At 45.8% G+C, this 508,279-nt stretch overlaps 1 protein-coding gene and 1 long non-coding RNA gene across 2 annotated transcripts; one reads left to right on the top strand and one right to left on the bottom strand.

Moving 5' to 3' along the window:
- Positions 1-58,402: 58,402 nt before the first annotated feature.
- LOC129694711 (sodium/calcium exchanger 1-like) lies at positions 58,403-311,973 on the bottom strand. The gene is given in 12 exon segments (XM_055631466.1): positions 58,403-59,196; positions 82,836-83,111; positions 101,585-101,684; positions 108,048-108,175; positions 116,827-116,895; positions 117,173-117,187; positions 117,297-117,314; positions 120,242-120,262; positions 121,500-121,606; positions 291,785-292,059; positions 292,062-293,825; positions 311,039-311,973. Coding segments are annotated over 12 exon segments (3,231 nt in total). The 5' UTR covers positions 311,120-311,973; the 3' UTR covers positions 58,403-58,819.
- On the top strand, positions 222,426-229,983 carry LOC129694712 (uncharacterized). The gene is made up of 2 exons (XR_008723036.1): positions 222,426-223,070; positions 223,127-229,983. It is a non-coding gene; the product is annotated as an uncharacterized LOC129694712 (long non-coding RNA).
- Positions 311,974-508,279: the final 196,306 nt, after the last annotated feature.

Here is a 508,279-nt window from a genome sequence, read left to right on the forward strand (position 1 = left end):
AGGGGTCTGTTTGCTTCCCGGTTCCCGAGATGGAACGAGCAGGCTTGGGTCTTCGCAGGGTTTGTGTGTAGGTGGCTGCGCTCGTAGTAGAGATGTAGCTCATCTAGGGCTGAGGTGAGATTCACTTCTACAGCTTGGGATGTTACACAGAGGTCGTCGGCGTAGATGAACCGCTCAGTGTTCTGGTCCATTGGCTGGTCATTGGGGTAGATGTTATATAGTAGTGGAGAGCACACTACCTTGAGGCAAGCCATTCCATTGTCGTCGCCAGGGTTAATAATGGTGGGTTATTCCCGGCCTATTGCACATCAAACCCTGAATTAATAGATCATAATGGGATGACGAGTTCAACTTGCATCCAACCTGCATCTTAATCACCGGCTCTGGATTTTAATTGGGAGTGATATAATTTAATCACTCACATGCAAATCTTAATTAGATTTTTTTAAACATTGTTGGCACGAGAGACCATTAAGTCATATGTTATTTCTTGCAGAAAATAGCACCAAGCATTTAATGTCAAATAAAGAACCGCTTTTAAATGACCCCGCTCAGATTTTAATTTTACTTTCGTTTTAGTTTAGTTGCATTTTGTTAGTTTAGTTTAGAGATACAGTGTTGTTAAGTTAGTTTAGTTTAGAGATACACCAGGGCTGCCAACATTGGGTGAGAGTTGGGAGTGAGAAACTTGCGAGAGACCAAACCCGAGGGAGCATCGCGACCAAATTTTATTTATGGGCGCCTTTCAAGAGTCTCAAGGACACCTTACAAAAATTTAGCAAGTAGAGGAAAAACATGTAAGGGGAATGAAATAAATAGTAGAGACATGACTAGTACACAAAGTAAAGACAGAATTCAATACAAAACACAATATGAGGCAATTAATGCACAGATGAAAAGGGAGGGGGACGTGGGGCTAAGGATAGGCAGAGGTGAAGAGATGGGTCTTGAGGCGGGACTGGAAGATGGTGAGGGACACGGAATTGCGGATCAGTTGGGGGAGGGAGTTCCAGAGCCTGGGAGCTGCCCTGGAGAAGGCTCTGTCCCCAAAACTGCAGAGGTTGGACTTGTGGATGGAGAGGAGACCGGCTGATGTGGATCTGAGGGACCGTGAGGGTTGGTAGGGAGAGAGGAGGTCAGTGAGGGAGAGGAGGTCAGTGAGATATGGGGGGGCCAGATGGTGGAGGGCTTTGTAGGTGAGGATCAGGATTTTGTAGGTGATCCGGTGGGAGATGGGAAGCCAGTGAAGTTGTTTGAGGACTGGAGTGATGTGATGCCAGGATTTGGTGTGGGTGATGAGTCGGGCGGCTGCGTTCTGGACCAGTTGGAGTCGGTTGATGTAGGTGGAGCTGATGCCAAGGAGAAGTGAGTTGCAGTAGTCCAGTCGGGAGGAGATGAAGGCATGGATGAGTCGGCAGCGGGAGGTGTGAGAGAGGGTCTGAGTTTGGCGATGTTGCGGAGATGAAAGAAGGAGGTTTTAATGACATGACGGATGTGAGGCTCAAGGGAGAGGGTGGAATCAAAGATCACGCCAAGGTTGCAGGCCTGGGGAGATGGGGAGACAGTGGTGCCGTCGATGGTGAGAGTGGGGTTATTGATTTTGCTGAGTGTGGATTTGGAGCCTATGAGGAGGAATTCTGTCTTATAGAAACATAGAAACATAGAAATTAGGTGCAGGAGTAGGCCATTCGGCCCTTCGAGCCTGCACCGCCATTCAATATGATCATGGCTGATCATCCAACTCAGTATCCCGTACCTGCCTTCTCTCCATACCCCCTGATCCCCTTAGCCACAAGGGCCACATCTAACTCCCTCTTAAATATAGCCAATGAAGTGGCCTCAACTACCCTCTGTGGCAGAGAGTTCCAGAGATTCACCACTCTCTGCGTGAAAAAGTTCTTCTCATCTCGGTTTTAAAGGATTTCCCCTTTATCCTTAAGCTGTGACCCCTTGTCCTGGACTTCCCCAACATCGGGAACAATCTTCCTGCATCTAGCCTGTCCAACCCCTTAAGAATTTTGTAAGTTTCTATAAGATCCCCTCTCAATCTCCTAAACTCTAGAGAGTATAAACCAAGTCTATCCAGTCTTTCTTCATAAGACAGTCCTGACATCCCAGGAATCAGTCTGGTGAACCGTCTCTGCACTCCCTCTATGGCAATAATGTCCTTCCTCAGATTTGGAGACCAAAACTGTACGCAATACTCCAGGTGTGGTCTCACCAAGACCCTGTACAACTGCAGTAGAACCTTATCGTTGTTGAGTTTGAGGAAGTTATGTTGCATCCAGGTTTTTATAGCTGACAAACAGGAGTTGATATGGGAGGGGGGGGGAGTTGTGGGGGGATTTGGTGCCGAGGTAGATCTGAGTGTCGTCAGCGTAACGGTGGAAGTCCAGGTTGATATATGCAATATATATGCTTTAAATTGGATTGGAGCGTTTTTGAAAGGGGGGAGGCTTTACGATCACTGATCACTGGCCTTGGGGGTACCCAGTGAGGGGGTGGAGCAATCGAGTGGGGAGAGGGTGTGGAAGAAGGGGGTCCCCCCTCCCAGGGTAGGAACTTTTTGAAATTTGATGTATTAAAATAATGTTTTAGTGCACTGTAGAAGTATGATTTCAATGTTTTTTGTATGAAGAATTTTTAAGAGGTGACTTTTTAAGGGGTAACTTTATCCACACAAAGGGTGATGGGTGTATGGAACAAGCTGCCAGAGGGGGTAGTTGAGGCAGGGACCATCCCAACATTTAAGAAAAAGTTAGACTGATACATGGATAGGACAGGTTTGGAGGTATGGACCAAAAGCCGGTAGCATAGCTGGGACATGTTGGCGGGTGTGGGCAAGTTGTACGAAGGGCCTGTTTTCACACTGTATCACTCTATGACTACATTATACCTCCACCATGCATGAATGCTTCAAAATCAAGTGATCCGAGTTTTATTGCCATATACTCAAGCATAGAAACATAGAAAATAGGTGCCGGAATAGGCCATCGGCCCTTCGAGCCAGCACTGCCATTCAATATGATCATGGCTATTCATCTAAAATCAGTACCTCTTTCCTGTTTTTTCCCCATATCCCTTGATGTCGTTAGCCCCAAGAACTAAACCTAACTCTCTCTTGAAAACATCCAGTGAATTGGCCTGCACTGCCTGCCTTCTGTGGCAGAGAATTCCACAGATTCACAACTCTCTGCGTGAAGAAAGTTTGTCCTCATCTCAGTCCTAACTGGCCTACCCTTTATTCTTAAACTGTGACCCCTGGTTCTGAATGTCCCCAACATCGGGAACATTTTTCCTGCAGTTACAGTAAGTGAAAATCTAGCAGGCAAGCAGGATGCTTTCTCCAACCACCCCCATTTGAAGGCCACTATCTTCCACCGTATCTACCCAGTGCTTGGTACTTACTTCCAGCAGCCACTGGTTGTCCTCCAGGATGCACCGAGCCGCAGCCTGATCCATGCCGGTCACCTGGGCAAATTCGGCACAGAGACTCTCTCTCTCTCTCTCTCTCTCCCCCCCCTCTCTTCCTATCTCTCTCCCCCTCTCGCCTCCTCCTTCTCTCTCTCCCCCCTCTATCTCTCCCTCTCTCTCTCTCCCTCTCTCTCCCTCTCTCTCCTCTCCCTCTCTCTCTCTCTCTCTCTCTCTCTCTCTCTCCTCTCTCTCTCTCTCTCCCCCTCTCTCTCTCTCTTCTCTCCCCTCTCTCCCCCTCTCTCCCCTCTCTCTCCCCCATATCTCCTCTCTCTCTCTCCCCCCTCTCTCCCTCTCTCTCTCCTCCCCCCTCTTCTCTCTCCTCTCTCTCCCCCTCGCTCTGTCTCTATCTCTTTTCCTTTGCCCCCCCATCTCTCTCTTCCCCCCCGTTCTCTCTTCCCCCCTCTCCCCCTCTCTCTTTTACCACCCCTCTCTTCCCCCTCTCTCTCCCATCTCTCTCTATCCCCCCCCTCTGTCTCTCGGCAATATCGCTCCTCCCCCTCTCTCACTTTCCCCCTCTACCTCTTCTCTCTCTCCATTCCCTCCCCCCTCTCTCTCCCCACTTTCTCCCTGTCTCCTTCCCCTCTCTCTCTCTCTCTCCACCTCCCTCTGAGAGTCTGTCCCTTCGGCACAGAGACTCTCTCGGCAGCGGCAGCGACGCGACGCATCCGACGCCCCCGACGCCCGGGACACTCGCACTGTCCGGAGCCGCTCCACGGCCAGAGCTGCAGCGAGCGACACGCCGGCCCCGGCAAACACTGGTCCGTCCCGGCTCCCCGCATCTGTTCCCGCTGCTGGTTCTGCTCCCATCCCTCCCTCGGCCCCTGCTCTCCAACACCCGCGGACCAGGCAGTTTATCCGAGTTTTGACACTTTCGTTGATCACAACGTGTCTCACCACAGAGCGTGAGAAATTTCTGATGAGAGTGAGGGCGTGAGAATTTGCTTGAGGGCGTGAGTCTCACGCTCACAGCGTGAGTTGGCAGCCCTGGATACAGTGTCGTTCGGCCCACTGAGTCCACGCTGACCAGCGATCGCACGCTCACAGTAATGGGCCCGTCCCACTTAACGCAACTTTGTCGGCGACTGCCGGCACCCGTTGCTGGTTGCCGAAAATTTTCAACATGTTCTACAGAGCCCTAGTGAGACCACACCTGGAGTATTGTGTGCAGTTTTGGTCTCCTAATTTGAGGAAGGACATTCTTGCTATTGAGGGAGTGCAGCGTAGGTTTACAAGGTTAATTCCCGGGATGGCGGGACTGTCATATGTTGAGAGAATGGAGCGGCTGGGCTTGTACACTCTGGAGTTTAGAAGGATGAGAGGGGATCTTATTGAAACATATAAGATTGTTAAGGGTTTGGACACGCTAGAGGCAGGAAACATGTTCCCGATGTTGGGGGAGTCCAGAACCAGGGGCCACACAGTTTAAGAATAAGGGGTAAGCCATTTAGAACGAAGACGAGGAAACACTTTTTCTCACATCAAGTGGTGAGTCTATGTAATTCTCTGCCTCAGAGGGCGGTGGAGGCTGGTTCTCTGGATGCTTTCAAGAGAGAGCTAGATGGGGCTCTTAAATATAGCGGAGTCAGGGGATATGGGGAGAAGGCAGGAACGGGGTACTGACTGGGGATGATCAGCCATGATCACATTGAATGGCGGTGCTGGTTCGGGAACATGTTTCCTGCTGAGTTCAGTATAAGCACAAGGAGCTTTAGAAGGGGAGATCAGACGACGAGATTGCTGCTGGCAAAACAGGTTTTATTTTAAGTAATATTACATGCAATAATCGGAATATTAGGAGCCATATGGCCTGTGCACATGATGCTGGAGGCAAGGTGGGAATTAGGAAATTGCCAGATGTTGGAGATTAATTCTTCATATCAATCTTCGCAATTGAATATTGTGGGCAGATCGCCGAGGCTGCTACAGAAACCTCTTACAGAAAGGTCAGTTCATCGTGCGCTGGTGAAGATATCCTTGCTGTGTAAGCAAGGGGCAGGCCATGGAGTAAGTAGGTCAGGATGGATAAGGCTCAGAGTGCAGGAGAGAATGAATGAGGGAGGGTTCAGCCACGGCTCCAGTTAATAACTTCAGCAGATCAATGAAGGCTGGATCACGTGGATAGACTGATGGCTGGCCTCATGTAATCTGACTAAGAGGATTGCCTGGTTGGTTTTAATGTTAGTGCAGAGAGACAGTGCAGTCTCAATGAGTAGTTCATCCCCGACATTTAGTTTAGTCTAAGTGTAGAAACATAGAAACATAGACAATAGGTGCAGAAGAGATGAGAAGAACTTTTTTCACACAGAGAATGGTGAATCTCTGGAACTCTCTGCCACAGAGGGTAGTTGAGGCCAGTTCATTGGCTATATTTAAGAGGGAGTTAGATGTGGCCCTTGTGGCTAAAGGGGTCAGGGGGTATGGAGAGAAGGCAGGTACGGGATACTGAGTTGGATTCCTGGGATGTCAGGACTGTCTTATAAAGAAAGACTGGATAGACTTGGTTTATACTCTCTAGAATTTAGGAGATTGAGAGGGGATCTTATAGAAACTTACAAAATTCTTAAGGGGTTGGACAGGCTAGATGCAGGAAGATTGTTCCCGATGTTGGGGAAGTCCAGGACAAGGGGTCACAGCTTAAGGATAAAGGGGAAATCTTTTAAAACCGAGATGAGAAGAACTTTTTTCACACAGAGAGTGGTGAATCTCTGGAACTCTCTGCCGCAGAGGGGAGTCGAGGCCAGTTCATTGGCTATATTTAAGAGGGAGTTAGATGTGGCCCTTGTGGCTAAAGGGATCAGGGGGTATGGAGAGAAGGCAGGTACGGGATACTGAGTTGGATGATCAGCCATGATCATATTGAATGGCGGTGCAGGCTCGAAGGGCGGAATGGCCCACTCCTGCACCTATTGTCTATGTTTCTATGTTTCTAGGAGGAGGCCATTCGGCCCTTCGAGCCAGCACCGACATTCAATGTGATCATGGCTGATCGTCCCCTATCAGTACCCCGTGCCTGCCTTCTCCCCATATCCTTCGACTCCACTAGCCCCTAGAGCTCTATCTAACTCTCTCTTAAATCCATCCAGTGACTTGGCCTCCACTGCCCTCTGAAAGGGAAAACATAGAAACATAGAAATTAGGTGCAGGAGTAGGCCATTCGGCCCTTCGAGCCTGCACCGTCATTCAATATGATCATGGCTGATCATCCAACTCAGTATCCCGTACCTGCCTTCTCTCCATACCCCCTGATCCCTTTAGCCACAAGGGCCACATCTAACTCCCTCTTAAATATAGCCAATGAACTGGCCTCGACTACCCTCTGTGGCAGAGAGTTCCAGAGATTCACCACTCTCTGTGTGAAAAATGTTTGTCTCATCTCGGATTTAAAGGATTTCCCCCCTTATCCTTAAGCTGTGACCCCTTGTCCTGGACTTCCCCAACATCGGGAGCAATCTTCCTGCATCTAGCCTGTCCAACCCCTTAAGAATTTTGTAAGTTTCTATAAGATCCCCTCTCAATCTCCTAAATTCTAGAGAGTATAAACCAAGTCTATCCAGTCTTTCTTTCATAAGACAGTCCTGACATCCCAGGAATCATTCTGGTGAACCTTCTCTGCACTCCCTGCAATTCCACAAATTCACAGCTCTCTGGGTGAAAACGTTTTTTCTCACCTCAGTCTTAAATGGCCTCCCCTTTATTGTAAGGGGGAAGGCATGTATGGCTGCTGAAGGTACTGGCTCACTTATCTTCATTGATGATACAACTGCTGATGGTAGTAGCATAGTGAATTCTGAAGTGTATAGACACATCCTATCTGCTCAAGTTCACACAAATGCCTCAAAACTTATTGTTTTCAAGAAGGAACTGCAGATGCTGGAAGATCGAAGGTACACAAAAATGCTGGAGAAACTCAGCGGGTGCAGCAGCATCTATGGAGCGAAGGAAATAGGTGACGTTTCGTCCCGAAACGTCACCTATTTCCTTCGCTCCATAGATGCTGCTGCATCCGCTGAGTTTCTCCAGCATTTTTGTGTAGAAATAGTGGATGCATTAGTGATAATTTTTCAAAACTCTTTAGATTCTAGTGCAGTTCCTGAGGATGGAGGGTAGCTAATGTAACCCCACTTTTTAAAAAGGGAGGGAGAGAGAAAACGGGGAATTACAAACCAGTTAGTCTAACGTCGGTAGTGGGGAAACTGCTAGAGTCAGTTATTAAAGATGGGATAGCAGTACATTTGGAAAGCGGTGAAATCATTGGACAAAGTGGGTGTGGGATCGTGTTAATGTGCGGGGATCGCTGGTCGGCGCGGACTTGGTGGATGTTTCTCTACATTAGACTGCGGGTTCCATCTGTATGGAGTTTGTACCTTCTCCCCGTGACCTGCGTGGGTTTTCTCCGGGTGCTCCGGTTTCCTCCCACGCTCCAAAGACGTGCCAATTGGCTTGGTACCCACAAAACTCATTGGCCGGCAGTTCATTCTACAGCAAGACATGATCCCAAACATACTGCTAAAGCAACAAAGCTAAGAAATGGTTAATTCTTGAGTGGCCAAGTCAATCACCCGATCTGAACCCAATTGAGCATGCCTATTATATGCCGAAGAGAAAACTGAAGGGAACTAGCCCCCAAAACAAGCATAAACTAAAGATGTAGCAATTCAGCACGTCCACATCGACCAGCGATCCCCGCACACTAAACGGCCTGTCCCACTTTCACCACCTAATTCACGACCTCTGCCGAGTTTGCCCTTGACTCGTACTCGCAGCAGGGTCGTCAAGAGGTCGTAGGTAGGTCGTAGCAGGTCGCGATGTTAGCCGTAGGAACTCGTGGCAGCAAGTAGGTCGGGGCGTTTTTTCTAGCATGATGAAAAATGGTCCACGAGTAAAAAAGGTCGTGAATTAGGTGGTGAAAGTGGGACAGGCCCTTTATACTATCCTGCACAGACTATTGTCACGTTGTTCATCTTGTCATGTTGTTACTTGTGGGCGGAGCACCAAGGCAAATTCCTTGTATGTGAATACTTGGCCAATAAACTTACTTACTTACTTTACATTTATACCAAGCCAATTGGCACGTCTTTGGAGTGTGTGAGGAAACCGGAGCACCCGGAGAAAACCCACGCAGGTCATGGGGAGAAGGTACAAACTCCGTACAGATGGAACCCGCAGTCTAATGTAGAGAAACAGCCACCAAGTCCGCGCCGACCAGCGATCCCCGCACATTAACACGATCCCACACCCACTAGGGACAATTTTTACACTTATAACAAGCCAATTCGGTCAGACATGATTTACCTTTCATAAATCCATGCTGACTTTGTCCAATGATTTCACCAAATGTGCTGCTATCCCATCTTTAATAACTGACTCTAGCAGTTTCCCCACTACCGATGTTAGACTAACTGGTCTGTAATTCCCCGTTTTCTCTCTCCCTCCCTTTTTAAAAAGTGGGGTTACATTAGCTACCCTCCAATCCTCAGGAACTACTCCAGAATCTAAAGAGTTTTGAAAAATTATCACTAATGCATCCACTATTTCTGGGGCTACTTCCTTAAGTACTCTGGGATGCAGCCTATCTGGCCCTGGGGATTGATCAGCCTTTAATCCATTCAAGTAACCTAACACCACTTCCCAGCTAACCTGGATTTCACTCAGTTCCTCCATCTCATTTGACCCCCGGTCCCCTACTATTTCCGGCAGATTATTTATGTCTTCCTTAGTGAAGACCGAACCAAAGTAGTTATTCAATTGGTCTGCCATATCCTTGTTCCCCATGATCAATTCACCCATTTCTGACTGCAAGGGACCTACATTTGTTTTAACTAATCTTTTTCTCTTCACATATCTATAAAAAAAAATTGCAGTCAGTTTTTATGTTCCCTGCCAGTTTTCTTTCATAATCTATTTCCCCTTTCCTAATTAAGCGCTTTGCTGGACTCTGAATTTATCCCAGTCCTCTGGTGGGCTGCCTTTTCTGTTAATTTGTACACTTCATCTTTTGTTGATAGAGTCAGAGGGTGATACAGCGTGGAAACAGGCCCTTCGGCCCATCTTGCCCACACCGACCCACAACTCGAGGGCATTGAGAACCTACATTGGAATGTGTTCAGGGAAGCAACCACAAGCCTCGATGAGTATACGGACACTGTCCGATTCAGATTCAGATTCAGATTCAATTTTAATTGTCATTGTCAGTGTACAGTACAGAGACAACGAAATGCATTTAGCATCTCCCTGGAAGAGCGACATAGCAAACGATTTGAATAAATAATAATAAGTGTCCGGGGGGGGGGGGGGGGGTGGTGATTGGCAGTCACCGAGGTATGTTGTTGAGTAGAGTGACAGCCGCCGGAAAGAAGCTGTTCCTCGACCTGCTGGTTCGGCAACGGAGAGACCTGTAGCGCCTCCCGGATGGTAGGAGGGTAAACAGTCCATGGTTGGGGTGAGAGCAGTCCTTGGCGATGCTGAGCACCCTCCACAGACAACGCTTGCTTTGGACAGACTCAATGGAGGGGAGCGTGGAACCGGTGATGCATTGGGCAATTTTCACCACCCTCTGCAATGCCTTCCGGTCGGAGACAGAGCAGTTGCCATACCATACTGTGATACAGTTGGTAAGGATGCTCTCGATGGTGCAGCGGTAGAAGTTCACCAGGATCTGAGGAGACAGATGGACCTTCTTCAGTCTCCTCAGGAAGAAGAGACGCTGATGAGCCTTCTTGATCAGAGTTGTCAGCTTTTGCGAGGACAGTTGCATTCCAACTAGGACCCGGACCTGGTACAACATCGACAAGCCCTGGTTCACTGCAGAACTCAGACAGCTCTGCCAGTTTAAAGATGAGGCCTACAGGAGCGGGGATGCAGACTGTACAAGCCGAGATGAGGAATCAGAGCTGCCAAGGAAAGGTTCTCTGAGAAGTTGACGAGCAAGTTCTCAGCTAGTGACTCTTCTTCAGTTTGGAAGGTCTTGCAAGAAATTACAAGCTATAAGAGGAAAGCCCCCCCCCCCCCGCTCTTTGGACAATCTTCAGCTGACCAACGACCTGAACGAGTTCTACTGCAGGTTCGATAAACAGAAACGTAACCCTGGTACCCCCTCCCTTCCTCCCCCACCAACTCCTCCCCAATCGCCACTTAACACACGCTTACAGCTGAACCGACAGAGGTTCACCTGCATCTCCTCCAACCTCATCTATTGCATCCGCTGCTCTAGGTGTCAGCTGCTCTACATCGGTGAGACCAAGCGTAGGCTTGGCGATCGCTTCACCCAACACCTCCGCTCGGTTCGCAATAACCAACCTGATCTCCCGGTGGCTCAGCACTTCAACTCCCCCTCCCATTCCCAATCCGACCTTTCTGTCCTGGGCCTCCTCCACGGCCAGAGTGAGGCCCACCACAAATTGGAGGAGCAGCACCTCATATTCCGCTTGGGTAGTTTACACCCCAGTGGCTTGAACATTGAATTCACCAATTTCAGGTAGTCCCTGCTTTCTCCTCCCCTTCCCAGCTCTCCCACAGCCCACTGTCTCCGCCTCTTCCTTTCTTCTTCCCGCCCACATCAGTCTGAAGAAAGGTTTTGGCCCGAAACGTCGCCTATTTCCCTTGCTCCATAGATGCTGCCTCACCCGCTGAGTTTCTCCAGCATTTTTGTCTACCTGAGCTACAAACCTGTACGTCTTTGGAGTGTGGGAGGAAACCGGAGCACCCGGAGAAAACCCATGCAGGTCACGGGGAGAAGGTGCAAACTCCGTACAGACAGCGCCCGTAGTCAGGATGGAACCCGGGTCTCCGGCGCTGTGCCACCGCTCTACTGCTGCGCCACCGTGTTGCACTTAAAGACCACGGTGTGAGAAGCTTTGGGTTAAATTATACCCTGTTGCTTGCTCCTGGCAGCGACCATAACTCTCGCCGTGTCGTCAAGCCATAACTCAGTCGCTGTGACTCTCATCTGAAGCAATTGCAATTTCCGAATTCATTTGGAGCCTGTTATTTATCTTCTCTGCTTGGTTGGTGATCGGGGAGTTGCCCGAGATTCCTGGTAAAAAATATTATTTAAATTTCCACGGAACTTTAAATTGCAGCCTTGGCAACAGGCCCCCAGACACCGATGCAAGAATCACTAAGATTACAAAACCTACCACATTTAGGCGGCTCAGCGGTAGAATTGCTATCGAAGACCCAGGTTCCATCCCGACCACGGGTGCTGTCTGTATGCTATGAGAATGCAGGGTGACTTGGATAGGTTGGGGGAGTGGGCAGATGCATGGCAGATGCAGTTTAATGCGGATAAATGTGAGGTTATCCACTTGGGTAGCAAAAACAGGAAGGCAGATTACCATCTAAATTGCGTCAAGTTGGGAAAAGGGGAAGTACAATGGGATCTGGGGGTCCTTGTACATCAGTCTATGAAAGTAAACATGCAGGTACAGCAGGCAGTGAAGAAAGCGAATGGCATGTTGGCCTTTATAACAAGAGGAATCGAGTATAGGAGCAAAGAGGTCCTTCTGCAGTTGTACAGGGCCCTAGCGAGACCACACCTGGAGTATTGTGTGCAGTTTTGGTCACCTGATTTGAGGAAGGACATTCTTGCTATTGAGGGAGTGCAGCGTAGGTTTACAAGGTTAATTCCCGGGATGGCGGGACTGTCATATGCTGAGAGAATGGAGCAGCTGGGCTTGTACACTCTGGAGTTTAGAAGGATGAGAGGAGATCTCATTGAAACATATAAGATTATTAAGGGTTTGGACACACTAGAGGCAGGAAACATGTTCCCGATGTTGGGGAGTCCAGAACCAGGGGCCACACAGTTTAAGAATAAGGGGTAAGCCATTTAGAACGGAGACGAGGAAACACTTTTTCACACAGAGAGTGGTGAGTCTGTGGAATTCTCTGCCTCAGAGGGCGGTGGAGGCCGGTTCTCTGGATGCTTTCAAGAGAGAGCTAGATAGGGCTCTTAATGATAGTGGAGTCAGGGGATATGGGGAGAAGGCAGGAACGGGGTACTGATTGGGGATGATCAGCCATAATCACATTGAATGGCGGTGCTGGCTCGAAGGGCCGAATGGCCTACTCCAGCACCTATTGTCTATTGTCTATTAAACTAAACCTATATGTTCTCTCCAGAAATGCTGCCTGACCTGCTGAGTCTGAAGAAAGGTCTCGACCCAAAACGTCACCCATCCATTTTCGCCAAAGATGCTACCTGACCCGCTGAGTTACTCCAGCACTTTGTGTCTGCAGCATCTGCAGTTCCTTCCTACACACAGGAAGAAACAGTTTTGCCACGGAGAGATCGGTGTGGTCAGACTACCTTACCTCCACTGCAGAAGTCACGGGTGCTTCAAAGAAAACATGCTGCAGACACAAGGAACTGCAGATGCTGGTTTACAAAATGGATCCCAAATCCCTGCCACATCCGCACCGAGCAGCGATCCACGCACACTAACGCTACCCAACACACACTGGGCACATTTTACAATTAACCAACAGTGGCAGAGAGCTGTGTTCGACCCTGACTACGGGTGCTGTCTATGTGGAGTTTGTACGTTCACCCCGTGACCGCGAAAAGCCAAGATACAGAAAGTACATCACGCAGAAAGTACACGAAGCCGAACGGACACCACGCCTCAAAGGCAAGAGAGTCAGCTTGGAGTCACTGCCACCATTTTACAAACGCAAGCTCAGGCTTCCCCCCCCCCCCCCACTCCCGTCTCCCTCTGGCCAGTGATGTGATCGACGCGGGGGTCTGGAGCAATCGCTGACAAGGCGTCGGACAAATCCCGTCCCCGTTGTCCGTTCTGCGTCTTGTCTTTGAGGCGTGTTGTCCGTTCGGCTTCGTGTCCTTTCGGTACGATGTACTTTCTGTATCTTGGCTTTTCGGTGCGGTGTACTTTCTGTATCTTGGCTTTTCGGTACGATGTACTTTCGGTATCTTGGCTTTTCGGCGCGGTGTACTTTCTGTATCTTGGCTTTTCGGTACGATGTACTTTCTGTATCTTGGCTTTTCGGTACGATGTACTTTCTGTATCTTGGCTTCCACTTCTCGGCTTTGGCTCCTCGTCCTTCAACGTCCCATCCGCACACGGACCAATCTCCCGTTCACACTCGTTCTATGCCGTCCCACTTTCTCATCCACTCCCTGCACAGTGGAGGCAATTTTACTGAGGGCCGACTAACCTGCAAACCTGTACATCTTTGGGAGGTGTGTGAGGCTCCCCGCACCCCCACCCTCCCGTCTCTCCCCCCCCCCCCCCCCCCCCACCCAGTGATGTGATGGGCGCCGCGGGGGTCTGGACCAATCGCTGACCTTTGTCGATGACTGACAACGTGTCGGGCCAATCCCGTCCCCAAAGACGTCATGTCCGTTCGGTGGCTATTTGACGTCATGTCCGTTCTGCGTCCTGTCTTTGCGGCGTGGTGTCCGTTCGGCTTCGTGTCCATTCGGCGCGATGTACTTTCGGCATCTTCTGGACGTCGGCTTCTCGAACTTCGACGTCCCGTCCAGGTACCGACTGGTGGTCAGCGTGGACTCGGTGGGCTGAAGAGCCCGTTTCCATGACGTATCTCAAGTCAAGTCAAGTTTATTTGTCTCATACACATACGAGATGTGCAGTGAAATGAAAGTGGCAATGCTCGCGGACTTTTGTGCAAAAGACAAACAACAAAACAACCAAACAAATTATAAACACAATCTTAACACACATATTCTTTTACATAATAACTTAGTTAAGCTCCCTTAGCTTAACTAAGCTTTAAGTTGAGAGGGGCAAAGTTTAAATTAGATGTGGGGGGAAATGATCGTACACAGAGGGTGGTGGGTGCCTGGAACGCGCTGCCTGGGGTGGTGGAGGCAAATACCATCGTGGTGTTTGAGAGGCTTTTAGATCGGCACGTGGATATGCAGGGAATGGAGGGATACGGATCACATGCGGGCAGAGGAGATCAGATTAAACTGGCGTTGTGTTCAGCCCAACTCACCCACGCTGACCAAGATGCCCCATCTAAGCTAGCGCCATTCGGTCCATTTGTCCACAGGTGGTCGTTCGTTTGTTCACCCGTGTATCGGACGATGTCGCTCGCTGCTGGCTTCTGCCGTTGTCCAACATGTTGACAGAATTGTCGCCCGGTGCGTTACAGAGTGCATCGCGTCGCCCCTTCCAGGGATCGCCACCAGGGGGCTTCTGAACCACTGTCCAAGTGTCTTTTAAATATATAATATTATCTGATCTTAGTTATATTTTAGTTTAGAGATACTTGCCCTTCAGTCCACCACTCATACACTAGTTCTAGTGTTCAAATTCAAGGGTGGCACGGTGGCGCAGCGGTAGAGTTGCTGCCTCACAGCGCCAGAGACCCGGGTTCGATCCCGACTACGGGTGCTGTCTGTACGGAGTTTGCACGTTCTCCCCGTGACCTGCGTGGGTTTTCTCCAAGATCTTCAGTCTCCTCCCACACTCCAAAGTCGCTCAGGTTTACAGGTTAATTGGCTTGGTGCAAATGTACAAATGTCCCTAGAGCAGTGGTTCTTAACCTGGGGGTCGTTTGGGGCTTTGACTGGCGTCCTGAAGGGACACAAATAACATTTCAGTGAAGAAAGCCAATGGCATGTTGGCCTTTATAACAAGAGGAATCCAATATAGGAGCAAAGATGTCCTTCTGCAGTTGTACAGGGCCCTAGTGACACCACACCTGGAGTATTGTGTGCAGTTTTGGTCCCCTAATTTGAGGAAGGACATTCTTGCTATTGAGGGAGTGCAGCGTTGGTTTACAAGGTTAATTCCCGGGATGGCGGGACTGTCATATGCTGAGAGAATGGAGCAGCTGGGCTTGTACACTCTGGAGTTTAGAAGGATGAGAGGGAATCTCATTGAAACATATAAGATTGTTAAGGGCTTGGACACGCTAAAGGCAGGAAACATGTTACCGACGAGGAAACACTTTTTCCTCACAGAGAGTGGTGAGTCTGTGGAATTCTCAGCCTCGGAGGGCAGTGGAGGCGGGTTCTCTGGATACTTTCAAGAGAGAGCTAGATAGGGCTCTTAAAGATAGTGGAGTCAGGGGATATGGGGAGAAGGCAGGAACGGGGTACTGATTGGGGATGATCAGAATTTCCCCTTGGGGATTAATAAAGTTTATTCAATTCAGACATGATCACATTGAATTGCGGTGCTGGCTGGAAGGGCCGAATGGCCTACTCCTGCACCTATTGTCTATTGTCTAACAAAGGTACATACCACATACAGTATTTTGTTTGCTTATGCAAGTACTGGCGCCAAAAAGGTTAAGAACCACTGCCTTAGTGTGTGTAGGATCAGTGGTGGACTGGGCAGGATGTCAGCTTGCTCGATGGCTAGTGGGCCCCTGATGAAGTGGGTCCCCTTTGTCTCCTGGCAACCAATATTTTTAGACCCAGTCCATCGCTGTGTAGGATAGTGTTAATGTGCGGGGATCGCTGGTCGGAGCGGACTCAGTGGATTTCCATGCTGTATCTCTAAACAAAACAGCAGGTCGATGGCACCAAATCATACTGCCAGTATAGTAATTACTCCAACTAACATATTAAGATGCCGGACTGTTTACAAGGCTTGGACATTATGATCTATTGCTAACAGACAACAGAAACCAATTGAATTAATTAATTAGCTGTGGAAAGCAATCAATCTAAGCAACTCGATTGGACGATATTTCAAATCATTTCCGCTATGACTGTCACTGACAGATTACAAAACAAAAGTTAATGTCATCACGCTAGAGGCAGGAAACATGTTCCCGGTGTTGGGGGAGTCTAGAACCAGGGGCCACACACAGTTTAAGAATAAGGAGTAAGCCATTTAGAACGGAGACGAGGAAACACTTTTTCTCACAGAGAGTGGTGAGTCTGTGGAATTCTCTGCCTCAGAGGGCGGTGGAGGCCGGTTCTCTGGATGCTTTCAAGAGAGAGCTAGATAGGGCTCTTAAAGATAGCGGAGTCAGGGGATATGGGGAGAAGGCAGGAACGGGGGTACTGATTGGGGATGATCAGCCGTGATCACATTGAATGGTGGTGCTGGCTAGAAGGGCCGAATGGCCTCTACTCCTGCACCTATTGTCTATTGTTTATAACACCTGGTACAGTCCCTTCCAACACAATTCCAATTTCATCCGATCCCAGTATCTTATCAGTACGTAGGACTTGTCACAGAGGGTAGTCGAGGCCAGTTCATTGGCTATATTTAAGAGTGTGGCTATATTTAAGAGGGAGTTAGATGTGGCCCTTGTGGCTAAAGGGATCAGGGGGTATGGAGAGAAGGCAGGTACAGGATACTGAGTTGGATGATCAGCCTTGATCATATTGAATGGCGGTGCAGGCTCGAAGGGCCGAATGGCCTACTCCTGCACCTATTGTCTATGTTTCTATGTTTCTATGTCCCTGTGTTCAACTGGTAGTGGCTTCTGTGCCTCTCGTACCTGGGAATACACACCTGGCAAGGTAGGGGTTAATTACAGTGCATACGTAATCAATTCATCGCTGAGGGCCTGTAGGTTAATCTGTAAAAGTTTGTTGGAAGACAACAGGGTGCATCAGACATATTGATCATTAAAAGTTTGATCACGGTACCAGGAGTGGGAGAATTACAATCAGTAAGGTGACACAGTACTTGTCTCTCAGGGACCCATTCACTGATGGAGTTGGGTAAGCAGCATATTTATGCACATAGAACAAGAAGCACTCAGGGGTGATCGTGAGTTTGATTACATAATACAAACGGTCTTACAGTTTGTCAAGAGTCAAGTTATTCTAATTTAATGCCAACAGATGTACAAGTGGCCATTAGGTCCACATTTTTCCACATAACCGGCACTAACGAACCAATTTCTAGACATGTTCACCTTCTCCAATCTCCAGTTACGTCCTATATTATCGGTGTAACTATACAGATGTTTCCTCCCGCAGCCTAACGGTACCTTTCAGTTAGTCCAAAGTTAAGCCCCTGTCCCACTTACGTGTCCTTGACACGCTAATTACACGACCACGTGGTCACGTTGAGGCACGACGATCCCGCGAAGGTCCCGCGCGACTTCATGCGCCCGCACAGCCGTCTGGAGCGCGTGACGTCATTTGTAGAAGGACACAAAATGCTGGAGTAACTCAGCGGGACCGGCAGCATCTCTGGAGAGAAGGAATGGTTGATGTTTCAGGTCGAGATTCTTCTTCTGTCTGAAAGAAGGGTCTTGACCCGAAACGTCATCCATTGCTTCTCTCCAGAGATGCTGCCGGTCCCGCTGAGTTACTCCAGCATTTTGTGTCTATCTTCAATTTTCTTGGCCCCGCTCTGGGGGTAGAAGTGGGGGCGGATCTGGACCACAGCGGCCGTGAGCCCCAGGCCGAGCTCGGCGATGGTTTGCCTGCTTCTGCTGCTGTTGGAGGTGAGATGTTGCGTCACGCCAGGGTCTTGGGTCTGTCCCACTTTGGCCGTCAGTTACGCCACAGGCCGTTGGCGCGCGAAGATTTTGTTCGCTACAAAATTTCGGAGCGCTGCACGATGTCGCGCACAACTACATACCCCTCCGCGCTTCTAAGTGGGACCGGCCCCGCGTGGCCATACGATGCCGTGCGCCTCAACGCAACCACGAGGTCGTGTAATTTGCGTGCTAACGACACGTAAGTGGGACAGGCCCTTTAGCCGTTGGCCTGTAGCCCGCATTATGAAGTAAACCTTGCCAGTTTCATATAGTCCAACAATTTAATTGTGTAATGCTTCCATACTCACTCAGCTTCTGTCTAGAGCATAGGTCAAGCAGTAATGTTTCAGTGTTCAACATTTAATCAAGGCGATAGGCAAAGCATTTAATATTCCTCCTTCACAAATCGGGCCATCCACAGTGTATAGATAGATACATGATCAAGGGAATTATATGAATAATACTCAGTGCAAGTTAAAGACCTGAGTTTGACCCTGACTACAGGTGCTGTTGGTACAGAGTTTGTTCCTTCTTCCTGAGACCGCGTGGGTTTTTTTCCTTGTGCTGCGGTTCCCTCCCGCATCCCAGAGTCGTGCGTGTTTGTAGGACACTTGGCCCTCTGTAAATCGCCCCTAATGTGCAGGGAGTGAAGGAGAAAGTGGGTTCACCTGGGGATTTACTTTTATTAATGGTCTATGGAACATAGAACTACTGTGAACGGGTGATCGCTGGTCAAAGATCAGTTTAGTTTATTGTCACGTGTACAGAGGCACAGTGAAAAGCTCTTTGTTGTGTGCCAACCAGTCAGCAGAAAGACAATACAGGACATGATTAATATCGAAGGTGGACAAAAATGCTGGAGAAACTCAGCGGGTGAGGCAGCATCTATGGAGCAAAGGAATAGGCGACGTTTCGGGTCGAGACCCTTCTCAGATGTGGGAGGGTGGGGCAGGGGGGGGCGGGAAGAAGAAAGGAAGAGGCGGAGACAGTGGGCTGTGGGAGAGCTGGGGAGGAGAGGGGGAAGGAGGGAGAAAGCAGGGACTACCTGAAATTGGAGAAGTCAATGTTCGTACCTGAAATTGGAGGTCAATGTTCAAGAACTGCCAACAACTGAATGAGGTGGAGGACATTTGCCAATGGCCAATGCTCCCTAGAGGAGCAAAGGGTTTAAGAAGTCAATGTTCATACCGCTGGGGTGTAAACAGCCCAAGCGGAATATGAGGTGCTGCTCCTCCAATTTACAGTGGGACACTCTGGCCATGGAGGAGGCCCAGGACAGAGAGGTCGGATTGGGAATGGGAGGGGGAGTTGAAGTGCTGAGCCACCGGGAGATCAGGTTGGTTATTGTGAACCGAGCGGAGGTGCCTCACCCGCTGGGTTTCTCCAGCATTTCTGTCTACTTAATGATTATGTCACAGTCTGCCCTCTCCTCATTCTCATCCACTTCACCTCCCAGTACTTTTCCACCGTCCCTCCTTCTCCTCACCTGCCTGCCTGCCACTCCCCTCTCATCAGCCTAACTCTCCTCACCTGTGGCACTCAGTTGCCTCTGATCACCTATTAACCCGGTATATAGACTCTCCTCACCGCTCACACAGTGCCAGATTGTTCTCAGCATTCATGCAAGACTCTCCAGCGATTTCCCGACTGCCTACACGGATTCGAACCTGCCTGCCTGCCCCTGACCATCCCGTCCTGTCGTCTTCCCGGATATCACCTCAGCCTTCTGTCCCCGACCACGGCCTTCGTCCCGTACCTCCTGGTTTCTGTCTGCCTCTCTCCTGGGCTGTTTGGTGTATCGCTGCAACGGCTCCTCGACTTCCTGCCTGACTTCGACTCTCCTTTCGTCTGTCCCTCGCTGGTTTGTTTGCATCGTGTGTTGGATCTCCTGGTTACCGGACCTTCCGCTACCCCGACTACGTCTCCTGCCTGCTCCTCTTCGAAACCCTCGCTCAATCCTGAGCCTCTGTGTGAGTACGGTGTACCCATTCCTGTGTTACTACTCTGTGCTGCTATTGGGTCCAAGCTATACCCGTTACAGATTACAGTGGAGCTATTTACAGCGTAGAGATACATGATGAGGGAATAACCAAGGGCTTGTTTCCACGCTGTATCTGTAGAGTGGAAGTTGTTCAAGCAAGGACTTCACTCAGTAATAGCCAAACTCCCAAGTGCTGGCTTCTTGGCGAGACGCTTCATCGAACACTTCAGAGGAGTGCATGAAGATGTTTGGGTTCCAGCACCATGCATCATGGCACAGTGGCTGCGGGGCCAGAGCTGGTGGGCAATTGGAAGGAGTTTTCACTGGAAATCTTCTGCGGGCGGTTGGGAGATGTGATCATCAAACCGGACTGACAGCTGGGTTAATGTTCTGCCCAACTGTTGCCGGGACTGAGGCAACGTTTGTGTCCGCCTGCACTGCCTCTCACCCACAGTTTCTCTCACTCACACTGTCTGTACGGAGTTTGTATGTTCTCCCCGTGACCTGCGTGGGTTTTCTCCGGGATCTTTGGTTTCCTCCCACACTCCAAAGATGTACAGGTCTGCAGGGTAATTGACGTGGTGTAAATGCAACTTAGACAATAGACAACAGGTGCAGGAGGAGGCCATTCGGCCCTTCGAGCCAGCACCGCCATTCAATGTGATCATGGCTGATCATCCCCAATCAGTACCCCGTTCCTGCCTTCTCCCCATATCCCCTGACTCCGCTATCTTGAAGAGCCCTATTTAGCTCTCTCATGAAAGTATCCAGAGAACCGGCCTCCACCGCCCTCTGAGCAGAGAATTCCACAGACTCACCACTGTCTGGGAGAAAACGTGTTTCCTCGTCTCCGTTCTAAATGGCCTACTCCTTATTCTTAAACTATGGCCCCATATTCTTCTAATGGCTTACCCCTTATTGTTAATCCATGTACCTGTCAAATGCTCATCAAATGTTAACCCAATGGTATGTTAGCATTCATAGCATAAGGATTTGAGTATAGGAGCAGGGAAGTTCTACTGCAGTTGTACAGGGTCTTGGTGAGACCACACCTGGAGTATTGCGTACAGTTTTGGTCTCCAAATCTGAGGAAAGACATTCTTGCCATAGAGGGAGTGCAGAGAAGGTTCACCAGACTGATTCCTGGGATGTCAGGACTGTCTTATGAAGAAAGACTAGATAGACTTGGCTTGTACTCGCTAGAATGTAGAAGATTGAGGGGGGATCTTATAGAAACTTACAAAATTCTTAAGGGGTTGGACAGGCTAGATGCAGGAAGATTGTTCCCGATGTTGGGGAAGTCCAGAACTAGGGGTCACAGTTTAAGGAGAAGGGGGAAATCCTTTAGGACCGAGATGAGAAAATCATTTTTTAGACAGAGAGCGGTGAATCTGTGGAATTCTCTGCCACAGAAGGTAGTTGAGGCCACAGTTCATTGGCTATATTTAAGAGAGAGTTAGATGTGGCCCTTGTGGCTAAAGGGATCAGGGGGTATGGAGAGAAGGCAGGAACAGGATACTGAGTTGGATGATCAGCCATGATCATATTGAATGGCGGTGCAGGCTGGAAGGGCCGAATGGCCTACTCCTGCATCTATTGTCTATGTTTCTATGTTTCTATTCCTGGGATCATTCTTGTAAACGTCCTCCAATGTCAGCACATCTTTCCTCAGATATGCTCTTAGTATATGGCGACCTTGTATACTGTCTCAGTGTAGTTCTGCTATACACTTGTATTGTATCTGAGATGAATGAATGAAGGAATAAGTTTATTGGCCAAGTATTCACATACAAGGAATTTGCTTTGGTGCTCCACCCGCAAGTGCTTACCTAAGATGTATCTGAGTGCTTGTGTGTAGTTATACTGATACTGCCTGTATACAACAATGAATTTCACTGTATCTCGGTACATGTGACATATATAGGGTCCCATACCGTGGAGTCTCACCTTAAACCTATGGTCTATACCAATATCATTCCAGAGTCTGACGCAGGGCCTTGACTGGAAACGTCACCTATTCCTTCTCTCCAGAGATGCTGTCTGACCCGCTGAGTTACTCCAGCTGTTTGTGTCTATCTTCGGTTTAAACCAGCATCTGCAGTTCCTTCCTACACATTCCAGGGCTGCTCATGTGGTGATAGTCATAGTCAGGCAGCACAGAAACAGGCCCTTCAGCCCACTTGCCCATGCCGTCCAAGATGCCCCATCTAGAAACATAGACAATAGGTGCAGGAGTAGGCCATTCGGCCCTTCGAGCCTGCACCGCCATTCAATATGATCATGGCTGCTCATCCAACTCAGTATCCCGTACCTGCCTTCTCTCCATACCCCCTGATCCCCTTAGCCACAAGGGCCACATCTAACTCCCTCTTAAATATAGCCAATGAACTGGCCTCGACTACCTTCTGCGGCAGAGAGTTCCAGAGATTCACCACTCTCTGTGTGAAAAAACAATCTACACTTGTCCCACCTACGCATGTTTGGCCCATATCCCTCTAAACCTTTCCCATCCATGTACCTGTCCAAAATGGCCCTGGGATGGCGGGACTGTCATCTGAGGAAAGATTGAAAAGACTAGGCTTGTATTCACTGGAGTTTAGAAGGATGAGGGGGCATCTTATAGAAACATATAAAATTATAAAAGGACTGGACAAGCGAGATGCAGGAAACATGTTCCCAATGTTGGGCGAGTCCAGAACCAGGGGCCACAGTCTTAGAATAAAGGGGAGGCCATTTAAGACTGAGGTGAGAAAAAACTTTTTCACCCAGAGAGATGTGAATTTGTGGAATTCCCTGCCGCAGAGGGCAGTGGAGGCCAAGTAACTGGATGGATTTAAGAGTGAGTTAGATAGAGCTCTAGGGGCTAGTGGAGTCAAGGGATATGGGGAGAAGGCAGGCACGGGTTATTGATAGGGGACGATCAGCCATGATCACAATGAATGGCGGTGTTGGGTCGAAGGGCCGAATGGCCTCCTCCTGCACCTATTTTCTACGTTTCTATGTCTTTTAAATATTGTTATAGTCCCTGCCTCAACTACCTCCTCTGGCAGCTCATTACATACACCCACCACCCTCTGTGTGAAAAGGTTACCCCTCTGGTTCCTATTAAATCCTTCTCTCTCCCTTTACGATTAAAGTGACCTCTGGTTTCCAATTCCACTGCTCTGGATAAAAGATTCTGTGTATTCACCCGATCTATTCCCCCCATGATTTTATACACCTCTATAAGATCGCACCTCATCCACCTGGGCTCCAAGAAATAGAGTCCTAGCCTACTCAACCTCTCCCTATAGTTCAGGCAGCATCCCTCAAGGGCCTGTCCCACTTGCGCGACTTTTTCGGCGACTGAGGAGACGACTCACGACCGTACAGGCGACATGTCGCGGGGTGAAGCCTGGACGGCCGTGAGTAGTTGCCCAAAGAGTCGTACCTTGTTCTGGTCGCCGCTGGATTTTTAACACGTTGAAAATTTTCGACGACCTATGACGGGTGCCGGCAGTCGCCGAAAAAGTTGCGTAAGTGGGACAGGCCCTTGAGGTCACCAATGCATTGAAAGTAGGCAGCAGGTGCAGCAGGGCAGTGAAGGGGGAAAGCGAATGGTAGTTAGATGCTTTGTGAGATTACACCTGGAGTATTGCGTTACAGTTTTGGTCTCCAAATATGAGGACGGACATTAGTGCCATAGAGGGAGTGTCAGGAGAAGGTTCACCATAGACTGATTACGGGGATTGTCAGGAACCTGTCTTATGAAGATGCCAGGACTCGAGTGTCTGAGCTATAGGGAGAGGTTGAGTAGGCTAGGACTTTATTCCTAGGACTCTATTCCCTTCAGGCCAACATTCCCCCAAGAAAAATCGACTCCTTAAAAAGGATTTTCTGAAAAGAAATCCCAGAAATGTAATCTACATTTTATTACAGCTGTTTTGTTTTTTAAATGTTGAAATATTTGGTAACCTGTCCAATAACAACTTTGTTTGCTTGTTTTAATAAAAGCACATCTTCGTCAACTAACTTGTACCATCAACTTTGAGAATAAAACTGCTCTACAAATATTCCCAGCTCTCCGAGGCCCACTCACTTTAGTTAACATTAAACCCTCATAAAAAAATCCCAGTCCTTTCTTCTTCTGCCAGCCTAGCCAATGTAATAAATGTTTTAAATTATTTATAAAAACAATCCAGAGATAACAATCAGAAAAATATTTGGAGATTAAACTCCCACTTTAATTGGGATTGGTGGATTACAAATCAATAGACAATAGGTGCAGGAGTAGGCCATTCGGCCCTTCGAGCCAGCACCGCCATTCAATGTGATCATGGCTGATCATCCCCAATCAGTACCCCGTTCCTGCCTTCTCCCCATATCCCCTGACTCCGCTATCTTTAAGAGCCCTATCTAGCCTCTCTTGAAAGTATCCAGGGAACCGGCCTCCACCGAGGCAAAGAATTCCACAGACTCACAACTCTCTGTGAGAAAAAGTGTTTCCTCCTCTCCGTTCTAAATCAAATTCTAATTTGTACCATAGTTAATACATCGTTAATACATTTTTCTACAGATCATTTATGAAGAGGCAGCGAGAGGCGGAAAGTTTAAAGGGGGGGGGCAGGTTTTTTACACACAGAGGGTGGTGGGTGTCTGGAACAAGCTGCCTGGGGTGGTGTTGGAGGCAGATACCAATACGAGATTAGTTTGGTTTTAGTGTCACGTGTACCGAGGTACAGTGAAAAGCTTCTGTTGCGTGCTAACCAGTCAGCGGAAAGACAACACACGATTACAATCGAGCCGTCCACAGTGTACAGATACATGATAAAGGGAATATCGTTTAGTGCAAGGTAAAGTCCTGTACAGTCCGATCTCCGAGGGTCCCCAATCAGGTAGATAGTAGTTCAGGACCGCTCTCTGGTTGTGGTTGGATGGTTCAGTTGCCCGATAACAGCTGGGAAGAAACTGTCCCTGAGTCTGGAGGTGTGCGTTCCCACACTTCTAAAGAGATTTTTGAATCTTGAGGTATTTGTGGAATTCCCTGCCACAGAGGGCAGTGGAGGCCAAGTCACTGGATGGATTTAAGAGAGAGTTAGATGGAGCTCTAGGGGCTGGTGGAGTCAAGGGATATGGGGAGAAGGCAGGCACGGGTTATTGATAGGGGACGATCAGCCATGATCACAATGAATGGCGGTGCTGGCTCGAAGGGCCGAATGGCCTCTTCCTGCACCTATTTTCTATGCTATGTTTCCATGAATAGGCACATGTATATGCAGGTAGAATGTACAAACTGCGTACAGACAGCGCCCGTGTTCAGGATGGAACCCGGGTCTCTGGCGCTGTGAGGCAGCAACTCTACCACTGCGCCACCGTGCCGGCCGCTTTGTTTAGCCTGATAGGAAGGAACAACCGCAGTCTTAGAGATAGTGGAGATATTGGCCAGACACGTCTCATTGTTCCCTCGTTCATCACAACACACATAGAAATCCACAAACGTGAGAGGCCCAGCCAGGTAATCTGTATTCATCGGGACGTATCCTGCCATTTATCACCAATCACGTCCTTGATTACAGCACGGTGCAACCATTGGAATGAGATTGCGGGTTTTTAAGTTTTGTTTAGTTTAGAGATACAGCGCGGAACAGCGGACTGTCGGCAACGGCCCTGTTCCCAACCCCGACCACCACGGGTGGACAAAGAGGAAGATGAATTAACTTTATTGCCTTCATAGCAAAAGGATTTGAGTATAGGAGCAGGGAGGTTCTACTGCAGTTGTACAGGGTCTTGGTGAATGCATTTCGTTGTCTCTGTACTGTACACTGACAATGACAATTAAAATTGAATCTGAATCTGAGACCACACCTGGAGTATTGTGTACAGTTTTGATCTCCAAATCTGAGGAAGGACATTATTGCCATAGAGGGAGTACAGAGAAGGTTCACCAGACTGATTCCTGGGATGTCAGGACTGTCTTATGAAGAAAGACTGGATAGACTTGGTTTATACTCTCTAGAATTTAGGAGATTGAGGGGGGATCTTATAGAAACTTACAAAATTCTTAAGGGGTTGGACAGGCTAGATGCAGGAAGATTGCTCCCGATGTTGGGGAAGTCCAGGACAAGGGGTCACAGCTTAAGGATAAGGGGGAAATCCTTTAAAACCGAGATGAGAAAAACATTTTTCACACAGAGAGTGGTGAATCTCTGGAACTCTCTGCCGCAGAGGGTAGTCGAGGCCAGTTAATTGGCTATATTTAAGAGGGAGTTAGATGTGGCCCTTGTGGCTAAGGGGATCAGAGGCTATGGAGAGAAGGCAGGAACGGGATACTGAGTTGGATGATCAGCCATGATCATATTGAATGGCGGTGCTGGCTCGAAGGGCCGAATGGCCTACTCCTGCACCTATTGTCTATTCCATCACAGTGAGGAATGTTGATTCCACTGTGGTGGATGTTTATGTTAAATTTATTGGGTGTTGCGTTCTTTTTTTTAGCAACTCAAATATCACTGCGCCTGAATTGGTGCATGTGACAAAAATGTGAACTTGAACTTGAAACTGGCCCTTCGGCCCACCCAGTCCATGCCGGCCAATGATCACCCGTACACTAACACTACCATACGCCAAAGCCAATAAACCTACAAACCTGCACGTCTTTGAAGTGTGGGGGGAAACCGGAGCACCCGGAGAAAACCCACGCAGGTCACGGGGAGAAGGTACAAACTCCGCCAGTGTGCAATCATATTTGGGGATTGAAAGCAGCCGACTGATGACAACACTGGCTCCAAAGCCACACTCAGCAAAATCAATAACCCCACTCTCACCATCGACGGCACCACTGTCTCCCCATCTCCCCAGGCCCGCAACCTTGGCGTGATCTTTGATTCTACCCTCTCCCTTGAGCCTCACATCCACCATGTCATTAAAACCTCCTTCTTTCATCTCCGCAACATTGCCAAACTCAGACCCTCTCTCACACCTCCCGCTGCTGAAAGACTCATCCATGCCTTCATCTCCTCCCGACTGGACTACTGCAACTCACTTCTCCTTGGCATCAGCTCCACCTACATCAACCGACTCCAACTGGTCCAGAATGCAGCCGCCCGACTCATCACCCACACCAAATCCTGGCATCACATCACTCCAGTCCTCAAACAACTTCACTGGCTTCCCATCTCCCACCGGATCACCTACAAAATCCTGGTCCTCACCTACAAAGCCCTCCACCATCTGGCCCCCCCCATATCTCACTGACCACCTCTCCCTCTACCAACCCTCACGGTCCCTCAGATCCACATCAGCCGGTCTCCTCTCCATCCACAAGTCCAACCTCCGCAGTTTTGGGGACAGAGCCTTCTCCAGGGCAGCTCCCAGGCTCTGGAACTCCCTCCCCCAACTGATCCGCAATTCCGTGTCCCTCACCATCTTCCAGTCCCGCCTCAAGACCCATCGCTTCACCTCTGCCTATCCTTAGCCCCACGTCCCCCTCCCTTTTCATCTGTGCATTAATTGCCTCATATTGTGTTTTGTATTGTATTCTGTCTTTACTTTGTGTACTAGTCATGTCTCTACTATTTATTTAATTCCACTTACATGTTTTTCCTCTACCTGCTAAATTTTTGTAAGGTGTCCTTGAGACTCTTGAAAGGCGCCCATAAATAAAATTTATTATTATTATTATTATTAACACTGATATTGGCTTATTATTGTCAAGATTGGTGACAGTGGTGAGTCTGTGGAATTCTCTGCCTCAGAGGGCGGTGGAGGCCGGTTCTCTGGATACTTTCAGGAGAGAGCTAGATAGGGCTCTTAAAGATAGCGGAGTCAGGGGATATGGGGAGAAGGCAGGAACGGGGTACTGATTGGGGATGATCAGCCATGATCACATTGAATGGCGGTGCTGGGTTGAAGGGCCGAATGGCCTACTCCTGCACCTATTGTCTATTGTCAATACCAAAGTAAATGCGGGCAGCGCAGTGGTGCAGAGGTACAGTTGCTGCCACATTTCACGTTCGATCCTGACTACGGGCACCGGAGTTACGTAGTTTGTACGTTTTCCCATTCACCGCGTGGGTTTTTCTCCGGTTTCCTCCCACACTCCATGCACGTACCGGCTTGTAACGCTGAGGCTCTACAAGGCGCTGGTCGGGTCGCATTCGGAGTACTGCGAGCAAATTTGGGCCCCGTATCTGAGGAAGCATGTGCTGGCTCTGGAGAGACGTCCAGGTGTGTAATAGACAACAGACAATAGGTGCAGGAGTAGGCCATTCGGCCCTTCGAGCCAGCACCGCCATTCAATGTGATCATGGCTGATCATCCACAATCAGTACCCCATTCCTGCCTTCTCCCCATATCCCCCGACTCCGCTATCTTTAAGAGCCCTATCTAGCTCTCTCTTGAAAGTATCCAGAGAACCGGCCTCCACCGCCCTCTGAGGCAGAGAATTCCACAGACTCGCAACTCTCTGTGTGAAAGAGTATTTCCTCGTCTCCGTTCTAAATGGCTTACTCCTTATTCTTAAACTGTGGCCCCTGGTTCTGTACTCCCCCAATATCAGGAACATGTTTCCTGCCTCTAGCGTGTCCAAGCCCTTAACAGTCTTATATGTTTCAATGAGATATCCTCTCATCCTTCTAAACTCCAGAGTGTACAAGCCCAGCTGCTCCATTCTCTCAGCATATGACAGTCCCGCCATCCCGGTTAATTGTCTTGGTGTATAAATTGTCCCTAGTGTGTGTAGGATAGTGTCACTGTGCGGGGACTGGTGGTCTGCATGGACTCGGTGCACCGGTTTCTGTGCTGTATCTCTAAACTAAACTAAAGTAAGATAAAGACGTCCATCTACTCTCCGCAGTCTGATGCAAGATCTCCAGTCTGTTCGTATTGGTGGAAATGTGTCAGCCTCGATAACAATCAGCACGGGAGCACCTCAAGGCTGCGTGCTCAGCCCCCTGCTGTACTCACTCTATACTCATGACTGCGTAGCCAGTCACAGTGCGAACTCCATCATCAAGTTCGCTGACGACACCACTGTTGTGGGACGTATCACTGATGGGGATGAGTCAGAGTATAGAAGAGAGATCGAGCAACTGTCCATATGGTGCCAGCGCAATAACCTGGCCCTCAACACCAGCAAAACCAAGGAACTGATTGTGGACTTTGGAAGGAGTAGGAGGGGGACCCACAGCCCCATTTATATCAACGGGTCGATGGTTGAAAGGGTCAAGAGCTTCAAATTCCTGGTCGTGCACATCTCTGAAGATCTCTCCTGGCCCCAGAACACTGATGCAATTATCAAGAAAGCTCATCAGCGCCTCTACTTCCTGAGAAGATTACGGAGAGTCGGTTTGTCAAGGAGGACTCTCTCTAACTTCTACAGGTGCACAGTAGAGAGCATGCTGACCGGTTACATCGTGGCTTGGTTCGGCAATTTGAGCGCCCTGGAGAGGAAAAGACTACAAAAAGTGGTAAACACTGCCCAGTCCATCATCGGCTCTGACCTTCCTTCCATCGAGGGGATTTATCGCAGTCGCTGCCTCAAAAAGGCTGGCAGTATCATCAAAGACCCACACCATCCTGGCCACACACTCATCTCCCTGCTACCTTCAGGTAGAAGGTACAGGAGCCTGAAGACTGCAACGTCCAGGTTCAGGAATAGCTACTTCCCCACAGCCATCAGGCTATTAAACCTGGCTCGGACAAACTCCGATTATTAATAACCCATTATCTGTTATTGCACTTTATCAGTTTATTTATTCATGTGTGTATATATTTATATTATGGTATATGGACACACTGATCTGTTCTGTAGTCAATGCCTACTATGTTCTGTTGTGCTGAAGCAAAGCAAGAATTTCATTGTCCTATACAGGGACACATGGCAATAAACTCACTTGAACTTGAACTTGAACTAAAACACTTTCTGCTAACGCTAACCAGACCGGATTCTGCAAACGGTGAAGGAAAGGAGACAAGCTTTGCCGAGCCTTTCCGATTTAAACATGAATGAAAGATTGATCATGCAGGGATTGTAATTACCCTGACATTTGATTTCATTTAAACTCTTAAGCGTGGAGATTTTCCCTATAAAGTCCACAGCCATTGTCCTGCACAGATAACTAACTATTTATGTTCAAATTCAAGATAAAAGCAAATCGTTAGTTAGGTTCCACTTCCTAATGTTATTCACAGCTTCCATTGCTTTTGCCGATCTATTCTGTGTAAACGGCGTAATGAATAATTGATTTATTGACCCAGCTTGTGTACAGGGTGAATTCATGAGTTGGACAGCAATGGGTTTTTTAGATTGGCCTATTGAGCAATAACCATATAACAATTACAGCACGGAAACAGGCCATCTCGGACCTTCTAGTCCGTGCCGAACACTTATTTTCCCCTAGTCCCATCTACCTGCACTCAGACCATAACCCTCCATTCCTTTCCTGTCCATATACCTATCCAATTTATTTTTAAATTATAAAATCGAACCTGCCTCCACCACTTCCACTGGAAGCTCATTCCACACAGCTACCACTCTCTGAGTAAAGAAGTTCCCCCTCATGTTACCCCTAAACATTTGTCCCTTAATTCTCAAATCATGTCCTCTTGTTTGAATCTTCCCTACTCTCAAAGCTTATCCACGTCAACTCTGTCTATCCCTCTCATCATTTTAAAGACCTCTATCAAGTCCCCCCCTTAACCTTCTGCGCTCCAAAGAATAAATACCTATCTTGTTCAACCTTTCTCTGTAACTTAGGTGCTGAAACCCAGGCAACATTCTAGTAAATCTCCTCTGTACTCTCACTATTTTGTTGACAGTTCACAGTTTAAGGATAAGGGGGAAATCTTTTAGGACCGAGATGAGGAAAACATTTTTCACACAGAGAGTGGTGAATCTGTGGAATTCTCTGTCACAGAAGGTAGTTGAGGCCAGCTCATTGGCTATATTTAAGAGGGAGTTAGATGTGGCTACAGGTATCAGGGGGTATGGAGAGAAGGCAGGTACAGGATACTGAGTTGGATGATCAGCCATGATCATATTGAATGGCGGTGCAGGCTTGAAGGGCCGAATGGCCTACTCCTGCACCTATTGTCTATGTTTCTATGTTTCTATGACATCTTTCCTATAATTAGGCGACCAGAATTGTACACCATACTCCAGAATTGGCCTCACCAATGCCTTGTACAATTTTAACATTACATCCCAACTTCTATACTCAAATAAGGGAAAAGTCTATTAGAGATTTAGCATTGTGCATTGAGATAGGATTAATTGATGGTACAATCATTGGGGAACAGTGATCATAATCTGATGAATTATTATATCATAATTCCTAGTCATCCCTGGTCAATTCGTCCTTTCCCACCCAAACCACCCCCTCCCCGGGCACTTTCCCTTGCAACCGCAGGAAATGCTACACTTGTCGCTTTACCTCCCCCCTTGACTCCATCCAAAGGACCCAAGCAGTCGTTCCAGGTGAGGCAGAGGTTCACCTGCACCTCCTCCAACCTCATCTATTGCATCCGCTGCTCTAGGTGTCAGCTGCTCTACATCGGTGAGACCAAGCGCAGGCTTGGCGATCGCTTCGCCCAACACCTCCGCTCGGTTCGCAATAACCAACCTGATCTCCCGGTGGCTCAGCACTTCAACTCCCCCTCCCATTCCCAATCCGACCTTTCTGTCCTGGGCCTCCTCCATGGCCAGAGTGAGTCCCACCGTAAATTGGAGGAGCAGCACCTCATATTCCCCTTGGGTAGTTTACACCCCAGCGGTATGAACATTGACTTCTCCAATTTCAGGTAGTCCCTGCTTTCTCCCTCCTTCCCCTCCCCTTCCCAGCTCTCCCACAGCCCACTGTCTCCACCTCTTCCTTTCTTCCCCCCCCCGTCTGAAGAAGGGTCTCGACCCGAAACATCGCATATTTCCTTCGCTCCATAGATGCTGCCTCACCCGCTGAGTTTCTCCAGCATTTTTGTCTACCTTCGATTTGTCTACCATCTGCAGTTCTTTCTTGAACACTGCTGTCAATACAACCATCTTCATTATCTACAATACCACCTGCGGTTTGTTTCCTAGTCTCATGTCTTATGCCACACATTCCTGATGCTTCTTGACATGAAACTATGTTTCGTCAAATAACCGCTTCAACTAATAAATATTTAGCTAAATTAAATATTCACCTCCTTCCACCTTCCTTCCATCGAGGGGATTTATCGCAGTCGCTGCCTCAAAAAGGCTGGCAGTATCATCAAGGACCCACACCATCCTGGCCACACACTCATCTCCCCGCTGCCATCAGGTAGAAAGTACAGGAGCCTGAAATCTGTTACATCCAGGTTCAGGAATAGCTACTTCCCCACAGCCATCGGGCTATTAAACTCAACTTCAAACAAACTCTGAACTATAACAGCCTATTGCACTTTATCTGATTATTTATGTGTGTGTATATATATATATTCTATGGTATATGGACACACTGAACTGTTCTGTATTTATGTCTACAATATCCTGTTGTGCTGCAGAAAGCAAGAATTTCATTGTCCTATCTGGGACACATGACAATAAATTCTCTTGAATCTTGAATCATAAGCTAGCCAAGAATATAAAGGAGGATAGTAAAAGCTTCTTTAGGTAAGTGAAGAGCAAAACAAAAAGTTAAGACCCATGTGGGTCCCTTGAAGACTGAAAAAGGTGAATTTATTATGGGGAACAAGGAATTGGCAGATGAGTTGAACAGGTACTTTGGATCCGTCTTCACTAAGGAGGACACAAACAATCTCCCAGATGTACTAGTGGCCAGAGGATCTGGGGTGACGGAGGAACTGAAGGAGATTCACATTAGGCAGGAAATGGTGTTGGATAGACTGATGGGACTGAAGGCTGATAAGTCCCCAGGGCCTGATGGTCTGCATCCCAGGGTACTTAAGGGAAGTGGCTCTAGAAATCGTGGATACATTGGTGATAATTTTCCAATGTTCTATAGACTCAGGATCAGTTCCTGTGGATTGAAGGGTAGCTAATGTTATCCCACTTTTTAAGAAAAGCGGGAGAGAGAAAACAAGGAATTATAGACCAGTTAGCCTGACATCGGTGGTGGGGAAGATGCTGGAGTCAATTATAACAGATGAAATAGCGGCACATTTGGATAGCAGTAACAGGGTCGGTCCGAGTCGGCATGGATTTACAAAGGGGAAACCGTGTTTGACTAATCTTCTGTAATTCATTGAGGATGTAACTAGGAAAATGGACAAGGGAGAGCCAGTGGATGTAGTGTACCTGGACTTTCACAAAGCATTTGATAAGGTCCCACATAGGAGATTAGTGGGCAAAATTAGAGCGCATGGTATTGGGGGTAGAGTGCTGACATGGATAGAGAAGTGGTTGGCAGACAGGAAACAAAGAGTAGGGATTAACGGGTCCCTTTCAGAATGGCAGGCAGTGACTAGTGGGGCACTGCAAGGCTCGGTGCTGGGACCACAGCTATTTACAATATACATCAATGATTTAGATGAAGGAATTAAAAGTAACATTAGCAAATTTGCAGATGACACAAAGCTTGGGTGGCAGTGTGAACTGTGAGGAGGATGCTATGAGAATGCAGGGTGACTTGGACAGGTTGGGGGAGTGGGCAGATGCATGGCAGATAAAGTTTAATGTGGATAAATGTGAGGTTATCCACTTTGGTAGCAAAAACAGGAAGGCAGATTACTATCTAAATGGCGTCAAGTTGGGACATGGGGAAGTACAATGGGATCTGGGGGTCCTTGTTTCATCAGTCAATGAAAGTAAGCATGCACGTACAGCAGGCAGTGAAGAAAGCGAATGGCATGTTGGCCTTTATAACAAGAGGAATCGAATATAGGAGAAAAGAGGTCCTTCTGCAGTTGTACAGAGCCCTAGTGAGACCACACCTGGAGTATTGTGTGCAGGTTTGGTCCCCTAATTTGAGGAAGGACATTCTTGCTATTGAGGAAGTGCAGCGTAGGTTTACAAGGTTAATTCCCGGGATGGCGGGACTGTCATATGCTGAGAGAATGGAGCGGCTGGGCTTGTACACGCTGGAGTTTAGAAGGATGAGAGGGCATCTCATTGAAACGTATAAGATTGTTAAGGGTTTGGACACGCTAGAGGCAGGAAACATGTTCCCGATGTTGGGGGAGTCCAGAACCAGGGGCCACAGTTTAAGAATAAGGGGTAAGCCACTTAGAACGGAGACGAGGAAACACTTTTTCTCACAGAGAGTGGTGAGTCTGTGGAATTCTCTGCCTCAGAGGGGGGTGGAGGCCGGTTCTCTGGATGCTTTCAAGAGAGAGCTAGATAGGGCTCTTAAAAATAGCGGAGCCAGGGGATATGGGGAGAAGGCAGGAACGGGGAACTGATTGGGGATGATCAGCCATGGTCATATTGAATGGCGGTGCCGCCTCGGAGGGCCGAATGGCCTCCTCCTGCACCTATTGTCTATTTATGGTGGTTTTATGGTGGTTTCACCCTGCTTGAAATGATATGAATGCATTTGAATGTGGTGGCCTTGCACCCTGCTTGAAAAACATGCCCCTCGGGTTCATAATTTCAAGGATTAGCATTGGTCTGTTAAAGAGGGCTTCTAGAGGTTCGCGAGATTGATCCCTGGGATGGCGGGACTGTTATATGAGGAAAGATTGAAAAGACTAGGCTTGTATTCACTGGAGTTTAGAAGGATGAGGGGGGGGATCTTATAGAAACAAAAAAAATTATAAAAGGACTAGACAAGCAAGATGCAGGAAAAATGTTCCCAACATTGAGCGAGTCCAGAACCAGGGGCACGGTCTTAGATTAAAGGGGAGGCCATTTAAGACTGAGGTGAGAAAACACTTTTGCAGCCAGAGAGTTGTGAATTTGTGGAATTCCCTGCCACAGAGGGCAGTGGAGGCCAAATCACTGGATGGATTTAAGAGAGAGTTAGATAGAGCTCTAGGGGGCTGGTGGAGTCAAGGGATATTAGTAATTGTTATATGGTTATATGGTTATATGATATGGGGAGAAGGCAGGCATGGGTTATTGATAGGGGACGATCAGCCTTGATCACAATGAATGGCGGTGCTGGCTCGAAGGGCCGAATGGCCTCCTCCTGCACCTATTGTCTATGTTTCTATCTATGACTGTGGGAGAAGTTTCCTCCTCTTTCTAGTGCCGGATCCACATCTGAAGAAGGGTTTCGGCCTGAAACGTTGCCTATTTCCTTCGCTCCATAGATGCTGCTGCACCCGCTGAGTTTCTCCAGCACTTTTGTCTACCTACATCTGATGTCCAATGAGTTGACCATCCAAGGGCAAGTGAAACATTCATTCCTTGACTAAAGTAATAAAATGATCAAGACCTATTGTGATCAATCACATTAAAGTTGAATGCATGACTCCACATTTGCTGATACTTTACTGGGATTATACACCATCCCTCCACCAACACTGCAGTAAATTATGCATTGCACACTGATTGAAGCTCATTGTATCTCACTTACATTTTCCATAGAGCACTATCGTGGTAGACACTGAGGGTCACTTTACCTGGGGGCACGGTGCAAGGAACAAGGCTGAGGTCAGCAACGACATTAATGCCACATGTTGTTGGCTTTACAGATACAGCACGGAAACAGCTGGGGAAGTACAACGGGATCTGGGGGGTCCTTGTACATCAGTCTATGAAAGTATACATGCAAGTAGTTCAAGTTCAAGTGAGTTTATTGTCATGTGTCCCTGATAGGACAATGAAATTCTTGCTTTGCTTCAGCACACAGAACATAGTAGGCATTTACTACAAAACAGATCAATGTGTCCATATACCATAATATAAATATATACAGACTCTGACATCGGGGGGGAGAGAGTGCAGTGGAGAGATAAATTTATTTGGCCTTCCATCACAGCTATGTGATGGATGTTTATGTAAAATGTAATTATGTTGTGTCTGGGGTCTATTTGTGTGTAATGTATAGCTGCAGAAACGGCATTTCATTTGGACCTCCAGGGGTCCAAATGACAAATAAATATACTCTTGATACTCTTGACTCTTGATACATGAATAAATAAACTGATAAAGTGCAAATAACAGAAAGTGGTTATTAATAATCAGAGTTTTGTCCGAGCCAGGTTTAATAGCCTGATGGCTGTGGGGAAGTAGCTATTCCTGAACCTGGTTGTTGCAGTCTTCAGGCTCCTGTACCTTCTGCCTGAAGGTAGCAGGGAGATGAGTGTGTGGCCAGGATGGTGTGGGTCTTTGATGATACTGCCAGCCTTTTTGAGGCAGCGACTGCGATAAATCCCCTCGATGGAAGGAAGGTCAGAGCCGATGATGGACTGGGCAGTGTTTACTACTTTTTGTAATCTCTTTCCTCTCCACGATGCAACCGGTCAGCATGCTCTCTACTGTGCACCTGTAGAAGTTAGAGAGAGTCCTCCTTGACAAACCGACTCTCCGTAATCTTCTCAGGAAGTAGAGGCGCTGATGAGCTTTTTTGATAATTGCATCAGTGTTCTCGGACCAGGAAAGATCTTCAGAGATGTGCACGACCAGGAATTTGAAGCTCTTGACCCTTTCAACCATCGACCCGTTGATATAAATGGGGTGTGGGTCCCCCTCCTACTCCTTCCAAAGTCCACAATCAATTCCTTGGTTTTGCTGGTGTTGAGGGCCAGGTTATTGCGCTGGCACCATATGGACAGTTGCTCGATCTCTCTGCTATACTCTGACTCATCCCATCAGTGATACGTCCCACAACAGTGGTGTCATCAGCGAACTTGATGATGGAGTTCGCACTGTGACTGGCTACGCAGTCATGAGTATAGAGTGAGTACAGCAGGGGGCTGAGCACGCAGCCTTGAGGTGATCCCGTGCTGATTGTTATCGAGGCTGACACATTTCCACCAATACGAACAGACTGGTCTGTGAATGAGGAAGTCGAGGATCCAATTGCAGAGGGATGCGCAGAGACCCAGTTCTGCGAGTTTGGTCACCAGCTTGGAGGGGACGATTGTGTTAAATGCCGAGCTGTAATCGATGAATAACAGCCTGACATATGAGTTTTTGTTGTCCAAGTGGTCCACAGCGGAGTGGAGGGCCAGTGAGATCGCATCCACCGTTGATCTGTTGTGGCGGTAAGCGAACTGCAGTGGGTCCAGGTTTTTGTCGAGGTTGGAGTTGATTTGCTACATGATCAACCTCTCAAAGCACTTCATCACCACCGGCGTTAGTGCCACTGGTCGATAGTCATTGAGGCACGTCACCTTACTCTTCTAGGGCACCGGTATAATTGATGCCCTTTTAAAGCAGGTGGGGACCTCAGACCTCAGAAGTGAGAGGTTGAAAATGTCCGTAAAAACTCCCGCCAGTTGGTCCGCACAGGTTTTTAGAACACGACCGGGTATACCATCGGGTCCAGGCGCTTTTCGAGGGTCACCCCTCTGAAGGATTTCCTGACGTCGGCCTCTGTGACTGAGACTGAAATGCCATCACAGCGAAAGGGGGATCGGGAAGGCACATCAGTATTCTCCCTGTCAAAACGTGCGTAAAACGCACTGAGCTCGTCAGGGAGTGATGTTTCACCGGCATTCGAGCTGCCTCCTGGTTTCGCCTTGTAGGAGGTGATTGCATTCAGGCCCCGCCACAGCTGCCGAACATCTGTCTCATCCTCCAGTTTGGAGCAGAAGTCCCTTTTGGCCTTTTTGATGGCCTTACCAAGGTCGTATCTGGACTTCATGTAGGTCACTGTAGCATTGGAAATGAATGCCCTGTGTCTGGTCTTCAGAAGAGTGCGGATCTCAAAGTTCATCCAAGGTTTCTGATTGGGAAACACTCGGAAGGTTTTTATAGGGATGCAGTCCTCCACACATTTCATTATGAAGTCTGTAACGACTGTGGGGTATTCGTTCAAGTCCGTTGCCGAGTCCTTGAACATTGCCCAGTCTACAGACTCCAAACAGCAGGCAGTGAAGAAAGCGAATGGCATGTTGGCCTTTATGACAAGAGGAATCCAATATAGGAGCAAAGAGGTCCTTCTGCAGTTGTACAGGGCCCTAGTGAGACCACACCTGGAGTATTGTGTGCAGTTTTGGTCCCCTAATTTGAGGAAGGACATTCTTGCTATTGAGGGAGTGCAGCGTAGGTTTACAAGGTTAATTCCCGGGATGGCGGGATTGTCATATGCTGAGAGAATGGAGCAGCTGGGCTTGTACACTATGGAGTTTAGAAGGATGAGAGGGAATCTTATTGAAACATATAAGATTGTTAAGGGTTTGGACATGCTAGAGGTAGGAAACATGTTTCCCGATGTTGGGGGAGTCCAGAACCAGGGGCCACAGTTTAAGAATAAGGGGTAAGCCATTTAGAACGGAGACGAGGAAACACTTTTTTCTCACAGAGAGTGGTGAGTCTGTGGAATTCTCTGCCTCAGAGGGCGGTGGAGGCCGGTTCTCTGGATGCTTTCAAGAGAGAGCTAGATAGGGCTCTTAAAAATAGCGGAGTCAGGGGATATGGGGAGAAGGCAGGAACGGGGTACTGATTGGGGATGATCAGCCATGATCACATTGAATGGCGGTGCTGGCTCGAAGGGCCGAATGGCCAAGTCCTGCACCTATTGTCTATTGCAATATTTAAGAATCGCTGAGGAGGTGTGTGCCAGGGGTTACGGGGAGAAGGCAGTAGAATGGGGTTGAGAGGGAACGATAGATGAGCCATGATTGAATGGCAAAGTAGACTTGATGGGCCGAATGGCCTAATTCTGCTCCTAGAAATTAATATCGCCAGGTGCAATGCTTGGTTGGTGCAGCCAGGAATGTTACACACCTTCAATGCCAGCTCTGATGTGTAGACTTCAATGTCCAGTTCAGGTATTCTTACCTGTAGACCACTGACACATATTCAGCAGGCGGCCTCCATCTGTGCGACTTAAAACAAACTAACAAATGTAGATATTAATAATAGGCTTACTTTGATTATAGTTGTAGATGTAGCCCAGTCCATCACACACACCACACTCCCCACCATTGTAGATGTAGCCCAGTCCATCACACACACCACACTCCCCACCATTGTAGATGTAGCCCAGTCCATCACACACACCACACTCCCCACCATTGTAGATGTAGCCCAGTCCATCACACACACACACCACACTCCCCATTGTAGATGTAGCCCATTCTCCCAGTCCATCACACACACACACCACACTCCCCACCATTGTAGATGTAGCCCAGTCCATCACACACACCACACTCCCCACCATTGTAGATGTAGCCCAGTCCATCACACACACCACACTCCCCACCATTGTAGATGTAGCCCAGTCCATCACACACACACACACTCCCCACCATTGTAGATGTAGCCCAGTCCATCACACACACCACACTCCCCACCATTGTAGATGTAGCCCAGTCCATCACACACACCACACTCCCCACCATTGTAGATGTAGCTCCATCTACATCTACACTTCACGCTGCCTCGGGAAAGCAGCCGACATCATCACTGACTTGTCCCTGTCCCACCCCGGTCATTCCTTCTTCTCCCCGCTCCCGTCCGGCAGAAGGTACAGAAGCTTGAAAGCGCGCACCACCAGACTCAGGAACAGCATCTTCCCCTCTGTTATCAGGCTTCTGAACGGCCCTTCCATAAGCTAGGGTACTGTCCGATTCACCTCTACCCCATTGTGGACATTGGACTTTGTCTATGGAACTGATGCGCTACAATGCTGAGAACTATATTCTGCACTCTATATCTCCCCTTTGCTCTACCTGTTGTACTGGAATTTCACTTCATTGCATTTATATATATAGTATTATCTGACCTGGTTGGATAGCATGCAAAATAAAGCTTTTCACGGACAATAATAAACCTAAACATGGCTGGAGACATTCAGAAGGATGCCTCCATAAATGTTAGTTAAAAGGGATCAATGCATTTAAAATATTACATTTATTTCAGTTATCATTGCCACAAATGCAGAGAGTTGTGGATGAAGCCCAGTCCATCGTACATAATAGAATATCATAAAGGACATTTCCCACCCCGGACACTCTCTGTTTGAACTGTTGCCGTCAGGCAGACGGTACAGATCTACAAGGACAAGGACAAATAGACTAAAAAACAGTTTTTACCCCACGGCTATAAAAGCACTAAATGTAGCCGCCAAGGAACGCAGGGGCGATACAGACTAAGGGAATGTGGTACACTGTGAAATCGACAGAAGGATGGAGGGTTGGGTGTGTATGCGTGCTTTGTTTGTGATATTTATTTAGTTGTTTATCTTTTAATATTTTACCTTGTATGTATCGTTAGCTTTTAGAAATGTTTGAATGCTGCACTGACTGGCTGACATTTTAAATTTCGTTGTACATGGCCCATGTTACAATGACAATAAAGAAACTATTCTATTCTTCTATAACACACTCCTCACCACTGATTCCATCTACACTTCACTCTGCCTCACGAAAGCAGGCAGTGAAGAAAGCGAATGGTATGTTAGCTTTCATAGCAAAAGGATTTGAGTATAGGAGCAGGGAGGTTCTACTGCAGTTGTACAGGGTCTTGGTGAGACCACACCTGGAGTATTGCGTACAGTTTTGGTCCCTAATCTGAGGAAGGACATTATTGCCATAGAGGGAGTGCAGAGAAGGTTCACCAGACTGATTCCTGGGATGTCAGGACTTTCATATGAAGAAAGACTGGATAGACTCAGCTTGTATTCGCTAGAATTTAGAAGATTGAGGGGGGATCTTATAGAAACTTACAAAATTCTCAAGGGGTTTGACAGGCTAGATGCAGGAAGATTGTTCCCGATGTTGGGGAAGTCCAGAACAAGGGGTCACAGTTTAAGGATAAGGGGGAAATCATTTAGGACCGAGATGAGAAAAACATTTTTCACACAGAGAGTGGTGAATCTGTGGAATTCTCTGCCACAGAAGGTAGTTGAGGCCACAGTTCATTGGCTATATTTAAGAAGGAGTTAGATGTGGCCCTTGTGGCTAAAGGGATCAGGGGGTATAGAGAGAAGGCAGGTACGGGATACTGAGTTGGATGATCAGCCATGATCATATTGAATGGTGGTGCAGGCTCGAAGGGCCGAATGGCCTACTCCTGCACCTATTTTCTATGTTTCTATGTAACATTATCAAAGACTTGTCCCACACCAGTCATTCCTTCTTCTCCCCTCCACCACTAGCTAGAAGATACATAAGCTTGAAAGCAAATACCACTAGACTTAGGAACAGCTGAAGAAGGATCCCAACTCTTACACAGAAACGTAGACAATAGGTGCAGGAGTAGGCCATTCTGCCCTTCGAGCCAGCACCGCCATTCAATGTGAACATGGCTGATCGTCCCCAATCAATAACCCGTGCCTGCCTTCTCCCCATATCCCTTGACTCCACTAGCCCCTAGAGCTCTATCTAACTCTCTCTTAAATCCATCCAGTGACTTGGCCTCCACTGCCCTCTGCGGCAGGGAATTCCACAAATTCACAACTCTCTGGGTGAAAAAGTTTTTTCTCACCTCAGTCTTAAATGACCTCCCCTTTATTCTAAGACTGTGGCCCCTGGTTCTCGACTCGCCCAACATTGGGAACATTTTTCCTGCATCTAGCTTGTCCAGTCCTTTTATAATTTTATATGTTATCTAAGATTATATGTTTATAATCTGAATATTATCCATCCATTCCCTCCACAGACGGCAGTTTTCCTGCAGTTATCATACTGAATGGTCTTCTCCTAAGATAGGGTGTCGTCAAATCTTCCAACCTATCGCCCGTTCACACTAGTTCCATGTTATCCCACTTTCTCATCCACTCCCTGCACACTAGGGGCAATTTACAGAGGCCAATTAACCTACAAACTCATGTTGTTAAAGAAGGAACTGCAGATGCTGGAAAATCGAAAGGTTGGAGAAACTCAGCGGGTGCAGCAGCATCTATGGAGCGAAGGAGAGAGGGAACGTTTCGGGACGAAACCCTTCTTCAGACCTAACCTACAAACTCACACGTCCAAGATGGCACCTACCAGATGGCGACATTTTTGCCCGCGGCACACAGGAAATCTCCAAATATAGTATTTCTGACCTCACCTGTATCAAAGAATCAACGATGTAAGTAGCAAGCTGCTAACACATTAAACCGCTACTGCGAACACCCGAAAGATATCGACGGTAAGGGAATCCCCGATCGGAAGGGAATCCCCGACCTCGCGGAGACTGGTAAGTACTGTAAACAGCGAGGAGGGCTCCATGGAGTACGGACACGTGGCCGTTGGGCAGGCTACAGGTCAGACTGAAGCGGAGGGGAATTCGGCCCCTTCTCTCTACCATCCTACTGGCCAACGTACATTCACTAGAAAACAAAGTGGAGGACTTAAGGGCAAGGTTGCTTTACCAAAGGGAGCTGAGGGAATGCTCCCCCCCCAGATCCTCAGACTCAGCGGTCCAGCCTGAAGGGTTCTCCATCCACCATATGGACCGCACGCTTTGATAGGGAGAATGCTGCTGTCCCTTCCAGAGCCCACGTTCTATGACGGTATTTCAGTCACAGTCACAGAGACCAACGTCAGAAGATCCTTCGGGGGGGGGGGTGGTGAACCCTCGAAAAGCGCCTGGACCTGATGGTATACCCGGTCGTGTTCTAAAAACCTGTGCGGACCAACTGGCGGGAGTTTTTATGCAGATTTTCAACCTCTCACTTCCTAGGTCTGAGGTCCCCACCTGCTTTAAAAGGGCATCAATTATACCGGTGCCCAAGAAGAGTAAGGTGACGTGCCTCAATGACTGTCGACCAGTGGCACTAACGTCTGGTGGTGATGAAGTACTTTGAGAGGTTGATCATGGAGCAAATCAACTCCTACCTCGACAAAAACCTGGACCCACTGCAGTTCACTTACTGCCACAACAGATCAACGGTGGATGCGATCTCGCTGGCCCTCCACTCCGCTCTGGACCACTTGGTCAACAAAAACTCATATGTCAGGCTGTTATTTGATTACAGCTCGGCATTTAACACAATCGTCCCCTCCAAGCTGGTGACCAAACTCGCAGAACTGGGTCTCTGCGCATCCCTCTGCAATTGGATCCTCGACTTCCTCATTCACAGACCAGTCTGTTCGTATTGGTGGAAATGTGTCAGCCTCTATAACAATCAGCACAGGATCACCTCAAGGCTGCGTGCTCAGCCCCCTGCTGTACTCACTCTATACTCATGACTGCGTAGCCAGTCACAGTGCGATCTCCACATCAAGTTCGCTGACGACACCACTGTTGTGGGACGTATCACTGATGGGGATGAGTCAGAGTATAGAAGAGAGATCGAGCAACTGTCCATATGGTGCCAGCACAATAACCTGGCCCTCAACACCAGCAAAACCAAGGAATTGATTGTGGACTTTGGAAGGAGTAGGAGGGGGACCCACAGCCCCATTTATATCAACGGGTCGATGGTTGAAAGGGTCAAGAGCTTCAAATTCCTGGGCGTGCACATCTCTGAAGATCTCTCCTGGTCCAAGAACACTAACGCAATTATCGAAAAAGCTCATCAGCGCCTCTACTTCCTGAGAAGATTACGGAGAGTCGGTTTGTCAAGGAGGACTCTCTCTAACTTCTACAGGTGCACAGTAGAGAGCATGCTGACCGGTTGCATCGTGGCTTGGTTCGGCAATTTGAGCGCCCTGGAGAGGAAAAGACTACAAAAAGTAGTAAACACTGCCCAGTCCATCATCGGCTCTGACCTTCCTTCCATCGAGGGGATCTATCGCAGTCGCTGCCTCAAAAAGGCTGGCAGTATCATCAAAGACCCACAACATCCTGGCCACACACTCATCTCCCTGCTACCTTCAGGTGCCTGAAGACTGCAACGTCCAGGTTCAGGAATAGCTACTTCCCCACAGTCATCAGGCTATTAAACACAACTTCAAACAAACTCTGAACCATAACAGCCTATTGCACTTTATCTGTTTATTGATGTGTGTGTATATATATATACATATATATATCTATGGTATATGGACACACTGATCTGATCAGTATTTATGTCTACAATATCCTGTTGTGCTGCAGCAAGCAAGAATTTAATTGTCCTATCTAGGACACATGACTATAAATTCTCTTGACTCTTGATGTGTGGGGGATCACTCACAGTCACAGGAAGAACGTGCAAACTCCACACAGACAGCACCAGATGACAGAGCTAACCCAGGGTCTCCAGCTCTGTAAGGCAACAGATCGTCCCGTTGCACGCCTGTGCTGCCAAATGCATTTCCTTTGGAGTATTGCCTTGGAGGTAAAGCAAAGATGTCATTAAGCTGGAGAGAAGATGTTGATGTTATCACGAGTTGAGGGCCTAAGTTACAGGGAGAGGTTGGACAGCCGAGGACTCTATTCCTTGGAGTGCAGGACGAGGGGTGATTTTATCGAGGTGAATAAAATCATGAGGGGAATAGATTGAGTGAATGCACAAAGTATTTTTCTGCAGCGTTTGGGAAGTCTAGAACCAGAGGGATTAGATTTGAGGTGAGAGGGAAAAGATTTAATAGGAACCTGAGGGGGCAAATATTTCACAGAGGGTGGTTGGTATATGTAACAAGTCGTCAGAGGAGGTCATCGAGGCTGGTACTATAAGGGTATTTATAAGACATTTGGACAGGTACATGAGATTGGAAAGGTTTGAGGTATACGAGACTAGAGTTTAGAAGGATGAGGGGGATCTTATAGAAACATATAAAATTATAAAAGGACTGGACAAGCTAGATGCAGGAAAAATGTTCCCAATGTTGGGCGAGTCCAGAACCAGGGGCCACAGTCTTAGAATAAAGGGGAGGCCATTTAAGACCGAGGTGAGAAAAAACTTTTTCACCCAGAGAGTTGTGAATTTATGGAATTCCCTGCCACAGAGGGCAGTGGAGGCCAAATCATTGGATGGATTTAAGAGAGGGTTAGATAGAGCTCTAGATGGAGTCAAGGGATATGGGGAGAAGGCAGGCGCGGGTTATTGATAGGGGACGATCAGCCATGATCACAATGAATGGCGGTGCTGGCTCGAAGGGCTGAATGGCCTCCTCCTGCACCTATTTTCTATGTTATGTTATGTTAGACGAGTTTAGATGGGGCATATTGGTAGATATGAACGAAGGTCCTACTTCTGGGCTATATGACTCTCCATGAATGAATCAGGTGTGGAATACAAATGCTATATTGGCATGGGACAGATGCAAGGTGATATGGAGAGCTTACACTACACCTAGTCCAGAATGGTGATACTACCTACATCAACTGCAACTTGGGAATCAGTGTAGACTGTGGATGGATGAAGGATCACACAGACAATAGACAATAGGTGCAGGAGTAGGCCATTCAGCCATTCGAGCCAGCACCGCCATTCAATGTGATCATGGTTGATCATCCCCAATCAGTATCCCGTTCCTGCCTTCTCTCCATATCCCCTGACTCTGTTATCTTTAAGAGCTCTATCTAGCTCTCTCTTGAGATGCAGTTCTTTCTTACACATGCCTGTCATTCATACTTATTTCATTGTTCTCATAGTCAGACAGCGTGGAAACAGCCCAACTTGCCCACTTTGACCAACGTGCCCCATCTGCACTAGTCCCACTTGGCTGCGTTTGGCCCATGTCCTTCTAACCGGAGAACTGTTTTAATCTGGCCCTCTCTATCTTTCCGTCTGAAGAAGGGTTCCGAAACGAACCGTCACCTATTCCTTTTCTCCAGAGATGCTGCCTGACCCGCTGACTTACTGCAGCATTCTGTGTCTATCTTTGGTACAATAGACAATAGGTGCAGGAGTCGGCCATTCGGCCCTTCGAGCCAGCACCGCCATTGAATGTGATCATACCCAATCAGTACCCCGTTCCTGCCTTCTCCCCATATACCTTGACTCCGCTATCTTTAAGAGCCCTATCTAGCTCTCTCTTGAAAGTATCCAGAGAACCGGCCTCCACCGTCCTCTGAGGCAGAGAATTCCACAGACTCACAACTCTCTGTGAGAAAAAGTGTTTCCTCGTCTCTGTTCTAAATGGCTTACCCCTTATTCTTAAACTGTGTTGCCCCTGGTTCTGGACCTTCAGGGCCTTCAAACAAAGGTGCGTGGACTTGGGTTAAGAATTCAGCATGTTTTGAATTAGAATAATGGATAGACATTTGTGAATTGCAGAACCTTGCAGTTCTCTTGTTCCAGACGGTGTGGATACTCAAACTGCTACATTAGAGAAATACAACATTTAGTGATCAAGAGATATTGGAATAGTGCATGCGAGCCACATTATCTCACCAAATGGCAGGACCAGCTCAAGAGGATGCATGCACCTTTCGGTTCCCAGTCTTAGGCAATGTTGACTAGGAGGCAATCGAGGCATGTGGGTCCTAAGACATCAAACCCTTTGCAGCCCAAGTATTGGTTTCCTGCTGAAGTGGTAGCTGTATGCTACCCAATAGGAGAGGTTCAGTTCAGTTTATTGTCCCATTGTATCGAGGTTCAGTGAAAAGCTTTGGTTGCATGTTCACCAGTCAGCAGAAAGGCTATACATTATTACAAGCGAGCCTTCTACAGTATATAGATACACAAGGGAATATCATAGTTGAAGTAAGAGGTGTTTGCTGTAGGAGTAGAGATTTAGGAGTGTGGAGTGATTGTAATATGTGACTGTAGATCTGCTTCTGTGGCCAGCGCACAGCAAACAGTCGCCTGGGTTGGGCAACATCTGCTGTGTTATGTTCTATACCTCCAAATTATTCATGCCAAGAGTCATAGAAACATAGAAAATAGGTGCAGGAGGAGGCCAGTCGGCCCTTCGAGCCAGCACCGCCATTCATTGTAATCATGGCTGATCGTCCCCAATCAATAACCCGTGCCTGCCTTCTCCCCATATCCCTTGACTCCACTAGCCCCTAGAGCTCTATCTAACTCTCTCTTAAATCCATCCAGTGACTTGGCCTCCACTGCCCTCTGTGGCAGGGAATTCCACAAATTCACAACTCTCTGCGTGAAAATGTTTTTTCTCACCTCAGTGTTAAATGGCCTCCCCTTTATTCTAAGATGCATAAAGTATGATGGATGCATGTGAATGAGACCTGGTCATAGAGTACAGAAAAAGGCCCATCAACACAACTCGTCTGTGTCAAACAAAATGTCCCACCTACCCTAGTCCCATTTACCTGGGTTTGGCTTATGTCCCTTTAAACCTTCCCTATCCATGCGCCAGTCCAAATGTCTTTTAAATACACTACACTATAAACCCACTGACTCCCATGGCTATCTGGACTACACTTCTTCCCACCCTGCTTCCTGTAAGGACTCCATCCCCTACTCCCAATTCCTCCTTCTACGCCGCATCTGCTCCACGGATGAGGCGTTCCACACCAGGGCATCTGAAATGTCCTCAATATTCAGGGAACGGGGGTTCCCCTCCTCCACCATAAATGAGGCTCGCACCAGGGTCTCTTCCATACCCCGAAACACTGCTCTCTCTCCCCATCCCCCCACTCGCAACAAGGGCCGAGTCCCCCTAGTCCTCACCTTTCACCCCACTAGCCGGCACATACGAAAGGTAATCCTCCGTCAGTTTCGCCACCTCCAACGTGACCCCACCACTCGCCACATCTTCCCATCTCCCCCCATATCTGCCTTCCGCAAAGACCGCTCCCTCCATAACTCTTCCCTTCCCTCAATTCTTCCCTTCCCTCTCGGTCCACCCCCTCCCCGGGCACTTTCCCTTGCAACCGCAAGAGATGCAACACTTGTCCCTTTACCTCCCCCCTCGACTCCGTTCAAGGACCCAAGCAGTTGTTCCAGGTGCGACAGAGGTTTACCTGCATCTCTTCCAACCTCATCTATTGCGTCCGCTGCTCTAGATGTCAGCAGATCTATATCGGTGAGACCAAGCGGAGGTTGGGCGATCGTTTCGCCGAACACCTCCGCTCGGTCCGCAATAACCAAGCTGACCTCCCGGTGGCTCAGCACTTCAACTCCCCCTCCCACTCTGTCTCCGACCTCTCTGTCCTGGGTCTCCTCCATGGCCACAGCGAGCAGCACCGGAAATTGGAGGAACAGCACCTCATATTCCGTTTGGGGAGTCTGCACCCCGGGGGCATGAACATCGAATTCTCCCAATTTTGTTAGTCCTTGCTGTCTCCTCCCTTCCTCAGTCCCCCTGCTGTCTCCTCCCATCCCCCAGCCTTCGGGCTCCTCCTCCTTTTTCTTTTCTTGTCCCCACCCACCCCCGCCCCCGATCAGTCTGAAGAAGGGTTTCGGCCCGAAACGTTGCCTATTTCCTTCGCTCCATAGATGCTACTGCACCCGCTGAATTTCTCCAGCTTTTTTGTGTAACCTGTCTTTTAAATACTGTTGATATGACCTCCCACAACTACCTTCACAGGCAGCTCGTTAGAAGGATGAGAGGGCATCTTATTGAAACATGTAAGATTATTAAGGGCTTGGACAAGCTGGAGGCAGGAAACATGTTCCCGATCGATGTTGGGGGAGTCCAGAACCAGGGGCCACAGTTTAAGAATAAGGGGTAAGCCATTTAGAACGGAGACGAGGAAACACTTTTTCACACGGAGAGTTGTGAGTCTGTGGAATTCTCTGCCTCAGAGGGTGGTGGAGGCAGGTTCTCTGGATGCTTTCAAGAGAGAGCTAGATAGGGCTCTTAAAGATAGCGGAGTCAGGGGATATGGGGAGAAGGCAGGAACAGGGTACTGATTGGGGATGATCAGCCATGATTACATTGTATGGTGGTGCTGTCTCAAAGGGCCGAATGGCCTCCTCCTGCACCTATTGTCTGTTGTTTGGCACATGTCGTTGAACTTTTCCTATTCACCTACCTGCCCAAATGCCTTTTAAATGTTGTTGTAGTACCAGCTCCACCAGCAGCTAGTTTCATATCCTCACCACCTCCCTCAGCCTCCTGCGCTCCAAGGAATAAAGTTCTAGCCTGCTCAACCTATCCCTGCAGCTCGGGCCTTTGAGCTTCGGCAATTACCTCGTGAATCTTCTCCGCTCGCTTTCCAGCGGAATGATTCTTGCTCATCAGCCAGTAACTTTGTCCAAGGCTGGTGTTGCAGGTGGAGCAAGTGACACAGGGATGCCTGTGGAACATTATGGCAATGAATCAGTTCAAATAACATTTAAAAGGACATTTGGACACAGGGCACACGGATAGGAAAGGTTTAGAGGGAGATGGGCCAAATGCAAGCTGATTGGATTTTAGGGGTGGAACAGCAGTAGCGTTAACGCCCTGTCCCACTTACGTGTCCTTGGCACGCAGATTACGCGACCTCGTGGTCACGTTGAGGCACACGGGCATCGTGTGGCCGCGCGGGGCCGGTCCCACTGAGAAGCGCGGAGGGGTATGTAGTTGTGCGCGACATCGCGCGGCGCTCCGAAATTTTTGTAGGGAACGAAATCTTCGCACGCCAACGGCCTGTGGCGTAACTGACGGCCAAAGTGGGACAGGCCCAAGACCCTGGCGTGACGCAACGTCTCACCTCCAACAGCAGCAGAAGCAGGCAAACCATCGCCGAGCTCGGCCTGGGGCTCACGGCCGTTGTGGTCCAGATCCGCCCCCACTTCTACTCCCAGAGCGGGGCCAAGAAAATTGAAGATGGACACAAAATGCTGGAGTAACTCAGCGGGACCGGCAGCATCTCTGGAGAGAAGCAATGGGTGATGTTTCAGGTCAAGACCCTTCTTTCAGACAGAAGAGTCTCGACACGAAACGTCATCCATTCCGTCTCTCCGGAGATGCTGCCGGTCCCGCTGAGTTACTCCAGCTTTGTGTCTATCTTCAAATGACATCACGCGCTCCAGACGGCTGTGCGGTCGAATTAAGTCGCGTGCGACCTTCGTGGGATCGTCGCGACCACGAGGTCGTGTAATTAACGTGCCAAGAACACATAAGTGGGACAGGCCCTTTACTTCCTTACAGCGCCAAAGATCCTGGGTTGATCCCGACTATGGGTGCTGTCTGTACGGAGTTTGTACATTCTCCTTGCCGCCGTGTGAGTTACCTCCCTCGCTCCAAAGACGTACAGGTTTGTAGGCCAATTGGCTTCTGCAAATTGTCCTGTGTGTGTTAGTGCATGAGGCAATCGCTGGTCACTGGTCAGCACAGTCGGTGGGCTGCAGGTCCTGTCTCCACGCTGTATCCAGTCTACCGTCTAATCTTGGAAGGCATGGACAAGTTGGGCTGAAAGGCCAAGGCTGGATTCCTATCCTTTTGCCATTTGCTTACTCCCAGCAAATGCCCTCCTACACTAATACCGGTATATTACTGGTATACAACTGGGGGGGTAATACTTGTATAGGAGTGTAATACAGGTCAGTTGTTTATGTTTTTGTCAAATTCCCCAGTGCAAGATCCAAAATGCCAACTCCCAATGCTGTACGATTCCTCAATTTTCAACCCTTTAAGTGTTTCCCTTTAAGCAAGCTAGCCTCAACTGGAGCAGTACCTTCATAATAGGTAAGATGCATCTAGCCACTGAACATCATGGATAAAGATCACTGGACATTGCATATTGAGTGGATCGTAGAGGGGAGGTGCAAGGAACTGCACAAGTTGGTTTACACAAAAAAGTGCTGGAGTAACTTAACAGGTCAGACTGCAATCTCCAGAACACATGCATAGGTGACATAGAAGACATGGTTTGGGGTTGGGACTCTTCTTCAGTCTGATTTGTTCAGTCAACATTTGAAATGTCATCCAGCTTCTCCAGAGATGCTGCTTGACAATAGACAATAGGTGCAGGAGTAGGCCGTTCGGCCCTTCGAGCCAGCACCGCCATTCAATGTGATCACGGCTGATCATCCCCAATCAGTACCCCGTTCCTGCCTTCTCCCCATATCCCCTGACTCCGCTATCTTTAAGAGCCCTATCTAGCTCTCTCTTGAAAGTATTCAGAGAACCGGCCTCCACCGCCCTCTGAGGCAGAGAATTCCACAGACTCACAACTCTTTGTGAGAAAAAGTGTTTCCTCATCTCCGTTCTAAATGGCTTACCCCTTATTCTTAAACTGTGTGGCCCCTGGTTCTGGACTCCCCCAACATCAGGAACATGTTTCCTGCCTCTAGTGTGTCCAAACCCTTAACAATCTTATATGTTTCAATGAGATCACCTCTCATCCTTCTAAACCCCACAGAGTGTACACAAGCCCAGCTGCTCCATTCTCTCAGCATACGACAGTCATGCCATCCCGGGGATTAACCTTGTCAGACACAATCTCTAGACGACATGCATCAGTGACATAGAAGACATGGTTTGGGGTTGGGACTCTTCTTCAGTCTGATTTGTTCAGTCACCATTTGAAATGTCATCCAGCTTCTCCAGAGATGCTGCCTGACCTGAGATACTCCAGCACTTTGCATCGAGAGGAGGCAGGTCACTACCAAGATTGCACAGATTAGTCCTACAATGCATTCCCTAAAGTCATAGAGTGGAGACCCTTTGCAACCCCATATTCATGTCTGCCAGTGAAGAAACATTGTTATTCTGGTCTACAACTGAAAAATATTTCACCACGCGAAAAGGTGAAGGGAATTACAAGTGACGACAAAAGGGCAAATCTACACAAAATGTAAAATATGAGCTGGTAACAAATGTCATCATTCCATTGAAAATATTCCTTCCCCCTGACAGATGTGTGTTATAGTGATAACATTGAGCAGGATGCCTGAATGTCCCACAAGACACACAAAGATGGGTACCACAGGTCACACTTGACATGAATACAAGACACACTCGTAGGCTGCAGTTCAAATTTGTTGGAATTATGTGCCTAACAAATATTAAAATTGCTTTTTAAAAAAAATTGTTTTCACAATTGTGTAGGCTGCAAATTTAAAAGGCTCGACATTTCCAGATCCAAATTTAAGTCCAAGATCAAAACTCTTGTTGCATTGCAATCTGTTACTAAATTTGTGACCTTTTTTTCTTACACGTGTAAAACAGCTATGATTTAATTAGCAAAGACAAGCTTGGAATAACAGTGGATTTTACAACAGTAATATTGTATGAAATGCTTGTTGGATTTGATTATATTAAGACACACAGAATGAACAAGAAATTATGGAGAATTTACAAACATCTATATTTAATGTGTTAGGAAATATGGCAAGGGGGGGGAGGGGAAACAGCTTATGACATTGATTTATACAAAGCCATTCATTTCAGGCAATGGGAGATACACACCACAGTTTTACAAGATTAAAGGTTCCTTACGAAGTACAGAAATGACGGACAAATCAAGCTGAGTAATATGACATAAAACAGCATAAAGTCCACGCATTGGTGATGAATTATTTTCAGACCACCTCTCGATAATGTACCAATGAAAGTTTGCAGAAGGCATTTTAGTCACTGATAAATGCTTCTCAAATCACAACATATGCAACATGCAAGAATCATTTCTTCCAAAACTGCAAAAATCTTGCAGATAAATTTCCATTCCACAATGTGTCGTAAAATTATTATTTTTTTTAATTTTTTTTTCTTTTTTAGCCATTATCATTATCATACTCTTTACAAATTAGGGAGCTTTTCTTAAAAAGATTTTACAATAACTAAATTTTGACAGGTACAGCAGAGCAAACTGAAAAAAGAGTTTTTGACAGTGGGGTTGAACCAAGTCTCGTATGTACACCTTACAGTTTGGGCAAGAGCCATGAATATTTTTAGCATCTTGATATTCCTTGTTGTATAATTGATACTGACATGTACTAGCAAATTAATCGGTCGAACCCCTGTCACAACAAAATTAATCCATACTAGCTGCTAATGTTGCTCACAGAGTATTGCATATCCAATTCATGCCAATAAAAATATAGATGCATTTCTGGTTACGTACCAATGACACCATGGCTTTACAAAAATGATCACCATGTTACTTCATGCAACATCAATCCAAAAGTGGGAGAGACACTGTTTAGCTTAAACTTTGCCCAATATGATGGTTCTTTCAAACTTCTGAACATGCTTGTGTTTTTGTAATACTTTCCAAATTGCTATGACTTTACTATGATTGAGGTGAGAGTATAACGGCAATACGTTAAAAAAAAACAACCCAGCGCTCTGAAACAGGAACGGCAGCTTAAATGATTCAGATCAGGAGGTAGAAATGTTATTCTTTACCAGTAGCTGACAGGACAAGCAACGTGGCCCATACTGATGGTCAGAAAATTCTCTCGTCCAGAAAGTCATAGTTGCAATATCAAATTCAGCCCATTGGTTCTGAGTGGTGGGGGCCTGTTCAATGCAAGCAGTGAACTGAGACACACGGACTGACATATCTCCCCACAGTTGAGGGAGAGCACACATATTTGCCATCAAGAAATGCAAGTCGGGTAATGTTGGAGCTGGCTTTGGGATGGGTCCTTGATTTGTGTACAAGACTGTTTTAACCAACTAAACTTTAGGAAGTCACAGGATTGGGGTGGGTCTTATAATGGAGTGGGAGGTCCACACTACAGACATCCCTTCCCCAGACTCATAGTCTGGTATTTGGCACCCCTGGTGGCTGGCAGTCATGTGTTACTGCTGGGATGTTAAAGAGTCGGGCAAGCTAATTTTGTCAGTATACGAGCAACATGAATGTCAGTCTTATCGCCTTCCCACCAGCCCTGCAGCAAGTAAACGTACAATTACAATCTCCTGGTATAACCGAAGGTTAGGTAAAGGTATTGCCATCTGCATTCCATCCTTGCGTTTCAGCCAAATCTCCCTTAAATTTCTCTCCAACCAAACACACATGCTTGCTATTCTCTCTGTGTGATAGAACCGAGACTATTGATCAGTTGTTGGCTATAGCATGCTTGTATGAGGGACCTCAGTCTCAGCTTTTTGGGGGGGGGGGGGGGGGGGGGGGGGGGGGGGGGGGGGGGGTGTGTAACACGCAATATTTTGAAGAGCTTAACACTTAAAATAACAGATGAGGAAAGAATGGGTGCAATTCAGCTGTAGTACCATCAGTAGCAATAACTTGTTTCTTCGACTAACCGATAACTGAAAATCAGATTTTGCGTTTATTTTCTCAAAGCCAGTAGTTCCTTTATCCTGTATTTAACACTTAATATTCAAAGCTTGTACAATTAAAATATAGCCTCTGCAGAACGGAGGGATTTAATGAAGTAATACATCAATGTACAGTGGATAAGTGCTGAATACCTCGATGCATTTGTGTGATTTGTGTGAATTTTTTTCACTAGATGTTTTGGGCATTTTAAAAAGACTGCTATCACTGACGGATCAGTTTCGTTTGAGATGGAGAGGGAACAATACAACACTAAGGTTACACGCATCAAAACACACCCATTCATTATCAGATAGATCTGAAAGGCTGCCACAATTGTTCTCAATTGGCATGATCTGTCGACCACAACAGTTTGACGACCGTCCTTAAAGTGGAACACTCAGTCGGCACTCAGTCAGATTACAACAACGCGTCATTGATATTCCACTAGCTGGCCAGGCTGCCCACTGACTGACTTAAGGTGCTCTCAGCTGCCACTGTGCCGATGATTATTTAAACCACTGAGATAATCCACAATGTGAAATAGCAACTGTGAACGCAGCAGGAACATGTTCAATAGTGCTAGACTAACACTGATCAGAAAGTGGCATCAATCTGATGTTGCAATTACTGCATACTGCTGAATTCAGTTGTTTAAGACTCCGTGCATTGCCTTCCTCATGAGGTTTTAACTAGGTAGAAAATTAGTCTCCATAAAACAGCCGATCTGCTCTCCTGAGCAGCTGATTTAATTTGATGTTCTCCGCACTGATCTTTACACAGATGCCAGATGGACAACTTCTCATGGATAAATCCACCAGGGTTAAAATGAAGGTGATTCTGCTAAAGAGAATTTTGCAATTGAGCCCAGATTATATTTAACGATCATTCTCAAAGTGTGGGATGAGGCAACGTATGCTGATGTAAAGGCAATAAATATGGAGGACATAAATAAGAGCATCACACTCTGGTCAGAAGCTGTGCCCTTGAGAATCGAGTGGTTAGGCTGCCCAGATGGCAATACCTTTATCTAAACCTTCGGTTATACAAGGAGATTGTAATTACTTGTAGCTGTGTGTTAGGATCAAACTATTAAACAAAGTGATGAGCGTGAAACTAGCTTTCTTGCACAATCTATATCTGCCATCTTGGATCATGACATCTGCCGACTCAAGTGACACCGTCACAAGGACAAAACCCAATGATTAAATGCTTACTTTACAGTTGGCTGGAAGTTCAACACTTGACATTCCAGAGAAGCAAGTAAAATTAAGCCAAATAATAAACAGAAATAATTCTGTGTGCTTGTGCTGTGCGACTATATTACCAAATCCCTGCTTGAAATGTACTTCCACTAACCAATTAACCTCTATCAATAATCCCAAAGCCTCAGTGACAATGTACATTGACATTGTGCGCTATGGAGATAAGGTGGTCGGCAGGCAATTATCTACACAGTTCCCTGGTGGTCAGACTCTAACCTCAACTGGTAGACAAAAGTGCTGGAGAAACTCAGCGGTTGCTGCAGCAGCATCTATGGAGCGAAGGAAATAGGCAACGTTTCGGGCTGAAACCCGTAAGGGTTTCGGCCCGAAACGTTGCCTATTTCCAGAAGGATTTCGGCCCGAAAAGTTGCCTATTTCCTTAGCTCCATAGATTCTGCTGCACCATAACTCAGTTTCTCCAGCAGCATTTGGAGACCTTGGATAGGTGTCGCATCTGAGGTTCAGTTCTGAAGAACCTCGGCCCGAAACGTGGCCTAAGGTTGCTTCGCTCCATAGCTAAACTACTCCACACAATCACTTTCCCCAGCAGAGTCTACCTTTGATTTTCCAGAGTCTGGAGTTCTTCCTCCCCAGCTGCGTGCTTCTTCTAACAAACACTCCACACAGACTCGTCTGCAAAGAGAAAGGGATGTCACTGCTCCCCCAGCTTGAAGGATTTGGACAGTTAGACTTCTGCAAATCATCTGCACTGTCCCACTGAAGGATTTGGCAGCCCATATCTCACTAAAAGGTGCCCATCCTTCATGCCGTGCCTGGATTAACAAAAACCTTAACGATAATTTCAGCAAATGTAGCTGTAAAGGACAGCAACAATCAATGCAGGTACTATTCTGAAAGCATCACTTAGTCAGGCTAGGCAAAAAAATGCTGGAGAAACTCAGCGGGAGAGGCAGCATCTATGGAGTGAAGGAATAGGTGACGTTTCGGTTCCCGAAACGTCACCTATTCCTTCGCTCCATAGCTGCTGCCTCACCCGCTGAGTTCCTCCAGCATTTTTGTCTCCCTTCGATTTTTCCAGCATCTGCAGTTCCTTCTTAAACACTTAGTCAGGCTAATTATTTTGCACTACCTCAGGTTGACATTCACTCCCTGAGCCAGCGAGATGTCTTTTCTTGATGTAGCGTGTTACTAAAAGCTCCCTTCAATTCAAGCAACAAATCAAAGAGGTTTAGATTGTGTAAATGTTCAGTAACAGACTAAAATTACGGGTGTTGTCAGTAATAGTGTCTTTAAATACAAAGAGCAGCAGACCGGAATGTAAAGAACAGGATACTGTTCAATGAAATAAATAGTTTCCCCCCTCCGCAATACTTCATTTTCAAAACTTCCTGTACTGAACAGAAATAAACATTTTATACTGTTCGCAAAACTAATCAGCCGCAAAATGTTTTAAGCAGATTAGTATTGCCTGCAATCTTCCACAGTCTACTGTGACATATCCTAGAGTGTGGGATCAGAAAGAGTTATCTTGAGTGACATTGCTTTGTGCATTAATACTGATGATCGAGGCCACTGGTGTACAGTTTCACTAAAAAATGGATGGAGCCGCGGGAATGTGATCCCTCGGACTTGTTCAGCTGTCGCAAGTCAGTGGCCTGATTTGGTTTTCATTTAAACCTCGGGTCTTAAACCAGCTGGCTGAAGTGACTGGTGGGTACTTCATGCAAACCTGAATGGCAAAACAATGACAACTCCATTCGTCTTTCACTAGGACCCAAGGTGGACTTGACACCATCTGTCCCAACCCTAGACGACAAGAAACTAACTCCGCCGTGGTCCCATGGTTTTGTCATATGTGCAAACTGGTCAATTTACCTAACGCATTTGATAATAAAAACAAAAGCATGGAAAAATGAGCATCTCTGTTCCAATCTCTTCCACCAAACTAGTTTCTCATATTTTGCTCCATAATTAACGTCAAGGGAAGGAGGATAACTGATCTGTGGGAAGACAGGAAGGCAAAAACACAGCACAAACTAGTCTTCTATGATGTCTATGTTAGCTTTACATACGTGTAATCCCTGGTTGTTTTTTCTCTGTGATAAGATGAATCCAAAATACTGCAGGTCAGGTCTCTAACCTGGCTCTCAACGAGTCCAAACTGGCACCAAATGCAAATTGTTGCCTTTCTAGTATTATTAAAACATTTGAGCAAACTAAACATTGAAGGAAAACACTTATTGCACTTAACTCATTCATTAATTCAACTACACGTATCTTTGTTGTGAATACCACTCGGGGCTCCCAACAAGCTTTTTGCTTCAATAAATTCTCTCAGTTCCATCGTACATATATTATTGATTCTAAATACAGCATCTGCAATTTTTCAATCAAGAGCTCCACTGGAGTTGTTCATTAGTAAAACCGAAAGCCATGTGATGCGACGAGGGATAAACCTATCTTCGAACGGAGGTCCGGGTACAAGATTATGAATTGGCATATGATGGTTTAGACTGTAATTTGCAAGAATGCACGATATTGAAAATGACTCCAAAAGCTGGCAACAGCAATGAGCTGTTGATTGCTCCAGCAATATCCTTGATGCCTACTTAATAACTTTCAACGCAAACAATTGTAGTCTTCCTGCCTCTGATAATTTACATGCACCGTCCCAATTATGCTGTCTGCTTGATTTATTGTGCCCCAACACTGATAGCAACAAAAGCAACTAGTCAACAGAAATAACTATGCTGACATTCTGAAACAAAACTAAAATAAGTGACCCTGAATAGTTTTAATAACATATCATTCAACTTCTAAGTTTAACAAAAAAAAAAGTGTCTTATTTATAGATCAAGTACGTCTTTGTGAAGGTGCTGCTTCCAACAGTACCACTTATTCTGTAAACGTGGCAAATATCAGATAAAAGCTAGTCTTCCCCCCCCCTCACCCCCTCATCCTACGCAAACAGCTTCTGGTAAAAAACAGTACACAGTAGATCTTGAGATTGGTGATGTTATTTATATTACATACAGGACAAATGCCTTAACCATGCACAGCAGTACAGTTTCACATTTAACATTATTGTACAAAAATAACAATGACACCGTGTATGGGTAAATGTCTAGCAGTTACACATATTCTGTGCATTTTTTGTTTTTTTAATAAACTAAGGAACCCAAATTAAATTAAACCAAAAAAACCCTCCAATTGTCGCCAACACTGGATTTCAATTAGGAGTTGTCAGCACACACAGTATGTTAGATGAAATGAGGGCACGCAGATACCAAAACAAAACTAATTAACGGGACAGTCATTTCTTTTTTTTTTTGTGTTATGCGACTTGATCTCAAACAGTCAATTTAGTACAGAGGCATCATTCCATGAATGGATGAGGGCATGCTACTGGGGGGGTACAAGTGCCATCAATATTATTTTAGGCTCTCTTTATACTCAATAAAAAATATTTTACCATTTGGTATAACCACTCTGCACAGCAGCAGACCAAGCCCTACACTCGTATAGCCTTTATTGTTAACGATGCCCCTGCAGGTGGAACGATAAGATCCACTTCTGGCCAGCAACAAGAATGCTCTCAGAAGTTAGCATTCCATCATCAGGCAAGTGAAACACTACATTTTCTTCACGTTCTGTCGATTTTTTTGTTTTGTTTTTCCCCCGTTTTTTTTTTTTGTTTTGTTAGAAGCCCGTTATATAGCAATAGGCCTCCAGAGATGAGCAACAGATGTACAACAACCAAAGCAGAGTGAAGAGTGCTGTGGTTACAAGCTTGGCAGTCCGTGGTCCTCCCAACTCGCCACCAATCTCCGGCTTCCTTCGGTACAGTAACACACCAAAGTTTATGAAAGCAAATATGGTATAGAGCGTGACGGAAAAGGCAAGGTTTCCAGGCTGCACCTCAAAATCCTTTCCCTGAGCATTCCAATAGATTGCTGCAACAGTCCACGCCACTCCTATTCCCAAGAAAATATTCACAGCATTGCTCCCGGTCACATTACCAATAGAAGCATCAGCGTACTGGTCTTGAATTGCAGCTACCTTGCTGGCAAAGGTATCTGTAACAGAGAAAGCAAAATGCACTCTTTAGTATTTGCATTATCCACTCAAATAATAGCATGTTCATAGATTCATATACAGTGAAAGATTATTTTGATTATCTTGACCAGACCGATTCCTGGGATGGCAGGACTTTCATATGAAGAAAGACTGGATAGACTCGGCTTGTACTTGCTAGAATTTAGAAGATTGAGGGGGGATCTTATAGAAACTTACAACATTCTTAAGGGGTTGGACAGGCTAGATGCAGGTAGATTGTTCCCGATGTTGGGGAAGTCCAGGACAAGGGGTCACAGTTTAAGGATAAGGGGGAAGTCTTTTAGGACCGAGATGAGAAAAACATTTTTCACACAGAGAGTGGTGAATCTGTGGAATTCTCTGCCACAGAAGGTAGTTGAGGCCACACAGTTCATTGGCTATCTTTAAGAGGGAGTTAGATGTGGCCCTTGTGGCTAAAGGGATCAGGGGATATGGAGAGAAGGCAGGTTCAGGATACTGAGTTGGATGATCAGCCGTGATCATATTGAATGGCGGTGCAGGCTCGAAGGGCCGAATGGCCTACTCCTGCACCTATTGTCTATGTTTCTACATTAACACCAATTCTTAGCTTGCTGATCCAACAGTATTTTTATGGACAAACACAAGAAGAAATAGTTACTTCATGCAAGGGTCAGAGCAGCAATGACCACAAAGGGTTCCTGAAAACAATTTTGTTTAGTTAATCATTGCCATGTGCACCGAGGTACAGTGAAAGCTTTTTTATTGTATGCTATCCAGTCAGCGGAGACAATACGTGATTTATTTACAAAGTCAAAGTCAATTTTATTGGTCACATGCACCCGAAGGTGCAGTGAAATGAATTTGCCAGCAGCGATCCACTTAAAAAGAACACACAAAACAAAATAAGATTTAACACAAACATCCACCACAGCTTTGCTCGCGGTGGTGGAAGGCACAAAGTTCCTTCATTGTTCACCCGTGGTCAGAGCCATGAATGGTCGACCACACTCCATGGCTTGGAGGTCCCAACACGACACTTTCCCACCAGAGACCGCAGCTTCAGGATGTTATAGGCTGCAGGCCGGCGGTCGGAGCTCTTCCCCAGCGAGGGATTCCAAGCCCCGGATGGTAAATCATTTAGCACAGGATAAAGTCCAGCAGATTATAGATAGTCCAAGGATCTCCAATGAGGTAGATGTTAGGTCAGGATAATTCTCTAGCTGATAAGATGGTTTAGTTGCTTGATAACAGCTGGGAAGAAACTGTCCCAAGAATCTGGAGGTGTTCGTTTTCACACCTATATCTCTTGCCTGATGGGAGAGGGGAGAAGAGGGAGTGGCCGTGGGTGAGACTGGTCCTTGATTATGCTGCTGGCCTTGCCGAGACTCAACCCGAAACGCCACCCATTCCTTCTCTCCAGAGATGTTGCCTCACCCACTGAGTTACTCCAGCATTTTGTGTCCACCTATGATTTTAACCAGCATTTGCAGTTCTTTCATACACAGGGATAGGTGAAGTTTTGGGTGGGGACAAGTCTGAAGAACTGTCCCGACAAACATGGATTGTTTAGAGAACAATGTTCTAGAGCGCTAGAAGTTGAAGGGAAACCTAATAAAAGTGTATAAAATTTATGAGAGGTATAGATATGGTAGACAGTCAGAATCTTTTTCCCAGGCAGGAAATACCAATGACTAGAGGGCGTAGCTTTAAGGAGACGGGGTAAAGTTTAAAGGAGATATGCAGAATTATTATTTTTTTAAGACAGATTTAACACAGAATAATTACAGATATGCAGAATGATTATTTTTTTAACACCGGGAACAGCACCATCTCCCCGGAACATGCTGCCAGGGAGATGGTGGTGGCAGATGCAATTGTGGTGTTTAAGAGACTTTTAAATATGGATATACAGGGCAAGGAGGGATATAGACCAAAAGGCAATAGGTGCAGGAGTAGGCTATTCGGCCCTTCGAGCCAGCACCGCCATTCAATGTGATCATGGCTGATCATCCCCAATCAGTACCCCGTTCCTGCCTTCTCCCCATATCCCCTGACTCCGCTATCTTTAAGAGCCCTATTTAGCTCTCTCTTGAAAGCATCCAGAGAACTGGCCTCCACCGCTCTCTGAGGCAGAGAATTCCACAGATTCACCACTCTCTGTGTGAAGAAGTGTTTCCTCGTCTCCATTCTAAATGGCTTACCCCTTATTCTTAAACTGTGGCCCCTGGTTCTGGATTCTCCCAACATTGGGAATATGTTTCCTGCCTTTAGCGTGTCCAAACCCTTAATAATCTTATATGTTTCAATAAGATTGAAATATAACGTACATTGTCTTTCTGCTGACTGGATAGCACGCAACAAAAGCTTTTCACTGTACCTCAGTACACGTGACAATAAACTATACTGGAACTGTGCAGGCAGAGGAGATAGTATGACAATGCATGGACATTGTGGGCTGAAGGGCCTGCTCTTGTGCTGTAATGTACTATGTTCTAGGCTCTAAATTGAGAACATGAGAAGTATAAAGGTATAACTCCATGAGAGAGCTTATATGAGATTGAAAAGAACAAAATTACCAGTGAATTCATAAAATATTGAGATTCAAACCAGAAGATGGATTAAAATAAAATCATACTCAGAACATAATTTTGCAATATAGGCACTACAATTTTTACCCCTTAGTCTTCTTCGATCACAGTATTACTTTATTAAATCCGTGAGAGACATGCAATATACACTGAAGCATGTTTCTCAAAATCCCCATGCATTATACATTGAATTTCTAATCAGACGCAAGGATATTCATTTAGCAGATTGCATGATTACATTAAGAGATAAATGACCAACTACTCAGTTTTGTACGTTGACTGAAGGACAAATGCCGATTGGGGCATGATTCTCCAACCGGCACGGTTGGAACTTTAATACCCATCCAAACTTGGACAGCAGATAGATGGACCTTAGTTAAAAATCACTCCAAGCATTAATATATCCTACACCAGTGCATTATGCTGTCATGTGCATGAATACATTGAACTGCATTAAATTGCCACGACTATTTCTACAACATTCCTAAACATCCATCACTAAGGAATCAAGGGAAGAAAGCTGGACATATATATCCCTTGCAAGGCATAAACTGCCTTGAAATATTACTGTTGTTCCTTCATCCTCACTGGTCTAAATCTGCAAACAGGTACTATTTAAGAGACATTTGAACATGGATAGGATAGGTTTAGAGGGATGTGTGCTAAGTTTGGGCAGGTGGGACTCGTGCAGATGGGGCATGTTGGTTAGGTGGCCAAGTTGGGCTGAAGGGCCTGTTTCTACGCTGTATGCTTCTATGTCCTCTTGCCTAATGTCACCGAGTATCTGTCAAGACCATAAAACATAGAAGTAAAATTAGGCCATTCGGCCTATCAAGTCTACTCCACGATATAATCGTGGCTGATTTATTTTTCCCTCTCAAGTCCATTCTCCTGCCTTCTCCCTGCAACCTTTGACAGCCTTACTAATCAAGAATCTATTAGTCTCCACTTTATGAATACCTAATGGGTACTGATTGGGGATGATCAGCCATGATCACATTGAATTGCGGTGCTGGCTCAAAGGGCCGAATGGCCAACTCCTGCACCTATTGTCTAATGACTTGGCTTCCACAGCCGTCTGTGGCAATGAATCCCATAAATTTACCCTCCTCCGGCTAAAGAAATTCTTCATCTCCATTCGAAGACAACTGGAGTTCAAGGTCATGGCTCAACACCGCCTTTTCAAAGGGATGCCTATTGAGTCTGCACAATAAACTTGATTCCTGATAAATCCACCACTCTATATAGGCACAAGATGAACAGCTTGGGGACCAAAACAGTTCATATTAGTTCAAAGATAGATACAAACTGTTGGAGTAACTCAGCGGGATAAGCAGCATCTCTGGAGAGGAATAGGTCGAGACCCTCCTTCAGCCTAATCTAGTCAGGCAGATGCTTCCTGTCCCACTGAGTTACTCCAGCATTTTGTGTCTATCTTCGGTTTATAGACAATAGACAATAGGTGGAGGAGTAGGCCATTCGGCCCTTCGAGCCAGCACCGCCATTTAAACCAGCATCTGCAGTTCCTTCCAACTACACTCTTCATATTAGTTTAATATTGATTTCACATCAACCCATCTGTTAGAGTGCAGTAGTTAAAGCAAAAAGTACACCAGAAGAGGAAACTGGAATACAAGGGCCAACTGGACTTCACATAATGTCTTCAACGTGGCAAAATGAGCCAGAGCATTTCACACATAAATAAAACCTGACTGCAACTTGGAGGAGATGGTAGGAACACAACACAACATTTTTCCAAAGGCCAAACCTGCATCTTAGAGGAGAGAAGTGGAAAAGTATGAGGAATACAAATTTTGAGTCCTTGGCCGCTAAATGCAGGAGCCAACCCCACTCCACAGATGCTGCCTGACCCGCTGAGTTACTCCAGCACTCTGTGAAACGTCACCTATCCATGTTCTCCACAGATGCTGCCTGACCCACTGAGTTACTCCAGCACTCTGTGAAACGTCACCTATCCATGTTCTCCACAGATGCTGCCTGACCCGCTGAGTTACTCCAGCACTCTGTGAAACGTCACCTATCCATGTTCTCCACAGATGCTGCCTGACCCGCTGAGTTACTCCAGCACTCTGTGAAACGTCACCTATCCATGTTCTCCACAGATGCTGCCTGACCCGCTGAGTTACTCCAGCACTCTGTGAAACGTCACCTATCCATGTTCTCCACAGATGCTGCCTGACCCGCTGAGTTACTCAAGCACTTTGAATGGCACCCCAACCATCCCCTCTCCTGGCACTTTCCCTTGCAACCGCAGGAAAAGCTACACTTGTCGCTTTACCTCCCCCCTCGACTCCATCCAAGGACCCAAGGAGTCTTTCCAGGTGCGGCAGAGGTTCACTTGCACCTTCTCCAACCTCATCTATTGCATCCGCTGCTCTAGGTGTCAGCTGCTCTACATCGGTGAGACCAAGCGTAGGCTTGGCGATCACTTCGCCCAACACCTCCGCTCGGTTCGCAATAACCAACCTGATCTCCCGGTGGCTCAGCACTTCAACTCCCCCTCCCATTCCCAATCTGACATTTCTGTCCTGGGCCTCCTCCATGGCCAGAGTGAGTCCCACCACAAATTGGAGGAGCAGCACCTCGTATTTTGCTTGGGCAGTTTACACCCCAGCGGTATGAACATTGACTTCTCCAATTTCAGGTAGTCCCTGCCTCCTCCTCCCCTTCCCAGCTCTCCCTCAGCTCACTGTCTCCGCCTCTTCCTTTCTTCTTCCCTCTCCCACCCCCACCCTCACATCAATCTGAAGAAGGATTTTGACCCGAAACGTCACCTATTCCTTCACTCCATAGATGCTCCACTGAGTTTCTCCAGCATTTTTGTCTACCAGCACTTTGTTTTCAGTTGACAGGAAAATTAAAAATGTATGGTAGTGGCGCTAGTAGTACAAAATAAATCAACTGGAGCACGATACACAAGAGGAATGAACAGATGAAACTACATGGATTAAACTGACACACAAAATGAAGCAATTACACTACAGGAAGTGCACTACAGATATCCAAATAGACTGAAGGCAAGAGCAAATTTACAGTATGCGCGAAAGCACGACAAAAATGCTTCAATTATCCTATTATCTATTGGCATAGTTGGTGTGAAAGGAACAGAGAATGAGAGTCAATATGTAATGTTCAATCAAGATAATGGTGGAGGCAGGTAGAAAATATATTAAATGGATAGCTTTTGTGGAGGCGATCATAATGCAGTTAGATTTAACAGTTATGGAAAAGGAATACAAAATAAGGTAAAGGTTATACACCAGGCTGGCATCAATTTTATAGACCGATTCACCTTCAATTAACTGCGCCTTCTCTGCTTTTGCTCAGTCTTGCAAAAGAGACATTGAAGGATATTTAAATTAATCGCAAATGAATAAAAATTGCAAAAAAAAACCAGTGGTCAGAGCTTCAAGGTGAGAGGGGCACAATTTAAGGGAGATGTGCAGGACAACTTTTGTTTTGTTTGTCTTCAGGGTGATGGGCTTAGAATGTACTGCCAGGGGTGGTGGAGGCGGATAGGATAGTGGAGTTTAAGAGGCTTTTACATAGGCACGTGGATATGCAGAGAATGGAGGGGTGGACAAAAATGCTGGAGAAACTCAGCGAGTGAGGCAGCATCATGGAGCGAAGGAATAGGTGACGTTTCGGGTTGAGACCATTCTTCAGACTGATGTGGGGGGGGGGGGGGGGGAAGAAGAAAGGAAGAGGCGGAGACACTGGGCTGTGGGAGAGCTGGGGAGGGGAGGGGAAGGAGGGAGAAAGCCAATTTTAAAGAGGCCGATACATCTACAAACCTTTGGGATATGAGAGGAACCTGGAGCACTCTGGGGAAACCCATGCGGTGACAAGAACAGCACACTGACAGCACCTTTCGAACCTGCGTCTCTGACAGAGGCAGCAGCTCTACCAGCTGCCATTGTGTCAACAAAAATAATTTAAAATAATTTAAACTTACCGTTTTTCATTCTTTCTATTCTGATCTCCTCTACACAGATTATATGTGAATAACAAGCCTTCACTTCTTACTCTCAACTAGCACCCTAAAGTTATTAGTCCCTCTGTCTCCATCTAATCGCCAGTCATTTTGCTCACTCCTCCCTTTGTCTGCAACTTAACAAGTTTGATTTCTGACATGGACACAAAGTGCTGGAGTAACTCAGTGGTAGATAAAAAATGCAGGGGAAACTCAGCGGGTAATCTGCCCAACCGAGTCCTTCACTGTCCACCGTGCTGACAGAACAGAAGCATCTGGGAAATCCAAGGGTGGAGGAGTCTGCTTCATGACCAATAACAACTGGTGCAACCCTGGAAATATCAAGATGCTTTCCCGTTCCTGCTCGCCAGCCCTGGAGCACCTGACGATCTCATGCCGCCCATTCTACCTCCCCCGGGAGTTCAGCTCAGTGATCGTCACAGCCGTCTACGTTCCACCGCAGGCGGACACTGACATGGCACTTTCGGCCCTGCACGATGTACTATGTCGACACCAAAACAAGAACCCGGATGCGGCTATGGTGGTGGCTGGAGATTTTAATAAATCAAATCTCAAGAAGGTCATGCCAGAACTTCTACCAACACATCACGTCTGCCACCAGGGGGCAAGAACATTGGATTCGCCAATTTTGTTATACGCCGTTCCGGAAGGGCTCCTCCCCCTCCTCAGGGAAATCTGACCATGCTGCCATTTCCCTGTTCGGGAGTATAAACAGAGGATAGTTCGGGAAGCCCGCCCAGTGACGAGGGGTGTGAAGAAGGGTGGTCTGACCAGACCCGAGGCGTGCCCCAAGATGCACTAACAGATGTCAACTGGAATATGTTCGAAGCAAGTTCCAGTGACGTCAGTGAGTTCCAGGAAATATCAACGGACTTCATCGCAACAGTAACTGGACCAACATCGTCCCCACGGTAAGGGCCCAGCACCTTTCCAAACCAAAAACTCCGGGATAGTCAGGTCCATCTTCATGTGGCCCTGAATGCTCGCACCGACGTGGCACAACTCGGGCCTACACATCAGGAAACATGGACGTCTACAAAAAGCGTCCCATCGACTGCGGCTAGGGTGGTGGCTGGAGATTTTAAAAAGGAGGTACAGGGACAAGATGGAGTCACATACCAAGCAGCAGGACACCAGAAGCCTGTGGCAGGGGTTACGGATGCTATACGCAACTACCGGAGCACCCTCCCACATCCGCATGTGCCGGCACCTCCCTAAATCTGATGACCTGAATTCCTTTTACGCTCATTTCGAGACGGGCAACATCACCCCCAGGTCTGCCGACTATCGACAATACCGCCAGCGGGCTGACCAGACAGAGGCAAGGGAGGAAGTGCACACATTCTCGCTGTCGAGCACGATATATGTTGGAGGGCACTGACACGGGTGAACACGAGGAGGAAAAGCTGCAGGCCCCGATGGCATCTCGGGGCGAGTACTCAAGTCCTGTGCTACGCAGCTAGCTCCAGTGCTCACTACATTATTCAACCTCTCCCTGGACAAGGTCCGTGGTCCCTGCCTGCTTCAAAAGATCCATCAAAAAACCAGTACTAAAAAAATGCCTCCCCAGCCTGTCTGAATGACTACCGTCCGGTGGCCCTTACCTCGGTAGTCATGAAATGTTTTGAGAGGGCTGGTGAAGAATCACATCTGCAAGGCAGAGTCCTCCGACTCGCGAACATGGACCCTTTACAGGTACAGCAAGATGTCCAGAACAGATCCACAGGACGATGCGGTCTCCCAGGTTTTTGCACAGTAACCGCTCTCTCTCCCATCCTGACAGCCGCAAGGGGGGGGCACGTGAGGATGCTGTTCACAGACTTCAGTTCACGCCGTTCAACACGATAGTCCCCACCAGACTCTGCCGAATATCTGTTCAACACCGCCAGCGCTGAAATTACCGGTTGCCCGGGTGCCACAGACCACACAAAGCGCCGCCGGGCAACTAAACAAGGAGTCATTTTGACCCGGCTTGGCAACACGGTTACTGATTTGTGCAGGCCCCGATAGACACAAAAAACTGGAGTAACTCAAGTCCTGGTACGCAGCTATCTCTGGAGAAAAGGAACGCAACGTTTTGAGTCAACGTTGACGGCTGTATTGCGTGGGAAAGATGCCAGGTGCGTGGTGAGGAAGGGGCGGAGTGAATGACGGGCCCCGGACAGCGACAGCGGCTCCATCACCTCCTCTTCCCGTACCCCGCCCGCCCTGATAAGGGCCTCTGCTTGCAAACTCGCTAATGGCACACTTTCAATACAAACCATCCCACACGCCGAGGCCGGGAGAAGGGAGGGGGGGGGGAGGCCTCGGCGTCGGGAGGGTTTGTATTGAAAGTGCGCCGTTAGCGAGTTTGCAAGCAGAGGCCCTTATCAGGGCAGGCGGGGGTGCGGGAGGAGGAGGTGATGGAGCCGCTGTCGTGGTCACAGCCGCTGCTGCCGCTGTTCGGGGCAAAGATCTGCTATAAGATCTTTGGTTCGGGACCCGTCATTCGCCCCGATACTTCTGAAGGAGCTGCACCAAAGATCCTATAGCTACAGGATGTTTGAGCTGCACCGCTCGGCCCCACACCTTGCTGTTGGCTGGCAGAGGAGGGAGGCGGTGGCGAGGAGTTCCCAACGGCTAAGGCAGCGGGGCAATGTTGTCCGAGGAGCGCTGACCCTCCTTCCTCCATACCTCGCGCCCCTTCTCTCTCTGTCTCTCTTGTACGCCCCCTCCACCCCTTATCCTGGGACCCCTCCTCTCCATCCCGCACTGATCCCCATTCCCGCCTCTATTCAGTCCTCACTGATATCCGCTGTGCTCCCCTCCACATCTCCCCCTCCCAATCTATTCATCCTGCGCTGATCACCCTATCAACCTCGCAGTGATTCTCCTGCCACCCCCCCATCCATCCTACACTTCTCCTCCATCCATCCTGTACTAATCCACGCATTCATCCCGTACTGACCCACCCTCCATTTACCCTGCACCTTCACCTCATTCATCCTGTAGTGATCCCCCATTCATCCTGCACAGACCCTCCGATCCACACTGTACTGACACCCTGCTCCCATTCATCCTGTACTGATCCTCCCATTTAAGAAGAATGGGGGGGGGGGGGGGGAAACAGTCTGAAGAAGGGTCTAGACCCGAAACGTTGCCTATTTCCTTCGCTCCATAGATGCTGCCTCACCCGCTGAGTTTCTCCAGCATTTTGTCTACCCCTATCCATCCCGTACTGAACCCCCCCCCCGCCATTCAACACTACTGACATCCCCCGTGCTATCCCCTCACCATTTTACCTACTCCAACCAACACGTACTAATTCACCTGCCTCAATCCATCCATTCTGCACCGACTGCCTTCTAAACCCCCCCCCCCCCCACCATTATCCACCCCGCACTGATTCACACACACCCCCCCTCCCTGACCCTATTGTCCTGTTGTCTTCAGAGCGGACATTGACTATATTTGATAACGGAATGCAATCAAATGTGTTTTAATTCCCAATGTTACTATTTGTTTTAATCCATAAAGATGGATTAATTAAATGGTGACTAAAAACATTAAAACCGCAGTGTTCGTTTTGCACTGCTGCCGTTGACACGTTATTACAGAATTCATTTTAACGGCAAATCAATGCTCTTAATATGGAGTATCAGTACTGTAGTTATTTAATGAGCAACATTCACAACTATACGTACACATATATGTTACCATGGTCCAGGATTTATTGACACAGGTTGATCATACGCTGAATAATCCAACCACATTTTTGTTTAGAAGTGGAAAGAACTAATAGAAATTGCATTAATCGCAATGTGTAAAAAGAGTTGAGATACTGCCTTATAATTTTGTTGCATGTCATTGTGGGATATATCATGTCTTGATTGGAGAATGTTTAGTTTGTGATTTTATTTGAAGCAGAAATAATATGTGAATGCTTCATTGAGTATAATTCCGACTGGTAACTACGCACTTCGTCCGAGCACATTATCGCACGGGTCTTGCAAACCGTCTTAAATGACCACCTAAACTGTCATTTGGCAACCTAAAAAGCTGCCAAGGTTGCCCGGCTGGCAACAGGGGAAAAAAAGTTAAGCGAGAGCCCTGACACCCCTGTGTGCCTGGGTCCTGGACTTTCTCACCGCCAGGCCCCATGTAGTCAAGATGGGGAGAAATACATCGAAGTCCCTCACCCTGAGCACGGATCCCTCCAGGGTTGCGTCCTCAGCCCCCTACTGCACTCCCTGTACACACATGACTATGTGGCCAGGTTCAGCTCCAACTCCATAATCAAGTTTGCTGATGACACTGTGGTGGTGGGCCTGATCTCAGACAACGATGAGAAGGCCTACCTGGAGGTGGTGGCTGATCTGGTGTCAGGACAACAGCCTCTTCTTGAACATCAAAAAAACGAAGGAGCTGATCGTGGACTTTAGGAGGGCACCTATTGTGACTTTACTCCTGCACCTATTGTCTATTGTCAAATGCATATTGGCACCTGCTTTAGAGAACCAGTGCTTAGTCCACAGAAGCAACGTTAATCTGCCGGCTGCCTGCTACGTTAATTCTTCTTTCCACTTGTACTCGGACCCCTCCGACCTCCTGCATTGTTAGTATGAGGTCCTCCTCAAGCTTGAGAAACAGCTCTTAATCTTCATGGCTGCTGAAAAGACCCCTATTTCAGAGTCACCTACAAACTTACTAACTATGCCTTGTACCCGTTTATCCAAATTGTTGATATAGCTGACAAAAAGCAATACGCCGAGCACTGCACCAAGGCAGACCTCCAATCACAGGCCTCCACTTCAAAATCAACTTTCCTCCTATCAAATCTGAAGATGGGCCTCAACTCAAAATGTCATCTACTCCTTTCGTCCAGAGATGTTGCCTAACCCACTGAGCTACTCCAGCATTGTGTCCAAAGATCCTATAGCAAGCAAGATAGATCACTCCTGCTAAATGCAATGGGCTGACGTGTGGTACGCAACGGATTGGAACGTGGGCCATTTTTTCATCCATTTCTGTAACCAGACCTGACCCGCAGTGTAATCAACATTGCGGCGGGACAGTTCGTGTTAATACATTAAATTTCTGAAAATGAGAAGATTTTTTACCAAATAACTTTTATTTTTACGAGGATGTTTCCATAATCGGCTTCCGTCTCCGCACTAGTATCCTACGGGATCTTTGGTGCGGAGACGGAAGCCGGTTACGGAAATGGGGCCGAAAATGACCCACGAATCTGCCCATGACCGTACTACGTCTTTTTCGTCGCGTGATCTATCTTGCTCGCTATAGGATCTTTGATTGTGTCTATCTTCTTCCTGTCAAATCAATTACGAGCAGCCTGCCGTTGAGTGTAGCTTAGCAGGCAGAACCTTAAAAGGCCTTGCTGCAGGGCCTTGAAGTCCACAAAGACTCTTTCTACCATCCTGCCCTCATCAACCTTCTTGGTTACTTCAAAAAACTCAGACAACTTCTGGAGACACGACCGCCCACACACAAAACTGTGCTGATTATCCCTAATTAACTTTGTATTTTCAAATGCATGTGCATCTTATCCCTCAGGATCCCTTCACGGAGCCTACCTCCCACGGATGTTCGGCTTATTGATCTATAGTCAGCAGGATTTTCTCCGCATATATAAAGGCACATCATGTGTAAGAAAGAACTGCCGATGCTGGTTTAAATCGAAGGTAGACACAAAATGCTGGAGTAACTCAGTGGGTGAGGCACCACATTATCCACCTGGTTCACTAGCACCTCAGTCAATACTATTCATATCTCAGCCTCTTCTCCAGCTTTCTAGTGTTCTAGGATCGACCAGAGCAGGACCTGGAGATTTATCTACTTTCATAAGTTTTAAGACAGAGTATCTCCTCTATTATAATACAGACTTACCCCATTAACTACAACAAGTTCCTGAGTCTTCATGTTATTCTTCACAGTAACAACAGGGAAAAGATGAATTGAAGACCTAGCCCACCTTCTGCTGCTCTAGACATGTTCACTTTGGTCACTGGGCCCCCTATTAGAATGGAGACGAGGAAACACTTTTTCACACGGAGAGTTGTGCATCTGTGAAATTTGCTCCCTCAGAGGGCGATGGAGGCAGGTCTCTGGATATTTTCAAGAGAGAGCTAGATAGGGCTCTTAAAGATAGCGGAGTCAGGGGATATGGGGAGAAGGCAGGAACGGGGTACTGATTGTGGATGATTAGCCATGATCACATTGAATGGCAGTGCTGGCTCGAAGGGCTGAATGGCCTACTCCTGCATCTGTTATATTATCTCCCCACTTACTAATTTCCTTAATATACTCAATCTCTGGATAATCTTCTTTGTCAAAGCCATTTCATGCCCCTTGTGGCCTTCCTGATTTCCAACTTAAGTACGAAGGTAGGCAAAAATACTGGAAAAAAATCAGCGGATGAGGAAACATCTATGAAGCAAAGGAATAGGTGACGTTTCAGGTCGGGACCCTTCTTTCAACTTAAGTATGCTCCTTAAAACTCCTCAAAAGGAATAGGAGTAGAATTAGGCCATTCGGCCCATCATCCACACCACTCAATCATGGCTGATCTATCTCTCCCTTCTCCCCCATTCCCCTGCCTTTTCCCCATAACCACTGACGCCCATACCAATCAAGAATCTATCTAACTCTGCCATGAATATTCAGACGGCCTCCATAGCCTTCTGTGGTAATGAATTTCAGATTCACCACTCCTCCAGGGTGATACCTGATCCCAGTTGTCTTTACCAGACCAATGCTAATCCTTCATTCTGACCCAGAGCTTCAATCACTTACCATCCAGGATTCCTTACTCCCGACACCCTTGCCCTTCCCCCCAGGAATGTGAAGACCTTTAACTCTAAGTATTCAATTTCAAAAGCTTTCTGCTCATCCAGAAATATCTCTTCCCACAAACCACCTACTTCAGTCTGGTGGGGGGCGGATCTTGGAGGGGGGATCTTATAGAAATTTACAAAATTCTTAGGGAGTTGGACAGGCTAGATGCAGGAAGATTGTTCCCGATGTTGGGGAAGTCCAGAACAAGGGGTCACACTTTAAGGATAAGGGGGAAATCTTTTAGGACCGAGATGAGAAAAAAAAATTTCACTCAGAGAGTGGTGAATCTGTGGAATTCTCTGCCACAGAAGGTAGTTGAGGCCACAGTTCATTGGCTATATGTAAGAGGGAGTTAGATGTGGCCCTTGGGGCTAAAGGGATCAGGCGGTATGGAAAGAAGGCAGGTACAGGATACTGAGTTAGATGATCAGCCATGATCATATTGAATGGCGGTGCAGGCTCGAAGGGCCGAATGGCCTACTCCTGCACCTATTTTCTACGTTTCAATCAATGTTTGAGAACTACAGATGTTGGTTTAAACAAAAGTGCTGGAGTACCTCGGCAGGTCAGGCAGCATATCTGGGGAACATGATGCTTCTTCACACAGAGTTTCTCCGCGCCTATCTCACCAACCCTGGGATTACCCTCGCCTGTCCTCAGGAATCACTGCTGCTGTCACTTGCAAATGAACACCACTACAGCAGCTGGAAGCTGGTGATGTTGTGTTCATGTGTCCTTAAGTGCTGGCAGATGAGCTTTCAGGCGCATGTCACAGTGTTAACTGCAGCAAGACTTCAATTATGGAGCAGTATAGCAATGCCAACTGTTTGTCCTCCAGTCTGTTTACTTCAGTGCAGAATGTATAAAGCAACCGATCATCGACGGTTCTGATGAAGAGATTTGATACATTCACAAGTTCTCGGAGCAGAATTAGGCCATTTGACCCATGAAATCTACTCTGTCCTTTGATCATGGCTGATGTACATATTCCCCTCTCAACCCCACTCTCCTGCCTTCTCCCCATAACCCCCGACACCTGTACTATCTATCTCTGCCTTAAAAATATCCTTTTACTTGGCCTCTTCAGCCGTCAGTGGCAATGAATTCCACAGGTAAATACATTTCTCCTCATCTCAAGTTCATAAGTGATAGGAAGGGAGTTAGGCCATTCGGCCCATCAAGTCTACTTTGCCATTCATTCGTGGCTGATCTCTCCCTCGCCCAGCCCCATTCTTCTGCCTTCTCCACATAACCCCCGACACCCATAATAATGAAGAATCTGTCAATCTCTGCCTTAAAATGTCCATTGGTGGCCTCCGTAGCCTTCTGTGGCAATGAATTCCACAGATTCACCACCCTCTGATTAAATTAATTCCTCTTCATCTCCTTTCTAAAGGTACGTCCTTGAATTCCGAGGCTGTGACCTCTGGTCCTAGACTAGTGGAAACATCCTCTCCACATTCATTCCATTCAGGCCTTTCACTAATCGATAATTCCAAGGACTTTAATTATCTCCTCCGGTTTGAAACTTTCCAGAGTACAAAATAGTTAGTTCTCCACTTAACATCCAACACTTTGCTTGCAAATGTATTTTAGAATGTTATGTACCTCAATGTACCTTTTAGAAGGATGAGAGGGTATCTCATTGAAACATATAAGATTGCTAAGGGTTTGGACACGCTAGAGACAGGTAACATGTTCCCGATGTTGGGGGAGTCCAGAACCAGGGGCCACAGTTTAAGAATAAGGGATAAGCCATTTAGAACGGAGACGAGGAAACACTTTTTCTCACAGAGAGTTGTGAGTCTGTGGAATTCTCTGCCTCAGAGGGCGGTGGAGGCCGGGTTCTCTGGATGCTTTCAAGAGAGAGCTAGATAGGGTTCTTAAAAATAGCGGAGTCAGGCGATATAGGGAGAAGGCAGGAATGGGGTATTCATTGGGGATGATCAGCCATGATCACATTGAATGGAGGTGCTGGCTCGAAGGGCCAAATGGCCTACTCCTTATTGTCTATTAGATTCTACCTCCTTATTGTTGACTATGTTTTGTCGATTTCAGTACCTCTCAAATCCTCCAAGGTCCCCTTACCTTGCCATCCTTATCCCTCTTCCTTACTGGAACATCTGTCCTGAATGTGTAGGAAAGAACTGCAGATGCTGGTTTACACCAGAGACAGACACAAAATGCTAGAGACTGAAGAAGGGTCTCGACCCGAAACGTCACCCATTCCTTCTCTCTAGAGATGCTGCCTGTCCCGCTGGGTTACTCCAGCATTTTGTGTCTCTGGCAGTCTTGAACTTTGATCAAAGTCAAAGCCAATTTTATTGGTCACATGCACCCGAAGGTGCAGTGAAATGAATTTGCCAGCAGCGGTACACTTAAAAAGAACACACAATACAGAATAGAATTTAACACAAACATCCACCACAGCATTCTTCACTGTGGTGGAAGGCAACAAAGTTCAGTCAGTCCTCCTCCTTTGTTCACCCGTGGTCGAGGCCATAAACCCTCTGTAGTCGCCGCTACAGACGGCCCGATGTACAGGCGCTCTCGTCGGGATGATCAAACCTCCAACGTCGGGACGGTCGAGCACACTCCGCGGCTTTGAGTGCCCAAATCGGCACTTTCCTACCAGAGACCGCGGCTTCAGGATGTTATCGGCCGCAGCCGGCGGTCGGAGCTCTTCTCCAGCGATCCCGGGCAAGGGATCCCAGGCGCCGGATGGTAAGTCCACTCCACGCCCGCGGCTAGAAGCTCCGCAGACCACAGCCCCATGATGCCAAAGTCACCCGGCCAGCGATCGGAGCAAGCTCCCCAGCAAGCCAAAACCCCCCCCCCCAAAAATGTCGAAATAACGAACACGCTGCTGGCAGGGCAGGCGACTCGCAGCGCTCCCATTGATCATAGATGTCACAGATCAACTGAGATGCCAATCACCCAGCCAGGCTCATTTCTGCTATTAAAGCCCAGTATGTTCCCTTCTCAGTTTGGACCATCACATACCAATTCAGGAATTCCTCTTGGTTACTACTGACACATTCTGCCCTGTCTAAGCCCTTTGGGAAAGTTCAAGTCACCCACTAAGACAACCCTTTTGTTTTTACATCTTTCCTTAATCTGTCTACTCATCTATTCCTCTATTTCCCACTGGCTGTTGGAACGCCTATAGTGTAATCTCATTAGCGTGAAGGCACCTTTATAATTTGTAAGCTCTAATCATATCACCTCAGATGTTGAGGCAGAGGGGTGATCTTATAGAGGTTTATAAAATCACAAGGGGCATACATAGTTTAAGAAGGAACTGCAGATGCTGGAAAATCAAAGGTAGACATAAATGCTGGAGAAACTCAGTGGGTGAGGCAGTATCTATGGAGTGAAGGAAATAGGCGACGTTTCGGGTCGAGACCCAAGGGCAGCATCCATGGAGTCACCTATTTCCTTCGCTCCATAGATGCTGCCTCACCCGCTGAGTTTCTCCAGCATTTTTGACTACCAGGGGAATACATAGGGTGAAGGCACAGGATACTTTTTGCTGGGGTTGAGGAATCAAGGACATAAGTTTAAGGTGAGAGGGAGAAAGATTTAATAGGAACACAAGGGTCAACTATCTCTCCCACAGAGAGGATGGTGGGAGTATGGAACAAGCTGCCAGAGGAGGTAGTTGAGTTAGGTACAATGACAACATTTAAAAAGACACTTGGACAGGAACACGGATAAAAAAAAGGTTTAGAGGATATGGGGCAAATGCATGCAAATGCAGGTGGGACCAGCTCAGTTATAAAACTCTGGTTGTCAGGACCAAATTGGGTAAACGATCCCATTTCAATGCTGTACAACTGGGACATAGAAGAAAGCAATGGCAATAGTGCAGATTATTTAAATAAGTTAAAAACATAATGATTTTGGCTTCATGTAAGGAGTGGAATCAGAAGCCGTTCATGGCAGGATTTGTAGAAAATTGTTTCATCCATTACAATATTTAGAAAGTGGAGGGTTCTGCACATCTTTAGGAATGAAGGTGAAAGCAGTGTATGAATGGAGGGTAGTGTTGCAATACTGGGTGAATTTAATTTAGAGGAAATATCTAAAAGACAGCGCGCGTGTGCAGAGTAGAATGGTGCAGTCGGATCTGTGGGGAACAGGGACCCAAGGGGCACTATGTGAAACTAGTTACCAAAGGAAGTAGCTGAAGCAGGTATAGCAACATTTAAAACACATTTAGACAGCTACATGGATGAGAAAGGATGTGTAGTGGATCAGGCAGCATCTCTGGAGAACGTGAATGACTGACGTTTCAGGTCAGGTCCCTTCAGTGGTTTAGAGAGATTTGGGCCCAACACTGGACTGGCCATAGATGGGCATCTTGCCCGAGTCGGGCCCGAGGGCCCATTTACGTGTGGTATGACTGTGAAATGATCTTTGAAGATTTTAAATGTGCTACCGAATTAAATATGCGTCTTGAAAAAGCCTCCCTAGTCCATCCATCAATCACACTAAGCAGATTGTAATCACATTTTATTCCTTTCATACTTCCAACTATTTCCTACCCTGGAGGATGTCAGCAACACTTACCCACATCGGTTGATCTTACTGGAGATCCTGTCAATTTCATTATAATACAGGACAGGTACTCGGGGAAAATAAGCCCATATCGTTGATGTTGCTTATCATCTAGCTTGTCATATCCTGTTTGGCTCAAACATGTTGACATTCGTCTTTCCAAAGAAAATAGATGAACAGGCTCATTGAGATGGAGTTCTTGCTTACAGCTTGTGACTCGACTTCAGAACAAGGATGCAGCTGACTCAGTAACTGGCATATCATGCTCTCCCCTATTCCCATACAAAATCATGTCACAATCTTCAGGCCTGTGTTCAGCAAATACTGAATTAATGCAGAAAACCTTGTGGAAAATATTGGGCCACAAGAGACTGCGATCTTGAGCAAAGTGCTGGAGGAACTTAGCGGGTCAGGCGTGAATGGCCAGATGCTGTTTCTGGTTAGGACCCATCTTCAGACTGATCAGTGCTGGCTAGCAGTTTTTCCAGCACTTTATTTTGCTTGTAGGAACTATAAAATCGAACGTGAAACAGACCCGGATTCATACTCTATCCCAATACATCCAACACACTCCCTCGACTCTGTCCAGGGACCCCGATAGTCCTTTCAGGTTAGGCAGATGTTCACTTGCACCTCCTCCAATCTCAACTACTGTATCCATTGCTCAAGATGTGGACTCTTATACATCGGCGGGTGAGACCAAACGCAGACTGGGCGATCGTTTCGCTGAACACCTTCGCTCAGCCTGCCTGAACCAACCTGATCTCCCGGTTGCTGGACGCTTTAATTCTCCTTCCCATTCCTACACAAACATTTCTGTCCTCGGTCTCCTCCATTGTCAGAATGAGGCTAAACGCAAATTGGAGGAACAGTGTCACATATTTTGCTTGGGCAGCTTACCGCCCAGTGGTATGAATATTGATTTCTCTCACTTACATAGAAATTAGATGCAGGAGTAGGCCATTCGGCCCTTCAAGCCTGCACCTCCAGGTAGCCCTAGCATTCCCTCTCTCTCTCTATCCCTCCCCCCCCAAGTCACACTAGTTTCTCATTTTCACCCAACAAACAGCTAACAATGGTCTGTTCATTTATCATTGTCACTTTTTTGCATATCATTCACTGTACAGCACTTTGGTCAGCTTTGGTTGTTTTTTAAAGTGCTTAACAAATAAAGTTGGATTGGATTTGATTGGATCTCTCCGCACCACTGTCTATATCTCTCGTTTCCCTTTTCCCTAACCAGTCTGAAGAAGGGACTCAACCTAAAACGTCACCCATTCCTTCTCTCCAGAGATGCTGCTTGTCTCGCCGAGTTACTCCAGCTTCGGTTTAAACCAACATCTGTAGTTCCTTCTAACACAATCAACACAAAATTGAAGGTGCAGCACCCGCAACTAATACATTGCCTTTATTTGACCTCGAGCCTTTGATTCCATCAGGAGGGACTGTGGTACATATATACTTCCTAAAATCCTGCAGTTCCTTGACTATCGCAGAATACAGCTGTTCAGAAAGTAGTCTGCAATTTACACTTGTTCCATTTTGGCATGCAAGCTATATTAACCAGTAAGTTTACAACAGAAGCAACCTTGAAGATTAGCAACAGCTGAGGCTCATCCAACACTTTCAATCTTTCTCGCTATGATGTTGCATCTCACTGCTGTTTATCTCCTCAACAGTGCAGCTAATCGTCAAAACCAACGGGAAGTTGTTCAATAACCACAGACCAGAACCAAAGTTGCCCAAGCCTGTGATTGAGCTCAGCATGCAGATCAGGCTGAGCTCCGAGCCACTGTATCTACGCGATACAGATCCTCCACTAATCTGTTTGTGCAGTACAATACTGCACTGATATCAAAGGACAATAGACCATTGACAATAGGTGCAGGAGTAGGCCATTCGGCCCTTCGAGCCAGCACCGCCATTCAATGTGATCATGGCTGATCATCCCGAACCAGTACCCCGTGCCTGCCTTCTCCCCATATCCCCCGACTCCGCAATTTTTAAGAGCCCTATCTCGCTCTCTCTTGAAAACATCCAGAGAACCGGCCTCCACCGCCCTCTGAGGCAGAGAATTACACAGACTCATCACTCTCTGCGAGAAAAAGTGTTTCCTCGTCTCCGTTCTAAGGCCACGGGGTGATCCTGGAAAACCTGCACAATTTCAATATATCAGCAACAGTCACCTCAAATTAATCATCGCATCTACCACTGCCTTCAATGCTCCAGTCTTTCATTGATTGAAAAGGACATTTGAAGGTCAAGACTTCCAATGAGGCACAAAATTCAGACACAAGAAGATGCCGATGCTGGAATCAAGAGTCACAACTAATCTGGTGTAATATTGACCATGCCTCCTCAGTGTGAAACCAAAACTTCCAATGTTCATTTCCTCTACAGATGCTGCCTGACCTGCCGAGTTCCTCCAACAGTTTATTTTTTACTCAAGATTCCAGCATCTACAGCAGGGCTCGGCAAGCTACGGCTCAAAATCATCCGGCCCGCAGGCGTATTTTTGTGAGTCCGATGCCGAACTGCCGTCGCTTGGAGAAGTCGTTGAGGGTGAGGGCAAAGATCCTATAGCGGAGCAAGATAGATCACTCCTGCTAAATGCAATGGGCTGATGTGTAGTGTGCAACTGAACGGATTGTGGGCTTTTTTTTCCATCCATTTCTGTAACCCGACCCGGCTAGCAGTGTAATCAGCGTTGCAGGGGAACAGTTTGCGTTAATAAATTAAAATTCTGGAAATGAGGAGAAGATTTCTACCAAATAACTTTAATTTTTACAAGGATGTTTCCGTAACCGGCTTCCGAACTTGAACTTGAACTAGATGTGGCCCGCCATCCGCTCACAAACATGGGTCTGGCCCCTATGCAGAACAAGGTCGCCGACCCCTGATCTACAGTCTCGTGTCTCCTTTGAACAAGGGTAATTGTTACTCCATTCCTTGCCTATAACTGAAGGTCCAAAACTGGTCTGTTAGAGAGTGCCCTCGAACTATTGTTAGAAATATTGCGTGCAAAATACTCCAGCTACAAAACTCTTACCAGAGAATAGACAAAATTAAAAAAAAAAAAGCAAAACTGCAAAGGAAAAGCAGAAGCTTTAGAAGGAGTGTGCAGCACAGCAGTGCAGCTGCCTTCTGGCCAGAGATCAGAGTTCCATCCTGACTATGGGTGCTTGACTGTACGGAGTTTGTACATTCTCCCTGTGACCTGTGTGGCTTTTCCCCGGGAGCTCCGGCTTCCTCCCACACTTGTACAGGTTTTGTAGGTAAATTGGTTTGGTAGAATTGTCCCTAGTGTGTGTAGGATAGTGTTAATGAGCAAGGATTGATGGTCAGCACCGACTCAGTGGACTGAAGGGCCCGTTTCCTCGTTGTATCTCTAAGCTAAAGGAGTAACGCAACACCACAAAAACAAAACAACTCCTGTCAACAGCAATGCTTCATTGCTTCAGCAGTATTAAGTGTTCCAAGTCTGAATGGATGAGGAACCAAACAAACATCTATCAGCACATTGCAGGCCACATCCGTGCAATTCATCTTGTATAAAGTCAGTCATAAAGCTGTTGTTCTCGAAATAAAAATAATTTTCTACTCGTAGGTATCAGAGAACAGTCAAAGACAGACATGTTTGAGAATGTATGGTCCATCAGCCAATATGAAACCATGCCAGAAAAACCTCTCTCCCCGAAGAGCATTCTGATCACAGGGGGGAAATAATACCACCTGTTGCATATTTCAAGAAATATCTTTTCATTTTGACTTTACAATGAAATTGTACAATGCATTGTAAGTTTAAGGTACTAGCATTGTTGCAATCTTTGCTATTTCAATCCTCAATATTACATTTTTCATTTACAATCACATAGGGAAAGATAGGCAGCCAGAATCCACAGAACACAGCAAGGGTGACTCAAACACTACAAATGGGGAAGGGTTTTTGGCAAGGATGGTGCCAGGACTTGAGGGTCTGAGTTATGGGGAGAGGTTGGACAGGCTGGGAGTTTATTCCTTGGAATGCAGGAAACTGAGGGGTGAGTTTAGAGTTAAAAAATCTCAAGGGTCTAGCGCAGGGGTTCCGAATCTTTATCGTCCTGTTTACCCCTGGCAACTTTAATACTACATAACCATGTTCTTTCACTTATTTATGAACAACTAATGATGAACAGATACTACTAGAACCAAACACAGTCAGTCAATGAGAAAAAATGTACAAATCCCCAGTCAACAGATTTACCCCCTGGATGGGCGAAATTTACCCCAAGTTGAGAACCCTTGGACTAGAGGGCAAATGCAGGGTAAATTCCTCATGTTAGGGAATCCAAAAGCCAGAAGGTTTACTGGAGGGGAAAGATTTACTAGGAACCCGAGGGGCTACGTTTTCACACAGGGTGGTTTGTACTGGTGGTTTGTGAGCTGCCAGAGGTGATAGCTGAGGAAGATATTCAGTATTTAAAACACTTGGATAGGTATATGGAGAGGAAAGGATTAGAGGGATATAGACAAAGTGCGAACAAATGGGACTAGTTAAGCTGGGGCATCTTGGCTGGCATTGAAAGTAGGAATGCAGGTGCAGCAGGCAGTGAAGAAAGCAAATAGCATTCATAGCAAAAGGATTTGAGTATAAGAGCAGGGAGGTTCTACTGCAGTTGTACAGGCCTTGGTGAGACCACACCTGGAGTATTGCGTACAGTTTTGGTCTCCAAATCTGAGGAAATACATTCTTGCCATAGAGGGAGTACAGGGAAGGTTCACCAGGCTGATTCCTGGGATGTCAGGACTTTCATATGAAGAAAGACTGGATAGACTCAGCTTGTACTCGCTAGAATTTAGAAGATTGAGGGGGGATCTTATAGAAACTTACAAAATTCTTAAGGGGTTGGACAGGCTAGGTGCAGGAAGATTGTTCCCGATGTTGGAGAAGTCCAGAACTAGGAGTCACAGTTTAAGGATAAGAGGGAAGTCTTTCAGGACCGAGATGAGAAAATCATTTTTTACACAGAGAGTGGTGAATCTGTGGAATTCTCTGCTGCAGAAGGTAGTTGAGGCCACAGTTCATTGGCTATATTTAAGAGGGAGTTAGATGTTACCCTTGTGGCTAAAGGGATCAGGGGGTATGGAGAAAAGGCAGGGATGGGATACTGAGTTGGATGGTCAGCCATGATCATATTGAATGGCTGAATGGCCTACTCCTGCACCTATTTTCTATGTTTCTATGTTAAGCTGGGGCATATTGGCTGGCTTGGACTAGTTAAGCTGGGGCACGTTGGCTGGCATGGACTAGTTAAGCTGGGGCATGTTGGCTGGCTTGGACTAGTTAAGCTGGGGCATATTGGCTGGCATGGACTAGTTAAGCTGGGGCATATTGGCTGGCTTGGACTAGTTAAGCTGGGGCACGTTGGCTGGCATGGACTAGTTAAGTTGGGGCATCTTGACTGGCTTGGACTAGATAAGTGGGGGCATATTGGCTGGCATAGCGTTAGGCCGAAGTGTCCGTTTCCGTGCTATGACAATGTAAAGCAAGTCCTCAGCTTGAAATACGAGAATGTAATTGCTGCGGAAGTTAATCGTTACCTAGTAGTGTCCAAAGACAAGAAAGGCATTAGAAGAACAAATAAATGTATTTGTTTCTTACCTGGAACAGAGGTTCCCAGTGCTACAAACACCACAGCAGTTACTGAGTCCTTCAGTCCAATGGTGCAGCCAAAGTGTGAAGCCAAGTCACCAATAACAGCAGTTAGGAGGCCAATCATTATAATGGATACAACAAAGCAGGCCCAACCATTCCAGTACTCCGTAGGAGGTACAATTGCAAAAATAACTTTCCAGAAGACAGTCAGAAAGTGCATTACATAATCAAAGCACGAAGGAAGTTTCTCCTCAGCACATTCGTCGTCATCATCATCTTCCCCTGTAGAAAAAGAGCAAAGATCATTAAATAAAATGACTAATGGTCCCGTTCAAACCGTGTGCATGCTGGATCAGAGTATTAATGTTCACATGGCATCATTCAAAGAATTATTTAAATTTAGACCTTTAGTTGAAAAGGGCAACAATAGTGGTGATTATATTCCTCCCCCTCATTATGTTATTTTTAATTACAATACATGAATGCTTCATAAAAGATTCCAACATAAAATATTTAAGAAGGAACTGTAGATGCTGGAAAATCGAAGGCAGACAGAAATGCTGGAGAAACTCAGCGGGTGCGGCAGCATCTATGGAGCGAAGGAAAAAGACGACATTTCGGGTCTCGACCTTTTTCCTTCGCTCCATAGATGCTGCCTCACCCGCTGAGTTTCTCCAGCGTTCTTGTCGACCAACATAAAATAGATCATTTTTACCGCATTTACAATCGACAATTACTTTGGATCAGTGACACGTGATGCATCTGGTCATGCCTAATTTACTCAGCAAATTCATTGTCCCAAGTACAAGGTTTACTAAATGAACAATTCACAAATGAGGAATTCACTACAGCATTGTTAACGTTTTTTTTTTCCTGTTTATTTAATCCTTTACATCAAACAGAACTAATACTTTAATGGGTTTGAGTGTAGAAAATTCAAAATGTTCATGGTTCAATCACAAAAAAAAGTGGAGGCTTGTGCACTGAAGAACTGCATGAACAAACAACTACAGATTTTAGGTCATTCATTTGATTAGTGATGTATTCAGTGTTTGGACAGGCACACAATAATCAACTACTATATTTAGTTGTCAAGAGGTAGTGTATCCAAATTTTCACACATCAAAATACTATACATTTAACTTACAAGCTGCAACTTAAAAAATCAAAGAGACCCATTGTGTAGGAAGGATGCCGGTGCTAGATTAAACTATAGACACAAAAATCTGGAGTTACTCAGCGGGTCAGACAGCATCTCTAGAGAAAAAGGAATATGTAACATTTTGGGTCAAGACCTTTGTTCAGACCGAAGACCTCTGTGACCTGCTATTCCTTTTCTACAGAGATGCTGTCTGACCCACTGAGTTACTCCAGCTTTTTATGTATATCTTCATAGTGACCCAGCACTTGCTTAAAAACAGAAACTGCAATGAGAAACTCACGGGTTAGCTCGTTTTACAGGAAACGTCTGCGATTTTTTACATTGCGAATATGTCAAGAAAAGGACAATAGATTTTCCATGAATTAACATTCAAAGTTAATTTAGTGGTCCTCATTCTTAATAACCAGATGTTAATCAGATTTCTTTCTAATACTTAAACCAAAGCAGGTAGATTTCCATCTGAAAATTGTTAATGCTTGACTGAAGCCTTCTTTGAAATTTATCTTCCAATTTTGACTTCATTGTGTAGGAAGGAACTGCAGATGCTTTCCTTCTATCCTGTCCTGCTGAGTTACTCCAGCATTTTGTATCTATCTGCATTCATTGTTACATTTAAAGAGCTCACATTTCCAAAGGTTGATGCCAATAAATAAAAAGGACATTAACCTTTTTGTCACAGGTTTTAAATTAGTTTTGCAGCAGAATCCCATGATAACTTTTAGATGTAATGGATTCAGGTTGGTAATCCAGAGAGCACCCCGTGTGTGGGCGGGGTGGAGTTGTGGGGGTGGAGGAGCTAGTGAGGGGGACCAGAGGGATAGTGGCTGCAATCGGTGGTGCGATGGGGACTCACAACGGGCGCTGGTCGCTGGTCGTTCTCCTCCGCCGGGATCAGAGTCTCTGCTTTCCGTTTGGCGACATCTCCGACTCCGGGCTGGGCTCTCTGAGGCGGGGTGGCATCTTGGGGCAGGGCTGCTTCGGGCCCCTCTGAAAGTCCGATTGGAAACCTCCGCCGGCCACTCCCAGCTCCAATAAAGACGCGATGGCGCAGGAAGGGGCGGACCGTCCCGGGGAGTGACAGGGAAAGAGACTAATCCACGCGGTGCTGACTGGCAGGAGAAGAGATCGATCTGTGCACGTGCGGTTTTTAAGATTTTTTTTAAACCTCGCTAAATTCTATGACATTCAACCGATCGGAACCGTTTTTGCGCAAATTGAAAGACCGCCAAACCGGAAGATAACAAGATCAGAGTTTTACTTATGTACAGATGCCCAGTTTTTGTATTGCTTTCCAATCAGCAGCTGTGAAGAGATTATAGAAGACCATCAACAAGAATTGTAACTTCCTTGGAGACAGAGCTTCAGATAAAAAAGCTGCAGCTGGTATCATCAGACAAGTTGGTGCCCTTGAAATTGTCGTTGATAGATCAAGCTTAATGGAGATATGTGGGCCAAGCCTTTTTCCACACAGAATGGCAAGTGCCTGGAACATGCTGCCAGTTGGTGGAGGCAGGTACAAAAGAGGCTTTCAAGAGGCTAATTAGATAGGCACATAAATATGTAGGAATGGAGGGATATGGATCAGACTAAGCCATACAGCATGCAAACAGGCTCTTCGACCCAATCCATGCCAACCAAGGTTATTCCCTTATGTATCAATACACTGTAATTGACTGGGTTGTAATCATGTATTGTCTTTCCGCTGACTGGATAGTACCCAACAAAGGCCTTTCACTGTACCTCGGTACATGTGACGATAAACTAAACTGCAACAGAAATTATCCATGCCAACTATCTAAACTAGTGCCACTTGCCTGCATTAGGCCCACAGCTCTCTAAACCGTTACTAGTCCAAGTGGGACCCGTTGGGCTTTGTCCCCCAACGCAATATTCCACCACTCACCCATAGCCCCCAACAGCGCAGGCGTGGCTGACGGGTTCCCGTTGCGACGCAACCCTCCCCAACTGACCCTCTCCCCACTCCCTATCTCCCCTCCTCACTCTCTATCCCCCCCTCCTCCCTCACTTTCCCTCCCTCTCCCCTCCCTACCATCCTCCTCTCCCTCTATCCCCTGCTCCCCCACTCACCTCCTACCTATCTCTCCCCCCCACAATGAAAATCACAATGTTTCTTTTGTAAATGAAACCTCTCCCCTATCCCACCCCCCACAATGAAAATCACATTTTTTTTTGTAAACAAAACCTCTTCCCTATCCTCCCCACCCCCCACAATGAAAATCGCAATTTTTTTTGGTCAACGAAACCTCCCCCCAACAATTTGATTAAAACTGTTAAACCACGATTTAAAAAAAAATGTAAATGAGCATCGGGATCCCATTGTAAATGAAAATGGAAGAATTTGAATAAAACAGATTTTTTTTTAAATAGCAATTTTTTATGTAAATGAAATTCGGGATCCCATTATGATATCATACACTGCTAACGGACATTGCAAGCAGAAGTGATTTTTGTCAAAGTGGTTTTTGTAAAGTTTAAAATGTGAATAACTTGTAAAATATACCATCAATTCGAACAAAACTTGCCACAGCACAATGGTCAGTAAAGTGGGCCAAAAATGTTAGCGCTATCGACACGTAAGCACGCACACACTCACACTAGGCCTGGTGCCCCAACGCAACCATTTCCCCCATGCAATATTCCACCACTCACCCATAGCCACCACAGGAGGCCTGGTCCCCACAACGCACTCCCCAAAGCAATATTTCACCACTCACCCATAGCCTACAACTGCGCAGGCGCGGCTCATTTCCCTCATCCTCCAGCCTCCTTTCCCCTCCTTTCATCCTCCTCTTTCTCTTCTCCCTCATCTCATCCCACTTCCCATCTCTCTTTCTCCTCCACTCCTCCTCCTTACAACAATGTAAACAAATCTCATTGCTCAATCCCACTTGGTGACATTGTAACCCAAGTTGAAAAACAAGTGTTCATTTTTTAAATAATGTGAATTTGTAAAATACTCCTCCACAGACCTCTCTCTGCCAGTGCACAACAATGTTTAAAATTAAAAAATCTCTCATCTGCATTGGGCATTGGCGCCATTTAGGTGACATTTTGTAACAGGATCAGGACAAGTTTTGAAGGGGGGAAACCTCAACGTTTGATTTTTGCACACACTAAAGTGAAAAACCACCCTCATTGATATTATTCATTTTTTAAAGTTTATAATGTGAATAGCTTGTAAAATACAACATCAATCTGAATGGAACGCTGCTGTATTTTTTAAAGCAGACTTCTTTTTTAAATGTAAATGAGATCCTATTGTGATGTTTACGCTGCTAACTGCCAGTGCACATGATTCTTTTCAAAGCTGGGGTTTTTTCTTTTTTTTTTTTTTTTTTTTTTTTTTGTTTATTCAGAAGTTCAATTCAGTGGCGCCTAATTTTAGGTGCCAACTTTAATACCGTATTTCTATGTACAACCTCTGTTTTATGTTATAAGTAAGCAGATCACAGAAAGAAAGCAATAGAAATGCATTACATTAGAAAAACGTTTTGTAGTTTAAAAAAAAAGGAAGAGAGAAAGAGGAGAAGTAAATGACGTAAAATATACCATCAAATCTGAATGAAACTTGATGAACAAATCCACCTTACCACGGCTGACAATGATTCCAAAAAGTCGATGAAAGGAGACCAGAAATTTATCTATTAGCGGAGTCTCATTTCGATGTCATATTCCATTTTAACAGTTGTGTGGTTGTACTTTTCAATAACAATTTCTTTCCACATGATGAAAAAAAACAGCTTTAGTAATTGGTATCTAGATTCGAAGGGGACTTGAAAATCCAAATATATCATCCAAAATGGGTCCCGTCACCAACAACGTTTTGACACGGTTGCGGGGGGGGGGGGGGGGGGGCTATGTAATGCGAATTAAATTGCGTCACACATAGAACAGTTATGTGTTCATCGAATAATCAACCCCCTTTGTCACAAACTTCACAAATGCACTGTTGAGGTGCACACACTAAACAACTCCCCCCCCATACACTAACCACCTCCACACGCAGACACACTAACCACCCTCATTGATATTATTTCAATTCACTTTAATTTTACCCCACTTCATCATGTCCCCTACCCTATCCCAGTCTATCACACATATCCCCCAAATCGCAAGGACACGGCTGAGAGGGAATCGTGCGTTGGTAGGAACTATCTAAAAATTATGTTCTTAATATGAGTAAATACATAGGCTTTAGATTTGCACAAATGCTTTCGTTGAATTCTATGTGTTTCTGTAGACAAGAGGCACAGAGAAATATTTGAGAAACAATATATTAATTGTGGTAGGAAAGTCATTTTTATAGGCACAGAGAGAGAGTTATGTAATGCACTAACAAGAGGCTTCTACAGAGAGAGACAGAGAAGGAGAGTAGTGGAGAGCGGGGAGGGCGTCAACCAAATGACTTTCGTGTTTTGAAGGGGAATTTTAGTAGTGGCTTCAAATTCTGTATCCTGAAAAAGAGCCGAATTCCTCAATTAGTGTTAATAAGGTGGGTATACTCGTTTGTGTATTAGTAATATATAAAAGGATATCATCCGCGTATAATGAAATTTTATTCTTTGAGGGAATATTCGGGTGATTTCTAATCCTTTCGGCCAACGGTGGGGCAAATAGCAATGGTGATAAGGCACACCCTTGCCTATTACCCCTGATAGGGGGGGGTGGGGGTTAATATTCTTGCCGTAGGTCTGTCATAAAGTAGGGGATAAAATTCTCTCCCATATCTTTTTGGAGTACCTTGTATAAATACTGCCATGGCCTTCACTGCGACCACTGAGATATCTTCATTGTCCAGAGAGAGACATTATATTAAAAAGCCTGTCAAATTATTAAATGATTGTCTTTTGGGTAAATCCCGTTTGGTATTTATTAAATTGTTAATATAATTATTTAGCCTTCTAGCTAGAGCGGGCTAAAATTTTCATCCGTATTTAGACCTGAACCAGGCCCTAAATCTTTATCTTTTTTTTTGGTATAAGCGTTATTGTTGCTTCTGCTAGGGGTAGTTTATTTTCAGTATAAGCCTGCGTGTACGGGTACAATAGACTCCTGAAATCTTTTATAAAAATTCATTACTAAAGCCATCTGGTCCGGGGTCTTGGAAAGCAATGAGTTTATTATTTGTTTATTTCTTCACTAGGAGTGCAATTGCTCTTGTTCAAACTACCCATTTTGGGAGCTTGCAAATCTAAAAAATTTGTAATTTTACTTACATCTGTCTTTATTTTGGATGTGTATAAATTATGATAAAATTGGGCAAACCTCTTATTAATATCCTTAGGCAATGTTAGCAACTCACCATTGTCCGATTTAATTTTTGTAATAGTTTTTTCCTTTTCTCGTTAGCTCGTTTATTTTCTAAGTGAAATTTTTAAACTTTTTCATAAATAACTCAAGAAATAATGCTTGAAATTTTGAGGTAATCAGATTTGAGGTAAGCAGATGCGTGCGTGCGTGCGTGTTTTTGATTCTCCTATCCTGCATAAAACACTAAGCGGATGTCAGTTTAACTTGCCATCATGTTCGGCACAGATACTGTACAATTCCGCTTCTACATTGTGCGCATTGGTATTTAAGACCAAATGAAAGATACATTTTTAAATGTGTAGGAAGAAACTGCAGATGCTGGTTTAAACCAAAGATAGACACAAAAAGCTGGAGTAAATCAGTGGAACATGCAGCATCTCTGGAGAGAAGGAATGGGTGACGTTTTGTTTCAAAAACCTCTTTCAGACTGTCTGAAGAAGGGTTTCGGCCCGAAACGTCGCCCATTTCCTTCGCTCCATAGATGCTGCTGCACCCGCTGAGTTTCTCCAGCAATTTTGTGTACCCTCTTTCAGACTGGTTAGGGATAAGGGAAACAAGAGATATAGGAGATGATGTAGAGAGATAAAGAACAATGAATGAAAGATATGCAAAAAAGTAACAATGATAAAGGAAACAGCCTTTAGGTGTTTGTTGGGTGAAATCGAGAAGCTGTCCCACCCCGGTCATTCCGGTCAAAGGTGTCCCACCCCGGTCATTCCTTCTCCCTGCTCCCGTCCGGCAGAAGGTACAGAAGCTTGAAAGCGCGCACCACCAGACTCAGGAACAGCTTCTTCCCCTCTGTTATCAGGCTTCTGAACGGCCCTTCCATAAGCTAGGGTACTGTCTGATTCACCTCTACCCCATTGTGGACATTGGACTTTGTCTGTGGAACTGATGCGCTACAATGCTGAGAACTATATTCTGCACTCTGTATCTTTCCCTTTGCTCTACCTGTTGTACTGGAGTTTGAGTGGATTGTCCTCATGTCTAGTAGTACTGGGTTTGATTGATAGCATGCAAAACAAAGCTTTTCACAATAAATTTTGCATTACATTGATAAACCTAAACGTAACATGGTGACTTTACTGATTGCTGCATTAGTAAAACATGATAATCTAAATAAACTTAATCACGGGGTTCATATTAATTGAGCAGTTACATAATTAGTATTGCTGATATTTGCTATGACTCATTTGGCAGTGGAATCATACGTTGTGCAACACACTGAAAAATTAAAAGCCACCACTGGAAAATGTGTCTCCTTGTAGCACCGAAAATCCTCTTTGCAAGTTAATTATTAATTACTAAACCATGCCTATTTACAGTGTCTTGGGAGATTGATGATTTTAATAACATTGATGATATATTTAAGAGAAACTCCATATACATTATCATAATATGCCAAATGGAACACATTTATTGGCATCCAAAATAATGAACTTTGCCTGAAGCTTCTGATATAAATTAAAATCTGCTGGATTTATAAATCACGACTCACAGCTCTGTACACCTAATTACTTCTAAACAAACTAATTAAGATAGTATTTTACAATTATGCAAGAAATATTAAATGTGTTAAGCCATCTGATCACAGTATGACACTGGTGTACAATAATTAAACACCACTTCTACATAACACCAAACTCATCCCGGATCCAAGACCTCCCTCTGCCACTGGATCCTCGACTTTAGAAACATAGAAAATAGGTGTAGGAGGAGGCCATTCGGCCCTTCAAGCCAGCACCGCCATTCATTGTGATCATGGCTGATCATCCCTAATCAATAACCCGTGCTTGCCTTCTCCCCATATCCCTCGATTCCACTAGCCCCAAGAGCTCTATCTAACTCTCTCTTAAATCCATCCAGTGACTTGGCCTCCACTGCCCTCTGTGGCAGGGAATTCCACAAATTCACAACTCTCTGGGTGAAAACGTTTTTTCTCACCTCAGTCTTAAATGGCCCCCCCTTTATTCTAAGACTGTGGCCCCTGGTTCTGGACTAGCCCAACATTGGGAACATTGCATATAGCTTGTCGAGTCCTTTTATAATTTTATATATTATCCCCCTCATCCTTCTAAACTCCAGTGAATACAAGTGAATACTCTCTGACCCATAGAGCACTGATCAGTGGGAATAAGTTAAAGCAATAATTCAAAATACCACTGGGTTACAGTGGTATGAATATTGATTGCTCTAACTTCAAGCACCAGCTTCTCATTCTCACCTAGCAAACAGCTAACAATGGCCAGTTTCTTATCTTTTTGCATATCTCTCATTCATTCGTTTTATATCTCTCTACATCAGTTTATATTTCTCGTTTCCCATCCCCCTGACTCTCAGTCTGGTGTCTCGACCCGAAACATCACCCATTCCTTCTTTCCAGAGATGCTGCCTGTCCTGCTGAGTTACTCCAGCAATTTGTGTATATCTTCCCTGTAAAGACATGTTCAGTCACTCACTATACTCCTTATACACTCCTGACTGTGTGGCAAAAATTGGTTCTAACTCCATCTACAATTTTGCAGATGACATCACTGTGCTAGGCCAGATAATGAACAATGACAAGACGGAGAAAATGTTAGCATGTTGGCTTTTATAACAAGAGGAATCAAATATAGGAGTAAAGAGGTCCTTCTGCGGTAGTACAGGGCCCTAGTGAGACCACACCTGGAGTATTGTGTGCAGTTTTGGTCCCCTAATTTGAGGAAGGACATTCTTGCTATTGAGGGAATTGAGGTTTACAAGGTTAATTCCCAGGATGGCGGGACTGTCATACTGGGCTTGTATACTCTGGAGTTTAGAAGGATGAGAGTGGATCTCATTGAAACATACAAGATTGTTAAGGGCTTGGACATACTAGAGGCAGGAAACATGTTCCCGATGTTGGGTGAGTCCAGAACCAGGGGCCACAGTTTAAGAATAAGGATTAAGCCATTTAGAATGGAGACGAGGAAACACTCTTTCTCACAGAGAGGGGTGTCTGTGGAATTCTCTGCCTCTGTGGAGGCCGGTTCTCTGGATACTTTCAAGAGAGAGCTGATAGGGCTCTTAAAGATAGCGCAGTCAGGGGATATGGGGAGAATGCAGGAACGGGGTACTGATTGGGGATGATCAGCCATGATCACATTGAATGGCAGAGCTGGCTCAAAGGGCCAAATGGCCTCCTCCTGCACCTATTGTCTATTGTTTAACATGGTGTCAGTTATCCCTCAATATCAGTAAGGAGCTACTTCAGGAAACGAGGTGGGACATGGTGCTGAAGTGTAGTGTAGATGATCAAAGAGATTCAGGTTCCTAGATATAAATGTCACCAATCAGTCCTGGACCAATCACATTGAAACCCCACCAATGCCTCTCCTTCTTCGAAAACCACGGAGGTTTGACATGACTCCTGCAAACTTCTACAGATGTATCGTAGAAAGCATACCCTTTCAGTTGCATCACGCCTTGGTGTGGGAACAGCTCAGCCCAAGACTACAACAATTGCAGAGTTGTAGATGCAGCCCAGTCCATCACACAGACCACACTCCCCACCATCAACTCCACCTCGGGAAAGCTGCAAACGTGATCTAGGACCACGCACACCCTAGTCATTCCCTCTTCTTCCAGGATTCAAGATTTAACAGCTTCTCCTTCCTTGCTGTTACAAGACCACTGAGCTTGGGCGTGGTCTTGATCTTCTATCTTATTTTATTGTGGGCCTTGCACATTTTTCATACAATGCTCAACAATATTCAGCACTGGTATTTTTCCTCTTTGCACTACCTTTTGTAGTTGCACATGGCTTGATTGTACTCGTGTATAGGATTGGATACTGGAGATTGATCATCCATGATCACATTGAATGGCAGTGCTGGCTCGAAAGGACGAATGGCCTACTCCTGCACCTATTGTCTATTGTAACTCAGCTGGTCAGGCAGCATCAGTGGGGAACATGGATACGTGACGTTTCACAGAGTGCTGGAGTAACTCAGCGGGTCAGGCAGCATCAGTGGGGAACATGGGTAGGTGACATTTCACAGAGTGCTGGAGTAACTCAGCGGGTCAGGCAGCATCTGTGGAAAACATGGATAGGTGACGATTCTGGTTGGGACCCTCTTTCAGTCTGATTGTGGGGGGTAGGAGGAGGAGGAGGATATGGGGAGAAGGCAGGAACAGGGGTACTGATTGGGGATGATCAGCCATGATCACATTGAATGGCGGTGCTGGCTCGAAGGGCTGAATGGTCTACTCCAGCGCCTATTGTCTATTGAGCCAGAGCACAGAAACAAGTCCAACGACCCAACTCATCTATGCTGATGGTTGCCTCATCTAACCAAGTCTCAATTGCACGCTTTTGGCCCATCTCTCCAAACCTTTCCCATCATGTACTGTCCAAATGTTATTGTATCTGCCTTAACTATCTCCTCTGGCAGCTCTTTATACCACCCTCAGAGTGAAAAGGTTGCTATTATATTATATGGGCCTCTGTAAGATGGTGGTGAGCCATCTACAGCCAAGTTCTGGGTCTGGAATCACAAGCAGGGCAAGGAGACAGATTTCCTTTCCTGAAGAATGCTAGCAAAATCAATAATCACTCGGTAGCTATTACCATTACCAAGTTGCGTCTTTGTAAACTTCATTAAATAAAATTTAATTTGCACAGCTGTTGTGAGTGACCTGAAATGTGGTCATTTCCAATGTTTGAGCAGTCATTTCCTTCAGCTAACCGTGAAGATCAGCACCATTGCCTTCAGTGTGGGTGCAATGATGGTTTGTGACAAATGGTCCCAAAGGATGCTGCATTATTGCAGCACGTTCACATGGACTACACACACCTCCAGATTCAGGGACAGTTTCTTCCCAGCTGTAATCAGGCAAGTGAACCATCCTACCTACCACAACCAGAGAGCAGCCCTGAACTATTATCTACCTCATCAGGGAGTCTTGGACTCTCTTTGATCAGACTTTACCTTGCACTAAAAAGTTATTCCCATTATCCAGCATCTGTACACTGTGGACGGCTCGATTGTAACCATGTATTGCCTTTCTGCTGACTGGTTAGCACGCAACAAAAAGCTTTTCACTGTACCTCGTTACACGTGACACTAAACTAAACGCCAGGTGATGTCTAGTCAATAGACAATAGGTGCAGGAGTAGGCTATTCGGCCCTTCGAGCCAGCACCGCCATTCAATGTGATAATGGCTGATCATCCTCAATTAGTACCCCGTTCCTGCCTTCCCCCCATATCCCCTGACTCTACTATCTTTAAGAGCCCCGTTTCTGAATAGGCATACTGACCCCATGAAATAATCACCGTCTATCTACTATGGATTTGATTGTAGTGCTCAAGAAATCCTAACTTCAAAACAATTTATTAGAGCTAAAAAAATGCAACAGCATCATTTCCAATTAAGATTCAACCGGCTCAGTGCAGTTCCCATGGGAACAATGGGAAACTACTGTTTCAACAACAAGCGCCTCATATACAACTACAATTTCAGACTAAACCAAATTAGCATATAGCGATATAGTAAACCCAAGCCAGAATAGCGCCTGGGGAAAAACGCAGAGATTAGGTCTCTTACATTCAGTTTCTGATTGCAGCACCAAGTGGAGTTCACAAATCTCAATTTCATAAATAAGGCGTTAGTTATTATTGTTGCTACCAATGCCCCTCCATTCCTCAATGTCCACCCTCCTTGCCCTCTGCAGCGGGTTTAGTTTAGTTTAGAGATACAGCGCAGAGTAGACCGAGTGGCCAGAGTGGCCGAGAGACCAGAGTAGACTCACCCACCTGTGATTCCCACACAATAACACTACACAACACACACTAGGGCCAACTTACAATTACACCAAGCCAATTAGCCTACAAACCTGTACGTCTTTGGAGTGTGGGAGTAAACCTGAGATCCCGGAGAAAACCCAAGGTAGACAACATTGCTGGAGAAACTCAGCGGGTGATCCAGCATCTATGGAACGAAGGAATAGGCAACGTTTTGGGTAGAGACCCTTCTTCAGACCGGAGAAAACCCATGCAGGTCATGGGTACAAACTCCATACAGACAGCACCCGTAGTCAGGATGGAACCCAGGTCTCTGGCGCTGTGAGGCAGCAACTCTACCGCTGTGCCAACATAGCGCCCTGGGTTAATGGAAGTACTTGACAGCAGCTTGATTGCAGGTGAGGTTGTCAGAGATGAAGGTGTACATTGTTGCCAAGTCACTAGTATTGCTTCAAGATAAAAATCATCATTCTCAAGGTCAGAGGCTCATCATCATCATTACTTGGCAGTGATGGCTAAATCCCAAGCTATGCTGCCTTTTGGGCAAGTTCAGGCCTCGTCATTCATAAAAAGGGTCCCGACCCAAAAAGTCACCTATCCATGTTCTCCACAGATGCTGCCTGACCCGCTGTTACTCCAGCACTCTGTGAAACGTCACCTATCCATGTTCTCCACAGATGCTGCCTGACCCGCTGAGTTACTCCAGCACTCTGTGAAACATCACTTATCCATGTTCTCCACAGAAGCTGCCTGACCCGCTGAGTTACTCCAGCACTCTGTGAAACGTCACCTATCCATGTTCTCCACAAATGCTGCCTGACCCGCTGAGTTACTCCAGCACTCTGTGAAACGTCACCTATCCATGTTCTCCAGATGCTGCCTGACCCGCTGAGTTACTCCAGCACTGTGTGAAACGTCACCTATCCATGTTCTCCACAGATGTTGCCTGACCTGCTGAGTTACTCCAGCACTCTGTGAAACGTCACCTATCCATGTTCTCCACAGATGCTGCCTGACCCGCTGAGTTACTCCAGCACTCTGTGAAACGTCACCTATCCATGTTCTCCACAGATGCTGCCTGACCCGCTGAGTTACTCCAACACTCTGTGAAACGTCACCTATCCATGTTCTGCACAGATGCTGCCTGACTCGCTGAGTTACTCCAGCACTCTGTGAAACGTCACCTATCCATGTTCTCCACAGATGCTGCCTGACCCGCTGAGTTACTCTAGCACTGTGTCCTTTATAAACCAACATCTGCAGTTCCGTGTTTTACTTTCTAAATTTATTGACGTCTCTTCTCTGCATAACACTCGTTATTGTGTAGAAGTCGCTGAAATAACAGCCTTTGAACATAATAACAGTTAGCAACAATTAAACATTAAGACAGAATTCAGTCCTTTGACAATAACGCATTCTCCTGCTGCAGAATTCTGTGCTTATACACATTTTTTTTCACCATGGCCATTTTAAAGTGGTCATTGTGTAGATGTCCGCTAATTACTGCCATGGACAGAAAATCCAGCTTTCCATCTACAATTTACAGAACAGACTTGGCAGAATCCTTTGTCTGAATCCGTCAAGTGCAATTAGAGAATTCAATGCAAAAGGTAAAATTATCTGTTCTGAAAAAGAACTTCCGGCAGAGCCACCAAAACAGCTGTATCATCCTGGTTGAAAGAAAGTTAAATTGCAGTTTTCAATGGGACAAAAGATGTATTTTGCCTAAATCAAGCTGCTTCATGCCTGCTCAACCTCTAAATACAATAGCAAGAATTAGCTTTGCATCAGAGAAGGTTTTAATTAACTGGCCCAATTTCCTCAAGTTAGAAATCAGAACCGTTAAATATCAAATGATGCTGTGAAAGACAAGACATGTTTATGCGCATCATTGGATATTTGCTTCAAAACTATTTACAAGTAGTTTGCCAATATTTGTTGGCAAGAATTACCACCACAGGTCAATTAACAGGGTGCAACATACCGTACAAATAATATGCTTCATCTTCAAGGATGGTGCTCATTTATTACAGTAATACTGTGGCTCAAAAGGGGAATGTTTAATGTAGACAATAGACAATAGGTGCAGGAGTAACTCGGCCATTTGGCCCTTCGAGCCAGCACTGCCAGTCAATGTGATCATGGTTGATCATCCCCAATCAGTTCCCCGTTCCTGCCTTCTCCCCATTAAGAGCCCTATCTAGCCCTCCCTTGAAAGTAACCAGAGAACCGGCCTCTGAGGCAGAGAATTCCACAGACTCACCACTCTCTGTGTGAAAAAAAATGTCCTCGTCTACGTTCTAATTGGCTTACCCATTATTCTTAAACTGTGGCCCCTGGTTCTGGACTCCCCCAACATTGGGAACATGTTTCCTGTCTCTAGCGTGTCCAAACCCTTAACAATCTTATATGTTTAGAAATTCGAAATGTAAATTGTCCCTTCAGCCTACCGGGTGCATGCTAACCTCCAATCACCCGTTCACACTAATTGTGTGTTATTACACTTTCTCATTCACTCCCTACGCACTAGGGGCAATTTACCGAGGCCAATTGTCCTACAAACCCAAATGCCTTCTGGCTGTGGGAGGAAAGCCATGTAGTCGCCAGGAAAACACTACAGACAGCACCAAAGGTCAGGATCAACCCTGGGCCTGGCACTGAGGCAGCAGTTCTAGCAGCTGCACTACGGTGTAAACCCGAGGGAAGGCCACACAGGTAATGTTTATATAACAAGGGCAGCACGGTGGTGCAGTAGTAGAGCTGCTGCTTCTCACGCCACAGAACTGGGTTCAATCCTAACCCTTTGTGCTGTCTGTGCAGAGTTTGTACGTGCACCCTGTTATCACATAGGGTTTCTCTAGATTCCTCACACATTTCCATGCTGTATCTTTAATCTAAACGTAGACAATCAAAGAGTGATCCAAATGAATCACCCAAGATTGTTAGATAGAGCAGAAACAGTACAGAACAGGCCTTTCGGCCCACAATACCCGTGCTGAACATGCCTAGACCATCACTTATCTATCTGCACATAAGCCATATCCCTCCACCTCTGTATGCCTATCTAGAAGTATTTTAAACGCCACTAACATCTGCTTTAACCACCCACTCCAGCTATGCATTCCAGGCATTCACCACTACCCGTAAAACAACATTAAACTTTGCCCTCTCACCTTAAAGCTGTGCCTTCCTGATTTGTTCCATCCTGAGAAAATAATTCCAATTGTCAACCCTATCTCTGCCTCTCAATTTTATACACTTCCATCAGGTCTCCCCGCAACCTTCAGCGTCCAAAGAGAAAACAATCCAAGTCTGTCCAACCTCTCCCTGTAGCCAACCTCTCCCCCCCCCACCCCCCAAGGTGACAATAAATGAACCTTATATTGAAACAATTATATGGGAAAGTAACATCTAACCCCCTTTCATAATTTGGTCATGTTCAAACGCTTGCCTTTTACAGAGATAATTAACTATTTTACACTTCAGCATGTCCCCACTGGACAGTGAATGAAATTCTCTCAAAGGGGTACAAAGTTTCAAAAGGCTTTGGGGACTGTTCCAATATCAGAACAAAAGCACATTCCTGGCAACAGATGGGAGCAATAAAGACTGTCCTCGACTGAACTGGAGAGATAATTTTAAATTAATAAGCAATTTATAGGATTAACCGCAAATCCTTCTAATTTCCCCCAGGAGCCGTCAAAACATGGAAGGTCAACATAATCCAATCAGGGCAATCAAAAGGACACAAAAGCTGAACAACTGTAGACTATCTGCTGTGCATTAGGACAGGGATTTAAATACAGCACAAGACAACATTAGGTTTGACCTTGAATGCATAAGTATTAAAACATTATTCTGCACATTAGCTGTTAAATATTTAACACATTTGATTGGCGTTACGGTACCTGCCATTTGAAAGGATGCACGTGCTTAAAGGAAGCTTTAATGTCTGGTGATGAATGAATACTAAAGTGTCTCAGTGGCAAGCAGCAAATAATTAAGTTAGCCCCTTGCATATCAACCTTTAATAAAGGGCATACAAGTAGCAACAGCAGGTCAGAGAGTCACATAGCACAGATATACGAGCCCAGCTCTCCCATGCTGACTAATGCCCCATCTTGGCTAGCCCCACGTGCCTGCGTTTTGGCCCATATCCCTCAAACTATCCGATACATGTATCTGTCCAAGTGTCTTTCAAATGTTATTGCGTCTGCAGGTTTATTTAAACAAAAATGAAATGGCAACCTGGAAGATGCAAAGCAGCATACAAACGACAGAATTAAGTGACACCACAATCAAGGAATCAGAACAATGTTGACATTCCTATTGTAGTTGTGAATGCAGGTAGACAATTAAATAGCTAATGGCCAGCGACAGCACAAAGCTGGCCCATTTGGTTCATCACAGGACAGATGCGATGAAAACCACCCCAATGAAGGGGGTTACAACGACTTTGCCAGGACTGAAGAACTGCACCGAGAAAAGTTTGTCTAGGCACAAAGTGTTTTTGTTTTGGGAAAGAGCCTGAACGGGGTACTGACTAGGGATGATCAGCCATGATCACATTGAATGGCTCAAAAGGCCGAATGGCCTACTCCTGCACCTATTGTCTATTGGAAGCAGGCCCTCTAGCAAAACTTGTCCATGCTAACCAAGATGCCCCATCTCCACTAGTCCCACATCCCTCTAAACTTATATCCATGTCCCTGTCCAACTGTCTTTCAAACACTACATAGACACAAATTACTGGAGTAGCTCAGCTCCAGGGTCTCTGGAGAAAGGGAATAGGTGATGTTTTGTGTTGGAACCCTTCTGCAGTCTTTTATACATCGTGCATCTTCGCTCACCAACAGGGTGAGCGTTGGATAGAAGAGCTTCAGGTATACATGCCTGACTTTCACGCTACAGTGGGCAGGAGCTCCATCCAGAATGTTTAACACAGCGAGCCAGCTGCTCTCCAGAGCCACCAGCACACTCTGGAATACAGTATTTAGTCATAAGACACAAACAACACTAACTGGTTTGTTATATCGATTGCTGTCTTGTCTGGAAGGGGGTGGGTGGGGGCAAAGAGAGCAAGTACATTTTGCTGGTGGGAAACCAGGAAGAGCACCTTTCCACAATATCCTGTCGAATGGTTTCAGCCAAGACAAGGTTAGGGCTTCAGGGACTGTGATGCATCGCAGAAAAGATAGAAAGATCAAGGAGGCTGGGGCTTTGAGGGGGAAGGGGATTCAAATAGTCTCCCTTTATCTTTTATTCTGTGTCACTGATTTAAAAAAAAACTATTGCCTTATTCACAACTGTTTAAGCAGATGCTGATGATTTTAGTTTTACTTACCAGCACTCAGTGTTAGCTTCAATAAACAGATCCCTCCACTGTTAAACACTCTTGACTCTCTCCACAGGCTGTTGTCATTTTTCATATGAATCAAGGGACCCATTTAATGAAGAGTCATGAGTGTTTAATTGTCATACGTACTGACAACAGAGCAATCAACGGAATAATCACTTGCTTTAGTTTAAAAGGCTCGTTAATGCAATATCACACAAATATAGAGTAATGAATAACACAATCAATTAAAGTCATCTAAGGTAACTACAACTGTGCAAAACCAAAGTGTGTGGTGTAACCAAAGGCAGTCCATGGAGAGATCAAGGAGTCAGGAGCTTTGAGGGGGAAAATATATCAAATATCCTCCTACAATGTTTAGAAGGATGAGAGGGACTCTGATTGAAACATATAAGATTGTTAAGGGCTTGCACACGCTAGAGGCAGGAAACTTGTTCCCGATGTTGGGGGAGTCCAGAACCAGGGGCCACAGTTTAAGAAAAAGGAGTAAGTCATTTAGAACGGAGACGAGGAAACACTTTTTCTCACAGAGAGTGGCGAGTCTGCGGAATTCTCTGCCTCCGAGGGCGGTGGAGGCCGGTTCTCTGGATACTTTCAAGAGAGAGCTAGATAGGGCTCTTAAAGATAGTGGAGTCAGGGGATATGGGGAGAAGGCAGGAACGGGGTACTGATTGGGGATGATCAGCCACGATCGCATTGAATGGCGGTGCTGGCTCGAAGGGCCGAATGGCCTACTCCTGCACCTGTTGTCTAATGTTTTCTTTTTAAGTCACTGATTAAAAAGATTCCAATGCCTTATTTATATCTTTGTCACAGAGAGTGGCGAGTCCGGAATTCTCTGCCTCCGAGGGCGGTGGAGGCCGGTTCTCCGGATACTTTCAAGAGAGAGCTAGGGGGCTTAAAGTGGGAGTCAGGGGATATGGGGAGAAGGCAAGGAACGGGGTACTGATTGGGATGAATCAGCCACGATCGCATTAGGGCCGAGATCACCTATTGAAAACAGGTGTGGACCACGTGAAGGTTGCAATCAACATGACGAGCACAAACACATGGATCACGTGGAGCAAGTCGACCTACAACTTGAGGCCGTGCACGCCATACACAAATAGATGTATAAGGTAGTGAGGATATTTTACTTACCAGCACTCACAGTGATAGCTTCAATAAACTGATCCCTCCAACTGTGCGTCCCAACAACCAAGGCTAAGTTGGTCTTTTTGATCAGTTTGTCCACTGTATTCTGTTGCATTAGAGAAATAAAAAATGAAAGACCAAATTACCCATTTAAAAAAAAAATTAAACTTGATATGCAAGGATGACATTTCAGATCAGACACATGGCATCATAGCAGTTTGAAGCTTAAAATGTTATCAGTTTCATATCACTATTGCTCCTTCAAACGTTTTCGGTTGCTTTAAAATAGATTATTTTTAGAGTCAGTCTCACAGCATGCAAACAGGCCCTTCAGCCCATCTCATCCATGCTGACCAAGATGCCCCATCCAAGATAGCCCCACATCTCTAAACCTTTCCTATCCACGTACCTGATAAAGTGTCTTAGAAATGCTGCTCTAGTACAACTAACTCCTCTGGCAGCTCATTCCATTTACTCACTACCCTGTGTGGAAAACGTTGGTTCTTCAGTTCCTTTTAAATCTTGTCCCTATCATTGTAAACATATGTCCCCTTGTATTTTATTTGTCAACCCAGAGTAATAGAGTGTGCATTAAATCTATCAATTCCTCTCTTGATTTGGTACACCGATATAAGATCACCCCTCAGCCCTTAACGGGCTTGCCCCCACCTACATCAAAAGTCTGCTCACCCACCACACCACCTCCAGGTTCCTCAGATCGGCCGACTTGGGGTTACTGAACATCCCGCGGTCTAGGCATAAGCTCAGGGGCGACCGTGCCTTTGCGGTTGCAGCTCCTAGACTGTGGAACAGCATCCCTCTTCCCATCAGAACTGCCCCCTCCATCGACTCCTTTAAGTCGAGACTTAAAACTCATCTTTACTCTCAAGCCTTTCTTTACGTCCTCTGAGCGAGGGCTATATGTATATATTTATGTATGTACTTAATCTATGAACCAATGTTGTATAATGTTAGTACCTCCGCCAATGGTCAACGAGAGTTGTTTTTTAAATGTGCTATAGAAATAAAAGTGACTTGACTTGACAGCCTGCCCTCCAAGGAATAGTCCTAGCCTGTCCAACCTCTTCCAATAGCCCAGGCCCTAGAGTCCTGGCAACAGCCTCAAATCTTCTCTCTACTCTTTTCAGCTTAGTGGCATCCTTTCTGCAGGAAGGTGACCAAAACTGAACATAGTATTTCAGGGCAGACATAAATGCTGGAGAAACTCGGCGGATGAGGCAGCATCTATGGAGTGAAGGAATAGGCGACGTTTCGGGTCGAGACCCTTATGTTACCAACTATAACATAACATCCAACTTCTATACTCAATACCCTGATGGATGAAGGCCAATGTCCCAAATTGTTCCTTGACCAGCCTATCTACTTGTGACACCAAGAGCAGTGACTAGTTTTGGAGTTTTTGTTATAGGTTAATTTATCAGGGTGCATGTGAATCCATGACCAGCTCCGCTTTTTCTCTTTAAGACATAAGTAAACCATTGCACTAGGAAAAGCTTTTTTACACCCAATAGGAAAGGTTGAGAGACATAGGCCAAACAAGGGTACACAAAAAGCTGGAGAAACTCAGCGGGTGCAGCAGCATCTATGGAGCGAAGGAAATAGGCAACGTTTCGGGCCAAAACACTTCTTCAGACTGATCGGGGGTGGGGACAAGAAAGGAAAAAGGAGGAGGAGCCCGAAGGCTGGGGGATGGGAGGAGACAGCAGGGGGACTGAGGAAGGGGAGGAGACAGCAAGGACTAACAAAATTGGGAGAATTCGATGTTCATGCCCCCAGGATGCAGACTCCCCAAGCGGAATACGAGGTGCTGTTCCTCCAATTTCCGGTGCTGCTCGCTGTGGCCATGGAGGAGACCCAGGACAGAGATGTCGGAGACGGAGTGGGAGGGGGAGTTGAAGTGCTGAGCCACCGGGAGGTCAGCTTGGTTATTGCGGACCGAGCGGAGATGTTCGGCGAAACGATCGCCCAACCTCCGCTTGGTCTCACCGATATAGACATCTGCTGACATCTAGAGCAGCGGATGCAATAGATGAGGTTGGAGATGCAGGTAAACCTCTGTCGCACCTGGAACAACTGCTTGGGTCCTTGAACGGAGTCGAGGGGGGAGGTAAAGGGACAAGTGTTGCATCTCTTGCGGTTGCAAGGGAAAGTGCCCGGGGAGGGGGTGGTACGAGATGGAAGGGAAGAATTGACAAGGGAGTTATGGAGCGGTCTTTGCGGAAGGCAGATATGGGGGGAGATGGGAAGATGTGGCAAGTGGTGGGGTCACGTTGGAGGTGGCGAAACTGACGGATTACTTGTTGTATGTGACGGCTGGTGGGGTGAAAGGTGAGGACTAGGGGGACTCTGCCCTTGTTGCGAGTGGGGGGGGATGGGGAGAGAGAGCAGTGTTGCGGGGTATGGAAGAGACCCTGGTGCGAGCCTCATTTATGGTGGAGGAGGGGAACCCCCGTTCCCTGAATAATGAGGACATTTCAGATGCCCTGGTGTGGAACGCCTCATCCGTGGAGCAGATGCGGCGTAGACGGAGGAATTGGGAGTAGGGGATGGAGTCCTTACAGGAAGCAGGGTGGGAAGAAGTGTAGTCCAGATAGCCATGGGAGTCAGTGCGTTTATAGTGGATGTTGGTCAGAAGTCTGTCCCCTGCGATGGAGATAGTGAGGTCAAGGAATGGTAGGGAAGTGTCGGAAATGGTCCAGGTGTATTTGAGTGCCGGATGGAAGTTAGTGGTGAAGTGGATGAAGTCAGTCAGTTGTGTGCGGGTGCAGGAGGTGGCCCCAAAGCAGTCGTCGATGTAGCGGAGGTAGAGGTCGGGGATGGGGCCCTGGTATGTATTGAACAAGGATTGCTCGACGTAACCGACAAATAGGCAGGCGTAGCTGGGGCCCATGCGTTTGCCCAAGGGCAAATTAGACTAGCTTTTCCGGTGTGTGGGAAGGAGAGAAGATTTAATAGGAACTCGAGTGGCAGCTTTTTGTTTTTAAATACGCAGAAGTATGTGGAACGAGCTCCCAGAGAAGGTAGTCGAGGTGGGTACTATCACCATGTTTGTAAAACATTTGGTCAGGTGCACGGATAGGATAGGTTTGGAGGGATATGGGCCAAATGCAGGCAAGGGGAGTAGTGTGGATGGAGAGCGTGGGCAAGTTGGGCTGAAGGGCCAATTTCCATATTGCTTTAATCTAGGGCTCTTAGATATGGTATCGTGGACGGCTGAAGGGCCAGTTTATATGCTGTGTGACCAACTTAATTGTTCTTATTAATGAATGCCGTAGCATCCTGGATATCCACTGAATAGACAGATTTGGCATAATTTCATCTGAAAGATGATGGCTCAGCAAATACAGCTTTCCTCTTGGGACTGCGGTGAACAATCAGGAATGAGATTTAATTTAACCTTGCCAACTAACGGAGCTAAACTGAGGGTTTTTTTTCCTATATATTTTTTTGCGCACCACTAATGGGTATAAAAGGACCGAATCAAGAATTCAGTGGAGTTGCTGAAGCAGATTCCCAAAGGAGATGTATAAAAGGAAGAAAAGCTGACGTGAGAGAGAAAGTACGAGAGATAGAGAGCAAGCTGCAGCAGCGGAGGACATGAACATCGACTGCCGTACCGACACCTGCAGTGGGGCCAGTCCTTGACCCAGACGCTGACAGGACAATGGGCCTTTAAGGCCAAAAGATTATATTTTTAACAACTCCAAATTTGAAGGATACAAGATGGCACCGAATCTTCTATTCTTACACTCTTGATGTGCAAGGTATCCGACTCAAACACGAAGACATCACTTCAGAATTAAGGGACAGACGTTTAGGGGTAACATGAGGGGGAACTTCTTTACTCAGAGAGTGGTAGCGGTGTGGAATGAGATTCCAGTGGAAGTGGTGGAGGCAGGTTCGTTGGTATCATTTAAAAATAAATTGGATAGGCATATGGATGAGAAGGGAATGGAGGGTTATGGTATGAGTGCAGGCAGGTGGGACTAAGGGAAAAAAAGTTGTTCGGCACGGACTTGTAGGGCCGAGATGGCCTGTTTCCATGCTGTAATTGTTATATGGTTATATGGTATGATGTGCCCTTGTAAAGCAAGATTTTTACTGAACTGTATGGAATAAAGAAATATAACTGTATCTAGGCACATGTGACAATAATGTACCATTGTACCACGGGGCGTAGCGGTAGAGTTGCTGCCTTACAGCGCCAGAGACTCTGGTTTCATCCTGACTACAGGTGCTGTCTGTTCACAATGTGTACGTTCTCCGTGACCTGCGTGGATTTTCTCTGGAATCTCCAGTTTTCTCCCACACCCAAAGATGTATAGGTTTTTCTTGGCTTGGTATAATTGTAAAATTGTCCCTGATGTATGGCAGGATATGGTTAGTGTACGGGAATCACTGGTTAGTGCAGACTCAGTGGGCTGAAGGGCCTGTTTCAGCGCTGTATCTCTAAACCAGTGGTTCCCAACCTTTTTTTGGCCATGCCCCACCTAATCACCTCTAAAATCCTGATGCCCCCCCCCCCCCCATGTGGTGATATATAATTCTTATCATTTAAAAAGTGAACTCCGTTTCAGCTGAAGAAGCTTAAAACGCCAATACCTTGGTTGTAATAACTACACAATAAAGACCTTTTTTACCCCCAAAAAATGATTTACTCAAAATAACATCTGAAACATAAACTACATATGGAACTACATACCTGATGGAAAATCCTAAAAAATAAAAATTGAAATTCTGGACCCAGACCTCCTCAGTCGCGCTCAATTGCCCCCCTTAAAATTCAAATTGCCCCCCTGTGGGGAATACGCCCAACGTTGGGAACCACTGCTCTAAACTAAACACTAATGGAGAGAGTAGGTTCACACGTGAATATTTATAACGGAGTAAAACAGTGCTGCAGGAACTCAGCGGGTCGGGAGGGAATCTGTGGATGGAATGGACAGAATGTTTTGATTTCAGCATCTGCACTTGTGTCTGAGAATATTGGCGTGCCAGTTACGTGGAAGAAGTTCCAAGAGACATTTGGAAATATTTTAGAAAACAAGGGCACCTCAGCAGAAAGAGCAACATATGGGATGCGAGAAAGGCACATTTGACGGCTAATTAACTTGTGGTCCCGTGAGGCAGCAAATCATGTTAGGTTTTCAATAGCATTTTGAAGAAAAAATCTGTTGGTATGGACGGGTATCTAAAAATGGCACTTGGAAATGGCCTGACCAGAAAAACAGATGTGTTGTGTGTAAAGCAGTGACAAGTTTAACCAGTTTTGATCATTTGCAAGATTAATGGGCCTGTCCCACTTAGGCGACTTTTTTAGGTGACTGCACGAGACTATGCAGTCGCCACACGTTCACGGGTGGTTGCCGGGGAGTTGCCTTCATGGCCGTGAGTAGTGCCATCAGACTCGCAACATGTCGTAACAGTATTCTTGTCACCGCTAATTTTTTCACATGTTGAATAATTAGCGGCGATCAGAATTTTGACGTCATGGAGTGCAGCGTAGGTTTACAAGGTTAATTCTCGGGATGGCGGGACTGTCATTTGCTGAGAGAATGGAGCAGCTGGGCTTGTATACTCTGGAGTTTAGAAGGATGAGAGGTGTTCTCCGCAGCTGATCCCCGGACTCAGGTCACCGCCGCCAGAACGCTGTCCCAGCCACCGAAGCACCGTTCCAGCCCCGAGCCGGATCGCCCTCACGTGAGTGCCGTTCCACCCTCGAGCTGGGCCGCTCCGACGGGAGCGCCGTTCCACCCTCGAGCTGGGCCGCTCCGACGGGAGCGCCACAGCCCCTCACGGGAGAGTCTCAGCCCCGCGCCATGCCGCCCTCACGGGAGCGTCACAGCCCCTCACGGGAACGCCGTTCCAGTCCCGAGCCGGGCCGCCCTCACGGGAGCAAGCCCGGGGCAAGTCCAGTATGGTCCCCCCCCTCCAGTTGGATTATCCACATGCAGTTTCAGTACATCTAACAAATTCTGTCTTAAGTGTCTTGCACTGAGCAAGTCCCAATTAATAGCCAGCAGCAGATCTGTTCTTCTAACTCCTGCTGGCTATTGAGGGGCCAATAGTACTCTCGCATTAGAGTGATTGCACCCTTATTTCTGAGCTCTTCCCATATCGCCATAGTGGATTAATCCTTCAGTATGCCCATATTGTGTCACCATGACATTCCCCCTCCCCTCTCCTCACCCCCTTCTCTCTCCTCACCCCCTTCTCTCTCCTCACCCCCTTCTCTCTCCTCACCCCCTTCTCTCCCTCTCCCTCTACCTCCCCCTCTACCTCCCCCCTCTCTTCCTCCCTCCTTCACCTCCTCTCGCTCTTCCTCCACCCCCCCCTCGTCTGTACCTCTGTACACGTGGCAATGAACTAAACTGAACTTGTCGGTACCGATGTTGAACACAATAGCAACAACTCTGACATTTAATAATAGCAAGCTGGCATTCAGTACCTTAAATTCATAAGACTCTTCGATTACGATTTCCAACTTGCTGTTTTCTCCGAGCACAGGGCGGCCCATTTCCGCGATGCGTTTCTCGTCCTCATCTTTGTTTGTTATGGCTTTATCTTCAGCATTCCCTGCAACACAGTTACACAACTAGATATCAACAGAAACCACAATTAAACAAGTTGCATGTAAACCTTTACTGCACTTACCCCATTTGTCGGCTTTGCTATCATTCCCCAACTTCACTTTTGCTGCAGGACAATTTTTAGATTGCTTTATTCTTAAAACTTTAATATTGAAAACATTACACTATGTGGCTGTGCCACAGAACAGTTACAACTAGAATGTTTCCATTACATACCTAATAACAAATAGTAAAAGGAAGATCCACATCAAGACAGACAAAAACATTTTATATATGGAGGAATAATTAGTAAAGAAATGTCTTGCATGAAACATCAAAATGATTAAGCTCTGAAATGGAGTAGCTGGAACAATATGGAAGATGCTCATTATGGATGGTTAGAGTGGTGATTGGTAGAGTCTTTAACTAAAAATCTAAAAGGTATTAGCGATCAAGCTTTGGTGACAGAGGTCTGCACAAACCTGCCAGTGCAAAACAGAGAGCTTTCCAAAATCAATTTTGCCTTCAGCTTTGTTTACTAATACACTGCAAACAGAACGATGTATTTTGAATGATACTACATGCTCTCATCTTATAATAGGCTAAACAATGAATGTAATATTTTGTGAAAAGAGCTTCTACAGATTTCTAAAGCCCGTGTCATGGGATGGAAAGCGGCTCAACGTCTATGCTGACCTACATGCCTCATCCTAGCGATACCCATATCACTCCAAGCCTTTTCTATCCATGTACCTGCCCAAGTGTCTTAAATCTGGATAGGATCTCAACCCGAATTGTCACCTATTCCTTCGCTCCATTGATGCTGCCTCACCCGCTGAGTTTCTCCAGCAATTTTGTGTACCTTAAATCTTGATATAGTACCTGCCTCAACTACTTCCTCTCTTCCATTGCCATGTTAACAACTAGCAATGGTGTATGGATGAATGCACAGTACTTCCTCGTCTATTCATTGGCAAACAGAAGGACAAAAAACAGACGGGCGCTTCTACCTGGGTGTAACAAAGACCATAGGAGAGGTCTGCACGAGGGAATATTTACATCCAAGTTTAATAAGAAAACCCAAGCCATTATTTCAATGATTCAGCAACACATTAAACCCTATCATCCAGATCACCTAAATGGCAGGGGATCCAATTTTAGGTAGTATTTATTATAATTTAGAGGCTAGAGTTGGCTGACTCAGTAACAAATGGTTTTGTAATGGTTGGTACCAAGAATAAAATGCAGATTGCTTCAGGTTCAATATCTTGTGTAAACAGAACATATCAAACACAAAAAAAGTGTTAATCGGAATTCTAAATGTAAAGGATTGTGTAAAATTGACTTTGGGCTGCTCAGGGTGATCGATATTTTAGGAAACATTTGTTACTTTGCAGGTAGACACAAAATGCTGGCGAAACTCAGCGGGCGAGGCAGCATCTTTGTAGAGAAGGAATTGGCGATGTTTCGAGTCGAGACCATTTTTCAGACTGATGTGAGGGGAGCGGGTCGTACAAAGAAAGAATGCAGGTGGAGACAGTGGGACTAGTGGGAGAACTGGGAAGGGCGGGGGGGGAAGGCTCGAAGGGCTGAATACCTCCTTCTGCACCTATTTTCTATGTTTTCTATGAAATGAAGAGAGAGAGCAAGTGCGACCTGAAATTGGACAAGTCAATGTTCATACCGCTGGGGTGTAAACTACCCAAGGGAAATATGAGGTGCTGTGACTCCAATTTGCGCTGGGCCTCGCTCGGACTTGCACCAACTTACTTTGCAATGTTGCCTAACATTACTTTCAGGGGATGAAATCACATGTGATAGGGCAATATTACCACAAACCTAAATAATGGTTTTGAAAGTTACCCAAAAGGTATTCATTCAATTTTCGATGATATGCTTTCAAGTGCGTGCTTCATGGAACATGGAAAAATACCGCACCGGAATAGACCAAGATAAACTAATCTCCTCTGCCTGCATGAGATCCACACCCCTCCATATCCATGTAGTTATTTAAAGCCTCTTAGACACCACTATTGTATCTGTCTCCACCACCACCCCAGCCAGCACATTCCAGACACTCACCACCATGTGCACTGCATACCACCATGTGCATTACATACCACCATAAAACCCCTTCTCACCTTAAAGGTTTGCCCTCTAGTCTTTGACATTCCCACCCTGGGAATAAGGTTCTGACAGTTTACCCTATCATTGCCTCAGGTTTATACCTCCATCAGGTCTCCCCGCAACCTCCGACGTTCCAGAGAAAACAATCCAAGTCTGTCCACCCTCTCCTTGTTGCCAATATCCCCTAATCCAGACAGTATTCTGCTAACCTTGTTGAAACATATAACCTGGTTGAAACATATCAGATTGTTAAGGGTTTGGACACGCCAGAGGCAGGAAACATGTTCCCGATGTTAGGGGAGTCCAGAACCAGGTGCCACAGTTTAAGAATAAGAAGTAAGCCATTTAGAACAGAAATGAGGAAACAGTTTTTCTCACAGAGAGTGGTGAATCTGTGGAATTCTCCGTTTCAGAGGGCGGTGGAGGCAGGTTCTCTGGATGCTTTCTCAAGAGAGAGCTAGATAGGGCTCTTAAAGATAGCGGAGTCAGGGGATATGGGGAGAAGGCAGGAACGGGGTACTAATTGGGGATGATCAGCCATGATCACATTGAATGGCAGTGCTGGCTCAAAGGGCCGAATGGCCTACTCCTGCACCTATTGTCTATTGTCTAACCCTCCTTTGCACTATGGAGAACATCGTTGAGATTCATGATACAATAGGTGTGCTGGCCACTGGTTTTAAAAGCAATTGGTGAAAGCCCAATTTACAAAAAGTATTCAAGTATTTGAGCATCCAAAATGAAATGTTCTTAGTTTTAAGGAGACCAGAGACAGATGGTTTGCTCAAGGCCCCCATCTTTCAGCTCAGTAGATTCGGAGTATAAGTGAACAACAAAATGCCTGGAGTAATTATGCCGATCCATCCTTGGGGCAGAAGGAGGTTTTGAGAAAGACTTAGCAGCAACAAAGTGCCAAGGGAATATTTCACAAGACACTGGATCCCTGTCCATGAAGGCATGCACAGGCAGCAGAGAACCAATCGTGGAATGAGCGGGATTTGCCAACCTCCTTCATGGAGGGGGGGGCAAGCATTTAAATGGGAGGCACAGTAGTAAAGCTGCTGCTTCACAGCACCAGAGACACTGGTTCAATCCCGACTACGGGTGTACTACGGTCTGTGAAGAGTGCCCAAGTTCTCCCTGTAATAGCGTGGGTTTCCTCCACATCCCAATGATGTGCAGGTCTGTAGGTTAATTGGCTTTTGTAAATTGCCCCAAGTGTGCAGGGAGTGGATGAGAAAGTGGGATAACAGAACTAGTGTGAATCAGTGGTCGATGGTTGGTGCGGACCCGGTGCCGATGGGCCAGTTACTACGCTGCATCTCTTTACTAAAATGCTCTAGCACACAGCTGGATGTTAGAGGTGAAGCTGGCCTCGACTAACCATAGTTACCTTGCCTATAATGTTCAGTGTTGATGCTGCAGGACATGTTTCCACTGCACACTTTAAATAGTAGCCCAAGGATTATAATGGCCACACATCACAAGGAATTAGAATTCAACATTTATGCCTGAATTAGAATAAAAGTTCAAAATAAAAATAACTAAATTTTCATATCTGCAGAAATTATGCAAATAGTACTTTGATTAATATCTAGTGTTGCCACATTAATAGTCTAACAGCAACGATAAGAGGTTCAAATGAAGCAAACCATTATGCAACAGCAACCAAAGATGTTTCAGAGTTACAAGATGTGCATAACTCTTCAACAACGTTAATCAGAGTGTTGAATGGCGCAGAAATAAGCTCTTTGGCCCAACACATCCACGCAGACAAATGTCGCATCTCAGCTAGTCTCATGTCAAAAGGTGATGCAAAAGTGAGAGGTTTTGCAGATAGTGAAGATGGTTGTGAACGATTGCAGCAGGATCTGGATCGATTGGCCAGGTGGGCGGAGGAATGGTTGATGGAATTTAATACAGAGAAGTGTGAGGTGTTGCATTTTGGGACGTCGAACAAGGGCAGGACCTACACAGTGAATGGTCGGCCTCTGGGTAGTGTTGTAGCGCAGAGGGATCTAGGAGTACAGGTGCGTGGTTCCTTGAAGGTCGAGTCGCAGGTAGATAAGGTGATTAAAAAGGCTTTTGGCACTTTGGCCTTCATCAGTCAGAGTATTGAGTATAGAAGTTGGGAGGTCATGTTGCAGTTGTACAAGACGTTGGTGAGACCGCATTTAGAAAATTGTGTTCAGATCTGGGCACCATGTTCTCGGAAAGATATTGTCAAGCTTGAAAGGGTTCAGAAAAGATTTACGAGGGTGTTGCCAGGACTAGAGGATGTGGGCTACAGGGAGAGGTTGAATAGGCTGGGTCTCTATTTCATGGAGCGCAGGAGGATGAGGGGTGATCTTATAGAGGTGTATAAAATCATGAGAGGAATAGATCGGGTAGATGCACAGAGTATTTTGCCCAGAATAGGAGAAGAGGACCAAAGTAACATCCATCGTATATAAGCGTGACCAACACTAAATACAATACTCCAAGTGCAGCCTCACCTACATTCTGCACAACTGTAACACAACCTCCCAATATCTATACTCAGTACCCTGACTGATGGACAATAGACAATAGGTGCAGGAGGAGGCCATTCGGCCCTTCGAGCCAGCACTGCCATTCAATGTGATCATGGCTGATCATCCCCAATTAGTACCCCGTTCCTGCTTTCTCCCCATATCCCCTGACTCCGCTATCTTTAAAAGCCCTATCTAGCTCTCTCTTGAAAGCATCCAGAGAACCAGCCTCCATCGCCCTCTGACGCAGAGAATTCCACAGACTCACCACTCTCTGTGAGAAAAAGTGTTTCCTCGTCTCCGTTCTAAATGGCTTACTCCTTATTCTTAAACTGTGGCCCCTGGTTCTGGACTCCCCCAACATCGGGAACATGTTTCCTGCCTCTAGTGTGTCCAAACCCTTAACAATCTTATATATTTCAATGAAATTCCCTCTCATCCTTCTAAACTCAATGGTCATGCCCATCTCCTGTAGCTCCACACATCGATGACTGCTTTGGTTTGAAGGGTCTTATTCTCTTCAATTACCCTTTTCCCACTCAATAAATCACGTCGCTGGATTTTCCTTACTCTCATCTGCCAGAACAATCTTGTGTCTCCCTTCGGCAAATGAATCAATTCACAGAATAACAGCACAGGAACTGATCCATCTGTCTGTGGCGAACATGATATCTAGTTAAACTAATCTCCTCTGCCTGCACATAATCAATCAATTCCTACATATCCATGTGCCTATCTAAAAGTCTCTTAAACACCACTATTGTATCTGCCTCTATCACAAGCCCCGGTTGCGTGTCTCAGCATCCATTTTGTAATCAGCAGTTAACTTATTATTCTAGCATTTCCCATCAGCCACTTTGAATTCTGACAAGTGATTTTGTGGCGTATGCATCTAGAATTAATGCCTTCAATTTTTATGCTACATCCATAAATATACTAAACTGCTTGTTTTTAGCGTTATTTCCCTTGGCCGGTACACAGCCTGCCCTCATTTCTGTCGTGGCTGTTTACACCACCAATAACATTTCTACATTATTGCTCATACATAGTCACACAACTGAAGTGGGAAACCCTTGGTAACTAATACCGAAACTAAATTCCACATATTAATTATCCTTCTAATGCATTACAATTCCCCAAACTCAGCAGGATTCCAGTTAATGCAAGAACTGAATCAGAAATGGACATCTATAAAGAACATAGAAATTAGGTGCAGGAGTAGGCCATTCGGCCCTTCGAGCCTGCACCGCCATTCAATATGATCATGGCTGATCATCCAACTCAGTATCCTGTACCTGCCTTCTCTCCATACCCTTTGATCCCCTTGGCCACAAGGGCCACATCTAACTCCCTCTTAAATATAGCCAATGAACTGGCCTCGACTACCCTCTGTGGCAGAGAGTTCCAGAGATTCACCACTCTCTGTGTGAAAAAAGTTCTCCTCATCTCGGTTTTAAAGGATTTCCCCCTTTATCCTTAAGCTGTGACCCCTTGTCCTGGACTTCCCCAACATCGGGAACAATCTTCCTGCATCTAGCCTGTCCAACCCCTTAAGAATTTTGTAAGTTTCTATAAGATCCCCTCTCAATCTCCTAAATTCTAGACAGTATAAACCAAGTCTATCCAGTCTTTCTTCATAAGACAGTCCTGACATGCCAGGAATCAGTCTGGTGAACCTTCTCTGCACTCCCTCCATGGCAATAATGTCCTTCCTCAGATTTGGAGACCAAAACTGCACGCAATACTCCAGGTGTGGTCTCACCAAGACCCTGTACAACTGCAGTAGAACCCCCCTGCTCCTATACTCAAATCCTCTTGCTATGAAAGCCAACATACCATTCGCTTTCTTTACTGCCTGCTGCACCTGCATGCCTACCTTCAATGACTGGTGTACCATGACACCCAGGTCTCGCTGCATCTCCCCCTTTCCCAATCAGCCACCATTTAGATAATAGTCTGCTTTCCCGTTTTTGCCACCAAAATGGATAACCTCACATTTATCCCCATTATACTGCATCTGCCAAACATTTGCCCACTCACCCAGCCTATCCAAGTCACCTTGCAGTCTCCTAGCATCCTCCTCACACCTAACACTGCCCCCCAGATTAGTGTCATCTGCAAACTTGGAGATATTGCCTTCAATTCCCTCATCCAGATTATTAATATATATTGTAAATAGCTGGGGTCCCAGTACTGAGCCTTGCGGTACCCCACTAGTACCTCAGGGCTGCAGGGTAGGTGGACACTGATCTTGCCTAGAGGCAATACAGACAAGGCCAACTGGGCTCTTCCTGTGCTGCCATCATTGCGGGATGAAGGAACTTATACAAACCCCATAAAGACTCAATATTCAAACAGAAAGTATGTCACAAACGCACATGAACTGCTCCACGAGGGCTAGAAAGCCTGTGCCCATGAAGCATTTGTTATCTAACGATTTTAATTCCCATTTAAATAGTTGGAATAGTGGGAAAGAAAATGGCAGTGGGATGGGGGGGGCACAGGGAAAAGGAGGTTTATATATACCCATTATAGCCTGCAGTAGTTTATGACCAGCAATCAACACTGGAGACAAGGAATCACACCGCACACCAACTAGCTGTTCAACACAATTAGAGCAAGCTGGCACATAGACAGACATAGAAAATAGGTGCAGGAGGAGGCCATTCGGCCCTTCGAGCCAGCACCGCCATTCATTGCGATCATGGCTGATCATCCCCTATCAATAACCCGTGCCTGCCTTCTCCCCATATCCCTTGACTCCACTAGCCCCTAGAGCTCTATCTAACTCTCTCTTAAATCCATCCAGTGACTTGGCCTCCACTGCCCTCTGTGGCAGGGAATTCCATAAATTCACAACTCTCTGGGTAAAAAAGTTTTTTCTCACCTCAGTTTTAAATGACCTCCCCTTTATTCTAAGACCGTGGCCCCTGGTTCTGGACTCGCCCAACATTGGAAACATTCTTCCTGCATCTAGCTTGTCCAGCCCTTTTAGAATTTTATATGTTTCTATAAGATCCCCCTCATCCTTCTAAACTCCAGTGAATACAAGCCTAGTCTTTTCAATCTTTCCTCATATGACAGTCCGGCCATCCCAGGGATCAATCTCGTGAACCTACGCTGCATTGCCTCAATCACAAGGACTGCCTCAGTTTTCACCTAATCCACGGAGTCAGAGCTGTACAGGGTGGAAATCGGCCTGTCGGCCTACCTTATCCATGCTGACCAAGTGGGTATTCTGGGCTAACCTGGGCTAGCCTGGGCTTGCTGTCAGCCCATAGCCCTCTAACCCATTCCCTATCAAATGTATCTATCTGTCCAAATCAAATTTAAAAGTCATAATTTTATCACTACCATAGCTTCCTCTGGCAGCTCATTCCAGTTACGGACTACCCTCTGAGTGAAAGAGTTGCCCCCCCCCAAAGACCCCTCTTCATCTAACACTATGAAATGTACTCCCTTTATTGGTTAAACTGCCCCTTTAATGCACTAATGGCAGAATGAAATACAGCTTTTCAAAAAGTGTAAGTGAACACTTACTGGCATTGGCTGAACTGAATCACAAATTGGGAATAATTGAAAGGAGAAAGTGACTATAGCAACTAGTCAGTCCCTGATCATGTAATATATATTGTAAATAAATTAACTGCAAAGTTTTAACAATAAAACAAATCTAAAATTGGACCAAAGAGCAGTCTGTTGAACAACCGGCAGATGGAAGGAGGCAGTGGATTGTAAAGGCCATGCTCAATGTGAATTAAAAGACGACCCTTGTGGCATTAGGAGGAGTGACTAATAACTACCAATGTAACAGGATGACAATTAAAAGTGTAAAGCAGCATTTTATATTCACCGCAGAACATTGTAGTAATATAATTATGATGCTTCACTCTCTTTTAACAGATCATTGCTTCCAAAGAGTGAGGTACAGATTGCTGAACGAGTCAAAAATGCCTTAAGTGCAATTCCACTGTGGTAAGTGAAGTGCAGTCAGTGATTTATAGAGAAGTGATCATTATACCTGCAAAGCAGATGACAGTCGATGGAATTGGATTGTCCCTACATTGAACCTTCCTGTAGAGAGCATGACCTATAAACACGGGAATGACCCATAGGAAAAAATAAATTTACCTGCTCAGTTTGTTCACAATGCATTCATCGTTAGTCTCAAATTTCAGGTTAATAAAACAGTTTAACAATTTTGTTAATTATTGCCTGGTCTTTATTGTCTGAAAGTTAGATACTAATGTGGAGAAGCTTCTAGCTATTACTAAAATTGTTCAATTTCTAGTGTGATGTTAAAAAGGTGCCACAAAGTTTATGAAAAATTGCATAGTGCAGTGGGTATTAAGTTTAGAAAATCTTACCACTGAAGTGCTTTGCTTCATAATCGAGCACAACAAAAATAATAGCGAGTTTAGTTAGATCATTTGTAAATATTGCAAGTTTTTAAAAAGTTTGAAATTTTAGAAAAGCAAACAAGCAGCATACCTGTTTTTGTGAAGGGTCCTAATTGGGACAATAGTAAAAGTTATTGTTCATACGATGTACATTATGAAAAAGCATGTACATTAAAACAGTGCCAAGAAAATGCAATGAATGATCCTATCCAAGATTCCGTCAATGGCAACATTACACGGTTTAGTTTCCATCTCTTGTTCCCCACCCGTCCCCTAAGCAACATAGAAACATAGAAAATAGGTGCAGGAGTAGGCCATTCGGCCCTTCGAGCCTGCACCGCCATTCAATATGATCATGGCTGATCAACCATCAGAAATGATATTCACACAAAGAATACCTGGTTCTCTCTGTCACACAACCATGGAAATGTGTCCATTGTGGTACAGGAGTGATTGCAAAGTTCTTTAAATATGAAATCAATTCTCATCATGTTTTGTGCAGACATTCAACTGGGAGATTTTAGTGAGGAGCCAGATGGCCAAAAGGACAATTTCTAATTGGATTCATTATTGCAACCAAATAAGAACAGACAATTAATTTGACTGGTTATTCCGTTAATATTAATCACGGATCCCATGAAGGCGTCACTACCTTTTCAAAGATGGGTTGTTAATATTCAGCATCCACCCAGTCGTGGCTGTGTTGATAATTGCCACTAATTAGACAGCATCCTTGATTAATCAGATTTTAGGGGATTGAGGTGGGTCATTGCACAAGGGGATAGAACACAGGGGATGGATTACAAGTGGGAGCTGTTCAGAGAATTGACTAAATAAATAGTTCCAAGGACGATTTGAATGAATCTGAAGATGGGATAAGGACAAATGATCATAGGAATGGGCTCCAGAAGGTCATCAAGGAGCAAATAGTGTGGGAGAAGCAGTTGCAGAATACTCAAAGACCAAATGACTCTGCAGGGGTTACAAGCTTGGAAGATGTAGTGGACGAAAGGATACAGGAGTATGACCAGGGCACATTAGGAAATGGCAGGTGGATCGAAGAAATATGGATGACATCTTCCATATTCCACAGAGAATGGAGAGACATGGATTATGTGCAGTTAGATAAGACATGGCATCACGTTTCGGCAGACATTGTGGGCCAAAGAGCCTGTTTCTGTGCTGTACTGTTCTATGTTCCACAAAAGATGGATAGGAGAGGGATGCGTTTCACCTTGCCCCATGTTTTGGGTACGATAGCTTGCTGTTGAGAAGGCCTGTGACCTGGGCTAGCAAGGTGATAAAAATATTGGCAGGATTCTAGGAAATGTAAAATAAGGTTGCAATTCATTACAATTTGGCCCTTACCAGCAGGAAAAAGACTGAGCAATAAGCTTAGCAGCACTGTCCCAGAAGTTAAGTGTCCATTTTAACACAGTCTAGTCCTATATATTAATGGCACATATCTCTGTATTTCTGACTCATTGGAAAGTGCAATCTGCCCAATCTTTCTTTTGCTAATCCAGAATGAAGATATGCAATGGCGTTTTACTTGCAAGTGACACACCAACTGCAGGCATGGCTTTAACTGGAAATCATGTCAGAATCAAAGTACAGGAGATATTACAGTGCCCTCCATAATGCTTGGGACAAAGACCCATCATTTATTTATTTGCCTCTGTACTCCACAATTTGAGATTTGTAATGGAAGAAAATCACATGTGGTTAAAGTGCACATTGTCAGATTTCAATAAAGGCCATTTTTATACATTTTTGTTTCACCATGTAAAAATTACAGCTGTGTTTATACATAGTACCCCATTTCACGGCACCATAATGTTTGGGACACATGGCTTCACAGGCATTTGTCATTACTCAGGTGTGTTCAATTGCCTCCTTAATGCAGGTATAAGAGAGCTCTCAGCACCTAGTCTTTCCTCCAGTCTTTCCATCCCCTTTGGAAACTTTTATTGCTGTTTATCAACATTAAGACCAAAGTTGTGCCAATAAAAGTCAAAGAAGTCATTATGAGACTGAGAAACAAGAATAAAACTGTTGGAGACATCAGCCAAACCGTAGGCTTACCAAAATCAACCGTTTGGAACATCATTCGGAAGAAAGAGAGCACTGGTGAGCTTACTAATCGCAAAGGGACTGGCAGGCCAAGGATAACCAACTGTTGATGGGAGTAGCTTAATGAATTCTGAAGTGTATAGACACATCTTATCTGTTGAAGTTCAAATGCCTCAAAACCCATTGGCCGGCGGTTCATTCTACAGCAAGACAATAATCCCAAACATACTGCTAAAGCAACAAAGGAGTTTTTCAAAGCTAAAAAATGGTCAATTCTTGAGTGGCCAAGTCAATCACCCGATTTGAACCCAATTGAGCATGCCTTTTATATGCTGAAGAGAAAACTGAAGGGGACTAGCCCCCAAAACAAGCATAAGCTAAAGATGGCTGCAATACAGGCCTGGCAGAGCATCACCAGAGAAGACACCCAGCAACTGGTGATGTCCATGAATCACAGACTTCAAGCAGTCATTGCATGCAAAGGATCTGCAACAAAATACTAAACATGACTACTTTCCTTTATATGACATTGCTGTGTCCCAAACATTATGGTGCCCTGATATGGGGGGGGGGGGGGGGGGGGGGGGACGACGACACACTATGAATAAACACAGCTGTAATTTCTACATGGTAAAACCAAAATGGCCTTTATTAAAATCTGACAATGTGCATTTTAACCACATGTGATTTTTTTTTCTATTACAAATCTGAAATTGTGGATTACAGAGACAAATAAACACATGATATATCTTGGTCCCAAACATTATGGAGGGCGCTGTGTCTATCACAAAGCCACCCCTGAAAGATTAATTTTTGCAATTTTTAATTTTAAGATGTAATCAAACCAGCTTCCTCCTGATCTCAACCCCCCCCCCCCCCCCCCCCATCCCTCCCACAGTTCCATTCCCAGCACGTTACAGCTAAAGCTTACAGCTAATGGAAACAGAAGACATGGAAGCTTACCTAGCTCACTCAATAACAAGGCTGTAAAGAGAACAAAACGTGTGAAGAAAAGTAAAGACAATTAACTTAAAGATGGAACAAGAAAGGATTATAAAAAGACAGATGTATTCACTATCACTTGAATCAAGCATTGGCATTCTATGTGAATGGACTGCTACTATTTAGGGAAGTGTGGCAAATTCTAGTAAAGTTAGTAGATGGAACTGTGCAGAAGTTTAGTGTAGATAATTCTCCCATGACACCATCTCAAGCACAATATCAAAGAGCAAGCAGTAATGCACTAGATATGAATAATGACAGCACAACTATTAAACTTTGAGTCTTTCACAAAATATCAGTTCTTTGATTCATTAGATTTCTTTATTAGAAATCAAAAATTGAAAATTTCCTGTTATGTTATCAATTTGTATGTTGTACTGAGGGAAAACTAATCTCAATAGAAAATGCACTGGTCATAAAAATATTAAGACTTCATAAATCAGTACAGCATTAAAGACAGTTCAACATGGGGAAAAAAAACCAGGAAAACAAAACAGCCAACAGTCAGGTTTGACAAAGACTCTGGATAGTAAAGTAAGAGGAGAAAGTCAGTGTGAGAGTAGGACACACAAAGAGAAGAGAATAATTCTCAAAATGTCTTTGATTACTCTCACACCTTTCACTCCTCTTCTGTTCCACACAGGTTCACCAAGTGCAATGAAGAATCTATCTTGCTTTTCATACGCCTCACGGTCAACTATATTAATGGTAATGGTTTTCCTGCAAGAACACAAGACAAAGGCAAACAATGGATTGGAGTTGTCCACCACAATCACACATGCTTAAGTAAACTAAGTGAGATGGTTAGTGCGATGTTATGGAGGAAGGGAACCTGCACCACATTCAGATAACATTGGCATGTAATAGGGTACAAACTTATTACTCTACCATGGCATTTTAATCCATTTTACATTTTATCTGACTTATTAACAATAAGATAGATAAAGTTTTGTCCAAATCGAGTGCTTCTGTCAATCTGATAATTATTTTTGAGTCTCCGATTAGGAAATCCAGAGTGTTCTGGAGAAGTTGCAAGTGCTTATTTAAAACCACAGAAGTCAATTCTGCATGCCACATCCCATTTTTCTAGTAATTAGATTGACTCTATTACACCCATCTAAATGTGTGCATCATGTTCTGGGCATTGGACAGTGCCAAGTATCCCTGAGCAACATTCAGGCATGGCATTAAGGCCTTTAGCTCTCAGCTGGTACCCCACCTTTCTTCTCACTCATCTCCACCAAGCGTGGCTCCCCAATCTCAATGAAGAAGTTCTTGTTTTTTTCATATTCCTCATCATCAATTACTCTGATTTCTATTGTCTTGCTGAAATAGAGAAGAAGAGAGAGGTGGAGAAAAGGCAAGAATTAAGAACAAAGAGCAGGAGACAAAAGAAGACTGTAGCTTAATCCAATAGTATTTTTGTTTCTCATGCGTTTAATAAATTCAAATATACATCTAGGGATAGATACAAGAAACTACAGATGTTTTTTTACCAAAAAAAAAAGTGCTTGGGTAACTCAGCGGGTCAGGCAGCATCTCTGGAGATTATGGTAACATGATGGGTCTGGGACCTACACATCACCTATCCATGTTCTCCAGGGACCCACCAAGTTTCACCAACACTTTGTATCTTCAAGAACCCATTTTCTAACCAACAGAATTAGTGAAGATGATCTTTCTTCATAATCAATTTGGAAGATTACCCTAAAATACCAAATTAAATACCCATGAAATAAAACATGGGTTATAAAAACCTGAAATTTGAGGTTTGCAGACTTTTAGAATGTGAAATAGGAAACGGGAAAACACTAAAGATTAAAAGAACAAGAATAAGTATAGGAAATAGAATCACAACCCCCAGAATAAAGAAACTGGATTTACCAACAGGGACCTGCAGTATTGAAAGAAGGTTAAATTACACCAGTGGGCTCTTCTAGCGTTGTTTTCATATTAAAGCCCGGACACGGTTTGAGGGAAAGATGTATAAATCCAGAATATTGAAACCCCATATACCAACAGCATTAACTAGCTGTGTTCTTTAATCTTAATTTGGGCTTCTTTTTATGTCACTGAAACGTTTGTCCTATTAAAGTGTGGTAACTTGCTAAATAGGAATCTATAAACAGTTTCATGTACTTGATAGACAGTCGTGAGATTTGCTTTAATGCCAAAGAGCCATCATAAACTAGAGTTCGCAGATGCGGAATAGGCTGATGTTGTTTAAATAACAGCATACATTTTGACCCCATTTGCAAGTCAAACAATGCATACATAGAACAATAAAAATGAAAATCTTAAACACACAAATGCATAATATGGGGAATCTATTATTGGAACAATTGGTTTCAGTTTTAATAGTGGTGGCTGATAATCCTCATAAGTTAAAATAACTATGGGTTTTATAACTTAAATAGGAGATTAAGTTCGTCAGATGATGCCATCGATCAGGACTTGTGAGTACAGGTATTTTTGGTGGCTTCCCATTGTGTTTCCATGTTCAACCCACTCCAGATTGCTTGTACCGAATAACAGGACTGTTACATGGGAATGGCTCGATAAGTACATAGTCACACGAGTTATTTTCCAGTTTTCTTGACACTAAAAAAAAAATGTTCTTTAGAAGGTGTGGTCACAGTTACAACCAAGGACTAGATCAGAAACACATCCAGATTGGGACACACTTTAAATTAGTATGGATGGGTGTTGGTTAATCCAAATGTCAGATTTTCAAACACGCACTACCTCGTCATCCCCTCTTTTGCTGTTCTACTGTGAAGGAACCTTGAAGGTTGAGTGAGATGCTAATTACTAAGTGGCGATGGGTTTTCACAATTACATGGGGATATGTACATGGAGTGTCTTAAAGGAAAAGATTACAAAGCGGTGGGGATGTGACAGTAGTAAAAACATGTTTTGTGTTTAAAAAGACATTTTGTAGGATCATCAAGAGTGGTGCGGGATGGTTTCAAGGGACATGGACCAAATGGGCAAAGTTCTAGTTTTTAGTTGATGCCCACAAGGACCCGTTTCAAGGCGTGAGTGTTATAATCCTCTGACATTTAATAGTAATTGGCTCTCTGGGGGAAAAGATCTCAAGTGATTGTGAATCATGCCAATATTTTGTATTATGGAATTATGAAATCATTACCTAGTTAAAAAGATACATGTCATACACAAGGGCATACAATAGTCTAGACCTTGTAAGGAAGAAGGGTCTCACCAGAACTGCCACCCATTCTCGTGCCTTGATCAGCTTTTGTTGTCTGACTAATGAATACATTTATTGCTCAACCATTCTAGGCATTACCCGACTGTTGCTGTGCCAAAATTTGCTTTGCAGGTACAGTTTATGGTCACTTTCAACAGGTCTGTACTGATGGCGGGCACAAGAAAGAAGTAACTCAAGTCGAGCCGACTGTTTTGTGGCAGAGTAGCTAAAAAAAATGATGGTGTATTCAAGATCAGTATGACAAAACAGAAGCGAAGATTGGTAATTGGGACCTGATATTTATCTATCACTGCAACTTGGAAAGTTGTAAGGACTAATGTTTCTTGAAACTGTCATGTTTCAATTGAAAACAGGGTTATGGTTTTCAAACCAGACAGTTTCCAGTTTTCACATCACGAGTGGAAGGAAACATCTGGTAGAGGTATAGTTGAGGCTGCCCGACTGTGGGTAATCAATCCCATTTCGGGTGCAGGATTTCCAGCACAATGGTAGGGCGCTTTCATAAGGAATACCATTGAGGCGGTAATTTATTTAATATGTTTTAAAGGGTTTAATTTTGAAACATTGATAGAACAGGAGATGAACCGTAAGATGTGTAAAAGAGGGCCCAGACAGAATTTTGTCATGGTCTAATAACATATTTGATTCCCATCTACATGGCAGGGCCAAATGGCGCGAGCTGCTATCAAGGATATAAATGCCCAGTGGAGGTTGGATCATAGGGACAAGCGTACCACAAGGGGGCATGAGACATTTTATTAAATGGTGGTATGGAGAGGGGGAGATTGCAGCTGAGTTTACTAGGGGATATGGTTCTCTTGAAGGGGGACATGGAGGTCAGCAGGCAACATGACAGGCGAGTGGTAATAGTTTCATTGCAAAAGGTTGTGAGACTATAGGGTGGGTTGGTTCTACGCAGTGTAAAGGGTCTTGGGAGCACCTGAGTATGCGTACTTGTGGTTCGCTGAACGATGAAAGATATTATTGCCATATAGGGAATGGGAGAAGGTTCACAGACTGGGGATGTGGACTGTCTGGAAGGGATTGGATTAGGACTTGGTTTATACTCTCAGAGGTGGGATGATAGGGGACTATTATAGACGTGGGGGTTGGACAGGTAGAATAGGGATTGGAAAGATGTTAGCCAAAGCTTCAGGACAAGGAAGGATCACAGCTAAGGATAAGGGGGAAAATCCTTTACTGAGGCATGAGAAGAAACTTTTTTCAGCAGTGACTGATCATTTGGGTCTGCCGAAGAGGGTAGTTAGTTGAGCCAGTTCATTGGATATATTTAAGGGGAGTTAGAGTGGACTTGCCGAAGGGATCAGGGCCATTGCTGTTTAGGAGCGGGATTGAGCTGTGCTGTCTGTTATCTGAATTCGGTCTGTGAAGGGCAGAGGCCCTCTGCAAGTTTCTATGTTTGGATTTAGGTTCACAGAGTGGAACCCAGCAACTGCCCTTTGGCTGATAATCTGACCGATGCTCCATACCGACTTCGCTTTACCCCTTGGCGTACATATATTTTACTATCAAGTACCTCTGCAAATAGTATTTTAAATGTTGTTTCTTGCTTTAAGACCACCTCTGGCGCTAGATTCATACAAAGGTGCCATCGAATGCCGATTATTAAATCTGTCCACTCACCTTGGACTTTATTATAGAGTCTTGATCCCATGTAGCGGTTAAAAGGCTGGATTTCAGACTCAATCAATTAGTCATGATTAGTATACGCCTCCAACTTTAGCCCTTTCTTACAGTCCAAGGCAAATAAGTCACTCTCACTACAGATCAGGCCGAGAGTACTGGCTTGACGGCAACAGCTTTCAATCACTCTGCTGCCACATGACAATTTACCTGGGGAGGGAATCTAAACGACAGCTTGCTGGTCAGAAGTTGCTGCAGCAGTTGGGCACAGGAGAGATTTCCCCAATGAAGCTGCAGTATAGATCACGGATGCAATCTATAACATCGAACTAAGTAAAGGCAAGTGGACTCAGTGGAAGGGGAGAGGAATTGTAACTTACACCTTTATCCCACTGGGATGGAAAAAAAGAGGGGAGGCTGAGCTTCTTAGATAATTACTCCACGTCAATGACAAAACTGGATTAAACAGAATCGAGTTGGGGGGGGAGGGGGAGATGCAAGAGGTACGTTCTTTGAATTTTCCATGTGTGAATCAGGCATGGCAAATTTCAGGATGAAAATACAGGCATGGTTTAAGGACAGATCCAAACGTTTCAAATAGGACAGTTCAGCCAGAAGTGTCAGTAGGGAAAACACCATAATGGGAAGGTACACTTGTGCATGCAGGGAATGGCCTCTGTGTGGAATTGGCGGCATTTCAACATGTGTTAAGGTGCTCAGTGCGGCCTAGAAGTAGGGAATTGGAGGATCACTTGACAAAGGACGGAGGATCCCGGCCTCAGCATTGTACATGGGAGAGTGCATCCCACTGAGGGTAGCCACACATCACACAACCAACCAGATGACGAAGGGCTTCCACACTAATTGTCTCAATTCATTTTAAGATTATTCTAGCTCATATAAAGTAATCCAGAGATTTACCCCCTGGGTCCTCTAAAGACTCAAAACTCTGTGAGAACAAAGTGTTTTGCATTCCGTTCTCCAATGGCTTACTCTTTTTAAAAACTGTGGACAAACTGGATCGGGACCTCGCAGACAGGACATTTGTCAGCCTCAGGCGTTTTGTAAATCTTAACAATCTTGTGTGTTTTCTGAGATATCCCCTCACAAGGGCCAGAGCATACAAGCCCCGCTCTCACATTATCTCAACATATGGCCAGTTCTTGATCCGGGAATTAACGTCTTCCATTGCATTCTATTTTTCCGCAAACTAGGTTATGAGCAACTGCAGATTTGATTTAAACATTTCAATGACTCCATTTTTACTGCCCGTGACCAGGGCCAGAAACACCCTTGGCACGGCTGTCAACTATTAAAAAGGTACACCCCCCGCCCATAGCACCCCCCCACCCGATCTTCTGTGCTCTTGTATGCTATTACATTGATATGGAGGAATTCCTACAGAGAATTGTGATTCCTGAAAGAACGGATGATTTTTCCCGACTGCTGTTGAGTCTGGGGACTGGTCACGGGATCCGCAGTCATGGTCCACCACTGCCGATGAATGAAGTTCATCAGGTGGTGAGGTGCGCAAAGCGAGTTAAAGGGAACGGCAGATGGGGAAAATCGTGGTATGTGCGGGCGAAACTTTCAAAGCCGGGGGGTGGGTTTAGGGCAGACTAGGGAGCAGGGGGTTCTTACGTTTCGGGTGAAAAATGTATCTCCTTGGGTGCATAGATGCTGCATGCATCTCTGGAGGTTATCCAGTACTTTTGGTCTGAGTATCTATAGTGTAATCTGAGGATGGAACCAATGGTTTCATATTTCTCATCGGAGCTGCATACGGAAACCATCCCGAGCGTACCCGATTTCTCCTTTGACCCGGATCCGGGGGGGGGGATGACAAGATTATACGGGATCAAAAACTATTTACTTCAGGAACGGTGGTGTTAGGTCTGATCCCAGGCAGGCAAAATCATTGCTTTTTGTGCGACCATAATATATTTCAATGAGGATTGCAGACGGCCAACACCTGGCCCTTCAGATTAAGTGTGATCGGGTGACTTTGCACAGAGAGTTATAGATCAGCCTTCCGACAAATCTTTTAAGCAACTGGGCTCTTGACGGAGACTATTGGCAGGGGTGAAGATGCGCGGAAAGTAGATGGAGTATTCAGAGGGACAGAGCATTTGATGTAGGAGTAAATCATTTTGCTCCAAGATGGTGGAAACAGGTCCCAGCCAGTATACTTTGATTTTCAAGATCCGCAGTTTCGAACCTATTGAGCTTGTCTACCGTCATGATAACAGATTGAATTCAGTGCCCAAAGCATCTTCATATACTCCACAGGGCTCAAATGGCCTTCTTTTTTTCCTGCACTATTTCTAAACTATTGAAAATTTGCAGACGACCCACATGTGAACCTTGAAAGAAGAGGACACATCACTCCCACCATAACATTGAACTATGATTAGAGTTACACAGATGAGCGACAGGCCCTTTGGCTCAATTCATCTGACCATGATGCTCCATATAAACTAATCCCATTTACCCCTTGGGTCTATATACCTCTAAACCTTTCCTATCAAAGTACCTCTCCAAATGTCTTTTAAATGTTGTTACTCTACCTGCCTCAACTACCACCTCTGGCAGCTCGCTCCATAAATCCACCATCCTGTGTGAACAAATGTGCCCCTCAGAATGCCGATTAAATCTTTCCCATCTCACATTACACTTTATAGTCCAGTTCTTGATCCCCCTACTCCAGGTAAAAGGCTGCATTTCCCCCCCCAATCAATTCATGTCATGATTCTATACGCCTCCAAGATCAGCCCTCAGCCTCTTACAGTCCAAGGAATAAAGTCCAATCTCTCCCTACAGCTCAGGCCTTCGAGTCCTGGCAACAGGTTGCAGGAGCTGAGGCAGCAGCTTCAACTCACTCTGCTGCCCCCATCACCATTTACTCCTAGGGGAAGAGAAGGGTTAGCATCACGACAGCTTGCTGTCAGAATGTTTGCTGCAAGCTAAATGTGCACTGAACCCATTGCACAGTCGAGATTCAATTGAACAACTTCAAGGCCAATGAAGCTGCAGTTATTAGTTCTTTAACTGAAGCAATCTATAACATCGATACCTACAGTAAGGCAGCATTGACTCAGTGCAGAGATTTCAATTACAGAGGAATTCAAACTACACCTTTCTATTACCAACTGGAAGGATGGAAAAAGAGGGGATAAAAGTGCTTTCTGAGATAATTATTCACGTCAATGACAAAAACTGAAATTAAACAGAATCGTGAAGTGGGGAGGATTAAGATTGCAAGCTGTAACGTTCTTTTGAATTATCATTTCATTTGTGAATCACATTAGGCACTGGCAAATTCAGATCAAAATACCCTGCTAGCTGCTGTATTCGTACAACATGATCTAACCCCTGTCACAGATGGACAGTTCAGCCAGCAGTCAGTAGAGAGAAACACCAGATTCCATGTGGGAAGTGTACACTTGTACATGCAGGGTGATGGGATATGTTTGGATGGCAAGTTGTCCAGTCACAGTCAACACGTATTCTGGTGCTCAGTGCTTGCAATAGAAGTCAAGAATTGGAGGATTACACTTGGTCTACAAATGACTGAAGGATCCCGACCCAAAACATAACCTACCTTGTATTCCAGAGATGCTGCCTCACCCACTGAGGGTAGCCCACACCATCACACAAACCAACCAGAGTCTGAAGAAGGGTCTCGACCTGAAACGTCACCTCTTCCATTTCTCCAGAGATGCTGTTACATGTCCCTGCTGAGTTACTCCAGCATCGTGTCTATCTTTGGTTTATAGACAATAGACGCAGGAGTAGGCCATTCGGTCCTTCGAGCCAGCACCATCATTCAATGTGATCATGGCTGATCATCCCCAATCAGTACCCCGTTCTTGCCCCGTACACCACTGCCTTATGCCTTCTCCCCATATCCCCCGACTCCACTATTTTTAAGAGCCCTATCTAGCTCTCTCTTGAAAGTATCCAGAGAACCTGCCTCCACCGAGCCCTCTCACAGACTCACCACTCTCTGTGAGAAAAAGTGTTTGCTTGTCTCCGTTCTAAATGGCTTACTCCTTATTCTTAAACTGTGTGGCCCCTGGCTCTGGACTCCCCCAACATCGGGAACAAGGTTCCTGCCTCTAGCGTGTCCAAACCCTTAACAATCTTATATGTTTCAATGAGATATCCTCTCATCCTAAACTCCAGAGCATACAAGCCCAGCTGCTCCATTCTCTCAGCATAAGACAGTCCTGCCATCCCGGGAATTAACCTTGTAAACCTACGCTGCACTCCCTCAATAGCAACAATGTCCTTCCTCAAATTAGGTTTAAATCAGCATCTGCAGTTGCTTCATAAACACAAACCAACCTCCCTTCCATTGACTCCATTTGTACTGCCCGCTCCCACCAGGGGCCAGAACACCCTTGGCCACTGCTGTACATCAATTAAAAATGCCCACCGCTCAGCCCCTCGTCCCCACCGGGAAATCTGTGCTTCTGTTCCCTGCCTATAAACTAACATTGAAGCTGGAGGACCTGCTACAGAGAATTGTGAAATGCTGGTCAACAGACACGGATGATATCTTACGCGACTGCTGTGAGTCAGTGGACTGGTCCACATTCAGGGATTCCGCAGCTAACCCGAATGAGTACACCACTGCCATGACTGACTTCATCAGCAAGTGAGTGGAGGACTGTGCCTGCAAAGTAAATAAGAGTAAGAAGGAACTGCAGATGCTGGAAAATCGTAGGTAGACAAAAGTGCTGGAGAAACTCAGCGGGTGACTCAGCATCTATGGAGCGAAGGAAATAGGCAACGTTTCGGGCCGAAACGTTGCCTATTTCCTTCGCTACATAGATGCTGCTGCACCCGCTGAGTTTCTCCAGTACTTTTGTCTACCTGAGTAAATCATAGTGTTCCCCAACGGGAAACCATGGATGAACCGCGAGGTACATTCACAGCTTAAGGCCAGGTCTGCTGCATACAAGTCAAACCATCCCGAGCGGTACAAGAAGGCCCGCTATGATCTCTGCAAAGCCATCAAGGATGCCAAGAGACAATACCGGGATCAACTTGAGTCCCAGTATAATCACTCAGACACACGGAGCATGTGCATGGTCTGAATAAGAGGTCAGGCAAAAGCATTGCTTATAGTGCGACCATATCTGATGAACTGAATGCTTTCTATGCTCGCTTCAAGCAGAAGGCCAACACCTGGCCCTTCAGATTCAAGTGTGTCTCTCCCCAGGGTGACTGCAGCAGAGTTTAGATCAGCCTTCCCGAGGGTAAACCCACAAAAAGCAACTGGGCCAGACGGAGATTCCGGCCCTGGCGTGTAACTGCGCGGACCAGCTAGCTGGAGTATTCACGGACATCGTTAATCTCTCTCTACTCCGTTCTGAGGTATGCACCTGCTTAAAGACCACCATCACTCCAGTGCCAAAAAAAAAAGCAAGACCTCATGCCTAAACGACAATTGTCCAGTGGCCTTGACATCCCCCATCGTGAAATGTTTTGAGGGGCTAGTTATGGAACATTAAATCCAGACTACCCAGCGGCCTTGGACCTACTGCAGTTTGCCTATCACCACAATAGGCTCACAGACGATGCCATCGTCCTAGCCCTACACATCCCTAGAACACCTGGATAAGAGAGATACCTACGTCAGACTCCTATTCATTGTCTACAGCTCTACTATAATGCCATCCAAGCACATCACCTAACTAGTGGGTAGACAAAAGTGCTGGAGAAACTCAGCTGGTGCAGCAGCAGCTTTGGAGTGAAGGAAATATTTCCTTCGCTCCATAGATGCTGCTGCACCCACTGAGTTTCTCCAGCACTTTTGTCTACCTTCGATTTTCCAGCATCTGCAGTTCCTTAACACCTAAACACCTAACTAGCAACTGGGTCCTTGACGTCCTGACCAACAGACCTCAATCAGTGAGGATAGGGGACAAAGCATCCCCCACAATAATACTCAACACAGCGGCTCCGTAAGGATGTGTTCTCAGCCCCGTTCTTTACTCCTTGCACATCCATGACTGCGCAGCCATGTACAAATCTAACTCAATTTTCAAATTTGCAGACGACACCACCATTGTGGACCGCATATCAAATTGCATCTTAAAATTACACCTTCAGTTGGGAGGATTGCGACATCACTAAATTGTATCCATTAACATTACAATCTTCTATCACATACATAGAAACATAGAAATTAGGTGCAGGAGTAGGCCATTCAGCCCTTCAAGCCTGCACCGCCATTCAATATGATCATGGCTGATCATCCAACTCAGTATCCCGTACCTGCCTTCTCTTCATACCCCCTGATCCCCTTAGCCATAAGGGCCACATCTAACTCCCCATTTACCAATTACCCCAAAGCAATAGACAATAGACAATAGGTGCAGGAGTAGGCCATTTGGCCCTTCGAGCCAGCTCCGCCATTCAATGTGATCATGCTGATCATCCCCAATCCGTACCCTGTTCCTGCCTTCTCCCCATATCCCCTGACTCCGCTATTTTTAAGAGCCCCATCTTGCATCCCATGAAAGAGTCAGCATAGGGTCAAAATGCTTTTCTTGATTGCCTTTATTGTGTTTAGCACTTTCCCAAGAGGGGCACATGATAAACAGCAATGCATTCAGACTTTATGCATCCAATGGACAAAGCCTTTATGGGCCGGTCTCACTTACACAATTTTTTCGGCGACTGCCGGCACCAGTCATAGTCGCAGCAGGTCTCAACACGTTCAACATGTTGAAAATCCAGCAGCGACCAGGACAAGGTACGACTCTTTGGGCGACTACTCATGACCGTCCAGGCTTCACCCCGCGACATGTCGCCTGTACGGTCGTGAGTCGTCCCCTCAGTCGCCCAAAGAGTCGTAGCGTCTTTCTGGTCGCCGCTGGATTTTCAACATGTTGAACATTTTCGGTGACCTGCAATGACCTATGACGGGTGCCGGCAGTCGCCAAAAAAGTTGTGTAAGTGGGACAGGCCCATAAAGCTGCAAATTGCGGAAATTTTGTTCTGGGCATTTCTTGTTAGCCGCAGAGAACTCCTTTCAGGGAAAGCCCTCTGCCTGCCCACCAATCCAGCCTGGTCAGCAAGAGGCAATGATGAAGCCAAGATGTAAATGACATCAACGCCTGTCTTTCACTGACCACAAAGCATTCACTTCTGTCAGGAACACTGAAAACTACAAATGCAGCTTGGTTTAGAAACAGAGCTTGGAAACTGGCCCTTTGGCCCACCACATCCTCATAGAACATTCGCACTGGTTCCAGGTTCGCATCCATTCCCCCACGCATTAGGGGTCAATTTAGAGAGGCCAATTAACCCACAAACCCGCAAGTCTTTGGGATGCGAGAGGAGATCTTATTGAAACATATAAGATTATTAAGGGTTTGGACACGCTAAAGGCAGGAAACATGTTCCCGATGTTGGGGGAGTCCAAGAACCAGGGGCCACACAGTTTAAGAATAAGGGGTAAGCCATTTAGAACGGAGACGAGGAAACACTGTTTCTCACAGAGAGTTGTGAAACTGTGGAATTCTCTGCCTCAGAGGGCGGTGGAGGCCGGTTCTCTGGATACTTTCAAGAGAGAGCTAGATAGGGCTCTTAAAGATCGGAGTCAGGGGATATGAGGAGAAGGCAGGAACGGGGGGTACTGATGTGTTCGGAGGGTGGCGCCGTTGAGTATGGCTGCCTCGCCTGCAGCTGTTCGTCCTTTCATCCTTTTTTAAATTTTTAGTCTGTCAAAAAGTTTTGTTTTTGGAGGTCTTTTAGTCTTTTTATGTGAGGGGTGGGGTGGGGAAAATAAGGGGGAAACTTTTTCCTCCAAGCCGCATCTTCACCCCCTCCTCATGGCCTCCCATCGGGATTGGCGCAGCCGGAGACCGGGCCTAGCTTCAGCTTCAATAGCGGCGCAGCATTGAAGTACCATCACAGAGCGGGCGATGCCATACCTGGGTCGCCGTGTTGGAGCTCCGAAGTGCTGGGACTGCTGACTCTAACTTAGCAGAGATCTTCCAGCCGCGGGCGGCGCTGACCTTAACATCGCGGGGCCCTGTGATCTTTCGCCGAGGATTGCCGGGTGGAGCTCCGCCCAGCTCGGCTTGTGGACTTCGGAAGCCGCGGTCTCCGGTAGGAGGCGGCCGATGCAGAACTCCAAGCCGCTGAGAGTGTTCTTCCAACGCCAGAGTTCCATCATCTGGCGAGAGGGCCTGAACATCGGGCTGCCGTTGCAGCAACTGCGGAGGCCTCAATAGGCCCCGACCACGGGTAAACATGGAGGAAGTGGACTAAACCTTTATTGCCTTCCCTCACGGTGGGAAACGCTGATTCCGCTGTGTGGGGATGTTCATGTTAAATGCTATTGTGTTGTGTTCTTTTTATTTGTATGGCTGTATGGCAACCCAAATCTCAATAAATGTAAATTTATAATAAAAGACAATAAATGTAAACTTGAACTTGATTGGGGATGATCAGCCATGATCACATTGAATGGCGGTGCTAGCTCAAAGGGCCGAATGGCCTACTCCTGCGCCGATTGTCTATTGAAAGCAAAATACCTGGAGGAAACCCACATAGAAACATAGAAATTAGGTGCAGGAGTAGGCCATTCGGCCCTTCGAGCCTGCACCGCCATTTAATATGATCATGGCTGATCATCCAACTCAGTATCCCGTACCTGCCTTTTCTCCATACCCTCTGATCCCCTTGGCCACAAGGGCCACATCTAACTCCCTCTTAAATATAGCCAATGAACTGGCCTCAACTACCCTCTGTGTGAAAAAAGTTCTCCTCATCTCGGTTTTAAAGGATTTCCCCCTTATCCTTAAGCTGTGACCCCTTGTCCTGGACTTCCCCAACATCGGAAACAATCTTCCTGCATCTAGCATGGTCGCAGGGAGAAAGTGCAAACTGTACACAGACAGCACCCAAGGTCAGGATCGAACCCTGGTCTCCAGCACGTCGAGGCAGCAGCTCTACTTGCTGTGCCATTGTGCTGCCTATAACAAAATAGACACCAAAGCTGCATTAAGCTGGCAGCCCCCAGTAAATTCATGTTGTTTTTTAAATTACTATCTGATGTTTTCTGATTACGGAATCTCCAACTTCTTCACAATAACAGCTTGAAGTAAATAATATCAAATGAACCAAGACTGTAACAGATCCCGAGAGCTCAAACCCAGTGGGGATGGCAGTTTTCTATTTACTGCTCCGCTTTGATTGACTATTTTATTTTTCAGTTCATTAGTTCCATGGAGATGAGACCCAAGGTTACGTGTAAATATCAGGAGGGAACAACTCAAGGCTACCATCAAGGACGAGACAACAAGGCACTTGAAAACCATCAATTGTTTCAGACAAAGTCAAATTGGATTTCTGCAAGGAAGCCAAGTATGGAAAGCCTTAGATTTTTTTTTTAAAGGAACAGGTAGATGCGATGATAAAACTGTGGATGTTGTATATTGAATTTTGGATAAAAGTCTCACATAAGCTAGCATGCAATGTTTGCATCAGTGCTTCAGTCTCACATCTATAAAAATTAAATTAGACAGGGTGCAGAACATTAGAGGCTTCATGGCTACAAAGCAGATTGAGCAGGTGAGCCAAACCATGGCACATGTAGCAGCAGGTGGATAAATGTGAAGCTATCCACTTCAGTAGGGAGAACTGGAAGGTAGATTGTTGAAGTCAAAAAGTAGTGATAGTTTGAGGAAGAGTTAGATTTAGCTCGTAGTGCTAAAGGAATCAAGGGAATATGGGGTAAAAGCAGGAATGGGGTACTGATTTTAGATGATCAGCCATTATCATATTGAATGGCTTGAAGGGCCAAATGGCCTACTCCTGCGCGTATTTTATTACCTGTTCTGTCCATACAAGGATTGGGGTGCACAGGAGTCAAGGAACTGTAGATGCTGAAATCTGGTCCAGAACAAAGTGCTGGAGTAACACGCAGAAACAAGTCTCTGGAGATGCTGGTTTACAGAGACCCCCTGCTGAGCCCGACCTGCTGAATTGCTTCAGGACTGTGCGGCTCTTTTTTGCTGGAATATCTCAACGGGACAGACACCATCTCTGGAAGACACCAATACGTGACGTTTCAGGTCAGGACGCTTCAGACCGATTGTAGTAGGGAGGAGAAAGCAGGAAAATGAGGTGGGGGCAAGATAAAGCCTGCAAGTGGAAGGTGGATACAGACAGCAGGGGTATTGTCCACCGGGTGGCGCCAGCAATGGCTGCCTCGCCAACAGTCTGTATGTCCTTTTTTGCTTTGTGTTTTAATTGTATGTGTTAAATGTATGTTTTTAATGTTCTTTAGCTTGTTTTATTTAAGTGGGGGTTGGGGGAAACTTTTCCTAATCTCTTACCTCGACGGAGATGCTAGATTTTTCCATATCGTATCTCCGTCCGCACTGCGGCCTAGCATCAAGGAGTTGGCGGCCTTTGCTGAAGACCGATTTTGAGAGCTCACAGGACTTTAACATCACGGAGCCCGTAATCTCTGGTCAGAGACCGACTTCAGGAACTCCAAGCCGCGGGAGCTTTGGAGCCCCGAAGCGGGAGCTTTGACGGCCGGCTACGGGAGCTTCGATCGCCCCGACGGACATTTGACTGCCCTAACCGCGGGAGAATAAAGAGGAAGAATGGACTTTGCCTTCCATCACAGTGAGTAATGTGGGGAATCCACTGTGGTGGATGTTTATGTTAACTTACGTAGTTGTGTATCTTGTTGCTTTTTTTCCCTTATGGCTGTATGGTAATCTGCATATCACTGTACTGGGCAATGTTCAGGGTCTCGGAAACGGACCTGAATGAATACGCCACAGTCATTACAGACTTCATAAAGAAGTGTGTGGAGGACTGCATCCCAACAAAAACCTTCTGAGTGTTTCCTAACCAGAAGCCTTGGATGAACCATGAGATCCGCACTCTTCTGAAGTCCAGATCCCGGGCATTCAGGTCTGGAGTTGCAGAGGTCCACAAGAAGTCCAGATACGACCTTGGTGAGGCCATCAAAAATGCCAAAAGGGACTTTGCTCAAAGCTGGAGGATGAGACTGATGTTTGGCAACTGTGGCAGGGCTTGAATGCCATCACCTCCTACAAGCCGAAACCAGGAGGCAGCTCAATTGTCAGCAAAGCATCACTCCCTGACGAGCTCAATGCGTTTTACCCACACTTTGATAGGGAGAATACTGATGTGCCTTCCAGAGCCCCCATTCGCTGTGATGGTATATCAGTCTCAGTCACAGAGACGGACGTCAGAAAATCCTTCAGAGGGGTGACCCTCGAAAAGCGTCTGGACCTGATGGTATACCCGGTCGTGTGCTAAAAACCTGTGCGGACCAACTGGCTGGAGTTTTTATGGACATTTTCAAACTCTCACTTCTGAGGTCTGAGGTTCCCACCTGCTTTAAAAGGGCATCAATAATACCGGTGCCCAAGAAGAGCAAGGTGACGTGCCTCAATGACTATCGACCAGTGGCACTAATGTCTGTGGTGATGAAGTGCTTTGAGAGGTTGATCATGGAGCAAATCAACTCCAACCTCGACAAGAACCTGGACCCACTGCAGTTCGCTTACCACCACAACAGATCAACGGTGGATGCGATCTCACTGGCTCTCCACTCTGCTCTAGACAACAGAATCTCATGTCAGGCTGTTATTCATTGACTACAGCTCGGCATTTAATACCATCATCCCCTCCAAGCTGGTTACCAAGCTCTCAGATCTGGGTCTCTGCGCATCCCTCTGCAATTGGATCCTCGACTTCCTCATTCACAGACCACAGTCTGTCCGTATTGGTTGAAATGTGTCATCCTCGATAACAATCAGCACGGGAGCACCTCAAGGCTGCGTGCTCAGCCCCCTGCTGTACTCACTCTATACTCATGACTGTGTAGCCGGTCACAGTGCGAACTCCATCATCAAGTTCGCCGACGACACACCACTGTTGTGGGACGTATCACTGATGGAGATGAGCATAGAAGTGAGATCGACCGTTTAACCAAAAGGTGCCAGCGCAACAACCTGGCTCTCAACACCAGCAAAACCAAAGGACTGATTGTGGACTTTGGAAGGGGTAGGATGGGGACCCACAGTCCCGTTTATATCAATAGGACGATGGTGGAGAGGGTCAAGATTCCTGGGCGTGCACATTTCCGAAGATCTCTCCTGATCCCAGCACACTGATGCAATTGTAAAGAAAGCACATCAGCACCTCTATTTCCTGAGAAGATTACGGAGAGTCGGCATGTCAAAGAGGACTCTCTCGAAGTTCTACAGGTGCACAGTAGAGAGCATGCTGACCGGTTGCATCGTGGGTTGGTTCGGCAACTCAAGCATTCAGGAGCGGAAAAGAATGCAGAAAGTTGTGACCACTGCCCAGTCCATCATCAGCTCTGACCTCCTCACCATCGAAGGGATCTATCGCAGTCGCTGCCTCAAAAAGGCTGCCAGCATCAATGATCCACACCATCCTGGCCAAGCACTCATCTCTTCGCTACCATCTGGCAGAAGGTATAGGAGCCTGAAATCTGGTACATGCAGGTTCAGGAACAGCTTCTTCCCCACAGCCATCAGGCTATTAAACACAACATCAAACAAACTCTGAACCATAACTGCCTATTGGACGTTATCTGTTTATTTATGTGTGTATATATATATATATGGTCTATGCTATATAAACACACTGAATGCTTACAATATCCTGTTGTGCTGCAGCAAGCAAGAATTTCATTGTCCTATCTGGGGCACATACAATAAACTCTCTTGACTTGACTGGTACATGTAACAATAAATGAAACCTTTGTCTGGTGGGTTCTGACCCTAAATGTCACCTATTCCTTTTCCCCCAGAGATGCTGCCTGACACAGCATTTTGTGTTAATCAAGGGTATTTGATAGGCAGATGGGTGGACAAAGGCCAGAAATGAAGAGGGCGACAGAGACAAAAGCAGGCAGAGAGAAAATGGTGTCAGTTAAAGATTAGGGTACTCTTGTACACAAGCTAAGGAAAACATTTGTAGATATAGCAGCAAATTGTGTGGTGGCCATTGCAACAAAAATAAATTAGCGTACAGGAGCAAAAAGATATCCTGATACAATTATACAGGCCTATGTAAAACTGCATCAGGTGTATGGTCCTGCAGTAATCTTGGTGTGTGTGCAGATTGCTGTATAGGGAGTGCTACACCAGTTTTACCAGACTGCTTCTTGGGCCAGTGGATCTGCAGTATGGACACAGGACTGTCAGATGACAAACGTTGACAGATGGTCAACATCCATTAATATTAACAATAATAATAACTTTTATTGTCATTGCACATAAGCGCAATGAGATTTGGTATGCAGCTTCAAACCGATGTCATAACATCAATAACTAATAAAATTTGGATTTAAATATCCCGAGAACATGGAAGAGAAAGTAAGAGCACATCTCCTTGAATCAAAGTGCTGCCAGGGCTATACAGACGGGTTGTAAAAAGGGTTTCCCCCCTCATCTTGGGATGTCTAGAATGCGGGATCACGGTCTCTGATACAAGGTAAGCAGAGTGTTGAGAAACATCTTCACTCGGAAGGGCATTGTACCTGCAGAATTCATTGCCATAGAGGGGTGAAACCAGTATTCTTAACTGTGTCGTCAGCAGTAATAGTAAGATTAAACAAGAACTTACCAGTTTGAAGTTTGATCTTGATTTTATGAGGAGTTACGATGAGCGATTACGTGAAGAAGGGCCGTCCGTCTGCGTGCGCGTAAATCTTCAAAGCAGCGGTGTTAAATCACAGATAAAAAGAAGACCTGAGAATAGTAAGATTGAAGAAACTAGAACTTCCATGTGACCTTGATAGTATGAGGGTGGGAGCGGTGGGCACGTAATCGCTCATCGTAACTCCTCATAAAATCAAGATCAAACTTCAAACTGGTAAGTTCTCGTTTCATCTTACTATTTTACTTCGGAGTCACGTGAGTGACTACGTGAAGATTTCAAAGCTCTGTGATTTTACGCCGGTTACGAATCCAGGCGTCACACACTGAATGGATTGACCATGGATGCGTGTAATCATTAAAGCATTCAGACATTACGTAGTTAAGTAAAGAAACTGATGCTTTAAATGAAAGAAAAGTTTTTAAAAATAGTTACCCCTCCCAACCTTGGGGGGGAAACTAAGGGACAGAACTTAAAATGGTACGTGCAAACACCCCCAGTCCGGTTATGGGTTTGTTATAAAACCGGTGGACCGTTATTTCATTCGTCCATCCTGCAGCCACTAGGATGTCGTCAAGGGGCACGTCCATAGCTCTTGCTGCCGACGTAGATGCAGCCCTGGTGGAGTGAGATTTAACCATATAAATGTTTACTCCTGCTACCGCCATTACCTCTTTTGACCATGGTTTTGGAGATAGTTTGAGTTGACACCTTTTGATGTGTTTTTTTGATGTGTTGCCTCTGAGGTTCTCCGTAACTCTCAGATAGTGGTGTTAGTATGTTACCACACACACAACCGTTGGTCCTCTGGATATGCCAAGAACTGGATCTCCATCCCTGGCATTCCTGGCCTGCTCTGTTTTATCAGGTTCCTGATTACGAATGTTATGTTGTTCATATTGGTGGTCATGTAGTCCAACCGTAGCTTTTGCAGTGTCTGGACTCCTTGTCAGCATACCACCTTCAGGGTTAGTTATAGGCGGTCCCCACTGTCAAAGTAGGATTGTTATATGGTTATATGGTAGGGTTTGTACCACGCTCACACCCCATGTGTCAGTGTACCTTGGCCTTGGAGGTCTTAAATTGTAAATTCCCTTCATGAATTTTGTTGTAAAGGGGTGCGTTCCTATCGAACTGTGCCCTGCTTCCGGCATCAGATTGGAGGAGAGTGCGCCTCTGGCACTACAGACGCACTATAACTTAGTTTATAATTATAGTACAGAGTTGATAGGAACTCCAAGACATCTGTTATCCGAACTGTGTTGTATTTGTTCGGACAGTCCTATGCCTTGAAATGGCCTCCTCAGAATCTGCAGACCAACAAGTTATATGTTCATGTAGTGGATGATTGCTCCCTGTAACTGGGTTCACTAGGAGGTCCCTGCTCTTGGGTACAGCCATTACTGGCTGGACTATAATTCTCAAAAATTTTTGGGACCAGGCTTGAGTAGGCCAATCTGGCACTACCAATATGCCTGTGGCTTAGTCTTGCTTGAATTTTGTCAAGCATCGGTTTGACAAATTGGCGGAAAGCATACATAAACATGCCTCCCCAATTGAGGGAGAAAGCATCCACTGCCTTGCTCCTGGATCCAGCTCGCAGGACGCATATCTGGGTAACTAATGGTTAGTCTAGATGCAAACGGATCAACATCTGGTATGCCAAATCGTGTAGTTATTTTGTTAAATACTGTCTGATTCAACATCCATTCTGTGTTGTTATTAAACATTCGTGATCCAGCATCTGTCACCGTGTTATATCTACCTCATAGATTTCCCAAATATTCCTCTCGATACACCAGTGCCAAATGAGGTTCGACAATCTGTCGTAAGATACAGATTTTACACCACCCTTGTTAATGGATATATGCCACCGCAGTGGTGTTATCAATCTGAATTTGAACAAGCACTGGTTGCATATCGCTACAGAGAACCTTGAGTCCATATTGTGCCCCCAACAATTCTGGGTAATTGATTCCATGTGTTGGGGAATTACAGACTCCTGCTCATTCCATCTGCCCCCACAGCTTTAGACTGTGTTGGTGTCTCCCCATCCTTAGCCGCTTGCATAGGTCTGAAGAACCCTCGATGGCTTTCGAGCAAAATTTCCCTGAGCTGTCTCCCATTCGTTATCCACCATAGTTATTCAACAATGGCCTCTGCTGGCAATCCATAGTTTGCCAATTCGGCCTGCATGTAATCTGAGTGTTCGTTCCTTTGCTTGCTGTAAGTTCTGGTAATGCAAAGGCCCGTACTGCTGGGAATGCAGCTACTATTTGCCAATTACACTCGCTGTTTGCCTGATAGATGGCTAGAATTTGACTATCAGGTCATAGCAGGCTTAATTAAATATTGTTGTTTGCCCCTAGGCAAAGTCACCAACATATTTACTGTTTTTGATAGTAAATTCTAGGTAATCAATTACCCTTGTAGGTGTCAATTTTGATTTAACTGGATGGATGAGGTAACCAATTCTTTCAAACAGGGTTTTGGTTTGCTTGACTGATGCTTCTGCCAATTCTTGGTGACTCCAAAATGAAAATGTCCTCCAAATATGCCATTACTATGTGGTTCTGAGACCTTTGTAGTCCCAGAATTGGTTTCCGTAGTTTAGTCAATAGTCTAGGAGCTGATGTCAACCCATTTGGCAGATCCATGCCATCCAGTTAAACTTCAAATATCTCCTGTTCTTAATGAATAGACACCGAATAGTATGCATCTTTGAGGTCGATGCATGCCATGTGACCATTTTATAGGAAGCTCCTATAAAACAGTAGTTAGACCGTAACAAAAAATTGCTGTTTCTATAAGTCTGTACTGCACAAATGAGTTAGAAACATAGAAATTAGGTGCAGGAGTAGGCCATTCGGCCCTTCGAGCCTGCACCGCCATTCAATTTGATCATGGCTGATCATCCAACTCAGTATCCTGTACCTGCCTTCTCTCCATACCCTCTGATCCCCTTGGCCACAAGGGCCACATCTAACTCCCTCTTAAATATAGCCAATGAACTGGCCTCAACTACCCTCTGTGGCAGAGAGTTCCAGAGATTCACCACTCTCTGTGTGAGTTAAACCTGGATGAAGTGTCATCCTCCATCTGTCACCTGTCCTGGAAGGCAATCCTGCCCAAAATACTGGGCCTGCCTTGAAGACAATTCCGGTCCGAGTTCCAAGTCTGCTTGGAACCTATGTATGTTGTGCAGTAAAAAATAATCACATGTTGTTATCTGTTTTTTAAAACCAGATCTGAAATTCATGTTATTGTCATTTTGAACACAAACACAAGAGTAAAATTACCAACATGTAACTGGCCCACAATCCCTTGTTTCAGTAAACCAGGGCCCACCTACCTCCATGGCTACCGGTGGGCTTGTGGTAAGCCCAAAGGCCCCTGATGCGGGTTCCTTTTCTCTCCTTGATTGGGAGTTGCACTGATAGGAAGTGTGGATTCCATGTTTCTCCTGACCTCTGCTTGGGTCTTGGTCTGAAAACCTTATCATACTGAGCCTGCCTTGTCGGACAATTCTGGCCATAATTCTGAGTCTGCCTTAAGAGACGACTCTGATCATATTTCCGTGCCCAGCTTTCAAGCTAACACCGGATTCAGTGAACCGCTTACCCCCTATGGAGGTGTGGGGTGTGTTGTCGCCTACTGATGAAGTTTGCTTGTCGTTGGTACCTTGATTGGTCCGACAGCTTTTGCTTCCTTCTTCTGGTCTTACCTGAAGAGTGGATTCGGCGGCTGGTTTCTCTAAAGTCACCCTGCTGTTCCCTTGCCGACATTTATGCGGATATTCTGCCAACTGCTGTCTCTTGAGGCCATATGCATGTGCTTCAGTATGTTCATACTTTAATTCGAGATCAATTACCTACTGATCTCGAAACAAATTTCGTTATTATGTGAGGTTTTACAAATAAATCTGAAATCGTATTCGAGATCATTTGTCTGATTTCACACTCCCCTCCATTGAGAAATTTGTAGGTAGCCCAAAACAGGTGCTGCCGCAAGCCCCTGAGGACCATGCTCCTGACTGGCCCCTCAGCGGGCCTAAATGAGACTTGCTTTGGGTCAGAAACTGACCGTGCATGCTCCTCTCCTCAGAGCAGGAGACATTTTCTAGATCTCTATCCAGGGAAGCACCCAGTGGAACCTGGATGATTGCAGAAGTATTTCTTTTCTTTTGTGCTTATTATTTATTTTATGTAAAGCTCTTTGGTGCAAGTTAACTTAAACAGTGCTAGACAGTTACTTACTTACTTCCTTTCTTCTGCTTGTCCCAGGGAAGGTCCCCCCCCCCCCCCCCCCCACTGCTTTTGTACTCTGATTCAGAGTGGTTTCTTCCATATGTACTTCCCCCTCCAATGGGGAAGACATTGGGTTGCCCCATTATGCGAGGCTCCCGGTACTGCCTGCTGCTGTAGACCCCGGGCTGACACAGCTCTCTCCTTAGAGCATGTCATTGTTGGAGCAACTTCTCCAAAACGTTGCTCCTATGTGGGAGAGTCGTCCTCAGACGCTCTCCGTTGAGGGAGGGTATCCCTTTCCCTCCTGCAACAAGGCTGCTGCCGGTTCTGCCGGCGCTAAATGTCGGGAAACACCGTTGCCCGCTACTGGGAAATGCTGGGTCTTCGGCAGCTGTCTTCCCTGCGGACCGTCTCCTCGACATCTGGGCCCTGAAACTACAAACAGTTTCAAGCCCGAAAGAATGCAGGTAAGTGATTTAACTTTCCTTACCTGCTCATCCTAACAGCCTGGGAGGACGCAGTGCCTCTGCCAGTCCGTCGCGCGTTGCGTTCAGACGTAATGACGCGTACGCAGACAGATGGCCCTTCTTCACGTCAATAAATTTGACTCCGAAGTAAAATTATGACTATGACTTGCCATGCCCCATAAACAAAAAGTGCAAGGCTAAGGTTGCTACTGTTCCCCTCATTTAGAAAATTGGTTGATTTTCAAGAACTAATAAATTATGGGCACTATGACAGACCAATTTATTTCAAGAGCATCATAAACAATTTATTACCTCCTCCAACCTCATCTATTACATCCGCTGCTCTAGGTGTCAGCTGCTCTACATCGGTGAGACCAAGCGTAGGCTTGGCGATCGCTTCGCCCAACACCTCCGCTCGGTTCGCAATAACCAACCTGATCTCCCTCTGGCTCAGCACTTCAACTCCCCCTCCCATTCCCAATCCGAATTTTCTGTCCTGGGCCTCCTCCATGGCCAGTGTGAGTCCCACCGCAAATTGGAGGAGCGGCACCTCATATTTCGCTTGGGTAGTTTGCACCCCAGCGGTATGAACATAGACTTCTCCAATTTCAGGTAGTCCCTGCTTTCTCCTTCTTTCCCCTCCCCTTCCCAGCTCTCCCACAGTCCATTGCATCCGCCTCTTCCTTTCTTCTTCCCGCCCTCCCCTACTCACACATCAGTCTGAAGAAGGGTCTCGACCCGAAACGTCACCTATTTCCTTCGCTCCATAGATGCTGCCTCACCCGCTGAGTTTCTCGAGCATTTCTGTCTACCTTCTATTATCAACCCTCGTTAAATTGCAAAGAGTCACAATTTGCTTCTTTTTGAATAGGATTAGAAAGCTGAAACCTTTCCTTGCATTCATTTATTTTCCTCTGGATTGAAAAATGTAGATAAATTCCATGTGCCAAAGACAACACAAATGTTATAGATCTACTAAACCCCATGAGCCAAAGACTCAAGGATTTCTGAAACTCTCAATATTAAAGAATCAACACCACAAATCTCTTGTCAACAGGAACCCTTATTTAAGCTACACAAAGCAGTTCCGATTGCATAAAGCTGATGTGTTCATGAACTTCAGCTGGCAATGCAGCGCTGTGGTGACCCATGTGTGACTGCTAAATTACACCACTTATGTATCACAACAAGCATTTAGTAGTGAACAGTTGTGGCTGGCACGGAAAGAGACTGCAGGTGCATCTTCTAAGTGAGCACTCTCAAACATCAGCTGCAAATGGTGAAACATTTTCTCAATTAAAATGTTAGCTGAGAGTTCATCTCTTAGAATTTCAACTGAGCCATCACGCAGAATGGTCTAAAATGCAGATTAAGTAATCTGAACAAGCAAGTCCCAAACTTCATTTGAGTTTGATTTTTAAACCTATATTAAAGAGAGTTGTGATACAATGCGGTGGGTGGGAGGTTGAATGTCGATACAGAATTCAATGGCTGCATGATCAACAGAGGTCAGGCAGAATATGGACAAGGGACAGAGGAAAGATTGAAAGTCCCTGTCCCACGGTACGAGTTCATTCCAAGAGCTCTCCCGAGTTTAAAAAAAAAATCAAACTCGTGGTAAGCACGGAGAATGAATGGGGTGGGTACGTCGGAGCTCGGGGATGTCTCTTAGCGGCTCGTAACGCTAACGGCAGGTACTCAGGAAGTCTCGCTAACGGCAGGTTAACATGGGAAGACTCGTGAAGATTTTTCAACATGTTGAAAAATGTCCACGAGAGCCCCGAGTACCGACGAGTGGCCATTACCGTAAATCTCCGAGTTCGAATCAGGGCAAACTTGTGAGAGCTCTTGGAATGAACTCGTACCGTGGGACAGGGCTTTGAATTGTAGTTATTTTAATGTGAGAGGCCTGATAGGCAAGTCAGATGAACCTGGCTAGAGGGACAGGACTGGCAGCTTAATGTCCCTGGGTGGCAAATCTGTGGAATTTATTGCCACAGATGGCTGTGGAGGCTAAGCCTTTGAGTATTTTTAAGGTGTAGATGGACCGAATCTTGACTAGCAAGGGCGGCAAGAGTTATGGGGAGAAGTCAATTTTTGGATTTGGAATTTGTCAAATGTGACATCCAGAACGGGAGGATAAATTTTCAGTGATGGAAGACCAAGGATATTTCTCATTTTCTCAAGAGAAATGGTTCACCAGCTGCTATTCCATCCATCTCCCTTGCTGCCAATTTGTTTCACTTTAGAATCAGACTGGTTTTAGATTACATCTCTGCACCAACAAATGAAGAGTCCTCTTCCATAACGCAGCCAAACTCCAAGCTGCTTCAGTTTCAGTTGAAACCCTGATCCATGGGTTAACTACAACTTCATGCTCCACAAATTGTGATCCTCACCAAACACCACGCTTTGCTCTACACCACCTCCCATTAGAATTTGCTTTTCCCAACATTTCCAAATTCTGATCCAGGGGCAAAATTAGTATGTAATGCTCGCAAGGCAACAGGTGGCTGACATTATTTAAAACATCCACAGCCTAGGGTTTGCTGCAATTAGCTGTTCACTATTAATCCTGCAGAGAGTATCAACATTCCTCCAAATCTGATCTTTTAGCTACGGCTTTACTCTGCAATTCTCTAAAATTATATCCCCTTTAATGTTCAAGATCTGTGCCATTAAATATATCTTTGAATATCTTAAAATGTCTCAAACGTTTTATTTGGTGACACTCAAAGCATTTTAGATAAGTGACAGTGGTGTCTAGATTTGAGTATCTGTCATCTAAGGATTGCTAGATCCAAATAAACAGTTTAATTCTGTTGGAAACTGCCATAGACTCGGCTTGTACTCGCTAGAATTTAGGAGATTGAGAGGGGATCTTATAGAAACTTACAAAAATCTTAAGGGGTTGGACAGGCTAGATGCAGGAAGATTGTTCCCGATGTTGGGGAAGTCCAGACAAGGGGTCACAGTTTAAGGATAAGGGGGAAATCTTTTAGGACCGAGATGAGGAAAACATTTTTCACACAGAGAGAAGTGAATCTCTGGAATTCTCTGCCGCAGAAGGTAGTTGAGGCTAGTTCACTGGCTATATTTAAGAGGGAGTTAGATGTGGCCCTTGTGGCTAAAGGGATCAGGGGGTATGGAGAGAAGGCAGGTACAGGATACTGAGTTGGATGATCAACCATGATCATATTGAATGGCGGTGAAGGCTCGAAGGGCCGAATGGCCTACTCCCGCACCTATTTTCTATGTTTCTATTACTTAAGATGCAAACAGTTACTGCAGGTAGTCAAAAATGCTGGAGAAACTCTGCGGGTGAGGCTGGATCTATGGAGCGAAGGAATAGGTGACGTTTCGGGTCAAGACCTTTCTTCAGTCTGAAGGGCGGTCTCAACCCAAAACGCCACCAGAACCAGGGGCCACAGTTTAAGAATAATGAGTAAGCCATTTAGAACGGAGACGAGGAAACACTTTTTCTCACAGAGAGTTGTGAGTCTGTAGAATTCTCTGTCTCAGAGGGTGGTGGAGGCAGGTTCTCTGGATGCTTTCCAAGATAATAATAATAACAATAATAATATATTTTATTGTCATTGCACATAAGCGCAACGAGATTTGGTATGCAGCTTCCAACTAGATAGGGCTCTTAAAGAGAGCGTGGTCAGGGGATATGGGGAGAAGGCAGGAACGGGGTACTGATTGGGGATGATCAGCCATGATCACATTGAATGGCGGTGCTGGCTCGAAGGGCCAACTCCTGCACCTATTGTCTATTCCTTCGCTCCACAGAAGCTGCCTCACCCGCTGAGTTTCTCCAGCATTTTTGTCTTCCTTCGATTTTTCGAGCATCTGCAGTTCCTTCTTAAACATTAACTGCAGGGAACACTGGGAAAACTTATCAAAAGCCCCACAGTTGCACTAGTTTGATAATATTGGGAAAAGACATCCCCACCCATTAACTTCTTCTTCTTGCTCATATGGTACAGAAGCTTGAAAGCACACACCAGACTCAGGAACAGCTTCTTCCCCACTCATCAGGCTTCTGAACTGTCCTTCCATTAGCTAGGCTACTGTCCGATTCACCTCCACTCTATTGTAGACGTTGTTTCTTTTTCTCTGGAACCGTTGCACTGCAATGCCGAGAACTATCTATCGTACTGGAGTTTGACTTGATTGTATTTATGCATGGTATCTCCTCTGGATAGCATGCAAAACAAAGCATTTCACTAACTCAGCACACATGACAATAAACCCAAACTGATATTGTACAGCCCAGACAAATGCACAAGATTGACGGGATGCAGGAAGCCTGCATATGGGCTTGAAGATCACAGATGAGAGTATATTGGGAAACTATATGCAGAAAGCAAATCGTATTAGAGCATCCAGGAATCACTTGGAAGCACTGAGCCATCGGATGGATGGCCTTGGGCGTGCAAAGACAACCAAAAGGTAATCTTTCTCACACATGAGTAAGTGGAGTGCAAGTCCATGGTTCTTCTTGGCTGCAAGAGATTAGCTTGAAGGTCAAAATAGGTCAAGCAGCTTAAGCGAGAAAACAGTATCCCTTCTCATAAAAGTTAATATCCACACAGGATATTCCCCTCGGTGTTCAAGCTGCAGGTCTATTTTTAAATATAAATCAAATGATTGCTCTGTAAAGATTCAAAACGTGCATTAACCCCTCGTCGCCATTTGTCTGTGGGACCAAATTGGGCATTTACTAACATTGTCCCTTAAACCTATAAATAATTGTGTACAGGAGAATGTCTTACAAAACACCGAGAAGGGGACAAATAATTCAACATTCAATTGATTATATAACCAAGCAAAGATTATACAGATCATAACTCCTCAAAGAAAAATTCAACTTCCATCTGTTCCATTTGAGTTTAGGCTTAACATCTTAGTTTTAACCACCAATTACCTTTTTCAACATCAAGTTATTATTAGAACCTAAAAGAGCACAGGCCCTTCGTCCTACAACGTCAGTGCCGAATATGATGCCAAGTTAAACTAATCTCCTCTGCCTGCTAGCAATCATATCCTTCCATTACCTGCATTTCATGTGCCTATCCAAAAGCCTCTTAAAATGCCACTAATTTGCTGGGGGTGGTGGCGGGGGCACAGGTTCCAGGCACCCTCCACTTAAAAAATCGCCCTTCACATTCCCTTTAAAAACATTGCCCCTTTCACCTTAAAGCTATGTTCTGTAATTGTTGATATTTCCACCCTGGGAGAGAGGCTCTGACCGTCTACCCTAAAATGCCTCAATGAGGAATGGAACAATTATATACACAGAGAGTGGTGAATCTCTGGAACTCTCTGCCACAGAGGGTAGTTGAGGCCAGTTCATTGGCTATATTTAAGAGGGAGTTAGATGTGGCCCTTGTGGCTAAGGGGACCAGAGGGTATGGAGAGAAGGCAGGTTCGGGATACTGAGTTGGATGATCAGCCATGATCATATTGAATGGCGGTGCAGGCTCGAAGGGCCGAATGGCCTACTCCTGCACCTAATTTCCTATGTTTCTATGTTTCTATACACTTCTATAAAGTCTCCCTTCAACTGTCACTGTTCCAGGGATAACAATCCAAATTTGTCCAGCCTCTTCTATAGTTAACACCCCCTAATCCAGGCATTCCGATAAACCTCTTCTGCACCATCTCTAGAGCCTAGACATCCTCCTGTAATGGGGCAACTCTAATCTCAATATAAAATGCAGCCTAATCAAAGTCTTATCCCCAAACACTGAAGGCAATAATACCTTTATCACCATCTACTTGTTACCATAGGAAAAGTTGAAACGCATGCTAGAGATGTCTAGTGGGTGATCCATTTCCACCACCTCCAGAGATTTCTCCTCCATTAAAGAAGCCAGTGTACTACTTTGATTTAATCCATGTGATACCAAATGCTTTATACACCACCAATGGTATGGACCCCAAAATCCTTGCTACACTGCAAATACTTGCTACAAATTCTTGCTACAGTACAAATACTTGCTACGAACATCAGCTCCATAATAAAGACAGATCCAATCCAGTCAATTGCTAAATAAAAGGATATTTTGATTATCTAAATATATCCTAGATACAAGGACCTGCAGATGTGGAAACAAAGAGCAGGAGTAACTCAGGAGGTCAGGCAGCATCTCTGGAGAACATGGAGAGGTGCCGTTTCGAGTCACCCTGAAACGTCACATATCCATTATCCCCAGAGATACTGCCTGACCTCCTGAGTTACTCCAGCACTGTGTCATTTAGGAACTGCAGATGCTGGTTTAAATATAGTGCTGGAGTAACTGAACAGTTCAGGCAGCAGCACTGGAGAGCAGAGGTGACATTTTGTGTCAGAGCGCTGGAAGAGAGGGGCAGGACAAAACCTGGCAAATGATAGGTGGATACAGGTGAGATGCAGTCTTAAATTAGTCTGGAGCAGATACTGGGGAAAAATCTAGATAAAAAATAAATGGCAGCAGCAGAGGGAAAGGGACAGATGTTTTGAGTCGGGGCCCCTTCAGATTTCCTCCACCATTTTATTTTTTCTTTAAAAGATTATGAAGTTATGGAGCTACCTTTTTCGTACCAGAATGTTTCCCAAAGAAATATACCAAATCATTGGTTCATGCAGTAGAACTATTTGTACATTTGGTGTGTAAAGATACTTTAGATTTTCTATGAGGATGCTACAAAAGCTCCACAGATAATAAAAGTATTCTAGACATGTAGACAATAGACAATAGGTGCAGGAGTAGGCTATTTTGCCCTTCGAGCCAGCACCACCATTCAATGTGATCATGGCAGATCATCCCCAATTAGTACCCCGTTCCTGCCTGTTCCCCATACCCCCTGACTCCGCTATCTTTAAGAGCCCTATCCAGCTCTCTCTTGAAAGTATCCAGAGAACCTGCCTCCACCGCCCTCCGAGGCATAGAATTCCACAGACTCACCCCTATCTGTGAGAAAAAGTGTTTCCTCGTCTCAGTTCTAAATGGCTTACTCCTTATTCTTAAACTGTGGCCGCTGGTTCTGGACTCCCCCAACATCAGGAACACGTTTCCTGCCTCTAGCGTGTCCAAACCCTTAACAATCTTATATGTTTCAATAAGAATCCCTCTCATCCTTCTAAACTCCAGAGTGTACAAGCCCAGCCGCTCCATTCTCTCAGCATATGACAGTCCCACCATCCCGGGAATTAACCTTGTATTAACCTTGTTTTATTGTAACATAGAAAGCACAAAAACAAATTGAACAAAGTGTTTTAGAAAATGAATTACATTAATTAGATGGGCTGCTTTTATGTTAGTGCTGGATTAAATATTGACCACGATACTTGGGAGGGAATAATATCCTCTTCACAATAGTGCCATGAAGTATTTTACTGCCACAACAGCCGAGAACTAAATATCTCAGCTGGTAAAAATAACACTACGCCTGGACTGAAAATAAACAGATTGGAAATTTCTTCAACATTTTGATAAACATCTGCAATAATTTATCAGGGAGTTCAATAAGCAAGCTTCAGTATTCAAAATCTAATCAACAGACTTTATGATTATTAGGAATACTAAAGGCATGAGTTTGAGATGGACTGTTGTAAATCACTATTTATTCTGGACTTTTCTTGACTTGTTTATTCACTGTGTCCTTGCACACATCTGAAGCTCAATATGCATTCAAATCAATTTTAAGTTCAACATGCATTACAATTGGATAGGTGTTTAATTTCTAATCAATTGAGCTTACTGCTAACACCGCAAGTTTTAACATAACATTAATATTGAAAAGGGACTTGAGAAATGCATAATTACAGTAGTTATTTAGAAAGATGTTTAATTATTCAAATATTGATTGAGATAATGCCTTAACTCAAGTGTTGAACATCAGGAAAGCCAACCACCATCATTCTTTAAAGGGGCTACTTGCGTGTTAGCTGATACCTACTGCTGGTATTTTACAAGCGTTTGCAACTTTCTGTAGTAGAGTTAAGTTACTAATATTTACAGAGAATGGGCCAAGGGGCCTGTTCCAGTGCTGTAATATTCTATGTTCATGTGATACACTTCTCCGTGGATTGTCACCTTGTCGTGGTGGAGAAGCTTGTGTGGACCCGAGATCCTGAGAGCGATACCGTCTGGAGCGATGCTCCTGGTAGGGCCACCCACAGTGGTAAGGTCGAGGGGGAGGTCTCTGACAAAGAGCAATCCAACCAAGACCTCAACAGTGGAACAGGTGGAGGACAATGGCTGACCTTAGTGGAGCGTCACAACGGCTGGGAAGGCGGATGAAGGCTGCGGCAGAAAAGGGTCTCGGGTCGTCTTGGACTCCATGCCACTGGATCCCGACCCAGATCTGTCAAGGACCGTTGGGTGGCTGTCTGTGCACCAGTCTCCCCACGTTAAACAAAGTCACGCACAGGTGCCCTCCATGAGAGGACAATTATACTCGTTTCCAGTGACCGCCGATAATGATCATGTGATACACTAGAAGTTACTTTTCTGATCAAGACCAGCACAAACCAATGTGCCCTCAACTGTAATTATCATTTAAGGAGCACTGTTCATATTATAGGGTCATTATAGGGAAAGGTTGGATGCGCTGGGACTATTTTTTAGGAAGCTGAGGGATGAAGTGTACAAGATCACGAGGGGCATGGATAAAGGGGACACAGTCTCTTTCCCAAGGAGGGAGAGGATTCCAAAACTAGAGGGCATAGGCTTAAGGTGTGAGGGGAGAGATTGAAGAGGGACAAGTTTCATTCAGATGGTAGTGTTTCCCTGTAATAAGCTGCCAGAAAAAGCAAGAGAAGTGGATAAAATTCTGACTTTTAATAAACATTTGGACTGATATAGATAGGAAGGGTTTAGGGGGATAAGGGCCAAATGTAGGGAAATAGGACTAATCCAGTATGTCAACTTGGTCTGTATGGACAAGGCGAGCTTCAGGACCAGATTCTGTACTGTACAGCTATGTTCTACACTGCGGTCTTCAAAGCTAATATTAAAATGGTCCTCAACAGCAGGACTGGGTTTTTTTCCATCTCGCCAAATGGAGACAAGATTTCTTGCTAAAAGATTGCTGCTCATTTAATCAGACTGCAATCTACATCATTCAGCGTTTTAGCAAGGACTGAAGGAAGTTAGATTGTTTACTTACATTTTTAGATGCTTTATTTAAATGCTAAATTAAAATGGTGCAGAGTAAAGTTATTAATACATTTGTGGATAACAGGGTAACAGGATAACATTAATATGTGAGAATTACATTTTGGAAGCAATTAATATTTTATTCATCCATGGCATTGTATAGAAAATCAGAATGTATTGCCATTAATCTCTGATGCAAAGTAAAGGGCCCGTCTCACTTTCACGACCTCTGCCGAGTTTGCCCTTGACTCATACTCGCAGCAGGGTCGTCAAGAGGTCGTAGGTAGGTCGTAGCAGGTCGTGATGTTAGTCGTAGGAACTCGTGGCATCAAGTTGGTCGAGGCATTTTTCTAGCATGATGAAAAATGTCCCTTTACTTTAAATTTTGAAAAGGGCCTGTCCCACTTTCACGATCTAATTCACGACCTCCGACGACCTTAAACAACCTAAAAAAAAAAATCAAGGTTGTGCTAACCTACGACCTCCCACGACCATGTCTACAACTTTCTACGACTATTTTGAAGACCTCCCACGACTATGAAGACCTCCTTCAACCATGTTGAAGACTGGCTTCGACCATATACGTTTTACTGCTGTTTGCAGTAGCCCTTTTGCTTCAGCAGCCTTTTAAGAAAGGCAGAAGGGGAAGAGGAAGCACAAGAAGAGGTCTCAATGGGTGAATGGAGATGTGATGGACCTACAAACCTGTAGATATTTGGAGTGTGGGTGGAAACTGGAGATCCTGAAGAAAACCCACACAGTTCACGGGGAGAACATTCAAACTCCGTATAGACAGCACCCGAAGTCAGGATCAAAACTGGGTCTCTGGCGCCATAAGGCAACAACTACCGCTGTGCTACCCCTTTTTCTATCCAATTGGCTAGTTCATCCTGGATCCCATGTAAAATAACCTTCTAGAATAGTCTACCGGGGGATCTTATCAAAGACCTTGCTAAAATCTGTCAATCCTCTTGGTCATCTCTTAAAAAACAAGAAGTTTTAAAATCTCTCTCTCTCTCTCCGTCTCGTAACCTTCTCACTACTGATGTCAGGCTCACCAGCCTGTAATTCCCTGGCTTGTACTTGCACCTCCTCTTATAAGGCACAACATTACCCACCCTCCAGTCTTAGTCATGGTGTCAAGTGTCATACAGCATGGGAACAGACCCTTCGGTGCAAACCTACCATTCAGGTAGGTTATGCCCTGGTTTGATTTTTGAAAATGCAACACTTCACTCATCTGCATTGAGCTCATTAACTATTCCTCAGTCGATTTGTCCAACTGAAGATCCTGCTGTAATTTTTGATAATCATCATCGCTATCTACAATACCATCCACTTTGAGGTCATCTGCAAATTTAACCATCCAAATTGTTGATATAAACTACAAACAGCAATTGGCCCAGCACCAATCCTTGATGCACACCACAATTTACAGGCCTCAAGTTTGAAAAAAACCTCCAGTTTCCTGCCACAAAGTAAATTCTCCATTCAGTTGGCTAGCTCTTTCTGGATCCCATGCAATCTAACCTTCCACATCAATATGCACGTCACTTTGTGTAAGAAAGAACTGCGGATGCTGGTTTAAATCAAAGGTAGACACAAAATGCTGGCGTAACTCAGTGCAACAGGCAGCATCTCTGGAGAGAAGGAATGGGTGACGTTTCAGATCAAGATCCTTCTTCAGGGGGCCGCTGCATTCTCTTCCTCTTTATTCCCACAATGTCCGAGGATACACTTTATCAACCCCCTACCCCAAGATTTATACATCTTGAATGTACTTGAAGATCACCAGCTCCACCGCTGGCCATGCAACGTTTCCCAGGCATCCACGACTAAAGACTTGCCCTGCACAGCTCATTTAAACCTTTCCTCCTCTTACCTTAAAGCTATGCCCACTAGTCTTTGACATTTACACTCTGGGTAAAAAGGGACTATATATGCCTCTCCTCAGCCACAACACCCCAGAGAAAACAATCCAACTTCTTACAGCCAACTTCAGGAAGCATCCTGGTAAACCTCCTCTGCACCACTCCAAAGACTCCACATCCTTCCTGTAATGGGGGACCCAGAACTCACTCAATCCTCCAGATGCAGCCTAACCAAAGCCCTATAAAGCTGCCTACTAGTTTAAACACTGGAATTTAGCCAGGATATCCAGCCAACAAGATAAGCTGCAGCCAAACTGAAAGTTCAGTTGTGAAGTACCAGCTGCCCTCATTACTAGTTATCCCAGGAGTACTCCTCTTCCTCAGGTGGTCCATAAAATCAAACTTAAATTTAGATCACTTTTCTTTGCCGTCCATGACAAGAATCTGTACTGGGAACTACTATTCCCATTTAAAACCTGTAATCATATAACAATATAACAATTACAGCACGGAAACAGGCCATCTCGGCCCCTCTAGTCCGTGCCGAACACGTATTCTCCCCTAGTCCCATACACCTGCGCTCAGACCATAACCCTCCATTCCTTTCCCATCCATATAACTATCCAATTTATTTTTAAATGATAAATTCGAACATGCCTCCACCACCTCCACTGGAAGCTCATTCCACACAGCTACCACTCTCCGAGTAAAGAGGTTCCCCTTCAGGTTACCCCTAAACTTCTGTCCCTTAATTTTCAAGACATGTCCAATCGGAACCTTTTAAGATTCAGATTCAGATTCAATTTTAATTGTCATTGTCAGTGTACAGTACAGAGACAACGAAATGCATTATAAATCAATTGAATGAATCAATGAATCAATTATTAAATGACAGTAGATGTTGGAGATACACAGAGAGTGGTGAATCTCTGGAACTCTCTGCCACAGAAGGTAGTTGTGGCCAGTTCATTGGCTATATTTAAGAGGGAGTTAGATGTGGCCCTTGAGGCTAAAGGGATCATGGGGTATGGAGAGAAGGCAGGTACAGGATACTGAGTTGGATGATCAGCCATGATCATATTGAATGGCGGTGCAGGCTCGAAGAGCCTACTCCTGCACCTATTTTCTATGTTTCTATACTCAGTAGATTAGGCTGTAAAAAAAGAGGAAACCTGTATTCGTCCTAACAAAGGCTTTGAAGTGGAGGAACTCAACATCAGTGGAGGGAATGGACAGACGATATTTCAGATGGGACCCTTCTTCAAACTGCCTGACCAACTGAATCAGAATCAGAGCGCGGCAACAGGCCCAACTTGACCAAGATGCCCCATCTACACTGGTCCCATCTGCCCATGTTTAGTCCATATTCCTCTAAACCTTTCATATCCATATACCTCTTGTAGATTGGCTATTGCATGTTAGCCAATCAGTTGTGCTGAAGCAAAGCAAGAATTTCATTGTCCTATCAGGGACACATGACAATAAAGTCTCTTGAATCTTGAATGCTTAGTAATTATAACTCCGCCTAAATGCATGTTTTATAGTGTAAGAACTCGCCTACTGTCTTCAGTAGGTGCAGTAGACAGAACGTGTGATGTACTGCTTATATGATGAAGAACTAGACAATAAAGATGCTTGTGCTCCAACCTGTGTGAGACTAAGGTGTTTACATTGTGTCAGAAGTCACCTCTCCAAATGTTGCTATAGCACCCGACTCAACTACCTCCTCTAGCAACGTTGCATATATCCACTACACTTGGAGTGAAAAGGTTACCCCTCAGGTTCCTATTTAATCCTTCCCTCTTACTTTAAACCAATGTTCCCTGGTGTTTGATTCCTGTACTGTGGGCATTCACCCTCTGTTCCCCTCATGTACACCTGTATAAAATTACCCCTCTCCTGCATTCCAAGGAATATAGTCCGAGCCTGCTAACCTCTCCCTGTAGCCCAGCCTCTCTAGTCCTGCCAACATCCTCAAATCTTCTCTACTCCCTTTCCAGTTTAGCATGCTCCCTACAGCAGGGTGACCAAGTGAACACAGTACTCCAAATGTGGAGTCAGACAACTTTTATACTCAATACTCTGATTGATGAAGAGCAATAGAGGCACTGAAAGCATCCTCGACAATCCTACCTACTCTTTGACACCACTTTCAAGGAACTATGCACCTGCATTTCTCAACCCCTTGAATCTACAACACTCCCTAGAGCCTTGCCATTACTGTAGCATGACATTTTGCTGAAGATTCCAGCACCTGCAGTTTTTGTCTATTATAAGTCGACCAGTTGGACCAGATGGCCTGTTTACATGCAGAGAGACTCCATCATTACTGAAAAGTCACTAAGTTAAACCAATTTGCTTATTCTCCCCGCAGATGCTGCCTGGTGTTTCCACCGTTTCTGCTTTAATTTCAGATTTCCAACATCTTCAGTTCTCTTGCATCACCGTTTAAATAGGAATAACTCCAGAGGCCATTACTGCCCTGATTAGTCCAGCTGAGGGCACTCGAAAATAAAGTTAAACCAAGCATGGTTACACTTACTTACAGTGCATGAATCACACCACAAATTTACTTTAAAATGAATTATATTGTGTTAAATTTCCATTTGGATCCGTTCAGTTCCTGCATTAGTTCTAAATGTTCAATGTCTATTAAAAGGAATTCAAGGCACAGCTGGGTGCACAAATGAGGAATGTTTTTTTGCCAAAGACCACCTGGCATATTAGCTGTGGGTTTTTTTTTTAAGTATGCAACAGCATAAACATGGTAAATCAACAATTCTGAACTGTTGGCCATTACTATAATAGTATCTATTCCGGACAGATTCTGATTAAAGTGGATGAGGTCAGAAAGAAATGCAGAAGCTGTCTTACAAAAGGAACAAGTGCTGGAGCAACTCAGAGGGTCAGGCAGCATCTTGGAGGACGAGGTTAGGTGATGTTTCAGGTTGAGACCATTCTTCAAATCTAGTAGGCGGGATAGAGCAGGAAGACGGGCGGGGGCAGGACAAAACCTAGCAAGTGATAGGGAGGTACAGGCGAGGGAAGTTTGATTGGCAGATGGGTGGACAAAAGGCCAGAGATGAAAAGACAGGACTTAGATAAGGGTAGAAGGAGTGAAATGTGAAACGGGAAGGGACACAAGTGGAAGGGGATGGGATATTGCAGGGCGTTGATGTACTCTAGGGCCAGGGTAAAGAAGAGAAAGTTGTATTTATATTTTGTGGAGCAGTATGGGAAATGTTAACACAGAGCCACACAATATGCAACCGACCGCAATAAGCTTTGTTAAAAAAGTGGCCTCAAAAAGGTGTCTGAAAGTAGATATATTTAGGAATAGAAATGTATAATTCTAATTTAGTTGTCCATGTCTCAAGAATTGGATAAATGTAGAGATCACCAAGGTTTGCAGAGCTGGAGACACGGTGAACTGCAGATGCTTGTTTATCAAAAAAACTTGCTCCAGATATACTGCCTGACCTGTTGAGTTACTCCAGCACTGTTTTATTGCAGGGTGAGAATAGGGTACAATTACAGGGGAGTGGAAGCTATGGAGAAAATGAATTTTAAGTGCCAATGTCAATAAGCAAATAGATTCAAGGGACTGGACAGTATAAGTTAGGATGCTGGCACACCTCAAAAGCTGCCTACCCCCCACACTGGATCCCTATCAGTTTGCCTACCGCAAGAACAGGAGTACGGAGGATGCCATCTCAACGGCACTTCACTCCGCCCTCTCCCACCTTGACAACAGAGACACTTATGTAAGAATGCTGTTCATCGATTACAGCTCAGCATTCAACACCATTATTCCATCAAAACTGATCACCAAACTCGGTAACCTGGGCATCGACCCCTCCCTCTGCAACTGGATACTGGACTTTTTAACCAACAGACCCCAGTCTGTGAGGTTAGACAAGCACACCTCTTCAACCCTCACCCTGAACACCGGCGTTCCTCAGGGCTGTGTGCTGAGGCCCCTCCTCTACTCCCTCTTCACCTATGACTGCACACCTGTACATGGTACTAACACCATCATCAAGTATGCAGATGACACAATGGTGATTGGCCTCATCAGCAACAACGATGAGCTGGCCTACAGGGAGGAGGTCCAGCACTTAGCAGCATGGTGCGCTGACAACAACCGGGCCCTTAACTCCAACAAGTCCAAGGAGCTCATTGTAGACTTCAGGAAGTCCAGAGGCGGCACGCACACCCCCCATCCACATTAACGTGGAAACGTGTTTCTAGCTTCAGGTTCCTGGGAGTCACATGATGACCTCTTTGGATACCTCTACTCTGATCAAAAAACTCATCAGCGTCTCTTCTTCCTGAGGAGACTGAAGAAGGTCCATCTGTCTCCTCAGATCCTGGTGAACTTCTACCGCTGCACCATCGAGAGCATCCTTACCAACTGCATCACAGTATGGTATGGCAACTGCTCTGTCTCCGACCGGAAGGCATTGCAGAGGGTGGTGAAAATTGCCCAACGCATCACCGGTTCCACGTCCACGCTCCCCTCCATTGAGTCTGTCCAAAGCAAGCGCTGTCTGCGGAGCATCAGCTCAGCATCGCCAAGGACTGCTGTCACCCCAACCATGGACTGTTTACCCTCCTACCATCCGGGAGGCGCTACAGGTCTCTCCGTTGCCGAACCAGCAGGTCAAGGAAGAGCTTCTTTCCGGTGGCTGTCACTCTACTAAACAACGGATGCTGCACATTGTTCATTCAAATCGTTTGCTATTCGCTCTTCAGGGAGATGAAATGCAGTTGTCTCTGTACTGTACACTGGAAATTAAAATTGAATCTGAATCTGACTGAATTGTTCAATGATTAGAATGAGTAGAATAAGGAAAGTCACCTAAGAGTATACAGGAGATAGAAAGGGCCAGCATAACCCACACCAGGGCAGGAGCTTGGCGATATCATGGAGTCAAAATAGTTTAGTAATGCTGCAAAAATGTAGTCAATAGACAATAGGAGCAGGAGTAGGCACCGCCATTTAATGTGATCATCCCCAATCAGTACCCCGTTCCTGTCTTCTCCCCATATCTCTTGACTCCGCTATCTTTAAGAGCCCTATCTAGCTCTCTTGAAAGTATCCAGAGAACCGGCCTCCACCTCTGAGGCAGAGAATTCCACAGACTCACAACTCTGTGAGAAAAAGTGCTTCCTCGTCTCTGTTCTAAATGGCTTACCCCTTATTCTTAAACTGTGGCCCCTTGGTTCTGGACTCCCCCAACATCAGGAACATGTTTCCTGCCTCTAGCGTGCCCAAACCCTTAATAATCTTATATGTTTCAATGAAATTCCCTCTCATCCTTCTAAACTCCAGAGTATACAAGCCTAAGCGCTCCATTCTCTCAGCACATGACAGTCCCGCCATCCCACGAAGTAACCTTGTGAACCTACGCTGGCTGCACTCCCTCACTAGCAAGAATGTCCTTCCTCAAATTAGAATCTCTTCTCTACATCAAATGTGAATCTGGTTTAGCATCAATTGCCGCGGGATGGAGTTACAACCAGCTGGGGATTGGAGTTTATACCACTGAGAAAAATGGCTTTTGTCACCATTGACTGTAGAACCCCATATCATGATCGGGTTAAAGGCAAATAAGGCCACATCAGGGTCATATTATTCTGCAAGGCAATTGTTGGTGAAATTGATGTCCAAGCTGGGTTTCTGCATTTTAGAATTGCAGACTAAAATACAAGAAAAATAGAAAGCCATTTTTTATAATTAGTTCATAAATCCAGCATTTTTAAATAGAGATGCACTATGAATTCCAATTCTCCGTATACTGCTGGAATGTGTACAATATGGCCAGTCTGAACAAAACCAAAATTAAACTTAGTAGCAACGATCCCTGCAAGTTAATTATGTAGGAAGTACTGCGTTTAGTTCATTACTCTGCTACAGGAAAGATGCTGTTAAGCTGGAAAAGGTGCAGAGAGATTTGAGGATTTTCCCAGGACTTGAGGCCCTGGGCTGTAGCTAGAGATTGGACATGTTAGACTTTATTCCCTGGAACACAGGGGTAATCTTATTGAGGTGTATAAAATCATGACGGGAATAGATAGATTCAATGCACAGTCTTTTCCCCCCAGGGTAGAGGAATCAAGAATTAGAGGGCATAGGTTTAAGGCGAGAGGGGAAAGATTTAATTGGAACTTCAGGGGCAACTTTTACATACAGAGGGTGGTGGGTATATGGAACATGTCAGAGGAAGCAGTTGAGGTAGGTACTATAACAGTTAAAATACATTTGAAACAGGTACACAAATGGGAAATGTTTAGAGGGATATGGGCCAAATAGAACTAGTTTCGATGGGGCATCTTACCATGGACAAATGTGCCCATTTTCAAGCTTTATGACTGAAAAGCTCATTCGCAAGTTATAAAAGCAGAATTAGTCCATTCGGCCCATCAAGTCTACTCTGCACTTTAATCATTCCCTCTCAACCCCCTTCTCCCCATAATCCCTGACACCCTTACTTCAATGAGGTCCCAGATAATTCTAAACTCCAGTACAGGCTCAGTGCTGTTAGATACTCATCATATGTAACAGACTATTCAACTGGAGACTTTGTTTATTTAATGGAAGGAAGCCACAAAAATATTTCGGAAGTCAATTGAGTCCACCTAACACTGGCATCACTACCAGTAGATTCCCAAGAGGCAGAATAACCACCAGTTCCACAACAGCAATCACCCTAATTCCACCATTGGAGGTATAAGGTACAATACTGTTGATACACATTTTTACAGAAGTGATTACCCAAATCTCTATTTCATAATGGATCATTTAAGACATAGCTGAGATCAAGATTCAAAAGGAGAATATGGCAAAAGTGTCAAAATGCTGGACAAAATCCCTGGAGAACATGATTAGATGACGTTTCCGGTCGGGACCAGAAGGGTCTAAAGAAGGCTCCCGATCTGAAATGTCAAGACCCTGCGTCAGACTCTTTTGGTTGCGACCTAAAATATCACCTATCCATATTTTCCAGAGATATTGCTTGTAACAGTTACTCCAGCTCTGTGACTTGAACCCCCTTAGAAGCTAATGTTGGGTCTGCGGACACTTCTGCAGGTGGTGCTGAATGCAGCAGCCAAGGTACCCTGCATTATTGAACGGTCTTGAACCAAAGCTTCACCTCCCCACATCCTCCACAGTCGTTGCCTGACCCACTGAAGTATTCCAACGCTGTTTTCAAATTCCAGCATCTGCAGCTCCTTTGTCTTCTCTAGTCATTGACACTTGGGCGAGTGCCCAATGAAAAGGGGGTCAGGATCATCCATCATACCATTCTAAATTCTGCCGCTTCACTCAGACGTTATAGGTCACGTATTCCCAACTGCTGGCAGGATTTTAATAAGTTTTTATATCATCCTTGAACGCTTTCATCTGCCCATTTGGTAATCGCATGCCGTTTGCAGGGAGTTGAGAATCTATTTTGAAAATTGATTTTGGCACATGAAAAATAATGCCTGGCCAGAAGAGCCACAGTATAATTCGATTCTCAATGCTGGAACTTGGTTTGAGAAAAAAATGGCAACATTAATTTGCTTATCCTGGCACCAAATTGAGAAGTTTGCAGGGAAAGCATCAATCCAACACTAAAGGTTCACGGTTTAGTTGTCCACATCTCAAAAGAGTCCTGAAGGCAGCTACTAATAATTCCCCAAAAGATTACAATGCGTTGTGTGCTGTTTGGGATCTGAATTTTTCAAACGTTTCATGAGAAAGCATAGGGTGTTCTGTACACGGAGGGGGTGGTGAATTTCATCATTATCTGCCTTCTCTTCAGTGAGGACTCCCAAGATAAAGGGAGGAGATCACTTTGCCCCCAGCCTCACCATGGATCTTTGTCATAGGGCAGTACTGCACAGTTGGGACACGATGGACAAGTGACATCATACTCCAGAAGAGCAAGCCCAATTTTTTCACATGTCAGTGAACGAGTCAATGTCTTGGAGCCCCTGAATGTGCGCATGCACACGCAAGGTCCATCTGTGTTCTGCATCTTGATTGTTGACTTAAGGATTTGACTTTGTTCTGGAGTGAAGGTGACATCAGTTAACTGCTTCCCTATTCACCCGACAGGTTAGTCCCACTTCAGAGCCAAGGTGCAGCAGCATTGCAGCAGATAGCAACAAAGCAAAAGTCTGAAGAAAGGTTCCAACCTAAAACATCACGCTCTCCAGAGATGCTGTCTGACCAGCTGAATTACTCAGCAATCTTTTTTGGTAACCAGCATCTGCAGTTTCTGGTGTCTAAAAGCACAAAAAAATGCTCTCATGGGAAAGTCTACCTTTGTGCTGTGTGATTAACTTAATTTAGTTTCATTTATTGTCATGTGTACTGAGGTACAATGAATTGCTTTTGTTGCTAGCAAACCAGTCAGCAGAAAGACTATGCGGATTATAATCGAGCCCTCCACAGAAAGGGAATAACACAAATAAAGTTTCGTGCAAGACTTGCATTGCATTGCTAGACTGGACAGGATTCACCAATTCCTAGACTTGCAGCAACACAGTCAACTCAAAGGCCAGCAATGCTCACTTACCAAGGAGGAAATAAGAAACATAATTTAACTACAAAACAGAACCCAAGCCAAAAGGAAAATGTTGTAGTCACAAAAATGGCTGCCAAGTATCTTAACTAGGCTCTCAAAACATAAATAAATCGCCACACTCTAGAATATAATGACATGGTGTAAAGCAGATAGACTAAGGATTTCTGCATGTCACCACGTAATAACAGGTTTCCCTTCACCCTCCACAACATCTAGCTCTAGTATCGGAACAGTTAATCCCAGCTTCACTATCATTCTTAACATTGTCATTATACTCTCCCAATCATCTTCTCCATGTTAGACAAAAATGCTGGAGAAACTCAGCGGGTGAGGCAGCATCTATGGAGCAAAGGAATGGGTCCATTTTGTGTCGAGACCCTTCTTCAGATCTGTCTGAAGAAGGGTCTCGACCCGAAACATCACCCAATCCTTCGCTCCACAGATGCTGCCTCACCCACTGACTTTCTCCAGCATTTTTGTCTACATACGATTGTTCCGACATCTGCAGTTCCTTCTTAAACATCTTCTCCATGTTGATTCTTTTAATCTATTTACACCCACCAATGCTGAGCTGCAAATGATACCGACCTAGATCTAAAGCCATGGACACCTAGAGGCCATAAAGGCAACATGGGGTGGGGGTAGAGGCCATGGATTGGTGGAATAATACTGTGCTGGAGAAAGTCAGTGGTCAGGCATCATCTGTGACGGACAATGTTTTGGGTTGAGATCCCAAACTAGACTAGTGGACTGGAGGCCACATCCCTGACCAGAGTTTTGCAAGAGGGGTTTAAAAATAAAAATCAGTGGTGACAAGATGCGTTCATGAACCCCAACAGGTATTCCTCAGATATTATTGGATATTACTCCAGCACCAAGTTTTCTTTCAGAATATTTTGTCATTTGGGAGAGAACTTTGAGGACGTGCCGTTTGACTGCATTTTCGGCCTTTGCAAATGGCAGAGGTTGAATTTATAAGGTTTGCCGACAATGAACGATTTTAGTATTCCGACTGCGCATGCCCAGGTCAAAGGTCACTCTGGATAAACAATGCTGGAAGCAGTGGAGCTGTACACACATTTCATCTGTTTTTTCCAGCTTTGATTCTTATAGCTAAGAAAATACAGCTTTCAAACTATGAATTATTTATTGGGTCTGTGTGCGCGCAGCTGCCGATAATGCCTCTCCGCCGGTCCAGTGTCCCTCGCATCTGCTCCCTCTCGCCGTTACTCCCTGCTCTCCCACTACTAGGCACCCCCGTACCTCAGATTAAATATATTTTTTACACATAAATCATGAATAAAGATAAGAATTTAAACATAGTTTATACTGTCAGCGTTTTGTTTGCTTTTTCTTTATAGCAAGTGACCTTTCACAAATCTCATGATTCCTTGCGCTTTTCGGAATACCGAACTCGCTTATTCCTTGGCAAAATTGCATTTAACTCCTGGCTGGCCGCAGTTTGGATTAGTTTAGTGATACAGCATAGAAAAGGTCCTTCTGGCCCACTGACTCCACCCTGACCATTGATCACTTAATCACACTAGTTCCATGTTATCCAACTTTTTCCATCCAATCCCTTCACACTAGGGGCAATTTTATAAATGCCAATTAACCTACCAACCTGCACATCTTTGAGATGTGGAAGGAAACCAGAGCTCTCTGAGGAAACCCACAAAGTTAGAGCGAGAACGTGCAAACTACACACATTACACCCAAGGTCAGGATCAATCCTGGTTCTCTGGCACGGTGAGGTAGCAGCTTCATTAGCTGCAACTACTTAAAAAAAGGTGATTGGAAAGGGTGTGAATCAGAATGTTCAAACATGTATAGAGCTTCTAAGACATTGTTAAAGCTACATTCCCCAAGGTTTTTGTAAAGGGGTAGGCCGATCACCATGCAACATCTGGCATCTTGTCTCAAAGGAGCCGCATTTTCCATTAAACGAGGAGAGCTGATCACAGTTTAATTTCATCAAATGGTAATTTGTGAAATGAATCTGTTCAAAAACACCCTATATTCGCAATATTATTTACTACCACACAAACACTTCATTCTTTGAAACATCTGCTACTGCAGTGTCTTCCCATTTACCTAGATGAATACTCCATATAATGTGCTTTTGTTTGACCATTTTTCCCAGCAGTTCCAATGGGCCAAAATTATTCAATGTTCTATTGCTAGCTATTGAATGACCTGCCACGTCAGTAAGATGTTCTTTTCCACAAGGAAACATATTTCACGAGTGCAGAAGTAAACTACAGCAGACAGTGTCTGTTTTTGTAACCAGGTTATTCAAGAGTTACTACAATAAAAGCCCTGTCCCACTGTACGAGTTCACCCAAGAGCTCTCCCGAGTTAAAAAAAAATCAAACTAGTGGTAAGCACGTAGAATGAACGTAGCGGTTAAGTCGGAGCTCGGGGACGTCTCTAAGCGGCTCGTAACCCTAACGGCAGGTACTCGGGAAATGCGGTAAGCTCAGGGAGACTCGTGAAGATATTTCAACATGTTGAAAAATGTCGACGAAAGCCCCGAGTACCAACGAGTGGCCATTACCGTAAATCTCCGAATTAGAATCAGGGCAAACTCGGGAGAACTCTTTGAATGAACTCGTACAGTGGGACAAGGCTTTAACATGTTTATTCCCAACATCCAAAAGTTTGGTTACACTCAACATGTTGAAATCAAACATTTGTTTCAAACTTGACGTTACAAAATTTGAAGTTATATGGAGCAACCTGTCTGACCTGCCATGCATCTTTAATCTGAATTAAATCCTGTGATGTTACTGATGATCTGAACTTCTGTGATCGGAATTTCTGTGCCAATGAGAGTAGTTACTTGCATTTTGCAAATTAAACAACAAAAACAATGAAAATATGATAGATTTAGTAAGGCAACCAAGTTATTAAAGTCACTGCTACACAAATATTCACTAGTATGTGATCAGAACATGGAAAACAGCCTAACCGATACTGAGAATGGCTTTTAATTTGGTGAAATTTATGTATAGTTAATCTTGTAATTCAGGTTCACATCTGGTGTTTAGTCAAAGTATTTTGACTACGACAACCTGGTTTATAAAATGCACTTGAATTACAGACTACGAAACCGGAAAACCTGGGCCATTTTTTTCCATAAAATCGCGTTTGGCGCCAAACTTGACCCGATGCAAGTACTAGTAGGAGACCGGGGAGACACTTAAACATCTGTAAATCATTGCTTAAATGATTCTTTTATGTGAAGGGGGGGTGAAGGGGTATTTATTTTTTACCTGGTCACGGGGATTCCTGTTAATCCGCAGCGCTGTTCCTTTAAATCTACCCCTGGCTGCGATGGTCTCACCGCCCGCGGCTGGACCCCCCCACCCCAGAAACGTCGCACCTGGGATATTCCTTCATCCAGGGCGCGGAGGCCGCCTCCCCATAGATGCTGCCCTCGCAGCCCCGCTGAGTTTTTGGGAGTCCCGAGCTATTTTTGTAACTACTTTAAATGATCCCGGACACAGCCGTCCTTTTCAAGATTAATCCAAAAATCTTTCGGAAATCCGTGTCCAATGAGAATATAAAAGGTTTTAGATCACATGAAGCCCACGGTCAAAACATCAAACATTTTTCCAGCATTCCAACTTGTCTCATTTCTTTGTAGCAAGACAATCACAAATGAACGGATGGTGGAGTAACTCAGCGGGACAGGCAACATCTCTGGATAGAAGGAATTGGTGATGTTTTGGGTCGAGACCCTTCTTCAGACTTTCTCTTCAGAGATGCTGCCTGTCCTGCCGAATTACTCCAGCAATTTTATTGTCCCTTCTCGCCAGAGATGCTGCCTGGCCCCCCGAGTTACTCCAGCATTTTGATTAGTCCACCTTCGATTTAAACCAGCATCTGCAGTTCTTTCCTATTAATCACAGATGAACATTGAATTTTCCATTACATTGTTTGTATGGGGCCTTTTCTAAATGGTCTTCAATGTCATAATTGTAGTTAATAATGAAGAAATTAGTAGGTAGGGAAATATTAAAATACCAGAAGGGAATAGGGCAATAAGTGCTAACTAGAGAACAGACCAGCTTGAGAAAACTTGTCTCTTACCATTTATAAATGTACTGCTCAGGTATTCTAACCACACAATAGGGAGCCTACCAGAAATTAAATATTCATTTTATAATCTTGAAAAGATACCATTTGCAGTCTCCTAGTGTTCCTTCATGCCGCTGAGCTACATTGCATTATCTACAGGTAGTCTGCATTTCTGATGCAAGGAAAAGAAAATTAATGGTTTTGCCTTTGTAGTAATACGAGGTTAGCAATGCTTCATCATTTCTAACAAGTAGTCTCAGCTACAGGACATGTACAAATCTGGTTTCAGATGTGTACCCCTCCCATCCAAGGACAATTCACTGAGAATTATAGCAGCAAGCAGTGTTTCAAGTTCCTGAAAAACAAAAAAAGACAGTGATGGGATTTCGCAGTCGTAGAGTTGGAGGGAAGTTTCCTCACCCGCAGAGTTTCACCAGCATTTTGTCTACCTAAGACAGTGATGGGAGTAACTCAGCAGGTCTGAGAGCACCTCTGGACAATAAGGATAAGTGACCTAGTGGTCGTAGAGTTGGAAGGGCGGAGTTCAGTCTGAAGAAGGGTTTCGGCCCACAGAAAATCGTTGCCCATTTCCTTTGGCTTATTTAAGATAGATGCTGCCGCACAGGTACCGGATACTGAGTTGGATGATCAGCCATGATCTATTAAATGGCGGCAGGCTTTGGGCTACCTAGGATAATTGACGTTTCAGATAGGTTGCCCACGCTTTAGCAAGTGAGTTTCTCCAGTTTTGTCTGGCATGGATAAGTCTCTGCAGGTAGGGACCTAAAGTTTATTGCCATGGAGATCTCTGCAACCTAAAGTTATATTGCCTCTGGTCTGCTATTATTGTCCATGAACATGTTGAGATTCACATTTTGGGCCTACCTTATGGGGAAGGTAATCAAGGGAAAGAGTGCCGTGATTTAAAAATAGCAATGGTCAACTCTAGATTATGCAATGGCTGATAGGACAACTATGCTAGTTAAAATGCCTGTGCTTTCAAGCTTGAGCCCGTCACAGATTACCACCAGAGAGAATATTATTACCAAATCCAGTAACAGTTAAACGTTTTGATGTGTTAAACCCTTCAAGCTTAAATTCCAAAACCATCTTAAATTTAAAGTGGAGAATTTAAGAACAAGGTACAGCCCACTCTAGGGCAGGATTACTATAAATATTTTCAGACAGTACAGGTATCTGGAAGGAAGAGATTTCTCTACTGTGACAGAGGCAGAATCAGATATAGTGGAATGGGGCCCTTCTTCCCATCAGAGCATTGCTATCAACCACCCATTTACACTAATCCCATGTTCTACTTTGGAAGGTGGAAGGAACTGGAGGCGACCTGAATGAAGCCGCCATGGAGAGTAGCGAGAATTCTCGTGCCGTAGGTGCAGTGGGTCGGTAGGAGGTCGTAGGTTGTCGCCGGTGCTGACCAGTGAATTTCATTGGCTCATATGGGAAAAAAACGTAAACAGTAGTTTTCTGGACCAAGGGTAACCGACTGGTAATGTTAATGTCTGCCGAGCTTCACAGTCGTGTATCTCTGGCTTATTAAAAGTTGTCTCCACTCCTTGTCCCCACCCCGTCTCCCCCCTCCTTGCCCCCCCCCCCCCCCCCCGATCTTTTAAAGGACTTAAGTGACCCTTCACGTACACTGTGCTTTCACCGTCTTGATTACAGCACCAACCTTCCTGTTCATCGCGATGGGTCTGTATCACATTGGCTTTGCACTGTGTGAATTTCACTCACACCGCTCCACTCCACCCCCCGCTTGCATAGCTGACCTGTGTGTGCTTGGGCCATTTTTTCAGCGACCTGCTACAACTTGACAGTCGACTGAAAAAATCGCCTAAATGGGAAAGGCCCATAAGTGGGGCAGGAAGACACAAAATACCCCTGTTCAACAAAATACCCTTGTTTCCCCATAATAAATTCACCTGTTTCTGTCTTCAAGGGACCTAACATTTGTCTTAACTAATATTTTTCCTCTTCACATTCCAAAAAAAGCTTTTACTATCCTCCTTTATATTCTTGGCTAGCTTACCTTCGTACCTCATCTTTTCTCTGTATTGCCTTTTTAGTTACCTTCTGTTACTCAGTAAACTTGCCCAATCCTCTGGCTTCCTGCTCATCTTTGCTATGTTATATTTTTTCTCCTTTATTTTTATACTGTCCTTCACTTCTCTTGTCAGCCACGGTCGCCCCTTACTCCCCTTGGAATCTTTCTTCCTCTTTGGAATAAACTGATCCTGATCTGTATTATTCCAGTAATACCTGCCATTGTTGTTCCAGTGTCATCCCTGCTAGGGTCTCTTTCCAGTCAACTTTGGCCAGCTCCTCCCTCATGCCTCCATAGTCCCCTTTGCTCAACTGCAATACTGACACTTCTGATTTTCCCTTCACCCTCTCAAATAGTCGATTACAAATTATATTATGTTCACCTCCTAATGGCTCCTTTACCTCGAGTTCCCTTAAGGGGTATAAATTGAATGTTTCCTCGGGTTGAGGATTAAAAAAAGCTAGAGGATACAGGCCTAGGGTGAGAGAGAGGAAAGAGATTTAAGAGGGACCTCGGGAGCAACATTTTCACTCAGTGTTGCCTGTATCCACATCGTGCTGCCAGGGGAAGCTACGAAAGTGGATCCAATTGCAACATTAAATAGATCAATAGGTAGGAAGGGTTGAGAGGATATGGGCCAAATGCAGGCACATGGGACTAGCCCAGATTTCCAACTTGGTCAGATTGGACAAGGTAGACCAAAATTGAATAATTTGACAATGAAGTATAAAGTTGAACAGGCAACTAAGCTGCTCTTAGCTTTAAAGATGAATTCATAGTAACAGTTGCAACAAAAATAAATTCCAAAAGAGCCAAATTTCAAAATATTTGTCAAATATTTTCACATTCAAAATCATGCTCCAAAGCTATGTGCAGTGTAAACAGACTATAGAGCTTGCTTATTGTACAATGCTATTGGATCTCAAACTCAAGTTATGCAATTGAATGTAAAAACAAAGGAATTGATACCTCTGATATGCGTGGATTATTTGTTCCATAAATGCAACATGGGATTTAAGAGCAGTCTGGAAATTCTATTCCCCATGTCCTAATGTATCACCATTTACTCAGGTGTCGGGCATTTGCATCTGTTGCACCTGCACTTACCAGCCAGCCTCTGTCTCTACCTCCATGCACTTCCTCACTGGCTCCAACATTGCAGATGCAACCCGGTCAACACTAGCACACAAAGCTTTTTACTGTACCTCAGTACATGTGACAATAATCCAATTCTTAATAAATTAATGTCCTTGTCAATTAGTTGATTTAGGAAGTCATAATGCAAATGATGCAAAATATGGTACATATGCATCTGATTTTTTTTAAAGATATGGATTAAAGTCATTATGCCAGATTACAATTCACTTATGCTCAAGAGAATGACTACATACTTGGTAGAGGCACAGTTCAAAAGGTTAGACAAGGGCATCTTGGCTAACAATTCAGTCTAAGAAAATAGGGGCTTTTTGGACTAACAGAACTCGTGCTTCAATGGTTAAGAAAGAACTGCAGATGCCGGAAAAATCGAAAGTAGCCAAAAATGCTGGAGAAACTCAGCGGGTGAGGCAGCATCTATGGAATGAAGGAATAGGTGACCCAGAAAGTTCTCAACCTGAAACGTCACCTATTCCTTCACTCCATAGATACTGCCTCGCCCGCTGAGTTTCTCCAGCATTTTTGTCAACCTTGTACTTCAATGGTATTTCTCAAGTAGCAGTATTTGCTCTTGGCAAGAGGATGCTGCATTTCCTTGCACATGATTTCAAAGTATACTAGAACCATTGACAGGAAACACGTCCAATGCTAGAAATAAGACAGGATTTTATTGTCCCGTTAGAAGGCTGTTTTTACAGTTAATGCTCTGTTGGGTCCCCAGCCAAAACAATAATGGCAAAACTGATCAAAGATATTGGAAATGCTGGCTACGGCACTAAAAACAGTTCTTGTGTAACTCTAGATGAGACCACACACTGCTTGGTGCACCTCCCAGCACTCCACTGTGCAACAATCAGAAGAGCATCAGCCCTTAAGAAACAATCCTAATGAAAACCAGAACAGAGAAACATGTACTTTGTCTGCCATAGAAGAGACACAGCATGCAACGGATAGTCTTGTCTTGCACAAGCCAGTGAAGAACCGCAGAGACACACCAGTTCAAAGTTAAGACTAGCAGGGACTGGTTACAGTAATGTTATTCCACACAATGGAAAAAGTTGAAAGAAATTTCATGCCTCGACTGAAAAGGTCATGACAATCTGGATACCAATGTTCACATGCAGAGGGCAGATCCTCGCAGATAAGTGCTTGTCTGGGCTCTTAAAGCAAGATTGTAATTGTAAATCACAAATGCTGCAGTAAGTCAGTTAGTTAATAGGATGATAGACAAAAATGCTTGAGAAACTCAGCGGGTGAGGCAGCATCTATGGAGCGAAGGAATTGGGCGACATTTCGGGTCAAGACCCTTCTTCAGACTCAGTTAGTGAACAGGAATATGATTCACATGATATCCTGTAGTAATAGACTCTTGAGGCAGGATGAAATGTGTCATCTGGCCTTCCTTACCCAATTTTTGGTGCATTCTGCTGCTGGTAGTGAGTGGTGCACGAGTGGAAATGAGTGGAGTAATTTGGCTTTCAGCGATGACAAGTTTGCACTCCTTTGAAATTTCTCCATATTTATTGTGTCGATAATACTTCTCGTAGAACATGCAATAGTGCAAGCACAGGCCCTTCTGCCCAAACATAATCCTATATCCCTCCTTATCCATGTGCCTGCCCAAAAGCCTCTTAAATACCAATATTGTATCCGCCTCCACCATCTGCCTGCAGCTATTCCAGACACCCACCATCCTCTTAAACACTCCACACAACTTTAAACATTGACTCTTTGATCTTAAAGCTATGCCCTCTGACATCTTTGACATTTACACCTGATAACCTACCTTATCTGCGAATCTTAGAATTTTTAATGTATAATTTCCCATTACATTTGACCTCCCAAGCACCACGCACTTGAGAATCTATCCAAGATGGCGCCCAACACAGGCGACTGTGCTCGCCACAGAAGTGGATGTACAATCACGCATTACAATCGCTCATCTCAACGATCCCTCGATTAAAACATCCGCCTTTTTTCCCTCACTGAATGCAAGGTCCAGACTTGTGCCTAGTCAAGATTCAAGAGAGTTTATTGTCATGTGTCCCTGATAGGACAATGAAATTCTTGCTTTGCTTCAGCACATGTAGAAACAAGGAATTGCAGATGCAAGTTTACAAAAAAGACATCATGCTGGAGTAACTCAGGTCAGGGAGAAGAGTCCCTACCTGAAACATCTAAAGATTCCCAACCCAAAACATTACATATCCATGTTCGCTATAGATGCTGTCTGACCCGTTACTCCATCACTGTCTTTTTTATTCCGACTCATAATCATCTGAATATCGTCTCATTTTACTCTCCTCATCTCAGTCCTAGTTATATTGTCATTTACATCACCAAAAACCATGGACAGCTTCACAACTGACTACTAAAATCAGGAGGGCTGATCAGAAAGCATTTGAACAGCCTACAGCATCCTTTTAAATAACCTTTTTAAATCCTGCTCTAACCTCTACCAAGACTGTTTCACATTAGTTGTACTTTGAAGCTGAGCTTCAATGGTTAGGTCAAAACTGGGCTGCATGAATAATATCATTAGGTGCACAACTAATACTGAAAGGTCAGGTGTGCCAACATGGATCACGCAGATTTGCCCAATCCACTCATGCAGAAATGTATGCTGGCATGTTTAACGCAAGGCAAAATCCAATTTTGCAGAGTTAGCATAAAGCACTTTGCAATCCAACTTCTAGCCAAGTTTGTGGTACTTTATTATTACACATACCTAGGTACAGTGAAATTCTTTATTTGCATGCAGTACTGTAAAAATCCCACTATAGATTAGGCACAATCATACTCGATTACAGGAATAGTAGATTACACCGAAGCAGCACACAAGAGTCGCTACATTTCCCAGCACCATCTTGTACCCTTTAAGTTCAAAATCTTTCCTTCCATTTAAAACAAGATCTTCAGTGAAGAACTGCCACTATTTATTATTACTTTAGGAAATACAACCTCCCCCCCTCCCAAATAAGTTTCAACAACAGCTATTTCCAATCAAGTTGATGTTACAGATTCTCCATTTAAAGGTTGTCAGCATCCAGGTTTAAGCCAACTTGAACTGCTAGAATGAGCTAAAGTGATGAATGTTGCAACCATCTTTGCTAATACTTGTACCCTTGCTTAATTTAGTCCTGCAGTAGAGCACTGTTCTTTTTTAATAACCTAAAATACAACAAGCATTCAACAGTGCTTTCACCTATCCAATATGAGAGTATTGTTTGTGAACAGAACTGAAGTGGTTAGCATTCAAATTAAGGTATTGCAAAACATGCTTCCCCCCCAATCCCTAGAACAATCTATCAAGACCATTATCCTTTTCCAATTTTGCTCAGAAAAACAAATTTTACCAAATTAGTCATGAGGGATACATTGTGGAAACAGGCCCTTTGGCACAACTTGTTCACACCAGTCAACATGTCACAGCGACACTAGTCCCATCTGCCTGCGTTTGGTCCATATCCCTTCATACTTATCTTATCCATGTTTCTTGTCTAACTTTTTCTTCAACGTTGGGATAGTCCCAGCCTCAACTACCTCCTCTGGCAACTCATTCCATACACCCACCACCCTTTGTGTGAAAAAGTTACCCCTCAGATTCCTATTAAATCTTATCCCCTTCACATTGAACCCATGTCCTCTGGTCCTCAATTCCCCTACTTTGGGGAAGAGATTCTGTGCATCTACCCGATCTATTCCCCTCATGATTTTATACACCTCTACAAGATTACCCCTCATCCTGCTACGCTCCAAGGAATTGAGACCCAGCCTACTCGACCTCTCCCTATAGCTCACACCCTCTAGTCCTGGCAACATCCTCGTAAATCATTTCTGAACTCCTTCAAGCTTGATAATGTCTTTCCTTTTTACATGGTGCCCAGAACTGAACACAACATTCTAAATGCGGTCTCACCAACGTCTTGTACAACTACGACATGACCTCCCAGCTTCTATACTTAATATTCTGACTGATGAAGGTCAAAGTGCCAAAAGCCTTTTTGACCACCTTACCTACCTGCGCCTCGACCTTTCAAGGAACCATGCACCTGTACTCCTAGACCCCTCTGCTCTACAACACTACCCAGAGGCCTATCATTCACTGTGTAGGTCCTGCTCTTGTTAAACATCCCAAAACACCTCACATTTCTCTGTATTAAATTCCATCAACCATTCCTCAGCCCACCTGAGCACTTTTACAAGTCACGATTTCCACCACGTTAATGACAAATAGCCATGCCTGTGAATTTTATTTATACCAAGAGGACCTTTATTAGATTTGACATGATTGCCAAGTCAGTAAGGAAACAACTGTTCATAATGCAAAGAGTTTTATAGATGCAAATCATCCCAATTCCACAAGGACAAAGGCAAAGACAACATTAGCTTACTGGCTACATTTACTGTTCAAACACAAATCTGCTGCATAATTAAAGCTTACAAAAATTCTGAAGGGAATATGATGCATTGAGAACATTCATTACAATTTACATTACTGAAAAATTCCTCGGCGTGCAATTTTCAACATTAATTCTGAAGCAAGAGTCATTTAACTTTAGATGAAAAGTTTTAAATGCAACATAGATTAGAGAGAAACAAAAGTGAATAAATCTTACTAGATTCTAAATACCACTTGAATTTAAGCAGCATATTTGCAGAAAGGTCCGACATTATCGACAGTTAAGGGCCTGTCCAACTTAGGCGATTTTTGCTGCGACAGCTGGAAAATAAGCTGTTGCCATATGGTCACAGGGCGACGCCTGTATTGTCGTGAGTTGTCTCCTCAAGTGTCGGAATTTTTTTCCCGTCGCCGCTGGACAGTGGGCTTAACGCTGCCTGTCTTCTCCCGTCGTAGGTGCCGTCGCCAGGTAACATTGGTTGTCGCCGGGTGCTGACTTCTGTGAATTCCATTGGCGACTACCTACGTCAACCAGCGACTGAATTGTCTTCAGTCCTCTTCAGTTGTCGCAAACAGGGTTGTTGCTTGTCGTGGTAGACATAGGTTGTCGCCTGTGTGGTGGTAGGTTGTCGTAGGTGGACGTCCTAAATCGCGAGGATTGGGTCGCCGGTTGTCAGTAGCTTGCCGTGGCTTGACATCGACTAGGTGGGGGATTCCAGTCACCGGTTTTTCGGCGACCTGCTACGACTGACAGTTGCCGGCAGTCGGCAAAACAAAATTGCCTAAGTGGGACAGGCTGTTGAAAGAGAACATGACCAGAGCCATACGGGATACCGACATTGGATATTTAAAACCGATTCCAGATTTTTAGACAATGTCAGTGTAGAAGAATAAAGGAGAGAAGGGGTAATACTCGAGGCCATGTCAAGTCACCCGTGGCAATAAATAAATTGGAGATAAGGAACTGCTGATACTGACATTTTGAGCAAAAACAGAGCCCTGGAAGAACTCAGCAGGATGGGCCAGCATCTGAGGGAACGACAGGGACATTGCCTGCGAGTCTGACAGATCCCAACCCGAAACATTACCTGCCCATTCTCTCCCCAGATACTGCGTGATCTGCCGAATTACTCCAGTACTGTTTTGCTTTCCCAAGTTGGGGGGGGGGGGGGGGGGGGTCTGGCTTAAGAACATGCATTTTGTGCAAGCTGATCCCATTTTATTTTGGAGGAGGTACAGCTAATTCCATAATTAGTAACATGTCGAATGGATGTTGGGAGTTGTTAGTGTTGAACAAACGTATACACATTGGTTCAAGTGGATTAACGTGCAAGATAAACATACAAAACTGTTCTTGGCTTTGACCACTCATTTTATGATTGAATAAAGTATTCTTCAGGCACAGACCCTCACTCCATTTACATTTACACTCATACTAACTAAATATGAAGATATTAATTTGTACAGATCTCAGATTTAACTGCAAACCACTGATGTACAATTGACAATGTGGAGTCATGCCAGTTGACCCATCAAGTCTGTTGCTGTTTACTGTGAGCACAAATGGTTACAATCTGCTCTATTGGCACACACTGATCCATCCACCTAATTACATCATCTAATCCTAATGTTGATAGTTCCTACTTCAACCACTAACCATGCAAACAAACTCCTAATTTCCTAACTTGTCTAAATCTTAGACATCCATAGCTCCTCTAATGGAATCTCCATCTATCTCATTGTTCATTTTATATAATATCATGTCCCATTATCTATCATCTATTAAAACATTTTTACCAGTTTTTCTTCATATGTATTCCCTTGGGAAAGGGCAGTTAGAGGAGGCTTATCTGAAGCTTCATTATAGGTAGCATAACAATAATATCTTCTCTTATCTCATCACTTTACATTTTGCAATAAAGTCCAGAATGGGCAACAACACCCCTAGCTCGCTGGCTAACAACATAGTCAGCGCACTGGCTAGCGAGGCTGGAGGGAGGTCCACCGCTGGGGATGAGCACACATTTTCGGTGTGCGAGCACGACGTGAGGAGGACTCTGACGTGTGTGAACACAAGGACAGCTGTAGGCCCTGATGGCAAGGCAGCGCCATTATCACCTCAGGCAGCTGAGGAAATTCAGAGTCTCTCTAAGAATCTTTCTACTCTGGTGCTGCAGAAAGCATCCTGTCCAGAAACATCACGATCTGGTTTGGGAACAGCTCTGCCCAGGACAGGAAGGCTCTGCAGAGAGCAGTGCGTTCGGCTGAACGCACTATGGGAACTACACTCACCCCCCTGTAGGACCTATACACCAGGAGGTGCAGATCCAAAGCCAGCAAGATCATGAAGGACCCCCACCACCCCAGCAACGGACTGTTCCAGCTGCTATGGTCAGGCAAGCGCCTCCACTGTCACGCTGTGAAAACAGAGAGGATGAGATGGAGTTTCTTCCCACAGGCCATTCGGACTGTAAACTCTCATCTCACCAGGGAATTACTGTTGTGTCTTTAAAAAAAATATATGTAAATACTGGTTCTGTTCTGTTGTTTTGCACAATCCGTAGGAATTGCCACTTTCATTTCACTGTACATCTTGTATGTGTATGTGACAAATAAAGTTGACTTGAAAAGTTGACTTGAGAATGTTATACAAGCCTCAAAGAAATTATTTATCCAACTTTAGAAATAAGATTTTCATTTTGAACCATGGTAGCTTAATATTCCCAAGATCTACAAGAAGAAAAACTTGCACCTATTGTCTATTATGTGGGGAGAAGGCAGGAACGGGGTACTGATTGGGGATGATCAGCCTTGATCACATTGAATGGCAGTGCAGGCTCGAAGGTCCGAATCACCTACTCCTGCACCTATTGTATATTGTCTAAATTAATTGCAAACAGCAAGCGAGACAAATCAAGCACTTGCCATGCTTCCAGTATGTAATAAGGTAAAAGGCAAGAGAAGCTGTTGTGTCAATTCTTAAAGTTGTGCTACTTTCAAGTGTGGCTTACCACAGTAAGCATGGAATAACTCAATTTAGGTCACTTGTATTATGTACATTCATCTAATGGCAGAGACACAGCCAAATAGATTAGATGCAAATTTTCGTCAGCAAGACTTTATACCATAATAATAAACTTCCTTGGACTATTGAGAGTTTCACAGATAAAGAGGATGGTGCATTTTAGCTGCATAAAATGCTTTATGATATAACAGGTTGGCAGCTCTTTGCACACTGTTGAACCCTCAAACAGCCAATGGGGTAAATTAATCCTGTCAGAAGGATTAAGAATAAAATGATGTGCAAAAGAGACTCAGTAAAATTGTCAGGTTTGAGAGTCATGGATGCAGAAAGAAACAAGGAATACAAGGAAATCTGATTTTTTAGAAGAGGCTTTGCCAATGAACAAAACAGGAATGTCAATAGATAATAGGTGCAGGAGTAGACCATTCAGCCCTTTGAGTCAGCACCACCATTCAATGTGATCATGGCTGATCATCCCCAATCAGTACCCCGTTCCTGCCTTCTCCCCATATCCTCCGACTCCGCTATCTTTAAGAGCCCTATTTAGCTCTTTTGAAAGTATCCAGAGAACCAGCCTCCACCGCCCTCTGAGGCAGAGAATTCCACAGGCTCACAACTGTGTGAAAAAATGTTTCCTCATCTCCGTTCTAAAGGGCTTACCCCTTTTTCTTAAACTGTTGCTCCTGGTTCTGGACTCCCCCAACATCAGGAATATGTTTCCTTCCTCTAGCGTGTCCAAACCCTTAATAATCTTATACGTTTCAATAAGATTCCCTCTCATCCTTCTAAACTCCAGAGTATACACGTCCAGCCGCTCCATTCTCTCAGCTTATGACAGTCCCGCCATCCCGGGAATTAACCTTGTGAACCTACGCTGCACTTCCTCAATAGCAAGAATTTCCTTCCTCAAATTTGGAGACCGAAACTACATACAATATTCCAGGTGTTGTCTCACTAGGGCCCTGTACAACTGCAGAAGGACCTCTTTGCTCCTATACTCAACTCTTTTTGTTATGAAGGCCAACATGCCATTCGCTTTCTTCCCTGCCTGCTGTACCTGCATGCTTACTTTCATTGACTGATGAACAAGGACCCCCCAGATCCTGTTGTACTTCCCCTTTTGCCAACTTGACACAATTTTTGTCCTTCAGTCCACCATTTCTGTGCTGACAATACCAAATTAAAATTTAGTTTATTGTCACATATACAGAGGTACAGTGAAAAGCTTTGATTGTGCTAACCAGTCAGCAGAAAGACAATACATGATTAGAATCGAGCCATCCACAGCGTACAGATACGTGATAAAGGGAATTACGTAAATAAGTGCAAGATAAAGTTTGACCAAATATAGTCTGTGGGTTTCCAAATGAGGTAGATAGTCGCTCAGAACCACTCTCTCGCTGGTGGTAGGACGATTCAGTTACCCGATAACAGCTGGGAAGAAACTGTCCCTGAATCTGGAGGAATGTGTTTTCACACTTCTATACATTTTGCCCGATGGGAGAGAAGAGGGAGTGGCCGGGTGCAACTCATCCTAAACTAGTCCCACATGCCAGGATGTGGTCCGTGCTTGCTCATCCATCATCAAATTTCCGAAGATCTTTCCTCGTCCCAGCACACCGATGCAATTGTAAAGAAAGCACATCAGCGCCTCTACTTCCTGAGAAGATTACGGAGAGTCGGTATGTCAAAGAGGACTCTCTCAAACGTCTGCAGGTGCACAGTAGAGAGCATGCTGACTGGTTGCATCGTGGCCTGGTTCGGCAACTTGAGTGTCCAGGAGCGGAAAAGAATGCAGAAAGTTGTGACCACTGCCCAGTCCATCATCGGCTCTGATCTCCTCACCATCGAAGGGATCTATCGCAGTCGCTGCCTCAAAAAGGCTGCCAGCATCATCACGGACCCACACCATCCTGGCCACGCACTCATCTCCCCGCTACCATCGGGTAGAAGGTACAGGAGCCTGAAATCTTTTACATCCAGGTTCAGGAACAGCTTCTCCCCACAGCCATCAGGCTATTAAACTCCATTGCAGGTGATAGACTTCTAACCGACATACACTACAAACCCACTGACTGCCATGGCTATCTGGACTACACGTCTTCCCACCCTGCTTCCTGTAAGGACTCCATCCCCTACTCCCAATTCCTTCGTCTACGCCGCATCTGCTCCACGGATGAGGCGTTCCACACCAGGACATCTGAAATGTCCTCACTATTCAGGGAACGGGGGTTCCCCTCCTCCACCATAAATGAGGCTCGCACCAGGGTCTCCTCCATACCCCGCAACACTGCTCTCTCTCCCCATCCCCGCACTCACAACAAGGGCCGAGTCCCCCTAGTCCTCACCTTTCACCCCACCAGCCGTCACATACAAAAAATAATCCTCCGTCAGTTTCGCCACCTCCAACGTGACCCCACTACTCGCCACATGCATGTCAAGATACTTCCCATCTCCCCCCATATCTGCCTTCCCAAACATAGTCAAAGACCGCTCCCTCCATAACTCCCTTGTCAATCTTCCCTTCAGTCTCGGTCCACCCCCTCCCCGGGCACTTTCCCTTGCAACCGCAGGAATGTGTGCAACACTTCTCCCTTTACCTTGCCCCTCGATGGGAGAGGACCCAAGTCGTTCCAGGTGCGACAGAGGTTTACCTGCATCTCCCAACCAGGATTGCGTCCGCTGCTGCTAGATGTCAGCATCATATCCGTGAGACCAAGCGGAGCACACCGATGTTTTATAAAGAACACCTCCGCTCGGCGCAATAACCAAGCTGACCTCCCGGTGGCTCAGCACTTCAAAGAGGACTCTCCTCAACCTCTCTGTCCTGGGTCTCCTCCATTGCCAGAGTGAGCAACACCGGAAATTGGAGGAACAGCACCTGATATTCCGTTTGGGGAGTTTGCACCCCCGGGGCATGAACATCGAATTCTCCCAATTTTGTTAGTCCTTGCTGTCTCCTCCCCTTCCTCAGCTCGGCCTGCTGTCTCCCATCGAACCCTCTAGCCTTCTGGCTACTGCCTCCTTTTCCCTTGCCAGCATCCCCACCTACCCCCACCCCCGATCAGTCTGAAGAAGGGTTCCATCGGCCCGAAACGTTGCCTATTTCCTTCGCTCCATAGATGCTGCTGCACCCGCTGAGTTTCTCCAGCTTTTCTGTGTAACCATCAGGCTATTAAACTCGCTAACAAACAGACTCTGTACTGTAACAGCCTATTGTACTTTATCTGTTTATTTGTGTGTGTATATGGAACTGAACTGTTCTGTATTTATGCTTACAATATCATGTTGTGCTGCAGCAAGCACGAATTTCATTGTCCTATCTGGGACACATGACAATAAACTCTCTTGACTTGACATCTGCTTCAGCCCCCATCTATCACCTCCCTTGGCAGCACCATGTAGGCACTAACTGTCAAAACTTGCTTTGCAAATTTACTTTACACTCTTTCCCTCCCCCTCTCATCCACAAGCTATGCATCTAGTAGGAGACCTTTCCATCCAGAAAAAAAACCTAAACTGCACCTCAACTTTGTACATTTCTATCTGGTCACCCCTCTGCCTCTGAAGCTCCACAGAAACAATCCAAGTTTGTCCAACCTCTCCTTAAAGCTAGCACACACCAATCCAAGCAACATCCTGGCAAATCCCTTCTGAAGACTCTCCTGAAGATTCTACATTGTTTTGATCAGGTTGCAACCAGTACTGCACATACTACTCCAAATTCAGCCTGACCAATGTTTTATACAGATGCAATACGATTTCCCAGCTTTTACACTGACTTGACCGATGAAGGCTGGCATGCCGTGCGACTTCTTTACCACCTTAGATAGACACAAAATGCTGGAGTAACTCAGTGGGACAGGCAACATCTCTGAAGAGAAGAAATGGGTGACATTTTGGATCGAGTCCCTTCTTCAGACAGGATCACGGGAGAGGGAAACGTGATATGGAACAGTACAAAGAACAGATCAAAGCAGACTGGTCTTTACTACCCAGTCTATTGTATTGCCACTTTCAGGGAGCTAGATACTTACACACAAGATCATAACACAAGACCGCCCAGCACAATGTCGTGGACCAGCCATAAAGCACACCATTACCTCTACTTCCTTAGGAGGCTTAGGATGTTTGGCATGTCCCCAACAACCCTCACCCACTTCTACAGGTCATAGAAAGGATTATCGGGATACAATGCTTGGTTTGGGAACAGTTCCATCCCAGGCTGCAAGAAATTGAAAAGGACATAGCCCAGACCATCAATCAACCCAACCTTCATTCCGTTGACTTTACAAACACTTTGTGCTGCCTCAGCAAGACTTCCAGCAAAATTCACATCCTGGTTAGTTTAATTTAGATATATAGTGCGGAAACAGGCCCTTCAGCCCACAGAGTTCACACCGGCCAGCGATTCCCACACATTAACACTACTCTACGCACACTAGGGGACAATTTACATTGATATCAAGCCAATTAACCTGAAAACCTGTACATCTTTGGACCCTGGGAGGAAACCAAAGATCTTGGAGGAAACCCACGCAGTCACGGGGAAAATGTACAAACTCCGCACAGACATCACCCGTAATCGGGTTTGAACCCGGGTCTCTGGTGATTTACGGCAGCAACTGAGCCACCGTGCTGCCTACACTCCTCCCCTCTCCCATCAGGGAAAGAGCACAGAAGTTTAAAAACACATACTTTGAGATTCGGAGACTGTTTCTTCACAGCTGTTTTCAGGCAACTGAACAGACATCAGCAGCTAGAGCGCAGCCCTCACCTCCCATCTACATCATTAGAAACCTTTGAGCCATCTTTAATTGGACTGTCTTGCATTAAATGTAAATGCATGTAAACACTAATAACTTATTGAGGCAGGAGAATGGGGATGAGAGGAAAAGTTAGATCAGCCATGATTGAATGGCAGAGTAGACTCGATGGGCCAAATAGCCCAATTCTGCTTCTTTAAGTTATGAAATGCTGTGCCCTTTATCTGTGCACAGCTTGATTGTATTTATGATAGTCTTTTCTTTGACTGCATAGCACAAAAGCCTTGCTGTACCTCAGTACACGTGACAAACTAAACCAAAACCTCAGGATCCTGCTATTTATTCTACACTTTCCTCTTGCAATTGACCTTCCTAAATGAGACACCTTACACTTGTCCTAATTAAACAGTCATTTGTCATTCCAAATTTCGAACTGATCTACAGCTGTGGTGGCCTTTGATAACGTTCCTCGCTATCAACAATTCTAATTTTTGTATTGGCTGCAAACTTGCTAATCAGACCATCTACATTTCCATACAGGTCATTTATATGCATGACAAAGAGATCCAAGCACGAATCCTTGCTGAACAAATTGCTTACCTCCAGTCAGAAATTCATGCCTCCATCACAGTCCTGTTTTCTATCAACAAGCCAATTTACTAGATAACTGCGATCCTATACAACTAAATCTTCTGGACCTGCTTTCCACGAGGGACTTGTTAAAAGCGTTACTTAAGTCCATATAGACAACATCCACTGCCCTACCTCAATCTTTGTCACCTCAAAAACAAGTCATTTATCCCTCACGCAAACAATGAAGGCAATCCTCATTGTCCACGTTTTGCAAAAAAGCAAACACTGCCCAAGAATATTTTCCAATAGAGTCAGAGTCATATAGCACAGAAATAGGCTCTTCAACCCAATTTGCCCATGCCATATTTGCAAATAGCTCATCGACACTAGTCCCACCTGCCTGTATTTGGCCCATATCCCTCTAAACCTTTCCTATCCGTGTACCTGTCTGAGTGTCTTTTAGATTCTGTTATAGTATCAGTCTCAACTACCTCCTCTGGCAATTCATTCCATATGCCCACCACTCTGAAGTTGCCCCTCAGGTTCCAATTAATTTGTTTTAAACTATGTCCTCTGGTTCTTGATTCCACTACTTGTATCAGTGGTAAACTTCCTCTACCACTGATACAAGGTTCACAATTTCATAATACTACATCTGCAGGATAGCTTTCCCTAAACTTAAAAAATGGAGGGGATAATACACATTTTACAATTACTTCAAAGGTAATTTGAAGTAAGTACAAATTAAAGTAATTGAAGTACACACACACTACAAATTATTTTTGTTTGGTAGCTCTCCTTGGTTTGTTCTTCTGATAGAGATTGGCACTGCAATTGAAAGACTAAGCAACATTTGTTTTACACTTTAGAAAGTAAACAGAAGCTTCATCCTTGTCAAAAAATTGAAAACAGATGCATTAACCAATTACTTCTACAATTACATCTACTCATAGGTTGCCTCATCTTACGCCAAATATTCAGGCTCTTTACTTTTGTAGTCTCTTGCTGCCAGACAGCTCAGAGCACAAAATACCATTGCAGCTTCTAGCGACCAACATTAAACGCAACAGCATAATTTAGGAGCAAAATAAAGTGCCGGAGGAACTCAATGGGTCAAGGGTGGGAGAGAAGTACATACGACTTTACAGGTCTAGACCCTTCACCAGACTGGGTCACCTCAAGGTGGAATATTTCATTAATCTGATCAAACTCTTGATGACCTAGGGTGCCCCAAGGGGCTAATTTATTATATGACGTTATTTTGCTTTTAGCCTTTGTGTGATTGAAGTGGTGCCAGAGAGAAAAAAAACCTTGTTCTCAATGTCAATAAAACCAAGGAGCTGATTACAGACTTTAGAAGAGAAGGACGAGGATCCACAAACAAGTCTTCCAAGTGACAGTGGAGGATAGAGAAGACGGTGGAGGAAAAACCTCAAATTCCTGAGCATGCATCTCTTGGAAGATGTGAGATGGTAGACAAAAATGCTGGAGAAACTCAGCGGGTGCAGCAGCATCTATGGAGCGAGGGAAATAGGCAACGTTTCGGGCCGAAACCCTAGCACAGTTTAATGTTTCATTCCCAACTGTCACTGCATGTGATGTTGTCACTTGCGGGTGGAGCACCAAGGCAAATTCCTTGTATGCGAATACTTGGCCAATAAACGTATTCATTCATTCACATGGATGCAATCACAACAAAAGTCCCATCAACACCTCCACTTCCTTGGAAGATTGAAGAGATTCGGCATGTCAATCAAATATCAAACTACTACAGGTGTAGGGGAGCACATTTGTTGCATCATGGTCTGGTTCAACAGCTCAAATGACCAAGAATGAAGGAGATTACAGAGAGTGGTGGACACTGCCCGCTCCACATGTACTGACCTCACCACCATTGAAGGAATCTACAGGAGGTGCGGCTTCAAAGGTAGGCAGCATAAAGACCCACACCAGCATGATCATGCTCTCATTTTATTCCTGTCATTGGGAAGGTGGCATAGGTGACATCCAAGTCCAGCTTCTTCCCAACACTAGGAACTCCAACTAAACTACAAACTACAAACTACCCAGGTTGCACAAGGGATGTCAAGCTTTGTTTTGCACCATTGGGTTTTTTAATTATCGATTTTGGTTTATTATACTATTATTGAGTGTTGTGCTGCTACAAGAAAGTATTTCATTGTTCAGTGTTGGTATATTTGACAATAAAACCCCCGACTATTGCAGAAAGTCATGCATGCAGGTTTTACAGTTAACTTTTACTAACAGTAAAAATGAATCCTTCCAGCTTTTTTTCTTCCATCCATCTATTCAGTGGTTCTGAACACGAGGAAAAGAACCGCCATTTTCCTTGTTATGATCTTCTTCTTGCGTATGGCGTGCACAGTTGTAGGACTACTTGTTCTATTTGATCTGATTGATTGTGCACACCGGGTTGATTGCATTCGTCGAAACAGGGTGGACCACGTGAAGGTTGCAATCTCCCACCTCCTTGTCATGATGATGAGAAATGTTATAAGGAACTGGTCCTGTGGAACATGCTGCTGGGGTGGTGGTTGAAGCAGATACATTAGTGGCATTTAAGACTTTTGGATAGGTATATGTATATGCAGGGAATATTGGTTATGTGCAGGTAGGTAAGTGATGGCCGTGGCATCATGTTTGGCACAGACATTGTGGGCTGGAGGGCCTGTTCTTGCTGTACTGTTCTATGCTGACATCTCATGTCAAGACCCTGTAACAGGATTGAGGAGAAGGGGAAAGATCGCCAATATCTCTGGACATTGTACCATCCACAGCTGCCCAATTATCAAGTCTGAAGAAGGGTTTCGGGCCGAAACCATAAATGAGGCTCGCACCAGGGTCTCTTCCATACCCCGCAACACTGCTCTCTCTCCCCATCCCCGCACTCGCAACAAGGGCCGAGAACCCCTAGTCCTCACCTTTCCACTGTGAACCAGCCAAACAAAACACCTCACTGTAACTTCTTCAATTTCATCTATCTTGCTAGGATATTTTTTCCATTGCCTTCAGTCTTGATGTGCCAGCTTATTAAACATTTCCTTAACTGAAGTTTTAAAAAGATCACAATGCTAAGGCTAGACATCACACACACACACACATACCCAGACTATAATAGATGTTTAAGAAAACATGGTTCAGAGAGATGGTTAAGAAAACTGCAGATGCTGGAAAAATTGAAGAAAGACAAAAATGCTGGAGAAACTCAGCAGGCGAGGCAGCACCTATGGAGCAAAGGAATAGGTGACTTTTTGGGTCGAGACCTTTCTTCAGATAATAATAGATAAATAAATGGTTTTGAATAAAATAGATAAAAACAGTTAGTTATTACATTTACTAACCAATCTAAATGTACCTTACTATTTTTTCGGTTGACAGAACCAATCTATTCAAACCATTCTGACTACCAGTTTGCCTGCATTTAATTAAAATGTCAATTTATTAAAGTGCCCTCTAACTCCCAATATTGGACAACATAGTAAATCAGACGTTTGTCACTGGTCATAATTTGAATAAGTGCAACCAAAATGCTCCTTCAATTTAGTCATGATCTTCAATACTCAGGAAAGTCATTTTATATTGCTGATATTTACAGTTACAGGCATAATAAAAATGATTTATTCTACTTTAATTTATTCCAGTCCTTTTATTACACCACTAAATGGTAAAATCTATGCCTGGATGCCATGCCTGGAGATTCTTGCAGTGTAAATCAAGACAAATCTACAATTTGTATAATTATTGATAATACTGCATTTGCCAGTTGGAGTTGGAGAGACATTGCATATATTACATACAATCTACTCAGAAAAGGCAGGACAGAAAATGCAGTTGCAACTAAAATCAATTTCTAACGAGAACACGACAATTATTCCATAGAAATAACTGATTTCACAAAAAATGCTCTACCAGGGTAAGGCCAACTTTGAGGGTACGAGAGAAGATCTCGCTCAAGTTGACTGGAGCAGGTTATTTGAGGGGAAAGGAACATCGGCCAAGTGGGATGTTTTTAAATGTGTACTGAACCCGCTCAGGATCCAGTATCAAGTGTCCCTGGAGGAGTTTCAGGATAAGGAGTACCAAAAAAAAAATCAGATGTAGCAAAAACCAAAGGAGATAGCTCTGGCAAAGCATTAAGGACAATCCCAAAAATTTCAAAATACATAACTGTAAAAGGGTTCACTTTCAGTCTATCTTGCTAGGATTCAAAGTTTTCCCTCTGTGTGGAGCCACAGAAGATGGGGAAGGTCCTAAATGAGTATTTCTCTGTATTTTAAAAAAAGACAGTAGCACAATGCTCAGGGCTGTGTGCTGACACCCACCTCCACATCCCCTTCACCTATGATGCACACATGTTGGTACTAACACCATCATCAAGTATGCAGCTGATACAATGGAGATTGGCCTCATCAGCAAAAACGATGCAGCTGGCCTACAAAAGGAGGAAAGCACTTAGCAAATGGTGCGATGACAACAACCTGGCCCTTACTCCAAGAAGACCAAGGAGCTCATTGTAGACTTCAGGAAGTCCAGAGAGCACGCACACCCCTCCACATAACGGGATAAGGTGGAACGTGTTTCTTTCAATTTCCTGGGATCAAAACAGATGACCTCTCTTGGACCCATTTACCTAACTCTGATCAAAATGCTCACAGCGTCTCTATTTTTTCCGAGGAGACTGAAGAACCCATCTGTCTCCTCAGAACCCTTCTGAACTACTAGTTTGCACCATCGAGAGCATCCTTACCAACTGCATCACAGTATGGTATGGCAACTGCTCTGTCTCCGACCGGAAGGCACTGCATATTGGACAAAATTGCCCAAATCACCGTTTGTCACTGGTCCCTAATTTGAATAAGTCCAAAGCAAAATGCTGTCTGCGGATTTAGCTCAGCATCGTCAAGGACTCTCTCAAGTCCAACCATGGACTGTTTACAGGCATCCTACCATTTATTCTACTTTAATTTATTCCATTCCTTTTATTACCGGGAGGCGCTACAGGTCTCTCCGTTGCCGAACCAGCAGGTCGAGGAACAGCTTCTTTCCGGCGGCTGTCACTCTACTAAACAACGTACCTCGGTGACTGCCAATCACCCCCCCCCCCCCACGGACACTATTATTTTTTTTAATTCAAATCGTTTGCTATAATTATTGATAATATGCATTTGCCAGTTTCGTTGTCTCTGAGAGTACACTGCATACAATTAATACTTGAATCTGACTCAGAAAAGGCAGGACAGAGGAAATTGCAGCAGTCAACTGGAATCATGTCTAATGAAAGCAGACAATTATTCCATAGAAGAAGTAAATTTCAAACAAAAAATTAGCTGCAGGGGTAAGGCCGACTTTGGCCCTTACGAGAGAAGATCCTGCGCCGCAATTTGACTGGAGCAGGTTGGCTGATCAAAGGAACATTGGCCAAGTGGCCTTCTTTTTATAATGTGTACTGAAGAAGCTCAGGAGGGATCAAGTGCACAAGGGTTTCAGGAACATCTAACTCCCTCTTAAAATCATAGCCAAAAAGGGGCCAGGAGATACCTCTGGCAGAGAGTTCCAGCATTAACCACTCCCAAAAAAATTTCTTCTCATCTCGGTTTTAAAGGATTTCCCCCTTATCCTTAAGCTGTGACCCCTTGTCCTGGACTTCCCTAACATCGGGAACAATCTTCCTGCATCTAGCCTGTCCAACCCCTTAAGAATTTTGTAGGTTTCTATAAGATCCCCTCTCAATCTTCTAAATTCTAGAGAGTATAAACCACAGTAGGACCAGAGGAAATTGGAAGACAGTCCTGACATCCCAGGAAGTGTCTGGAAAGCAGTCTAGGGTTTCCGTCGAAGAAGTACTGAAGGTACGGTCATGTTTGAAGGTAGATAAATCTCCAGGGCCTGATTAGATATATCAGACGACATTGCGGGAAATTAGAGAGGAAATTGTGCGAGCCATGGTTGAAATTTACGAGTCATCCTTAAATACACGAGAGGTGCTGGAAAACTGGTGGGTGGCAAAAGTTGTGCCACTTTTCAAGAAGGGCTACAGGGCAAATGCAGGGTACTATAGGCCGATGAGCTTAACATCCATAGTTGGAAAGTTAGAGAGTATTCTGAGGGATAGGTATACAGGCATTTGGATGGGTAAGGGCTGATTAGGGATAGTCAGCATGGTTTTGTACGTGGGAGGTCGTGTCTCACAAATCCGATTGATTTTTTTGAAGAAGTGACCAAAAAGGTTGATGAGGGCAGAGCTGTAGATGTTGTGTACATAGACTTCAGTAAGGGGTTCGACAAGGTTCCGCATGGTAGGCTGCTCTGGAAGGTTAGATCGTATGGGATCCCAGGAGAGATAGCTGAATGGATAGCAAATTGGCTCCATGGAAGGAAGCAGAGGGTGATGGTGGAAGGTTGCTTCTCAGACTGGAGGCCTGTGACTAGTGGTGTGCCTCAGGGTTCGGTGCTGGGCCCGTTATTGTTTGTTATCTACATCATTGATTTGAATGAGAACATACAGGGCAAGATTAGCAAGTTTGCTGATGATACAAAAGTGAGTGGTTTTGCAGATAGTGAAGATGGTTGTGAACGATTGCAGCAGGATCTGGGTCGATTGGCCAGGTGGGCGGAGGAATGGTTGATGGAATTTAATACAGAAGTGCGAGGTGTTGCATTTTGGGACATCGAACAAGGGCAGGACCTACACAGTGAATGGTAGGCCTCTGGGTAGTGTTGTAGAGCAGAGAGGGCATGGTTCCTTGAAGGTTGAGATGCAGGTCGAAAAGGTGGTCAAAAAGGCTTTTGGCATTTTGGCCTTCATCAGTCAGTGTATTGAGTATAGAAGTTGGGAGGTCATGTTGCAGTTGACCACATTTAGTGTCCAGTTCTGGGCACCATGATGAAGGAAAGATATTGTCAAGCTTGAAAGGGTTCAGAAAAGATTTACGTGGATGTTGTCAGGACTAGAGGACTTGAGCTATAGGGAGAGGTTGAGTAGGCTAGGTCTCCATTCCATGAAGCTCAGGAGGATGAGAGGTGATCTTATAGAGGTGTATACAATCATAAGAGGAATAGATGGGGTAGATGTCTTTTGCCCATCAAGGGGAATCGAGGATCAGAGGACATAGGTTCAAGGTGAAGCGGAAAAGATTTAATAGGAATCAAAGTGGTAACTTTTTCCACACAAAGGGTGGTGGGTGTATGGAACAAGTTGCCCGAGGAGGAAGTTGAGGCTGGGACTATCCCACCATTTAAGAAACAGTTAGACAGGTACATGGATAGGACAGGTTTGGAGGGATATGGACCAAGCGCAGGCATGTGGGACTAAGGTAGCTGAAGAAGGGTCTCGACCCAAAACGTAACCCATTCCTTCTCTCCAGAGATCCTGCCTGACGCGCTGAGTTACTTCAGCATTTTGTGTTTAGCTGGGACATTGTTTGCTGATGTGGGTGAGTTGGGCTGAAGGGCCAGTCTCCACACTATGACTAAGATAAATAGGAGGCAGCCATGCAAACGTTTGAGTCTGTTGCACTCTTCAAGATCATGGTTGATCCGATTTCTATGCACAAAATCAACATCAGGACACTTGTGTGGTCACCAAGTTTGATCAGCAGGATGCAGTCGCAGATTCCATTCGGGTTGACTTTAATCTCCATTTGCAATCTTTTCAGAAACTAAGATTCAATCAGCACACAATCCTTTTCACGAATTACCTTTCCCTCCTTTCTAACAAGCTCTTAGCGATACTATCTAGTAGCTTCCAAAGGCTCTTGCAACACCACAAACGAGCTGCCAGAGGTGATGGCTGAGGGAAACACTACAACAGCATTTAAAATAAAGGTACACATAGGAAAGGAAAAGAGGTTGTATGGGTCAAATGGAACCAGCTTAGATGGGGCATCTTGGTCAGCATGGACCAGTTGAGCCAAAGGGCCTGTGTGTTTTGTATGACTGACCATGACTCAATTCTGACAGGAGGTTTTACAACCTTGGCATTAAGCAGCACCTTGGTAAGAATCCAAAAAGAAAGTCACAGAACTGTAACCTTTCAGAAACTGCTTGGATTTTCATTCTTTTGAAGTAGAAAGCAAGGAAGGCTCTGGACTAAGCATGCGATGCTTTATGCTTTGTTGTTGAGGAAATACCACCCATAGTCTAGAAATACAACTCTAGTGATATACTGGAAAGTATTTTATCGGGATGAATCGCAACTTGGTTTGGGAACAGCTCCATCCAAGACGGCAAGAAATTGCTGACGCATCATACAAACCAACCTCCCTTCCATAGATTCCATTTACACTCCCTCACGCTGACTCAGCAAGGCCACCAGCATAATCAAGGACAAATCTCACCCTGGTCACCTCTTCTTCTCCTCTCACCCATCAGGCAAGAGATACAGAAGCATGAAAAGGCATACCTCAAGATTCAGGGGCAGTTTTTTCCCAGGCAACGGAACTATCCCATCAACAACTAGAGAGTGGCCCCGAGCTACTATTTACCTCATTGAAGACCCATCGACTATCTTTAATCCAACTTGATCTTGCACTAAACATTATTCGCTTTATCATGCATCTGTACACTGGACAGTTCAATTGTAATCATGTACAATCTTCCTGCTGACCAGTTGGCACGCAAGCAGCTTTTCACTGTACCCCTATGGTGACAAACTAAACTCTACTATGTCTATGGCCATTTCCCTCTGACACTTCTTGGATTTTCCAAGCTCACTGCCAACTAGCTTTGTATTACATTTTGTCATATTATTCTCAGAACGCCCATCAAAATCAATATAAAACTGAATAACTGGGCTCCTGCATAGAACCCTGCAGGACTACACTTGCCACAATCTTCCAACCTGAAAATGGCATATTTATTCCTGTGGTTAGTCTGTGAACTAATCCTTAATTCATGGCGCATCAGCTTCAAAAATTGGTACATATTTTCACGACTTTAATCTCTATTAGAATTATAGCATAAATTACAGATCTGGACTCCTGCAGCATTTTTTTTTTTTTTTTTGTTAAAGTGAACATATAATCATTTCCAAAGGCTAATTTGTTGGATCACTAATGTCAACGAATATAGAACTGAATATTATAATAAAGCAGATAATTAGACCAACTTGATAAATGTACAGAAATGAACATGTATAATATCATTTTGCAGTCACTGCATGTTCTGCCCATCTCTTTATAGCCGTTGAGTACCACCGAAACATGGTTACATAGAACAGTACAGCATCCATAGCAGCGTCACCACAACTGAACACAATAATCAATTCAGCCTCAATGTTTTGTAACAACGTCCCAACTTCTATACTCAAGCCGATTCAAGACTAACGCAGACTTCATTATGCTGCGGTATTATCTGTCACCATTCACTGTCAGAATGAGCTGGACGGCAAAGGACAGCCAGGTTCATCATAGAATAGAACAGCAAAGGAACAAGACCTTGGGCCCACAATGTCAGTGCTGAATATGCCAAGTCAAACTAATCTCGTCTACCTGCAAGTGACTTATATCCCCCCCATTCCTTACTGTAACATTCGTAATGCAATAGGAAATTTGCATAACTTGCAGTGTGATAATGATGAGGTTAGTTTAGTTTGTAATGTAAATAGGAACAGAACTTCCATATGCTTTCAAATTGATTCTCGATTCTTCAAAATACTGAGGACATAGGTTCCTATTAAATGTTGCCCCTCTCGCATTCAACCCACAGGGGAATTTTTTCCAGAGGGTGGTGGGTACACAGCTGGCAGAGGAGGTACTATAGCATTAAGCCATTGACACATGGATATGGGCCAAACAGGACTGGCTTAGATGGGACATCTTGTTTGGCATGGCCAAAGTGCCAGTTCCCATACTGTATGAATCTAAGAGTCATCTAAGGGGGGGGGGGCAGCTGTGCTTAAGTCTTGACATCCTGGTGAGAGGAATGGATTTAATAGGGAATGGCCAGGGTGACAGGCGTCATTGACGTTACTCAGCTTTTCTGCTGCATTGCACTGAAGTCGGGCTGGGTGGAAGGAAGCAACAAGCCAGTGATGGACTACACTAAATAGTACTAAATAGCTTGGTTTTTTGAGCTTAACTAATTGTTGTAAATTCAGTTATGGGATTGAGATGGCACCAGCAAGCTACCATGTATTGTTCCAGGAACATTAGAAAATGGTAGTACTTAGAGATAATTATTCCATTTTACAATTCCAGATTTAATTAACCGAATTGAAATTCTGCAGCTGCCTTGGTACAAGGAACATTTTCCAGATAATTACTGTATTTGTGATTTATACCAGCTCCCATACCACATGGCTCTTATGCTTGCAGACTACGAGACCCAAGCTCAATCTTCTGACTTGAGATAAAACTTAATCAACCAAATTTCATGCTCATTGAAACCAGGTGAGCTCTTTAACTACTGATCACAAGCATAAATCTTGCCAGGAATATGTTGGGGAGAAGTGACAGCAGGCTTATTCTTGTTCTTTCCTATTGTGTATATACTACAATTATTTTTATGGATGAATTATTTATATCTATGAACTTTGGCATGTGCCCTTTGATATGGGCTGCCCAATGGGTTTAAGATGTATGGTGTTCCCAAACTAATGAGGGATTTCTGCTAAAGAAAAGTCAAAGTGCTGGAGCTACTTAACAGGTCAAGGAGCATCTCAGTCATGGAGTCAGATTCATAGTGTGCAAACAGACCCTTTGGCCCAACGTGCCCACACTGACCAACAGCTGTTCCCCCTCAAGTCCCATCTACACTAGTCCCACATCCTTCAAAACATATCTCATCTATGTATCTGTTTTAACGGTTTCATAGAAACATAGAAAATAGGTGCAGGAGTGGGCCATTCCGCCCTTCGAGCCTGCACCGCCATTCAATATGATCATGGCTGATCATCCAATTCAGTATCCTATACCTGCCTTCTCCATACCCCCCGATCCCTTTAGCCACAAGGGCCACATCTAACTCCCTCTTAAATATAGTCAATGAACTGGCCTCAACTGCCTTCTGTGGCAGAGAATTCCAGAGATTCACCACTGTGCGAAAAATGTTTTTCTCATCTCGGTCCTAAAGGATTTCCCCTTTATCCTTAAACTGTGACCCCTTGTCCTGGACTTCCCCAATATCGGGAACATTGGGATTTGTGGAGAACATTGATATCAAGGGATATGGGGGAAAATAAGCCAGAACAAGGTACTGATTTTGGATGATCAGCCATGATCATATTGAATGGCGGTGCTGGCTTGAATGGCCTACTCCTGAACCTATTTTCTATGTTCCTATTTTTTTAAGTGATGTTTTGGATCAGGACCTTACTTTAGACTATGTCCGTTGCCATTTATCTCAGTTATCTCAAGTTGCCTCTATGGACCGACATACCTTTATTAGTCGAGGGAAGAAAAGTTAGTGCAAGAACACCATTTATAGAAATTATACTCAAGTCCCAGTGAAAATATGTGATCAATATTTAGCTCAATACTTTTGCACAGGCTAGTTATTCTCAAAACTACACAGCTTAATTGTACTTAGCCATGTTAGAGGACCATTCACAAATGAGATCTTATAGCAGAAAAAAAGATAAATGCCTTCATCTGGTAGTACTGAAAATCGTTAATTTCTGCAGCTGGGCAGAGAATATTCAACTACAATAACAATTCACATTAAATAATTCTAATAGAATCACAAAATAAACTCCCGGCTAGCTGTCAGTATGATGCAGCTCAATATTTAGTGAAAAAGAGCCACTTCGCACAGATTAGTGGATTCAGCAAGCTCTAAATATTCCATGTGTCCCAGCAATGTGAAAAACTGCTTCTCTTGAAACAGCAAGTCTAAATGTCCCAACTTGTTATAATAGTCTATTGAAGTGTTAGTTTAGCCTACAATTTGGTTGGCAGCAGAATCACAACTGAAGTTTGACAATTCTGATCTTATTTGGTGGTAGACGAACCAAGAGAAAGCAAAGGGCTGCATGAACATTCTACCTCCGAGGAATTGACAGGGCTGACATATCCACAAGAACCTAACTATAAAGTTTTCATTGCTTCGCTACCCTCAAGGGGACTTATTTCCACAATTAAACAATCCATAGCAATCATACCAAGGAGGAAAAAATAATTAATAGCTCAAATCAGATGGATCATAAGGTCATAAGGAATAGAATTAGGCAATTCAGCCCATCATGTCTACTCTACCATTCAATCATGGCTGATCTTTTTCTCCCTCCTAACCCCATTCTCCTGCCTTAGAAACATAGAAAATAGGTGCAGGAGACCATTCGGCCCTTCGAGCCAGCACCGCCATTCATTGTGATCATGGCTGATCGTTCCCAATCAATAACCCGTGCCTGCCTTCTCCCCATATCCCTCGATTCCACAAGCCCCTAGAGCTCTATCTAACTCAACTATAAAGCTTCTCCTCATAACCTCTTGACACCTGTACTAATCAAGAATCTAGCCATCTCTGCCTTAAAAATATTAATTGACTTGGCAACTAAAGCCTTCTATGGCAAAGAATTCCACAGATTCACCACCCTCTGACAAAATAAATTTCTCCTCATCTCCTTCCTAAAGGAACGTCCTTTAATTCTGAGGCTGACCTCTAGTCCTAGACACTCCCATTAGTGTAAACATCCTCTCCACATCCACTCTATCCAAGCCTTTCACTATTCTGTACGTTTCAATATGTTACTGTGAAGTCATATTGAACCACATAGCACAAGAACAGACATTTCAGCCCATAATTTCCATGATGCGAAATTATGATGCGTTAAACCTATTTCTTCTACCTGTGCGGGATCCATATCCCTCTGTACTCTGCATATTCACGGTCCTATCTAAAAGCCTCATATGCCATTATTTCTGCCTCCACCACCAAGTCCTCTGACAGCACGTTCCAGGCGCCCACCACTCAAAAAAAACGTGCCCATATGTCTCCTTCAAACTCAACTCCTTTCATCTTAAAGTCACGTTTCTTTGATAACTATGAGCAGCTATGGAATTGGTACCAACTCTGGCAGAAGAGCAACATCTTGTACCAAATAATCAGAATTGTGTATTCCATCTTAGAAAGAGCCAGCAATCAATTTTGCTGCATATCTCTCCACCATCTCCACATGCTCTTATTCATTAGAGTAAGATGAGATACATTATGACAATCTTTTGTAAATGTACCTAAATTATATCCACTTTACTACGGCTTACATCCCTGCAAAATATTTGGGGGCTAGTCAAGACTGATCAGTTCTAAAATTGGTGCCGATTATGCATTTCCTTTCTAGACACTTTACATTTGATTTCTTATTTCTGGACACTGGCCTGATAAAGACGAGAAACTGCAGATGCGGCAATCTTGTTTAAAACAGTGCTGGAGCAACTCAGTAAGTCAGGCAGCATCTGTGGAGGGCATGGACAGGCAATATTCCAACCTGAAACATCGGCAATCCATTTCATTCAGATATGCAACCTGACCCACTGAGTTACTCCAGCACTTTGTTCTACACTGTGATAATCATACCCTACTTGAAGGGTTGGGATGAAAATACATTGGATTATATAGCCAAAAGATTGATGCCTTAGAACAGGTAAACAAGGTAATTTAATTGTCAAGCCTGCAGAATCAAGGCCTACTTCAGACCAAGAGGCCTTGAACAAATTTTACGTAGGTGGATGGAAAATTAGTTTAACACTGCTAAAAGCATGCAAAAGTAGCAACCACTGGATGCACTCATCACCTATGACAAAAGTCATTTATGCACGAGGCATAAAGGTGTACAAGCTGTTGAACATCTTTGCACTAAATGGGAGCAGAGTGCTCCCTCCAATCACAAAACATAGAACTACAACTTAGGAATAAGGATAAGCCATTTAGAACGGAGACGAGGAAACACTTTTTCTCACAGAGAGTGGCGAGTCTGTGGAATTCTCTGCCTCGGTGGTGGAGGCAGGAACTCTGGATGCTTTCAAGAGAGAGCTAGATACGGCTCTTAAAAATAGCAGAGTCAGGGGATATGGGGAGAAGGCAGGAACGGGGTACTGATTGGGGATGATCAACCATGATTACATTGAATGGCGGTGCTGGCTCGAAAGGCCAAATGGCCTACTCCTGCATCTATTGTCTACAACACAAGAGCAGGACCTTCAGCCCACAACGTCTGTGCCGAACAAGATACCAAAATAATCTAACCTTGGCTGCACATAATCCATATTACCATACGATACAACTTTATTTATCCCTGGAGAGAAATTGGTCAAACTCCTCCACTCCCTACATAATCATAGAGTAATAGAGTCATAGTGTGGAATCAGGCCCTTCGGCCCAACTTGCCCACACTGACCAACATACAGGGTCCCATCTACACTAGTCCCACTTGCCTGTGCCTGACCCATATCTCTCCAAGCCTGGCCTATCCATGTAACTGTCCAATTGCTTAGTAAACGTTGTGATTTCCCCACCTCTGGGCAAGAGACAGTGCATCCACCCAATCTATTCCTCTCGTGATTTTATACACCTCTATAAGATCACCCCTCATCCTCCTATCCTCAAGGGAATAGAGTCCCAAGCCTGCTCATCCTCTCCATGTAGCACAGACCCTCGAATTCTGGCAACGTAAATCCTCTCTGCAACTTTTTCTAACACAAAAGTCTAAATGCAGCCTCTCTAATGTCTTATATAACTGCAACAATTTAGACTTTCCAAAATGCAACACCTAACTTCCATCAACCATTCCTCAGCCCAAGCGATCAATGTGCTTATCCAAAACCATTATTGTATCTGCCTTAGACTAACTCTTCTTGGCAGCGCATTCCAGCCACACTCCACCTCCAAAATCTTGCCATTTCCTTCAGAATGGTTCGAAATCGTTAATATAAAAGCTACCACTCACTGCATGGAGCAGTTTTTCTGCTGATGTGGAAAGACCAGAAAGACTTCCATCACCAAATTCACCAGAAAACTAAACTACTTAAGACTCCAAATGAAAAGAGCAATATAGCAGTGTCTATATTCCACTGCTCCCAAAATGTAGTGGAAGAGCTAGAATTCATATGGAATGATTGGCAGGGTCTCTTAAGTGAATGCTACAACCATTTTCATTTACAGTCAACTTTGTCACATACAAGGTGTGCAGTGAAATGAAAGTGGCAATGCCTGCGGATTGTGCAAAAACAACAGAACAGAATAGAACAGAACCAGTATTTCCTGCATTAAACAGCACTATTTACAGGTGAAGATGGAGGCAGTGCACTCTGCATGTTAAATGAGAGTTGTGAACCTCAGTGAGAACCAAGTTAAATGCTATCAAAGTTAACCTGTTGATACTGGAAACTGGATTTAACACACCAAGTTTTGTACATCCATTATTCGTGGACTCCGACCCAAATTTATGCAACTAAGATTTTAAGATCTTTGTGACCTTCCCCATCAACAAAATCTCAATTCTTAAATTCTCAGCAGCTGGTGCCTTGAATTGTTTCCCAAAACTGCTGCTCTCAATTTCTTTGATGCTTTTTAAACCCGTCTCTGAACGTGCCTTTGGGCATCTGTCCCAATAGTTCCTTATGTAGGTCAATCCAAAATTTAGCTTCCTATACCTTACAGCATTAGTGCTTAAAATGTGTTGCAGTGGGTTGCCAAGAACAGGGCACGGTGTCAAAATGCTGACTCATGCAGATGGGAGCAGGTTAGTGACCAATGGAAGTAAAGGTGCCATAATCAATGACACACCTGGGCCATTGGGTCAAAATCGTGACCACCAGTTTTTGACAGAAACGGGTATTAGAGTAATGTAGTGGGGGGGGAAAAGAAAGTTTTTTTTTCAATTAAGTTTCAGTTTTAGAAATACAGCACGGAAACAGGCCCTTCAGCCCAATGAGTCCACACCGACCAGCAATCCACACATTAACACGATCCTACACACACTAGGGACAATTTATGCATACACCAAGCCAATTAACCTACAAACCAGTAAATCTTGAGTGTGGGAGGAAACCGACGATCTCGGAGAAAACCCACGCGGTCACGGGGAGAACGTACAAACTCTGTAGTCGGGATCGAACTTGGGTCACTGACACTGCAAGTGCTGTGAGGCAGTAACTCTACCGCTGCACTACCGTGGCAGCCCAAAGCTGATAGAGGTAGGGGAAGGAGACAGTTTGCAATTATGTATCCTTCTTGGGCTCATAATGGGCCTGTCCCACTTAGGCAACTTTTCAGGCGGCTGCAGGAGACTATGCAGTCGCCACATGTTCGCGGGTGGTTGCCGGGAGAGTTGCCTTCATGGTCGTGAGGAGTTCCCGCATTGTGGGAATTAGTCCCAGCCTCATTATGGTCGCCGAGAAAATTTCAACATGTTGAAAAACTAGTGGCGCCTAGAATGAAGCCGCCACGGAGAGTAGCGAGAATTCTTGTGCCGTAGGTAGGTCGCCAGGAGGTTGAAGGTTCTTGTAGGTTGTAGCCGGTACATTTCATGGGGGGGGGGGGGGGGGGGGGGGGGGGGGGGGGGGGGGGGGTGCACGTTAAGTTTCAGTGTGACAGGTGTGCCCAATGAGTCCACACCGACCAGCGATCCACACATTAAATTACACGATCCTACACACCAGTCGACAAACCAGTAAATCCTTGAGTGGGAGAGGAAACCGACGATCTAAAAAAACCCACGCGGTCAACCAAACGTACAAACTCTGTAGCATAACGCAGGTCACTGACACGGCAAGTGCTGTGAGGCAGCAAGACTATGCAGTCGCCACATGTTCGCTGGTGGTTGCCGGGAGAGTTGCCTTCATGGTCGTGAGGAGTTCCCGCATTGTGGGAATTACCCCCAGCCCCCACAAACAATCGCCGAGAAAAGATCAACATGTGAAAAACTAGTGGCGACTAGAATGAATTTTCCACTGAGAGTACAGAATTCCTGACCTGCCGTGAGGTCGCCATGCATTGTGTCAATGTAGGGGGTAGCAGGTACATTTCATTGGGGGGTGATGGGGGGTACAGGCGGGGGGGGTGGGGGGGTGGCGATGAGTGTGAATAGTAAGAAAAGTCGCTCGAGGTAAAAGGAGACAGGAGTGTCAGGCAAGGATGAGTGAAATTTAAACCTAGAGGAATGGATATAGGTAGAATGGACAGGGGAAAGGAGGCAAGATAGAAGTGTGCACACCAGGGTGGGAGGGGGTAAGGGTGCACAGGAGAGATGGTGGGGGGGAACGTTACTTGAAATTGGAGATTTTTTTTTTTTTTAAATATACCACTGGGTTGTAAGCTACCCATCTAGAATATACAAGGTAGACACAAAAAGTTGGGTAAATCAGTGGGTCAGACCCATCTTCAGACTCTACCAGAAACGTCATCTATTCCTTTTCTCCAGAGATGCTCTGACCCGCTGAGTTACTCCAGCTTCGTATACATCTGGTTTAAATCGGCATCTGCAATTCCTCTTGTAGAAGGGTCTCAACCTGAAACGTCATTCATTCCTTCTCTCCAGAGAAGCTGCCTGTTGCTATAGAAACTGTATTGTACATTTTTTTATTTTATTCTATAATCTGTGACATATAAATTCCGTTACTCTGGTAATGTCTCCATAGTTTTGGTGTGGCCAGAGGTTTTTCAATGATTTAAACGGTCATGAACATTTAACCTTTCTTGAATGGGCTCAAAGGCAGGAGGCTTCTGCCAAAACATTTGCTCCTTATGGACGAAACAGGCAGAAACAGAGTAGCTGAAATGGGTTGGACTTGAGGAATAAGTATCATCAGCTGGAGATGCCAATTAGACAACACCTGCAGACAGTGCCAATCACTTGGTAGACAGAAGCTGGAAGGCATGCAACGATGAGGATAATCGCTGGGTCACCTCAAATGTAATGAAAAGAATGACAGGAGTGACAGCTTGTTGTGGAATTGACACACCATACGCACAATCTTTAACTTAATACTGCACACAGTAAAGATTAATGTCACGATAGAATCATATTAATCTTCTTACAAGCTATAGCACATATTCATCACTGCCTTTAGTTAAATTAATTCAAGAAATGTCAACCAACCTCACAGATTTGCTACTGAATTTTCTACACTGTTTCAAATCTCATTTTAAAATGTCACGCATACTATCAGGATCATTCTGAAAAACCTGAACAAATTTTAAAATAATGATATTGGACCACAAATGTAATCCATAAATTGTTTGCTTATACCATTTTTTCTACAGCCAAAAAGTCATTTTTCAAAATTTAAGTGACAACTTAATAATCAACTTTAAAAGATCAGTCCATACATTATTCAAGAGTTCATGGCCTTAATTTGTTTTCAAATGTCTTATCAACTCTTCAGTGCAGTATTTTATTTAAGTGAAACGGGATTCACCACTCCTAGCCGACAGACCGTTGCAATAATGTATAACGGCAAGCATTGTGCAGTGCTTCAAATCAAATGCTTATTTTGATGAAATAAAAACTAATTGCAAAGGTTTTTGAGCTGGGATTCATCTGGTGCAGCAACAATATGAAACAGAGCATGTTCATCCAGGCATTTAATAACTTGGATTACATTTGGTTACAGAAAATAGAATGACTGAAACGAAATGTTCAATGCAGTTTGTATAAGCTGCATCTCTGTGCTGTAAAACCAGTTCATACCCCCTCATGCTGCATCTTGAAATCTGGTGTTATTCAGTAGAATTTATGATCACCATTTCTTACTGTTTTATATACATCAGTTTAACAAGTCCTCATTTATTGCTGTATATCACTTCATTCATTGGGGTGGGAGATTGCAACCTTCACGTGGTCTGTCCTTTTTTGACAAATGCAATCAACCTGGTGTGCACAATCAAATAGAACAAGTTTCCCTACAACTTTAGGCCGTGTACGCCATACGCAAGAAGAAGAAGACTTCATTAATTTAAACCATTGCCTCAATAATTAAGTTTGCTGATGACACTGTGGTGGTGGGCCTGATCTCAGACAACGATGAGAAGGCCTACCAGGAGGAGGTGGCTGATCTAGCACTCTGCTGCCAGGATACCAGCCTCCTCTTGAAAATCAAAAAAACGAAGGAGCTGATCATGGACTTTAGGAGGGCACATCATCCGAGGACGTACACTCCATTGAGGATAAATGGGGATCCTGTGGATAGGGTGAACTGGTTTAAATATCTGAGAGTCCACATCTCTGAGGTTATGAAATGGGCATCACACGCCTCAGCACTCGTGAGTAAGGCAAGGCAGCGCCTTTACCACCTCAGGTAATTGAGGAAATTCAGAGTGTCTCCGAGGATCCTCCAGTGTTTCTACGCAGCGGCGGTGGAAAGCATCTTGTCCGGGAACATTACCATCTGGTTTGGGAATTGCTCTGCCATGGACAAGAAGGCTCTGCAGAGAGTAGTGCGTTCGGCCGAACGCACTATGGGAACTTCACTCACCCCCCTGCAGGAACTATACAACAGGAGGTGCAACTCCAAAGCAAATAAAATCATGGGAGACCCCTTCCACCCCTGCAACGGACTGTTCCAGCTGCTACGGTCAGGCAAACGCCTCCGTTGCCATGCGGTGAGAACGGAGAGGTTGAGAAGGAGTTTCTTCCCAGAGGCAATTCGGACTGTAAACACCTATCTCATGATATACAGGGACTAACTCTACAGAACATTTTTCCTTCCATCATTTATTATGTAAAAGAATATGTGTGTTATGATTGTGTTTATAATTTGTTTGATTGTTTTGTTGTTTGTCTTTTGCACAAAAGTCCCCGAAAAGGCACAAAAGTTGCCCATTCATTTCACTGCACATCTCGTATGTGTATGTGACAAATAAACTTGACTTGACTATCTCATGCCATTTTATTTCATTACTTATTCAATAAATGCTACTTCTTACAGGGGTTGGAATACATACCCAATACAAAGATGTTCAGATGACTGATTGGGAAATTTGAAGTCTATCATAGAACGCAGTTTTGGACCAACTCAGGTCAGGCAGATTCTCTGGAGGACATGGATTTGAGATGTTTTAGGTCCAAACTCTTCCTTAGATTTACTCCAACTGAAGCAAGTGAATCAGAATATGTTGGATATACATACAAAAACCACCAGGAATTTATGGTGGTCTTTCTTCATCTGCAGTAATTACAGGATTTCAAACAATGAAACCTGTCAGGGGACCGTGAGCCAATGATCTGCACCAAAATGTTGATCCATCAATTCTCTATAGATGGAGCATTTACACCAGTTTCTATTTGTGCAGGGCCCAAAACCCACTCCCATGGGCTGGATCATAATTAATTATGTGGAACACAACTAAACTTCCTTCTGAGCTAAACTGATTATTCCTCAAAACCTTTCCCATCCATGTCCCTGTCGAAATATCTCAAGCATTGTAATTGCACCCAACTCTACCTTCTCCTTTGGCATTTCCACATGCCCACATCCTTTGTGGAAAGATTGCCTCACAAAGTCCACTAAGTTTTTATACACCTTGAAATGCATGCCCACTAGTTTTAGTCTTTGACTCCTCCATCTTGGGAAGCAGACAGATTATTCTCATTTATACCCCTCTTCATTTTACACATTTCTAAGGTCATCCCTCCGCCTCCTTCATTCCAGTGAAAACAATTCCTACTTATCCAAACCCTTCCCATAAAGCAAGCATGCCAGTCTTTGAGATGCTTTTCTGCACCATCAAGTTTAATGACATCCTATTGTATGGCAACCAGAATGGCGCAATGTTCCCAGCCAGGCTTCTTGTAAAGTTGCAACATTTTCCATCTATTGTCCTCGATGCTCTGTCCAATGAAAACTGGGGTCCCAATAATGTTTAACCCCCATGCTTTCCACAATTTGAGTGCCATTTATTTCAGACACCACCAAGAAAGTGATCTTTGAGTCATTGACGTTCACATCAAAATAGGTACTCAAAAGTGAGCCATGAAGGCAATGGGGAACCACTTTGGATCCTCTTTAGTTCGTAGTTCCAGTCTCTTGAGAAACAACGATAAGACTATATGATATACACATGCCATGAGATTTACATACTTCAGCATTAACATATTTGTATTGGCATGTATTCCAACCCCTGGAAGAAGTAGCATTTAAATGCAAAATCACCTGCATTCTTGAAATTGCTGCAATAATTATATGTTTAATGAGCATTAAAACAATTTTGCTCCAATGCATAATTACATCTTGCTCCTGTTGTCCAATTGTCATAGGACTATCATTTATGCAAGGTCTGTTATCACCTCCCACCAACTATGGTGCTGTGCTAAGCTTTAGTCACAGATCAGACAAGGATGACTGGTTTCCTTCCACAAAAGGAATTAATAATGACTTTTGCAATTACAGAAGTAAATCTTTCCAGATTTATATCAAATTCCAAAATCAAACCTGCTATTTAGGGATTTTAGATCAAATCTGCTGCACTATTAGACTAGGCTGCTGGATTACTAATACAGTGGCATAACCATTACACTACTATAATACATACAAAGGGAAAGAAGTGCTCTACAGGAAGTCTGATGAGCTGCCCAGATACTTCATTACAGGTAGTTTACAAGAAGCGACACAAGACTCTCAGTAATATAGTTTTAGTCAAGAACTCTTACAATACTAAATTTCTCAAGCTTATGTAGAAAGCATCCTTAAAGCAAGGGTCTGATACCAACTCTGTATATAGAGGATCATATTATGGAGTACTTGTGCCATTCATTTTGCTTTTGTGCATAGAATACTTTATCCACCAGTGCAGTAATTTTTAACTTGCTATTTTGTCTATTTGCACAATTTTACATTTCCAGGAATACTACTTAGGTTGGTATTAGTATATTGTCATTGTTCAGAGATAGTGAAATTATTTTGTTTGGAAGTCGAATCACACAAGTCAAACTATGTGCAAGAACAGGAATGCAAAGAGAAAGATAGACTGCAGAATGTAACGCAATAGCATTATTGATTGGGACTACACCAGAGTTTATAGGAAGACTTTTCAGTAGTTTGATAACAGTATTGTCATTGTTCCAAGTTCTGGCTCACGCCAATGGTGCCATCGGTAAACTTGTTGATGGTGTCCAAGAAGAATTTGGCCACAGTCGTGTGTACAGGGTGCATAGCAAGGGCCTGAGAACTATCCTTGTGGGATACCAATGTTGAGAATTATCCAGGAGAATGTTTTTCACCAATCCTCTGACTGGTCTATGGGTCAGGGATCCAGTTGAAGAGGTGAATGTTGATTCCTAGATCCAAGAGTTCAGTTGGGACTATGGTGAAGATAGAGCTAGTCATTAAATAGGGATTCTTGAATAGCAAGGGTGTCAAGGGGAGTATGGGGAGTAGGCAGGAGTATTGGGTTGAGAAGGAAAGATAGATTAGCCATGATTGAACGACAAATAGACTCGATGGGCCAAATGGGCTCCTATGACTTATGAACTTATGGTATGTGATATAGGAGTCCTTGTTATCTAGATGTTCCAGCAACGAGTCAATGACCATGGAGATAGCATTTGCCATGGACCTGTTGCAATGGTAGTCAAACTACAATGAATCAAGGTTGTCTAGGGCAGAAAGGTCTGGTAGTATGCATTAAAAATTACCTACCGGATTTCCAACACCAAGCCATGTAGTGATGGGCTCAACTTGACAACTTCATTAACAAAAAGCTAGCTTCTTCCTGTCATTCAGCCTTTCTTTTCACTTTTACCACAAATTGTCAGTGCCCTTAAATTACAGCTATGTGTGTATTTTAAATCAGTCTTTCAAAGTTGTCAGCTGTCAGGGGCAGTAAAAAGGATTTAAATATGAATTTCCCTTCATAAATTCACAATGATTGCAGCTTCCTAAATATCTGATGTTGATTTTTTAAAATCTTAGGTTTCAAGACACGAGTTTAAGCTTGCTAACATGGAATGTCAGAAATTTAAAGATCCTCATTTTATTCTGAAGGTAGATAAAATGCTGGAGAAACTCAGCAGGTGAGGCAGCATCTATGGAGCAAAGGAATATGTGACGTTTCAGGTCAAGACCCTTCTTCAGACTGATGTGGGGGGAGAAAGAAGAAAGGAAGAGGCGGAGACGGTAAGCTGTGGGAGAGCTGGGAAGGGGAGAGGAAGGAGGGAGAAAGCAAGGACTACCTGAAATTGGAGAAGTCAATGTTCATACCGCTGAGGTGTAAACTGCCCAAGCGAAATATGAGGTGCTGCTCCTCCAATTTGCGGTGGGACTCACTCTGGCCATGGAGGAGGCCCAGGACAGAAAGGTCGGATACCGAATGGGAGGGGGAGTTGAAGTTCTGAGCCACCGGGAGATCAGGTGTTGGGCGAAGCGATCGCCAAGCCTACGCTTGATCTCACCGATGTAGAGCAGCTGACACCTAGAGCAGCGGATGCAATAGATGAGGTTGGAGGAGGTGCAGGTGAACCTCTGTTGCACCTGGAAATACTGCTTGGGTCCCTGCGTGGAGTCAAGGGGGGGGGGAGGTAAAGCGACAAGTGTAGCATTTCGTGCGGTTGCAAGGGAAAGTACCAGGGGAGGGGGTGGTTTAGATGAGAAGGGACAAATTGACCAGGGAGTAACGGAGGGAGTGGTCTCTGCAGAAAGCCGAAAGGGGAGGAGATGGGAAGATGTGGCCAATGGTGGGATCCCGTTGGCGGTGGCAAAAATGTTGGGGGATTATCTGTTGTATACAAGAGTGTAACGGAGGGAGCGGTATACCAGGGAGTTACGGAGGGAGCGTCGTACCAGGGAGTTACGGAGAGAGCTGTATTTTATCATTTTATAATGCCTCATTGTATAATGAATCCAATTTGCACCAGCATTGGTAAAACACAAAATTACAGCATGGATGTGTTAGGCTTTAATGCAGCTCTGGTTGCACTCACCCAGCCACATCCCTTCAGGCATTTCTCCCATCCAATTTTTCACAACTTCCCGATTAACCACCAAATTCTAGTTTCATAACTAAAATTCCTCCTGCAGTGTTCTAAACTTGTCCTGAACTTTAAACTGCTGAAGATGACCTGCTTCACCCTTTCACAATTTGAATTACGTCTTCCATACAATCTCATTTCCAGCACTACTCCAGCAGCCAGCGTTCAAACTATAGTCAATCAGATTACTTTAAGGTTTTTGGCTTCTAAAAAGGATTTGGATAATTTCCAAACAAATTTGATTCATAACAAAGTTAGCTTCATCAGGCAAGAGCTTGGAAGGGTACATTAGGACCAATTGTCATCGGGCAAATCTATCAGACAAGAGCAAGTCTTTTAAAGGCAGTTGATTGTTCAGAACAGGCATGTTCCCGCAAGGAGGAATAACAATGGCAAAGTAAAGGAACCTTTGATGACCAAAGGTTGTAAATTTGGTCAAAGGGAGCACATGCGCAGGGTCTTTGAGGTCAACAAAGAAAAGGAAGAACTCAAGTGGGCAATGAGCAGGGCCAAAAGGGGCCATGAAGTGGCTTTGGCGAGTCAGACTAAAGAAAATCTCAAATTAAAACCAAGATGAAAGTGAGACACCAGTCATTGAAGGTAGGCATGCAGGTGCAGCAGGCAGTAAAGAAAGCGAATGGCATGTTGGCTTTCATAGCAAGAGGATTTGAGTATAGGAGCAGGGAGGTTCTACTGCAGTTGTATAGGGTCTTGGTGAGACCACACCTGGAGTATTGCGTGCAGTTTGGGTTTTGAGCCAAGAAAGGGAGTGTAGGAGAGATACTAAGTATTTTGGTATCTGCTTTCAGAGGGGAATCTTATAGAACAAAATGGGGTTGGACAGGGATGCAGTGAAAGTAAAAGGGGTGTGGAGAATAATCCGATGCTTTTTTCAACAGGCAGTTTGAACTCTCTGAGGAGGGTAGTGATGCCAGTCATGGCATTCTTGAAGAGGGAAGATGTGGCCCTTGAAAATAGAGGGTATGGAAAAAAAGGCAGTTACGGGATACTTTGGATGATCAGCCATTCATATTAAATCGGTGCAGGCTGAAGGGCATGGCCTACTCCTGCACCTAATTTCTATCTATGTTTCTATGAGACCCCAAGTTCAAGGAAATTGTGTTTTGAGCCAAGGGATGTAGGAGAGATACTAAGTATTTGGTATCTGCTTTCACTTAGAACAAAATGGAGGACAGTGAAATAAATGTGGAGAATACCGATATGCAAGGGCAGTTTGAGATTGAGGAGGCAGTGATGGGCTCTTGAGAAACATAGAAAATAGGTGCAGGAGTTGGCCATTTGGCCCATTCAATACGATCATTGGCTGAGCATCCAAAATCAGTACCCCTGTTCCAGCTTTTCCCCACATATCCCTCGATTCCCTTAGCCCCAAGAGCCAAATCCAACTTGAAAGCTTCCAGTGAATTGGCCTCCACTGCCTTCCCAGGCTATTGGGAGAGGCAAGAGAGGAGATTGCAGGAGCTATGATGTTTTCATTAGCCAGAGGCAATGTCTAGGAGGACTGGGGAAAAAACATAATGTGGTCCCTTTATTTAAAAAGGGAAGTAGAGTGAATCCAGGGAATTATAAGTCAGTGTACCTCATGTCAGTGATGGGGAAGCTTCGGGAGAATTTTATGATACGATTTACTCCCATTTGGGGGGAATAATAGGTTAATTCTGGCATTACATCACTCCAGTCCTCAAACAACTTCACTGGCTTCCCATCTCCCACCGGATCACCTACAAAATCCTGATCCTCACCTACAAAGCCCTCCACCATCTGGCCCCCCCATATCTCACTGACCTCCTCTCCCCCTACCAACCCTCACGGTCCCTCAGATCCACATCAGCCGGTCTCCTCTCCATCCACAAGTCCAACCTCCGCAGTTTTGGGGACAGAGCCTTCTCCAGGGCAGCTCCCAGGCTCTGGAACTCCCTCCCCCAACTGATCCGCAATTCCGTGTCCCTCACCATCTTCCAGTCCCGCCTCAAGACCCATCTCTTCACCTCTGCCTATCCTTAGCCCCACGTTCCCCTCCCTTTTCATCTGTGCATTAATTGCCTCATATTGTGTTTTGAATTGTATTCTGTCTTTACTTTGTGTACTAGCCATGTCTCTACTATTTATTTCATTCCCCGTACATGTTTTTCCTCTACCTGCTAAATTTTTGTAAGGTGTCCTTGAGACTCTTGAAAGGCGCCCATAAATAAAATTTATTATTATTATTATTATTATTATTAATTAGGGATAGTGAACATGGCTTTGTAAATGGTAGATAGTGTCTTACTACAATGGAGTTTTGAGTGATGAAGGTGATCGATGAGGGTGGGGTCAAGGAAAGAGCGTTCACGTCGCGGCCCTGTTTCCACCAATCTTTCCACCACCACGCACAAGAAGCACAAGACAGACACCATTGTGTGCAGATGCCGAGAAGTGTGGTCAGCTCTGGCTGAAAAACCTCTCATCTTGTGCGTGGACTCGATAAGAAGGAGGGTCGGGTTGAGGATGTTCGTTACATGAATTTTAGTTAAGCATTTGATAAAGTCCCCCATGGTATTCTTATCCAGAAGATTAAAGTGAACAGGATTAACAGTGATGGCCATTTGGATTCATAACATTACCAACAGAAGACAGGTGTTGTAGGGGAAAGAATAGCGAGGGCTAATAACGAATAAATAGGGATGTGGATTGTGCTAATGTGGAGCCGCATAGCCGAAATGTAGAGGCATGGAATGCAGCAGTGACGACACCCAAGTTTCAGGAACTTCATTGATTATGTTATAGCTTTCCCCATCATTGTAATAGAAAATTGGATCTAATATTAACAAAGAGACATGCGGATAATCATCTTCTTCTGCTTGTTACCTAATTAAGTTTTAGTTTACAGCAGAAGTTTTAGTTTACAACAGTCCTTCAGCCCACCGAGTCCGGCCCAACCAGTGATCCCCACACTATCCTACCCACTTGGGACAATTTACAATAATACCAAGCCAATTAACCTACAAACCTGCAAGTCTTTGGAGTGTGGGAGGAAACCGGAGCAACTGGAGAAAATGCATGCAGGTCATGGGGAGAACATACAAACTCTGTACAGACAAGCACCCATAGTCAGGTTCCAACCCGGTAGTAAGTAAGGCGCAGTAGGGCCGAAATTCTACCACTGTGCCACTGTTCTGCACTAATTAAGACAATACCCTAGTTTCAGAAACTTCATTGATTATGCCAAAGTGTATACCCACCCTTGTAACAGAAAATTGGATCTACTGTTAACAAAGTTAGACTTATGGATATTCATCTTATTCTGTTACCTAATGAAGTCCACGAGCTCCATTCTGTAATAAAGACCTTGTTTTACTGTTGGTGATCTTTGTCATTTGAGTATATAAAAACCATACCAAAGTGACACTCGTCAGATTAGCTCAGTTACACTAACTCTGCATGGCCTTCCATCTTGCTCCAACAGCATTCCAGTGGAAGGGCTTTCTTCAGCCTGGATGTCTGATTAGTGGGGTTTTACATGGATCTTTGCTGGGATATGGATATGCAAGGAATGGACGGATATGGATTATGTGTTGGTAGACGAGATGGTCTTGACATCCTGTGGACAAACATGCCTGCTCCAGTGCTGTACTCTATGTTCTTATATTGCTAAGAATTGATAGAAATACATTGCACTAGTTCAAACTTGATGTTTTCCATAATTTATCTATTGCAATGCTTTTCATTAAAAATACAATATAGCATGGAAACGGCCCTATGGCTCACCGAGTTCACGCTGACCATCGACCACCCATTCACACTAGTTCTGCTTTCCAGTTTCTCATCCACTAGCCACGTACTCAGGGCAATTTACAGAGACCAGTTAACCTACATTAGTCCTGTAGAACGAGAGTGCAGTCTTTACACCATGCATACTCTTGTGCTGTGACAGCATGCCAGATGGGGCAGGATCTGAATGGTATGGTAGTCCATAACTGGGCATCACCTGGGATAAATAGAACGCAATAGATTGGAACAGGTGGTCCAATGTGATTCACCACCTTGTACCACCAGTCCCCCTGATGCAGATACCTGCATAAGGAAGACAAAAATGCTGGAGAAATTCAGCGGGAGAGGCAGCATTTATGGAGCGAAGGAATGGGTGACGTTTCGGGTCGAGACCCTTCCTCAGACTGATGAAGGGGCAGGAAGAAGAAAGGAAGAGGCGGAGACAGTGGGCTGTGGGAGAGCTGGGGAGGGGAGGGGAAGGAGAGAAAGCAAGGACTACCTGAAATTGGAGAAGTCAATGTTCATACCGCTGGGGTGTAAACTACCCAAGCGAAATACGAGGTGCTGCTCCTCCAATTTGTGGTGGGACTCACTCTGGCCATGGAGGAGGTCCCAGGACAGAAAGGTTGGATTCCGAATGGGAGGGGGAGTTGAAGTGCTGAGCCACCGTGAGATCAGGTTGGTTAGTGCGAACTGAGCGGAGGTGTTGGGCGAAGCGATCGCCAAGCCCACGTTTGGTCTCACCGATGTAGAGCAGTGGATACCTAGAACAGTGGATGCAATAGATGAGGTTGGAGGAGGTGCAGGTGAACCTGGAGGTGAGGTAGAGTTTTTCTTAAACAGATATCTGCAAGGTGCCGTTGTGGGAAGTTCTAGAAATTAGATTCAAAATAATGAAGGAAGTGACATTTCAAAGATGGTGTGCAACTTGACCTCTAGATGGCAGCATTCCCCTGGCCTTCTAGAAGTGGAGTCACAGGTTGGATGGTGGTCTCCGAGTGACTGTAGGTGTATTGTATAGATGCATTCTGCACTGATGGAAGATATAAATATTTAGGATGGTAGATGCAATACCAAAATCAAGCAGACAAACCTCAAATGACATTGAATTTCGAGAGCTGTTGGAGCTGTATTCATCCAGGTAGTGAAGACTTGCTTCATATTCCTTACATGCCAGGTGGAGGAAGGATTTGAGTAACAATCTGCTGGAGGGGCTCAGCAGGTCAAGCAGCATGTGTTTGGAATGGTTAACATTTTAGGACCGAAAAGGCCATTTCATTCTCCCCACCCACCACGAAAGCTGCTCAACCCACCAAATTCCTTCATCAGATTGTGTTGTTCAAGATATCAGCATCTGCAGACTCGAGTCTCCAAATATTTGTGCTAGGAAGGCATGACATCAATGCAGGAATATCTAACCTGTCACTTGCTCGAGTAATCACAGTATATGTGGCTATTCCAGTCCACGTGGAGGAATAGATGGCAATTAATCTCCGCATACCAGTTCTGCCACTCAATAGGATCACGGCAAATCTTCGAAACAAAGTGCTGATGCTGGTTTGTACACAAAATGATACAAAGTGCCAGAGTAACTCAGCAGGTCAGGCAGCATCACTGGTGAACATGCAATAGGTGAGGTTTCGGGTTTAGTTGACCCAGAACATAACCTATCCATGTTCCCAGAGATACTGCCTCACCTGCTGAGTTATTCCAACACTCTGTCCTTTCAAGGCAAATCTTATTCTCAAAGTCCAATTTCTTGACATTCCTATTAGCCACTTCCCTATACTCGTCAATATCACCCCCAAGGAACTCCAATCCAAAAACACCACACATTATTAATTCTTCTTTATTAATTAAATATTCAAAGAATGTAGCAACTTTATCAAATAATTTTCCTTCTAAAAGTTATTCAAATAATCACGGTTTTATTATTTCAAGATTGTTATTTCAAGAAGTGTATAAACATAGTCTTGCCAATGCCTCCTTGTTGGATTTCATAATTTCCTTCAAACAGATAAAAGGTTAACTGAGAAAGTCTCTTCCTTTGCAGTCTCATTTTTAAGAACAGTGGTGTTAAATTTGCATTCCCCAATTCTCTGGGAACACTTCAATCAGCATCCAGAGAACGTTGGTAGATTGCAAATCAACACATCCATAATCTCTAGCCAATTCCTTCAAGACCATTAAATGCCAGTAAGAGAACTTGTCAGCCTTCAGATTCAAATTTGCCTCATACGTTTTCAAACAATGCACATTAAGTTCTCCAAAGAAGACCAAAAGTATATAGAAGCTGCCAGGTTCCTTCATCTCATCTAAAGGACAGATTGATTAGTAGGACTGGATGTTACAATCCCTAAGATTTCACTACAATTGACATTCTTGGGTATGACCACTAGGTGAATTTGCTAACAATCAGACACATCTTCAGTTGTGTATCTCAACTTCACTGGGTGTTTCGGCCTTTTATAACAAGACTCCCTCAGTCAAGGCAGGCCCACCGCAGGGTGATCAGACCTGGGTGTGTCTTGTTAGCCTCTAGATGGTCACGTGGCAGCCCAGACAGCATCTTTCCTCTTCAGTCACAGCTAATGACTGCTCCGTTCAGCGGCATTGACAGACATTTAATTGATGTATAGGAAAGAACTGCAGATGCTGGTTTCAATCGGGGCTAGACACAAAAAGCTGGAGTAACTCAGCGGAACAGGCAGCATTTCTGGAGAGATGGAATGGGTGACGTTTCGGGTCAAGACCCTTCATCAGACTGATGTCAGGGGAGTGGGCCTTTAATTTACTCCTTTATAACTACATGTACAAAAACTTACCGTCTGTTTATAAATTAGCAGCTGGCTTTCATAAAATTGAGATTTAATTTGCAAAGATTTCCCAACTCTCTGGCTTACCATAGGCCTTCTCAACAATATGTGCTTTTTATTTCAATTTAATACCATCAACTTCTTTAGCTTACCACAAATAATGAATCCTTCTGGTGAAGCTCTCCGTCTCTGGAATACCTTTTCAGATTTATGAAATCTGTTTGCCCACCCCTAATTTATCCTTTAATCTATTTTCCAGTCTAATTGAGCCAATGAAATATAAAAGCCAAGATATCAGGTTAAAACTTTATAAAAAACACCCGTTATGCTATACTTGGAGTGACTTGTACATTCCTGCTCACCACTGTATGGGAAGCATGTGCTTATGCTGGAGAGATTCACCAGGATGATGCCTGGATTAGAGGATTTCAATTCTGAGGGGGATGCTGTGCTCATTTTCCTTGGATTAATGGAGGCAGAAGGATTACCAGACAGATATATATAAAATGCCGAGACAAAGGAAGGATAGATAAAATAATATTTCCCATAGGAAAGATTTCAAAAGGAGGATACAGATTAAGGCAAAGAACAGGAATTTTACAGGGAATTTGTGGGGAAAGTTATTTTTAAACTGGTTTATATCTTGAACTTTATCTTATTCCATTTTCTCTAGCAATCACAACATTTGAGAGGATTCAAGGCGTAGAAGATAAGGACCTAATATATGCAAATGAGATGTGTAATTGGGCAAGAAAGTCAGCATGGATGTGGCGGGGTGAAGGGTCAGTTTCTCTGCTGTACAGTCCTAATTGGCTGTCTTCATAGTAATGCAAATGCCTCCTTTTAAACTTAAGACACAGGCATCAGAAGATTTGCACTGAAACTAAATTTGAAATCCAAACATAGTATGATTATTTTCCTGGATTAATATATGAAGATTAATCCCATCACACAATGGCAGATCCAAAATGCCTGCCCTTTGGTTCAATATACTGCTCGAAGAAGCCATTTGAAATCAACTAGGAATTCAACCTCAAAGCTAATTAGGATTATCCACAATTGTAGAGTCTTTCCTACAAGCACATTGATTTATAATATGTACTACATATCTAAATCTACAGATGGGGTACTGTTAAGGTCCCCATTTAACACCAATGACTTCTTAGCCTTGCCATTTCTTATCTCTAACTAAACAGGTTCAGCAAATGATCCCCGCCCCATTTCCCAGTCTCTTCCATCCATAGATAAAACTGTCTGCATGCAAATACAATTTGTTGACAGATTATATAAATGGATCGTCTCGTTAAGTAAACATTTTCCAAATAGTCATAACTAAGCCAGTTTTGGAAGCAGAGGGAGGGCAGAAATGATAAACGTTTCTTCAAGACAACATGAAATTCAAAATAAATTTCAAACTTGGCACCCAACATTGGCATTTTTTGTATGAAAAGATTAGAATAATACTAGACTAAGTGGGACCTGTTGGGTCCCATGTTCACAAGGGAGGGTTGGTCCCCCAACGCAATATTCCACCTCTCCACCAATTCCAATATTGGTGGCCAGTGGGGGGGCTTTCTGTACCACTAGTATGAATGTTGTGGGCTGAAGGGACTGTTTTCCAGGGCTAGTATGGACATTGTGGGCCGAATGGATTATTGGGCTGGCAGCTCAGTCACTCAAGCCTGGTGTGCTGGCAGCTCACTCACTCACGGCTGTTGGGCTGGCAGTTGACTCACGACTATTCCTTGTAATTCTATTTCAAGCAGAGTGCAAGGCCACCAAATTCAAGTGCAGTTTCATACCTCTTCAAGCAGAGTGCAAGGCCACCAAATTCAAGTGCAGATTAGAATAATATAGAGGCAGATATTATTATTTCATCTTGGTATCATGTTCAGCACAGATATTGTGGACTGAAGAGTCTGTTCCTGTGCTGTACATATTCAGGTCGTCAGTCTGCTCAATAAAAATAGAATTTCCAACCCAAACTCTGCAATTCTTAGTTTTTAGTGACCATAAAAATCTATTTTCTGGATGTTAACGGCTAAATATCAGTACTTCCTTTACTATAAACATGTGAAAAATATACATCTTCTAGATGTGCTGGGACGCATCCTCAGTTGTGTGATCTGGGGTCAGTAGTGGACTGTCCAGGGTGTCAGCTTGCCCGATGGCAAGTGTGCCCCTGATGAAGTGGGCCCTCTATATCAAGTGTGCCCCTGTTTTGGCCTTTGTCTCCTGGCAACCAATATTTTTAGACCCAGTCCACCACTGTCTGGGGTCATAGGGCGTTTTGAGTCTCACAACATCAGACACCTTCGCCCAGGCGACCCAGCCGGGGTTGATCAGGCCGCGACTCGCGTCTCAGCAGCAACCGCCCACGGATCAGCCATCTTAATAACTACTCTGCAGGGGTTGGGAGACTCTAGTGCGTGGAGGGACTGGACTCTGTGGGGTGAGTCCTGGCCGGGCTCCTCCTGCATCTCACCAGGTTCAAGGCCTGTGCTCTGCACCTCTGTCTCCTTCTCCGAGCATTTCATTCTCTATCATGTACCATCGAAATCTTCTCGTTTAAAGGGACCTGCTCAGTGTCTGAAAGACAAATTCCAAGTGAGAGTGCTCTTGGAGCCAGTACAGACTAGATGGGCCAAATAGTCTCCTAAACTAAGCATTGTACTCTGATCACTCTGTAAAGAACACTTCATAATATCAGAGTTCAAGGTTATTTTGGGGATAAAGGCATTTAACAGCCAAAACAAAGTGTTCATCAAGTTGTTAAATGGAAAAAGTGAGGTAATATCCTGCCAATGAATTTGACATTATTATTGCTTGCGTTATTACTCTATGGAATACTGTAACCACAGAAGTCCTGTAGCAGGGCTCAAACATGTGCAGAATCATTCTTCATAAAGCCTGCCTTCTAAGTAAATTCTCAGTATGCTGGTCCTTGGAGAGAATTGTATGTAGTTAGACCCTCCAGTCAGCTATTATTTGATTTAGGCATGACACGACTGATTAATGATCAATAGGTCATCAAATAGCTTGCCATAATCAGCATACTGCATCATTGCAATCCTTCACATCAAATGAAGGAAAACCACAGATCCATTTAGCTCAATTAACAATCCGACTCTTCTCAACCCTGCAAGGATAGAAATTAATTGATTGAAAAGGACCGAGTTGAGAACAGGAGGATCTGGATCTATGAAGCAAGTTTGTACAAGTGCAAGAAATATATTGTTCTGCTTTGCCATCCATATAACTAAAACTCTCATTGTGTGTGCACATGCGCGTCATCTGGGCACAATCTGCTTGATTCGCATTTCCTTACAAACGCTAGGCCACAGCCTTCCCATTTTCACACATTCTACTAATTTTTCCTTGCGAGGCGATAAAAGTCTTCCCGATGCATTCCCACCCATATTTCCAAACTTCTTAATCATTTAAAGTTTTAAAAACAGTCCAAAGACTTACCCTCTCGGAAAAGCCCCCAAGTTACGTCACCATGGACTCGCAAGGCAGAAGAGGGCACTCCGGGAGGGAGGGGCCACTCCAGCGCACTGCCGGCTCCCAACGCCTGGTGGCGAGGGTGGAGCTGCAGGCCCTGGAGCCGAGCCTGATGCTCGAGCTGGAGTAAGAGCTGAGCCCGGGGCTTGGGAGGGAAAGAAGCCGACGCTGGAACCAAGGACGAGCCTGGGTCCGTGGTCAGGGACGAGCCAGGAGATGAAGTCATAGCCTGCACTACAGCCCAGGCGGCAGCCGAGCTAACAGTTGGAGTCTGGAGATGAAGTCGGAGCCTACACTATAGACCAGGCAGCTGCCGGGTGGAGGAGGGAGATGGGGGTGGAGTGGAGGGAGATGCCCCATCCCTATCTAACCTCACTTCCACCCTCTCCCTCACCTCTTTGCCCTCTCCATCTCTACCCCTCTACTCTCCTCCCTCTACCCCCATCCCTCTATACCCCCATTCCCCCTCCCTCTGTACCCCCTCCCTCTCTAAACCCACCCCCCCCCCCCATCTGGGGATTGAAGAGGGAGGGTGAAGAGGAGTAGGATGGAGTGCTGGGGGATGAGGAGAAATGAGCCGTGCTTGCTCAGTTGGGAGCTACGCGCGAGTGGTGCAATATATCTGGACTTCCAGAAGGCTTTCGACAAGGTCCCACATAAGAGATTAGTATACAAACATAAAGCACATGGTATTGGGGGTTCAGTATTGATGTGGATAGAGAATTGGCTGGCAGACAGTAAGCAAAGAGTAGCAGTAAACTGGTCCTTTTCAAATTGGCAGGCAGTGACTAGTGGGGTACCGCAAGGCTCAGTGCTGGGACCCCAGCTATTTACAATATATATTAATGATTTGGACGAGGGAATTGAATGCAACATCTCCAAGTTTGCGGATGACACGAAGCTGGGGGGCAGGGTTAGCTGTGAGGAGGATGCTAGGAGGCTGCAAAGTGACTTGGATAGGCTGGGTGAGTGGGCAAACGCATGGCAGATGCAGTATAATGTGGATAAATGTGAGGTTATCCACTTTGGTGGCAAAAACAGGAAAGTAGACTATTATCTGAATGGTGGCCGATTAGGAAATGGGGAGATGCAACATGCTATATTTAAGAGGGAGTTAGATGTGGCCCTTGTGGCTAAAGGGATCAGGGGGTATGGAGAGAAGGCAGGTACAGGATACTGAGTTGGATGATCAGCCATGATCATATTTAATGGCGGTGCAGGCTCGAAGGGCCGAATGGCCTACTCCTGCACCTATTTTCTATGTTTCTAATATTTCTTTGGGGGAAACGGCTTGCATTGGGGAACGGGTGAGTGGTGGAATCTTGTGTTGTGGAGCAGACCCAACGGGTCTAGTATTAGTTAAATGCTGTTTAAATATTATTCCCCCTGCGACCGCATGGGTTTCCTCTGGGTGCTCGGTTTTCCTCCCACATTCCAAAGGTGTGGGTTTGTACATTGACCGACCACTAAATTGCCCCTAGTGTAGGGAATGGATGCAATAGTGGGATAACAGAAACTAGTTCAAAACAGGTCGATGTGGTCTTTGGGCCAAAGGGCCCGTTTTCATGATGTATCAAAAAAAACACACAAAAAAAAATTTACATGAGACCATAGCAATCTGAATCAGCATCAATTAAACTTTCATTAGAAATTAATGAATATAGAGTTCACTTAGTACAGTGAACAAAATAATTAAATTTAATACATTTTATTAGCCAAGTACGTATACATACAAGGAATGCCACCTCCAACAGGATCCCACCACTGGCCACATCTTCCCATCTCCTCCCCTTTTGGCTTTCCGCAGAGACCGCTCCCTCCGTAACTCCCTGGTCAATTCGTCCCTTCCCACCCAAACCAGCCCCTTCCCCTGGTGCTTTCCCTTGCAACCACAAGAAATGCTACACGTCGCTTTATCCTTCCCCCCCCCCCCCCCCCACCCCACCCGACTCCATCTAAGGACACAAGCAGTCTTTCCAGGTGCGGCAGAGGTACACCTAGACCTCCTCCAACCTCATATATTGCATCCGCTGCTCTAGGTGTCAGCTGCCCTACTTCAGTGAGACCAAGCGTAGGCTTGGCGATCGCTTCGCCCAACACCTTCCCTCAGTTCGCAATAACCAACCTGATCTCCCGGTGGCTCAGCACTTCAACTCCCCCTCCCATTCCGAATCTGCCCATGGAGGAGGCCCAGGAAAGAAAGGTCAGAGTGAGACCAACCGTAAATTGGAGGAGCAGCACCTCATATTTCACTTGGGCAGTCTACACCCCAGCGGTATGAACATAGACTTCTCCAATTTCAGGTAATTCTTGCTTTCTCCCACAGCCCACTGTCTCCGCCTCTTCCATTCTTCCTGCCCCCACATCAGTCTGAAGAAGGTTCTCGACCCGAAACATCACCTATCCCTTTGCTCCATAGATGCTGCCGCACCGCTGAGTTTCTCCAGCATTTTTATCTACCTAAGAATTTACCTTGGTGCTTTGCTTGCAAGTAACACTATAGGGTGATTTCACCAAAGGTCAAATGAGCGTAGATCCCCCCTCACGTGACCGAAAATTTTAACTGGAGGACATCTCTCAGTTTGGTACATGTAAGTGAATTGGGAAACACGCACTTTCCCACCCGTTAAAAACATGGAAAACGACCGATTTTTTAGCTGAAATTTTCTGTGCTAGTCGGGGTGACCGTGAAGCACAGCGATCTAAATTTTCAGGCAAAAAAAAAGATAGAAAGTGAGGTAATTACAAGAGGGAACTGAAGGTAGAAAGCGGCGGAAGTGAACAGCTGACATTTGCCATGGTGATTTTAAGATCCAAAATATCGGGAATTATCGCGTTTGCTCGCTGAATTTCATCAAAAGTAAGTTAATAATGCCTTACTTTTGATGAAATTCAGCGAGCAAACGCAATAATTTGCTTCACGGTCACCCCGACTAGCACAGAAAATTTCAGCTCAAAAATCGGCCGTTTCCCATGTTTTTAACGGGTGGGAAAGTGCGTGTTTCCCCATTCACTTACATGTACCAAACTGAGAGATGTCCTCCAGTTAAAATTTTCGGTCACGTGAGGGGGGATCAACGCTCATTTGACCTTTGGTGAAATCACCCTATATACAGTAGACAATTACAAATAAATGCCTTGCTTTTCAGTTCATGGAAATTTGCATGGAATAATTCCTCAGCTTAACTTTGATAACATATTTGGATCAACCAGCAATCTTCAAAATAAAAACAAATCTAATTTCCAAGAATTTTACATTAAAAATAGAGCATGGCACAATTTTGATATTACAACCACAAATGGAAATAATTTCAGAAAATAGGCTTGTACGGAAAATTAGACTGCAATAGTTGCCTTCAGAAAACAAATTTCCTATTAGAAATCTAGTTGATAAAGTATGAGGAAAGCTGCATTCTTCAAAGGTCATCACTGAGACACTATTGCTGTTTTTCTGCTGTTGCTGTTTGTCCAGACTTTATGTCAACATCTGCAATGTTTTGCTTTTGTTTTAACAGAGCAACAGTTATTCAATCTTAATTGGAACCTCCAAGCTTTACGTCCAAATCTTATTGGAGTAGCTCCAGTGGGTTACCTACAGCAGGGAAGCCCTGACTAACCTTTTGGGAATACTTTGGCAACAGTTACCCAATTCTGCAAGTTAAGGCAGCTATGGAAACGGAACATAGAACAGCACAGGAATAGGCCCTTCGGCACATAACGTCCGCCCTGAACACGATTCCAAGATAAACTAATTCCCTCTGCTAGCACAATCCATATCCATGTGCTTATCTAAGCCTCAAATGCCACCCTCTAAAAACTTTACCCCCATATCTCCTTTAATTTTGCCACCATTACCTTAATGGCCCTGTCCCACTGTATGAGTTCATTCAAGTGCTCTCCCGAGTTTAAAAAAATCAAACTCGTGGTAAGCACGTAGAATGAACGTAGCGGGTACATCGGAGCTTGGGGACGTATCTTAGCGGCGCGTAACGCTAATGAGAAAATATATTATAAAATTGTTCAAATGATAAGTTCTTAAGGATCTTGTGTTAAGTTGCAAGAGAAGGGTTTGGAGTTGGGGCTTTCAGAAATACATGCCTCCACAAAGAAATAAAGAACAAAGAACACACACAGGAGAACAGATGGCTTATCATAAACATGGAAAGGGTGATCTGGATAGGCATATCTATTCTTTATTGCTTTGGAGCAACAATCATGTTGTGAGAAGGTGTAGTTGGTTTAGGTTGGTGTTTATAATAGAGATTGTTGATGGGTCTTTCTCCATGACATGGGCACCATCCTTCTTCCTTTGTGACACATCTCAGAGTTTGGCTGTGTCATCTAAGGCGATTTATGATTGTCTATGTTGGATTGTAGGCACCAAGGGTAGATACTATTCTGTGAGATGGTTTGTGCTGTTTAGATGTGTTTATGTTGGGATAAAAGATAAGGCATAGATGATGGTTGTGTGACCTTTGCAAAAGGATTTCTTATGTGTATAAAAAACTGAGAAAGTAACTCTGTTTTAATCTAAGCCAAACGATTGGGGTCTGCATATAGTAATCTTCTATTTGCTGTGTGGAATGCTATTCGTGGGGGGGTCGTAAAGAGACCTTACATTCCTTTCCTCCACTGATAGTAGGAGGTTGTAATTCAGAATGAAACTAGACCCGAGCTTGGAAGGAGGAATTATAATTTATCAAGTGTGACAAGTATATGGCCTTTGTGAGCTTGGAGGTGGGAATTGTGTGATTAGAACTTTGTCTTTACCACTTTGTAAGAATGGGGTAAAACTCATCTTTAATCTTTGTAATCCATAAGTAACTGTATTTTAACTAAGTGGTTGTAAGGAAATTAATTGTGAAGTGTATTGTGTTTAATTATGATTGTAAGTATTTAGACTTTGGTTAAATCTGAAGTTTTAGAAATAACTTTCTTTTCCAAAAGTGAAAATATGTTTTGTATGTATGTGTTGTGTGATTGCTATATTATGTGTATATTCTGAGAAGTATTCTGTGAGAATTAGTTTTATCTGTGGTTTTACTTTAATGAAATAAAGTGATTTTGAGCAAAGAGGTTGAAGAAACCACAGAGGGGATGAAGGTTGTAAAGGGGCTGGAAAAGGGAAAATCATGTGACTATACGTGTTGTCAATCAATAAATCCTTTCCATGTTGTCAATCAATGGAAAGGATTTAGTTGATTGGTTAATGCAAATAAGTTAAATGTATGGTAAACCATAATGATTGGTTAATAGTTTGCCACTCCTTTTGTACTATCCTTGTCTTTTACCTATATAATGTGTTACATTTATGCCAAAGTTGTGGTTCTTTCAACCTGCCCCAGAGTTTCTAACTCTGTGTTGGAAGGTTTAAAGAATTATCCAGCGCTGTCAGAATAAAGAATCGATTCCAGCAACAAGGGTTTGAATCAAGTTTTCTTGAATTAGACTGGCAAAAAGAACTCATTTTAACATTTGGTGTCAGAAGTGGGATTCAGACGGTTCACCGACAACACGAGGAACGAAAATAAGCGTTAAACTGCGCACTGATTGGACCAGAGGAATTGGCCAAGCAGAAGTGAGTAGTTAAACACCACTCTGTTTTCCTCTTCTCCGTATATCGCTGCGTAGTCGACCCTTCGTTCTTGTGTTGAACGGGATCCAGACAGAATCAGGTCAGTCTAACAAACCTTGTTGATTGGTAAGATTGGTCATTAGGAATGATCAAAGGTGAACAGACTCGTCCATTAGGAATGGGGAGTCTTAGTCATTGGGAATGCTCCATTAGGAATGGAGAAACTTGGTCATTAGGAATGATCAAAGGTGATGGGAATGCTCCATTAGGAATGGAGAAACTTGGTCATTAGGAATGATCAAAGGTAAATGCCGGCTGAACTGGATAAATTTATCCTGACCATTTGGAATGGCAGGAGATAGTGATTTGGAAACAGGGTCAGCTAAACACTGACAGTGCTAAATTTATCCTGACCATTTGGAATGGCAGGAGATAGTTAGAAAGATTTGGAAACAGGGTCGGCTAATCACTGACAGTGCTAAATTAATCTCGACCATTTGGAATGGTGCGAAGTAATTAAAAACAATTGAATTCGGATCCAGTGAAAATAAGAAATAGTAAAACGTTAACGTAATTATTATATTGTTATAAGAATATTAATACTGTGTATAGATTAAATTGGTTGTGAATATAGTACTGATCAGTGTGATAAATATATTAATTGTGATAAGTGAATTAAGATGGGTAATCACTTAGATAACACCAAGAGTTCTAGCAGCCCATTGCAGATTTTATGTGACAAATATCCTGAAAGTTCTCAGCAATTCCGAGAATTATCAGGGGCATTAAATCAGAAATTAGGTAACAAACAATGGCCTCTGGGGGGGTCCTAGAAATCCAGATCTGGTAAAAACAAGCCCAAGAATTAATATGGAAAAGAAATGCGAATAAAAAGAGTAAAAATTGATTGAATTATGGCGAAATTGGCGTGAGGAGGAATTAGATATAAATTTAATGTTGAGGTAATGAGACGAGAGTGTGCACACGAAAGGACTAGAGGACAGGAGAGAGAAGGAAAAAGGTTTTAAAAAAAAGGGACTGCGCAGTTTAAATGGTTGGCCTTCAATTAGCAGAGGGAGACGAAAGGGAGGTATGGGAAAATCAGAAAAGTCTGAGCCCCAGTCAGTGGCGACAGGAATTTAACCAAATTTACCTAGGACAGGATCAGAAATCGATAGTGCACCAAGCCCAGGCACCAAAAAAAAATTGGAGAAGCCCCAGTTTAGACTCTGTAGCATGGCATACATGGTCACAGTCTAGAGACCAGGAGCAAGAAGGACGAGAGGAAAGGAGGTCACACAGTTGGGACTATAAAAGGGAGCACTTGGCTGAGAAAACCACACCCCAGAAGCAACAAGGGAAGGTGCTGAAATAGACGGAATAAGAAAGCATCTTCCAGGCGCCAATATTCCGTCAGAACGGTCCCTAACCCCAGAGCCCTTATACCTCCTCCACCCAACCAACAAGATTATGGCGAAACAGGCATGAATAATGTATGGCTGCCGTGGAAGCCAAATGAGATGATGGCAATTTTGTTGGGAGTGCCTAAGAAACGGAATCCACAAGCTTTCATTGAATTTTTAAGAACAACGATATCTGTATATCACGCTGATTCCCGAGAATTATGGGTACTAGTTCAGCAAGTTTTAACAGCGATTGAGTATACCAGATTCTTGGTTCATTTAACCTAGAACAACCATGCAGCCCTAGCGGTGGCGCACCCAGGGGCAGGTAACAATGAGCATCGATTACAGCTTATGCTGGCAGCCGTGTGCCTCACTCTCCAGCAGCCAATCGATATATCAAAGGTTTTGGATATGAAATCAGGGGAAGGAGAGGCTGCAGAAGATTTTCTGGGAAGGTTTAAAAAACCCATCTACGGCAACCAGTCAGGTGACACTCAGTATCAGCAAGGAAATGACTGGCCACGGTTTTGTGCTATGGTTATGAACTGTTTGCCTTCCAGCGTTGCAATGGGTATTTAAACCAATAATATGGACTGGTCAGAGTCTTCATCAGCCCGCATGTCAAGAGCTGTGAGAGCCTTTTGGAAAGACTGTCCTATTGGAGACAGTGAAGCCCAGGTAAAGGTAAAAACGAATATGTGATGAGAGAAACGAGAGAATTTCCACCAGTGACTGTCCCTGACTGAATGGGCTAACAAATCTGGATGTTACCCTGTTTACGGATGGCAGCTCATCCATTGTTGAAAAGGGAGAATGGTTGTCAGGCAGTGATTGTTAATCAGGAGGGAACGACCATTGAAGCAGCATCTTTTGAGGCTCCCTTCTAAGCCCAGCTAGCCGAACTATTTGCGTTGACTAGAGCCTGCACCCTGGCCGAAGAACTATCTGCAAATATTTACACGGACTGCCAATATCCTTTTCGAGTGGTTCCTGATATGGACAATTATGGAAGAATCGGGGGTTTCTAACCTCTTCAGGGACAGTGATATCTCACAAAAATGGTTTCTAATTTGCTACAGGCCATTCAGTTACCCGGTCAGCATGCTGGTGCCAACGTTAAAGTCCATACTATAGGTTAAAACCCCAGAGACATAGGAAATTGCCTTGCCGACGATGCGGCTAAGAAAGCTTTTAGGAGTCACCAAATTGTTGGGCCCCACATGATGAGGCAGACTAAAAATTATACTAGGAATAAGTCTCCCTCGAAAAAAGGAATGCCAACCATCCAAGAAGTACTTTAAATATAGGAGGACGCTCCTGCAAAGGTAGAACAGCTGTGGCAGGACCAGGGTTGTCTGTACGATCCTGTCACTAGCTTATGGGTTACGCCTGGCGGACAGACTTGCAGGTCTGACGAGCTTGCGTTGTGGGTTATTGAATTTGTACACTTTGCAACACATTGTGGGGCCAATGCTGTAAGTGATATGCTTTTAGAGACCTGGTGGCATCTGAAACTTCTGACTTGTCCCGGCGTATCAGCCAGCGATGTCTGATTTGCTAGCAGCATAATCCAGGTGAAGGCTTGCCCTGTGAACCAGATTCCTTTACCAGCAGGTCCCTTTGAGACCTTTCAAATGGACTACATTGAGTTGGAAAGATGTCAGTGTTATAAGTATGTTTTTGTAATTATTTGTGTTTTTAGTAAATGAAAAATTAGTGTAAACGCCTCTCATGTGTGTGGTAGCATTATGTTTTTGAATTAATGCTGAAGTTAAGTCTTTTATTTGTTGTAAATCACATGTTATAAGTGTAGGTGTGTGTCGCTTTAAAAAAACTGTAAGCAGGAGGGTGAAGTTTTTTTACAGCTACCCTCGGCTGTGAATTTAACCTCTCAATTTAAAAGGGGAAATAAGTTGATTGCTGAAACACAACCAGCTTTAATGGTTTGTTTAGATAACCATTCTGGTTGGAGAAGGGTAATAAATCAATGGAGCCAGGGAAGAAGGCAACTGACTGATAATGGGTTAATCATGAGTTAAATTGATATTTTGCTAAATCACTGGAATATAACATATTTGATCACTCCTGTTTGACAGAAAAATTGAAAGTTTGTTGGGTTTATTTTAATCCGTTGTATTTTACCTGTTTTTAAGATGCAAATAGTATTATGTGACAATCCAGCTGAGATTTCAAAGTGGATTGATTGGATTGTTTGCTGAAATTTTCAGAAACAGACAGTGTATTGGATAGTATGGAGAACTATAGAAGATGGGCATAATAAGAATACAGACCACTCCATCTGGTACAGCAAGAATAACGCCTGTGGAAATCCTATGTATTAACTTTCACCTGTGCTTTGCGAACTACTTATTTACAGGTCAGGGTTGCATATGGTGTGGCGCCAGCACTCAAAGTTCCATCTAATACTGAGCCAGGTTGCTATGTGCTGATCAGGAACTGGACGCGTAAGCACTTGGACCCACGTTGGGATGGAATCTCACCACTCCGACCGCTGCCAAGGTCGAGGGTCGTGCTGCATGGGTTCACCTGCACCACTGCAAATTGATTGGGGAGCCCAATCAAAAGGGGGAAAAGAGTAATTTTATTTTCAACTCAAGAGTTTTTAGTTTTTACATTTCTGCTTTGTTTGGGAGTTGTATCATTATAAGTTTAGTTGTATTATTATAAGTTTAATTTTGAAACCTTATTTTGCCATATGGTTAAGAATATGCGACTGATTACTGGACTGACTGACTGAAGGACGTTTAAATTGAGTAAATAGTTGTTTAAGCTAATTAAGTAAGAAATGAGTTTTTGTGAGCCTTTGCTTATTCCAGATAGATTAAAATGAGGCGATTTATCCTGCTCTGCATCCTGATGTTACAACAGATGGAGGGAAATTAAGGAAAAATTTGACGATATGTCCTGGGACAATTAAGCAGAATCTTTCACCTCTGCAAAGGAGATGTGGTACAGTGCAATGGCCCGGATGCCTTTGGAATCTGAAATGTCACCAAGATTGACTAATGCAATGGGATACTGCGTCAGCCTGATCGACAGGTAGACTTAGATAACCGACACCCTGTGGGAATTACCCTATTGGTTTCGAGGGTGCAAGTTTGACTTTTTCTGCAGACGGAATCTCTTGGAAGAAAACTCGGCAAAGGGACATATGTATGATGGACTATGCTATCGAGAAGCATTAGAGGTATCTTTGGTTACAGAAGAAAGGACATGGGCAAAAGAGACAGTAAAAATGGGCATTGGAAGAAAGAGACTCTACCATGTTTGGACGAGCCCATAATGAATTATTTGGTGAAGGGCAAGTTGTGTGTTACCCTGCTATGACATCTGTTGTTAACCTATTTATAGTATCTCCCGAGTGGGGAAGGATTGAACGATTAGTAAAATGTAAAGATGAGAAGCCATTTCCGGTGGAAACTGTCACCATCCCTAATGACGAGTCCTTAGCCCCACTAGCTAACTGTTTGCCACTACCTCGTGACAATGAGCATTCTTACCAGGGTTGTGAGGATACACAATGTACAATTTTGGTCGCCTAACTATAGGAAGGATGTCAACAAAATAGAGAGAGTACAGAGAAGTTTAGGGGTAACATGCGAGGAAACCTCTTTACTCGGAGAGTGGTAGCTGTGTGGAATGAGCTTCCAGTGGAAGTGGTGGAGGCAGGTTCGATGTTATCATTTAAAAATAAATTGTATAGCTATTTGGACGGGAAAAGAATGGAGGGTTATGGTCTGAGTACAGGTAACTGGGACTAGGAGAATAAGTGTTCGGCAGGGACTAGATGGGACGAGATGGCCTGTTTCTGTGCTGTAATTGTTATATGGTTATAGAATTAGATCATTGGTATGGCCATATGAGCAGCAATAGTGGTTTTGTGTTTGTTCATGGGAATTGCTATTGTTAGATGTATTAGTGCTAGACTAATGACAGCCTTGGGTAATGTGGAAACTGGTGAGAAGATATTATTGCAACATCTAGAAGAAGAAATTCCAATGTTGAAGGATGAGGATGTTGAAAGGATGGTAAATGCGCAGGTTGAAAAAGAATTGTTAGCAGATAAATGTATTAGAATGAATAAATTGGAGATGGACTAGTGGTATGAAGCCTAGAATAGTTGAGAACCCTAAGGGCTAGGGTTTGAAGCATAGCAGAGAAGTAGGGAACAGCATTGGTGTCAACAAGCCAACCTGCCGACCTACGTGGTCCGGGTTTTGGGGGCTATAAAGCATCCGAGGTTAGGTATAAACTTGGATGACTAATAAGCCAATGCTGATGAATTTCTGTTGTGTTATTATCCTATTAGTGGTCATAATATGACCAGAAGAGGGAATGAGAAAATATATTATAAAATTGTTCAAATGATAAGTTCTTAAGGATCTTGTGTTAAGTTGCAAGAGAAGGGTTTGGAGTTGGGGCTTTCAGAAATACATGCCTCCACAAAGAAATAAAGAACAAAGAACACACACAGGAGAACAGATGGCTTATCATAAACATGGAAAGGGTGATCTGGATAGGCATATCTATTCTTTATTGCTTTGGAGCAACAATCATGTTGTGAGAAGGTGTAGTTGGTTTAGGTTGGTGTTTATAATAGAGATTGTTGATGGGTCTTTCTCCATGACATGGGCACCATCCTTCTTCCTTTGTGACACATCTCAGAGTTTGGCTGTGTCATCTAAGGCGATTTATGATTGTCTATGTTGGATTGTAGGCACCAAGGGTAGATACTATTCTGTGAGATGGTTTGTGCTGTTTAGATGTGTTTATGTTGGGATAAAAGATAAGGCATAGATGATGGTTGTGTGACCTTTGCAAAAGGATTTCTTATGTGTATAAAAAACTGAGAAAGTAACTCTGTTTTAATCTAAGCCAAACGATTGGGGGCTGCATATAGTAATCTTCTATTTGCTGTGTGGAATGCTATTCGTGGGGGGGTTGTAAAGAGACCTTACATTCCTTTCCTCCACTGATAGTAGGAGGTTGTAATTCAGAATGAAACTAGACCCGAGCTTGGAAGGAGGAATTATAATTTATCAAGTGTGACAAGTATATGGCCTTTGTGAGCTTGGAGGTGGGAATTGTGTGATTAGAACTTTGTCTTTACCACTTTGTAAGAATGGGGTAAAACTCATCTTTAATCTTTGTAATCCATAAGTAACTGTATTTTAACTAAGTGGTTGTAAGGAAATTAATTGTGAAGTGTATTGTGTTTAATTATGATTGTAAGTATTTAGACTTTGGTTAAATCTGAAGTTTTAGAAATAACTTTCTTTTCCAAAAGTGAAAATATGTTTTGTATGTATGTGTTGTGTGATTGCTATATTATGTGTATATTATGAGAAGTATTCTGTGAGAATTAGTTTTATATGTGGTTTTACTTTAATGAAATAAAATGATTTTGAGCAAAGAGGTTGAAGAAACCACAGAGGGGAAGAAGGTTGTAAAGGGGCTGGAAAAGGGAAAATCATGTGACTATACGTGTTGTCAATCAATGGAAAGGATTTAGTTGATTGGTTAATGCAAATAAGTTAAATGTATGGTAAACCATAATGATTGGTTAATAGTTTGCCACTCCTTTTGTACTATCCTTGTCTTTTACCTATATAATGTGTTACATTTATGCCAAAGTTGTGGTTCTTTCAACCTGCCCCAGAGTTTCTAACTCTGTGTTGGAAGGTTTAAAGAATTATCCAGCGCTGTCAGAATAAAGAATCGATTCCAGCAACAAGGGTTTGAATCAAGTTTTCTTGAATTAGACTGGCAAAAAGAACTCATTTTAACACTAACGGCAGGTACTCGGGAAATGCGGTAAGCTCGGGAAGACTCGTGAAGATTTTTCAACATGTTGAAAAATTTCACGAGAGCCCCGAGGACCGACGAGCAGCCATTACCGTAAATCTCAGAATTTGAATCTGGCCAAACTCGGGAGAACTCTTTGAATGGACTCGTACAGTGGAACAGGGCTTTAAAGCTATGCCGCTAGACCGATATCGGGGGGGGGGGGGGGGGGGGGGGGGGGGGGGAGAGAAAGGAAGGAGTTCTAACCGTCCACTATTTTATAGACCACGTCTCCAAACTTGTGGAACTGGGTCAGCACTCCCCTCTGCAACTGGAACCTTAACTTCCCGACCACAGACTAATGACGAATCATCCTATATGATAATCCTCACTCAGCCATCTAATATACTCCTTGTACACACAACTCTGGAACTAAACCAGTCACATTGAAGCAATAGCCAAGAAAGCATACCGATTCCTCACTATGCCTTCTAAGGAAATAAAGTTCAGCATGTCCACCAACCCTCACCAACGTTTACAGATGCACCATAGAAAGCATTTTATCAGGATGCATCACAGCTTGGTTTGGCAAACAGTTCCATCCAAGACCACATGAAATTACAGAGTTGTGGATGTAGCCCCGACCATTATGCAAACCAATCTCCCTTCCACTTACTATCTACACCACACTGCCTCGGCAAGGTCACCAGCATAATCATAGACTGGTCTCACCCTTGTCACTCCCTCTTCACCCCTCTCCCATCAAGCAAGACGTACAGAAGTTTAAAAACACATACCTCTAGATTCAGTGGCAGTTTCTTCCCAGCTATGAGGCAACTCAACTGTCCTCTCATCAGCCAGGGTGCAGCTTGACCTCCCATCTACCTCCGAGAACTTAGAGGCATCTTTAACCGGACTTTATCTTGCACTAAATATTTTATCCTTATCTGTACACTGTAAACAGATTGATTGCAATCATGCATTAACCTTTGTATGACTGGATAGGACATGACAAAAGCTTATCACTGGAACCTTCGTACACTTAACAATAATAGACCAAACTAATCTCAGAAAGACAAAAAGCTGAAGGAACTCAGCAGGCCAGGTAGCATCTCTAGAGAAAAGGAATGGTGAAGTTTCAGGTTGAGACCCTTCTTCAGACTACTCAATCATCTCTCCTAAACTTCTGGGCATTTCTTAAAAAAACAATCCAAGTCTGTCCAGGGAAAGGGGTATGTGTGTGCGCGCGTGCGTGTGTTCGGGGAGTGGGGGTGGATTTTAATAGTGCAAGAGGTCCTGACAAAAGTGGATTGGGAGCGGACGCATTTTACCTCCAAGGAATATTTTAGAGAGAAAGACATCAGGGCCACATGTTCCGGTACGGGTTAAACAAAAAGATGGCAAAACTAGGTAGACCCGAGTGGGTAGTGCGAGTCTAAGATCATAGGGCACAGGCTCAGAAAGGACACATCTTTGGAAAGGAGATAAGGAATTTATTTCGTCGGAGGGTGGCAAATTTGTGGAATACATTGCCACAGAAGGTTGTGGAGGCCAAGTAATTGGGTTTTTTTTTAATGCAGAGATTGACAGGAGGAGAATGGGGTTGAGAGGGAGAGATAAATCAGCTGCGAACGAATGGCGGAGTAGACTTGGTGGACTGAATGTACTAATTCTGCTCCTAAGACATGAACTTAAGGAGAACTTAGAATTGGGAGTCTGATGCAAAGACAGGAAGAGATGGGAATACTTGGGTCATCCAGAATTAAATGTTTCAGATCAATGATTCCATCTGAAAAGTCAACTTCTCATGGTTGATAAGTAAATCTGTGGATTCCTTCCACAGATGATCCTCGATTTTTCAGCTTTTTCTAGAAAACCAACATATGGACTTTAATATTATTTGCTTCATTCAAGCAGAGATAATTTAAAGTCTTCTGCTGCACTGACTACCACATTCTTAAAATTCCAAATGCAATGGAATTATTGAATTATAAAATGCTGTGTTGCCTTGAGCTAGTCCCAGGTGGTATCACTGCTATTATTACACCAAAAAGTACACTTAGGATACATGTAGTACACATGCAGGTAGAGGGGATTAGTTTAACTTGACACCATGATTAGCACAGACATTTTGGGTTGAATGACCTGTTCCTGCGCTATACAGTTGTTTGTTCTTCAGATGGTTGAGATCCCACTGAAAATTCCTATCCATAGCGTCATCATAACAAAAAGTAGCTCAAGTCTGTAATTTTCATTTCCACATCCATTTGAAGACAATTCTGCTCTGATGAAAACATTCTTCACGGGATGCAGACTTTGCCGGCATTTATTCTCCCATCCCTATTACATGCACAATTTCCCTTGAACCAAGATAGTGCAGGGTCAAGCACGTGCATATGTACACCCACCAAACGAGGCACGGATAGCAGATTCCCTTCCCCATAGTGGCATTAGTGTTGTGAAATACCAGTCCAAATTCAAATGTTTTCAGGGTATATTTTGGAACAGTCAAGATATGTTGTTGTTAAATGGTGCCAAATTAGAAATAATGCACTGTGACATAGTAACTAAGTGCAAATAAGCATTCATAACATGTTAAATAGTGAATAGCTGGAAGTATTTTGTAAAACTGCAACATAATCCTTGGTTTCTAATGGAATCATAAAACGAGACAATTAAAAGCGAAATAACCCATCCAGCAAGGCATTCATTGTTTGTTATTCAAATTTAGCCCAAAAATACATCAGAGAAAATAACTGCAACAGAAGATACTCAAATCTGGAGAGAAAAATAATGGGTCCTGAGAGACAAGGTATTGAAAGATAATGTCTAATGTACTAAAACAGACAACTAATTGCCATACCTGCTTGTAAATAATTAACGAGCCATTTATAAATGTTAGCGTATACTATTAACAAAGTAATCATTCATTAGTACATTATTTCTGTTGCAACCATAATGAGTTTTACAATGTTGATCAGTGTTAAATTGAATACGTTGATTAGTTATTTCTCATGGAAATTTCTAATTTCTGTAGTACGAGTTGCAAACATTTTAATCTACAATTTGAAACCATCAATGCGAGTGCACTATATAGCTGCATTGTAGCTAAATTAGTAATCCAGAAGCAAATTCAAATCCCACATAACTAGTTGGAAAGCCTTAATATCATATTCATAGATCAAACCAATCTCCCATCCATGGAGTCCATCTACATTCAGGCTGCCTCTACAAAACCAACCAGCATAATCAAGGTCGAGTCTCACCCCGGACACTCTCCTCTCCCATCAGGCATGAGATACAGAAGTACGAAAATGCACACCTCCAGAATCAGGGATAACTTATTACCAGTTGTTATCAGGCAACCGGATCATCCTTCCCACAACCTCAGAGCTTTTATGACCCATCTAACTCATTGGAGATCCTCCAACTATTAGGGTTTACTTTGCACCAAATGTTGTTGCCTTTTTCCTGTATCTGTACTCTGTGGACAGCTTGATTGTAGTCTTTCCACTGACTGGACAGCATGTAACAAAAGAGCTTACTGTACCTCTGTACTTATGACAAATCATTGTACTCTTGGTTACCATCACCATTGCCACAAGACCCATTCACAACATCCAGCAATTTGTCTGCTCTTTAATCTCCAGACAACACGGGGAATTGAGCCCCACTGCCAATCCACATTCCCACATTCCCTCCTCGTCCCTACATCTTCCAAAAGAGAGTTCGGTATTCCGAAAAACACAAGGAATCATGGGATTTGTCAAAGGTCAAACTCTATAAATAAAAATCGAACAAAGCGCTGTAGATGCAGTAAGTATAGTTTGGGTCAGATTGTCTTTTTTCAAGCTTGTATTTAACATAGAAACATAGAAATTAGGTGCAGGAGTAGGCCATTCGGCCCTTCGAGCCTGCACCGCCATTCAATATGATCATGGCTGATCATCCAACTCAGTATCCCGTACCTGCCTTCTCTCCATACCCCCTGATCCCCTTAGCCACAAGGGCCACATCTAACTCCCTCTTAAATATAGCCAATGAACTGGCCTTAACTACCCTCTGTGGCAGAGAGTTCCAGAGATTCACCACTCTGTGTGTGAAAAAAGTTCTTATCTCGGTTTTAAAGGATTTCCCCCTTATCCTTAAGCTGTGACCCCTTGTCCTGGACTTCCCTAACATCGGGAACAATCTTCTTGCATCTAGCCTGTCCAACCCCTTAAGAATTTTTGTAAGTTTCTATAAGATCCCCTCTCATTCTCCTAAATTCTAGAGAGTATAAACCAAGTCTATCCAGTCTTTCTTCATAAGACAGTCCTGACATCCCAGGAATCAGTCTGGTGAACCGTCTCTGCACTCCCTCTATGGCAATAATGTCCTTCCTCAGATTTGGAGACCAAAACTGTACGCAATACTCCAGGTGTGGTCTCACCAAGACCCTGTACAACTGAATTTGTCATGGCTGACTCAAATTATGAACGAAGCATTGACTATATAAACTGCAAATTCTTATCTTTATTCATGATTTATGTGTAAAAATATATGTAATCTGAGGAACGGGGTGCCAGGTAGCGGGATGTAATAGCATGATAGAGGGGGCAGACGCGAGTGGGAGAAGGGGGGGGGGAGGAGGGGGGGAGGGGGGGGGGGGGGAAGGAGGAGAGAAGACTGGACGAGCAGAGAGACATTCTCGGCAGCTGCACACAGAGCTGCGCCTCATCTGCAGCCAGGATTGAACCCGGGCCCCCAGTGCCCCCATCCCCGCCCATGGGGTGGCCACAAAGGTCCAGACAAATGGGACACTGCAGCGTGGAGAAGTGGCGCCAACCCCAGCTCAACTCCGCCTCTCACTCCAGGCCAACCAACAGCCCTGGACCGATGACACCAGCAGCCTCAGGCCCATAGCCAGCACGGAGAAGTGCTGCCAAACCCAGCCCCGTTCCAACTCCAGAGGAACCCGCTCCCAGATACTGCCAGTTCGCCCACGGCCTGGCCAAGCTGCGCTCCCTCAGCTGCCACCCCAAGTACAAGACGGAGGACCTGGAGTTGGAGCTGGCCCGGGTTTGTGGGGGCTGTTATACCCTAGTGCAAAAGACTGGAGGGGGCAAGGGGCATCTTTCCCATTGAGAGAATGCAAGTTCTCAACAGCCACTGGAAAAGGCGAGAGGAATGGCCCCTCCCCGGCAGCTGGAGAGAGCAAGCACCTCTCCCCGCACTGCCTGCAAGTCCGGGGCCGCCACCAGAGAGGGATGGGCACGTCCGGCCACCCCGGACAGAGAATGGGACGGCCCGGCAGCAACTCAACAATGCCCGCAGTGCTGGAGAGCCGGGCTCGTCCCCGAACAAAACGCAAGCCTTCACACAACGCAGCACCACAGTTGCCGAGAATGTTTATAGCGAATGACCTATGACCTGGGCACATGCAGTCGGTATACCAAACTCGCTTATTCTAGCAACCACATTCACTTTTTAAAACTGCCATTTGAAAAGAACACATTCATCCTTGTGCAGGATAGAACTGCAGATGCTGGTTTAAATCATAGACAAAAAGCTGGATTAACTCAGGACAGGCAGCATCTCTGGGGAGAAGGAATGGGTGACGTTTTGGGTCCATCTCTCCAGAGATCCTTTTCTTGTATATCTGCGGTTACATTTCTTTCCTCATTGTTGAACAAGCGATTTATTTCCCTCGAGTATTTATACCTTGGAAAAAAAATTTAGGCAATGGAAAAACCAACTGCAGTTTACGCAACTATTCAAAACAAGAATCTATGCCAAGGCATGAGAAAAAGCCAGAAAAAGATTATGCAGAACACTGCTTTATTTTTGATCCCAGGAAATAAATCTCAAAGATAAAACCTAAACAATTTAGTTTATTTGTCTCGAAACACTTGTTTTTATATGCTATTTTTCAAGTCCAGTGGAGAAAACTGGTTACAGTCATTGGTCACACTGCACCGAAAGAAATTTAGCATTTGGCCACATGACACCAAGTACATTGTTTTTGGGAATGAAATCAATTGCAGCCAATGCATTTTACAGGTGGTGTTTGATGTTTTGGATAGCCAAGGACAGGAATCTATAGATAGCCCCTTTGTGGAAAAATAATGTTCATGTTGGAGAAGTTCTCAAACAAGTCCTTGGGAACATTTGGAATTTGAATATAGAGACTTCAGACATGCCTAATGCTTCAGTCTGCATGTTTATATACGTTATAAAATAGTAAGATTAAACGAGAACTTACCAGTTTGAAGTTTGATCTGTATTTTATGAGGAGTTACGATGAGGGATTACGTGAAGAACCCGCTCAGTGCGCAGGCGCGGCATACTTCCAAGCAGCGGTGTGGAATCACAGATAGACACAGTTATTTGAAGTAAACATAGTAAAGAAAAGGAGACATCAATTATTAGTTTGATCCATATAAATAGGGTGGGAGCGGAGGGCACGTAATCCCTCATCGTAACTCCTCATAAAATACAGATCAAACTTCAAACTGGTAAGTTCTCGTTTAATCTTACTATTTTACTTCGGAGTCACGCGAGTGACTATGTGAAGACTTCAAAGCTCTGTGATTTCAAACCGTGTAACAGTTTTATTTCACTCACTGCCGAAGTTCTTGAGGGAGGAAGTGTTATCGTAATTAACCAATGAATCTGTTTTTCAAGAAACAAAAAGGTATTTATTAACAATAACAAAAATAAATTGCTCCCCCGGGCTTAAATTAAATATTTGCAGCTTGTAATATCTTTTCTGCAAATAAATCAGGTTTCATCAACGGCTTATTATAAAAAGTTCTGAATGTCGTTTCCCTCGACCATCCTGCTGTATTCAGAATATGGTCAATCGGTACGTCCATTCTCTCGGCCGTTGATGTAGATGCTGCCCTAGTGGAATGAGATTTAAATGTATTAGTATCTATCCCGGCAGCTTTCAGTACCTGTTTGAGCCATCTTGAAATGGTTTGGCTCGTTACCCGGCCATGAGGTTTCTTGTGGCTGACCCAAAAGGCTTTTTCACTCCCTCTGATATTGTGGGTTGTGTCTATGTAATGTTGTAGATGGGTCACGACACACAACCGTGGCTCTGGTGGGTAGGCCCGGAATACCACTAGTGGATTAGCTGTTCCTGGCCTGCTTTGTTTCACCAGACCCTGTAGGATGAATGTGATCTGATCTGGGGTGGTCACCATGTTGTCCAGCCTCAACTTGTGTAGTAACTGGACCCTCTGAGCGGATACGAGTGCCATCAACATGAGCGTCTTTAGTGTAGATTGCTCGAGGCCAAGGGATCTGGCTGGTGGCCATTCCCTGAGGTATGTCAGGACCACACTGATATCCCAAATATGGGTATACCTGGGCTTAGGGGGCTTGATATTATAAATGCCCTTCATCAGTTTTACCACCAGTGGATGGGATCCCATTGCCTGTTGTCCTGCTGGTTTGAGGTAAGCAGAAAGAGCACTCCGTGCTGTGTTGATGGCACTGTAGCTGATCCCTTCATGATGGTGTAGATAGGCCAAGAACTCCAGTACGTTGGTGACTGCGGCTGTTGCATATGTTGTCCCTGTTTCCTGGCAGTACTTTTCCCATTTTTTGATGCTGGTTAAGCACTGCCTCTTGGTGGATGTTCGCAGGGATGCCGACATGGTGGTGATGGTTCGTTCGGACAATCCCAGTTCCAGGTAAGGTCTGTTCAAAACCTGCAACCCAGGAGTTTAATTTTCTCATGGCATGGGTGGCTTATGCCTGATACTGGGCGAGAATAATCCTGGATCACTGGGAAAGACCATTGGTGATTCTACCACCATGTCATGTAGAACTGGGAACCATGGCTGTGTAGGCCAGTCGGGCACCATCAAAATTCCAGAAGCAGAGTCCATCTGTATTTTGCGAAGTACCCGACTGATGAGGCAGAAGGGGGGGAAAGCATAGAAGAAGAAATTTCCCCAATCCAGCGTGAAGGCATCTACCGCTGCTGCCTCTGGGTCTGGTTCCCAAGCGACATACATAGGTAACTGGTGATTTAGCCTTGATGCAAATAAATCGATATCTGGCGTTCCATATTGCTTAATAACTTTAGCAAATACTTTAGGGTTTAACATCCATTCGATGTTATCATTGAATTTGCGTGACCTGGTGTCTGCCACTGTGTTTAGCTTACCTGGTAGATAGGTAGCTGATAGCCAAATATGTCTTTCGACACACCATTGCCAAATCATGTTGACCAATTTGTCGCATGATAATGATTTTATACCGCCCATATGGTTAATATAAGCCACCACCATAGTATTATCAATTTGTAACCGAACATGCAAGTGCTGCATATTAGATACATATGCTTTTAAACCATAAAAGGCGCCCAACATCTCTAGATAGTTAATGCCCAGTGTAAATAGTAATGATGACTCTAGGTTAGTCCATCTACCACCTGTGCTGGATATGGAGTTAGTTGCTCCCCAGCCTTGAGCACTGGCATCTGTTTGAAGAACTAAAGTAGGGTTAGTGATGATAATAGGGCTGAAACTATGCCAAACATTTTTTGCCCACCACTGTAGCTCTGATATTGCTTCAGTGGGTAATTCCATGATACGATCATAGTGACCTCTATGTCGTTTTAGTACCTGTACCTTTGCTCTTTGTAAATTTTGATAGTGCAAAGGTCCGAATTGTGTAGCCGGAAATGCTGCTACCATTTTCCCCAATCACTCTTGCTACTTGTCGAATTGTTGGTCGTTTGTTGACCATTAAATTGTTGCATGATTGTGCTAATGCAACCATTTTTGCCTTCGGCAAGGTAACAGTCATATGGACTGAGTTAATTGTGAAGCCCAGGTAGTCCATGATAGTGGATGGCTTCAACTTAGTCTGGATGTAGGACGAACCCCAGAGTTTCGAGGAGCTGTTTTGTAGCTGATACTGCTGCCACTGCCAATTCCATCATTTTCCCTACTATCAGAATATCATCCAGATATTCCATGACAATATGTTTTTGTTTTCTTAGTATTGCCATGGCTGGTTTCAATATTTTGGTGAATAATCTTGGGGCTGAAGTTAGCCCATTGGGCAATGCTTCGTACTGCCACAGCAGCCCCAACCAGATAAATTTTAGGTTTTTTTGGTTTTAGTGAATATATTTGATACAAATTCCAAAGGTTCATGTTTGGTCTTTTCGATGACCCCCTTTGTGATAAGTCTCACCAGTTCAGCTTGTCCCTCACGTTTCTCTTTGACGGAGGGAGAAAATACCCTTTGGGGCCAATGTTGAACTGGCGGCATTTATTCTGTCATGAACTGTATTTTATATCCACTAATGCTGTTGAGTATATACTTGTCACTCTTGACCGAACCCCATGCTTCTTTAAACAAGTGTAATCTCCCCCCTATTAGTAAAGTACCCTTATTCTCTATATGCTGGCAGGAACCAGACCACTCTGAGGGCCTCGCAGTTCTCTGGTGCTGTGTAGAGTTCTAGTGCCTCAGAAAGCACCTTTTCCTGCAAGGGCGTATTTGAAAGATGATTGATGCTGGCCGCCAATCTTGGTTCCAGCGGTCTTCCAGCACGTGGGGTTGCTACATAGCAGTCCACCACACCCAGCAGCTCTTCCTGCTCCTGCACCCCTTGCATACTCCCGAACTCGTCCGCCAGCCCCTGTTCCAGACCAGCCCAGCCCTGGTCACCAATGCTAGCCTCCAGTAATGAGGGAGCAGAGGGCAGTGAACAAGACACTGTGGAGGAGGTGCCTGACCTTCCTCCGCGAGAACGCTCTCTCTGCGTATCCCGCTGGAGCATCTGCTCCAACAGCTGTTGTATGCAGCTCAGGCGGCTGTCTCTCCTCCGTTTAGGTGGAGACATGTCCCCCTCCGACGAATCGGAAATGACCGGCCGGTTTGATTGTCTGGTGGATTTTCTCCCTGTCCGCCGTTCAGGCATTAGCGGGACTCGGTTTGGCTCTGTCTCGAGGATAGCGGTGCGCTCTATAAGCGGTCCTGCCGCCGGTTGCTGCCCCCCTGGGATTGAACGCTCCTCTGGTGGAGTTTGAGCGGGGGCCGTTCTCTTTGAGAGCCTTTTCCTGAGCGTACTCATTCTGAAAGACAACACAAACTCGACTCTTCTTCTCCGTTAGATTTTCCACTCAGTATACTTACCTAACGGTCCGTTTTAAAGTGCAGCTGGAGAGCATAACTCTAGCTGCTGCCGCTGTTGCACTGCTGGCGTAATGCCGCACCTGCGCACTGAGCGGATTCTTCACGTAGTCACTCACGTGACTCCGAAGTAAAATTAGGTCTGTGCTTGCATAGAAATTAGCCCTATTACTTGCAACTACAAACTCCCACCAGTGGTGGAACTACAGCCCATTGCTTCTGCTTTTCCAAGCAGAATACACAATCTGCATTTAAATCATTTTTTTTCCCCCACTGGTATATTAACCAAAATAAAAATACATTTCTCATACACGTTTGCACTCATTACCAGCAATCACAATTCAATGCTTCAATGCTGAAGAAGGGTTTCGGCCCGAAACATCGCCTATCTCCTTCGCTCCATAGATGCTGCTGCACCCGCTGAGTTTCTCCAGCATTTTTGTGTACCTTCAATGCTTTTAATGTTGGATTGCTAAGGCTTGCATGTAATAATTTAAATAGTGAATATTTGCATCAATCAAGGGTCTCTTGATACCTTTCTACATTTTTCCTTAGTCTTCCAACATACTTCCCATGGGAGTGGAGCTAATCTTCAAAATGTATGGGGAACCTTTCAATTTGTGTCAGCTGCACTAACATCCTGATCCTCAGAGTCTCTACCCAAAACATCGCTGATCTGTTTTCTCCAGAGATACCGCCTGAGTTACTCTGGCACTTAGTCTCCTCCGCAGTCAAGGATATGGTTTAGACAGCACCTGATCAAAAACAGCAGAGTATTGATCAACTTCTCCACTCAAGCACAAATTAAAGAGGATTTGCCACATGATAGGCTGCTTAGGAAGATGAGAGCCTACGGTATCAAAGGGCAGATACCAGCATGGATAGCAGGCTGGCTGGATGGCAGAAGGCAAAGAGTGGCAATAGAGGGAGCTTTTCCTGGTTGGCTGCCAGTGAGTGAGCCAGAATCAAAAGGCGGAGTACACATGATGGGCCAAATTGCCTAATTCTACTATTCCTCATGAGCTTATGGATCTTGTGAAACAGCCACGAGGCCAAGATCTTCCCCCAAGCTGCCCCTCTGACAGGTTAACACCAGGACCCTGGACTACTCGTATCTCAGAAGATTCATCTCAGAAGGAAAGTACTGAAGATCAAATTAACCATTGGTCAATTCAGCAATTAAGGATGAAAACTTTAAACATGGTACAAGCCCCATGGTCCAGCAATAGCAGCAATTACTGCCCTTCATGGAAATTAAGAATGCCAGTAGTATCAGAAATATTGGAGAAAATTAAGGGGACAGGATGTATGTACATTTGGAGTGGCAGCGACTGTTCTGGGATGATCACCATAGTTTTGAGAAGGAAGTTCTCGCACTAATTTGATTGAAGACAGTAGGGTAGTAGATGTTGCCTATATGGGCTTTGGCAAAGTCTCAAATGGTAGGCTGGTCTAAAAGGCAAGGCATATTGGATCGAAGAAAAGTTAGTTAATTGGATCCAAAATTGGCTTGATGATAGGAGTCAGAGGTAGCAGTGGAAGGAGGTTTTTGATTGTAAATCTGAAATTAATGGTTTGCCCCAGGGACCCTTGTCATTTGTGATTATACCGACTTGGATGTAGCAGGTAGAGGATTGGTGTTATGGATAATGAAAAGATTGTGCAAGGCTGCTGCGATATTTATCAGTTGAAAAGTTAAGCACAGCATTAACAAATGGAATTTCATCCCAATATGTGCAAGGCAATGCATTTTGGAAAGTCAAATAGATGTAGGATATACGCACACGATATGCATGGAGCACAAAATACATGCTGAACAGTGATGCAAGTCCACAGTTCCCTGTGGAGACCTTTCTTTCAGACTCTTCAGTCTGAAGGGTCTAGACCCAAAAAATTTCAATATTTGCTAAATATTTCATGAAAACTATCAACTAAGATTAGTTGCATTTATCATCACCAGTCTGAATATATCTTTAGACTTAATCTGTGTAACCCATGAAGAATAAATTGATTGATACGAGGTGAAAAGTCATTGGTGCCTTACTTCAGAGGTAAAGTGTAATGTGCCACTGTGCCTATACAAAGACAGGCAGGCAATGCCACTAAGGCCAATTCCCCAACCACTGGCCACCCTCTGGGAGAAGTACAAGGTAACAGCAGTCAAGGAATGACCTCAAGCTCACACAATTTTAAAGCCCAGTGGTCTTTGATTACTGCAGAGCATGGTGGACCCAATTTCCTTTAAAGGGCCTAAACCATATTTTAGCCCATAGCCCTGAAAGTTATTTATAGCTTACCATCCAGGATATCTCGCAGTTGACAAAAATAAGCTGATGAAGCTGCAGAAGCCAACAATTAGAAATAAAGCACTCAAATTGCTCTGCATGTCTGCAGCATCTGTGGCAGAGAGAAAGTTAACATTTCAAATCAATTGCCTTTCTTTAGCATTCCATCTGATAAAATTTCAGTCCAAAACAAGTTCTTTCTACACAGATGCCACCTGATCTGTTAACTTTCTAAAATTAATTTTAAGATGTCTTGCAAATGCTGGATTTATCCTTGCAAAATACCAGAGGGTATTTCAAAAGGGTGCTTCAAACAAGACGATTTTCAAAGACAAAAATTTGTTGCTACAGTCGATGGTCAAAATAGCTGCCTCTTGTGCAAATCACATAAATACCATTTCACCTTAACCCAATTCTGAAGAATTTTCCGATTCTAGTTTAAAAAAAAATCTTCTTTACTTGGTACTTATTAAATGTTTCCATTACATTTTGCTTCAAACAAGCTTCCTAATGTGATGCATTTAATTTTGCAGGGACAAGCTTACTCTTTACCTCAAAAATAAGTAAACTGGAAAATAATCAGACAGAAAAAGCTGGAGACAGGTCAGTCAGCATCCGTGCAAAGTGAAGCATTTAATATTTTAGGTCAGATCTTCAGCCAGAAATGGGAGAGATAAAAGTATCAAGTTTCAGAAAAGATAGCAGGAGAGATATACAAGACAAAGAATGTCTATGATAGGGTCAAATGGATTAGAAACAATTAGAAGATAATCCTGCTCCTGTGTTACATGTTGCTCATAGCCAGGCTGTGGGGCATGTCGAGCAGTCCAGACTATGTTATTAATGCACAGGGAAACAGCCAGCATCACAGCTGGATTGCTTGCAGGAGTGGCCGGCTGATACATAGGAGGCAAGTCACCCAAAGTTGAGGTCTATATCATGTGCAGAAGGTTGCAACTTACCCAGTTAGAAGACAAGGTGCTCTAGTTGCTGCTGTCATCATGCAAAAGGCCACAGACAGGTTACAGTGCGAGTGGAATAACAATTAAAACAGCAATTCAAAGAGAAGACTGGCAGATAAAACATTGAACGATTCAATTTGTAACTTTTGCTTCTTTTTTGTTCAATTTCCCCTTTAATTTTTACATTTTCTGCAATCATATTCTGGGCCAACAAGCAGTGTAATGGCCGAACCATGATGAATAATAGGAAGAATAGCTTGTGTACTTTCCAAAAATATAATCTACTATAAACGAGAGGTCTCTGCTCAGTGAATCAGAGATTATACTATTCTAAGGGAGAGTTCCTGGGGTGAATACATAATTAGCACAGCTGTATAAACAGATCTTTATGGAACACATGATTCTATTTGAATTCTCAGTATAAATGAATGAACAGATGTTACACTTATCTATGACTAGTTTAAAATTTTTGTTTGAGATGTTACCTCAAAGTCCTGTAATTTTTTTGTATAGCTGGCATTCAAATTATGGGAAACATTATCTCATTCTGTGTAAAGACACGTTCTGCTTTTCCAGATACTGCAGCATAAATACAGGGAGTTATGCAGAAGGTTAAAAAGGCAGGATTGAAGGTAGGAATCTCTATCATGTGCTAGTGAGGGTGGGAATAATAAGATTAATAAAATGCTGAAGAGTTGTTGCAGGGGCAAGGATTCAGATTTTTGAACACTAGTTTCTTCTGGGGCAGAAGTCATTGACAGCAATTTCAGTGGACAAGTCTGGCAGGAGCAAGGAAAGACTGGTGAGTTGTATCGAGATAAAACACAATTTAAAAGGCCTGGCTGGTAAGGCAGAGAAAGTGAAGGCATGGATAAGTATGAGCTTGGGATATTAGCCAGTTACTCACTACAGAAACATGGCCAAGCGATGGACAAGAGTAGCAGCTTAATGTTCCAAGATACAGGTGCTACGGGCAGGATTGAGATGAAGGAGTTGCACTTTTGATTTCAGACAATGGAGCAAGATGAAGTTACTGAGAGGATCATCCAGCGAGACCTTATGGGGCATGCTGACAAATAAGGGGATGATCAACTTGTTTGGGTGGCATCATCAGCCCCCAAATAGTCAACAGGTATGGGAGGAAAATATGACAGGAGATTGCAGACAGCTGCAAGAATAGTGTTGTCCCTTTCATAAATTCAATGCTTTCATTCATTATTAAGAGTTCTCATGAAGTTATAAGTGACAAGAGCAGAATGAGGCCATTCAGCCCACCAAGCCTACGCCACCATTCAATCATGGCTGATCTATCTCCCCCTCCTAACCCCATTTTCCTGCCTTCTCCCCGACACCCGTTCTAATCAAAAATCTATCCCGGACTTAAAAATATCCATTAACTTGGTCTCCACAGCCTTCTGTGGCCAAGAATTCTACAGATTCACTACTGACTAAAGAAATTTCTCATTCCTTCCAAAAGGAATGTCCTTTAATTCTGAGGCTACGACTACTCCCTCATTCCTACTACTAAATTGCACGACTCTACACTTTGCTACACTATATTCCATCTGCCACTTCTCTGCCCACATTGTCCAAGTATTTCTGCAGTGTCCCTGCTTTCTCTTCACTACCTGCCCCTCCACCTATTTTCATATCATTTGCAAACTTGGCCACAAAGCTTTCAATCCCCTCATCCAAATCATTAATATCCAACATTCTATTATTACACTATTTATAGACAACAGCATTTTCTCTACAGCTGATGTTAGGTATGGCTCACTCTCTTTTTCAGTAAATAGCGAGGTGACATTCTTCATCTTTCCACTTGTAGTTACCAATCTAAAAGTGGTAACGAAAGCATGCATCCCCATTTCTACACTCTCAAAATACTGGGATGTGGATGGTAGGAATAAAGTCATGGAGCGATACAGCATGGAAACAGGCCCTTCGGCCCAACATGTCCTGGCTACATTGGTCCCACCTGCCCAGATTTGGTCCATATACCTCCAAAATGGTCCTATCCATATACCTGTGTTCAAGAAGGAACTGCAGATGCTGGAAGAACGAAGGTACACAAAAATGCTGGAGAAACTCAGCGGGTGCAGCAGCAGCTATGGAGCGAAGGAAATAGACGACGTTTTGGGCCAAAACCCTTCTTCAGACTGATGGGGGGTGGGGGTGGGGAAGAAGGAAGGAGCTCGAGGGTTAAGGAAGGGGAGGAGAGAGCAAGGGCTAGCAAAATTGGGAGAATTCAATGTTCATGCCATCCGGACGCAAGCAACCCAGGCGGAATACGAGGTGCTGTTCCTCCAATTTCCGGTGTTGCTCACTCTGGCAATGGAGGAGACCCAGGACAGAAAGGTCGGATTGGGAATGGGAGGGGGAGTTGAAGTGCTGAGCCATCGGGAGTTCAGGTAGGTTATTGCGGACTGAGCGGAGGTGTTCGGCGAAACGATCGCCCAACCTTCGCTTAGTCTCACCGATGTAAATCAGCTGACATCTAGAGCAGCGGATGCAGTAGATGAGGTTGGATGAGATATAGGTGAACCTTTGTCGCACCTGGAATGACTGCTTGGGTGCTTGAATGGAGCCAAGGGGGAAGTGAAGGGACAGGTGTTGCGTTTGCAACGGAAAGTGCCCGGGGAAGGGGTGGTACAGGAGGGAAGGGAAGAATTGACAAGGGAGTTGCGGAGAGAGCGGTCTTTGCGGAAGGCAGACATGAGGGGAGATCCATATACCTGTCTGTTTCTTAAACATTGGAATAGTCCCAGCCTCAATTACCTCCTCAGATAGTTCGTTACATACACCCACCATCCTTTGTGTGAAAAAGTTATCCTTCAGATTCCTATGAAATAACCTCCCTTTCACCTTAAACCATACCTAACATAGATTCACCCACTCTGGCCAAGAGACTGTGCATCTACACGATCTATTCCTCGTGATTTTACACATTTATAAGATTACCCCTCATCCTCCTGCGCTCCAAGGAATAGATTCCCAGCCTACTCAACCTCTCCCTATAGCTCAGACACTAGTCCATGCAACATCCTCGTAAATCTTCTGTCCCCTTTCCAGCTTGACCTCATCTTTCCTACAACATGGTGCCCAGAATTGAACACCAGTTGGTGAAATTTAACACTCGACTTCTTTAGTATTAAGCTGCAACCAATATCAAGAGTCAATATTTAATATTCATTGCAACCTGGTGTATATGACAAACTAATCCGAATTTGAAATAGATTTCCTTTAGTTCCTTCCTTAAACACAATTCTTTGTCTGGCAGATATTTGTGCACTTTGTGTTCAACTTCTCTGCCATTTCATTTATTGTACTTTAACCGTTTCCATGCCGTATGACTATAAACGTGGACAGGTGGGGACTAGAGTAGATGGGGCATCTTGTTCGGCATGGATAAATTGGGACGAAGGTCCCGTTTCCATGCTGTATGGCTGACTAATTACCTGTTTTAATGAGAACCCTTAGTCTTTTACTATTTACACAGAAAACTGAACCACTGGCAACTGAGTTTTAAATTAATCACCTTCTCTCAATTTCTTGGTCAGCTTTTGCCATTTAAAATTCTCTTGAACCTCAGGTCCCTTTCCTGACATCTATAGTATTTAATTGAAGTAAAAGATTTTTCATTTTCTTCTACCATGGATAGTAGGCCCCTCTCGGTCATGACTGACCATGGGTGATGCATCCGGGTCGGATGCAGCCTGGGCGATGTCATATGGAGGGCAGGCTGGTTGCCCATGCAGCATGTCCCCCCTCTCCACATCGCTGATCGATCCAAAGGAACAGCAGGGCCGTTACAGTTTGGCACCAGCGCCGTCGCAGGAGCTGCCAGAATGAGGTTGTAAACAACGACGAACTGCCTTAGGGGCTCCAACTCCTGATTTTCTTGAATTTTACTCCTGGAGCCTTTTCCATGACTGGATATGGCCACAAGGCAGTGGAGGTTTTAAATCAGAGTTTTCCTTCTAGATGGACTGCTTTCCCAGGCTGACGAGACCCATCTGCCCATGGATAGAACACTCACTAATGGGTTTTTGGGTAAAAATCTATTCTTGGCATATCCATTAAGTTTAAATGCTCGCACTAATATTCTATTATATTTTCTGTCAACCACAGCCAACTCATCTTTATTCCTTTACTTAAATACAAAGCCTTAGTTTCACATGTCCAAATAATATCAATATATCTGTAAATTAAGGCTTCAACAATTTTTCACCCAACATAAATTTGCAAGGAATAAGCAATAACTGGGTGGTACGGTGGTGCAGTTGTAGAGTTGCTGCCTTACAATGTCAGAGACCTGGGCTCGATCCAGAGTACGGATGGTGTCTGTATGGCGTTCGCATTGTCTCCCCATGACCTGCATGGCTTTTCCATGGGAGCTTCAGTTTCCTCCCACACCACAAAGATGGAGGTTTATAGGTTAATTGGCTTGGTAACATTTTAATTGTCCCTAGTGCGTAGGATAGTGTTTGTGTGGGGATCTCTGGTCAGTGCTGACTCAGCTGGCCAAAGGGCCAGTTTCTACGCTAAATCTTTACTCAAGCCCTTTGTTTTTAGCAACAAAATTCACCCCAAACCCAAAAAAACTCAACCAAATACTGAAGGTAGACAAAATGCTGGAGTAACTCAGCAGGACAGGCAGTATCTCTGGAGAGAAGGAATGGGTGACATTTCAGGTCCAGACTCTTCTTCAGACCTTCAGCCATGATCATATTGAATGGCGGTGCAGGCTCAAAGGGCCCAATGGCCTACTCCTGCACCTATTTTTTATGTTTCTGTACCTTTGATTTAAACCAGCGCCTGCAGTTTTTTCCTAACCAAATACTGACCACCAAGAAATCTGGAAAATATCAATGACTATTTATAATGCGGGTTAAGAATTGAACTTGAAATCAAAATTTATCCTGCTGTACAGTTTAATACCTCAAACAGCAACTTTTGCCTAAACGTTTTAATGGCCCTTTGTGTACGATTCATTGCAGCAGTTTTGGACCTGGGCTTACTGGTGTAGAATAGCACCCAAAGTACCAACGGCAGCAATTGCAGATCCAAGGCAGGATCAGAGGTCAGTTTTGTGTCAAGATCCAGCTTAACTTAGTATGATGTTCAGCATGGACATTGTGGGCCGAAGGGCCTGCTCCCGTTCTGTTCTATATTCCATTTTCTAAGTTAGTTAACTGCTAGGGATAAAGGGAAAGTAAAAGGCTTGGCCTAACTTCAATCCAAGACTTTATTGTCCTGGCATTTTCCAATGATGTTTGCTCCCTGGACAGAGTTCTTTCACTCCTCTTCCACCCTACTCCTTCCTCCCCCGCCCTCATAGTTTCAAGATCAATGAACAGGAATAACATTACTATGCATATCGATGGAACAATCTCTATACACAACCCGCGCTGGGAACTGACCATTTTAATGATTAAAGTAGAACATCACAATTCAATTTGCTGTAGATTTTCTTTAAATTGTGTAACCTTGAAATAAGCAGGGCAACGATTTCTAGGGCAGCTTTTCCATGCTGCAAAGTGAAAAGACTGCCATCAGTTGTACCGCTGATGAGGAAATATTATACAAATAGAACCGCTTGGATAGTGACTTTTATATAAGCTAGGTAATTTGCAAAAGAAAAGCTTAAAGTTTTCCTGAACCGAAATAAAGTGCAAACAGACACAACACACAGGCAAAGATGAATAAAAACATGGAGGCCTGAACCAGAACCTGCTTAGCTTAGGTTATTGTTTGGGGCAATTATAACACTGGAGGAAATTGTATTTGATATGGCTTTGTGTTGAAGAATGAGAAGCTGAATAAGGGGCCTCTTCTTAGGCCATCTGCTCTGTCTCTGTGGCACATTTTTGAGCTCTGAATGTGACATAAAGGTGAAGAGTTATGGCTTGTTTTGCTAGGTTTGAGAGAATTCAAGGCTGAGAGATGATAGACTGCAGTTAGCTTTGGCTGTGTACAATTATAATGTGTGATAAGGAATAAGATGCAAATGAAAGAATAGTTGCTTTGAGAAATAATTAGATTGAAGGAGTAGGAATTCTGACGTAATGGTCCGAGATGTAGTCTCTTGTGTTCTGCCTGGTACATGAGATTGGAAATCCTACTTCCCGATAACAGGAAAGGCACCAAACTCATATTAAGTAAATTGACAGATTTACGACCCATGTATCTTTGGATGGGAGATGGAAATGTACGTTTTGAACTTAGAAACTGTAATTCAGCAAACTTATATAATTAATGTTTTAAAGGCATAGGTAATGGTATTTCAAAATGTGTAAAATTATAATAACACCAATTATGAAATGTATTGGCTTAATAGAAAGGTACACTTTAGAAATTGTTTAGATTTATAGAAATATATTTTCTCTTGGTATAGACAGTGTGTATGCCTTGTGTGATCATTGTGTTATACACGTATCTTGTATTTTGAGGAATGGTCTTTCATAAGAGCCTACTGGGGTTTTGCTGTGTTGAAATAAAATAATTCTAAAACAGTTATAAAGCACAGGCAAACAAAGGCTGTAATGAGGCCAGGGAAGGGGGATCATGCGACTGATGTTGTAAATCACCAGAAGGACTCAGATGATTGGTTACTGGCTTGTCATACCCTCTGTATCTAAAATGTCTAATACCTATATAAATGCCATGAGTTTGTATCAAAGTTACTCCTCTCTGGACCCGCCCCAGAGCATCAGCTCTGTGTTGGAAGGTTCAAGAGACTAGTCTCAGCTGAATAAAGAATTGATTTTAACAGCAACAAGTGTTTGAGTCAAGTTGACTTTAGATTGAAAGAACTCAGTTTAACATTTGGTGTCAGAAGTGGGATTCAGATGGATAACCGACAACTCAAGGAACGAAAATAAGAGTCAAACTGCGCACTGATCAGACCAGAGGAATTGGCCAAGCAGGAGTGAGTAGTTAAACACCTCTCTGTTTTCCTCTTCTCCATATTCTCTGCGTAGTCGACCCTTCGTTCTTGTGTTGAACGGGATCCTGACAGAATCAAGTCAATCTAACAAACCTTGTTGAGTGGTAAGATAGACTTTTAAACAGACTGGTCCATTGGGAATGGAAAGACTCTGCCATTTGGAATGGAGAGACTTGGTCATTGGGAATGATCGATGGTAAATGATGGCTGAACTGGATCCTGTCAGCTAAACACTGACAATGCTAAATTCCTCTTGGTAATTTGGAATGGCAAGAGGGGGGTTAAAGATTTGGAAACAGGGTCGGCTAAACACTGACAATGCAAAATTAATCTTGAATCATTTGGAATGGTGGGAAACAATTGAATTCAGATCCAGTGATGTCACGGTTGCTAAATAAGAAATAGTAAAACGTTAACGTCATTATTATATTGTTGTAAGAATAAAGCATAAGAATATTAATACTGTGTATGGAATAAGTGGGTGTGAATATTGTAGTAAGGTGATAAATTTAATAAGTGGAGGTATTGAAATGAGAGTGTGCACACTAGAGGAATAAGCAACAGGAGAGAGAGAGTGAGAGAGATAAGACTGAAAACAAGCAGGCTGGAAATTCTGGAAGATAAGAAAGGACTGTGCAGTTCAAATGGTTGGCCTTCAATTAGCAGTGGGAGACGAAGGGGAGGTATAGGAAAATAATTGGAATTTGTTCCCTATCAGCCCCCGGGTCACAGTCCGAGCTCTAGTCAGTGGTGACAGAAATTTACCCAAGTTTCAGGAACCGACAGTGCATCCACCTCAGGCGTCTGAAGCAAGGCATACTAGGTCCCAGTCTAGAGAAGGTGCTGAAGAACAGTCCCTAACCCCAGAGCCCTAATACCTCCTCCACCCAATCAACAAGACAACGACGAAACAGCCATGAATAATGTGTGGCTGCTGTGGAAACCACATGAGATGATGGCAATTTTGTTGGGAGTGCCTAAGAAACGGAATCCACAAGCTTTCATTGAATTTTTAAGAACAACGATATCTGTATATCACGCTGATTCCTGAGATTTATGGGTACTAGTTCAGCAAGTCTTAACAGCGATTGAGTATACCAGATTCTTGGTTCATTTAACCTATAACAACCATGCAGCCCTAGCGGTGGTGCACCCAGGGGCAGGTAACAATGAGGATCGATTACAGCTTATGCTGGCAGCCGTGGGCCTCACTCTCCAGCAGCCAATCGATATATCAAAGGTTTTGGATATGAAACCAGGGAAAGGAGTGGCTGCAGAAGATTTTCTGGGAAGGTTTAAAAAACCCATCTACGGCAACCAGTCAGGTGACACTCAGTATCAGCAAGGAAATGACTCGCCACGGTTTTGTGCTATGGTTATGAACTGTTTGCCTTCCAGCGTTGCAATGGCTATTTAAACCAATAATATGGACTGGTCAGAGTCTTCATCGGCCCGCATGTCAAGAGCTGTGAAAGCCTTTTGGAAAGACTGTCCTATTGGAGACAGTGAAGCCCGGGTAAAGGTAAAAACGAATATGTGATGAGAGAAACAAGAGAATTTCCACCAGTGGCTGTCCCTGACTGAATGGGCTAACAAATCTGGATGTTACCCTGTTTACGGATGGCAGCTCATCCATTGTTGAAAAGGGAGAATGGTTGTCAGGCTATGTGATTGTTAATCAGGAGGGAACGACCATTGAAGCAGCATCTTTTGAGGCTCCCTTCTAGGCCCAGCTAGCCGAACTATTTGCGTTGACTAGAGCCTGCACCCTGGCCGAAGAACTATCTGCAAATATTTACACGGACTGCCAATATGCTTTTGGAGTGGTTCCTGATATGGACAATTATGGAAGAATCGGGGGTTTCTAACCTCTTCAGGGACAGTGATATCTCACAAAAATTGGTTTCTAATTTGCTACAGGCCATTCAGTTACCCAGTCAGCATGCTGTTATCAAAGTTAGAGCCCATAGTATAGGCCAAGCCCCATAGACATAGGAAATTGCCTTGCCAACGAGTTAGCTAAGAAAGCTTCTAGGAGTTACCAAATTGTGGGTCCCACACGATGAGGCAGTTTAAAAATTCTACTAGGAATAAGTCTCCCTCGAAAAAAGGAATGCCAACCATCCAAGAAGTACTTCAAATACAGGAGGACGCTCCTGCATGGGTAGAACAGCTGTGGCAGGACCAGGGTTGTCTGTACGATCCTGTCACTAGCTTATGGGTTACGCCTGCCGGACAGACTTGCAGGTCTGACGAGCTTGCGTTGTGGGTTATTGAATTTGTACATTTTGCAACTCATTGTGGGGCCAAGGCTGTAAGTGATATGCTTTTAGAGACCTGGTGGCACCCGAAACTTTTGACTTGTCCCAACGCATCAGCCAGCAATGTCTGATTTGCTAGCAGCATAATCCAGGTAAAGGCTTGCCCTGTGAACCAGTTAAGACTCCTTTACCATTTGAGACCTTTCAAGTGGACTACATTGAGTTGGAATAATTTCGGTGTTATAAGTATGTTTTTGTAATTATTGATGTTTTTAGTAAATTAATAATTAGTGTAAAGACCTCTCATGTGTGTGGTAGCATTATGGTTTTTGAATGAATGCTGAAGTTAAGTATTTTATTTGTTGTAAATCACATGTTATAAGTGTAGGTGTGCGTCCCTTTAAAAAAAAAAAAAAAAAACTGTAAGCAGGGGGCTGAAGTTTTTTTACAGCTACCTTCGGCTGTGAGGTTAACCTCTCAATTTAAAAAGGGAAATAAGTTAATTGCTGAAACACGACCAGCTTTAATGGTTTATTTAAACATTCTTGTTGATGAAGGTAACTGACTGATAATGGGTTAGTCATGAGTTAACGTGATACTTTGCTAAATCACTGGAATATAACATCTTTGATCACTCCTGTTTGACAGAAAAATTGAAAGTATGTTGGGTTTATTTTAATTTGTTGTATTTTACCTGTTTTTAAGATGCAAACAGTACTATGTGACAATCCACCTGAGATTTCGAAGTGGATTGATTTGATTGTTTGCTGAAATTTTCACAAACAGACAGTGTATCGGATAGTATGGAGAACTATAGAAGAGGGGCAGAATAAGAATACAGACCACTTCATCTGGTACAGCATGAATAATGCCTGCGGAAATCCTATGTATTAACTTTAACCTGTGCTTTGCAAACTTCTCATTCACAGGTCAGGGCTGCATATGGTGAGGAGCCAGCAGTCAAAGTTCCAACTAATATTGAGCCATGTTGCTATGTGCTGCTCAGGAACTGGATGGGTAAGCACTTGGATCCAATCCGACCGCTGCCAAGGTTGAGGGTCGTGCTGCATGGGTTCATCTGAACCACTGCAAATTGATTGGGGAGCCCAATCAAAAGGGGGGGGAGAAGAGTAATTTTATTAAGTTTTTAGTTTTTACATTCCTGCTTTGCTTGGAAGTTGTATCATTATAAGTTTAGTTGTATCATTATAAGTTTAGTTTTGAATCCTTATTTTGCTATATGGTTAAGTATATGCAACTGATTACTGGACTGACTGACTGAAGGACGGTTAACTTGAATGAATAGTTGATTAAGTCAATTAAGTAAGAAATTAACTTTTTGTGAGCCTTTGCATATTTCAGATACATTAAAATGAGGCGATTCATCCTGCTATGCATCCTGATGCTACTACAGATGGATGGAAATGAAGGAAAAATTTGACGATGTGTCCCGGGACAAACAAGCAGAGTCTTTCACCTCTGCAAAAGAGATGTGGTACCGTGCAATGGCCCAGATACCTTTGGATCCTGGGATATCACCAAGATTGACTATTGCAATGGGATACAGCGTCAGCCCGATTGGCAGGTAGACTTAGATAACCAACACCCCAACACCCAGGGAATTACCCTGTTGGTCTCTGGAGTGCAAATTTGACTTTATCTGCAGATGATATTCTTTGGAAGACAACTCGGCAAAGGAACATTTGTATGATGGACTATGCTATTGAGAAGCATTAGAGGTCTACCCTTGTTTACAGGAGAAAGAACATGAGAAAAATATGGGAAAAATGGGCATTGGAAGAAACAGACTCTGACATGTTTATACAAGCCCATAATGAACTATTTGGTAAAGGACAAATTGTGTGTTACCTTGCTACTATCAGAAATACATCTGTTCTCTTTACAGGATAGATATGCCTTATACTATCTGTTGGCACATGAGGGAGGGACATGTGCTATTGTGAAAGACAGATGTATGATGGGAATTCAGGACAGAACAGTAACATCACAAACATCAAAATGACATTATTACACTGCTCGATGGGATACAGGAGGGTATTGAATGGGGAGACTGGGGATTTGGGGGATTTTATAATTGGATAATTTGTACTACTTTGGTTCTGTCTTCACCAAGGAAGACATTAATAATCTGCTGGAAATAGCAGGGGACCGGGGGTCAAATGAGATGGAGGAACTGAGTGAAATCCAGGTTAGCCGGGAAGTGGTGTTAGGTAAATTGAATGGATTATCTGAATGGTGGCCGATTAGGAAAAGGGGAGATGCAACGAGACCTGGGTGTCATGGTACACTAGTCATTGAAAGTAGACATGCTGGTGCAGCAGGCAGTGCAGAAAGCGAATGGTATGTTAGCATTCATAGCAAAAGGATTTGAGTATAGGAGCAGGGAGGTTCTACTGCAGTTGTACAGGGTCTTGGTGAGACCACACCTGGAGTATTGCGTACAGTTTTGGTCTCCCAATCTGAGGGAAGACATTCTTGCCATAGAGGGAGTACAGAGAAGAATCACCAGACTGATTCCTGGGATGTCAGGACTTTCATATGAAGGGGTATGACAGGCTAGATGCAGGAAGATTGTTTCCGATGTTGGGGAAGTCCAGAACAAGGGATCAGGGGTTATGGAGAGAAAGCAGGTACAGGATACTGAGCTGGATGATCAGCCATGATCATATTGAATGGCGGTGCAGGCTCGAAGGGCTGAATGGCCTACTCATGCACCTATTTTCTATGTTTCTATATATGCAGCAATAGTGGTTTTGTGTTTGTTCGTGGGAATTGCTTTTGTTAAATGTATTATTTCTAGACTAATGACAGCCTTGGGTAATGTGGAAACTGGTGAGAAGATATTATTGCAACATCTAGAAGAAGACATTCTAATGTTGAATGATGAGGTAGTTGAAAGGATGGTAAATGCGCAGGTTGAGAAAGAATTATTAGAAGATGAATGTATTAGAATGAATAAAATGGAGATAGATCAGTGGTATGGAACCCAGAATAGCTGAGCACCCTAAGGGCTAGGGTATAAAAACACAGCAGAGAAGTAGGGAACAGCATTGGTGTCAACCAGCCAGCCTGCTGACCTACGTGGTCCAGGTTTTGGGGGCTATAAAGCATCTCGAGGTTAGGTATAAACTTGGATGACTAATAAGCCAATGCTGATGAATCTCTGCCTTGTGTTATTATCCTATTAGTGGTCATAGAATGACCAGAGTGGGGAATGAGGAAATATTATACAAATAGAACCGCTTGGATAGTGACTTTTATATAAGCTAGGTAATTTGCAAAAGAAAAGCTTAAAGTTTTCCTGAACCGAAATAAAGTGCAAACAGACACAACACACAGGCAAAGATGAATAAAAACATGGAGGCCTGAACCAGAACCTGCTTAGCTTAGGTTATTGTTTGGGGCAATTATAACACTGGAGGAAATTGTATTTGATATGGCTTTGTGTTGAAGAATGAGAAGCTGAATAAGGGGCCTCTTCTTAGGCCATCTGCTCTGTCTCTGTGGCACATTTTTGAGCTCTGAATGTGACATAAAGGTGAAGAGTTATGGCTTGTTTTGCTAGGTTTGAGAGAATTCAAGGCTGAGAGATGATAGACTGCAGTTAGCTTTGGCTGTGTACAATTATAATGTGTGATAAGGAATAAGATGCAAATGAAAGAATAGTTGCTTTGAGAAATAATTAGATTGAAGGAGTAGGAATTCTGACGTAATGGTCCGAGATGTAGTCTCTTGTGTTCTGCCTGGTACATGAGATTGGAAATCCTACTTCCCGATAACAGGAAAGGCACCAAACTCATATTAAGTAAATTGACAGATTTACGACCCATGTATCTTTGGATGGGAGATGGAAATGTACGTTTTGAACTTAGAAACTGTAATTCAGCAAACTTATATAATTAATGTTTTAAAGGCATAGGTAATGGTATTTCAAAATGTGTAAAATTATAATAACACCAATTATGAAATGTATTGGCTTAATAGAAAGGTACACTTTAGAAATTGTTTAGATTTATAGAAATATATTTTCTCTTGGTATAGACAGTGTGTATGCCTTGTGTGATCATTGTGTTATACACGTATCTTGTATTTTGAGGAATGGTCTTTCATAAGAGCCTACTGGGGTTTTGCTGTGTTGAAATAAAATAATTCTAAAACAGTTATAAAGCACAGGCAAACAAAGGCTGTAATGAGGCCAGGGAAGGGGGATCATGTGACTGATGTTGTAAATCACCAGAAGGACTCAGATGATTGGTTACTAGCTTGTCATACCCTCTGTATCTAAAATGTCTAATACCTATATAAATGCCATGAGTTTGTATCAAAGTTACTCCTCTCTGGACCCGCCCCAGAGCATCAGCTCTGTGTTGGAAGGTTCAAGAGACTAGTCTCAGCTGAATAAAGAATTGATTTTAACAGCAACAAGTGTTTGAGTCAAGTTGACTTTAGATTGAAAGAACTCAGTTTAACACTGATAAGATTAAACCATCAAATCTGCCACATAAAAACCAATTTTAAAATGAATTCCTGTTACCCATTCAAGTTTGTGCAAGTATGTAACATGTTGAGAGAAACAGCAATTAAGAATTCTAATTCTATGATCCACAGAGATAAATTATCAAAAACACTAAGGTTTGTTGGCTCAATTGTGGACCGACAGCACTCCTGTATTGGAACTTGTTAAATATTGAGGATCAGATTTGGTACATGAACTCATTCGTTCCACTCCAAGTTAACCCTGATGGTTGTTGTTGGTCAAGTTTAACTGTTCTTTATCACTGCAAGTATGAAGTGTCATGTTAGAAGAAAATAAAACATTGTGTTTTGTGTTAAAAGGTGAGGGGGGGGGGGGGAGCAAGGGGGGGACATTTAATAGAAACCCGAGGTAACCTTTTCCAGAGAGGGTGGGTATATGTAATGAGCTACCCGAGGAGAAACATAGAAAATAGGTGCAGGAGTAGGCCATTCGGCCCTTCGAGCCAGCATCGCCATTCAATATGATCATGGCTGATCATCCAATCTCGGTATCCTGTACCTGCCTTCTCTCCATACCCCCTGATCCCTTTAGCCACAAGGTCCACATCTAACTCCCTCTTAAATATAGCCAATGAACTGGCCTCAACTACTTTCTGTGGCAGAGGAGGAAATTGATGCAGCTTTAAATCATTTAAAAACCAGTTGGATGGGTGCATGGAAAGGTTTAGAAGGATATGGTCCAAACGTGGGTAGGTAGGGCTACCGTAGATGGGGCATCGTGGTCAGCACGGGCGAGTTGAACCAAAGGACCCGAGTCAGTGCTGTATGACTGATTAGCTGATGGTTAAAATCTTGATTGCTTCAAAACTGATTTTAACCACATGCTTTAGGAGTCCCCATGGCAACTGCAGAGGAGCGGCGTAGCCAGTAGCAGCTCAAGCACAAGTCCACTTTCTCATTCAACTGAAATGGCCATGAATCATTACCCGTGGCTTGCAGTGGCAATGGAGCATTCCTTCAAGTAGGAATCTAGCCAAGGGCAGACTGATCTGACATTCTGCGTAATCCTCAATTTCATAAAGGACATTTTAAAAATCCTTGGACTACCCGTCTTATGCTTTGAGTGCAACGGAATAGAATCTAACTGCTGCTCCTTTATAGTTTGAGGTGGATAGCTGTTTCAATTGCATGCATAGGCACACCTTTCCATGGACTCTGATAAAAGCAAGCTCCCATAAATATTAATTTAAATTAGAACAAGTCTTGAATAAACAGCCAACATGTAACTTCCCAGCAGTAACAGACACCGACCGCCTCTCGCAGACTTACAGCTTCACCATTGGAGGACAGTTCAGAGTTGCTTTGGAAATTGACATGCTGACAAGCAATCACTTTCATTGATATCTGTGCTTTGGTAATCTATTGAACAAGGAAACAGCCACTGATACTTCACATCCAGCCAAACCAACCATTGAGCATGGGACAGCCCATTGTAACTAGCGTGGGGAAGGCAATGGTAATTGGCCTTTAAATGATTCATTATTGGAGATTTGGTTACCTATTGTGCAATTGTGCATTTCCAGACTCATGGACAAAATAGACACTTGAACAAGTACATGGACAGGAGGCGTTTCGAGGGATATGGACCAAATGGGATTAACTTTGATGGGGCAGCTTGGTCGGCAAGGACAAGTTATGCTGAAAGGCCCGTTTCTATGCTGTAGACTTATGACCGTCAAGACTTATGTACATCTGTACAAAGAAACCTGGTCATAACTAGGGGAGAGCCAGTTTTGTTTGCATCCAAGTCAAACAGGAGCTCTACTTCCATCTTGAAGCTATTTCATTCTTGTTTTCAAGTTTCACTTCAGTATTTTGCTACCACCACACAATCGCAGAACTAATTATGTAATACTATGTGCCGATACAATTTTCTCCTCTCCCTTGCTCTCATTACATTATGTACTTTGTCTCATACGAGACTTTGTTACCTATGTGTCATTACATTATGTCTGAAGAAGGGTCTCGACCCGAAACGTTGCCCATTTCCTTTGCTCCAAAGATGCTGCCTCACCCGCTGAGTTTCTCCAGCATTGTCTACCTTCGATTTTCCAGCATCTGCAGTTCCTTCTTAAACATTATTTACTTTAATCATCATCCACGTGTCTTGATAGCAGCAGTCCCATGTGCAATAAGAGTTGGTGAATCAGCATTTTAGCAATTTCAGGACAAAATGTCATTGCTCCTACAATATTCTTACCACATCAGGATTGAGAAAACATCAATTCATTAAAAAAAAAATAATAAGGGGCATTGATAAACTGAACACTCATTTTTCCTAGATAGAGGATTCCAATATTAGAGGGCATAGGCTCATGGTGAAAGGGGATAGATTTAAAAGGGACCTGCTCAGGGTGGTCTGTATCTCGAATAAGCTTCCAGAGAAATCTACAGAAGCAGATATAATTTCAGACAGGGGGCATTTGGACAGATATGGATAGGGTGGGCATAGAGGGCTATGGACCAAATGAATTCAGTATGTCAACTTGCTCAGCATGGACAAGGTGGTAAAAGGGCCTGAAATCACTAGAAATTGATTTGCCATGCTGTATTCATGTCTCTTGAATATTAGCTGGAAATTGGACTGAATCTATTTCAGTGCATTAAAGCTCTAGAATCTGTGCCCGTTAGCTCCTGCCTCCACCTTCCCATCAAAAATAACGATCGAAAACTACTTAACTTGATGCGTTTCTTTGAAAGCATACCACTGAATTTCCTACCAAGAATTGAGCTGTAAATTGAGCTGCACATTTCCTGATGGGAGCTTCATACAAACCTTGCAACTACCATGTTATTACCACATTGATCAGAGGAAGGTCAGACCTTAAGGACTCACTGCCATTACAGCAAAAGACAAGACTGCCAAGAGGAAAGAAGTGGTATGTGATCTTGTGTGGCATCCTATCCCCATTTGATTATTTGCCTTGGAAATAAATACTCACCATTGAAGTAATTGTAACTTGCAAATAACTAGTCTACTGTAAAATGAGGCTAATGCTGTGAAAGATGCATTCGGTATGGAGATTCCTGGATTCAGTTTTGTTCAAAATCTGGGCAGTGCTCATTTTTAATGACTGAGAAGACACTTGCGGGAGCTCTAATTAGTTGGCAGGTTGAAAGGTGCAGTGCTGAATTTGTTACATAACTACAGATCGGCCCAGCTCTGCAAAAAGGCGAGGTATGTTTCAATTCTGAAAGCCTCAATTTTCCAGGTTTCTTCAAAAAGTATCAACATTTCATAGCACTCTTTCAACACTCTGCAGTGGAATCCAACTTCTCGACATATGTGTATCAATTAGTTTTATACTAGCTTAGAGCAGGGGTCGGCAACCTTGTTCTGCATAGGGGCCAGGACATATGTCTGTGAGCGGATGGCGGGCCACATCTATCACGTATGCAAATGAATCCCGCCCCCCATCCCGCTCGGGGCGCATGGCCCCTGTTCGGGTAAATAAATGGCTTGTCATACAGCCAACGTCTGAAATACATTGTTAAAAGCAAATATAATTAAATACAATCGCTGCTCAAATCACACCAACTACACGTGCAGTACCTCAGTGTACCTTGATGGCAAAACATTGGCCAAAAATTAAATGTGAAAATGGAGGCAATCTCATGCAGATGCTTAATCAAATGCCTTTGATAAGCTCACAAACAAATACAAAATAAACTCAAAGTTCAACCAGTTTCATTAGACACGATTAAATCTCTAATTTTAAATATGTTTGTGAATGCTGGACCACCAGGGGCGCCGAACGATTGTCAGCCCCGCCAACAGTCAGTTTGTTTTGTTCGACTTTCCGGGTCGAGTCTCCGGTCGCTTTGCGGCCTACCATCGATGGAGCTGGAAGCCTCCACGGACTGACCTTGGGCCCCACCGCGTGGAACAAACTTGATATCGGAGCCGATCCCTTGCCTGGGATCGCTCCAACCGCGGGGCCTTACCATCAAGAGCTCGCAGTTGGAAGCTCCGACGAACGCAGAGGCTCGATCCCCCCCCCCCCCCCCCCCCCCCCCCCCCCCCCCCCCCCCCCCCCGATGCAGTAGATGGATCAAACCAACACAGATGGCCCAAAACACCGCCGGCTACAGGAGTCAAGATCATCCACTCAACGGAGGGCTCGAGGACCCCAACCATGGGAGAGCTAAGGGAAGAGATTAAACTGTTTTTTCACCTTCTATCACAGTGAGGAATGTGAAGGAGTCACTGTGGTGGATGTTTATGTTAAAATGACATGTTCCGTTGCTTTTTATTTGTATGACTGACTTGGCAAATGAAATTCCTCGTATGGTGCAAAACATACTTGGCCAATAAAGTATTATTGTGAAATATTTAGGAAAACATGGGATGTGAAGAGCACTTATCATTTCTGGTAACTTTGTCAGAACTGATGTAGGTTTTACACGAAGGAGAGTTAAGCAGCATGCAACGGGAGGGAACAAAATGTATCACAAGACAAGGACATGGAGATATTGAGCAATACCACTCCTGACTGACAGGCTTTTTAGGGGTGTATTTATTTGGAAGAATGGAAATGGGAATGCACTCCTGTAGGGCATCATCCATAAACTGGCAGACAAATCAAGCAGTTGGAAGAGTGGAAGCCACCTTAGTTGACAATGCTCAATGATCTGGGGTTTCATGTGGAACTGATCACAGCGGAAAGTCACAAGCCCAATGTTTCCTTTACAGTTGCATCAGCTTAAGTGACACAAGGTGACCTTCCTGCCAATCAACATTCAGTTGCCTTCGGTATACTTAAAGACAGATGAACAGACATCTGCAGCAACATTTAGTACACTCACAGCCACATTTACAAGGATGTTGCCAGGGGGAGAGGGCCTAAGCTTCAGGGAAAGGTTGGGCAGGCTAGGATTTTATTTTTTGGTGTGCAAGAGGACGAGGGGTGAACTTAAGTGTACTTGGGGAAGAGGAATAGTTGAGGCAGGTGCAATAGCGACATTTAAAAGCTATTTGGGAAGATACATGGAAAGGAAAGGTTTAGAGGGATACAAGCCAAAACGCAGGCAGGTGGGGCATCTTGGTTGGCATGGGCAAGTTGGGCTAATGGACCCGTTTCTATGCTGTTTGACAATGGTCACTGCCTAATAGCTTTGTTACACTATGATGCAAATATATACCACCAACTGAATTGAAGAGAACAGTCTCCTTGCATGTCCTGTGTGGCCTTCAAACTAGAACAGCACTTTGTTTCTCTTCTGGAGAACTCTGGGTTTAAATAACAGGCAGTGCCCCAAGATGTTAAAATGTATTATTCACAAACAAACAAATTAACAGCTCTGAAGTTTTGAAAATTAAACAACAAAGATAGCTCGGGGTTTGTACCAAAGTTTACTAAAAAGGTACAGCTTCTGTGCAGAAGCTTTTTCAATGAGTCGCCCAGACATGGAGACCCCCCCCCCCCCATCTGTCTTCCGCTGGTATGGAAGATGCCAGAGGCTACTAAGTAAGTTTATTCGCCAAATATTCACATACAAGGAATTTGCCTTGGTGCTCCGCCCACAAGTAACATGACATAGTGACAGTTACGAATGACTCAGAAAACATTAAACATTAATAATAATAAAACATTAATGATAAAACACCATTGATCAAGCATGTTAATCAACAAAATTCCAGATCAAAGGGAGGCTACAGATGCTTGATACTACAGGCTACTGTGCTTGCATCCGAGCTGTGTGCTCACATCTTGCTAGGTCAAGCTTTAGGGATTCAGCACACAGTTAAAACCCCAGAGCTTTCTTGATGTGAAATTGGCAACTAGCTTCTCCAGGAGGGTTAATGGGAAGGCAGGTGGTATTCCCTGTACATAGCCTGAAATGCTGATTACATGTGGAAGCCTAGTTGGCACGTTTTGAATCAATGATTTATTACAGATCCACCAACTCAGATGACCTTGACAATTGAAGCATAATGGAGAATGTCAATTACTTTACATACACCTAATGAAAACATGCCTTTTGGCCACAATATCTGCTGACCTCTATGTCAAATTAAGCTAATTACACTACCTACACATGGTATCTCTACACTTGCAAAAAGAAGAGTGCATCTTCCGATTATTAAAACAAACATAATATTTACTGCATAGGTAGACGAAAATGCTAGAGAAACTCAGCGGGTGAGGCAGCATCTATGGAGTGGAGGAATGGGTGACGTTTCGGGTCTCGACCCGAAAAGTCACCCATTCCTCCACTCCATAGATGCCGCCTCAACTACTGAGTTTCTCCAACATTTGTCTATCTTCGATTGTTCCAGCATCTGAAGTTCCTTCTTAAACATTATATTTACTGCACGTTAGCTCAACGCCACAAGTCCATTTTGCTAGCTGATACACTTATTACATAAAATACCATGCCCTGTGGAAAACAAAGTCCTATTTATTCAAGTAAAAATTAAAACACATTTTTTTCCGATTCAATAGTGAATACGTACTATTCAAACCTGAAGACAGCCATTCATTTGTACAATTTATATCCACATCCTTTAATCCCAAGCTCTTTATTTGTTATTAATAAATCAACCATGGTTCAAATTAACAACGTTCCCCTCTGCTTCATAATCAAAACTCGTAAAACTACATTTCATTTATATCCACATTGGCTTTAATTTCTCCGTTTCCATATTCTTTTAGGGAAGATTACTTGAAAGGGTTAGCAAAATATCAACTGCAATAAAGCAACATTCTCAAATGTCACCATAAATGTGTGAAATTGATGATTAACCTTTACTGGAAAATTTAACTATAAACTAGAAAAAGTTGCTATAATCCTATTTGCTTATGTTATTGCTTTACTGGGTGCCATTTACATTTTTGATAAAGCACCCACTATATTAATAACAATCTGTCAACTTAACAGCAAACATTCAAACCATTATTACATTAAAAGGAGCCAGATAAGCCTTTAAAAAATGAGATGCAAATCTTGCTATTTATTGAAACATCTTATGAAGTGAAAGAGAAAAAAAGAACTTGTCCACCCTTCTACTATTCAATGAGATCATAGATGTTCAAGTCTATTCTCTGCTCACATCATCTGTTCATCATCTGTTCAGTTCAAGTGATTTGCAACAGAGCATTGTCAGCAACAAATATCTGGGGTTGGAAATTCCAAAGATTCCCTCGTTAGAAACATAGAAATTAGGTGCAGGAGTAGGCCATTCGGCCCTTCGAGCCTGCACCGCCATTCAATATGATCATGGCTGATCATCCAACTCAGTATCCCGTACCTGCCTTCTCTCCATACCCTCTGATCCCCTTAGCCACAAGGGCCACATCTAACTCCCTCTTAAATATAGCCAATGAACTGGCCTCAACTACCCTCTGTGGCAGAGACTTCCAGAGATTCACCACTCTGTGTGAAAAAAGTTCTTCTCATCTCGGTTTTAAAGGATTTTCCCCCTTATCCTTAAGCTGTGACCCCTTGTCCTGGACTTCCCCAACATCGGGAGCAATCTTCCTGCATCTAGCCTGTCCAACCCCTTAAGAATTTTGTAAGTTTCTATAAGATCTCCTCTCAACCTCCTAAATTCTAGAGAGTATAAACCAAGTCTATCCAGTCTTTCTTCACAAGACAGTCCTGACATTCCACGAATCAGTCTGGTGAACCTTCTCTGCACTCCCTCTATGGCAATAATGTCCTTCCTCAGATTTGGAGACCAAAACTGTACGCAATACTCCAGGTGTGGTCTCACCAAGACCCTGTACAACTGCAGTAGAACCTCCCTGCTCCTATACTCAAATCCTTTTGCTATGAAAGCTAACATACCATTCGCTTTCTTCACTGCCTGCTGCACCTGCATGCCTACTTTCAATGACTGGTGTACCATGACACCCAGGTCTCACTGCATCTCCCCTTTTTTCCTAGTCAGCCACCATTGATAGTCTGCTTTCCTGTTTTTGCCACCAAAATGGATAACCTCACATTTATCCACATTATACTGCATCTGCCAAACATTTGCCCACTCACCCAGCCTATCCAAGTCACCTTGCAGTCTCCTAGCATCCTCCTCACAGCTAACACTGCCCCCCAGCTTAGTGTCATCCGCAAACTTGGAGATATTGCCTTCAATTCCCTCATCCAGATCATTAATATATATTGTAAATAGCTGGGGTCCCAGCACTGAGCCTTGTGGTACCCCACTAGTCACTGCCTGCCATTGTGAAAAGGACCAGTTTACTCCTACTCTTTGTTTCCTGTCTGCCAGCCAGTTCTCTATCCACATCAATACTGAACCCCCAATGCCTTGTGCTTTAAGTTTGTATACTAATCTCTTATGTGGGACCTTGTCGAAAGCCTTCTGAAAGTCCAGATATAACACATCCAGATATAACTGGTTCTCCCTTATCCACTCTACTAGTTACATCCTCGAAAAATTCTATAAGATTCGTCAGACATGATTTACCTTTCGTAAATCCATGCTGACTTTGTCCAATTATTTCACCACTTTCCAAATGTGCTGCTATCCCATCTTTAATAACTGACTCTAGCAGTTTCCCCACTACCGATGTTAGACTAACTGGTCTGTAATTCCCCGTTTTCGCTCTCCCTCCCTACTTAAAAAGTGGCGTTACGTTTGCTACCCGCCAATCCTCAGGAACTACTCCAGAATCTAAAGAGTTTTGAAAGATTATTACTAATGCATCCACTATTTCTGGAGCTACTTCCTTAAGTACTCTGGGATGCAGCCTATCTGGCCCTGGGGATTTATCGGCTTTTAATCCATTCAATTTACCCAACCACTTCCCGGCTAACCTGGATTTCACTCAATTCCTCCAACTCCTTTGACCCGCGGTCCCCTGCTATTTCCGGCAAATTATTTACGTCTTCCTTAGTGAAGACGGAACCAAAGTAGTTATTCAATTGGTCCGCCATATCCTTGTTCCCCATGATCAACTCACCTGTTTCTGACTGCAAGGGACCTACATTTGTTTTAACTCATCTCTTTCTTTAGTCCAAAAACATTAGGGTTATGACTCGCATTTAACTAGAGCAACCTCAAGAGTGTTTTACTGTCATATGTTCCAGATAGAACAATTAAATTCAACAAAGAACAGTACAGCACGAAAACAGGCTCCACTACCCACAAAGTCTATGCTGTACATGACGCCAGGACGAACTCTCATCTGCCTGCACATTATTAATATACCTCCATTCCATGTATACCCATGTGCCTATCCAAACGGCACTATCATATACGTCTCTACCATCTCCTCTGGCAAGATGTTCCATGAACCCACCACCTTGCACATCGAAACTTTGCTCGTCTCACCTTACAGCTATGTCCTCTGGTATTGATTTTTCCATCCTGCATAAAAGGTTCTCACTGTCTACCTTATGTGTGACAGAATTGTAAATGCTTCTCCCAGGTTACCGTGCAACCTCTGGTGCTTGAGAAAACAAACCAAATGCGACCAACCTCTCCCTGTAGCTAATACCTCCTAACCCAGGCATCATTCAACATCTTGTAATCACTCAAGTACAAATCACGTAATTCCATAATAAGCATAATACCTAGCACAGAGGGAGGAATATTTCAGGTTAATGACCTTTCATCAGAACAAGTTAAGAATAAATAATCAGACAAGTGCCAGGGTGCGATAGTGAGAGCTCCAGCCTCGTGTGCAAGCTTCAGATCCCATCTGAGATGATGGAATTTATTTACTGTACATTCCCCAGAATGTAATGGATTTCCTCTATGCTTTGATTTACTCCATGCAGGTGGACTGAGGCTACTAAATTGGTTAAGCAGCAAGAGGAAATCGGTGGGCATATGAGCATAAGCACTTTAATAAGGAAAGGGGCCAATGGGACCCATTATTGGATTGAAGGGCCAATTGAGGTGCATGCAGTTGCGACAGATCTCCAGCCATCCTGAACCATAAAATTGCCCATAGAACCCACAGATTAGTCACAGCAAATTTCCATTCATAAACCCTTTGAAACCACTGCCTCCAGCTGCAACCCAATCTACGTGTTCCTTCAATTCAAAATCCATTATTCAGCCCTCAACCAGTGTTAAGCATTGCATTCACATTTTTAAACAAGAACAGTTCATTGCTATTTGGAGCTTAAGTAGACAATGGCTTTCCATCTACTCTCGCAGAGACCCAAACCTCCATTTCCCCCAAACTCCTGTTCTCACCATTTCACCTCCGAGAGGAGAACAAGTCCCCTGGTCCTAACTTTCCACCAGATCAGCCCCAGTATTCAACTGGCCATTGTTCCATTTTCCAACCAGCTTCAAAATTCCCCACCGTTTAAAAAATGTACTTCTTCCTTCATAACTCCTACTTTTCCATTCCTATGTACTTGCCTTGTGATACTTTTCCCATGCAGCTATGTAGGCAACATCTATCTTTTTTAGGTTTTTAAACACTTGTACCGAGGAACAATGAAAAACGTTTTGTTGCATGCTATCCAGTCAACGTAAAGACTATATACACACACACACACACAATCGAGCCATTCACACAGTGTACAGATACAGGATAAAGGGAACGTTTCCCTTCTCTTAGCAGTGGCTGTTCCTTTATATTCCCACCTTCTAACTGTCCTTCTCAGTCTATTCATTTCCTCTAAATGCCATTAACCCATGGGCAGTGTAACTCGACAATGATAACACGATTAGCCATTGCATCTCCTATCCTGCCCCTCACCCACGTTAACTGCAACTGAAAATGAAGTTTTCCTAGTTCTGAACCCAAAGCATCAACTTCCACGTTTCACAGATGTGACCCAACTTACTGACAGTTTCCAGCAGAAGCAAAACATTGCAGATACAAAAACAGTTTTCTTTAGAAAAATAAAAATCTGATAGGTGCATAAAATGACAAGGGGTCAGGACTGAGTAGTTATAGTCTGTCTTCAGGCTCTTGGTAGATAAATGGAGATTAAAGAGCATGCAATTAAAGCATGTAATGCACTGCCAAAGGTGCAGGAGGCATGTTCCAGCATGACCTTTAATAGGGAATTGTGTAATACATTGCGAGGAAACATCTGCAAGGATACAGAGGTAGGGTGGAACTCGTCAGGTACACGAGGCAAATGGCTTCACCAACATAACTACAATTTATAATCTATGAAACAGATTTGATAATTGTGCTTAACCAAAGACATTGGTATCAAGAGTGATTCAGATTTGTTTATAGCATTAATGTGGCATAATAGCCAAGATTCAATCCACCAATTGTGCAGCTGGTAGTGCTACTGCCTCGGTGCCAGAAATGCTGATTTAATCCCGACCTTGGGTGCTGTGTGGGGTTTGCATGTTCTCTAACCATGTGCGTTTCATGTGGGTGCTGTTGGTTTTCTCCCACGTTCGAAAGACATGTGGGTTTGTAGGTGAACTGTCCTATAAATTATCACTACCATATCTACTATGTAGGTGAGATAACAGAACTATGGAGAACGGGTGATTGATGGCCAGTGTGGACTCTTGTGGGCCAAAGAGCCACTTTTGGTGCTGTACCTCTAGACAAAACAAGATAACATTTTGATTACAGAAGCAGTCTACCCACGAGTTACCTTGGCTAAAGGTACAGGGCTTGGTAAAACTTGAAATTATGAACAATTCTATGCAAAAGATTAATGTTAAATAAATCAATTAGAACTTGCAAAAATAATTAATCTATAGCACATGCTACCATTAGCCCAATAATTAAGACAATTCTAGTAAAAAAAGTTTGGAATACCTACATGAAAAACAGCAAGGGAATTTTCAACTCTACCCGATTAAATCAGCTTTTTCCTTGCAGTTTTTCCCTCAATGTAATGAATGGAGATTCTGTTCCTGTGCCAGGTCTAACCTCATCCAAACTTGGAGGGCAAATTCCCCAGTGAAAGTGCTGGGAAATTGTCACAATATTGTGCCTACAATTGGAGTCCAACATCAGACCCCAGTTCGGAAAGCTGTTAAGTGAAGAGCAGCAAACACACTCACGCTTTCACAATCACATTTACAGAATAACCTTGGATTTGGTTGCACGCGTGTAGGGAAATGCCAATATTCCTCATGCAACTGCTGGCAAAACCCAGTCCCATATGGTGCACGGCTTATGCCAATCATGTGCAATAATGCTTCTGAAAAAGATGGTATGAAAGTGCAATAGAAATACAAGTTGCTTATTACAGTGTTTTCAATTATCATCTTCATGGGGCACCACAGCGGTAGAACTGCTATCTTACAGCTCCAGAAACACGGATTCAATGATCATTGGATGTGCTCCCCTTTCACCCTATCAGCCATCACATACAACACATCCTCCAACATTTGTCACTTTCAATGGGATCCCACCACTAGTCACATCTTTCCATCTCCACCCCATTTCTGCTTTCGGCAGGGACGGTTCCCTCCGCAACTCCCTGGTTTACTCATTCTTTCGCACCCAAACCACCCTCTCCGCAGGGACTTTCCCCTGCAACCACAGGAGGTGCAGTGCCTGTCCTTATACCTCCTCCCAAGACTTCATCCAGAGATCTCAACGGTGCTTTCAGGTGAGGCAGCTTTACTTGCATCTCTTCCAAACTCATCGACTGTATCCGGGGCTCTTATGTATCAGCAAGACCAAGCATAGACTTGGAGGTAGAAAAAAAATGCTGGAGAAACTCGGCGGGTGAGGCAGCATCTATGGAGTGAATGAATAGGTGACATTTCAGGTAGAGACTCTTCTTCAGACTTGGAGATTGTTTCGCTGAACACTAGTGTTTAATCTGTCTTGGCTTGCGCGATCTCCCGGTTGCCACATTAATTCCACTTTCCATATTGACCTTATGGTCCTGGGCTTCCTCCACTGTCAGTGAGGCCACATGCAAATTGGAGAAACTAGTTTAGTGTATCTTCGGTATAAACCAGTATCGGCAGTTCCTTCCTACACAGAACAGTACAGGAACACAGCACAGGAACAGAGTCTTCAGCCACAATGTCTGTTACAAGCAGGATGCCAAGTTAAACCAATCTCTCCCTGCACACGAACCTTTTCTCGTTATTCACTGTATATACACATGTCTTCTTTAAAAGCCTCTTAAATGCCACCCATCATATTTGCATCCATTACTGCATCTGGCAGCACATTCCAGGCATTCACGAGAGATCATTTTCTTCTTAACATCTAGTATTTAATGTTTTAGGAAGGAAATCCTCATTCCATCTAAACCATGTTTCTTAAGACTTCATTAACTTGAACTACATCTGAAAACTTAGAATTCATTTAGAAATGTCATTAATGCGTTGACCAATTTTCCCCAGACATCGTGTCACAAAGAGCAGCCAAGTTAAATGAACAGATTGACAAAATTGTGCCTTTTTAAAGTTAAATGTTATCTGCAATAATAATTTTCCATCAAAATCTAACATGAAAATTGAACCAAGCTAAATAAACAATAATATAGAAAATGTGCATTTTTTGAATTAGTCCACCATTCATTTAAACTTCACTGTTTTGCACAACACTCCCTCAACTCTCCTGCACCCATGCAGAACTCATGGACTTCAACTTCACCACCAATTTTCATCCTGCACTCAAATTTACTTGGACCACCACCAACACCTCCCTCCCCTTTCTTGATCCGTCTCCATCACAGGAAATAGACTATTGACTGACATCTATTACAAACCCACTGACTCCCACAACTATCTCGACTACACTTCTTCCCATCCTGCTTCCTGCAAAGATTCAATCCCCTACTCCCAATTCCTCCGTCTACGCCGCATCTGCGCCCATGATGAGGTTCCATACTAGAACATCTGAGATGTTCGCTTTCTTTAGGGAACAGGGGCTCCCCGCTCCCATCAGACATGGCCCTCACTCGCATCTCCTCGGTACCCCGCAGCTCCGCCCTGGCTCCCCCTCGTCACAACAGAGCAGAGTCCCCCAGTCTTTACCTTCCACCCCATCAGCTGTCGCAGAACACAATCCTTCGAAATTTCTGCCACCTCCAACAGGATCCCACCACTAGCCACATTTTCCCATCTCCACCCCTTTCCGCCTTCCGCGGAGATGCTTCCCTCCACAACTCCCTGGTTAACTCATCCCTTCCCACCCAAACCACCCCATCCCCAGGTACCTTCCCCTGTGTAGTGTATTTTGGGTACTTGGAACTAACTCAAAAGAACTCTCAGATACAGGAGTAAACTAACAAGCTTCTTTATTGCTGGACGCCACCATGAGTCTCCTCTAGTGCATGCGTCCCCTCGCACAAGACATAACATATGCTAATTACATTATATACGTTACGCCCTGCAATCGCAGAAGATACAACACTGTCGCAATACGTCCTCCCTGGACCCCATCCTCCCTGTCCAGGGACCCCGACAGTCCTTGCAGGTTAGGCAGAGGTTCCCTTGCACCTCCTCCAACCTCATCTACTATATCCGTTGTTCAAGATGTGGACTCGTACATTGGCGAGACCAAACACAGACTGGGCGATCGTTTGGTGGGAATCCTTCGCTCAGCTCGCGCGAGCCAACCTGATTTCCCGGTTGCTGGACACTAATTCTCCTTCCCATTCCTACACAGACCTTTCTGTCTTCAGTCTCCATTGTCAGTGAGGCTAAACGCAAATTGGAGGAACAGCATCTCATATTTTGTTTGGGCAGCTCACAGCCCAGTGGAATGAATGTAGATTGCTCTCACTTCAGGTTGCCCCAGCATTCCCTCCCTTTCTCTCACCCTCACCCAAGTTGCACTAGTTTCTCATTTTCACCCCACAAACGGCTTACAATAGCCTTTATCAACATTCTTTTTTTGCATATCTTTCCACATCACTGTCTATATCTCTCGTTTCCCTTACCCCTAACCAGTCTGAAGAAGGGTCTCAACCCAAAACGTCACCCATTCCTTCTCTCCAGAGATGCTGCCTATCCTGCTGAAGTGTACAAAATCACTGAGGAATAGATTGGGAAGATGCACAGAGTTGCTTGCCCATAGTAGGGGAATAGAGGACATAGGTTCAAGGTGAAGGGGAAAAAGATTTAATAGGAATCAGAGGTAGTCAAAAATGCTGGAGAAACTCAGCGGGTGAGGCAGCATCTATGGAGCGAAGGAATAGGGTGACATCGGGGGGGGGGGAGGGGATGGAAGAAGACAGGAAGGGGCGGAGACAGTGGGCTAAGGGAGAGCTGGGACGGGGAGGGGGACAGAGGGAGAGAGCAAGAACTACCTGAAATTGAAGAAGTCAATGTTCATACCGCTGAGGTGTAGACTACCCAAGCGAAATATGAGGTGTTGCTCCTCCAATTTACGATGTGACTCACTCTGGCCCAGGACAGAAAGGTCGGATTTGGAATGGGAGGGGGAGTTGAAGTGCTGAGCCACAGGGAGATCAGGTTGGTTATTGCGAATTGAGCAGAGGTGTTGGGCGAAGCGATCCCCAAGCCTACGCTTGGTCTCACTGATGTAGAGCAGCTGACACCTAGAGCAGCGAATGCAATAGACGAGGTTGGAGGAGGTGTAGGTGAACCTCTGCAGCACCTGGAAAGACTGTTTAGGCCCTTGGATGGAGTCAAGGGGGGGGTGGGGAAGTAAAGCGACAAGTGTAGCATTTCCTGCGGTTGCAAGGGAAAGTACCATGGGAGGGGGTGGTTTGGGTGGGAAGGGACGAATTGACCAGAGTTACGGAGGGAGCGGTCTCTGCGGAAAGCCGAAAGGGAAGGAGATGGGAAGATGTGGCCAGTGGTGGGATCCTGTTGGAGGCGAAAATGTCGGAGGATTATCTGTTGAAGGATCTCGACCCGAAACGTCACCTATTCCTTCACTCCATAGATGCTGCCTCACCCGCTGAGTTTCTCCAGCATTGTCGACCTTCGTTTTTCCAGCATCTGCAGTTTCTTCTTAAACATAGGAATCCGAGGGGTAACCGTTTCCACACAAAGGGTGGTGGGCCTATGCAACAGGCTGCCAGAAGGTAGTTGAGGCTGGAACTATCCCATAGTTTAAGAAACATTTAGACAGGTACATGGATAGGACAGGTTTGAAGGGATTTGGACCAAGCGCAGGCAAGTGGGACTAATGTAGCTAGGACGTCTGAAGAAGGGTTTCGTCCCAAAACGTTGCCTATTTCCTTCGCTCCATAGATGCTGCTGCACCCGCTGAGTTTCTCCAGCTTTGTGTAGCTAGGACATTGTTGGCCGGTGTGGGCAAGTTGGGTCATAGGGCCTGTTTCCAGACTACATGACTCTAACTTTGTGTTTTCCTTCAGTTTAAACCAGAATAAAAAGTGACAATCAATAGCTAAGTTCATAACTGCATTTTAAAGGCCTGTTAATTGACATTTATGAAGCTCAGATTAATTACAAGAACAAGCATTTTGCTCCAACAGAAATTCTAATGGGCACATTTTCACCTCCATTTGATGGCCAGGGGAACATTTTCCATCCCAAAATTTTGCCTATCCACATTCTCCAGAGAAGCTGCCTGACCCACTGAATGACTCCACTTTCTTTGATATTTTCCCGACCAGTTGACCGTTAACCATTTAACATAACTTATTTCTATGAAATATTAATTAAGAAATTTGTAATCTGGAACACCAGAGGTTGCAGGATGACCATAGAAAGTAGAACATTATAAGAGGCATAGGCTAGTCAGAAACATTTTTCCACTATGAAAACAATGGGCATTGCTTTAAGACAAGTATAAAGGAGATGTGTGGTGCAAGTTTCTTGTTTTTTTAAATATAAATGCAGAGGATGGCGAGTGCCCGGAACACGCTGCCGGAAGTGGTGGTTGAAGCAGATACATTAGTGGCATATAAAATGTTTCAGAAAGGCACATTTGGAATAGAGGGATATGGTTATATGCAAGTAGATAAGTGATGGGCTTGGCATCATGTTTGGCAAATACATTGTGGGCCGAAGGGCCTGTTCTTATGCTGTACTGCTCTATGGATTAAAATTACAATCTGAAACCCTTAAAGCATAGTGACAAATGTGTTCCCACTGTTAGATTGCTTAGTTTCGCTCTGCTTAAAATTCTTGGAAATATTTCATTTAAATGAAGCACTTTGCAAATGAATTAAATTCCCATTTCTTTAAATATTTCCTTTGAATTAGCCACTGATCAGCTGTTATGTTTAAAACTGATGGCCTGAAATGTATCCCCTGCAGGTAAATATCATTTTTATATTACTTCAAACTACTTTAGACAGTATTTGGCAAAAAAAGAGACACTTCAAATCAAATTTAATTATAAATTGTGCAATTATGTAAAAAAGCTTCAGTGAAATCTGTTGTATACACAACCTCATTTCATGTTTTATTGGCCAACGAATAGATGGGAAGTGTTTTGACAGGTTTACAAGAAGCTTAATATTCAAACGCGCAAAAAAAGTAGTTATCCAAATTTCTAAATATTACAGCCTTAAAACTTTCTGTAACAATGTTTATGATATACAAGGAAAAAAATTGATTCATTTGGTTCTTGGCCCTCCAAAATATTCCAAATGGAATTTAAACTGGAGGTGGTGGATTTCTTTATAAAAAGAGCACAGCTTGTACCTTCAGGCATTATGCTAATATGCGCAATGGGGCCAACCACATTCTTCATACATAGTGTGAAGCTGCTGCTGCTCATGTTATCATATCATTACTTTTTTTTTAGCATGCTAAAATAGAGAGCATTTTGAACTATCGCATGTACTCTTCAATCATCAAGGGTCTTGTGGGATTCCAGTATTTTGTTGCCATTATTACCAATGGGTGTAGACAAGGGACCAAGTCATTAACACGGGTTAAATAAATAGTTATAGTCAGTCCGAGCAGGGAAACAAGTCCTTCGGTCCAAGTCATCCATGCAGCCAATGATGCCTCATTTAACCTATAATCATAATGTTCCATTTGGCCTATAATCTTTCCAAACCTTTCCTATCCATTAACAGTGAAGGAGAGAGGGCCAATATTACGGTGGACTGGTATGAAATGAGGCCTGTTCCTGGAAAACATCCAACTCAGATTTTGCCAAATCCAATTTAGAACTTGAGGTTCAAAATGGTCAAGGAAATCGCAAGACATGAGCAGAATTAGGCCATTTGGCCTGTCGGGTCTGCTATGCCATTTGATTGCGGCGGATCCATTTTTCCCTAACCCCATCTTCCCGTCTTCTCCATGTAACCTTTGAAGCCCTTACTAATCAGGTACCTAAAAGTTTCCACTTTAAAAATATCCAATGACCTGACCTCCACAGCCATCTGTGGCAATGAATTCCATAGATTCAGAGATGGAGGTCCGATCGCCCCAAAGGCAGTCGATAGTTAGAAAGGAGGCTGGATGACAATTTGCGTGGCATTCAGGGATCCAAGAGTTTTTTTTTTTTAAATCACTGTGGGAATAAGCAGAACTCTAATTTAACCAGATTAAGATAAATGTGACAGAAGATCTGCCCTATTTTTATTTTATATTACCCCCATTGCTTTAAAAAAATTAGCATTACTTCAATTTAATAGATGATTACTCTTGATTCCAGTTACTGTTTTGAAGGGGATTTATCAACCCATTGTTGTCAGATCAATGTCTCCAACTGGGAATAAAAGGCTTGTCATCTTTAAAATGACCAGATGTTATGAAGCTTAACATTTCCATGGTTGATCAAAATATTATACACCTTTGCCCCAGTATAGCAATGTTTTCTATAATCAGCCATTTTAACACTACAAAACTAAATTGACAGTTTGTTTTAATTTCTTAAATCTGGTATTTGAAGAGCATGGGCTTATTGGTGAAAGTCAGAATAGTTTGTGCAAACAAAGTCAGAGTTTTAGCACTAATCAGCCCCTTCAGACCACCATTTACATGCAGGCCAAGTTGGCATATAGGAGTAGTTCAATTTGCCTGCATTTGGCCCATATCCCTCCAAGCCTTTCCTATCCATGTACCTGTCAAAATGTCGTTTGGGAGTCTCAGCAATTTGCTTTTTCAGCACCAAGTTCTTTGCCAACACACTCACTATCCACGGTACAATGTAGAACACACCCAGATGAAAAGTCATGGGGATACTCAAAAAGCACAAGAACTAGGCTCATTTAAGAAAGTGGTTTGAAAAAAAAAAGTTAATCAAAGACAATCAAGCTTAGTCAAACCCTTTAGGAAAAACAATTGCCAGTACAGGCCACTAAGAATAAACACGTACAAAAGTTATCTCCAATGATAAATCCCTTAAAAGCAATTGCATGCATTTCCATTCTAACCCCCATTAGACCAACTAATCATTTTCAGATATAGATCAGTACAAATTAGCTCAATTTGTCACTTTTAGCACAGCTATGTCGTGCAATTAAACTGTATTTATGTTGGAGGAATACAACTACAAAATAAATAAAGTCACCCAATGTGAGAGATTCAATACAATTACAACACTTAGCTGGTGAGGATCTCAGACATGAAGTGGCACTGCTCAGAGATTAGTTCTAATTATCTACACAGGAACAAAAAGGATTCAAGTAAAATATCTAGTCTCTCAAGTCAGTTCCATTATTCAATTAGATTTTTGAACCAAATTTCTTCAATCCTAAATCCACCTCAGCTTTGAGATTTTCAATTGACAAGGCCTTTTGGGGTGAGAAAATGCATTTTCCTCAGATCTGAAACAGCGCTTCCCGATTTTATCAATGAATGACTAACCTCCAATTTATGTCCCCTTGATCAGGATATTCGACAAGAGAAATTCTTTTTTTTTTTTTTTTTTTTACTTCTGTCAAATCCATTTTGCATTTCAATAATTAGATTGTCCTCCTAACTGTTTATCCTCAAGATTGCATCCTCTATCCTCAATTAGCATTTTCTTCATGATCCTCAAGCACAGAATTCTTCATTTATCAATCCCTCCGGCCCACAATTGAAATATTACTAAATGAAATCTGACCAAGGCTCGGCAGAACAACTCAAATTCTGCATTTTAAAGGCCAGCCTTCCATTAGCTTATCAGAAATTGAACTGAGTAAGTCATTTCAAAGCTTGTGCCTCATTATACTTCACAGATAAGTAGTTTGAAATGGAAAGGATATTACATGGACATGTAATTATTGTACCCAAGATCCAAACAGTAATGTCAAAGCAATAAATTGCCTTTCCACAGTGGTAGAGGAAAGAATGACAATCAAGACTGTGATGGGGCAACATTTAACTTTGTGCACCAATTAGACTTTAATTGGTGCACTTTAACTACCAATTAGAATCAACACTGATTCAACATCTTAATAAACGGATGGCGACTGACAAAGTATATACCTGGTACCTGCACAAAGTATGCAATCTAAATTTAGAAGCAAAGTTTCACCCTATTCAGATGTTAAGCAGAACCATTCAAGCTGGTGACAATGTAGTCATACAGCTCAGAAACAGGCCTGTCGGCTGAACTGGTCCGTGCTGATCAAGATGCCCCATCTGTGCACTAGTCTCACTAGTGGGTTTGCTCTATATTCCTCCAAACCCTTTCCTATCCAGTTGCCCACTCAAGTAGAATGATTCAAATGTAAAATGAAAATGTACCTCACCATGTGCTTGAGATGCAATCCCAGGAATGTGTGCACTAACTGGTCTATCCCACATAGCTCCACTTTATCAAATTCATGGATATGTTGTTTGTTTCATTTTATTTATATATTTGTAATTTGCTTGTTTTAACGGTAAGGTATCCTTGCGTGTTCTGAAAGGCACCCATAAATAAAATGCATTATTATTATTATTGGGAGTTGAGGACCAGCATTAAAGGGGCTCATTATAGTGAGGAAATGATGCATTATCAACGACTCTAGTCAATACTACCAACAGGCACCACATTAAAATAAAATAGACACTCAAAATGCATACTACACCTCTTTCCACAAGGTTAGATGTCTAGCAGAATTTTACCGTTTAAAGTTGTTCTAGAAACCTACCTAGTTCACTCGTATCCTTCAAGGAAGGAAACCTGCTATCCTTATGGTGTCGCCAACACAAGATCACAATTAGCTGCATTTTTATTTTTTATTTTTTAAAGCATTAAAACCACTCCACTTTAAGAAACCATTGCAAACATCGAGAAGGAAGCAAGCAGACAAGTCTGCAGTCCTGACAGATGATTCAGACAATGGTACATCTAGTCCCATCAATCGTGCCAAGTCTACATAAATATTTGGGGGCTTTCTGCCAGGTTTGTCAGTGTTTGTTTACAGAGCTGGGACAAAGGAGAGAAGTGGGATTAACCCAAAGACACTACAGTTTCTACAACTCCACAGAGCTTATCAACTACTCAATTGCTCAGAATTGTACAATAGTAACATTTAAATTGTATTAGTCCGTCATGGAACCAGCTACCTCTATCACCATTATGTACCCATAGGTGCTAACACAATGGTAAACAGGAGTTGCAGCCTTTAGCCTACACTTGCTCAGAGGCCCATGGAATCAAAAAACCCAAGCAATGACACAATACTACCAGTCATCCTCCTGCAGCTGTACCTAGCTTAAATAACATTTCGAAATACTCAAGGCAGAACATACTGGAGAGGTGCTTCAGAGTGCAAGACCACATTCTTAGCATCACCTCTAATAACACAAGAATGATGCATTTTGTTTAAATCACAAATCGGGAGACGCAATAATCAAATACTCACCAATATAACCATTGTATTTATTTGTGACAGTAATCGCCACACTCTTAGAGCAAACAGGAACTACCTCCACATAAATGACTACCTACATGCTGGCATGGCAAGCCCACAGGACTACACAAAACAGTAACGTCCACCTTTTAAAGGCTATGCAAGAGTCACTATGGGGTAGCAGGTAGTCCACTACAACACCCAGACTCCTAGCATGGCATCTCTCTACCAGTATGCCAGGCAATTATTGTCATATGTACCGAGGTACAGTGAAAAGCTTTGTTTTACATGCTATCCAAAATGATCACATATACCAGTTTTTGCGACCTGGCAGCTGCAGCCAGTCCCGGGGCTCGCAGATGACCAGGCAACTGCAAACTGCAGCCAGACCCAGGTCACACAGGTGACCTGGGCGTTGCAGCCAGTCCCGCGGCTCGCAGGTGACCTGGGCGCTGCAGCCAGTCCCAGGGCACGCAGGTGACCTGGGAAGTGCAAAAAACCAATTGAAAAACACGTGAAAATCACCAAGTGTCACACTAGTTAGTATGTATTATTAGTATGCATTATTACTATTTTATGTATTATTACTAATTAAATCAGTATGTATTATTATTGTAGTAGCCATTTAGCTCAACTCAGTATGTTATAACTATAACCAATTAACTTTAAATTTTATCTACCTGTAATTATGTGGGTGGGATTTATTACGTAGTCGGAGGCGTGTTTACTGCTGGGATTCTCGCGCAGATACCCTAGTAGTTTTTAGTGTTAGTTTGAAGAAGCATGGGGGAGAGGTCACAGCTTTCGACCATGCACGAGTTTGACTATGAGCAAGATCAAAATGTACTTAAACAAGATGTTTGGGTAAACTATTAATTAAGATACAGTGCTTTGCAAGATTTATCTTTCGACGGCATTGAAAGGTGCGTGGAGAGCTCGTAAATGAGTTTCAATAATCTCCTAACCCAGTCTTCAATCATAGTGGCTAGAGGAAAGATTCCTTGAATGATATAATAATCTGCCAGTACAATTATTGCAGAAGGGTTTCGGCCCGAAACGTCGCCTATTTCCTTTGCTCCATAGATGCTGCTGCACCCGCTGAGTTTCTCCAGCAATTTTGTGTACCACCAGTACAATTATTACCTCCACTTATTAACTATGGCAATAGACGTGGCCCTCCATCTGCTCACAGGCATGGGTCCTGGCCCCTATGCAGAACAAGGTTGCCGACCCCCGACATATGCCATACATAGAGTCAAACTCAAGTACTATAGGTAGAGCAAAGAAGATGCAGAGAGCAGCACATATAATTTTTAGCATTGCAGTGCCCAAGTTCTCTAGACAAAGTCCAATGTCCACAAATGGGACAGTGGTGAATCGAACTGTACCCTAGCTTATGGGAGAACCATTCCGAAGCCTGATAAGAGGGGAAGCTGTTCAGTCTGGTGATGAGCACTTTAAAGTTTTTGTTGGACCGGAACAGGGAGGAAAAAAAGAAAAAACTGGAGTGGGACATGTCTTTGATTATGTTGGCTGCTTTTCTGAGTCAATGCAAAGTGCAGATGGAGTTAATGGTGAGAAGGCTGGTATCTGTAATTTATTGGGCTACATACACAACTCTGCAATTTTGTGTAGTCTAAGGCAGAGCTGCTCCCAAACCAAGCTGTAATGCAAGCTGACAGCATGCTTTCTATGCAGAGAGAGGGAAAGCAAGGGCTATTTGAAGTTGGAGAAGTCAATGTTCATACTGCTAGGCTGTAGCTGCCCAAGCAAAATATGAGGTGCTGTTCCTCCAATTACCCAAGCGAAAAATGAGGTGCTGTTCCTCCAATTAACATTGACTTCTCCAACTTCAGATAGCCCTTGCTTTCCCTCCCTCCATCCTCTCCCCAGTTCTTCCACCAGTCTTACTGTCTCCGACTACAATCTATCTCTGTCCCGCCACTACCCTGACAGTCTGAAGGGTCTAAACCCGAAATGTCGCCCATTCTTTCACTCCAAAGATGATGCCTGTCCCATTGAGTTACTCCAGCATTTTGCGTCTACCTTTGATTTAAACCAGCATCTCCAGTTCTTTCCTACACAGCATGCTTTCTATGTTGCATCGGTAGGAGTTTGTAAGAATCACTGGAGACATACCCAACTTCATCAGACTCCTCAGGAAGTAGAGGCTTTGGTGTGCTTTTGTAGCCATCGCATCAATGCGGTTGGTCCTCAATAAAGCATTAGTAATATCATTACTAATGTCTGCACCAATCATGCCAAGCTGAACTAATCTCATCTGCCTGCACATGATCCATATCCTTCCATTCCCTAAACATCCATGTGCCTGGCCACCACAACCCTCTAACAAAGCTATTTCCAAATCCATACTACCAAAACACTATGAATCCCGTGCACCTTAATCTTCTGGATCAGCCTACCACGAGGGACTTTATCAAATGCTAGCTCAGCAAAATTTGGAGTGTGGAATCGTCTTCAGTTCATTCTGTGAAGCTACACCAGAGGACAACATGCGTGCTAAATAGGAAGCAATGTTTAAAGGGCATTTGGGCAAGTTCTTGGATAAGAACAGCGGAGAGATAGATAGTGGAATTAACAGTGGAAGTAACATAGATCAGCAATCAGCAGTTAAGGCAAATTGGATTGGACGACCCGTTTGTGGTGTACAGTCCCTTACGTACTATAAAGCTATTTTGCAACCAAATAAACAAAGTTCTGAAGACATGATACATCTATAAGCAAATGGTCCCAGACAATTAAAGGGATGTTTCCATTCCTTGTGGGCAGCAGAGCAACCTGGAATGCAAGTGATAGCTGATAATTCAACTATCCTCACCCAAAAGTGCCCAATGATCCTTGCTTCACTTTCTTGCGCACAGATGACTGATTGATTCATTTTTTTGTAATAAGCAGGGCACTGGATACAGCAGAACCAAGTCCCAATGGCAATGTTGCTTATTGTGCTCCAGAACTATTACACAATCTAACAGAGCTGGAATAAAATTGTCTGGGTATGTCCAGTAGCAGAATATTGACGAGGGCAGTGCTGGTGATGTAGTCGACAGACTTCAAGAGTGCAAATCCAGGCAAAGTGACTGGCCCAGATGGTGTACCTTGCCAAGTGTTAAAGACGTATGTGGACCAACTCGCTGGATTAGTCACAGGCATATTTAAACTTTCACTTCTGTGTGCAAAGGTTCCCACCTGCTTCAAATGGGCAACTATCAAGAAAGGTAATGGTGACTTGTCTAAGCAGCCAGAATCCAGGCCCATTCTACTCTTTACAGACAAAACTGGCCAAGCACAGCTCCAACTCCATCTACATATTCACCAATGACATCACTTGTCTAAATCACAAGTGGTGGCGAGTCAGTGGAAAGCTAGAACCTGGTTGAATGGTGCTGCAACAACAATCACTTGTCCAATGTCAACAAAACCTAGGAACTAATCCTAGACTTGAGTGGAACTTGGCTTACCATGTGCTAGTTTTGATTGATGGTCGAGTTAGCTAGCAGCTTATTTTTTTTGTTAACATCTCAAATGACGTGTCCTAGGCTCAGTATGTAGATGTGTTTACAATAGTGGCACATTGGCACTTCCACTTTCTTGGAGTAGAAAGATATGGCTCAAATACTAGATCTTCCACAGATGCACTGTAGGTATTATCCCAACAGGTCCCATTCAGCCTGGTGCAACAATTCCAAACATAGGAATGCAGAGACTGCAAAGAATACAGGACTATCACATCCACAGACCATCTACACGAGGCACTGTTTCATGGCAGCACCATCATTATCCCACTATCCAGGACATCCTCAATGGTGGCATCCTCTACTTTCTACAAGGTTCTTAGCCTGCACAACAATAACTCAGCAACAGAACACTACATAGACTTCTTGGGACTACTTTGCACTTATTTTCTAACTGTGTTTTACAAGACTTTAGTCTTTCCTTTGCACTGTCTTGTCAAATTTGTGCAACATACAATGTGTTTTAGTGTGCTGTCCAAGTCTGCCTGTGATGGTCCTACAAGCAAGATTTGTATTGCATATGTGCCTCACCATACATGTGCATATAATACACATCCTGACCAAATCCTCTACCAAGATCTAATGTGGGTGACTGGTCACAAAGTTAAAGTATATAGGATGAATGGTAAATTGGAGCCAAAGGTTGCCTTGGTAATAAAATAAGGGCAGAAAGTATTTTTTCGCCCGAGCCTGTAACCAGTAGTATACCACAGAATTAATTCTGTAACAAACATAGAACATATGTGCAGGAGGAGGCCTTTCAACCCTTCGAGCCAGCACCACCATTCAGTACATTCATGGCTGATAATCCAAAATCAGCACCCCCTTCCTGCTTTTTCCCCCCCATATTCCTAGATTTCATTAGCCCCAAGAGCTAAATCTAACTCTTGAAAACATCTGGTAAATTGGCCTCCACTGCCTTCTGAGGCAGAGAATTCCACAGATTCCACAGAACTCTGGGAGAAAAAGTTTCCTCATCTCAGTCCTAAATGGCCTACCCCTTATTCCTAAACTGTGATCCCTAGTTCTGGACTCCAACACCAGGAACATTTTTCCTGCATGTCCAAACCCTTAAGAATGTTATAAGTTTCTATAAGATCCCCTCTCATCCTTCTAAATTCCAGCAAATACAAGCCCAGATGATGTATTCTTTCATCATGTCAGTCCCGTTATCCTGGGAGTTATCCTGGGAATTAACCTGGTGTGAACCGACGCTGCACACCCTCACACCAGCAAGAATGTTGTCCCTCAAATGAAGAGACCAAAATTGCACAAAATACTCCAGGTGTGGTCTTACCAGGGCCCTGTACAACTGCTCAAGAAGGAACTGCAGATGCTGGAAAATCGAAGGTACGACAAAAATGCTGGAGAAACTCAGCGGGTGCGGCAGCATCTATGGAGCGAAGGAAATAGGCAACGTTTCGGGCCGAAACCCTTCTTCAGACTGATTCTCACTGTACAACTGCAGTAGGACCTCCTTGCTCCTAAACTCAAATGCTCTCGCAATAAAGGCCAACATGCCATTAGCTTTCTTCACTGCCTGCTTTACCCGAGTGCTTGATGTACAAGGACACCCAGGTCTCGATGCACCTACCCTTTTTCTAAAGACTATCCACATTATACCGCATCTGCCCACTCACCCAACCTATCCAAGTCACCAGCCTCATAGCATCCTCCTCGCAGCTCACACTGCCACCCAGCTTTGTCAGCCACAAACTTGGAGATGTTACATTTAATTCCCTTGTCTAAATTGTTAATATTGTAAATATATTACAAGGCACTGAGCCTTGTGGCACCCTTCTAGTCACTGCCTGCCATTCTGAAAAGGACCCATTAATTCTGAAGGTTTTGACCCGAAACATCACCTATTCCTTCGCTTCACCCGCTGAGTTTCTCCAGCATTTTTGTCTACCTTTGATTTTCTAGCATCTGCAGCTCCTTCTTAAACAACCGTTAATTCCTACTCTTTGCTTCCTGTCTGCCAACCAGTTCTCTATCCATGTAAACACCCTACCCCCAATTTCCATGTGCTCTAATTTTGCACACTCATCTTGTGTGGGACCTTGTCAAAGGCTTTTTGAAATTCCAGATACACCACATCTACTGCCTCTCCCCGATCCATTCTACTTGTTACATCCTCAAAGTTACATCCTCAAATAAATTCCAGTAGCTAAGTCAAGCATGATTTCCCTTTCATAAATCCATGCTGACTTGGACCGATCCTGTTACAGCTTTCCAAATGCACTGCTATTACCTCTTTAATAATCAACTCAACGTCTTCCCCACTACCAACTGGTCCATAATTGTGTTTTCTCTCTCCCTCCTTTCTTAAAAAGTGGGGCTACATTACCTACCCCCCAGCCCACAGGAACCGATCCAGATTCTACCGAACATTGAAAAATGATCACCAATGCATCCATGATTTCAAGGGCTACCTCCTTGAGCATTCTGGGATGAAGACACAAACAAAGTACTCGTTTAAGATATGGGTGGCACGGTAGTGCAGCGGTAGAATTGCAGCCTTACAGCACCAGAAGCCTGGATTTGATCCTGACTACAGGTGCTGCATGTACAGAGCTTGCACGGTCTCCCCATGACTCCATGGGTTTTCTCCGAGAGCTTTGGTTTCCTCCCATACTCCAATGACGTACAGGTTGGTAGGTTAATTGGCTTGGATAAATGCAAATTGTCTTGAGTGTGTGTAGGAGGATAGTGTTAGTGTGTGGGGATTGCTGGTCGGTGCGGACTTGGTGGGCTGAAAGGCCAGTTTCTGCGTTGTATCACTAAACTAATTGCACAATGATTTACAGAGGGTGATGGGTGCCTGGAACATTCTGCCCAGGCATGATGGAGGCAGATAAGACAGCGGTGTTGAAGAGGCTTTTAGATAGGCAGGGAATGGAGGGATACAATGTGTAGGCATTGGAGATTTTAACTTGGCATCATGCTCAGCACAACATTGTGTGCTGAAAGGCCTCTTCCTGGGCTATACTTCTGTCCTATGTTCCGAGACATGAAAAACATTTACTAAACGGCTTCATCCAATTCTGGGCTATGTTTTAAGAAACAATGCAAACTTTAGAGCTTATGGAAATATTTACTGAAGTGATTGCAGGGATATGCGAATTTTGATATATTTATTACCAAATGCACAAAGTCAGTTCTGTAGATAATAATAATCTTATTTATATAGCACATTTTTAGTCAACTTACATTGACCCCAAAGTGCTTCACATAATTACATTACATTTACACACAAGCAAAGGTGGGTGAAGTGTCTTGCCCCAAGGACACAACGACAGTATGCACTCCAAGCGGGATTCGAACCGGCTACCTTCCGGTCGCCATCTGAACACTTAGCCCATGTGTGCTGGTACTGATGAGTGCTCCTCGAAACAAACTGTTGAGGCTCTATTAGTTATACTTAAAAGGGTTTAGATACAGGGAAGCCTACCATAAGTCAAGGTGAAGTTAAATGAAGGCAATTGTCTGAAAAGTTTTCAGAAAGCCAACTTTGAGAGAAATCTAGAATCTTATATTTGGTGCAGGTGTTAGAACAGTTAAACTTGCACAAATAAAGAGCTAGTTATGTTTGTTATGAAAGAAAGCCTTGGAGTCAAAGGTATGTTTGTTAATTAGTCTGGGTAGCAACGCGAATAATGTGATGGCCAATTCATTAAAGTTCAACCTCCTACATAACAACCAGATAGTGATCAATTAATCCATTTTTAGTGATCTTTAGGGATAAGTGTCACTTTCTCTTTGAAATGTCATGGGATGCTTAATATTTCACCGAAAGATACCATACACTCAGGACTCCAAGCCTTATAAATTCTTGACCTTCTAACCGTCAAAATGGGCAGCAGCCAAATTTCAGATACGAGAGAGTGCATGTCCTCCAAGCTAAAAGAGTAACATCAAGATACATTAGTAAAATAGACGTAAATTAGATCCAAGACAATACTTCTGCCAACTGGAGTCATAATTTACAATCAGAATCTTTTTTTTTTTCCAAGGCCATGACCTCAACTCAAACCATTCCATGGGGAAATTTCAATGTCCTATCAATGACCTGTGGGCTATTATGCTGGCCACAATTTAATTCATTTTGCATCTCCACAAATGAAGCAATCCAAGCATGCATTCAACACCTGGGCAGTGTTAGGCACAAGATGATAAATAAGAAATAACGTCATGGACAAAGTGAATACTGCCCTAGTCAGAAAACTATAAATGAGGATACTACCAGGACTTAAGGTTGTGGGCCACAGAGAGAGGTTGGGCAGGATTGGACGTTCCTTGGAATGCCAGAGGCAGATGGGTGATCTTAGAAGTGACAAAAAAATCAAGCATGGGGAAGAGGGGGGGAGGTTTCATTATAGGATTTGTGTGCTGTCTTTCCACCCCCCCCCCCCCCCTCAAATGGGAATAAAGAACTAGGGGCCATTCGGTTTAAGGTAAGAGAGGAAAGATTTAATTGGAACCAGAATGATGCCTGGATTGGAGAGATTTGATAGATTTGGATTATTTCACTAACTGGAGGTTGACCAAAGTAGTATATAGAATTCTGAGGGGCATAGATCGAGTAGACAGTCAGAATCTATTGCAGGGGTGGAAATATCAACTACCAGAGGGCATAGCTTTAAGGTCAGTGGGAAAAAGTTTAAAGGAGATGTGCAGTGCTTTTTTTGTTTTTTTAATATATTAACAGAGGATCATGAGTACCTGGAACATTCTGCTGAGGATGGCGAAGGCAAATACAACAGTGGTATTAGAGGCTTTTAAATATGTACATGAATATGCTGGGAATGGATCATGTGCAAGTGGGGATTAGTGGAATTTGGCATCAGATTCAGCACAGACATTGTGGCCGAGAGCTTGTTCCTCTGCTGTTATGTTCTCACCCATGGGGTAATTCTCACTAAGGGGATGACAAAACTGTTGCCAAATTCTTTATCTTGCATGAAGTGTTCTTGAACCAACTTTTAGATATCAGAAATTTACAGCACAGAAGGAAGCTATTTAGCACCTTATATCCACGCTGAACAAAATGGAGCCACAACTTATTCTGACATCCCACCTCCCAAATTACAATTATTTCAGTGTTCAACTACCTTTTAAGATTTTCTGCCCTCTATCCTTTCTGGCAGGACATCAGAATTCCCATCATTCTTTTGGATGGGAAACATACTCATCTTCAATCAAATCTATATCGTGTTTTTGTTTTACATTTGTCAAATAAACCCTTGATTTCTCAATTCAAGATTCTATATTCCAAGCCTCCAAGATGCTCTGTGACATTGAATCCCTGGTCTAGACAATCAATACTCAAAACAGTTCTTGTAAGCCTTCCCTATACCAGAGTGCTCCATCTGTGGAAGTATTCATTGCTTTGGTAATGTATCTAGACATGCTAATGCACATGAAAACAAAGATGAAATAATTTCAAGGTAACATGGATAGGTGGCCTGTCGAGTCTGGACCCTTCAGATGGATTTTAAAGTCTGAAGGGTCCCAATCTGAAATATTGCCGATTGAAAATCAATCTGAAGGGTCCCGTCATCTATCCTTGCTCTCCAGAGACGCTGCCTGACCCGCTGTGTTATTTCAGCAAGCATCTTCAGTTGCCAAGCAACGTCTACAGTTCCTATGCCTTTAAGATAATACCCTTGTTAATCAGGCTAATGACAGCAAGGTTCAATACAATTACCAGCAGGGGGCGCTGTATAATGGCTGCCTCGTCAACGGTCCGTCTCGTCTTTTTCCTCTGGTGTTTTTAGTTTGTTGTAAAATGTATGTTTTAGTTTATCTTTAGTTTTGTATTATGTATAGGGGGGGGGGGGGGGGAAAGAGGTTGGGGGAATCTTTATGTCTTTCTGCAACAGAAATGTGACTTTGTCCGCGTCGTATCACAGTCTGCACTGCGGCCCAACATTGTGGAGCTAGCGGCCTCTTGCTGGCATCTCGGAGCTCCAACCGCAGGAGCTTGTGGATTTTAACATCGTGGAGCTCACAGTCCCTGGTTAGAGACCAACTTCAGGAGATCCAACCGCAGGAGCTTCGACCGCCCCGACGCAGGAGTAAAGAAGATAAGACTTTATTGCCTTACATCATAGTGGGGAATGGAGGAGCCACTGTGGTGGATGTTTATGTCAAATTTATGTAGTTGTGCATCTTGTTTGCTTTTTTGGTATGACTATGGCAAACCAAATTCCTCAAATGTTGCAAAACATACTTGGCTAATAAATTACCATGATTATTATGATGAACACATACCCATGTTGCTCCAAACTATAGAAATTATGCCCCAGGAAAACACTAAATGAACATTTTTTTCAACATAAAAATACTGGCCCATTCAAAGCCTTCGCCATTTAGCTGAGAATAGTTTGTCTTTTGAAGTTTAGGATCAAAATCAAACAGATTTTTAAAGTATATCAAATGACACCGAGCAATGAAGAATAAACAGTTTATCTAAAGGTCAGCCATGATGTAAATGAATAGAGGCACAGTCTCATGTTCAATGGGCTATCAGGTTCCCACTCATGGCTGTAAAGATAGATGGGGCATAAAACGAAATCATTAGCCCAACAAACAATGCATCTCTATTAACCACTTTCTGGAGGAACAACCTAAAGTTACAGGCATTTCAAGTTCCTGCTTAAAATGCTTATTATGCTGGTTGTTCATCGGTGCAACAAAGAGGCAGTGAAAACTATAGCTTTGGTCTAAACCCAAGTGCTACCCTTCAAATTGTGCAACACCATGAGAACCATATTAATCACAACCACATCACATGCAGTTCCGGGCACCTCAAAGTGAAAGTAGTTATGAACAGAGCTGGTCACAACAGGCTGCAGAATTGTGTCAAGTCACAAAATAGAACCAAGATTCGGCAAACGGCCACCTCCCTCTCCTTGCAAGCCCACAGACCAGGGGTGGAAAACCCGGGGGGGCCAGAGGGGACATGTCCCCTCCATGTTTTGAGAGGTGGGGGACATATCCAAGTTTTTGTAATCCGGAGATCGAGGGCAGCGATTGGTGGAGAGAGACGTCAGTCGGCAGGCCATGGGGGCGGGACACGATTCAGCGCGATAATTGGAGGGGGGGGGGGGGCTGAGGGTAGAGCGTGGTGATTGGAGGTGGGAGACGTGGCACAGACCTGCACCTCATCCGCAGCCAGGATGATCCCGGCCGGGTCTCCGGCGCTGCCCCGTCCCCACCTGAGTGCCCCCCGCGGGTGGCCAGAGAGGTCGGCAGCAAAGATCCTCTGCTATAGGATCTTTGGTCGGCAGTCAGACGGGCCAGCGCAGAGAAACCGCTAAACCCAGCTAACTCTGCCCGACCCGCCAGTTGAGCTTACAACCCTTCCTGGACTTGCGGGAAATATGGCCAGCGCGGAGAAGCAGCGCTGGTATCCCATCAGTCCAGGCAGGGCTGTAGTTAACCCGGTGAGACAGGCAGAGTTGAGCTGCATTTAGCGCTGGATTGGGCCTCCGAAGCCTCGCGTGCGAGTGCCCGCCAAAAAATGGTGTCCCCCGTCCCCTCCATGTTTTCATAGCGAGTTCCGCTCTTGCCACAGACTACTTACTACTGCTCCCATTCTGTCTCTCTGAAACCAGCAAGAGTTGACCAAAACTCAGGGGTTATGGGGAGAAGGCAAGAGAATGGGGTCGAGGGGGAAAGATAGATTAGCCATGAATGAATTGCCAAGAAGACTTGATAGGCTGAATGGCCTAATTCTGCACCTATAACATACGAATGCCGTTCTGTCAAAAGGAGCAAAAATTGTGAATCAAAGTTTAAGCTGCAGCAAATCTCCTTCAACCCACCAAAGACAAAAATATATATAAAATACCACATGGAAACAGGCCCATCAGCCCACTGAATACAAATTCTATTCTCAAATTATAACAATAGCGATCCACATCTCTTGTACTCAAGAAATAGGAAAAGATTGATTATCAGGCAATATTTTCACACTGAAATGGCCTCAAAACGACAGATAAAATAACCACGCTAAAATCAAAGATTCCGCAATGACTATAATATTTTTCTGTTCCAGAACATAAAGGCTTCATTCCTTATGGCTCCAAAATCCAATAAGAAACAGGCCAACCAACCCAGTGTAAATTGTGTTAAGTGTGTGTTGGTTTTTTTTTGTAATGTCATGACTGCAGGAATGAAATTTTGTTCAAACCTGTTTGAATGACAATAAAAGGCATTCTATTCTATTCTATGTACCAATCCTTTAAACTACTGGTCAAGTTAAATTGCATTTACATGCCCTGGTCACATAGACAACAACAACTTACCAAAAACCTCAATTTAGAACGTTTGATCTGTAAGGAACCTGAAGTATTTTCCCTTTTCGTCCCCAACCACAACACCAGGTAGGTTTTAAAGATTACTAGTTGCATTACTTAAGAGATTTTGCCGTCTTGCTCAGAAATATTTCAGGTATTTACAATATATTTAGGATAGCTACACTATTTTACTTAAGTAGTCTTGAAGTTGCAATACCCAACTGAGAACATGGGTCATTCAGCGCTTCTATGCAACTAGTTGCCAAGATATTATACTATATTTAGATGCCTTGATTGAATAAAGGACAACACACATGATTCAGCACCGTTTGGTTTAAAGGGTGAAGATAATGTGCATTTTTTGGAGCGTGTGTGGGGAAAGACCAAATTGAACATTCAGGCTGGTGAATCTAACACCATCACCCCTCATTCCAATGCAAGAGAATATGGCATCATTGACAAACTGCACACAGCAATAGGTTTAACAATAGCAAAAGGTGAGGGGCAGGTATCCTCAAACCTATCCAAACCCAGCTACTGCCCCCCCCCCTCGCTATATCAACCCATCCCCTCAGCCTCCGTCACTGCCTCATTTCAAGCCCCTCTCCCTCAAAATCCTTCCACCTGTCAGCTTCCCCTCATCCAGTCCCTCCTCCCTACCCTCAAGCTTCCCACCCCTTAGTTACCCCCCCCCCCCCCCCCCCCCCCACATGGTGTCCCCACGTCAATTTGTCCCACAGGCCCTCCCAAAAGCCCCTACCCTGTAATTCCACCTCACAGCCCCACCAACCATTCTCCAAAGTCCTGATCTCGCCCCCCCTAAATCCACACTCCCCAGCCCCCACCCCCCAATCCCCTCACCTTCCCACCCACTCACACCCTAGACCCACCTGTTCAAACCTCACTCCCCAGCCAACCCCTCAACCCCAGCCCCCGTCTCCCCTCCTCACACCCCAATCCGCTCTCCTCGTATCCCCCGGGCCTTCCTTCACTCTCCATCCCCCTCACTCACTGCCATTGATTTACCCCTCTCCCGTCCCGCCTTTGCCCGCCCCTCAAACCCCCGGCCTCCCTCCCCTCCTACCCCCCCCCTTCACTCACACCTCCGCCCCCCACCCACCCCCCTCTTTCTCTCCCCGGACCCCCCCCCCGACTTACGCGATCTCGTCGTTGTCGAACTGCAGCTCTCCCGCCGTGTCCTCGAAGTCCTCGCCGCCGCCGCGCGCGCTGCCCTCCGCCGTGTGGTAGGGCACGAGCACGGCGCCGCGCGCCCCCGACGAGCGCAGGACGCGCGCCTCCATCACGCCCACGCTCTCGCTCACGTGCACCACCCGCTCCTCGAAGTTGAAGATGCCCGCGTGGTCGTCGTCGAAGATGGTGACGTTGGCCGTGCTGGGCTCGGCCAGGCAGGCGACGTCGGCCAGCGCGCACGCGCGCCGGAGGCGCCGCCCGCCCCCGCCCCCGCCGAGTGATTGGTTCCCGCCAAAACCGTGCTGGTGGTGACGTTGGAGGCGGACGACGCCTCGTTGGCCGCCTCGCCCGTCACTCCGGCGGCGGACGCCTGCGTTGCCCCGGCGACGGAGGCGGGCCCCGCCCCCGCGCCGGCTTTGGGCGAGTGCGCGCGCGCGGCGGTTGGGCCGGCGGCCGTTGGGCTTCCCGCCCTCAGGTTGGTGAGGTGCACGCGGAAGTTCTCGTCCTCCTCGAAGATGTCGTCGTCGATGATGCCCACCACGATCTCCCGCTGCGTCTCGCCCGGCTTGAACACCAGGCAGCCCTCGGTGAACTCGTAGTCGGAGCCGGCGTTGGCCGTGCCGTCCTCGGTGCGGTAGTCGAGGGTGAGTGTGCGCGTCAGGTCGCCGCCCCGCCTCACCACGGTGAGCGCCACCGAGCCGCAGTTCTCCAGGCACTGGTAGGCGGCCGGCTCGAAGTACACGCGGCTGACCGGGCCCTCGTCCACCTCGGGCCTCACCTCCTGCATGGAGACGGCCTTGCGGGCCTGGTCGGCGGCGTGCCGCTTGAGGACGTTGCCGGCGCCGATCATCAGGCGGGTGGCCTGGATGCGGTAGAAGGCGCGGCTCTTGGTCTGCTGGCTCAGCACCTGGTAGTTGGCCAGCTCCAGCAGCTGCTCCATCTCCTTGTCGGGGTGCTTCTGCTTCAGCTCCTTCAGGATGCGCGCCATCTCCCGCCGCTGCTCCTCCTCCTGCTGCTCCTTGCCCGTCACCGTGACGGCGGTGCTGGAGGAGTCGGGGAGGCCGCCACCGCCGCCGCCGCCGTCGTCTTCCCCTCCGGCGATGGCGGCGGCCGAGGCCGAGTGGTGGTGGTGAGAGTTGAGCACCTTGCCGTCCATCTCGATGTCCGCCTTCTCCGGCCTCTCCCCCTCGCACTCGATGATGACGGCCCGGTGGCGGCCGGCGCGGTACTTCTTGTACATGTACTTGTAGAAGAGCAGGCGGCGGTCGGCCACCCAGGCGAAGAGCACGCAGATGGGGAAGAAGACGAAGGTGAGCAGGCTCTCCCACAGCTCGACGACGGCGGGCGAGATGACGGCCAGGATGAGGTAGAGCCAGGCGTAGGCGAAGATGCTCCAGGCGGCCGTGACGAAGAAGACCCGCAGGTGCTTGATGCGGCGCACCTCGCCGTCGGGCACCACGTACACGCAGATGGCGATGATAACGAAGGTGTTGAAGGCGGCGCTGCCCACGATGGTGCTGGGGCCCAGCTGGCCGGCGTGGAAGCCGTGGCCGCACACCTCGATCACCGACAGCAGGATCTCCGGGGCGGACGAGCCGAGCGCCATCAGCGTCAGGTTGGACACGGTCTCGTTCCACAGGCGCACGGTGGTGGTGGTCGTCTCGCCGTTCGGCCTCTTCACCGTGATCTCCCGCTCCTGCGACGTGATCACCTCGATGGACGACATGAAGCGGTCGGCCACGATCGACACGCCCAGGAACATGTAGATCATGGCCACGAAGTAGACGATGGCCCGGGCCACCTTGTCGCCCACCGACGGGTCCTGCGGGTACCAAATGGGCAGGATCACGCCCTCCTTGCACTTGTACGTGCCGGTGCAGTCGGAGTTGTTAGCGTCGCCTATATCAGCCTCTCCTTGCTGAAGGCAGCTGAACAAGACGGCCAGCAGACACCCAGCATTCGTCCACGAACCCACCATGGTGGCCCTCGGCACGAGTCCAGCCTCAATCTAAAATACACAAATTAAAACACACAAGATCAGTGGCATTCTCATACTCATGCAGTAAAAGCCGATGCGGGAGCGTTTCCCCGTCAAATGAATGGGGCGTTTCCGATCAAAAAAAAAAAGAGGTACAGATGGGTATGTAACAGGGTTAATCCTACCCAATGCTACCACACGGCAGCGTGGGGAAACAATTCGCTTGTATAATTCAGCAACATTGGCGAATAAAGCAAGTCCCGCATCCCAAACCGGGTGGTTCAGGAATCAGCCTAGCGGATCGGTGCTGAGGTAGGGTTGTGCAGGGTGGTTCTCTCGGTCCATCAATCGCCCTGCCTCACGGGACCACAACCGACTTTGCACTACCATGGTCACATTAGGTTATTTTTTTTTATTACACCGTGGTCTAGTTTACTCCAAAGACCGCTTTATAGTACATCATATTTATAGTCCTTGCGTCTAATGTGCCTGTAAAACTGCAGCAAGAATCCCATTGTTCCGCTGCATATGATAACACGCTTGCCTCTCTATACCAAGAATTAAAAAAAACTTCGACTACATTAATTTGTCTAAACTACAGTGTCATCTGATATGCCCTAAATATTACTACAAGGGGCATTCGGAAATGAGCAAATGAGTCACGTATGTCAGTTGCAATGTTACACCGTTAACCACGAAATATGCCGGAGTTCCTCGTTACTATACCGATTTAAAAAATTTCCATGTCACTTTGTTACATTGCACAGAGACTCTTCCCACTTTTAAAATAAAGACTTCGGCATGACACAATATTTCCGTGTAAGCAACCTTTTAAAAAAAAAAAAAAATACACCAAGTGAGTGGTGCAACTCCAGCCCCTGACGGGATTCAGAATCTGGTGGGCGATAAGCATAAAAAATGATTTACAAGAAAAATCTAAAAAAAAAACACATCCTGTATAAAGCAAGGCGAACATACCACGGCGTTCAATCGGTGGTTCCTGGATCTGACGTCCACTTGCCTTTGCCTTTCTTGCAAATCAGGAGCAGAGCGATTTCACCATCGCGCTCGGAAGAAAAAAAGAGGAACGAGCCAAATGAAACCCGCTAGATCTAGCGCTTAGCCACAGCCGTAGAGGGCATCACGCTGGCTGGAGAAAATATTAATGATTCTTGGAGAAAGTAGAAAGCAGAGATCAAACCTAGCAGAGGTGGAACGGTCAAAGTTTCTCCGCATTATGGTTCCATTATTATGCGTGGAGCATGCTTGCGTGATACAACCGTGCTCCCCAAGCGTCCGTGCACTGTGCAACCGGAGCACCGCGGCTATCCAAGGCAACTAGTATTTTCCTATTTCTGATCGTGAGAAAGCCCAGGCTTGCAGTGCATCATGGGCCCCTTGCCAGCATCCTTATCTCCGTACGATCCACCTACTTCATTGATCATTCTGCTAGTCGTCTTAAAGCAGAACCCTCTCCAGCGAGCACGGCAAGTCAAATCCAACAAAGGGACCGCTTTAACAATAAAGCTTTAACGAAAATGTCCTTCGGAAAGCCCAGATTAATGCAAGTGAATGGGTAATTGCGCTTTCCTTCCTATTTGCGAAAGGAAACACCTAGTGTTCGGAATCGCTGTTACTACCTTTTTTGGTTCTGGGATGGCTGTAAAATATCTATGCACTAATCAGCCAGGGGTGAACTGCCTTCATCTCCAAATTCGTGTCTCTGCAGTTGCAATGTAGGATTCAACCATTAGGTTGAAGGAGGCAGATAAACTCATCTGCAGACATTTGGGCATGTATACCAAGTGTGCTATTAAAAGTCTCAAATATTGACGACATCAGACATGCTTGCTACCGTTTTGTAACCTGTATACACTTAGACTATATTTTTGATCCAGTAATGAATAGCAAGTTACTACAAATGTAGCATCAATCAATCACTTGTTGCTATTGCATTTGGATCCGCATTACTTCAATAATCGTCAAAACTAAATTAGGTTTGCAGCAGTAGTCAAACTTAATGGCTGAGGCATTGCTTGTCTGTCCTTGAAGTTTTCAGTGCAAGGAACAGTTAGACTTGATTAATACAAAACTTTGTCTTTACAAATTAAATGTACACTAAAATGATTGGCCCATTTGATAATTAATACAAGAAACAATGGAACTGCAAGGCAAATCCAATTTCCATTTTATAGGAACAGCCACTGAAGCCAGTTAAGGTTGACATGTGGCACCCAGGGAATAATAAACCATTAAGTAGCTTTTTTATTAAAATGAAAAAAAAAAAACTTGAAGTGGCATTCTTTTTCTTTATCAGAACCTTCGGGGTGAAAGCAATTCTACAGTGATTCGACGTAGCATTGATTTAGAGACAATTTCATTAATGCTTGTGTGGTTAATCAATGCATCAAATACATTTGGTTGGGAGGGGGTGGAGGAAGGAAGAAAGTGATTGATTGGCTGATTTGTCATTGCTAGCAAGAACCTGGTAATATCCAAACACCTATAATACAATTACATTTCCAGGTTAACCAGGAGCAGCTACTGGGTCTCTTGCTAGATGCTTATGAGATTGTCCCATTCTAGAGGATATACCTGCAATCCCAGTGCAGTATTGAGAAACTCCACACCAGAATATAAAGATCTTATTGTACTACTCACAAGAGCAACAGATTTCAATGTGTATCACTTTGCTGTGTACAAATTGGATACAGAGTTTTCCCCAAATTGTATTGGCTACTCTTCACAGAAGAGCATAACAGTGCTGGTATTACAATTACCAAAGCTGGTACATTTAGTCTAGCGTACTTCTACAAGCTCTAGAAGCTATCAGATTAGGTCTAATATTTGTATTAACTCCAGAAGCTAGATAGGGCTCTTAAAAATAGCAGAGTCAGGGGATATAGGGAGAATGCAGGAACGGGGTACTGATTGGGGATGATCAGCCATGATCACATTGAATGGCGGGGTGGAAGATTGCAACCTTCACGTGGTCCGCCCTGTTTCGACTAATGCAATTAACTCGACGTGCACAAACAGAAGATCAAATAGAAGTTGTCCAACAACTTTAGGCTGTGCACGCCACACGAAAGAAGATCGAGTGGCAGTGCTGGCTCGAAGGGCCGAATGGCCTACTCCCACATCTATTGTCTATTGTCTATCCAAATGAGCACATCATTTTTCTCCGCTAGGAATATCACATCCAGATCTTTTAAGATTATTCACTTTGATTCCACCAGTCTTTTGGCTATTTTATCCCCTCCATAACAACTGACCATAAGAGACCTCTGGAAACATAGAAATTAGGTGCAGGAGTAGGCCATTTGGCCCTTCGAGCCTGCACCGCCATTCAATATGATCATGGCTGATCATCCAACTCAGTATCCCGTACCTGCCCTCTCCATATCCTCTGATCCCCTTAGCCACAAGGGCCACATCTAACTCCCTCTTAAATATAACCAATGAACTGGCCTCAACTACCCTCTGTTGCAGAGAGTTCCAGAGATTCACCACTGTGTGAAAAAAGTTTTTCTCATCTCAGTTTTAAAGGATTTCCCCCTTATCCTTAAGCTGTGACCCCTTGTCCTGGACTTTTGGCAATTAACTTAATTTTGCTGCTACAGTAGCTGAAAGGAGTTTATGAAATCTACCAATAGCTTTAATTATTCCAAGGATATTAATCCTACCCCAAGCACTATAGTACCATTACAGTCAACTCAACTTTGACATCCCCAAAAAATGGCTGTTAGACAACCATGTCTTAGTCAATGTGATCAAAAGAGTTTAGCAGAAATGCTTCAAGTACCGGCTATATAATCTTGAAATTTGAGCAATGGTGCCTTGGTCTGATCTTTCACCTACAATTACTATTTACTCGCTACATTTCTCCACTCAGGGAATACTACCCAAAAGGCACCAATGTTTTTAATATTTTATCTATGTTTGTCAGATTAGTTTGCATCTATACTTGTCATGCCAAAACTTTCCTCAATGAATTATCACCTTGACAAATTCAGAGATCAGTGAACTAGGGAATTTATCTCCATCCTAGTTATTCAAGCACACAGAATAGCAACCCCAATTGAGTTTCAAATATAACCACTGAACTTTCCACCAAGGAGAATAATAATTCACTATTATACGTCCTATACCTTAACCAATTTCACTTTCATCAAGTCAGTGAAACTACCTTCACGTCAGGGCCGAAGTGAGGATGCCGACTGAGATTGCAGACAAGATTCCATTCGAAAATCCTCAGACTATGACATGCCCTCAGATTTTAATCTAATTTGAGCAGGTAAGTGGCAGGTTAACACCTGCACTGTGCAGGGGAATGGCCAACATTGCCACTGAGCATTTGAGAGCACAACTTTCAGCACATGGCATACAGGGTAGACCAGTACAGCACAAGAACAGGTCCTTTGATCCACAATGTCTACCAAATTATGCCAAAACTAATTATGGACAATCTATCTGCAGTATCCCAGGGGCACAGAGGCAAAGGTAAACCAGGCTAGGTATCCAGCAATGGAAAACTCCCAACATACCATTCTGCCTCCAGCTCCAAGGCACATTAACAAAATAGCATAATAAAAAATACCTAGTCCTCGAGGGGGAAAAGCCAAATTGATTGGCATCCCTTCAATAATCTAATATTTTACCACCATTACAAATGTTCCAGGAGTAAAATGCACTGCATTTAGAGTCAGTCATACAGTGTGGGAACAGGCCCTTCAGCCCAAGTGGCCCACACCAACCAACATGTCCTATCGATACACTTGGCTGCATTTGGCCCAAATCTCTCTCAACATGTTTTATGCACCTGTGTGTTTCTTAAATGTTGCGATAGGCCCCACCTCAACTACCTCCTCCAGCATCTTGTTCCATACACCCACCTTGTGTGAAAAAGTTAACCCTTAGATTCCTATAAAATCTTCCCTCCATTGTAAACCTATGGCCTCTGGTTCTCGATTTCCCTAGCTTGGGCACCCTACCAACAGTGCATCTTGCTTTATCAACAGGACCTACCAAGTCACCAACCTCCATCTAAAAATAGGACAAACGTCCAATGGATGGGAGCTGTTGCAAACCATATTCTGCACTTTACTTCCCCTTTGTTCGATGGTACTAAAGTTTGACTTAATTGCACCCATGTATTGTTTGGATAGCATGCAAAGCTCACTGTACCCCAGTACACAGAACATGAATAAAACTAACCATCAGGAAAACATCCCACTCCAACCTTGAAAAAAGTCACAATTCATCATTGCAAATGGAGCCATCTTACTGGAATTGTGAACCCAACAGCACTTCAAGTCTCTTCCTTAATGTAATAAGGCTGGATGATTTATGCTGGCTGACATTGATGGCTGCAGCCAGTAAATAAAAACCTGTCCCTTCAATTTCAAGAGCCAATGTCTAGATTAGGGACTTGCGCCATCTTTGGCAAGTTCATGTATGCAATATTAATTCTGTCCTCCTACACAATTCTAATTGCCACTTGCTTTCACAAGGATTGATGCAAAGTCCAATCCCCAAAAAAACTTAATTTGTGTTGAGTTTTCTTGCAAAGTTACATTGTAGAGGTTTTTCCAAATAGCAAGCCACTGTGTTTTTTGCAAGACATGTTTAAAGTGTTATAATTGCTTAAAACATCACCCGATTCAATGAACACAGGTTAATTTGCTCCATCACTAACTAACAATAAATGGTTCATACAGTGCCCTCCATAATGTTTGGGACAAAGATCCATCATTTATTTATTTTCCCTTGTACTCCATAATTTGGGATTTGTAATAGGAAAAAAAAAACACATGTGGTTAAAGTGCACTTTGTCAGATTTTAATAAGGGCCATTTTTATCCATTTTGCTTTTATTGTGTAGAAATTTCAGCTGTGTTGATACATAGTCCCCATTTCAGGGCACCATCATGTTTGCGACACATGGCTTCACAGGTGTTTGTAATTGCTCAGGTGTGTTTAATTGCCTCCTTAATGCAGGTATAAGAGAGCTCTCAGCACTTAGTCTTTCTATCACCTTTGGAAACTTATTGCTGTTTATCAACACGAGGACCAAAGTTGTGCCAATGAAAGTCAAGGAAGCCATAATGAGTGAGAAACAAGAATAAAACTGTTAAGAGACAGCAGCCAAACTTTAAGCTTCCCAAAATCAACTGTTTGGAACATCATTAAGAAGAAAGAGAGCACTGGTGAGCTTAATCGCAAAGGGACTGGCAGGCCAAGGAAGACCTCCACAGCTGATGACAGAAGAATTCTCTCTCTGAAGAAAAATCCTCAAATACCTGTCCAACAGATTAGAAACACTCTTCAGGTATGGATTTGTCATTGACCACTGTAGCAGACTTCATGAACAGAAATACAGAGGCTGCACTGCAAGATGCAAGCCACTGGTTAGCCACAAAAATAGAATGGCCAGGTTACAGATAATAAGTACTTAAAAAGCAACTCAATTCTGGAAAAAGGTATGAGGACAGATGAAATTAATTGACCATAGAGTGCATGGCAAGAGCAAAATATGAGGACAGAAAGGATCAGAGGCTACCACTACATTTGTGCAAACAGTGGTGGGGGTTATGGCCTGGGCATGTATGGCTGCTGAAGGTACTGGCTCACTTATCTTCATTGATGATACAACTGTTGATGGTAGTAACATAATGAATTCTGAAGTGTATAGACACAACCTATCTGCTCAAGTTCAAACAAATGCCTCAAAACTCATAGTAGCAATGTTACAAAATTTTGAGATTTAAAAAATCAAGTCTGCAATTTATCCCATCAGATAAAGCATAACAATAAGCTTAATTTGACACCTAATTCACTTTCATATCTCAAGTAATAAAAAAGTTATGGCCATTTTCATACTCGGAAATTAGCATCTTGGTCCCTATTGATTTTCTATGGACATAACAAAAAAGCTGTGATCGAGGACAGTCAAAAGCCCATAACCAAAAATTAAGAGAACTGAATGATTTGTGATTGAACCATTCTGAAACAAATATAAAAATAATCTTACTGGGGGACCTGTTATAAAGCATATAATTAGTTTGGTACCCACTTGTAGCTAATTTCAAACTTGAATTACTAGATCTAAACATCTATCAATTTCTTAATAAATGATTAACATTTTTAAATAGCCTAAGTGTCCAAATAATATTCACAATAAAACATGATTTTTAAATCTCATTTACATCAATTTATAGGCCAAATGGAAGGAATTTAGTGTTCAATTGCTGTAAATTAAAGTCAATTTAAATCGGCTTTCTAGTGGGTTCCTGTGAACGCGCTGGTTTAGAGCGTTCACATTTGTGCCCTCAAATGCCCAGAAAAATACTGCGGGATATAAAGAGCCCGAAATGAACTATTCGCTATAGAAAACTTTATATACAGGGTTCTTAAGAAGCCCCTTTTTAATGTAAAAATAAGGTACATACCTTTAATTGTTTGCTTTATAAAACCCTGGGGCTGCGAGAGGTTGCGGGTTGAGAGAGTAATTTTTAAACTACTATAACTATTATACAAGGCCATAAAAACTAATAATACCATTTGCGCCTGGGTCTTCCAGCAATTTTCCGTTAATGATTTACTAGGCTGAACATTTTCGATTGCAACAGCCTAGTAAAAATCGCGTTTTAAACCCGCTCCCTCTAAACAGCACCAAAATCGCACACACGGAGCTGGGACAGATTCTCAGACATGATTCAGGTAGGTTTTGTAACATACCTACTCATAGGCTGGCAGTTTGGTCTACAGCAAGACAATGATCCCAACCATACTGCTAAAGCAACAAAGGAGTATTTCCAAAGCTAAGAAATGGTCAATTCTTGAGTGCCAAAGTCAATAACTCGATCTGAACCCAATTGAGCATGCCTTTTATATGCTGAAGAGAAAACTGAAGGGGACTAGCCCCCAAAACAAGCACAAGCTAAAGACGGCTGCAATACAGGTCTGGCAAAGTATCACCAGAGAAGACTGGTGATGTCCATGAATCGCAGACTTCAAGCAGTCATTGCATGCAAAGGATATACAACAACATACTAAACATGATTACTTTCATTTACATGACATTGCTGTGTCCCAAACATTATGGTGCAACATCATGTATAAACATTGCTGTAATTTCTGGTGAAACCAAAATGTATAAAAATGGTTGAGAAGCAACTGCAGATGCTGGAAAATCAAAGGTAGACAAAAATACTGGAGAAACTCAGCAGGTGAGTCAGCATCTATGGAGTGAAGGAAATAGGCAATGTTTCAAGTCTGAAGAAGGGTTTCGACCCGAAACATTGCCCATTTCCTTCTCTCCATAGATGCTGCCTCACCCGCTGAGTTTCTCCAGCATTTCTGTCTACCATGTATAAAAATGGCCTTTATTAAAATATGACAATGTGCACTTCAACCACATGTGATTTTTTTCTATTACAAATCTCAAATTGTGGAGTACAGTGGCAAATAAATAAATGATGGGTCTTTATCCTAAACATTATGGAGATACTGTAATATAGATCAGAATGAAAATACTGGTTTCCATTGCAAAAGATCAGTTGCCCGTTCTATTTCTATCTGATATCCCTTTGCTCAAGATGATATGCCTTTCTATTTAGTCAGTAGACAATAGTGAGAAGCAAGTCAAGCAGCTGCAGTCTCTTTAATAATTTAATCAAATGATGTAATAGCAATATTTCAGAACATACTTCCGGCACTGTCATCTGAGCAGCTCAAAACCCAGAGTATTTTATTTACATAATCATGAAGCCTCTTAAACCATTCATGCTCATTGAAGCCTTGCATTCCAACAATTTAGTTGTTCAAGGTTTGTTCATTCATCAACGTTGCCCCAGTTTTCATTTGCTGAACTGGGATGGACAACTAAACCTGGTACACACATTCAATTTGAATACATTGGGATGTTACTTATGCACATTTCAGTGACCAAATCCTTTGGAGGGAAACTAGTTTAGTGATCAACAATTCCAGTCAAAGAGGCCAAAAACCAGTTGCCAGGCATATTTTGGAAATACATAGTGCAGGTTGAAATATGCGACCGTTACAATGAATCTTTAGTTTGGAAAATGTTTGCAAGCTGTATTATTGCAAATTGCAGCCATCTCAGAGTCTGCAGACTGCTGTTGTAGAGTAAATGCCCTGCCTGGCTCAATGGCAAAAACAAGGTTGTTCATACCATTTATTATTAAATTGGCAGCCTCAAAGCTGACTGAAGGAAAGTTTTGAGGCAGCTTTAAAGCGATTAAATTAATAGGTTTGCAAGACTTTTCACCATAAAATTTATTTCTATACCTTTTCACTTTTTACTGGACCACCAATGTCATCAGCAGACCTGGGCATTCCCAGTCTGAACATTAAATTGGAGGGATTCAAATTGCCTATAGGGAAACAGGAAGATTGAATATATGGAACAAGTCCTTCAGTCCACAGTATCTACTGAACATAATGCAAAGTTAACTAATCTGCTTGCATGCGAATCATATCAACAGGCCTACCTAAAAGCTTTGGATAACAATTGTATCTGCTTTCATCACCCCTGGCAGCACATTCCAGGCACACCACCATCTTGCCCTACACATGTCCTTTTAACTTTGTCCATCAAACCTTAAAGCCATGCTCTGCAGTATTTTACACTTCCATGCTAGGAGAAAGGTTGACTATACCCTCAATTGTATATACTTCTATTACTACTACTTCTGGTGCTGGAGTGGAAACAGTACGTTTCAAATATGACCAATTCCATTTCAATAAATAAGCTTCAACACACTTTTCTTTCAGCTAAAATGATGTGCAACCTTGTTGGATTGCAACCTTGTCGTGTTCGGGGAGCTTGTGTGCCTCAGTGACCCCAAGAGCTATGCCAGGGGGAGATTTGTCTCCTGTTAGGATCTCCCATGCTGGACAGGTCAAAGGGTAGAGGCCAGACAAAGAGCAATCCACTGGACCTCCAGGTTGGGGGTTGAGCACAGGTCTAACAACCCTTTCTCAAAAAACAAATACGTTATGGAAACAGCAACTGAAGGAATCAACACTACTGGGCGTGATGGACCTCCAGGGCTATCGACAGATGCTAGCATGAATGTACCAGGCAGCATCCCAAGAATAGCCCTGCATTGGCCACCGGAAGGGAAAGGAAAAGAGGGAGACCCAAAACCACCTGGCATCAAACTGTAGAGGAGGAAATGAAAACAATGGACCTGACCTGGGTAGTGTCCAGAACAGACAGGAGTGTAGGACCTTCATTGCTGCCCTACATGGCAGGACGCACAATAGGCAGTACGCAAGTAAGACGATGTGGATCATTTCCCAAAACAAGTCAGTAATCCAAGGTGGGTTTCCAATAAAAACCCATGACTTGTCAGTGGCATAATTCAGCCTGAAACTGAACATTTGTGGGTTCAATCTCCACTGGAGAATTTAGTGCACCCTGGCCTTAAGGTTTGCTGGACTGTTGAAGGTGTATGGTTTTTGTTGTGAATGGGACCATGTTGTAAAACGTACTTGGCTAATAAAGTATGATTAATTCATGTTTAACCATGAGACTTCTCGCTTCCCAGTCAGCACTTATGCCTCAAAAACCAAAAATAAATACCAATTGTTATACTATTTAATCCAAATGCTATAATTAGGGCAGGGTCATGGGGTTGCACAGCACAGAATCAGGCCTTCAGTGCAACTCCTCACGTTACAATTATACCCTCTGTTTTTTTTAAATACTTTTATTATGGGAAATAGATTAAGCCGTCTGTGCTATATACACCTCAATTTGTGTGCATTTCAATCAGGCCACCCTTCTCAACACCAAGGAAAACAAATTAGCTTATCCAGTCTGAAGGAAGGACCCAGATCCAATATCATCTATCAATGCCCTCCACAAATGCTGCCCGACCTGCTCAGTTACTCCAGCACTGTTGTATGCAAGATTTCCTGCATCTGCAATCCCTCACATCTCCAGCCTATTCATCTCTCTCCATACCCAGTGTCCTGCCTAGGAAACAACCAGGTAAATCTCCCCTCTTCAATGCAACTACACGCTGTGATTGAAAGACACCACACCTTGAAAGTGCCACCACATGTGAATGGAGTGGGCAAGGCAGCTTTGGGCACATTGGCCATCAGTGTGTAGCAAAGCTGATGTGGCCACATTTAGAGTATTGTGTTCACATTTGGGCTTCATTGTAGGAAATATGCTATCAAGATGGAAAGATTTACAAGGATTTTGCCAGGATGAGGACCTGAGCTGTGACAAGAAGTTGTGCAGGCTTTATTTCTTGGAATGCAGGAGGATTCAGAGGTGTACAAAATAATGAAGACAATATTGGGTCAAACCATGTAGGGGAATTGGCAACCAGAGGACACTTTTAAGGTGGGGGGGGGGGGAGGAGATTTGAAATCCGAGGGTTAACTTTTCTACACAAAAGTATTGTAGGAGTATGAAACGAGATGCTGGAGGAATTAAGATGTAGACACAAAATGCTGAAGTAACTCCGTGGGACAGGCAGCATCTCTGGAGAGAAAGAATGGGTGACGTTTCAGGTCGAAGAAGGGTCTCGACCCGAAACGTCACCCATTCCTTCTCTCCATAGATGCTGCCTGTCCCACGGAGTTACTCTAACATTTTGTGTCGATCTTCGATTTACTGTGCACCAGCATCTGCTGTTCTTCCCAACACAATTTGCCGAAGGAATTAGTTGAGGCAGATACTATGGCAACGTTTAAACAGCATTTCGATGGGTTAATGGCTAGGACAGGTTTGGAGGGATACGGGGAGGCGAGTCGGTGGCAAGTTGGGCCGAAGGGGCTGTTTCTACGCTGTACGACTGACAACCTTCACATTGTGTACCAGAATGGCACGGATAAGAGTAGTCCAGTTTCCCAAGTACTGTAATATACCAGTTACCTTCCAGTCCCGACGCGTGAAGCCAAGCACATTACATGTTCTCACCACCATATATTCCGGTTATTCACACGAACACAATTTAATTCTACATAAACTAGAGTTGAAACGCGGTTAATAAATGTAAATTACGTTCCTTCCCGAACGCTGCATGGTTAAATGTCACCCGATCGCAAGGGAATAGTCCACTCCGTTTACACCTCCTTGCTCAAGTGGGTATGAATTTCACTTTTCAACGTCAGTAATATAATCACCTGATAACATATTTTGTCAAGGGATTGATGCAGAGCGCTTGGAAGGAAGGAATTAATACCGTGCCCCCTGGCAAACTAGCGAATTACTGCAGTGTTCAATGCTAATAAATGAACGCACATTGTATCAAAGGAAACGTGGTCAGGAGCCGGGAAATAACCGAAACAATGCACATCATGTATAGCTAGAAAACAGAGTCGACGTTTAAGCAGATCAGTTTCCTTGGGTGTAAATATTGTATTTGGTTTGACAAATTTCTCAGTCTTAACTGAAAGCGTAATTTGAGACGAAGTATTCCCTGGAAAGCGGGACTAAAGATTCTTTTGACAATACACGGTTGAAAGCGTCATCAAGGGGCGCTGATGATTTTATGGAACTTCTTACTGGAATGGAGAATAGATTACATTGTACTGCACGCCATATCAGCATTCTAGGCCACATCCGCTTCTGTTCCACGGATCTGCTCGATAGTTGCTAGTTTCACTTGTGTTCATTAGGACAAGCCTTTCGAGTTCTTACGGTTATGGACATTCAACAATTGAACCCCCCCCCCGGTTTTAGTGGCCGGTTGTGTAATCTATCGTGGTCAAACCATACCTGAACACCAATTCCGATACTCAAATGGAACTGGAAAAAGGAACATGATCAGATTGCATGATCTCGCAATCTACTGTATTTCCCTGCATTTAGTTTAATTTTGTTCATTTTCACAAATAATTAAATAGAAATCGAATGAGCAAGATCAACACTACACTGGGAATATAGTTGAAACAAGGAGTGGCCAATGCTGATTTTCCGAAAAGAAAATGCTGGAGTAACTCAGCGGGTCAGGCAGCATCTGTGGAGAACATGGATAGGTGACGTTTCACAGAGTGCTGGAGTTAACTCAGCGGGTCAGGCAGCATCTGTGGAGAACATGGATAGTTGACGTTTCACAGAGTGCTGGAGTGACTCAGTGGGTCAGGCAGCATCTGTGGAGAACATGGATAGTTGACATTTCACAGAGTGCTGGAATAACTCAGCGGGTGCAACAGCTCTATGGAGCTAAGGAAATAGGCAACGTTTCGGGCCGAAACCCTTCCAGGTTTTGGCCCGAAACGTTGCCTATTTCCAGAAGGGTTTCGGCCCGAAACGTTGCCTATTTCCTTCACTCCATAGATGCTGCTGCACCATAACTCAGTGGGTCAGGCAGCATCTGTGGAGAACATGGATAGGTGACGTTTCACAGAGTGCTGGAGTTAACTCAGCGGGTCAGGCAGCATCTGTGGAGAACATGGATAGGTGACGTTTCACAGAGTGTTGGAGTAACTCTAGGTCAGGCAGCATCTGTGGAGAAGATGGATAGGTGACGTTTCGGGTTGGGACTTCAGACAGATTGCGGGGTTGTGGGAGTGAAAGAAAGCTAGACGAGTGGAGGGACAGAACAAAGCATTGTAGGTAAACAGGAGAGGGACCTTTCAATAGACAGGTGGTAGCACAGATGAACACAAGCTGAAAGGCAAAATGATTAGAGAGTTTAGAATTGTGACGGTAGAGGATGGACAACGTGTAGATTATGTAGTTTGGGGAAGGAATGTAGGGGAAATAAATGCAAGGTCAGGCAGGGCTCAGGGGAGGAGGTTACTTAAAGTTTGTGTTCAAATCGTGGGGTGCAAGCTACCAAAGTGGAACCGGAGATGTCGTTCCTCAAGTTTCCATTTGGCCCCACTCTGGCAATGGAGGCAGCCCAGGACAGAAAGGCCAGAATGGAAAGGCAAGTTGAAGTGGTCAGCAACCGGGGTATCGTGTAGGCCTCGGCAGACCGCACATGCCTTGGCAGACCAAGCACAAGTGTTCAGCAGAATGGTCATCAAGTCTATGCTTGGGCCACAGAGCCCACATCCACTAGCACCATCCTACACACACACAATGGACAATTTACAATTTTACCAAAGCCAATTAACCTACACATCTTTGGAGTGTGGGAGGCCACTGAGCAGTTGGAGATGGTCCACATAGTCACCAGGAGATCAAAGTTCTAGGAGTAGAATTAGGCCATTGGGCTCATCAAGTCTACTCCATTCAATTGTGGCTGATCTATCTTTCCCTCAACCCCATTCTACTGCCGTCTCCCCATAACCCCTGAACGTACAAACCCCGTACAGACGGGGCCTGTAGTCAGGATTGAATCTGGTTTTCATGCACTGCAAGGCAGCAACTTCCCAGATGCAGCAAGAGGGGTTGGAAGAGGTGCATATGAACCTTTGACTCATCTGAAAGAACCATCCGTGTCCCTGGATGGAGGCTAGGGAGGAGGTACAAGGACAGGTGTTACATCTGTGGTTGCTGGGAGCAATACTTAGGGAGGTGGGATGATAGTGGGACGACAGATGGCACTATGGGCTAAGTGTTCGGCTGGCGACCGGAAGGTAGCCGGTTCGAATCCCGCTTGGAGTGCATACTGTCGTTGTGTCCTTGGGGCAAGACACTCAGAGTGTGTGTAATGTAATGTAATTATGTAGCCTTTGGGGCAGAAGGTGGAGAAATCTATGTTATTAATATAGAGACGAGTAACCTAGAGTTGCAAAGGGAGTAGCCTAGAAGTGGAGAATCCAGGTATATAGATAGGCCATAGGTGCGGCCCATTCGGCCCTTCGAGCCAGCACCGCCATTCAATGTGATCACGGCTGATCATCCACAATCAGTACCCCGTTCCTGCCTTCTCCCCATACTCCTCTAGTTTTAAGAGTTCTATCTTATACTCTCTTGAAAGCATGCAGAATCAGCCTCCACTGCCTTCTGAGGCTGGAATGGAATGACATGACAGTTGGTGGGATCATGTCAGAAGTGCCAGAAATGTCAGGTGTTGGATATGAAGGCTGGTGGGGTGGAAGGCAAAATGGAGAGGGAGCAAGAGCAGATGCAAGGGACACCAAGGGTGAGGTATTGATATTTGACAGAAGGGGAGAAATCAAGTGTACAAGAGAAAGACACATTTAATCTAGGGAGCAGATACAGTGGAGACAGAATAGAAAATAGGGGATAGCATCTTTGCAAGAGGAAGGAAATGCAAGCTGTAAAGTGCAGAGCTAGGGGCCACAGTTTAAGAATAAGGGGTAAGCCATTTAGAACGGAGATGAGGAAACACTTTTTCTCACAGATAGTTGCGAGTCTGGAATTCTCTGCCTCAGAGGGCGGTGGAGGCCGGTTCTCTGGATACTTTCAAGAGAGAGCTTGATAGGGCTCTTAAAGATAGCGGAGTCAGGAGATATGGGGAGAAGGCAGGAATGAGGTACTGATTGGGAATGATCAGCCACGATCACATTGAATTGCAGTGCTGGCTCAAAGGGCCAAATGACCTACTCCTGCTCCTATTGTCTAAAAGATTCACGAGAATGTGGTCACGAGTCAAGGGCCTGAGCTTATAGGGAGAACTTGGGCAAGCTAGAACTTTATTCACAGGCACACAGGAGAAAGAGATGATCTTATAGAGGTGTAGACAATCACAAGGGAAATAGATAGGGTGAATGCAGAGATTTTTTCTTGGGGTATGGGGAAATCCAGAACTCTTTTTCACAGAGAGTTGTGAGTGTGGAATCCTCTGCCTCAGAGGGCGGTGGAGGCCAGTTCGCTGGATACTTTCAAGAGAAAACTAGATGGGGCTCTTAAAGATAGCGGAGTCAGGGTACATGGGGAGAAGGCAGGAACGGGTTATTGACTGGCGATGATCAGCCATGATCACATTGAATGGCAGTGCTGGCTCGAGTGGCCTACTCCTGCTCCTATTGTCTATTGACATAGGTTTAAGGCGAGAAGGGAAACATTTGTTAGGAATCCGAGGGGCAATGTTTTCACTCAGAGCGTGGCAAGTATATGGAACGAGCTGTCAGAAGAGGTAGTTGAGGCAGGTACCAATAGCATTTATTAAGGCATTTGGACATGTATAGAGGAAATGTTTAGAAGGATATGGGGCATGCATGGGCAAATGGGACTAGGTTAGACAGGGCATATTGGTCAGCATGGGCCAAAGGGCCTGTTTTTCTGCTATATGACGGATTACAGCTTTCCCTGGCACTCGGGTTGGGGAAAGGCAGGTTTGTTCGATCAATAGGGTTTTCCTACTGGCAGTGTGTGGTGATGGACTCGGACGTCACTTCAGACTATCCAATTGCACCACCTCACACCCAATGTTCAGTCTCATCTTTGGTAATGGTCTCATTCAGGCAACTTGGTCACTGCTAAAAATCAATATTCAGGAGAATGTCAATCACCTGCGGTGAATAAACAACCGAGCTTTGGAATGAGAAATAATCGATGTTCCTATTACAAGTCAAACGGTACGTTAGGAAAATACAGCTCACTTTCCACAAATCCTCAGCACCAATTATGCAAGAAATGTTGAAGTAGATGATGACACCTGGGTTAGAGTTAACGTAAAAATGCATTTCTATAAATTGTTGCATTAATTATCTCAACGTTTAAACATTCACTCATGAAGCAATGTTTATTAAAATTGAACAAATCAACAGAGCAGGCTAATGGGCCACAAAATACGTGCCAAATAGGATGCCAAGATAAACTAATGTCTGCCCACAGATGGTGATATCACCCCGTTCCCTGCATATATGTGTGCCTATTGAGAAACCCCCCCCTAAATGCAACTAACATTTCTGCCTCCACCACAACCTCCGGCAGCACATTCCAGGCACCTACTAAAACATTTGCCCCTCACCTCTCCTTTAAACTTGGTTTCGCTCAACTTAAAGATTTGCCCTCTAGTCTTTGACATCTCCGCACTGCGAAAAGATGTTCTGACTGTTTACCCTATCTATGCCTTAATTTTCCATACTTCTGTCAGGTCTTCCACACCCCCTCCCCCCCTCCCTCCTAGCAACCCGACCTGCCAGAGAAAACAACCCATGTTTGTCTAACCTCTCCTTAACTCGGAATAGCTTGGGCCGAATTCTTGTTACTTCTCTCTTTGGAGAGAGTCAGCATCCTGCAACTAACTGCCTGGCGTGATAGGTGCCGGCAGAACAAGGAATACATGTTGAGAAAATGAGAGTTAAAAGTAATACAGTTGTGCAGCCTACCTTAGGAGAGTTCCTGCAGCCGTTGGGAGCTTTGTGGAAAAAGGCAGCATGCAGTAGCTTCTCTAAATTTAAGTCGGGCATCAGGGAAGATTCTTGTCCTTTAAGTGTCTCTAAACATGGTTTGCATAACTCTGTCTGAGCTTATCTGTAATTTTCCGCTTTTGCTTCCATACATGGGTTGGTTCCCAACACTAACTTAGTGGTGCTGAACTGTATTGTCTGGCAGTCTTTAGTTGGACCCAGCACGTGAATGATAACGTTTTTATGGCCAGTATGGGACTCAGCAGTAACAGTTACACATTGGTTAAAACAAAAGAGGATCTAGCTAGCCACTTTCACAACCACATTTATATTAAACAGATAGTAAAGCCTTATGTCAAAATCTTATCCATGAGCTATTTATTCATCCAATTGTGCCTACATAAATCATTCCACACAGCAGAGGCAGTCTCACAGAGCCACTCACTGTGTAACCAGATAAATATTCCTGTACAATACATTTAACATTACATATTCAGAAGTAAGTTAAATGTCTGCCATTTGTTCAACAGCTTGTAAGACAAAAAACAGCCACCATCAATAAGCCACGCAGGAGAGTGTTAAGCAGTTTTCAAGAATGTCAGGTCTGATCTGTCTGCAAGATTGTTATTACAGCAGAAATCACTGCTATTGGACTGTGTCACAGAGTCAGGTAATTCACAATGCAGTGCACATTACACCGAGGCAACCACTGCCAAATGGACCTAGATAGTTAAACTGCATCAAATAATTGCTTCATATCAAAAAATGATTCATGTTTATTTGCTCAAATGCAAATTCTGCAAACTGGCATGCAGCCAGTTAACCTGCACGTGACATAAATAATCTGGAAAAATGGAAGGAAAGGCAGGAAAGCGTTCTATTGATATCTGTAAATGGGAATGGAGCAACAGAATGCTGGTGTTGAGGGGATGATGACAATGTTGCAAAAAAAAAAAAAAAACTGACAATGGCCACAAAATTAAATTCACCAGGAAGACAATGATTAGATAAATAAAACAAAATATACTACCCTGTAAAGAAAGAAGAAACCAAGCACCACAAAAAAACACATTTAAAAACAAAATGAAAAGCCTTTACCTACCATTCCCAAAGAGCCTTGCCTGGAATAATGAGTGGTCACTTAGCTTCAGAATATATATAACTGCAATTAGCTGGCAATTGATCCCAGCTGTGATCATTTGCACCAATAATACTTTACAATAAACCTTAAAGGGATATTACAGTTTTGGGGCACTGCCCTGATCTGCAGCAGGATATTACAATGACTTCCATTGGTTCCATTTGAGTTAGCACGGGTAACACCACGTGCAGTTTGCTGATGTACCAAATGGTACGTTTTGCTGTTATAGAACTTTGATTGTAGAAAAATACAGCACAGGCCCCTACGACCCACAATGTCTGTGGCGATCATGACGCCAAGCTATATTAATCTCATCTGCATGCACATAACCCCCACCCCTTCATTCCCCACAAAACTATGTGCCTATTTAAAAGCCACTTAAGCATCACTTTCATACCTGTCTTCACCACCTCCGGTAACACGTTCCCGGCACCCAGCCTCTGTATAAAAAACTTGCCCTGCAAAACTCCTCTAAACTTTGCCCCTCTTTGCCCATCAGAGGGTAGTTGAGGCCAGTTCATTGGCTATATTTAAGAGGGAGTTAGATGTGGCCCTTGTGGCTAAGGAGATCAGGGGGTATGGAGAGAAGGCAGGTACGGGATACTGAGTTGGATGATCAGCCATGATCATATTGAATGGCGGTGCAGGCTCGAAGGGCCGAATGGCCTACTCCTGCACCTAATTTCTATGTTTCTATGTTTGCCCCTCTCAGACTCGGCTTGTACTCGCTAGAATTTAGAAGATCGAGGGGGGATCTTATAGAAACTTACAAAATTCTTAAGGGGTTGGACAGGCTAGATGCAGGAAGATTGTTCCCGATGTTGGGGAAGTCCAGAACAACGGGTCACAGCTTAAGGATAAGGGGGAAATCTTTTAGGACCGAGATGAGGAAAACATTTTTCACACAGAGAGTGATGAATCTCTGGAATTCTCTGCCACAGAAGGTAGTTGAGGCCACAGTTCATTGGCTATATTAGGGAGTTAGATGTGGCCCTTGTGGCTAAAGGGATCAGGGGGTATGGAGAGAAGGCAGGTACAGGATACTGAGTTGGATGATCAGCCATGATCATATTGAATGGCGGTGCAGGCTCGAAGGGCCGAATGGCCTACTCCTGCACCTATTTTCTATGTTACTATGTTTCTATGTTTTAGGAATGGCAATAGACGATAGACAATAGGTGTAAGAGTGGGGCATTCGGCCCTTCAAGCCAGCACCGCCATTCAAGTCAAGAGAGTTTATTGTCATGTGTCCCTGATAGGATAATGAAATTCTTGCTTTGCTTCAGCACAACAGAATATAGTAGGCATTTACGACAAAACAGATCAGTGTGTCCGTCCATAAACCATTGTATAAATATATACACACATGAATAAATATACTGATCAAGTGATAAATGATCAATGTGATCATGGCTGATCATCCACAATCAGTACCCCGTTCCTGCCTTCTCCCCATATCCCCTGGCTCCGCTATCTTTAAGAGCCCTATCTAGCTCTCTCTTGAAAGTATCCAGAGAACCGGCCTCCACCGCCCTCTGAGGCAGAGAATTCCACAGACTCACCACTCTCTGTGAGGAAAAAGTGTTTCCTCGTCTCTGTTCTAAATGGCTTACCCCTTATTCTTAAACTGTGGTCCCTGGTTCTGGACTCCCCCAACATCGGGAACATGTTTCCTGCCTGGCCATTCTCCATCTTGCAACTTCTGTATTCAAAATCATATACATCAAAAACCCGGCAAGTCTTTGATTGGGGAAATAAGAATCAAGTCAAAATGGGCTTAGGCAGAAGTTGGGCAGGCTGGGACATTATTCCTTGATCTTATCGAGCTCTTACCAAAGATAGCACAATCAGAATCAAACTCAGAATAAATTTATTAGCAAAGGAATTTGACTTGACGCATATTCCACGGCCTCGTGGTTTTCCCACTGCCTCCGCTTGGCGGTCCGCTCTGTGTAGTTGAAAGCCAGCCAGTTGCAGCGCATAGTCCGGGGTTGACTCACACAGCCAGGTCTCAGTGGAGCACAGGGCAGCAGATCGAGAGAGGTCCTTGTTTGTTCGGCACAGGAGTTGCAACTTGTCCACTTTGTTGTTGAGAGAACATGGGTTTGCAAGGGATATACTCCGGGAGCGGTGTGCCTCATCCTCATTGCCGGAGTTGGATGCGTGCTCCGGAGCGCTTTCCCCGAATCCTCGTACATCTCATGGCCTTGAACATAACCACAGCCCCGCCGACAAGTATGTCCTGATAGTCCAGTGAGTGAGTGAAACCTAGAACAATGTTTGGAGGAACCGAATGTCTGATGTTGATAGAAGCATAGAAACATAGAAATTAGGTGCAGGAGTAGGCCATTCGGCCCTTCGAGCCAGCACCGCCATTCAATGGCTGATCATCCAACTCAGTATCCCGTACCTGCCTTCTCTCCATACCCCCTGATCCCCTTAACCACAAGGGCCACATCTAACTCCCTCTTAAATATAGCCAATGAACTGGCCTCGACCACCCCCTGCGGCAGAGAGTTCCAGAGATTCACCACTCTCTGTGTGAAAAAGGTTCTCCTCATCTCGGTTTTAAAGGATTTCCCCCTTATCCTTAAGCTGTGACCCCTTGTCCTGGACTTCCCCAACATCGGGAACAATCTTCCTGCATCTAGCCTGTCCAACCCCTTAAGAATTTTGTAAGTTTTGATGAGTTGCTCTCTCAAGAAAATAATCTTTGTGAGATTTCCCTGAAGGCACAAATCAACAAACAGACAAAACAGGAAGGAGTAGTTCACTGTGGCAGCCATCGTCAGTGCCATCTTAGTTAAGAACCACAAGACTTGGGTGTTGAGCCAATGAGATGTAAGATTTAATAGGAACCTGAGGGGAAATTCTTCCTGAACTGCAGATGCTGGAATCATGTGTACAACACAAAGTGTAACTCAGCGGGTCAGGCAGCATCTCTGGAGGTGCATAGACCGGGCAACATTTTTGGTTTGATCCCTTCTTCAGACTGGTGATGAATTTCTTCAAAGTAGCCTGCCCACATACCCCAGAGACGTGGAAGCAAGGAACTGCAGATGCTGGTTTAGAAACAAAGTGCCGGAGTGACTCAGCGGGTCAGGCAGCATCTGTGGAGAACATGGATAGGTGACGTTTCACAGAGTGCTGGAGTAACTCAGCGGGTGCAGCAGCATCTATGGAGCTAAGGAAATAGGCAACGTTTCAGGTCGAAACCCTTCCGGGTTTCGGCCCGAAACGTTGCCTATTTCCAGAAGGGTTTCAGCCCGAAACGTTGCCTATTTCCTTTGCTCCATAGATGCTGCTGCACCATAACTCAGCGGGTCAGGCAGCATCTGTGGAGAACATGGATAGGTGACGTTTCAGAGTGCTGGAGTAACTCAGCGAGTCAGGCAGCCTCTGTGGGGTACATGGCTAGGTGACGTTTCACAGAGTGCTGGAGTACTCAGCGAGTCAGGCAGCATCTGGGAGAACATGGCAGCACGTCTTCACAGAGTGCTGGAGTAACTCAGCGGGTCAGGCAGCATCTGTGGAGAACATGGATAGGTGACGTTTCACAGAGTGCTGGAGTAACTCAGCGGGTCAGGCAGCATCTGTGGAGAATATGGATAGGTGACGTTTCACAGAGTGCTGGAGTAACTCAGCGGGTCAGGCAGCATCTGTGGAGAACATGGATAGGTGACGTTTCAGGTCAGGATCCCTCTTCAGGCTGATCATGAGATGCTGCCTGAGCTACTCCAGTATTTTATGTTCGACTGGGGATATATAAGGAAGATAGCTGGAGTATAGAGAGCAAAGGGGTTGATGGAGTGTTTTGTGTTTGCTTGGGTGGGTACAGATCCAGCAACATTCATTATCTTTGGCACATTTTGCAGTCTCAGCTCTTTAGAACAAGTGAAATAACTGAAGTGTAGTTTTTGCTGTTCTGCTGGAAATGCTGTACACCCCAACGCACAACAATCTCCACACACACACACACACAAAACACTTAATGACGATGTAATCTACTTTCCCTTTGAAGGTAATGAGGAGATAAAATGAAGTTCAGGAGTATTTAATTTTCATATGTACTGAATCGGAACATGAAATTCTTACTTGCAGCAGCATAATAGGTCTGCAAACACATAGATAAAGATAAACAAAAACGAGTTTAATGAATTTTAAAATACAATATTAGTGCAAAAAAGCCTGAAGACCAGGGTGGCAAATGTGCTTCTATTTCAGAAAGCCTGCAGGGAACAGCCTTGGAATTATCCGAGGACACTGTGGGATATATCTAAGGAACTGTGGGATGATTGTGAGGAAGTTGCAGGTGCCCCCGCTGAAATTTACATCATTAATAGACAATAGACAATAGGTGCAGGAGTAGAGGCCATTCGGCCCTTCGAGCCAGCACTGCCATTCAATGTGATCATGGCTGATCATCCCCAATCAGTACCCCGTTCCTGCCTTCTCCCCATATCCTCTGACTCCGCTATCTTTAAGAGCCCTATCTAGCTCTCTCTTGAAAGTATCCAGGTGTGGTCTCACTAGGGCCCTGTACAACTGCAGAAGGACCTCTTTGCTCCTGTACTCGACTCCTCGTGTTATGAAGGCCAACATGCCATTCGCTTTCATCCCTGCCTGCTGCACCTGCACGTACACTCATGATATCACTCATTTTAGTAATCTTACTAACCATGCCTTCCACAATCTCATGCAAATTGTGGATATGAACCACAAACAGCAAACAGGACCAATCCTTGTGTCACAGGCCACGTGTCCAAGAACCAACTGTTCAACATGACACTCTACTTCTATCCAGTCGGCTAGCTTTCCCTAGCTCCCTTGTGATCTAACCTTCCAGAGCAGTTTACCATGCAAACCTTATCAAAAGCTTTGCTGAAGTCCAAGTAGACAACACCTACAGTTTTGCCCTTTTTGGTTACTCAATAACCTACGTACAAAACCATGCTGATTATTCCTAATCCCTGTCAATCCAAATGAATATACTGTATCCCTCAGAATCCTCTCTAGAAATGTGCTAGTCTAGTTTAATTTGTGATTGTCATGTGTATAGAAGCTGGGATGTAATGTTAAAATTGTACAAGGCATTGGTGAGACCAAATCTGGAGTATGGTGTACAATTTTGGTCGCCCAATTATAGGAAGGATGTCAACAAAATAGAGAGGGTACAGAGGAGATTTACTAGAATGTTGGCTGGGTTTCAACAACTAGGTTACAGAGATAGGTTGAATAAGTTAGGTCTTTATTCTCTCAAGCGCAGAAGGTTAAGGGGGGACTTGATAGAGGTCTTTAAAATGATGAGAGGGATAGACAGAGTTGATGCGGACCAGCTTTTCCCTTTGAGAATAGGGAAGATTCAAACAAGAGGACATGACTTCAGAATTAAGGGACAGAAGTTTAGGGGTAACATGAGGGGGAACTTCTTTACTCAGAGAGTGGTAGCGGTGTGGAATGAGCTTCCAGTGGAAGTGTTGGAGGCAGGTTCGTTGGTATCATTTAAAAATAAATTGGATAGGCATATGGATGAGAAGGGAATGGAGGGTTATGGTATGAGTGCAGGCAGCTAGGACTAAGGGAAAAAAGTTGTTCGGCACGGACTTGTAGGGCCGAGATGGCCTGTTTCCGTGCTGTAATTGTTATATGGTTATATGGTTATATGGTTATATGTGTACTGAGGTACAGTGATAAGCCTTTGTTTGCGTGCTATCCAGTCAAAGAAAAGCCTATTCACGATAACAATCAAGTCATAAACTGTGCACAATAAAGGACAATAGACAATAGGTGCAGGAGGAGGCCATTTGGCCCTTCGAGCCTGCACCGCCATTCAATGTGATCATGGCTGATCGTTCCCAATCAGTACCCCGTTCCTGCCTGTTCCCCATATCCCCTGACTCCGCTATCTTTAAGAGCCCTATCCAGCTCTCACTTGAAAGCATCAAGAGAACCTGCCTCCACCCCCCTCTGAGGCAGAGAATTCCACAGACTCACCACTCTCTGTGAGAAAAAGAGTTTCCTCGTCTCCGTTCTAAATGGCTTACCCCTTATTCTTAAACTGTGGCCCCCGGTTCTTGACTCCCCCAACATCGGGAACATGTTTCCTGCCTGGCCATTCGCCATTCAGAGAATTCCACAGACTCACCACTCTCTGTGAGATAAAGGATAAACGTGACAAAATTTAGTAAAGTGTTCAGTAAGAAATGCTGCTGTTGGAATAAAAATGTAAAAGAATGGAGCAATTGTTATGGACCGTCATGCAATGAGTTGCTTCATTCCGGTGCCAATCTAGGAAATGTTTGGCTCACTGGTCTATAGTTCCCTGGCTTTTGTTTGCAGCCCTTCTTAAATATAGAAACATTAGGCACCCTCCAGTCTTCCGGCATCTCACCCATGTCTTGTGATGCCTCATATATCTCAGCAATTTCTTCGTTAGCTTCCGTGATTCCATCTTAGCGTATCTCCTTGTGGGACTAATTCACTTTGCAGAGTTTCAAACCATTCCAAAACTCTTTAAGTACCTTGAGGTGTACTTGCATTTAGTTTTAGTTTAGTTCAGAGATACAGCATGGAAGCAGGCCCTTTGGCCCATCGAGTCTGCAACGATCATCGATCCTCGCACATTTACACTATCCTACATAGAAACATAGAAACATAGAAACATAGAAATTAGGTGCAGGAGTAGGCCATTCGGCCCTTCAAGCCTGCACCGCCATTCAATATGATCATGGCTGATCATCCAACTCAGTATCCTGTTCCTGCCTTCTCTCCATACCCCCTGATCCTTTTAGCCACAAGGGCCACATCTAACTCCCTCTTAAATATAGCCAATGAACTGGCCTCAACTACCTTCTGCGGCAGAGAATTCCACAGATTCACCACTCTCTGTGTGAAAAAGGTTTTCCTCATCTCGGTCCTAAAAGATTTCCCCCTTATCCTTAAACTGTGACCCTTAGTTCTGGACTTCCCCAACATCGGGAACAATCTTCCTGCATCTAGCCTGTCCAACCCCTTAAGAATTTTGTAAGTTTCTATAAGATCCCCCCTCAATCTTGTAAATTCTAGCGAGTACAAGCCGAGTCTATCCAGTCTTTCTTCACACACTAGGGACAATTTGCACTTTTCCCAAGCCTGTTTACCTACATACCGGGGTGGGAGATTGCAACCTTCACGGGGTCCAACCCGTTTCGACGAATGCAATCAACCTGGCGTGCACAATCAAGTAAGATCAAATAGAACAAGTTGCCCTACAACTTTAGGCTGTGCACGTCATACGCAAGAAGAAGAAGCCTACATACCTATACGTCTTTGGAGTGTGGGAGGAAACTGAAGATCTCGGAGAAAACACGGGGAGAACGTAAAGCTCCGTATAAAGACAACAGCGTCCATAGGCGGGATCGAACACGCGTTTCCAGCGCTGTAAGACAACAACTCTACTGCTGTGCCACCGCCCGTGTTGCGATAAGGGAAGGATTTGGGGTAGGATTTTAGGGCCGAACATTAACAATTTAACTGTATGCGATGGGGAAAGCAGGAGTCCCTCATATAGGCCTAACTTTGGAGTTTCATGAATGGACCAGAAGGACTCACACAGAGTTGTGAGTCTGTGGAATTCTCTGCCTCAGAGGGTGGTGGAGGTCGGTTCTCTGGATGCTTTCAAGAGAGAGCTAGATAGGGCTCTTAAAAATAGTGGAGTCAGGGGGTATGGGGAGAAGGCAGGAACGGGGTACTGATTGTGGATGATCAGCCATGATCACGTTGAATGGCGGTGCTGGCACGAAGGGCTGAATGGCCTACTCCTGCATCTATTGTCTATTCTATTGTCTATTGTCTAAGATTAATATTTCTGGCAAAAATATATGTAATTAAAAAATATGTGGCACAACAAATTGGTTTTGACAGATAAATAGATGCAAACAGGAAGACACACAATACACAATACAATTTATTTGTCACTTGAACCTCATAGAGGCTCAAATGAAATGTTTCTGCAGTCATACATACATGAAAAAAAGACCCAAGACACAACACAATTTACACAGACATCCATCACAGCGCATCTCCACCTCACTGTGATGGAAGGCAAAGAAACGTATCTCTCCCCTGCACTTCCCTCTCCCCCGATGTCAGAGTCAAAGTCAGAGCCCCCGGCGGGCGATGACAATTGTCCCGCGGCCATTAACGCCGCGCCGGGTGATGCAAGGCCGCGCTCCGGGTCTTGTTGTTGGAGCCCCGGGCGGGCGCTGGCAAAGTCCCGCAGCCGTTGAAGCCACGCCGGGCGATGATGTAAGGCCCCGCTCCAGGTTATCCTCGACCCCGCTACTCGGGCGGGAGAAGTCGCCGTTGTGGAAGCCCCGAAAAGCGGTCTCCCAGCAGGGACCCACGGGCTCCCGATATCACTGTCCACCAGACCTGCGGTTGGAGCCCCCGAATCTCCGAGGGTCGGGTCGCAGCAGCTCGCCACCACCGCTCCTCCCACTCCGGGCTCGGCCAGCTCCGTGATGGTGAGTAGGTCCGCAGCTCCGTGACTGGAGCCCCAGGACGTTCCTGCTGGAGGCCGCTCCACGTTGCAGCCCCAACGACAAAGGTGACCCGACAGGGAAAAGGTCGGGTTCTCCGTGCAGGGAAAAAAAATTTTAAAAGTTTCACCCCCCCACCCCCCCCCCCCCCCCCCCCCCACACACACACACACACACACACACACACACACACACACACACACACACACACACACACACACACACACACACACACACACACACACACCCCACACAAAAAACACACACACACAAACACACACACAAACAAACCCACCCACAAACAACCACACACAAACACCCAACAAAACACACACACACACACACACACACACACACACACACGGGCTGCAGAGGCCGCTGCGACGTGAGTCACGCCGCCCACCGGACACGGGATAACTTTATTGGGTGGATAGGAGAGGGGCAACACCAAATAATGGAGAGGAGAGGGGCAACACCAAATAATGGAGAGGATGAATGGGGATAGATGAACCAAAGAGCACAATGACTGCACAACTATCTTAGTTCAGAGTTTATTTAGTTTGTTATTGTCATGAGCACCAGGATACAGTGAAAGGCTTTTGTTTGCAAGCTATTCAGTCAGAGAAAAGACTACATGAATGAAATCAAGCCATCCACAGTGTACAGATAACGCATAAAGGATACAATATTTAGTGGAAGATATAACACTGAAGTCTGATAATAGTGGAGTCAGGGGATATGGGGAGAAGGCAGGAACGGGGTACTGATTGGGGATGATCAGCCATGATCACATTGAATGGCGGTGCTGGGTCGAAGGGCCGAATGGCCTCCTCCTGCACCTATTGTCTATTGTCTATTGACTGATAATGTTTGATTAAAGATAGTTCAAAGGTCTCCAATGGGATAGATGGGAAGTGAGGACCACACACTAGCGGGTGAGAGGATGGCTCAGTTGCCCGATAACAGCTGGGGAGAAACTTCCTGAATGGAGGCGTGCGTTTTCACACTTCTGTACCTCTTGCCTGATGGGAGAGGGGAGAAGGCAGAGTGACTGGAGAGAGACTGGTCCTTGATTATGCTGTTTTGTGTCTATCTTTGGTGTAAACCAGCTCCTGCAGTTCCTTCCTGCTGCAGTTCCAGGTGGTGCAGAGTGTTCCTTTACACTGTAGGGTTAGGTTTGTGTACATTGGTTCAAGAACCTGCTGCTTGAGTTCCGAGATACAGCATGGAAACGGGCCCTTCGGCCCACTGAGTCCACGCCGACCATCAATCACCCGCTCACACTGGTTCCATGTTATCCCACTTTCCCATCCCCTCCCTACATGCTAGAGACAATTTACTGAGTATAATTAACCTACACACCTGCATGTCTTTGGAATATTTAAGAAGGAACTGTAGATGCTGGAAAATCGAAGGTGGACAAAAATGCTGGAGAAACTGTTTCTCAGCTTCTCAGGGGTCACAGCTTAAGGATAAGGGGAAATCCTTTAAAACCGAGATGAGAAGAACTTTTTTCACGCAGAGTGGTGAATCTCTGGAACTCTCTGCCACAGAGGGTAGTTGAGGCCACTTCATTGGCTATATTTAAGAGGGAGTTAGATGTGGCCCTTGGGGCTAAGGGGATCAGGGGGTATGGAGAGAAGGCAGGTACGGGATACTGAGTTGGATGATCAGCCATGATCATATTGAATGGCGGTGCAGGCTCGAAGGGCCGAATGGCCTACTCCTGCACCTAATTTCTATGTCTATGTTTCTAAACTCAGCGGGTGCAGCAGCATCTGTGGAGTGAAGGAAATAGGCAACATTTCGGGTCGAAACCTTTCTTCTGACTGATGTGAGGAGGGAGGGTGGGGGGTGGGAAGAAGAAAGGAAGAGGTGGAGACAGTGAGCTGAGGGACGGCTGGGAAGGGGAGGAGAAAGCAGGGACTACCTGAAATTGGAGAAGTCAATGTTCATACCGCTGGGGTGTAAACTACCCAAGCGAAATATGAGGTGCTGCTCCTCCAATTTGCGGTGGGACTCACTCTGGCCATGGAGGAGGCCCAGGACAGAAAGGTCGGATTGGGAATGGGAGGGGGAGTTGAAGTGCTGAGCCACCGGGAGATCAGGTTGGTTAATGCGAACTGAGCGGAGGTGTTGTGCGAAGCGATCGCCAAGCCTACGCTTGGTCTCACCGATGTAGATCAGCTGACACCTAGAGCAGCGGATACAATAGATGAGGTTGGAGAAGGTGCAGGTGAACCTCTGCTGCACCTGGAAAGACTGTTTGGGTCCTTGGATGGAGTCAAGGGGGGAGGTAAAGCGACAAGTGTAGCATTTCCTGCGGTTGCTGCAAGGGAAAGTGCCCGGGGAGGGGGTGGGAAGGGACGAATTGAACAGGTGTACTCGTAGCCAGTCGTAGTTGGTGTTAGGTGTGGAAGACTGAGGTGAGTCAACACAACCTTGACATTTTTTTCAACTTGTCTATGGTCTTGTAAACTCGTTGATTAGGTCGTCCAAGTGGGACAGGCCCTTAAGGCAGCAAATCTACTGCTGTGCCACTGCAAGAAAAAAATGGTTCCTGTACCTGGAGTTCAGGCTTCTGAACTTCCTGCCTGACGGTAGCAGTGACAAGTGGGCATGGCCAGCATGGTGGGGATACTAACTGAAAAATGCTGCCTTCTTAAGGCAGCAAGTCATGTAAATGTTTTTGATGGAGGCGAGGGCTGTGTACATAGAAACATAGAAACATAGAAATTAGTTGCAGGAGTAGGCCATTCGGCCCTTCGAGCCTGCACCGCCATTCAATATGATCATGGCTGATCATCCAACTCAGTATCCCGTACCTGCCTTCTCTCCATACCCTCTGATCCCCTTAGCCACAAGGGCCACATCTAACTCCCTCTTAAATATAGCCAATGAACTGGCCTCGACTACCCTCTGCGGCAGAGAGTTCCAGAGATTCACCATTCTCTGTGTGAAAAAAGTTCTTCTCATCTCGGTTTTAAAAGATTTCCCCCTTATCCTTAAGCTGTGACCCCTTGTCCTGGACTTCCCCAACATCGGGAGCAATCTTCCTGCATCTAGCCTGTCCAACCCCTTAAGAATTTTGTAAGTTTCTATAAGATCCCTTCTCAATCTCCTAAATTCTAGAGATTATAAACCAAGTCTATCCAGTCTTTCTTCATAAGACAGTCCTGACATCCCAGGAATCAGTCTGGTGAACCGTCTCTGCACTCCCTCTATGGCTATAATGTCCTTCCTCAGATTTGGAGACCAAAACTGTACGCAATACTCCAGGTGTGGTCTCACCAAGACCCTGTACAACTGCAGTAGAACCTCCCTGCTCCTATACTCCCTGCTCCTATCCTATATGGACCTGACTGAGTCCACCACTCTGCAGCCCCATGTCACTGGCCATTGGAGTTGCCATACCAGGCCGTGCGTGGTGCAATCAGTTGAGGTACTTTCTGCAGAACATCTGAGGTTGCAATGTTTTCACATCAAAAAAAAGCTCCAAAACACCAAGCCATTGTTATTGCTGTTGGTAATGAGGGGAAAACACTTTCGATCAAAGAAATACACAATGCAGCAAGTTGTGGGCTGATGTTGGTGTGTCACCTCTATAGAGCTTGGGGCGTGATGTTCCACTTCAGTGGTTCTGCAGTGCTTGGGACACTGTGTACAATTCTAATCAGCACTCTGCAGAAGGGATATATATTCAGCATGCAGAGACAACCAACAAAACTGATGCCAAAGGTGGAGAAGATAAGCCGTGAGCGAAGATTAAGGACGCTTATATTTTACAGTCTGGCACGAGTCAGGGTTTAATTATTCATTCACATAATGTGGACAACAAATGCAAGTGTTTGACCATCTTCCCATTCCCACACTGACCTCCCTTCCCCATTCCCCTACTCACCTCCCTATCCCATCTCCATACCATATAACCTATAACCATATCCAGTCGGAAAACATGCCATCTCGACCCTATCTCCGTCCTTCCCCCTAGTCCCATATACCTGCGCCGACATGATCCCATCACATCCCATCCATATAAAACTATCCAATTTATTTTTAATTATTCCCCACCTTCCTGGAAGCTCATACTAACCACCCTGATTCCCCTACCCCTAAACTTCTGTCCCTATCCCATCTCCATACTGAAAAGCTTTCCACGTCAACTCTGTCCCCTCTCTCATGCCGATATCTCTCCTTCCCATTCCCACACCGACATGTTCCCATCACATTAAAATATTGACTTCTTCCCATTCCCATACTAACCTCTCCATTCCCATACTGACCTCCAATCCCATTCCCATACTGAACTCCTCTTCCCAGTCTCATGCCAATATCTCTCCTTCCCAGTCCCACACCAACATATTCCCATCACATTCCCATAATAAATTCTTCCCATTCCCATTTCTAACCTCTCCATTCCCATACTGACTCCCCATCCACATTCCCATACTGATTCCCATACTGACTCCCCTTTCCCATACGGATGTCCTCCCCTGCCGTTGCACATTGATGCAATCATGAAGAAAGCCCACCAACACCACTGCTTCCAGAGAAGATTGAGGAGATTGGGTGGGTCAACAAATACTCCCTTCTACAGGTGTACGGTAGAGAGCATGTTTTGTTGACTGGTTGCACCATAGTCTAGTTTGGCAAATCCAACGCCCAGGAACAAAGAAGATTGCAAACAGTGGTGAACACTGTCCAATCCTTCACAGGTACTGACCTCCCCACCCTACCAGAGTCGCTGCTTCAAAAAGGCAGCCAATATCATCGGAGATCCACACCACTCTTATTTCACTCCTGCCATTGAGAAGTTCTGTAGGTGTAGGAAACCTGAAAACATGCTCATGTTCAGAAGCAGCTTCTTCCCAACAACCAAGCCCAGTGGGCGCAGCGCTAGAGTTGCTGCCTGACAGCGCCTGAGTCCCGGTTTCGATCCTAACTATGGGTGCTTGTCTGTACGGAGTTTGTACCTTCTCCCCATGACCTGCTTGGGCTTTCTCCAGGAGCTCCTGTTTCCTCCAACACTCCAAAGACATGGATAATTGGTTTGCTATAAACTCACACTGAGATTCTGGAAAAAGACAACAGTCCCCACAGTGAAGATGTGGATTACTGACATGCCCGAGACACTACATTTAGAAAATATGAGGCTTGTCTTGGCTGAAAAAGCAGACCAATTCTCCAAAACATGGTCTCCTTTCACTGAATTTCTTCAACAACAGAATGGTTGAACACAAATTTAAAACTGATGCTTGGGATGGGAGTGATAGATAGAGCGGGGGGGGGGGGGGGGGGGGGGGGGGAGGTCCAAACGAAATGCCGGGCCATACATTACAAACAAATAGACCCAAGACACAACATAATTTACATAAACATCCATCACATTGCTGTGATGGAAGGCCAAAAAAACTTATCTCTCCACTGCACTCCCCCTACCCCCGAGGACAGTCAAAGCCCCCGGGGCATGGCGATCTCCAGCTTGGTTTTCGCACACCGGGTTTTTCCCCCCGGCGTCTTTTTTTTCTTCAACCCCGATTTATGTATTGGGATCCCGTTGAAATCCACCAGACCCGCAGCAGTTGAAGGAGGTCTGGCCGCAGCAGCACGGGGTGGAAGATTGCAAACTGACCGCCCTGTTTCAACTAATGCAATCAACTCGACGTGCACAAGCGGAAGATCAAATAGACCAAGTTGTCCAACAACTTTAGGCCATACACGCCACACGAAAGAAGAAGATGCTGCTGTACGAGAATTGTATAACTTTCATGTCGATGGCTTTATTCTTGTTCAATTGCTTCTAATAAAATAAATTCCAAAAAAAAATAAATTGTTATGTGTTATGTGCAGGGATCGCTGGCCGTGTTAATGTGCAGGGATCGCTGGTTGTGTAGACTTGGTGGGCCGAAGGGCCTGTTTCCATGTTGTATCTAAACTAAACTGAACCATCAGGCCATTAATGATGACCAAATAGGCTCCAAAGTACATAGACCTTACATATGACATGAACATACGCAGGGCCCAGAGCGATATTCACTGGAGTTTAGAAGGATGAGGGGCAGAATCTTATAGAAACATATAAAATTGTAAAAGGACTGGACAAGCTAGATGCAGGGAAAATGTTCCCAATGTTGGGCGAGTCCAGAACCAGGGGCCACACAGTCTTAGAATAAAGGGGAGGCCATTTAAGACTGAGGTGAGAAAAAACTTTTTCACCCAGAGAGTTGTGAGTTTGTGGAATTCCCTGCCACAGAGCGCAGTGGAGGCCAAATCACTGGATGGATTTAAGAGAGAGTTAGATAGAGCTCTAGGGGCTAGTGGAATCAAGGGATATGGGGAGAAGGCAGGCACGGGTTATTGATTGGGGATGATCAGCCGTGATCACAATGAATGGCGGTGCTGGCTCGAAGGGCCGAATGGCCTCCTCCTGCACCAATTTTCTATGTTTCTATAGGCACAAAATACTGGAGTAACTCAGCAATGATTTTGTTCCATTCTGTTTTGTAGTTGTTTTGCACAATTCGCGAGCATTGCCACTTGGTGGTCCTGGCTCGAAGGGCTGAATGGCCTCCTCCTGCACCTTTTTTCTATGTTTGTATGTTTCTATGATATGGATCACAAACAGGCAGTGAAGATCAGTTTAACTTGGCACCATGTTCGACACAAACATTGTGGGCTGAAGGGCCTGTTCCTGTGCTGTACTGTTCAATGAAGCTGAGGTTAGGTGAGCATGACCTCAGAGACCGAAGCATTAGTGGAAATGACCATTTCCTCTCTTGGGAAAGTTGCCGCTGAATGGTAAAGACAAGTTAATCAGTTTGAGTTAAAGAGACAGCTGGCTTCCACAGGGGAGAAATTAAAATGACCAAATAGTAATTTGTTCATCTGCTGAGCTGGAATTAATTCATTGATAGAACCGTTGGCAAATACCATTTTACAAACTGGATCTTGCTGCAAGTGTTGTGTCCACTCGTTCAACACTGCCTTTGGTGAGAGATGTTTCAATGAGGGTCGGTATTGGATAAGTGAAAACTTATTAGTGTCATTTGCCAGACAGCCATTTACCCTGTTCTATTAGTTTAGACAAACAGCATAGCCCTTCAGCCCACTGAGTCCATGCTGACCATTAATCACCTCTCCATTCTGAAGAAGGGTTTTGGCTCAGCACTCTGTGAAACGTCACCTATCCATGTTCTCCACAGATGCCCGCTGCTGTTCTCCACAGATGCTGCCTGACCCGCTGAGTTATGGTGCAGCAGCATCTATGGAGCTAAGGAAATAGGCAACTTTTCGGGCCGAAACCCTTCTGGAAATAGGCAACGTTTTGGGCCGAAACCCGGAAGGGTTTCGACCCGAAACGTTGCCTATTTCCTTAGCTCCATAGATGCTGCTGTATCCACTGAGTTACTCCAGCACTCTGTGAAATGTCACCTATCCATGTTCTCCACAGATGCTGCCTGACCCGCTGAGTTACTCCAGCACTCTGTGAAACGTCACCTATCCATGTTCTCCACAGATGCTGCCTGACCCGCTGAGTTACTCCAGCACTCTGTGAAACGTCACCTATCCATGTTCTCCACAGATGCTGCCTGACCCGCTGAGTTACTCCAGCACTCTGTGAAACGTCACCTATCCATGTTCTCCACAGATGCTGCCTGACCCGCTGAGTTACTCCAGCACTCTGTGAAACGTCACCTATCCATGTTCTCCACAGATGCTGCCTGACCCGCTGAGTTATGGTGCAGCAGCATCTATGGAGCTAAGGACATAGGCAACGTTTCGGGCCAAAACCCTTCTGGAAATAGGCAACATTTCGGGCCGAAACCCGGAAGGGTTTCGACCCGAAACGTTGCCTATTTCCTTCGCTCCATAGATGCTGCTGCACCCGCTGAGTTTCTCCAGCATTTTTGTCTACCTTCGATTTTCCAGCATCTGCAGTTCCTTCTTAAACAACCTGTTCACACTAATTGTGTTATTTTACTTTCTCAGTCACTCTCTACACACTAGGGGGCAATTTACAGAGGGCCAACTGGCCCGCACGTCTTTGGGATGTGGGAGGAAACCGGAGCACCCGGAGGAAACCCACGCGGTCACAGGGAGAACGTGCAAACTCCACACAGACAAACTGGGGTCTCTGGTGCTGTGTGGCAGCAACTCTACCAGCTGCGGCACTGTGCCGCCGTTAGCGAAAGTGAACGTTGGTCTTCTAACAGAGACCTACAAGCTTTAACTACACAGAGCCTTTGTAAGCAGGATGCATGCTGAGCATATGGTCAGAGTGAGGATTTAGTGCAGTGATCGTCAATAATTGTAATTCTTCATGTAAACGAGGCTTTCTGTAAAAATATCCCCAGTGCTTTCATGTTCAATGAAAGATGACAAGTTTACAAAATTTTTTTTTTTTTTTTTTTTTTTTTTTTGTGATCAAAAAATAATAACACTTTATTTGTTGGAATACTTTTTCCTAAAACAAATTCTCTAAAAAAAAGAGGAACTTCAGATTCATGGTCAATATCCTGACACTGGGCACTGGGAAATGAGTAGGTTTGAGTGGAGACAGGGACACTCGGATAGTTTCCCCACTTAAGGATAAGGGGGAAATCCTTTAAAACCGAGATGAGAAGAACTTTTTTCACACAGAGAGTGGTGAATCTCTGGAACTCTCTGCCACAGAGGGTAGTTGAGGCCAGTTCATTGGCTATATTTAAGAGGGAGTTAGATGTGGCCCTTGTGGCTAAAGGGATCAGGGGGTATGGAGAGAAGGCAGGTACGGGATACTGAGTTGGATGATCAGCCATGATCATATTGAATGGCGGTGCAGGCTCGAAGGGCCGAATGGCCTACTCCTGCACCTAATTTCTATGTTTCTATGTTTCACCACTGCCACCCTTGCGCTAGATGTCCAGCGGCTTGAGACCAAATTCAACCAGTTTCTGCTTGTGGTCTGAGTGTAATAAAGTTTTTGACAGGCTTACCGAGTAGACACAGGATATAGGAGATGGCAGATCAGGTGGTGCAATGTGAAGCAGGACACCAGAGCTTGTGGATAGTCAGATTGGCCTGAGGCAATATGGCTGCACAGATACCCAAGATAGCGCAGTGCTGCAGCGGGTAGAGCTGCTGCCTCACTGCGCCAGAGACCCAGGTTCAATCCTGACCTCAGGGGCTGTCAGTGTGTAGTTAGTAAATGGCCTGTCCCACTTACGTGTCCTTGGCACGCAGATTACGCGACCTCGTGGTCACGTTGAGGCACACGGGCATCGTATGGCCACACGGGGCCGGTCCCACTGAGAAGTGCGGAGGGGTGTGTAGTTTTGCACGACATCGCGCGGGGCTCCGAAATTTTTGTAGGGAACGAAATCTTCGCGCGCCAACGGCCTGTCGTGGAACTGACGGCCAAAGTGGGACAGGCCCAAGACCCTGGCGTGACGCAACATCTCACCGCCAACAGCAGCAGAAGCAGGAAAACGATCACCGAGCTCGGCCTGGGGCTCACGGCCGTTGTGGTCCGGATCTGCCCCCACTTCTACTCCCAGAGCGGGGCCAAGAAAATTGAAGACAGACACAAAATGCTGGAGTAACTCAGCGGGACCGGCAGCATCTCTGGAGAGAAGCAATGGATGACGTTTCGGGTCAAGAACCTTCTTCAGGTACATCACCAGCTGCTGAATTCGGGTCAAGAACCTTCTTTCAGACTGAAGAAGAGTCTCGACACGAAACATCACCCATTCCTTCTCTCCAGAGATGCTGCCGGTCCCGCTGAGTTACTCCAGCTCTGTGTCTATCTTCAAATGATGCCACGATCTCCAGACAGCTGTGCGTACGCATGTAATCGCGCCCGATCTTCGCGGGACCGTCGAGGCTCAACGCGACCATGAGGTTGTGTAATTTGCATGCCAAGGACACGTAAGTGGGACAGGCCCTTTAATTCTCCCTGTAAACCTATGGGTTTTCTCCGGGTGCCCTGGTTTCTCCACACATCCCAAAGACGTGCGGTTTGTAGATTCATTGGCCTCTGTAAATTACTCCTGGTGTGTAGGGAGTGGATGAGAAAATGGGAAAACAGAGCTCGTGTGAACGGGTGATTGATGGCCAGCCTGGGGTCTGTGGGCTAAAGGTTTGTTTCCCTGCTGTATCTTTCAATCAATCAATAACTCTGCTGGCACTGAGTCATTGACACATAAACAAACCAGGGAGATATACTACCACAAGGACTATTGCTGCAACAGTGCGGACACCTTGCACAGTCCATTCTGGAGCAGAATGGACGTGATGTGAATAAAGGCAGCCAGCATCATCAGAGACCCACACCACCCTGGCCATGCTCTCATCTCCCTGACCGCAGACCCACACTCTCATCTCGCTGCTACCATCGGGAAGAAGGTACAGGAGCCTGAAAACCCTGACCTCCAGGTTCAAGAACAGCTTCTTCCCAGCAACCATCAGGCTCCTGAACACTGCACAAGACTAACTACAATTACATGCAACAGATTGTCAATAGTTGCATTAAAGGGCCTGTCCCACTTTCACCACCTACTTCACTACCTGTTTTACTTGTGGACATTTTTCATCAGGCTAGAAAAACGGCCCGACATACTTGATGCCACGAGTACCTACGACTAGCATCACGACAATAGACAATAGACAATAGGTGCAGGAGTAGGCCATTCGGCCCTTCGAGCCAGCACCGCCATTCAATGTGATCATGGCTGATCATCCCCAATCAGTACCCCGTTCCTGCCTTCTCCCCATATCCCCTGACTGCACTATCTTTAAGAGCCCTATCTAGCTCTCTCTTGAAAGCATCCAGAGAACCGGCCTCCACCGCCCTCTGAGGCAGAGAATTCCACAGACTCACCACTCTCTGAGAAAAAGTGTTTCCTCGTCTCCGTTCTAAATGGCTTACCCCTTATTCTTAAACTGTGTGTGGCCCCTGGTGCTGGATTACGACCTACCTACGACCTTGTGACGACCATGCTGCGAGTATGAGTCAAGGGCAAACTCGGTAGAGGTCGTGAATTAGGTGGTGGAAGTGGGACAGGGGTGTAAGGACTTTGTGTTACATTTTTGTACAAATATTAGGGTTATTCATTTATTGAAACTTTTGTGTATTATCCATTATCCACCAGATGTGTGTTTATATACCTGTTATGCAAGTAAGAATTGCATTGTTGTTTTGCTGGTATAAATGGCAATGAAACATTCCTGACCCTTAAATGGAAGTGAAGTGCAAGAGTGATCTCCCAGGGGATATGATCTTGCCGGCTCTCCACTCTGCACTGGACGACATGTACACTGGATGGTTCAATTGGAATCATATATGGTCTTTCTGCTGACTGCTTAGCACACAACAAAAGCTTCTCACTGTGCCTCAGTACACCTGACAATGAACTATCTAAACTAGACATACTGTTTGAGAAAAAAGCTGGAGAAACTGTGGGTGCAGCAGCAGGTATGGACAAAACTGCTTTCGGAGAAAACCCTTCAGCGGGGGCGGGGGTGGGTACAGACAAGAAGGAAATTGAGGAGTAAGCCAAGAAGGCTGGGGAGATCTATACCACATTTAAAAAAACAGCAGGGGGGCTGAGGAAGGGGAGGAGACAGCAAGGACTAACAAAATTGGGAGAATTCGATGTTCATGCCCCCGGGGTGCAGACTCCCCAAACGGAATATGAGATGCTGTTCCTCCAATTTCCGGTGCTGCTCGCTGTGGCCATGGAGGAGACCCCAAGACAGAGAGGTCGGAGGCGGAGTGGGAGTCTCGAGTTGAAAGAAGTGCTTTGCCACCGGGAGGGGGCAGCTTGGTTATGCGGAACCGAGCGGAGGTGTTCGGCGAAACGATCGCCCAACCTCCGCTTGGTCGAGACCTCGTATAGATCTGGGTGACATCTAGAGCAGTTGACGCAATAGATGAGGTTGGAACAGATGCAGGCCTCACCTCTGTGACACCTGGAACGATTTTTGGGTCCTTGAACGGAGTCGAGGGGGGAGGTAAAGGGACAAGTGTTGCATCTCTTGCGGTTGCAAGGGAAAGTGCCCAGGGAGGGGGTGGACCGAGAGGGAAGGGAAGAATTGACAAGGGAGTTATGGAGGGAGCGGTCTTTGCGGAAGGCAGATATGGGGGGAGATGGGAAGATGTGGCGAGTAGTGGGGTCATGTTGGAGGTGGCGAAACTGACGGAGGATTACTTTTTAAACTAGGATTACATATCTAAACTAGACATACTGTTTGAGAAGGAACTGTAGATGTGGGAAAATCGAAGGTAGACAAAACTGCTGGAGAAACTCAGCGGGACGGGCAGCATCTATGGAGCGAAGGAAATTGTCAAGCCAAGTCACTGTTATTTCTATAGCACATTTAAAAAAACAATTCTCGTTGACCAAAGTGCTTTACATTGGTGGAAGTACTAACGTTATACAACATTGGTTCATAGATTAAGTACATACATAAATACACACATATAGCCCTCCCTCAGAGGACGTCAAGAAAGGCTTGGGAGTAAAGATGAGTTTTAAGTCTCGACAAAGGGGTCGATGGAGGGGGCAGTTCTGATGGGAAGAGGGATGCTGTTCCACAAATAGGCAACGTTTCAGGTCGAGACCTCGTCTGAAGAAGGGTTTCAGCACGAAACGTTGCCTATTTCCTTCGTTTCACAGATGCTGCCTCACCCGCTGAGTTTCTCCAGAATTTTTGTCTACCTAAACTAGACATACGTCAGGCCGTTGTTCATAGACTACAGCTCGGCATTCAACACCATCATCTCTTCTAAACTGGTTACCAAGCTGCGGGAATTGTGTCTGTGTGCATCCATCTGCAACTGGGTCCTCAACTTCCTCATCAACGGAACACAATCGGTATGAATTGATAACTTCCTCCTCAATGACCATCAGCACAGAAGCACCTCCAGCCCCCTGTTCTACATAGAAACATAGACAATAGGTGCAGGAGTAGGCCATTCGGCCGTTCGAGCCTGCACCGCCATTCAATATGATCATGGCTGATCATCCAACTCGGTATCCTGTTCCTGCCTTCTCTCCATACCCCCTGATCCCTTTAGCCACACAGGCCACATCTAACTCCCTCTTAAAAATAGCCAATGAACTGGCCTCAACTACCTTCTGCTGCAGAGAATTCCACAGATTCACCACTCTCTGTGTGAAAAATGTTTTCCTCATCTCGGTCCTAAAATATTTCCCCCTTATCCTTAAACTGTGACCCCTTGTCCTGGACTTCCCCAACATCGGGAACAATCTTCCTGCATCTAGCCTGTCCAACCCCTTAAGAATTTTGTAAGTTTCTATAAGATCCCCCCTCAATCTTCTAAATTCTAGCGAGTACAATTTAGAGGACATTTTACTTTTAAAGTACTTTTAAAAGACTTTTAGACAGATGTATGGATGGTGTATGTATTGGGCCAAATGGGGCTGGGCCCGTGTGCCAACTTGATTGGCATGGACAAAATGGTCTATAGGTCGTGGTTCCAAGCTGTACAACTCTGTGAATCTATAACAACGTACATGCTGCTGAGAAATGTCAGTAAACTACCCAGGACTCCTGTGGTCCTTCTGATGCATATCAGGTGTTTATGTAGCAGGTTGGAGTCAATAAATAGCTTGCTGAGATATGGTAGTTAAGAATGAGGCACACTGCTGTGCATGTGAAGTCAAACACAGTCTGCACTGGGTAAGGATGACAGATGGTATTACACAGGAAACTTGCTCAAGTTGATAGGAGCAGGTTGTTTGTGGGAAAAGGGACGTATGGATATTGGGATGCTTTTAAACGTGTGATGACAAGATTTCAGGGCAGGCATGTTCTGGTTAGGGTGAAGAGCTAGGGAGCAAGAAAGCTTGGATGATGAGAGAACGTTGGGCTGGTGTAGACGGGGGCTTCTTGGTCGGCATGGGCAAGTTGGGCTGAAGGGATTGTTTCCATGTGTTTAAGAAGGAACTGCAGATGCTGGAAAATGGAAGGTAGACAAAAGTGCTGGAGAAACTCAGCGGGTGCAGCAGCATCTATGGAGCGAAGGAAATAGGCAACGTTTCGGGCAGAAACCCTTCTTCAGACTGGCTTGTTTTAGGGCACGAACAGGCAGAGACAATGGGTCTACCAGGACAGTCAGGTTTGTGGATTTTGGGGAGAAGGTAAAATCGTGGATGAAGTTAGTGGATGAAGTTAGTGATGGTGCTAGAGATAGTGGCCTGGTGCTTGTCCGTGGAGACATGGTCCAGGGGTAAGTAGGAGGAGGTGTCCGAGAGTTGGCGTTTGTTTCAGGGCACGAACAGGCAGGGACTGGTGCTCTATGGGTGGGGGACATGGGTCCATGGTAAGACAATGGGAGGTGTGTCCCAGAGTGACTTTAGTTTTAGGGCAGATCATCAGGGACAACGAGTCTAAAGGATTTATGACAATGGGTCCATGGCATGGTCACCATGGGATTGTTTCCACGCTGTCAACAAAATAGAGAGAGTCCAGAGGAGATTTACCAGAATGGATTTGGGTTTCTCAACTAAGTTAGTGAGAATTTGAACACACTTTTTTTATTTTTTGGAGGACTGCAGAGAGTTGCTGGGAACTTGATAGGTCTTTAAAATGATGAGAGGGATAGACAGAGTTGACGTGGAAAAGCTTTTCCCACTGAGAGTAGGGAAGATTCAAACAAGGGGACATGACTTGAGAATTAAGGGACTGAAGTTTAGGGGTAACATGAGGGGGAACTTCTTTACTCAGATAGTGATGGCTGTGTGGAATGAGCTTCCAGTGAAGGTGGAGGATTGAGAGGGGATCTTTTAGAATTTACAAATTTGTTAAGGGTTTATGGACGGGAAGGGAAGGAAGATGGTCCCAATGAGGGGTATATCCAGGACTAGGGGTCATTAGCTTAAGGCACGGACTAGAAGGGTCGAGATGGCCTGTTTCCCGTGATGAGTAATTTTTTCATATGGTTATATGGTGTGACTCTAGTTCATTACCTGAAGATCATCAACAAACCCAAAAGGCTTTATGACAATCTACCAATCTCATGGTCACCATTATTGATATCGTATCTCCAAAATAATATCCAGGTTTATTTACCAAAATGGATTTAAATCCCTCAATTTTTTAGTGGGATTTGACCACACTTTTTTATTTATAAGAAGGAACTGCAGATGCTGGAAAAATCGAAGGTAGACAAAAATGCTGGAGAAACTTGTATCCTTGTGATTGAGGCAGTGCAGCGTAGGTTCACGAGATAAATCCCTGGGATGGTGGGACTGTCATATGAGGAAAGACTGGGCTTGTATTCACTGGAGTTTAGAAGGATGAAGGGTATCTTATAGAAACATATAAAATTATAAAAGGACTGGACAAGCTAGATGCAGGAAAATGTTCCCAATGTTGGGCGAGTCCAGAATCAGGGGCCACAATCTTAGAATAAAGGGGAGGTCTTCTTAAGTCTGAATAAGGGTCTCGACACGAAACGTCGCCCATTCCTTCTCTCCAGAGATGCTGCCTGTCCCACTGAGTTACTCCAGCACTTTGTGTCTACCTTCGATTTATACCAGCATCTGCAGTTCTTTCCTACACAAGCCATCTGATGCCTCAGGACTCGGTGCTGGGTCCATTGCTCTTTGTCACCTGGATGAATGATTTGGATCCAATACAAGGTGTGGTTAACATGTTTGAAAACTATCTATCTAATGTCTGCCATATAGTCATAGAGAGCCAAGCAGCATGGAAACAGGCCCTTCGGCCCACCTTGTCCATGACTACCAAGTTGGCATTGAGGGCTAGTCAGATTTGACTACCCATATCCCTCTAAATCAGGGGACGGGGAACCTTTTCATGTTGGAATGCCGCATTAAGTTAGCTGTAATCTAACAAGGCCGCATCCGAGAAACGTCAATTAGATATAGGATTATTTTGTTGAATCTTCTTGTACTCTTTGGTATTTTAACTAACTAAGTAAATAAGTTTGTTTAAGAAGGAACTGCAGATGCTGGAGAATCGAAGGTACACAAAAAAGCTGGAGAAACTCAGCGGGTGCAGCAGCATCTATGGAGCGAAGGAAATAGGCAACGTTTCGGGCCGAAACCCTTCTTCAGACGGTAATATAATCAGACTGGTAATATAATCAGACAGTAATATAATCAGACGGTAAGTAAGTAAGTTTATTGGCCAAGTATTCACATACAAGGAATTTGCCTTGGTGCTCCGCCCACAAGTAACAACATGACATACAGTGACAGTTACGAATGACTCAGAAAACACTAAACATTAATAATAATAAAACATTAATGATAAAACACCATTGATCAAGCATGTGAACCAACAAAATACCAGATCAAAGGGGGGCTAGAGATTTTTGGCTGTTGAGTAGAGCAACTACTCGTGGATAAAAACAGTTTTTATATCCGGCTGTGGCAGCTTTGACAGTCCGGAGTCGCCTAAAGCCCCTGTCCCATTTAGGAAACCTGAACGGAAACCTCTGGGACTTTGCGCCCCACCCAAGGTTTCCGTGCGGTTCCCGGAGGTTCCCAGAGGTTCCCGGAGGGTTTTTGTCAGTCTCCCTACCTGCTTCCACCACCTGCAACCTCCGGCAACCACCTGCAACCCCCGGCAACCGCACGGAAACCTCGGGTGGGGCGCAAAGTCTCCAGAGGTTTCCGTTCAGGTTTCCTAAGTGGGACGGGCATTAATACGTTCATTTTAAGATTAAAATTAAAATAATAATAGACGAACAAAAACATATTAATAAAAATAAAAGGATTTGTTCTACAAAATTTGGATTCATTCAAAAGGCCGCACTTAATGGGCTGGAAGGCTGCATGCCGGCTTTAGAATCCCCACCCCTGCTCTAAATGTTTCCTGTTGATATATCTGTCAAATGTCTTTTAAAAGTGGTAATTGGATCAGCGTCTCCAGCTTTCTCTGGCAGCTCATTCCAAGCAAGACTACTCTCTGAGCTGTGCCCTTCCCTTCCCTCTCCCTCACCATCCTTTCCCACCTCAGCGATGCATTATACATGGTCTCTTCCCTGCCTTCGCCATCACTGATATTTAACACTGGTCACCCTCATTATACTCATTCATTACTTATTTATTCTGATAGACCTTAAATCATTCATCCCCTGATTTAGCTGATGATACCAGTTGGTATGTGACAATCTCAAGCTTCACGTCAGGAAGTGTTCCTGTAACTGAACCAACCGGCTTCTGAAATAGACAGCCAAATAAAAACACTATTAATAATTCAATAATCTGATGGGATATTGTTGTACCAACTCAGGTCACTTAGCACTGATTATTCGAATAAAGGCCAACTCCAAACCCAAAAGCTTGTTTGGAGTTTGAATTGTAACATAATGGTTAAATTACCAGACTAATCCAGAGGTTTAAATAACAAAGTGTAAGGTACAAGGTACATACAAGATAGATTTATTCATCACATGTGCCAGATGGCACAGTGAAATGAAATTCCCATACAGCCATACAATAAAAAAAAGGAACATAACACACTATAGGGTTTGACATAAAACATCTGGAGACAAAAATGCTGGAGAAACTCAGCGGGTGAGGCAGCATCTATGGAGTGAAGCAGTGGGCAACAATAGACAATAGACAACAGGTGCAGGAGGAGGCCATTCGGCCCTTCGAACCAGCACCGCCATTCAATGTGATCATGGCTGATCATCCCCAATCAGTACCCCGTTCCTGCCTTCTCCCCATATCCCCTGACTCCACTGAAGAAGAGTCTCGTCCCGAAACGTCGCCTATTGCTTTCATCCATAGATGCAGCCTCACCCGCTGAGTTTCATAGAAATATAGAAACATAGAAAATGGGTGCAGGAGGAGGCCATTCGGCCCTTCGAGCCAGCATCACCATTCATTGTGATCATGGCTGATCGTCCCCTATCAATAACCTGTGCCTGCCTTCTCCCCATATCCCTTGACTCCACTAGCCCCTAGAGCTCTAACTAACTCTCTCTTAAATCCATCCAGTGACTTGGCCTCCACTGCCCTCTGTGGCAGGGAATTCCACAAATTCACAACTCTCTGGGTGAAAAAGTTTTTTTCTCACCTCAGTCTTAAATGGCCTCCCCTTTATTCTAAGACTGTGGCCCCTGGTTCTGGGCTCGCCCAACATTGGGAACATAAGGTGGGCCGAATGGCCTGTTTCCGTACTGTACAGCACTCTGACTATGACAATAGACACACAAAATGGCATATTTAGTCAGTGAGGAAGATTACTCATGGAGACATGGTTAATATGGTTAATGGTTGGCTTTCATAGCAAGAGGATTTGAGTATAGGAACAGGGAGGTTCTACTGCAGTTGTACAGGGTCTTGGTGAGACCACACCTGGAGTATTGCGTACAGTTTGGATCTCCAAATCTGAGGAAGGACATTATTGCCATAGAGGGAGTGCAGAGAAGGTCCATGCCAGAGATGATTCCTGGGATGTCAGGACTGTCTTATGAACCTGACTGGATAGACTTGGTTTATACTCTCTAGAATTTAGGAATAAATACCTATTGACCTGCCTCAATTACCTCCCCTTATAGAAACTTACAAAATTCTTAAGGGGTTGGACAGGCTAGATGCAGGAAGATTGTTCCCGATGTTGGGGAAGTCCAGGACAAGGGGTCACAGCTTAAGGATAAGGGGGAAATCCTTTAAACCGAGATGAGGAGGACTTTTTTCACACAGAGAGTGGTGAATCTCTGGAACTCTCTGCCACAGAGGGTAGTTGAGGCCAGTTCATTGGCTCTATGTAAGAGGGAGTTAGATGTGGCCCTTGTGGCCAAGGGGATCAGAGGGTATGGAGAGAAGGGAGGTACGGGATACTGAGTTGGATGATCAGCCATGATCATATTACATGGCGGTGCAGGCTCGAAGGGCCGAATGGCCTACTCCTGCACCTAATTTCTATGTTTCTATGTTTCTAATACAGCACAGAAACAGGCCTTTCAGCCCAACGTCCATGCCAAGATTCTCCATCTAAACTAGTCCCATTTGCCTGCACCTGACCCATATCCCTCTATGCCCATCCTGCCCATGTACCTGTCCAAGTGCATTATAAATACCTATAATACCTGCCTCAATTACCTCCCCTGGTAGCTCGTTCCATACACCCACTGCACCTCACCTGAGAGAGATGAGAATGAGAGAAATGTATATAATAGTGACACAAGGAACTACAGATGCCAAAACCTGAGCAAAATACAAAGTGCTGGAATAACTCATTGGGTAGTGGAAGGAATGGCCAGAGAGCATTTTGGATCGGGACCCTACTTCAGGCTCTTCAGAATCGACATAACCCCCCACTGATGAAGGTTTGCAGTAAACAGAAAGAATGCACATATGAAGGTAGATAAAAATGCTGGAGAAACTCAGCGGGTGATGCAGCATCAATGGGGTGAAGGAAATAGGCAGCGTTTCGGGTCGAGACCCAAGGGTCTTTGCTCCACAGATGCTGCCGCACCTGCTGAGTTTCTCCAGCATTTTTGTCTACCTTGGATTTTCCAGCATCTGCAGTTCCTTCTTAAACAGAATGCACATTTGAAATGTCTTTGGCATACAGAGAGTTCCTGCACAGTATACCAACAGCTACAGGGTGCAAATCTGTCAGTGTATGCAGAGACTGCATCCAAAGACAGAAGGTTGTTATCCAGGGCTTTTTATACCCCCAGGCCACCTCAAAACCGTTCCCAGTGAAACAACATTTATAGCATAATTGCTGTTGTAAAACGCAAGTGTCAGCTTGCACGCAGCAAGATCCCCCCCGAGCAGCAGAGGGGATACATTACAGCCTCGCTGAAGATGTTTGAAGGATTCATGTTGGCAAGTCCAGAGGTAGGTCCACTCTGCTCCGGTGCAAACACTCTTGTAAGTAAGTAAGTAAGTTTATTGGCCATGTATTCACATACAAGGAATTTGCCTTGGTGCTCCGCCCACAAGTAACAACATGACATACTGTGACAGTTACGAATGACTCAGAAAACACTAAACATTAATAATAATGTTATATGGTTATATGGTTAATAAAACATTAATGATAAAACACCATTGATCAAACATGTGAATCAACAAAATACCAGATCAAAAGGAGGCTACAGATTTTTGGCTGTTGAGTAGAGCAACTACTCGTGGATAAAAACTGTTTTTATGTCCGGCTGTGGCAGCTTTGACAGTCCGGAGTCGCCTTCCAGAGGGAAGTGATACAAAGAGTTTGTGGCCAGGGTGAGAGGGGTCAGAGATGATCTTGCCCGCTCGCTTCCTTGCTCCGTCGACCTGAGGGGATGGACTGTGATCTGGAGAGGAAGGGACCAGAGAGATGTTGTGGGCCAAGATTGGTGGGAGAAAGGACTATGATAGGGAGGACTTGACTTTAGACTTTGTAGATACAGAGTGAAAACAGGCCCTTCAGCCCACCGAGTCTGTGCCGACCAGTCTTCTTCGTGCATATAGCATGCACAGCCTAAAGACCACACCTGGAGTATTGTGTGCAGTTTTAGTCCCCTAATTTGAGGAAGGACATTCTTGCTATTGAGGGAGTGCAGCATAGGTTTACAAGGTTAATTCCCGGGATGGTGGGACTGTCATATGCTGAGAGAATGGAGCAGCTGAGCTTGTACACTCTGGAGTTTAGAAGGATGAGAGGGCATCTTATTGAAACATATAAGATTATTAAGGGTTTGGACACGCTAGAGGCAGGAAACATGTTCCCGATGTTGGGGGAGTCCAGAACCAGGGGCCACAGTTTAAGAATAAGGAGTAAGCCATTTAGAACAGAGATGAGGAAACACTTTTTCTCACTGAGAGTTGTGAGTCTGTGGAATTCTCTGCCTCAGAGGGCGGTGGAGGCCGGTTCTCTGGATGCTTTCAAGAGAGAGCTAGATAGGGCTCTTAAAAATAGCGGAGTCAGGGGATATGGGGAGATGGCAGGAGCGGGGTACTGATTGGGGATGATCAGCCATGATCACATTGAATGGCGGTGCTGGCTCGAAGGGCCGAATGTCTGTGCTGAACATAATTCCAAGACCAACTTATCTGCCTGCACATATTCCATATTCCTGCTGATATGTCAGCTGCTCTACATCGGTGAGACCAAGCGTAGGCTTGGCGATCGCTTCGCCCAACACCTCCGCTCGGTTCACAATAACCAACCTGATCTCCCGGTGGCTCAGCACTTCAACTCCCCCTCCCATTCCCAATCCGACCTCTCTGTCCTGGGTCTCCTCCATGGCCAGAGTGAGCAACACCGGAAATTGGAGGAGCAGCACCTCACATTCCGCTTGGGCAGTCTGCACCCTAGCGGCATGAACATTGAATTCTCCAATTTCCGGTAGCCCTTGCTGTCTCCTCCCCTTCTCAGCTCTCCCTCAGCCCTCGGGCTCCTCCTCTTCCTTTTTCCTTTCTTCTCCCCACCCTACATCAGTCTGAAGAAGGGTTTCGGCCCGAAAAACGTTGCCTATTTCCTTCGCTCCATAGATGCTGCTGCACCCGCTGAGTTTCTCCAGCATTTTTGTCTACCTTCCATATTCCTACATTCACTACATATCCATGTGCCTATTCAAATGTCTTTTAAATTGCCATTATCATATCTGCCTCCATCACCTCCCTTGCCAGCCTGTTCCAGGCACTCACCACTCAACTCCATGCACATCTTTACAACCTAGCCCTTCTCACCTTCAACCTATGTCCTCTAATTCTTACTCCACCTACACTGCCATTCACCCTGTGTACTCCTCTCATGATTTTACACCCCTCTATAAGGTCACCCCTCATCTCGTGCATGCCACTTTGGACACGCTAGAGGCAGGAAACATGTTCCCGATGTTGGGGGGAGTCCAGAACCAGGGGCCACACACAGTTTAAGAATAAGGGGCAAGCCATTTAGAACAGAGACGAGGAAACACTTTTTCTCACAGAGAGTTGTGAGTCTGTGGAATTCTCTGCCTCAGAGGGCGGTGGAGGCCGGTTCTATGGATACTTTCAAGAGAGAGATAGATAGGGCTCTTAAAGATAGCGGAGTTAGGGGATATGGGGAGAAGGCAGGAACGGGGTACTGATTGGGGATGATCAGCCATGATCACATTGAATGGCGGTACTGGCTCGAAGGGCCAAATGGCCTCCTCCCACACCTATTGTCTATTTATTGTCTATTGTCTGTTGCCCAAGGAATAAAGTCCTAGCTTGCTCAACCTTTCCCTGTAGCTTAAGCTCTCTCGTCCTGGCAACATCCTCGTAAATCTTCTCTGCGCTCATTCCAGCTTCATGGCATTTTCCTGTAACATGGTGACTAATACTGAACACAATACTCCAAAGGCAGCCTCACCAACGTCATATACAACTGTAACATAATATCCTAACTGCTATACTTAATACTCTGACTAATGAAGGCTCTTGTCACCAAAATGTGGTCAGATGCCGAATGTCCATAAGCTAGTATACTGCCCGATTCACCTCTTCCCCATTGCTGACATTGGACTTTGTCTCGGGACAAGGTGTGCTACAATGAACCTTCTGAATTTGTAGTCGGCAGGGCAGTAGAAAATAGGTGCAAGAGGAGGCCATTCGGCCCTTCAAGACAGCACCGCCATTCATTGTGATCATGGCTGATCATTCCCAATCAATAACCCGTGCCTGCCTTCTCCCCATATCCCTTGACTCCACCAGCCCCTAGAGCTCTATCTAACTCTCTCTTAAATCCATCCAGTGACTTGGCCTCCACTGCCCTCTGTGGCAGGGAATTCCACAAATTCACAACTCTCTGGGTGAAAAAGTTTTTTCTCACCCCAGTCTTAAATGACCTCCCCTTTATTCTATGACTGTGGCCCCTGGTTCTGGACTCGCCCAACATCGGGAATTTTTTTCCTACATCTAGGTATGTAGTAATCATAGAAACATAGACAATAGGTGCAGGAGTAGGCCATTTGGCCCTTCGAGCCAGCACCGCCATTCACTGTGATCATGGCTGATCATCCAACTCAGTATCCTGTACCTGCCTTCTCTCCATTCCCCCTGATCCCCTTAGCCACAAGGGCCACATCTAACTCCCTCTTAAATATAGCCAATGAACTGGCCTCAACTACCTTCTGCGGCAGAGAATTCCACAGATTCACCACTCTCTGTGTAAAAAATGCTTTTCTCATCTCAGTCCTAAAAGATTTCCCCCTTATCCTTAAACTGTGAGCCCTTGTTCTGGACTTCCCCAACATCGGGAACAATCTTCCTGTATCTAGCCTGTCCAACCCCTTGAGAATTTTGTGAGTTTCTATGCACTCTGCATATCGCCAACTTGGATGGGTTGTGTATACTAACGTGTTGTTAGTGCCCGCTTAAAACTGTCTAGTGAAGGTGATGACTATATTGTTTTCAAGTTTATTCCATCCCCTTAAGGTTCTTACAAAGAATGAGTTCTTCTAAATGTCTCTCCTGGCGAATGGGATTTCTATTCAATGCTGAGTATATTCTGCACTCTGCATCTTTCCTTTGCATCACCTTTTGTACGAGTTTAACTTGGTTGTATTTAAGTGTAGCATTTTCTGATCTGCGTAAATAGCTCGCAAGATTTTCACCTTGGTATACGTAATAATAAGCCTAAGGTTACACAAAAAAGCTGGAGAAACTCAGCGGGTGCAGCAGCATCTATGGAGCGAAGGAAATAGGCAACGTTTCGTCCCGAAACGTTGCCTATTTCCTTCGCTCCGTAGATGCTGCTGCACCCGCTGAGTTTCTCCAGCTTTTTTGTGTAACCTTCGATTCTCCAGCATCTGCAGTTCCTTCTTAAACAATAATGAGCCTAAACCTTCTTCACCTCAATGTAGTCTATTACAAAGTAGTCTCCTGGATGAGAGATATAGAAACAGGGAACTGCAGATGCTGGTTTACAAATCAAGACACTAAGTGCTGGAGTAACTAAACGGGTCAGGTAGCATAATTGGAGAATATCGACAGGTGGGAATTTGGGTCGGGACCCTTCTGCAGTCTGATTGGGGTGGGGGGGAGGGGGAGAGAAAGCTGGAAGGGGGGGGTGTGTCAGGACAGAGCTTGGCACGTCCTAATGGAACAAGCAAGGGAGCTTTTGATAGGATAGGTGGATACGGGGAAGGGGATTGGTAGGCAGATGATTCAAGGGATGGCGGGACTGTCATATGCTGAGAGAATGGAGCGGCTGGGCTTGTACACTCTGGAGTTTGGAAGGATGAGAGGGAATCTCAGCGAGACATATAAGATTATTAAGGGTTTGGGCACGCTAGAGGCAGGAAACATGTTCCCGATGTTGGGGGAGTCCAAAACCAGGGGCCACACAGTTTAAGAATAAGGAGTAAGCCATTTAGAACGGAGACGAGGAAACACTTTTCCACAGAGAGAGTGGTGAGTCTGTGGAATTCTCTGCCTCAGAGGGCGGTGGAGGCAGGTTCTCTGGATACTTTCAAGAGAGGGTTAGATAGGGCTCTTAAAAATAGTTTCTAGCGGAGTCAGAGGATATGGGGAAAGGCAGGCACGGGTTATTGATAGGGGACGATCAGCCATGATCACAATGAATGGCGGTGCTGGCTCGAAGGGCCGAATGGCCTACTCCTGCACCTACTGTCTATTGATATAATCCATAATGTACTGGGATTTAGTTGTAACAATGAATGAATCCAAATTTTGTACAAGGAGGAAGAGCATGGAGAAGTCTTCCAAGTTTCGTGCCTATCGGCTGTGATGGCACTAATGAGAGATTACAGAGGCCAAGTTATGTGGTAGAAATGACAGAGTAAATACATTTGTCAGACCCAATGAAAGATGTTTACGCTGTTTCTATCCCTACTAATGCCTGCTGAGCATTTCCAGCATATTTTGATTTTACTACAGTTTACTACAGAGAAAAATGCAAATTTCAATGAAAGACATTGTTTTGTTTATTTCAATATCCCAAAGCGCTTCTGTTGCATTCAAGTCCAGAAAGGTCAACATGAAAGTGATTTTTTTTTTGTCTTCTGTTTGGATTTATAACTAGTCTTCGAAGAAGAACATGTCATCTTTAAGAGATCGGGACAGATATAGAAACATAGAAACATAGAAATTAGGTGCAGGAGTAGGCCATTCGGCCCTTCGAGCCAGCACCGCCATTCAATATGATCATGGCTGATCATCCAACTCAGTATCCCGTACCTGCCTTCTCTCCATACCCCCTGATCCCCTTAGCCACAAGGGCCACATCTCACTCCCTCTTAAATATAGCCAATGAACTGGCCTCAACTACCCGCTGTGGCAGAGAGTTCCAGAGATTCACCACTCTCTGTGTGAAAAATGTTCTTCTCATCTCGGTTTTAAAGGATTTCCCCCTTATCCTTAAGCTGTGACCCCTTGTCCTGGACTTCCCCAACATCAGGAACAATCTTCCTGCATCTAGTCTGTCCAACCCCTTAAGAATTTTGTAAGTTTCTATAAGATCCCCTCTCAATCTCCTAAATTCTAGAGAGTATAAACAGGCCTACTCCTGCACCTAATTTCTATGTTTCTATGAGTGTGTGGCCAGGATGGTGTGGGTCTTTGATGATACTGCCAGCCTTTTTGAGGCAGCGACTGCGATAAATCCCCTCGATGGAAGGAAGGTCAGAGCCGATGATGGACTGGGCAGTGTTTACTACTTTTTGTAGTCTTTTCCTCTCCAGGGCGCTCAAGTTGCCGAACCAAGCCACGATGCAACCGGTCAGCATGCTCTCTACTGTGCACCTGTAGAAGTTAGAGAGAGTCCTCCTTGACAAACCGACTCTCCGTAATCTTCTCAGGAAGTAGAGGCACTGATGAGCTTTCTTAATAATTGAATCAGTGTTCTGGGACCAGGAGAGATCCTGGATGATTAAGTGGTATAACGTTGAACTGGCGTGAACGGGGCGGGGATTGATGGTCGGCGTGGGCCCGCTGGGCCAAAGGGCATGTTTCCATGCTGTGTCTCTCTGTCAATCAATGGAACAATCGCAACTTAAATGTAAAACTAGGACCACATCTGTATCTGAAACTAGATCTGAAAACTATATATGTGCAGAACAACAACCGCGCTGGAAAACCATGAAAAATCAATGCTAACATTTTGTTTTAGTCTGAGATCAAAAGAAATTGCAGACTGAAAATTGAATCTAGATTCTATCTTTACAGCAGCCTCGAGTAGCTGCAGCTTTGTTACATTGCCAACAAAAATGCTGCATAAATTACTATTGAATATAGCTTGCATCAGCAGATTGCAAATTCATGTGTCCTGTTAAACAGGTTTCATTGTTACACGATGAGAGTTATTCACAAATATATGTTTGTTTTTGCATATCATGGGGATAGGATTATAATGGGGAGCCGCGGCAACTGTGAAATAGTGAATACCACTAACTGTGTGGATTCAGTGGCAAGCTCCCCAGCACATTGATGCGGTTTACATTCAGTATAAGTACATGTCACAGTCGAACAATGCTCTTAATATGCACATTCTCCTGGCTTATCTGTTGCCTGGGACAAACAATAGTCCACAGGAGAAAGGAAGAACAGCTGATGCTGGAATCGTGAAGAGAATACAGAGTGCTGGAGTCACCCAGTGGGTCAGGCAGCATCTCACGAGGACATGGTTAGGCCCTGTTTTGGGTCGGGACCCAGATGTCTGTGCAGTTATGCACAAAGTCTTATACCCTAGAGTCATAGTCATAGACAATAGACAATAGGTGCAGGAGTAGGCCATTCGGCCCTTCGAGCCAAATGGCCTAGACTGCTTTTATAATGGATTGTGGACAGGTACATGGATGTCAAAGGTTCACAGGGACTTGGGCCAAATGCAGACAAGTGACACAAGCACAGATGGGGCATCTTGGTCGGCATCGATGAGTTGGGCCGAAGGGCCTGTTTCCGTGCTGTTACTCTATGACTAAGCTGAAAAGACTGCAATAGACATTAACCATATAACCATATAACATATAACAATTACAGCACGGAAACAGGCCATCTCGACCCTTCTAGTCCGTGCTGAACACGTATTCTCCCCTAGTCCCATTAGACAATAGACAACAGACAATAGGTGCAGGAGTAGGCCATTCGGCCCTTCGAGCCAGCACCGCCATTCAATGTGATCATGGCTGATCATCCCCAATCAGTACCCCGTTCCTGCCTTCTCCCCATATCCCCTGACTCCACTATCTTTAAGAGCCCTATCTAACTCTCTCTTGAAAGTATCCAGAGAACCGGCCTCCACCGCCCTCTGAGGCAGAGAATTCCACACTCACAACTCTCTGTGAGAAAAGGTGTTTCCTCATCTCCGTTCTAAATGGCTTACCCTTTATTCTTAAACTGTGTGGCCCCTGGTTCTGGACTCCCCCAACATCGGGAACATGTTTGCTGCCTCTAGCGTGTCCAAACCCTTAACAATCTTACATGTTTCAATAAGATTCCCTCTCATCCTTCTAAACTCCAGAGTGTACAAGCCCAGCCGCTCCATTCTCTCAGCATATGACAGTCCCGCCATCCCGGGAATTAACCTTGTAAACCTACGCTGCTCTCCCTCAATAGCAAGAATACAGAATACAGTGGTACAGATAGGGTAGCTAGTCAGAACCTAGTTCCCAGGGTGAAAATATCAAAGACTTGAGGGCACAGCTTTAAGGTGAGAGAGGCAAAGTTGAAAGGAGTTTGTGGGGCATATGTTTAACACAGAGAGTAGAGGCCACCATGAACATGGTGGAGACAGGCATGATAGCTGCATTTAAAACAGCCACATGGATATGTAGGGAATGGAGGGATATGGATCACATGCAAGGTCAAACTAACCTGGCATCATGTACAGCACAGGCATTGTGGGCTGAAGGGCCTGTCCCTGTGCTCTACTGTTCTACGTTCAATGTTAAGTTGCAAACAGGATAGAGTGCTGGAGGATATCAGATGAAACAGTCGGCAGCAGAAAGAGAAATTCCTGCCTCTGACTGGGTAGATAAGAATGGAAGTGATAGAAACATAGAAACGTAGACAATAGGTGAAGGAGGAGGCCATTCGGCCCTTCGATCCAGCACCGCCATTCATTGTGATCATGGCTGATCATCCCCAATCAATAACCCGTGCCTGCCTTCTCCCCTCGACTCCACTAGGCCCTAGAGCTCTATCTAACTCTCTCTTAAATCCATCCAGTGACTTGGCCTCCACTGCCCTCTGTGGCAGGGAATTCCACAAATTCACAACTCTCTGGGTGAAAAAGTTTTTTCTCACCTCAGTCCTAAATGACCTCCCCTTTATTCTCAGACTGTGTGGCCCCTGGTTCTGGACTCGCCCAACATTGGGAACATTTTTCCTACATCTAGGTATGTAGTAAACATAGAAACATAGAAATTAGGTGCAGGAGTAGGCCATTCGGCCCTTCGAGCCTGCACCGCCATTCAATATGATCATGGCTGATCATCCAACTCAGTATCCTGTACCTGCCGTCTCTCCATACCCCCTGATCCCTTTAGCCACAAGGGCCACATCTAACTCCCTCTTAAATATAGCCAATGAACTGTGGCCTCAACTACATTCTGCGGCAGAGAATTCCACAGATTCACCACTCTCTGTGTAAAAAATGCTTTTCTCATCTCAGTCCTAAAAGATTTCCCCCTTATCCTTAAACTGTGACCCCTTGTTCTGGACTTCCCCAACATCGGGAACAATCTTCAAGCATCTAGCCTGTCCAACCCCTTAAGAATGTTGTAAGTTTCTATGCACTCTGCATGTCTCCAACTTGCATCTAGCTTGTCCAGTCCTTTTATAATTTTATATGTTTCTATTAGATCCCCCCCCCCCACCCTCATCCTTCTAAACTCCAGTGAACTCCAGATCTTGGGAATACTGGATATATGGTTATATGGTTATATGGTTATACTCTTGTTTTTAAAGGATCCACATGAACCAAGACGTTCTAAAAACCTTTCAGCCTGAGAGAGAGAGAGGGAGAGGTGATGGGCCACGCATTTCTTTGAGCTGACGGCCTATTACATGGCATAGTAGATCTAACACTCTTGACAGGTGTGAGTCGGGACTGTCTGCTTGAAGATCTCATTGGGGACCTGGAGTTGCACATACTAGCTGAAACTCGCTGCTCCTAACCTCCGCTGCCAAATCATGTCTGATTCTTCACCGCGACCTCGACTTAACAGTTTCCATAAAACAAGCAGAGCTTCAGCAAAGATATCTCTTTCTATCAATCACTGACTATCGACCAGAGAAGTGTTGCAAACTATGTTGGTACATTCCAAGGCATCGGGAAATAAAAACACTAATTTAGGCAATTATTAATATATGCAACCTTGCCACTGTGTATTCAATCGTGGCAAGTTGCTGCGCTGATATTATTCTACATTTTACTATTCATAACTGCAAGTCGCAAGGAACTGAAATGTAGCTGGAATCTTCAGCAGAACACAAAGTTTGAAAACATCTGAGTCTGAAGAAGGGTCTCCACCCGAAACGTCACCTATCCATGTTTCCACAGATGCTGCCTGACCCGCTGATTTACTCCAGCACTCTGAAACGTCACCTGCTGACTGACCCGCTGAGTTACTCCAGCACTCTGTGAAGCGTCAACTATCCATGTTCACCACAGATGCTGCCTGACCCGCTGAGTTACTCCAGCACTCTGTGAAACATCACCTATCCATGTTCTCCACAGATGCTGCCTGACCCGCTGAGTTATGGTGCAGCAGCATCTATGGAGCGAAGGAAATAGGCAACGTTTCGGGCCGAACCTTCTGGAAATAGGCAACGTTTCGGGCCGAAACCCGGAAGGGTTTCGACCCGAAACGTTGCCTATTTCCTTAGCTCCATAGATGCTGCTGCACCCGCTGAGTTACTCCAGCACTCTGTGAAACGTCACCTATCCATGTTCTCCACAGATGCTGCCTGACCCGCTGAGTTACTCCAGCACTCTATGAAACGTCACCTATCCATGTTCTCCACAGATGCTGCCTGACCCGCTGAGTTACTCCAGCACTCTGTGAAACGTCACCTATCCATGTTCTCCACAGATGCTGCCTGACCCGCTGAGTTACTCTGAACTTTAAGATGAATATGCAGACAAAACAGATTAGACAATAAACAATAGGTGCAGGAGTAGGCCATTCGGCCCTTCGAGCCAGCACCGCCATTCACTGTGATCATGGCTGATCATCCACAATCAGTACCCCGTTCCTGCCTTCTCCCCATATCCCCTGACTCCGCTATCTTTAAGAGCCCTATCTAACTCTCTCTTGAAAGCATCCAGAGAACCGGCCTCCACCGCCCTCTGAACCAGATCATTCAGACTCACAACCCTCTGTGTGAAAAAGTGTTTCCTCGTCTCCGTTCTAAATGGCTTACCCCTTATTCTAAAACTGTGGCCCCTGGTTCTGGACTCTCCCAGCATCGGGAACCTGTTTCCTGCCTCTAGCGTGTCCAAACCCCGCATAATCTTATAAGGTCTAATTAAATCCCCTCTCATCCTAAACTCCAGCCCAGCCGTTCCATTCTATCAACATATGACAGTTTAATGGCATCATGTTTGGCACCGATATTATACTATGATCATAAAGACATAAGGTCATGAATGATAGGTGCTGAATTGGTAAGACTTTAGAGTCAATTATAAAGGATGAGGTTACACAGTACTTCAAAGTTCACGATATACAGGCTGAAGTCAACACAGTTTTGTGAAGGGAAGATCTTTACTGACAAATCAGCTGGAGTTCTATGTGGAAATGAATAGCTGGACAGATAGAGGGGAGACCGTAGATGTTGTTTACCTAGATTTACAGAAGGCCTTCGATAAGGTGCTGCACGTCAGGCTGCTGGTTAAGATGAGAGCCCATGGTATTAAAGGGAAGATACTATGAAGGATGGTGTGAGTCTACTGAACTGTGAGTCTACCCTTTATGGCTGGTTGGCAGAAGGCCAAGAGTTGCAATAAATGTGTTGGCTGCCAGTGATTAGTGGAGTTCCGCAAGGGTCGGTGCTGGGGGCCCGCTTCTCTTCACCTTGCATATTATTGGTATAGATAAGGGGATTGAAGGCTTTGTGGCCAAGTTTGCAGATGATGCTAAGATAGGGGCAGGCAGTGTAGAGGAAGCAAGGACTCTGTAGAAGGACTTGGACAGGTTAGGAGAGTGGGCAGAGAAGTGGCAGATGAAATTCAGTGCAGCAAAGTGCGGAGTGGTGCATTTTGGTAATAAGAATAAAGGCGTAGGTTATTTTCTAAATGGCGAGTGAATCCAGAAATCGGAGTTGCAAAGGGACTTGCAAAAAGTTAATTTGCGGGTCGAATCTGTAGCAAGGAAGGCACATTCAATGCTAGTATTTATATCAAGAGGATTGGAATACAAAAACAGAGATGTAATGCTGAGGCTCTATAAGGCGCTGGTCAGGCCACATTTGGAGTACTGCGAGCAAATCTGGGCCCCGTATCTGAGGAAGGAAATGCTGGCTCTGCGCTGTGTTCCATGTTGTATGTTCTGTGTTAATGTTTTAGATTCTAGGTTCTTGGTTCAATAGACTATAGGTGCAGGACTAGGCCGTTCAGCCCTTCGAGCCAGCACCGCCATTCAATGTGATCATGGCTGATCATCCCCAATCAGTACCCCGTTCCTGCCTTCTCCCCATATCCCCTGACTCCACTATTTTTAAGAGCCCTACCTAGTTCTCTCTTGAAAGCATCCAGAGAACCGGCCTCCACCGCCCTCTGAGGCAGAGAATTCCACAGACTCACAACTCTCTGTGTGAAAAAGTGTTTCCTCGTCTCCGTTCTAAACGGCTTACCCCTTATTCTTAAACTGTGGCCCCTGGTTCTGGACTCCCCCAACATCGGGAACATGTTTCCTGCCTCTAGCGTGTCCAAACCCTTAATAGTCTTATATGTTTCCATAAGATCCCCTCTCATCCTTCTAAGCTCCAGAGTGTACAAGCCCAGCCGCTCCATTCTTTCAGCATATGACAGTCCCGCCATCCCGGGAATGAACCTTGTAAACCTACGCTGCACTCCCTCAATAGCAAGAATGTCCTTCCTCAAATTAGGGGACCAAAACTGCGCACAATACTCCAGGTGTGGTCTCACTAGGGCCATGTACAACTGCAGAAGGACCTCTTTGCTCCTATATTCGATTCCTCTTGTTATAAAGGCCAACATGCCATTCGCTTTCTTCACTGCCTGCTGTACCTGCATGCTTACTTTCATAGACTGATGTACAAGGACCCCCAGATCCCGTTGTACTTCCCCTTTTCCCAACTTGACACCATTTAGATAGTAATCTGCCTTCCTGTTTTTGCTACCAAAGTGGATAACCTCACATTTATCCGCATTAAACTTCATCTGCCATGCATCTGCCCACTCCCCCAACCTGTCCAAGTCACCCTGCATTCTCATAGCATCCTCCTCACAGTTCACACTGCCACCAAGCTTTGTGTCATCTGCAAATTTGGCAATGTTACTGAATCCCTTTCTCTAAATCATTGACATAGAAACATAGAAACATAGAAATTAGGTGCAGGAGTAGGCCATTCGGCCCTTCGAGCCTGCACCGCCATTCAACATGATCATGGCTGATCATCCAACTCAGTATCCCGTACCTGCCTTCTCTCCATACCCTCTGATCCCCTTGGCCACAAGGGCCACATCTAACTCCCTCTTAAATATAGCCAATGAACTGGCCTCAACTACCCTCTGTGGCAGAGAATTCCAGAGATTCACCACTCTGGTGACATATCTTGTAAATAGCTGTGGTCCCAGCACCGAGCCTTGCGGTACCCCACTAGTCACTGCGTGCCATTCTGAAAGGGACCCGTTAATCCCTACTCTTTGTTTCCTGTCTGCCAACCACTTCTCTATCCATGTCAGCACCCCCAATACCATGTGCCCTAATTTTACCCACTAATCTCCTATGTGGGGCCTTATCAAATGAAAGTCCAGGTACACTACATCCACTGGCTCTCCCTTGTCCATTTTCCCAGTTACATCCTCAAAGAATTCCAGAAGATTAGTCAAGCACGATTTCCCCTTCGTAAATCCATGCTGACTCGGACCGACCCTGTTACTGCTATCCAAATGTGCCGCTATTTCATCTTTTATGATTGACTCCAGCATCTTCCCCACCACCGATGTCAGGATAACTGGTCTATAATTCCCTGTTTTCTGTGTTACATGACTATGATCCAGCATCATATTTTTTGTTAAAGAAGGAACTGCAGATGGTGGAAAATCGAATGTACACAAAAATGCGGGAGAAACTCAGCGGGTGCAGCAGCATCTATGGAGCGAAGGAAATAGGCAACGTTTCGTCCCGAAACGTTGCCTATTTCCTTCGCTCCATAGATGCTGCTGCACCCGCTGAGTTTCTCCAGCATCTGATTTTTTGTGTCTTGTTCAAGGTGGCAGTTGTCGTCGACTTCAAGACCAGTTCTACAGTCCAAGACCATGTCCCTCCTGGCCACAACTGGTCAATGGAAATCACCGTGAACCTTGATGAGGGACTACCCACAGGCCCCAGATGTAATCCTTGTGGACACCAAGTTAACTGGGGTGCTCTTGCAATTATCCCCATCAGTGTGCTAGCAATCGGCATGTCTGGGATCATTCCTCTGGCCCTCCTGGACATCAGAGAGCACTCCCATCCTGTTCCCACAGCTCTTTGATGCTTCAAGTTCAAGTTCAAATGTGTTTGCCACATGCACCGTACAGTGCAGTGAAATATAATTGACCATGCAGAATTACAATTAACATAGAAACATAGAAATTAGGTGCAGGAGTAGGCCATTCGGCCCTTCGAGCCTGCACCGCCATTCAATATCATGGCTGATCATCCAACTCAGTATCCCGTACCTGCCTTCTCTCCATACCCCCTGATCCCCTTAGCCACAAGGGCCACATCTAACTCCCTCTTAAATATAGCCAATGAACTGGCCTCAACTACCCTCTGCGGCAGAGAGTGCCAGAGATTCACCACTCTCTGTGTGAAAAAAAAGTTCTTCTCATCTCGGTTTTAAAGGATTTCCCCTTTATCCTTAAGCTGTGACCCCTTGTCCTGGACTTCCAACATCGGGAACAATCTTCCTGCATCTAGCCTGTCCAACCCCTTAAGAATTTTGTAAGTTTCTATAAGATCCCCTCTCAATCTTCTAAATTCTAGAGAGTATAAACCACGTCTATTAAAAAAGGACATAATACATAACATAATTCAACACCGACAGTAACGCAGCGTTCTTCACTGTGGTGGAAGGCAACACAGTCCTCCTCGTGGTTAAGAAGGAACTGCAGATGCTGGAAAATCGAAGGTACACAATAATGCTGGAGAAACTCAGCGGGTGAAGCAGCATCTATGGAGTGAAGGAAATAGGCAACGTTTCGGGCCGAAACCCTTCTTCACACAGTCCTCCTCCTCCTCCTCCCTTGTCCACCCGTGTACGGCCCGATGTTCAAGCCCTCTGGTTGGGATGGTCGGAACGCCGACGTCGGGACAGGTAGAGCACGCACCCCGCGGCCCGGAGCTCCCGAATCGGCCACCTCCTTACCAGAGACCACGGCTTCCAGATGCTGTAGGCCGCAGGCTAGCGGTCGGACATCTTCTCCGGAGACCCCCGGCCAGGGATCGCCCGCTCCACGATGAAAGGTCCGCTCAGCCTGTCGCCAGAACCACCACTTCACGACCGAGGCTCCAAGGCTCAAATGCAACTGAGGGGAGGCTTGAGCAAGGTGCTGGCCTCAGCTGCTTGAAGGACACCCATGGCCACCAGACTCACCTGAGAGTCTTGCAGCCAATGAGCTACCACAATTCTTGCTTTTGAGGGAGAGCAGCGTAGGTTTACAAGGTTAATTCCCGGGATGGTGGGACTGTCATATGCTGAGAGAATGGAGTGGCTGGGCTTGTACACTCTGGAGTTTAGAAGGATGAGAGGGCATCTCATTGAAACATATATGATCGTTAAGGGCTTGGACACGCTAGAGGCAGGAAACATGTTCCCGATGTTGGGCGAGTCCAGAACCAGGGGCCACAGTTTAAGAATAAGGAGTGGTGAGTCTGTGGAATTATCTGCCTCAGTGGGTGGTGGAGGCCGGTTCTCTGGATACTTTCAAGAGAGAGCTAGATAGGGCTCTTAAAGATAGCGGAGTCAGGGGATATCGGGAGAAGGCAGGAACGGGGTACTGATTGGGGATGATCAGCTATGATCACATTGAATGGCGGTGCTGGCTCGAAGGGCCGAATGGCCTATTCCTGCACGTATTGTCTATTGTCCACTATAACAACATTTAAAAGACACCTGGACAGGCGCAAGGAAGGGAAATGTTTAGAGGGATATCGGCCAAGCGCGGGCAGGTGAGACTAGTGTAGATAGGCATGGTGGTAGGCGTGGGCAAGTTGGGCTGAAGGGCATGTTTCTGTGCTGTATGACTCTATGACAAAGACTCTATGCCCCCTCTACACTAGTCTCACCTGCCCGCGTTTGGCCCTTATCCCTCTAAACTAAACCTTTCCCATCCTTGTGCCTGTTCAGGTATCTTTCTATGGCAAAGATGCCCCATCTACACTAGTCCCATTTGCCGGGTTTGGTCCTTATACTCTAAACTTTACCTATCCGCGTGCGTGCCCAAATCTATTTTAAACTGTTGACTGGGTTGATGATGTTACAGATGTTAGCCGCTCTGTTACATAAAAACATAGAAAATAGGTGCAGGAGGAGGCCATTCGGCCCTTCGAGCCTGCACCGCCATTCATTGTGATCATAGCTGATCGTCCCCAAACAATAACCCGTGCCTGCCTTCTCCCCATATCCCTTGACTCCACTAGCCCCTAGACCTCTATCTAACTCTCTCTAAAATCCATCCAGTGACTTGGCCTCCACTGCCCTCTGTGGCAGGGAATTCCATAAATTCACAACTCTCTTGGTGAAAAAGTTTTTTCTCACCTCAGTCTTAAATGACCTCCCCTTTATTCTAAGACTGTGGCCCCTGGTTCTGGACTCGCCCAACATTGGGAACATTTTTCCTGCACCTAGCTTGTCCAGTCCTTTTATAATTGTATATGTTGAGTGCTGTGGGCTCATCATCATGCCACATGTCCACATGATAATGGTGATAATGGTGTTTAATGTGCTGATACAATCTAGTTAATGAATGTGGATAGATGAGGTGATACTGCCTGTTGGCCAGCTTGCTTGTCATTAGGACAACTTACTGTGTATATGAGCAGATGGTTCTACATGGATATCATGCCTCATTGGCTAAAGGCCAGTCCACTTTGCTCTTCATTTAATGGATCTGCAGTGAACCTGACGGAAAACATTGGGTCTAGATTAGCAACGGTTTTTGCTATCAGTGCGTAGCCTCTGGTGTTTGGCTGAGGGGAAGGATGGTGAACAGGTAACCAGATTTCATTAGGTCCTGGGGTCCAAGTTCATCGGTCCCTGAAAGTGGCAACACAAGTAGATAGTGGGAAAGAGGCCGTATGGTAAACTAGACTAAGTGGGCCCCATTGGGTTCCAGGTTCACACGGGAGGGCTGGTCCCCCAACGCAATATTCCACCTCTCCACCAATTCCAATATTGGTGGCTAGTGGGGGAGGGGGGGTTCCGGAGTGCTAGCATGGGTGTTGCGGGTCAAGTCAAGTCAAGCACAGTGAGTGCAGGGCCAACAATCCATTTCAATCCATTTCAAGTCAAGTCAAGCACAGGGCAGGCGGGGCCAGCCAACAATACAATCCATTTGCTTTCATTTCAGGTGAGCTCAAGCAAAGCAAAGGCAAAGCAAAAGCAAAAGCACAGGGCAGGCCAAATAATTAATTTCATTTAATTTCCATTTCAATTTCAAGCACAGGGTAGGCCAAACAACTCATTTCATTAAGGGCTAATAAATCATTTATTGCAAGCACATTAATGGTTAACAAATCATCATTCATTGCAAGCACATTGCTGGCTAACAAATCATTTATTGCAAGCACATAAAGGGTTAACCACACAAAGCACATAACCACACAAAGCACATAAAAGGAAGACTTCACTCACAGTTCATTAGACTCACAGCAGAATCACAGTTGTTGTCTCTTCCTCGCAATCTTCCAGAGTGACTGACTCATGTCCAGGCATCCGGGGTTTTATAGTCCTGCCCCCCCCCCCCCCTCGACGGGGCGTTACCTTCATCTTGGTGATTGACAGGCGAGAGGACCAATCAGCTGATCTCAAGATTTTTTAAACATCCATAACTTTTTTAATTTTCATCGATCGGAAAAATCCCAGGGGCTGCCTCAGTGGAGGAGGACTGTGAGTAAGATGGCCCAAATTATAGCGATATAGGGTAGCGATTTTACTAAAATCAATATACAGTGCAAACAGGAAGTGGTCAAGATGAGACTTTTAGTTATATAGATTTCCAGTTTAGTTTATTGCTGTGAGAAGGCAGGGTGACTTGGACAGGTTGGGTGAGTGGGCAGATGCATGGTGGATGCAGTTTAATGTGGACAAATGTGAGGTTATCCACTTTGGTAACAAAAACAGGAAGGCAAATTACTATCTAAATGGTGGGACAATGGAAAGTACAACGGGATCTGGAGGTCCTTGTTCATCAGTCTATGAAAGTAAGCATGCAGGTACAGCAGGCAGTGAAGAAAGTGACTGGAATATTGAAACATATGAGATTATTAATGCTTTGGACACGCTAGAGACAGGAAACATGTTCCCGATGTTGGGGGAGTCCAGAACCAGGGGCGAAAGAACATAGTGTTAAGGTGTCCAAGGGGCGAAAGAACACAGTGTTAAGGTGAGAGGGGCAAAGTTTAAAGGAGATGTGTGGGGCAGGTTTTTTTTACAGAATGGTGGGTGCGTGGAGCTCACTGCCAGAGGTGGTGGAGAAGGCAGACCTTCAAGAGACTTTTAGAATCATGCAGAGTTGATGTCTTGGGTGTGAATATCCTTGGTCATAACCCAGTCAACTGCTTCTCTTTCCGCAGATGCTGCCGGACCTGCTGAGTGTTCCCAGCACTTCCTGGTTTTAATTCAACGTGACCTTCCTGTCCAACGGGATCACATTATATCCGCACACATCGACCTCCAAAGCTTTGTATAGTCATGCATAGAGGTACACTTCACCCTTTCATTTACAGAAAGTGCTGGAGTGACTCAGCGGGTCAGGCAGCATCTGTGTGGAGGAACATGGATAGGTGACGTTTCACAGAGTGCTGGAGTAACTCAGCGGGTCAGGCAGCATCTGTGGAGAACATGGATAGGTGACGTTTCACAGAGTGCTGGAGTAACTCAGTGGGTCAGGCAGCATCTGTGGAGAACATGGATAGGTGACGTTTCACAGAGTGCTGGAGTAACTCAGCGGGTCAGGCAGCATCTGTGGAGAACATGGATAGGTGACGTTTCACAGAGTGCTGGAGTAACTCAGCGGGTCAGGCAGCATCTGTGGAGAACATGGATAGGTGACGTTTCACAGAGTGTTGGAGTAACTCAGCGGGTCAGGCAGCATCTGTGGAGAACATAGGATAGGTGACGTTTCACAGAGTGCTGGAGTAACTCAGCCAGAAGGGTTTCGGCCCGAAAAGGCAGCATCTGTGGAGAACATGGATAGGTGACGTTTCACAGAGTGCTGGAGTAACTCAGCGGGTCAGGCAGCATCTGTGCATATAGTGGGAGTGCTGGAGTAACAGTGAGTAAGTATTCTGGATACATGTCATTCACATCATCACCACAGACCACTTTTGACATTACTATAAATATAGTTTCATCGCCAGTTTTCAGAGACTTCCTAATCTCTTTACAGGTTTGATGTTAAATCAATGTTTTGTCTGTTTGATACGGGATTTGAACTGAGACACCTCTATTCCTCAGACAGACTCACTTGGATTTAACACTTCATGAAGTCAGCACCGATATAATCACACACTGAAAGCAATTTTGAAGAAAGTCAGTCAGACTGCTGACAGGTCTGATGTCTTGACACTAATGAACTGGTTCTGTGTGTGTTGGGCACGTTGTCTTTGAACTGGGGTTATAGCTCGGTTTACAGAGCCTTATGAAAGTAAGCATGCAGGTACAGCAGGCAGTGAAGAAAGCGAATGGCATGTTGGCCTTTATAACAAGAGGAGTTGAATATAGGAGCAAGGAGGTCTTTCTGCAGTTTGTACAGTGCCCTAGTGAGACCACACCTGGAGTATTGTGTGCAGTTTTGGTCCCCTAATTTGAGGAAGGACATTCTTGCTATTGAGGGAGTGCAGCGTAGGTTTACAAGGTTAATTCCCGGGATGGCTGGACTGTCATATGCTGAGAGAATGGAGCGGCTGGGCTTGTATATTGTGGAGTTTAGGAGGATGAGAGGGCATCTCATTGAAACATATGATCGTTAAGGGCTTGGACACGTTAGAGGCAGGAAACATGTTCCCGATGTTGGGGGAGTCCAGAACCAGGGGCCACACAGTTTAAGAATAAGGAGTAAGCCATTTAGAACGGATACGAGGAAACACTTTTTCTCACAGAGAGTGGTGAGTCTGGAATTATCTGCCTCAGAGGGCGGTGGAGGCCTCAATGCTTTCAAGAGAGAGCTAGATAGGGCTCTTAAAGATGGCAGAGTCAGGGGATATGGGGAGAAGGTCGGAACAGGGTACTGATTGGGGATGATCAGCCATGATCACATTGAATGGCGGTGCTGGCTCGAAGGGCCGAATGGCCTTCTCCTGCACTTGTTGTCTATTGTCTATTGTCTATTGTCTATTATCTATTGGCTTAATTGTTACTGCATGTCGTGTGGTTACTGTGGGCGGAGCACCAAAGCAAATTCCTTGTATGTGTACATACTTGACCAATAAACGTATTAATTCATTCATCAACCACCCACCCCTCCTCTGTATATTCCCATTGCTTGCCACACTTTGTCCCATCACCACCTCTCAACCAGCTTTGCCAAACCCCCCCGCGCAATCAGTCTGTAGAAGGATCTCGACCCGAAACATCACCTATCCATGTTCCCCAGAGATGCTCCCTAACCAACCGAATTACTCCAGTACTTTATGCCTCGTTTTGTAATCCGGAATCTGCAACTCCTTCCATCCACTGGAAACATTGGTCCCACTTCTCCCTGTCAACCCAAATGCCCCATTTAAGCGAATCCCATTTGCCCGATACTTCTCTCAAACCTTTCCTAACCATGTACCTGTCCAAAAACGCTGGAGAAACTCAGCGGGTGAGGCAGCATCTATTGAATCACATCACACTGAATGTCGGTGCTGGCTCGAAGGGCCGAATGGCCTACTCCTGCACCCTATTGTCTATTGTCTATTGAGCGAAGGAAATAGACAACGTTTCGGGTCGAGACCCTTCTTCGGACTGAAAAAGGGTCTCGACCCAAAACGTCGCCTATTTCCTTCGCTCCACAGATGCTGCCTCACCCGCTGAGTTTCTCCAGCGTTTTTGTCTACCTGCAATTTTCCAGCATCTGCAATTCCTTCTTCAACATGTACCTGTCCAAGTGTTTTTTATAAGCTGTTATAGTCCCTGCCTCAACTACCTCCTCAGTTTTAGTTTTGTAATTATTGTTTTAAACTGATATTGCCAAGAATAGGAACTAATGAAGGTTAATGGTTGCTGACTACATTTGATCAACCTGCAATATTAACCCTTTGTTCACCTCCAACAAATATTGCCTGACCTTCTAGAGAGGATATCATTAAACTGGTAAGGTTGTAGAGAAGATTAATGCCTTTCACTATTCTGTAAGTTTCAATGAGGTTCCCCCCTCAACCTTCTAAACTCCAGTGAGTTCAGGCCCAGTGCTGTCAAACGCTCATCGTATGCTAACCTCCTCATTCCTGGAGTGATGTACTGAATTTCATCCAGGAGAATACTTGATGGGCCAAATGGCCTAATTCTGTGCTTACGACTTATCACCCATGAAGGTAGACGAAAATGCTGGAGAAACTCAGCGGGTGAAGTAGAATCTATGGAGCGAAGGAATTGGTCATGTTTCTATTCATCACCTATTTCTAAACGTCACCTATTTCCTTCGCTCCACAGATGCTGCCCCACCCGCTGAGTTTCTCCAGCATTTTTGTCCACCTTTGACCTTTGACACTGGCGCACCAGTGTACATAAAGTCGAGAGTGTTTTGTTATCAAATATCCTGAAACGGAATCATTAAATTCTTATTTGCAGGAACACAACAGGCCCATAAACATCTGGAGGAAACCCGCACAGGCACAGAGAGAATAGACAATAGGTGCAGGAGTAGGCCATTCGACCCTTCGAGCCAGCACCGCCATGCAATGTGATCATAGCTGATCGTCCACAATCAGTACCCCGTTCCTGCCTTCTCCCCATATCCCCTGACTCCGTTATTTTTAAGAGCCCTATCTAACTCTCTCTTGAAAGCATCCAGAGAACCTGCCTCCACCGCCCTCTGAAGCAGAGAATTCCACAGACTCGCCACTCTCTGTGTGAAAAAGTGCTTCCTCGTCTCCGTTCTACATGGCTTACCCCTTATTCTTAAACTGTGTGGCCCCTGGTTCTGGACTCCCCCAACATCGAGAACATGTTTCCTGCCTCTAGCATGTCCAAACCCTTAATAATCTTATATGTTTCAATGAGATGCCCTCTCATCCTTCTAACCTCCAGAGTGTACAAGCCCAGCCGCTCCATTCTCTCAGCATATGACAGTCCCGCCATCCCGGGAATTAAATTTGTAAACCTACGCTGCACTCCCTCAATAGCAAAAATGTCCTTCCTCAAATTTGGGGACCAAAACTGCACACAATACTCCAGGTGTGATCACAATGTATATTTAAACTATACTAAACAAAACCGTTTTCACCATCTTTCTCACCTTTCCATTGCTCAGTCATATTTATGTTGATATCAGTGCGTGGAATAAAATGTGGGAACTCAGTAAGCTGCCCCTTGACATTGAACTCAAGGAGCCAGAGAGAACATACAGGTGATCAAATGTTTTCACACCTGTAACCAAAGCCAGCCCTTACTCACCTAACCTACGTCAAGTGGTGTATTCTGGTTCTCACTGACACATGGAGCAGTACAGATGCACAATGCTGGAGTAACACAGTGGGTCAGGCAGCATCTCTGGAGTCTCAGTCTGAAAAAGGGTCTCCACCCAAAACAACACCCATTCCTTCTCTCCAGAGATACTGCTTGCCAAGCCAAGTCAAGTTTATTCGACACAAACGAGATGTGCAGTGAAATGAAAAGTGGCAATGCTCGCGAATTGTGCAAAACAACTACAAAACAGAATGGAACAAAATCACTGCTGAGTTACTCCAGTATTTTGTGCCTATAGAAACATAGATACATAGAAAATAGGTGCATGAGGAGGCCATTCGGCCCTTCGAGCCAACACCACCATTCATTGTGATCATGGCTGTTCGTCCCAAATCAATAACCCGTGCCTGCCTTCTCCCCATATCCCTTGACTCCACTAGCCCCTAGAGCTCAATCTAACTCTCTCTTAAATCCATCCAGTGACTTGGCCTCCACTGCCCTCTGTGGCAGGGAATTCCACAAATTCACAACTCTCTGGGTGAAATTCTTTTTTCTCACCTCAGTCTTAAATGACCTCCCCTTTATTCTAAGACTGTGGCCCCTGGTTCTGGACTCGCCCAACATTGGGAACATTTTTCCTGCATCTAGCTTGTCCAGTCCTTTTATAATTTTATATGTTTCTATAAGATCTCCCCTCATCCTTCTAAACTCCAGTGAATACAAGCCTAGTCTTTTCAAGCTCGTGAACCTACGCTGCACTGCCTCATTCACAAGGATGTCCTTCCTCAAATTAGGAGACCAAAACTGTACACAATACTCCAGGTGTGGTCTCACCAGAGCCCTGTACAACTGCAGAAGAACCTCTTTACTCCTATACTGAAATCCTCTTGTTATGAAGGCCAACATTCCATTAGTTTTCTTATCACTGGATAAAATGGATAGTTGACATTTCGGGTTAAAAGAGGGGAATGTCTTTGGAATGTGGAAGGAAACTGGAGCAGCTGGAGGAAACCAATGTGGTCACGGGGAGAACGTGCAAACTCCACACAGACAGCACCTGAGGTCATGATCGAACCCAGGTCTATGACGATGTGAAGCATCAGCTCTACCCGCTGCACCATGTGCCGATGGTACATACCTATAGTTTTCTAAGAAAGCAGTGGAGCCGGCATGCCTTATTGTGTTGGGTTCAGGACTATTAACGGCCAGGAGGTTAAAGCAGATGTCCCTCCCTGCCTCCCTCCCCCTGCCCCCTGCGTGACGTGCCTCCTGAACTTACTTTAACTTGTCTATTTCAATAGACAACAGGTGCAGGAGTAGGCCATTCGGCCCTTCGAGCCAGCACCGCCATTCAATATGATCATGGCTTATCATCCCCAATCAGTACCCCATTCCTGCCTTCTCCCCATATCCCCTGACTCCGCTATCTTTAAGACCCCTATCTAGCTCTCTCTTGAAAGTATCCAGAGAACCGGCCTCCACCGCCCTCTGAGGCAGAGAATTCCACAGACTCACCACTCTCTGTGTGAAAAAGTGTTTCCTCGTCTCTGTTCTAAATGGCTTATCCCTTATTCTTAAACTGTGTGGCCCCTGGTTCTGGACTCCCCGAACATCGGGAACACGTCCCTCAAGGTTCTCGTCCATTGCTTTGGGTTCAGTTCAGTTTAGTTTATTGTCACGTGTGCCGAGGTACAGTGAAAAGCTTTTGTTGTGTGCTAACCAGTCATTCGCAGTGTACAGATACGTGATGAAAGGAATAATATGGATAACGTTTAGTGCACGATAAAGCCAGTAAAGTCCCATCAAAGATAGTCTGGAAGTCTCCAATGTGGTACAGTAGAGCATTGGTAGACAAAAATGCTGGAGAAACTCAGCGGGTGAGGCAGCATCTATGGAGCGAAGGAATAGGTGACGTCTCGGGTCGAGACCCTTCTTCAGTCTGATGAGATGTGGTGGGAAGAAGAACGGAAGAGGCGGAGACAGTGGGCTGTGGGAGAGCTGGGGAGGGGAGGGGAAGGAAGGAGAAAGCAGGGACTACCTGAAATTGGAGAAGTCAATGTTCATACCGCTGGGGTGTAAACTACCCAAGCGGAATATGAGGTGCTGCTCCTCCAATTTGCGGTGGGACTCACTCTGGACATGGAGGAGGCCCAGGACAGAAAGGTTGGATTGGGAATGGGAGGGAGTTGAAGTGCTGAGCCACCGGGAGATAGTAGTTCAGGACTGAGAAAAACATTTTTCACACAGAGAGTGGTGAATCTGTGGAATTCTCTGCCACAGAAGGTAGTTGAGGCCACAGTTCATTGGCTACATTTAAGAGGGAGTTAGATGTGGCCCTTGTGGCTAGAGGGATCAGGGGGTATGGAGAGAAGGCAGGTACGGGATACTGAGTTGGATGATCAGCCATGATCATATTGAAGGCCCGAAGGCCCAAATAGCCTACTCCTTCACCTATTGTCTATGTTTCTATGCTTCTATGACTGCTCTCTAGTTGTTTTAGGGTGGGTCAGTTGCCTGACACTGAATAGAACACTGGATACAAACTCACACTATTGGAAGTTACAACTTCTAGACTTGAGGCATACTTTTTTAATCTATAGTGACACCAGCTTTACTAGTGTGCCATTAAGCAAGACTTATCAAACCATGGAATTGTCCCAAGAATAAGTCTCCAGGAAGCATTAGTGGGCTTTGGGCCTTTAGTACCTGGCAAGGAAGCCAAGAAAAAATCTCGTAAATTACCAAGACGGACTGCAAAGAGCAATTGGCAAAGATGAAGCTGAGAGGCACCAAGTCAATGCAGTAAGTGGAAGGAATCAATGGAAATCATTCGAGCGAAGAGATGAGAGAACTCCCTTGAATCGGTTCCATGAAATGTGGCGTTAAGGTCCAAAAATATGAAGGGCTCACTTTCCTGAATGCATCTTGGATTGGCTCCATCTCTTGGGCATTGAGAAGGTCCGTTACAATCACATCAACGCCTCTTTGTCCTGGGACGATTTCGTATGTCTTTGAATATTCTATCGAACATCTACAGGTGTAATGTGGGGAGCACACTGGCTGGTTGTTTCACGGCCTGGTACAGTAACACGATCGCCCAGGAACAAAGGAGACCTCATAGAGTGGTGGACACTGCCCGGTCCATCACAGGTACTGACCTCCCCACCATCGAAGGCATCTACAGGGGCCACACACAGTTTAAAGATAAGGGGTAAACCATTTGGTTTATACTCTCTAGAATTTAGGAGATTGAGGGGGGATCTTATAGAAACTTACAAAATTCTTAATGGGTTGGACAGGCTAGATGCAGGAAGATTGCTCCCGATGTTGGGGAAGTCCAAGACAAGGGGTCACAGCTTAAGGATAAGGGGGGAAATCCTTTAAAACCGAGATGAGAAGAACTTTTTTCACACAGAGAGTGGTGAATCTCTGGAACTCTCTGCCACAGAGGGTAGTTGAGGCCAGTTCATTGGCTATATTTAAGAGGGAGTTAGATGTGGCCCTTGTGGCTAAGGGGATCAGGGGGTATGGAGAGAAGGCAGGTACGGGATACTGAGTTGGATGATCAGCCATGATCACATTGAATGGCGGTGCAGGCTCGAAGGGCCGAATGGCCTACTCCTGCACCTAATTTCTATGTTTCTATTTATTTACAACGGAGACGAGGAAACACCTTTTCACACAGAGAGTGGTGGAATTCTCTGCCTCAGAGGGCGGTGAAGGCCGGTTCTCTGGATGCTTTCAAGAGAGAGCTCGATAGGGCTCTTAAAGATAGCGGAGTCAGGGGATATGGGGAGAAGGCACGAACGGGGTACTGATTGGGGATGATCAGCCATGATCACATTGAATGGCGGTGCTGGCTCGAAGGGCCGAATGGCCTACTCCTGCACCTATTGTCTACTATCTGTTGTTGATTGCCTAGTGTGTGCAGGGAGTGGATGAGAAAGTGGGATAACATAGGACTAGCATGAAGGGGTTGGGGTGGAATCGGAGGGCCGAAGGGCCTGTTTCCATGCTGAGTCTGGAAGCTAAAACGGAAGCAATGGGCAGATGGACCATCTCTGGTGCCACAGAGCTCCTTGCCCTCACTGCAACGCTGCCAGTCCCAGCTAATGTTACTACCGTGCTGACGTTAATGGCCTCCTGCAGTTACCATAGCGATATGATTATAGTCCTACCTTTTCTGCAGTGCTCCTGTTGTCGTAGATGCGTTACTAAAATAGAGCATTGTCCCAGTTACTATGGAGTTTACCATTAATCTCCAGTAACCTCTCCTACTCTGCCGCTGGTTACTGCTATTTGAGGGAACGTGGAGCAGCAGATGCTGGAACCATGGGCAAAATTCAGAGTGCTGAAATCAACATATTGTGGTCTAATTTGGAGATACAGCATGGAAACAGACTCTCTGGCCCACCGTCTCCGCACCGACTATAATTTGAGGAAGGACATTCTTGCTAAATGGGAGCAAAGAGGTCCTTCTGCAGTTGTACAGGGCCCTAGTGAGACCACATATTGTGTGCACTTTTGGGTCCCCTAATTTGAGGAAGGACATTCTTGCTATTGAGGGAGTGCAGCGTAGGTTTACAAGGTTAATTCCCGGGATGGCGGGACTGTCACATGCTGAGAGAATGGAGCAGCTGGGCTTGAATTGGGCTGGAGTTTAGAAGGATGAGAGGCAATCCCATTTGAAACATATAAGATTATTAAGGGTTTGGACACGCTAGAGGCAGGAAACATAGAAACACAGAAACATAGAAATTAGGTGCAGGAGTAGGCCTTTCGGCCCTTCGAGCCTGCACCGCCATTCAGTATGATCATGGCTGATCATCCAACTCAGTATCACGTACCTGCCTTCTCTCCATACCCTCTGATCCCTTTAGCCACAAGGGCCACATCTAACTCCCTCTTAAATATAGCCAATGAACTGGCCTCAACTACCCTCTGCGGCAGAGAGTTCCAGAGATTCACCACTCTCTGTGTGAAAAAAAGTTCTTCTCATCTCGGTTTTAAAGGATTTCCCCCTTATCCTTAAGCTGTGACCCCTTGTCCTGGACTTCCCCAACATCGGGAGTAATCTTCCTGCATCTAGCCTGTCCAACCCCTTAAGAATTTTGTAAGTTTCTATAAGATCCCCTCTCAATCTCCTAAATTCTAGAGAGTATAAACCAAGTCTATCCAGTCTTTCTTCATAAGACAGTCCTGCCATCCCAGGAATCAATCTGGTGAACCGTCTCTGCACTCCCTCTATGGCAATAATGTCCTTCCTCAGATTTGGAGCAAAAATGAGCAAAGACTTAAGGTGCAGAACATCGCAGGGGAAATAACATGGTGAATGCACACGGTCTTACACCCAGAGTAGGTGATTCAAGATCCAGAGGACACGGGTTTAAGGTTAGAGGGCAAAGATTTAATAGGAACCTGAGGGGCAACGTTTTCACACACAGAATGGTTGGTGGGGGAAGGTAGTTGAGGGTGGTGGGTGTGTGGAACGAGCTGCCGGAGGAGGTAGTGGAGGCAGGGGCTATCGCAACTTTTACGAATGTTTAGACAGGTACAGGAAAGGTTCAGAGGGATATGGGTCAAATGTGGGCAGGTGGTACTAGTGTAGATGGGGCAACTTGTTGGCAAACACAATGATGAATGAAACGGTAAATGCAACGGGTGTCCTAAATCTTCTGAGACGCAACTTCCCTCATTGTAAGTAAGTAAGTAAGTTTATTGGCCAAGTATTCACATACAAGGAATTTGCCTTGGTGCTCCACCCACAAGTAACAACATGACGTACAGTGACAGTTACGAATGACTCAGAAAACACTAAACATTAATATTAATGAAACATTAATGATAAAACACCGTTGATCAAGCATGTGAACCAACAAAATGCCAGATCAAAGGGAGGCTACAGATTTTTGGCTGTTGAGTAGAGCAACTACTCGTGGATAAAAACTGTTTTTATGTCTGGCTGTGGCAGCTTTGACAGTCCGGAGTCGCCTTCCAGAGGGAAGTGATATCAAAGAGTTTGTGGCCAGGGTGAGAGGGGTCAGAGATGATCTTGCCCGCTCGCTTCCTGGCCCTTGCAGTGTACAGTTCATCAATGGAGGGAAGGTTGCAGCCAATAACCTTCTCTGCTGATCGGACGATTTGCTACAGCCTCCAGGTGTCGTGCTTGGTGGCTGAGCCAAACCAGACCATGATGGAGAAGGTGAGGACAGACTCTACGATGGCCGTGTAGAATTGGACCATCATTGCCTGTGGCAGATTGTGCTTCCTCAGCTGCCGTAGGAAGTACATCCTCTGTTGGGCCTTTTTGACTGTGGAGTCGATGGTAGCCCCCCACTTAAGGTTCAACTTCTATCAAGGAGACGTTATACTTCACCCTCGATGGACCATATTTGGACTACGCAGTTGCTGCATGGGACCCATACACAAATAGAAACATTTCTTCCATCCAACGAGTCCAAAGACAGGCAGCTCGGTTTGTTACTAATACCTACGAGAGAGAAGCGATTGTTACCAAACTTCTGAATTCACTGGGGCCTCTCTCTAAGACAGACGTGAAGCTCAGTTCGACAATGTTAAATGGTCAGTTTGACATAGATGACCAAACCTACACCAAACCCAACCCAATCAGGAGCAGACGAGGGCATTCGATCCAATTTGTGATCCCAGCTACCAAGACAGATATGTACAGTAATTCGTTCTTCCCCCGCACACACAATTAAAGCATGGAATAATCTCCACCCTACTATAGTTACCCAACCCGATGCAACTAGATTTAAGGGAGCTCTTCTTCTCCAAGAATCCTTTTTTGCTTAAGTCCTCCCTCCGCCACTTTAAACCTGTTTAAATTCCATTTGGGGGACCAAGATCCTAGAATCCAGGCGTGCGTTGGGCTGAAGGGCCTGTGTCTGACAATAGACAATAGACAATACACAATAGGTGCAGGAGTCGGCCATTCGGCCCTTTGAGCCAGCACCGCCATTCAATGTGATCACGGCTGATCATCCCCAATCAGTACCTCGTTCCTGCCTTCTCCCCATATCCCCTGACTCCACTATCTTTAAGAGCCCTATCTAGCTCTCTCTTGAAAGCATCCAGAGAACCGGCCTCCACCGCCCTCTGAGGCAGAGAATTCCACAGACTCACAACTCTCTGTGTTTCCTCGTCTCCGTTCTAAATGGCTTAACCCTTATTCTTAAACTGTGTGTGGCCCCTGGTTCTGGACTCCCCCAACATCGGCAACATGTTTCCGACCTCTAGCGTGTCCAAACCCTTAATAATCTTGTGCAGTATGAGGCAGAGAAGGGTTCCTGTAATTTCCCAGTGACGGAGGGAAGGTGTTGGGCAGAGAGGAGCTGGATCAACAGCAAACACTGCAGGGACGGAGAACCGATCAATAACTGTTAGCGCTGTTCCTTCTCAGCAGCAAAGCCAGCTGACTGCGAGACACGGCAAGAGGTTTATTTTCTCCTGATGTCAGTACATCTTCTGCAAAGAGAACTCATGATTAAATGTGGCCACAGTTTCACACAGGTTTTTACATCACCCAGACACTGCTTCATTATTATCACATGCACCAAGCTGCAGTGAAACTCACTTTGCTGCATCCAGATCAGTAAGGTTACTGCCATAAGTACAACCTCTGATTAAGTACATAACACATAGAAATAGCCCACTGAGTCCATATGCAAGAGTCGCCAGGTTTTCATAACAAGAGGCGTTGAGTACAGAAGCAAAGAGGTCCTTCTGCAGTTGTACAGAGCCCTAGCAAGACCACACCTGGAGTATTGGCCATTCGGCCCTTCGAGCCAGCACCGCCATTCAATGTGATCATGGCTGATCATCCCCAATCAGTACACCCGTTCCTGCCTTCTCCCCATATCCCCTGACTCCGCTATCTTTAAGAGCCCTATCTAGCTCTCTCTTGAAAGCATCCAGAGAGAACCGGCCTCCACCGCCCTCTGAGGCAGAGAATTCCACAGACTCACAACTCTCTGTGAGAAAAAATGTTTCCTCGTCTCTGTTCTAAATGGCTTACCCCTTATTCTTAAACTGTAGCTTTTTGCACTATTATTGTGTTTGTTTTTATGAGTATGTCTGTGTGGGTGTGTATATATATAAATGTATATACACATACTAACCATTTTTCCTTGTATCTGATATTGTTTACAGTGTACTATGTTTACATATTCTGTTGTGCTGCTGCAAGTAAGAATTTCAATGTTCATAAAATCATAAATAATAGCATAATGAGGCCATTCAGCCCATCAAGTCTACTCCGCCATTCATTTATGGCTGATCTATCTCTCCCTCCTAACCCTATTCTCCTGCCTTCTCCCCATATCCCTGACACTCCACTCAGCCCCTAGTGCTTAAAAATATCCACTACTGGCTCCACTCTCTGTGGCAAATCCATCCAGTGACTTGGAAATTCCTCCACTGCCCTCTGTGGCAGGGAATTCCACTAATTTACAACTCTCTGGGTGAAATGGTTTTTTTCTCACCTCAGTCTTCAATGGCCTCCCCTTTATTCTAAGACTGTGGCCCCCTGGACTGGACTCGCCCAACATTGGGAACTTATTGTTCCTGCATCTAGCTTTCTCCAGTCCTTTTATAAAAGTTGATATGTTTCTATAACAGATCCCCCCATCATCCTTCTAAAACTCCAGTGAATACAAGCCTAGTCTTTTCAATCTTTCCTCATATGACAGTCCCTGAACTTTGCCATCCCAGGGATCAATCTGGTGAACCTACGCTGCACTGCCTCAATCACAAGGATGTCCTTCCTCAAATTAGGAGCCCAAAACTGTACACAGCTGTGTTCTATGAACCGATACTGAATTGGTGCCATGCCCCAAGTCAGAGTGGAAATGTTTACTTTAGCGATGTGATTCATTTGTTTATCTAAGTGGCCGGCCCTCAGCTGGTGTTGGTGACAGGAGTCATGTGCTGTAGACTGCACTGATAATGTTGCTCGGGACCATGTATGGTTTGCATTCCCCTCACTCTAGCCTCAACCACCAGCCGTCCTTTGGTCAATCCTTGAAGAACAAAAACAGTTTGAAGTGGTGCTCAGGGAGATGTGGGAATCCACCTACCTCCCTCTCTTGGTGGAGTCTCCCACTCTCCACACAGTCTGCTGCAGGAGGAACCGCAGCTGTATTGGACTCTGGTGAGACCACATCTGGATTTGAGTATAGGAGCAGGGAGGTTCTACTGCAGTTGTACAGGGTCTTGGTGAGACCACACCTGGAGTATTGTGTATAGTTTTGGTCTCCTAATCTGAGGAAGGACATCCTTGTGATTGAGGCAGTGCAGCGTAGGTCCACGGGATTGATCCCTGGGATAGCGGGACTGTCATATGAGGAAAGATTGAAAAGACTAGGCTTGTATTCATTGGAGTTTAGAAGGATGAGGGGATGATCTTATAGAAACATATAAAATTATAAAAGGACTGGACAAGCTAGATGTAGGAAAAATGTTCCCAATGTTGGACAAGTCCAGAACCAGGGGCCGCAGTCTTAGAATAAAGGGGAGGCCATTTAAGACTGAGGTGAGAAAAAAACGTTTTCACCCAGAGAGTTGAGAATTTGTGGAATTCCCTGCCACAGAGGGCAGTGGAGGCCAAGTCACTGGATGGATTTAAGAGAGAGTTAGATAGAGCTCTAGGGGCTAGTGGAGTCAAGGGATATGGGGAGAAGGCAGGCACGGGTTATTAATAGGGGATGATCAGCCATGATCACAATGAATGGCGGTGCTGGCTCGAAGGGCCGAATGGCCTCCTCCTGCATCTATTTTCTACGTTTCTATGTTTCTATGAGCTGTGAACTCAGCCCAGACCATCACACACTCTTCCATCCATTCCATCTACACCTCACGCTACCTCGGCAAGGCCAGCAGCATCATCCAAGGACCAGTCTCACCCCCGGCCACTCCCTCTTCTCCCCTCTTACATCGGGCAAGAGGCACAGAAGTGTGAAAACGAACGCACACGTCCAGATTCAGGGACAGTTTCTGTTATCAGGCAACCTCATCCCCATTACACAGCGACCTCTCTTCACCAAATAAAAGCTGTCGGGTCTGAGCTCCCCAGAGGAGCGTGGATGGGTGAAGCTCAACAGACCTGGTACTGGAGTTGGGCGTTTCAATGCCAGCGTGTGGAGATGTGGGCTCCCTCCGCCAGAGCCCAGCCTGTGAATAGAAACATAGAAACATAGAAATTAGGTGCAGGAGTAGGCCATTCGGCCCTTCGAGCCTGCACCGCCATTCATTATGATCATGGCTGATCATCCAACTCAGTATCCCGTACCTGCCTTCTCTCCATACCCCCTGATCCCCTTAGCCACAAGGGCCACATCTAACTCCCTCTTAAATATAGCCTATGAACTGGCCTCGACTACCCTCTGCAGCAGAGAGTTCCAGAGACTCACCACTCTCTGCGTGAAAAAAGTTCTTCTCATCTCGGTTTTAAAGGATTTCCCCCTTATCCTTAAGCTGTGACCCCATGTCCTGGACTTCCCCAACATCGGGAGCAATCTTCCTGCATCTAGCCTGTCCAACCCCTTAAGAATTTTGTAAGTTTCTATAAGATCCCCTCTCAATCTCCTAAATTCTAGAGAGTATAAACCAAGTCTATCCAGTCTTTCTTCATAAGACAGTCCTGACATCCCAGGAATCAGTCTGGTGAATCTTCTCTGCATTCCCTCTATGGCAATAATGTCCTTCCTCAGATTTGGAGACCAAAACTGTACGCAATACTCCAGGTGTGGTCTCACCAAGACCCTGTACAACTGCAGTAGAACCTCCCTGCTCCTATACTCAAATCCTTTTGCTATGAAAGCTAACATACCATTCGAATGTGGAGCAGAACAACAGACAGGCAACCATGTTATCTCTGGGTGCCCGCTCTACCACCCACCAAATGGAGCTGTGTCAGGGCCTGGCAGATATTGACGCCAACAGAGACAACAAGCTGGCTGCTCAACACCCACCCGGCTTGAGATCTAACTGTTCCTTTGGTTTAATTATGTTTAATTCGCAAGAAGAAAATCAAGCAACTGAACCATCTTAGCACCTACTAGAGACCAGTTCTGACCTTCCATCTACCTCATTGGGGACCCTCGAACTATCCTTAATTGGACATTACTGGACTCTATCTTGCACTAAACGTTATTCCCTTTATCTTGTATCTGTACACTGTGGACGGCTCGATTGTAATCTTGTATTGTCTTTCTGCTGATTGAATAGCGCGCAACAAAGTTTTTCTCTGCAACTCTGTACATGTGACAATAAACTAAACTAAACTTAGCTTACAATGGAAGACACAGAGTGCTGGAGTAACTCAGCGGGTCAGGCAGCATCTGTGGAGAGAACATGGATAGGTGACGATACACAGAGTGCCGGGGTAACGCAGAGGCTCTGGCAGCATCTGTGGGGAACATGAATAGGTGACGTTTCACAGAGTGCTGGAGTAACTCAGCGGGTCAGGCAGCATCTGTGGAGAACATGGATAGGTGACGTTTCACAGAGTGCTGGAGTGACTCAGCGGGTCAGGCAGCATCTGTGGAGAACATGGATAGGTGACGTTTCACAGAGTGCCGGAGTAACTCAGCGGGTCAGGCAGCATCTGTGGAGAACATGGATAGGTGACGTTTCACAGAGTGCTGGAGTAACTCAGCGGGTCAGGCAGCATCTGTGGAGAACATGGATAGGTGACGTTTCACAGAGTGCTGGAGTAACTCAGCGGGTCAGGCAGCATCTGTGGAGAAGATGGATAGGTGACGTTTCACAGAGTGCTGGAGTGACTCAGCGGGTCAGGCAGCATCTATGGAGCTAAGGAAATAGGCAACGTTTCGGGTCGAAACCCTTCCGGGTTTCGGCCCGAAACGTTGCCTATTTCCAGAAGGGTTTTGGTCCGAAACGTTGCCTATTTCCTTCGCTCCATAGATGCTGCTGCACCGTAACTCAGCGGGTCAGGCTCGAAGGGCCGAATGGCCTACTCCTGCACCTATTGTCTATTGTTAGAGCGTATTTGGAGTATTGCGTGCAGTTACAGGAAGGGAGTGGAGGCTTTGGAGATGGTGCAGACGAGGTTTACCAGAATGGTGTCTGGATTACGGGGTATCAGATACAGGGGGAGGTAGGACAGACATGGATTGCTTTCTCTAGAGTGTTGTAGGCTGCAGGGAGACCTGATACAGGGATGTGGATATCTGTATCTGGTCTCCACCAAAGAGCAAGGCTGTGATGGCTGCGAGTGCAGAGATTTGCAAGGGCGTTTCCATGGCTGGCGCTGTTTGTATTGGAACACATGAGGTTGAGGTCAGATTTACTGTGTAAGATCAGGAGGGATAAACTAACAAGTATGTCGCTCAGCAGAGAGGCCAGTAACTTGAGAACAGAGAGCTACGCTAATTGAGCTGTGGGAAGCAACGGATCAGTGTTCCTTCTTCTCATAGAGTCAGAGAGTAGTAACAGGCCATTCAGCCCAATAGACGATAGACAACAGGTGCAGGAGTAGGCCATTCGGCCCTTCGAGCCAGCACCGCCATTCAATGTGACCATGGCTGATCATCCCCAATCAGTACCCCGTTCCTGCCTTCTCCCCATATCCCCTGACTCCGCTATCTTTAAGAGCCCTATCTAGCTCTCTCTTGAAAGCTTCCAGAGAACCGGCCTCCACCGCCCTCTGAGGCAGAGAATTCCACAGACTCACAACCCACAGTTTAAGAATAAGAGGTATCGCATTTAGAATGGAGATGAGGAAACACTTTTTCTCTCGAAGAGTTGTGAGTCTGCGGGTTTTCTTCGAGATCTCCAGTTTCCTCCCACACTCCAAAGACCTCCAAGTTTGTAGGTTAATTGGCTTTGTGTAATTGTCCCTAGTGTGTAGGATAGTGTTAGTGTTTGGGGATCGCTGGTCGGCGCGGACTCAGTGGGCCGAAGGGCCTGTTTCCGCGCTGTATCTCTAAACTAAACTAAATTAAACTGCCCAAACACCCCCTATAGCTCAAGCTCACGTGTCCTTCTGCAGTTGTACAGGGCCCTAGTGAGTCCACACCTGGAGTATTGTGTGCAGTTTTGGTCCCCTAATTTGAGGAAGGACATTCTTGCTATTGAGGGAGCCCAGCGTAGGTTCACCAGGTTAATTCCCGGGATGGCGGGACTGTCGTATGCTGAGAGACTGGAGCGGCTGGGCTTGTACACTCTGGAGTTTAGAAGGATGAGAGGGGATCTCAATGAAACATATAAGATTGTTAAGGGCTTGGACACGCTAGAGGCAGGAAACATGTTCCCGATGTTGGGGGAGTCCAGAACCAGGGGCCACAGTTTAAGAATAAGGGGTAAGCCATTTAGAACGGAGACGAGGAAACACTTTTTTTCACAGAGAGTTGTGAGTCTGTGGAATTCTCTGCCTCAGAGGGCGGTGGAGGCCGGTTCTCTGGATACTTTCAAGAGAGAGCTAGATAGGGCTCTGAAAGATAGCGGAGTCAGGGGATATGGGGAGAAGGCAGGAACGGGGTACTGATTGGGGATGATCAGCCATGATCACATTGAATGGCGGTGCTGGCTTGAAGGGCCGAATGGCCTACACAATAGACAATAGACAATAGACAATAGGTGCAGGAGTAGGCCATTCGGCCCTTCGAGCTAGCACCGCCATTCAATGTGATCACCTGCACCTATTGTCTATTGTTGATTGTCTAATGTCCTGGCAACATCCTCGTACATCTAAGGTAGACACAGTGCTGACGTAACTCAGCGGGACAGGCAGCATCTCTGGGGAGAAGGAACGGGTGGTGTTTTGTGCCGAGACCTAAACTTATCTGCGTTCTTTCCAGCTTCACATCATTGCTCCTGCAGCAGGGTGATGCCCTTCCTGATGACTTTGACTTGAGACAAGTTCCAAATCGGCCGATGAGACAAACTCGGGAAGTGAAGTGAACTGTGTGGATGATAATAACAAGCTTGCAAGAGGATCTAGACAGGATGGTGGAATGGGCGGACATGGGGCGGGTGAAGTTTAATGCAAGGAAATGCAAAGTGCTACATTTTGGCAGGAAAGTGGAAGAAAGACTATATATACCACAGGGAACGATTCTGAAAAGGTTCTCGGAAATAGAGATCGGGGATATATTTCCTGAAATTAACGGAAGCATTTAGCGTTTTTTTGTTTTTTTATAAATTTTATTAGAAGCAATGTGCAGTAGTATAAACTGTGTATAACATAACACATTTCGTGTACAACTTCTTGTTTTTAATTTAATAATAGAAAAGTGACAGAAGCAAAAAAGAGAGGGGAAGAGAAAGCTAAGTCGTGATATTAATAGTTCGTGAAAGAATAGATAGAAAGATCTCGTGAAGATATAAAGAAAGAGAGAAAAAAAGACAAGAAAAAACAGAAAGAAAAAAAAATAGGAAAACAAAAGAGAAAACAAATAAAAGGGAAAAGGGATATACCTGCTTTATATCTCTCCACACCCCTCACCCAGTTCTGAAACAGTTAATCTCCATGGTTATGTTGCACCATATTATACTTGTAATAAGTCGAGAAAAGGAGACCAACTATTTAGGAATTGGTCTGCTTTACCTGCTAGGACAAATCTCATATCTTCGAGATGTAACATTTCAGACAGGCAGAATTTAGCGTTTTATAGTTAGAAAGGCCACAGTTTAAGAATAAGGGGTAAGCCATTTAGAACGGGGATGAGGGAAAACTTTTTCTCACAGAGAGTTGTGAGTCTGTGGAATTCTCTGCCTGAGAGGGCGGTGGAGGCCGGTTCTCTGGATGCTTTCAATAGAGAGATTCAGATTCAGAAAACTTTATTGTCTGTCGTAACAGAAAATCTTCTTTGACGTGGCTCAACATACAGACAGGACAATGTACTGATAAGCAGTCATACAGCACAGATTTCTCGATAGGGCTCTTAAAGATAGCGGAGTCAGGGGATATGGGGAGAAGGCAGGAACGGGGTACTGATTGGGGATGATCAGCCATGATCACATTGAATGGCGGTGCTGGCACGAAGGCTCCTCCTGCACCTATTGTCTATTGTCTATTGAGGCTGCTATAATTGCAGCGTGAACACCATTAAAGACAAACTCTAACTTTGCTGTTACTGTGTTGTGTTGCTCGTTCCATCGCTGTTGCTCTGTGTGTCTGCGTGCGTTCACCAGCGCGGAGACATATTAACTTCAGCTATTACTTTTCAATAAATGTCAGCACTCAGTTGAGAGAGACGGCGTGATTGAGTTTCATCCTCTCATTGTGCCTATTGCTTTCTTGCTGACATTTGATATTGTCTCTCGGCTCAAGTCCTCAAAGGCTTCACTAGCAAATCTCCTCGGTCTTCATAAAAACCAAAGTCAGGCAAGCCATCGATGACAGCGCTGAAGGACGAGCACAGCCAGGGCATCACTCACAGTTATTGCTTCATATCCACGAATGCCGCCACTTAGAACAAAACTTTCACCATTATCCTACTCTCACAACCTGGTCAAGTCAAGTCAACTTTATTTGTCACAGACACATACAAGGTGTACAGTGAGGCAATGCCTGCGGGATTGTGCAAAATGACACAACATAACAGAACAATAGACAATAGACAATAGGTGTTCAAGAAGGAACTTAAGAATAAGGGGGAAATCCTTTAAAACCGCTTAAGGATAAGGGGGAAATCCTTTAAAACCGAGATGAGAATAACTTTTTTCACACAGAGAGTGGTGAATCTCTGGAACTCTCTGCCGCAGAGGGTAGTCAAGGCCAGTTCATTGGCTATATTTAAGAGGGAGTTAGATGTGGCCCTTGTGGCTAAGGGGATTAGAGGGTATGAAGAGAAGGCAGGTACGGGATACTGAGTTGGATGATCAGCCATGATCGTATTGAATGGCGGTGCAGGCTCGAAGGGCCGAATGGCCTACTCCTGCACCTAATTTCTATGTTTCTATGTTTCTATGTTTCTATGAACTGCAGATGCTGGAAAATCGAAGGCAGACAAAAGTGCTGGAGGAACTCAGCGAGTGCAGCAGCATCTAAGGAGCGAAGGAAATAGGCAACGTTTCGGACCGAAACCCTTCTTCAGACAATAGGTGCAGGAGTAGGCCATTCAGCCCTTCAAGCCTGAATAGGATATCAGAATAGAATAGGATCAGAATAATACTCTATTAGTCAAGTATGGTTTGAAACATACGAGGAATTTCATTTGCCAAGTCAGTCGTACAAATAAAAAGCAACAGAACACACAAAACACATTTTAACATAAACATCCACCACAGTGACTCCTCCACATTCCTCACTGTGATGGAAGGCGAAACATCCCCAATCAGTACCCCGTTCCTGCCTTCTCCCCATATCCCCTGACTCCACTATCTTTAAGAACCCTATCTAGCTCTCTCTGGGACATGTCCGATGACCTCTCTTGGACCCACAATACCTCTACTCTGATCAAGAAGGCTCACCAGCATCTCTTCTTCCTGAGGAGACTGAAGAAGGTCCATCTGTCTCCTCAGATCCTGGTGAACTTCTACCGCTGCACCATCGAGAGCATCCTTACCAACTGCATCACAGTATGGTATGGCAACTGCTCTGTCTCCGATCGGAAGGCATTGCAGAGGGTGGTGAAAATTGCCCAACGCATCACCGGTTCCTCGCTCCCCTCCATTGAGTGTGTCCAAAGTAAGCGCTGTCTGCAGAGGGCGCTCAGCATCGCCAAGGACTGCTCTCACACCAACCATGGACTGTTTACCCTCCTAGCATCCGGGAGGCGCTACAGGTCTCTCCGTTGCCGGACCAGCAGGTCCAGGAACAGCTTCTTCCCGGTGGCTGTCACTCTACTCAACAACGTACCTCGATGACTGCCAATCACCACCCCCCCCCCCCCCGGACACTTATTATTATTTATTCAAATCATTTGCTATGTCGCTCTTCCAGGGAGATGCTAAATGCATTTCGTTGTCTCTGTACTGTACACTGACAATGACAATGACAATTAAAATTGAATCTGAATCTGAATCTGATTCTTGAAAGTATAGAGAACCGGCCTCCACCGCCCTCAAGTTTCCTGCCTCTAGCATGTCCAAGCCCTTAATAATCTTATATGTTTCAATGAGATACCCTCTCATCCTTCTAAACTCCAGAGTGTACAAGCCCAGCCGCTCCATTCTCTTAGCATATGACAGTCCCGCCATCCCGGGAATTAACCTTGTAAACCTACGCTGCACTCCCTCAATAGCAAGAATGTTCTCCCTCAAATTAGGGGACCAAAACTGCACACAATACTCCAGGTGTGGTCTCACTAGGGCTCTGTACAACTGCAGAAGGACCTCTTTGCCCCTATATTCGATTCCTCTCTCCAACATGCCATTCGCTTTCTTCACTGCCTGCTGTACCTGCATGCTTACTTTCATAGACTGATGTACAAGGACCTTCAGATCCCGTTGTACTTCCCCTTTTCCCAACTTGACGCCATTTAGATAGTAATCTGTGATGAAACTTCCTTGGAGATAAACACTGGCTGTCCAACTAGAGTCCTTCATCCTTGTAAATCTCATTTGTCCTCTCTCTGAAGCAGTCACTTCATTTCCGTAGCCTTATATCAGAACTGTAGACAGTACTCTAGTTGTACAAAGCTATGTGTCAATAACATTTGTCATGCTATTGTGTAGGATGTAACTAGTAGAGTGGATAAGGGGGAACCAGTGGATGTGTTATATCTGGACTTCCAGAAGGCTTTCAACAAGGTCCCACATAAGAGATTAGTAGACAAACTTAAAGCACACGGCATTGGGGGTTCAGTATTGATGTGGATAGAGAACTGGCTGGCAAACAGGAAGCAAAGAGTAGGAGTAAACGGGTCCTTTTCACAATGTCAGGCAGTGACTAGTGGGGTACCGCAAGGCTCAGTACTGGGACCCCAGCTATTTACAATATATATTAATGATTTGGATGAGGGAATTGAATGCAACATCTCCAAGTTTGCGGATGACATGGAGCTGGGAGGCAGTGTTAGCTGTGAGGAGGATGCTAGGAGACTGCAAGGTGACTTGGATAGGCTGGGTGAGTTGCACAGGGTCTTGGTGAGACCACACCTGGAGTATTGCATACAGTTTTGGTCTCCTAATCTGAGGAAAGATATTCTTGCCATAGAGGGAGTACAGGGAAGGTTCATCAGACTGATTCCTGGGATGTCAGGATTTTCATATGAAGAAAGACTGGATAGACTCGGCTTGTACTCGCTAGAATTTAGAAGAATGAGGGGGGATCTTATAGAAACTTACAAAATTCTTAAGGGGTTGGACAGGCTAGATGCAGGAAGATTGTTCCCGATGTTGGGGAAGTCCAGAACAAGGGGTCACAGTTTCAGGATAAGGGGGAAATCTTTTAGGACCGAGATGAGAAAATCATTTTTTACACAGAGAGTGGTGAATCTGTGGAATTCTCTGCCACAGAAGGTAGTTGAGGCCAGTTCATTGGCTATATTTAAGAGGGAGTTAGATATGGCCCTTGTGGCTAAAGGAATCAGGGGGTATGGAGAGAAGGCAGGTACAGGATACTGAGTTGGATGATCAGCCATGATCATATTGAATGGCGGTGCAGGCTCGAAGGGCCGAATGGCCTACTCCTGCACCTATTTTCTATGTTTCTATGTTTCTATGAAGGCAGGAACGGGGTACTGATTGGGGATGATCAGCCATGATCATATTGAATGGCGGTGCAGGCTCGAATGGCCGAATCGCCTACTCCTGCACCTATTGTCTATGTTTCTATGTTTCTATGTTTCGATCAGAACTGCCCCCTCCATCGACTCCTTTAAGTCGAGACTAAAAACTCATCTTTACTCTCAAGCCTTTCTTGTCGTCCTCTGAGGGAGGGCTATATGTGTGTATTTATGTATGTACTTAATCTATAAACCAATGTTGTATAACTTTGGTACCTCCACCAATGTAAATCACTTTGGGCAACGAGAATTGTTTTTTAAATGTGCTATAGAAATAACAGTGACTTGACTTGAGATACCCGTGTTCCAAGCTGACTACGGGCGCTGTCTGTGCGGAGTTTGTACCTTTTCCCCGTGACCTGCGTGGGTTTTCTCCGGGTGATCCGGTTTCCTCCCACGCTCCAAAGACGTATAGGTTTGCGGATGAATTGGCTTGTGCATGGAGTAGCTCAGGGAGTGATGGCTGGTCGGCACAGACTCGGTGGACCGAAGCACCTGTTTTCACACTGTATCTCTAAAGTATAAAGTGGCTACGTGGTGACACAGGAACTGCAGATGCTGGAATCTTGAAACAAGCACAAAGTGCTGGAGCAACTCCGCGGGTCAGGCAGCAACTGTGGAGGGAATGGATAGACCACGTGTTCAGGTCATGACCCTTCTTCGGACTCAAAGTTCAGATAAACATAGAACGTGCTGAGAGAATAGAGCGGCTGGGCTTGTACACGGGAGTTTAGATGGATGAGCAGGAATCTTATTGAAACATATAAGATTATTGACTGACATATAAGATCAGCCATGATCATATTGAATGGCGGTGCAGGCTCGAAGGGCCGAATGGCCTACTCCTGCACCTATTCTCCATGTTTCTATGTTTCTATTAAAAGGGTTTTGACACATGCTAGAGGCAGGAAACATGTTCCCGATGTTGGGGGAGTCCAGAACCAGGGGCCACACACAGTTTAAGAATAAGGGGTAAGCCATTTAGAACGGAGATGAGGTAACACTTTTTCTCACAGAGAGTGGAGAGTCCGTGTAATTCTCTGCCTCAGAGGGCGGTGGAGGCCGGTTCTCTGGATGCTTTCAAGAGAGAGCTAAATAGGGCTCTTAAAAATAGCGGAGTCAGGGGACATGGGGAGAAGGCAGGAACGGGGTACTGATTGGGGATGATCAGCCATGATCAATAGACAATAGACAATAGGTGCAGGAGTAGGCCATTCGGCCCTTCGAGCCAGCACCGCCATTCAATGTGATCATGGCTGATCATCCCCAATCAGTACACATTGAATGGCGGTGCTGGCTGGAAGGGCCGAATGGCCTACTCCTGCACCTATTGTCTGTTGTTTGTTGTCTATAACATAGTTCAGTACAGCATAGAAACAGACCCTTTAGGCCAGTGCAGCACCTGGTTTTGTTGCCATTTCACAGGGGCAGCTACGGTTGGCTATAAAGCCCCGTTGCATGCGTTGCCTCTGTCCAGATTGTCCAGTGAACAGACGTCCCTCTCCTCGCCCATCTTCAGCCTCCGGCTTCCGATCCTTGGGAATGAGCAGGAGACGGGACTGGGAGAGGGCTCGTCTCCAGGAGGTGTAGCCGCAGCCTGCGGCCTTCCACTTGCTCTGCCACAGACACTCCATCCTGATACGTCCCTCCCTCTGGCTTCACTGCTCTTCAATACTGCCTCGCCCCTTGCACTTTGAACTCTGGCCTTTGTCCAACACTCTGCCTATCAAACACCCCCCCCTCTCGCTGGTGCCCTGCCCCTCCCCTCATCCACCCCTCACCCCCCCCCCCCCCCCCATCCCCCCCCTCCCTCCCCCCAATAACTAGTCTGAAGAAGAGTCCCAGACCAAACCTCACCTATCCATGTTCTCCACAGATGCTGCCTGACCCGCTGAGTTACTCCAGCACTCTGTGAAACGTCACCTATCCATGTTCTCCACAGATGCTGCCTGACCCGCTGAGTTACTCCAGCACTCTGTGAAACGTCACCTATCCATGTTCCCCACAGATGCTGCCTGACCCGCTGAGTTACTCCAGCACTCTGTGAAACGTCACCTATCCATGTTCCCCACAGATGCTGCCTGACCCGCTGAGTTATGGTGCAGCAGCATCTATGGAGCTAAGGAAAAAGGCAACTTTTTTGGCCGAAATCCTTCTGGAAATAGGCAACGTTTCGGGCCGAAACCCATAAGGGTTTCGGCCCGAAACGTTGCCTATTTCCTTAGCTCCATAGATGCTGCCTGACCCGCTGAGTTACTCCAGCACTCTGTGAAACGTCACCTATCCATGTTCCCCACAGATGCTGCCTGACCCGCTGAGTTACTCCAGCACTCTGTGAAACGTCACCTATCCATGTTCTCCACAGATGCTGCCTGACCCGCTGAGTTACTCCAGCACTCTGTGCCTTTTTCCTTCTCCGCAATTGCTTGATCCCCCTCCCCTAGGGCAAAGACTCTATTTCCATGAATCCAGAGCAAGCTGTGGTAAAATCTTCACCTGGGTTCAGTATTGCCCCCGTCCCACTTAGGAAATCTTGAACGGAAACCTCTGGAGACTTTGCCCCCCCCCCCCCCCCAAGGTTTCCGTGCGGTTCCCGGAGGTTTTCGTCAGTCTCCCTACCTGCTTCCACTACCCGCAACCTCCGGCAACCACCTGCAACCTCCGGGAACCGCACGGAGACCTCGGGTGGGGCGCAAAGTCTCCAGAGGTTTCCGTTCAGGTTTCCCAAGTGGGACAGGGGCATAAAAAGGCTTAAACAGATTTGTGGTTCACGCTGATCAGGGTCAGGTTGAGAAGATGTTTTAATATTTTATCATCGCCAACCTGAAACCATGAGGCTGCACCACTTGATCCAAACCTGTGATGGCTGCAAGGAGTGGGTTACAGTACACGCACGTCCTAGCTGTGATGGGAATGCAAATCGCTGGCCGAGAGGAGCTTCAGGTCAGAAGGCAAACAAACACTAGTGGAATCAAGGAACTGCAGATGCTGATTTACACAAAAAGACACCAAGTGCTGGAGTAACTCAGCGGGTTGGGCGTCCGGTGGGCGGCGCGACTCTCGTCAGCAGCGGCCTCTGCAGCCCGTCCGCGTTTTATTATTTTATGTCTATGTTTTTATGTAGTTTTTGTTATTTTTTGTTGGGGTGTGTGTGTGGGGGTGGGGTGGGAGAGAGGGGGGAACTTTTAATCTCTCCCTGCACGGGAGACCCGACCTTTTCTCGTCGGGTCTCCGTTATTGTTGGGGCTGCAATGAGGAGCGGCCTCCAACAGGAAGAGACCGGGGACTCTGGTGCCGACGACTCACCTCACCATCGCGGAGCTGGCCGAGTCCGGAGCGGGTGGAGCGGTGGTGGAGCGCTGCTGCTCCTGCGGCCCGACCGGAGAGTCGGAGGCTTCAACTGCGGGTCTGCGGGCGGCGGCACCGGGAGCCCGCGGGTCCCTGGAGGGAGACCGCTTTTCAGGGCTCTCGCAACGGCGACTTCTCCTGCCCTAGTATCGGGGTCGAAGAGCTCCTGGAGCGGGGCCTGACATCACCGCCCCGCGCGGCTTGGAATGGCCGCGGGACTCTGCGAGCGCACGCCGGGGGCTCTAACATCAAGAATCCGGTGTGCGACCTTGCACCACCCGGCGTGGCTTTAATGGCCGCGGGACAATCGCCATCGCCAGCCGGGGGCTTTGACTTTGACTCTGACATCGGGGGGGGGAGAGTGCAGTGGAGAGATAAGTTTATTTGGCCTTCCATCACAGCGATGTGATGGATGTTTATGTAAATTATGTTGTGTCTTGGGTCTATTTGTTTGTAATGTATGGCTGCAGAAACGGCATTTCGTTTGGACCTCAAGGGGTCCAAATGACAATTAAATGTATCATGTATCTTGTATCTTGGGTCAGGCAGCATCTGTGGAGAACATGGATAGGTGACGTTTCACAGAGTGCTGGAGTAACTCAGCGGGTCAGGCAGCATCTGTGGAGAACATGGATAGGTGACGTTTCACAGAGTGCTGGAGTAACTCAGTGGGTCAGGCAGCATCTGTGGAGAACATGGATAGGTGACGTTTCACAGAGTGCTGGAGTAACTAGCGGGTCAGGCAGCATCTGTGGAGAACATTGACAGGTGACGTTTCGGGTCAGGACCCTTCATCAGACAGTGTCATTGTTTGGTTAATCAGCATCTGCAGTTCCTTGTGTCTACTAGAGGAGATACGATTCAGGTGAGAGGGGAAAGATTGAATAGGAACCTGAGGGGCAACTTGTTCAAGCAATGGGTGGTGGGTATTATGTTTGAGCAGGATCGCCTGTTCACACTAGTTCCATGTTATCCAACATTCTCATCAACTCCTTCACCCTGGGGGTAATTTACAGAGGGTCGATAAACCTACAAAACTGCACATCTTTGGAATGTGGGAGATGGTGAGGAAAATGTGTGCGGACCCCCAGCATAGGGTGAGAGGGGATCTTATTCAAACATATAAGATTATTAAGGGTTTGGACACACTAGAGGCAGGAAACATGTTCCTGATGTTGGGGGAAGTATAGGAGTAAAGAGGTCCTTCTGCAGTTGTACAGAGCCCTAGTGAGACCGCACCTGGAGTATTGTGTGCAGTTTTGGTCCCCTAATTTGAGGAAGGGCATTCTTGCTATTGAGGGTGTGCAGCGTAGGTTTACAAGGTTAATTCCCGGGATGGTGGGACTGTCATATGCTGAGAGAATGGAGCGGCTGGGCTTGTACACGCTGGAGTTTAGAAGGATGAGTGAAACATATAAGAGATTATTAAGGGTTTGGACACGATAGAGGCAGGAAACATATTCCCGATGTTCAGAACCAGGGGCCATACAGTTTAAGAATAAGGGGTAAGCCATTTAGAACGGAGATGGGGAAACTGTTTTTCACACAGAGAGTTAGTTGTGAGGCTGTGGAATTCTCTGCCTCAGAGGGCGGTGGAGGCCGGTTCTCTGGATACTTTCAAGAGAGAGCTAGATAGGGCTCTTAAAGATAGCGGAGTCAGGGGATATGGGGATAATAGACAATAGGTGCAGGAGTAGGCCATTTGGCCCTTCGAGCCAGCACCGCCATTCAATGTGATCATCCCCAATCAGTGCCCCGTTCCTGCCTTCTCCCCATATCCCCTGACTCCGCTATCTTTAAGAGCCCCATCTAGCTCTCTCTTGAAAGTATCCAGAGAACCGGCCTCCACCGCCCTCCGAGGCAGAGAATTCCACAGACTCACAACTCTCTGTGTGAAAAAGTGTTTCCTCGTCTCCGTTCTAAATGACTTACCCCTTGAAAGTTTCCAGTAACTCAGTGGGACGGACGGCATCTATGACGAGAAGGTTCTTGACCCGAAAACTTCACCCATTCCTTCTCGCCAGGTATACTGCCTGAGCGGCTGAGTTACTCCAGCATTTTGTGCCTATCTTCGTTGCAAACTGCATCTGCAGTTCCTTCCGACACGTTGCAGATGAATGTGAGTTTGAACTCGCTGTTTGATCCACGATAGATCACTGAATGAAGGGCACGGCACTAAAATAGTCCTTCCATTAACAAAACCTTCAGCAAAGTTGTGGGCGTGGGGGCGGGGTGAGGGACGGGTGGGTGGGAACTACACGCCAAAGGATAATTAGAGCATCGAGCATACGCTGACTGGATTATCAAACTCAGGAAAGGCAAGAGAGTTTAATTGTCATCTGCACCCATGACAGGACAATTACATTTATAACTAGAGGAGTCGAGTGTAGGAGCAAAGAGGTCCTTCTGCAGTTGTACAGAGCCCTAGTGAGACCACACCTGGAGTATTGTGTGCAGTTTTGGTCCCCTAATTTGAGGAAGGACATTCTTGCTATTGAGGGAGTGCAGCGTAGATTTACAAGGTTAATTCCCGGGATGGCGGGACTGTCATATGCTGAGAGAATGGAGCGGCTGTGGGCTTGTACACTCTGGAGTTTAGAAGGATGAGAGGAGATCGCATTGAAACATGTAAGATTGTTAAGGGTTTGGACACACTAGAGGCTGGAACCATGTTGCCGATGTTGGGGGAGTCCAGAACCAGGGGCCACACACAGTTTAAGAATAAGGGGTAAGCCATTTAGAACGGAGACGAGGAAACACTTTTTCTCACAGAGAGTGGTGAGTCTGTGGAATTCTCTGCCTCAGAGGGCGGTGGTGGCCGGTTCTCTGGACGCTTTCAAGAGAGAGCTAGATAGGGCTCTTAAAGATAGCGGAGTCAGGGGATATGGGGAGAAGGCAGGAACGGGGTACTGATTGGGGATGATCAGCCACGATCACATTGAATGGTGCTGGCTCGAAGGGCCGAATGGCCTCCTCCTGCACCTATTGTATATTGTCTATTGCCTATTGATGGGTGAACTTATAGAGGTGTATAAGACCATGAGGGGAATAGATCGGGTAGACGCACAGAATATTTTACCCAGAGTAGGGGAATCTAGAACCGAATAATAAATATATCCATTTATTTATTCATTTATTTTGGGTTTTTTTAAAATATTTTTTTATTAGAAGCCGTGTACAGTAATATAAAGCGTGGCATAGGACATAATACATTTTGTGTACAACTTCTATTTTAAATTTAATAAAAGAAAAATAAGACAAGAAGAAGAAAGAGAGAAAAGGAAAGAGTGAAATTGTCACAGTCTGCCCTCTCCTCATTCTCATCCACTTCTCCTCCCGGTACTTTTCCACCGGTCCCTCCTTCTCCTTACCTGCCTGCCTGCCACTCCCCTCTCATCAGCCCAACTCTCCTCACCTGTTGCACTCAGTTGCCTCTGATCACCAATTAACCTGGTATGTAGACTCTCCTCACCGCTCACACAGTGCCAGATTGTTCTCAGCATTCATGCAAGACTCTCCAGCGACTTCTCGACTTCCTGCCTGGCTTCGACTCTCCTTCCGTCTGTCCCTCGCTGGTTTGTTTGCATCGTGTGTTGGATCTCCTGGTTACCGGACCTTCCGCTACCCTGACTACGTCTCCTGCCTGCCCCTCATCGGAACCCTCGCTCACTCCTGAGCCTCTGTGTGAGTACGGTGTACCCATTCCTGTGTTACTATTCTGTGTTACAGTTTTGTAATAAGGTTCATTACCAAATATACCTGCCTGATTCTGTGCTGCTATTGGGTCCAAGCTATACCCGTTACAGAAATAAGTTTTCCAAGAAGGAACTGCAGATGCTGGAAAATCGAAGGTAGACAAAAATGCTGGAGGAACTCAGCGGGTGCAGCAGCATCTATGGAGCGGAGGAAATAGGCAACGTTTCGGGCCGAAACCCTTCTTCACACTGATCCCCTGTGTAAAATAAGTTGTTTTGTGTAAACCCCTGGAGTGCCTGGGGTTAACAAGTGATAACTTGTAGAAAATTAAAGAAGAATAGAAAGGAGGAAAAAAGAGAAAAAAGAAAGAAAGATTAGCAACAGAGAAGGGATATGCATACTTCACATTTCACCACACCCTTCACCCAGTTCACAATCGGTTTAATTCCAGAGTTGTGTTGCACCATACTATACTTGGAATAAATCAATGAAAGGACACCATATCTTTAAAAATTGCTGTGATTTTCCTGCTAAGACGAGTCTCATATCTTCTAGATGTAGCTTCTCAAACATGCTTGGTATCCACATTTTGAGCGTTGGGGTGGATGCATTTTGGTGGATGGTGGAGTATTAGTTTTTTTGCCATTATCAGGCCGTAATTATGGAAACTTCTTTGAAATGTAGTTAGCTCCTGTTATTCCAAAAATAATCAAATCTGTATGGTGGGGGGGGGGGGGGGCATTTTTATTTTAAATAATTTTGTGAAGATTTCAAAGATTTATTTCCAAAATGTATGGAGTTTTATGCAAGAGAGGAAGGAGTGTGCTATAGTTGCTTCTTGAGATAAGCATTTATCACAGATGGGGGAGACATTTGGGAACATTTTATTCAGTTTAGTTTTCGAATAATATAGTCTGTGTAATATTTTAAATTGGATTAAGATGTGCTCATTTATTTTTTTTAAATGATTTAGTGTTACTGTTGAAACAGGCCATTCGGCCCACTGAATCTGGGCCGACCAGCATTCACCCTGTACACTAGTTTTAACCTGCACACCAAAGCCAATTTACAGAACCAATTAACCTACAAACCTGCACGTCTTTGGGGGGGAAACTGGAGCACCCGTAGAAAACCCACGCGGTCACTGGGAGAATGAGTTGCTTCCATATGGCCAGATCCCTGGAGAGGAGCTCTGACCACCGGCCCTGCGGTCTGCGGTGCTTCTGGCTGCGCGCGGCGGGGTCTTGAGATCTTCGACCGCTGGCCTGCGACCGACACCAACCTGAAGCCGCGGTCTCCAGTGGGGAAGCACTGGTTCAGGACGTACCTGGACTTTGTCTGGACTCTACCTGTCTATACATCTGGGCGGCGGCTGTGGAGGGTTGAGGTCTCGACCACGGGGGGAAAATGGAGGAGGACTGGACAAATTTTGTGCCATTCACCACAGTGACGAATGCTGTGGTGGATGTTTGTGTTAAATCTTTATTGTGTTCTTGTGTGTTCTTTTTCATTGTACCACTGCTGGCAAATTCATTTCACTGGCAGATAAGTGCAATGTGATGAATAAAACTGATATTGATATTGACAGCACCCGTCGTCAGGATCGATCCCAGGCCTCTCTGGCGCTGTAACGCAGCAAATCCACCGCCATTCCACCATGCCGCTCTATAGAGGAGTTTACAATGACCATGCTGGCATCAAGTTACAGGGAGGAAGTGGAACAACTAGTGGACTGGTTGGTGCGGCAACGACAATCTAGCATTAAGTGTCGACAAAACAAAGGAGATGATTGTCGACTTTAGGAGGTCGCAGCCAAAACACACACCCCTCAACATCAGTGGCACCACGGAGGAGAGAGTGGAGAGCATAAAGTTCCTCGGAGTGCAAATTAGACAGTCTCACCTGGTCCAGGAACATCACTGGGATTGTCAAACGGGCCCATCAGCGACTGCACTTCCTGAGGAAACTCTAACAGGCCTCACTCCCCACCAACAACCTCAGGACTTTCTACAGGGGCACGGTGCAGTCTGTACTCACGTACTGCATAAACATGGGGTACTCCAACTGTAATTGCTCGGACAGGAAGGCTCTGCAGAGGGTAGTGAGGGGAGCAGAGAGGATCATTGGCGTCTCCCTACCCTCGGTACAAAACTGTTCCAGAGCCGCTGCCTGAAAAAAGCTCCGAGAGTAGCTAAGGACAAACTACACCCCCTCCACACACACCTGGATCTCCTGCCATCAAGAAAGAGATACTGTAGCATCAAAGCCTGGACTACCAGACTGGTAAACAGCTTCCTGCCACAGGCTGTGAGGCTGCTAAGCAGTCACTCCACCTGATTGCTGCTTTGCACTGACATTTTAATAACTCTGGCACTGGCCACTCAAATCAGATGCCCTGGACATTGTAATGACTGTTTTTACTGTGTTTTAATGTTGCTGTTTTACCTGCTTTTAACTATTTATACTGTTTCATCAGGGACTGGATTGTTTTTACTGTTATTATGTGTGAAATGTTTAAGTTTCATGTGCGATGCTCCGGTATTCCCTGGGAAACGTCTTCTCATTTTGCACTGTACACTTATTGCTTTGCAAGATGACAATAAAGGTTGATTGATTGATTGATTGAAGTTCAAGACACATTTATTGCCAGATGCACGAGTACAGTTTGATACAGTTACAATTAAAAAATATTGCTCACAGCAGCAACACAAGCAGATAGACTCAGACAACACACTAAAATATCACTATACATAAATGATACGTAGATTATTATCTGAATGGTGGCCGATTAGGAAAGGGGGAGATGCAACGAGACCTGGGTGTCATGGTACACCAGTCATTGAAAGTAGGCATGCAGGTGCAGCAGGCAGTGACGAAGGCAAATGGTATGTTAGCATTCATAGCAAAAGGATTTGAGTATAGGAGCAGGGAGTTTCTACTGCAGTTGTACAGGGTCTTGGTGAGACCACACCTGGAGTATTGCATACAGTTTTGGTCTCCTAATCTGAGGAAAGACATTCTTGCCATAGAGGGAGTACAGAGAAGGTTCACCAGTCTGATTCCTGGGATGTCAAGACTTTCATATGAGGAAAGACTGGATAGACTTGGCTTGTACTCGCTAGAATTTAGAAGATTGAGGGAGGATCTTATAGAAACGTACAAAATTCTTAAGGGGTTGGACAGGCTAGATGCAGGAAGATTGTTCCCGGTGTTGGGGAAGTCCAGGACAAGGGGTCACAGTTTAAGGATAAGGGGGAAGTCTTTTAGGACCGAGATGAGGAAAACGTTTTTCACACAGAGAGTGGTGAATCTCTGGAATTCTCTGCCACAGAGGGTAGTTGAGGCCAGTTCATTGGCTATATTTAAGAGGGAGTTTGATGTGGCCCTTGTGGTTAAAGGGATCAGAGGGTATGGAGAGAAGGCAGGTACAGGATACTGAGTTGGATGATCAGCCATGATCATATTGAATGGCAGTGCAGGCTCGAAGGGCCGAATGGCCTACTCCTGCACCTAATTTCTATGTTTCTATGTTTCATCAGGGACTGGATTGTTATGTGTGAAATGTTTAAGTTTCATGTGCGATGCTCCGGTATTCCCTGGGAAATATCTTCTCATTTTGCACTGTACAATTGTTGCTTTGCAAGGTGACAATAAAGGTTGATTGATTTATTAATTGATTGATTGAAGTTTAAGTCACATTTATTGCCAGATGCACGAGTACAGTTTGATACAGTTACAATAAAAAATATTGCTCACAGCAGCGACACAAGCAGATAGACTCAGACAACACACTAAAATATCACTATACATAAATGATACATACGGCATAGTAACGGAAAGAAGAAAAAGCATGATATAATTGCACAAACAGGACGAGAAACAATTAGTTTGAAATAGTCGAATAGAATAGTTTCTTTATTGTCATTGTAACATGAACCATGTACAACGAAATTTAAAATGTCAGCCAGTCAGTGCAGCATTCAAACATTTCTAAAAGCTAACGATACATACAAGGTAAAATATTAAAGATAAACAACTAAATAAATATCACGGACAAGCACGCATACACACCCAACCCTCCATCCTTCTGTCGATTCCACAGTTACCACATTCCCTTAGTCTGTATCGCCCCTGCGTTCCTTGGCGGCTACATTTAGTGCTTTTATAGCAGTGGGGTAAAAACTGTTTTTTAGTCTATTTGTCCTTGTCCTTGTAGATCTGTACCGTCTGCCTGACGGCAACAGGTCAAACAGGGAGTGTCCGGGGTGGGAAATGTCCTTTATGATACTCTGGGTTTTTTTGGTGCAGCGGGAACTGTGCAAGTCCTCCAAGGTAAGGAGAGGGCAGCCGACAATCCTCTGGGCGTTGTCAATGGCCCTCTGGAGCGCTTTCCTCTGAGCCGCTGTGCAGCTGGTGTACCACACGCATACACAGTATGTTAGTATGCTCTCAATGGAGCACTGATAAAATCAAAATTAGAAAACTGTCTCAAGAACGGTCTCGACCCGTTCCTCCTCTCCAGACATGCTGCCTGTCCCGCTGATTTACTCCAGCATTTTGTGCCTATCCAGCATGGATAGCAGGTTGGTTGGTAATAAAGGGGGCTGCTTCTGGTTGGCTGCCAGTGACTAGTGGAGTTCCGCAGGGGTCGGTGCTGGGGCCGCTACTCTTCACGTTGAATATTAATGATTTGGACGAGGGGATTGAAGGCTTTGTTGCCAAGTTTGCGGGTGATCCGAAGATCGGTGGAGGGGCCGGTAGTGTAGAGGAAGCAGGGATTTGGACAGGTTGGGAGAGTGGGCAGAGAAGTGGCAGATGGAATATAGTGGAGCGAAGTGTGGACTCGTGTATTTTGGTCTTGGGAATAAAAGCGTGGACTATTTTCTAAATGAAGAGGGAATCCAGGAATCGGAGGTGCAAAGGGACTTGGGAGCTAGTGCAGGATTCCCAAAAGGTTAATCTGCAAGTCGAATCAGTAGTAAAGAAAGCAAACTCAATGCCAGCATTTATTTCAAGAGGGCTTGTATACAAAAACAGGGATGTAATGCTGAGGCTCTATAAGGTGCTGGTCAGACCACATTTGGAATATTGTGAGCAGTTTTGGGCCCCATATCTGAGGAAGGATGTGCTGGCTCTGGAGAGGGTGCAGAGGAGGTTTACAAGAATGATCCCAGGAATGAGTGGGTTAACATATGATGAGCATTTGACGGCACTGGGCCTGTACTCACTGGGGTTTAGAAGGATGAGGGGGCTATATATGTGTGTGTGTATATATATACATATACATATACACACACACACACAGAACATACCCTTACAAAAAAACAAACAATAATAGTGCAAAAAGCAATAGTTTAAGAATAAGGGGTAAGCCATTTAGAATGGAGACGAGGAAACACTTTTTCACACAGAGTGGTTAGTCTGTGGAATTATTTGCCTCAGAGGGCGATGGAGGCCGGTTCTCTGGATACTTTCAAGAGAGAGCTAGATAGGGCTCTTAAAGATAGCGGAGTCGGGGGATATGGGGAGAAGGCAGGAACGGGGTACTGATTGGGGATGATCAGCCATGATCACATTGAATGGCGGTGCTGGCTCGAAGGGCCGAATGTCCGACTCCTGCACCTATTGTCTATAACAATGGGCCGTGATGGACTCCACCCTTCCTGAGGCCACCTGTTGCCGGCCTTGTGTAATTCGGCCCTTTTCTCACGGCCTATCCATACGCTGTACAAAGTGTAGGTTGATGGACAAAACTGACAACTCAAGGGAGCGTCTGTGCCTGAGACAATGGAGCGCTAGCCCTGGTCCTCCAAGGAAGGTCCTAGGTGAGGACAACTCAACGTCTACACTCTTTCGTCCAAGGTTCTGCCAAAACCTTCAAGCGATCGTTCTTCTTGATTTTGAAAGTAATTTATTTGTGATCAATACGTTAAATCAACAGTAAATGGCAGACCGCTGCTTTCAGCAGTAATACCGCCAGGCAGTATCGCGTTATTCACCACCGCCAACCTGTGCGTTCACAAGTTGCTTCATGCAATTCTTGCTATTGAGGGAGTGCAACCTAGGTTTACAAGGTTAATTCCCAGGCTATGGGTGTTATGATTGTGTTTATAATTTGTTGGTTGTTTTGTTGTTTGTCTTTTGCACAAAAGTCCGCGAGCATTGCCACTTTCATTTCACTGCACATCTCGTATGTGTATGTGACAAATAAACTTGACTTGACTTGACTTGGATAGCGGGACTGTCATATGCTGAGAGAATGAAGCAGCTGGGCTTGTACACTCTGGAGTTTAGAAGGATGAGAGGGCATCTCATTGAAACATATAAGATTGTTAAGGGTTTGGACACGCTAGAGGCAGGAAACATGTTCCTGATGTTGGGGGAGTCCAGAACCAGGGGCCACAGTTTAAGAATAAGGGGTAAGCCATTTAGAACGGAGTTGAGGAAACACTTTTTCACGCAGAGAGTGGCGAGTCTGTGGAAATTCTCTGCCTCAGAGGGCGGTGGAGGCAGGTTCTCTGGATACTTTCAAAAGAGAGTTAGATAGGGCTCTTTAGGGCCTGTCCCACGTGGGTGACCTAATCCGCGATAGGGCTCTTAAAAATAGCAGAGTCAGGGGATATGGGGAGAAGGCAGGAACGGGGTACTGATTGGGGATGATCAGCCATGATCACATTGAATGGCGATGCTGGCTCGAAGGGCCGAATGGCCTCCTCCTGCACCTGTTGTCTAATACGTTGTGCACCTCTCCTTCACTGGAATTTAGAAGGATGCGAGGAGATCTTATAGAAACATACAACATTCTTTTTTTCTTTTTAAATCTTTTTATTAATATTTCAATAAAAATAATAAAGATAAACATAGCAGTGATATTAATACGTAGGGATCAGGATTACATTAATAACAAATGTATCCTAAATATATATCCAGTGTCAAACTACATATTGGGTATAGACTTCCCAGTCTCTATGTAAATGTCAATAGTTCTGCCCCTTCTAGCCAGCACCGCCATTCAATGTGATCATGGCTGATCATCCCCAATCAGTACCCCGTTCCTGCTTTCTCCCCATATCCCCTGACTCCACTATCTTTAAGAGCCCTATCTAGCACTCTCTTGAAAATGTTCTCAATGTTGGGGGAGTCCAGAACCAGGGGTCACAGTTTAACAAACAAGGGGTAGGCCATGTAGAATTGAGATGAGTACAAACTTTGTCACACAGAGTTGTGAATCTGTGGAATTCTCTGCCACAGAAGGCAGTGGAGGCCAATTCACTGGATTTTTTAAGAGAGTGATATATAACTCTTAGGACTAACGGAATCAAGGGATATGGAAGAAAAAACTGAATGGGATACTGATTTTGGATGATCAGCCATGATCACATTGAATGGCGGTGCTGGCTAGAAGGGCCGAATGGCCTACTCCTGCATCTAGTTCCTATGTTTCCCACCTCTCTGTCCTATGGTGCTTGTGAATGAGGAAGAAATTGGACAATGCCAACACAGGCACGAGCGTAGAACACACAATGTTGTATTAACCACATGGAGCGTACAAGATTCAACGTGGAACAACTTGGGAGGCAGACGCAAGAAGCTGGAGTAACAGCGGGTCAGGCAGCATCTGTGGAGAACATGGATAGGTGACGTTTCACAGAGTGCTGGAGTAACCCAGCGGGTCAGGCAGCATCTGTGGAGAACATGGATAGGTGATGTTTCACAGAGTGCTGGAGTAACTCAGCGGGTCAGGCAGCATCTGTGGAGAACATGGATAGGTGACGTTTCACAGAGTGCTGGAGTAACTCAGCGGGTGCAGCAGCATCTATGGAGAACATGGATAGGTGACGTTTCACAGAGTGCTGGAGTAACTCAGCGGGTCAGGCAGCATCTGTGTGGAGAACATGGATAGGTGACGTTTCACACAGTGCTGGAGTAACTCAGCGGGTCAGGCAGCATCTGTGGAGAAAAGCAATGGGTGACGTTTTGGATCAAGACCCTTCCTCAGTCTTCAGTTTCAACCTAAATCTTCATAGATGCTGCCTGACCCGCTGAGTTACTCCAGCACTCTGTGAAACGTCACCTATCCATGTTCTCCACAGATGCTGCCTGACCCGCTGAGTTACTCCAGCACTCTGTGTCTACCTTCGGTGTAAACCAGCATGTGCAGTTCCTTCCTACACATGAAACAGTACAGCACAGGAACAGGCCCTTCTGCCCACAATGTCCGTACCGAACATGACGCCAGGTTAAACTGATCTCCTCTGCCTGCATGTGATCCATATCCCTCCATTCCCTGCATATCCACGTGTCTATTTAAAGGCCTCTTAAACACCACTATCGTATCTGCCTCCACCACCACGCCTGGCAGCACGTTCCAGGCACCCACCACCCTCCGTGTAAAAAAAACCTGCCCCGCACATCTCCTTTAAACTTTCCCCCCTCTCCTCTTAAAGCAATGCCCTCTGGTTTTATACCTTTCCCCTCTGGGGAAAAAGGTTCTGACTGTCTACCCTATCTATGCCTCTCATCATTGTATGCACATCCATCAGGTCCCCGGCACAGTAATCAACCTCTTGTGGCAAAACCCTCCCTAACAAAGGTTTTGGCCCAAAACGTTGGCTATTTCCTTCGCTCCATAGATGCTGCTGCACCCGCTGAGTTTCTCCAGCACTTTTGTCTACCATCATTCTGGTAAACCTCACCTGCACTTTCCCCAAAGCCCCCCACATCCTTCCTCGGCCATGATCACATTGAATGGAGATGCTGGCTCGAAGGGCCGAATGGCCTACTCCTGCGTCTATAGTCTATTGTCTCCCTGTAACTGAAGCCCTCCAGCCCTTGAAAAGCCTTGTGAATCTTTCACTATGCAGCGTAACGTCGCACATCTCCCTCTGGCATGGCGAGCAGGACTACACACGATAGGTACTCCAGTCACCATTCAATCAGCCAGGCTGCAGCCAGCGTTGATGTGCTTGAGTCAATAATTCAGCATAGCTGTGGACGGAGCGGGTGTAGATGATAGATGCTGTCAGTGTCGGTGCCTTGTGGCACTGGGCTAGAGTAAAAAAGGACAGAGGCATCCTCTTCATGTCAAAAGCACAAGAGCCATTAACGTGAAGGGCACTGTTCCACATGAAAGGCTCTTTCACAAATTTGATTGCTCGTTTCAGTAACAATAAAACCCAACAAAGCAAAAGCCATCATTTAAGAAAGAACTGCAGATGCTGGAAAATCCAAGGTAGACAAAAATGCTGGAGAAACTCAGCGGGTGAGGCAGCATCTATGGAGCGAAGGAAATAGGCGATGAAACGTCCATAGATGCTGCCTCACCCGCTGAGTTTCTCCAGCACTTTTGTTTAAGGCAAACCATTCCATCACTTTGGCCAGGCCACTGTTGATGTGCTCCTGTGCTGAGAAATATCATCTGCACTCTGGGCTGCTCTACTGCACTCAATATTCTGCCCACCCTCTGCTCTACCTATTGTAGACAATACACAATAGACAATAGGTGCAGGAGCAGGCCGGAATTGAACTCAACACCTTTCCTCCTCCCCTCGAAAGTCAAAGCAACGCTGGTCTTGCCTTGTCTGCTTGGTCAATACACAATAGACAATAGGTGCAGGAGTATGCCATTGGGACCCTTCGAGCCAGCACCGCCATTCAATGTGATCATGGCTGATCATCCCCAATCAGTACCCCGTTCCTGCCTTCTCCCCATATCCCCTGACTCCGCTATCTTTAAGAGCCCTGATAGCTACTGATCGGTACTGATTGGAGATGATGAGCCGCGATCACATTGAATGGCGGTGCTGGCTCGAAGGGCCGAATGGCCTACTCCTGAACCTATTGTCTATTTTACTTCGGAGTCACGTGAGTGACTACGTGAAGAAGGGCCGTCCCGTCTGCGTGCGCGTCATTACGTCTGAACGCAACGCGCAGGACGGACTGGCAGGCGCTGTGTCCTCCCAGGCCGTTAGGATGGGCAGGTAAGGAAAGTTGAATTAATTACCTGCGTTTCTTTCGGGCTTGAAGCATTTTTGTAGTTTCAGAGCCCAGATGTCGAGGAGACGGCACGCGGGGATGTCGGCTGCCGAAGACCGCAGCATTCCAAGTAGCGGGCGACTGTCTTGTTCCCGACATTTAGCGCCGACAGCAGAATCAGCAGGAGACTTTGTGCGGGAGGAGGAGCTCCATGGTGGTCCTGCGGGACGTAATACCACCCGCAAGTCTAACAAACCCGTTGACTCAGATGAGTCCGGGGAAGAGGGATACAAAGGTATAGTGCGTCTATAGTGCCAGAGGCGCACTCTCCTCCAATCTGATGCCGGAAGCAGGGCACAGTTCGATAGGAGCGCACCCCTTTACAACAAAATAGTAAGATTAAACGAGAACTTACCAGTTTGAAGTTTGATCTGTATTTTATGAGGAGTTACGATGAGGGATTACGTGAAGAAGCCCGCTCAGGGCGCAGGTGCGGCATGCTTCCAAGCAGCGGTGTGGAATCACAGACAGACACGTATTTGAAGTAACATAGTAAAGAACAAAGAGACATCAATTTATCGGTTTGATCCATGTAATGAGGGTGGGAGCGGAGGGCACGTAATCCCTCATCGTAACTCCTCATAAAATACAGATCAAACTTCAAACTGGTAAGTTCTCGTTTAATCTTACTATTTTACTTCGGAGTCACGTGAGTGACTTCGTGAAGATTTCAAAGCTCTGTGATTTCAAACCGTGTAACAGTTTATACACTCACTACCGAAAGCTCTTGAGGAAGGAAGTGTTATTGTAATCAACCAATGAATCTGTTTTGAAAACAAAACGGTATTTATTAACAATAACAAAAGAAAAAATAGCTCCCCCGGGCTTTAAATTAAACATTTGCAGTTTCTAAAATGCTGACTGCAAATATATCAGGTTCCACCAACGGTTTATTATAAAATGTTCGGAATGTGGCTTCCCGTGACCATCCTGCTTTCTTGAGGATTAAGTCCACAGGCACATCCATTCTGGCCGCCGATGATGTGGATGCTGCCCTGGTGGAATGAGATTTAAACAGATTAATGTTAATTCCAGCAGCTTCCAAAACCTGTTTCAACCACCTTGAAATGGTTTGACTTGTTACCCTGCCATGTGGTTTCCTGTGGCTGACCCATAAGGCTCTCTCACTTCCTCTGATGTTATGGGTAGTGTCTATGTAAATATTTATGTGGGTCACCACACACAATCGTGGCTCTAGTGGGTATGCCCGGAATGCCACTAGCGTGTTTTGATGTTCCTGGCCTGGACTGTTTTATCAGACCTTGAATAGTGAATGTGATCTGATCCGATGTAGTGTCCATGTTGTCCAGTCGAAGTTTATGTAAGGACTGGACCCTCTGTGCAGATACTAGCGCCATGAGCATGAGTGTTTTTAAAGTCAACTGCTCTAAGCTGAGAGATCTGGCTGGTGGTCTGTCCCGAAGGTATGTTAGTACAACACTGACATCCCAGATTTTTGTATATCTCGGGGTGGGGGGCTTGCTGTTAAATATGCCCCTCATCAGTTTTACCACCAGCGGATGGGCTCCCATGGCCTGATGTCCCGCAGGTTTGAGGTAATTTGAAAGAGCACTACGTGCCGTGTTGATGGCACTGTAGCTCAAATCTTCACGATGATGTAAGTCTGCCAGGAATTCCAGAACATCCGCTACTGTGGCCGTTTTATAAGCAATCCCGGTTTTCTGGCAGTACGTTTCCCATTTTTTGATGCAGGTTAGGTACTGCCTCTTCGTGGATATCCGTAGGGATGCTGACATGGTGGCGATGGTTTGTTCCGATAGCCCCAGATCCAGGTAAGGTCGGTTTAAAATCTGCAACCCAGGAGATTCATATCTTTGTGGCATGGGTGGCTGATGCCTGATACTGGGTGAGTCAGTAACCCTGGATGACTGGGGAATACCATAGGTGTTTCCACCACCATGTCCTGGAGAATTGGGAACCATGGCTGTGTAGGCCAGTCGGGCACCACCAAAACTCCAGACGCTGAATCCGTCTGGATTTTTCGAAGCACCCGACTAATGAGGCAGAAGGGGGGAAAAGCATAAAACACAAACTTTCCCCAATCTAACGTAAAAGCGTCTACCGCTGCTGCCTCCGGATCTGGTTCCCACGCGACATAGACTGGTAGTTGGTGATTCAGTCTTGATGCAAATAAATCTATATCTGGCTTCCCATATTGCTTTACAATTTTAGCAAATGTTTTAGGATTTAACATCCATTCGATGTTATCATTGAATTTCCGTGACCTGGTGTCCGCCACTATGTTTAGCTTACCTGGTAGATAGGTAGCTGAAAGCCAAATATGTCTTTCGACACACCATTGCCAAATCATATTAACCAATTTGTCGCATGATAAAGATTTGATGCCGCCCATATGGTTAATATAAGCCACCACCGTTGTATTATCTATTTCTAATCTAACATGCAAGTGACGCATATCAGACGCATATGCTTTCAAACCATAAAAGGCGCCCAACATTTCCAAAGTGTTAATGCCCAGTGTAGATAGTAATGAGGATTCTGAGTTAGTCCATCTACCACCTGTGCTGGATATGGAGTTAGTTGCTCCCCAGCCTTGAGCACTAGCATCGGTTTGGATTACTAACATAGGATTAGTGATAACTATAGGACTATAACCATGCCAAATATATTGAATCCACCACTGTAGCTCTGCTATTGCTTCAGGGGGTATAGTCATAATCCGATCATAATGACCTCTGTGCCATTTTAATGCTATTATCTTTGCTCTTTGCAAATTTTGATAGTGCAAAGGTCCAAATTGGATAGCTGGAAATGCTGCTACCATTTTTCCAATTACTGCAGCCACTTGTCGAATAGTTGGCTTTCTCTTTACTTTTAAGTTTTCACATGATTGTGTTAATGCAATCATTTTTTCCCTTGGCATGGTAATCGTCATTTGGACTGAGTTAATTGTGAACCCCAAGTAGTCCATAATTGTGGATGGATTTAACTTGGATTTATCTGGATGTAAGACAAACCCTAGAGTTTCTAGGAGCTGTTTTGTAGCTGATACTGCTGCTACAGCCAATTCCATAGTTTTCCCAACTATGAGGATGTCGTCCAAATATGCCATGACTATATGGTTTTGTTTCCTTAACATTGCCATGGCTGGCTTCAATATTTTAGTGAATAGTCTTGGAGCTGAAGTAAGCCCATTAGGCAGTGCTTTATACTGCCAAAGCTCCCCCATCCAGATAAATTTAAGATATCTGCTATAATCTTTATGTATCGGTACTAGATAGTAAGCATCTTTGAGATCGATGCTGGCCATATAGTATCCTTTGAAAATCAATTGTCTAGCAGTCGCAAATGTTTCCATTTTGAAATGTATATACTTAACAAACACATTCAAGGATGTTAAGTCAATGATGATGCGACATCCACCATCCTTTTTACATTTAGTAAATATATTGGAAACAAATTCCAAGGGCTCATGAATAGTTTTCCCTATGACCCCTTTGTTTATAAGCCTTACCAGTTCAGCTTGTCCCTCCAGTTGTTGTTTGTTGGAGAGTACAAATGTCCTCTTAGGCATGTGTTGAACTGGCGGTATACTCGAAATAAACTCTATTTTATAACCTTGAATACTATTAAGTATATATTTATCATCTGTGATCCTCCCCCATGCTTTTGTAAATAAGTGTAACCTTCCCCCTGTTAGTAATTCACCCTTATTCACAATATGCGGGTAGGAACCAGATCCACCTACCTCCATGGTTATTGGCGGGGTTGAGGTTTTCTCTTTTTGGATGTTTTCTGTTGACGAGCTGGCGATGTTGGGGGGAGGCGCATTTTCCAGGGGGTCCGCTGCAGGCCCTGACCTAAAAAAGGTTTCTGGGGATAGTGCGGCCCCAAGCTTTGACCAGTCGCATATGGATGATGCCGACTGGTGGATGCAGCGGTGTGCTGCCGCCTTGGTGTTATAAAAAGCTTCGGTACAGGTGCTGGCGGTGTTGCCCTCATGAGGCTAAAGGTTTTCGAAGCCTCCTCCATTTCTTTCAGTTGTTTATTTAAATCTTTTCCAAAAAGAAATGAGTCGGTCTCTACAGTGGGAGCCTTACACAATCCTGCAAATTTAGGATTCAGTGCCGGCCTAATGTTATCTCTCCTGAGATTGTTCAGCTCGTATTGCGTGGTGCACATGAGCGCCAAGACATCCTGTTGATGAGCTGTCATTTCTGTGGTCTCGACTCCCCGTGCGTATGCTGTTATCGCCGCCGTCAGGAGGCGAAGTACCCGCTGGAGTTTGACCTCCTGAGTGCGGATAGGTCCACCCACGTTACCCCATATCTGAGGGTTGAGGCTCTTGACCTTCAGGGCTTCACAGTTATCCGGGGCGATGTGCTCGTCCAGCACTTGGGCGAGCACCTTTTCCTGCAATGGCTTATTTGATAGATGATTTATACTTGCAGCCATTCTAGGTTGCAGTGGTGCTCCAACCCGTGGGGTAGCAACGAATCGTGTTACTACCCCTAGCAGCTCTTCCTGCACACCCTGCTCTTTGTCGGTACCTTCCGCCTGCCCCATATTCAGACCAGCCTGCTCCTGGTCACCGATGCTGACCTCCCAGTCCTGGTCCGAGGTCGCAAAGGGGGGTGCCGGACTCAGCACCATGGAGGGGGCGCCTGTCCTGTCTGACCGAGAGCGCTGCTGCTCCCGGTAGACCATCCCCTCCAGCAGCTGCATGATGCTGCTTAAGCGGCTGTCTCTCCCCAGCTTGGGGGTGGACATGTCCTCCTCCGACGAATCGGAATCGACCGGCCGGTTAGTTTTACAGGTGGCTTTCCCAGCCCGCCGTGTAGGCTCTGGCGTGACTGGGCCCGGCTCGGTCTGAGGAATCTCAAACCGCTGTTCCAGCGGTAGTGCCGCTGGCTGCTGCCCCGCTGGAATAGACTCCTCTGGCGGAGTTAAAGCTCGGGCAGCTCTGGTCGCGAGTCTCTTGCGTTGGGACATGTTTTCCTGAAACAAAACCAACTCCTACTCGCTCCGTTCCCAACGCACCCTTCACTTACCTGAAAGTGCGCTTTTAAAGTGCAGCTGGAGAGCCTGACTCCAGCTGCCGCCGCTGTTGCACTTGCTGGCGTAATGCCGCACCTGCGCCCTGAGCGGGCTTCTTCACGAAGTCACTCACGTGACTCCGAAGTAAAATTCATCAAGGGAATTTACAATTTACGACCTCCAAGGCCAAGGTACACTGACACATGGGGTGTGAGCGTGGTACTAACCCTACTTTGACAGTGGGGACTGCCTATAACTAACCCTGAAGGTGGTATGCTGACAAAGAGTCCAGACACTGCAAAAGCTACGGTTGGACTACATGACCACCAATATGAACAACATAACATTCCTAATCAGGAACCTGATAAAACAGAGCAGGCCAGGAATGCCAGGGATGAAGATCCAGTTCTTGGCATATCCAGAGGACCAACGGTTGTGTGGGTGGTAACATACTAACACCACTATCTGAGAGTTACGGAGAACCTCAGAGGCTCAGAACAATCGGTCTTCATCAGCCATAAAAAAAACACACCAAAAAGTGTCAACTCAAACCATCTCCAGATGGTCAAAGGGGGTAATGGCGGTAGCAGCAGTAAACATTTATATGGTTAAATCTCACTCCACCAGGGCTGCGTCTACGTCGGCAGCAAGAGCTATGGACGTGCCCCTTGACGACATCCTAGTGGCTGCAGGGTGGACAAATGAAATAACGGTCCACCGGTTTTATAACAAACCCATAACTGGACTGGGGGTGTTTGCACGTACCATTTTAAGTTCTGTCCCTTAGTTTCCCCCCCAAGGTTGGGAGAGGTAACTATTTTTTAAAACTTTTCTATCATTTAAAGCATCAGATTCTTTACTTAACTACGTAATGTCTGAATGCTTTAATGATTACACGCATCCATGGTCAATCCATTCAGTGTGTGATGCCTGGATTCGTAACCGGCGTAAAATCACAGAGCTTTGAAATCTTCACGTAGTCACTCACATGACTCCGAAGTAAAATAGTAAGATTAAACGAGAACTTACCAGTTTGAAGTTTGATCTGTATTTTATGAAAAGTTCCAACTGCGGTTTGGCCAGCTCCTTATAAAACCTTAGCCACACCGCCCACTGACACACTGAAACACATTGATTAATTTTCCCGTCTGATTGGACTGCCGATATATTTGCACTGAGAGCAAAAAAATATGATGAAGTCTAAAATGTGGGGGCAGCATAAAAAAAATATATTGGGATTTAGGCCACTTAAACAACTAAATTGCCTTTAAATCATCAGCCTTGCAGCTGCAGAGCAGTATTTATTGTTAATACCGAGTTAGCCTTCGACTTGGAATGTGGAGCTGAGGAGACTGCGAGCATCAGGGACAGCACGGTGGTGCAGCGGGTAGAGCTGCTGTCTCACAGCGCCAGAGACCCGGGCTCCACCCTGACTACGGGTGCTGTCTGTACGGAGTTTGCACTCTCTCCCTCCGTGATATGGGGAGAAGGCAGGAACGGGGTACTGATTGGGGATGACCACACTCCATTGGTACTCTGAAACGTTATCAGGCTTCTGAACGGCCCTTCCATAAGCTAGGGTACTGTCCGATTCACCTCTACCCCATTGTGGACATTGGACTTTGTCTGTGGAACTGATGCGCTACAATGCTAAGAACTAGATTCTGCACTCTGTATCTTCCCTTTTGCTCTACCTGCTGTACTGGAGTTTGAACATGGTGTATATATATATATATATATACACTGTATATATGTGTGTGGCATATAATTGCATCTGTGGAAGGGTCTCGCCAGCAATGGCAGCCTCACCAACTGTCTGTCTGTCCCTTCCATCTCTGTTGGTCCATAGTAGAAGCAAGATTCAAGATTCAAGAGTTCTGGAGAAACTCAGCAGGTGCAGAAGTCTACAAGGAGCTCATTGTAGACTTCAGGAAGTCCAGAGGCGGCACGCACACCCCCATCCACATTAACGGGACGGAGGTGGAACGTGTTTCTAGCTTCAGGTTCCTGGGAGTCAACATCTCCGATGACCTCTCTTGGACCCACAATACCTCTACTCTGATCAAGAAGGCTCATCAGCGTCTCTTCTTCCTGAGAAGACTGAAGAAGGTCCATCTGTCTCCTCAGATCCTGGTGAACTTCTACCGCTGCACCATCGAGAGCATCCTTACCAACTGCATCACAGTATGGTATGGCAACTGCTCTGTCTCCGACCGGAAGGCATTGCAGAGGGTGGTGAAAATTGCCCAACGCATCACCGGTTCCACGCTCCCCTCCATTGAGTCTGTCCAAAGCAAGCGCTGTCTGCGGAGGGCGCTCAGCATCGCCAAGGACTGCTCTCACCCCAACCATGGACTGTTTACCCTCCTACCATCCGGGAGGCGCTACAGGTCTCTCCGTTGCCGAACCAGCAGGTCGAGGAACAGCTTCTTTCCGGCCGCTGTCACTCTACTAAACAACGTACCTCGGTAACTGCCAATCACCCCCCCCACGGACACTTATTATTTATTTTTTTAATTCAAAATCGTTTGCTATGTCGCTCCTCAAAGGAGATGCTAAATGCATTTCGTTGTCTCTGTACTGTACACTGACAATGACAATTAAAATTGAATCTGAATCTGAATCTATGGAGCGAAGGAAATAGGCAAAGTTTCGGGCCAAAACCCTTCTTCAGACTGATGTATGTTTTCAGTGTTTTATAGCTTTATTTTATGCAAGGGGTTGGGGGGTGGGGGCAGTGGCGTAGGGTGGGGTGGGGGGGGGGGGGGGGGGGGGCAGAGGGGCGGTTTGCCCCGAGCGCTAAATTTTTAGGGGTGCAAAAAAATTGTTGGATAAAAAATTGTTATAAAATTAAGAGGCCCGGGGAGCCGTTGGAGCGAGGAGGAGTTACCTGGAGCTGTGAGTATAAAAACAGCACGGGGCTTGCTTCTACAGAGGCCCGACCAGCTCCGAGTTCTGGTCGCTGCTGCCGCAGCTCCGATGTCGGGCGGCCGCTGTCGCTGTCCCCGCCGAGGCCAGGCCGCCGCTGTCGCTGCTGCTGCCGCCGTCCCATCCGCTGCCGCCGCCGTCCCAGCTCCGCTGCTGCCGTCCCAGGCCGCCGTCCCATCCGCTGCCGCCGCCGTCCCAGCTCCGAGGCCAGGCCGCCGCTGCCGCTGTCCCAGCCGCCGCTGCCTCTGCCCCAACTCCGAGGCCGCCAGCTCCGCCATTAGGCCCCGGCGCAGGCGGAGACGGGGGATACGACAAAAGAAGTCACATCCCCCGAAGGAAGAGACCAAAAACGTGTTCCTTCCCTTCCCCTTTCCCTTCCCCTTTCCCTTCCCCTTTCCCTTCCCCTTTCCCTTCCCTTCCCTTCTCCCCCCCCCCCCTCCCCCCCCCCCCCCCCGCTAACTGCCCCGGGCGCTCAAAACCCACCCTACGCCACTGGGTGGGGGGATTGGTGGAAACTCTTTTAAAATCTCTTACATGCGATGCTTTTCTGTATCCTATCTCCATCCGCACTTCAGCCAGACATTGTGGAGCTGGCCACCTCTTGCTGGAGACTGACTTCGGGAGCTTCAACAGCGGGAACCTGCGGACATGAATATAGTGGAACTCGCGGTCCCTGGTTCAAGACCGACTTCGGGAGCTCCAAACCGCAAGAGCTTCGACCGCCCCAACGTGGGGGTTCGATCTCCTTGTCGCAGGGGCTTAAATCGGATGGTTCGACTGTCGATGCCGCGGGAGAAGAAAGAGGTAGAAGGCTGGACTTAATGCCTTCTATCACAGTGGGGAATGGGGGGAATCCACTGTGGTGGATGTTTATGTTAACTTTTATATAATTGTGTGTCTTCTTGTTTTTAGTCTGGTAATATGAATATCACTGTACCTTAATTGGTACGTGACAATTTGTAACCTTTGACCCGAAACGTCACCCATTCCTTCTCTCCAGAGATGCTGCCAGTCCCGCTGAGTTGCTCCAGCATTTCGTGTCTACCTTATATGTAGGGCATATCTGATCTGATCAGTTTTTCACTGTACCTCGGTACATGTGTCAACAATAAACCTGAACCAATTTTGTTCTTCTCAGTGTTTAAGAAAGAACTGCAGATGCTTGAAAAATAGAAGGCAGACAAAAATGCTGGAGAAACTCAGCGGGTGAGGCAGCATCTGTGGAGCGAAGGAATAGGTAATGTTTCGGGTCGAGACCCTTCTTCAGACTGATGTCGGGGAATGGGGCGGGAAGAAGAAAGGAAGAGGCGGAGACAGTGGGCTGTGGGAGAGCTGGGAAGGGGAGGGGAAGGAGGGAGAAAGCAAGGACTGCCTGAAATTGGAGAAGTCAATGTTCATACCGCTGGGGTGTAAACTACCCAATCGAAATATGAGGTGCTGCTCCTCCAATTTGTGGTGGGACTCACTCTGGCCATGGAGGAGGCCCAGGACAGAAAGGTCGGATTGAGAATGGGAGGGGGAGTTGAAGTGCTGAGCCACCGGGAGATCAGGTTGGTTATTGCGAACTGAGCGGAGGTGTTGGGCGAAGCGATCGCCAAGCCTGCGCTTGATCTCACCAATGTAGAGCAGCTGACACCTAGAGCAGCAGATGCAATAGATGAGGTTGGAGGAGATGCAGGTGAACCTCTGTCGCACCTGGAACGACTGCTTGGGTCCTTGGGTGGAGTCGAGGGGGGAGGTAAAGCGACAAGTGTAGGTGGTTTGGGTGGGAAGGGACAAATTGACCAGGGAGTTACGGAGGGAACGGTCTGTGCGGAAAGCAGACAGGGGAGAAGATGGGAAGATGTGGCCGGTGGTGGGATCCCGTTGGAGGTGGCGGAACTGTCGGAGGATTATCTGTTGTATGTGACGGCTGGTGGGGTGGAAGGTGAGGACAAGGGGGGAATCTGTCTGTGTTACGAGGGGGGGGGTGGGGAGTGAGAGTGGAGCTGCGGGGGATATAGAGGAGATGTAGTCAACTCTTCTGAGTTGCCAGTCGCTGTTCTTTTATCAACTATTTAAAACACCGTAGACATTTCTGATCGCACCCTGATCTTAAGTGGACTGTATTAAGCATTTCACAACTGCGACTGCGAATGAAAGATTTACTGCTCTATGCTTACACGGTGGGCAACAGGTAGGGCTGCTGCCTCACAGCGCCAGAAACCCCGGGTTCGATCCTGACCTCATGCGCTGCTTGTGTGGAGTTTGCATGTTCTGGCTGTGATCTTGTGGGTTTTCTCCAGGTGCTCCGGTTTACGTCCCACATCCCAAAGGCACACATTTTTGCAGGTTAACTGGCCTCTGTGATTTGCCCTGAGTATGTAGGGAGTGGATGAGAAAGTGGAATAATTCTGAACTAGTTTAAGTGGGTGATCAATGCATGGGATGAAGTCTATGGGCCGATGCACCTGTTTCAATGCTGTATCTCTGTATCTGATAAACTAGTCCCCATTAGAATGATATTAATTCAGTACCCTGCCTTAGAGCCTCCTCTTTCATAGAAACATAGAAAACATAGAAATTAGGAGCAGGAATAGGCCATTCGGCCCTTCGAGCCTGCACCACCATTCAATATGATCATGGCTGATCATCCAACTCAGTATCCCGTACCTGCCAATGAACTGGCCTCAACTACCCTCTGTGGCAGAGAGTTCCAGAGATTCACCACTCTCTGTGTGAAAAAAAGTTCTTCTCATCTTGGTTTTAAAGGATTTCCCCCTTATCCTTAAGCTGTAATCCCTTGTCCTGGACTTCCCCAACATCGGGAACAATCTTCCTGCATCTAGCCTGTCCAACCCCTTAAGAATTTTGTAAGTTTCTATAAGATCCCCTCTCAATCTCCTAAATTCTAGAGAGTATAAACCAAGTCTATCCAGTCTTTCTTCATAAGACAGTCCTGACATCCCAGGAATCAGTCTGGTGAACCGTCTCTGCACGCCCTCTATGGCAATAATGTCCTTCCTCAGATTTGGAGACCAAAAACTGTACGCAGATTTGGAGACCAAAACTGTATGAAAGCTAACATACCATTCGCTTTCTTTACTGCCTGCTGCACCTGCATGCCTACCTTCAATGACTGGTGTACCATGACACCCAGGTCTCGCTGCATCTCCCCCTTTTCCCAATCGGCCACCATTTAGATAATAGCCTGCTCTCCTGTTTTTGCCACCAAAATGGATAACCTCACATTTATCCACATTATACTGCATCTGCCGAACATTTGCCCACTCACTCAACCTATCCAAGTCACCTTGCAGTCTCCTAGCATCCTCCTCACAGCTAACACTGCCCCCCAGCTTAGTGTCATCTGCAAACTTGGAGCTATTGCCTTCAATTCCCTCATCCAGATCATTAATATATATTGTAAATAGCTGGGGTCCCAGCACTGAGCCTTGCGGTACCCCACTAGTCATTGCCTGCCATTGTGAAAAGGACCCGTTTACTCCTACTCTTTGCTTCCTGTTTGCCAGCCAGTTCTCTATCCACATCAATACTGAACCCCCAATCCCGTGTGCTTTAAGTTTGTTTACTAATCTCTTATGTGGGACCTTGTCGAAAGCCTTCTGGAAGTCCAGATACACCACATCCACTGGTTCTCCCCTATCCACGCTACTAGTTACATCCTCGAAAAATTCTATAAGATTCGTCAGACATGATTTACCTTTCGTAAATCCATGCTGACTTTGTCCAATGATTTCACCACTTTCCAAATGTGCTGCTATCCCATCTTTAATAACTGACTAGCAGTTTCGGTCTGTAATTCCCCGTTTTCTCTCTCCCTCCCTTCTTAAAAAGTGGGGTTACGCTTGCTACCTGCCAATCCTCAGGAACTACTCCAGAATCTAAAGAGTTTTGAAAGATTATTACTAATGCATCCACTATTTCTGGAGCTACTTCCTTAAGTACTCTGGGATGCAGCCTATCTGGCCCTGGGGATTTATCGGCCTTTAATCCATTCAATTTACCCAACACCACTTCCCGGCTAACCTGGATTTCAATCAATTCCTCCAACTCCTTTGACCCGCGGTCCCCTGCTATTTCCGGCAGATTATTTATGTCTTCCTTAGTGAAGACGGAACCAAAGCAGTTATTCAATTGGTCCGCCATATCCTTGTTCCCCATGATCAACTCACCTGTTTCTGACTACAGGGACCTACATTTGTTTTAACTAATCTCTTTCTTTTCACATATCTATAAAAACTTTTGCCGTCAGTTTTTATGTTCCCTGCCAGTTTTCTTTCATAATCTATTTTTCCTTTCCTAATTAAGCCCTTTGCCCTCCTCTGCTGGTCTCTGACTTTCTCCCAGTCCTCCGGTATGCTGCTTTTTCTGGCTAATTTGTATGCATCATCCTTCGCTTTGATACTATCCCTGATTTCCCTTGTTATCCACGGATGCACTACCTTCCCAGATTTATTCTTTTGCCAAACTGGGATGAACAATTTTTGTCGTTCATCCATGCAGTCTTTCAATGTCTTCCATTGCATATCCACCGTCAACCCTTTTAAAATTAATTGCCAGTCAATCTTGGCCAATTCGCGTCTCATACCCTCAAAGTTACCTTTCTTTAAGTTCAGAACCATTGTTTCTGAATTAACAATGTCACTCTCCATCCTAATGAAGAACTCAACCATATTATGGTCACTCTTGCCCAAGGGGGCACGTAGAACAAGACTGCTAACTAACCCTTCCTCATTACTCAATACCCAGTCTAAAATAGCCTGCTCTCTCGTTGGTTCCTCTACATGTTGATTTAGATAACTATCCCGCATACGTTCCAAGAAATCTTCTTCCTCAGCACCCCTGCCAATTTGATTCGCCCAACATTCACTGCAACATTAGTTGCCGTCTCCTAATTCCTTTGAAGTTACTTTAATTTCCTGAATACTCTAGAGACACGGTAAGGCAATTAAGAATTGTTTAATTACCGAATGATAAAATTGACCCGAAATTGAGTGTTGGTTGAAGGCGGATAAAAAATACCTCCGCTATTAAAATCAATAAGGGCCCCCCTTTCTTTCTCCTGAGATCAAGGTTGCTTATAAAATATTTGAGCAGACTTTGCAGACCGCATTAGTTCCAGCGAGCTCAGGGGAATTTTATGCTTAATTTGATTTGGAGAATTTATTAATCAAACAATCTCTATTATTTGCCATGTCACTGAACAAGAAGCAGACAAAATGCTTTATCCGTTACATGAGGAGGCCACTACTGACTGATCTTCACAAACAACCCTCAACAAAACAACGGCTGGTCATGAGATAAGGGTTTGCACGTGTAGCGAGGTACAGTGTAAAGCTTGCATGCTATCCAATCACGTCAGATAATAGATAGATAGAAATATGGAAAATAGGTGCAGGAGTAGGCCATTCGGCCCTTCGAGCCTGCACCGCCATTCAATACGATCATGGCTGATCATCCAACTCAGTATCCCATTCCTGCCTTCTCTCCATACCCTCTGATCCCTTTAGCCACAAGGGCCACATCTAACTCCCTCTTAAATATAGCCAATGAATTGTGGCCTCAACTACCCTGTGGCAGAGAGTTCCAGAGATTCACCACTCTCTGTGTGAAAAATGTTTTTCTCATCTCAGTCCTAAAAGATTTCCCCCTTATCCTTAAACTGTGACCCCTTGTTCTGGACTTCCCCAACATCGGGAACAATCTTCCTGCATCTAGCCTGTCCAACGCCTTAAGAATTTTGCAAGTTTCTATAAGATCCCCCCTCAATCTTCTAAATTCTAGCGAGTACAAGCCGAGTCTATCCAGTCTTTCTTCCTTATGAAAGTCCTGCCATCCCAGGAATCAGTCTGGTGACCCTTCTCTGTACTCCCTCTATGGCAAGAATGTCCTTATCATATAATGCTTTGTATAATACAATGGAGCAAGCTCAATAGGTCGAGAGAAGGTGGGCTCTACAAAGGCGCAGCGGGTGGAGCCGGTCCTCACAGCGCCAGAGACCCGGGTTCCATCCTGACCTCGGGTGCTGTCTGTGTGGAGTTTGCATGATATTCTCCCTGTGACCGCGTGGGTTTTCTCCTGGTGCTCCGCTTTCCTCCCGCCGCCCAGAGACGTACAGGTTTGACAGATGGAAATTGCCCTCTAGTGTGTAGGGAAGTGGATGAGAAAGCGGGATGATTCAATTCAATAACGTGGAACTACTGTGAAAGGGGGGTGGTGGAAGGTTGTCGTGGACTCAGTGGCCCAACGAACTGGTTTGTAAGTGTTTAAGGCGGAACTGCAGATGCTGGAAAATCGAAGGTAGACAATAAATTGCTGGAGAAACTCAGCGGGTGCGGCAGCATCTATGGAGCGAAGGAGAAAGGGTTTCAGCCCGAAACCTTGTAGAATGTATATCACAGCATTGTAACATGCTGGTAAAGTAATATATGGCTATGCTGTAGATTGTCACTCATACTGTGTGGCTCTGCCCATAGGCTTATTAGACAGCTATCTCTCTCTCTCTATCTGTTAGACTAGTAGTTTGCATGCTGAGATGAAAGACAATAGTGACCCGAAACGTCACAAATTCCCTATCTCCATAGATGCTGCCTCACCCATTGAGTTTCTCCAGCATTTTTGTCTACCTTAGATAATAAATATATTTCGGATGAAAGCTCGTACCATAGTGGTGGACGCAAAACCACACAGTTGTCAATAGACGACAGACAATGGACAATAGGTGCAGGAGTAGGCCATTCGGCCCGTCCAGCCAACACCGCCATTCAATGTGATCATGGCTGATCATCCCCAATCAGTACCCCGTTCCTGCCTTCTCCCCATATCCCCTGACTCCGCTATCTTTAAGAGCCCTATCTAGCTCTCTCTTGAAAGCATCCAGAGAACCGGCCTCCACCGCCCTCTGAGGAAGAGAATTCCACAGACTCACAACTCACTGTGAGAAAAAGTGTTTCCTCGTCTCCGTTCTAAATGGCTTACTCCTTATTCTTAAACTGTGTGGCCCCTGGTTCTGGACTCCCCCAACATCGGGAACATGTTTCCTGACTCTACCCTTAATAATCTTATATGTTTCAATAAGATTCCCTCTCATCCTTCAAAACTCCGGAGTGTAGAAGCCCAGCCGCTCCATTCTCTCAGCATACGACAGTCCCGTCATCCCGGGAATTAAGCTTGTAAACCTACGCTGCACTCCCTCAATAGCAAGAATGTCCTTCCTGAAATTAGGGGACCAAAACTGCACACAATACTCCAGGTGTGGTCTCACTAGGGCTCTGCACAACTGTAGAAGGGCCTCTTTGTTCCGATACCCAACTCCTCTTGTTATGAAGGCCAGTCGCTTTCTTCACTGCCTGCTGTACCTGCACGTATACTTTCATTGACTGATGTACAAGGACCCCCAGATCCCGTTGTACTTCCCAGAACCTGCCTGCCTGAGTTACTCCAGCATCTTGTGCCTACCACCGTGTCCACCAGTTTGTAATATTACTTCCGTTAAACGCTTAGTTCTTCTGTCTTTGAAGAAAATGTAACTTGGCAACCAGCCACTGAAGAGAGGGATTGCCTTGAGCAATATCTTAATGGAAAAAACTCGCTACAACATTTATCTCTGGCTTTGAATGTGTAATGTAATGTTTGATGATGGCTTTAGGAATGCGTGGAATTGAACTCAACACCTTTCCTCCTCCCCTCGAAAGTCAAAGCAACGCTGGACTTGCCTTGTCTGCTTGGTCAATACACAATAGACAATAGGAGCAGGAGTAGGCCATTCGGCCCTTCGAGCCAGCACCGCCATTCAATGTGATCATGGCTGATCATCCCCAATCAGTACCCCGTTCCTGCCTTCTCCCCATATCCCCTGTTACTCTGCTATTTTTAAGAGCCCTATCTAGCTCTCTCTTGAAAGCATCCGAGAACCGGCCTCCACCGCCCTCTGATGTAGAGAATTCCACAGACTCACAACTCTGTGAGAAAAAGTGTTTCCTCGTCTCCGTTCTAAATGGCTTGCCCCTTATTCTTAAACTGTGACCCCTGGTTCTGAACTCCCCCAATATCAGGAACATGTTTCCTGCCTCTAGCGTATCCAAACCCTTAACAATCTTATATGTTTCAATGAGATGCCCTCTCAGCCTTCTAAACTCCAGAGTGTACAAGCCCAGCTGCTCCATTCTCTCAGCATATGACAGTCCCGCCATCCCGGGAATTAACCTTGTAAACCTACGCTGCACTCCCTCAATAGCAAGAATGTCCTTCCTCAAATTAGGGGACCAAAACTGCACACAATACTCCAGGTGTGGTCTCACTAGGTCTCTGTACAACTGCAGAAGGACCTCTTTGCTCCTATACTCGATTCCTCTTGTTATGAAGGCCAACATGCCATTTGCTTTCTTCACTGCCTGCTGTACCTGCATGCTTACTTTCATTGCCTGATGTACAAGGACCCCCAGATCCCGCTGTACTTCCCAGAACCTGGTGTTGGCCCAACTTGCCCACACCGGCCAACACTGTCCCAGCTACACAAGTCCCCCCCCCCCCGCTGGCGCTTGGTCCATATTGGTCCATATCGTCGGTGGACACGGGCCTCTGGCGGTGAGACGGGAGCACCAGGGTGAACGGGTGCAAACAGGCCGTAGGGCACAGCGGTCCTTGAATCGTAGCTCATGGAATCCCTCGCAAACTGTTTGTGTGGAGTTTGCACGTTCTACATCCAACCGTGTGGGTTTCACCAGTCAAGAACCAACGTTCAGAGTCAACGTTCAGTTTAGTTTATCGTCATGTGTACCGAGGTACAGAGAAAAGCTTTTGTTTACGTGAGAACCGGACACGGAAAAGATGACACGTGATTACAGTCAAGCCGTCCACAGAGTCGAGAGTGTTTTATTGTCATGCTAGACCAAGTGGGACCCATAGGGTCCCATCCCCCAATGTGGGGGGGTTTCAGCGTCACATGGGTGGACTGGTCACCGAACGTAATATCCCACCACGCACCCATAGATCCCAACAGCGCAAGCGCGGCTGACGGATTCCCGTTGTGACGTAGAAGATGGAGGCGTAACTGTGCTGGCTCAGTGCAGAGCCGTTGGGTCTGTTCCCCCAACGCAATATTCCACCACTCACCCGTTCCCCCAACGCAATATTCCACCTCACCCGTTCCCCCAACGCAAAATTCCACCACTCACGCATAGCCCCCCAACGCAATATTGCACCACTCACGCATAGCCCCCAACGCAAGATTCCACCACTCACGCATAGCCCCCAATTGTGCATGCGGCTCATTTCTCCTCATCCCCCAGCACTCCCTACTCCTCCCCTTCATCCTTCCTCTTCTATCTCTAGAGAGGGGGAGGGGGGTAGAGAGGGAGAGGGGGTAGAGAGAGTGATGGGGTGAGGGGGGAGAGGGGGTAGAGAGAGGGATGGGGTAGAGAGGGGGTAGGGAGGGAGGGGGATAGATAGGGAGAGGGGGTAGAGAGAGTGATGGGTAGAGGGAGGGGGATAGATAGGGAGCGGGGTAGAGAGGGAGTAAACCAGCATCTGCAGTTCCTTCCTGCACATGTTTACTTAGTGCTAGTTATATTAATTACTGAGACATTAAATCTCTCAGGCACAGCGTTCCCTGAAAGCATTCACTTTATCTACAATCAGTGTTTATTTATTTCATTTATGTGTCAAAAGAAGCTTTTTCTTACAATCCAATATCTGAAGATGATCTATTTTACTGTGGTATTTTCATCAGTATATTCCTCAGCAAGCATCAAAGTTAACATTCAGACAAAAGAAAACCAGATGCAGGAATCGTCAACAAAACACAGAGTGCTGGAGTAACTCAGCGGGTCAGGCAGCATCTGTGGAGAACATGGATAGGTGATGTTTCACAGAGTGCTGGAGTAACTCAGCGGGTGCAGCAGCATCTATGGAGCTAAGGAAATAGGCAACGTTTCGGGCCGAAACGTTGCCTATTTCCAGAAGGATTTCGGCCCGAAAAGTTGCCTATTTCCTTAGCTCCATAGATGTTGCTGCACCATAACTCAGCGGGTCAGGCAGCATCTGTGGAGAACATGGATAGGTGATGTTTCACAGAGTGCTGGAGTAACTCAGCGGGTCAGGCAGCATCTGTGGAGAACATGGATAGGTGACGTTTCACAGAGTGCTGGAGTAACTCAGCGGGTCAGGAAGCATCTGTGGAGCTAAGGAAATAGGCAACGTTTCGGGCCGAAACCCGTATCTCCTCGTGAATGGAAAACGTGAATCTATGTTTCATTCCCTTTCCCATTTCTGACGATGGACAATAGACAATAGGTGCAGGAAGAGGCCATTCGGCCCTTCGAGCCAGCACCGCCATTCAATGTGATCATGGCTGATCATCCCTAATCAGTACCCCGTTCCTGCCTTCTCCCCATATCCCTTGACTCCGCTATCTTTAAGAGCCCTATCTAGCTCTCTATTGAAAGCATCCAGAGAACCGGCCTCCACCGCCCTCTGAGGCAGAGAATTCCACACTCACAACTCTCTGTGTGAAAAAGTGTTTCCTCGTCTCCATTCTAAATGGCTTACCCCTTATTCTTAAACTGTGTGGCCCCTGGTTCTGGACTCCCCCAACATGGTGGAAACAGGCCCTTCGGCCCACCCAGTCCATGCCGACCATCGATCACCCCTTCACGCTAGTTGCATGTTATCTCATCTATTTCCTACACTCCAGGTACAATTTACAGAGGGCCGATTAACCTACCAACCTAAGTCTCTGGGGTGATGGGTGGGAGGTGCAGCACCCAGAGGTGACCCATGCGGTCACAGGGGGAACGTGCAAACTCCACATGGACAGCACCCGAGGACAGGATCGAGCCCGGATTTCTGGTGCTGTGAAGCAGCAAATGTGACGCCCTTTCATGGAAACATAGAAAATAGGTCCAGAAGGAGGCCATTCGGCCCTTCGAGCCAGCACCGCCATTCAATATGATCATGGCTGATCATCCCCAATCAGTACCCCGTTCCTGCCTTCTCCCCATATCCCTTGATTCCGTTAGCCCTAACAGCTAAATCTAACTCTCTCTTGAAAACAGTCAGTGAATTTACCTCCACCGCCCTCTGAAGCAGAGAATTCCACACTCACCACTCTCTGTGTGAAAAAGTGCTCCCTCGTCTCCGTTCTAAATGGCTTATCCCTTATTCTTAAACTGTGTGGCCCCTGGTTCTGGACTCCCCCAACATCGGGAACATGTTTCCTGCATCTAGCCTGTCCAATCCTTTAAGAATTTTATATGTTTCTGTAAGAACCCCTTTTCTGTAAATAACTGGGGGAAGTGTTGAGAAAAGAGCAGCATTAATGACCCGATGTACACCCCGTTCTTTGAGCCCAGTAGGGGATACACATGCCACAGGGGATGTGATGCCGGCTGCTAGACTCTGGACAACGGCTCGCCTTGGGGTGACACAGTCTGATCAGCCAGGAACACACGCTGCAAAGATAATTCATGTCCAAGCCAAGCATGAAATTAAACTGTCAAATATTAAAGGCCCATCAGCAACAGTGTGTTTGTGAGTGTAGAACACAGAACACGTAACATAGTACACACAACATGCAACACAGAACATGCAACACAGAACACGCAACATGCAACACGCAACACGCAACACGCAACAGACCACATCTGAATGAATGAAAATGAAATGAATGAATGCATGAATGAATGAATGATTGAATGAAAAACGAGTCTCGAGTATTGTGTACAGTTTTGGTCTCATAATTTGAGGAAGGACATCCTTGTGATTGAGGCAGTGCAGCGTAGGTTCACCAGATTGATCCCTGGGATGGCGGGACTGTCATATGAGGAAAGATTGAAAAGACTAGGCTTGTATTCACTGGAGTTTAGAAGGATGAGGGGGAATCTTACAGAAACATATAAATTTTTAAAAGGACTGGACAAGCTAGATGCAGGAAAAATGTTCCCAATGTTGGGCGAGTCCAGAACCAGGGGCCACAGTCTTAGAATAAAGGGGAGGTCATTTAAGACTGAGGTGAGAAAAAACGTTTTCACCCAGAGAGTTGTGAATTTGTGGAATTCCTTGCCACAGAGGACAGTGGAGGCCAAGTCACTGGATGGATTTAAGAGAGAGTTAGATAGAGCTCTAGGGGCTGGTGGAGTCAAGGGATATGGGGAGAAGGCAGGCACGGGTTATTGATAGGGGACGATCAGCCATGATCACAATGAATGGTGGTGCTGGCTCGAAGGGCCGAATGGCCTACTTAAAAATAATAATAATAAATTTTATTTGTGGGCGCCTTTCAAAAGTCTCAAGGACACCTTACAAGAGTAAAAAACATATAATTGGAGTAAAATAAATAATAATGACATCACCAAAACACAAATTAAAGACAGAATTCGATCCAAAGACAAAAAAAAATCAAAAACACAATGTGAAGAGAGAGCAGCGGCAGCTAAACCGCGCCAGCATCCATTCTCACTTCCGACAGCCATCTTGGACACAGACTAACAGGATTACCTTACACACAAAAATCATCCCCCCACAATGGTTACCACTGTGGGGGAAGGCACAATGTCCAGTCCCCATCCCCAGTTCACCCAAAGACAGGCCTATTGAGGCCTCCGCTATTGCCTCTACGGAGGCCTGATGTTCCTGGGCGTTTTCGCCGGGTGGTCGGGAGAGTCCTCTCAGCGGCTGGGCCACCTGGAACGGCCGCTTCCTAGCTGGGGACCGCGGCTTCCGAAGCCGACAAGGCCGCGCCGGTTTGGAGCTCCCAGGCTCCCGATGTTAGAGTCGGCGCCGCCCGCTCCGCTCCGCAGACCCGCAGCCCGGAGGTGTTGATCTCGGCGGTCACAGCTCACCGGAGCTCCAGCGCGTTGATCCAGCGTGGCGACCCAGGCAAGGCATCGCCCGCTCCGCTCCACGATAGCGCTCCAGCGCTGTGCCGCCACCGAGGCCGAGGTGCCCGCCAGGAAACGGCGCTCCACGCCCGCTGGTAGGCCACGAGGACGGGTCGACGGGGCAGCCCGGAGAAAAAGCTGCCTCACCGACCAGGTAGGGACCTAGATGTAGAATTGCCCCATTCATTAAAAAGCCTATTTCTCCCACAAACAAAACACAGGACTCACTAAAACTACAAAAAAAAAGTGAATTAAACGGAAGGCTGCTGGTTAGCAGCCGTTCCCCAAGATGGCTTCTCCTCCCTTCTGCGCCTATTTTCTATGTTTCGATGTTTCTATGTTGAAAGCATCCAGAGAACTGGCCTCCACCGCCCTCTGAGGCAGAGAATTCCACAGACTCACAACACTAGAGGCAGGAAACATATTCCCGATGTTGGGGGAGTCCAGAACCAGGGGCCACACAGTTTAAAAATAAGGAGTAAACCATTTAGAACGGAGACGAGGAAACACTTTTTCTCACAGAGAATTGTGAGTCTGTGGAATTCTCTGCCTCAGAGGGCGGTGGAGGCCGGTTCTCTGGATACTTTCAAGAGAGAGCTAGATAGGACTCTTAAAGATAGCGGAGTCAGGAGATATGGAGAGAAGGCAGGAACGGGGTACTGATTGGGGATGATCAGCCATGATCACATTGAATGGCGGTGCTGGCTCGAAGGGCCAAATGGCCTACTCCTGCACCTATTGTCTATTGTCTGTCGTCTATTGACAACTCTGTGGTTTTGCGTTCACCACTATGGTACGAGCTTTCATCCGAAATATATTTATTATCTAAGGTAGACAAAAACGCTGGAGAAACTCAATGGGTGAGGCAGCATCTATGGAGATAGGGAATTGGTGACGTTTCGGGTCGAGACCCTTCTTCAGGCCATCAGACCAGCTGCCTTGGTGGCATCTGAAGAGATACCGCACAGTCCCTGGTCTGGGACGATGAGCCCGGTCACGACAGCTGTAGTAATGTACACTTAAATATAATTATTACATTTCTCAACATCTCTCTATGAATCATTCCCATTTTGCCAAAATGCTTAAAAATGTACGAATTGGAGAATTTCAATTTTTAATGTGAGTCATATTGATGTCATGAAAATCTAGAAGAGATCAATATAATATATGAATCTCTCCAAAAATTGTATTAAAGTAGCATCACTTTCCGTTTTACTATGCATAAAACATTGGATTTAATTTCAATCTGTCTGGCAGGGCCTGCAGGTTCACTCCGTTGCTAAGCATATTAACTCCACTTCCCATTCCCTAACAATCAGAAGCCTCTGTACCAACTATCTGCATATCGAATACCCCCCTCGCCTGTGTCACCTGTCGCAGTTTCTCCTGCATCTTCTCTTCTCCAGCTTTCTTCTCTTCCACTACAATCCGTCTGAAGAGGAATCCTGATCCGAAACGTCACCTATCCATGTTCTCCACAGATGCTGCCTGACCCGCTGAGTTACTCCAGCACTCTGTGAAACGTCACCTATCCATGTTCTCCACAGATGCTGCCTGACCCGCTGAGTTACTCCAGCACTCTGTGAAACGTCACCTATCCATGTTCCTCACACATGCTGCCTGACCCGCTGAGTTACTCCAGCACTCTGTGAAACGTCACCTATCCATGTTCTCCATAGATGCTGCCTGACCCGTTGAGTTACTCCAGCACTCTGTGAAACGTCACCTATCCATGTTCTCCACAGATGCTGCCTGACCCGCTGAGTTACTCCAGCACTCTGTGAAACGTCACCTATCCATGTTCTCCACACATGCTGCCTGACCCGCTGAGTTACTCCAGCACTCTGTGAAACGTCACCTATCCATGTTCTCCACACATGCTGCCTGACCCGTTGAGTTACTCCAGCACTCTGTGTCTACCCTTGGTATGAATCAGCATCTTCAGTTCCTTTTTATGTAGGTTACTAGTCTGAGTGGGACCCGTTGGGTCCCAGCATCACATGGGAGGGCTGGTCCCCCAACGCAATATTCCACCTCTCCCCAATTCCAATATTGATGGCCAGCGGGGGGGGCTTTCTGGAGTGCTAGTATGGGTGTTGTAGGCCAAAGGGACTGGTTTCCAGAGGGCTAGTATGGACATTGTGGGCCGAATGGAGCTCAGTCACTCAGGCCTGGTGGGCTGGCAGCTCAGAAACTGCCAGAAATTCTGCCCAAAACAGCGGAGAGACTGTGTGAGAGAGAAGGAGGAGAATCAATTTTAGACATTTTTCATCTTTTTCTGCAAATCACAGCAATGGAGGAAAGTCTATCCTGGCCTGGATCTCATACGGAGCCAATGAAGGGAGGGAGAACAATACTGGGGTGAGGTTTAATACTTGCCGGGGGAATACTTACTGATAGGCCGAAGGGACTCCTCCTGGGCTAGTGGAGGCCTGATGGGTCGAAGGGGCTCCTTTATAACAATAATCTGAGAGAAATTTCAGTAAAAGACACTTTGTCCGGACTTTTTCTGACCTGGCATGGGCCTTTTGCCCAAAATGCCCCTCCTGGGCTAATACGGGCATTTTAGGCAAAAAGGGACTGGTTTCTTGGCTAATAGGGGCCTTGTGGGCTGGAATTAGTGGTTTCAGGCACCCCAAACAACGCATCTCATTTCATTTCCATTTCATTTCAAGCACAGGGCAGGCCAAACAGCTGATTGCATTTTCATTTCATTTCCATTGCCATTGCAGTTTCAAGTACAGGGCAGGCCAAACATATAAACATAGAAACATAGAAATTAGGTGCAGGAGTAGGCCATTCGGCCCTTCGAGCCTGCACCGCCATTCAATATGATCATGGCTGATCATCCAACTCAGTATCCCGTACCTGCCTTCTCTCCATACCCCCTGATCCCCTTAGCCACAAGGGCCACATCTAACTCCCTCTTAAACATAGCCAATGAACTGGCCTCAACTACCCTCTGTGGCAGAGAGTTCCAGAGATTCACCACTCTCTGCGTGAAAAAAGTTCTTCTCATCTCGGTTTTAAAGGATTTCCCCTTTATCCTTAAGCTGTGACCCCTTGTCCTGGACTTCCCCAACATCGGGAACAATCTTCCTGCATCTAGCCTGTCCAACCCCTTAAGAATTTTGTTAAGAGTTAAGAGTTTCTATAAGATCCCCTCTCAATCTTCTAAATTCTAGAGAGTATAAACCAAGTCTATCCAGTCTTTCTTCATAAGACAGTCCTGACATCCCAGGAATCAGTCTGGTGAACCGTCTCTGCACTCCCTCTATGGCAATAATGTCCTTCCTCAGATTTGGAGACCAAAACTGTACGCAATACTCCAGGTGTGGTCTCACCAAGACCCTGTACAACTGCAGTAGAACCTCTCTGCTCCTATACTCAAATCCTTTTGCAATGAAAGCTAACATACCATTCGCTGCAATGAAAGCTAACATACCATTCGCAGCTAACATACCATTCGCAACTCATTTCATTTTCATTAAGGGCTAACAAATCACCTATCCATGTTCTCCACGGATGCTGCCTGACCCGCTGAGTTACTCCAGCACTTTGTGAAACGTCACCTATCCATGTTCTCCACAGATGCTGCCTGACCCACTGAGTTACTCCAGCACTCTGTGAAACGTCACCTATCCACGTTCTCCGCAGATGCTGCCTGACCCGCTGAGTTACTCCAGCACTCTGTGAAACGTCACCTATCCATGTTCTCCACAGATGCTGCCTGACCCGCTGAGTTACTCCAGCACTCTTGAAACGTCACCTATCCATGTTCTCCACAGATGCTGCCTGACCCGCTGAGTTACTCCATACACTTGTATACATTTTGCCTGAGGGGGGAGGGGAGAAGAGGGAGTGACCAGGGGCTTGGACAACATGGGCCTGGTTCATAGTACCATAGAAACATAGAAAATACAGTAGGTGCAGGAGTAGGCCATTCAGCCCTTTGAGCCTGCACCGCCATTCAATATGATCATGGCTGATCATCCAACTCAGTATCCTGTACCTGCTTTCTCTCCATACCCCCTGATCCCATTAGCCACAAGGGCCACATCTAACTCCCTCTTAAATATAGCCAATGAATTAGCCTCAACTACCTTCTGTGGCAGACAATTCCACAGATTCACCACTCTTTGTGTGAAAAATGTTTTCCTCATCTCGGTCCTAAAAGATTTCCCCCTTATCCTTAAGCTGTGACCCCTTGTCCTGGACTTCCCCAACATCGGGAACAATCTTCCTGCATCTAGCCTGTCCAACCCCTTAAGAATTTTGTAAGTTTCTATAAGATCCCCCCTCAATCTTCTAAATTCTAGTTCCTAGCCTCACGGCTCTGTGTCTCTCTTCCAGGTGCAATGGTAGAGGCGTATAGCGATTACTCTTCCAATTGCAGACCATGCTTCATGGAGGGAATTAATAATTGTGTTCAGGATGTGGAGTTAATGGATCTAATTCTCCCACATCGTGGCCAGAATGTTAATGGCCGGCGTTGCCACTGCCAGCATGCAAGTTTCCTGGGTCAGCCCATTTGTAATGTGACTCACAGGGACAGATGCAGGCAAGGTCGACATGAGTCTGTACAGTCGTGACGTCAACTGCCATTCAATACGTCAATGGAAACAAAAAGGGATGTGGACAATTAAAGGCGAGCTCAGTCGGGGTAGATAAAATGCCAGGGCCTTTCGAGAGGCTCTGAATGTCCCTCTCACCATTAGCAGCCAGGTCATAGAAACATAGAAATTAGGTGCAGGAGTAGGCCATTCGGCCCTTCGAGCCTGCACCGCCATTTAATATGACCATGGCTGATCATCCAACTCAGTATCCCGTACCTGCCTTCTCTCCATACCCCCTGATCCCCTTGGCCATAAGGGCCACATCTAACTCCCTCTTAAATATAGCCAATGAACTGGCCTCAACTACCCGCTGTGGCAGAGAGTTCCAGAGATTCACCACTCTCTGTGTGAAAAATGTTTTCCTCATCTCGGTCCTAAAAGATTTCCCCCTTATCCTTAAACTGTGACCCCTTGTCCTGGACTTCCCCAACATCGGGAACAATCTTCCTGCATCTAGCCTGTCCAACCCCTTAAGAATTTTGTAAGTTTCTATAAGATCCCCTCTCAATCTTCTAAATAGTCATAGAGTGATACAGTGTGGAAACAGGCCCTTCGGCCCAACTTGCCCACACCACCCAACATGCCCCATCTACACTAGTCATAGAGTGATACAGTGTGGAAACAGGCCCTTCGGCCCAACTTGCCCACACCACCCAACATGCCCCATCTACACTCATCCCACCTGCCTGCATTTGGCCCATATCCCTCCAAACCTGTCCTATCCATGTACCTGTCTAACTGTTTCTTAAATGTTGGGATAGTCCCAGCCTCAACTGCCTCCTCCGGCATTTTGTTCCATACACACACCAGTGTGAAGAAGTTACCCCTCAGATTCCTATTCAATCTTTTCCTCTTCACCCTGAACCTATGACCTCTGGTCCTGATTCCCCTACTCTGGGCAAGAGACTCTGCATCTATCTGATCTGGGCATCTACCCGATAAATGTGACTGACTTTGATCTGTACCTCTCATGATCGTATATACCTCTATGCAATCCCTACACAGAGGGAGGGGTTGAGAGGAAGGGTGGAGGGAGGGGTGTAGAGATCTATGATCCATTTTTAGTGAACTATGTACGTTAATCCAAGATCCCTCAGCTCTACAACACTCCCCAGATCCCTGACATTCACTAGAAAGGTCCTGCCTCTTAAAACTAGCGGAGTCAGGGGATATGGGGAGAAGGCAGGAACGGGGTACTGATTGGGGATGATCAGCCATGATCATATTGAATGGCGGTGCTGGATCGAAGGGCCGAATGGCCTACTCCTGCATCTATTGTCTATTGTCTATTGTCTAGTGTCTGCCCTGGTTTGACTTAGCAAAATGCAACACCTAGCACTTATCTGCATTAAACTCTATTAACCATCCCTCAGCCCACCTGGCCAATCGATCAAGATCCTGCTGCAATTATAGATATCCATCTTTGCTAACTGAATGAATGAATGAATAAATAAGTTTATTGGCTTGTACTCGCTAGAATTCAGAAGATTGAGGAGGGATCTTATAGAAACGTACAAAATTCTTAAGGGGTTGGACAGGTTAGATGCAGGAAGATTGTTCCCGATGTTGGGGAAGTCCAGAACTAGGGGCCACACACACAGTTTAAGGATAAGGGGGAAGTCTTTTAGGACCGATGAGAAAAACATTTTTTTTATAAGAGGGAGTTAGATGTGGCCCTTGTGGCTAAAGGGATCAGGGGGTATGGAGAGAAGGCAGGTACAGGATACTGAGTTGGATGATCAGCCATGATCATATTGAATGGCGGTGCAGGCTAGAAGGGCCGAATGGCCTACTCCTGCACCTATTTTCTATGTTTCTATGTCTCTAAGTATTCACATACAAGGAATTTGCCTTGGTGCTCCACCCACAAGTGACAGCATGACATGCAGTGACCTCATCGTCCTGCGATCAGCCCGGTTAATCTGTGGTTTCTAGTTGGGGGAACACTGACTTTGTCTACAGTTGTACAGTGTGCACGAGGCAACTTACAACACCCTGACATAACATTAATCTTCTAACTAAGATGAATGGAACACACTGCTGCACCCTGCACTGCACGTAATGAATATCATCTGTCTCATGCTTTAAATTGGAATTCATTGCCACAGACAGCAGTGGAGACAAAGTCATTGGGTATTGTTAAGATGAAGATTGTCATTCACGATTAGTTCGGGAGGCAAAGGTTACGGGTAGAAGGCAGTAGAATGGGGGTGAGTGGGAGAGATAGATCGCAGGAGGATGAGGGGTGATCGTATAGAGGTGTATACGATCATGAGAGATATACACAATAGACAGTAGACAATAGGTACAGGAGTAGAGGCCATTCAGCCCTTCGAGCCAGCACCACCATTCAATGTGATCATGGCTGATCATCCACAATCAGTACCTTGTTCCTGCCTTCTCCCCATATCCCCTGACTCCGCTATCTTTAAGAGCCCTATCTTGCTCTCTATTGAAAGCATCCAGAGAAGATCAAGATAGATAGATCAAGATACAAGATAGATTTAATTGTCACATGTGCCAGATGGCACAGTGAAATGAATTCCCATACAGCCATACAATAAAAATAAACAGGACTCAACACACTATAGAATTTAACACAAAACATCCCCACACAGCAGAATCAAAGTTCCCCACTGTGTGGGAAGGCACCAAAGTCAGTCTTCTTCCTCCACTGTTCCCCGTGGTCAGGGCCTCCCCGTGCCCTCCACAGTTGCCGCTACTGGCGGCCCGATGTCCAGGACCGCTCAACGGGATGACACAAGTCCGACGTCGGGGCTGCGGGACGTCCTCAGCGGCGTGGACACAGAGTCAGCCCCCTCCTGCCGGAGTCGGCGGCTTCCAAAGTCCGTAGGCCGCGCCGGGTGGAGACTGCTGCTGTAGACCCTCTACAAGGCGCCCCAGGACTCCACGATGTTGTTCAGCGCCGCCCGCGTTGGAAGCTCTCCGCACCAGAGCTCCACGATGGCGGTCAGCGCCGCCCGCGTTGGAAGCTCTCCGCACCAGAGCTCCACGATGTTGTTCAGCGCCGCCCGCGTTGGAAGCTCTCCGCACCAGAGCTCCACGATGTTGGAGCAACGGCCCAACGCTCCGGAGCTCCAAACGGCAACCCAGGTAGGCATCGCCCGCTCCGCGGTGACTCCAGCGCTGCGCCGCCGCTGTAGCAGCCCTGGTCCGGTTCCTGGTCCCCGGCAGGAAAGGACGCTCCGGTCCAGCTGGTAGGCCGCGAGGTGGGGGGCGAGGACGCGACTCGGAGAAATAGTCGCGTCCCCGCCAGGAAGAGACTGGGAGACAGTTTCCCCCCTTACCCTGCCCCCCTCCCCCTCATAGAAAAGTTAAAGTTTCCCCCAACACAAGACTTTGGACTAACTGAAAATAAAAAAAAGATTGAATAACAGACTGGCTGTAGGTAGAGGCTGCTGCCAGTGCAGCGCCCCTAGTGGATCCGGCCTCCACCGCCCTCTGAGGCAGAGAATTCCACAGACTCACCACTCTCTGAGTGAAAAAGTGTTTCCTCGTCTCCGTTCTAAATGGCTTACCCCTTATTCTTAAACTGTGGCCCCTGGTTCTGGACTCCCCCAATATCGGGAACATGTTTCCTGCCTCTAGCGTGTCCAAGCCCTTAACAATCTTATATGTTTCAATGAGATGTCCTCACATCCTTCTAAACTCCAGAGTGCACAAGCCCAGCCGCTCCATTCTCTCAGTACATGTCACCGTATGTCATGTTGTCACTTGCGGGCGGAGCACCAAGGCAAATTCCTTGTATGTGAATACTTGGCCAAAAAATCTATTCATTCACTCGTTCATTCATTCATTCATTCATTCATACATTCATTCATTCAATCAATTCATTTATTCAATCATTCAATCATTCAATCATTCAATCATTCAATCATTCATTCATTCATTCATTCATTCATTCATCTTGGTCAGCATGGATGAGATGGGCCGAATGGCCTGTTTCCATGCTGCCCGACTCTCTGAGTGGATGAAACGGCATGCCCTGGGGCTCGCTTGAGCCTCTGATCTGCTTTCAGAACATGATACTCTGCCGTCACGCTGGCGAGGGATTAGATCGCAGTTTGTTGAAAGAAGCGCAGAGAATAACAGTGTTTCATTTCCTGCCTGTCATATTGCCACGGCGATCAGACGCTGAAACTCTCTCCCTGCGTTTCCTCCCCTTCACAAAGCAGCCCGTGAGCGGGGCTGACAACGGCAGTATGTTATCACCCTACAGCAGGCAAGTAGCCTTGCGTGAAACCAATTTGCGACGTGTGTGCGCTAATTTTTCAAAGGTGCCTGTCCCATCAGGTTGCTAATGACAAAAACAATGCCCTGGGTGACAACTGCTGGGATTAACAATGAATTTATAAAATCCGCGCAGCATCGCAAGCTGTCAGAGAGAGGCCAGCACTGAGAGGGTGACAGTGGAGAGGGGGTGAGCACAAACTGCAGCTAATGGGGCCACGTCATAATGTCATCGTGGTTTTATGTCACAGAGTCTTTCAAGATTCAAGAGAGTTTATTCTCATGGAGTCTCACTGGAGTTTAGAAGGATGAGGGGGGGGGGGGGGATCTTATAGAAAGACATACAATTATAAAAGGACTGGACAAGCTAGATGCAGGAAAAATGTTCCCAATGTTGGGCGAGTCCAGAACCAGGGGCCACACAGTCTTAGAATAGGGTGATTTCACGAAAGGTCACTGGAGCGTAGATCCGCATCCACGTGACCGAAAATCTCAACTGGAGGACATGCTATACATCCGGTACATGTTAGTAAATGGGAAAACACGCACTTTCACACCCGTTAAAACAATGGAAAACGGCGAGGTTTTGAGCTGCAATTTACTATGCCAGTCGGGGTGACCGTGAGGCACAGCTACCTAGATTTACAGTCCAAAAAAAAGATAGAAACTAAGGTAAATTAAAGAGGGAGCTGAAGGTGCCAATCCAGCGGACGTGAACAGCGGACATTTGCCGTGGAGATTTAAAGGTCCAAAATATCAGGAATTATCGCGTTTGCTCACTGCATTTCATCAATAAAGATAAAAAAGTCAATAATGCCTTACTTTTGATGAAATGCAGTGAGCAAACGCCATAATTCCTGATATTTTGGATCTTTAAATCTCCACGGCAAATGTCTGATAAGCATTTCCGCTGGATTGGCACCTTCAGCTCCCTCTTGAATTTACCTTAGTTTCTATCTTATTTTTGGACTGTAAATCTAGGTAGCTGTGCCTCACGGTCACCCCGACTGGCACAGTAAATTGCAGCTCAAAACCTGGCCGTTTTCGATGTTTTTAACGGGTGGGAAAGTGCGTGTTTTCCCATCCACTAACATGTACCGGATGTATAGCATGTCCTCCACTTGAGATTTTCGATCACGTGGGTGCGGATCTACGCTCCAGTGACCTTTCGTGAAATCACCCTATAAAGGGGAGGTCATTTAAGACTGAGGTGAGAATAACTGTTTCACCCAGAGAGTTGTGAATTTATGGAATTCCCTGTCACAGTGGAGGCCAAATCACTGGATGGGTTTAAGAGAGAGTTAGATAGAGCTCTAGGGGCTAGTGGAGTCAAGGGATATGGGGAGAAGGCAGGCACGGGTTATTGATAGGGGACGATCAGCCATGATCACAATGAATGGTGGTGCTGGTTCTAAGGGCCGAATGGCCTCCTCCTGCACTTATTTTCTATGTGTCTATGTTTCTATGTGTCCCTGATAGGACAATGAAATTCTTGCTTTGCTTCAGCACAACAATATAGTAGGCATTTACTACAGAACAGATCAGTGTGTCCATATACCATGATATAAATATATACACACATGAATAAATAAACTGATCAAGTGCAAATAACAGATAATGGGCTATTAGTTTTGTCCGAGCCAGGTTAAATAGCCTGATGGCTGTGGGGAAGTAGCTATTCCTGAACCTGGACGTTGCAGTCTTCAGGCTCCTGTACCTTCTACCTGAAGGTAGCAGGGAGATGAGTGGGTGGCCAGGATGGTGTGGGTCTTTGATGATACTGCCAGCCTTTTTGAGGCAGCGACTGCGATAAATCCCCTCGATGGAAGGAAGGTCAGAGCCGATGATGGACTGGGCAGTGTTTACTACTTTTTGTAGTCTTTTCCTCTCCAGGGCTCTCAAATTGCCGAACCAAGCCACGATGCAACCGGTCAGCATGCTCTCTACTGTGCACCTGTAGAAGTTAGAGAGAGTCCTCCTTGACAAACCGACTCTCCGTAATCTTCTCAGGAAGTAGAGGCGCTGATGAGCTTTCTTTATAATTGCATTAGTGTTCTCTGACCAGGAGAGATCTTCAGATATGTGCACAGAGTCATGGAGTAGAAACATAGAAACATAGAAATTAGGTGCAGGAGTAGGCCATTCGGCCCTTCGAGCCTGCACCGCCATTCAATATGATCATGGCTGATCATCCAACTCAGTATCCCATACCTGCCTTCTCTCCATACCCCCTGATCCCCTTAGCCACAAGGGCCACATCTAACTCCTTCTTAAATATAGCCAATGAACTGGCCTCAACTACCCTCTGTGGCAGAGAGTTCCAGAGATTCACCACACTCTGTGTGAAAAAAGTTATTCTCATCTCAGTTTTAAAGGATTTCCCCCTTTATCCTTAAGCTGTGACCCCTTGTGACTCCTTAAGCTGTGACTTCCCCAACATCGGGAGCAATCTTCCTGCATCTAGCCTGTCCAACCCCTTAAGAATTTTGTAAGTTTCTATAAGATCCCCTCTCAATCTCCTAAATTCTAGAGAGTATAAACCAAGTCTATCCAGTCTTTCTTCATAAGACAGTCCTGACATCCCAGGAATCAGTCGGGTGAACCTTCTCTGTACTCCCTCTATATGGCAATAATGTCCTTCCTCAGATTTGGAGACCAAAACTGTACGCAATACTCCAGGTGTGGTCTCACCAAGACCCTGTACAACTGCAGTAGAACCTCCCTGCTCCTATACTCAAATCCTTTTGCAATGAAAGCTAACATACCATTCGCTTTCTTTACTGCCTGCTGCACCTGCATGCTTACCTTCAATGACTGGTGTACCATGACACCCAGGTCTCGCTGCATCTCCCCCTTTCCCAATCGGTCACCATTTAGATAATAGTCTGCTTTCCCGTTTTTTTCCCGTTAAATCCTGATGCCCGTACTAATCACGATAAGGGAATAACGTTTAGCGCAAGGTAAAGCCAGCAATGTCCGATCAAGGATTGTCCGAGGGTCACCAATGCGGTAGATAGAACATTAACACACAAAAGCTGGAGTAACTCAGCGGGACAGGCAACATCTCGGGAGAGAAGGAATGGGTGATGTTTTCGGGTCGAGACCTGAAGAAGGGTCTTGACTCGAAACATCACCCGTTCCTTCACCCGAGAGATGCTGCCTGTCCCGCTGAGTTACTCCAGCATTTTGTGTCTATCTTCGGTTTAAACCAACATCTGTAGTTCCATCTAACACAGACAGTAGTTCCGCACTGCTCTCTGGTTGTGGGAGGGTGATTCAATTGCCTGATAGCAGGTACAGTGAATAGACCCAGTCTATTCTACGATTTACAGTGTACAGCTGCATGATAAGGGAATAAGAAACGTTGCTGTAAATGTGAAGATTTAAGAGTGTGGATCGATTGTAATATGTGATTGTAGATTTGCTTCTGTTGTGGAGACACAGAGACACAGAGACACAGAGACACAGACACAGAGACACAGAGACACACAGTCACAGAGGCACAGACACACAGACACAGAGACACAGAGTCACAGAGACACAGAGACACCGAGACACAGAGACACAGAGACACAGACACAGAGACACAGAGACACAGAGACACAGAGACACAGAGACACAGACACACACAGAGACACAGAGACACAGAGACACAGAGACACAGAGACAGAGACACAGAGTCACAGAGACACAGAGACACAGAGACACAGACAGAGACACAGAGACACAGAGAGACAGAGACACAGAGTCACAGAGACACAGAGACACAGGACAGTCACAGAGACACAGAGACACAGAGACACAGACACAGAGACACAGAGACACAGAGACACAGAGTCACAGGGACACAGGGACACAGAGACACAGAGTCACAGGGACACAGGGACACAGAGACACAGAGTCACAGGGACACAGGGACACACAGGGACACAGAGACACAGAGACACAGTCACACAGACACAGAGACACAGACACAGAGACACAGAGACACAGAGACACAGAGACACAGACAGAGACACAGAGACACAGAGACACAGACACAGAGACACAGAGACACAGAGACACAGAGACACAGACACAGGGACACAGAGACACAGAGACACAGAGACACAGAGACACAGAGACACAGAGACACAGAGACACAGAGACACAGAGACACAGACACAGAGACACAGAGACACAGAGACACAGAGACACAGAGACACAGAGACACAGAGACACAGAGACACAGAGTCACAGAGACACAGAGTCAGAGAGACACAGAGACACAGAGACACAGAGACACAGAGACACAGAGTCACAGGGACACAGGGACACAGGGACACAGACACAGAGACACAGAGTCACAGAGACACAGACACAGAGACACAGAGACACAGAGACACAGACACAGAGACACAGGGACACAGAGACACAGAGACACAGAGACACAGAGACACACAGGGACACAGAGACACAGAGACACAGAGACACAGAGACACAGAGACACAGAGACACAGAGACACAGAGACACAGACACACAGAGACACAGGGACACAGAGACACAGAGACACAGAGTCACACAGACACAGAGACACAGAGTCACAGGGACACAGAGTCACAGAGACACAGAGACACAGGGACACAGAGACACAGACACAGACACAGAGACACACAGACACAGAGACACACAGACACAGAGACACAGAGTCACAGGGACACAGAGACACAGGGACACAGAGACACAGAGACACAGACACAGAGACACAGAGACACAGAGACACAGAGACACAGACACAGAGACACAGACACAGAGACACAGAGACACACAGACACACAGAGACAGGGACACAGAGACACAGAGACACAGAGACACAGACACAGACAGAGACACAGAGACACAGAGACACAGAGACACAGTCACAGAGACACAGGGACACAGAGACACAGAGACACAGAGACACACACAGACACACAGACACAGAGACACAGAGACACAGACACAGAGACACAGAGACACAGAGACACAGAGACACAGTCACAGAGACACAGAGACACAGAGACACAGAGACACAGAGACACAGAGACACAGAGACACAGTCACAGAGACACAGAGACACAGAGACACAGACACAGAGACACAGAGACACAGAGACACAGAGACACAGAGACACAGAGACACAGAGACACAGAGACACAGGGACACAGAGACACAGAGACACAGAGACACAGAGACACAGAGACACAGAGACACAGAGACAGACACAGAGACACAGAGACACAGAGACACAGACACAGAGACACAGAGACACAGAGACACAGACACACAGACACAGAGACACAGACACACAGACACACAGACACACAGACACACAGACACACACAGACACACAGACACAGAGACACAGAGACACAGACACACAGACACACAGAGACACAGAGACACAGACACAGAGACACAGAGACACAGAGACACAGACACACAGACACAGAGACACAGAGTCACACAGAGACACAGAGACACAGGGACACAGAGACACACAGACACACAGACACAGAGACACAGACACACAGACACAGAGACACAGAGACACAGAGACACAGAGAGTCACAGAGACACAGAGACACAGAGACACAGAGACACACAGACACAGAGACACAGAGACACAGACACACAGACACAGAGTCACAGAGACACAGACACACAGACACACAGACACACAGACACACAGACACACACACACAGACACAGAGTCACAGTCACAGAGACACAGACACACACACACACAGAGACACACACACACAGAGACACACACAGACACACAGACACACAGACACACAGACACAGAGACACAGAGACACAGACACACAGTCACAGAGACACAGAGACACAGAGACACAGAGACACAGACACACAGACACAGACACAGACACACAGACACAGAGACACAGACACAGAGTCACAGAGACACAGACACACAGACACACAGACACAGAGTCACAGTCACAGAGACACAGACACAGAGTCACAGACACACAGACACACAGACGCACAGACACAGAGTCACAGTCACAGACACACAGACACAGAGTCACAGTCACAGAGACACAGGGACACAGGGACACACAGAGACACAGAGACACAGAGACACAGAGACACAGGGACACAGGGACACAGAGTTACAGAGACACAGAGTCAGTCTCCAGGGTTGGAGGATGCCTGTGCGTGACTTTGTTTAACGTGGGGAGACTGGTGCACAGACAGCCACCCCACGGTCCTTGACAGATCTGGGTCAGGATCCAGTGGCGTGGAGTCCAAGACGACCGGAGACCCTTTTCTGCTGCAGCCTTCATCCGCCTTCCCAGCCGTTGTGACGCTCCACTAAGGTCAGCCATCGTCCTCTGCCTGTTCCACCGTTGAGGTCTTGGTTGGATTGGCTCTTTGTCAGAGACCTCCCCCTCGACCTTACCGCCATGGGTGGCCCTACCAGGAGCATCACTCCAGACGGCATCGCTCTCAGGATCTCAGGTCCACACAAGCTTCTCCACCACAACAAGGTGACAATCCACGGCGAAGATTATTCCCCCATAACCATACAGCTATGGAGGATTAGACACAGCATGAAAACAGGCCCTTCGGCCCAGCTGCTCCATGTTGATCATGATACCCCATCTACACTAGTCCCACCTGCCCGCATTTGGCCCAGAGAAGCCAATGAACCTGCAAACCTGTACGTCTTTGGAGTGTGGGAGGAAACCGGAGCACCCGGAGAAAACCCACGCAGGTCACGGGGAGAAGGTACAAACTCCGTACAGGCAGCACCCGTTGTCAGGATGCAACCCGGGTCTCTGGCGCTGTGAGGCAGCGGCTCTACCTGCTGCGCCCCATGTGTTGCCATTTTCAGTACATGTGGGACTAGGACACCAAAGTTTCTCCAGCAAGGGCCCCACCATTTGCTACCATTTCCAACCAGTCTTGGGACCCCAAGATGTAGTTCCACACGTCTATGTCAAGCGTCAAGAAAGTCAAAAGTCAAGAATGTTTAATTGTCATAATCAACGGAGCAATTACATTCCCACTCGCTGCGGTTTTACGGGCCCACAAAAACAACGCACGTGAAAAAAACGTACAATACTCAACCATAATCAGTAATAATTGGTAATCCCACCATAATAGAATAAAACCTAAGGCCATAATGTAGCAAATTAAATTCCATTGGCCACCATAGTTGCTGAAGTAGAGGTCAGTGTTGTGCAGTGTCCAAGAGCCTGATGGTTGTTGGGAAGAAGCTTTTCTTGAACCTGGAGGTCACGGTTTTCAGGCTCCTGTACCTTCTTCCTTCTCGTAGCAGTGAGATGAGAGCGTGGCCAGGGTGGTGTGGGTCTCTGATGATGCTGGCTGTCTTTTTGAGGCAGCGCCTCCTGTAGATCCCTTTGATGGTGGGGAGGTCAGTACCTGTGATGGACCTTCGATGGTGGGGAGGTCAGTACATGTGATGGAGCGGGCAGTGTCCATGACTCTCTGTAGATCCCCTTCATTCCTGGGCGTTTGTGTTACTGAACCAGGCCGTGATGCTACTAGTCAGTGTGGTCTCTACCGAATGTCTGTGGAAGATCGAGCATTTGTCGACATTTGTCCTCAATCCCTTATTGTAACAAAGCAATGATGAGTTTGCTTCATGGTTGCATCAACGTGTTGGATCTCCAGAGATATCCTTGCCCAGGAACCTGAAGCTGTTGACTCTCACCACTGCCGTCACGTTGATGAGGACATGTTTGTGGATCCCTGGGTTTTCTTTCCCCAAGTCAACAATCAACTGCCTGGTCTGATTAAAATTGAATACAATAGTGTTGTTCTCGTAAAATTCAATCAGATATCCATTCTGATTAATGAGGGCAGCCTATTCAATGCTTGAAAAATACGGTGCCCTTTCTAATGTAATTTAGTCCAGAGATACAGCACGGAAACAGGCCCTTTGGCCCATCGTGTCCGCACTGACCAGCGATCCCCGCACACTAACAATATTACACACACACAAACACACACACACACACACACACACACACACGCACTCCCCACACACACACACACACACACACACAAACACACACAAGCACACACACGCACACACACACCCACACACACACGCACACACGCACACACACACGCACACACACGCACGCACGCACACGCACACACACGCACACACACACACACACACACACACACACACACACACACACACACATCCACGCATGTATGCACGCACGCACACACACAAACATGCACATGCACATACATGCACACCTATGCATGAACACACACACACACACACACACACGGACAACTTTACTGAAGCCAATTAACCTACAAACCTGCGCGTCTTTGGAGTGTGGGAGGAAACCGAAGATCTCGGAGAAAACCCACGCAGGTCACGGGACTAAGGTACAAACTCCGTACAGACAGCCCAATAGACAATAGACAATAGTTGCAGCAGTAGGCCATTTGTCCCTTTGAGCCAGCACCGCCATTCAATGGCTGATCATCCCCAATCAGTACCCCGTTCCTGCCTTCTCCCCATATCCCCTGACTCCACTATCTTTAAGAGCCCTATGTAGGTCTTTCTTGAAAGCATCCAGAGAACCGGCCTCCACCACCCTCTGAGGCAGAGAATTCCACATACAATTAGTAGTGAGGGTGGAGAGCCCGGCTCTCTGGCGCTGTGAGGCAGCGATTCTACCGCTGCACCACCGTGGCCATAGTAGTTGGCGCACCCTCTACGTGTGGGAGGCTGATGGAACGAGGCGTCGGGGTCACCATGTGTACTGACCTGCACTACACATCCAAGCTGCAGCCAACGGCTCTGGTAACAAATCTTGCTGTGTAGCAGCTCCCATTTAATTAATGAAAACTGACTCACAGCATTTATACGACAGGAATTAAATTATGCATCGGGGCCACGAGGGGTGAGCTGGAAGCACGGACAGTACAGGAAAACAAACGGCACTCGGAGAATGCTTCATCTAGCAGAGTGCTAGTCCCAGCCACAGCCCACTCCCATTCAGTAGCTGCATGTCACCTTCTGCCTATCAGAGGTTAGGGGCAGCATGGTGGCGCAGCAGTAGAGTTGCTGCCTTACAGCGCTGGGCGGCATGGGCTCAGTCAGCCGAAGGGCCTGAGTCCGTGCGGTATCTTTTCACCAAACTAATCTACTAAATGAGTATACACCAGGGAGACGGATAAAGAACACAGTGAGATTGCTATGAAGTACTCATAACAAGAGGAGTCGAGTATAGGAGCAAAGAGGTCCTTCTGCAGTTGTACAGGGCCCTAGTGAGACCACACCTGGAGTATTGTGTGCAGTTTTGGTCCCCTAATTTGAGGAAGGACATTCTTGCTATTGAGGGAGTGCACCGTAGGTTTACAAGGTTAATTCCCGGGATGGCGGGACTGTCATATGCTGAGAGAAATGAGCGGCTGGGCTTGTACACTCTGGAGTTTAGAAGGATGAGAGGAGATCTTTTTGAGACATATAAGATTCTTAATGGTTTGGACCCGCTAGAGGCAGGAAACATGTTCCTGATGTTGGGGGAGTCCAGAACCAGGGGCCACAGTTTAAGAATAAGGGGTAAGCCATTTAGAACGGAGACGAGGAAACACTTCTTTACAGAGAGTGGTGAGTCTGTGGAATTCTCTGCCTCAGAGGGCGGTGGAGGCCGGTTCTCTGGATACTTTCAAGAGAGAGCTAAATAGGGCCCTTAAAGATAGCGGAGTCAGGGGATATGGGGAGAAGGCAGGAACGGGGTACTGATTGGGGATGATCAGCCATGATCACATTGAATGGCGGTGCTGGCTCGAAGGGCCGAATGGCCTACTCCTGCACCTATTGTCTATTGTCTATTTTCTATTGAGATTGACAGATTTGTGATTAGTACGGGAGTCAGGGGTTATGGGGAGAAGGCAGGAGAATGGGGTTGAGAGGGAGAGATTGAATGGCGGAGGAGGAGACATGATGGGTCAAATGGCTTAATTCTGCTCCTAGGACTTAGGACCATATGACTCACTTCTGAGGCAGGAGGTGGGCTGTGGACAGTGGAGGGGAAATCAAGATGTCTGAATAAGGAAATAGGAAGACTATACGGCGGTGTGCGATGGATTATTCATGGGCGGGAGGCAGCTTGGTGTGATGGATGTACAAGGTGTGCCTGGCAACCTGCAACGCCTGATACTTTTGATATGGAGACACAGTGTTGTCATGGCAACTCCCCACCTGGCCAGCTTCATCTCACCGAGAGAACATCTTCCATCCCATCTATCACTCAGGAGTCAAGTGAGTTTACCTGTCACAATAGACAATAGACAATAGGTGCAGGAGTAGGCCATTCGGCCCTTCGAGCCTGCACCGCCATTCAATATGATCATGGCTGATTATCCAACTCAGTATCCTGTTCCTGCCTTCTCTCCATACCCCCTGATCCCTTTAGCCACAAGGGCCACATCTAATTCCCTCTTAAATATAGCCAATGAACTGTGGCCTCAACTACCTTCTGTGGCAGAGAATTCCACAGATTCACCACTCTCTGTGTGAAAAATGTTCTCCTCATCTCGGTCCTAAAAGATTTCCCCCTTATCCTTAAACTGTGACCCCTTGCTCTGGACTTCCCCAACATCGGGAACAATCTTCCTGCATCTAGCCTGTCTGTCCAACCCCTTAAGAATTTTGTAAGTTTCTATAAGATCCCCCCTCAATCTTCTAAATTCTAGCGAGTACAAGCTGAGTCTATCCAGTCTTTCTTCATATGAAAGTCCTGCCATCCCAGGAATCAGTCTGGTGAACCTTCTCTGTACTCCCTCTATGGCAACAATGTCTTTCCTCAGATTAGGAGACCAAAACTGTACGCAATACTCCAGGTGTGGTCTCACCTGGGATAACAATCACATCCTTACCCGCTGCTGCGTTAGAGACCCGGTAACGCAATGACACATTGATGAATTTTAGTTTCATTTAGATACAGAGCGGAAACAGGCCCTTCGGTGCATTCCAGCGATCCCCGCACACTAAAAGATGTGGCTTTGCATTGGTTTTTTAAGACAAGCTCTCTAGTGGAAAAGTTCAATCAGATAAGATCATTTGCCCATCACACAGATGGAGCACGAAGATATTTTACATCCCAAAATCCTGGGTCGCCGCGCGTGAACGTGCGTTACTGCGTATGTCACCATGTGATGCGTAAATGATGTTGCGTAAGTTATGCCCAAATGACACCCAAGTGGGACAGGCCCTTTAGAGTAGCTACAACTGACAAGGAGACAGCCATGAGCTGGCACGGAAAAACAACTCCACATTAGGACTTGTCTGATGCTTCTTGGGACATTACCTAATGCCGTTGATATTCTGCCTACGTGACATTTTTTTGTATAAAAGACCCCAGGATTCTTTGTTAATTTGAGTGGTATCTTGGGAGAACCAGAAGTGTCACCGGATGCATCTGGACTGTAACATCCCCGGCCACTCCCTTCTGACATAAAACTAAAGCTTGCATGGTTTACCTTACTCCATTGTATTTTGTCTGTTTTTTAGATGTGAGCTTTATCGTACACACTTGATAGGTATGTTGCAAAACCTACCTGAATCGTCGCTGAAAATCTGCCCCAGCCCGTGTGCGCGATTTTGGCGCTGTTTAGAGGGGGCGGGTTGAAAATGCGATTTTTACTAGGCTGTTCCAATCGAAGATGTTCAGCCTAGTAAATCATTAACGAAAATCGCTGAAAGAGCCCGTCGCAAAAGGTATTATTAGTTTTATAGGCCTCAAATAATAGTTATAATAGTTTTAAAATCATTCTCTCAACCCGCGACCTCTCGCAGCCCCAGGGTTTTATAAAGCAAACAATTAAAGGTATGTACCTTATTTTTACATTAAAAAGGGGCTTCTTAAGACCCCTTTATACAAAGTTTACTACAGCAAGTAGTTCATTTTGGGCTCTTTATATCCCGCAGTATTTTTCTGGGCATTTGAGGGCACAAATCTAGTGCAATGTGAACGTTCTAAACCAGCGCATTCACAGGAACCCACTAGAAAGCTGATTTAAAATGGACTCTAAATTACAGCAATTGAACACTAAATTCCTTCCATTTGGCCTATAAATTGATGTAAATGAGATTTAAAAATCATGTTTTATTGTGAATTATTTGTGAATATTATTTGGACACTTAGGTTTAGATCTAGTAATTGAAGTTTGAAATTAGCTACAATTGGGTAACTAACTAATTATATGCTTTAATTTCAAAGTCATCCAAGTAAGATTATTTTATATTTGTTTCAGAATGGTTCAATCTATGATAACTGAAAATTTCATTCAGTTCTCTTAATTTTTAAGAAGGTTATGGGCTTTTGACTGTCCATGATCACAGCTTTTTTGTTATGTCCATAGAAAATCAATAGGGAGCAAGATGCTAATTTCCGAGTATGAAAATGGCCATAACTTTTTTATTACTTGAGATATGAAAGTGAATTAGGTGTCAAATTAAACTTCTTTTTATGCTTTATGTGATGGGATAAATTGCAGACTTGATGTTTTAAATCTCAAAATTTTGTAACATTGCTACACTTGAGACAATTAACAGATGCCAAGGGCGGTACGGTGGCACGGCAGTAGAACTGTCTCACAGCGCCAGAGAGCAGGGTTCCATCCTGACCTCGACAACTGTCTGTGTGGAGTTTGCATGTTCTCACCGAGGTTTTCTCGAGGTGCTCCGGTTTTCTCTCACATCGCAAAGATGGGCTGGTTTGCAGCTGCTTGCATCATCAGCCATGTATACATGGCCCCTAGTGTGTAGGGAGTGGATGACAAAGTGGGATAACATAGAACTAGTGTGAATGGGTGATCAACGGTCTGTGTGAACTCAATGGTCAATAGACAATAGGTGCAGGAGTAGGCCATTCGGCCCTTCGAGCCAGCACCGCCATTCAATGTGATCATGGCTGATCATCCCCAATAAATACCCCGTTCCTGCCTTCTCCCCATATCCCCTGACTCCGCTATTTTTATGAGCCCTATCTATAGCAATGTTACAAAATGTTGAGATTGTAAAAACCAAGTCTGTAATTTATCCCATCAGATAAAGCACAAAAGGAAGTTTAATTCGACACCTAATTCACTTTCATATCTTCAGTATTAATAAAGTTATGGCCATTTTCATACTCGGAAATTAGCATCTTGTTCCCTGTTGCTTTTCCATTGACTTAACTCAAAAGCTGTGATCGAGGACAGTCAAAAGCCCATAACTTTCGTAAAAATTAAGAGAACTGAAATAAATTTTCAGTTATTATAGACTGAAGCATCCTGAAACAAATCGTAAACAATCTTACTTGGATGACCTGAAATTAAAGCATATAATTAGTTAGTTACCCAATTGTAGCTAATTACAAAATTCAATTACTAGATCTAAACATCTATCCATTTCTTAAGAAAAGATTAACATTTTTAAATCGCCAAAGTGTCCAAATAACATTCACACAAGAATTCACAATATAACATGATTTTTAAATCTCATTGTCATGGATTTATAGGCCAAATGGAAGGAATTTAATGTTTAATTCCCATAAATTAACGGCCATTTTAATCATCTTGCGAGTGGGTTTTTGAGGAACGCGTTCGTTTGGAACGTTGCGGTTGCGGTGAATTTATACCCCATATCGGCAGGAAACATACTGCCTGTTCGTATGGGTCCTAAATCACCATTTCGCAGCGTAAAATGTGGATTAAAGGCATCCTAAGAAGCACTTTTATACATAAAATAAACGGCTTTCCTCTACCTGTCCCGTACGTGAAATCCGTCCCCGTTGTCGGCGTTGACGGCTTTAGAAGCTGATTTTTAAATGACTCCAGCGCTGAAATTGTCGGGCGATTAAAACAAAATTCACAGAACGGCCGTTGGAACGATTCTTTATCAAAAACTTGCACTCCGAGAAAATATATCCAGGACAGGTAGGAGAAAAAACGCATTTTAACCCCGCCCCCCCCCAAAGGCGCCAAAGTCGCGCACACGGCCAGTGGCAGAACTGCAGCGTCGCTGAAGGTAAGTTTTGTAACATACCTACTATCTAGCTCTCTCTTGAAAGTATCCAGAGACCCGGCCTCCAGGCTCACCACTCACTGTGTGAAAAAGTGTTTCCTCGTCTCCGTTGTGAATGGCTTACCCCTTATTCTTAAACTGTGTGGCCCCTGGTTCTGGACTCCCCCAACATCGGGAACATGTTTCCTGCCTCTAGCGTGTCCAAACCCTTAACAATCTTATATGTTTCAATTAGACACCCTCTCATCCTTCTAAACTCCAGAGTGTACAAGCCCAGCCGCTCCATTCTCTCAGCATATGACAGTCCCGCCATCCCGGGAATTAACCTTGTAAACCTACGCTGCACTCCCTCAATAGCAAGACAGTGGATTAAAGGGTTACACAAAAAAGCTGGAGAAACTCAGCGGGTGCAGCAGCATCTATGGAGCGAAGGAAATAGGCAACGTTTCGGGCTGAAACCCTTCTTCAGTGGATTAAAGGGCCTGTTTCTATGCTGTATCTGGTCCTCGACTCCTCTACTCTGGGCAAAAGACTGTGCCAATCTATTCCTCTCATGACTTTATACACTCCATAAAGCTTGTGCATGTCCTGCACTGACCACATGAAGCTGGGTGTCTAACGAAAGTGGCAGCAAGAAGACAAACATTCCACAAGTTATATTGGGGGACCAGGGGCCACACAGTTTAAGAATAAGGTGTAAGCCATTTAGAACGGAGACGAGGAAACACTTTTTCACACAGAGTTGTGAGTGTGTGGAATTCTGCCTCGGAGGGAGGTTCTCTGGATACTTTCAAGAGAGAGCTAGATCGGGCTCTTAAAGATAGCGGAGTCAGGGGATATGGGGAGAAGGCAGGAACGGGGTACTGATTGTGGATGATCAGCCATGATCACATTGAATGGCGGTGCTGACTCGAAGGGCCGAATGGCCTACTCCTGCACCTGTTGACTATATTAAATAAGCAATGGCTGCATGAATCATTGTGTTCACTGTCTGAATATTTCAGGGTGATCGTCAGATATCTGTGACATGGACTATTAACATGACATGGCGGTGTTGTTTTATGGGACTGCGTCCACATTCTGATGGCAGATTATCACCAGTTAATTACAACATCAACAGAGATCGTAAATGGACTGAATATTCTACCAAGAATGGGCACAGAATGCTGGAGTAACTCAGCGGGACAGTCAGTGTCTCTGGAGAGAAGGAATGGGCGAGACCCTTCTTCAGACTGAGAATCGGAGGGGGAGGGGGGAAGAGAGTCTAGGGATATGGAAGGGTAAGGAATGAAAATGACAGATCAAAGCAGATGATGATAAGGGAAGGTAGAATGTTTAAGAAAGAACTGCAGAGGAAGGACATTATTGCCATAGAGGGAGTGCAGAGACGGTTCACCAGACTGATTCCTGGGATGTCAGGACTGTCTTATGAAGAAAGACTGGATAGACTTGGTTTATACTCTCTAGAATTTAGAAGATTGAGAGGGGATCTTATAGAAACTTACAAAATTCTTAAGGGGTTGGACAGGCTAGATGCAGGAAGATTGCTCCCGATGTTGGGGAAGTCCAGGACAAGGGGTCACAGCTTAAGGATAAGGGGGAAATCCTTTAAAACCGAGATGAGAAGAACTTTTTTCACACAGAGAGTGGTGAATCTCTGGAACTCTCTGCCGCAGAGGGTAGTCGAGGCCAGTTCATTGGCTATATTTAAGAGGGAGTTAGATGTGGCCCTTGTGGCTAAAGGAATCAGAGGGTATGGAGAGAAGGCAGGTACGGGATACTGAGTTGGATGATCAGCCATGATCATATTGAATGGCGGTGCAGGCTCGAGGGGCGAATGGCCTACTCCTGCACCTAATTTCTATGTTTCTATGTTTCTATGCTGGAAAAATTGAAGGTAGACAAAAATGCTGGAGAAACTCAGCGGGTGAGGCAGCATCTATTGAGCGAAGGAATAGGTGACGTTTCGGGTCAAGACCATTCTTCAGACTGATGTGGGAGCGGGGGGGGGGGGGGGGGGAGAAGAAAGGAAGAGGCGGAGACAGTGGGCTGTGGGAGAGCTGGGAAGGGGAGGGAAAAGAGGGAGAAAGCAAGGACTACCTGAAATTGGAGAAGTCAATGTTCATACCGCTGGGGTGTAAACTACCCAAGTGAAATATGAGGTGCTGCTCCTCCAATTTACGGTGGGACTCACTCTGGCCATGGAGGAGGCCCAGGACAGAAAGGTCGGATTGGGAATGGGAGGGGGAGTTGAAGTGCTGAGCCACCGGGAGATCAGGTTGGTTATTGCGAGCCTAGCGGAGGCTCAGGGTAGGTAGAACGCTTGACTGTCAGCTGATGGAACGTGACAAGACTGCTCAATGCAAATTGGAGGAACAGCACCTCATATTTAGCTTGGGCAGCTTACAAGCCAGTGATATGAACATTGACTTCTTTGACTTCGTAACCCTTGGCTTTTCCCTCTCCCTCTGTCCCTCCCTTCCCCTTACCACTTCTCCGACTAGTTTCACATTCCTCCTTCAATGCCGACTACGGGTGCTGCCTGTACGGAGTTTTACGTTCTCCCCGTGACCTGCGCGGGTTTTCTCCGAGATCTTCGGTTTCCTCCCACACTCCAAAGACGTGCATGTTTGTAGGTTAATTGGCTTGATTAAAAATAAAATGTAAAATTGTCCAAGTTGGCAATATGCAGGGAACTGCCCTGCCGACTACAACAGTTTAGGTTCAGAAGGTTCAAAGCAGTTGCTGATGAAGGAAATGCTGATGAAGGTACAAGTCAGCTCATGGTCAGGTCATAGGCATTGCCTTGTAACTGGCACCATGCAGTCCAGTTCAATCTGTGGGACATTCTCATCCTTCATGGAAAGTCTAAAGTTTCATTGAAACATATAAGAATATTAAGGGTTTGGGCACGCTAGAGGCATGAAACATGGTCCCGATGTTGGGGGAGTTCAGAACCAGGGGCAACACAGTTTAAGAATAAGGGGTAAGCCATTTAGAATGGAGATGGAAACATAGAAACATAGAAAATAGGTGCAGACAAAATCGAGCCTGCACCACCATTCAATGTGATCATGGCTGATCATCCAACTCAGTATCCCGTACCTGCCTTCTCTCCATACCCCCTGATCCCTTTAGCCACAAGGGCCACATCTAACTCCCTCTTGAATATAGCCAATGAACTGTGGCCTCAACTACCTTCTGTGGCAGAGAATTCCACAGATTCACCACTCTCTGTGTGAAAAATGATTTTCTCATCTCGGTCCTAAAGGATTTCCCCCTTATCCTTAAACTGTGACCCCTTGTTCTGGACTTCCCCAACATTGAGAACAATCTTCCTGCATCTAGCCTGTCCAAGTCCTTAAGAATTTTGTAAGTCCGATATTGTACGATTAAAGACAGCTCAAAGGTCTCCAGTGAGGTCAACGGGAGGTCAGGACCGCACTCTGGCTGCTGAGAGGACGGTTCAGTTGCCTGATAACAGCCGGGAGGAAGTTCCCTGAATCTGCGGGTACTCAATGCGTTTTCACACATTCTGTACCTCTTGCCTGAGGGGAGAGGGGAGAAGAAGCAGTATAGGAACAGAGAGGTTCTACTGCAGTTGTACAGGGTCTTGGTGAGACCACACCTGGAGTATTGCGTACAGTTTTGGTCTCCAAATCTGAGGAAGGACATTATTGCCATAGAGGGAGTGCAGAGACGGTTCACCAGACTGATTCCTGGGATGTCAGGACTGTCTTATGAAGAAAGACTGGATAGACTTGGTTTATACTCTCTAGAATTTAGAAGATTGAGAGGGGATCTTATAGAAACTTACAAAATTCTTAAGGGGTTGGACAGGCTAGATGCAGGAAGATTGTTCCCGATGTTAGGGAAGTCCAGGACAAGGGGTCACAGCTTAAGGATAAAGGGGAAATCCTTTAAAACCGAGATGAGAAGAACTTTTTTCACACAGAGAGTGGGTGAATCTCTGGAACTCTCTGCCACAGAAGGTAGTTGAGGCCAGTTCATTGGCTATATTTAAGAGGGAGTTAGATGTGGCCCTTGTGGCTAAGGGGATCAGGGGTATGGAGAGAAGGCAGGTACGGGATACTGAGTTGGATGATCAGCCATGATCATATTGAATGGCGGTGCAGGCTCGAAGGGCCGAATGGCCTACTCCTGCACCTAATTTTCTATGTTTCTATGTTTCTAAGTGGCCGGGGTGTGACTCGTTCGTGATTGTGCTGCTGGCCTTGCCGAGGCAGCGTGAGGTGTAGATGGAGTCAATGGAAGGAAGGTTGGCACAAAAATGCTGGAGAAACTCAGCGGGTGAGGCAGCATCCATGGAGAGGAGGAATTGGCGACGTTTCAGCTCGAGACCCTTCATCAGACCCGAAACGTGCAAACCCCAGACAGACAGCACACAAGGTTAGGATCAAATTCAGATCTCCTGTGCTGTGGGGCAGCAGCTCTACCTGCCCTGAAGTTGGATGGACCTCCATCTGCCATTTATCTGCATGGTTGGATATAATCTCTGACCGGAAGGCATTGCAGAGGGTGGTGAAAATTGCCCAACGCATCACCGTTTCCTCGCTCCCCTCCATTGAGTCTGTCCAAAGCAAGCGCTGTCTGCGGAGGGCGCTCAGCATCGCCAAGGACTGCTCTCACCCCAACCATGGACTGTTTACCCTCCTACCATCCGGGAAGCGCTACAGGTCTCTCCGTTGCCGAACCAGCAGGTCGAGGAACAGTTTCTTCCCGGCGGCTGTCACTCTACTCAACAACGTACCTCGGTGACTGCCAATCACCACCCCCCCCCCCCGGACACTCCTCCCACAGGAAAAACACTATGTCTGTATGCAAGTAAATAGATTTATTTATTGAAATCATATTCTATGTCGCTCTCCAGGGAGACGCTAAATGCATTTCGTTGTCTCTGTACTGTACACTGACACTGACAGATTCAGATTAAAGTTGAATCTGAGTTTGAATCTGAATCTGAATCTAATCTATCCTGATTCAGGGTAAGTTTTGATTCACATACACCAATTGGTACAATCAGATTTACGTTCCCATACGGCCAAACAAATATCTCGAAACTAAACTAAACTGACCGGCTGCATCGTGGCCTGGTTCGGCAACTTGAACGTCCAGGAGCGAAAAAGAATGCAAAAAGTTGTGACCACTGCCCAGTCCATCACCGGCTCTGACCTCCCCACCGTCGAAGGGATCTATCGTAGTTGCTGCCTCAAAAAGGCTGGCAGCATCATCAGAGACCCACACCATCCTGGCCACACACTCATCTCCCCGCTGCCAACAGGTAGAAGGTACAGGAGCCTGAAATCTGCAACATCCAGGTTAAGGAACAGCTTCTTCCCCACAGCCATCAGGCTATTAAATACAACATCAAACAAACTCTGTTTACGAAGGAACTGCAGATGCTGGAAACACTTTCTCTCGCCAGCACCGCCATTCAATGTGATCACGGCTGATCATCCCCAATCAGTCCCCCATTCCTGCCTTCTCCCCATATCCCCTGACTCCACTATCTTTATGAGCCCTATCTAACTCTCTCTTGAAAGCATCCAGAGAACCGGCCTCCACCGCCCTCTGAGGCAGAGAATTCCACAGACTCACAACTCTCTGTGTGAAAAAGTGTTTCATCGTCTCTGTTCTAAATGGTTTACCCTTCATTCGTGAACTGTGGCCCCTGGTTCTGGACTCCCCCAACATCGGGAACATGTTTCCTGCCTCTAGCGCGTCCAAACCCTTACCAATCTTTGCCTTCCATCACGGTGAGGTGGTTGGAGATTCACTGTGATGGATGTTTGTGTAAACTGTGTCAAGCGTGTGTCTTTGTTTTTTTTTGTAATGTAAGACTTTAGAAAATGGAATTTCGTTCAAACCAAGCTGTTTGAATGACAATAAAAGGCATTCCATTCTATTCTAACATAGAGCAGTGCTGTAAGAACAGGCCCGTCAGTCCACAATGCCCATTGCAGTGAGTCCAAGCATCTCCAATGAGGTAAATGGGAGGTCAGGACCGCACTCTAGTTGGTGAGAGGATGGTTCAGTTGCCAGATTACAGTTGGGAAGAAACTGTCCCTGAATCTGGAGGCGTGCGTTCTCACACTTCTGTAATTTGGTTCAGTTCATTGTCACGTGTACCGAGGTACAGTGAAAAGCTTTTGTCGCGCGCTAACCAGTCAGCGGAAAGACAATTCGTGATTACAATCAAGTCATCCACAGTGTACAGATACATGATAAAGGGAATAACGTTTAGTGCAAGGTAAAGTCCTGTAAAGTCCGATCAAAGATAATCCGAGCGGTGGGAGATCGCAACCTTCACGTGGTCCGCCCTGATCCATTTTGGTGGCAAAAACGGGAAAGCAGATTATTATCTAAACGGTGGCCGATTGGGAAAGGGGGAGATGCAGCGAGACCTGGGTGTCATGGTACACCAGTCATTGAAGGTAGGCATGCAGGTGCAGCAGGCAGTAAAGAAAGCGAATGGCATGTTGGCTTTCATAGCAAGAGGATTTGAGTATAGGAGCAGGGAGGTTCTACTGCAGTGGTATAGGGTCTTGGTGAGACCACACCTGGAGTATTGCGTGCAGTTTTGGTCTCCAAATCTGAGGAAGGACATTATTGCCATAGAGGGAGTGCAGAGAAGGTTCACCAGACTGATTCCTGGGATGTCAGGACTGTCTTATGAAGAAAGACTGGATAGACTTGGTTTATACTCTCTAGAGTTTAGGAGATTGAGAGGGGATCTTATAGAAACTTACAAAATTCTTAAGGGGTTGGACAGGCTAGATGCAGGAAGATTGTTTCCGATGTTGGGGAAGTCCAGGACAAGGGGTCACAGCTTAAGGATACGGGGGAAATCCTTTAAAACCGAGATGAGGAGAACTTTTTTCACACAGAGAGTGGTGAATCTCTGGAACTCTCTGCCACAGAGGGTAGTTGAGGCCAGTTCATTGGCTATATTTAAGAGGGAGTTAGATGTGGCCCTTGTGGCCAAGGGGATCAGAGGGTATGGAGAAAAGGCAGGTACGGGATACTGAGTTGGATGATCAGCCATGATCATATTGAATGGCGGTGCAGGCTCGAAGGGCCGAATGGCCTACTCCTGCACCTAATTTCTATGTTTCTATGTTTGTATGATTCGACGAATGCAATCAACCTGGCGTGCACAATCAAATAAGATTAATTAGAACTAGTTGTCCTGCAACTTTAGGCTGTGCACGCCGTACGCAAGAAGAAGAAGAAAGATAGTCCGAGGGTCCCTAATGAGGTAGATGGGAGCTCAGGGCCGATCTCAAGTTGGTTGTCCTATCCCTGGCTCTGGAGGTGTGCGTTTTCACACTTCTGTGCCTCTTGGCTGATGGGAGAGAGGAGAGGAGGGAGTGGCCGGGGTGAGACTGGTCCTTTGATCTACCTTTAATTGGTCTTTATCAGACTTCAATGTTATATCTCGCACTAAATGTCATTCCCTTTATTCTGTATCTATGCATTGTGGGCTTCTCCGTGGATTGTCACCTTGTCGTGGTGGAGAAGCTTGTGTGGACCTGAGATCCTGAGAGCGATGCCGTCTGGAGCGATGCTCCTGGTAGGGCCACCCATGGCGGTAAGGTCGAGGGGGAGGTCTCTGACAAAGAGCCAATCCAACCAAGACCTCAACGGTGGAACAGGCGGAGGACGATGGTGACCTTAGTGGAGCTAACGTCACAACGGCTGGGAAGGCGGATGGATGAAGGCTGCGGCAGAAAAGGGTCTCCGGTCGTCTTGGACTCCATGACCCAGATCTGTCAAGGACCGTGGGGTGGCTGTCTGTGCACCAGTCTCCCCACGTTAAACAAAATCACGCACAGGCGTCCTCCAACCCTGGAGACACCCATGGTCAGGTCAGCCACGACCGAGGGGGGCCTGAGAAGAATTAGGAACAACTTGATTGTAATCATCTACAGTCTTTTCGCTGACTAGATAGCACACATAGAATCATAGTGTGTGGAAACAGTTGATACAAAAGTGGGTGGTATTGTAGATAGTGGTTGTGAACGATTGCAGCAGGAACTGGATCGAGTCCAAAGGGGAAGATACAGAGTGCAGAATATAGTTCTCAGCATTGTAGCGCATCAGTTCCACAGACCAAATCCAATGTCCACAATGGGGTAGAGGTGAATCGGACAGTACCCTAGCTTATGGAAGGGCCGTTCAGAAACCTGATAACAGAGGGGAAGAAGCTGCTCCTGAGTCTGGTGGTGCGCGCTTTCAAGCTTCTGTACCTTCTGCCGGACGGGAGCGGGGAGAAGAAGGAATGACCGGGGTGGGACAGGGACAAGTCAGTGATGATGTCGGCTGCTTTCCCTGAGGCAGCGTGAAGTGTAGATGGAGTCAATGGTGGGGAGTGTGGTGTGTGATGGACTGGGCTACATCTACAATGGTGGGGAGTGTGGTGTGTGTGATGGACTGGGCTACATCTACAATGGTGGGGAGTGTGGTGTGTGTGATGGACTGGGCTACATCTACAATGGTGGGGAGTGTGGTGTGTGTGTGATGGACTGGGCTACATCTACAATGGTGGGGAGTGTGGTGTGTGTGATGGACTGGGCTACATCTACAATGGTGGGGAGTGTGGTGTGTGTGATGGACTGGGCTACATCTACAATGGTGGGGAGTGTGGTGTGTGTGATGGACTGGGCTACATCTACAGTGGTGGGGAGTGTGGTGTGTGTGGGACTGGGCTACATCTACAATGGTGGGGAGTGTGGTGTGTGTGGGACTGGGCTACATCTACAATGGTGGGGAGTGTGGTGTGTGTGATGGACTGGGCTACATCTACAATGGTGGGGAGTGTGGTGTGTGTGATGGACTGGGCTACATCTACAATGGTGGGGAGTGTGGTGTGTGTGATGGACTGGGCTACATCTACAATGGTGGGGAGTGTGGTGTGTGTGATGGACTGGGCTACATCTACAATGGTGGGGAGTGTGGTGTGTGTGTGATGGACCGTGCAGTGTGTGACTCTTGATCAGTAATGTGACATTGTGCAGACAATAGACAATAGGTGCAGGAGGAGGCCATTCGGCCCTTCGAGCCAGCACCACCATTCAATGTGATCATGGCTGATCATCCCCAATCAGTACCCCGTTCCTGCCTTCTCCCCATATCCCCTGACTCCGCTATCTTTAAGAGCCCTATCTAGCTCTCTCTTGAAAGCATCCAGAGAACCTGCCTCCACCGCCCTCTGAGGCAGGCGTTGATGTTATTCTGCGTTACCAGAACAGCAAGTGCCACTTAGTCCTTTCGAGTCACACACAAGACCCATGAGCTGTTCCCGTGCGGTCAGCTTTGTTCAGAGATCAGCCAGTCTGTTAAAATTCCGTCAGAGTTTTGTGCTGAAGGCAGCCTTTCCCCGAGGGGTGGAATGATTGAAGGGATGGTGTCACGGAGGCTTATCAAGTTGATTGAAGGATTGGATGGAGTCGATGGAAGTCATTTCAGCTGATGGAATGAAGAGGAATAACTCACCTCGTGTCAGACGGAGCTTGGCTAGAACAAAACCGAAAAGCCCTTCATCACTCGAGGGAGCTGGCGAACACAATCCGACTCCCCTCAAAATGCTGAGGACTATCGGAAAAGTTCACCGAGATTTGAGTCAGGTAATTGCAGTAACGACAAAGTACCAAATTTGGCTGGTTAAGTTCATATAAAGATCTTCCGGCAACCAGATATAAAACTGATCACGAAGGTTACACAAAAAAGCTGGAGAAACTCAGCGGGTGCAGCAGCATCTATGGAGCGAAGGAAATAGGCAACGTTTCGGCCCGAAACGTTGACTATTTCCTTCGCTCCATAGATGCTGCTGCACCCGCTGAGTTTCTCCAGCTTTTTTGTGTAACCTTCGATTCTCCAGCATCTGCAGTTCCTTCTTCAACATAAAACTGATCACATTGGGTATGTCAGAGGCCTGCTCTGAGCTAACAACATTTCAAAGACATTTCCTGAATTATGGCCAAATAACAGCAAAAAATTGAATACTCAAATTTTGGAAGCAGACAGCAGTCCCCACAGTGAAGTTGTGGATTACTGATATATCCGAGACACTACATTTGGAAAATATTAGGCTTGTCTTGGTGGAAAAATCAGATCAATTTCTCAAGACTTCCGGTGGCACTGGTGTCAGCAGCCTCCACCTTCAGCCGGGTATCTTTTTGTTTTTTTATTTATTTAGTTATGTTGATGTGTGTTTTTTATGATTTTTTTAATGTTTTTATGTGGGGGAAGAGGGCACGGTGCGGGGGATACCGTCCTTCAGCCGCCTCCTGGTGAGGACGCGACTATTATTCGAGTCGCGTCCTCGCCCCCCCCCCCCCCCCCAGCGGCCTACCTGGATTGGCGCGGCCTTTCCTGCTGGGATCGACCAGAGCTCCAGCAGCGGCGGGACAGCGCTGAAACATCGCGGGGCTGGTGATGCCTTGCCGGGGGTCGCCGTCTGGAGCCCGGAGCCTGGAGCTGGACCTGCTGCACCAACATCATGGAGCTGCGGTTTGCAGAGCTCCCAACGCGGGGGGCGCTGATGGACAGCGCGGGGTCCTGCGACTCTGCCCGGCTCGACCTGTGGACTCGGGAGCTGCGGACTCCGGCAGCGGGAGGCGGCTGATCATGAGGTCCAGGCCGCTGAGGAGGAGGATGTTCACCGTCGGGGTTCGGCGTCGGCGTTCCACCAGCCCGGCGTGAGGGCCTGAACATCGGGCCACCCGGGGCGGCGACTGCGGGTGCTCGGAAGGCCCAGACCACGGATGAACATCTGGGAAGATCGGAGGGGAGGCTGGCTAGACTATGGTGCCTTCCTCACCTTGGTGCCACTGTGTTGTGTTGTGTCGTGGACTTTCTGTGTTTGTGCTTTTCTTTTAAATTTCTATTTTATTTTTAATATGTTTTAATATTTATTATTTATTTATTTTTATGATACTGACTGTAAAGGGAAATTCATTTTATTGTCTCTAATTGAGACAATGACAATAAATTTGAATACAATACAATACAATACAAAATGGTTCCCTTTTGCTGAATTTCTGCAATAACAGAATGGTGAAACACAACTTTAAATTAGTCGGAGGGGGTGGGGGGGGGAGGTATATCTCCATCTTTACTTTTCTTATTTCCTTTCGTCTCTTCTGCACTGCCTTGGTAGCTTTGGGGTCTGTTTCCTTTCCTGTCCATTTGTATTTTATTTATTTTTTCTTCATTCTTTTCATTCTTCTTTTTTGTTTTTCTTTTTTTTTTAATTTAGGCTATAAGGTTAAAAATGAAGCTGTGCAATAATTGTATCATTGTTATGCCGATCGTCTTATCCTTGTACAATTGATTCTGATAAAAAATAAATTTAAAAAAAAACAATAATAAGATCTTACGGCAACGGAACAATGCAATTCCTGCTCGCTGCAAATTAACAGACCCGATAAACACAATAAAACACGGATAAATATATCAAAAGATAGAGGGAAGAAGGCAGGAGAGGGAAAGATAGATCAGTCATGATTCTCCCCCCTCCCATTCCCAATCCGACCTTTCTGTCCTGGGCCTCCTCCATGGCCAGAGTGACTCCCACCGCAAATTGGAGGAGCAGCACCTCATATTTCACTTGGGTAGTTTACACCCCAGCGGTATGAACATTGACTTCTCCAATTTCAGGTAGTCCCTGCTTTCTCCCTCCTTCCCCTCCCCTTCCCAGCTCTCCCACAGCCCACTGTCTCCGCCTCTTCCTTTCTTCTTCCCACCCCCCCCCCCCTCCCCCCCCCCCCCCACATCAGTCTGAAGAAGGATCTCAACCCGAAACGTCACCTATTTCCTTCGCTCCATAGATGCTGCCTCACACGCTGAGTTTCTCCAGCATTTTTGTCTACCTGTAGTTTGGCCTAAGCTGTACTTTCAGATTGGAGGCCTGTGACAAGTGGAATACTGCAGGGGTCGATGCTGGGTCCATGATCGTTTGTCTTGTACACTAACAATATGACAATAGACAATAGGTGCAGGAGTAGGCCATTTGGCCCTTCGAGCCAGCACCGCCATTCAATGTGATCATGGCTGATCATCCCCAATCAGTACCCCGTTCCTGCCTTCTCCCCATATCCCCTGACTCCGCTAACTTTAAGAGCCCTATCTAGCTCTCTGTTGAAAGTATCCAGAGAACCGGCCTCCACCGCCCTCTGAGGCAGAGAATTCCACAGACTCACAACTCTCTGGGGTGGGAGATTGCAACCTTCACGGGGTCCGCCCTGTTTCGACCAATGCAATCAACCCGGCGTGCACAATCAAATAAGATCAAATAGAACAAGTTGTCCTCCAACTTTAGGCTGTGCACGTCATACGCAAGAAGAAGAAGACAACTCTGTGTGAAAAATTGTTTCCTCGTCTCCGTTCTAAATGGCTTACCTCTTATTCTTAAACTATGGACCCTGATTCTGGACTTCCCCAACATCGGGAAGATGTTTCCTGCCTCTAGCATGTCCCAACCCTCAATAACTTATAGGTATTAATAGGTAACCTCTCATCCTTCTAAATTCCAGAGAATACAAGCCCAGCCACTCCATTCTCTCAACATATGACAGACCCGCCATCCTGGGAATTAACCTTGTAAACCTACGCTGCACTCCCTCAATAGCGAGAATGTCTTTCCTCAAATTTGGAGACCAAAACTGCACACAATACTCCAGGTGTGGTCTCACTAGGGCCCTGTACAACTGCAGAAGGACCTCTTTGCTCCTATACTTAACTCCTCTTGTTATGAAGGCCAACATGCCATTCGCTTTCTTCACTGAGAAGGTTATGGGTAAAATACAGGTGAATTGGACTAGCCCAGAATGCCAACTTGGTCAGCATGGACAAGGTGGGCCGAAGGTCCTGTTTCTATGCTCTACATCTCTGTAACGATAACACTATCCTCAAAATATTGCATGGTAAGAAAATATTGAATGCCGTTGATCTTGTTTAGGAAGGAACTGCAGATGCTGGTTTACACCAAAGATAGACACAAAATGCTGGAGTAACTCAGTGGGACAGGCTGCATCTCTAGAGACCCTTCTTCAGTCTGAGAGTTGGGGGGAGAGGGAGACTGGTGATACGAGCGGAGCCTGGTGAGTGGAAGCCCCGCGGCTGATGGTCCACGGAGCCCAGGGCCGACGGTGAGCCCGCGGAGTAGCCGAGGCCGGAGACTGGCGGGTCGGACACTATGGCCAATGGAACCAGTGTCGACGGGGCCCGCGGCTGGGGCCGGCGTGTATCGGCGCCACGGAGGCGTCCGGTGAGGACCCGGCAATGATAGTGGAGTGGTCGGCCTGGCTGCCGATCAACGGACACGTGGAGGTGAGGACGCCGCTGCCGGGGGGATGTGCAATGGCGGCCCGGCGCGGGGGTTCCCCCGTGAGCGAGGTGGAAGTGGCATAGAACAAAGGAGGACCTGACGCGGGGGTACTTTGTGACTTTATAAGTGCCCTTTATGTAGTGACTATTTGCATACCTTGTGTCTGCAAGCAAAGAGATTCACTGTGACTTGCCATTACCGAAACTTCACGTCAAAACCCTTGGCGTGATATTTGACTCAGCGTTGAAATTTGACAAACAAGTCAATGCCGTGGTAAAAGCTGCTTCTTCCAGCTTCGGACGATAGCTAAAATAAAACAATTCCTCCAGTTTGACGACCTCGAAAAGACCATCCACACATTCATCTCCTCCCGCCTCGATTACTGCAACTCCCTCTACACTGGCATCAGCCAATCTTCCCTGTCCCACCTGCAACTGGTCCAAAACGCCGCAGCGAGGCTCCTGACGGGCACCTGAAAAAGGGACCACATCACCCCGATCCTGGCCTCTCTCCACTGGCTCCCTGTACGGTTCCGTATACATTTCAAGATCCTCCTCCATGTCTACAAAGCCCTTAACGGGCTTGTCCCACCTACATCAAAAGTCTGCTCACCCACCACACCACCTCCAGGTCCCTCAGATCGGCCAACTTGGAGTTACTGAACATCCCGCGGTCTAGTCATAAGCTCAGGGGCGGTTGCAGGTTGCAGCTCCTAGACTGTGGAACAGCATCCCTCTTCCCATCAGAACTGCCCCCTCCATCGACTCCTTTAAGTCGAGACTTAAATCTCATCTCTACTCTCAAGCCTTTCTTGACGTCCTCTGAGGGAGGGCCATATGTATGTATTTATGTATGTACTTAATCTATGAACCAATGTTGTATAACGTTAGTACCTCCACCAATGTAAAGCACTTTGGCCAACGAGAGTAGGTTTTTAAATGTGCTATAGAAATAAAAGTGACTTGACTTGACTTGAGATGTGACAATGAAGTATTCATTCATTCATGCGAAGGTACAGAACAAATCAGAGCCGGCACCGATGGGCAAGGAAAGGTGGAGGCCACAATGCTCCATTGTTGGCTGTGGAGGGGGTGATAACGAAGGGATATGAACAGTAAAACTAGCAGGATGACTAGGGCAGGAAGGGACAGAGAGGGGGGATGCAAGGGTTACTTGAAATGAGAGAAGTCAATGTTCATACCGCTGGGCTGTGAGTTGTAATAGCAAAATATGAGGTGCTGCTCCTCCAATTTGCGCTGGGCCTCACTCTGATAGTGGAGGAGGCCCAGGACAGAAAGGTGAGTGTGGGAATGGGAAGGGGAGCGATGATATTCAGCGAAACGATCGCCCAGTCTGTACTTGGTCTCACCAATATATAGGAGATGACCTTGGCATCTTGAATAGTGAAAGGCCTGGATAGAGTGGATGTGGAGAGGATGTTTCCACTGGTGGGAGAGTCTAGGACCAGAGGGCACAGCCTCAGAATAAAATAACGTACTTTTAGGAAGGAGATGAGGGGGAATTTCTTTAGTCAGAGGGTGGTGAATCTGTTGAATTCATAGAAACATAGAAACATAGAAAATATGTGCAGGAGGAGGCCATTCGGCCCTTCGAGCCAGCACCGCCATTCATTGTGATCATGACTGATCGTCCCCTATCAATAACCCGTGCCTGCCTACTCCCCATGTCCCTTGACTCCACTGGCCCCTGGCTCATTGCCACAGAAGGCTGTGGAAGCCAAGTCAGTGGATATTTTTAAGGCAGAGATAGATAGATAGATTCGTGAGTAGTGCAGGTGTCAGGGGTTATGGGGAGAGGGCAGGAGAATAGGGTTAGGAAGGAGAGACAGATCAGCCATGATTGGGTGACGGCGTAGACTCGATGACAGGAAACAAAGAGTAGGAGTAAACGGGTCCTTTTCACAATGGCAGGCAGTGACTAGTGGGGTACCGCAAGGCTCAGTGCTGGGACCCCAGCTATTTACAATATATATTAATGATCTGGATGAGGAAATTGAAGGCAATATCTCCAAGTTTGCGGATGACACTAAGCTGGGGGGGCAGTGTTAGCTGTGAGGAGGATGCTAGGAGACTGCAAGGTGACTTGGATAGGCTGGGTGAGTGGGCAAATGTTTGGCAGATGCAGTATAATGTGGATAAATGTGAGGTTATCCATTTTGGTGGCAAAAACAGGAAAGCAGACTATTATCTAAATGGTGGCCGATTGGGAAAGGGGGAGATGCAGCGAGACCTGGGTGTCATGGTACACCAGTCATTGAAGGCAGGCATGCAGGTGCAGCAGGCAGTAAAGAAAGCGAATGGTATGTTAGCTTTCATTGCAAAAGGATTTGAGTATAGGAGCAGAGAGGTTCTACTGCAGTTGTACAGGGTCTTGGTGAGACCACACCTGGAGTATTGCGTACAGTTTTGGTCTCCAAATCTGAGGAAGGACATTATTGCCATAGAGGGAGTGCAGAGACGGTTCACCAGACTGATTCCTGGGATGTCAGGACTGTCTTATGAAAAAAGACTGGATAGACTTGGTTTATACTCTCTAGAATTTAGAAGATTGAGAGGGGATCTTATAGAAACTTACAAAATTCTTAAGGGGTTGGACAGGCTAGATGCAGGAAGATTGTTCCCGATGTTAGGGAAGTCCAGGACAAGGGGTCACAGCTTAAGGATAAAGGGGAAATCCTTTAAAACCGAGATGAGAAGAACTTTTTTCACGCAGAGAGTGGTGAATCTCTGGAACTCTCTGCCACAGAGGGTAGTTGAGGCCAGTTCATTGGCTATATTTAAGAGGGAGTTAGATGTGGCCCTTGTGGCTAAGGGGATCAGGGGGTATGGAGAGAAGGCAGGTACGGGATACTGAGTTGGATGATCAGCCATGATCATATTGAATGGCGGTGCAGGCTCGAAGGGCCGAATGGCCTACTCCTGCACCTAATTTCTATGTTTCTATGTTTCTATGATGGGCTGAATGGCCTAATTCTGCACCTATCACTTATCGCTGAGCTCAGTTTAAACCCCCGGATGAGTTTGCTATCTTTGTTTATTTGCTACAAGTCGGTTTCCTGGTTCATTCAGGTCAACAATCTTTTGCGGAGCCTTAATGCTTCATGCAGGGAAGTCTCGGAGAAAAGAATGCAAAGTATATATAGAAAGCTAGGCCAAACCCCACAGGAAGTAACTGGGTAACTGATGTCATCCTGGAAGATTTTTGTTTTGCTGGGAACTGATTGAAATGATTTATCGGCCGATGTCTCACAATCCAGCAAGAGCAATTATATGGGAGAATTTCACATTCCTTCCAGGAACTGTTTAAAAAAGAGTGGCTCTTGAAAGACAGCTTAAAAATCACAATGTACATCATAAAGCAGAGTCTGTGCCTTATTCTCATCAAGCCCACAGCTAACAACGACTTTATCATCCTTACTTTTTTGCATATCTTTCATTCATTTGTTCGATATCTCACTACAGATTGGGGATGATCAGCCATGATCACATTGAATGGCGGTGCTGGCTCGAAGGGCCGAATGGCCTACTCCTGCACCTATTGTCTATTGTCACCGTCTATATCTTACAATAGACAATAGATGCAGGAGTAGGCCATTCGGCCCTTCTAGCCAGCACCACCCTTCAATGTGATCATGGCTGATCATCTCCAATCAGTACCCCGTTCCTGCCTTCTCCCCATATCCCCTGACTCCGCTATCTTTAAGAGCCCTATCCAGCTCTCTCTTGAAAGTATCCAGAGAGCCTGCCTCCACCGCCCTCTGAGGCAGAGAATTCCAGACTCACAACTCTCCTCATCTCCGTTCTAAATGGTTTATCCCTTATTCTTAAACTGTGGCCCCTGGTTCTGGACTCCCCCAACATCGGGAACATGTTTCCTGCCTCTAGCGTGTCCAAGCCTTTAACAATCTTATATGTTTCAATAACATTCCCTCTCATCCTTCTAAGCTCCAGAGTGTACAAGCCCAGCCGCTCCATTCTCTCAGCATATGACAGTCCCGCCATCCCGGGAATTATAACCATTTAACCATATAACAATTACAGCACGGAAACAGGCCATCTCGGCCCTACAAGTCCGTGCCGAACAAATTTTTTTTCCCCTTAGTCCCACCTGCCTGCACTCATACCATAACCCTCCATTCCCTTCTCATCCATATGCCTATCCAATTTATTTTTAAATGACCTGGTGAACCTACGCTGCACTCCCTCAATAGCAAGAATGTCCTTCCTCAAATTAGGGGACCAAAACTGCACACAATACTCCAGGTGTGGTCTCACTAGGGCCCTGTACATCTGCAGAAGGACCTCTTTGCTCCTATACTCGATTCCTCTTATTATAGAGGCCAACATGCCATTCACTTTCTTCACTGCCTGCTGTGCCTGCATGCTTACATTCAGAGACTGATGTACAAGGACCCCCAGATCCCGTTGTACTTCCCCTTTTCCCAACTTGACACCATTTAGATAATAATCTGCCTTCCTGTTTTTGCTACCAAAGTGGATAACCTCACATTTATCCACATAAATGTGGATAAACTCGGCTAGAGATGCGGGTTTGATCCCGCCCCGGGTTGCTGTCTACGTGGAGTTTGCATGTTCTCCCTGTGACTGCGTGGGTTTCCCCGGGTGCTCCGGAGACCTCCCACATACCACAAACGTGAGGGTTTGTAGGTTAATTGTCCATCTGTAAATGGCCCCTCGTTCGTAGAGAGTGAGGGAATCCGGGAGGAATTAGGAAATTATTGGAGAGAATAAAGTTGGATTAGGTAACGAGGAACTGCACACGCTGGTTTAATATTAAAAAAGACACAAAGTGCTGGAGTAACTCAGCAGGTCAAGCAGCATCTCAGGGGCAATCTACTGTATAGTGAGGTCAATGATCAGCAAATCCGAACGTCTTTGGGATGTCTGAAGAAGGGTCTAGACTCAAAACGTCACCTATCCATGTTCTCCACAGATGCTGCCTGACCCGCTGAGTTACTCCAGCACTCTGTGAAACGTCACCTATCCATGTTCTCCACAGATGCTGCCTGACCCGCTGAGTTACTCCAGCACTCTGTGAAACGTCACCTATCCATGTTCTCCACAGATGCTGCCTGACCCGCTGAGTTACTCCGGCACTCTGTGAAACGTCACCTATCGATGTTCTCCACAGATGCTGCCTGACCCGCTGAGTTACTCCAGAATCTTGCGTCTACCTACCTAAAGTAGATTGAATGGTGGCCGATTAGGAAAAGGGGAGATGCAACGAGACCTGGGTGTCATGGTGCACCAGTCATTGAAAGTAGGCATGCAGGTGCAGCAGGCAGTGAAGAAGGCGAATGGTATGTTAGCATTTATAGCAAAAGGATTTGAGTATAGGAGCAGGGAGGTTCTACTGCAGTTGTACAGGGTCTTGGTGAGACCACACCTGGAGTATTGCGTACAGTTTTGGTCTCCTAATCTGAGGAAAGACATTCTTGCCATAGAGGGAGTACAGAGAAGGTTCACCAGACTGATTCCTGGGATGTCAGGACTTTCATATGAAGAAAGACTGGATAGACTCGGTTTGTACTCGCTAGAATTTAGAAGATTGAGGGGGGATCTTATAGAAACTTACAAAATTCTTAAGACGTTGGACAGGCTAGATGCAGGAAGATTGTTCCCGATGTTGGGGAAGTCCAGAACAAGGGGTCACAGTTTAAGGATAAGGGGGAAATCTTTTAGGACCGAGATGAGGAAAACTTTTTTCACACAGAGAGCGGTGAATCTCTGGAATTCTCTGCCTTCTCCCCATATCCCCTGACTCCGCTATTTTTAAGAGCCCTATCTGGGGCCCTACTGCCACAGAAGGTAGTTGAGGCCAGTTCATTGGTTATATTTAAGAGGGAGTTAGATGTGGCCCTTGTGGCTAAAGGGATCAGGGGGTATGGAGATAAGGCAGGTACAGGATACTGAGTTGGATGATCAGCCGTGATCATATTGAATGGCGGTGCAGGCTCGAAAGGCTGAATGGCCTACTCCTGCACCTATTTTCTATGCTTCTATGTTTCTATCTGCAGTTCTTTCCTACATATGCATGCTTCAAGTGTTTTTTGCGGCTAGCTTATTATTGTAATACAGTAAGTTCCGAGACACAGCGAAAAGCTTTATTTGTGCGCTATCCAAACAAAGCAATTCATATCCAACTCAAGTACAGCAGGAGGTGCAAAGATGAGAATACCAGCGAGCAGGACAGAGTGTTACAGCATTTGATATCGCCCTTCGCAACGTATGAACCTCAACGCTGTAATCAAACTGGCAGAGTGAGCCTTCAGATTTTGTGAGGAGATAACCAGTTTAATTTGGAACAGAGACAGAATGAATTACTAACATCAAAGTGGAATGTAAAACTGTGCAGCACAGGGACAGGCCCTTCAGCCCACCATGTCCATGCTAGGCATGTTGCCTACTTCAATTCACCATTGAAACGTACCGAACATTTAGAACGGAGACGAGGAAACACATTTTTTCACACAGAGTGGTGAGTGTGGAATTCTCTGCCTCAGAGGGCGGTGGAGGCCGGTTCTCTGGATGCTTTCAAGAGAGAGCTAGAAACATAGAAACATAGAAAATAGGTGCAGGAGTAGACCATTTGGCCCTTCGAGCCTGCACCACCATTCAATATGATCAAGGCTGATCATCCAACTCAGTATCCCATCCTTGCCTTCTCTCCATACACCCTGATCCCTTTAGCCACAAGGGCCACATCTAACTCCCTCTTAAATATAGCCAATGAACTGGCCTCAACTACCTGCTGTGGCAGTAGGGCTCTTAAAAATAGCGGAGTCAGGGGATATGGGGAGAAGGCAGGAACGGGGTACTGATTGGGGATGATCAGCCATGATCACATTGAATGGCGGTGCTGGCTCGAAGGGCCGAATGGCCTACTCCTGCATCTATTGTCTATTGTCTATTGAATAGTGAAAGGCCTGGAATAGAGTGGATGTGGAGAGGATGTTTCCACCAGTGGGAGCGTCTAGGACCAGAGGGCACAGCCTCAGAATGAAAGGACGTACCTTTAGAAAGGAGACAAGGAGGAATTTCTTTAGTCAGAGGGTGGTGAATCTGTGGGATTCATTGCCAAAGAAGGCTGTGGTGGCCAAGTCAATTGATATTTTGGTCATTGACATAGATAGATTCTTGATTAGTACATGTGTCAGGGCTTATGGGGAGAAGGCAGGAGAATGGGGTTAGGAGGGAGAGATAGATCAGCCACGATTGAATGGCAGAGTAGTCTCGATAGACTGAAAGGCCTAATTCTGCTCCTAGAACTTATGGACATAAATCCCTCCAGCCCTTGCATATCCATGTGTTTATCTAACACCCTCTTAAACACCACTATTGTATCTATATGGGAGTTCCCATTGAGAACAACAGGTCTCATCTTGACCACTTCCCGTCCGCGCTGTATATTGATTTTAGAAAAAACACTACCCTATATCGCTATGATTTTTGGTCATCCTACTCATAGTCCTCCTCTGCTGAGGCAGCCCTGATGATTTTTCTCATTGATGAAAAATAAAAAGGTTATGAGTGTTTAAAAAACCTTGAGATCCTCTTGCCTCTCAATCACAGCGATGAAAGTAACGCCCCTTCTGGGGGGGGGGGGGAGGGGGAGGACAGGACTATAAAACCCCGGATGCCTGGACATGAGTCAGTCACTCTGCAAGATCGCGAGGGAGAGGCCACAACTCTCATTCTAAGCTGTGAATCAACTGAACTGTGAGTCTGCAATGTACTTGCAATAAATGATTTGTTAGCCCTTAATGAAAATGAAATGAGTTGTTTGGCCTGCCCTGTGCTTGAAACTGCAATGGAAATGGAAGTGAAATGAAAATGCAATCAGCTGTTTGGCCTGCCTGCCCTGTGCTTGAAACTGCAATGGCAATGGAAATGAGATGAAAATGCAATGAGCTGTTTGGCCTGCCCTGTGCTTGAAATGAAATGGAAATGAAATGAGATGCGTAGTTTGGGGTGCCTGAAACCACTAATTCCAGCCCACAAGGCCCCCATTAGCCAAGAAACCAGTCCCGTTTGCCTAAAATGCCCGTATTAGCCCAGGAGGGGCATTTTGGGCAAAAGGCCCATGCCAGGTCAGAAAAAGTCCAGAAAAAGTGTATTTTACTGAAATTTCTCTCAGATTATTGTTATAAAGGAGCCCCTTCGACCCATCAGGCCTCTACTAGCCCAGGAGGAGTCCCTTCGGCCTATCAGTAAGTATTCCCCCGGCAAGTATTAAACCTCACCCCAGTATTTTTCTCCCTCCCTTCATTGGCTCCCTGTGAGATCCAGGCCAGGATAGACTTTCCTCCATTGCTGTGATTTGCAGAAAGAGATGAAAAATGTCTAAAATTGATTCTCCTCCTTCTCTCTCACAGAGTCTCTACGCTGTTTTGGGCAGAATTTCTGGCAGTTTCTGAGCTGCCAGCCCACCAGGCCCGAGTGACTGAGCTCCATTCGGCCCACAATGTCCATACTAGCCCTCTGGAAACCAGTCTCTTTGGCCTACAACACCCATACTAGCACTCCAGAAAGCCCCCCCAATGGCCATCAATATTGGAATTGGGGAGAGGTGGAATATTGCGTTGGGGGACCAGCCCTCCCATGTGATGCTGGGACCCAACGGGTCCCACTTAGACTAGTAACCTATATAAAAAGGAACTGAAGACGCTGATTCATACCAAGGATAGACACAGAGTGCTGGAGTAACTCAGCGGGTCAGGCAGCATCTGTGGAGAACATGGATAGGTGACGTTTCACAGAGTGCTGGAGTAACTCAGCGGGTCAGGCAGCATCTGTGGAGAACATGGATAGGTGACGTTTCACAGAGTGCTGGAGTAACTCAGCGGGTCAGGCAGCATCTGTGGAGAACATGGATAGGTGACGTTTCACAGAGTGCTGGAGTAACTCAGCGGGTCAGGCAGCATCTGTGGAGAACATGGATAGGTGACGTTTCACAGAGTGCTGGAGTAACTCAGCGGGTCAGGCAGCATCTGTGGAGAACATGGATAGGTGACGTTTCACAGAGTGTAGGAGTAACTCAGTGGGTCAGGCAGCATCTGTGGAGAACATGGATAGGTGACGTTTCACAGAGTGTAGGAGTAACTCAGTGGGTCAGGCAGCATATAACCATATAACAATTACAGCACGGAAACAGGCCATCTCGGCCCTACAAGTCAGTGCCGAACAAATTTTTTTTCCCCTTAGTCCCACCTGCCTGCACTCATACCATAACCCTCCATTCCCTTCTCATCCATATGCCTATCCAATTTATTTTTAATACCAATGAACCTGCCTCCACCACTTCCACTGGAAGCTCATTCCACACCGCTACCACTCTCTGAGTAAAGAAGTTCCCCCTCATATTACCCCTAAACTTCTGTCCCTTAATTAATTAAGGGACAGAAATTAAGCAGCGGAGGACAAAAGGCTTAATTAGGAAAGGAAAAATAGAGTATGAAAGAAAATTGGTAGGGAACATAAATACTGACTGCAAAAGCTTTTATAGACATGTGAAGAGAAAAAGATTAGTTAAAACAAATGTAGGTCCCTTGCAGTCAGAAACAGGTGAATTGATCATGGGAAACAAGGACATGGCAGACCAATTGAATAACTACTCTGATTCTGTCTTCACTAAGGAAGACATAAATAATCTGCCGGAAATAGCAAGGGACCGGGGGTTAAATGAGATGGAGGAACTGAGTGAAAACCAGGTTGGCCGGGAAGTAGTGTTGGGTAAATTGAATGGATTAAAGGCCGATAAATCCCCAGGGCCAGATAGGCTGCAACCCAGAGTACTTAAGGAATTAGCCCCAGAAATAGTGGATGCATTAGTAATAATCTTTCAAAACTCTTTAGATTCTGGAGTAGTTCCAGAGGATTGGAGGGTAGCAAATGTAACCCCACTTTCTAAAAAGGGAGGGAGAGAGAAATCGGGGAATTACAGACCAGTTAGTCGAACATCGGTAGTGGGGAAACTGCTAGAGTCAGTTATTAAAGATGGGATAGCAGCACATTTGGAAAGCGGTGAAATCATTGGACAAAGTCAGCATGGATTTATGAAAGGTAAATCATGTCTGACGAATCTTATAGAATTTTTCGAGGATGTAACTAGTAGAGTGGATAGGGGAGAACCAGTGGATGTGGTGTATCTGGACTTCCAGAAGGCTTTCGACAAGGTCCCACATAAGAGATTAGTATACAAACTTAAAGCACACGGTATTGGGGGTTCAGTATTGATGTGGATAGAGAACTGGCTGGCAAACAGGATGCAAAGAGTAGGAGTAAACGGGTCCTTTTCACAATGGCAGGCAGTGACTAGTGGGGTACCGCAAGGCTCAGTGCTGGGACCCCAGCTATTTACAATATATATTAATGATTTGAACGAGGGAATTTAATGCAACATCTCCAAATTTGCGGATGACACGAAGCTGGGGGGCAGTGTTAGCTGTGAGGAGGATGCTAGGAGGCTGCAAGGTGACTTGGATAGGCTGGGTGAGTGGGCAAGTGCATGGCAGATACAGTATAATGTGGATAAATGTGAGGTTATCCACTTTGGTGGCAAAAACAGGAAAGTAGATTATTATCTGAATGGTAACCGATTAGGAAAGGGGGAGATGCAGCGAGACCTGGGTGTCATGGTACACCAGTCATTGAAAGTAGGCATGCAGGTGCAGCAGGCAGTGAAGAAGGCGAATGGTATGTTAGCATTCATAGCAAAAGGATTTTAGTATAGTAGGGAGGTTCTACTGCAGTTGTACAGTGTCTTGGTGAGACCACACCTGGAGTATTGCATACAGTTTTGGTCTCCTATTCTTCTTGCCATAGAGGGAGTACAGAGAAGGTTCACCAGACTTTCCTGGGATGTCAGGACTTTCATATGAAGAGAGACTGGATAGACTCGGTTTGTACTCGCTAGAATTTAGAAGATTGAGGGGGGATCTTATAGAAACTTACAAAATTCTTAAGGGGTTGGACAGGCTCGATACAGGAAGATTGTTCCTGATGTTGGGGAAGTCTAGGACAAGGGGTCACAGTTTAAGGATAAGGGGGAAGTCTTTTAGGACCGAGATGAGGAAAACATTTTTCACACAGAGGGTGGTGAATCTCTGGAATTCTCTGCCACAGAAGGTAGTCGAGGCCAGTTCATTGGCTATATTTAAGAGGGAGTTAGATGTGGCCCTTGTGGCTAAAGGGATCAGGGGGTATGGAGAGAAGGCAGGTACAGGATACTGAGTTGGATGATCAGCCATAATCATACCGAATGGCGGTGCAGGCTCGAAGGGCCGAATGGCCTACTCCTGCAACTATTTTCTATGTTTCTATGTTTCTATCTGTGGAGAACATGGTTAGGTGACGTTTCACAGAGTGCTGGAGTAACTCAGCGGGTCAGGCAGCATCTGTGGAGAACATGGATAGGTGACGTTTTGAGTCTAGACCCTTCTTCAGACATCCCAAAGACGTTCGGATTTGCTGATCATTGACCTCACTATACAGTAGATTGCCCCTGAGATGCTGCTTGACCTGCTGAGTTACTCCAGCACTTTGTGTCTTTTTTAATATTAAACCAGCGTGTGCAGTTCCTCGTTATCTAATCCAACTTTATTCTCTCCAATAATGTTCTAATTCCTCCCGGATTCTCTCACTCTCTACGAACGAGGGGCCTTTTACAGATGGACAATTTACCTACAAACCCTCACGTTTGTGGTATGTGGGAAGTCTCCGGAGCACCCGGGGGAAACCCACGCAGTCACAGGGAGAACATGCAAACTCCACATAGACAGCAACCCAGGGCGGGATCAAACCCGCATCTCTAGCCGAGTCTATCCACATCTATGTGGATAAATGTGAGGTTATCCACTTTGGTAGCAAAAACAGGAAGGCAGATTATTATCTAAATGGTGTCAAGTTGGGAAAAGGGGAAGTACAACGGGATCTGGGGCGTCCTTGTTCATCAGTCAATGAATGTAAGCATGCAGGTACAGCAGGCAGTGAAGATAGCGAATGGCATGTTGGCCTCTATAACAAGAGGAATCGAATATAGGAGCAAAGAGGTCCTTCTGCAGTTGTACAGGGCCCTAGTGAGACCACACCTGGAGTATTGTGTGCAGTTTTGGTCTCCAAATTTGAAGAAGGACATTCTTGCTATTGAGGGAGTGCAGCGTAGGTTTACAAGGTTAATTCCCGGGATGGCAGGACTGTCATATGCTGAGAGAATGGAGTGGCTGGGCTTGTACACTCTGGAGTTTAGAAGGATGAGAGAGAATCTCATTGAAACATATAAGATTGGTAATGGATTGGACACGCTAGAGGCAGGAAACATGTTCCCGATCTTGGGGGTGTCCTGAACCAGGGGCCACACACAGTTTAAGAATAAGGGGTAAGCCATTTAGAAGAGACGAGGAAACACTTTTTCAGGCAGAGAGATGGTCTGTGGAATTCTCTGCCTCAGAGGGCGGTGGAGGCCGGTTTGCTGGATACTTTCAAGAGAGAACTAGATAAGGCTCGTAAAGATAGTGGAGTCAGGGGATATGGGGAAAAGGCAGGAACGAGGTACTGATTGGGGATGATCAGCTATGATCACATTGACAGTAGACAGTAGACAATAGACAATAGCAGCAGGCCATTCGGCCCTTGGAGCTAGCACAGCCATTCAATATGGGCAGGAACGGAGTACTGATTGTGGATGATCAGCCATGATCACATTGAATGGCGGTGCTGGCTCGAAGGTCCGAATGGCCTACTCCTGCACCTATTGTCTATTGTCTATTGTCTGGCGCTGTAAGGCCGAATATTTCCTAAAATTTTTGTTAAAGTTAAAAATGGCAGGTTTCTTTTCTTGACGGATATTAGTAAACCAAGTGCACGTTTCGGACAATCCTGTGGTCAACATTACTGAACCTAGCTTTCATCCCAAATATATTTCAGTGTCTGACCAGCTGTCAGGATGGAATCTGAACCTTCCCCATAGCACCCGAGGTCAGGATCGAATCGGGGTCTCTGGCGCTGTGAGGCAGTGGCTCAACCAGCTGCGCCCTCAAACACCATTAGAGGTGCATAATGAATGTTGGCCTTACCTGTGATACTCGTATCTTAGAGGCATAGCATGGAAAGTGACCCTTAGAAACATAGAAACATGGACAATAGGTGCAGGAGTAGGCCATTCGGCCCTTCTAGCCAGCACCACCATTCAATATGATCATGGCTGATCATCCACACTCACTACCCCATTCCTGCTATTTCCCCCATATCCCTTGATTCCTTTTGCCCTAAGAGCTAAATCTAACTCTCTCTTGAAAACATCCAGTGAATTGGCCTCCACTGCCTTCTGTGGCAGCGAATTCCACAGATTCACAACTCCGGGTGAAAAAGTTTTTCCTCAACTCAGTTCTAAATGGCCAACCCCTTATATTTAGACTGTGTGACCCCTGGTTCTGAACTCCCCCAACATCGGGAACATTTTTTCTTGCATCTAGCCAGTCCAATCCTCTAGGAATTTTACATGTTTCTATAAGATATCCTCGCATCCTTCTAAATTCCAGCGAAGACAAGCCCAGTCGACACATTGCATCATCCCGGGAATTGTCTATCTTTTGTATAAACCATGTGAACTTGCGCTGGATACTAGTGCCGGTGCCAGCCAGCCCCTGCTGGAGTGAACACAAGATGAATTGTCACAGCAGGTAGCAGCAACTCTGAGGTTTTATCGAGCGGCTCATCAGATCTGTTGCCATTCGAAGTCCATCACACCTCCTGCAAGATTACTCAAGTCCCTCGCTCGTCACTTCCTCCCATGGAAAGGCCAACACAGTTCTCTTATCTCCCTGCAAAATGTTGCTGTACACCGGACATTTCTTCAGTACTGGTTGTAGGAGGAGGCCATTCGGCCCTTCGAGCCAGCACTAATCATTGTGATCATGGCTGCTCGTCCCCTATCAATAACCCGTGCCTGCCTTCTCCCCGTATCCCTAGACTCCACTAGCCCCTAGAAATATGTAATGCAACCTAAACAGGTTCCATAGTACATCACTGTAGTCCCTATTTGGGTTGTGCAGTGTGGTTCAAGAGCCTGATAGAAACATAGAACAATAGAAACTAGGTGCAGGAGGAGGCCATTCGGCCCTTCGAGCCAGCACCGCCATTCATTGTGATCATGGCTGATCGTCCCCAATCAATAACCCGTGCCTGCCTTCTCTATCCCTTGACTCCACTAGCCCCTAGAGCTCTATCTAACTCTCTCTTAAATCCATCCAGTGACTTGGCCTCCACTGCCCTCTGCGGCAGGGAATTCCACAAATTCACAACTCTCCGGGTGAAAAAGTTTTTTTCTCACCTCAGTCTTAAATGGCCTCCCCTTTATTCTAAGAAAAGGGTCATGTTGGCCGGCATGGACGTGTTGGGCCGAAGGGCCTGTTTCCACACTGTGTGACTATGACTGTACTCACTGCCTCTATCCTTCCAGCAGCGGACGTCCCACAGTGCATTACCTCACACTTGGCCGCGCGGAACTCCATCTGCTGTTGCTCTGCACAGATCTCCAGCTAATCTCTGCTCCTCTGTATCCTCAGACAACCTCCCTCACTCACTCCCAGCAACACCAGCCCTTTCAGTGCCAACTGCAAGCTTGCCGTAGAGGCCGGCGGCATTCTCAGCCGAAGATCCAGCAGCGATTCTCCGAGCGTGCAACCCTGTACACACCCAGCCAGAGGGACAGGCATGTTGCCAGGACTCAAGGGCCTGAGCTACAGGGAGAGGTTGGGGCAGCTTGGGTCTCTATTCCTTGGAGCGCAGGAGGATGAGGGGTGATCTTATAGAGGTGTACAAAATCATGAGAGGAATAGATCGGGTATAACGGAGTTACTCCAGCAGTTTGTGAAACGTCACCTATCCATGTTCTCCACAGATCAAAGGTATTTTATTGGTCACATACACCTAGGTGTAGTGGTGAAATGCTTCTTGCCATTTTGCAGCACATATAACCATATAACAATTACAGCACGGAAACAGGCCATCTCGGCCCTACAAGTCCGTGCCGAGCAACTTTTTTCCCTTAGTCCCACCTGCCTGCACTCATACCATAACCCTCCATTCCCTTCTCATCCATATGCCTATCCAATGTATTTTTAAATGATACCAATGAACCAGCCTCCACCACTTCCACTGGAAGCTCATTCCACACTGCTACCACTCTCTGAGTAAAGAAGTTCCCCCTCATGTTACCCCTAAACTTCTGTCCCTTAATTCTCAAGTCATGTCCTCTTGTTTGAATCTTCCCTACTCTCAAAGGGAAAAGCTTGTCCACATCAACTCTGTCTATCCCTCTCATCATTTTAAAGACCTCTATCAAGTCCCCCCTTAACCTTCTGCGCTCCAAAGAATAAAGACCTAACTTATTCAACCTATCTCTGTAACTTAGTTGTTGAAACCCAGGCAACATTCTAGTAAATCTCCTCTGTACTCTCTCTATTTTGTTGACATCCTTCCTATAATTTGGCGACCCCACATAAAGAAGGAATACAGGCTTAACATTAATAAGAGTTTTAAACATAAAGAACATCCCCCCCACCATGAGGGAAGGCACAAAGTCCAGTCCCCAACCCCAGTTCACCCATAGTCGGGCCTATTGAGGCCTCCACTGTTGCCTCTACGGAGGCCCGATGTTCCAGGCCGTTCTCGCCGGGTGATGTTGCTCCGGCGTCGGGAGAGAGTCCTCCCAGCGGCCTGGGAACCCTGGAACGGCCGCCTCCGCACTGGAGGCCGCGGCTTCCGAAGCCGACAAGGCCGCGCCGGTTGGAGCTCCACAACTGGCGATCTCATCTAGAGATCCCAGGCTCCCGGTGTAAAGTCAGCGCCGCCGCCCGCAGCCGGTCGCTCCACAGTCCCGCAGCTCCGCGATGTTTTACCCGGCGGTCTCAGCTCACCGGAGCTCCAGCGCGGCGACCCGGGCAAGGCATCGCCCGCTCCACGATAGCGCTCCAGCGCTGTGCCGCCGCCCGAAGCCGTGGTTCTGGGCGGTCCCCGACAGGAAACGCCGCTCCAGGCCCGCTGGTAGGCCGCGAGGACGGGTCGAAGCTGCAGCCCGGAGAAAAGCTGCCTCTCCGACCAGGTAGGGACCCTGAAAGGTAGTTTCCCCCCTTCCTCCCCCCCCCCCCCAACACAGGACAGCGCCCCCAATGCTGCCTGACCCGCTGAGTTACTCCAGCACTCTGTGAAACGTCACCTATCCATGTTCTCCACAGATGCTGCCTGACCCGCTGAGTTACTCCAGCACTCTGTGAAACGTCACCTATCCATGTTCTCCACAGATGCTGCCTGACCCGCTGAGTTACTCCAGCACTCTGTGAAACGTCGCCTATCCATGTTCCCCACAGATGCTGCCTGACCCGCTGAGTTATGGTGCAGCAGCATCTATGGAGCGAAGGAAATAGGCAACGTTTCGGGCTGAAACCCTTCTGGAAATAGGCAACGTTTCGGGCCGAAACCCGGAAGGGTTTCGACCCGAAACGTTGCCTATTTCCTTAGCTCCATAGATGCTGCTGCACCCGCTGAGTTACTCCAGCACTCTGTGAAACGTCACCTATCCATGTTCTCCACAGATGCTGCCTGACCCGCTGAGTTACTCCAGCACTCTGTGAAACGTCACCTATCCATGTTCTCCACAGATGCTGCCTGACCCACTGAGTTACTCCAGCACTCTGTGATACGTCACCTATCCATGTTCTCCACAGATGCTGCCTGACCCGCTGAGTTACTCCAGCACTCTGTGTCTATCTTTGGAGAAAGTCGGTTTGATCTCCCCTCCCGTAGGCAAGGGAAACATGTCTACGTGTTGCTAAGTTACGGAGCACACAGGCAGCGCAGTACAGAGAGGCGCAGTAGTGGAGGCAGATTCGTCAGTACATCAGCAATTTGACACATTCTGATGTTTCATAAGCCTCCTTATTAATTTCTTGGCAGCAGCTAGGTGTCAGCTTTAACAAAGTCCTTGAGAAAATTATGTTTGAGAGGGGAAAAGAAACATATTCTCTGCGATACCTTCCGACTAAAGAAAGCCTTGAGAAAATGCCTTGCAGCCTTGCTTGGGAAAGCAGCACTGATTGCTGCCCTGCATATATATATTGCTTTATTTTGAGATGTTCCCACATTAGGAGCGTTTGTCAGCTGAAACTCAGAGTGATCTATTTCATGGATAGGTGACGTTTCACAGAGTGCTGGAGTAACTCAGCGGGTCAGGCAGCATCTATGGAGAACATGGATAGGTGACGTTTCACAGACTGCTGGAGTAACTCAGCGGGTCAGGCAGCATCTGTGGAGAACATGGATAGGTGACGTTTCACAGAGTGCTGGAGTAACTCAGCGGGTCAGGCAGCATCTGTGGAGAACATGGATAGGTGACGTTTCACAGAGTGCTGGAGTAACTCAGCGGGTGCAGCAGCATCTATGGAGCTAAGGAAATAGGCAACGTTTCGGGTCGAAACCCTTCCGGGTTTCGGCCCGAAACGTTGCCTATTTCCAGAAGGGGTTCGGCCCGAAACGTTGCCTATTTCATTCACTCCATAGATGCTGCTGCACCATAACTCAGCGGGTCAGGCAGCATCTGTGGAGAACATGGATAGGTGACGTTTCACAGAGTGCTGGAGTAACTCAGCGGGTCGGGCAGCATCTGTGGAGAACATGGATGGGTGACATTTCACAGAGTGCTGGAGTAACTCAGCGGGTCAGGCAGCATCTGTGGAGAACATGGATAGGTGACATTTCACAGAGTGCTGGAGTAACTCAGCGGGTCAGGCAGCATCTGTGGAGAACATGGATAGGTGACGTTTCACAGAGTGCTGGAGTAACTCAGCGGGTCAGGCAGCATCTGTGGAGAACATGGATGGGTGACATTTCACAGAGTGCTGGAGTAACTCAGCGGGTCAGGCAGCTTCTAGCCGTGGGCGTGGCGTGGACTTACCACCCGGAGTCTGGGGTCCCTCGCCGGGGATCGCTGGAGAACAGCAACAACCGCCGGCCCGCGGCTGATAAAATCCCGAAGCCGCGGTCTCCGGTTGGAAAGTGCCAATTCGGGACCTCCAAGCCGCGAAGTGTGTTCACCCGTCCCAACGTTGGAGGTTTGATCATCCTGACGAGAGGGCCTGTACATCGGGCCGTCTGTAGCAGCGACTACAGAGGGTTTATGGCCCCAACCACGGGTAAACAAAGGTGGAGGACTGACTGAACTGTGTTGCCTTCCACCACAGTGAAGAATGCTGTGGTGGATGTTTGTGTTAAATTCTATTGGGTATTGTGTGTTCTTTTTAAGTGTATCGCTGCTGGCTGATCTTGATCTTGAAGCTCTCTCTTGAACGTATCCAGGAGGGCGGTGAAGGCCGGTTCTCTGGATGCTTTCAAGAGAGAGCTAGATAGGGCTCTTAAAGATAGCGGAGTCAGGGGATATGGGGAGAAGGCAGGAACGGGGTACTGATTGGGGATGATCAGCCATGATCATATTGAATGGCGGTGCTGGCTCGAAGGGCCGAATGGCCTACTCCTGCACCTGTTGTCTATTGTCTATTGTGTATTGTGTATTGTGCACTTACAAAATTCTTTTTTTTTTTTTTTTTTGTTTATTTTATTAGAAGTTAATACAGCACAAAACAGTACAGTGGCACCTAATTTTAGGTGCCAACTATGTAATACCGTAATCCATTCTATGTACAACCTCTAGTTTTATGTTATAAGAAAGAAGTAAGCAGAATACAAAATTCTTAAGGGGTTGGACAGGCTAGATGCAGGAAGATTGTTCCCGATGTTGGGGAAGTCCAGAACAAGGGGCCACAGTTTAAGGATAAGGGGGAAATCTTTTAGGACCGAGATGAGGAAAACATTTTTCACACAGAGAGTGGTGAATCTCTGGAACTCTCTGCCACAGAAGGTAGTTGAGGCCACACAGTTCATTGGCTATATTTAAGAGGGAGTTAGATGTGGCCCTTGTGGCTAAAGGGATCAGAGGGTATGGAGAGAAGGCAGGTACGGGATACTGAGTTGGATGATCAGCCATGATCATATTGAATGGCGGTGCAGGCTCGAAGGGCCGAATGGCCTCCTCCTGCACCTATTGTCTATGTTTCTATTGTCTATTGTCTATTGTCTATTGTCTATTGTCTATAGCTCACACCCTCTAGTCCTGGCAACATCCTCGTAAATCAGTGTCGGACATTAATTCTAAATGTCAGGCCCAGACCTGTACCATCGTCTGTCCATTTCCTCCACAGATGTTCAGTTCCTCCAGCACTTTGTCTTTTGCTCAGGATTCCAGCACCTGCAGTTACTTATGTCTCCATGAACGATGATTGCTCTCTTTGCAAATGAATCCTAAAACAACACCTCTCTTTGACTCACGCTTCCCATATTTTCCAATTGTCTGTGACTCCAAATATTTCTCCTGGAGCCTTTATGAGGCTTATTAAAGGGTATTTAATGCTTGTGATGCCGGTAAATATTGAAGCTGCAAGTGCTGGAGGTTTGCTTTGGCAATCAGGGCCAGGAAGTGCCGACTAACGCAGGTATGTGAAGGAAACCATTTAATCCTCAAATTGTGATCTCTTTAGCAGCGGAGGTATCTTCTCCTCCTGCCAAAGCATTCGAGAGTCGCCAAGGGGGATGAGTGGCCCATTCCTTCCGAGTGAGAGTCCCGACTTGGCCAGAGTGGCTGACAGATCTGGCGTGCTAACGTCCCGCTGTCAGTGAGCACAGGACAGGCTCAAGAGAGAATCCAGCTCCTCGCTTCTCAATGTCAAGAGAAGCCTGCAGGGATTGTGCAGCAGCAGCAGCGTCAGGCAGCTCCACTCTAGAGCTGGGAGCAGTAAGTCAAAGCTACTCCGCCATTGCCTTCTTCATGCAGAGTGTAGAAAGTAACACAGTATCTTCCACGCAATCCCACACGCACCATAGACTCCATCTCCAACACACACACACACACACCACACTCCCCACCATTGTGGATGTAGCCCAGTCTATCACACACACCACACTCCCCACCATTGTAGATGTAGCCCAGTCCCACACACACCACACTCCCCACCATTGTGGATGTAGCCCAGTCCCACACACACCACACTCCCCACCATTGTAGATGTAGCCCAGTCCATCACACACACACACTCCCCACCATCGTCTACATCTCCCAGACCAGCACACACACCAGAATCCCAACCATATTAGATGTCGCCCAGTCCATCACACACACCACAATCCCCACCATAGAATCTGTAGCCCAGTCCATCACACACACCACGCTCCCCACCATTGTAGATGTAGCCCAGTCCACCACACACACCACACATAGAAACATAGAAAATAGGTGCAGGAGTAGGCCATTCGGCCCTTCGAGCCTGCAACGCCATTCAATATGATCATGGCTAATCATCCAACTCAGTATCCTGTACCTGCCTTCTCTCCATACCCCCTGATCTCTTTAGCCACAAGGGCCACATCTAACTCCCTCTTAAATATAGCCAATGAACTGGCCTCAAATACTGCAATGTAGATGTAGCCCAGTCCATCACACACACCACACTCCCCACCATTGTAGATGTAGCCCAGTCCATCACACACACCACACTCCCCACCATTGTAGATGTAGCCCAGTCCATCACACACACCACACTCCCCACCATTGTAGATGTAGCCCAGTCCATCACACACACCACACTCCCCACCATTGTAGATGTAGCCCAGTCCATCACACACACCACACTCCCCACCATTGTAGATGTAGCCCAGTCCATCACACACACCACACTCCCCACCATTGTAGATGTAGCCCAGTCCCACACACACCACACTCCCCACCATTGTAGATGTAGCCCAGTCCATCACACACACACCACACTCCCCACCATTGTAGATGTAGCCCAGTCCATCACACACACCACACTCCCCACCATTGTAGATGTAGCCCAGTCCATCACACACACCACACTCCCCACCATTGTAGATGTAGCCCAGTCCATCACACACACCACACTCCCCACCTTCAACATCTGCAGTGAGATGCTGCAGATGTTCTACCATTCGGTGGTAGCCGGTGCCATCTTCTTTGTTGCCGTGTGTCGGGGGCAGCAGGGCGAAGGCTGCAGTCGCCAACAGCATCAACAAACTTATCAGGAGGGCTGGCTCTGTCCCGGGGCCGGGGTTGGAGTTGGATTCACGGGAGGTTGGTCTTGGAGGGGAGTATGCTCCTCAAACTGCAGAGCATCCTGGACAAAACAGCTCACACCCCACCTCCGTGACACACTGGTCAACCTGAGGAGCACCTTCAGCAACAGACTGGTCCCACCAAGATGCAGCACAGAACGCCACAGGAGATCCTTCTTCCCTGTGGCTATCAAACTGTACAATTCCTCTCCCCTTCTGTCGTGGGATAGACTGAGACCGACTCCCCTCCATCTCTCCCCCCTCCCCAATGTGTCCCCCACACATCCCCCAAACCTTTCCACTCGTCACTTTAATGTCAAGTGTTATGTATTTCGTGTTTTTCTGACTGTTGGCAGATACATTCCCCTCTATTGTAACGTAACCAGAGACCTAGAAAGCAGCAAAAGTCCATGGAAATCTAGACAAATCCTAGTTATACGCAAGCTATGGTTTGATGCAAAGGAAACATCAGTCACTGAGGCACTGACCCATCAGTCTGAAGAAGGGTCTCGACCCGAAACATCGCCTATTCCTTCTCTCCATAGATGCTGCCTCACCCGCTGAGTTTCTCCAGCATTTGCATCTATTGCATCTTGCAGTGTAGCCTCTGTATTTCTGTTCATGAAGTCTTCTGCGGACAGTGGTCATTGACAAATCTACATACGACTCCTGAAGAGCGTTTCTGATCTGTCGGACAGGTGTTTTGGGATTTTTCTTTATTAAAGAGATTCTTCTTCTGTCATCAGCTGTGGAGGTCTTCCTTGGCCTGCCAGTCCCTTTGCAATTAGTAAGCTCACCAGTGCTCCCTTTCTTCTTAATGATGTTCCAAACAGTTGATTTTGGTAAGCCTAAGGTTTGGCTGATGTCTCCAACAGTTTTATTTGTGTTTCTCAGTCTCATAATGACTTCTTTGACTTTCATTGGCACAACTTTGGTCCTCATGTTGATAAACAGCAATAAAAGTTTCCAAAGGGGATGGAAAGACTGGAGGAAAGACTAGGTACTGAGAGCTCTCTTATACCTGCATTAAGGAGGCAATTAAACACACCTGAGCAACAATGCATGTGAAGCCATGTGTCCCAAACATTATGGTGCCATGAAATGGGGGGGACTATATATAAACACAGCTGTAATTTCTACATGGTGAAACCAAAATGTATAAAAAATGGCCTTTATTAAAATCTGACGATGTGCACTTTAACCACATGTGATTTTTTTCTAGTACAAATCTCACATTGTGGAGTACAGAGGCAAATAAATAAATGATGGGTCTTTGTCCCAAAGATTATGGAGGCCTGAAGAAGGCTTTCGGCCTAGTTCCCTCGCTCCATAGATGCTGCCTCATACGCTGGGTTTCTCCAGCACTTTTGTCTACATTATCGAGCCAGCACCGCCATTCAATGTGATCATGGCTGATCATCCCCAATCAGTACCCCGTTCCTGCCTTCTCCCCATATCCCCTGACTCCGCTATCTTTAAGAGCCCTATCTAGCTCTCTCTTGAAAATATCCAGAGAAAACCGGACTCCACCTGAGGCAGAGAATTCCACAGACTCACCACTCTCTGTGAGAAAAAAGTGTTTCCTCATCTCCGTTCTAAATGGCTTACCCCTTATTCTTAAACTGTGTGGCCCCTGGTTCTGGACTCCCCCAACATCGGGAACATGTTTCCTGCCTCTAGCGTGTCCAAACCCTTAACAATCTTATATGTTTCAATGAGATATCCTCTCATCCTTCTAAACTCCAGAGTGTACAAGCTCAGCCGCTCCATTCTCTCGGCATATGACAGTCCCGCCATCCTGGGAATTAACCTTGTAAACCTACGCTGCACTCCCTCAATAGCAAGAATGTCCTTCCTCAAATTAGGGGACCAAAACTGCACACAATACTCCAGGTGTGGTCTCACTAGGGCCCTGTACAACTGCAGAAGGACCTCTTTGCTCCGATACCCAACTTCTCAGAGGAGTTGACTGACTGTGATGTGTATGTCTTCGTGACAGTAGTGACATAGATATGTATACATCACCCTGACAGTAAGGACTTCAATGACAGTGATGTACACATCTCCATGTCAGTGAGAACACAATGGTAAATACCCCTCTGTGATGGGACAGATGTCTCTCTGACATTTACAGCCCAATAATAGTAATATAACAAGGAGCTGCAGATGCTGGTTTATACCGAAGAAGGGTCTCGGCCCAAAACGTCACTCATTCCTTCTCTCCAGAGATGCTGCCAGTCCCGCTGAGTTACTCCAGCACTTTGTGTCGATCTTCTTTTCCAATGTTAGTAATAACTGTAGATGTTGATCGACAATAGAACACACAGAGTGCTGGAGTAACTCAGCGGGTCAGGCAGCATCTGTGGAGAACATGGATAGGTGACGTTTCACAGAGTGCTGGAGTAACTCAGCGGTTCAGGCAGCATCTGTGGAGAACATGGATAGGTGACGTTTCACAGAGTGCTGGAGTAACTCAGCGGGTCAGGCAGCATCTGTGGAGAACATGGATAGGTGACGTTTCGGGTCGGGACATGTCTTCAGACAAGTTGTAGGAGGCTCAACAATCAGTGGGAAAGCTGGAAGAGATGTCGGGGCAGGACAAAATCTGGCAAGTGATAGGTGGATTCTGGTGAGAGAGGGTTTTAATTAGGAGATGATTGTGCAAAGTTTTAGTTGAGTTTAGTTTAATGTCACGTGTGCCGAGGTACAGTGGATAACTTCTGTTGCGTGCTAACCAGTCAGCGGAAAGACAATTAATGATTCCAATCGAACTGCCCACAGTGTACAGATACAGGATAAAGGGAATGACATTTAGTGCAAGATATAGTCCATTAAAGTCTGAGTAAAGCCAGTCCAAGTGGCTCCAGTGAGGTAGATGGGATGTCAGGACTGCTCTCTAGTTGATAGGATGGTTCAGTTGCCTGATAACAGCTGGGAAGAAACTGTTTAAGAAGGAACTGCAGATGCTGGAAAATAAGAAGGGTTTCGGCCCGAAACGTTGCCTATTTCCTAGATGCTGCTGCACCCGCTGAGTTTCTCCAGCTTTTATGTGTACCTGGGAAGAAACTGTCCCTGAATCTGGAGGTGTGCGTTGTCCCACTTCTGTACCTCTTGCCCGATGGGAGAGGGAAGAAGAGGGAGTGATCAGGGTGTGACTGGTCCTTGATGATGCTGCTGGCCTTGCCGAGGCAGCGTGAGGTGTAGATGATTAGTGTGTGTGTGTAGATTGGTGATTTCACCCTAGCCAATTATGGTGTTTGTTAGTAGGGACTTTGCCAATTATGTGCTTTATATTATCAAGAGCTTGCCTACGCTAGTCAGTATGAGCAGCAGCTCAGAGATGTAATGTCTGCAGATCCTTGCTGTAAGTAGATTTAATAAACATGTGTGTATCTTGATGTGTGTTCGTGTCAGCTCATTACATGGTGTCAGAAATGGGATCAACAGCAATGTGGTATTTGATAGGCAACTTGCCAAGGCCATCGTTAAACATTGCTTTGTATTGAGGGAGTAGCTGTTGAGTGGGCCCATCAGTGAGACAGAGTTTGTGGACCAGGCCTAGATCGTGACATGAATTGATACTGAGCAAAGTCTCTGAACCTCCCTTAACAATATAAAACTGTAAGGTACGGGTCTGTTCACCTCTGGTGCACTTTAAATCAGCTTGTCCAAGTGGGTGTAGAACTTCTCCCCCATAAGCCCAAAGCGTTGCGGAGGCCTTATCAATACGTTCAGCATTATGGATTTTTTAAAACTCTTTTAATGAGATGATGTTGCATTTGGCGCCAGTATCAACCTTAGCGATCAAGGACCCGTTATTCACAAACATGGTTACCTCAGGGTTGTTGCTCGTTAGATGAAGGGAGGAGCGAGTGGATGGCAGAACTGGTATCTGTACTCTCTGAGAGCGGAGCGGGTGGATGGCAAGTCAGGCTCTTGGAAGTCATTATCAGTAAGCTCATGTTGAAGCAGTTTCAGTCTCGGCCTTGAAGCTACAGGAGTCACACGGGAACGGCAGCACCGAGCAAAGTGGTTTAATTTCTTGCAGAAATTACAGGCTTTCCCATAGGCAGCACAGAATTGACGACCCGTAGCATGGAAATAGTTGCAATTTTGACAGCGAAAAGCACACCCGGTGCGGGGGTTGGGCTATTGCACGGGAACCCATAGTGGGTTCTCACGCCCAACGACTGATGTCTCCACAAACCCGTGCTCCTCTGCTTGTGTCCCAGCAGCTTTTGCAGCCACAAGTTCGTTCCCCGCCTGCAGTTCAGAAGCAACTAAAATTCAAATGTGAATCGCAGAAACACTTCTTCATCAAGGCCAGCAAGGCCACTTAAACCTCTCGCACGTGGACAAGTGGTCCGTCTCCAGACAAACAAGGGCTATTCAAGTCTGGGACACATACACGGCCCTGCCAAAGAGCCGCGCTCTTATCTGGGCGAAGTGGACCAAGTCATCTACAGACGCAACTGTCAACATATCCTACCGGTGAAGGAAGCGCTTCCCTGATGTCTAGCGTTTACCGTTCCACAGTCGGTCCCGCGTCTCCACTGCCGCCTCTCCAATGAAAGGAGGCGAGGCGGACTTGTACCGCACACGGGCTGGAAAGGTTTGCAGGCCACCTGTTAGATATGGCGATTGTGTGTAATTCTGCAAATGTGCTATTAACATTCCACCTCTATTGCTCAGCCACCAATGTTTCTTTTGTTTCTACAAGGAAAGATGTAGATTGGTTAATTCATACTAGCCAATTATAGTGCTTGTTAGTAGTGACTTTATCAAGAGCTTGCCACTGCTAGTCAGTATGAGTAGCAGCTCGGAGATTTAATGTCTGCAGATCCTTGCTGTAAGTAGATTTAATAAACATGTGTTGTACCTTCATGTGTGTTCGAGTTGGCTCATTACAGTGTGGATGGAAAAGGCATGGGCTTGGTGAGCCGAAGGGCCTGTTTCTGTGCTGTATCTTTAATAAATAAACAAAAGAAAACAATTGGTGTCACAGGTGGATCGGGTTGAGTCGCGGGTAGATAAGGTGGTCAAAACATCAGTCAGAGTATTGAGCACGGGAGTTGGGAGGTCATGTTGCAGTTGTATAAGACGTTGGTGAGGTCGCAGTTAGAGTATTGTGTTCAGTTCTGGGCACCATGTTATAGGAAAGATGTTGTCATGTTGGAAAGGGAGCAGAGAAGATTTACGAGGATGTTGCCAGGACTTAAAGGCATGAGTAATAGAAACATAGAAACATAGAAAATAGGTGCCGGAGTAGGCCATTCGGCCTACAATATGAATTGCTTTGTTTGGATAGCACACAAATAAAGCTTTTCGCTGTGCCTCGGAACATACTGTATTACAATAATAAGCTAGCCACAAAAACCAACGCTCGAAGCATGCATGTGTAGGAAAGAACTGCAGATAGAAACATAGAAGCATAGAAAATAGGTGCAGGAGTAGGCCATTCGGCCCTTCGAGCCTGCACCGCCATTCAATATGATCGTGGCTGATCATCCAACTCAGTATCCTGTACCTGCCTTCTCTCCATACCCCCTGATCCCTTTAGCCACAAGGGCCACATCTTACTCCCTCTTAAATATAGCCAATGAACTGGCCTCAACTATCTTCTGTGGCAGAGAATTCCAGAGATTCACCACTCTCTGTGTGAAAAAATGTTTTTCTCATCTCGGTCCGAAAGGATTTCCCCATTATCCTTAAACTGTGACCCCTTGTTCTGGACTTCCCCAACATCGGGGACAATCTTCCTGCATCTAGCCTGTCCAACCCCTTAAGAATTTTGTAAGTTTCTATAAGATCCCCCCCTCAATCTTCTAAATTCTAGCGAGTACAAGCCGAGTCTATCCAGTCTTTCTTCATATGAAAGTCCTGACATCCCAGGAATCAGTCTGGTGAACCTTCTCTGCACTCCCTCTATGGCAATAATGTATTTCCTCAGATTAAGAGACCAAAACTGTACGCAATACTCCAGGTGTGGTCTCACCAAGACCCTGTACAACTGCAGTAGAACCTCCCTGCTCCTATACTCAAATCCTTGAATCTATGAATGCTAACATACCATTCGCTTTCTTCACTGCCTGCTGCACCTGCATGCCTACTAGGAAGATATTGACTAGGACTCTAGTCTGAACGCAGGAGGATGAGGGGTGATCTTATAGAGGTGTATAAAATCATGAGAGGAATATATCGGGTAGACGCACAGAGTCTCTTGCCCAGAGTCGGTGAATCGAGCACCAGAGGACATAGGTTTAAGTGGAAAGATTTAATAGGAACCTGAGGCGGAATTGTTTTACACAAAGTGTGGGGGCCAAAACGCGGGCAGGTGGGACTAGCGTCGGTTGACGTGGGCAAGTTCTGCCGATAGACCCGTTTCCGCGCTGTATCGCCCGATGGTCTACGTCATAGCAGATACTGACAATGCATTCGTATGGCGGAAATAGAGTTTGCCAGAGTAATACTGGACAGGATTACTCATTCTGCAGAGAAGCAATGATTCTTTAAGGCAACAGAGACAGGAAATTGGCAAGAACATGGCAGATGCTGCAGAATAACAGGTTGGATGATGTTATTGTAATCATGATGAATTGTAAATTGTTGAAGAATGAAGAACAGAGGTTGAGCAGGGCCGGGACTATTCCATGGAGCGCAGGAGGATGAGGGGTGATCTTATAGAGGTGTATAAAATCACGAGAGGAATAGATCGGGTAAACGCACAGAGTCTCTTGCCCACAGTAGGGGAATCGAGGACCAGAGGACATGGGTTCAATGTGAAGGGGAAAAGATTGAATAGGAATATGAGGTGTAACTTTTCCACACAGAGGGTGGTGGGTGTATGGAACCAGCTGCCAGAGGAGGTAGTTGAGGCTGTGACTATCCCAACATTTAGGAAGCAGTTAGACAGGTACATGGATAGGACAGGTTTAGAGGAATATGGACCAAATGCGGGCAGGTGGGACTAATGTAGATGGGACATGTTGGCCGGTGTGGGCAAGATGGGCCGAAGGGCCTGTTTCCATGCTGTATCACTATGATACATTCGGCCCATCAAGTCTACGCCATTCAATCATGGCTGATCTATCTCTCTCTCCAAACCACATTCTCCTGCCTTCTCCCCATAACCCCCTGACACCCGTACTAATCAAGAATCTATCCATCTCTGCCTTAAAAATATCCACTGACTTGGCCTCCACAGCCGTCTGTGGCAATGAATTCCGCAGATTCACCCACCCTCTGACTAAATAAATTCCTCCTCGTCTCCTTCCTAAAGGAACGTCCTTTATACTGAGTCAGATTCAGATTCAGATTCAATTTTAATTGTCATTGTCAGTGTACAGTACAGAGACAACGAAATGCATTTAGCATCTCCCTTGAAGAGCGACATAGCAAATGATTTGAATAAAAAAAAAATAATAATAAGTGTCCGGGGGGGGGGGGGATTGGCAGTCACCGAGGTACGTTGTTTAGTAGAGTGACAGCGGCCGGAAAGAAGCTGTTCCTTGACCTGCTGGTTCGGCAACGGAGAGACCTGTAGCGCCTCCCGGATGGTAGGAGGGTAAACAGTCCATGGTTGGGGTGAGAGCAGTCCTTGGCGATGCTGAGCGCCCTCCGCAGACAGCGCTTGCTTTGGACAGACTCAATGGAGGGGAGCGTGGAACCGGTGATGCGTTGGGCAATTTTCACCACCCTCTGCAATGCCTTCCGGTCGGAGACAGAGCAGTTGCCATACCATACTGTGATGCAGTTGGTAAGGATGCTCTCGATGGTGCAGCGGTAGAAGTTCACCAGGATCTGAGGAGACAGATGGACCTTCTTCAGTCTCCTCAGGAAGAAGAGACGCTGATGATCCTTCTTGATCAGAGTAGAGGTATTGTGGGTCCAAGAGAGGTCATCGGAGATGTTGACTCCCAGGAACCTGAAGCTAGAAACACGTTCCACCTCCGTCCCGTTAATGTGGATGGGGGTGTGCGTGCCACCTCTGGACTTCCTGAAGTCTACAATGAGCTCCTTGGTCTTCTTGGAGTTAAGGGCCAGGTTGTTGTCAGGGTACCATGCTGCTAAGTGCTGGACCTCCTCCCTGTAGGCAAGCTCATCGTTGTGGCCTCTGGTGCTAGACTCTCCCACTAGTGGAAACATCCTCTCCACATCCACCCTATCCAGGCCTTCCACTAAGGACCTGCCTCCACCGCCCTCCGAGGCAGAGAATTCCACAGACTCACAACTCTCTGTGAGAAAAAGTGTTTCCTCTTCTCCATTCTAAATGGCTTACTCCTTATTCTTAAACTGTGTGTGGCCCCTGGTTCTGGACTACCCTCAACATCGGGAACATGTTTCCTGCCTCTAGCCTGTCCAAACCCTCAACAATCTTATATGTTTCAATGCGAACCCCTCTCATCCTTCTAAACTCCAGAGTGTATGCATTTCATTGTCTCTGTACTGTACACTGACAATGACAATTAAAGTTGAATCTGAATCTAAATCTGTATACAAGCCCAGCCGCTCCATTCTCTCAGCATATGACAGTCCCGCCATCCCGGGAATTAACCTTGTAAACCTACGCTGCACTCCCTCAATAGCAGGTATCCACGTCCTCACATGCCTACAATGGCAGGGCACCGTTAGTGTAGTTTCTGACACTTTGTTCTATCCAGCAGCTTTATAACGGAGTGTTATGCTGTTGATCACACAATCGTTTTGCCTGGAACATTTCCCAGAGTTATCTACAGTCCTGCGCTTGCTGAGTGCTTTTTTCCCCCCATTCATTTTGATGCCAGCAGCTTGTTTGATTTAATGGACTCTGATTTAATGAGGCATCGTGATGCAGCCCCACAAGTCGTTGGTGAGACCACACTTGGAGTGCTGCGTCCATTTCTGCTCACCCCCGCTACAGCAAAGGGGATCTTAAGAAACTTAGCAATTCTTAAGGGGCTTGGAGAGGCTAAGATGCAGGAGATTTCTCCCTTGATGTGTGGGGGAAGTCAAGGACAAAGGGGTCACAGTTTAAGGAGAAGGGGGGGGAAATCCTTTAAAACCGAGATGAGAAGGACACTTTTTTTTCACACAGAGAGTGTTCGAATCTCTGGAATCGGCTCTGCCGCAGCAGTGTATTCGACGCGCAGTCGTTCATATGGCTATATTATAAGACGTCTGGCGTTGTAGATGTTGGCGGCCCTGTTGTTAGCCTAAGGGGATTAGGAGGTGTAGAGAGAAGCGCAGGGATGGGATACTGATTTGGTTTATCATTCCCTTGATCATATTGATGGCGTGCTGCACAGGTCTCGGAAGGGCCCGACATGGCCCTACTCCTGCACCTAATTTCTATTTTTTCTATTTTTCTATTCCCCTTCGAGCCAGCACGCCATTCCAAGCTTATGATTTCATTGCTGATCAGGTTCCCCAATCAGTACCGCCGAATAGTTCCTCTGCCAGAATGCTCCCCATAATCCCCTAGACTTCCGCGTATTATTTAAAGAGCCGTAACTCTATCTAGCTCTCTCTTGACAAGCATCCAGAAGAAACCGGCCCTCCAACAGCCGCTCTGACGGCAGAGAAATTCCAAAGCCTCACAAACTCTCTGGTACTGCGTGGGAGAGGATGAGGCGAGTTCGGAGGGGAGTGGGGCGGGCTGGTGGAGGGAGATGCAACCTTCAACGTGGTTTCCGCCCGGTCTTCGGACGAATTGACAATCCACCCGCCGGGTGCACAATCAACATAAGATCAAATGAACAAGTTCGTCCTTCCCCATCCTTTAGGCTGTGCACGTGCACGTCATCACGCAAGAAGAATAAGACCATCACGTGATTTTGTTTGTTGAGTCAGGAAATACATGATGCCCGATGTTGGGGTAGTTCCAGCAACCAGTTAGGGGACCTCCAGTTTAAGCAATAAGGTGTAAGCCATTTAGAACCGGGAGACGAGGACCAACGGGGAGAACGGTACGTCCAACTTCCGTACAGACGGCCACACTTTCCTCAAATCGAACCCGCTCGTTCTTGTCTCTGTGAGGTTAGCCACTCTGAACCCGCTTCTAGGGCTGCCACCGTGTTGCCGCTAGCTTACTACTTCCATCCCTCTGTGAACGTCAACCTATCCATGTTTCGAGCCACGATGCTGCCATTGCTCCCGCTGAGTTAACCCAGCAGTTCTCTGTGAACACGTGCCACCTATCTATGTTTCTCCACAGATGGGGCTGGTTACTGCCTTCTCATCCCGCTGAGTTACTCCAGCACTCTGTGTAAACGTCACTATCCACTTTCTCCACACGATGCTTGCCTCCTGACCCCTGAGTTATGGCTCAGCAGTACTCTATTGAGCTAAGAATAATGCAACTTTTCGGGGCGCCGAAAATCCTTCTGGAAATACGGCAACCTGTATTCGGGCCGAAACCCTGTCGGGTCTTTCGGCCAGAAAACGTTGCCTATGTTCCTTTAGCTCCAATAGATGCTTGCCGTGACTTCCCTCTGAGTTAATCCCACACTTCCTGTGAAACGCACCTAGTCCATGTTCTCACCAGATGCTTCCCTTGTACACAAATTGAACTCCCTCTATTATATTTCGACTGCATAGCACTCTGTGAAACCGTTCTACCTCTACTGACAGTCCCGGTTTCTCAGTCACAGATGCTGCCTTGTACCCTGCTTGAGTTCACTCCATTGGCGACTTCCTTTGCCTTTGTTCATGATAACTCAGTCCGTCCTTCAACTATTCTTCAAGCATGAAAACGAACTGGGGCTCTTAATGGCCCGCACCTTCATTCTTCCTCTGTTGGCGGTCTTCGGTCTCTGCCTCTTTTATGATGGTCCCATCACTGGTCCACTAGGTCTGGACCGTTTTTGACAGTTTAATAGCCGTAATTACTCATTTATACAGTGTTCAGTTGTTGGTTTAAATGAAAAGAAGTAGAATGTTGGAATTCATCCGCTGCTGATAAACGACCTCTTTGTGATTATGTTGGGACTTGGGTACACTTAGAAAATCCGCGGTCTGCAGTGTTCTGGGTACTATAACCCCACCACTCTGGCCAAGACCCATTGCTTTAACTTCCCAGTTTCCCTTTAGTACCACCTTACTGAGGCCTGTTTCTTTCTTGTCCAGCAGTGAAGGGACGCGTTTTTCTGCCTCCTCCCATCCAATGAAGACGGGTATCGGGTGAGCAGCTGGCTTTTGAGGCTACTGCGGCCTTGTACCTCTCCTCCCGGGCCTCCAGAGTTCCCAGGTTCGATCCCCTACGCTTTCCCTTCTCCATAGACTCCGTGCATAGAAGTTTCAGGAGCTTGTGCTGTACGGAGGTCTTGTTACTGTTTCCCTCCCCGGTACTGTCGTGGGTTTCCCCCGGGTGCTCCCGTTTCTCTATTTTTCCTACGCGGAAAGGAGCGGGGTTGGTTGGACCCTTGGAACAACAGCTCTAGATTGCAGGAAAAAGTCCCACTGCACGTCTGGGTCGGTTCCATACCCCCAGGTCCACATTCCTTTAGAATAAAGGGAGCGGGCGCTATGGTGCTTCATTTAAGACCTGAGGTTATGCGCAAAAACTTTTTTCACGGCCAGAGTTGTGACATTTTGGGAATTCCCTGCCGGGCAGAGTGGGCAGTGTGTGGGCCAAGTCACATGGCTGTGGATTTAGAGAGAGTTACCTATACGAGCTCTAGGCCACTAGTGTAATCAGGGATTATGGGGGATGACAGGCACGGTACTTATTGATGACGGGAATATCAGCCATGATCACTAATGACTGGCGGGTGCTTACGTCGTCGAGTGTTCGGTCCCGTAAATTGCCGTCATCTTTAGGCACACCTGATTTTCTACATCGTTTCGTATGGGCAGTTTGTTTGTTAACTTGGCATGTGTTGACGAATTATGTGTAAAAAAAAGTTTTCCCTAGTGTTGTGTAGGAATTGTCCCGTGGTTGTGTACGACGAAGAAATTGACTGTCTATTGTGATTCTCGCGATGGCCCTAAGGCCGTTTTCCACATGCTGTAGCTGTACCACTAAACTATAACGAAATAACAAACTAAAAAAACTAATTATTGGCAATATTAACAAATGCCAATTTTTGTTATTGCAATATATTATCTATCACAAAAAGTCAATCGCATTCTTAAACATAAGCCTTGTTGTCTCTATCTAGTTTCAAGGACAGATCTCTTTAGAACCATCCTAATCAGTTAGGGTTGCAGGATGTCCGGCGCCTACGTTTGGCCTTCGACATGCTGCTGCTACTCTACGTTGAGCTCTACATGGTCGAATGCGCACTCACATCCCTTGCACCCGAATCACTGATCCTATTGCGTCTAACTTGCAGTGGTAGCCTCTGTACTTTCTGTTCATGAAGCTTCTGCAGACAGTGGTCATTGGGGGGGCGGCGGGGGGGGGGGGACAAATCTACAGCAGACTCACTGAACGATGTTTCTGTCTGTAGGACAGGTGTATTTGGGATTCTCCTTTATAAGAATTCTTCTTCTGTAATCAGCTTCTATGTGTGGCGTCTTCCTTTGGCCTCGCCGTCCCTTGCTGTCAATTATAGTAAGCCTCACCAAGGTGGCTCGTCTTTCTTCTTAATGACTCTGTGTGCCACAACTCAGCTTGATTTTTTGGTTAATGGCGCTCAGGGGTCTCGGTTTCTGATTGTCTCCAACCGTTGTATATTTCCGTGTTTTTCAGTCTCATACCGACTTCGTTGGTACTTTCATTGCGGCACGACTTTCTGGTGCCTCATGTATGATATAACATGCATATAACCAGTCCTTTCTCACAAGCGTGGGTGGAAGACTGGATGCATAAGACTATGGTGCTGAGATTCCTCTCTTACTACTCTGCATTAAGGGAGCCTGCATCTGAACACATCTTAGCATTTTTACACACACCTGGGATCTGCCCATTGCCTGTCCCCGAACCTCGTCGCCATTATCGCCGGTTGCCCAACCCACTTGTAAACTGAGGGGGACCTCCATATCAATACACATGTGCTCGTGTTACTTTCTACTATTGTGTGCACCAATCAATGCTTCTTAATGCGGCCTCTTATGAGAACAAGCCTGACCTCATGCATTTTCGCACTCTGTAAGCGGACAAGCAGGACTCGTGAGTTACTTGGGCGATTGGACACGGAAATCATACCCGATGAATACACGAAATAGCGCAATACCTACGATCTGAGAAGGCTCTTTGTGGCGCCCCATCGTAGAGTCACGGGGTCCCCTCGAAGAACGCGTTCTTTGGCCTATCGAAGGCTCTCTGCGCCCGTCATAGCTGGCGCCGGGCCCCTTCTCACGACGGTCTCTTACGCGGGGGTTGCGCCAGCCTTCACGTGGTGTCTTACAGTACTGGAACGGGGCACTTGACACTCAGAGGCTGGCCGGTGGAGCGGGCGCCACAGTCTGGCGGTCGGCTCCAAGAGAGGGACCTGCGCTACGATATGGGCGCCTCGCGTGTAATACTAAGTTGTGCGGCCCAGGCCAGGGAGAACTAGGAGGCGACCTACCTAAGACGTTGAACGGTGTGTGCGCTCTCGCATCCTGTGTCGCAGGGATCTCTTCATGAATCCGCGATGACGTCTCCGGTGCTGGCTCGTCGGCTGTGTGGGCTTTCACTGGGCGCAGCCAGTGAGCGCCGCGCACCTATGTCCGGTGGGCTATTGCTATCGGTGTCGATCTTGACCACGAGTTGGGGAGTTGGGCGGGCGTTAACTGGCTCTGGCGGAGCGCCGGTGGGCTTAACAGGAGGCCTGCGTGCCGATGCCGGCAGCGTCTCGGTCGGAGTGGCTCTATACATGTGAGCGTCCGTGGCTAGGTGAGGAACGTCGGAGCCGTTAGAAACCGGCCATTCTCAAAAAAAAAACAACCTGAGCACCTCGGGGGCGGTGCGTGGGTAATTTATTCTCATGCCCTCCCTTCTTGGTCCGGGACTGAGCACTAATGGGAGGTAAATCTGACAGTACACCCGTGATCGCCACGCAAGTGAAAGGAAATCACAGTCACATCCAGTCCGTGCGGAAATAGCCCACGCCGTGTCCGCTCCACTAGCACCTGTCTGGAGAGTGTTCGTAAATCTGGACCAGGCTCTCCAGCGCCCGGTTGCGCCACCGTGTGTCAACTCGGGGCGCGCGCATAGGCCGGTAGAGTTGCCTGTCGCGGCCGCACCCCGCCGCCTCTGGGGGGACCCCGAGTTCTCCATCGCTGCCCTTGAACACGTGTGCCCTGGGTGGCGTGTCGAGGGAGTGGTGGGTGTGAAAACGCGAAATCTGGCGTTATCTCACTCGCGGAAACAAAACGAAATGGGTTTTCGCACACAGCGAGAGCTTCGGTGGCCCGTGTCCGCACATCCTGCCAAAGCAATACAGGTATGGGGGGGAATGGGCTGGGTGGAAATGGAAGAGTCCCGAGGGAGGTGTAGGTAGTGGGAATGGGGTGGGGGGAGCGTGCAGGTGGGCCGAAGGCCTGTTGGCTTGGCCCAGCGGCCCGCGGGACGTGTGCTAATATCACAAGTGTGTGGAACTCCAGTCGCTCACCACACAGAGGGAGATTCTGGACCTGTCCGCGTGTGTACAAAAACGTCCAGCGTGCGGTGCTTCATGCGAGGCAAGTGTGGAACTTTGGATCTGGACGTACGGAGTCCCTAGCACCTGCGTAAATGTGGCAAATGTTCGCTAAAGTAGGTGTGCAATTCGATCGTATCAAGTAGATCGCAACATATACAACAAATTAAAAAACAGTATTAGTGCGCCCGTGGATGCTTAACGTAGTTAATCTGATAAAGAGGCCGCAGCGTGCGTCTTTTAGCATCTTCTCGCCTGTGAAGCGTGAGCTTACGTACGAGTACCGGACTGCCCTAATCCTACCGCCGGAGCTAGGAGCACTCCTGCAGCCGCTGGTGCGCCACGCCTTGGTCGGATATGAGCGGGGCACCCTGACAGACGCGTCCGAACATCGACAGTAGGTGCGTTCGCCCAGTGTCCGTGTTAGATCGGGACGCGTGTCCACGTGGGCTGTGCGCGCCGCTGCGTCCGCGATTCGAGCAAAGCTCGGGGCGTACCCCTGATCACTGTACCAATTACTGGTTTTGTTGTGGCCTCTCCTGATGGGCGCGTTTGTGGGCAACCTGATGCGTGTGGTGGCCCACTGTCGGGCGCTCCCAACTCTACGCCAGGCGTGTTTTATCGTCGCAGCGGTCTGGAACACGCGAGCAAGAGCAGGGGGCGTGCGAACAGGCGAGCGTGGTGCTCCCGGCAGGTGCACAGCGGTGGTGCTTCACGGTGCCAAAGTCCTCGGGACCTCGCTGGCTGCGAAAGAGCAAGACGGGTCAGCGTGCCCCTAAGAATCGCGTCGGCGCTCGCGTGATGCTCCTAAATAAAGTGTCCCGTAGCCGGCACACCGACGTGGGGCCGGAAAGCGCGGGGAGGCTCGTGGAGCAGCGCGGCCCACGGTCGTGAGTACGTAGCGAGCAGCGGCCTGCAGAGGCAGGGCGACCAGCGAAGTGTAGTCGAGTAGTAAGAAGCGGTCTGGCGGTCTGATGCGGGAGGGGGGCAGGGCGACGTCGGAACGTGGGTCCACAGGAGAGAGAGAAAGGGTGGATGCAGGATGTCGTGTGAGGGGGGGGGTCTGACGAGAGGTGAAAAAGACTGGGTTGTCGGGGGGACGGACGGTGTAAAAGGCGTGTGCAGCAGGACTAAGTGTGAAATAACACAGTGGGAGGGGGTGTGCAACTGAAAACGGTGGGGAGGAGGCCATAGTGAAGGGTGGCGGGGGGATACAAAAATCGACAAAGAGAGGAAGGCAGCGACAGAGAAGTGCCAGGGAGCGTGGGGTAAAGTGTGGGAGGTACGATTCAGATAAAGAAAAGTATAGATTGCTAAAGGAGGGGGTGGGGGGGTAGAAATAAGGGTAATTCACATTGTGTAAGGAGCCTGCAAAAGGGAAAAAGATTCAACAAGGAGCAAGCTGTGAACCAAACCACCTACTAAAAAAACCGGGCGGCAATGACAAGTTGGCTAAGGCGCCCAAAGCAGACCGAGACCGCCCTAAAGATACAGCAAAATGATGGAGTAACTCAGCGGTGCAGGCAGCATCGCTGATGGAAGGTAATAGTACGTTTACGGGTTCAGCTGAGGAAGAGTCTCGAACTGAAACGCGGTGGAAGTCGCTGCCTCAAGGGCGGTGGAGGCCCGGTTCTCTGGAGAGAATTCTTTCAAGAGGAAGCGGAGATAGGGCTCTTAAGAGATGAGCGATAGTAGATCAGGGGATATGGGGAGAAGCAGGAACGGGGACTGATGTTGATGATTCAGCCGTGATCACAATTGAATGGCTCATGGTGCTTGTCTGGAAGGTGCCGAATGGCTCTACTCCTGCACCTGTTGTCCTCTTTGTCCTGCTCTTCGCTCACCCCTCTCCCATATCGCCCCACCCCGCAGGACCAACGTGCCGGACAAAAAACCTCCGAGTGCTATTTGACCCCCCCTTAAATCCCACACCCCTTTCCCTCTCCTCCCCCACCTAGCTTGCCGTCCTCATTGGACGGACCCCTCCCCTCACCTCTCCCCCCCCCTCTCGACCTCTACCCCTGGCCCCCCTCATTGTGGGACCCCTCTCCTCCCCCTTCGATCCCCCCCCAAACTCCCGTCAACCCTTGCCGCCCCCCGTCATCCTGTCCCGACTACCTGCTCCTGGTCCTCTCCACGCCCCCCAGCCATCCTCCTGCCCGGCGCACCCGAAAAAAGGGACCACATCACCCCACTATCTGGCTTCTCTCCATTGTCCCCCTGGCGGTTATACGTATACATTGTCAAGATCCTTCTCTATTGTCTACAAAGCCCTTAACTTCCACTTGTCCCCACCTAAATCAATAAGTCCTGCTCACCCACCACCCCCCACCGTCCAGGTCCCTCAGATCGGTCCGACTCTCCTCACCCTCTGGGGTTACCCTACTGAACACGCCCGCGGTCTAGGCATAACCCCAGGGGCGACCGTAAGCTCTTGGCGGTTGCCCCCTCCTAGGGGAAAATGCAGGGAGAAACTCAGCGTGGACCGTGGCAGCATCACCGGAGAGAAGCTATAACCCGAGAGAGCTAGATAGTCTCTCTTCAAAAATTGCGGAGCCTCCAGGGGATTCTGGGGAGAAGGACAGGAACGGGGTCTACTCATTGTGGGACCCTCAGCCATATATCACATTGAATGTGGTGCTGGCTCGATGGGGCTCAATGGCCTTACTCCTCACTACATTGGTCTATTGTCTACTGTCAATGAGTGACGTTCGGATCGAGACCCTTCTTCAGAGTTGAAGAAGAAAGATAAAAAAATTCCCGTCTTCCCATTGAAACATCACCCATCCGCTTCTCTCCGGAGATGCTGCCGGTCCCGCCTGAGTTACTCCAGCATTTGTTGTGTCTATCTTCAAATGACATCCTCGCGCGCTCCAGACGGCCCTTCGCCTGGAACACATGATGGCGCGCGTGGTGACAGCCATGACAGTCCGCAGTAATTGACGGCAGGTGGGACAGGCCCTTTACTCCAGCATTTTGTGTCAATCTTTGGTGTAAACCAGCGTTTGCTGCATTCCTTCCTACACAATCAAACACCACTAGTCGACTAGACTCTTGATGTGTGATAGCTGCCTTAAACTGCTATTGACCAGTACTCCAGACTTCAGTAGGACCCTTGCCAATGGAGACTGAAAGATCGTACAGATCCCATTTCCCTGTTGTCAGTCTGATGGTCCTACTGAATCAATATTGGGGACAATCGTCCCTCTCCCGATTATACAAAGTGGTAGGTGATGCTGCACCCTGGCCACACTTGTTCTTCGGTTTCTGGAAGCCTCTGCTATAGGAAGGGATGTCGGGTGAAAGCCCCTGCCGATGAATGGCAGAAAAGATTAGACAAATAGGCAATAGACAATAGCTACAGGAAATAGGCCAGGTCGGGGCCCATCCGAGCCCTAGCACCGCCATTGTCAATGTGATCATGGCTGATCAGTACCCAGGGGGGCACCCAATCAATACCGTAATCCCGTTCCGGCCTTCATAGACCACACTATAAACACAGAAAAATAGGTGAAGGAGTTAGGGCATCGTGAGGAGGTGCGAGCCTGCACCGCCATTCAATAGATAGGCTGCTGATCATACCAATTCAGTATATCCTGTACCTGCTTTCTCTCCCATACCCCGATCCCTTTGGAGCCACAAGGGGACGACATCTAACTCCCTCGTAAATATAGCCAATGAACTGTTGGCCGTCGACTACCCTTCTGCGGCAGGGAATTTCCACAAAGTCCACCCACTATCTGGGTAAAAAATTTTTTGTTCTAACCTCAGTCTTAAATGGCCTCCCTTCTATTCTTCCAAGACTGTGGCACCCTGGTTCTGGACTCGCCCAACATTGGGTAACAAGTTTTCCTGCATCGAACTTGTCCAGGTCCTTTTATAAACTTTTATATGTTTTCCCTTAGATTCCCCCTCATCCTCCTAAAATCCAATGCATCCAAGCCGCAATGTTTTCAACTCTTTCCCCATAAGACAGTCCGGCCATCCCAGGGCATCAATCTGGTGAGTCCTCCGATGCACTGCCTCGAAATCACAAAGGATGTCCTTCCTCAGGATTCAGGAGACCAAAATGCACTGTACACAATACTCAAGATGTGGCTCTCACCAAGATTGGTGCCCTATACAACTGCAGTAGAACCTCTTTACTCCTATATTGCAAATCCCTCTGGTTATGAAACTCCCCCATCGAACCGCTGCACGTGACACAGCATGTTGGACATTTTCTGTTGATCAGGTATCGCTCCTCTGCCGCAGACATTACAGTGACCATTTGATTTTGGCCAGAAAGTGGCGTCAAATTTATCCACGGTAGCAAGCATCGGCACTAATGTTGTGACCACCCAGCGTGTCCGGCAGCCATAACTAGTAAAGTCCTCTTGCTAACACTGGCAGTCCAGCTTAGTGTCATCGCAACCTGTCAGATGCAGACCAATTCTAACTCGATGTTTATTAACTGATGTAGCAAATTATTATCTCATCAGCACGAGCCTGGCGGGAATAAACCTAAGATAAGACACAGAGCCCGGAAATTTACCCCACCCACCTTGCAATTAAAAATACACAAATGGGTAATACAACACGCTTTCTCAGTTCAACAGTTTTGGTGAGTTGGCTAGACGATTCCAAGTTTCAAAATTCCCAAAGCATGAAGTTAATTCTAGTGATTTCAGCAACCCAACACCTAACCGGACTGTACCCAACAAGACGTGGATGCAACTGACGACACTATATCCTGGTGATGGCACGTGTCAGTTTGTATGTGTGGATGTTGGTGGTGTGGTTTGACATCGCCAAAACGTCATTTGTTTGTGTGTCAAGTCGTGGGTGTAAGTGTGCTTGTGTGTGAGGTGTGTGATTCTGTTGTAGTGAGAAGGGCACATGTGTGTGTGGAGTGTGTGTAGTAGTTCGTGTTATTGTGTCGGTTTTGAGGCGTGTGCGTGTGTCAGTGTGTGTGTGTGAGTGTGCGGCGTATTGTGTGAGTGTGTGTGCATGGATGTTGCCCATGAAGTCAGATTGTGTGTGTGTGTTGCGAGAGAGTGGTGCGTGCGAGGTGTGTGTGTGTGCGAGCGCGTGTGTGTGTGTGGTGTGGAGTTCAGGCAGCCCGTGTGTGTGTGTGTATGTGAGTATCGTGCGTGGTGAGGTGCTGTTGCGTGTGTGTCGACTGTGGGGTGTGCTGCCGAGTGCTACCGGGCGCTGAGAGTGTGTGTTGGTGTGTGTATTTGGGTGTGTGGCGCGCTGTGTGTATGGGTGTAGTGGTGGCGTGTGTGTAAATCGTGTGTGTGTGTGTTCATGCGTGTTTGTGAATGTGTCTGCGTGAGGGTTGTGTGTGCGATGGGTGGGTGTGTGGGTGTGTGTTGTGTGTCGTGTACGTGGGTGTGTGCGCGTGTGTGTGTGTGTGCGGGGTGTGTGTGTGGCGTGTGTGTGTGGGGTGTTTGTGTGTGGTGTGTGTGGCGTGTGTTGTGGTTGCGTGGCGTGTGTGTGTGTTCGGTGTGTGTGTGTGTGTGTGTGTGTGTTTGTGTGTGTGGAGTGTGTGTGTGGTGTGTGTGTGGTGTGTGTGTGTGTGTGTGCGTGTGTGTGTGTGTGTGTGTGTGTGTGTGTGTGTGTGTGGGTGTGTGCGCGTGTGTGTGTGTGTGTATGTGTGTGTGGGGTGTGTGAGTGGGGTGGGTGTGTGGTGTGTGTGTGTGGGGCCGTGTGTGTGTGTGTGGGTGTGTGTGTGTGTGTTGGGTAGTGTGTGGGTGCGTGTGTGTGTGTGTGGTGTGTGTTGTGTGGGGGTGTGGGGGTGTGTTGTGTGCGTGTGTTGTGTGGGTGTGTTGCTGGTGTGGCCGTGTGGTGTTGGGTGTGTGTGTGGGGATGGTGTGTGGCGTGTGTGGGTGTGTGGTGTGGGTGTGTGTTGCCAGTGTGTGGTGTGTGTGTGTGTGTGTGTGTGTGGGTGGGTGTGTGTGTGTGGTGTTGTGGTGGGGATGCGTGGTTGTGTGTTGTGTGTGTTCTTGTGTGTTGTTGTGGCGTAGGTAGTTGTGTGTGTGTGTGTGGGGTTGAGTGTTCGGGCCTGTTAGTGTGTTATTTCGTGGCGGAGTTGTGGTGGGTTGTTGTGTGTAGGTAATTCTGAGTGCGTGAGAGTGTGTGTTTGGGGAGCTGTGTTGTACGTTGTCGGTGTGCGATTGTGGGCGTCTGTGGTGTATGTGTGTGTGTGGTGCCGTGTGCGGGTGTTGTGTGGTTTGTGTGTGTGGGGGTTGTGGGGTTATGGTGAAAACGTGGGGTGTGTGGTGTGGGTGTGGGGTTTGTGTAGGGGGGTGGTGTGTGGGGTCCGAGTGTGTGTCTCGTGCTTGGGCTGGGGTGTACAAGTGGGTTGGATGTGGTGGGATTGGGGTGCGGGGGTGGTGATTGTGATGTGTGTGATGGGTGTGGGGTTGGTGTTCCATTTTATAATAAAGCATGATTTCCACTGGTGGGAGAGTCCGGAGACCAGAGTGACCACAACCTCAGAATTAAAGGGCGCCGTCTTTTTAGGAAGGAGATGAGGAGGACTTCATTTAGTCAGAGGGGTGGTGAAATCTGTGGAACGCATATGCCCACAGAAGGCTGTGGAGGCCAAGTCGCGTCACTGGATATTTTAAAGGCAAGAGATAGACAGATTCCCAATTAGTAGGAGTGTCAGGGATTATGGGGAGAAGGCAGGAGAGTGGGGATAGGAGGCGAGAGAATAGATCAGCCCATGATTGGTAGTGCCGGAGTTAGACTTGATGAAGGACGAATGGCCTGAATTCTGCCCTCCTAAGAACTGTTAAAATTGTGAATTGTAATTTGTGTGTGCTGTAGGATAGTGGTTAGTGTGCAGGCGATCGCTGGTACTGGCACGGGATCCTGGGCCAAAGCGCGCCTTTACACGTGTTGCTATCTTGAAACTAAACTAGAACACCTACAATGCTGAGAACTATATTCTGCCTGCACTCGAAGCGATCCTTCCCACGTTGCCTCTACTACTGTCGCTACTGGAGTTGGAACATTGATATTTATGTGTGGTGCTTATCTAGTTCTGTTCAGGGCCTAGTCCCATGCATGAACAAACGCACCATTTTATAATCTCAGAAGCCGAATCAGGTGAGGGTTTCGGATGAGACCCTTCTTCCGACCCGCTGAACGTTTCCGGTATGAAGAACGTCTGTCGCGCCCCAAGGTGTACACTTGTACGAGGCGTCTTGCGTGAGAACACACCTGAGCGTATGCGTACACTTGTCGTTGTGGTCTCATAATACTGAGGAAGGACAATTCTTGCCATAAGAGGGAGCACGAGAGAAGAGATTCACCAGACTCGCATTCATGCGATGTCAGATTACTGTTCAGTATGACGAAGTACTGGATAGATAGACTAGGCTTGCCCGTACTCGCTTAGAATTAAGAAGATTGCAGGGAGCGCGGGATCTTATAGACTTATAAAAGTCTTCGGTTTGGACAGGATTAGATGCAGGAAGGATTGTTCCCGATGTTTGGGCGCTCCGGACAAGGGGCACACAACACACACAGTTTTAAGGAGAAGGGGGAACTTCTTTTAGAACCGAGCTGAGAAAAACTTTTTTTCTCACACACAGAGAGTGGTGAATTCTGTGGAATTCTCTCCACAGAAGGGTAGTTGAGGCAACCACACAGCGTCGTTCCAGCTATATTTTAAGAGGGAGTTAGATGTGGCCCTTGTGGCTAAAGGCAATCAGGGGGTATGGAGAGAGGCAGGGATGGGATACTGATGGAGTTGGATGATCAGCCATGATCATAATTGAATGGGAAATGGTGCAGGCTCGAGGGACGGCCCACCCACGAATCACGACCGATGGACAGAATGCGGGGTAATATGAGTGCATGTATTCTATGTCATATGATAGGTGAAATGCTATGGCTGGAGGGCTGCATGGGCTCTACTACTGCCAAATGGTCCTTACTCGTCACCCAGGGTTTATATAGGTACTCCCCTCCCACAGAATGGTGACGTTCCTCGGGTCGGGACCCTTCTAAAGACTCCCTGCAGGTTGGTGGCGCGGAGGATGGTCTCCTCCAGGGAGGTGCCCCAAGGCAGGAGGCGTTGAGTTTCGGCGCGTGAAGTGATCAGAGGAAAGTATGCCCATGACACGCAGGAGGTCATCATGTCTGAAGCACGTGCGTGGATCAACCTCTATTTTATTGTACATGAAGCGCGGTATCCTGGATATCGGAGGGGGTCACAGAATCTACACCTTATACTCTTATCCGGGCATTATTTCATCTCGAAGAACCTATGGAATGAGCATTCCAGGGAAAGGGGGGTGAAGGGAGGGAGTAAGCTACCATGCAACTCCGTCTAGCAACATTTTCCCGGTGGATTTGTTGTTGGGAAGGGACTGAGTTGTTATCCAATGGTGCGGTAGATGGGGGTTGTGAGTGGCATCAAGTGTCCGAGGGGTCACGGTCCTACCGATCTGTGTGCGGAGGGCCAGTACACGCAGGAGTCAGAAAGCAGTTAGGTCACGGACCCCCATCCCCCTCCAAGTCAAGGACACGCCCAGTAAGGAATGGGTGCTGCAGGTTTCATACAGGGGGGGGGCAAGGCTGTAGTCAAACATTGATCAGAGTCTAGGAGCACAGCGCCTTCTACTGCTTGTACAGGGTTTGACAACCCCAGTCTGGAGTATCATCAGTTTAGGAGGAAGGACAGAAGGGATCCTTAATTGATGTGCAGTGAGCTTCGGTTCACCAGATCTGTCTGGGATGGCGGACTGTCTTATGGAAGAAAGACTGGATTGAACTTGGTTTATACTCTCGAGCATTGTAGATGATTAGGGGGGATCTCTTATAGAAACTTACAAAATTCTTAAGGGGTTGGACAGGCTAGATGCAGGAAGATTGTTCCCAATGTTGTGGAAGTCCAGGACAAGGGGTCACAGCTTTAAGGATAATAAGGGGGAATACTTTAAAAACCGACGATGAGGGAAGAACTTTTTTCACACAGAGCGTGGTGAATTCTCTGGAACTCTCTGCCACAGAGGGGGTAGTCGAGGACAGTTCATTTGGCTATTTATTTAAGGCGTGGAGTTATAATGTGGCACTTGTGGCGAGGGGAATCAGAGTGTCTTTTAGGGCAGAAAGGCAGATGTAAGGTATACTTGAGTTGGATGATCAGCAGGAGTCATATTGAACTGGCGGTGCAGGATCGGAGGGCCCCGAATGGTGCTACTCCCCCAACCTAATGTCTATGCTTCTAGTTTATATGCAATTTTTGATCGCTCGGTTTTATATTTTCTTGTAAGCGACACTTGTGGGGATGGACGAACTTGATGAAGGCTTCCAGCAAAAGGAATGCTCCCCTTTTCTCATCATTGAGGTTCCTTGGCTTGCACAGCCTAACGTGGTGAGACAACGTTTTCGGTTTGACTCTTGTGTTGTTGTGCACCAGCAGTTTGGTAGGTTGGTTGCATTTCGGTCGGAGATAAGAGGGTGCGAATCCCCTCCCTCCCCAACAGGATTCATCAAGTTGGGGACGGCACGGGTGGCACAGCGGTTAGAAGTTGCCTGTACTCAACTAGCGGACAGAGACCCGTTGCTTACACATTGACTACGGGTGACAGTAGGACATATGAAAAACAGGTGCAGGAGTAGGCCATTCGGCCCTTCGAGCCAGCACAGCCATTCAAGGGTGATCCTGGCATGCATCATCCAAATTCAGTACCCCGTGCCTGCCTTCCTCCCCACTATTCCCCGGACTCCGCTATCATGTGAGAGCCCGAGTTAGCGCTCTCTTGAAAGTATCCAGAGAACCGGCCGCCACCCCGACCTCTGATTCAGCGATTTCCACAGACTCACCCCACACTCTCTCCCTCGTGTGAAAAAGTGTTTTCCTCGTCTCGTTCTACTAAGTGGTCTTACTCCTTTATTCTCTACACTGTTGTGTCCCCTGGTTCTGGACTGGACTCCCCCAAATATCGGGAAACATGTTTCCTGATGTTCGGGGGGTGGGAACAGAGTTGTTAGTCTGTGGAATTCTCTGCCTCAGAGGGCCAGAGTGGAGGCACACGTCCCCCGGTTCTAGGGGCGGTCGAATTGTGAAAAAAGTGCTTCCTCCTGCTCTCTTTTATAAATGGATTACTTCTTTATTCGTAAAACGTGGCCCCTGGTTCTGGACTCCTCCGCTGAGGCCAGCCCGAGGATATTTCCCGGATCGATAACATACAAAGTTATGAGTGTTTAAAAATCTTGATTTCAGCTATGGGTCCTCTCACCTTCACTCACCACAATGACGGTGACGCCCCTTCCGGAAGGCAGGACTGAAAACCCCGGATGGCCTGGACATGAAATCATCATTCTGGAAATCTGCGAGTGGATAGTTCGCACAATTGGATTCGAAGCTGTAAATCAACTGAACTGTGAGTCTGCAATGTACTTGCAATAAATTATTTGTTAGCCCTTATGACAATGCAATGAGTTTTTTGGCAATTTGGTGGCCTGCACTCTGCTTGAAAGCTAGGGAAATTGAATCTGGTAGCCTCCACTGCCTGCTTGAATGCTTTGAAACTGAATGTGTTGGCCTACCCTCTGCTTGACATGGAATTTCCAAGAATGTGTTTCAAATCCTCCGAACCAGCTGCTTGAAATGGACAGCCCACCAGCACTGATTGACTGAGCTGCCAGCCCACCAGCCCTGAGTGGCTGAGTTGCCAGCCCAAGATTCCATTCGGCCCACAATGTTCATACTAGCCGCCTGGAAACCAGTCCCTCAGCCCACAACTCCAATACGAGTGCTCCAGAAAGCCGCCCCCACGTGCCACCAATATTTGAGGGGTGGAATATTGCAATGAGGGACCAGCCCTCCCATGTGAACATGGGACCCCAACTGGTCCCACTTAGTCTAGTTCCTACTAAAATCCCCTTTCCCAGTCAATCTTTGCCAGCTCCTCAACTCATGCCTCGACAGTCCCTTTCCTATCCTATAGATGCACAGAATCGCTTGCCCAGGAGTAGGGGGAATGAGGGGAATCAAGTGTTCAGAGGAACAAGAGGTTGATGGTGAAGTGGGAAAGATTTAATAGGAATCTGTAGGATAACCTTTTTCACACAGTGAGTGGTGGTGTGTGGTATCGACCTGCCAAGGCTGGACTATCCCAACGTTTACAGAAACAGTTGGACAGTTACAATGGACAGGTTTGGAGGACTATGGGCCAAGCGCAGGCATTAGAACACATAGACAACATAGAAACCATAGAAATTAGGTGCAGGAGTAGGCCATTCGACCTTCGAGCCTGCACCGGGGGCATTCAATATGATCATGGCTGATCAATCCAATCAGTATCCCGTACCTGCTCTTCCTCCATACCCCCCTGATCCCTTAGGCCACAAGGCCCACATCTAAACTCCCTACTTAAACTATAAGCCAATTGAACTGTGGCCTCAACTACCCTCTGTGTCAGATAGTTCCAGAGATTCACAACTTTCTGCGTGAAAAAAGTTCTTCCTCATCTCGGTTTTTAAAGGATTTCCCCTTTAATCCTTAAGCTGTGACCCCTTGTCCTGGAGGTGGGTGGGGTCTAGTATAGCTGGGAACATGTTGGCCAGTATAGGCAAGTTGGGGCTGAAGGGCCTGTTTCCACACTGTATCACTCTATGGACTCTGACTCAGCAGTTTTTAATCATGGAGTAAGCTGCATGTTTTCCCATACAGTATCGACCTGAATAAAGAAATCCCCAATTAAGTAGATTTAGAGGGAGCGCCAGGCAGGGTACAAGAGACGGGGCCTTCCAGCTACTGCTCATCTCTCCGTCATCTCTGTCGATGAAGCCAACTGTAAAAGAACCAAAGGTAGACAAAAATGCTGGAGAAGAAAAACTTCAGCGGGTGTGCAGCAGCATCTATGGAGCGACAGGAAATAGGCGACGTTTCGGGTCCCGAAAACCCTTCTTCCGGACTGATGGGGGGTGAGGGGGGGGAGAAGAAGGAAAAAGGCGAGGAGGAGGAGCATCGAGGGCAGGGGGGATGGGAGGAGACAGCTCGAGGGTTAGGAAGGGGAGGAGACAGCATGGGATAGCAAAAACTGGTGAGAATTCAACGTTCATGCCAGCCGACGCAAGCAACCCAGGCGGAATACGAGGTCGCTGTTCCTCCAATTTCCGGTGTGCTCATCCCCTCGGCAATATATGGGTAAAAGCACCAGCTCTGGTTCTAATATTCACGGGTTCACACACACCCATCATTCAAAACAATTATGATTCAAGAGGCAAGATGTTTCATTGTCAGATATGACCGGCAATGGAACAGTGAAAATGCTGCCGTTTTACTGGCACAAAAACGCTAATACCTAAACATAGAAATATATACTGTATATATACATGAACAAACATTTTACACAGAAAAAAGTGGTGAATCTGTGAATTCTCTGCCACAGAAGGTAGTTGAGGCCAGTTCATTGGCTATATTTAAGAGGGAGTTAGATTTGGATTTGATTCAATTTATTATCATTGCACTTTTCAGTGCAACAAAATGGTTAGTCCTGCAGTCAAAACATAGGCAATAAACGAACAAAACAACACACTAAAACACAGTTTTAAGTCCAAAGTCCATTGTCTTCTCCTCCTTGCTCTCCCTCTGCGCTGAGGCAATCCAAGCCTCCGATGTTGTGGCCCCGCCAGGTGATGGTAGGTAAGTCCCGCGGCTGAATCCGTGCTCCATAAACAGGCCGGTTCAAACTCCGCGGCCCGGGGCGGTCGAAAGCTGCGCCCCCTCCAGTCCAGCGGACACAGCTGTAGTTGCGGGAGCTCCGGAAAAAACAGCATCACCAAACAGAACTCGAGCTCACGATGATGTCGTCCACTGGTCCGTGGCCGAGCCTCCGAGGCTCCAAAGTCGGGTCGGGAAAGTTGGGTCGCACCGTAACCACAGTCCCGAAGTCGGCCGGCCTCGTGTTGGTAAGTCCTGGCTCTGCCTCTCCAGCCTCGAGGTCGGTCGCAGTTGGAGGCCGCCAGGCTCCGCGATCGGCATCAGGCACGATGGAGACGCTAGACGCACGGGGATACGGCAGGACGGGGATCGCCCACCCCAGGAAAGGACACGAAGACGGGGGATACAGCAGGAAGTGTACGCATCCCCACCCCCCCCCCCCCCCCCCCCCTCAAAAAAACCCCCCACCCCCCCCCCACCCCCCACACACTACACAACTAAAATAAAACCGAAATAAACTGCAACAACGGGACAATAGAAAACAAAAAACAGAAAAGACAAATGGACTGCAAGCGAGTCGCAGCTGCAAGGCAGTGCCGCCACTCCCGGGATGTGGCCCTTGTGGCTAAAGGGATCAGGGAGTATGGAGAGAAGGCAGGTACAGGATACTGAGTTGGATGATCAGCCATGATCATATTGAATGGCGGTGCAGGCTCGAAGGGCCGAATGGCCTACTCCTGCACCTAATTTCTATGTATAATAAATAATCAATAACAATAAATTAATTGTTATATGGAATGGAAAGTTTTATTGTCACAATCGGCCCTTCGAGCCTGCACCGCCATTCATTGTGATCATGGCTGATCGTCCCCAATCAATAACCCGTGCCTGCCTTCTCCCCATATCCCTTGACTCCACTAGCCCCTAGAGCTCTATCTAACTCACTCTTAAATCCATCCAGTGACTTGGCCTAAATCCAGTAAATGACCTCCCCTTTATTCTAAGACTGTGGCCCCTGGTTCTAGACTCGCCCAACATTGGGAACATTTTTCCTGCATCTAGCTTGTCCAGTCCTTTTATAATTGTATATGTTTCTATAAGATCTCCCCTCATCCTTCTAAACTCCAGTGAATACAAGTCTTTTCAATCTTTCCTCATGTGACAGTCCCGCCATCCCAGGGATCAATCTCGTGAACCTACGCTGCACTGCCTCAATCACAAGGATGTCCTTCCTCAAATTAGGAGACCAAAACTGTACACAATACTCCAGATGTGGTCTCACCAGAGCCCTATACAACTGCAGAAGAAGCATTCAATATAATCATGGCTGATCATCCACAATTAGTACCCCGTTCCTGCTTTTCCCCCATATCCCCTGACTCCCTTAGACCAAAGAGCTAAATCTAACTCTCTCTTGAAAACATCCAGTGAATCGGCCTCCACTGCCTTCTGAGGCGGAGAATTCCACAGATTCGCACTCTCTGGGTGAAGAAGTTTTTTCTTCACTGCAAATGTCCTTGTATGCAAATAGTTGGCACATAAACGGAGCTGACAGTTACAAAGTACCCCATTATGAACTATAAGAGTGCAAACCGGAAATCAAATAGACAATAGACAATAGGGCAGCGGAGTAGGCCATTCGGCCCTTCGAGCCAGCACCGCCATTCAATGTTGATCATGGCTGATCATCCCAATTAGTACCCGACCCCGTTCCTGCCTTCTCCCCATATCCCCTGACTCCGCTATCTTTAAGAGCCCTATCTAGCTCTCTCTTGAAAGTATCCAGAAGAACCTGCCTCCACACAGCCCTCTGAGGCAGAGAATCACAGACTCACCACTCTCTGTGAGAAAAATTGTTTCCTCGTCTCCGTTCTAAATGGCTTACCCCTTATTCTTAAACTGTGTGTGGCCCCTTGTTCTGGACTTCCCCAACATCGGGAACAATCTTCCTGCCTCTAGCCTGTCCAGCCTACAATAGTCCCACCCCGACCAATTTTGTAAACTCCAAAGTGTACAAGCCCAGCCGCTCCATTTCTCTGAGCATATGCCTCCCGCCCTCTCCGGGAATTAGCTTGTACATTTGGAGTATTTTTGCGTGCCGTGCTGGTCGTCCCCCATTACGGAAGATGTAAGGCTTTGTAGAGGGGAGCAGAGGAGGTCCACCAGAATGAAATATGCCCTGGAGTACAGGGTATTGGGGATAAAAGTGGGTGTTGTTGGTAACGACTGAGGATTGAAAAATGGTTCTTCGACCACTAAGGGGAATCTAAGAAGAAGACAGCGAGGGAGAAACTGATAGAAATTATATAAAGTTTATTTTAGAGATACAATCGCGTGGAAACAGGCCCTTCGGCCCACCGGGTCCCATGCTGACCCAGCGATCACCGCACACTAATGCCCCTGTCCCCACTTAGGAAACCTGAAAGGAAACCTCTGGAGACTTTGCGCCCCACCCAAGGTTTCCGTGCGGTTCCCGGAGGTTGCAGGTGGTTGCCGGAGGTTGCAGGTAGTGAGAGCAGGTAGGTGAGACTGAACGAAAACCTCCGGGAAACCGAACGGAAACCTTGGATGGGGCACGCACGTCTCCAGAGGTTTCCGTTCAAGATTTCCTAAGTGGGACGGGGGCATTAGACTATCCTACACCCACTAGGGACTGTTTTTACTTTGACCAAGCCAATTAACCTACAAACCTGCACGTCTTTGGAGTGTGGGAGGAAACCGAAGATCTCGGACAAAACCCCACGCACACCACAGTGGGGAGAACGTGCAAACTCCGTACAGACAGCACCCGTAGTTGGGATGGAACCCGGGTCTCCAGCGCTGTGTTCGTTGTAAGGCAGGAACTCTACCGCTGCACCACCTTGACCACACGGTTAAGAGAGGGGTATATAGCAAAGATACTAGAGGAGCCCCTCTAGAATCTTTGGTATATAGGGTGGACAGGCAGAAGCTTTAAGGTTAGAGAGGGGCAAACGCTTAAAGGAGATGCGCGGGGGCATGGTTCTTTACACAGAGGGTGGTTGGGTGCCTGGAACGTGATGCCAGGGGTGGTGGTGGAGGAAGATGCTTTACGGGCAGGGACCATAAATGGAGGGACATGTGCCTTGTGCAGTCAGAGGACGATCAGTTTCCCCCACTTGGCACCATGGTACAGCACAGACGTTTGTGGGCCGAAGGGCCATGTTTCTGCTCCTGATCTTACTGCCCTGTGTTTTTTTACGTTTCAAGTAAAGCATGCTAAAGTGGTGTAATTGTTGAAGATAAATTAATGCAACTGAAAATTTGTCTATGTCCAAAAAATAAAAATTCAGCTGTTGCGAATCACATTCCTAATGCATTTCTTGTGATAATGCCTATTTCATTACTGAAGTGATTTAGGAAATGCAGAATGATTGGTTGGCAGTTTTGGTGTGCTACTTACTAAAATGAGAAGGATACACAGATACAGACCTATTAATGTGAGCAACTGAGTGTTTAAGAAAGCAACTGCAAATGGGCTGAAAAATCGAAGTTGACAAAAACCGCTGGAGAAAACGTCAGCGGGTAGGCAGCATCTATGGAGCGAAGGAAATAGGTGACGTTTCGGGTCGAGACCCGTCATCAGACTGACTATTGTGTGCGGGAAGAAGAAGGAAAGAGGCGAGACAGTGGGGGCTGTGGAGAGCTTGTAAGGGGAGGGGAAGGAGGGAGAAAAGCAAGGACTACCTGAACTTCGGAGAAGTCAATTTTCATACCCCTGGGGGGTGGTAAACTGCCCCAAGCGGAATATGAGGTGCTGCTCCTCCAATTTGTGGTTAGGGACTCACTCTGGCCATGGAGGAGGCCCAGGACAGAAAGGTCGGATTGGAAATGGGAGGGGGTGAGGTTGAAGTGCTGAGCCACCCGGGAGATTGGGTTTTGTTAATGCCAACTGAGTGCTGGCTTTAAAAAGAAACGGATTGATCTCCAGCCCCCTCCGGCAGGCATGGTGAAACGAGTGCGGTGATCTGGGTGGAACCCCACACTGATGAAATTATTGAATTCAGAATCAGAATCAGAATGCTTTTATTGTCATTGCATGTGTCACATACAACGAGATTGCGGTGTCCTCTCATCCATTTAGAAATTACCCGGAAGCATTCGGAAGGAGGAGCCATCTTGGGGACGGCGTCTGCGCGTTCCGTTTAATTCATTCTTTTTTATAAGTTTTTAGTGAGTCCTGTGTTTTGTTTGGTGGGAGAAATGGTCTTTTTTCATGAATGGGGCAATTCTACCTCTCG

This window comes from Leucoraja erinacea, unplaced genomic scaffold, assembly GCF_028641065.1.
Source record: "Leucoraja erinacea ecotype New England unplaced genomic scaffold, Leri_hhj_1 Leri_76S, whole genome shotgun sequence".
In the NCBI taxonomy this organism is placed as follows: domain Eukaryota; kingdom Metazoa; phylum Chordata; class Chondrichthyes; order Rajiformes; family Rajidae; genus Leucoraja; species Leucoraja erinaceus.